Source organism: Anolis carolinensis, unplaced genomic scaffold (assembly GCF_035594765.1).
Source record: "Anolis carolinensis isolate JA03-04 unplaced genomic scaffold, rAnoCar3.1.pri scaffold_11, whole genome shotgun sequence".
Lineage (NCBI taxonomy): Eukaryota > Metazoa > Chordata > Lepidosauria > Squamata > Dactyloidae > Anolis > Anolis carolinensis.
The window spans coordinates 15330559-15782967 of record NW_026943822.1 but is presented as its reverse complement, the minus strand read 5'-3'; the positions used below and the strand labels follow the sequence as shown (position 1 = coordinate 15782967).

Here is a 452409-nt window from a genome sequence, read left to right as displayed (position 1 = left end):
TGACTGGAGGTCTTTGGGGAGAATTCACCTTAGTTCACTTACATCCAGAGAGCCATGTGAACCCAAACACCGATGGATCTGGACCAAACTTGGCACACATATCTGATATGCCGCTTAAGCGGCTGAGGGGGGAAAGGAAAGGGCCTGAGGCGGTTAGGAATGGTGGGAGTTGGAGTCCAAAACAACTGGAGGGCCCAACTTTGCCCATACCTGTATTAGGCCCTATACAGAGGCCTGTGTGTTTTCTTCTTCTTATGCAGCTTGGAGCTGTAAGAGTCAACAGCTTGGCTCCGCCTCGTGAGGACAAACTAAATCTGCAATGGCCGGCCGCTCCCTGAGGCGGCTCTTCGGAAACAGTTAAGGAGAAAGGCGGGGAAGAAGGGGGGAGGCCCCTAAATGGCGTCCTTTTCGATTTATTCCGTCGGCAGGGGAGAAACGTCTTTCCTTCCCCCCCCCCCTTTGAAGCGAATGGTTTCATCCACAAGCCCTGAAGGCCCTTGAGAAATATCTCTCGGGAACTACCATTCTTTTTTTTTTTAGGGGACTAGAATTCTCCCTTGAAGTGAATGGTTCCATCCACAAGACCTGAGGAGAACTAACAATCGGGAGATACCATTCTTTTGGAGGGGGAACTGAAATTCCCTCGTCTAAATGAATGGTTCCGTCCAACGAGGGCTGAACGCCTTTGAGAAATAATCAGGAAATACCATTTTGGGGAGTGGGGAGGGGGGTGCCTGAACTGCAAATCCAAGGATTTTGCTATGGCATAAAGATGCAACTGTGAAATGTGATAAGAGGCCACATTTGTTTCTGTGTGTGTGTTTTGGATGAATAATATAGTAATACAAATATATTAAATATAGTTAGTACGGAAAATATATGGTATATATAGCTGGAGGAGATGGAGCGGTATATAAATAAAGTTTTATATTATTATTATTATTATTATTATTATTTATACAATATAATAATATTGTGTGTGTGTGTGTGTGTGTGTGTGTGTGTATATATATATATACAGTAGAGTCTCACTTATCCAAGCCTCGCTTATCCAGGGTTCTGGATTATCCAACACATTTTTGTAGTCAATGTTTTCAGTACATCGTGATATTTTGGTGCTAAATTCATAAATACAGTAATTATTACTACATAGCATTACTGTGTATTGAACTACTTTTTCTGTCAAATTTGTTGTATATCATGATGTTTTGTTGCTTAATTTGTAAAATCATAACCTAATTTGATGTTTAATAGGTTTTTCCTTAATCTCTCCTTATTATCCAACGTATCCGCTTAGCCAACGTTCTGCTGGCCCGTTTACGTTGGATAAGCGAGACTCTACTGTATAATGTAATATCACTAATAATATTACACTATAGTGATATATTTCAATATAGTCATATATAATGCTAACATTGTGCTATGCTAATAATATAATATATTGTATGTACATATCATTTGTAAGCCGCTCTGACTCCCCTTCGGGATGAGAAGGGTGGGATATAAATGTAGTAAATAAATACATAAATGATTATTATAAGATCACTAGCTGTGCCCGGCCACGCGTTGCTGTGGCGAAGTATGGTGGTATGGGAAATAAAGTATTGAGGAACTGGTGGTAGTTAAGGTAAAAGGTAAAGGTTTTCCCCTGACATTAAGTCCATTATAAATGGGTTATATAGCTGTGTGGAAGGGCCCTGAGTCTACACTGCCATATAATCCAGTTCAAATCAGATAATCTGTATTTTATAGGCAGTGTGGAAGAGGCCTAAGTGAGGCCTAACTCTGCCTGTCCCCTGGGCTGAGTGGGTTGCTAGGAAACCAAGTGGGCGGAGCTTAGCCTTCTAACTGGCAGCAACTGGATAAAAACAATTATTCCTCTCCCTCTAATTAGGACTTTATTTTTCTTTCCTTTGAACGTATTGGCATGGATGAGGGGTTCTGCTGCCAAGTTTAGTGTTTCTGGGATGTGTAGTTTTGTTGTTTTGTCCTAGGCCGAAATTTCATTACCATTTTATATACAGTAGAGTCTCACTTATCCAACATAAACGGGCTGGCAGAATGTTGGATAAGCGAGTATGTTGGATAATAAGGAGGCATTAAGGAAAAGCCTATTAAACATCAAATTAGGTTATGATTTTACAAATTAAGCACCAAAACATCATGTTATACAACTAATTTGGCAGAAAAGGTAGTTCAATACACAGTAATGCTATGTAGTAATTACTGTATTTACGAATTTAGCACCAAAATATCACGATGTATTGAAAACATTGACTACAAAAATGCGTTGGATAATCCAGAACGGATAAGCGAGTGTTGGATGAGACTCTACTGTGTGTGTATATATATATATATATATATAGAGAGAGAGAGAGAGAGAGAGAAGGGGGGAAATTTCATTATTACCGTGTTTCCCCGAAAATAAGACAGTGTCTTATATTAATTTTTGCTCCCAAAGATGTGCTAGGTCTTATTTTCAGGGGATGTCTTATTTTTCCATGAAGAAGAATTCACATTTATTGTTGAACAAAAAAAATGAACATTTATTATATACTGTACAGTAGTTGTCATCACAAACCAGCATAACCAGACAAACTGTGAATCCTATCAAGAATTTCTTGTTACTCCCATTATTTCCATGCACAACTGGTATGTACATTTACCAATCCTGCATGCTCTGGTGTTCTGTTTGGCAGGCGCTAGGCATGCTTCCAAACAAAAACTTTACTAGGTCTTACTTTCGGGGGAGGCCTTATATTTAGCAATTCAGCAAAACTTCTACTAGGTCTTATTTTTCGGGGATGTCTTACAGTAGAGTCTCACTTATCCAACATAAACGGGCCGGCAGAACGTTGGATAAGCGAATATCTTGGATAATGAGGAGAGATTAAGGAGAAGCCTATTAAACATCAAATTAGGTTATGATTTTACAAATTAAGCACCAAAACATCATGTTATACAACAAAATTGACAGAAAAAGTAGTTCAATACACAGTAATGCTATGTAGTAATTACTGTATTTACGAATTTAGCACCAAAATATCATGATATATTGAAAACATTGACTACAAAAATGCGTTGGATAATCCAGAATGTTGGATAAGCGAGTGTTGGATAAGTGAGACTCTACTGTATTTTCGGGGAAACAGGGTATAAGGTCAAGGGGGGATTTCAAAGTTGAACCCGGAAGGTGGTCTTCCAACCCAAAAATGGGTCACTCTATGATTTTCTCTGTTCCTATCTCTGTGAGAGCCTTCGGTTTCACGGTCAAAATTTCGGTCTAAGCCACGCCCTCTTTCCCCCCGCAGCGTCCCCATTGGCTGTTGCCTTCAAAGGGACGCAGAAAGCGCGGGAATCTCAATTTGGCGCAATTTTTGTCTTCTTCTCCTTCAGATTTCGCGGGTGTCCGGTCTCCGTTTGCCTCTCCTTCCCCAGCGCTATCGCCAGCCATGCCTTGCACTGCCGAGGACCCCGTTTCGTCTCCCAGCAAGAGGCTGAAGGCGTCGGGCCCCGAGGAGCCCCTCAAAACACTCCGCTTCGCCAAGCTCTCCGAAAACGCCGTCGCCCCTTCCAGGGGCTCATCGAAGGCCGCGGGATACGATTTATACAGGTCAGGAGGCCAGGAAGGGTTAAAAACAAAGCTTGAAAACGAAGTAGAGCGTCCTGTGCAGTTTCTTTTCAGTTTTTAATACTTTGGAGTGATTTAACTATTTATTCTAACGATTCCAAGCTTAATTAGCATTTAATATGTGTATGTTGGGAGGCCAAAATTGTAATTCGTGTTGGTTTTTAGCATCCTGATCCATTTTTTAAGTCTGGCCCCGTTTACACTACCATATAATCCAGTTCCTGAATCCAGATGATCTGCTTTGAATAAATGAATGAAGCTTTATTTATTTATTATTTAATTTATAATTTATTTATTTCATTCATTTAACTTACTGATTCCTCAAATAATGCAATTTTATTAATACAGTGGAGTCTCGCTTATCCAACGTTCTGGATTATCCAACACTTTTTTGTAGTCAATGTTTTCAATGCATCATGATATTTTGGTGCTAAATTAGTAAATACAGTAATTGCTACATAGCATTACTACGTATTGAACTACTTTTTCTGTCAAATTTGTTGTATAACATGATGTTTTGGGGCTTAATTTGTAAAATCATAACCTATTTTAATGTTTAATAGGCTTTTTCTTAATCTCTCCTTATTATCCAACATATTTGCTTATCCAACGTTCTGCCGGCCCGTTTATGTTGGATAAGTGAGACTCTACTGTATCTATTTTTATTTTTGAATTTGACCCGTAGCTGCTGCATTTATTTATTTATTTAATACATTTATATCCCGCTCTTCTCACCCCGAAGGAGACTCAGAGCGGCTTACAAATCAAACGAACATACAATATATTATTAGCATAGCACAATATAAGCATTACATTACAATATTGTACTGTATCATAATATGGTAGTATTATTAGTAATATTATATATAATATATAATTTCACAGTCCTGCCCCGTCTCCACTCGCTGATCGCCATGGGACTTTTGTTGGTTTGTTTTTATTTTTCTTGGAAGATGCCTGTGCGTGATTTTTTAAATATAATATTATAATATAATTAATATTATTTTAATATAATTAATATTACTATATTGTATTATTAGTCGTATAATATTGTATGCCATTATAATATTATTATCAATATTATATGTATATACAATATATATATATATATCCAGCCCTATCTCCCAAAAGGACTTGGAGTGGCTTACAACAAAACAATAATATCTATAGATAAGGTTAAGTCTAGTCGTGTCCGACTCTGGGGGTTGGTGCACATCTCAGTTTCTAAGCTAAAGAGCCGGTGTTGTCCGTAGACATCTCCAAGATCATGTGGCCACTGGCATGACTGCATGGAGCGCTGTTACCTTCCCACCAGAGCAGTACCTATTGATCTACTCACATTTGCATGTTTTCGAACTGCTAGGTTGGCAGAAGCCGTGGCTAACAGTGGCAGCTCACCCCGGTCCCGGATTCAAACTGTCAGCAAGTTTAGCAGCTCTACGGTTTAATCCGCTGCGCCACTGGAGGCTCCTAAGATTTTGAGGAGCCCCCATCTTCACTACCATATAATCCAGTTTCTGAATCCAGATGATGTACAATTAATTAATTAAGCTTTATTTATATCCCGCCCCATCTCCCAAAGGGACTTGGAGCAGCATACAACAAAACAATAACATCTACACACATTATAAGAGCTATAATGCATCAGCACTACAGACGAACTCTGTGTGAGCTCAGGAGTCCCCTAAAAGCCTGAGTAGCAGTGCAAGGAAGAGGAAACAAGTTGGATCCTTTCACAAAAACAATTTATTATTGCAGGCCTAGCAATAAGGTGGTGCAGCAGCTTAAACTGCCAAATTGTTGAACTTGCTGACCGAAAGGTCGGTGGTTTGAATCCAGGAAGGGGGGATCTGGATCTGGACCAAACTTGGTGTAAGTAAGTAACTATTTTTCTACCCCGCCACCATCTCCCCACAGGGACTCGGGGCAGCTAACACGGGACAATGGCCCGAAAACAGTAAACAAGTACAACAATTAAAACATATTACAATGAATAAAACACAGTAAAATCACATTATGCAAACAATACATTACATTAAGCATAAAGGCCCATTAAAACATAAAATAGGTAAAAGTAAATAAAATAAAATGAACCACCAGGTTGGTGGAGGGGGGTAGTATGGAGTGGCCAAATTGAACTGAAGTGCCATAGTAAAGTTATAAAGTGCTTCGGGGCAGAAGACTTACCCAATATGCCTAATTTTGAATACTGGTAGGTTTTGGGGTGGGGGGAAGTTGTAGGTACTGGGATTTGTAGTTCACCTGCAATCAATGACACACGCGTATATTTATGAGTGTTGCATGTCTTCTAAATGTCACACAAATGTGTGGATACTTGTTAAGAAACCCCGCCACCTCCCCTAAAAGAAACCTAATTACTAATTTGTATCTGTAAATTGCCTGCTTTGTTTGTTTTCCTAGTGCCTATGACTATGAGATCCCTGCTTCAGGAAAGGCTATCGTGAAAACAGACATTCAGATTGCTCTTCCTACAGGATGCTATGGTCGAGTAGGTAAGTTCACAGATAGAAAGCCTGTGCACATTTACTCCTTTTTTCCCCTACCACGAAAACAGACAATAGGATTTGAAACTTGGTTAATTCCAAACGTGAATTCTAAATTCTTGTGTAGATTGGATCATGTTTAAATGAATAACTTGCATTTCAGTGGTAAAGAAATCTTGAATATTATTATTATTATTTATTCATTTACATTCTGCTTTTCTCTCGTGGGTGGGATTCAAAGCGGCGTACAACATATAAAATTCATATAAATACATTAAACAACAATATATAATAAATTAAAACATCATATTCCCAATATAAAAACCCAATTAAGATATCAAATAAAACAATTTAAAAATTTACAGCAAGCACCATATTAAAGATATCCATAACCTCTGGCCACTGAAGTTATTTATCAAGTATTATATAAAAATATGTATTTCCATATCTGTACTGATATTGGTTTATATCATTTGCAGCACCCCTTCCTATTTTATGTAGGCACGTATCATAAAACCTGTATCCTGTCTTAGAGCAAGGCCTCTGTCAGGTTCAAGAAATATTATATCACCATTATCTTGAACTTTAGTTATTTTAATTAGGTTCGCTATGTCCATATGTGTCAGTTTTGTAGTGCTCATTAATATATGGGACGTTAAGTGTTGCAGCCAAAAAAAAATCAGCTTTTGCTGCCTTGCACATAGCTGTAAAATTTGGATGATTGGTAATGGGAATCATACTGTTTTTTTAGTGAATGGGAATTATGTGTCCACCTTCTCTGCTTGGTTCTTTAATGAAGATCACTAAACAAACCAGGAAACTCCAGTGCTGGCTTATTTACTATAGGAACAACAACAAAGTTTCTGTGGGCCAGCTTTCTGTTACATTATTACCATAGTTCAGTGTTTCTCAAACCTATTCCTTCAGGTGTTAGGGATTTCAGCTCTCACAATTCCTAACAGCTGGTAAAATGGCTGGGATTTCAGGGAGATGAAATCCAAAACACCTGGAGGAGCACAGTTTGGAAAATACTGCCATAGTTGAACAAATTGCCTTGGGTAATTTGTGCAGTTTCCAAAAGATGAGTTTGACTTGCATTATAGCTATAATTTTCTTCTGTGTTTCAGCTCCTCGGTCTGGACTAGCTGCAAAACATTTCATAGATGTTGGTGGTAAGTTATTTATTTCTCTATGCTGTGATACTTGTATATTTATTTGCAGCGCAATGAGGGTCGCATTCAAATCTCTTGTGTCAAAATCAGGTTAAATTGGTTGTTCAGGAATAATAATAATAATAATAACAACAACAACAACTTTACTTTTGTATCCCGCAATAATAATAATAATAACTGAACATGCAGAGGATAAAAAGTATGGATTCTGGAAGGGGGTTCCTGATCATTATAAGCCTCTATATTTTACTAAAACATAGTAAACCGCCTCGTATGAAGTCATACAATTGTTTCATCTTGGTTCATTCTTCCCACTCACCAGGAGTCAGGCTGTGCAGAAATCTACGAACCACAAGAGGAAAACCTTATGCAGTCCCAAGTCCTGGTTTACTGATAGTATAGGGTTTTCATTAGCTTCAGCAAACCTGAGAGTGTTTTGCCTTTAAATATCTAAAGTTTAGGTATTGGTTATGTCGTGCATGTATGTATGTATGTACACGTATGTTTGTATGCATATATATGTGTATGTCTCTCTCTCTCTCTCTATATATATATATATATATACATACATACATACATACATACATATACATATACACACATACATACAGATATGTCTACACATACATCCCTTTGGGAGGAGCATAGATTCTCCATTATCTAGGCATGTTGGTTGTCATTTACTTTTGATTTCATGTAGTAATTCTACATCTTATCTTCAAAAAGATTTACTTGCAAGTAGTCAGCCCTCTGACATCATTTATGGATAAAACGCACCAGTATTGCAATAATTGCTGCATCCATTATATTTATAACAGCTATTTATGTAGATATGGTAGTGATTTAGATAAAGAATACAGCCTGAGAACAGAGGTTCTTTCTTCCTCTCTACTATGCTTTATGAGTATTCCTCGGCCAAGAACAGCATTAGTTTATGACTTTATGACCCTGTTCTCTGTGGTTTTTATTCTTATTTCTTTTCTCACCCCGAGTTTTAACTAAGTGTTCATGTGGCCCGCCCTTGTTTTATTGTTCTTCTGATTTTGCGTAATGTAGTGTATATTATCATTTATTGTATTGTTCAATGTGTTATGATTTGTTGTTCTATTTATATTCTGTTATATTGTATTGTTCTGGGCATGGCCCCATGTAAGCCGCCCTGAGTCCCCGTTGGGGAGATGGTGGCGGGGTATAAATAAAGTTTATTATTATTATTATAGTTTCAGTGAATGAAAATTAATATTCTGACATACTGAAGAAGTGTGTTCTCACAGGTGGGAGAAATAATAAAAATGTAAAACTGCGAGAAATGAAAATACAAACTGTTATCCAATTCTGTTTGAGTTACACAGTGCCAAATAGTACTCAAGGCATTCAGAAAGTTTACATATGTATCTGGCTAAACAACATTATATATCTCCAGAACGTATATAGCAAAATATACTATTCATAGTTTGTGATTAATTTTATTGCTGCTCCTTTAACAACATACTAAATTTTTTTGAACAGTTGATTCTTGCGTATATGAAATCTTGCTTATATGAAATCTTTGCAGTTTTATAAATAGATATATTGCCGAACAATTCCATTATGCTGCATAATCATAAGCTACTGCAAATACCCAAAAAATAGACTTAAATCTATATAAAACTATAATTGTATTTTAAAACTACTCTCCAGTTAAGTTATATATGTGCTTATATGGTTATCTAGAGAAATTCCTTGTGAATATGCATGTCTAAACTTATCTCCGTTCTGAAAAAGCAGTTGGAGAAATCTCCATAATGATCTCTGCTCCTGTGTTTGTCTCTGGAATGCAGCGTTTGTGCTTTTAGTCTGGCATAGAGGGCAGAATATTTTATGTTGTTGCTTAATATGCTATACCGAGACCAGACAATGACTGCCTTGTATTCTGCTGTCTGGTTCTATTTGGCTTCCTTTAAAATTATTTGCCCATCCCAGTATTCCTCCTACTTTAACTTCTGTGATACAAATAGAGGCTTGCTCTGATTGCGAATGCAGCACATTGTGCATGACAACTGGGACAGCTTTCTGATTTTGACTAACATGTCTTTAGGTTTCCTTCCTGCAGCTTCTGTAAATTGTGTTATCTTGCTCATAATGTGCTGCCAGGGACTAGCAGTACCTCCTCTTTGGTCTTTCATCATTTTGAAAACATATCTATAGCACTTCTGCACTTTTATATTACCTTTATCAATCAGTGATTGCAATAATCAGTGTGGATATTGGGTTGCAATCCTTATAAATCTAATTGTTATTTTCATGCTGGCCTAATAAAGCTCATGCCCTTCCTGTTTTAAGATTCTGGTTTGTCATTTGACATTAAGTCATTGCTCTCTGTCTATTTGGAGTTCATTTGTTTTTGTTTTGTATTTTTCTAGAACTCCAGTGTCAGTCCAGAATAATTGCTCGGAGACAAGCACATATCTAAAATGGAAGAGCTCTGAGGCCCCTTCCACATAGCTGAATAAAATCCCACAGTATCTGCTTTGAACTGGGATATATGGCAGTGTGGACTCGGATATCCCAGTTCAAAACAGATACTGTGGGATTTTCTGCCTTTATGTTCTGGGTTATATGGCCCTGGGAACTTGCCCAAATCACAAAGTTGTTTTTCAGACCAGAAATATACTTACAGTCCTATCATACATGTTCCAAAGCTTTTTTCATCTCAGAAGTCTTAATTTACCATACATCTAGAAATTTTAGTCAGAAAATTAACAATTATTGATAATGACTGGTAAGTGGAAAAAAGTAGAAACATGTTCATGGCTGTCTGGTGTGATGTGGGTTGTATTATTGGCCAGAATCCTCTTGGTAGCTGATGATGGCTTTGAGGAATATTGTCAAGGACATAATATCATACATTTTCAAACTTTTTGCACAGTAGCAAAACAGCTCCATCTCAACCCTGCCATTTTCTGATTGGCTGAAAGGAGAACTTCATTACTTTTATCACCCTTGTTATCCAGCATTCAATAGGATCTCAACCTAGATTTCATTTCACTAGTCATTTGTTTCTGATAGTGTAGAAGTTGTGTCCTTTGATATGTGACTTTAATGAAAGACATCAACTTTGCTAAAATTTCTCAATTGTGCTGTTTATTGCAGCTGGGGTGATTGATGAAGATTACAGAGGGAATGTTGGCGTTGTGCTGTTTAACTTCGGAAAGGAATCCTTTAAAGGTAAGAATTAAACTTCGTGATTTTAGGTACCAAATGGAACTTCAAACCTGTTTTGATTAATTAACCTTTTTGCCAGCTGGTTTATTTTACATGAGATGCATGTTCGATATAAATACGAATAAAGTGAAATGTGGGATACCACCTTTCCCTTCAACTTCCAGAGTTCATTTGTTTATAACTTCATCCTGCTGTGATATAAATGTTTTTTTTTATCTGGTTGCACTCAGAATTATACATAGTCACTACAAAATAAGCACACATATGCACCTACACACAGGCATCCAAAGATAGGAAGCAATATATAAATAGAACTAATGGATAGTTAAAGGTAAAGGTTTTCCCCTGACATTAAGTCCAGTTGTGTCCGACTCTGGGGGTTGGTGCTCATATCTCTTTCTAAGCCGAAGAGCCGGCATTGTCCATAGACACCTCCAAGGTCATGTGGCCAGCATGACTGCATGGAGCGCCATTACCTTCCCGCCGGAGCAGTACCTATTGATCTACTCACATTTGCATGTTTTCAAACTGCTATGTTGACAGAAGCTGGGGCTAACAGCAGGTGCTCACTCTGCTCCCTGGATTCGAACCTGCGACCTTTCGGTCCGCAAGTTCAGCAACCAGACACACTACAGGAAGGACAACTTCCCTAATATAATTTAAAATGGGTATATAATGTTAATATTATTAGGTAATTTGATTGTAGAGTTTTTTTGAAATGCTGATACTAAGATTATTTTGTTTTTTGAAGTCAAAAAGGGGGACAGGATTGCCCAGTTAATCTGTGAACGCATCTACTATCCTGAACTTGAAGAGGTCGAGGTAAGGAACTTGACGTCAATAAAGAGATTGTTACAAGCAAAGTTGATCTTTTTGTTGTTTGTTTGTTTTTAATCAAGAAAGGAAAGAAAATGTACCTGCTTATCATTAAGTTAATGTTTGTTCGATAGCTTGTCATTTATTTCTGGATTAATTTTCCTACCTTAAGATAGGTAATAGATAAGTTGACACTGGTTTCTAAAAAGTACATAATATGATGCAAATACTAATGTAATAGAATGCTAATAGAATAACTAAAACTGTGTTTCAGGTTTTGGATGAAACAGAACGTGGCTCAGGGGGCTTTGGATCCACAGGGCAGAAATAACGGACTTAACATGTCGTAAATTATTTCATTTTGTCGTTTTTGTATCTTTAAATAAAGCAAGCTTTTTTTTCTAGGCTTGTTCTATTTTTCTTTAGGAGGGGATGCGGTTTAACTGAAATGACTAAAAATGTGATATTTGCAACACATTTTCCACAATTTGTTTAGACTTTGACAAAGTGTTTTGTTTCATTATCTCAAGCCGCCACAAAGTAAGCAGTTGGGCAAACAAATTTATAATGGAATTGAACGTGAAATACTGAAATTTGTGTATTTTTATGCAGCAAAGAAGAAAAACCAGTATGTTTTAAGAACTCATTTGGCTGTGTTATTGTATATTGGTAAAATGTACGATATTCTATTGCTCAATAATTCATTCTCTGGTGGGTGTAAAGCAGGCATGGGCAAACTTGGGCCCTCCAGGTGTTTTGGACTTCAACTCCCACAATTCCTAACAGCCGGTAGGCTGTTAGGAATTGTGGGAGTTGAAGTCCAAAACACCTGGAGGGCCAAAGTTTGCCCATGCCTGGTGTAAAGAAAGCATTAATACACAAAACAAAAATGTAGTTCTATCAAATAGTACCAATATAATAAAATAGAGAAAAATATATAAAATACCCTGTTTCCCTGAAAATAAGACATCCCCAGAAAATAAGACCTAGTAGAGGTTTTGCTGAATTGCTAAATATAAGGCCTCCCGAAAGTAAGACCTAGAGAAGTTTTTGTTTGGAAGCATGCAGGATCGGTAAATGTACATACCATAGATTGTTATACATGGACATAAAGGTAACAAGAAATAATAATAATAATAATATAATAACTTTATTCTTTTATCCCACCTCCATCTCCCAGAAGGGACTCAGGGCAGCTAACACAGGGACAAGCCCAACAACAACATAAATTTACATACGAACAGAAATTCAAAACAGTAATTTAAAAACAGTATACCAATAAAATATAATATAGAAATTCTTGAAAGGATTTACAGTTTGGTTATGCTGGTTTGTGATGACAACTACTGTACAGTAGATAATAAATTTTCATTTTTTTTTAAATTCAACCATAAATGTGAATTCTTCTTTGTGGAAAAATAAGACATCCCCTGAAAATAAGACCTAGTGCATCTTTGGGAGCAAAAATTAATATAGGACACTGTCTTATTTTTGGGGAAACAGGGTAAATACACACACCAAGTATGAAATGGTTTAAATTTAAAAAGTTTCGGAATGTTTACGTCGTAAAAACAGCAATATTAATACAGGTTTTAAATATTAAATGTTGAAAGTCTGCATGGATAAAAAGTCTTTCTTGGTGGTGAAAAAAATAGAGTCACTATCCAAGGAATCTCCATGGAGAGCGTTCCTGAAGTATGAAGCATCATATTAAGACAGACCTTTTAACCCCGTACTATGCCTCCGTTGGTTGGCGCAACCCAAGAGAGCTGTTCTCAAAACATAGGTATGCACAAAAAGCATCCTTCATGCATCAAGGAGCCTTTAAGGTCAGAACGAGTGCTTTGAATTGGATTTGTCAACAAAGTGGGAGCCAGGGAGCCAATTACTTGCATAACATGAACATAATGGCAGTCTCAGTACTCTTGTAGCGATGTTCAGTGCCAACTGCAGTCCCTGTCTTCCAAGGGCAGCCTTACAAAATAGTGCAACTTTTAGTCCCAGTTTGTTGGGACTTTGTATCCATCAGCCTCCACTCCAGTAAATATGATTTGCTACTCATTGGCTATATTTCAGAGCAGGCATGGGCAAACTTCGACCCTCTAGGTGTTTTGATGTGCAAAACACATCAACTGTTAGGAATTGTGAGAGTTGAAGTCCAAAACACTTGGAGAGCCAAAGTTTGCCCATACCTGTTTCAGAGGAAGGCAAAATCACCTTTGTGTATTCTGTGCCTAGGAAAACCATATGAAATTCATTGAATCATTGTTGATACAATGAATTGAAGGCATATTTACATATACAGAAGAGTCTCACTTATCCAACACTCGCTTATCCAATGTTCTGTATTATCCAACACATTTTTGTAGTCAATGTTTTCAATATATCGTGATATTTTAGTGCTAAATTCATAAATACAGTAATTACTACATAGCATTACTGCGTATTGAACTACTTTTTCTGCCAAATTTGTTGTCTAACATGATGTTTTGGTGCTTAATTTGTAAAATCATAACCTAATTTGATGTTTAATAGGCTTTTCCTTAATGCCTCCTTATTATCCAAGATATTTGCTTATCCAACATTCTGCCGGCCCGTTTATGTTGGATAAGTGAGACTCTACTGTATGTATACTGAAAGCAAGGAGCCCGATGGCGCAGCAGGTTAAACTGCTGAACTTGCTGACCGAATCCGGGGAGCAGAATGAGCTCCCGCTGTTAGCCCCAGCTTCTGTCAACCTAGCAGTTCGAAAACATGCAAATGTGAGTAGATCAATAGGTACCGCTCCGGTGGGAAGGTAACGGCGCTCCATGCAGTCATGTCGGCCATATGGCCTTGGAGGTGTCTACAGACAACACCGGCTCTTCTGTTTAGAAATGGAGATGAGCACCCAACCCTCCAGAGTCAGACACGACTAGAGTTAATGTCAGGAGAAAACCTTTTATACTGAAAGAAATTAGAGTGTTTTATTTTATCTGATCTTTTCTACAGTAGTTAAGGCTTAGAAATAGATAGCCCAAAATACAGTAGAGTCTCATTTATCCAAGACTCGCTTACCCAAGGTTCTGGGTTATCCAATGCATTTTTGTAGTCAATGTTTTCAATATATTGTGATATTTTGGTGCTAAATACAGTAATTACAGCATAACATTACTGCGTATTAGAACTACTTTTTCTGTCAAATTTGTTGTATAACATGATGTTTTGGTGCTTAATTTGTAAAATCATAACCTAATTTGATGTTTAATAGGCTTTCCCTTAATCCCTCCTTATTATCCAAGATATTTGCTTATCCAAGGTTCTGCCGGCCCGTTTAGCTTGGATAAGTGAGTTTCAAGTGTATTTCATGGCTGACGGAGGATTTCAAGCTGAGGTTCTCCATTCTTCAACTGCCACTGGGACATCATGCTGTCTCACTGCTTTTGTGTAACATACCCTTAGTGATAGTATGTTTACGGATCATGCAAATGATGCCCTATACCAGTCCACAACATTTGATGCATATGAGATTGATCCTAAACTCCCTTATAAATACTCAGGACTATATTAAAAATGATTTTCCTGTGTGATTGATTTTTTCCACAAGAAAAACTAAAATCTGGATTATTATATATATAAATTACTTTCTTTTTCCTACATGAACTCTTAACTTTTTACAAATCTCTGTTACATGCAGAGACCTGCTTCTTGTCAGGGGGTTGGACTGGATGGCCCATGAGGTCTCTTCCAACTCTACTATTCTATGATTCTATGACCTCTATTGAACCTGAATTTTAGTATGTGAAAGAGAGGAGGTTTCTGTTGCCTCTAGTTTAGGAAATGAACCACTAGATGGCACTTGAAGGTTGTCTTTTCTTTTCCAGTAGTATCTTTTTAGGGAAGAGGTAGTTCTTCCATCAATCCCAGTGTTTGTACTTAATCATCATGACTCTCCCATGAGACTATATTGGTGGAAGGCAAACAGGCAGCAATTGCTGAGTGAAAGCTGGCAGAAGTGGGACGTGTTGAGGAGGGGAAACTATGTTTATAATTGAAAGAAGATTTAGAGGGTTGAGCTGTTTGCACAGTCACTTCTGGCCTATAAAAGCTCCTGGGATGCCTATGGCTTCATTCCCCTTGTTGGGTTGCCACAAGAATGGAAAAAATCAGCGAATAGAAACGTTCTCGTCACCCGGCTGCTGTCAAATGTCACCCTCTCCAGTGATGGCCAACCCTATGACACGCGTGTCAGTACTGACACGCCTAACTATTTTTGCTGACACGCTGCCGCATGCAGATTGATTGGATGACTGTCTTTTGTGGCCAAATTTGGCGTGATTTGGTCCAGTGGTTTTGTTGTTTACTCCATGGGAATTATGCACATTACATACAGTAGAGTCTCACTAATCCAAGCTAAACGGGCCGGCAGAAGCTTGGATAAGCGAATATCTTGGATTATAAGGACTGATCAAGGAAAAGCCTATTAAACATCAAATTAGGTAATGATTGTACAAATTAAGCACCAAAACATCATGTTATACAACAAATTTGACAGAAAAAGTAGTTCAATATGCAGTAATGTTATGTAGTGATTACTGTATTTACGAATTTAGCACCAAAATATCACGATATATTGGAAACATTGACTACAAAAATGGCTTGGATTATCCAGAGGCTTGGATAAGCGAGGCTTGGATTAGTGAGACTCTACTGTATATATATATATACACATATATTATATACATACACATACAGTAGAGCAGGGGTCCCCAAACTTTTAAAACGGGGGGCCAGTTCATGATTCTTCGGACCGTTGGAGGGCCGGACTATAGTTGGCCACCGAGAAATAATAATAATAATAATAACAACAACAACAATAATAAAAAAGAGGGTTGGAAGAGACCCTTTGTGCCATTGAGTCCAATCCACTTCTGCCTTTGTGCACCAAAAGCACAAGCAAAGCACCCCAGATGGCCACCCAGCGTCAATGTTAATAATAATAATAATAATAATGATAATAAAAAAGAGGGTTGGAAGAGACCCTTTGTGCCATTGAGTCCAATCCGCTTCTGCCTTTGTGCACCAAAAGCACAAGCGAAGCACCCCTAACAGATGGCCACCCAGCATCAATGTTAATAATAATAATAATAATAATAATAAAGAAGGTTGGAAGAGACCCCTTGGGCCATTGAGTCCAATCCGCTTCTGCCTCTGCGCACCAAAAGCACAAGCAAAGCACCCCTGACAGATGGCCACCCAGCGTCAATGTTAATAATAATAATAATAATAATAATAATAATAATAATAATAATAATAATAATGGTTGTAAGAGAAGAAGAGACCTCTTGGGTCATTTAGACCAACCCCCTTCTGCCCTTGTGCCGTGGGGGCCGGATAAATAGCTTCGATGGGCCGCATCTGGCCCCCGGGCCTTAGTTTGGGGACCCCTGCAGTAGAGTCTCACTTATCCAAGCTAAACGGGCCGGCAGAAGCTTGGATAAGCGAATATCCTGGATAATAAGGAGGGATTAAGGAAAAGCCTATTCAACATCAAATTAGGTTATGATTTTACAAATTAAGCACCAAAACGTCACGTTTTACAAAAAATTTGACAGAAAAAGTAGTTCAATACGCAGTAATGTTATGTTGTAATTACTGTATTTATGAATTTAGCACCAAAATATCACGATATATTGAAAACATTGACTACAAAAATGGCTTGGAAACTTGGATAAGCGAGGCTTGGATAAGTGAGACTCTACTCTGTGTGTGTGTGTATATATATATATATATATATAAATCTCATTCTATTGTTAATCTATTATTGTAGTATATTATCATATTATTACTATTATATTATTATTATATTCATTATTCATGACTACATTGAAACTAGAATAGAGAGAAATCAGCGTGGAAACTGCAAGAGGTAGCATAGATTGTTGTTCATGGAAATAGTGGTAATAAATAGTTTTTTATTTATTAAATAGTTATATATTACAATTATACATTTTTGTTATTTAAACTATACATATTGTGAAATTATGGTTTTTTTCTCTAAGTGACACACCACCCAAGTCATGCTAGGTTTTTTGGTGAATTTTGACACACCAAGCGCAAAAGTTGCCCATCATTGCTCTATCCTCTTCTTTAACATTTTATGTTGTGAAAATATTCTTGAGCGTCTTCAGCCCCTGCCTGCGCGAGGCATAACGAAACATAGTTGGATTATGAGAATCTTTATGAATATTCCTCAGTTTCTGAGTTGGCAGGGACTCCTAAGTCTTCAGACAGGTATGCGGTGTCTCCTGTCATTGTGTTTTGGCTTCAAGATGGTTAAATAAGTTTTGGTATTAAATAAACTTGTGTGATCCAGCCTATTTCCTGCCGCATCAAATCTTTCCTTGTTAGAATAACAGTGTTCTTTTCTTTGGTGAGAGTTGAGTGTGCTTTTTTTGGCAGGCCTGGCATTTTCAACTTGCATACATTTGTGGCCTCAAGTGAATCTAAAGTGAACACTTTGCTTCAGTGCTTAACAGCTTTTGCAAAAAAAAAAAAAAAAAGTGGCCATGTTACAAGCTGTACGGATTTCTGAGTTGGAGATCCAGTGTTCCCTCACTTATCGCGGGTGTTACGTTCCAGGACCACCCGCAAAAAGTGAAAATCTGCAATATAGGCACGCTATATTTATTTTAATATTTATACATCATTTTAGTAGTTATAAACTATTTTAAGTCTTTATTAACCAATAGTGTGTTGATAAATCGCCGCCACTTGAGCTCCTTTTCTCTCCCTTTGACTACTTCTTCCTCCCTTTCTTAGGCTGTAAATTGTAATTTTTTATTATTTATAATAGTCTTTTAGAGTTTATTGAAAAACCGCAAAACAGCGAATCCGTGAAAAGTGAACCGTGAAGTAGTGAGAGAACACTGTAACTACTTTATTTTTCTATCTCGCCTCCATCTCCCCTTGGGGACTCGGGACATTTTACACAGGACCAAGCCTAAAGACAGATAGTAAATACATGTAAACACAACATCTTAAACCGAATAAAACAGAATAAAATCAGATTATTTATTTATTTATTTTATTTACAGTATTTATATTCCGCCCTTCTCACCCCGAAGGGGACTCAGGGCAGATCACATTATACACACATAGGGCAAATATTCAATGCCCATAAACACATCAAACAGAGACCAAGACAGACAGACGCAGAGGCAATTTAACCTTCTCCTGAGGGGATGTTCGATTCTGGCCACAAGGGGGAGCAGCTGCTTCATCATCCACTCTGATGGCACTTCCTCATTCCAAATCGTAAATTAGTTAAACTTGCCTCCCCACTTTTATAAGTGGTACCTTATTTCCTACTTGATAGATGCAACTATCTTTCGGGTTGCTAGATCAGCAACGAGCAGGGCCTATATTTTATTTTTAATTGACAGGTGCTCACCCCGCCATGCCTGGCCTCGAACTCATGACCTCATGGTCAGAGTGATTTATTGCAGCTGCTCAACAGCCTGCGCCACCAATATATAATATAATACAATATAATAATAATATATAATATTATAATATAATACAATATAATAATAAAAACCAGGTTAAAACATAGCATAATGCAACAGTAACCACCATTTAGGAGAAATAAAATGGGGGGCGGTCTAGCTGAAAGTTCAAAAATCTGTATTATAGTGCCATTTAGGGGCGTAGAAGGACAAAGTGCTCAACGTTCTCAATGAGAATTGGGGTGAGGTCGGATTTCAAGTTTCTTCCAGGAGAGAATAATACAAATAATAATACCATACAACAGCGCAGTTATGAATGGCTTCATCTTGTAATTGTTTTTGTTCTTCCACATAGATACAATCACATTGTAACTCCGAGTACACATTGGTAGACTAGCCCAGGCACGGGCAAACTTGGGCCCTCCAGCTGTTTTGGACTTTAACTCCCACAATTCCTAACAGCCGGTAGGCTGTTAGGAATTGTGGGAGTTGAAGTCCAAAACAGCTGGAGGGCCCAAGTTTGCCCGTGCCTGGGCTAGTGAGTACTGTTGTTGTAAATAATGACCCAGTTAAAAGCTGGCGTCTTTTGAAGTCAAGCAAATATTTCTCCTGATTGCAGTTGATTGTGATAAAATGAGAACAAAACAAAGAATCAAGTAAAACTGAACAACATGGTCTGGATTCTTTTATCATGAGTATTTTGTGGTTTACAGTTTTAATAGCCCAATAAAAAAAGGTGGGGTAGAGGTTGAGAAAAAAGGTGGTCTCCAAGACAAACCCGCATGGACACCACTTGAACAAAAAAAAACTTTTCATTTTCTTCTCAGACAGATTCAGCCAATAGCTTAGGGCTCTAACTGTAAAGAAACAAATCAGATGCCAACCCTGTTTTGAAGATGAGTGTTTAGAATCTTAAATCGTTCCTTTAAATTCTGGATTAAACCCAAATAGGATCCAGTGTTGTGTAGCAATGTTCTGGAGACAAGTGTTTGGATCCCCATTCAGCCATGGATGGCCTCAGACAAGTCCCATTCCCTTGGCCTCAGAGGAAGGCATCTTGCCAAGAAAACTTCATGATAAATTTGCAGTAAGGTTTCCATAAGGTAGAAACACATACAAACATGATATGTTAAATGTAGAAATCACAAATTGCAAATGGAATAATACAGATAAAATTGAAAATACAGTATTGCAATAATCAAGGGGATGTGGGAACCAGTTAAGAACTATTTAGAGAACGTACTAAGATGTGGAGTGGAAAAATTAAGATTAAGATTGATATTTCAAATGTAATTTGTGTAGTTTGTTGTATAAAGTGTATGTACAAGGAGGGGAGGGTGGGAGTGGGATAAAACGACAAAACAACAATAAAAACAAATTTAAAAAAAACATGCAAATGTGAGTAGATCAATAGGTACCACTCCGGCGGTAAGATTACAGCACTCCTTGTAGTCGTGCCGGCCACGTGTCCTTGGTGTCTATGGACAACGCCGGCTCTTCGGCTTAGAAATGAAGATGAGTATCACCCCCCAGAGTCGGACACGACTGGACTTAACGTCAGGGGAAAACCTTTACCTTTTATGTCTTACTTATTCATCAATCTTCAGGGAGCCAAAACACTCACAAGTCCAGCTTCCTTGAATACTTTCTTTGCACTTCAGCAAACCTAGGCGTGTATCTTCTGAGTATGGTATTTCAAACTGAATTGGAACTAAGTTGATTAATCTGTACATTTTGTCAACATGGGGTCAGGGTGCGTGCTGGGTGGGTTTCTCCAAACACCATCTATCATCTTCTCCAGCACCCTGATGAATTGGTTGCAATCGTCTGCGTCACCAATTCCTCTTCAATGTCAGACTCAAACACATCTCTAGTCTAAAGTCCAAACATTTATTTCATTATCTGTAATACATATTTACAAAGCACAGCAAAATCCATCGCTCTGAGCTGGCATTCTTCTACAGCCTCTCGCCTTGGCAAGCACCAACTCAACACACACAGAGATAAGAAAACACATTCCTCAGTCCAAAAGAAGTTCCGACCTCCAAAGGCCGGAAATCATGCCTGATAGGTCATAGCAGGCTGTCAGTCAAAATTAGCCTGCTGTTAACTGTTTCATTGCTGAAACACACACTCTTGCACAGCAGCAAAAACACTTGATTTACATTTCATACACATACAACCATAATCCAACACGTTTCTCCCATCAAATCCAGGGGCATTATCCATAGATGAAAACTATATTATCGGCATATGCAGTGACCTCAAATGCTGTTTTTTTCAGATATGCGCAAAAAGGACTGTTCCTGGCAGTCCTGGGTGTGTCTATTTTTTTCCCCCAACTTCACGGCGTGAATCACTCTGTTGCATGAGGCCATTCCCATGCTTTGTTCAGGACTGCTGCTAAGCAACATCCCAGGCCGAGCATGGGACAATGGTGCATCACAGCTTGTTCTTTCTGTGCTGAATTTTTGACATGTGGGACACACCCAAGCCGCTTGGGAACATGACTGTCTTCCAGAAACCAGAATTCCCACATAACTACATATTGGGCTGTGATCAGGTTTTGAGGCTAGCCTCAAGTCAATTAATATAATACTCATTGTGGAGCTGCAAGGGAAGACGTTAATTTGGATGTAAGGATTCCTTGCCTTTCGGCATTTACAGTATTTCAGTTAGCTAGCCCCAAACTTCAGTGATATGAAGAAATGCCTTTACTGCTTCTGAAAATAGAGAACAGTTTCTGTAATACAGAATATTATGGACTTTATTTTTTTATTTACAGTATTTATATTCTGTTATATATATATACTAGCTGTGCCCGGCCACGCGTTGCTGTGGCGAAGTATGGTGGTATGGGAAATAAAGTACAGTAGAGTCTCACTTATCCAAGCCTCGCTTATCCAAGTTTCTAGATTATCCAAGCCATTTTTGTAGTCAATGTTTTCAATATATCGTGATATTTTGGTGCTAAATTCGTAAATACAGTAATTACTACATAGCATTACTGCATATTGAACTACTTTTTCTGTCAATTTTGTTGTAAAACATGATGTTTTGGTGCTTAATTTGTAAAATCATAACCTAATTTGATGTTTAATAGGCTTTTCCTTAATCCCTCCTTATTATCCAAGATATTCACTTATCCAAGCTTCTGCCGGCCCGTTTATGTTGGATAAGTGAGACTCTACTGTATATATATATATACTAGCTGTGCCCGGCCACGCATTGCTGTGGCGAAGTATGGTGGTATGGGAAATAAAGTATTGAGGAATTGGTGGTAGTTAAGGTAAAGGGTCCCCTGGGCTGAGTGGGTTGCTAGGAGACCAAGTGAGCGGAGCTTAGCCTTCTAACTGGCAGCAATTGGATAAAAACAATTATTCCTCTCCCTCTAATTAGGACTTTATTTTTCTTTTCTTTTTGTTGTATCAACCTAGAGACATGGATGAGGGGTTGTGCTGTCAATTTTTGAGGTTTTGGGGTGTTTACTTTTGTTGTTTTGTCCGCTGCCGTGATGCCATCACTCTTTTATATATATAGATTATGGACTTTGTGTGCTGAGCCTCAAGGAAAGGAGAAGCATAACATTTCATGTAGCGATGTGTTGTCAAAGGCTTTCATGGCCAGAATCAAAGGGTGGTTGTGTGTTTTCTGGGCTGTATAGCCATGTTCCAGAAGCATTCTCTCCTGATGTTTCGCCCACATCTATGGCAGGCATCCGTATATTGGAAAAAACTAAGCAAGGAAGGTTTATATATGGGTGGAAGGTCCAGAGTGGGACCTCACAACCTCTGAAGATGCCTGCCATGGATGTGGGTGAAACGTCAGGAGAGAATGCTTCTAGAACACGGCTATACAGCCCAGAAAACACACAACAACCCTATTTCATGTAACATTTATGTGGTTGGCATAAAATAACATTAGTACTAGAATATATTAATATTGGCCTTGGTCAAAGAAAAAATAGTTGTAAAAACATTTTTTATTATATTCTTGGCACAGTAGAACTGAAAGAAACTATATGCGGCTGATGGAGATCAATAACACTAACAAATTTTGAAAACTGGTTTGAAAATGTTATTTCTTGTTTAATTGTGTGGTCCTTTGTTTTTGTTGCTGCCACAAACTATGCTGAATTGATTGAGACTCTATGAGATATTCATTGAAAGACTAGAGCAAAATGTGCTACAGGATGTCCTGCAAAAGCAAAGATTTTGCAGTTTAACAAACCTTTTCCATGTTTTTATGCTAGAACCAATTAGGAAATTATTTTTATAACCCAGGAACAAAAATTGTGTTGCATAGTGCAATGCCAGAACGTATAAAGTAGAGTCTCACTTATCCTACCTTCACTCATCCAACATTCTGTATTATCCAATGCGGTCTGCCTTTTAATAGTCAGTTTTTTTGTGGTAAATGTTTTCAATACATTGCGATGTTTTGGTGCTACATTCGTAAATACAGTCATTGCTACATAGCTTTAACGTGTATTGAATTGCTTTTTCTGTTGATATGTTGTAACACATGATGTATTGGTGCTTAATTTGTAAAATCATAACGTAATTTGATGTTTAATAGGCTTTCCCTTAATCCCTCCTTATTATCCAATATTTTCGCTTATCCAACGTTCTGCCAACCCATTTATATACATTTATATACATTCTCACTTATCCAACACTCACTTATCCAATGTTCTGGATTATCCAACGCATTTTGTAGTCAATGTTTTCAATATATCATATTTTGGTGCTAAATTCGTAAATACAGTAATTACTACATAGCATTAATACGTATTGAACTACTTTTTCTGTCAAATTTGTTGTCTAATATGATGTTTTAGTGCTTAATTTGCAAAACCATAACCTAATTTGATGTTTAATAGGCTTTTCCTTAATCTCTCCTTATTATCCAACATATTTGCTTATCCAACGTTCTGCCAGCCCGTTTATGTTGGATAAGTGAGATTCTACTGTAGTTTGCAAACTCTATTTTCACTGACTAGTTGGCAGCAAATGTGGAACCGTGGAAGTTACAGTTTTACAAGGCCTTTAACCTTCTCTGCTAAAGACTACTGGTGTCTCACCAGGCTTGATAGTAGTAAAAGTGCCTTCAAACTGTTATAATTTTACAGTGTTGATGTACCATATGTAGAATATGGGTCCTCACTTATTAGAATGGTAACTCCCAGAATCTCCCAACCAGTAATCTTTAAATGTAATGTCTGGTGGGCAAGATCTGGATTTGTTTGTTGCAGGTAGGTAGGTAAAGATTTTACTCTGACATTAAGTCCAGTCGTGTCCGACTCTGGGGGTTGGTGCTCATCTCCATTTCTAAGCCGAAGAGCCGGCGTTGTCCGTAGTCACCTACAAGGTCATGTGGCCAGCATGACTGCATGGAGTGCCGTTAACTTCCAGTCGGAACGGTATCTATTAATCTACTCACATTTGCATGTTTTTGAACTGCTAGGTTGTCAGAAGCTGGAGCTAACAGTGGGTGCTCACTCCACTCCCCGGGTTTGAACATGGGACCTTTCAGTCTGCAAGTTCAGCAGCTCAGCGCTTTAACACACTGAGCCAGCGGAGGCTCTGAATTTAGAGCTGTTAACATACCGAAAAGAAACCCTCCTTCCTTCTCATCGCTTTCATTAGGAAGTTTATGAAGAATTGTGAGTAATATCTCGAGTTATTGTTTACAGCACATGTTCTCAATTATGGGGATAAGGGGCATACGGACCAAGAGCTTGAGTTGGTAAAGAGATCTTTCTCTGAGCCTTCCATTCAACATCCAGAATGGACTGCAAAATGATATATATGTTCTGGACCATAATATATATTTCATACTTGTGTTAGACGCCTGTGCCTTGTAAGACAACACCATCTTTCTTGTCAAGGGATTAAATCGCAAGGCACTAGCCTTGCCTACCTAGTTGCAAAATATGTGGAAGAGAGACTGCTCCATCCCCTGTGGTTAAATCACATGATTGCAAAACGATCATTAATCTGATGCAAAGCAGTCCAGCAATAGGGATTTATTGAGATTATACATATCACCATGCCTGCTAGTATCAGAACATAGGCTCAAATTCAGTATGGAACTTATTTATTTGGCAAACAGGATTTAGTGTGTTGTCGAAGGCTTTCATGGCTGGAATCACTGGGTTGCTGTGAGTTTTCTAGGCTGTTTGGCCATGTTTCAGAAGCATTCTCTCCTGACATTTCACCCACATCTATGGCATGCATCCTCAGAGGTGTGCGGTCTGTTGGAAACTAGGCAAATGGGGTTTATATATCTGTGGCAAGTTCAGGTTGGGAGAAAGATCTCTTGTCTGTTTGAGGCAAGTGTGAATGTTGCAATTGTTCACCTTGATTAGCACTGAATAGCCTTGCAGTTTCAAAGTCTGACTGCTTCATGCCTGGGGGATCCTTTGTTGGGAGGTGTTAGCTGGCTCTAATTGTTTCATGTCTGGAATTCCCCTGTTTTACTATCCTGATTTTTGAGTTTTTTTAAAAACTGGTAGCCAGATTTTGTTCATTTTCATGGTTTCCTCCTTTCCGCTGAAATTGTCCACATGCTGTTGTGGATTTTAGTGGCTTCTCTGTGTCGTCTGACATGGTGGTTGTTAGAGTGGTCCCGCATTTATGTGTTCTCAAATAATATGCTTGTAATGAAGTGTGATTTTTTTTTTTTTAGTTTACAGATGCCATGTTTAATTGTGTTTTAAAAGGGTCAATAATTTCAGTTACTCTGCACTCATGAGTTGGTTGCCATGAAGAAGTGGGCAGAGCCAACTGTCGTTTTTGTGTGGAGAAGTGCAGGTTTGAAAAAACAGCCCTTAGTCTGTGCCCTGCTGAGGGACAGTTAAGACTGATTCTCAGTTGGAGGATCAGGGAGACTCAAGTGCTTAATTTTGAGTCTGTTTAAAATAAGTTTGGTGACTTATTTTAAGGTAATCTGTTTCCAGATAAGAAACAGATAGTCTGTGATTGTAATTCACAGGGTGACTACAGTTTAAAGCAATAGAGAAAGAAGTGTCATTTTAAGAAATTTGAAACACCTCAATATAGCTTTGCAACTGTTCATCTAAGTGCCTCTAAAGAAAGTTACTGTAACCGTTAAGCTTTGTGCATGAATAAACGTGTTACTGTTCTTTCTAAACATCTCATCTTCTGTCATCTATATTACCGTCTAAAGCAAACAAGGAAAAGGAAGAAAAACCAAAATTAAAAAGTCTCTTCTCTAAGTAACTACGTAGTGGCTACATCTTCCCATAGTGGTGGCAAGAGTTGATAATCCCCTTAACATCTGGTGGCCGTATTATAAACATCTTTACCTCTGGTGGCAGCTTTTAAATAAAACATCTTTAATTAAACTGATGGCAGCGGATATAAAATATATAATAATAATATAAATATAAATAATTAATAAAAACAACCCCAACCTCCACATCTCAAATTGGTGGCAGGGGTGGGATTTCAAAAGATTCCCCCCTGCCTGAGTTCTCTTCGCAATGCTGTGTCCAAGTGCTCTGCTATGACTGAATTCTCTGGTTGAGTTAGTCTGCAGTGCCATTCATGTTCCTTGATTCATGTTTGGCCAGTGCTGCTGCGTTTGGTGGTCCCTATGTAGCTGCATGGTATATGATAGACTCCTGCAGAAGTGAGAGGATCCCTCTTGTCCTTTGCTTAATGTAGCATTTGTTAGATCCGCAGATATAGAAACCTCACTTGTCTACTTTCCAACAGACCTCACAACCTCTGGGGATGCCTGCCATATATGTGGGCAAAATGTCAGGAGAGAATGCTTTTGGAACATGACAATACAGTCTGGAAAATGCACAGCAACCCAGTCATTTTGACCATGAAATTCTTCGACAACACATACTTACGTAAAGACTTGTGGTGTGTCCTTCATGCAAATATTTCACTGAAGTAAATTCGTTCCTCTTATACATACAGAGTTTGCTGGTAGCTCCATTTCATTCATCCCTCTGTTTTACTTTCAGGTTCAAAAATCAAAGGGAAGGTACTGCCAGCAACTTGTTGGTTTTAGGTTTAAAGTAAGCAGAGCTGTCAAGGTTTGTGTGGTTTCTATCTCACGGCATAAATATTCCTTTATTCACCTGAATTTTATTCCAAACTTGGCCTCCATTTGTGAATCCCAGTCCAGGATTTCTTGAAATTGAGCCCAGCTTCAAAAGAAGTTCACGAACCTTGAGAAACCTGGCTATTCTAGGGTGGGAGTTAAAAATTAAAATTTGTTTTCACCTGTTTTAGGTTACCGCTTCCAATTTTATTAAGATTGACACACATCATATAACATGAAACCAATCTCCTGCCCTGCAAAGTTTTGTTGGCTGTGATAAATGTTACAATACAAACTATTTCTAACTGCAGTAATGTAGGGTGAATTAGATAGGATCTCTTGACAATTTAAGAAGCAGTGTTAACCTTATACTTCGATGTAATTAAAGTCTTTGCCCATCCATCACCCAAAAAACCACATCCACATTGTATTGGCTGCACATTGGATTACTTCACTGTTGGAGTTAGATTTGCTCCAGTGAACAGGGTGGGGCATCTAGAGCCGACAAAATAACATGTGGATTTATAAATACTGGCTGGGATCTTATTCAGTATTTACAGTGCCATAAAACCAGGCTTAACAACATCATAAATATTGCAACTCCCATTTGCAGTTGTGGCACCAAATGTCCATCCAACGCACCATCTAGACAAACTCCATCCTAGGCATGAGTTCACAATTAAAATATGCCATCCTACTTCTGTTTAGAAGGGGAAAATTATACAGATGTGAAGAAATGTGCTTCTATCTTTAAGACTTAATTGGTTTGAATTCTAGCATGGGCTGTCATGGACATAACCCCTCTTTGGATGCAGTAGCAAATCATATATAGTAAAGGTAAAAGTTAAAGGTTTTCCCCTGACATTAAGTCCAGTCGTGTCTGACTCTGCGGGTTGGTGCTCATCTCCATTTCTAAGCCGAAGAACCGGCGTTGTTCATAGACACCTCCAAGGTCATGTGGCCGGCATGACTGCAGAGCACCGTTACCTTCCCGCCGGAGCGGTACCTATTGATCTACTCACATTTGCAAGTCATATATAGGCCTCAGGTATACTGCAAAGCATACAGTTGTGGGAGTGGGATCGAATGTAATAAGGTCCAACCCTTCTCCAAGACTCTTACCATCAAACAATTCTTCCAAATGGTTGTGGGAGATCTCATTTCTTGTAGTTGGAATGCAGTGGTTTAGTGTCATGTTTATCTCAGGCATATTGTGTTTGTATTCCTATCATGTTTTCATTTATGGACTTGCTGACATATTTACTTAAAATAGCCATGTGTATGTAGACTGATGGATGTGACTATGCTGTGAACATGTTCTATTTGCTTGTATTGACAGGGATCTGTAGGGAAAGCTCTCACTAGCTAAGCTTGGCAGATTTATGACACAGATGCAAGCAGGAGTAATACTGTCATCCCGGTCATGAGAGCGAAGAATGAGGGGTGGACTAGGTAGATATTGGTATTGTTTTACAGTACCTATGAAAAGGTAAAGGTTTCCCCTGACGTTAAGTCCAGTCATGTCTGACTCTGGGGGTTGGTGCTCATCTCATTTCTAAGCTGAAGAGCCGGCGTTGTCCGTAGACACCTCCAAGGTCATGTGGCCATTGGCATGACTGCATGGAGCGCCGTTACCTTCCCGCCGGAGCGGTACCTATTGATCTACTCACATTGGCATGTTTTCGATCTGCTAGATTGGTAGGAGCTGGGGCTAATAGCAGGCGCTCATTCCGCTCCTGGGATTTGAACCTGGGGCCTTTCAGTCTGCAAGTTCAACAGCTCAGAGCTTTAACACATCGCCACCAGGGCTCCTACAGTACCTATAGGCAATTACTATTTACTATTCACATCACATGTGATGTATCTAGCACACACGTAATGTGAATAGCAAATAGTAACTGCCTATAGGTAAAATGGGCCCCTGGTGGCACAGTATGTTAAAGCGCAGAGCTGCTGAACTTTGGGACTGAAAGGTCCCAAGTTCAAATCCCGGGAGCGGAATGAGCACCCGCTGTTAGCCCCAGCTCCTGCCAACCTAGCAGTTCGAAAACATGCAAATGTGAGTAGATCAATAGGTCCGGCGGGAAGGTTGAGCTGCTGAACTTGCGGACCAAAAAGTCCCAGGTTCAAATTCCGGGAGCAGAATGAGCGCCTGCTGTTAGCCCCAGCTCCTACCAACCTAGCAGTTCGAAAACATGCTAACGTGAGTAGATCAATAGGTACCGCTCCGGCGGGAAGGTAACAGTGCTCCACGCAGTCATGCCGGCCACATGACCTTGGAAGTGTCTATGGACAACACTGGCTCTTCAGCTTAGAGATGGAGATGAGCACCAACCCCCCCAGTGTCGGTCATGACTGGACTTAACGTCAGGGGGAACCGTTACCTATAGGTAAAATGATTCCAACTTTATTTCAGGCTAATCAATTAGCACATTCTCTGCCTTTATCAAAGCAGATAATGTGGATTATTTGCTTTGCTAATCTGGGTTATATAGCAGTATAGCTCCAAACACAGTTAGTGATGCTGGGAAATGTATTGTTTCAGCCCTCTCTCTGCCTTGTGCTAAAGAATCTTGGTTCCTCTCAACTGGGACTGACAAAATTATTGTGTATTGTTGTCGGCCAAATCATAAAACCCAAGCGTCTTTGCCAAGACATTTTCATATTGGTATGAACTTCGGCTGCAAAACATTGTCTTAGAAAAATGCATCCAACTCTTTGCTTGGTGAGCAATTCTTGAGTCTCTGGGGACAACATTTCTCTTTCCCTTTGACAGCGAGGCATTTCACCTTTGCACACAGTGTTTGGTTAAACTCTGTGCTATATAGGCACAACTGACGCCTTTTGTTATAAACTGTCTCACGTGCCAGCAATAATATACAGTTCGTGGGAAAACTATATGTGTCCCTGTAGCACAAAGCTGGAACTCTGACAATGTATTATAACATTGGGACGTATACTGTATTTCTTTTCTCCCATATATTTAAATGGGATCCATTGAGTGCTCAGTCTTGTTTTAGTGAAATCCAGGTTTAGCCTACTGTAATACATATATCTTCTGTATACAGTAGAGTCTCACTTATCCAACATAAACGGGCCGGAAGAATGTTGGATAAGCGAATATGTTGGATAATAAGGAGGGATTAAGGAAAAGCCTATTAAACATCAAATTAGGTTATGATTTTAAAAATTAAGCACCAAAACATCATGTTAGACAACAAATTTGGTAGAAAAAGTAGTTCAATACGCAGTAATGCTATGTAGTAATTACTGAATTTATGAATTTAGCACCAAAATATCGCGATATATTGAAAACATTGACTCCAAAAATGCGTTGGATTATCCAGAATGTTGGATAAGTGAGTGTTGGATAAGTGAGACTCTACTGTACTTTCCTACTGCAATAAATTTACCTTTTTATTATTTATTTACTACATTTATATCCCGCTCTTCTCACCTCGGAGGAGACTCAGAGCGGCTTACAAATCAAATGTACATACAATATATTATTAGCATAGCACAGTATAATCATTAAATTACTATATTGTACTATATTATTATATGGTAATATTATTAGTAATATTACCATATAATGGCGCTCCATGCAGTCATGCCGGCCACATGATCTTGGAGGTGTCTACGGACAACGCCGGCTCTTCGGCTTAGAAATGAGCACCAACCCCCAGAGTCGGTCACGACTGGACTTAACGTCAGGGGAAAACCTTTACCTTTTTACCTACATTTAATATATAATATATAATTAATATTATTGTATTATTAGTAGTATAATATTGTATTGCATTATAATATTATTATCAATATTATAAGTATATACAATATATTATATATTTATAAATTGTATATTAATGCTTTTATGCTTTTGAACAGCATTTAAAATTATACTACTGTGAGTGGTACGTATAATAGATCAATGATGACAGAAGGGGTAACTACCCGTATATACTCGAGTATAAGCCGACCCGAATATAAGCCGAGGCACCTAATTTTTACCACAAAAAAACTGGGAAAACATTGACTCCAGTATAAGCCGAGGGTGGTAAATTTCAGAAATAAAAATAGATACCAATAAAATTACATTAATTGGGGCATCAGTAGGTTCAATGTTTATTCAATAATAATGTTCATAATTCATATTAATTGTATTATGTTTGAATATTATTCAAACGTAATGTCATTTTCATTGATTTGCTGGTTCACACCTTTAAAGCCCTGTTGTCCAAGGAGGTTTAGGTTGGGCAAACTGACTGAGCTTATTTCAAAGTATGTGGAAAAACCTTTTCCACTCAGAAAGGATGTAAGCAGTACTTTGAAAAGAAATATTCATTGAAGTCATGGACCATTTAACTGTTGGTCTATTTATTTTGTAGAATTCTCCTTTGAGGGTTGAGCATCAATGCACAGGCCAAAAAACTGAACTGGTAAACTAAGGATAAACTTCTGTACTATTCTGTCTCTAGATCATGTAATGGCACGTGCATTTGTAGTAATAGGAAGATCAGAGAATGACACATGTCTCATCTTTATGCTTCGGACTCGGTATATCATGCATAGGATGCCAATAATTAGGTAATAGTCCTTTTTTCAGATCAACTTCCCTTATCTTTCCTCCAAATTTGATGCTTATTTCACCCCCAGAAAGGCCCAACAGGGATTTCTAAGTGCTATAATAATATTATAATGGAATACAATATTATACTACTAATAATATAATATAATAATATTAATTATATATTATATATTTAATGTAATATTATAATAATATTACCATATAATGATATAGTACAATATAGTACTTTAATGCTTATATTGTGCAATGCTAATAATATATTGTATTTTCATTCGAATTGTAAGCCGCTCTGAGACCGCTTCGGGGTGAGAAGAGTGGGATATAAATGTAGTAAATAAATAAATAAATATGGGCCTTTTTTTCTAGAAAACAATTCCATTCATTCTCATGCAAGTTGCCCCATTGTCGATGACTGTATTCATTCAACTACCTCGTAACTCAATATTTACACACTGCACTTTATCCAGTTCGTTTTTATCCTTTTACTTGGGTGCCAAATCCATGGTTTTTTAAAATATGTTTTTAACATGATTATTTCTTTGTTTTGTTTTGGAATGTTGGATTTTAATAACTGTGTTTGCATTTTGAGGTTTCTCTATGTTTTATTGTTTTATCTGGGCTTGGCCCCATGTAAGCTGCCCCGAGTCCCTTCGGGGAGATGGAGGCGGGTATAAAAATAAATTATTATTTTCATTATTATTATTATTATTATTATTATTATTATTATTATTATTATTATTACACAGCAAACAAGATAGATATGCTGGATTTCGTATCACAAAATCACAAGTTGAACTCTTCCCAAGTGTCTAGGACTGTGTGATGTATTTTCGGATGATGCGTGCAGATCCCAGTAGGGTGGCCTTTTGCAGTTGGCAGATCGTGATTTTGTCAATGTCTATTGTTTCCAAATGCCGGCTGAGATCTTTTGGCACGGCACCCAATGTGCCCATCACCACTGGGACCACCTGCACTGGTTTCTGCCAGAGTCTTTGAAGTTCAATCTTGAGGTCCTGATAGCGGCTGAGTTTTTCCTGTTATTATTATTTACATGCTCCTTGCAAGCCCCAAATCCAAAGAGACTTTACTTCCATGTTAGCATCTAGGATCAACTCTTTGAGAGTTTTAAAATATTTTAAACATTTTAAAATATGCCATTACTTAGCATTGTGTTGCTGCTGTTCATTGTATTGATGGATAAGATACGTATGATATACTGAGTCTGCAGCGTGAAGGTGAGACATGTTATTCTCCGATCTTCCTATTACTACAAATGTACATGTCATTACATGATTTATGTTTTTACTAAAGTTTAATGGAGAGGATATATTTCATATTATGGAGATGTTGGCAACTATAGTATTCAGTAAAAGCATTCTTATTTATAGGTATATTTATAGGTGACATAAAGACCATTGGTGTATGTATAGAGTACAGAACAGGGGTCCTCAAACTTTTTAAGTGGGGAGCCGATTCATGGTCCCTCAGATTGTTGAGGGGCCGAATTATCATTTGAAAAAAAAACACGAACAAATTCCTATGCTCACTGCACATGTCTTATTTGTAGTGCAAAATTATTTATTTATTTATGTATTTATTACATTTATACCCTACGCTCTCTCACCCCGAAGGGGACTCAGAGCGGCTTACAAGTTGTATGTACATACAATATATATTATTAGCATAGCACAATATTAGCATTATATATTACTATATTGTACTACACCATTATACCGTAATATTATTAGTAATACTACATTTAATATATAATATATAATTAATATTATTATATTGTATTATTATTATTAGCCGCCCTGAGTCCCCTATTGGGTGAGAAGGGTGGGGTAGAAATACTGTAATAAATAAATATTTTATTTTATTTTATTACATTATAATATTTATTATCAATATTATATGTATACACAATATTTATTTTTATTACAATATATTATATTATTACCATATCATTTATTTACAATATTTCATTTACAATATGGGTAAATGAAAAAACAATACAATATTTAAAAATAAAAATAATTTTAACCAACATACTGTAAACTTATCAGGATTTCAGTGGGAAGTGTGGGCCTGCTTCTGGCCAATGAGATCATCAAGTAGGATTGTTGTTGTTGTGCCTTCAAGTCATTTCAGACTTTGGGCGAGCCTAAGTCTAAAACTGAGGGTGGGGCCAGGTAAATGGCCTTGGAGGGCCTTAGTTTGGGGACCCCTGGTACAGAACATCAAAATGTTTGTTTGAATATGGAATAGGGAGCACTCCCTGTGTTGATTATAATTCCCAACAAGACGGATATGCCATGGCAGATGTCTCAGTAGTACAAAACATGACAAAGGGCCAGAATTGTTAATGACGACTCTTTATGGTGACTATTTGGAAGACGTAATAGAACTTTTTTTTGTGTCTCAACAAACAAATGCATTCTATATGTGGTGTATCGAAAAAGAAAAAAGGAAGGTAGATAGGAAGAAAATAAGAACAGTAATCCAGTCTGTATCAAACTCCATACACAGTGTTGAGACTTTTAGGAACATTGCATGAAACTTGCATGTTTTGTTCCTGAACAAACCCGGAAAAAAACCTCTCTCTGTACGAGTTTGGTAAGAACATGAAGCCACAAAATGAACTAAAAAAGAACGGTTTTATTGTGACATTTGACATTGAATTCCTTTTGATGTGAATCATGGTAGGTACTCTTTGACATGTGTTACATTGCCATGATGTAACTGCGGATTGCACTGCGTCCTGCGACTTGTGAGAATGTTTAGTGATCCCCAGTGACCTCAGTGCATTTGGATTGTCACAGAAATTTCTTCACCAGATTTGTGTATACAGTTAAGTAGTTGGTCTTATAAGCACCATTATAAACCCTCACAGGAAGGGTGTTATTAATCTAGTTTACAAATGCTTCATGGATAAAAAATAGCTTGGTTACAGTATACACACACTTAATTTACATGTACTGTAGTATAGGTATAACTGAAATAAACTACTGAGCTAAACCTTGTTTGATTGATGTATTTAGACTGGATAATTGCAATTTCTTTGGCTTCTAAGTCGTGTATATATTACAGTGCATTTATAAAATCTAATTTGGACATTTTCTAGCACCAAAGGGATATCAGAAACGGCTGACCAAGTAAGTGTAGCTGAATTGGTTTTGAAGAATCCATGGATGGAACTTGCTTCACTGCCGATAGCGTTTTACCTTGTCACCAACTTCCAACAGCAGTCCTGATATTCAAGATTCAAAGTAGCTACACTTACAAGAAGCCTGAGAAAGTGGTTGTTGTGAGCGACTGTTTGCGTCCGGTACCTTGCTTGTGTCGGAATGGGAATGTTGCTCACGTGTCCGAATGACTTCGTGACGGACGACTGTACCTGTGCCGTGGAGAACCTTCCTGGGAAAGAAAACATTCAAGTCTTGCCTAGCTATCTTTGGCTTTTCCTCATTTGATCTTTGCTTGGTGAATTAATGCAGCAAAATTTCAATTCTCATTTTCAGGTTGTCTCCTAGCTCACCACTGAGGTAGTCTTTGTCGTGTTTGTCTTCAAGCTGGTTGAGTTCCTTCTTTTTATAAAGCGGGATGCTACTGATCTGTAATGAGTAGGCTCCAGGCACCGGCTTCTTCTTTGTTAGGTGAAGGAAACTTACGCCTTCTTTCTGATTAATCCGAAAGAAGCCGCCCTCGTTCCCGTGGTCTATTAAATATCGGTTGTGGTTGGTCAACGTCGTGAGAGCAGGGATCAGTTGCAAGAGCCGGTCTTTGTTATTAAGATCGGAAATGTTGAACGAAAGGGTGGCTGGCTTTTCAATATCCCAGCTGGCGAGGTTCACAGCCATCTCTATCTCAGGCTGATCCTGCAAAAGAAAAGCATGGTTCAGTCTCTCTCTTCTTGCTGTTTTAAGAACCCATATCCACAATATTCCCTATAAGTATCCACAGAGTTTCTGCAAAACCTAAGACATACAGTAGAGTCTCACTTATCCAACGTTCTGGATTATCCAACGCATTTTTGTAGTCAATGTTTTCAATATATCGTGATATTTTGGTGCTAAATTCATAAATACAGTAATTACTACATAGCATTACTGCATATTGAACTACTTTTTCTGTCAAATTTGTTGTATAACATGTTTTGGTGCTTCATTTGTAAAATCATAACCTAATTTGATGTTTAATAGGCTTTTCCTTAATCTCTCCTTATTATCCAAGATATTCGCTTATCCAAGCTTCTGCCGGCCCGTTTAGCTTGGATAAGTGTAGTAAGGAACGAGGAAGAGTATCCAATAAAAATTGAAACAATTGCATGTACTAGAATCGCTATTTGTTTGGGACTTGGTTTCCAGATAAAAAGAATTATGTGGGGAAATATGTTGCCTCTTTTAGAACAATCCAATTGTTTAGCTCATGGCAAATTCTTGCCCTTAAAAAAAACTCAAGTAGCTGGACAGTACTATTTTAAATGCTAATTTCTACTACAATGAACTTTCTTACAAGGCTGGGTGGGCAGCTCTAAGCTTTAGTGCTGACACGACACAGGAAATGAGCACATAAGTGAAAACCTATGAAAGTTGACCCCTCTGAACAGTTGGCAACAACTTCAGAGGAACCCTGCTGATAAAGGCAGCTGCCACGGCATCTGAGCCTCATTTTCGCACACATACTTCCTCCAACTGTTTTGGAGAGCCACAGCTTAAAGGCATATTGGTTTCATGCAGCATAAGCTTTCACAGACCGCAGCAAAATTCTCCGAGCTTCATGTATCAGAGGAAGTCGGCTTCTGCCTACAAATGGTCACACTCCAGTAAGACATTTAAGTTGCACCTGTATAAACATGGATCTCGAGGTCATACGAACACCAGAATTGTGTCATCTGCACTACATACTGTAGGGTAATCCCCGTATTCAAATAGTTCAGCTCATTATTATTTTATATATATATCTTAGCTTGATACACTGAATCAAGTGTCAAAAATGTTATTGGCACCAGCAAATTAAGCCCGAAGTCTCACTATAAGCAAAGAGTGTGTTGTATGTTTGACACATCAGGAGATGATGTAACTCACTGGAATGATCTACAATGCTTGGAAAATGGGAAAACCACAGAAAAAGAGATAATCTAGAACTATAACTCTGGAAACTAGGGTTCAAATCCCTGCTTCACCTTGCAAAACCACTTTGGCTTTGAGTAAGTTTTACTCTCAACTTCAGAGGAAGAACAAGGCAAAAAAATTGAACGAATTTTGCCAAGAAAACCCCGTCTTAGGGTCACTATAAGTCAGAAACAATCTGAAGGCACATAGCAAAGACCTCAAGGAAAAGAAGGCGGTGGGTTGATTTAACCATGGGATTAAGGTGGGTTGATTTAACCATGGAAGTCCAGGCCAAGACCTGAACAGGGCAATTGACAACTGGAGATCTTGGAGATCTCTCATCCGTAGGGTTGCCATAAGTCAACTTGACAGCCAATAGCAGCAACAACTCAAAGTGGCAACTCTTCACCAGCTTCTCCCTCTTCCCAATATCTCCCAGTGGCGGCCAAAAATGTGGAGTAGGAGCATGGAAACCCAAAACACAACGGCAGAACATCATTGTGTTCCACACTTCCATATCATTGGAAGAACATAATATGGAGCATCCATTTATTATGCGGGGTTGTATGAAGTTTTCAATTAGTTTCCACCACAAAATATGTATTTTATGTCATGTGCCAAAAGGTTAATAAACATCTTAAGCAGTATAAACAAGTAATAGTAAAGTTACCCTATATACTCGAAGATAAGCCGAGTTTTTCAGCCTTTTTTACGGGCAGACGGAGCCTGGAAGCGACTGCTTGCAATAAATGATATATTTCTCCTCCCTTATCAGTGTGTTTGTTTTTTCAAAGCCTCCCTCACTCTTAAGCAAGGGAATGTTTTGAAAAGAAAAATAAGCCCTTGCAAGTCAGGAAGATAGGGCGGGGTACAAATTAAGTTTTATTGTTGTTGTTGTTAAGTTATTGTTAATACCATATTGTTTTTGTTGAACCTACTTTTCCACTCACAAAGTTAGTTTACTGTTTATCTTTGAAATACGGTAAATATTCAAACATATTTAACTTGCTGGTGCCTCAATTAATGTAATTTTATTGGTATCTATTTTTATTTTGAAATGTACCAGTAGCTGCTGCATTTCCCACCCTTGGCTTATACTCGAGTCAATAAGTTTTCCCAGTTTTTTATGGTAAAATTAGGTGTCTCGGCTTATACTCGAGTATATACGGTATCTATCTCAGAGGTAAAGAAGTGAAGGCTCTTAGGAAATTATAAAATCTTCAGCCATCCCAAGGAAGTTAATTAGAAAGTTACCTCTGCATCAAGTCCATCGGTTTCATTTGTGCTTCGCCGTTTTCTTCCCCGCTTAGGATAGCCATTGATTTTACAGTCGTAACATCCTTCAGGAGAAAGTGAGTTCTCATCCACTTCACTGCTGGCTGATAAGTCTTGGCCATGGCCATGGCCTTTTCCCAGCCCCAGGCCAGAAACACAATGCCTGAGGAGTGGAGAAGACAGAAGAATGTCAGCCAAAGCATGCTCAATTCTCATCCTAAAACATTAAATCCAGGTTCATTACCGTTCCTATTTAAATTTTGCAGCCACACCGTCTTTGCACATAGGTCCACCAAACTATTGTATACAGGTTTAGTAATGAAGTGTGAGTTTTTTCAGTTTACAGATGCCATGTTTAGTTGTGTTTTAAAAGGGTCAGTATTTCAGTTACTCTGCACCCATAAGTTGGTTGCCATGGAGAAGTGGGCGGAGCCAACTGTCGTTTCAGTGTAGAAATGCAGGTTTGAAAAAGCAGCCGTTAGTCTGTGCTCTGCTGAGGTACAGAGAAGACTGATCTTCAGTGAAGGGCTCAGGGTGGCTCAAATGTTTGATTTTGAGTCAGTTTAAAATAAGTTTGGTGGCTTATTTTTAGGTAGTCTGTTTCCAGATAAGGAACAGATAGTCTGTGATTGGAATTCACAGGGTGACTGCAGGTTAAAGCAGTAAAGGAAGAAGTGGTATTTTAAAGGTTGAAACATCTCAATATAGCTTTGCAACTGTTAATCTAAGTACCTCTAAAGATGTTACTGTAACCATTAAGCTTGTGCCTGAATAAACGTGTTATTGTTCTTTTTAACATCTCAGTCTCTGAAATCTATATTACCATCAAAAGCAAACAAGAAAGAAGAAAACCCAAATTTAAAAAGTCTCTTCTCTAAGCAGCCAGTGGCTACATCTTCCAATAGTGGTGGCAAGAGTTGATAATCCCCTTAACATCTGGTGGCCGCATTATAAACATCTTTACCTCTGGTGGCAGCTTTTAAATAAAAACATCTTTAAAGTGGTGGCAGCGATAATAAAAATATTAATTAATAGAAACTCCTCCACATCTCCGCAATTGGTGTCAGGTGGGATTTAAAAAGTTTCCCCCTTGCCTGACATCTTTGCAGGTTTATTTAGTAACCATAGCCATCATGCTCCACACTGCTCTGGAACAACAGGGGTACTATGTGAGGGTGGTTTTTGCAGACTTTAGTTCCACATTTAACACAATCCTCCCACACAGACTGGTACCTAAACTCATGGATCTTGAATTGTCATATTCAATCTGTTCCAGGATTATGGACTTCTTGTCTGGATGATCCCAGAGGTTTAGATTAGGGGATAATACCTCTTCGGCTTTCACTCTCAACACTGGGATGCCACAGGGCTGTGTGTTGAGTCCTCTGCTTTATACTTTGTATTTTATTATTTATTTACAGTATTTATATTCTACCCTTCTCGCCCCGAAGGGGACTCAGAGGGGATCACAATGCACATATACATGGAAAACATTCAGTGCCATTAGACATACAGACACAGAGGCAATTTAACATTTTCCAGCTTTTGGCTTCATGAGGGGATGCTCGATTTTGGCCACAGGAGAAACTGCCACTTCATCATCTACTTGTGACACTGAGTCCTTGATGGAGTACTTCCTCATTCTTCTGCACACTGCTGAAGTTTTTATGGTGTTGTAAATTAATTAAATTAGTTTTTAATTAAATTAGCCTCCCCACATAAAGCGGTACCTAAATTTTCTACTTAACAGATGCAACTTTCTTTCGAGTTGCTTAGGTCAACAACGAGCTAGGCTATTAATGGTTGGGAACTCAATCCGACCCAGGCTGGCTTTGAACTCATGATTTCTTGGTCAGTGGCGATTTATTGCAGCTGGCTACTAACCAGCTATACCACAGCCCGGCCCTTTGTACACATATGATTGCACCTCGGTCCACCATAACAATATCATCATCAAATTCGCAGATGATACAACTGTAGTGGGGCTTCGTTGAGTCTTTTGCTTCTATGTTTAAAATCTATACATTTCAGTTTGGGAAACATCTTACCCTTGTCCTATTCGGAAATACCCCGGAGGGCACCCACATACGTAACCGCCATCGGTGTTGGAACAGCCATAGCTACATGGTGCTTGTGAAGAGCCACACTCGTTCACGTCTTGACATGCTCCACTGAACTGCTCATAATGGTATCCAGTCGGGCACATGCATTTGAAGCTTCCCAAAGTATTGTGGCAAGATGCTCCGCCACAAATATGGCTACTGAGGCATTCGTTTTCATCTGGAACAGAAGCAAAACAGGTATGACATTGACTTTTATTGTCTTTTTACATTAATTGGCATATCATATCTGGCAGAAGACGGCTTGAATCTCATTTTTAGTTCCACCTACAGAACAATGATAAATCAAGGCATAGGATCTGCTGAGTGAATAAGTCTGATATTAGCTAGAATGAGCAATTACTGTGCATCTACGCTGTAGAATCAGTATGGGTTGACACTGTTAATGTGGGATTTGTGTATTGATAGTGTTTAAATGCGATTTGTGTCTTGGTTTGTATTGCATACTGATTGCATCATCCAGAGTGTACTATAGTCTGTAAAGAGTTAATTGCTAAGAAGCTGTGTTGACCTTGATGTGTGGCTGGAACTGGGGAGTGTCCAGACACAAGTGTGTATGCTTTACTGATTACATCAGTTCTGTTCTGCTGTCTGCTGAGATGTTAAGTCCTGTGTCTATTGTTTGCAACTCTGTTTGTCTTGTACAATAAAACTTTGTATATGGTTTTACCAAAGTCTCTGGATGTCACTTCGTTCTGTGTTCCACTGACTCCATTCAACTGCTGCTGCGCTGCTATTACTCTGACAGACACCACTTTAACCTATGGAATCACGGGAGTTGTAATTTCACAAGATTTAGATTTACAGGGTGTTAGGAATTGTGGGAATTGAAGTCCAAAACACCTGGAGGACCCAAGTTTGCCCGTGCCTGCCCTAGAAGCTCCAGATCAACTTGCAAGAACAGAAATATTGGACTCCCCCATTCTCAATTATTACAAAACCAGACGAGCTTGAAAAGGGCAAATTAAAATTTTAATTAAAATCATATGTCCCCCCTCCTAATCTGGCCTTTCCAAAATGAAAGCAACCTTTGAGTAATTGTCAAATTCCCCAGTCGGAGCTGAAACATCTACATTTCCAGTGGAAGATTGTGTAAAAATGTCGGCAAAGTTTTCTTAACCATAATTAAAACCAGAGACCTCCCTTGGTCTAGTACAATGATAACAAGGAAAGGCATTTTTATATGCTTTGGAAAGCAAACAATGCCAAACACATGGTTGATTCTCACAGTTTGAGTCACTAGATGTATCTCCCAACAAAGAAAAAAAAAACTTTGGAATTTGAATGGGCCAAATAAATTAGATCCTGGAAATGCCCCTAAATGGGTTTCCTAATAAGAAATGTTGCAATACAATGGAAATTAAACAATAGTTTTCCGAGGTTGTGAGGACAAATAAAGACAGCCTTCCCATCCTGCTTTTGAAGTGTTTAGTACATTTCTCCATGAACAACCTTATTGCAAAAGTAGATCGCCACTAAAAATTGGATAAGGAACAAAACCACTTATGGTGTGAACACTTTTTTTAACCAACGGAAACAACTGGACATCTAGTACATGCCAAGAAAAAAATAATGATTGAATTGTTGCCAGGCTGCAGGGATGCATTTCTAATGTGCCTCGGATGCTTTGAGTTTTCCAGGCTGTATGGCCATGTTCCAGAAGCATTCTCTCCTGACATTTCGCCCACATCTATGGCAGGCATCCTCAGAGGCTGTGAGGTCTGTTGGAAACTAGGCAAATGGGATTTATATAAATGTGGAATGTCCAGGGTGGGAGAAAGAACTCTTGTCTTTTTGAGGCAAATGTGAATGTTGCAATTAGTCACCTTGATTAGCATTGAATAGCCTTGCAACAATCATGGCCAGCTAACACCTCCCAACAAAGGATTCCCCCAGGAAGGTCACGCAAGTCATAAGGAAGGACTTTTGAGCACTTCATTACTTGCTTTTTGCAGAAACATATAAAAGAACTAATCATTGCTTATATACCGATTCTTATTTGCTCAAACAATGAAAAAAGAGACTTGCCGACACACTGGTTCCACTGGTAGTGCTGGAGATATCCTTGTGGGCAACTGCACCGGTATCCTCCAATTATATTCTGGCAGCCATGCTGGCATCGGTGGCTTCCTTCACACTCATCAACGTCTACAAAAGAAAATACTTTTTGGAATCAACTCTGTGGTCACCGGGATAATCTGTCATATAATTAAGGACCTGAGTCTTCCATGGGTGTAAAGAATAGCATGCAAAGTATAGCTCTCACTATCCATGCATTGATTTAGCTTACAATAACTTGGGATTGTTCAGACCGACATATTTACAATTTCGATGTATGAGTGTGAAAGCTGCACAATGAAAAAATTAAAAAAATGATAGGAAGAAAGTCAACAAATTTATAATGCTGGAGAAGAGTTCTATGGATACAATGAACTGCTAAAAAGACAAATACGTAAATGGGCCCTGGAGCAAATTAAGCTCGAACAATTACTAGAACCCAAAGTGACTAAACTGAGACATAAATTACAAATTGTGCCTTGCCTGGAAACTGGTGTGTATGTGTATGCACATAAAGCATACTTTCACTTAGTAAAGTTTTGGAGGTTGGCACTGGTGGGTTCATTTTCCCTTAAATGCAATCGTCCATAAACTATCAAATCCATTAAATATCCTCCAGCGATTAGAAATCATTATATTACATTTTTAAGCTGAGGGGCAATAGATATATTTGTGATACTGTAATAAAATTATTATATGTGATAATAAAATTACATTCTTAACCGGAGGTTTGTTTGTTTTTTATCGTGTCAGAAGTGACTTGAGAACATAGTGCAAGTTGCTTCTGGTGTGACAGAATTTGTGGTCTACAGAGATGTTGCCCAGAGGACACCCAGATGTGTTACCATCCTGCTGGGAGGCGTTTCTTATGCCCCCGCAAGCTAGTAGTGACAGACGGGAGCTCACCCCGTCTCACGGATTCGAACCGCCAACCTTCAGATCAGTAAGCCAACCTTCAGGTCAGCAGTTCAGCCGGCACAAGAGTTTAACCCATTGCACCACCGTGGCTCCTGAAAGTGACAGAGGCTAAATTATGCATAAAAATACTTGTGTTCCATGACCAAACTATGCATTATTTTCTCTAGTAATCCCACTGAGAACTGATACTGTTGTCCCTTGAATAGAAAACTAATTAAACCTAAGAAGGACAAACAAGGATCTCAAATTTTCTCAGTGGAATCAAATCAAAATGCACCATTAATCTTAAAGAGAAAAAGGATATGAGGAGGAGAAAAAGATAAATTGTAGCCAGAAAGGATGCATACATTGCATAATAACAATGGGCTCGGGCTGTGGCGCAGGCTGGAGAGCAAGCCAGCTGTAACCAGCTGCAATGAATCACTCTGACCAGGAGGTCATGAGTTCGAGGCCCGCTCGGAGCCTATGTTTGTCTTGTCTTTGTTCTATGTTAAAAGGCATTGAATGTTTGCCTATATGTGTAATGTGAGTCCCCTTCGGGGTGAGAAGGGCAGAATATAAATGCTGTAAATAATAAATAATAAATAAAATAACATCAAGTTATGTGCGTCCAACATATGCACCTTCGCAACTGGCACCGGACTGGTCAAGGGAAAAGCCTCGCTGACATTCACAAGTGAAGCTTCCAGGGGTGTTCTGGCAAATGCCCTTAGATCCACAAAGATTGACGTCACCGGCACATTCGTTGTTATCTGTAAGGAATAGACAACAAGTCAACTGGGCTGTTCGGTTTTATTTATTTTAATAAAGATGAATTTAAAACAGAATTCTGCAATGGAAAGTGTTAGACTTTGCTTTAGACCAGGGGTCCCCAAACTAAGGCCCGGGGGCTGGATGCGGCCCTCCAAGGCCCCTGCCCTCAGTTTTAGAATATAATATATTGTATATACATATAATATTGATAATATTATAATGTAATACAATATACCACTAATAATAATAATACCATACAATGGTATTAATTATATATTATACTAGCTGTGCCCTGCCACGCGTTGCTGTGGCATTGTCTGGTGGTGTTGGTGAGAAATTGTTGAGATAGTGCTGGTATTGAATGTCTGTTGTATGGTTGTCTTTATGTTTAGTATGCACACTGAAGTGGATTATATGGCAGTGTGGAGTCAAGATAATCCAGTTCAAAGCAGATAATATAAGATTCTAAATGGGTTATATAGCTGTGTGGAAGGGCCTTGAGTCTACACTGCCATATAATCCAGTTAAAATCTGATAATCTGTGGAAGAGGCCTAAGTGAGGCTTAACTCTGCTTGTCCCCTGGGCTGAGTAGGTTGCTAGGAGACCAAGTGGACGGAGCTTAGCCTTCAAACTGGCAGCAATTGGATAAAAACTATTATTCCTCTCCCTGTAATTAGGATTTTATTTTTCTTTTCTTTTTGTTGTATCAACCTAGAGCCGTGAATGATGGGTTGTGTTGTCAAATTTTGAGGTTGGGGGGGCTGTAGTTTTGTTGTTTTGTCCGCTGCCCTGATGCCATCACTCTTTTATATATATAGATATTACTAATAATATTACTAATAATATTACAGTATAGTGGTATAATTCAATATAGTAATATATAATGCTAATATTGTGCTATGCTAATAATATAACATATTGTATGTACATATAATTTCTAAGCCACTCTGAGTCCCCTTTGGGGTGAGAAGGGTGTGATACAAATGTAGTAAATAAATATAGTAAATAAATAAATAAATTTTAGACTTAGGTTTGCCCAAAGTCTGAAATGACTTGAAGGCACACAACAACAACAACAACAACAATCCTAATTAACTTGACTATCTCATTGGCCATAAGCAGGCCCACACTTCCCATTGAAATACTGATTATTGTATGTTGGTTAAAATTGTTTTTATTTTAAAATATTGTATTGTTCTTTCATTGTTATTTCATTGTTCTTCTTGTTGTTGTTTTTGCACTACAAATAAGACATGTGCAGTGTGCATCGGAATTTGTTTGTATTTTTTTTTCAAATGATAATTTGGCCCCTCAACAGTTTGAAGGATTGTGGACCGGCCCTCTGCATAAAAAGTTTGGGGACCCCTGCTTTAGACTGACAGGTAGATAAGTCTGTGATAGAAAGAAATGCACAGTATGTAACGCCAGCATGTGAAAAATACAGTTCTAATGGACATGTGGTCACAGCACATTCCACTGAAGGATTAAGCAAGTCGAGATGTGAATCTAGAGGGACAACTGAGTCATGACCATCAGACAGGCATGACGAGAATTGCATCATTTCCTGTGATCCTTATGAGTATAAAAGGAAGTGGCAAAGACACGTGGATACTCTTTCCCTGATGTTCCTCTTGTCATGTCGATCTCTTGTCATGTGGTGCTCTTGCCATAAAGCCCACTTGCCATGTGGATCTCTCACCATGATCCTTTGCCACGGTTCTTGCTGTGTTGTTGTGAGTATATCTCTGTACATGATAGCAGAAATGATGTAAATAGCTACAGTAGAGTCTCACTTATCCAAGCTAAACGGGCCGGCAGAAGCTTGGATAAGCGAATATGTTGGATAATAAGGAGGCACTAGGGAAAAGCCTATTAAACATCAAATTAGGTTATGATTTTACACCAAAACATCATGTTATGCAACAAATTTGACAGAAAAAGTAGTTCAATACGCAGTAATGCTATGTAGTAATTACTGTATTTACGAATTTAGCACCAAAATATCACGATGTATTGAAAACATTGACTACAAAAATGCGTTGGATAATCCAGAACGTTGGATAAGCGAGTGTTGGATAAGTGAGACTCTACTGTATACACAGCAATGAGTGAAGAAAAAAGCCTCCAAAGGGATTTGGATAAAAGCCAGAGCTCAAATACTTTATTAAAGCGGTGAGCGGCAAACAAGGTCAGAGGTTCTCTGCTAACTATAGATAAAGACTCTGCAGTGTCTTGGTTCGATTTAACTGTTTGCCTTGAGAGACATTTAGTTCCATGCACAACTCCGGGAGGATGTGAAAAGGAGAGACTAATTCACATATAGTAGAGTCTCACTTATCCAACATAAACGGGCCGGTAGAATGTTGGATAAGCGAATATGTTGGATAATAAGGAGGCATTAAGGAAAAGCCTATTAAACATCAAATTAGGTTATGATTTTACAAATTAAGCACCAAAACATCATGTTAGACAACAAATTTGGCAGAAAAAGTAGTTCAATACGCAGTAATGCTATGTAGTAATTACTGTATTTATGAATTTAGCACCAAAATATCACGATGTATTGAAAACATTGACTACAAAAATGCGTTGGATAATCCAGAACGTTGGATAAGCGAGTGTTGGATAAGTGAGACTCTACTGTACCTACCCAGCAGTTTTTGTTTATTTACTTAACCTTGTGCCATCATATACTAGTTGCCTGATATAATTATACACTATGATATGCAAGATCGCCAAAATCCCAATTTGCTATTTACTTACCAATACATGCTGAATGATGTTGAGTAAATCCAGGAGGACATTTACAAGTGAAGCCCCCAATGGTGTTGACGCACAAGAATTGGCAGTTGTGTTGCTTGGTTGCACATTCGTCAAGATCTGAGAAGGAAACAACCAGTTTTCAGTTTTGCTCCTCACAAAGCCGAAGTATCAAAATACTGTAGATTAGGATTAACCATACACAATAAATCTATCAAGTCAGGAAACAACACAACTCTTATTCTTCCAATCAAGGTGGTCTTGTGGCATTCAAATTATAATGACACAAGTAGATGGAGTATATTGTAGACCAGTGATGGCCAACCTATGACACGCGTGTCAGCACTGACACGCCTAGCCATTTTTGCTGCCACGCTGCCGCATGCAGATTGATTGGATGACTATGTCTTTTGTGGCCAAATCTGGTGTGATTTGGTCCAGTGGTTTTGTTGTTTACTCCATGGGAATTATGCACATTACATAATGCACATTGCCCGGCCACGCGTTGCTGTGGCTTATGGGAATCCTTTGTTGGCCAGGTGGAATAGCAGTGAGTAGCCTTGCAGTCTCAAAGCCTGGCCGTTTTCTGGAGTAGCTGGAGCTGTTTGTTGTATGAACATAGAGGCATGGATGAGGGGTTGTGCTGCCAAGTTTAGTGTTTCTGGGATGTGTAGTTTTGTTGTTTTGTCCTCGGCCGAAATTTCATTACCTATATATATATATATATATATATATATATATACACACACACACACACACACACACACACACATACACACATACTAGCTGTGCCCGGCCACGCGTTGCTGTGGCAAAGTATGGTTGTATGGGAAATAAAGTATTGAGGAATTGGTGGTAGTTAAGGTAAACCTAGCAGTTCGAAAACATGCCAATGTGAGTAGATCAATAGGTATCGCTCCAGCAGGAAGGTAACGGTGCTCCATGCAGTCATGCTGGCCACATGACCTTGGAGGTGTCTACAGACAACGCCGGTTCTTCGGCTTAGAAATGGAGATGAGCACCAACCCCCAGAGTCGGTCACAACTGGACTTAACGTCAGGGGAAAGCCTTTACTTTACCTGCCATATAATCCAGTTAAAATCAGATAATCTGTATCTTATAGGCAGTGTGGAAGAGGCCTAAGTGAGGCCTAACTCTGCCTGTCCCCTGGGCTGAGTGGGCTGCTAGGAGACCAAGTGGGCGGAGCTTAGCCTTCTAACTTCTAACAATGTTTAATTGTTGCTGGATTGATTTAGCTGTCCATTCCATAATATTCCCATTGTTGTTGTCTTGTCATTTTATACCGCACTTTATTGTCCTTTCAACTATGAAATTTCTTTTCCCCATTTCGTAATACTCTGCACTTTGCCTGGGATCTACGACTTAGTCTCCTGTGTTTAACACTGTATCCTGCTTGTTGATTTTAATGATTGTTTTTATTGATGTTGATATTTTACTGGGATAATTGTTTTATTGCTTTGTTACTGTTATTTGTTTGTTTTATCGGGCCAGGCCCCATGTAAGCCGCCCCGAGTCCCTTCGGGGAGATGGGGCAGGGTATAAAAATAAAGTTATTATTATTATTATTATAACTGGCAGCAATTGGATGAAAACAATTATTCCTCTCCCTCTAATTAGGACTTTATTTTTCTTTTCTTTTTGTTGTATGAACGTAGAGGCATGGATGAGGGGTTGTGCTGCCAAGTTTAGTGTTTCTGGGATGTGTAGTTTTGTTGTTTTGTCCTAGGCCGAAATTTCATTACCCATATATATATATATCATTCTATTATTATTCTATTATGATTGTAGTATATTATCATATTATTACTATTATATTATTCATTATTCATGACTACATTGAAACTAGAATAGAGAGAAATCAAGTGTGGAAACTGCAAGAGGTACCATAGATTGTTGTACATGGAAATAAGGGTAGTAAATAGTTTTTGATTTATTAAATACAGTTATATATTACAATTATACATTTTTGTTATTTAAACTATACCTATTGCGAAATTATGGTTTTTTTCTCTCGAAGTGACACACCACCCAAGTCATGCTAGGTTTTTTGGTGAATTTTGACACACCAAGAGCAAAAGCTTGCCCATCATTGTTGTAGACTATCTTAGCTTATACCATAATAAACCCACTAGTCTTTCAGTCGCAGAACAGTTGCTTTGAAAGCCAACGTAAGTAAACAGAAGTAGTACAGGAGGTGTGCTTTCAATTTGCCAGAGGAGTTTTAACACTCAAGAGTGCATCACATTGTCATGGAACCAAGTCCCAGGGCTGAATTTCCAAGCCCTGGACTTGGAGTCATAACATAAATAACCCTGAAAGCACCTGGCGGGAGAAGATATAATGAGCCTGGGAACTCAGGGTTGAAAGTATAAACAATCATAATTGGTATAGTGTGTGGGAATAGTAGAAATGTGAGACAAAGGGGTGGGGTTTGATGATGATATTTGCGTGTGGTGTTACGTTGCATCAGAGGTGATAAAAATGAGTGTATGTAAACATTAGGTCATTCTCGACTTTTCCAAAGTCATGTATTCTTCAATAAAGATTGGATTTGAGAGCAGCTATCTCTGATCTGCGTTCAGACTGGTCCTTTGAAGTAAGCACGACATCACATTATTTTTAACATGTGCCCAAGCATTAAAATGATATGATATAAACTCATATGAAGCTACCCATCGTCCCAGATGCTTCAACTTCAGGTTCTCCTACCTTTGCAGCTTCTCCCGTCTTCTTGCAAAATGTAGCCTTTGGGACACGAGCATTGATAACTCCCCTCCGTATTTTTGCAGATAAAATTGCATGGCTTTGGAGACTGGTTGCATTCATTGAGATCTGCAGCAACACCAGACCAAAAGGAATCATTTTCACAGGCATCAATAAAAGGTTTCGAAATAATCGTTGTAGAATGGACATACTGTAGAGTCTCACTTATCCAAGCTAAACGGGCCAGCAGAAGCTTGGATAAGCGAATATCTTGGATAATAAGGAGGGATTGAGGTAAAGTCTATTAAACATCAAATTAGGTTATGATTTTACAAATTAAGCACCAAGACATCATGTTCTACAACAAATTTGACAGAAAAAGTAGTTCAATACGCAGTCATGTTATGTTGTAATTACTGTATTTACGAATTTAGCACCAAAATATCACGATACATTGAAAACATTGACTACAAAAATGGCTTGGATAATCCAGAAGCTTGGATAATTGAGGCTTGGATAAGTGAGACTCTACTGTACTAATATGGATGAAATTGAATTAGATGAGTCTACTACTAGTTTAAAATTAGAAGGGTACTTTGCACAATAAAATAGAGAACAACATTGTAAAAGATCTAGGGGCTGTGATGGCGCAGTGTGTGAAATCGCTAAGCTGCAGAACCTGCGGTTCAAATCGACGTGATGGGGTGAGCTCCCATTGATAGCCACATGCAAATGTGAGTAGATCAATAGGTTCTGCTTCGGCGGGAAGCTAACAGCACTCCATGTAGACATTCTGGCTACATGACCTAGGAGGTGTCTACGAACAACACCGGCTCTTTGGCCTAGAAATGGAGATGAGCACCACTCCACAGAGTTGGCCTCAATTAGACTTAATGTCAAGGGGAAACTTTTATCTTTACTTTACCTATGAATTCATCTAATACATAATTTTTAAGCTAATACATAAAATGGCTTACAGTTCCTTCTTTTTAGTAAAGTAAGGTAAAGGATTCCCCTGACGTTAAGTCCAGTCATGTCTGACTCTGGGGGTTGGTGCTCATCTCCATTTCTAAGCCGAAGAGCCGGCGTTATCCGTAGACACCTCCAAGGTCATGTGGCCGGCATGACTGCATGGAGCGCCGTTAAGGGTTAGGGTTCTTTTTAACATCTTGCAATTCAGTTCTCTGATTGAAAGAAATGCACATTGCGAAAAAGGTGGTAGAAAAACATGTACATCGGGGGGGAAAATTCCGAGCAAAAGTTTCATATTAGCTTTTGATCTGTACATAATAAGAAAAGCGAAGCCTACCTATACAAAGTGTGCCCGTGATATCGGTAATGTAGCCCTCCTTGCACTTGCACTGGTACGATCCCATGCTGTTGACACACTCTCCGTTCTGGCAGGCGTCACGAATAACCTTGCACTCGTCGATATCTGCAATTCAATAAATAGGACTATAGAGAAGGCAAAACAGAAGAAAAAACAGTGTGCCTGGGTTCAGTGCTACTCTTGTGCTTTCACAGAAAACAGAAATACAACTTTTCAATGAAGTGATGCACCCTGGAAGGTTTGTTTTCAAAAAATAATACAATATCGCAATTGAAGGAAGGGAAAAAGGAACCCTGAAGTCAGTGATGGCAGAGTTCAGAATTATTGTTTTTTTAAGCTGGCCTTTTTGCCACATAGTTTAGATCCCAAGTGATGCATTGAGCCATAGCTTGTGATCATTCTCTCGGCTTGACTCTGGACTCACACAATGTGCTTTATGATTATGTTCTGACTTTTAAACTACATTTCAACCTCCTGCTGCAGCGATTACTCTGAACAAGCAGGAGCAAAAAGAAAGGTAGGATGGACACTGCGTCTTAAAAAGCCAGACATTAAAAAGCCAGATAGATTCCTCTATCTATAGGGTTGGATCTAAACCCATGGCTACCCAATAGGCTACTGACAAACGGAAAACCCATTGTTGCCATTCTCAACAGGTCCCTGTTCATCCAGCTTTGAATAAATTTAGATTAGGAAAGGAAATTTCTTTTTGTTTGGTGGTTCCACCATCGTTTCAAAGGTGACCCTTTTAAACTCTATAAATGGTCATTTTCCTATTTTAATTGCCCTAAAAACAGCACTGGCTATTGGCACGTCTGTGTCCTACCTAAATACCATGTATAATTAACCTACCACACTCATAAATTACTTTTTTTCGTGTCAGTGCAAGTCGCTTCTGGTGTGAGAGAATTAGCCGTCTGCAAGGACATTGCCCAGGTGACATTGCCCGGATGTTTCTTGATGTTTTTACCATCCTTGTGGGAGGCTTCTCTCATGTCCCCGCATGGAGCTGGAGCTGATAGAGGGAGCTCATCCACGCTCTCCCCGGATTGGATTCGAACCAGCAACCTTCAAGTCACAAGGCTTTTATCCCCTAGGCCACCGGAGGCTCCAATAATAATAATAATAATAATAATAATAATAATAATAATAATAATAATAATAATAATACTTCATTTTTATACCCCACCTCCATCTCCCCGAAGGGACTCAGGGCGGCTTACATGGGGCCAAGCCCAGATAAAACAATAAAACATAGAGAAACATCAAAATGCAAACACAATTATTTTTATTCTATCACAACAGCCACTTTGAGTCCCCTTCAGGGTTGAGAAAGGCGGGGCAGAAGTGCCGTAAATATATACATAAATAAACTGCTATGTTGTTTATAATTGTTGTCTTATTCTGTTTTATGATACTGTATATGTATTTTAATGTGATTATATTCTATGATGTTGACAGGGCTCATCCCCATATAAGCCGCTCCGGGTCCCTTTGGTGAGATGACAGGAGGGTACAAAATAAAATTATTATTATTATTATTATTGTATGACACAGCAAACAAGATAGATATGCTGGATTTCGTTTCACAAAATCACAAGTCGAACACTTCCCAAGTGTCTAGGACTGTGTGATGTATTTTCGGACGATGTGCGCAGACCCCAGTAGGGTGGCCTTTTGCAGTTGGCAGATGTCTATTGTTTCCAAATGCCAGCTGAGATCTTTTGGCACGGCACCCAATGTGCCGATCACCACCAGGACCACCTGCACTGGTTTCTGCCAGAGTCTTTGAAGTTCAATCTTGAGGTCCTGATAGCGGCTGAGTTTTTCCTGTTGTTTTTCGTCAATGCGGCTGTCACCTGGGATGGCAACATCAATGATCCAAACCTTTTTCTTTTCCACAACTGTGATGTCTGGTGTGTTGTGTTCCAGAACTTTGTCAGTCTGGATTCGGAAGTCCCACAGTATCTTTGTGTGCTCATTTTCCAATACTTTTGCAGGTTTGTGATCCCACCAGTTCTTTACTGCTGAGAGGTGTTACTTGAGGCATAAGTTCCAATGAATCATTTGGGCCACAAAGTTGTGCCTCTGTTTGTAGTCTGTCTGTGCAATTTTCTTACAGCAGCTGAGGATATGATCAATGGTTTCATCAGTTTCCTTGCACAGTCTGCATTTTGGGTCATCAGCTGATTTTTCGATCTTGGCCTGAATTGCCTTTGTCCTGATGGCTTGCTCCTGGGCTGCAAGGATCAGGCCTTCTGTCTCCTTCTTCAGGGTCCCATTTGTGAGCCAGAGCCAGGTCTTTCCTTCCATTTTGTCAAGGAACTTTCCATGCTATGTTTTGTTGTGCCAGCTGTCAGCTCTAGTTTGTAGTGCGGTTTTCTTGTACTGCTGTGCTTTGAGGAGTTGTTATTATTATTATTATTATTATTATTATTATTATTATTAAATGTCTAATCAAAGAAATGTATTAGATTTGTCTGCTGTGCTTTGAGGAGTTATTATTATTATTATTATTATTATTATTAAATGTCTAATCAAAGAAATGTATTAGATTTGCCTGAACCAATACTTCGGTTTCTTTAGTTTCTAAACTCTTATGCTCGTTTTGCCTACTAGTTTGAATGGACAGATATACCTGCTCCATCTGTTGTGAATCCGCGGCCGTGAGGGCAGAGTTTCTTAAAGGCCATGGTGCCCATGAAGGGGCAGATCTCGCAGTTGGGTCCCCATCCTCGCCCGCCGTCGCAGCAGCATTCGGACTTGGTCACGGTTTCAACGCTGCTCGACCCAACCTGACACATGCTCTGTAGGACTTCCGTGAAGCAGTATCCTTCCCTGGTGTCTACAAAGCAAAAAACAAAACAAAACAACAAAGCTTGCTTGGAAAATGCCGACATCCATAATGCCGGAGTTAAGGCTTTTGACGGAGGGATATACAAGAAAGAAGAGCATACTTAGCCGTAATTAGTGATTGTAACAGGGAGAATGAAAGCCAGGCAGCAGTAAGAGAGAGAATAGGATGTCTAAGGGAAAGAAAGAAAAGACATTTAACATGGAAAAGCCTTGTACAGTTGGAACAGTTTTCTCTTGGAATCGAACCCAAAGAAATAAGGGGTGAAAAGAAAAGCAGGTTAAAGCCAGATCCATATAATCTGCTTCCTCCCATAAATCTAGGCTGTTGGGAATTGTAAGAGTTGCGGTTCCGGAATGCTTGGAGGGCCAAAGTTTATCTATGCCTGATCTAAACCATCAATTTAATGCGATCGTGGGAGTTGTAGCTTTGCAAGGTCTTTAGCCTTTAGTTAATGACTAGAATCATAGAATCATAGAATAGTAGAGTTGGAAGAGACCACATGGGCCATCTAGTCCAACCCCCTGCTAAGAAGCAGGAAATAGAAATTCATAGAGACTCCTGGGAGCTGTAGTTTGGAGAGGGTGAATGGCTTTGTAAAACTACGACCCCCATGTGTTGTGCTATAATAATATAGTACAATTTTTCCTTTTTTCTCTCTTTTTTCTCTTCTTCTCTTATCTCATTTCCTACTTTCTATAAACAATTAGTGTTCTCCCACTTTCGATGTGAAAATTTGATTACTTCCTAACTCATACTTTGTTTATCTTCAAACATAAAATTTCCAATAAAAAATATTTCAAAAAGTTAAATAATATAGAACAATATAATAATATATAATAATATAATAATTATAGATTACATATAATATTGCCAATAATATTGCAGTATAGTAGTAATACAATATAAAAATATTTAATACTAATATTGTGCTATGCTAATAATGTAATATATTGTATATACAGTACATATAATATTAATAATATTATAATGTAATACATTATAATACTAATACAATATAATAATATATAATAATATTGTAATATAGTAATACTAATATATTAATTATAATACAGTAGAGTCTCACTTATCCAAGCCTCGCTTATCCAAGCTTCTGGATAATCCAAGTCATTTTTGTAGTCAATGTTTTCAATATATTGTGATATTTTGGTGCTAAATTCATAAATACAGTAATTACTACATAGCATTACTGTGTATTGAACTACTTTTTCTGCCAAAGTTGTTGTCTAATATGATGTTTTGGTGCTTCATTTGTAAAATCATAACCTAATTTGATGTTTAATAGGCTTTTCCTTAATCCCTCCTTATTATCCAACATATTTGCTTATCCAACATTCTGCCGGCCCGTTTATGTTGGATAAGTGAGACTCTACTGTAATAATATTGTGCTATGCTAATAATGTAATATATTGTATATACAGTACATATAATATTAATAATATTATAATGTAATACATTATAATACTAATACAATATAATATATAATAATATTGTAATATAGTAATACTAATATATTAATTATAATACAGTAGAGTCTCACTTATCCAAGCCTCGCTTATCCAAGCTTCTGGATAATCCAAGTCATTTTTGTAGTCAATGTTTTCAATATATTGTGATATTTTGGTGCTAAATTCATAAATACAGTAATTACTACATAGCATTACTGTGTATTGAACTACTTTTTCTGCCAAAGTTGTTGTCTAATATGATGTTTTGCTGCTTCATTTGTAAAATCATAACCTAATTTGATGTTTAATAGGCTTTTCCTTAATCCCTTCTTATTATCCAACATATTCGCTTATCCAACTTTCTGCCGGCCCGTTTATGTTGGATAAGTGAGACTCTACTGTAATAATATTGTGCTATGCTAATAATGTAATATATTGTATATACAGTACATATAATATTAATAATATTATAATGTAATACATTATAATACTAATACAATATAATAATATATAATAATACTCTAATATAGTAATACTAATATATTAATTATAATACTACTGATACTATCAGTAGTATTGATAGTATACTATCAATAATAATATATATTGATAATACTTTTTTATTATTGTATATTTGTATATTTTAAGTAGTAATGTTATTGATTGTGAGCTGCTTTGAGTGTCCATATGGAGAGATAAAGCAGGATCTAAATTAAATAAATGAATGAATAGATCACTGTAATTTCTAGGGTGGGAGAAACTCTCTTTTCTGGTAAATGCCACATAGAAAGAAAAAGTGGTGTGCACACATATGTGTATATGTTGATGCATGTGCAGAAGTGTGTGTGCAAAGGCAATGAGGTTAGATAAATACTATGGCAGATGTGTGTACCTGTCTACACCTGCTCAAGAAGAATTATATCATGTAAGCATCCGCATTACCTGGCGACTGTGGATTCTAGTGATGATTTAAATGTGTGAAAGTTTCATTGCCAATTTCACACCATCAACTTTTTTATTATGTCAGACACGACTTGATAATATACTGCAAGTTGTTTCTGGTGTGAAAGAATCGGCCGTCTACAGAGACGTTGCCCAGGGGATGCTAGGATTCGTTACCATACTGTTGGGAGGCTTCTCTCATGTCCCCGGTGAGCTAGAGCTGACAGACAGGAGCTCACCCCATCTCGCGGATTCGAACCGGCAACCTTCAGGTCAGCAACCCAACCTTCAGGTCAGCAGTCCAACCGGCACAAGGGTTTAACTCATTGCGCCACCTTCTCAACTAATCGAAAGCACAAATCTTCATGATGAAGTCATATATTCAGCCTCCCCCTCATTAAATGTTGTGTAATGATGTTAATTGTCTACAAAGTTTGACAATATAATCAGATAATTCTGGAGAAAGGAAGCATCAGAAAGAATAGACAGAGAGTATTTATTTTCTTAAAACCTGCCCCATCCTTCTTTTATCTGGTCCTCCTACTTACCTATGCATTCATTCTGCGCTTCGTTGACATTGAACCCATCATGACATTCACATCGGAAGCTTCCTTGTGTGTTGATACAGCGTCCGTTTTCACACAACCCAGGTTTGGTTTGACATTCATTTTCATCTGTATGTTTACAAGGGGACAACCCATGCATACGATTAGTCAATGCGGTTCCAATTTACCCGAAGGAGCACAGATAAATAGCTGAAGATCTATAACTGAGGATGCATGATTAAAAATCGTACTCCTTCTATCTATATAAAAGGGTAATGAAATTTCGGCCTAGGACAAAACAACAAAACTACACATCCCAGAAACACTAAACTTGGCAGCACAACCCCTCATCCATGCCTCTACGTTCATACAACAAAAAGAAAAGAAAAATAAAGTCCTAATTAGAGGGAGAGGAATAATTGTTTTCATCCAATTGCTGCCAGTTAAAAGGCTAAGCTCCGCCCACTTGGTCTCCTAGCAACCCACTCAGCCCAGGGGACAGGCAGAGATAGGCCTCACTTAGGCCTCTTCCCCACTGCCTATAAAATACAGATTATCAGATTTGAACTGGATTATATGGCAGGGTAAACTCAAGGCCCTTCCACACAGCTATATAACCCATTTATAATCTTATATTATCTGCTTTGAACTGGATTATCTTGACTCCACACTGCCATATAATCCACTTCAATGTGCAGTCGGACACAACTGGACTTAATGTCAGGAGAAAACCTTTACCCTTTACCTTAACTACCACCAATTCCTCATTACTTTATTTCCCATACCACCAGGCTTCGCCACAGCAACGCATGGCCGGGCACAGCTAGTATTGTATAAAATATACTCATTTCTGTATTGTGGGATTGATCACAAATATTATTTTAGAATATTATCACATTGAAATAAACTTTTTTAGTTTTTAGTATTTTAACTAATTGCATTGTTTTTATTTGACGGTCTTATCCACCTTTATATTGTTGTCAAAATGTTAGTTTAATCCTTGTAATGTTAAATGTTTATTTTGTTTATTTTATTGTAAATTTATTTTATGTTATTTTGTGTATTGTGGATAATTGGGTTTGGCCCCATGTTAGCTGCAGGGAGATGGAGGCAGGATATAAAAATAAAGTTATTGTTATTATTATATTATTATAACGTCCCCCAGCAGACCTGGTTGTGCAAGGCGGATTGTATGGAGAAAGTGACCCTGCAGGTAACCTGGACCCAAACCAGGTAGGGCTTTAAAGGGAATAATCAAGTTTGCCCCGAAAAATTAGACAGCCAGTGGGGTGATTTTACTATAGGTGTGATATGTTCACTCCTAGATGTTCCCATAACCCGACTGAAAATTGGGACATTTGTAGGGATGCCAAGGTTGTAAATACGAATTTTGCCCAAATTATTACGACTTATGAACCCCATCCGAAATTTTGCACAGATCCATTATTTATACATCCAGAACACTTTTCAAACTTCCCAACTGTTTGCCAAATTCCCTCTTGGAAATGTAATTACCGTCCTCATTGGCTGGTCTAATTCCTACAGATATCTTTTCTACTTACCTACGCAACCTTCGCCATCTGGCCGACGTTGGAATCCTGGCCCACATATGCACATGTATGTGCCGATCAGGTTTTTGCATGTCATTTGCTTCGACTCACAATCGTGAATTCCTTCTTCACACTCATTCTGATCTGAAAAAAAAAATGATATGCATATAATGACAAAAGTTTGGGAAAAGAATGAAGCAATACATTGTTTTTTTAAAGACAAGGGTTTTATCCCTTGTGTATATACACACACAAAAATCCCTGCTTCTGAATTCTTTAGTATTCCCATACACTAGCCTTATGGATGTTTTGATTTCAGCTTTCAGAAGCTTCAGTTGCCTTGGACAATGTTCAGGGATTCTGGGAGCTGAAATCCCAAACATTTGAAAGATCAAACTTTAGGAAATACTACTTTAGATTCTGAAGTTTATCCAGAAGCATTATCACTAGATGATATTGACATTAGAGTGTTGTTATTTTCCAATTTACCAGAGGCCATGAAAGAGTTCATGATGAGTGGGGTGCATGGGAAGTACCGTATATACTCGAGTATAAGCCGACCCGAATATAAGCCGAGGCACCTAATTTTACCACAAAAAAAACTAGGAAAACATTGACTCCAGTATAAGCCGAGGGTGGTAAATTTCAGAAATAAAAATAGATACCAATAAAATTACATTAATTGAGGCATCAGTAGGTTAACTATTTTTGAATATTTACATAAAGCTCAAATTTAAGATAAGACTGTCCAATTCTGATGAAATCATTATTCTCATCTTCTTCAGTGTAAATGTGCTTATGTATCCTTTTAATAATAATAGAGTAAAATAATACATGTAATAACCATAATGTAGTGATTGAAGGGCATATCCTGATATTGATATTTGCAGCATTTTAATGTTTTAATGATTTATATAGGGTTTTAATGGCATGTTTTATATTGTATTTGATGATGTGGCTTTTGTGTATTTGTTTGTTTGTCTTGCATGCGAAAGACCTATGGTCTAAGCATTAAATAAATTTGGATTTGTAATAATCATAATGTAGTGTATATTATCTTTTATGGTATTGTTCATTGTGTTATTATTTGTTGTTCTATTTATATTCTGTTATATTGTATTTTTCTGGGCATGGCCCCATGTAAGCCGCCCCGAGTCCCCGTTGGGGAGATGGTGGCGGGGTATAAATAAAGTTTTATATTATTATTATTATTATTATTATTATTATTATTATTATTATTATTATTAATAATAATAATAATAATACAGGAAAATAATACAAGTAATAATAAATAGAGTAAAATTATAAATGCAGTAATAATAATATCAGAGTGAAATAATAAATGTATCAATAATAATAATAATAATAAAAGAGTAAAATAAATGCAATAGTAGCAACAATAATAGAGAAAATTAATAAATGTAATAATACCAATAATACCAATGTCTTTGTTCTATGTTAAAAGGCATTGAATGTTTGCCTATATGTGTAATGTGATCAACCCTGAGTCCCCTTCGGGGTGAGAAGGGCGGAATATAAATGCTGTAAAAAAATAAATAAATAATAGAGAAAACTAATAAAAGTATCATATATTCCTGAGTATAAGCTGATCCAAATATAAGCCAACCAGGACCCTCACCCGAGTATAAGCCGAGGGGGGCTTTTTCAGTCTTAAAAAAAGGGCTGAAAAACTGGGCTTATACTCGAGTATATACAGTACTTTGATCACCCCCTGTTCAACTGACCTTTACACATCCGCTTGTCTTCTCTGAGAACATAGCCAGCAGGACATTTGCATTCATATGATCCATAGGTGTTCACACACCGGAAAGCACAAAGCAGGGGATTCTGAGCACATTCATTCACATCTATAGCAAAGAACAAACAAATAAAATTATACAACATAAACCACCAGTAGTCATTTTGTAAAATACCACATACAAATCAAACTTTGAGCATCTTTATATACTTGGCTGTGGAACTCCCTCTCTAGTGACATTAGATCAACCCCATCCCTTCTGACCTTTAGGGGGAAAAAATAGTAATACAGTAGAGTCTCACTTATCCAACACTCGCTTATCCAACGTTATGGATTATCCAACGCATTTTTGTAGTCAATGTTTTCAATATATCATGATATTTTGGTGCTAAATTCGTAAATACAGTAATTACTACATAGCATTACTGCGTATTGAACTACTTTTTCTGTCAAATTTGCTGTATAACATGATGTTTTGGTGCTTAATTTGTAAAATCATAACCTAAGTTGATGTTTAATAGGCTTTTTCTTAATCTCTCCTTATTATCCAACATATTCGCTTATCCAACGTTCTGTCGGCCCGTTTACGTTGGATAAGTGAGACTCTACTGTATAGTTGTAGGACCAGGCTTTAAAATAGAATTTTTTGTGCAATAAGAGATTATGAAACAATGCAATGACAATTAGAACGGCCTTAGATTATGATATTGGACTGCGTGGTTTTAATAGATTGGTTTTAGTATTTGATACGTTTTAACCGTTGGTTTAATGCACTGTGGTCCAACCCGCAGCCCAATTCATTTTTGTTCGCCCTCGCCCTTCTTACTAGAAAAATATTTTAATTATGTAATTAAATATTAGTATTTTAATTATGCAATTCAATATTAATTATGTAATTCATTTTCTTTCTGGAATGTCTCTGGCCCTCACATAATAATAATAATAGGCCGGGCTGTGGTGCAGGCTGGAAAGCAAGCCAGCTGCAACAAATCACTCTGACCAAGAGGTCATGAGTTCGAGGCCAGCCCGTGCCTGCGTCTTGTCTCTGTCTCTGTTCTATGTTATGGCATTGAATGTTTGCCGTTACGTGTGCAATATGATCCGCCCTGAGTCCCCTTCGAGGTGAGAAGGGCGGAATATAAATGCTGTAAATAAATAAATAAATAAATAATAATAATAATAATAATAATAATAATAATAATAATAAACCTTATTTATACCCGCCACCATCTCCCCGCGGGGACTCGGGGCAGCTTACATGGGGCCATGCCCAGAACAATACAATATAACAAAATATAAAAACAACACATCATAACACAATTAAACAATACAATAGATAATATACATTACAGCACAAAAACAGAAAAGCAATAAAAACCAGGGCGGGCCACATGAACACTAAGTTAAAACTCGGGGTGAGAAAGAAATAAGAATAAAAACCACGGGGAGCAGGGTCATAAGGTAGCGGAGAGCCATGGGTTTTGTAGTCTGCATGGCATTTTCACAGGGTCTTGTTTGTCCCAAATGTGGTCCTTGGAACAGTGGCCAGAACTTCCAGCCAGTGGCTTCAAATCTCCTTCATCAACTGTGCTCTTGCCTGGCTTGGTCTACAGCAGTGGTTCTCAACCTGTGGGTCCCCAGGTGTTTTGGTCTACAACTCCCAAAAATCTCAGCCAGTTTTACCAGTTGTTAGGATTTCTGGGAGTTGAAGGCCAAAACATCAGGTCGAGAACTATTGGTCTACAACTATCCTTCCAAGTTCTAAGAAAAACCTTGCGGTTTCTGACATGAGGACCACAGACTACCAAGAAGCCTGAATATCTGAATGGAAAGGTTTTGCTCAACTACCTTTGGAAAGAAATCAGGGCATTACCTTCACATGTCACCATGGGTCCTGGTTCAAAACCTTCCTCACAGGTGCATTCAAAACTCCCAATGATGTTTTTACACGTCCCATTTCCACACGGATCTCCGACAGAACATTCGTCAGTATCTATAGAAACAAACACACAGCGTGTGAGTTGGAGATTTCTTGACCTCTACAAAGGAAATCCAGATTTGCGGCAATACAGAAAAGAGGCAGGCTAAAGTTGATTTGACTTCTAATGATAGTAATGTTTCTTTTTCAAAATGTCTTCAGTGATGCTTTTTAAGATCCCTGGAATGCTCTTTTTATGAGAAAGCAAGATAAAAATACAGTAAGAAATAAACCAATTATATATATAAAAGAGTAATGGAATCAGGGCACCGGACAAAACTACAGGCCCCCCAACCTCGAAATCTGACAACACAACCCATCATCCACGGCTCTAGGTTGATACAACAAAAAGAAAAGAAAAATAAAGTCCTAATTAGAGGGAGAGGAATAATTGTTTTTATTCAATTGCTGCCAGTTAGAAGGCTAAGCTCCGCCCACTTGGTCTCCTAGCAACCGACTCAGCCCAGGGGACAGGCAAAGTTAGGCTTCACTTAGTTCTCTTCCACAGATTATCTAATTTGCACTGGATTATAAGTCTGACAAATTTTTCTGAGGGCCACAGACAGTAGAAGTACATAAAATATCTCAAACAACACCACTCTGAAAACAAGGGAATTCCAGACAGGAAACAATCCAGGCCAGCTAACACCTTCCAACAAAAAATTCACTCAGGGAGGAAACAGCCAGACTTTAAAGCTGCAAGGCCATTACATGCTAATCATTCTCCCTAATTGCAGCATTCATACTTGCCTCCAACAGACAAAAAAATCAGAAATATTGTATATTCACATCTTTTAGGAAATAATATCCCCTGATGGTGCAGCGTGTTAAAGCGCTGAGCTGCTGAACTTCTGGGCCAAAAGGCCGCAGGTTTGAATTGGGGGAGCAGAGAGAGCACCCACTTGTTAGCCCCAGCTTCTGCCAACCCAGAAGTTCAAAAACATGCAAATGAGAGTAGATGAATAGGTACTGCTCCAGCAGGAAGGTAACGGCGCTCCATGCAGTCATGCCGGCCACATGACCTTGGAGGAGTCTACGGACAACGCCGGCTCTTCGGCTTAGAAATGGAGATGAGCATCAACCCCCAGAGTCAGACATGACTGGACTTAATGTCAGGGGAAAACCTTTACCCTTTACCTTAACTACCACCAATTCCTCAATACTTTATTTCCCATACAACCATACTTGGCCACAGCAACGCGTGGCCGGGCACAGCTAGTAAATACATAAAATACTTAGTGGCACATCCTTGATTCGCCTACCCAAGAGTATGTGCCGTTTTTACCGGAAAAGGGGGAAGGCCAGCCAATAAGGGTGACCTGGCTAGACTGAGACTGAGTCAATGTCAGGAATTATTACTTACCTGTGCATTCATTTCCTTGAAGCACATAACCAAACGGGCATTCACAGCGGTAGGAGCCGTCCGTATTGATGCACTGGCCATGTTTACAAATGTCTGGATCCAGGCATTCATCCGCATCTTAAGAGAGATAAAAGGAATACGCGCTAATGAATCCCGAACAATCCCAAAATTGTATTATAAACCCAAGTAAGTAACAATTCAATAGTTGAAAGAACAGGTGCTTAATTATTTGTTGTTGTAGGCCTTCAAGCAATTTCCTAATCCAAATTCTGGAAATTTATTTCAGAGTAAAGCAGTTTAGAATTGCATTGATTCTATTGAATCTAGTCTATCTTAACCCCTTCCTTTTAGATTCAGCTGACCCTTCAAGAACTTCTCTTTTGTCCTCCTCAATCCATAAAGTTTACTGTTCCCATATATACCTGTCTCCATGGTAAACATTTAGTGTGCCCCTGGCAAGCATTCCCTTTGCAAGTATTTTGTTTTCTCTGCTGTTTCCCTTAATTTGTTTTCTAGATTGTAAACTTCGTGAGACAAGGGTCTTCCCCCCAATTCTAAAAAGCAAAGTATGTTTTCTAAATCTATATCCATAATAAAAGTGAAAATCCATATGTGTGTATGTGGCACAGGTGTCAGCTCACACAGACAGCACAAAGAGGCTACAGTTCCCAGTGCTGAGGAGCCACCAAGTCACTCTTTTCCACTGACATTACGGTTACAGTGAGCTCCATGAACATGTAGCCCAAAACCCTGCCAATGTCCTTCCCAAACACTATGGCCCACCACCCAAGGAATGCTTTCATTTGGGCACCATTTCATCCTAGATTTTGCTTTTTCCTCCACCACAGACAGGCATCCCAGAGTTCTCCATTGGTGTGGAATTTGCATGACCCCGCCTACTGCCCTTCCCTTTCAAATCTGTCTGTATAACAAACAGAGCACAACTTAGCAACAACTACATTTACTGGAGGAGTTTGGGGGATTGACTCCACATGGTGGAAGTTGTAGTTCACCCTCCATCAAGTCAGAGCATTGTGACTCCTACTGAGGAATGTAGAGGAGTTGTAGTTCACCTACACCCAGAACGCACTAAGAACCCAAACAATGATGGGTCTGGACCAAACTTGCCATGCATACCCGATATGCCCAGATTTCAATACTGGTGGGTTTGGAGGGGAATTGGCCTGGACATTTGGGAGTAGTAGGTACTGGGATTTATAGTTAATCTGCAATGAATGAGCCCTCCGGCACACAGAGCCCCTATAACCAAAAGAGCATATTGAACAAGTTTGGGGGAAAGGGAGTTATAAATCACCTGCATCCAGAGAAACAGTGACCCCCACCGACAATGGACCGGGACCAAACTTTGCACAGAGAAGCCTTATGACCAACTGAACATACTACAGGGGTTTGTGGAAACGGGCCTTGATTTTGGGAGTTGTAGTTCACCTGCATCCAAAGAGCCAACAACGAATCTGGATCAAACTTGGCACACAGACTCAACATAGCATGCTGTGGATACTGACAGATGTTTCAGGACACTTGCCCCGGGAATCTGGGAGTTGTAGCAGTTCACCCCCATCCAGAGAGCACTGCAGCCGGGCGATGATCAGCCAACGACAGATCTGGACCACACTTGGTACACAGACCCAAAATGGCCAACTTTGAATACTGGCAGGGTTTGGGGAGGATTGAGCCACGATTCTAGGAACTGTAGTTCCCCCACTCCAAACTGAGAATACCTAACAATCCAAGACAAATAATGCCTTTCTCAAATGACCCGGGCATCGCCGGGTCCCCAAGCTAGTTATCAATAAAACGGAGTCCCATGAAGCCGAAGCACTGATGACTTACCAATTGGTTCACCACGAGGTCCCACCAGAATACCAGATCCGAACGGGCAAATTTGCCGATAAGCTTCTATAATACAAACAGAGAGATTTAACTGCAGAAAATCAACCAGTTGTGCACGGTAATATGTGGCGCAGCTGGTTAGTAGCCAGCTGCAATAAATCACTACTGACCGAGAGGTCATGAGTTCAAAGCCAGCCCGGGTCGGATTGAGCTCCCGACCATTAATAGCCTAGCTCACTGTTGACCTATGAAGCTCGAAAGACAGTTGCATCTGTCGAGTAGAAAATTTAGGTACTGCTTTATGTGGGGAGGTTAATTTAACTAATTTACGACACCATGAAAAACCCTCCAGCAGTGTACGGAAAGAATGAGGAAGTACTTCACCAAGGACTCGGTGTCACAAGTGGACGATGAAGCGGCAGCTCCCCCTGTAGCTGGAATCGAGCATACCCTCATGAAGCCAGAAGCTGGAAAATGTTAAATTGCCTCTGTGTCTGTCTAAATGCAGTATGTTTAATGGAATTGAATATCTGCCATGTATATGTGCATTGTGATCCACCTTGAGTCCCCTTTGGGGTGAGAAGGGTGGAATATAAATACTGTGAATAAATAATAAAATACAAATACTGTGAAAAAATAATAAAATAAAATAAAGCAGAGGACTCAACATACAGCCCTGTGGCGTCCCAGTGTTGAGAGTGAAACATGATAGATAAAGACCGACATTACACTGGTTCAGCGTTTTTCATGCACAACTAGAACATTTTTGTTGGTTTCTTTCACTCTCACCAAATAACAGAATTTGCACAGCAAAAATCTCCTTTGTTAGACTTTGTTCCTACTGAATGATATTCACTTACGAGCAAGCATTGCAACAGTCACACAAAAGACTCCATATATGTATTATGTATATATATTATGTATATATGTACCTTCTCCTTCTTGGGGACATAGTTCACATGGATCGCCCCATCCTTCCCCGTTCATACTGCAGCAGCAGTCTTGCTTAGAGTGGTTTCTGGATTTGGGCACAGAACATTTCCCCTCTTCAAATTTAGTGAAACAGTAGCTTATTCTCTGATCTGAAACAAAATAAGAACATGGAATATTTTTGTGGTTTTTCAGGTTTTTAAAGATGAACATTGTGCTAAAAATGTCATGCAAGTTATTCACAAAGACTTTATATCACTTACATAGGATGCCATTCAACTCACTGAGCTTACTACAGATTGTGCAAGATTGCATTGCTAGTCATGAATTATGTCCCTATGGTTGTTGTTTTGAAGTTGTCTGTTCCTGGGAAACGTGTCCAAATTTTAGCCACAGGTGGTTTATATGTTCACTTTGATTTCCACCAAAGAGAAGGGAGTTGCACATGTTCCTTTTCTTCGTGTGTAAGTATGAAGGGATGGGGTCCTTCCATAAAAGTCAGAAATAGTCTTCAATTTGCTCAAAAGAGGCAATTTTGTAATTTGCAAGACTAGTAAACAAGGAGCAGGCTAGGCCAACTTGACTTGCTTTGGATAACTTACATGTGCATTTCATATTGCAGACATATGCATATTGCAGCAAAGGCTGGATGGCCATCTGTCGGGGGTGCTTTGAATGCGATTTCCTACTTCTTAGCGGGGGGTTGGACTAGATGGCCCATAAGGTCTCTTCCAACTCTACTATTCTATGATTCTATGATTCTATATAGAGTACTAGCTGTGCCCGGCCATGCGTTGAAAATCAGATAATCTGTATTTTATAGGCAGTGTAGAAGAGGCCTAAGTGAGGTCTAACTCTGCCTGTCCCCTGGGCTGAGTGGGTTGCTAGGAGACCAAGTGGGCGGAGCTTAGCCTTCTAACTGGCAGCAATTGGAATAAAAACAATTCTTCCTCTCCCTCTAATTAGGACTTTATTTTTCTTTTCTTTTTGTTGTATGAACGTAGAGGCATGGATGAGGGGTTGTGCTGCCAAGTTTAGTGTTTCTGGGATGTGCAGTTTTGTTGTTTTGTCCTAGGCCGAAATTTCATTACCCTTTTATATATATAGATTAACGCCAAGGTTGCTTTAATCTGTTTTTAGCCTACTGCCGGAACAATGCTTCTTAACCAAAGATCAGATGGAAGTTAAGATGCTATATTACATTTCAAGTGATAACCAAGTGTAATATGGAAAAAGGATCCTGGAGTGGCAATTGCAAAGGCTTGTCTTTTTCTCCCCTCCGGCGTTTTTGGCAAGCGGCCTGAAGGTTAAGAGGGAACAGAATTGGCTTTTGTGTCACCGCACTGTGACACCGCACGTGCCAAGTAACCTATGCGCCGGAGCAGAAGAGAAACCACAAGCAGTAAACAGACTGATCGCTAGCATCTCCTCTTATTGGGAAAAGAATGGTCTGAGTGCCAAGTGCCTATTCAACTGCATGACCAGTTCCACTGGAGGGGAGATTCATGCTGAGCAATACCCAAGGCTTTACAAAAGATTTAGATAAAGAAGAAAGAAAATCTCCAGGGCTTGTTATTTATACTATCACAAACAGTTAAATAGTATTTCACTAATTAATAATCTAACTTTGAAAATATTAAAATTAAATAAAGTTGGGTTTGGTCTGAATTGCAATGCAACTTTTTTAGATACTGAAAAGAGTATGGTGACTTCTAATTTAATTTCCAAAAAACGAGCTCACATTAGGAGCCACCAGTGGTGCAGCGGGTTAAACCGCAGAGCTGCTGAACTTGCTGACCGAAAGGTTGGTGGTTTAAACCCAGGGAGCACAGGGAGCTCCCGCTGTTAGCCCTAACTCCGGCCAACCTAGCAGTTTGAAAACATGCAAATGTGAGTAGATCAATAGGTACCGTTCCAGCAGGAAGGTAAAGGCGTTCCATGCAGTCATGCTGGCCACATGACCTTGGAGGTGTCTATGGACAACACCGGCTCTTCGGCTTAGAAATGGAGATGAGCAGCCCAGAGTCTGACATGACTAGACTTAATGTCAGGGGAAAACCTTTATCTTTACCTACTAATCTTCTGAAACACATTACCGGCTATTTTAGGTTTACTAGAAGGCAGAATTCCTCCATGACAGCCTTCATTAAAAAGCATGCATATTTTTGGGGGGAGGGATCTAAAAGTTGTTGTCACATTCACAAAACAGGGAAATTATGTTTTTTTTTAAAAAAAAATAGCAACTATCCGCAAAGAACCTGCAAGGTTATTTATTAGAATTTCTTACTATTACCTAAACATTGATTAAAAACACTTCCTTGGATGCATTTGAATATGCCTTGAGACTTACAAACTTTAGAGAAATGCTGCAAATCATATCAAGACACATGCATGAAAATGGAAATCAGGGATTCCCAAAGCAAAATTCCCATGGAACACTGTGAGCGACATCCTTTAGGAAAAGGAGCAGTTTCAATTGGGAAAAACCAAAGCGACAAATGTAAGATGTATCTATTCAGCTACAAAATGTATTATTGTTATTATTGTTGTTGATGATGTCATCATCATTTATTTATATAGTGCCATAATGATAAAACGGTGCTTTACAAGTTGAAGAACAACAAAACAATGATAGCCTTGCTTTCAGGCTATCAATGTAATGAAGACACGCTACACAATCAAAAGCCTTGTGGTAGGGGATTAAGTCCAGATTTTACTACAAACACTCTTCCATTTTTTTCCCTTTCAGCCCAGCCAGAGGATGCCAAACCACAGGATGGTTTTGTAATTCTGATAAATGCTCCTTCTAGGCAGAATTAGTCATACTAGATATCGGTGGCAGTTATGGCTCTGCTGCTGCCAGAATATTCAGATGAAGTTAGCAATCCAAGAGGCTGAAAAGACTCTGATTCTCTCAAGCAACTGAAAAGCAGACTGAGAAAGAAGGAATGCCCTATAATTCCCACAAAGTCTCAGGGAAGGATGCACAAATGGTTACGGTGACTAGGCACAAGGAATTTGTTGTCGAAGGCTTTCATGGTCGGGATCACAGGGTTGTTGTATGTTTTTCGGGCTGTGTGGCCATGTTCCAGAAGTAGTCTCTCCTGACGTTTCGCCCACATCTATGGCAGGCATCCTCAGAGGTTGTGAGGTATGGAGAAAACTAAGCCAAGAGGTAAATATATATCTGTGGAAAGTCTAGGGTGAGAGAGGTCAGTGTGAATGTTGTAGTTAATCACCTAAATTAGCACTGAAAAGCTTATCTGCTGTCTTCTTCCTGCCTCTGGGGCATCCTTTGTTTAGAGTCGTTAACTGCCCTTGGTTGATTCATGTCTGGAAATCCTGTTATCAGAGTGTTGCTTTTTATTTACTGTTCTGATTTTTGAGTTTTTTAATACTGGTAGCCAGATTTTGTTCATTTTCATGGTTTCCTCCTTTCTGTTGAAGTTGTCCACATGCTTGTGGATTTCAATGGCTTCTCTATGTAGTCTGACATGATAGTTGTTGGAGTGGTCAAGCATTTCGGTGTTCTCAAATAATACAACTTTCACACTGACCTCTCTCACCCTAGACTTTCCACAGATATATATTTACCTCTTGGCTTAGTTTTCTCCATACCTCACAACCTCTGAGGATGCCTACCATAGATGTGGGCGAAACGTCAGGAGAGAATACTTCTGGAACATGACTACTATGATGGTTTTATTGATATTGATGTTTTACTGTTGGAATAATTGTTTTATCGTTTTATTGTTGTATGTTTCGGACTTGGTCCCCATGTAAGCCGCTCCGAGTCCCCGCTGGGGAGATCAGGCGGGGTATAAAAATAAAGTTGTTATTATTATTATTATTATTATTATTATTATTATTATTATTATTATACAGCCTGAAAAACATACAACAACCCCACAAGGCATTTATTTCCACAGGACCTAGTGGGATGCTCTTCTAAGAAAGCGCACTTAGGGTTTTCCTGAAGTTAAACTTCCAAGGGAACATTAGGTGGCTACTGGAGTACATCAGGAGACAACATCCTTCGTTTTTCATAGACTTGAATCTAAAGATTAGAGATTGCATCATTTAAAATAATCACGAAAACCTCACCTTGACATCTACGTCCGCTGAAAGATACTACAAATCCTTCGGGACACAGGCAAACAAAGCTGCCGGGGGTATTGCTGCATGTGCCCAGGGCACAGATTTCTGCCTCTTCGGAGCACTCGTCGATATCTGGAAGGATATACATCAGATTTCAGTGTTCGGCATCAACGACAAAGCACACAATGGAATGCTGCCTTCCATGGTTTAAAAGAAAGCATTACTGTCCCTTGTGTGTTGCTTCTTGCTATTATTGCTATGTGCTACCACAGTCTATGCTCTCTCTATACCTGGAGTTGCACTTTGGAACATAAATGAGCATGACATACCATTGCAGTTGTCATCTTTCAGGGCATATCCAGGAGGACAGATGCATCTGTATGAACCATCCAGATTCTGACATGTACCAGGTGTACATTTACCAGGATCCAGTGCACATTCATTGATGTCTGTAAGAAGAAATAAACAAGGCAACCATTAGCCAAATCAACCCTGGCGATCAATGGGGTGATAGATATCGCAGCCAGATCGCTCTCACTGAGACTCGATTTCAGGAAATATTTCCAGTTAAGTTCAGAAAAAGTGATGCTGGCAAGTAAAAATTCTATGTTGTTATGATCGGATGCTCTCCTTTGATTTTGTAACTGAGCAAAATTCCTTAATGCCGACTGTATCAGTCTATTGCAGTTGATTGTTCTGGGGGTGCTTTTTCCTAATCATAGTGTAGTTGTTTTTATCCAAAGTGTTTCTTGCTTAAGTTTTAATAATACAAAATTTTATTTAGTTTTTAACTATGCAAGAGCTATTTCATTTAGTATTTTATGTAGTACAGTAGAGTCTCACTTATCCAAGCCTCTGGATAATCCAAGCCATTTTTGTAGTCAATGTTTTCAATATATCGTGATATTTTGGTGCTAAATTCGTAAATACAGTAATTACAACATAACATTACTGCGTACTGAACTACTTTTTCTGTCAAATATGTTGTATAACATGATGTTTTGGTGCTTAATTTGTAAAATCATAACCTAATTTGATGTTTAATAGGCTTTTCCTTAATCCCTCCTTATTATCCAAGATATTCGCTTATCCAAGCTTCTGCCGGCCGGTTTAGCTTGGATAAGTGAGACTCTACTGTATTTTAAGGGTGCATCTCGCCATTGATGTATGTAGCATTTTAGTGATTTACATAGTATTTTAATAGTGTATTTTGTGTTGAATTTTATAATCTGGTTTTTATGTATTTATTTATTTATTTGTCCTATATGTGAAAGTATTGAATAAACTATATCAGTCAAATCTGACTGGAAACAAATATAAATGGCCCGGTTCTTTAAACAGGCAATGAACATGGGCCTGACAAGGTTTTATAAAAGAAATACCAAGAATATCATTCATCTCAGCCCAGAGTATATTGGTTTTGAAAAACATTAGTGATTTCAGCAGGACATCAAGTCGATTCTTCATCTCTTTCACCATTATTAATGGGAACATCATCATCATCAGCAGCAGCAGTATCATCATCATTTATGTATTTGTTTTTATTTTGCTTTTCTCACATGGGTGGGATTCAAAGCGGCATACATTATGAGTACTGTATATACTCGAGTATAAGCCTAGTTTTTCAGCCCTTTTTTAGAACTGAAAAAAAACCTCGGCTTATACTTGGGTTAGGGTCCTGGTGGGCTTATATTCGGGTCGGCTTATACTCGAGTATATACGGTAATATCTTGTCATAGAAAATAAACAGTGAAATTTTGTCATGAAGCTCTTTTACATACCAAGGCAGACCCTTCCATCTGGAGTCATTTCATAACCTTCATTGCAGATACATAGGAAAGATCCAATAGTGTTGTTGCATCTGCCATTCCTGCACAGATTCCCATTGCCAGTGGCGCATTCATCGATGTCTAAATGGAGAAAGGGTTAAGAAAAGTGGGTAAGGGGAGGGAAATAAAGAAAAAGAAAAATTAAAAACAAAATATTATTAATAAAATGTCCAAAATATTACAAAAAAAATTGTCCTTGCAAGAAGAGGGAATCAAAGCAATACTATAATAATGTTGTTGCAGGAAACTTGGGAGCGGCGACATCAGTTTGCTTTTGCTTGAGCCCTAGTGGGAAGGACAAGATTGCATTCTCTCCTGAGAAAATTGAGTTATTGTTATTTGTTATTACTATGTACCTTCAAGTTGTTGAACCTATCATGGGGTTTTCTTACCTATACAGTCGTTATTGTGAGAAAGGATGAATCCCGTATGGCAGCGGCAGTTGAAAGAACCGACTGTGTTCCTACATGTGCCATTTCCACATGGCTCTCGCTCACATTCATTTATATCTATGGACAGATTAATACAGTTTAGGGAAAAAAATCATGTTATAAACCACGAGAAACACAAATCTATTTATGTACATCAGACAAAATAATTAGAATCATACAGTTGGAAGAGACCTCATGGGCCATCCAGTCCAACCCTATCTTGCCAAGAAGCAGGAAAATCACATTCAAAGCACCCCCGACAGATGCCCACCCAGCCTCTCCAAAGAAGGAGCCTCCACTGCACTCCGAGGCAGAGAGTTCCACTGCTGAACAGCTCTCACAGTGAGGAAGTTCTTCCTAATGTTCAGGTGGGATCTCCTTTCCGCATCCTAGTCTCCAAGGCATCAGAAAACAAGCTTGCTCCCTCCTCCCTATGACTTCCCTACTTGGTAATAGAATGTACACCTACATCCCCAGATGCCAGCCTTATATTGTTCTTAACAGAAGCAATTAGTTTCCTCCTTTTATTAATCAGAAAAGTAAGATGATGTTTCCATACATACCTATGCACATGGTTTGGTCTTCATTGGTTTTGAATCCAGTGTGGCAACGGCAGGTATATCCTCCCTCGCGATCTATACAATCACCATGACTGCAAATGTTTGGTATTTCTTGACACTCATTGCGATCTGAAAAAAACACAAATTTTTAAAGTTAGCATGTGACTTTCTGAGGCTGTTTCATAGAGAGCTCATTCAGTGCCGTCTACTTTGACAAACATCAGCTTTTCAAGCAGATAAGAGGTGGAATCAAGCCCTAAAAAGTTCAGTTTGCTCCTCAACTTCACATCAGTCATCATACTTTGACCCCTCAACCTCTGAGGATGCCTGTCATAAATGTGGGTGAAATGTCAGGAGAAAATGCTTCTAGAACTTGGCCATACAGCCCGGAAGACTCACAATGACCCAGTGATTCCGGCCATGAAAGCCTTCGACAACACACAGATAGCATTTATGTATGTATTGGCATCGAATTCTGCCAGTTTTGTAAGCCGCCCTGAGTCCCTTCGGGTGAGAAGGGCGGGATAGAAATGATGAAAATAAATAAAAATAAATAAATAAATACGAGGGCTATCCAGAAAGTAGATTACGTTTTGGATTTAAAAATCAACGAAGTATAGGAGAAAATATTTACCATATGCAGTTGAAAGCCACACCCAAATATCACTTCTCAACATAGTCCCCATTGAAATCTAGGCACTTCTCATAGCGAAAAAAGAGTTTGGAAAGTCCTTCCCCACCAAACTTTGCTGCTTGGCTTGCGTCCTCAACCAGGCAGGCGTCCCTTTCTGCAGCTGCGCATGTGCATGCGCTCAACTTCCCCCCACACTGGTCCTGGATCGCTCTTCTGTTTTGTAAATGCTTGCAAGGAAGGTTATGGCGACCGTTTTTTGGGACAGGAAAGGTGTGCTTCTTGCAAAACCTTAGAAGAGCGATCCAAGACGAGCCTGGTTGAGGATGCAAGCCAAGCAGCAAAGTTTGGTGGGGAAGGACAACACAAACAGACTAACAGACGACAGATGAACACAGGACTTGACTCTAACTCTAGACAGACAGAACTCAACTGAACTGACTCAATCAATAAGCACAAACACTTGTGTCTGGATACTCCCTAGTTCCAGCCACACATCAAGGTCATCATAGCTTCTTGGCAATTAACTCTTTCCACACTATGGTACATTCCGGATGATGCAATCAGTTGCAATACAGGCAGGGCACAAATTGCATTTAAACACTATCAATACACAAATCCCACATTAACAATTGGAACTGGTCACACATTAATTTCAACATACTCAAAGTTTAAATTAATGTATTGTTGAAATTAATATAAAGATCCTTCATAATATAAAGATCCTTCATGAATGGATACTAAAAATAACTCCAGGTTGGTGTAGCCACTGAACAGTCCTTGTCTCTTGGCTGCCTAACCAGCTGTGGATTTGAGACACAGAAGAACTCTATTAGGGTACTAGCTGTGCCCTGCCACGCGTTGCTGTGGCCCATTGGAATTGCACTCAATAGCTCTGGTTTTTGGGGGTTTTTAGGCCCTGTGGAGGTTCATGATGTGATATTTTGTGGTTTCAACCTCAAGGCGTGGATGATGGATTGTGTTGTGAAATTTCGAGGTTGGTGGGTTTTTAGTTTTGTTGTTTTGCTTGGTGCCAGGATTCCATCACTCTTTTATATATAGAGACTAGCTGTGCCCGGCCACGCGTTGCTGTGGCTAGGACTTAATTTTTATTTTCTTTTTGTTGTATGAACATAGAGGCGTGGATGAGAGGTTGTGCTGTGAATTTTCAAGGTTGTGGGGCATTTAGTTGAGTTGTTTTGTCCGGTGCTGTGATTCCATTACCCTTCTATGTAGATAGATAGATTACAAGGAACTAACAGCTCAACCTGAAGCAAAAGTATAGCAGAGTAAGGATTTATGTGTTCACAAACAATCCAACGTCTTTCTTTCAATGCGTGGCTTAAAAGGACATGCTTATCAAATTGTTAACATTACACTTTCTGTTCTCTTCCAACGAAACCCCAAGCAAAATTCAGGGAAATCGTGTTGGTGCCAACATACATTAGGGCATTGTTGCTCATATCTGCCTCTGCCCTGGATCTTCCTGTTTGGTTGAATGAAGGACCTTCAAGCACAATTTGGTTCACAACATGCAAAGTCACTGCTTGTACCCAAACAAAACAAGCCTTTCATTCTCAGAATGGACTTTCACATCTGCATCTACACCCTTTTCCCGTGAGGACTTCGCGGAACAATGGAAACCTGTGCCGTAGGAAAAAGAAGCTCTTCCGAAAACTCAAATCTGTGCAACAGAAAATGCCAGGAATACATGGCTCAAGTCCCGTCCAGTGGCTATATTACACAGAACAAAGTTTCATGCAAATTTTAATTAAATTAATAGTGTCAAAGGCTTTCCTTTCACAACATGGTCATGTTCCAGAAGGATTCTCTCCTGGCCATTTGCAACATGCCTCAAACAGACAAGAGTTCTTTCTCCCATCCTGGACATTATTCCACAGCTATATAAACCCCACTGGGCCTAGTTTCCAACAGACCCCACAGCCTCTGAGAATGCCTGCCATAGATGTGGGCAAAACGTCAGGAGAGAATGCTTCAGGAACATGGCCATACATCCTGGAAAACTCACAGCATCCCAGTAAATTAATAGTATTTCTGATGAGATGAAAAAGGAGCTCACAATAGTTCTAACAACTATGAGGAATCAGGTAGGAGAGTGTATTGTGACATGGAAATCACTGTTTGATTCTGGACATTGAGCACGCTCACACAATATCTGATGGAAGAGAAACTCATGTCCTAATTAAAATTTATAAAACTGGGAACTGGAAAACATTTGCATGCTAGTGCAATCACTTGCTGGAGTAGAATTGAGTCAAAATGGCCCGAATGGCATTAAAATTTAGGAAAGGTGATGGCTGGAGCATCAAAGGGAATGAATCCCATACATTTAGGTCAGCTGGCTTGGGGTCAGTAGCAATATGTTCCAATGGCTTCTGTGCCCACATAAAAGTGGTTGACAGGCATTGACGCTGGAGATTTCTGCACAGTCCTGTGGCACTTGAATGAATGAATGAATGCAACTACAAACCTTGCAGCACAACGTATGAGTTTAAAAGTACTTACCGACACATCGGCCCACGGGAGTGAAGCGATAGCCAGGTTTGCAATCGCAACGGTAGCTTCCAGGTGTGTTGATGCAATCTGCATTTTGTTGACATATGTGCCCGTTTTGGCATTCGTCAATATCTGTTGAAAAACAAAGAAGAATGACCTCACAAACTCTGAGGATGACTGCCATAGATGTGAGCAAAACTTCAGGAAAGAATGCTTCTGGAACATGGCCATACAGCCTGGAAAACTCACAGCAACCCATTATTATTATTATTATTATTATTATTATTATTATTATTATTATTATTATTATGACACAGCAAACAAGATAGATATGCTGGATTTCATATCAAAATATCACAAGTCGAACACTTCCCACGTGTCTAGGACTGTGTGATGTATTTTCGGATGATGCGTGCACATCCCAGTAGGGTGGCCTTTTGCAGTTGGCAGATCATGATTTTGTCAATGTCTATTGTTTCCAAATGCCGGCTGAGATCTTTTGGCACGGCACCCAATGTGCCGATCACCACCGGGACCAGGACCACCTTATTGTTGTTGTTGTTGTTGTTGTTATTATTATTATTATTATTATTATTATTATTATTATTATTGATGTTTGGGGCAAATCCATTTCTTTCTCAGTTGCCTTTTAAGTACATTGCCTGACCCACAATGGTATGAGAACTAAAGAACGAAGTGCCATAATTAATTTCTTCTAAAATACAGTAGAGTCTCACTTATCCAAGCCTCTGGATAATCCAAGCCATTTTTGTAGTCAATGTTTTCAATACATCATGATATTTTGGTGCTAAATTCGTAAATACAGTAATTACAACATAACATTACTGCATATTGAACTACTTTTTCTGTCAAATTTGTTGTATAACATGATGTTTTGGTGCTTAATTTGTAAAATCATAACCTAATTTGATGTTTAATAGGCTTTTCCTTAATCCCTCCTTATTATCCAAGATATTCGCTTATCCAAGCTTCTGCTGGCCCGTTTAGCTTGGATAAGTGAGACTCTACTGTAATACTAATAATCACTTAAATGCAGAGCATGGCAAATCTATCAGACAATGATTTGCAAAACCCAAATCTATGTTTAACTGGCCCATGGTTAGCAAATGTAGCTGGTTTAAATTCAGAAGCATCACTTCTTCAAAACATTTTCCCTGCTTTTCCCCCCTTCACTGTCTTCTATTAACCGCTAATTAACATTACTTTTATTTGACCTAGTTTTCTTTCCTGGTTAGCACAGCAAATGACTGAGCCATACTTTTCCATTCAAAAAGCTAGCCCACAGTAATGCATTTGAGTAAAAAGCCTTCTCCGTTTATTAGCACAGATGGAGGCACACCCATTTAAAGTGGCTGCGCAAAATTCCTGCAAGCAAAGAACTGAGCGCTTGCTTCGGTGCTTCGGATAAGCCAATTGCAAGTGTGCTAACTAAGCAACGGCTGCACCAAGGTGCTATTTTAGCTTATGATAAAGTGACTGACGTCAATGTTAACAAGGTTGTTAAATGTATAAATGTGGTACAAAACTTTTCAGATGTTCTGTGGTATCTATGGCAGTGCATTCCCCCCTGTTTTTGCAGCTGAGTTCCTACCCCTGAACAAGAAAGAAGGAAGAATCACCAACTCTTCTGAAACTTCTCTGTCTGGAAGAGTACTGACGGCAACAGAACCTGAGAGTACCCTGTTTCCCCTAAAATAAGACATCCCCAAAAAATAAGACCTAGCAGAGGTTTTGCTGAATTGCTAAATATAAGGCCTCCCCCGAAAGTAAGACCTAGCAAAGTTTTTGTTTAGAAGCATGCTCGGCGCCCGCCAAACAAAACACCAGAGCATGCAGGATTGGTAAATGTACATACGAGTTGTACATGGAAATAATGGTAATAATAAGAAATTCTTGACAGGAGTCACAGTTTGTCTGGTTTGGTTATGTTGGATTGTGATGAAAACTACTGTACAGTATAGAATAAATGTTCATTTTTTCTGTTCAACGAGAAATGTGAATTCTTCTTCATGGAAAAATAAGACATCCCCTGAAAATAAGACCTAGTGCATCTTTGGGAGCAAAAAATAATATAAGACACTGTCTTATTTTCAGGGAAACACGGTACCAAATGATTTCAGGGATACTGTGCTAATGTTGGATGTGTCTCGTTTTTTCTGTCTCAGAAAAGCTTCCACCAGCACTATTTACTTTCTGTTGTAGAAGAGGTTGAACCTGATGGGTTCACTGATGGTTTAGAGAGAATTGTGGGATTTCCTGTGAGATTTCCTGGGACACAAAGTGATGAAAATTCAAGTCAGAGAAATGATTAAGCCAGCTCCATTGGCTGCCGATATGCTACCGAGCCCATTTCAAAGTGCTGGTTTTGACCTACAAAGCCCTAAACGGTTCTGGTCCAATTTACCTATTCGAACATATCTCTTCCTATGAGCCCATAAGAACTTTAAGATCATCTGGGGAGGCCCTGTTCTCGATCCCACCTGCTTCACAGGCGTGGCTGGTGGGGACAAGAGACAGGGCCTTCTTGGTGGTGGCTCCTCGGCTGTGGAACTCCCTCCCCAGTGGCATCCGGCAGGCTCCTTCCCTTCTAGGGTTCAGAAAAAAACTAAAAACATGGCTATGTGCTCAAGCATTATGAATGAACTTTCGAGCTTGACATGGTCGGTTTTTAAGATTCTGGATTAACAAGGTCTAGTGACGAAAGGACATTACCTCGGTGCATGGTAATGTTTTATTATTGTATATTAGTTTTTATGATGTTTTAAATGTTTTTAGTTTTTAATGCCTTTTGTATTGTATTGTTGATGTGATGGCACTGTGTTGCCAATTTGTAAGCTGCCCTGAGTCCCCCAGGGGAGAAGGGCGGGGTAGAAATACCGGAAATAAGTAAATAAAATAAAATGATGGATCTCTCTGGGAAAAACCTGACTCAGAAAGTACAAGGCTCCAAAGTCAGTCAGAAACTGCAACATTAGATAAGGAGTCAGGCAAAGAGCTAAGTGATACGGAAGGCTTCCAGGGAAAAACACCTGGCACTATGGAGGTCAACAAAAGTCTTCATTTACAGGTCAGAGCATTTACGTGGGAAAGTTGAGGAGAGAATTCATGGGAAAAGAAATGACTTCATGGGTGCTTATTACTGAGCAAGTGGAGCCCCCAGTGGCGTAGTGGGTTAAAGCCTTGTGACTTGAAAGTTGGGTTGCTGACCTGAAGGCTGCCAGGTTCGAATTCCACCCGGGGAGAGCTCCCTCTATCAGCCCCAGCTCCATGCGGGGACATGAGAGAAGCCTCCCACAAGGATGGTAAAACATAAAAAAAAATCCGGGCATCCCCTGGGCAACGTCCTTACAGACGGCCAATTCTCTCACACCAGAAGCGACTCAGGTTGCTCCTGACACGAAAAAAAAAAAATGACTGAGCAAGTTGTTTACCTAAGAATTAGTTTAGGCAACGTGGCATTCAAGGGAGAAGCTAGGCCTGAGTTCTCTGGTCCTTGTTCCAAATCAAGCCTTGGTTTTGGATTTAAGTATCCTGGAAGATTTCTGTGTTCTTGTTTTAGAATTCATGCTCAAGTCTTACTAAGTATACCTTTTCTTGTGGACTTATGCTGCACTTGTGACTTTCTGACTATTCCTGGACTATATTACCCTGGGATTTGCATTAGACATCTGAATTATTGTCTGGTTATCACCTATTGCAAACTCTTTCTTGGAATTATACATCTTCTTTCCTTGTTGCTGATTTTTCATATACAGTAGAGTCTCACTTATCCAACATTCACTTATCCAACATTCTGGATTATCCAACTCCGTTTGCTTCCCACCTCGATCTACAGCTATTTCTCTAGGCAGCAAAGATTGAAATTTTGATGGATTTAATTTCCAATAATGTTGATACTGTCAGTTCATTTTATGCCATTCTATCTTTATTTGTAGTCAATTTGTTAGTAGCCAATGTTTCTTTAGTCAATGTTTTCAAAATATTGTGATGTTTTGGTGCTAAATTCATAAATACAGTAATTGCTACATAGTGTTACCGTCTTTTGGACTGGTTTTTCTGTCGATTTGTTGTAAAACATGGTAATTTTGGTGCTTAATTTGTAAAATCATGCCATTATGCCATTCTATCTTTATTTGTAGTCAATTTGTTAGTAGCCAATGTTTCTTCAGTCAATGTTTTCAAAATATTGTGATGTTTTGGTGCTAAATTCATAAATAAAGTAATTGCTACATAGCATTATTGCGTATTGAACTACTTTTTCTGTCAAATTTGTTGTATAACATGATGTTTGGGTGCTTAATTTGTAAAATCATAACCTAATTTGATGTTTAATAGGCTTTTCCTTAATCCCTCCTTATTATCCAACATATTCATTTATCCAACATCCTGTCGGCCGGTTTATGTTGGATAAGTGAGACTCTACTGTATTTTATGTGTTTTTACAATAAAGTGTTTGCTTATACTCTGGGCTCTTGTGTGGTGCTGTGACTGGGATAGTGATGCAAGAGGCCTTTTCGATGAAGGCAACATGTTTGCTGGTTGTTGTGAAGATAATGCTAAGAGGCATGGTGGACCAGATGCTGTTCACCCACAACTATCCCTTAAGCACATAAACCTTTTGCTTCCTGCTCTTGGCTGTTTTTATCTGGCAAATGGTTCAATCTGGCGAACTCAACTGCTGTTTCTATCCAGCCTTACATGAGAAAGAAAAGTCACTCACCTTCACAGATCAGTAATTTGTCATTGTAGAAGAATCCCGCTGGACATTCGCACCGGAAACTGCCCACCAGATTGATACAGACGCCATTCTCACACACACCGGGGATCTCACGGCATTCATCAATGTCTACATTAATAAAAGAATAATGGTAGAGATATCTGAAGAAGATACTCGCCAAACGAAACAAAAATAAACAAAAACCATCAAAGACAATGCCAACTTTAAATAAGCGATTTAGTTCTTTAAAATTTTGTACAGTTTTGCTTTCTATACCATGGACCAGGGGTCCCCAAACTTTTTAAGCAGAGGGCCAGTCCACAATCCTTCAGACTGTTGAGGGGCCGAATTATCATTTGAAAAAGAAATACAAACAAATTCCTATGCATACTGCAGATGTCTTATTTGTAGTGCAACAACAACGACGAAAGAATACAATATTTAAAAATGAAAACAATTTTAACCAACATAAATCTATTAGGATTTCAATGGAAAGTGTGGGCCTGCTACTGGCCAATGAGACAGTCAAGTTAATTAGGATTGTTGTTGTTGTTGTGTGACTTCAAGTCTAAAATTAATTATTTATTTACTGCATTTATTTACTACGTTTATATCCCACCCTTCTCAACCCGAAGGGGACTCAGAACAGTTGTATGTACATACAATATATTATATTATTAGCATAACACTATATTAGCATCATATATTACTATATTGAGCTATACTATACTATTATATAATATGTAATATATAACATATAATTAATATTATTATATTGTATTATATTAGTATTATATTGTATAACATAAGATTATTATCAATATTATATGTATATACAATATATTATATTATAAAACTGAGAGCGGGGGCCAGGTAAATGACCTTGGAGGGCCGCATCCGGCCCCCGGGCCTTAGTTTGGGGACCCCTGCCATGGACTATTCTAGTTTGCTCTTCGTGGGAATCAAAACAAAAAAAGGGAAGAAGGGGATTCCACCTAAGAATACATTTGGCTCCTTCTTGGATTCCTCAGTATTTTTCCCCTTTTGAGTTTAAGATTTGGAAATCTTGGCCATGAAACATCAACACAGTTGTCCTTTGTGTGAATAACATTCAGGCTGAAACCTTTCCTTGCCCCACTCGTAAACTGCCCACAAACAAAAAGGATCAGCAACCCTTTTCCATTCAATACCCAGAGGAACTGGTGTGAAATGTCAGATAAAAATCTTTGCTTTAGTAAGAAGGAAAGGCTCCCAGTTCCCTTCCAATCCATTGCTGGCTGGCAGTGATCCCAGAAGCCTTCCATCCTCTGGTACCTATGGTCTACGAACGGAAATTTAAGTGCAATATCCACAGAACTTTATATTTCCTCCACCCGCAACAGCGGCTATCACAGCTGCCAGCTCAGAGGGCCCAGGAAAAGGAACTAAGCTGAGACACGGCGGTGGAGTTCTCTGCACTGTTTAGTCTTCAGAATCTTCTGGGAAAAGTCAAACAGCCATTCCCTTTCCCTTAAATATATATTTTATGGAACTAAGTATTATTTTCCATAGAATTTGAACTTACCAACAGGTAATCCTGTGTAAATGTCTATGACGAAACCAGGCCTTTGACTTCCACATAGGGTTGAAAATTCATCTAAAGTAAGTTCGGAAAAAATAAATAAAATGTTACACACACATTAAAAGATACATTTGATTAAATAATGATTTGATTATAAAAATTATGTTTTGATTACATCTCGACACTTGGGAAGTGTTCGACTTGTGATTTTGTGATACGAAATCCAGCATATCTATCTTGTTTGCTGTGTCATAATAAAATAATAATGCAAAGACTCCAGTAAAGGTGGTCCCAGTGGTGATCGGCACACTGGGTGCAGTGCCTAAAGACCTCGGCCTGCACTAAAACACAATCGGCACTGACAAAATTACTATCTGTCAGTTGCAAAAGGCCACCCTATTCGAATCTATATGCATTATTCGCCGATACATCACATAGTCCTAGACACTTGGATACTAATCTTGTTGTGTATCTAATTATGATGATGATGATGATGATGACAACGTCCGACATGTGATTCAATACAACAGCCAGCAGAGTGTCTGCTGTGGACTCATCTTGTTGTGTTTCTAATAATAATAATAATAATAATAATAATAATAATAATAATAATAATAATAATTGGGAAGTGTCCGACTTGTGATTGTGTGATATGAAATCCAGCATATCTTATCTTGTTTGCTGTGTCATAAAATAATAATAATAATAATAATAATAATAATAATAATAATAATAATAATAATAATAAATCACACAGTCCTAGACACTTGGGAAGTGTTCGACTTGTGGTTTTGTGAAACGAAATCCAGCATATCTATCTTGTTTACTGTGCCATACAACGTCGTTGTGTTGATAATAATAATAATAATAATAATAATAATAATAATAATAAAGGCCACCCTACTGGGGTCTGCACGCATCATCCAAAAAAACGAGGAAAAGCTGAAATTTGATAACACATGGCTCTTGTTTTCATCATTAAAAATATATTAAATTAAATTACATAAGATGGAGCAACAGAGTTCTGGAGGACATCTGGAAGGTTCTGCATATAGTTCTTATCTTTTTTTTCCTTATATATATACCTTCACTTGCTCATGGAGAAAAGGATTCTAATACTGTGCTATCTCAATTTTTAAATGGGCTTAAGTTTAAATTGCTTTTAATTCTGTTGATAGTTCACTACTACTACTACTACTAACAACAACAATTTCTTACTTATTACCGGCATCTCCTTACAGCTCAAGGCGAGGCACAATATAATAATAATAATAATAATAATAATAATAATAATAATAATAATAATAATAATATCTTGTTTGCTGTGTCATACTATGCTGTTGTGTCAAAATAATAATAATAATAATAATAATAATAATAATAATAATAATAATAATAATAAATCACACAGTCCTAAACACTTGGGAAGTGTTCAACTTGTGATTTTGTGCTACGAAATCCAGCATATAGATCTTGTTTGCTGTGTCATACTCTGTCTTTGTGTCAATAACAATAACAACAATAACAACAGCAACAACATCACATAGTCCTAGACACTTGGGAAGTGTTCGACTTGTGATTTTGTGATACGAAATCCAGCATATCTATCTTGTTTGCTGTGTCATACAATGTTGCTGTGTCAATAATAATAATAATGGAAAACGACTGAGTGACTTAAAATCAGTACTACAATTTACAGTTTTCATTGTCTGCTCTTGTCTGATCTTAAATTAAGAAAAGCAGAATAAAATGCTTCCAACAAACAATTAACTCCCAAACTTTTTAGCCACTGAAAACCAGGTTTTTCTAAAAGCTTTAAAACCAGGCAAACATCTGACTTAAGTTTTCCCAACAGCTTTACAAGGAATATATTAAGTGGTGCCTGCCCACAAATTATGTGATATGACTGTAAGTTTACATTAACAACTAGATCAATCAATTATACAACAAAAGTTTTTAGAATCATCTCTGGGCGAAATTAAAGATATTAGTTTGGTTTCAGATGATTGCCTAATGGAAAACAGGGCTACATCTGTATGTTCAGCTGCTGAATATTTCCACGACTGAAAACAAGCCATTAGGAGATATAATCACAACCAGTTTGATACATCTGGAAGAAAAGGAGAACGGCTGAAGAAGAGCCAAAAGAAATCTGCTGTTACGTTGAAGACAAAGTGATGTTCTGTTAAGGGGATTTGGCTGCGGGATAACGTATAAATTCCAGCATTGCATTCTGAATTATGTCCTAGCGTGGATAATTCACAGTCTCCTAGTTTGATCTCTAAAATGGAAACAATAGAGGTCTTTATCTATAAAAGTTTATCTAATGCACATCTAGTGCTTAGATATAATAAAATGAGATTAACACCCTTGTCAAGGGAAGTGAATCAAATCACTAGTGATGGGATTTTTGGTGGGAAATTTGTATGGTTTTTCGGCTTTCTTGCGATACCTTTCCACCACACCTGACTTTAACACACAATGTACTACAGTGTTCCCTCACTTATCATGGGAGTTACGTTCCAGGACCACCCGCGATAAGTGAAAATCCGTGAAATAGGGACGCTATATTTATTTTAGTATTTATACATTACTAGCTGTGCCCGGCCACGCGTTGCTGTGGCAAAGTGGTGGTGGTATTGGTTAAAAATTGTTGTGTAATTTTTATTTGACGTTATTTGTATTTTTAAATTAATTTTATTGTAAGTTATCTTTTTATTTATCATATTTTATTATTTTCTTGTATTATTTTTAGTTATTTTCTGTTATTATAGTATTTTATTGTATTAATTTTTTAGTGTTTTTAATTATTTTTAGTGTTTTTTGTTATTTTTGATTGGGTTGCTAGGAGACCAAGTTGGAGGAGCTTAGCCTTCTAACTGGCAGCAATTGGATAAAAGCAATTATTCTTCTCCCTCTAATTAAGACTTTATTTTTCTTTTCTTTTTGTTGTGTCAACCTAGAGGCGTGGATGATGGGTTGTGTTGTCAAATTTCGATGTTCGGGGGCCTGTAGTTTTGTTGTTTTGTGGGTCGCCGTGATTCCATCACTCTTTTATATATATAGATTTTAGTAGTTATACATGATTTTATGTTTATCAACCAATCGTGTGTTGTTTACAATCTCACGTTGGCAACTAGAGTCTCTGTCCCCTTCCTCTGCTCTCGAGCACGTGCATGCGCGCTCCCACTGTCACTTGGGCTCCTTTTCTCTCCCTTCGGCTTCTCCTTAGGAAGGAAGGAGAAAGAGAGAGGGAGGAAGGAAGGAAGGAAGGAAGGAAGGAAGGAAGGAAGGAAGGAAGGAAGGAAGGAAGGAAGGGAGGGAGGGAGGGAGGGAGGGAGGGAAGAGAAGAAAGAAGGAGGGGAACATGGTGCCGCCTCCTTCTCCTTCCACTGCCACTTGGGCTCCTTCTCCGCCCCGCCACCTGCACCTGACTGAGACCACTGCCACTGTAAATTGTAACTTTTTATGATTTCTAATATTCTTTTAGTGTTTAGTGAAAAAACACAAAACAGCGAGTCCGCGAAAAGCAAACCGCGAAATTGCAAGGGAACACTGTAACCTTTGGTCTCTCCTATGTTGCACAAAGTCCCGAAAAGTCTTCCGCTTGACTTCAGCAAAATGTATGTCACAACAGGTGAACTACAGTAGAGTCTCACTTATCCAACACTCACTTATCCAACGTTCTGGATTATCTGACGCATTTTTGTAGTCAATGTTTTCAAAACATCGTAATATTTTGGTGCTAAATTCGTAAATACAGTAATTACTACATAGCATTACTGCATATTGAACTACCTTTCTGTCAAATTTGTTGTATAGCATGATGTTTTGGTGCTTAATTTGTAAAATCATAACCTAATTTGATGTTTAATAGGCTTTTCCTTAATCCCTCCTTATTATCCAACATATTCACTTATCCAACGTTCTGCCGGCCCATTCATGTTGGATAAGTGAGACTCTACTGTATATAGATATGCTACTTTTTCCACCCTGTTGTCCTTTTAGGAATGCTATTTTAGCATCACAGCAATGTTATGTTTAGTTGGGGTTGACAATATTTGGAACTGAAAACAGCAATGCTTCCTTCGTTGAACAATACTTTGCTACAACCTGGGGATCTTCTTGCTTTGCAGCCACATTCAACAAAAAAGCTTTGTAAATAAGACACGCACCACCAACAATAGCTCACTGCAAAGAAAAGATTTACTACTTTGCTTCCCATGCTGAAAATCTGAGGAAAAATCCCCTTTCATAACTGTTGTTTACTTTAGAAAATGTCCTATTGAGGCTTATGCTGTCCATTCTCAATTTTTTTAAAAAAAGACCAGCTGCAGGGGAAAGGCTTTCTTTGAGATCTGAGCAGACAAGGAAACACAAAATTCCCAAGGTATATCTGTGGTGATTTCAATAATCATCACCACCTCATTCACATTTTTCCAAAGTGTGAAATGATTTCTATGTATGGTAGCGAAAGCTGGGCAATGGAGAATATTGCTTGAACAGATGTTGACATTCTTTTGTCCCATCTTCACTTCGGCAAGCGTTTCCCTCCCTCCTGGAGTTGTTAATGTTTGGGATTTATAGAGGAGGTAAACAAAAGTTATGTCTGTTAAATCATAGTAATATTATACATATATATCCACCAAAATATTAATACACAGCAGTGTAGTATTTCTAAAATAGATATTACAGGATTAAATTCTCACAAGTATGTGTACATATAGCAAAACAGTTTGAGTTTAATTCACTCTACTGCTTAAAGCAGGGGTCCCCAAACTTTTTATGCAAAGGGCCAGTCCACAATCCTTCAAACTGTTGAGGGGCCAAATTATCATTTGAAAAAAATACAAACAAATTCCGATGCACACTACACATGTCTTATTTGTAGTGCAAAAACAACAACAATGAAATAACAATAAAAGAGCAATACAATATTTAAAAATAAAAACAATTTTAACCAACATACATTTATCAGGATTTCAATGGGAAGTGTGGGCCTGCTTATGGCCAATGAGATAGTCAAGTTAATTAGGATTGTTGTTGTTGTTGTTGTGTGCCTTCAAGTCATTTCAGACTTTGGGCGAGCCTAAGTCTGAAATTTATTTATTTATTTACTATATTTATTTACTACATTTGTATCACACCCTTCTCACCCCAAAGGGGACTCAGAGTGGCTTACAAATTATATGTACATACAATACGTTATATTGTTAGCATAGCACACTATTAGCATTATATATTACTATATTGAATTATACCACTATACTGTAATATTATTAGTAATATTATTAGTAATATATAATTAATACTATTGTATGGTATTATTATTAGTGTTATATTGTATTACATTATAATATTATTATCAATATTATATGTATATACAATATATTATATTATAAAACTGAGGGCGGGGGCCAGGTAAATGACCTTGGAGGGCCGCATCTGGCCCCCGGGCCTTAGTTTGGGGACCCCTGGCTTAAAGCATATAGTGCAGGGTTAAGCTTTTACTCATATATGCATAAGTAACAAAATAGTTAGAGTTCAATTCACTCTTTTGCGACTTGTTATAACAATATTATAGTTGTGCTGTATGTTGCAAGTAGTTGTCTTCTTTTGCTTTTCTGCATATGAGGAGGAGGTTGGTAAGTAGGAATGAAGGAAGTCTCTGATATGAGAAATATTTGTTGTGTCCTTAAAAAGATGCACGACAAAGAGTCCCGTTTTTTTTTTCTTTGTTTCAGTTCGAGCCCTTCTTCAGGTTTTTTTAAGGACAATTAGGTTACAGAGACTCTATATTCTCGTTGAATTCTCGTTCATTCAATTCCTGCGTTGCTTTACATAGAGTATTGTGCTAAGTTTTTTTTGTTTTCCGTAGTGAGCAGCACACTGAAGAAGGGTTCGAACCAAAACAAAGAAAAAAACCCGGGACTCTTTGTCGTGCATGTTGTTCATGCCACAGTCAAAAAGCCTTCTGAATCAGCTGAGCAATGTAAAAGCCCTGTGCCACATTTATATACAGTCTGGTCTAACAGCTGGACCCTGTTCCCTCTAACAAAAATACATACCGGTGCTTGGGATTGGACACTGTTCACAAGGTCTGTTCCAGGCTCGTCCGATGTTGTAGGAACAGCAGCACATTTTTTTGGTCATGTTAAAAAGCAGCTCTCCATCACAGGTTTGATTGTCAGCATAGAAGTTTCGGTAGCACAGACTCCTTCTCATATCTGCAACGGAGAGATGGGAGTTATTAACACCTTTGCATAATGCACATGTGCCAAACGCAAGGCTTGTGGCTCAAATCCGGCCCTCACTGCCATTTTATGTGGCCCTCCAGATGTTGGACTACAACTACAACTCCTATATTCCTCATCATTGGGCTTATGACTAGCGCTGATGGGAGTAGGGATCGTCACATTTGGAAGGCTGCAATTTGTTCCGTTTTGTAAGGAGTTTGCATTTGGAGACAAGGCTTGTGGATAAAAGCTCTGACTTTAAAATGACCTGTAACCTTTCCTAGGAGCCCACCGTGGCGCAGCGGTTAAACCCCTTGTGCCGGCAGGACTGACGACTTGAAGGCTGGGTTGCTGACCTGAAGGTTGCCGGTTCGAATCCAACCCAGGGAGAGCGCGGATGAGCTCCCTCCATCAGCTCCAGCTCCATGCAGGGACATGAGAAAAGCCTCCCACAAGGATGGTAAAAATCTCAAAACATCCGGGTGTCCCCTGGGCAACATCCTTGCTAACAGCCAATTCTCTCACACCAGAAGCAATTATTATTTTTCTCTATTATTATTGGTATTATTACATTTATTATTTTTCTCTATTATTGTTGTTACTATTACATTTATTTTACTCTATTTTTATTTTTATTATTAGTACATTTATCATTTCACTCGGATCTTAATATTATTATTATTATTATTGCATTTATTATTTTACTCTATTTATTATTACTTGTATTATTTTCCTGTGTTGATGAAAGAAGATGAAAATAACAATTTGAACAGAGTTGGACAGCCTTATCTTAAATTTGAGCTTTATGTAAGTATTCAAAAACATTTAACCTACTGATGCCTCAATTAATGTAATTTTATTGGTATCTATTTTTATTTCTGAAATTTACCACCCTCGGCTTATACTGGAGTCAATGTTTTCACAGTTTTTTTGTGGTAAATTGAGGTGCCTCGGCTTATATTCGGGTCGCCTTATACTTAAAAAATTAGGTGCCTCGGCTTATATTCGGGTCAGCTTATACGGGTAATAAAATGAGAGGCAGACAGATCTGGGAACTACAATAATTTGGAAATCCTCATCCTTATGCAAGCTGCACTGAAATAAACAAAAACTGTGCAACATTACCACCCTTGCGTAATACCCGTACTTAAATATTTTCAAACAAGACCAGCGCATAAAAGCTTCCCTTAGAAGTGATCCATGGATTGGAGCGTGATTGAGATTCCCTTTAAAAATATTTATTTATTTATTTATTTACATCACTTTTATCCCGCCTTTCTCTCCGAGGAGACTCAAAGCGGCTTACAGTAAATAGGCAAAAATTCAGTGCCTAAAAACAATGTAAAAATATCAAGACACCAAATGCCTGAGAATCACTGCGCCTTTAAAAGACAAAATGCACTCGCTCCATGTTTTATTCATAAGCCACTTGTTTCATGCTTCATTTTTTTAGGGGATGTTGGAATCCAGTGCTCTCGTGTTACAGCATGGGCAGCTATTGTGGCGCAATGTCATCCTCTATGGAAAACCGTTTGGCAGCGTGGTCTGAAGCCCAAGGACTGCCACTCCGTCTCGTAATTATAAAATCCAGAACATGCTCATCAACAGCCTCGAAACCTTGGCAGACGGCACACAGCCTAACCTCAACCAGCCACAGGTTCTCACTTAAATTCTTGCTCAAGCTGTGATTTCATATCCTTCTGGTGAAATAGTGGAATATGATCCCTTTGGCACAGTTTTGCTCGGAGATGGGAGGATGTTTGGAACCTTGACAGAAATTCAGCACAATGGGACTAAAGGATATGCCCGAAAACTGTAATCTTCCATTAATGGTGAGAATGAAACCCTAATAAGTAGCTCTGCTCCTGAAACAATGAGTTGAGTATGTTATTATATTTCTCTTTTCAGTTGATTACATTAAAGTAAAGGGACCATTTGTTTGTCTGGCTTTCCCAAAGTTGATCTTCACTCCCTATTGCCAGTTTAGAAGTGGTGGGTGATTCAAATAAGGCTCTAAAAACTCCCTTTTCCTTTCTCCCTTGGGCATTTTAAATTCAACACAGTAGAGTCTCACTTATCCAATGTTCTGGATTATCCAGCGCATTTTAATAGTCAACTAGCTGTGCCCGGCCATGCGTTGCTGTGGCAAAGTGGTGGTGGTATGGGTTAAAAATTGTTGTGGATTTTTTATTTGATGTTATTTTTATTTTTTAATTAATTTTATTGTAAGTTATCTTTTTATTATATTTTATTATTTTCTTGTATTATTTTTCGTTATTTTCTGTTATAATAGTATTTTATTGTATTAATTTTGTAGTGTTTTTAATTACAGTAGAGTCTCACTTATCCAAGCTAAACGGGCCGGCGGAAGCTTGGATAAGCGAATATGTAGGATAATAAGGAGGGATTAAGGAAAAGCCTATTAAACATCAAATTAGGTTATGATTTTACAAATCAAGCACCAAAACATCATGTTATACAACAAATTTGACAGAAAATGTAGTTTAATATGCAGTAAAGTTATGTTGTAATTACTGTATTTACGAATTTAGCACCAAAATATCATGATATATTGAAAACATTGACTACAAAAATGGCTTGGATAATCCAGAGGCTTGGATAAGCGAGGCTTGGATAAGTGAGACTCTACTGTATTTTTTATTGGGTTGCTAGGATACCAAGTGGGCAGAGCTTAGCCCTCTAACTGGCAACAATTGGATAAAAACAATTATTCCTCTCCCTCTAATTAGGACTTTATTTTTCTTTTCTTTTTGTTGTATCAACCTAGAGCCGTGGATCATGGGTTGTGTTGTCAAATTTCAAGGTTGGGGGGCCTGTAGTTTTGTTCGTTTTGTCCGGTGCCCTGATTCCATCACTCTTTTATATATATAGATGTTTTCAATTTATCGTGATATTTTGGTGCTAAATTCGTAAATACAGTAATTACTACATAGCATTAATGTGTAATGAACTAGTTTTTCTGTCAAATTTGTATAATAATAATAATAATAATAATAATAATAATAATAATAATAATAATAACAACAACTTTATTTTTATTCCCCAGCGGCTGCTGGATAAAGCGGGAGAAGAACCAGGACTGTATTCTTCTCTGAGACAGTTTTATGGACTGAGAAAGGACTGTTCATGACTGTCGACTTCTTTAAGCTTTTGATTTCTTTAAATTAGTAAAGTTCCTATATTGTTTGTTCTGCAAACCTGAGTCTGTTTGTTCTGCAAACTCATTGTCCTGCAGGGTGGCTCTGGGGCTTACGGGCACACGTAAGAGCTTCCATTCATCATCTACAATCCGCAACAACATACACTTACCCATGCAATTGTTTCCACCATTAACCTGCATGTAGTCCGGAGGGCAAATGCAAGTGTAATTCCCTATAGTATTGTAGCAAGTACCAGGACCACAGATGCCAGGTGTAGTACATTCATCAATATCTGCAAGGAAAATAAAATCATGGGGTCACAGAAAGAAAGGCTTCAAAGCTATGCCATCTTATCTCCCACTGTTAGCTCCAGCTTCTGCCAACCTAGTAGTTCGAAAACATGTAAATGAGAGTAGATCAATAGGTACCGCTCCGGCGGGAAAGTAACAGCACTCCATGCAGTCATGCCGGCCACATGATCTTGGAGGTGTCTATGGATAACGCTGGCTCTTCGGCTTAGAAATGGAGATGAGCACCAATCCCCAGAATCAGACACAACTATACTTAATGTCAAGGAAAAAGCTTTACTTTTAATATAGAATTAATGCAGTTTGACTGCCATGGCTCAATGCTATGGAACGGTGGGAGTTGCAGTTTGGTCAAGTATTATCACCCTTTTGCAGAGAAGGCTAAAGACTTTGTAAAACCATAGCTCTTTAAATCCATAGGCAAATCTTATAACCTGAAGTTATTGGGAACAGTGGTCATATAATAATAATAATTATTATTATTATTATTATTTATTTACAGTCTTTATATTCCGCCCTTCTCACCCCGAAGGGGACTCAGGGCGGATAATAATGAACACATATATATGGCAAACATTCAATGCCAACAGACAAACAACATATATAGACAGACACAGAGGCATTTAACATTTTTTCCAGCTTCACGATTCTGGCCACAGGGGGAGCTGTTGCTTCACTGTCCACTAGTGGCTGTACTTCCTCATTCCATTCCTCGTGTTTTGCTGGCAGTTTTATGATGTTGTAAATTAGTTAAATTAGCCTCCCGCATAAAGCGTACCTAAATTTCCCTAATTGACAGATGCAACTGTCTTTCGGGGCTGCATAGGTCAACAGCAAGCCGGGCTATTTAATGGTCGGGGGCTTAACCCGACCCGGGCTTCGAACTCACGACCTCTTGGTCAGTAGTGATTTATTGCAGCTGGTTACTAGCCAGCTGCGCCACAGCCCGGCCCCAATAATAATAATAATAATAATAATAATAATAATAATAATAATAATAATAGTAACAATAATAATTATTATAAAAACTTTATTTCTAGACCGCCCTCTCTCCCCAGGGGAGTCAGGGAATTAATATATATATAAATGGCAAACATTCGTTATTATTATTATTATTATTATTACAGTGATAATATACTTTCTACTCTTCTTAAATGCTGCTCAGTGACAGCAATGTACTTGGTTTTACAAAGAACAAGGACATCATAGTTTCAAGTCAAGAATATTTATAGACTATAGAGGGTAAGAACAGATAAATGGGTGAAGGTGCTATAAGAAAGTGCCTGAAAAGTAGTAACATGCATAATATTAAGTTAACAATACATGAGCAGAGTATTCTAGTGAAAAACTATTATACAAATATATTTTCCCAGGCAGAACTTAATGCAACGAATTCCACTATTGAGTAAACCTGAAGGTAACTTACCATCACAAACTCGTGTCTCTTCATTCAAATAGTAGCCGGAAGGACACTGGCACTGAAAGCTCCCAAAGGAATTGATGCATTGCCCTCCTTGGCAAAGTCCAGGCAGCTCCTGACATTCGTCAATATCTATCCAAATAAAATATATAATTGCATCTTGTGAAAAAGGACCGAAAAGCATCAAACGATATTAATTCATTTGATACCAACCAATGATGGTATGCATTACCTTCCAGGATAACTGTAATAGGGTTGGGACGGAACCCTTCTCCACCAGGACACAGCAGCTTGTAATCGGCTGAAATGGGAAAAAAACTTTATAGATCAGTAAAAGCTTTACCACAAAAATACTGCATTTGAGTTTCATTCAATCAATTGGCACTATCCATATGTTGACTCACAATTCAACAAGTGGTTGAAAAGGTCTACTCTAACTGGAACTAACCAATAAGAGATTAGCCCTTATGTTATCAGTTAACTCTTTCCAAACCAGTTCATTTTTCTATTAGAAATACGAGGGTTGAATGAAAAGTAATGCCTCCACCTTCGTGACTTGGGTTTGGATGGGAATATTTTAATAAACCAAATGCAGAAATAATCCTTAGAATGTGTACCACTATTCACTTTCCCACATAATCACCAGACAATTGGATACATTTCTGCCAATGATGAACAAGTTTTCTGAAGCCATCACGGAAGAAGTCGACACTCTGTTTCCGCAACCAGCGTCTCACAGGTCCCATCGTGCACAGATCTTCCGATAGCCAAACAAAGCAATAATGTGACCCACACGTCCTTGTGAAATGCTGACTATGCTTGAAATTTCTCTCTGAGTGATATGACGATCGCCCTGAATCAATCTGTCAACCTTTTGCTTGTGAAACTGGGTGGTTGCTGTCACAGGACATCCAACTCTTTGTTTGTCACGCAAGTCAGATATTCCCACCTCAACATCTTTAAACTTACTTGTCCAACAACGCACAGTACTCACATCAACACAATCACCACAAACAGCTTGCATTCTCTCATGAATCTCCTTTGGGGTGACACCTTCTGCTGCAAGAATTCAATGACTGTATGTTGCTTAAGTCGCATTGATCGGCTGTTCCATACTTCGCACTTTGACAACACAACCGTTCAATGCTAAGGCTTCCCCGTCTGCGCAGGGTTCCATACTTCGCACTTTAACAACATAACCATTCAATGCTCAGGTTTGTTTGTCACGCAAGTCAGATGTTCCCACCTCAACATCTTTAAACTTACTCGCCCAATGACGCACAGTACTCACATCAACACAATCACCACAAACAGCTTGCATTCTCTGATGAATCTCCTTTGGGGTGACACCTTCTGCTGTCAAGAATTCAATGACTGCACATTGCTTAAGTCGCATTGCCCGACCGTCTGCGCAGGGTTCCATACTTCACACTTTAACAACACAACTGTTCAATGCTAAGGCTTATTTATTTACTTATTTATTTATTTACAGTATTTATATTCCGCCCTTCTCACCCCGAAAGGGACTCAGGGCGGATCACATTATGTACATATAGGGCAAACATTCAATGCCCATAAACACATCGAACCAAGACAGTGACAACAGACAGACAGACGCAGAGGCAATTTAACCTTCTCCTGAGGGGATGTTCGATTCTGGCCACAGGGGGGAGCAGCTGCTTCATCATCCACTCTGATAGAACTTCCTCATTCCAACGTTGTAAATTAGTTAAACTTGCCTCCCCACTTTTATAAGTGGTACCTTATTTCCTACTTGATAGATGCAACTATCTTTCGGGTTGCTAGGTCAGCAACGAGCAGGGGCTATATTTTATTTTTAATTGACAGGTGCTCACCCCGCCACGGGCTGGCCTCAAACTCATGACCTCATGGTCAGAGTGATTTATTGCAGCAGCTGTTTACCAGCCTGTGCCACAGCCCGGCCCCACCAAATGGAACTGAAGAGGAGAGTCTACTGAACAAGTCAGTACCTGCCACATACTGGTACTGCCATCTGTTGAGGAGTTACGAAGGTGGAGGCATTACTTTTCATTCAACCTTCGTAACACAACCACCAAGAATTGGACATATCGCCTTTGGGACGATCCTATTGGAACTAAGACACTCTCTAAGGGAGAAGCAAACCAAGGCACAAATTAACCATGGCCTTCCATGGCTCTGTCTCACTTACTTGAGTTCACGGCTGGACACTGTTCGCAAGGGATTCCCCAGGCTTTCCCAAGGGAGCAGCAGCAGGAGGCCTTGGAAACGCCAACCCCAATTTCGTTGCTGCAAGCCGTGTCTCCATTATCTCCTCGAGGTTTAATTTCCAGGTAACAGTATCCAGAGCGGGTATCTAAATGTCAAAAGAATCAAATGTTTCACATTGTGTCATGTCTTAAATCACAAGAGGAATGTAAACTTATACATTTTGACTGATAGATTATAATTTTTAAAAAACCAAAAAAAAAAGGATCTGAGTTTGCAAGATAATAAAAAGGATCTCTTGGAGGTTTCTCATCCATAGATTTGATGATACATGACAACAAGAAATTCTTCTTAACCTCTGACTCCCAAAAATATATACAAGCAATGTAGATGCACCTCGTCTGTTCTGTTAGGAAAGCCCCGAAGATTGTGGCAAGAAAAGAAAATAACATTTACCAACACATCCAACACGAGTGGGGTTCAGCTCGAAATCTGGAGGACATTCACAGGTATAACTGCCTGGGATATTGAGGCAAGTGCCGCTGATACAAGTTGTTGGGTCTGCACATTCGTTGATATCTATGGGGAGAAAAGTATAGAAATTTAACTTGAGCTGAAATCTCTGCAAACCAGCTAATACAAGCGACATTTGGGATAATGTGCAGAACACTTGTCAAAAGAGGCAAAGCCTATATTTACCTGTGCAGTTGCCGCCACTTCTGTCCAGTTCGTATCCTGTCTCACATTGGCATCGGAAGAGACCAGGGAGGTTGTGGCACGTTCCATAGACACAAATGTTGGGCAGAATGCACTCGTCAATGTCTTTAAGAAAACGGAAGTGAGACAAGACATAAGAATTATTTCACCGCCAACAAGAATGCATTTTTGCATATTAAGTCTTCATTAAGTAGATATTTTAAAAAGATGACAAATATGACTGTTGCGTTTTTTAAAAATACAAAGTCATGCACTTTAAAAGATTTCTTCGCTATGAAAGAAACCGATTGGAGTGGAGTATCTGAATATTTAAAAAAGAAAAAATATAAAACACTGATATAAACCCAAAACTTAAAATTATAAATAAATGAAATACAAAAGAAGTGATTCTGAAATATAATGGAGGGTAAAATTAGAGAACTTGAAATCAAATAGTAGAAAAGAAGACAATGATGAAAACACAAGGACCCAAGAACACAGGAAGAAGTCAGGAGAATAAAAAAGTTAAGAAATAGAAATAAAAGAAGGAAAAGGAGAGAAACCCTATGGAACAGGAAATCAACACAAAAAGAAACCAGATCTGTTTCTTTCTTTTTTCTTTTTTCTTTTCTTTTTTCTTTTTCTCGTTTTGTTTTTTCTTTTCTTTTTCTTCTTTGTTTTATTTTATTTTGCTGGTTATAAATAATTGTAAAATCATAATAAAGAGTATTTTAAAAAAAGATTTCTTCGCTATATTTGGGAATTAATGTTTCCTTGGGGAAGTGTAATTTTAAAAAAAAGCGAAACATAGTAAACAATTGGCTAACACATGGAAGTGTCAAATTAATTAGACTTGTCCATTTGGATAGATAGATAATAGAAAGACACCACAACTACCTTCACAGGCTTTCCCATCTGGGCTTGGCAAAAATCCCATATCGCATTCACAACGATAACCTCCTGGGGTGTTTAAACACTGGCCATTTCCACAGAGATTCACATTTTCTGAGCATTCATCAATATCTGGAAGAAAAAAAAAACAGAAGTCACATTAGTGTGTATGCATTTCCTCATCCTCTCTCTTTCCTTCTTCAATTTCAACAAATAACTTTTTTCCAAGGCCACAAATTCTACACCTGCGTCGCGTATCATACCTGATGAACATGACTATTTTAATTTTAAGAGTTTACATCTGTATTTTAAATTAAAAGTAATATATCCACTGGATTCCTTCTGATTTTTTATATTCATATTATTTTCTATTTCCCTTATAACCAATTCCCAAAAACCTTTTACATGTTTACAATCCCACCACATATGCATGTAGGTTCCAATTTCCTGGCACCCTCACCAGCGTTTTTCATTATTTTTCTTATTCATAATATTTAACCTTCTCGGTGTTAAATACCACTTCCAAATTAGTTTGCCCCAGTGGCGAAGTGCATTAAAGCACTGAGCTGGAGACCAAATGGTCCCAGGTTCAAACCTCGGGAGTGGTGTGAGCAGCCGCTGTTAGCTCCAGCTCCTGCCAACCTAGCAGTTCGAAAACATGCCAATGTGAGTAGATCAATAGGTACTGCTCTGGCGGGAAGGTAACGGTGCTCCATGCAGTCATGCCGGCCACATGACCTTGGAGGTGTCTACGGACAACGCCGGCTCTTCGGCTTAGAAATGGAGATGAGCACCAACCCCCAGAGTCAGACATGACTGGACTTAACGTCAGGGGAAACCTTTACCTTTTAAAATTTTCTTTTATTCTAATTGACATGTTTTTTAATTGTCTTGTTTTCCATATCTCCTCCCAGTCTTTTTCCATTATCTTTGTTCCTACTTCCCCCTCCCATGATTCTCTTAACGTTAATCTTTTTATTCTATGACTTTAATTAGTATTTTACATATTTTACTTGCTGTTCCTTTTAATTGCTCACTATTTTCTCTTTTTAATGCTTTTATTATTAATTCCTCAAATTGCGTTATTTGTTTTCCAGTTTTATTTCGGGCCCACCCGTTTTCATTCCATTTCTCTAATTGAATCCAAGCAATATTTATTCCTCTCAATTCTTCTCTCATTTTTACCTTTTCCATTTTTTGTTCTATCCAATTTCCTACCCTTTTTAGTTCCCTTTTTTATTTTTTATTTTTTTATTTTCAGCATTTATATTCCGCCCTTCTCACCCCGAAGGGGACTCAGGGCGGATCACATCTATATATATATAAAAGGGTGATGGCATCAGGGCAGCGGACAAAACAACAAAACTACAGGCCCCCCAACCTCAAAATTTGACAACACAACCCATCATTCACGGCTCTAGGTTGATACAACAAAAATAAAAAATAAATAAAGTCCTAATTACAGGGAGAGGAATAATAGTTTTTATCCAATTGCTGCCAGTTAGAAGGCTAAGCTCCGCCCACTTGGTCTCCTAGCAACCTACTCAGCCCAGGGGACAGGCAGAGTTAGGCCTCACTTAGGCCTCTTCCACAGATTATCTAATTTGCACTGGATTATATGGCAGTGTAGACTCAAGGCCCTTCCACATCTAGAATCTTATATTATCTGCTTTGAACTAGATTATCTTGACTCCACACTGCCATATAATCCACTTCAGTGTGCATACTGAACATAAAGACAGCCATACAACAGACATTCAATACCACCACTACCTCAACAATTTCTCACCAACACCACCAGACAATGCCACAGCAACGCGTGGCCGGGCACAGCTAGTTACACATATAGGCAAACATTCAATGCCTTTTAACATAGAACAAAGACAAACAAACATAGGCTCCGAGCGGGCCTCAAACTCATGACCTCCTTGTCAGAGTGATTCATTGCGGTGATTCATTGCAGCTGCTCTCCAGCCTGCGCCACTCTTTATCTAGCGTTCTTTATCTAGCGTTCCTTTTAGTTCCTTTGGGAAATCTTTTTCCATTATAATTGGTGTGTTTGTGTGTGTGTTTCCAAGAGAAAGCTTACCTGTACACGTGAATCCATCACCACTGTATCCTTCTTTACATAAGCAGCGATATGAGCCCATGGTGTTTTTGCAGTCAGCGTGTGGGCTGCACATGTGTGTCCCATTGGAGCATTCATCTAGATCTGAAAAGAAGACAACACACATTAATAAGAAGGACTATTTATTATTTCCAATCCTTATCTTGTTCTTTACAGTCATGCTAAACCAATTCCGATCTAATAAAATTCAATTACTGGAGATGTAGAGTATTAACACACCAGCTAGCTCAACATGGAAACACATTAATATGCCAGATGAAAACATCAGAAGTGGTTTACGATGAAGTAAGAATATAAATGCATATTTAAGCAGAAGTTTGTGGAAGTTGATGATTATAGATAAAAACGCCACCCTCTATGGCAGGGGTCCCCAAACTAAGGCCCGGGGGCCGGATGCGGCCCATCTAAGCCATTTATCCGGGCCCCACGGCACAAGGGCTGAAGGGGGTTGGGCTAAATGACCCAAGGGGTCTCTTCTTCTCTTCCAACCCTTATTATTATTATTATTATTATTATTATTATTATTATTGACACAACGACGTTGTGTGACACAGCAAACAAGATAGATATGCTGGATTTCGTTTCACAAAATCACAAGTCGAACACTTCCCAAGTGTCTAGGACTGTGTGATGTATTTTCGGATGATGCGTGCAGATCCCAGTAAGGTGGCCTTTTGCAGTTGGCAGATCGTAATTTTGTCAATGTCTATTGTTTCCAAATGCCGGCTGAGATCTTTTGGCACGGCACCCAGTGTGCCCATCACCACCGGGACCACCTGCACTGGTTTCTGCCAGAGTCTTTGAAGTTCAATCTTGAGGTCCTGATAGCGGCTGAGTTTTTCCTGTTGTTTTTCTTCAATGCGACTGTCACCTGGGATGGCAACATCAATGATCCAAACCTTGTTCTTTTCCACAACTGTGATGTCTGGTGTGTTGTGTTCCAGAACTTTGTCAGTCTGGATTCGGAAGTCCCACAGTATCTTTGCGTGTTCATTTTCCACAACCTTTGCAGGTTTGTAATCCCACCAGTTCTTAACTGCAGGGAGGTGATACTTGAGGCATAGGTTATTATTATTATTATTATTATTATTATTATTATTATTATTATTATTATTAGCATTGAGGCTGGGTGGCCATCTGTCAGGGGTGCTTTGCTTGTGCTTTTGGTGCACAAAGGCAGAAGGGGGTTGGACTAAATGACCCAAGGGGTCTCTTCTTCTCTTCCAACCATCATCATTATTATTATTATTATTATTATTATTATTATTATTATTATTAACATTGAGGCTGGATGACCATCTGTCAGGGGTGCTTTGCTTGTGCTTTCAGTGCACAAAGGCAGAAGGGGGTTGGACTAAATGGCCCAAGGGGTCTCTTCCAACCCTCTTTATTGTTATTATTATTATTATTATTATTATTATTATTATTATTATTATTATTATTATTAGCATTGAGGCTGGGTGGCCATCTGTCAGGGGTGCTTTGCTTGTGCTTTTGGTGCACAAAGGCAGAAGGGGGTTGGACTAAATGACCCAAAGGGTCTCTTCCAACCCTCTTTATTGTTATTATTATTATTATTATTATTATTATTATTATTATTATTATTAACAACATTGAGGCTGGGTGGCCATCTGTCATGGGTGCTATGCTTGTGCTTTCGGTGCACAAAGGCTGAAGGGGATTGGACTCAATGGCCCATAGGGTCTCCTCCAACCCTCTTCGTTGTTGTTGTTGTTGTTGTTGTTGTTGTTGCTGTTATTATTGCTCGGTGGCCAACTATAGTCCGGCCCTCCAACGGTCCGAAGGATCGTGAACTGGCCCCCTGTTTAAAAAGTTTGGGGACCCCTGCTATATGGTAATCGTAATATTCTGCACATTTTATAAATAAGGACAGAGAGTTTTCACTCCCAGGAACAGAAGTGGAAGTCATTTTCAGCTGATTATTTGAAGGAAAAATATGTTTATTTTAAAATCTTCTGGGCAACGGTTCAAGAGGCTTAAAGGAAGGAGCACAATTTCCTCTTCCTCAAGTTTTCATGGAGCAGCTAGATCAACATCAGAAAGGGGCTGCTAAAGTCTATGAAATGTCTGTTCTGGCAAACAGGGTTGAATTTAGCACTCATAAGGTCGGTTCGATCTAAAATTCACATCTGTCCTATCACTAGAAATGGGGAGGGAGTGTGTGTATATGAAGCAAAGGCGATGCTAAAATTATTTCCCTTCCAAAGGTTTAAAAAAACAAAACCGTGCCTGAATCTTACCTGTGCATTTGATGCCATCTCCAAGCCAACCTGGAGCGCAACTGCACTTGAAACTGCCGGCTGTGTTTGTACATATTGCATGTCGGTCACAGTTATGAGCTCCGATTTCACATTCATTAATATCTATAAAGAGAGAGAGAAATGATAAGATGCTTGTCTTTGTCTACTGTCATATATTGCAGTTTAACAACATCGAACGGCATTATATGAGTCTGCACTGTCATATAATGCAGTTCAATTGCATAATGAAGGGCCATGGTGCCACAATGGGTTAAACCCTTGCCACAGTTCGAATCTGCAAGACGGGGTGAGCTCCCATCTGTCAGCCTAGCTCTTGCCAACCTAACAGTTCGAAAACATGCCAATGTGAGTAGATAAATAGGTACTGCTTCGGCGGGAAAAGGCAAAGAGATGTCACCAGGAGGTGATAACTCAAGCTCCTCAGCTTGAAAATGGAGGGGGGGAAAGCACCTCCCCAAAGCCAGAGATTAGCACTATCTCCAGAAGCCGGAAATGAAAGAAGAAGCCTTTGCCTTGTTTGTGTTTGTACATCTCATTGTATTTGACTGTAAAAGCATTGAATGTTTGTCTATGTAAATGCTAATTATTATTATTTAAAACACAAGTTGAGTCCACAGAAGACACTCTGCTGGCTGTTGTATTGGATCACACGTCAGACACTTCCCAAGTGTCTAGGACTGTGTGATGTCTCGGCAAATAATGCGCACAGATCCCAGTAAGGTGGCCTTCTGCAGCTGGCAGGTGGGGATTTTGTCAGCACCGATTGTGTTTACGTGCAGGCCAAGGTCTTTAGGCACTGCAGCCAGTGTGCCCATCACCACTGGGACCACCTTGACTGGCTTGTGCCAGAGTCTTTGCAATTCGATCTTTAAATCCTCATATCGTGTCAGCTTTTCCAGTTGTTTCTCCTCAATCCTGCTGTCCCCTGGGATTGCAACATCGACAATCCATACTTTATTTTTTTTAACACAATCATGAGGTCAGGAGTATTGTGCTCCAAAACCCTTTTTGTCTGAATAATAATAATAATAATAATAATAATAATTATTATTATTATTATTATTATTATTATTATTATTATTATAGGAGAAGCCTTTACCTTTGTTTGTGTATGTGTGTCTCCTTGTATTGTAACAAGGCATTGAATGTTTGCCTGTAGTCCCCTCGGGGAGAAGGGCGGAATATATATAAAGTATTATTATTATTATTATTATTATTATTATTATTATTATTATTATTATTAAAGGAGAAGCCTTTACCTTTGTTTGTGTATGTGTGTCTCCTTGTATTGTAACAAGGCATTGAGTGTTTGCCTGTATCTGTTTATATATATGTCATCTGCTCCCCTGAGTCCCCTCGGGGAGAAGGGCGGAATATATATAAAGTATTATTATTATTATTATTATTATTATTATTATTATTATTATTAAAGGAGAAGCCTTTACTTTTGTTTGTGTATGTGTGTCTCCTTGTATTGTAACAAGGCATTGAATGTTTGCCTGTATCTGTTTATATATATGCCCTCAGGGGATATATACACTTATTATTTAATAATAAGTGTATTATTATTATTATTATTATTATTATTACTACTACTACTACTACTACTACTACTACTATTATTACTATATGGCACTGTAAATGAGACCATAGATGATTAAAGGTACATAAAGAAAATGGGTTTTATGTAGCTCTATATTCCTTCAAAGGAAAGGAGAAGTTCAGCAACAAATGCCAAATAGTTAATCTAATCCCCTGGATTATAATTTTTTTGAAAAAAAAAACAGTTATCTTTCAAGTCTCCAGTAATACAAAAATACAAGTATTTTTTCCTCCTATCGAATCTCTTGGATTCCTGTAACACAACTGTGAAGGAGGCTGCTACTCAGCATGACTAAAGATACCCAAAATTGGCCCTCAAGGCAAGATCAAAATATTCATTGACTTTATTAGAAGCAAAACAGTGCAGTGTCATGGCTGTGTAAACATTTCCTCAATCTTCCTGCTCTTCTAAACTTGTTTCCTTGCAGAATTTCCCTCTGAGTGCAAAGCGGTGGGAAGCCAACACAAATAAACATTCCAGCCCAAGGCTATCCTTGCATCTTCAGTTCATTCTCGCTGTTCCTTCCTATTACAACGTATCTATGTAAGCAACTTCTATGAATGCAACAGTGAAGACTCTGCTCTGCTTTTCAATCCAGTTTGCATCACAGACATAGGAAGCACAGTTTCCTGATTGATTTGTCATAAACGTTGCGCAGACGTTACTTCAATTGGGATAGTTTAATCTAATTACGAAGACTCAATCCCGACGCTGCCACCAATTGTGATGGTGCTAAAGCCAATTGGAAGACTCAAGCCAATTGTAATGGTGTCAAAGCAAATTGTAAATGCTGTTTCCACTGCTGAGGGGATTTCTGAATCTTTTAATCCCTCTAGATTATATATTTATATCACCTTTATATGCGGGGAAGGATTACAGGGGGTGATCTTTATTTCAAGATCCCAGCCTCTGTCTCGGTAGTTAGGGATTTCTGTGTTGTGGTTCCCTTTCTGAGGTAACCATGACTATTACTCTTCCCCAATTAGGTGATTTATTAAGGTAACTGCCACCAACATGAGGCTTTTGAATTATCACCGATGAAATTTGGCTCCACAGACGCAGATGAGATGAAATGAGTCGGTTGTTAACAAAGAACAACAAGTTTATTGCGTACAAAGCTTATGGTTGCAGGTTGACTAATTTACTTATGGAACTTTAGATAAACAAGTGGTTTAATAACTCTTATAACCACCACAACAGTAGTCTCTGGTGTACTTCCACTCTCACTCTCTACTGTGGATTGAAACAAGATGGCCTCTGTTTCAGCCACTGTGTCAACCAAACACAAATACATACTCTAACAGTCAAAATCAAACACAATAACTATGACTTCTCCACAACGTCGATCGCAATTCAGCCTATTTCCAGACAGTTTGAGGGTGGCATGTAGAACAAACCACACACATAAGGTAACCCTCACTTCTTTGCTTTTCTTCCTTTCTAGACAAAATAGATCACTTTCAAAGGCTGCAATTTGAAATGGAAGACAAGGAGGAAGGGGCTTTCTTTCATCCATTTCCTTTCAATATATTATTCCTATTAAAAATCCCTACAATTTTACTAAGAACAGACGTGAAAAAAGTTTAACATCTGTACAGAGTGCACTTGCATGTCAGTGGGTGGATTGCAAACACAGTTAGATGATTGGGGAGTGAGAAGAAGAAAAAACCGTATTTATTTGTTAAAATGGAAACAATTTGTAATGATTGGGGGGTGAAATATGTAAATGGCATCATATCAGAACTCAGAGGAGTTTATGTAGCTGCGCTCATGAAACAAAGGCACCTTGTCTTCTGAGTTGAAGACACATTTTTGCAATTCCTAACAACAAAAAATGGAGGTGTCTTTGGCAAGCCTGCAACCAGAAAACAATCCGTCTTCATTGTCAGACAGTTTTAACACAAATGCAGATATTTTAATAGTGTTACTGAATGTTATAATGCCAGAGTCTCCCGTCTGGCAAAAGGAAGGGGAGACCTGGCACTAATACCAAGCTGTAAAATCAGCTGTGGACATGCTGTTTTATTACATTTTAACAAAGGAATTTGGACGGTTGGGTTGAATAGATGGTCCCTCCTCTCTCTCTGCTTTGTCCCCAGTCCAAAGGCAGCTGCAAGTATTGTTTTAATGGTTAACTGGGCAATAAGAAAACATAAACTATAGACTGACCGCCAGAATGCTAAGCTTGAACAGAATACAACTGAATAACCATGACAATTTGTACCCCAAAGGTGCTTTTGTAGAACACCGTTGTCCTCTTGATGTTTTATATATCAACTCGCAGTCCAAAACATCCAGAAGACCAAAGGCTGTGAACTACTGTTCTAGACCAATATGGGAATAAGATGGTCTTCAAGCCACAAATGAACTTCTGAGGATCATATGAGCCTTTGATCTCCAGAAGAGAACTATTAGTCCTCTCTCCAAATGGTCAGAAAGTCAGGTTGATTCAAAAAACCTGCCTACAATGCTTCTTTTACCCCTAAATTCTACTTCACTCAAAAAACATATTAAAACGTGAGCAGGAGTGAACAGGCTACCACTTTGGATCTTCAAGAAAGGATTCAGGAGGAATTGAAAATAAGGGCAAATCTACCCAGCACCTAAAACACGGAATTTCCTGAGTTAAAAGGTTGTGGGAGGTACATGTGCTAGTTGTAAATCTGTGCTGATTCGATACAACAGACAAAAAACACGGGATAAAAAGGTCCCCTTTAATCTGGATTCTGGCCAGAAAATGTACATATTTGCATCACTGTATATCCCTGAACTTTTTTTAAAAAAGCTACCACTTTGGATCTCCAAAAAAGGAAACGGGAGGAATTAAAAATAAGTACAAATCTACCCAGCACCTAAAACACAGAATTTCCTGAATTAAAAGGTTGTGGGGGGTACATGACGCTAGTTGTAAATCCGTGCTGATTCGCTACAACAGACAAAAAACACGGGGTAAAAAGGTCCCTTTTATCCCGATTCTGGCCAGAAAATCTGCATATTTGCATCACTGTATATCCCTGAACTTTTTTTAAAAAAGCTATCACTTTGGATCTCCAAAAAAAGGAAACGGGAGGAATTAAAAATAAGTACAAATCTACCCAGCACCTAAAACACGGAATTTCCTGAATTAAAAGGTTGTGGGGGGTACATGACGCTAGTTGTAAATCCGTGCTGATTCGCTACAACAGACAAAAAACACGGGGTAGAAAGGTCCACTTTTATCCCGATTCCGGCCAGAAAATCTGCATATTTGCATCACTGTATATTCCTGCACTTAAAAAATACTCCCTCCTTTATGTACTGAACCTCATATGCACACATGCGAGGTGACTTATTGGCCTATATATATTTTTAGCTTCAATTTTGTTTTAAACCTGATTTTCAAAAATTAAATTTACAATAGTTTTGTACTTAATATTTTAGAATGTAATTATGATTTGGAACATCTTGGCTCAACTGGCCTTCTGACCTTCGGTGCTTTTGTATAAAAATTACGTGTGCTTCAGTTTTTGTCTTGTTTCTTAGTGTAATTCAATTAAGTCCAATCTAAATCCAATATAGTCTTGTTGATATGTGTAAAGAACTGTGTTTTTATTTTGATTTATAGATGTCATGTTTAATTTCGTTTTAAAAGTCAGGTTTAATTATGTTTAAAAGGGTAAGTATTAGTCACCAGTGTGTGGGGGATGGTAACCAGCTCAGCATTCTGAGGCAGGTTGCCATAGTAACGAGGGCGGAGCCAACCGCCATTTGAAGGAAAAGGAGGGAATGTTTTAAAAAACAGTTTAGTCTGTGATTTTAGTCACAGGGAAGACACTGGTTCCAGGTTAGGGAAACCAGGGGAACTCAGATCTCTAGTGGTGTTAAATTAAGCAAGTTAGGTGACTTGTTTAGGTTTATTTGTGGAGTCTGAGTAGGAAGGGAAAGCAATCCCAGTTAGATCCAAAGTGATCAGTTAATAACTTTGCAACCATTATCTAAGTGCCTTTAAAGAAGTTACTGTAACCACTAAGCTATGTGCCTGAAAGAAACTTGTTTTTGTTCTTCAATATCCAAGTCTCTGTCACCTATATTCAAAACTAAGTAACGCTACCATCTAATGTGAATAAGAATAAGAAAGAATAAGAGAATAAAGAAAAAAAAATCCTCTCTGCCTGAGATCTCCACAACTTGGTGGCAGCGGTGGGATAAAAAGATTCCTCCCTGCCACATCTCCACAATATGGTCCTTGGTGGTCTTGTCATAGCACAAAAAGTGACTTGTTCGTTATTCCAGTTTCCCTTATAACTTGGGGATGTGCCAACAGCTTAGGTGGAGTAAAACTCATCAGAAAAGCTTCATCGGGAGAAAGTGCAGTTCTCATGTTACATCCTGCCAGATGCGAGAGACATTTCTCTACATCTATAGAAACATAACAGCTCAACCTCTGCTCCCAAATGCAAAAGAAGTGTCTCTTGCAATCCAGCTCTTTTTAGATTAGTGCTATAGGGGGGAAAATAATTGAAATAATAGACACAAGGCTTAGAAAAAGTACATAAATATAATTCCACAAAGCAGCAACTATAAACATGCATATATACATTGCGTGTGTACATACCTGTGCAACCAGTTGTTCCCTTTTTGCCAGAATAACCCATATCACAGTGACAGATGAAGGAGCCTTTGGTATTCTCACAGCTTCCGCTCAGGCAGATGTTTGGGTTCAGGTCACATTCGTTAACATCTGCGAAGAAGAGGACACACATGTCAAAAATCTTCCAATATTATCATTTTACCCTAGATACACATATTGATACCAAGTCTTAGAAACAAGGAATAGACATATCCAACGTTTGAAATACAGTAGAGTCTCACTTATCCAACAATCACTTATCCAACATTCTGGATTATCCAACGCATTTTTGTAGTCAATGTTTTCAATATATCATGATATTTTGGTGCTAAATTCGTAAATACAATAATTACAACATAACATTACTGCGTATTGAACTACTTTTTCTGTCAAATTTGTTGTATAACATGATGTTTTGGTGCTTAATTTGTAAAATCATAACCTAATTTGATGTTTAATAGGCTTTTCCTTGATCTCTCCTTATTATCCAACATATTCGCTTATCCAACGTTCTGCCGGCCCGTTTATGTTGGATAAGTGAGACTCTACTGTACCTCTATGACATTACGATGGCAAGACTGGAAAAGACTACCGAAGAAGATAATTACGACGGTAGATCCCAAGATGACAATGGGAAGCCTTTTTTTTCTCCTTATTTTTATTTAATTTTTCCTGTTTTTTTATTATTACTATTTTGTTGAACTATTTCTCTTACTTATTCAATCCTTGGTTTTCATCTTGTACTTTAACCTCTCTAATCTTTCACCAATGTTTTCCTCGCTTTCACTGTATACATTACTTATATCTATATCTATATCTATATCTATCTATCTATATATATATATAAGTGAATGTTTGTATGTTTGTATGTGGCAGCTTTCTGATTGGCTGCCACTTTCACAGGCCACTGTGAATGCCAGTTTCTCATGGAGCCCCATGAAATGTTTATCTATCTATATATAAAAGGGTAATGAAATTTCGGCCTAGGACAAAACAACAAAACTGCACATCCCAGAAACACTAAAAATGGCAGCACAACCCCTCATCCATGCCTCTATCTTTATACAATAAAAAGAAAAGAAAAATAAAGTCCTAATTAGAGGGAGAGGAATAATTGTTTTTATCCAATTGCTGCCAGTTAGAAGGCTAAGCTCCGCCCACTTGGTCTCATAGCAACCCACTCAGCCCAGGGGACAAGCAGAGTTAGGCCTCAATTAGGCCTCTTCCACACTGCCTATAAAATACAGATTATCTTATTTTAACTGGATTATATAGCAGTATATACTCAAGGCTCTTCCACGCAGCAATATAACCCATTTATAATGGACTTAATGTCAGGGGAAAAGCTTTACCCTTTACCTTAACTACCAGCAATTCCTAAATACTTTATTTCCCATACCACCAAACACATGGCCGGGCACAGTTAGTTCTATTATAAATAACACAGATAATTCTATATACATCAAGGGTTATACCCTTGTGCCGGATGAACTGCTGACCTGAAGGTTGGGTTGCTGACCTGAAGCTTGGCAGTTCAAATCCGTGAGACAGGGTGAGCTCCTGTCTGTCAGCTCTAGCTTGTGGGGACATGCCAGAAGCCTCCCAGCAGGATAGTAATGCATCCGGGCATCCCATGGGCAACGTCTCTGTAGACGGCCAATTCTCTCACACCAGAAGCGACTTGCAGTATGTTCTCAAGTCACTTCTGACACGATTTTAAAAAATCACCACTGAAGTAGAACTTTTTTTTTAAGACAATGGCAAAACATCTATCATGGGTGGGAATGATGATGCCCTTCAGATGTTGTTAGATGCAACTCAACATTCCTTGCCATTGGTTGTCCAGGTTAAGATTGTGAGAAATTGCAATCCAACAATATTGGGAAGACTACAGAATTCACTTGCTTAATTTCAATCCAAATACAAAGGTTGTATCTTCCACATGTTGTCAACACTTAATGAAGGCGTTTATAATGATGATATATGAAGTCATGTCTTGACTCTATGCTTTATTTATTATTTATTTTTTCCATCTTTAGATTGCGAAAATGGAGTTCCACTTGCCTAAACAAGTCTTCATGTCCTCAAAGGTCATGAATCCATCATAACAAAGGCATCTATATTCTCCAGGTATATTGGTGCACTGGCCTCCATCGCAGATGTGAGGATGGTCTTCACACTCATCGATATCTATAAGGAAAATGACAAAATTTGAATTCAAAATTAACATTTCTGCCTCACTTTTAAAGGATGAGCCAAGGGAATAAATACCGTGCCATTTATTACACACATTTTCCTTTGCAAGGACTCTAGGAAGCATATGTCTCAATTTCTATACTATTTCTATACTACTTTCTTCTGAAATAATTTTGTGGTTTTTAGCATTTCAATATTTCATGTCTATGGAATGATTTTCAGTACAGGATATGACATCTTCCTGCAGGTACTAATATGAATAAATTTATTTTAAGTTTTTAAAAACTCTGTGTGCCATAGAATTTCTATATATATAAAAGAGTGATGGCATCACGGCGACCCACAAAACAACAAAACTACAGCCCCCCCAACCTCGAAATTTGACGACACAACCCATCATCCACGCCTCTAGGTTGATACAACAAAAAGAAAAGAAAAATAAAGTCCTAATTAGAGAGAGAGAGGGATAATTGCTTTTATCCAATTGCTGCCAGTTAGAAGGCTAAGCTCCTCCAACTTGGTCTCCTAGCAACCCAATAAAAATAATAAAAAACACTAAAAATTTAATACAATAAAATACTATAATAACAGAAAATAACTAAAAATAATACAAGAAAATAATCTATATATATAAAAGAGTGATGGCATCAGGGCAGCGGACAAAACAACAAAACTACAGGCCCCCCCAACCTCGAAATTTGATAACACAACCCAACATCCACGGCTCTAGGTTGATACAACAAAAAACAAAAGAAAAATAAAGTCCTAATGAGAGGGACAGGAAAAATTGTTTTTATCCAATTGCTGCCAGTTACAGGGCTAAGCTCCGCCCACTTGGTCTACTAGCAACCTACTCAGCCCAGGGGACAGGCACAGTTAGGCCTCACTTAGGCCTTTTCAACAGATTATCTGATTTTCACTGGATTATATAGCAGTGTAGACTCAAGGCCCTTCCACACAGCTATATAACCCATTTATAATCTTATATTATCTGCTTTGGATTGTCTTGACTCCATACTACCATATAATCTACTTCAATGTGCATTTTATACAACTGTGAAGATCGGGCCTCATATAATCCAGTTCTAAGCAGATAATATAAGATTATAAATATAATATGTAATAATTACTGTGATATAATAATACAGAACAATATAATATCTAAAATCAGGACAGTAAATAAAGAGCAACACTCTGAAAGCATAAGCCACAGCAACACGTGGCCGGGCAAAGCTAGTAAAATATAATAAATAAAAATATAACTTACAATAAAATTAATAAAAAAATGCAAATAAAGTCAAATAAAAATTACACAACAATTTTTAACCAATACCACCACCACTTTGCCACAGCAACGCGTGGCCAGGCACAGCTAGTATTTTATAAGTTTCCCTGACATTTTCCCTGTCAAGACCACCAAAATCCTAGCCTGGGATCCAAAACTTTGCTTAGTTACTCAGAGGAAACATTTGCAAAACAAAGAGTTGAGCTGAGAACATCTTTTCTTTGGAGAAAAAGGGTGTAACTCATCAGGAGATGAGTCTATTGTGACTTTTAGGGAATTAGGCAGCTGCAGAAAACTGAACTCATTTTCGCAATCGAGTCCAAGAGTTTTCTGTCCATTATTCATGTTCTGTGTCGCTAAAATACAGAACAAACAGAAACCGTTTTAACAGTTGTTTTGTCAACCTGGAAGACATCGCTTTCTGGCTACCGCTCTTCTTATTAATCACACTCCGAAACAATTTGGAATTGTGCAATAACATTTCTGAAACCAGAAGCAGAAAACCTGAAAAATGCAAAGGAAGAGTTGTTTCCCTCTGCTGGAAACATAAACATATTCAAGAGTAAAGATTATATATGTGTTGTTGAAAACTTTCATGGCTGGAATCACTGCGTTTCTGGGCTGTCTGACCATATTCCAGAAGCATTCTCTGCTGACGTTTTGCCCACTTCTATGGCAGGCATCCTCAGAGGTGGTGAGGTCTTTTGGAAACAATAAAGGATTCCCTCAGGAAGAAAACAGACAGGCTTTGAAGCTGCATGGTCATTCAATGCTAGTCAAGGTGACCAATTGCAACATGACCATATTCCAGAAGCATTCTCTGCTGACATTTTGCCCACTTCTATGGCAGGCATCCTCAGAGGTGGTGAGGTCTTTTGGAAACAATAAAGAATTCCCCCAGGCAGGAAACAGCCAGGCTTTGAAGCTGCATGGTCATTCAATGCTAGTCAAGGTGACCAATTGCAACATGGCCAGGTTCCAGAAGCATTCTCTGCTAACATTTTGCCCACTTCTATGGCAGGCATCCTCAGAGGTGGTTAGGTCTTTTGGAAACAATAAAGGATTCCCCCAGGCAGGAAACAGCCAGGCTTTGAAGCTGCATGGTCATTCAATGCTAGTCAAGGTGACCAATTGCAACGTGGCCAGGTCCCAGAAGCATTCTCTGCTGACGTTTTGCCCACTTCTATGGCAGGCATCCTCAGAGGTGGTGAGGACTTTTGGAAACAATAAAGGATTCCCCCAGGTAGGAAACATCCAGGCTTTGAAGCTGCATGGTCATTCAATGCTAGTCAAGGTGACCAATTGCAACATGGCCAGGTTTCAGAAGCATTCTCTGCTGACGTTTTGCCCACTTCTAAGGCAGGCATCCTCAGAGGTGGTGAGGACTTTTGGAAACAATAAAGGATTCCCCCAGGCAGGAAACAGCCAGGCTTTGAAGCTGCATGGTCATTCAATGCTAGTCAAGGTGACCAATTGTAACATGGCCAGGTTCCAGAAGCATTCTCTGCTGACATTAAACCCCACTTGCCTAGTTTCCAACAGACCTCACGATCTCTGAAGATGAGCAAAATATCAGGAGAGAATGCTTCTGGAACATAGCAATACAGCCCGGAATACTCACAGCTACCCAAAGATTATATATTTTCCTTTCCCCCCCAATAATATATTATAGCTATGCTAATTTGTATGATATTTAATACTGACGGCTGACAATTAGAATGAAACTTGGAAAAATTCATCTTTTGGATGATAGTTTCTAGAAACCCTCTCACTGGCAGGGACCAAAATAACCTTTTCCAAATTCTGAATTAGAATTCCCATTTGGGGTGACATACGTTGCTCACAGTGATGATTACAAATGCTATTTTTGGTGCTTTGAGAAAGTGGAAAGAACGGGACCATATTGAGACAAAGAATAAACAAGTTTAATTATGGTGTTCCCAACCCAGGAGAATTGCACAGGATTAGGACCTCGTGCGGTGCAATTGGTCCCAATTTTTCCACTTGTCTGGGTACAGGATATTTTACAAAATATTTTTCTTCCAGAGAGATGCTTCATCATGGAATTTTTCAAATTTCTTCCTCTGTGCATTTACTATTCCTTCTAAAATACATGCTGATATGGCACTCAGATTGTTAAGCCGTTTGGGATCGCGGCTAGCTACATTGATGATATCACTATGAATACCCCAAAATGTATTTTATTACCTGTGCAAGTCCTATGATCCGGCATCAGCGCATAGCCTTGTCTGCAGCTGCACTCATAGCTGCCTTCTGAGTTTGTACAAAAAGTGTCACATCCGCCGTTCATTATACTGCACTCATCAATATCTGAAAAGAAACAAAACAACCATGTAAAATATTTATTTTTACTTAAGTCTCTGGAAGCTAACTACAGAAGATCCTGCCAATCAGAAGGTTGACAGCTCAAGCCACTGGTCAGGCTAGCTTCTGCCTACTTAGCAGTTCGATAATAGCAATGTGAGTAGATAAATAGGTACTGCCTTAGCGGGGAGATAAAAGGCACCTCTGAAAAACATGCCAGCGGTTTGATTGACAGGCTCCTCAGCATGGAAAAATGGAACAACATGCCATTTGTGAGTAGAGCATAGCATCCAGATGCCGGAAATGAAAGAGGGAAGCCTGCCTTTGTTTATGTATTGTCTGTCTCTGTCCATTGTATAATGGCATTGAATGTTTACCATATATATGCACCTATAATCCGCTCTGAATCGCCTCGGGGAGATAGAACAGAATATAAATAAAGTATATTATTACTATATTATTTTTAAGTCTTCTGCAGGAGAGATAAAGCGGGGTATAAATAAAGTATATTATTATTATATTATATTTGAGTCTCCTGCAGGAGGAATAAAGCGGAATGTAAATAAATTATATTATTATTACATTATATTTTAGTTTCCTGCAGGGGAGATAAAGCGGGGTAATAATAATAATAATAATAATAATAATAATAATAATAATCCCTTTGTTGTTGCATCTGTGCCCATAATAGAGCACTATAAGTCAATCACACTATATAACACCCTTCCTCCCCCATTTAAACAGGCCGTCCACTGAATATAAAAGCAACTGAAAAGTTACACCACAAAAGCAGTGAAAGTCCTTCTTATTTGTTTATAATGTGATGTATATATAACTTACTTATTGGTGAAAGCCACTTCTTCTGGTATTATTTTGTTTTACATACAAAGTAAGTTGATAAAAATTTATGTCATCAAAAAGCAAGAAAATTAATTCCGTGTGAAATTTCGGCTTACTTAAAACTGAGCACTGAGGAAAACAACTTACCCACACAGGCTAATCTGTCAGGTGTGGCGTGATATCCCGGGTTGCAGGAACACTGGTACTTTCCAATGAGATTGACGCAGCGTCCGTTTCGGCACAAGTTCATACTCAAGTCACATTCATTGATGTCTATGGGACAAAAAAAGATGATGATCTTTTAAGTCTTTTCCCCAAATCATTGACTATAAACGGACTAGCAGTAGAAAGGTCATCCAAATGCAAAAAACTAGGACTACAACAGGCACTGGTGCCAATGCTTTTTTCCCGACCTTACCTACACAGGCAGAGATGTTTGGCAACAACTGATGACCAGGAGGACAATCGCATTTGAAGCTTCCTTCGGTGTTAATGCAGACCCCACCTCGGCACAACAGTGGGTTTCTTTCACATTCGTCTATGTCTGTAAAAAGGGAATGAGAATGTTAGATCCTAAAGTTTGAGAATGACAGAGAAGACCACAGTGATGGCACCAAGCCTAGTGTTTATTTGGCCTTTGGAATTCTGCCTCCAAACCAACGCATCTCTTCCTCTTCTGACTAACTGTTGCAACTACCTTCCAGTAAATGCAAGTAGATAAATAGGTACTGCTTTTAGTGGAGATGTAATAAAGGTGCCCTTAAGGACACTGACTGGGAGGACATCTAAGAACAACAAAGCTCCTTGGCATGGAAGATGGCGTGACAGCACCTTCCCCCGTGGCCAGAGTCGAGCACTGTCTCCAAGATGCTGGAAATTGAAAGATGGGAATTGCCTTTACCTCTGTCTGTATTGTCTGTCCTTGTTAATAGTATAACATCATTGAATGCTTGCCATGTGTGTGTTCTGTAATCCACCCTGAGTTTTTTCGGGGAAATAGAGTGGAATATAAATAAAGTATATTATTATTATTAATATTATTACTATTATTATTAATAAAGTCTTCTTCTCTGGAGGTTTTTAATCAGAGACTGGCTGGCCATCTGTTTTGATTGTGTATTCCAACATGGCAGAATGGGGTTGGATTGGATAGCCCTTGTCGTCTCTTCCAACTGTAGGATCCTATTATTCTAGGAATAGTGTATGTGAGAGACAGAGTGGAGCAAATGCAACCTTAAAACGGCATCCCTTAAAATATGCCTGTATCCAATCCTCCAGGATGTCCTACTGGGCCATCTCAACATAGTGTATAAGCAACCCTGACTTCTTGAAGATTCCTAATAATGCTTTGACTGTATCCGCAGTAATGAATTTAGTGTACAGGGACCAGCGAGGTATATGATTTCAACCATGGCTTCGAGATGATGAATTGGACTCATGGAAAAGTTGTGATTTGACGAATGGAAAGGTTACTCTTCCATTATTATTAGTTAAATCATACATCTTCAAGGTATGGGTGTGCTCAAAACACAATCACATTAACTATTTGCATGAGGTCATGTTTGGACAACTGGAGAGAGCATTGCGTTTCTATGCTGGAATGATGGCTTTGAATCCATAATTCCTTGCTTTCTTTGGGTGGTAACCCTTTCTGAGATGAAACCTTTTCGCAAAGTTTTATTAGATTATATATATATAAATATATAAATATAGTATATTTATTAGTCCTAATTTTTTTGGTGTTATGTGCCACCTGTAGAACATCTTTGTCCAGTTTTCCTTTAAGTAATACGAATATGTGAATTTTAATTTTCTACTCCAACAGGCCTCCCATTCTTCTAATTGTATCGTTCTCCCAATATTCCTCGCCCATTTAATCATGCTATCTTTAATTGTTTCTGTTTCTGTATCCCATTCAAGTAATATTTTATATATTTTCGAAATTGTTTTTCTTTCTGTGTTAAGGGCTCTCTCCCATCTGTTGTTTTTTTCCATAAACCCTAATATTTTATCTTTTTTAAAGGATTCCTTAAGTTGGCCATATTGTAGCCATGATATGTTTGGATACTTTATTTTAATCTCTTGTTGTGTTTTTAATATATACTCTGAGCCCTGTTTCCTTATTAGTTCTTCATATTTTGGCCAACTTGACCACCCCAATAATCTCCTTTGTGATGCTTCTAAAGGTGATAACCATCCTGGTGTTTTACTAAACATTCTAGTTCTATATTTTTGCTGATCTGATCATATGATTACAAAAATTTTCTCTAATTTAATTCTGTCATACCAGAGGTATGCATGCCACCCAATACGCAAATCAAATCCTTCAATATTCAATATTTTCCTATTTTTTATTTGTATCCAATCATTAATCCATATTAGATTACTTGCTTCGTAATAAAGTCTCAAATTGGGTAATGCAAGTCCTCCTCTACTCTTCTCATCTGTTAATTTTTTTATTTTAATATATATATATTAGACATGTCCGATCGATGGAAAAAGTGTTTCAATTCTCGTTTCTAAAGTAGGGGGTGCTGGCGCTTCGATATAGAAAGTATTTCCGATTTTTTCACCCAAAAATTTCGGATATTTCTGAAAATTCGTAATGATTCTAAATGTTTCTAAAATGGCGGACGCAAATGCGCAATCGTCAAAAAAAAAAAAAAAGGAACCGGTGGGGGGGACTTTTACAGGGCTCTCCCGCCCTCATTTCTTGAGCTATCCTCATCAAATTTGCACATAAGCTCCCATTTAAGGTAGGTTGCAGAAACAAAATAATTTTTAAAATATTTTTAAAAATGTATTTAAAAAAAAATTTTTGAGGGGGAAAAAAATTAACGAAACACTAAGAGACAATTAGAGAATGGGCCAATAATGGTTCGAATTACATTGATGGTTGCGCTATGAGACAATGTCTCGGAATGCGTATCAAAAAGCAAGAACAATCCGAAATAATTCCGATATACGATTCAAAATTATTTTTTGGACATGTCTAATATATATATAGTATAGATGTCCATGACATCATTCAAAATATGTAAACTCTTGAAGACTTGGATTTAAATGGAAATATTCAAAGTACAATCAGCTATGAGATGGGGAGAAGACGGCGTAGGGGGAAGAAGAGTCTCAGCTATGATCCCATATGAAGGATATCTCTGCTGACACAAATACATTATTATTACATCCATAATTCTGTTAAAGTGACATCATGGAGTATTATAAAAGCTGTTCATCACAGTAGGGAGACAACGCTGAGATCTCCGAGATGGAAATCTTGCCGATGAGCTCAGCACCACTGCCTTTCTCAAACCAACACAACTTAAAAGTATTAGATTATTTCTTGGGGCGAAACCAAAGCTCTCACTTAGGGACCAGCCTTCAAATCAAACTAAGTAATAGCAGTTACTTTTCATTCTTTTAAACTGAAACATCTCAAGCACAAAAAAAAAACCCTCTATGAATGTTGGCGATGCTAGAATAGCAATCTCTTGACTGGAAACCAGCCAAGAACGAGCATCTCTCTAACCATATTTGATTCCTCCACCCAACTTTGGAACTTTTTCAAGTTCAATTCCCTAAGCAAATTAAAACTGAGCTGACTAACAAGGTTTTGAAAACCTAAAACCAGCCTAACCCTCATTACTTGCATGAAAAAAAGACTAAAGTGATGCTTTCTCTTCATATCCTGCCTTTTTACTATTACAATTGGGAACACAAACTAAAGATTGTAGGAATAAGCGAGGCTTTAGTTTGTACCCCAATGGAAACGTGCCATGAATAACTTACCCATGCAGTTTTTCATCATCATAAACCCACTTTCATAGCCTTCAAAGCATTCGCAGTGGAAATCTCCAGGCGTGTTCACACAAATGCCTTGGCCACACAAGTCCGGAGAAATGCGACACTCGTCAATATCTGCAATTTCAAAGGAAATATTAGTTGAAATACACATTTTAATATTTTCAAAACGCAATCTGCCTCGTTGTCAATTATATACGGATCTTAGAAGTTAAATGGTTGTTCTTGAGACCATTGGGTCCTTTCCTAAGGAGAATTTATGATAGGGCTTTCATAGCAAAATGTGTTCAGAGATTTGTCTTCCTCTGAGGTTGGGAGAACGTGACTTGACCAAAATCACCTGCATTCCCAATGTCAATCTACCACCCAGATCATTCCCAAAACAAAAACGTGGTGGTTTCTAACTCCATTGCCCTCGTCTGAGCATCACGAAGATTCAAGTAATTCCAACATGTGATTAGAAATTACTTTACTCTGTTTCAATGTTAGCCGGTCTTTACAGAAACGCTGCCCAGGGGACACTCAGATGTGTTACCATCCTGCTGGGAGGCTTCTCTCATATCCCTGAAAGCTAGAGCTGACAGATGGAAGCTCACCCTGTCTCATGGATTCAAATTGGCAACCTTCAGGTCAGCAACCCAAACTTTAGGCCGGCACAAGAATTTAACCCACTATGCCACCACGGTTTCCTATCTTTCTAACTGGAACTTTGCCACTTGCTTGGAAATACCACAAAGTAATTCCCCACTTACTTTAAGGGGACACAGGGAGAAATATGGCTTATATTTTCTCAATAGGATCTTGAATCTTCACTACTACCTTGTTTCCCCGAAAATAAGACAGTGTCTTATATTAATTTTTGCTCCCAAAGATGCACTAGGTCTTATTTTCAGGGGATGTCTTATTTTTCCACAAAGAAGAATTCACATTTATGGTTGAATTTTTAAAAAATGAAAATTTATTATCTACTGTACAGTAGTTGTCATCACAAACCAGCATAACCAAACTGTGAATCCTTTCAAGAATTTCTATATTATATTTTATTGGTATACTGTTTTTAAATTCTGTTTTGAATTTCTGTTCGTATGTAAATTTATGTTGTTGTTGGGCTTGTCCCTGTGTAAGCTGCCCTGAGTCCCTTCTGGGAAATGGAGGTGGGATACAAGAATAAAGTTATATTACTATTATTATTATTATTATTATTATTATTATTATTATTTCTTGTTACTACCTTTATGTCCATGTACAACAATCTAGGGTATGTACATTTACCGATCCTACATGCTTCCAAACAAAAACTTCTCTAGGTCTTACTTTCGGGGGAGGCCTTATATTTAGCAATTCAGCAAAACCTCTACTAGGTCTTATTTTCTGGGGATGTCTTATTTTCAGGGAAACAGGGTAGGTGTTCTGCAGACATTGTGGGGCTACACAAAGTACATGTAAAGTATATGAACAGTAAGCTGACTTACCTGTACAATTTCTCTCTTCGGAATCAAGCGCAAAACCACTGTCACATTTACACCGGAAACTCCCAATGGTGTTTCGGCATTTCCCATAAGTGCAGAGTCTTGGAATCATTTTGCATTCATTGATATCTAAAGAAAGAAACAGAAGCATTCAAAACCTAAATAGTCAATGGAGATAATTATCGTTTCATAAGAATATCTTATTTTACAAGGACACAATGATGACTTTTAATTGTCCAAATTATAGCAGTGTTTAGCATTTTAACAATGTTTACTGCATCTGAAGCTGAATTCTGATGCATTTCATTTTGCCTTTAACAAAGTGAAGGACATTTCTTTGGTCTCTTCTATATTGAAAAGAGATCAAACATTCCATGTCTCAGGAATGTTTGGATAAGTCTCACTTATCCAACATAAACAGGCCAGCAGAATGTTGGATAAGCGAATGTGTTGGATAATAAGGAGGTATTAAGGAAAAGCCTATTAAACATCAAATTAAGTTATGATTTTACAAATTAAGCACCAAAACATCATGTTATACAACAAATTTGACAGAAACAGTAGTTCAATACGCAGTAATGCTACGTAGTAATTACTGTATTTACGAATTTAGCACCAAAATATCATGATGTATCGAATACATTGACTAAAAAATGTGTTGGATAATCCAGAACATTGGATAAGCGAGTGTTAGATAAGTGAGACTCTACTGTATCAGGTTGATTAATTTTTCAGCAATAACCACTTGCCTCCTCAAACTCTACTTTATTCTACGGCTGTGTGGCACAGTAGAAATCGGTCTGTTTTCGTTCCGTTTTTATTTTGAATTTTGGGTGCTGTTTTCTTCCCCAAATGGAAACAGAACTCCAGATCCCGAATGATGAATCCAGATTATGAATCTCCTGGAATCTTCCCGAAAGCAGAACGGGAAGCACCCAAAATTCAAAACAGAACGCATTTCTGCTGTTTTGCACATCCCTACTTTATTCTAAAAGCATTATTATTATTATTATTATTATTATTATTATTATTATTATTATTATTATTATTATTACTATAAAACTGAACTATTTAAATTGCAATCCAAAACACCCTTACTAGGCAGTAAACCCTCCAAGACAGGCACGATGTACTTTCAGTCAAAAGGGTGAATTGGGCAAACCATCGCAACAAGACACAAAGTTGTCGAAGGCTTTCATGGCTGGAATCACTGGGTTGCTGTGCATTTTCAAGGCTGTATGGCCATGTTCCAGAAGCATTCTCTCCTGACATTTCGCCCACATCTATGGCAATCCTCAGAGGTTGTGAGGTAGCCTTCAACAACACATACAACAGACACTCCTCGCTTGGACTATAGGAAAAGCGTTACTCATCAGCACTGCCCTCACTTTTTTTCTCTCCCAACTCTTCAGCATCTTGTGTGGGCTTCTAAGTTATGGAAGAACCCTGCAAGCCTGATAGATATGGGATATGCACAGGCCAATATAACAATTAAGAACATCTGTATGGTGCTTTCTGCTCCGTGGAAATGTCTGGGCTGAACCAGTACTTGGCACTGTCTACCATGCCATTGACTCAGAAGAATGTGTTATTGTTATTCCGTGATTTCAAGTTGACTCTGACTGATGGCAATCCTATCATAGGGTTGCCAAGATTTATGCAGAAGGTATTTGCCATCATTTTCCTCTAAGGATGAAGCAGAGAGGCTTGGTGGGTTCCCATAGCTAAACATAAATTCAGTCTCCGATCTCAGAGGACTAATCAAACCATTCACAACAAAACCAGAAGACAAAGAAGATGCTATAGAGCAGGCATGGGCAAACTTTGGCCCTCCAGGTGTTTTGGACTTCAACTCCCACAATTCCTAACAGCCTATCGGCCCATGCCTGCTATAGAGTCTCCGAAACACACACTCCAATTTGAGACAGGGAGGAGCAACCTGGTTAAAAGCAATATTTTCATCTCTATAAGCACAGTGGCAACTTTTGAACTGCAGGTGTTCATTCCCAGGTTCATTGGGCCCGGGCTGTGGCACAGGCTGGAGAGCAAGCCAGCTGCAACCAGCTGCAGTGAATCACTCTGACCAGGAGGTCATGAGTTCGAGGCCCGCTCGGAGTCTATGTTTGTCTTGTCTTTGTTCTATGTTAAAAGGCATTGAATGTTTGCCTATATGTGTAATGTGATCCGCCCTGAGTCCCCTTCGGGGTGGGAAGGGCAGAATATAAATGCTGTAAATAAATAAAATAAATAAATTCCGACAGTCTTCACAACCATGTCCTCCAGGAGAGTCCGAAAATGAAAGCAGCTGTTTCAACAAACTAGCTGAAGCAGCTTTCATCACCAACAAGAGTAGAGGGGTGTCTTAGTTACCAAAAGATACCTTAAACACTCAACAATGCAATTTTTTGTTGGAGTTATTCATGTTCTACTTGCTACTAGGTTTGGATGAATGCCAGTAGGAGATGAGAGAAGATATTTTCATTCCTGATAATGACAAAATCCTTTATCACTGAGGGCCCATCTATCCAGGCCAAATAAGTCAAGAGCGAGAGTGAATGGACACCATGGTCCATAAAGCAGGAGAAGACAACGTAATACAACCTTGCACTGCTAATGTCATCTGACTGATTTGCAGTTGCCCACTGTTGGCCAAAAAAGTAGATTAAGATTATGGGATCCCATTGGCAGCACAATCTTAGCATATACAGGGACTGAGATTTAGTTTAGACCAGGCATGGGTAAACTTTGGTTCTCTAGGTGTTTTGGACTTCAACTCCCACCGGCTGTTAGGAATTGTGGGAGTTGAAGTCCAAAATATCTGGAAGGAGGTTCGAAGTTGGCCTATGCCTGGTCTAGAATGTCACAAAATGTCAGTTCCTGCATGTGATAAATCGAAGCAAGAAGGTCCCACTTCTATCATTGGGATATTTCCTCCTATGTATATAGCTCTGCAACTAAGAGTAAAACTCCCTACAATGATCACCAGCATAGGAACTGCCTCATTTCTCAGCCTGCTAAGATTATTTTAAGCATCTAGTTTGGTCCTCAGGAGAAAAAAAGGCATTAAAGCAAGGATAATCATTCTTCAGAACCGTTCTCGCCCTTGTTCTGCATACCTTTGTAGAATGGTTTTCCATTGACGGGGTCCCGGCTAGAAAATCCAGGTCCTCTCGGGCAAAGCGCTTCATAGTCGGGGGTTCCTTTGGTGGGACATTCGTCACAGTCAGGACCCCAAGCGGCCCCCACAGAACAGCAGCACGCATCCAGCCGGTGGCGTCCCCCAATGGGCGATGCACACTCCTCGTAGTCGTGCCCCAGGTAGCATGACTCCAAGCGAATATCTGGTAGAGCGACAGAAAATAGGCATTGATGACAAAAGGTAACAGATGCTATTCATCAAGGAGATATTACATTGCAGAAAATTAGTCCAAAAAATGATGATATATTTATTGATATCCAGCTTTCCTCTCTTAGAGGGGGAAACAGGGATCAACATTAATGCAGACGTAATCCGCCAAAATTCACTTTCCCTCGTTAGATTCTATACTATAAATTTGTTATCTATCACTAGGTTCCATAGGTTTTGCTTCTTCCCAAAAAAAGTTTTGCTGATCATAACTAGTGATTGACTTTCCACTCTTAACCTTAAGAAAAGGCTTGTCACTCCTGAAGGAAGAAAGTTCTTTGACTTCAACATGACCAAAATGAGGTCCTATCTCATCTCCAAAGCTTATGGTTCGACATGACCAAAACGAAGTCCTGTCTCATCTCCAAAGCGTATGGTTTGACATGACTAAAATGAAGTCCTGTCTCATCTTCAAAACCTATAGTTTGACATGACCAAAATGAAGTCCTGTCTCATCTCCAAAGGCTATGGTTCAACAAGACCAAAATGAAGTCCTGTCTCATCTCCAAAGCCTATGGTTCATCATGACCAAAATGAAGTCCTGTCTCATCTCCAAAGCCTATGGTTCATCATGACCAAAATGAAGTCCTGTCTCATCTCCAAAGCCTATGGTTCAACATGACCAAAATGAAGTCCTGTCTCATCTCTAAAGCTTATGGTTCAACATGACCAAAATGAAGTCCTGTCTCATCTCCAAAGCCTATGGTTCAACATGACCAAAATGAAGTCCTGTCTCATCTCCAAAGCCTATGGTTCAACATGACCAAAATGAAGTCCTGTCTCATCTCCAAAGCCTATGGTTCAACATGACCAAAATGAAGTCCTGTCTCATCTCCAAAGCTTATGGTTCAACATGACCAGAATAAAGTCCTGTCTCATCTCCAAAGCATATGGTTCAGCATGAATAGAATAAAGTCCTGTCTCATTTCCAGAGTTTATGGTCTTAACCACAACTTCCTATATTGGGGTCAAATTTGTTTAATACTTACCGATACACTTCCGTCCAGTTATATCCAAAGTCATTCCATTGGGACACTGGCAAACAAAGGATCCCATAGTATTGACACACACTCCATTGGTGCACACTCCAGGGAACACTTCACATTCGTTGACATCTGTTTATACATTTTTGAAAAATTGTCAGTACGGACTAAAGGATGTCTACACATCGGCCAAACTAAACACAAACTCTACAATCATAAGGGAAACACATTAATTTTGGTTTTGCAGCCATACATTTGGGGTTGAAGTGGTTCACCTATTCAAAGGCAAAAGCAGATCAAAAAATGCATCTTCTGTGATGCACAGTTTCTAAGCTGGCACAAACTAATACTTCTTGGCTTAAAAAATGTACAAATAACTCCTGCTCATCTGTGCAAATGTTTCAAAAACTTTAAAGCTGGCAGTGTTTTCCTACTAAGAAGAAGAACTTCATTTCACTTTAGTGAGAAAATTAACTTGTTTCAGCTCTAGTTTCTCACATTACCAGATTTTCTATGGGTGAGCAGATGGAGACTGGTAGATTGTGGGTTTTAACTTGTATTTTCCTTGAAGAGAATCATACTCAGAGAATAAGGAGAAATTGCATATCCTTCTACAGGGTTCAGATAAAAACTCTATTTTAAAACTGGCCCTTTTTACGCAAAAAGCGCTGGCCATTCGTGAGAAGATGGAAGTGGAGAGTTGATACATTATTGCCATTAACAAAATCCAAACTTAACATTTACTATGGACAAGACACTTGTTTTACTTACCCCTGTCCTCGTTCAAACCTTACCTTAGGAAAATACTAATTTTAACCTTTTTACTCTGTATTTGTCTAGGAGCGGGTTATTAGGCCGCAGGTCGGGATGTTTTGTATCTACATGGTTTTATTGTATGTCTGCGTAAGTGTGTACGTATTGTATGTTTTACATGTTTTGATATGGTCAAAAGTGACTAATCAATAAAGAATTGTAATGTAATGTAATGTAACTTGTATTTTAACCTTGAGTATCGTGTTGTGTGTGTTTTAATCGTGTTTTATATCTTGTTTTAAAGATATTGCAACCTGTCTCGAGCCACAGATATAGGTGGGTAATCTATATATATAAAAGAGTGATGGAATCCTGGCAAACGCCAAAACCACAAAACTAAACACCCCACAACATCGAAAATTGACAACACAGCCCATCATCCACGCCTCTAGGTTGATACAACAAAAAGTAAAGAAAAATAAAGTCCTAATTAGAGGGAGAGGAATAATTGTTTTTATCCAATTGCTGCCAGTTAGAAGGCTAAGCTCCACCCACTTGGTCTCCTAGCAACCCACTCACCCAGGGAACAGGCAGAGTTAGACCTCACTTAGGCCTCTTCCACACTGCCTATAAAATACAAATTATCAGAGTTTAACTCGATTAGATGGCAGTGTAGACTCAAGGCCCTTCCACACAGCTATATAACCCATTTATAATCTTATAATCTGCTTTAATTGGATTATCTGGACTCCACACCTTTACCCTTTACCTTAACTACCACCAATTCCTCAATACTTTATTTCCCATACCACCATACTTTGCCACAGCAACGCGTGGCCGGGCACAGCTAGTAAATTATATTTAGAGAGCAAGACAGAGAGTTCTGTATCTCAAAAACTAGATCTGATAGGGAGAAACTGATTTTTGGAATCATATGCCCAGAAACAGGGCTAACATTTGGGTCACCAACATGTGCATTGGCCAGTGTTGTTTAGAAATGTTTAGAATTGAATACACCAGGTTAGATAGGATTTTTTAAAAATACATCCACACATAATCTCAAAATTCCTTGAAATAATAACTCTCCAACTCTGAGCACTAAATTTTTTTTCCAAAGTTTCCCCTTGTGACGGGTGAGGCAACACTTTCTCCTCTCCGGAGGTCAGATAATTTATGCGTAGTGGGTTCTGTGGTAGGACTAAATCCAAAATATGTGGTCATTGTTTGGAAAGTGACTAGGGACAAGGTTGCAGAGGGGTGTGGGAGAGCGTTGTTCATTCTTGCTCTTATTCCTCAAAAATGTTACTAGACAACACATGTGGGAATAGTTTGTTTTTCAAATATTTCAGCTGCTGTGTAATGTCAGGTTCTGGTAGTCACCCTGACCTCACACAGCATACAGTTCTGAGATATCATGCATTCAACCATTAGCCAAAATGCCTCCAGCTGCGAGTGACCAAAGCAAAGAAATGAACTATGGACAGAAACCAGGATAAGTAGCTGCAACAAAAAAGGAATCACATAGAAGAGGCAAGAATACAGCACAGTACAGTAGAGTCTCACTTATCCAACGTAAACGGGCCGGCAGAACGTTGGATAAGCGAATATGTTGGATAATAAGGAGAGATTAAGGAAAAGCCTATTAAACATCAAATTAGGTTATGATTTTACAAATGAAGCACCAAAGCATCATGTTATACAACAAATTTGACAGAAAAAGTAGTTCAATACGCAGTAATGCTATATAGTAATTACTGTATTTACGAATTTAGCACTAAAATATCATGATGTATTGAAAACATTGATTACAAAAATGTGTTGGATAATCCAGAATGTTGGATAAGTGAGACTCTACTGTATTGAATTAGATCACAGGTGTCAAACTCAAGTCCTGTGAGCCAAATCTAGCCTTCCATGTCATTTTATGTGATCCTCCGAGTGCTAGATAATATAATATATTGTATATACATATAATATTAATAATAATAATACAATATAATAATAATAATAATACACGATTATAATGGTATATTTATGTTACATGTAATATTACGAATAATATTACAATACAGTGTTATAGTACAATATCTATACAGTAGAGTCTCACTTATCCAACATTCTGGATTATCCAATGCATTTTTGTAGTCAATGTTTTCAATATATCGTGATATTTTGGTACTAAAGTCATAAATAGAGCAATTACTACATAGCATTACTGCATATTGAACTACTTTTTCTGCCAAATTTGTTGTCTAACATGATGTTTTGGTGCTTAATTTGTAAATTCATAACCTAATTTGATGTTTAAGAGGCTTTTCCTTAATCCCTCCTTATTATCCAACATATTCGCTTATCCAACGTTCTGCCGGCCCGTTTATGTTGGATAAGTGAGACTCTACTGTATATAAAAGGGTAATGGAATTTCAGCCTAGGACAAAACAACAAAACTACACATCCCAGAAACACTAAACTTGGCAGCACAACCCCTCATCCATGCCTCTATGTTCATACAACAAAAAGAAAAGAAAAATAAAGTCCTAAATAGAGGGAGAGGAATAATTGTTTTTATCCAATTGCTGCCAGTTAAAAGGCTAAGCTCCGCCCACTTGGTCTCCTAGCAACCCACTCAGCCCAGGGGACAGGCAGAGTTAGGCCTCACTTAAGCCTCTTCCACACTGCCTATAAAATACAGATTATCTTATTTTAACTGGATTATATGGCAGTGTAGACTCAAGGCCCTTCCACACAGCTATATAACCCATTTAGAATCTTATATTATCTGCTTTGGACTGGATTATCTTCACCACACTGCCATATAATCCACTTCAATGTGCATTTTATCCAGCTGTGTAGAAGGGCCTCATACTTCGCCACAGCAACGTGTGGCTGGGCACAGCTAGTAGTAATATATAATGCTTATATTGTGCTATACTAATAATATAATATATTGTATGTGCATATAACTTGTAAGCCGCCCTGAGTCCCTTTCGGGGTGAGAAGGGCGGGATATAAATGTCACTAATAAATAAATAAAATAAATAGACCACAACTCCTGTGTTTCTTAGCATTAGACGTTACGACTAGAGTTGGGATACAGTAGCATCTGGAAGGCTGCCTTTTGGTCTGTTTAATCAGAAGAGTGGGGTTTGGATTAAGTTAAAAGTGTTGCTGTGAGTTTTCTGGGCTGTATGGCCATATTCAAGAAGCATTCTCTCCTGACGTTTTGCCCACATCTATGGCAGGCATCCTCAGAGGTTGTGAGGTCTGTTGGAAACTAGGCAAGTGGGGTTTATATATCTGTTTGTCTGTTAGAGGCAAGTGTGAATGTTGCAATTGGCCACTTTGATTAGCACTGAATGGCATTGCAGCTTCAATTCCTGGCTGCTTCCTGCCTTGAGGGTGTTAGCTGGCCCTGACTGATGTCAGGATTTAAAGTCAGGATAATGTCCCTTAACCTTTCCCCAACCTCAGAGTGACAAATGTTGTTGGGTCCCATTATTCTCATTCTGCATGGTGGGTAATCAAAAACGACGGGAGGTAAGAGCTAGGACCTTAATTGGATAAAAACTAAAAAGCGCCATCCATTATGTAATAAAATTATCGTTGGCCCTCCGTATCCATGGATTTTCCCTTCATAGGTTCAACAGCCTTTTGGAGGCAACCATAAGGCAGATACAGTCCCCAATGAAAATGAGTTTGACATCTCTGGATTAGATGAATTAATAGCGTGACTCAGTTTGCAATCAATTATGTTCCAAGTTAAATGTGGTTTTATACAGAAACTAGCTGTGTCCGGCCACGCGTTGCTGTAGCAAAGTATGGTGGTATGGGAAATAAAGTATTGAGGAATTGGTGGTAGTTAAGGGAAAGGGTAAAGGTTTTCCCCTGACATTAAGTCCAGTGTCTGACTCTGGGGCTTGGTGCTAATCTTGAGTCTACACTGCCATATAATCCAGTTGAAATCAGATAATCTGTATTTTACAGGCAGTGTGGAAGAGGCCTGATTGAAGTGGCCCTGGGTTGAGTGGGTTGCTAGGAGACCAAATGGGTGGAGCTTAGCCTTCTGACTGACAGCAGACCAAGTGGGTGGAGCTTAGCCTTCTAACTGGCAGCAATTGGATAAAAACAATTATTCCTCTCCCTCTAATGAGGACTTTATATTTCTTTTTTTTTTTTGTTGTATTTATTTAGAGGCATGGATGAGGGGTTGTGCTGCCAAGTTGAGTGTTTCTGGGATGTGTAGTTTTGCTGTTTTGTCCTAGGCCGAAATTTCATTACTCTTTTATATATATAGATGTGAGAAATACCAATAGGATTTTTTTACAATGACAACATGCTCCTACTGTACATACCTTCACATAGTGTTCCTCTAATCCTTGAGTAGCCTTTTGAGCAGATCGGATCTACGAAAGGAAAGGAAAATTGAGAACAGTGCAGTCAAGACCTCAAGAATTGTTCAGCTGAACATGGAAATTTCAAACACAGACCAGACTCTGGACCCTTCCAGAATATCAAGGCAAAAATCCCACAATGTCTACTTTGAACTGGGTTATCGGAGTCCACACTGCCATATATTCCACTTCAAAGCAGATAATGTGGGATTTTATTCAGATGCATGGAAGGGGCATTTCTCTGCACGAAAATGTCCAAAGTAACTATCATTGGGGAAGGAGAGGCTCTGGGGAGGGAGGGTGGTTTAGGATTGGAAGGGATATGAGTTTTAAAGGCCATTTTAATGCATTTGTTGTATTTTAATTCTGTCCTTTACCACACTCTTATTATTGTTTTTTAACTTTTGCATTGCTCCTTTTAAATTGTTTAGTATGGATAGATCTTAGCTGCCTTGAGTCCCCATGGGGAGAAAAGCAGGATAATAATAATAATCATCATTATCATCATTTAATTATTTATTAATCGCCCTCCATCCAAGATGCTCTAAGCGATTTACAAGATAAAATTGATAATAATAATAATAATAATAATAATAATAATAATAATAATAATATCAGGACCTCAAGATTGAACTTCAAAGACTCTGGCAGAAACCAGTACAGGTGGTCCCAGTGGTGATGGGCACACTGGGTGCCGTGCCAAAAGATCTCAGCTGGCATTTGGAAACAATAGACATTGACAAAATCACGATCTGCCAACTGCAAAAGGCCACCCTACTGGGATCTGCACGCATCATCCGAAAAAACATCACACAGTCCTAGACACTTGGGAAGTGTTCAACTTGTGATTTTGTGATACGAAATACAGCATGTCTATCTTGTTTGCTGTGTCATAATAAAATAACAGTAATAACAAAATTACGATCTGCCACCTGCAAAAGGCCACCCTACTGGGATCTGCATGCATCATCTGAAAATACATAACACAGTCCTAAACACTTGGGAAGTGTTCAACTTGTGATTTTGTAATACAAAATCCAGCATGTCTATCTTGTTTGTTGTGTCATCCAATGTCGTTGTGTCAATAATAATAACAACAACAATAATTTTTTAAAAAATGTCTGTCCATCTTACATTACATTATCGTCTGCATATTGGAGTTCTACAACAGACGTTATTGTGACCTTGGTTTCAGCTTGCTAAAGTTAAATGGCTTCTATACCAAATCCCAGAATACTTGTAAAGTATCTACACAAACACAAGATGGTCTATGTACAAAGAAAATATGTCCAAATAGCATATATTGTTATTAAAGTTCCCCATACAAAGCTCAATTTGGCAGTACCAGTTTGGTACTGCCAAATTGAGCTTTGTACGGGGAACTTTAATAATAATATATGCTACTAGCTTTGCCCGGCCACGCGTTGCTGTGGCTTATGGGAATCCTTTGTTGGTCAGGTGGAATAGCAGTGAATAGCCTTGCAGTCTCAAAGCCTGGCTGTCTTCTGGAGTAGCTGGAGCTTTTTATTGTATGAACGTAGAGGCATGGATGAGGGGTTGTGCTGCCAAGTTTAGTCTTTCTGGGATGTGTAGTTTTGTTGTTTTGTCCTAGGCTGAAATTTCATTACCCTTTTATATATATAAGACTAGCTTTGCCCGGCCACGCGTTGCTGTGGCTTATGGGAATCCTTATGGAATAGCAGTGAATAGCCTTGCAGTCTCAAAGCCTGGCCGTTTTCTGGAGTAGCTGGAGCTTTTTGTTGCATGAACGTTGAGGCATGGATGAGGGGTTGTGCTGCCAAGTTTAGTGTTTCTGGGAAGTGTAGTTTTGTTGTTTTGTCCTAGGCCGAAATTTCATTACCCTTTTATATATATAGATTTGGACATATTTTCTTTGTACATAAAGTTAAATGGCTTGCCATCTGTCTGATAAGTGATTTTCACACCATGTTGAACTCAATGTAACATTCCATGTTGAACTCAGGGTAATATCACACCTTGAACCCAACGTACTTTCCATATTAAACTCAACATATTATTCCACAGTGAACTCAATATATTATTCCATATTGAACTCAATAAAATAATCCTTATTGTGCAAAATCAGGCACGAGCAAACTTCGGCCCTCCGGGTGTTTTGGACTCCAACTCCCACAATTCCTAACAGCCTACCGGCTGTTAGGAATTGTGGGAGTTGGAGTCCAAAACACCCGGAGGGCCGAAGTTTGCCCATGCCCGCTCTAGCCGACAGCACCAGCCAAACATGGCGGCAGGAAAGACATCATCATGGAAAGTGAGCTGGAGTTATTTATCAAGATACGAATCACAACAATGCTTGACTTCCAGGGATGATGTTTGTTAATGCTCCAATTGACAATGGGCTGAGGATGCGGCAAACGGGTCTTACCTCGTTCACATTCAATGCAAGGGCTTCCCCAAGCAGCACCAAGCGAAGAACAGCACTGAGATTTCAGGGTGGCTCCATTGATATTGATTTCGCATCTCCCGTTCACAACGGTCTGCCAGCAAGTGCCTTTAACAGTCTCTGTTAAGGGAACAACAACGAAAGACATATAACAATGCAAGTCACGGACTACATTTTTCATAATCAGATACAAGCCATGCCAGATAAAGCAGGCATGGACAAACTTTGGCCCTCCAGGTGTTTTGGACTACAACTCCCACAATTCCTAACAGCCTACCGGCTGTTAGGAATTGTGGGAGTTGTAGTCCAAAACACCTGGAGGGCCAAAGTTTGCCCATGCCTGAGATAAAGTCATCTACAGCCCATAAAAATCTGTGCCAAAATAAATATACTAATTTTAGTATCTGCAAACCAAGTTCTAGTTCAGAGAGTTCTAGAGAGAATCTAGTGAGACATAGCTTTGGGGCCGGGCTGTGGCGCAGGCTGGTGAGCAGCCTGCTGCAATAAATCACTCTGACCATGAGGTCATGAGTTCGAGGCCAGGGATGTTCAATCAGTACTTCCAGAAACTTTTTTCCCTCCCGGATGAATCTATAGGCACTCAATGGAGATATATATATATGTGTGTGTGTGTGTGTGTGTGTGTGTGTGGAGCCCCCAGTCGCACAGCTGTTAAAGCGCTGAGCTGCTGAACTTGCAGATCGAAAGGTCGCAGATTCGAATCTGTAGAGCGGAGTGAGTACCCGCTGTCAGCCCCAGCTTCTGCCAACCTAGCAGTTCGAAAACATGCAAATGTGAGTAGATCAATAGGTACTACTCTGGAGGGAAAGTAACAGTGCTCCATGCAGTCATGCCGGCCACATGACCTTGGAGGTGTCTACGGACAACGCCGGCTCTTCAGCTTAGAAATCGAGATGAGCACCAACCCCCAGAGTTGGACATGGATGGATTTAATGTCAAGGGAAAACCTTTACCTTATGTATGTATGTATTATTGTTTCATCTCAGTTCAGTCTTTCTTTCTCTCTTGACTAACTGCAATAATATTTCTGGGTTTTCACTGAACACTTTTAACACAACCAGTAACAGCAAAACAGTGATGACAATACTCTGTCAATTGTATTTACGCTAATACTTTATGGTTACTCTTAAAAACATCCCAGTAACAAAATATGATTTTTGTATGAAAACTGGATCAAAGCCCACTTCCAATCAAAGTCAATGGCAGGAAAAAAGAACACAACCCAGAATAATACTTACCAATGCAGACGGTTTTTGTTGCATCCAGAGTACTTTCAGGGGAACATTCACAGACAAAAGAGCCGGGCGTGTTTTTGCACACTCCATTAACACAGGGGCTGGATTCGCACTCGTTGATATCTAGAACATAAATAGGGAAAATGAAGTTATTGGAGATAGTGATGATAGTGATTGGTTATCTAGAAATGAAACAATTATGCTGTGCAGATTGTGATTCTGGTCCAGAAATCAAAGATGCAAAGCCTGGCTGGATCAATTTCCATTTTCATGCTGGCAAAGGATCATTATTGCTACTGTTCCCTGACTTCAAAATTTCTCTAAGCTGTCATTTGCTCCATCTCACACAGGAATAATAACCCATATGCCAAGTCAATCCTTTGCTGTGATCCTATAGATTTCAACTTGTGTATATGGTAGACTGTAAACACAGGAAAGCTATTCAGGTAGCAAAGGACATGAGGAATTATGGTCCAGGAGATCTATGTCTCATTTTAAATGCACATGTACTATACAGTTCAGTCTTGTATATTTTTTTCCAGGAATTATTTGACGTAAGATATCTTATGTTTTTATGATACAGAACATGAGGACCTGGAGATGTTCTTCAGTTGCCATCAACTCCAACCAATTCTGCTAATGTGTGATAGGAATTCTGACTCCAGCCCATTGGTTTCCCACTCCACATTGGCCTCAAAGTTTCAAAGTATCTCAATTCAAACATTCTTGAAATAATTCTACAGGGTCCCTCATGCTACTCTCTATAAAACAAGGCAAATGGTTCTGGATCAAAGCAGTGAGCTCATTGCAGTCCACCAAAGCGATAACTCTTCATGCATTTGAACTCAGATCTTAATATTCTCTTTTACTGACTTTCGGAAAAATTCTCTGTTGCTCTGCCAGATTTAGAGGGGGGAAATAAGCCTTTTTTCTCAGCACATAGAATTCCTACTTCGAATATTCTTTGAGAGTATGAAACAATAAAAATCAATCAAATTTTATGGTCCAGCACACAGCATATAAGATACTATATATACTCCAGTATAAGCCTAGTTTTTCAGCCCTTTTTTTAAGACTAAAAAAAGCCCCCCTCAGCTTATACTCGGGTGAGGGTCCTGGTTGGCTTATATTTGGGTCAGCTTATACTCGAGAATATATGGTACCTTTATTATTTTTCTCAGTTATTAGTATTATTACATGCATTAGTTTTCTGTATTCTTCTTGCTACTATTACATTTAGTTTACTCTATTATTATTATTATTATTATTATTACAATTATTATTAACTAACTGGGGGCCCCCGGTGGTGGCGCAGTGTGTTAAAGCGCTGAGCTGCTGAACTTGCAAACCGAAAGGTCCCAGGTTCAAATCCCGGGAGCGGAATGAGCGCCCGCTGTTAGCCCCAGCTCCTGCCAACCTAGCAGTTCGAAAACATGCAAATGTGAGTAGATCAATAGGTACTGCTCCGGCGGGAAGGTAACGGCGCTCCATGCAGTCATGCTGGCCACATGACCTTGGAGGTGTCTACGGACAATGCCGGCTCTTCGGCTTAGAAGTGGAGATGAGCACCAACCCCCAGAGTCAGACACGACTGGACTTAACGTCAGGGGAAAACCTTTACCTTTACCTTAATACATTTATTATTTCAATCTGATTTTATTATTATTATTGCATTTATTATTTTACTCTATTTATTATTACTTGTTTTATTTTCCTGTATTATTTATTATTATTATTATTATTATTATTACATGTATTATTTTATTCTATTATTATTAAAAGGATACATAAGCACATTTACATTGAAGAAGATGAGAATAATGATTTGATCAGAGTTGGACAGTCTTATCTTAAATCTGAGCTTTATGTAAATATTCAAAAACATTTAACCTACTGATGCCTAATGTAATTTTATTTGTATCTATTTTTATTTCTGAAATTTACCACCCTCGGCCTATACTGGAGTCAATGTTTTCCTAGTTTTTTTGTGGTAAAATTAGGTGCCTCAGCTTATATTCGGGTCGGCTTATACTCGAGTATGTACGGTATATTTTTTAGCTTTCAAACTTGGCAGTATCACTCATCTTCCAATTCACAGGAAAATGAATATGGAGAGGAAACAAAGATTTTATACACTGGTAGACTGAACTTAAAACAATCATTATCAAGGCATCCTTTTAAAAACAAAACTTCACTTCGCTTCACTTTATTTCTTAATTAGTCGCTCTCCACCAGAGTGCTCCGAGCGACTTACAATTTAAAATATCATTATAAAAACATTTATGTAAAACAATATTTTATATAAAACAATATAAAAATATTTGGCTGTTTGGTTGTGCATTTAAGTAAATCAGATCTATTTTGCCAAATAGTCACTGTTGAATGTTTTTATGTTGAAACATTCAACAGTGACTATTTGGTAAAATAGATCTGATTTACTTAAATGCACAACCAAACAGCCAAATCTTGAGTGCTTTTACAAAAGCGCTCAAGATAAAACACTTACAAGCTGCCTTAAATGGAAGTCATCCCCAAAAGCTGGCAAATAAATCCACATATAAGATGATCCAAATGCAACTCCAATGTCAGGATCATTGCAAAGAAAGCTCTAAACAGATCCGGGAACTTAGAATAATGTAGAATTACCTTCACATGTCTTTAAATCAGGCTTGAACACAAATCCCTTGGGGCAAGTGCAGGTGAAGCTTCCTGGGGTGTTCCTGCATTGTCCGTTGTCGCAGAGCAATTTGTTCACGGCACATTCGTCAATGTCTGCCAAAAATAATCAGGAAGATCAGCGGTTTACATCATTTAGGATCAAAAGATTTTATACTCACGAGAAATCATAAAACAAGTCATTTTACAAGTAGATAATAGGCATGTCCGATCGATGAAAAAAATGTTTCAATTCTCGTTTCTAAAGTAGGGGGCGCTGGTGCTTCGATATAGAAAGTATTTCCGATTTTTTCACCCCAAAATTTTGGATATTTCCGAAAATTCGTAATGATTCTAAATGTTTCTAAAATGGCAGACGCGCATGTGCAATCGCTACACACCAGGCTTGTATGGCAATCTTCCATGTGGACGCAGAGGACGTTAGCCCCCACCTTTGCGTCCATCGTGAAAGCTTCTGATTGGCCGGTTAGCGGCAACCATGTTAGGCTGCGCTAAACTCCCATTCAAGGTAGGTTGCAGAAAAAAAAATGTTTTTAAATATTTTAAAAAATATATTTTAAAATTATTTTGGGGGAAAAAATTAACGAAACATTAAGAGACAATTAGAGAATGGTCCAACAATGGTTCGAATTACATTGCTGGTTGCGCTGTGAGACAATGTCTCGGAATGCGTATCCAAAAGCGAGAACAATCCGAAATAATTCCGATATACGATTCAAAACGATTTTTGGAAATGTCTAGTAGATAAGTTATGCTGATGAGGACGTCCCTCTCCACTTTTTAAAGTCAAATAAGAAGTTACTGGAGAAAGAACAAATATTGGGACATGGGGAGGTTTATAGCACTCTTTCTGACTGAGAAATTTGTATGTCTTTGTGACCCAAGAAAACAACTTATGTGTGATCAAAAGGAGGCTAAATGTTTACGACATTTTTTCACCCAGAGTAATGTGACATGGATGGGATGTAATCCCTTGGGTCAGAAGGATATGAGAACACTATCTTCCCAAGGCCTTTGATCCATAATTCACCCTTTCCCGTACCAACATTTGCAGGGTCAAAAGTGGGGGAGATGGCACTGTTTTGAAGGAAGTGGGATAGTTTCCCAGTGGGAGCGAAAAAAGAAATGGAATGGTTAGAATGACGTCAGTAATGGGATAAAGTCAGAGCAAACAAACTGAACCTCAATCCAGACAAGACAGAGGACTAGTGACAAAGTCTATGCTGGATGGATTTACATTACTGGGGAAATTTCAGTTTTTTAACTTGAATATACTTCTGGATACAGCCCTGACCAGGTTTCAGTCATGTCCAAGAATGAATCTGCAGTTAAAACCAGTTGCGCTAATTCCTCCTGGATATGTCAGATCTGGTTACAGTAACACAATCCTTAATGACATCTCATTTGGATTACTGTAACACCTGCAACATGGGACTGCCTTTGGAAACTGTTTAGCAACTGCGGCAGGTCCAAAACGCTGAAGCCAGAGGGCAGACTGGGGCTGGTTGCAGTAGAAACTATTTCAGCCACGACTAGTTCATTTCTGGGTATAATTCAAAGTGTGGTATTGACTTACAAAGGTAGGCTTGGGGAGGACATGGGAAAAACTCTTCTTGGTGGCTGCTCCCAGGTAAAGAACTTTTTATCTGACTAAATGTCGGGGGGATTTCTGGTTTGTGGAAAATGGAAAAAAGGCACAAAGGAGATGATGTCCTTTTTTATAACTTCATTCTCCGTAGTACCCTAAAGGCACCAGATCCTGTCAGGTCTTGGAAGCTTAACAGATCAGCCCTGGTTAGTACTTGGATGGGACATTGCCAGGTACTGTGAGCAATATTTCAGGGGAAGTAACTGGCAAAACCACCTCTAAGTAGTGAAAATTAGGCTTGTGCATAGATTCGGAGTGGTCGGTTTTCTTCGGCCAATCTGGCTTGTTCGGCTTGACCAGATGGCCGTAACGGTAAGAGCCCAACCATCACGTTTTTTCATCCATAATGGGACCACGTGGCAGCCAATCATGAGAAATATAGCAAAGATTTTTTTATAAAAAGAATAGTGTCCAATGCATATCAAAATAAATCTGTTAATTTCAGCTGGATCTTTTGTTCTGCCATCTAAAAATCAATGCAACTGGCAACAAGGAGAGATCAAAATGTATTACATAAGACAATGATGGGCAACCTTTTACACTTGGTGTGTCAAAATTCACCAAAAAACCTAGCATGACTTGGGTGGTGTGTCACTTCGAGGAAAAAAAAAACATAATTTCGCAATGTGTATAGTTTAAATAACAAAAATATATAATTGTAGTATATAACTGTATTTAATAAATCAAAAACTATTTACTACCATTATTTCCATGTACAACAATCTATGGTACCTCTTGCAGTTTCCACACTGATTTCTCTCTATTCTAGTTTCAATGTAGTCATGAATAATTAATAATATAATAATAATAATAATATAATATAGTAATAAAATGATAATATACTAGAATAATAATAGAATAGAATTATATATATATATATATATATATATATATATATATAGTGCATAATTCCCATGGAGTAAACAACAAAACCACTGGACCAATTCACACCACATTTGGCCACAAAAGACAGTCATCCAATCAATCTGCATGTGGCAGCAAAAATGGCTAGGCGTGTCAGTGCTGAAACACGTGTCATAGGTTGGCCATCACTGACATAAGACAAAATGCAATCTTGTATGTAAACCAGTTGTCCGTTTTGGAGGAGTGTTGGCATAACGTCACAGAATATCGAATAATCACAGGGCTGGCAACTCTGTAGGTTTAACAAATCCAACCCAAGCTCAGCCTATTCAAGGGAGGCCAAAATGTGGCTTCAACAAACCATCGGGTGTATTACAAAAACACTGAAACAGTGAGCTTTTTGCTTTTGCTTTTTGGTGTATTTCTTTGCCAAGTACTTTGCATTTTTATATCGCCATTTGTTCAGATTTTTTTTTCTTTTTTATATAAATATGGACATTTTAGCTTTGTTTTTGGTTTTTGGTTTTCTCTCTCTCCCTTTTTGATCCTTTTTAAATCTCAGTTTTCCCACTTTCTATACAATCAAATGTTCTCACTCTTTCAATGTTAATTTACTCTATCTTATAAGGTAAAACTTCAATAAAAATATATATTAAAAAAAAAACACTTTCAGAGCAAAAAAGCCACAGAAGACCCATGTAAGAAGCCATGTCACACACTTTAGAGGAAAGCAGGAACACTCACAATTCCTCCAGCCTATTTCCCAATGGCAGGGGAATTCCCTTCCAAATGCTGTGATCGAATTAGGACTTGGCAGGCTGGTGTTTGGGAGGGGAGGCGGGCAGACAGGAACACAAAGATGGGAAGGAAGCTTAAAGGTCAGGAGGAAACAAGACAGACAAATCAGAAACTCAAACTGGCACTCATACGGAACAATGAGGCACCATCTGGGAATGTGTTAAGATAGGGATACAAAGGGGGGGGAAAGGTTCATACCTAAGCAGTTTTTCCCAGATGAATCCACTTCGTACCCAAAATTACAGATGCATTTGTACATTCCAAGCATGTTTTCACAGATTCCGTTGGGACAGATGTCAGGGTCCAGAGCACATTCATTGATATCTATATATTAAAAAGAGAGGTTCAATACTAACTTTCAAGTCACTAATTGTGACACAACATTCCCTTGAAATCCAAAAACCCACAGCTTTTGCTTTCCGACACATTTTGCACCTTGACCCAGATCCTTGGGATTTTAAGATTTTATCTTTGTATGAGACTTTTTATGACTGTTTTATCGTTGTTTGATGTTTTATTGTTGATTGATTTATTGTATTGTTTGCGTTTGCTTTTATATTGTTTTTCCGGGCTTGGCCCCATGTAAGCCGCCCCGAGTCCCTTCGGGGAGATGGGGCGGGGTATAAGAATAAAGTTATCTATATATATAAAAGAGTGATGGAATCCTGGCAACCGCCAAAACAACAAAACTAAACACCCCACAACCTCAAAAATTGACAACACAACCCATCATCCACGCCTCTAGGTTGATACAACAAAAACAAAAGAAAAATAAAGTCCTAATTAGAGGGAGAGGAATAATTGTTTTTATCCAATTGCTGCCAGTTAGAAGGCTAAGCTCCGTCCACTTGGTCTCCTAGCAACCCACTCACCCAGGGGACAGGCAGAGTTAGGCCTCACTTAGGCCTCTTCCACACTGTCTATAAAATACAGATTATCTGATTTTAACTGGATTATATGGCAGTGTAGACTCAAGGCTCTTCCACGTAGCTATATAACTCATTTATAGTGGACTTAATGTCAGGGGAAAACCTTTACCCTTTACCTTAACTACCACCAATTCCTCAATACTTTATTTCCCATACCACCATACTTCGCCACAGCAACGCGTGGCCGGGCACAGCTAGTTATTATTATTATTATTATTCTTGAATGAAGGAATAATTTAGGTACAGTACACACTTACCAGTTCCGGTTGCTGTTATGCCTGGGCCGCTGCTACAAAGACCATGGTACTCATCTGGGGATGAAATCAAATCAAATCACACATTTTGTAACCAAGTTAATTATTTCACATTTATCTTTATCGTTTCTCCACCTGTACAACCTAGCTGTATTTCTCCTAGTGATTCAACCAGTAGGTGTACTTTTCCCCATTCCTTGTGATAATTTCTTTTCATGATTTTTATTGATAATTATTTACATGCAATTAAAATGAAAGTGAGAGGGAAAGGGGGGGGAAGAAAAAGAAGAAATAAAAAATAAAAAAAATTGAAAGAGGGAGGAGGGAGAAAAGAATAGGGGGAAGGTGGAGGTGATGATTGATGTGTTTCTTGTCGCCTTTAAAGAGGCCTTGGTCCTTCTCTAAATTTGTCGTTTCTGATGTTACTGTTCATCTGCTTCTTGTTCAATCTTGGCGGGCTTCTTTATTTTGTGTGTCGTATATTTATTTATTTATTTACAGCATTTATATTCCGCCCTTCTCACCCCGAAGGGGACTCAGGGCGGATCACATTACACATATAGGCCAAACATTCAATGCCTTTTAGACAAAGACAAGACAAACATAGGCTCCGAGCGGGCCTCGAACTCATAACCTCCTGGTCAGAGTGATTCATTGCAGTGATTCATTGCAGCTGTTCTCCAGCCTGCGCCACAGCCTGAGCCCTGTCCTTCATTCCTGTCCAGTCAGTTTCTCTCTTGATGTTTTTTCATTAAATACGTTAGTCTATCCATGTTTCTTATTTCCCATATCTTTAATATCCACTGGTCTGTTCTTGGTATCTCGTTTGATCTCCACCTCATTGCAATCACCAAGTAATTTAGTATCTTTTCTTCATTTTTTCCAAGTTTCGGATCTGTTATGCCTAGCAAATACAATTCTGGTTTCATTTGAAATTTCCGTTTCATTATCCTCTGGCATTCTTCATGTTTTTCTTTCCAGTATTTCTTTGTTTCGTTGCATGCCCGCCACATATAGTAGAACGAACCCTTGTTTTCTTAACATTTCCAGCATTTCGTTTGTATTTTATTGTTGTAGCGTCCTAATTGTTTTGGCGTGATGTACCATCTGTATATCATCTTGTATTGGTTTTCTTTCAGGTCTAGTGATGTTTCTCCTAGTAATTCAACCTGTAGATGCACCTTTCCCCATTCCTGGTGATATTTCTTCTAGTACAGTAGAGTCTCACTTATCCAATATAAACGGGCCGGCAGAATGTTGGATAAGCAAATATGTTGGATAATAAGGAGGGATTAAGGAAAAGCCTATTAAACATCAAATTAGGTTATGATTTTACAAATTAAGCACCAAAACATCATGTTATACAACAAATTTTTACAGTCGGCTTATACTTGAGTATATACGGTATTAATAGACATTAGGAGGCAGCTGCCATCAAACAATATGTCTCCTGAGGTTCTAAATTATCATGTTTTCCAAAACTTTTGTCCATAAAACCATTACTTGGAGTGAATAAGTACAAATGAGCCCCCAGTGATGCAATGGGTTAAACCCTTGTGCCGGCAGGACTGCTGACCTAAAGGTTGCTATACTAATAATATAATATAATGTATATACATATAATATCAATAATAATATTATAATGTAATACAATATAATAATAATACACTATTATAATTGTATATTATATATTACATGTAATATTACTAATAATATTGCAATATAGTGGTATAGTACAATACAGTAATATATAATGCTTATATTGTTCTATGCTAATACAGGAGAGTCTCACTTATCCAACATAAAGGGGCCGGCAGAACGTTGGATAAGCAAATATGTTGGATAATAAGGAGGGATTAAGGAAAAGCCTATTAAACATCAAATTAGGTTATGATTTTACAAATTAAGCACCAAAATATCATGTTATACAACAAATTTGAGAGAAAAAGTAGTTCAATACGCAGTAATGCTATGTAGTAATTACTGTATTTATGAATTTAGCACCAAAATATCACGATGTATTGAAAACACTTACTACAAAAATGCGTTGGATAATCCAGAACGTTGGATAAGCGAGTGTTGGATAAGTGAGACTCTACTCTAATTCAGCCAATAGATGCACTTTCCGCATTCCTTGTGATATTTTTACTAGTAAGTCAACCAGTAGATACAGATTTCAACATTCCTAGCTCTAACTTCTTCCAGATATTAATCCTGTTCTGTGAGTTTATGGATTATTTATGGAGGAGAAGAGAAACGAGCATGACAAAAGGAATAACTTTGGAATTGTTTGTATCAAGCATTGTTTGAGGGTAGAACTGCTAACCCAGTCTAAAACTACAGTAGAGTCTCACTTATCCAACGTTCTGGATTATCCAACGCATTTTTGTAGTCAATGTTTTCAATATATCGTGATATTTTGGTGCTAAATTTGTAAATACAGTAATTACTACATAGCATTACTGCGTATTGAACTACTTTTTCTGCCAAATGTATTGTCTAACATGATGTTTTGGTGCTTCATTTGTAAAATCATAACCTAATTTGATATTTAATAGGCTTTTCCTTAATGCCTCCTTATTATCCAACATATTCGCTTATCCAACATTCTGCCGGCCCGTTTATGTTGGATAAGTGAGACTCTACTGTAATATGAGTATGTAATATCATTAGAGAGTGAAAATACCATAGGAGCTATGATATACATAATTCTGTATTGCAAATACAGTAGATTCTCACTTATCCAACACTCTCTTATCCAACGTTCTGGATTATCCAACACATTTTTGTAGTAAGTGTTTTCAATACATCGTGATATTTTGGTGCTAAATTCGTAAATACAGTAATTACTATGTAGCATTACTGCATATTGAACTACTTTTTCTGTCAAATTTGTTGTATAACATGATGTTTTGATGCTTAATTTGTAAAATCATAACTTAATTTGATGTTTAGTAGGCTTCTCCTTAATCTCTCCTTGTTATCCAACATATTCGCTTATCCAACGTTCTGCCGGCCCATTTATGTTGGATAAGCAAGACTCTACTGTACATGGAAACTTATTCATATTTAGCATATATGAAGACTGTTTAAAATTGGGAGGATTAAAATTAGGAAGTTGAGTTCTCAATGAAAAAAATCACAAGAGCTGCAAGTTCAAACAATATGAATTTCTTGAAAAAAAGAAGCCCCACAAACCCGCAAATCAATAGCTGGGAGCTGCTATATTTTGCCCTCCATGAGCTGGCATCTTTAACAATAGGAGAGGTGTGCAAAGCAGCCCAGGAGAAATTGCTTCCACATGTGCAAATGTTCTGTTAAATTAATTCAAATACAAAACAGAAGTGAATGGCCTGGGGCCATCTCCGTTTACAAAACGTCTCAGCTCTACTGTGTAGTCGCAAAGAAGGAGCCGATAGCAGCAGACGACGGCACTGGAAAGGCCTTTTCCGGCTCCGACAACTTTTCCGTTGCTTTCGAACTAACGTGGCATGGAGCAAAACGGCGGACAACCATTCCTCTTTTAAACCCTGCGCATCAGCGAAAGCCATCTTAATTGGTTTCAAGTGATCCTCATCCTCTGTCTCTTTCACAAAACTGCCAATTAAAATAAAGGTTGGAAACGTAGAGGCTTCTCAAGGTAGCTTTCTCCTTAAAAACAAGCAGCCAGTTTCGAGGCTAGACATTCCAGAACATTGTTTTTCGGAGAGATTTGGCCAACAGACTCCATTAGTGCTTTTTAAAAGAAAAATCTCAACATTTACAGCAAACTTCCTTTTTGTCTTGCAAAAAAATAAAATTAACCATCTGTAATTTTCAGAACATATGTTGACTGCTTGGCTTGTTCCACATCCTTAGTATACATTCCTATTTTTCTCTGTTGTCTTCCACATCAACTGACTATATCTAGGGCATGGGCCTCTGTTAATACTGGTATGTATTTATTTCTGTCTTGCTTCTGATGAACAGTACAGTCAGTAGGCATGTCCGATCGATGAAAAAAATGTTTCAATTCTCGTTTCTAAAGTAGGGGGCGCTGGCGCTTCGATATAGAGAGTATTTCCGATTTTTTTTCACCCAAAAATTTCGGATATTTCCGAAAATTCGTAATGATTCTAAATGTTTCTAAAATGGCAGACGCGCATGTGCAATCGCAAAAAAAAAGGAACCGGGGGGGGGGGGGGGGCTTTTACAGGGCTCTCCCGCCCTCATTTATTGAGCTATCCTCATCAACCCTAGCCCCCACTTTTGCGTCCATCATGGAAGCTTCTGATTGGCCGGGGAGCGGCAGCCATGTTAGGCTGCACTAAGCTCGCATTCTAGGTAGGTTGCAGAAACAAAAAATATATTTTTAATTATTTTTAAATATATATTTAAAAATTTTTGAGGGGGGGGGGAAATTAACGAAACATTAAGAGACAATAAGAGAATGGGCCAACAATGGTTCGAATTACATTGCTGGTTGCGCTGTGAGACAATGTCTCGGAATGCGTATCAAAAAGCGAGAACAATCCGAAATAATTCCGATATACGATTCAAAACGATTTTTTGGACATGTCTAACAGTCAGTCCTACTCATTCCTGGGTCTGACTTTTGCAGATTGGATTGAAATAAATACATTTCAAAATTAATTGGTTTTGATCTTGTGTGCATTTTTACATGCATTTTAATAGCATCATGTTCTGTCTGTTTCAACTGTGTTGTACCCTGCTTCAAGCTGCAAGGATAGGCAGGTAACAAATATGTTATTATTATTATTATTATTATTATTATTATTATTATTATTATTATTACAGTAGAGTCTCACTTATCCACTTGTGTTTCATTGAATCTATGGTGCTGTCAAATCTAAGGCGCACCCCGTTTTGAAGCTTCAATGAAATATGATATACAGTAGAGTCTCACTTATCCAACATAAACGGGCCGGCAGAATGTTGGATAAGCGAATATCTTGAATATCAAGGAGAGATTAAGGAGAAGTCTATTAAACATCAAATTAGGTTATGATTTGACAAATTAAGCACCGAAACATCATGTTATACAACAAATTTGATAGAAAAAGTAGTTCAATATGCAGTAATGCTATGTAGCAATTACTGTATTTATGAATTTAGCACCAAAATATCACGATATATTGAAAACATTGACTACAAAAATGCGTTGGATAATCCAGAACCTTGGATAAGCGAGTGTTGGATAAGTGAGACTCTACTGTATCATCATCATCATCACCATCATCTCATTTAAGTCTCTCTATAGCCCAGAGCAACCTTCATCAGAAGTCATGCTGAAGAAAGAGGCTAGAGATTCCTAGAAAGAACAAATATTTAGATATTTGTGGTCCTCCAAAAGGATTCAGTTTCCATCAGATGTTGACCACAGAGTTGCTCTGGAGGTCATAAAAATTCCTAAAGAAATGTTTTCTCAGATTTTTTTAAAAATAGTGTTTTTTATTTCCCACTTTCACAGGAGTCCTGTGATCATAATTCCGGTGAATGCGGAGGCCTGACTGTATACTTTATCCTCAAAATCACCCTGTGAGGAATGCTAGGCTGAAATATAACACTGGCCAACACACATTTTGGTGTCCCAAGTGTTAGATTTGTTTCTGGGTGTATCTGACCTGCTGATTCAAAATATGGCACCAGTTTCCCCTATCGGTTCTAGTTTTTGAGATACAAAATATATGACATCTACGTGAACCTGCTGACCAAAAGGTTGGTGGTTCGAATCCGGGGAGTGGAGTAAGCTCCCGCTGTTAGCCCCAGCTTCTGCCAACCTAGCAGTTCGAAAACATGCAAATGTGAGTAGATCAATGGGGGAAATGGGGAAAGGTGCTCCATGCATGGAATGCATCGCCAAAAGAGATCAGGCAATCCCCTACATTATCCAATTTCTGTAAGGAACTGAAGACCTGGTGGTGTCGGCAGGTTTTTGAGTAATTACATTGGACTACCACCGATTTCTGGGCCTGAATGTATTGTACAAGATTTCCCTAGCCTAAAATGATACATTTTAATATATTGGTTTTATAGTTCCCATCCCTTGATCTGGTCATGTAAGTGTGATTTATTGTTATAATTGTATTGTTTTACTTTTTTTAATAATGTGTATTATGCTGTTATGTAATGTTTGTGTTTGCTTTTATGACTGTAAACCACCCTGAGTCCCATCCGGGAGATAGGGCGGTATATAAATAAAGTTTTATTTATTATTATTATTATGCAGTCATGCCGGCTACATGACCTTGGAGATGTCTACGGACAACGTCAGCTTTTCGGCTTAGAAATGGAGATGAGCACCAACCCCCAGAGTCGGACACAACTGGAGTTAATGTCAGGGGAAAAACTTTACCTTTATCTACCAATCGGCATCTGCTTGCCCAAGGAAAACCATGATAGCCATATCTAAGAAATTAGAGCTAATGAGGTCTATTCAATGGCATTTTCTGAATTAGTTCCCAAATAACGCCAGGCCTAAAAACCAAGACACTGAGAAAAATATTTTTGTGTGTTGGGCTGTGTAATTATTGTTCCAGTGAGCTTCACAGTCGAGTATGCATTAGAACAGGGGTCCCCAAACTTTTTAAACAGGGGGCCATGTCACGATCCTTTGGACCATTGGAGGGCCGGACTATTGTTGGCCACTGAGCAATAATAATTAATAACAACAACAACAACAACAACAACAACAATAATAATAATAAAAAAGAGGGTTGGCAGAGACCCTTTGAGTCCAATCCCCTTCTGCCTCTGTGCACCAAAAGCACAAGCACAGCATCCCTGACAGATGGCCACCCCGCCTCAATGTTAATAATAATAATAATAATAATAATAATAATAATAATAATAATAATAATACAGGGTTTTGGAACACAATACTCCTGACCTCACAATCGTGTTAAAAAACAAAGTATGGATTGTCGATGTAGCAATCCAAGGTGACAGCAGGATTGAGGAGAAACAACTAGAAAAGCTGACACGATATGAGGATTCAAAGATCGAATTACAAAGACTCTGGCACAAGCCAGTCAAGCTGGTCCCAGTGGTAATCGGCTAAAGACCTTGGCCTGCACTTAACACAATCGGTGCTAACAAAATTACCATCTGCCAGCTGCAGAAGGCCACCTTACTGGGATCTGCACACATTATTCGCCGATACATCACACAGTCTTAGACATTTGGGAAGTGTCCGGCGTGTGATCCAATACAACAGCCAGCAGAGTGTCTGCTGTGGACTCATCTTGTTGTGTTTCAAATAATAATAACAACAACAACAACAACAATAATAAGGGTTTTAAGAGAAGAAGAGACCCCTTGGGTCATTTAGCCCAACCCCCTTCTGCCCTTGTGCCATGGGGGGCCGGATAAATGGCTTCGATGGGCCGCATCCGGCCCCCGGGCCTTAGTTTGGGGACCCCTGCATTGGAATCTCAATCCAAGCCCCAGTCCAACCGTTGATCCAATACTACACCACACCAGATTTCATTACACCAAATGTTTGAGAGCTAATGACACAATTCCATTTTAGATAAAGTCACACCGCACCTGAACTCTGTGCAGGACAAGGCTGACAAGGTTCCCCAAAGGCGTAGTCGGTGCTGGCGCAACAGCACTCCGATTTAGTAACTGCACCAGATAATGGCTTGACACATTGGCCTCTTCTGTATTCGCCGTAGCATGTGCTCCGCATATGTGTATCTAAATGGAAAGAGTAGAGAGTCGGCTGTTAGATGGAATCGAAAGCACAAATAACGAACCCTGAGTCCTCATATTGGAAGAAAGGCAGGATAAAAATAAATATGTGTGTGTGCATGTGTGTCAAAATATATATGTATGTTTGTAACACAAAGGCTCCTATATGGGCTGGCGGATCTGAACCAAACTTGGCACATATCTATATATATAAAAGAGTGATGGCATCACGGCGACCCACAAAACAACGAAGCTACAAGCCCCCCAACCTCGAAATTTGACAACACAACCCATCATCCACGCCTCTAGGTTGATACAACAAAAAGCAAAGAAAAATAAAGTCCTAATTAGAGGGAGAGAAATAATTGTTTTTATCCAATTGCTGCCACTTAGAAGGCTAAGCTCTGCCCACTTGGTCTCCTAGCAACCCACTCAGCCCAGTGTTAATAAAAGAATAAAAAATAAAATAAATACAAATAATACAATAATAATAAAATAATAAAAAACACTAAAAAATTAATACAATCAAATACTATAACAAAATAACTAAAAACAATACAACAAAATAATAAAATATAATAAATAAAAAAGATAAGTTACAATAAAATTAATTAAAAAAATACAAATAACGTCAAATAAAAATTCCACAACAACTTTTAATCAATACCACCACCACTTTGCCACAGCAACACGTGGCCGGGCACAGCTAGTCTATATATATAAAAGGGTAATGAAATTTCAGCCTAGGACAAAACAACAAAACTACACATCCCAGAAACACTAAACTTGGCAGCACAACCCCTCATCCATGCCTCTACGTTCATACAACAAAAAGAAAAGAAAAATAAAGTCCTAATTAGAGGGAGATAAATAATTGTTTTTATCCAATTGCTGCCACTTAGAAGGCTAAGCTCTGCCCACTTGGTCTCCTAGCAACCCACTCAGCCCAGGGGACAGGCAGAGTTATGCCTCACTTAGGCCTCTTCCACACTGCCTATAAAATACAGATTATCTGATTTTAACTGGATTATATGGCAGTGTAGACTCAAGGCCCTTCCACACATCTATATAATCCATTTATAATGGACTTAATGTCAGGGGAAAACCTTTACCCTTTACTTTAACTACCACCAATTCCTCAAGACTTTATTTCCCATACCACCATACTTCGCCACAGCAACGCGTGGCCGGGCACAGCTAGTACCTTATATATGGTAACAATAAATAACTTGTCTAACAGTATGGAACTTGGGGGTTAAATCTCCTCTATAATCAGTTGCGAACAAATGCACTGCTGCCTTCCCCTCCCCTTTGCTTTCATTGAAATCTTGAGCTGTGGAAAATATTTATTGTTGCCAAGCAAACAGACTTGTTATTTCTCCCCATGGTCCCATCCCCGCCAACATTTCACAGATGAAAACGGAGACATGTGTGGCCAAAGAACACCAGAGTGTGGTCAAGATGGCAACTGTTATTAATGGGGAAGAACATACAAGAAAGGAGAGGAGGCAGCAGTTTGCTTTTGCCTGAGTCTACAGGGAAGGGCAAGACTCATTGGAGGACAAACTACCTTTGCATATTATTGAACTCTTTGCAACCTTTCACATTGATAGGTGCTACAGAAAGTCGGTGTAAAGAAGTGTGTGTTTTTGTTTTGATTTATGGATGACATGTTTGTTTGTTTTTGTTTTAGAAGTCATATTTGGCTATGTTTAAAATGGGTAAGTATTGTATTAAAGTTAACAATATGTGGGGGAAGGTAACCAGCTCAGCATTCTGAGGCAGGTTACCATAGCAACGGGGGCGGAGCCAACCGCCGTTTGAAGAGAAAAGGAGGGAATGTTTTAAACCCAGTTCAGTCTGTGATTATTAGTCACAGGAGATAGACTGGTTTCAGGTTTAGAGAAACCAGGGAAGTTCAAATCTTAGTCTGTGATCTGAGAGTCACAGGAGATAGACTGGTTCCAGATTAAGGAAACCAGAGAAGCAGACCTCTAATAGTGCCAGACTAAGCAAGTGGGGTGACTTGTTTAGGGTTATTTATAGAGGCTAAGAATTAAAGGGAAGTAATCTCAGTAGATCCAAGTGATCAGTTAATAGTTTGATTGAAGAGGAAAAAGTATTTTGGAAGTTGGAACACCTCAACATCTATTTGTAACATTTATTTAAGTGCCTTAACAAAGTTATAGTAACCACAAGCTCTGTACATGAAATAAACTTCTTTTGTTCTTTAAACCATCTAAGTCTCTGTCACACCTATATTCAAACTAAGTCACGATACCATCTAAAGCAAATAAGAAGAATTAAAAAGAATAAATTATCCTCTGCCTGACATCTCCAAAATTGGTGGCAGCGGTGGGATAAAAAGATTCCTCCCTACCACACATTTTCGCAGTCGGCATGGGCAAAAACCCTTAAAATGTGGCACTTTTTGTGTCGGCAGGTTTTTGAGTAATTACATTGGACTACCGCCGATTTCTGGGCCTGAATATATTGCACAAGATTTACCTAGCCTAAAATGATGCGTTTTAATATATTGGGTTTATGGTTCCCATCCCCTTGATCTGGTCATGTAAGTGTTATTTATTGTTTATAATTGTATTATTTTACTTTGTTTAATAATGTGTTATTATGTTGTTATGTAATGTTTGTGTTGTTTTTATGACTGTAAACCGCCCTGACTCCCATCCGGGAGATAGGGCGGTATATAAATAAAGTACTATTATTATTATTATTATTACTCCAACACCAAATTGTGACCCTCGGCACAGTGAACTCATCTTACCAACACACACGCGTCCATCCAGCCCCACAGCAAGGCCCGGGAAACATTCGCACCTGAAGGAGCCATCGGTGTTGACGCAGCGCCCGTTCATGCAGATTCCCGGCGTCTCGCACTCATCGATATCTGCCAAAGAACGAAACAGGTTTCATTAAAGGAATTTCAATTAAGCAGTTCCGTTTATTTCAGCCGAGATGTGGCTCTGACACACAGTTTTATCCGCAGGATATCCAAGCAAAGCAGAAAGAGGAGTCCAGTTTCAATGAATGATTCCCGAGCAATAAGTAACTTAAAACAACATTAGCTCATCCCGTGAAAGGTTCTGCATCATTCAGAGGAAAACGTCCCTTTTCCTGAGTAGGGTCATTATTAAGTCCTCTGAATTGGATCGTCTTCTTTTTCCAAGGGATACATTTCCATGCAATCCCTGGAGGACAGTAATTCAAAAATCAAACAAGACATATACAGTAAAGATATAGGAGGAAGGAAAGGAAGGAGGGAGGAAAAGCATTTGTATAATGTTTCACAAGAGAGCAAAATCTCTCTTTTTCTGCCAAGTTTCTCAGAGGCCCGGTTCTCAAGGAATTGGGCAGGCGATCCCAAAAAGTTGCCTAACAGACGACACACGCCAGGGATCCAAGGAAAAGGTCAACAGTCCAGAAAGTCTCACAGAGGTTGTGAGTGAGCTCTGCAGACTTCCTAGCAATGCTTAATAATAATAATAATAATAATAATAATAATAATAATAATAATAATAATAACAACTTTATTTTTATACCCCGCCCCATCTCCCCAATGGGGACTCGGAGCGGCTTACATGGGGACCAAGCCCGAAACATCTATATATATAAAAGGGTAATGAAATTTCGGCCTAGGACAAAACAACAAAACTACACATCCCAGAAACACTAAACTTGGCAGCACAACCCCTTATCCATGCCTCTACATTCATACAACAAAAAGAAAAGAAAAATAAAGTCCTAATTAGAGGTTTGTATCCAATTGCTGCCAGTTGAAAGGCTAAGCTCCGCCCATTTGGTGTCCTAGCAACCCACTCAGCCCAGGGGACAGGCAGAGTTAGGCCTCACTTAGGCCTCTTCCACACTGCCTATAAAATACAGATTATCAGATTTTAACTGGATTACAGTATATGGCAGTGTAGACTCAAGGCCCTTCCACACAGCTATATAACCCATTTATAATCTTATATTATCTGCTTTGAACTGGATTATCTTGATCCCAAATTGCCATATAATTCACTTCAGTGTGCATTTTATACAGCTGTGTAGAAGGGGCCTCATATAATCCAGTTCTAAGCAGATAATATAAGATTATAAATATAATATGTAATAATTACTGTGATATAATAATACAGAACAATATAATCTCTAAAATCAGGACAGTAAATAAAGAACAACACTCTGAAAGCATAAGCCACAGCAACGCGTGGCCGGGCAAAGCTAGTACAACAATAAAATGATAAAACAATTGATTCCAACAGTAAAACATCAATATCAATAAAACCATCATAGTAGTCAACATATAGCATAAAATATTAAAAGCAGAAGAGTAAAACAAGGATTGCTTTTAATATGTGCATCTGACCTTCCAAGCTATTGTTTCTCGGGATATGGAGACATATGCTTCATTCGCTTCTGACACAATAATAAAACCCATTGGCAGAGATGGGTAGAAGTGGGATTTTTTTTCCAGCAATTGTGATGGTACTTTTGCTCTTCAGCAAATCATGTCCTCCAATATGTCCAGAACTCTAAAACTAAGCAAGAGCAACCACCCTATGCCAATTTTTTTTCAAACTTTCTATTCTTAAAGAAATTGTGTCTCGGCAGGAAGCAAAGGCATTTTTTTTTTGTCCCGATATGGTTATAAGGCTTATTTCTGCCACCCACCCGTCCAGGGGAAAATTGAGAATTAAAGAAAGGAATGAATTTAAAATATTGTGTGGGAGGATATGTACCATTTCACAATGTAATCACTTCATGACAGCTCTCCTGGATATACACAACGGGCAGCGTGTGACATTTTCTCCTTTTCACCCCTCGGCCTTAAAAGGGCAAATGGAGAGCAAAACACCCCCGCGTTTTACTCAGCTTGTGTTGCTTGGCACAAAACACAGCCTCGGTGGTCCAGGCACTAGTTTGCTAATTGTGTTTCAAAATAAATACCATTGTAAGACTATATCCATGGCACACGAGCATCCAGTCGTCGGAAAGGTGAACAATATTAATCAACGTGTTTTCAACTTTCAAATTATTCAATTAAGAAAATAAAGGTTGTACCGAAATATGGACAACAAATGTTGGAAATGTAAGACTAATGAAGGTACATTCTTCCATTTATGGTGGACATGTAAAAAGACATCAGATTTCTGGAAGAACATCCATGCCGAATGCCAATTTTTTTTAAAAAAATCTTTCCCTATGAAGCCGGAATACTACCTATTGGGTATGTTTGATTTGGGATTATTTGCAGATCGAAATATGGATAAACTATTTACTTTTTAAACAACAGCAGCGAGAATAGTCTTTGCCAAAAGCTGGAAGCTGGAAACTACTCCTGATATGGAAGATTTGATTATCAAAATTATGGACATAAAAGACATGGACAAATTAACATTTTTATTAAAAGAAAACAGCGGCAGTGGATTGAAAAAGACTGATTGGTCATTTTTAGAAAATTATCTTAAGAAATACTAAAGATATAAGCGGGAAAGATTTTACATTTAGTTTCTATAATGATTTTGACAAGTTGCTGTTTTACAGGAATAGTAAGAGCGGAAGTCGTCGAATACCCTTTTCCTGACTGTGTGCGAGGTTTTTAAAAAAAATCTTTTTTCTTTTCTATTGTATTTCATACTTTCCTATACATTTATTGTTCCCCCACTTTCATGTAAATATAAAGTCTGCTTTAATATGCTCTTTCTATTTTTCTTTTTTTGTTCTCTTTTCCTACTTTCCTATATTTTATATTGTTCCCCCACTTTTTTTTGAAAAATATTTCCTGTTGTTTAATAAAAAAATATATTAAAAAAAAGAAAATAAAGGTTGCAGATGCTGAACTCGAGGACCAAAACAGAGGAAACACTAAGAAAGTTGGCTTGTTAGTACAAAACGTTTCTCAAAGGTGCTGAAATCAAATGAGCCCCACACATTTCCAGACTTAAAATGATCAAACTTTGTGTTTGTTCTCAATACGTTCTGATCCAGAACTTGAATAAAGTTACTTTTTATAAACTCTGTCCTGAGGCTCAGACCGGAACACATTTATACCCTTTTCTCTTTGAGAGCACAACTTTCTACAAGCATTGAAAGGCATAAGAAGGGGAGATGCGCTAAAATAAAACCAATTCCAGCTTTCAGCAGAACTTAACTTATTGCTGTGTTTCTCAGGTGTTTTATAATCATTGTGATTTTTTAATGCCTTTTAAATGTATTTGTGTGTTTTTGTATTTGATATTATTGTATGTTGGTTTTATATCTGTAAGCCGCCCTGAGTCCTTCTGGGGAGATGGTGGCGGGGTACAAAAATAAAATTATTATATATTATTATTATTATTATTATTATTATTATTATTATTATTATTATTATTATTATTTGCTGTAGTCAAAACGTTTGCTATTTTGGAAAGTCTCCAAAACACCTTCAATGCACTGAAGCAATGTTTCCCTGATACTACAAACACCTGTTTGGAAGACTACTTCCTTCTAGTTGGCCCTGACTATCACCAGGGAGTCTATATGCTATGAATCCAAATCCAGATTGTTAGTCTAAACTAAAGCAGTTACATTAAACCAATTGCTGAATGATAAATGAACTTTTATTAATTTTTATTATTTATTTTACGGAGCACCTGCTGTTAGCTCCAGCTTATGGCAACCTAGCAGTTCGAAAACATGCAAATGTGGGTAGATCAATAGGTACCACTCCGGTGGGAAGGTAATGGTGCTCCATGAAGTCATGCCAGCCACATGACCTTGGAGGTGTCTACGGACAACGCCGGCTCTTCTGCTTAGAAATGGAGATGAGCACCAACCCCCAGAGTCGGACACTACTGGACTTAACGTCAGGGGAAAACCTTTACCTTTATCTTTTATTTTACGTTCCAGACTAATTTGAGCAGCAAATTGTTATACTCAAAGGATTACATGCTTCAGCAGTAATATGTAACATATAATGCCCTGTAACATATGCAGTTGGATCTCACCTCTGCAGTAACGTCCATCCGACGCTAACTGAAAACCAGGTTTGCAGATACACTTAAAACTCCCGTCTTCGTTGATGCACATGCCGTTAAGACACATATTCCGTATGCTGCATTCATCCATATCTACAAGGTTTGGCACAAAACAGAAATCCATCAGGAAGGTATCCCACAAAATCTATATATATAAAAGGGTAATGAAATTTCAGCCTAGGACAAAACAACAAAACTGCACATCCCAGAAACACTAAACTTGGCAGCACAACCCCTCATCCATGCCTCTACGTTCATACAACAAAAAGAAAAGAAAAATAAAGTCCTAATTAGAGGGAGAGGAATCATTGTTTTTATCCAATTGCTGCCAGTTAGAAGGCTAAGCTCCGCCTACTTGGTCTCCTAGCAACCCACTCAGCCCAGGGGACAGGCAGAGTTAGGCCTCACTTAGGCCTCTTCCACACTGCCTATAAAATACAGATTATCTGATTTTAACTGGATTATATGGCAGTGTAGACTCAAGGCCCTTCCACACAGCTATATAACCCATTTATAATGGACTTAATGTCAGGAGAAAACCTTTACCCTTTACTTAAACTACCACCAATTCTTCAATACTTTATTTCCCATACCACCAGACTTTGCCACAGCAACGTGTGGCCGGGAAAAGCTAGTACTTCAGATAATCTTTTTTGCTCCAATATCTGGAACTGAAAGTTATTTCCATGCTTTAAAGTAACTATGTAGCTAGCATAAAGGATTGCATAGAGCCTAAAGATCATAAAGGCATCAAATCTGGTCTGATATTGAAAGCAAAGTCACCCCTGGTTAGTATTTCATGGAAGACCAACTGGCGCAGAAGGTTATATTTCAAAGGAAGGAATTGGAACAAGCATCTGATAATTCTCTGCCTAAGAAAACCCCATGAAATCTTCTATAGCTGGTTAGCTATAGAAGATCTTGCCAAATTGTGGGCGGGGTGAGCTCCTGCCATCAGCCTAGCTTCTGCCTACATAGCCGTTTGAAAACAGCAATGTGAGTAGATAAATAGGTACTGCTTTAGCAGAGAGGCACCCCTGAAAAACCTGCCAGCGACTCGATCAACAGGCTCCTCGGCATGGAAGAATGGAACAACAACACCTCCCCATGGCTGAGTCGAATACAGCCTACAGATGCCAGAAATGAAAGCGGGAAAACTTGCCTCTGTTTACGTATTGTCTGTCTTTGTCAATTGCCTGAGCTAGATGATATGGAAATGGCCTGGACTTTTCAACTTATTCCCCATCAAAAGGAGGATGGAATATGGACTCCTGAAGTGTTTGTCTCTGCTAAGGGTTAACAAAATTACAACAACTCCCATTGACCACTAGATCATGACTTTTCAACTATATCCGGGACTAAGATACTCCCCTTAATATTGCAGTTGCCTTGAACTGAAATTATTCTTCTCGACATGGCATGTTTGCTTTTCCCTTGCATTCTAAATCCGACTCAAATATTTTTCGGAAATGTATATCTATCCCAAATAGGAATGTTGGCGTTAAATCTTTGCGCTGAATCACTGAGATAATATTCTGCCAGAAAATGTTTCTATGACCAGGACTTTTGAAATTCTTTTTAATGTATGAGCATTGAGCAGAGCATTGGAATTCTCCCAAGGACCTTGGGAAAAGGAATAAAAGAACATCCTTTTTATTCCTTTCAAAGGCTAAGGGTCTGGGAGGTAAAAACATACTGAATTATGTTTACATTTCCTGAAAGAGATAGAAGTCTTTAAGGGCCAGGAAATGTTGCAATAAAATCCCACCAGGCATGTCAGTTACTCAGTATAAAACCCGTAAGTTCAAAGATGCTGCATGCAATTAGAATAGTTTTATCAGAAGCAACTTATCCCATGATGGAAACCATCCATAGCAGAATGTCGTTGTGGAATTCAACCCCACACTGCCCAAGTCTGCAGTCCTCAATGAGGAGTAGTTAGTATAGAATAGGCTGTTTCCTGAATCACAATTGGAATGCATCTATTTCTTCTCTCCTCTCTGTTTCTGCTCTCATCCTGATTGGTGGTGTAGAATTGATACTTTCCAAATCCATGCCTTTTGTCTCTGACCAGGGGTCCCCAAACTAAGGCCCGGGGGCCAGATCCGGCCCTCCAAGGCCATTTACCTGGCCCGCGGCCTCCGTTTTATAATATAATATTTTTATATCATTTTAATAATATATTGTATTTACATATAAAATTGATAATAATATTATAATGTTATACAATATAATACTAATACCATATAATAATATTAATTATATGTTATATATTACATATAATATTACAGTATAGTGCAGGGGTCCCCAAACTAAGGCCTGGGGGCCGGATGCAGCCCTCCAAGGTCATTTACCTGGCACCCGCCCTCAGTTTTATAATATAATATTTTATATCATTTTAAATAATATAATATATTGTATGTACATATAATATTGATAATAATATTATGTTATACAATATAATATTAATAATGATACCATATCATAATATTAATTATATGTTGTATATTACATATAATATTACAGTATAGTGGTATCGTTCAATATGGTAATATATAATGCTAATATTGTGCTATGCTAATAATATAATATATTGTATGTACATACAGCTGCTCTGAGTCCCCTTCAGGGTGAGAAGGGCAGGATATAAATGTAATAAATAAATGTAGTAAATAAATAAATAAATAAATAATGTTAGACTTGGACTCGGCCAAAGTCTAAAATGACTTGAAGGCACACAAAAACAACAACAATCCTAATTCACTTGACTATCTCATTGGCCAGAAGCAGGCTCACACTTCCCATTGAAATCCTGATAGGTTTATGCTGGTTACAATTGTTTTCATTTTTAAATATTGTATTGTTCTTGCACTACAAATAAGACATGTGCAGTGTACATAGGAATTTGTCCGTTTTTTTCCCAAATGATAATTCGGCCCCTCCACAGTCTGAAGGATTGTGGACCGGCCCTCTGCTTTAAAAGTTTGGGGACCCCTGGTCTCTGACTTTCTATTTTTACATCTTGGTGTGTGCTGTGTGTATTGAGATCTCTCTTTATTTGTGTACCAAGAGAGATATGTGCTTAGTGATTCTCTTTTGAACCCTGGAAGAGATGGGGTTAGTTAGTGTTGCTCAGACCCAGTTATTTACTATTAAGAAATGCAATCATTTATTTTTGTAAATAAACCTTTTTAATTTTAAAGACAGATCTCTGCATGTATGCTTCCTAAGCTCTAAATCAGGGGTCCCCAAACTAAGGCCCATCGAAGCTATTTATCCGGCCCCCATGGCACAAGGGCAGAAGGGGGTTGGACTAAATGACCCAAGGGGTCTCTTCTTCTCTTACAACCCTTATTATTATTATTATTATTATTATTATTATTATTATTATTATTATTATTATATTGTATGACACAGCAAACAAGATAGATATGCTGGATTTTGTATCACAAAATCACATTATTATTATTATTATTATTATTATTATTATTATTATTATTATTATTATTAACATTGAGGCTGGGTGGCCATCTGTCAGGGGTGCTTCGCTTGTGCTTTTGGTGCACAAAGGCAAAAGGGGGTTGGACTCAATGGCCCAAAGGGTCTCTTCCAACCCTCATTATTATTATTATTATTATTATTATTATTATTATTATTATTATTATTATTATTATTAACATTGAGGCTGGGTGGCCATCTGTCAGGGGTGCTTTGCTTGTGCTTTTGGTGCACAAAGGCAAAAGGGGGTTGGACTTAATGGCCCCGGGGGTTCTCTTCCAACCCTCTTTATTATTAATAATAATAATAATAATAATAATAATAATAATAATAATAATAATAATAATAAACATTGAGGCTGGGTGGCCATCTGTCAGGGGTGCTTTGCTTGTGCTTTCGGTGCACAAAGGCAGAAGGAGATTGGACTCAATGGCAAAAAGGGTCTCTTCCAACACTCTTTTTTATTGTTGTTGTTGTTGTTATTATTATTATTGCTCGGTGGCCAACTATAGTCTGGCCCTCCAATTGTCCGAAGTATCGTGAACCGGCCCCCTGTTTAAAAAGTTTGGGGACCCCTGGTCTAAATCTTTTATAGCCACATGGAACTTCACGCTCTGCTTGCTGTGAGCTGAATGCTCAACCTTAAGTATCCTGCTTTTGCATATTTTGGATGATCTGCTGTTTTGGGGTAGTTTTCCCTCCTAACACCCAGAAAATCCTAACAATAGTGATGTGCTATTTGTCAAAGATATAATGGGACTCTAACTGGTCACACAAGATTGTTTCCTTGCCATCAAAAGTACTTATGACTGCCATTATTCAAGCCATGAAAATCTCATGCTGATTATCCTAAACACGTCAGCTCATGATTTTAACTATAATGATGATGATGATGATGATGAGGATGATGATGTTTGACCAAAGCAGCGGAGGAGCCATTGCTGTATGGAGCTACTGTATTTTATCACATAACTAGCTTGGGGACCCAGTGATGCCCGGGTCATTTGAGAATGGTATTATTTGTCTTTTAATGTTATGTATTCTGTTTGGAGTGGGTGAACTACAATTCCCAGAATCGTGGCTGAATCCTTCCCAAACCCTGCCAGTATTATAAGTTGGCCATTTTGGGCCTTATAAGAGATATGTAGACAGAAAATATATATTATAAGGCCCAAAATGGCCAACTTATAATACTGGCAGGGTTTGGGAAGGATTCAGCCACGATTCTGGGAATTGTAGTTCACCCACTCCAAACAGAATACATAACATTAAAAGACAAATAATACCATTCTCAAATGACCCGGGCATCACTGGGTCCCCAAGCTAGTTATGTGATAAATGTGATATATATATTCTGTCTACATATCTCTTATAAGGCCCAAAATGGCCAACTGTCTACATATCTCTTATAAGGGATTGAGATAACCTCCAGTTAGGTAGTAAAACCAAATTACTCTTACAAAATGATGCAGGTCTATGAAGCGTATCACCAACATGAAATGTTTGGAAAGTTCTGAGCTAGAGTATATCAGGTGATAGTCCTTAACACTTATAAAAGCTTCCAAATGTGTCTAGTTCACTGGTTTGAAAAACTGGGAGTTTTCTTTTCTGCTATCCATCCACCACTTACACAAGATTCAAGTTGAATAACTATTTATAGTTCATCCCTTTTGGACTCTTCCTTACATCACTATCTGAAATTGGAAAGAGCATATAAGGGCCCTATTTTGAGCTATGGAGTGAAAGACTCCATATTAACTCACGATTAAGCTTCGTTCTGGGCATGTGAGAGAGAACCACATGCATATACACACTCACACAAAGGCAGTTGTACAAACGGAGGGAAAAGTATTCATAGAGATCAGACAATCCTGACCTTCACAGTTCTTCCCATCAGCTGTCACATGAAAACCAGCATTGCAAACACAGTGGAAACTGCCGTCGGTGTTAATGCATCTCCCGTTGTTACATATCCGGCCGTTCTGCAAGCATTCATCAATATCTAGAAGTAAACAAAGCGGAGATATTTATCTAATAAATGTCGTTATTGTCATCAAAACGTGCACTATTTTGCTACCGTGGACTTAATTGCTTGAAAATTATGAAATTAATTTGTTCTTTTGAACTCCATCTATATATATAAATGAGTGATGGCATCACGGCGACCCACAAAACAACAAAACTACAGGCCCCCCAACCTCAAAAGTTGACAACACAACCCATCATCCATGCCTCTAGGTTGATACAACAAAAAGCAAAGAAAAATAAAGTCCTAATTAGAGAGAGAGAAATAATTGTTTTTATCCGATTGCTGCCACTTAGAAGGCTAAGCTCCGCCCACTTGGTCTCCTAGCAACCCACTCAGCCCAGTGTTAATAAAAGAATAAAAAATAAAATAAATACAAATAATACAATAAAAATAATTAAAAACACTAAAAAAATTAATACAATAAAATACTATAACAAAATAACTAAAAATAATACATCAAAATAATAAAATATAATAAATAAAAAAGATAACTTACAATAAAATTAATTAAAAAAATACAAATAACGTCAAATAAAAATTCCACAACAACTTTTAACCAATACCACCACCACTTTGCCACAGCAATGCGTGGCTGGGCACAGCTAGTACTTTATAGTTGTGAGACTATAAGAGTTAGAGCCTAACACACGTGGAGGGCAGCGGGTTCAAGTATATTATCTTAAATTATTACTATGGTTATTATTATATTTATACGCCACTTTTTCTCTCAAATGGGCAGTTCTGCAGTGCAACTTTCTGCCCCGGAGTGTGGTGAAGGCGCCTTCTTTGGAGGCTTTGAATCAGAAGCTGGATGGCCATCTGTCGGGAGTGCTTTGAATGTGATTTTCCTGCCTTTTGGTAGGGGGTTGGCCCACGAGGTCTCTTCCAACTCTATGATTCTTACGAGAGGTAAAACACATAAAGAAAAATGTTGCTGTTGCTGTTTGAGTCTTGCACTTTTTCCTTCTCTTTCTGACCATTGCATTTCCATTCGTTGTGGCTATGAGTCTATTTCTGGCTCATCTGCTGAATATTCCACTGCAAAATAGCTTGCCTGGCTGCTATTCCTTTTCCTACAGCAAACACTCCAACTCCAGACCCATAGCATATTCTCTCTTGGCAAAAGAGTGTATCATTGTTGAGCCTCTCTCCGTCACTGGCGGCCAACAACGCTTAAGACTTATTTTCTCTAGGCTTTGTCTTTTAATTCTTTGTTTCTCTTTCAGATCTCCTTAATCCCGAAGAGATTCCTAAATCTGTGCTTTCTCTCTGCAAGTCTTTATTATAATATTTTTTGAGGTATTCCTAATTACAACTTCAAGCTTGATACATAAAATCAACAGGAGATGACAGCTCCATCCTGACTTGACTGCATGACTGCCCTTGCTTACCAACCAAGCAAACAACACAAAACACAGGAGGGTTTTGTGTTATCCTTCCTGAAATGGCAGGAAATCCATTTGTTTTAAAGCAAGGAAACAAGTACAGTAGAGTCTCACTTATCCAACACTCTCTTATCCAACGTTCTGGATTATCCAACACATTTTATAGTCAATGTTTTCAATACATCGTGATATTTTGGTGCTAAATTCGTAAATACAGTAATTACTACATAGCATTACTGCGTACTGAACTACTTTTTCTGTCAAATTTGTTGTATAACATGATGTTTTGGTGCTTAATTTGTAAAATCATAACCTAATTTGATGTTTAATAGGCTTTTCCTTAATCTCTCATTATTATCCAACATATTCGCTTATCCAACATTCTGCTGGCCCGTTTATGTTGGATAAGTGAGACTCTACTGTAACAGCAAAGGTTCTTTCAATCCCTAGTTAAGAGTGATCTGAAGGTGGAAGCTCCCATTTAGCAGAACTCCCTTGCAAAGGAAACAACGTTAATGTTGCTCTTGGTTGTTGATATTTTGTTGTTGTTTAACAGACCATTTATGTATTTCATTGCTGGCTCTGTGTACTTTGGTTACATGGTTTTTATTTGTCAATATTGTTAGAATTGTGCTACTGTTGCATGTCTCTTGGGCAACTACTACTGTTTTGCTTGCACTTCAATGATGGAGATCGAAAGCATTGTGTCACTGAAGGACAGCCAGAAACGTAGTGGCATGATCCTTGCCATTTCTCCATCTGTTTCACAGCAAACACACTCACTGGTTTGTGATCCGGCTTTCACCTCATTTGATGGCCATTTTATTCATATTTTATATATGGGACATGGGGCATCCACAGGTTTGGGCATCCATTGTGTCCTCTGAAGGCAATGCTCCAAAGGTACGGAGCAAATATTTCTTTGCAAATATTTATCTACCTAAATAAAGCAAGGAGCCTCTAGTTGCGCAGCGGGTTAAAACACTGAGCTTCTGAACTTGCTGACCAAAAGGCCGGCAGTTCGAATCCAGGGAGCAGCATGAGCTCCCGCTGTTAGCCCCAGCTTCTGCCAACCTAGCAGTTCAAAAACATGCAAATATGAGTAGATCAATAGGTACCACTCCAGCGAAAAGGTAGCAGTGCTCCATGGAGTCATGCTGGCCACATGACCTTGGACGTGTCTACGGACAACGTCGGCTCTTCGGCTTAGAAATGGAGATGAGTACTAACCCTCAGAATCGGACACGACTGGACTTAATGTCAGGGGAAAACCTTCACCTTAAATAAATCTATGACAGTGTATTTATTTACACATAACTTCATTATACCTCGGCATTCTGTCCTCATTAGGGTGCTTTGATACCCAGGACGGCACTGGCATATATAGGATCCTTGTGTGTTTACGCAGTCTCCACCGATACAGGGATTCCTCTCACATTCATCAACATCTGAAAGATACAGAGAGTCATTTCATCACCAATTATTTTCAGGTTTGGAAATATATCTTAATAAGTACCTTTACATATGAAGACAAACTTTAAATAAACTAGTGTCACATATTGAACAGGCTGTGTTATGCATCAATTCCTACTGCAAAATTCCACACTCTGAATTCAGAATATAGCTGCAGTGGTTTTTTTTGCTCCTAGACGAATGACCTCCAAATCAATTAAAGCTATAGAAATCTTCCGCAACTGACTGCTTTCAAATCTAATCAGTATTGATCAGTTCCATTACTATATCCCCTTCCACCATGATCATCAATATTTCCAACTTTCTGGAACAGAAAAGTAGTCTTGTTTTATGGGTAACTGGTAGAAACTGTAGAAACATCAATCTATTGTCCCTTATGGTAAAGTTATATGCTAAACACTTATTTTTTAAAAGTATTTGAAAAAAGACAAAAGCCACATACCAATGCATTCTCCTCTAAGATCCAGTTCAAATCCTTTCTTACATTCGCAGCGATAACTTCCAGGAGTTGGGACACAACGTCCGTTAATGCAAAGATTTTGGTATAACTGGCAGATGTTGGCTTGAGGTCGAGTCACATTAACGGGTAACACTGAAATAAAATATTGATGCAGTTTGTGTGTTAGCTATAATCGAAATTATAACTAAGCTACTAAAGTTTACATTTAGTAGCTGTTTTAAATAAATATTGTTCTTCATTAAGAGCCCACAAACTAGTAAAAGAGTCAGCCAAATTCATCTTTTAAAGAAAGGGATTAAATACATGATTATATACAATCTATATATATAAAAGGAGAATGGCATCGCTCCACCAGGCAAAACAACAAAACTAAAGGCCCCCCAACCTAGAAAATTGACAACACAACCCCTCATCCACGTCTCTACGTTCTTACAAACAAATAACACATCCCTAACCTCCATGGGGCCAAAAAACCCCAAAAAACCGGAATGCACCCCTTTGTGACCCACCTTGATTGACACTAAACAGCCTTGCAGCTTCAAAGCCAGGCTGCCTCCTAGGCCACAGCAAAAAAACCAACAAAAAAAACAAAAAAAAAACCCAAACAAAAAACACCACTTCAGTGTGAATTTTAAACCATTGTGTAGAAGGGCCTCATATAATCCTGTTCCAGGCAAATCATATAAGATTATCAATATAATGTACTAGCTGTGCCCGGCCACGCGTTGCTGTGGCTGAGTCTGGTGGTGTTGGTCAGTCTACATTAGGTTGTATTTATGCTGTGACCTCCACCTTCTTTATACTCACATTAGTAGTAGTATTTGAAGTCTGTTACCTTCTTCAATTTTTGTGTTGATTGATAATTGCTTGAGATCCCTGTTGTCTTCGGTTTGTTGTTAGTTGTAATGTCTGATTCTGCTGAGTGTGGTTTATATTTTTATTGTGGTACAATAGTCTTTTTTTTGTTTTGCCTGTGTAGGTGTTTATTATTATTGTTGTTGTAGTGGTCATGAAGGTTGGATAAGTTAGATGCTACTGTATTGTGTTTTGGAGGCCCAGTGTAGCACTGACTGGCCTCTCAGCCTCAGTGCCTGGCTGTTTCTTGCCTGTGATGGTGTTGATTCTTGTTGTTGTTGTTGTCATTGTTATTATTGTAATTGTTTTTTTGGAGTCCAAGTGTGAATGTAGGGATTGGGGAGGTGGATGAGTTGTGTTGTCAAATTTTGTATTTGTTATAGTCACAATGCGTTGTCAGTTTTGTGGGTCCGGATTGTGGTTTTGTGGTGTGGTTGTATTGTTACAACTGAGAGGCAAGGCTTTTGCATTGTTTTGCCAAGTTTTGTATTTCTGGGGCGTTTAGTTGTGTTGTTATAGTCATGATGCGTTGTTGTGAGTTTTGTGGGTCCGGATTGTGGTTTTGTGTTGTGGTTGTGTTCATACAACTGGGAGGCAAGGCTTTTGCATTGTGTTGTCAAATTTTGTATTTCTGGGGCGTTTAGTTGTGTTATAGTCACAATGCATTGTTGTGAGTTTTGTGGGTCCGGATTGTGGTTTTGTGGTGTAGTTGTGTTGTTACAACCGGGAGGCAAGGTTTTTGCGTTGTGTTGTCAAGTTTTATATTTCCGGGGCATTTAGTTGTGTGCCAAGTTTCGTATTTCTGGGACATTTAGTTGTGTTGTTATAGTCACGATGCATCGTTGTGAGTTTTGTGGGTCCGGATTGTAGTTTTGTGGTGTGGTTGTGTTGTTACAACCGGGAGGCAAGGCTTTTGCATTGTGTTGTCAAGTTTTATATTTCTGGGGCGTTTAGTTGTGTGCCAAGTTTCGTATTTCTGGGGCGTTTAGTTGTGTTGTTATAGTCACGATGCGTTGTTGTGAGTTTTATGGGTCCGGATTGTGGTTTTGTGGTGTGGTTGTGTTGTTACAACCTGGAGGGAAGGCTTTTGCGTTGCGTTGCCAAGTTTCATATTTCTGGGGCGTTTAGTTGTGTTGTTATAGTCACGATGCGTTGTTGTGAGTTTTGTGGGCCCTGTGTGGTTTTGTGGTGTGGTTGTGTTGTTACAACTGGGAGGCAAGGCTTTTGCATTGTGTTGCCAAGTTTTGTATTTCCGGGGCGTTTAGTTGTGTTGTTATCGCATGATGCGTTGTTGTGAGTTTTGTGGGTCTGGATTGTGGTTTTGTGGTGTGGTTGTGTTGTTGTAACCTGGAGGCAAGCCTTTTGCATTGTGTTGCCAAATTTCGTATGTCTGGGATGTTTAGTTTTGTTGTTATAGTCACTGCGCAAACAACTTTATCATTTTATATATATAGATAATAATTACTGTGCTCTAATAACAATACACAACAACATAATCTCTAAAATCACGACACTAAATAAACAACAACACTCAGAACACAGGGGAATTCCACACAGGAAACAACCAGGCCCAGCTAACACCTCCCAACAAAGGATTCCCTCACGCAGAAAGCAGCCAGGCTTGGAAGCTACAAGACCATTCAACGCTAAACAACTTAAATAATCACACCCAGCTAACACGTCCCAGTAAAGGATTCTTCCAAGTACTAACCAGGCAGACCTTGAAGCGGCAGGCCTATTCAATGCTAATCAAGGAGATCCATGGCAACACCTGCCTCAACCAGACAACAGTTCTTTCTACCACACTGCACGTTATTCCACACATATATCAACCCCTTTGTGGCCCACCTTCATTAACACTGAACAGCCTTGCAGCTTCAAGGTCAGGCTTTGTAAACCACGAGGCTACTCCATCTCATTCAACCTGGCCTAGCAAGGATACCCTATGTAGAAAACGGCCAGGCTTTGAAGCAGCGAGGCTATTCACTGCAATTCCAATTGGCCACAGCAACGCGTGGCAGGGCACAGCTAGTTTTAATATAGTTTTTACCTGGCGCCGGCATTGGTCTACGAGACGGTACAACGACGTCTGGAGGAAAGACGGGTGGAGGATAGACATCAGGTGGGAAGACGGGAGGAAGAGGAGGAAGGCCCGGGATGCTGGGCACGTCTGGCCTTGCAGGCAAAAGGCTGGCAACCACGCATAGTTTCCGGAATTCCTCTGAAAAGAAAAGGCAACATTACCAAAGGAGAACTGACTTGCCACTTCATTATGCTAACTTTATAGTCCACTTGGGACTTACGACAGTGATTATGAAATAGCTGTCAAGCAGAGTTATTCATGCACGCTATTAAGTAGTCTAAGTAGAACCATCTGTGAAGTCTGTGGCTGAAAAGGCATCTATTACTCAGCGTCAGGTACTCTCCAAATGTTTTCCCAAGTTGGATTGGCCAGAATAACTTCAGCCCCTGGTGCTGCAATGGGTTAAACCCTTGTGTCGGCCGGACTGCTGACTTGAAGGTTGCCAGTTCGAATTCAGGGAGAGCGTGGATGAGCTTCCTCTGTCAGTTCCAGCTCCCACAAGGATGGTAAAACATCAAAAATCCAGGCATCCCCTGGGCAACGTCCTTGCAGACGGCCAATTCTTGCAGTTTCTCAAGGCGCTCCTGACATGGAAAAAAAATCTAATGCCTTCCATCAAAGACTAGAAGAAGCATGAAGGTCCACTGCCAGAGATCTGAGGATCAAGACTCTCCGTAAAGGAGGGTGCAATGGCAACCCTTCAGGCACTACATCAGTGATTCTCAATCTGGGGTCCCCATATGTTTTTGGCCTACAACTCCCAGAAATCCCAGCCAGTTTACCAGTTGTTAGGAATTCCGGGGCCGGGCTGTGGTGCAGGCTGGTAAACAGCTGCTGTAATAAATCACTCTGATCATGAGGTCATGAGTTTGAGGCCAGCCCGTGGCGGGGTGAGCACCTGTCAATTAAAAATAAAATATAACCCCTGCTCGTTGCTGACCTAGCAACCCGAAAGATAGTTGAATCTATCAAGTAGGAAATAAGGTACCACTTATAAAAGTGGTGAGGCAAGTTTAACTAATTTACAACATTGGAATGAGGAAGTGCCATCAGAGTGGATGATGAAGCAGCTGCTCCCCCCGTGGCCAGAATCGAACATCCCCTCAGGAGAAGGTTAAATTGCCTCTGCGTCTGTCTGTCTGTTGTCTCTGTCTCGGTTTGATGTGTTTATGGGCATTGAATGTTTGCCCTATACGTACATAATGTGATCCGCCCTAAGTCCCCTTCGGGGTGAGAAGGGCGGAATATAAATACTGTAAATAAATAAGTGAATAAATTTCTGGGAATTGAAGGCCAAAAACATCTGGGAAGCCCAGGTTAAGAACCACTGCACCACATAAAAGCATGGGTAGCCCCTCTGTAGCCTTTGATTCACCATTCCTTATGGCATTTGCCTTCCCAACCTACAGATTGCTGTATAGAAAAGACTGGGTACTTTGAATGCAGGGTTTGCTTTAATTTGTGGATCTGTTCAATCATGGGAAGCAGATGTGTGTGTGTAGGGCAGTATTCCTTATCACAAACCGGACACATTAATTTTGGACTATCACTCCCTGAAAGATGCAACCTCCATAACCACTTGTCATGCTGATTGGGGGGAAAATTGCAGACCAGAAAGTGATGTTATCCAAGTAAATGAGAGATGAGATATTGCCATGGTCAGCAATGTTCAATATATCAGTCACACTTGCAATGTAGGATGGAGAAAAAGGACCAGCATGAGCCAACTGAAGCATTTTTAATAGTTACTAGAGCCAGATGAGGGATCCATGGGGCTCTTTGAATCGTTCTCTCTTTTGTGGAGAGTCTGACATGGTCTCCAGTTATCAGGAGAAGGGGAACAAAGCTATTTTAAAACAAAATATTAAATTATCACAGGAAAATATCATGGTTAAGGAAACAGAATCAAGTATTGCTGCTAAGCAGTGTTTAGTAACAGTGCTAAGTGTGTCTTTTTGGAGGTAAATAGCACTGGAACTGGTGGGTCTTACTTCTAAGGAAATGTACTTAGGATTAGAATTAGGTTTGTGTTATTTAAGTATCTGCTTTAATGTTTAGGTAGACTGAAGGATTTGACTGAAAGGCCATTTTCTGATCAGATCACAGAATTGAGAGACAACTGTGTTTACAGTTTCCTTATTCTGTCGAAAGAGAAGGCAACGTAGATTGCAAGCAAGCTATACATTTTTGTTTTTAGCAGCATTAAAGCTTTGTTTTCAGTTACCATCCGGGGTCCCTATTTATTATTATTTAAACAATATTGAAAATCCTATTTTTTCCCCCTTGAAAAATAATAGCCGCCCATCTTTACGCAATGGCTTCTGTATGGTTTTATTACCTTACAATATATATATATATATATTCTGTTTTCTAAACCAGTGAGGTTTGAGAAGAAAGGACTACCTCTGGGACAGGAAAAACAATTTAAAAACAACAACAAACAAACCAAACCAAACACCCCCACCCCCAAAATCCCATAGAAAGTGCTATGGAACCGAATGCATTTACAAACATAACATTTTTTCCAAGTTATACCTTGTTTAAAATACAAAGTTTTTTTAAAAAAAAATTAAAAAAGAATAAAACAGTAATAACACGGCCAATTTATTACGTAAAGACTTGCTGTGTATAAATTATTCCTAAAGAAAATTCCTGTGTTTATATTAAAATGAATCAGTAGATGATGAAATAAAAAATTGATCATTTTTCAGTTTTGCATACAAACCCCTCCAAAATAGTTTCTCAACCCATCAAGCAAGTTTTTTCATAAGGTTCCAAAAGAGTCTCTGCCCCGCAAAAAATTTACAACAGTTCTGTGCTTAATTGTTTCTACTGGTTTGCAACCAATTCCATACCAGTGGCACGGATGGGACACATTTCCGGGGCACTCGTTGCTCCAGGAGACCAGCACCGTCCGGAGTCACAACAGCACTGCATTCTGGTCAAGACTTGTTGGAGCTGGTTGCCGCAACGGCCGTTGGTGAGGGATGAAAAGCAGTATCCGGGACGTACATCTGTAACAAGAGGAAATGGACACTGAAGCTTCTGAAATGGATGCTTCGCTTTTCTAAGATCTACAGAGATACTCGCAGGAACACCTCAGCAAGCAAGAGTCCAAAAGTGGCAGGCTAAAACCCTGAATCTCAATTTGTGGCTGATACTTTTGACATATAGATCTTTTCCAATGGTACCAGAACAGGTCAGTAACTTGCTAAATATTCAATACTGGACACGTTTCATTTCTGAAATGCCTTGAATCTTTACCATTCTTCTATCTCCACTTGTTTTATCAAATCACAAAGTTCTACTCAATGAAAACTTTACCTTGCAATACTGGGCTTTATGAGAATATGTTGTCAAAGGCTTTCATGGCCAGAATCACTGGGTTGCTATGAGTTTTCCGGGCTGTATGGCCATGTTTGTTAGATAACTTACATCTGCTCATCATAACAGATTTGGGAAAAATGAAAATATTTTCCCATTCAAATGGTCGAGTAGCATGACACTGGTTTGCAGTGGACAACATCTGGACAGGCCACATTCCCAAGCCACACTCAATGCTCCAGGTATTTTAATCCAGCAATGAGTTACTAGAACAGATTGTGACAAGCGTTGTGTCCAGACTGGAAACTTGCGGTACTACCAATAAAAAAGACATTATGTATGTGGCTATTTCAACCTTCCATCAAAAACAGATTATCTTCAAAAAGCAGGAGAAACAAGTGATGGAAAAACAGAAGGGTGCAAATGGAAGACAATGACATCTCCTAGGCCTAGACCCTTCGATGCATGGGATAATAGCACGACATCGTAAAAGCATTGTCTGGGAGCACTATGTGAATAATTTCAATTTATCGTGATTTTAAAGACGCAAAGCAGTAGGATAATCTCAAACTGGAAGCCAATTAAAATTAATGAAATTGATCAAGAAGAGAATAAGAGCACATTGTCTGTTCTTATGCCCTGAACAGCAATGTCTACATCTTCTAGCAACTAAACATTATTTATTTATTTATTTATTTACAGTATTTATATTCCGCCCTTCTCACCCCGAAGGAGACTCAGGGCGGATTATAATGAACACATATATGGCAAACATTCAATGCCAACAGACAAACAACATATATAGATAGACACAGAGGCATTTAACATTTTTTCCAGCTTCATGATTCCAGCCACAGGGGGAGCTGTTGCTTCACTGTCCACTAGTGGCTGTACTTCCTCATTCCTTTCCTCGTGTTTTGCTGGCAGTTTTATGATGTTGTAAATTAGTTAAATTAGCCTCCCGCATAAAGCGTACCTAAATTTCCCTAATTGACAGATGCAACTGTCTTTTGGGGCTGCATAGGTCAACAGCAAGCTGGGCTATTTAATGGTCGGGGGCTTAACCCGACCCGGGTTTCGAAATCATGACCTCTCGGTCAGTAGTGATTTATTGCAGCTGGTTACTAGCCAGCTGCGCCACAGCCTGGCCCAAGTGGTGCAAGTGATTGTTATTTATCTAACTGTTTAAGATAATAATAAAAGTCACTGTGACATAATGGTTAGAAAGACTAATTGGGACTTGAGAGGGGGCCTCAGTAGCACAGCGGGTTAAACCACTAGCTGCAAGAGATCTGCTGACCGGAGGGTTGGCAATTTGAAGCCACAAGTCGGGGTGAGCTCCCGCTGACAGCCCTAGCTTCTGCCAACCTAGCGGCTCGAAAGCATGCAATGTGAGTAGATCAATAGGTATTGCATCAGCGGGTAAGATAAAAAGGCACTCCATGCAGACATGTCCACAACATGATAAAAGTCTATGGACAACAGGCTTCTCATGGAAAAATGGAACAAGAGCACCTCCCCATGGCTGGAGCTGAGTATTGCCACCAGATGCCAGAGATGAAAAGTAAATCTTTACCTTTGTTTGTGTATTGCATGTCGTTGTTCACTGTATTAAAAAGACATTGTATGTTTGTCTTATATGTGTACTGTAATCTGCTCTGAGTCCCCCCAGGGACATAAAGTGGAATATAAATAAAGTGTATTATTATTATTATTATTATTATTATTATTATTATTATTATTATTATTATTATATTATGACACAGCAAACAAGATATATATGCTGGATTTCCTATCACAAAATCACAAGTCAAACACTTCCCAAGTGTCTAGGACTGTGTGATGTATTATTATTATTATTATTATTATTATTATTATTATTATTATTATTATTATTATTATTATTGAGAGTTCTCATGTCACATCCTTCAGAGCAAGAAATGCCCCTCTATCTCCTTCTCTCAGTTTAACCCAGTCTGTGAGGATTTCAAAATCCACACCCAAAAAATGCAGATATAAAACAGATGTATGTTTAAAAAATGTGAAAAGAAGCAGAGGTCAGAAACACATTTGCTTGGCCTTAGCAAAAACCGTTAAAACTGCACTATCCGATTATGCAAATCTTCATTTTCTGCCTAAAGCTGAAGGAGGATGTAAAACAATATGTTTCTTGTGTCTGGGCTCTGTCTCCAAAGCATTCATTTAAGTTTTTTCTCCCATTATTCCTAGTTTCTCTTGCTGCTGTAATAACTGAAATGATACAGGCTGCAGGGCAAGTAAGAACAATACAAATCAATCAGTGCCATTCAAAGTTGTTTACAGAAGTGGTTTGGCTTTCATTCTGAAAATGCACAGACATGCATTGCCCAGAGAATTGTTAAATATTTCCCACTGAAAACTAAGGTTTTTATGGCCAGAATCACTGGGTTGCTGTGAGTTTTCCGGGCTGAATGGCCATGTTCCAGAAACATTCTCTCCTGACGTTTCACCCACATCTGTGGCAGGCATCCTCAGAGGTTGTGAGGTCTGTTGGAAACTAGGCAAGTGGGGTTTATATATTTGTGGAATAATGTCCAGGGTGGGAGAAAAGAACTCTTGTCTGTCTGAGGCACGTGTGAATGTTGCAATTAGTCACCTTGATTAGCACTGAATGGCCTTGCAGCTTCAAAGCCTGGCTGCTTCCTGCCTTGGGATGTGTTAGCTGGCCCTGATTGATGTCAGGATTTGATCAGAGTTGGACAGGCTTATCTTAAATTCGAGCTTTATGTAAATATTCAAAATATTTACATATGTAAATATTTTTACATATTACAAAAAAATTACATATGTAAATTATTACATGTATTATTTTCCTGTATTTATTATTATTAATATTACATGTATTAGTTTACTCTATTATTATTAAAAGGATACGTAAGCACATTTACATTGAAGAAGATGAGATTAATGATTTGATCAGAGTTGGACAGTCTTATCTTCAATTTGAGCTTTATGTAAATATTCAAAATATTTACATATGTAAATATTTTTACATATTACAAAAAAATACATATGTAAATTATTACATGTATTATTTTCCTGTATTTATTATTATTAATATTACATGTATTAGTTTACTCTATTATTATTAAAAGGATACGTAAGCACATTTACATTGAAGAAGATGAGAATAATGATTTGATCAGAGTTGGACAGTCTTATCTTCAATTTGAGCTTTATGTAAATATTCAAAATATTTAAAATATTCAAAATATTCAAAAATATTTACTGATGCCTCAATTAATGTAATTTTATTGGTATCTATTTTTATTTCTGAAATGTACCACCCTCGGCTTATACTGGAGTCAATGTTTTCCCAGTTTTTTGTGGTAAAATTAGGTGCCTCGGCTTATATTCGGGTCGGCTTATACTTGAGTATATACGGTACCTAACATCCCAAAAGAAAAAATGCCTTCTTCTAATAACATGGGCACTGCGGGGTCCCCAAGCTAGTCTATATATATATGAAAGAGTGATGGCATCACGGCGACCCACAAAACAACAAAACTACAGGCCCCCCAACCTCGAAATTTGACAACACAACCCATCATCCACGCCTCTAGGTTGATACAACAAAAAGAAAAGAAAAATAAAGTCCTAATTAGAGAGAGAGGAATAATTGCTTTTATCCAATTGCTGCCAGTTAGAAGGCTAAGCTCCTCCAACTTGGTCTCCTAGCAACCCAATAAAAAATAATAAAAACCACTAAAAAATAATTAAAAACACTAAAGAATTAATACAATAAAATACTATAACAGAAAATAACTAAAAATAATACAAGAAAATAATAAAATATAATAAATAAAAAGATAACTTACAATAAAATTAATTTAAAAAATACAAAAAACATCAAATAAAAATTACACAACAATTTTTAACCAATACCACCACCACTTTGCCACAGCAACGCGTGGCCGGGCACAGCTAGTATATATATGAAAGAGTGATGGCATCACGGCGACCCACAAAACAACAAAACTACAGGCCCCCCAACCTCGAAATTTGACAACACAACCCATCATCCACGCCTCTAGGTTGATACAACAAAAATAAAAGAACAATAAAGTGCTAATTAGAGAGAGAGGAATAATTGCTTTTATCCAATTGCTGCCAGTTAGAAGGCTAAGCTCCTCCAACTTGGTCTCCTAGCAACCCAATAAAAAATAATAAAAAACACTAAAAATTAATACAATTAAATACTATAATAACAGAAAATAACTAAAAATAATACAAGAAAATAATAAAATATAACAAATAAAAATATAACTTACAATAAAATTAATACAAAAATTGCAAATAACGTCAAATAAAAATTACACAACAATTTTTAACCAATACCACCACCACTTTGCCACAGCAACGCGTGGCCGGGCACAGCTAGTATGTTATATAGATAATCCCAATACATTACAGGCTAAATAGGTTGTGTCTAAACTACACAAGTCATTGAAAATAGCCCTGAAAAAATAGGCATCCAAAACAAATCCATTCCAGATTTTGCAGGAAAAAGTCCATGTTACCAAGTTGGTTCTAATCCCATGTCCGTTTTGCTTGTGTTTTCCCCTCAAATGAACTCTTTTGACACAGACTGATAAGCAGAGATTGAGTTTGGAGAGATGCATGTGCACATCGTGTTTCAAACAGACATTGCCCAGACTTAACAAAAGAAAGACATTAAGCCGCAAGAGAGAGATTGTTATAATCTGCTCCTTTTGCGAAAGGGAGTGGTTATTACTTCCTGCCGTCGTCTCTATTCTCCCCTGAATACTTTTTTCTTCTCTTATTACATCTGTTAATATATCCCCTTGTAGAGCAGCCAAGCCTTAGCAAATGAGCATGAATCATTATTCTCACAGTATATTCTCTTTCGACATCGTTCCTATTATTAGTTTTAAAATGCATATAACTTTGAATAATCTTTAATGCAGAAGTTTTAGCGTGGGCTGCAGTGAGTTTTCCAGGCTGTACACAGCCATGTTCCAGAAGCACTCTCTCCTGACGTTTCGCCCACATCTATGGCAGGCATCCTCAGGGCTTGTGAGGTCTGTTGGAAACTAGGCAAGTGGGGTTGAAATATCTGTGGAATAATGTCCAGGGTGGGAGAAAGAACTCTTGTCTGTTTGAGGCAAGTGTGAATGTTGCAATTGGCCAGCTTGATTAGCATCGAGTAGCTATGAAGCGAGGGTATCTGCATAGAGGTAGCCTGGTCTCTTTATACATATACGGTATATACTCGAGTATAAGCCTAGTTTTTCAACACTTTTTAAAGACTGAAAATGCCCCCCTCGGCTTATACTCGGGTGAGGGTCCTGGTTGGCTTATATTTGCGTCAGCTTATACTCGAGAATATATGGTACATTTATTATTTTTCTCTATTATTATTGGTATTATTACATTATTATTATTCTCTATTATTGTTGCTACTATTACATTTATTTTACTCTATGTATTATTATTATTATTATTGGGTTGTTGTATGTCTTTCGGGCTGTGTGGCCATGTTCCAGAAGCATTCTCTCCTCAGAGGATGCCTGCCATAGATGTGGGCGAAACGTCAGGAGAGAATGCTTCTGGAACATGGCCACACAGCCCGAAAGACATACAACAACCCTGTGATCCTGGCCATGAAAGCCTTCGACAACACATTATTATTATTATTTATACATTTATTATTTCACTCTGATCTTATTATTATTATTATTATTATTATTATTATTATTATTATTATTTTGAATGCAATTTTTTATCCTGTATTTTTGTTTTAATTGATATGTTGTATTGCTGTTTTATCTTTTTATAGTGTGATTTGTATTGAGTTGCCTATGTTTTGTTCTATGTTGCTTGGGCCTCTACCCCATGTAAGCCGCCCCAAGTCCCCACTGGGAGATGGTGGCGGGGTATAAATAAAGTTTATTTAAAATTATTATTATTATTATTATTATTATTATTATTATTATTGCATGTATTATTTTCCTGTATTTTTTATTATTATTATTATTATTATTATTATTATTATTATTATTATTACATGCATTATTTTACTCTATTATTAAAAGGATACATAAGCACATTTACATTGAAGAAGATGAGAATAATGATTTGATCAGAGTTGGACAGTCTTCTCTTAAATTTGAGCTTTATGTAAATATTCAAAAACATTTAACCTAATGATGCCTTAATTAATGTAATTTTATTGGTATCTATTTTTATTTCTGAAATTTACCACCTTCGGCTTATACTGGAGTCAATGTTTTTCCAGTTTTTTGTGGTAAAATTAGGTGCCTCGGCTTATATTCGAGTCGGCTTATACTCGAGTATATACGGTATTAATAATTAGGAGGCGGCTGCCATCAAACAGTATGTGTCCGTAGATTCTAAATTATCGCGTTTTCCAAAACTTTCATCCATAAAACCATTACTTAGAGTGAATTAGTACAAAGAAGTCTAATCACTACAACCATCACTGAGCCCCCAGTTGTGCAATGGGTTAAACCCTTGTGCCGGCAGGACTGCTGACCTAAAGGTTGCTATACTAATAATACAATATATTGTAGATACATATAATATTGATAATAATATTATAATGTAGTACAATATAATAATAATAATACACTATTATAATTGTATATTATATATTACATGTAATATTACTAATAATATTGCAATATAGTAGTATAGTACAATATAGTAATATATAATGCTTATATTGTGCTATGCTAATACAGTAGAGTCTCACTTATCCAACATAAACGGGCCGTCAGAAAGTTGGATAAGCGAATATGTTGGATAACAAAGAGAGATTAAGGAGAAGCCTATGAAACATCAAATTAGGTTATGATTTTACAAATTAAGCACCAAAACATCATGTTATACAACAAATTTGGCAGAAAAAGTAGTTCAACTTGGAAGCCACCCTGAGTCCCCTTAGGGGTGAGAAGGGCAGGATATAAATGTTGCAAATAAATAAAGAAATAAAAGTTGAGGGGTTTGAATCCGGGGAGCGGGGTGAGCTTCCATCTGTCAGCTCTAGCTTCCCATGCGGGGACATGAGAGAAGCCTCCCACAAGATGATAAAACGTAATAAAAATCCAGGCATTTCCTGGGCAATATCCTTGCAGACAGCCAATTCTCTCACACCAGAAGTGACTTGCAGTTTCTCAAGTCGCTCCTGACATGGAAAAAAAATTCTACTGAGCTTGGTCCCATGTTTTCACAGCTTCATCTACAACATTTACAATTGGCATTCTGTACTCACCAATGCACCTAGAGCCATCTGGGGAGGTGTAGTATCCAGAAGGACATTTGCAAAAATAACTGCTAATGGTATTGGAGCATTCTCCTCCGTCACAGATCCCAGGGATGGCACTGCATTCATCGATATCTACGATTTTAGAAAGAGAAGGAGGTTTGATGCCATTAGTATCATAGTATCAAAACAGAAGCATTGCTCCATAATGGAAGAAGGACTTGGTTAATGATCTGTAATATTCATAATTATTTTAGTACACTATTCTCACCAGATTAAAACAGTGGATGTGGCAGCCATGTCAAAGCAGTGTCCGTAGCATGGCAAACAATAAACAAAATAAAGCATAGTCTTTAGACCAGGGGTCCCCAAACTTTTTAAACAGGGGGCCAGTTCACAATCCTTTGGACTGTTGGAGGGCCAGACTATAGTTGGCCACCGAGCAATAATAATAATAATAATAATAATAATAATAATAATAATAATAATAATAACAACAATAATAAAGAGGGTTGGAAGAGACCCCTTGGGCCATCTAGTCCAACCCCCTTCTGCCTTTGTGCACCGAAAGCAAAAGCAAAGCACCCCTGAAAGATGGCCTCCCAGTCTCAATGTTAATAATAATAATAATAATAATAATAATAATAATAATGAGGGTTGGCCACTGAGCAATAATTAATAATATAATATAATTCTGCCTTTGTGCACCGAAAGCGCAAGCAAAGCACCCCTGAAAGATGGCCTCCCAGTCTCAATGTTAATAATAATAATAATAATAATAATAATAATAATGAGGGTTGGCCATTGAGTCCAATATCCTTCTGCCTTTGTGCACCGAAAGCACAAGCAAAGCACCCCTGAAAGATGGCCTCCCAGTCTCAATGTTAATAATAATAATAATAATAATAATAATAATAATAATAATAATAATAAGGGTTGTAAGAGACCCCTTGGGTCACTTACACCAACCCCGTTCTGCCCTTGTGCCGTGGGGGCCGGATAAATGGCTTTGATGGGCCGCATCCGGCCCCCGGGCCTTAGTTTGGGGACCCCTGCTTTAAACCCTGGTGGCACAGTGTGTTAACGCGCTGAGCTGCTGAACTTGCAGACCAAAAGGTCCCAGGTTCAAATCCCGGGAGCGGAATGAATGCCTGCTGTTAGCCCAGCTCCTGCCAACCTAGCAGTTCGAAAACATGCAAATGTGAGTAGATCAATAGGTACCACCCCAGCGGGAAGGTAACGCTGCCCCATGCAGTCATGCCAGTGGCCACATGACCTGGAGATGTCTATGGACAACACCGGCTCTTCGGCTTAGAAATGGAAAAGAGCATCAACCCCCAGAGTCGGACACGACTGGACTTAACGTCAGGGGAAAACCTTTACCTTTTACCTATCACCTGTCATTAAAATACATCACATTCTACAACAGGTAAAAGTTTTGTTTCATTTTGTTAATGTCTAAATTAGAAAGTTCATCAGTTGTATCTTCTGTGACAGCAATGAAATGAGAGCACTTAAAAAAGATGACAGCAGTATTTATAATAATGTCAACACCAATATAAACAGCGACATGCTGTTTGGTTTAGGCTCAGCCCTAAAATAAAGCCTGGAGATTTGGGTTTAAATAAGCTCTATAAACAGAGGCAATACTAAGTCAAAGATAAACACTGGGGAACTTGAGTCAGAAAATACTTGAAACCTAATCCCTTTACAACTGCACCTCTCCCTCAATTCATTAGTCAGGACTTAATTCATACCCAACATTTCAGTCGTTGCTATTTGATTCCTAATTTGTTGCTATTGGAACATGACTGATAATAGGATCATATTCCAAAGAGCTCCAAATCGTAGAGGATTGTATCCATGAAGAACGCAGCAAGTTGGTCGGATGTTCTTGATTTAGAAATAAACAAAAAGTTCAGGTTGTTAAGGTAAAGGTAAAGATTTTCCCCTGACGTTAAGTCCAGTCGTGTCTGACTCTTGGGGTTGGTGCTCATCTCCATTTCTAAGCCGAAGAGCCGGCGTTGTCCGTAGACACCTCCAAGGTCATGTGGCCGGCATGACTGCATGGAGCGCCGTTACCTTCCCGCCGGAGTGGTACCTATTGATCTACTCACATTGGCATGTTTTCGAACTGCTAGGTTGGCAGGAGCTGGAGCTAACAGCGGCTGCTCACACCGCTCCCGAGGTTTGAACCTGGGACTTTTCGGTCTCCAGCTCAGGTTGTTATGTTCCATATATTCACACTAGTGATTTAAGATTCATCATCATCATCATCACCATCATCATTGTGGTAGTCTACCCAAACAGAGAAACCACAAATATGATTTCCAGATTATCAGTGGCTGCCAAACAATGTGTTGCTGATGTTAATGTTATGATATTTAATACTGATGGTCATCCAAGAAAATGTCTGGTAAAGTCCCATAAGGATGTTGTTGTTGTTTCTGTTGTAGTGTTGTATGCCTTCAAGTCAAGACCCTAAGACAAACTTATCATGAGAGTTTTTTGGAGACTCTGTTCCAAGGTAATTTGTTCCTGCCTTCCTTTGAAGCTGAGATACTGTGACTTGTCCAAAGTCACCCAGAAGGTTTCCATAGCTGAGCAAAGAATCAAACCCTGGTCTTCAAGTGTCCTAGTACAGCACATAAATCAGCATATCATGATGGCTCTCTCTATCTCTCTAAACATATATCCACCATCAAGCAAGCAAGGATAATAATATTCATTAGTACAGTGGGGTTCCCATTCACATCTCCCATAACCATAAACATGTTGCTGCCTAGATCAGTGGTGGGCATTTTATTCAATGGGACTGTACTAAATGTAATTTCATCATTTTGCTTTCTAGCCCAACCTTTCCTTTGGGTGTGATGTAATTATTATAATATGAGCGGTTCCCAACCCGTGGTCTGTGGACCATCAGTGGTCCCCAAGAACTAAAATATGGTCCGCGGTCTCACCCTTACTACATCGTTGCAACGAGAGTGACTGGTCTCGCAAAACCCTCTTATAGTGTCGAGGCAACAGGGATGTCGGGAAGGGAAAAGATGACTACAAAAGGCGCAAAAACAAGCCTCCTGACTGCTGCTTCTCCTCCTCCCCTCCCCTGAGCGGAGCTGTTCCATGTGGTGCCTAGAAGTAGGGGCACCTTGGTGTCTTCATTTTTAAACCTGTTCCTGGGGTTATTTGGGGTCTTGATTTGGAAAATTGTATTGGATTGACCACATCAGCTCTAGATTATTAAATATGGCTTTCTGTGGGTGAGCAAATATCAACTAGGTAAAGGTAAATGTTTCCCCTGACGTTAAGTCCAGTCGTGACCGATTCTAGGGGTTGGTGCTCATCTCCATTTCTAAGCCGAAGAGCCGGCGTTGTCCGTAGACACCTCCAAGCTCATGTGGCCACAGGCATGACTACATGGAACACTGTTACCTTCCCACCGGAGCGGTACCTATTGATCTACTCACATTTGTATACTTTCAAACTGCTAGGTTGGCAGAAGCTGGAGCTAACGGGGTGCTCACTCCGCTCCCCGGATTTGAACCTGGGACCTTTCGGTCTGCAAGTTCAGCATCTCAGTACTTTAACACACTGAGCCACCAGAGGCTCCTCAAATGGCAACTACTGGATGGCATGTGTTCTGTATCAGAAATTAGAGCTGGTGTGGTCTATCCAATGCAATTTTCTGAATCGGCACCCCAAATAACCAAACCAAATCTAAAGTTGACCAAAAACTGATTTGTTACCCTTTTTGTACTAATGTTGGAGAGTCGTCCCTGGTCAAAGTGGTCCCTGGTCAAAAAAAAAAGGTTGGGAACCACTAATCTACAGGTTGTAGAACTAATATTCCCAACAGTCCTAGAAAACACTGCTAACACACAGAAATGGCAAGAATTGTAGTCCAACAACATCTGGAGGCCCACATATTGCCCACTGCAATATAATACAAGTCCACTGGTCCGAATGAGCTCACCATCCAGACTTGCCATATACTTTTTTCTAGAGAATCATATTTGTGTCTATTGCATGTAATTGTTCCTTTAATGGATTAATAAATGTGTTCCTAAAGGCACAGAAGTGTTGGTTGTTAGAATCTCCTTGCCCTTTGCTCTTCTGCAGGGTTCATATCCTTTTTGAAAACCTGCTATAGAATAGCCAATGTCTCCTGAAACTACACTTCTACCTGCTAAATAACTTAAGGGGTACTAGCCAAGGAAGGGATGAAGCGACTTTTGAATGAATTGTTGTCACAACTTCTCGACGTCCTACGAAGCGCTTTCAAACAGAACGTCCATTCATTCCAATTGACGCTCGGTACAGCGTGTACCTCCGAAACATAGTTAGTTGTTCCCTATATGATTCAGACTACGAGAACCTAATTATAGCCGCGGTGCTGTTTGCTCAATTTGTGACGAATGGGGCTCCAGTTCTGCAAACAGGAATGCTTCGAGGAAAATCCAAGTTTGACATCCTAACATACCGTCCATGAAAGGAGAGGATCTGCATTCAAGCAAATAAGTCTCACCTTTCTTTATTCTAGTTTAACATCTTTTTGAATGTGTTGTGGAAGGCTTTCATGGCCAGAATCACTGGGTTGCTGAGAGTTTTCTGACCTGTATGGCCATGTTCCAGAAGCATTCTCTCCTGACATTTCACCCACATAATATCTGAGCCACCCAAATGTGTGTTGGCCGGTGTAGTAGTAGTAGCAGCAGCAACAGCAGCAGCAGCAGCAATAATAATAATAATAATAATAATAATAATAATAATAATAATAATAATAATAAGGACCTCAAGATCGAACTGCAAAGGCTCTGGCACAAACCAGTACAGTTGGTCCCAGTGGTAATCAGCACACTGGGTGCCGTGCCAAAAGATCTCAGCCAGCATTTGGAAACAATAAACATTGACAAAATCACGATCTGTCAACTGCAAAAGGCCACCCTACTGGGATCTGCGTGCATCATCCGAAAATACATCACACAGTCCTAGACACTTGGGAAGTGTTCGACTTGTGATTTTGTGATATGAAATCCAGCATATCTATCTTGTTTGCTGTGTCATAATAAAATAATAATAATAATAATAATAATAATGGGAAGTCTTCGACTTGTGATTTTGTAATATGAAATCCAGCATATCTATCTTGTTTGCTGTGTCATACTATGTTTTCGTGTCAACAACAACAACAACAACAACAATAATAATAATAATAATAATAATAATAATAATAATAATAATAATAAAGGTTTGGATCACTGATGTCGCTATCCCAGGTGACAATCGCATTGACGAAAAACAACAGGAAAAACTCAGCCGATATCAGGACCTCAAGATTGAACTTCAAAGACTCTGGCAGAAACCAGAGCACATTGGGTGCCGTGCCAAAAGATCTCAGCCGGCATTTGGAAACAATAGACATTGAGAAAATTACGATCTGTCAGCTGCAAAAGGCCACCCTACTGGGATCTGCACGCATCATCCGAAAATACATCACACAGTCCTAGACACTTGGGAAGTGTTTGACTTGTGATTTTGTGATACGAAATCCAGCATATCTATCTTGTTTGCTGTGTCATACAATAAAATAACAACAACAACAACAACAACAATAATAAGGACCTCAAGATCGAACTGCAAAGGCTCTGGCACAAACTGGTACGTGCCAAAAGATCTCAGCCGACATTTGGAAACAATAAACATTGACAAAATTACGACCTGTCAACTGCAAAAGGCCACCTAACTGGGATCTGCACGCATCATCCGAAAATACATCAACGCTTGGAAAGTGTTTGACTTGTGATTTTGTGATATGAAATCCAGCATATCTATCTTGTTTGCTGTGTCATACTATGTTGTTGTGTCAATAATAATAATAATACTTCCCATTAGTTTCTATTTTGCTGTTCATGTGAGCAAGTATTGGGTCTGAAGCAGAATTGCAATGTACACACTCAAAAGACACCAGATCCCTCAGCCAACAACAAACTCTAGTTTAATTTGGGGTACATTACACTACAATGTAGATAGATATACAGTAGAGTCTCACTTATCCAAGCCTCGCTTATCCAAGCCTCTGGATAATCCAAGCCATTTTTATAGTCAATGTTTTCAATATATCGTGATATTTTGGTGCTAAATTCGTAAATACAGTAATTATAACATAACATTACTGCGTATTGAACTACTTTTTCTGTCAAATTTGTTGGATAGCATGATGTTTTGGTGCTTAATTTGTAAAATCATAACCTAATTTGATGTTTAATAGGCTTTTCCTTAATCCCTCCTTATTATCCAAGTTATTCGCTTATCCAAGCTTCTGCCAGCCCGTTTAGCTTGGATAAGTGAGACTCTACTGTATTTTCGAGTATAAGCTGACCCAAATATAAGCCAACCAGGACCCTCACCCGAGCATAAGCTGAGGGGGATTTATCAGTCTTAAAAAAGGGCTGAAAAACTAGGCTTATACTGGAGTATGTACAGTATTTTATATGTAACTAGCTGTGCTCGGCCACGCATTGCTGTGGCGTTGTCTGGTGGTGTTGGTGAGAAATGGTTGAGGTAGTGGTGGTATTGAATGTCTGTTGTATGGTTGTCTTTATGTTTAGTATGCATTTGGTCGTTTGTGTACTGTGAAAGTGGTGAGGGTAGAGGGGTCTATGTATTTTATAGGCAGTGTGGAAGAGGCCTAAGTGAGGCCTAACTCTGCCTGTCCCCTGGGCTGAGTGGGTTGCTAGGAGACCAAGTGGGCAGAGCTTAGCCTTCTAACTGGCAGCAAGTGGATAAAAACAATTATTCCTCTCCCTCTAATTAGGACTTTATTTTTCTTTTCTTTTTCTTGTATCAGCCTAGGATGAGGGGTTGTACTGTCAATTTTCAAGGTTAGGGGGCCTTTAGTTTTGTTGTTTTGTCGGTCACCGGGATTCCATCACTCTTTTATATATATAGATGCTAAGTCAGTGGTGCTTGGTTTCTTTCCTGGATGATGTGAGCAGCAAAACAAAGTTAGAGTTGTGTTGTCGAAAGCTTTCAGAATTACTGGGTTACTGTGCGTTTTCTGAGCTGTATGGCTATGTTCCAGAAGCATTGTCTCCTGACATTTTGCCCACATCTATGGCAGGCATCCTTAGAGGTTGTCTGAGGATGTCTGCCATAAATGTGGGCAAAATGTCAAGAGGGAATGCTTCTGAAACATGGCCATGCAGCCCAGAAAATTCACAGCTAAATCGTAGTTGATGTGGATAGGCACGGTGAAGCATGTGTGCCAGTGCTCTGTTAAAATTTATCTTTGAAGCACCTTGACCATCTCCAGGGTATAAAAGCACTTTCATTCAAATGGGATTCCCTTCCCCTCCTTTCCTCAAACAAATCTTAGAATATTCATCTTTTTAATTCCAACTCAGCCCATGCATCTCTCTGGTTGATGCTTACTGATCCCACCTTGTGCCTCTAATCTCCGATAAAAGACCATTTGGCATGGATTCTGCTCTGTAGTTTATTCATCACCATTGCTAATCCAGAACTGTACACGTCCTCGTGGATTTGCTTCGGAGAATGAAGGAAAGTGTTCACCTCTTAGGGTGGAATGGTGCATAAATAAAGTCTAATCCCGGTGAAATTTTGTCGTATCGCAGAGTTTCTTCTGAACGTTCAAGGCCCTTTGAGACAGTGCAAACCGAGCGCCTTATAACAGAGGAAATATTTTTAAAAGCTAGCTAAAATAATAATCTTTATGCAACACTTAGTTGCTTTTATTGTGTCTTATGTAAACCAATTTGCAAAGAATTTGCTCCGGAGAAATGGGCGGCCAGCCAACGCCGCTGAGCAAAAGGAAAATCAAAAGTGGAAATGACTGGATTTGTTGACATTAATGGAGTGTAGCCACAGAGGTGGCTAAATGTGGGCATTGCCACACCAAATTAAAACTTTTTTCCCCATTCCCATTGAAAAGTTTTCTCCAGTTTTTACATTTCTGAGGAATCAAGGGTTGTTCATATATAGAAGCCTTATCTCTGCTGTGTTTGCTTTCCCTTGGTAACTTTACTTGCTGTTTTCTTTGGATACATTATCATAAGCCAGAAATGGCTTGAAAGCAAACAACAACAACAACAACAACAGTATGCTTTTATAGAGAAGGAATATTTAAAAACAACATAAAAATACATTTTTTTCCATATGAAGTTTCCGAGAGGACTTACCGTCACATTTTTGTGTCACTTCATTAAACTTGTGTCCAGCTGGGCACTTGCACTCAAAAGATCCAACAGTATTAATGCAATTTCCCCCTTGACAGATCCCAGGGATAGCTTGGCATTCATCCACATCTAGCATGAAAAAAAGAAAACCACATTCAAATACAGCAGTTCACAATTGATTCACACAAATATTAGAAACGGATTAACCGTAGAGCCCTTTATTTGATATATACGGTAATTTTTTAAAAATTAAGTACAATCTCCCCAATCTATATATATAAAAGAGTGATGGCATCACGGCGACCCACAAAACAACAAAACTACAGGCCACCCAACCTCAAAATTTGACAACACAACCCATCATCCACACCTTTAGGTTGATACAACAAAAAGAAAAGAAAAATAAAGTCCTAATTAGAGAGAGAGGAATAATTGCTTTTATCCAATTGCTGCCAGTTAGAAGGCTAAGCTCCTCCAACTTGGTCTCCTAGCAACCCAATAAAAAATAATAAAAAACACTAAAAATTAATACAATAAAATACTATAATAACAGAAAATAACTAAAAATAATACAAGAAAATAATAAAATATAATAAATAAAAATATAACTTACATTAAAATTAATAAAAAATGCAAATAACGTCAAATAAAAATTACACAACAATTTTTAACCAATACCACCACCGCTTTGCCACAGCAACGCGTGGCCGGGCACAGCTAGTATTTTCTGTTTCGGAATATGCACAAACAAATTGCATTGTAAGTTAATTCCATCAAAGTACGGTTCAAAATGAAACCAAAAAAATTGTATACAAGTAGTGGCTTGCTGTGAGTTTTCCCGGCTGTATGGCCATGTTCCAGAAGCATTCTCTCCTGACGTTTCACCCACATCTATGGTAGGCATCCTCATACGTTGTGGGGTCTGTTGGAAACTAAGCAAGTGGGGTTTATATATCTATGGAATAATGTCCAGGGTGACAAAAAGAGTTGGAAGCAAGTGTAAATGTTGCAATTGGCCACCTTGATTAGCATTGAGTAGCCTTGCAGCTTCAAAGCCTGGCTGCTTCCTGCCTGGGGGAATCCTTTGTTGGGAGGTGTTAGCTGACCCTGATTGTTTCCTGTCTGGAATTCCCCTGTTTTCTGAGTGTTATTCTTTATTTACTGTCCTAATTTTAGAGTAGCTAGATTTTGTTCATTTTCATGGTTTCCTCCTTTCTGTTGAAATTGTCCACATGCTTGTGGATTTCAATGGCTTCTTTGTGTAGTTTACATGGTGGTTGTTAGAGTGATTCTTTCTTTCTCCCACCCTGGACATCATTCCACAGATATATTAACCGCATTTGCCTAGTTTCCAACAGACCTTACAATCTCCAAGGATGCCTGGTACCGAGGTGGGTGAAACGTCAGGAGAAAATGTTTCTTGAACATGGCCAAACAGCCTGAAAAACTCACAGTGATTCCGGCCATAAAAGCCTTTGACAACACATTAAAATAAATCATTATTATTATAATCATCATTAACATCACTATTATTACATTAATACAATAGATTTTCAGTATGGAAGGAAATGATACTTTAGAATTATTAATTAGTTTGCTGCCATAAAGTTATTTCCTTACTTCCAGTTCTTACACATACTATTAGAAGAGCACCATGCATTCGATAACACTATGCAACATGATTTTTCTTCCTGGGTTATAAATGTCATTTCCTAATTGATTTGATTATAAAAACATGGAAAAATTATTTTGTTTTTGTGGGACATCCTGAAGCATATTCTCCTATAATTTTTCAATTAATATCTCATCTAGTCTCAACAAATTCAATATAGTTTGTGGCAGCCACAAAAATGTTTCTGCAGTAGAAGACCTACTTTTGAATTAAGTACCGTACAATTGAACAGGAAATAACACTTTCAAGCCAGGAACATAATTTTTTTTAAAGTTTGGTTACATAACATAATCAGAGTAAAGTAGCTTGGTAAGGTAGAAGGCAGGAGACACAGGAGTATTGCATTTCAGGTGGAATGGTTCTCAATGTGTAAGACCTACTGGTTTTTCGTGTCAGGAGCAACCGGAGTTGCTTCTGGAGTGAGAGAATTGGCCGTCTGCAAGGACGTTGCCCAGGGGACGCCTGGATGTTTTGATGTTTTTACCATCCTTGTGGGAGGCTTCTCTCATGTCCCTACATGGAGCTGGAGCTGATAGAGGGAGCTCATCCACGCTCTCCCCGGGTGGGATTCGAACCTAGCAGCCTTCAGGTCAGCAACCCAACCTTCAAGTCACGAGGCTTTTATCCCCTAGGCCACCGGAGGCTCCACAAGACCTACTGGTGACAGGTTGACTTGAAGGCCACTCATTCATAGATTCACCATAAGTCAAAGTTGACCTGATTTATTTTTTTTTTGTATCAGGAGCGACTTGAGAAACTGCAAGTCGCTTGCGGTATGAGAGAATTGGCTGTCTGCAAGGATATTGCCATATGATGCCTAGATGTTTTGATGTTTTCACCAGTAGACCTGACACAACTTTCTCTATAATACTGATACATAACTTTTCTTCTATAACAGGCATGGGCAAACTTTGGCCCTCCGGATATTTTGGACTTCAACTCCCACAATTCCTAACAGCCTACCGGCTGTTAGGAATTGTGGGAGTTGAAGTCCAAAACACCCGGAGGGCCAAAGTTTGCCCATGTCGCCTCTATAATAATGACACAGACACAGCAATGCATCTGTTCCTAAAATTCCCGCACTGTACCTTGACAAGCTCCTGTCCGGATGTTTGGAATGAAGCCCCGGCGGCAGGGGTGAGGCTGCGCGGGGCACATCTCGCAGGGGTGGCCCCACGCTCTCCCGACGGTGGCACAGCAGAGGGTTTTGGTGCAGACGATCCCGCTGAGCTGGCCCTGGCACATCTGGTTGGTGACCAACGTGAAGCAGGGCCCAGTCCTGTAATCTGGAGAAAAGCAAGGAGATCCCGTAAGCATTCAATCAGGGACTTCAAATAATCGCACTGTCCTTTAGGCAAACAACTCCATCAACGAAAGGATGTAACAAAGACAAAAGGAGAAGTAAGTCACGGTCCTTGAGAAATGTAAGATACTTAATGTGTTGTCGAAGGCTTTCATGGCCGGGATCGCAGGGTTGTTGTATGTCTTTCGGGCTGTGTGGCCATGTTGACCACTCCAACAACTATCATGTCAGACTAAACAGAGAAGTCACTGAAATCCACAAGCATGTGGACAACTTCAACAGAAAGGAAGAAACCATGAAAATGAACAAAATCTGGCTACCAGTACAGTAGAGTCTCACTTATCCAACACTCGCTTATCCAACGTTCTGGATTATCCAACGCATTTTTGTAGTCAATGTTTTCAATATATCATGATATTTTGGTGCTAAATTCATAAATAGAGGAATTACAACATAACCTTACTGCCTATTGAACTACTTTTTCTATCAGATTTGTTGTATAACATGTTGTTTTGGTGATTAATTTGTAAAATCATAACCTAATTTGATGTTTAATAGGCTTTTCCTTAATGCCTCCTTATTATCCAACATATTCGCTTATCCAACATTCTGCCGGCCTGTTTATGTTGGATAAGTGAGACTCTACTGTATTTAAAAACTCAAAAATCAGAACAGTAGATGGGAAGCAACACTCTGAGGGCAGAGGAGCTCCAGGGACGGCTAATGACTCTGAACAAAGGATGCCCCCCAGGCAAGAGACAAACCTTTCCAATGCTGGGTTGTTGTATGTCTTTCGGGCTGTGTGGCCATGTTCCAGAAGTATTCTCTCCTGACGTTTTGCCCACATCTATGGCAGGCATCCTCAGAAGTTGTGAGGTATGGATGCCTGCCATAGATGTGGGCGAAACGTCAGGAGAGAATACTTCTGGAACATGGCCACACAGCCCGAAAGACATACAACAACCCTGTGATCCCGGCCATGAAAGCCTTCGACAACACACTTTCCAATGCTAATTAGGGTGATTATCTGCAACATTAACACTGACTTCCACCTGACAAAGGACTCTTGTCACACCCTGGACTCTCCACAGATATACATTTACCTTCCTTGCCTAGTTTATCCATGCCTCACAACCTCTGAGGATGCCTGCCATAGATGTGGGTGAAACATCAGGAGAGAATACTTCTGGAACATGGCCACACAGCCCAAAAGACATACAACAACCCTAAGATACTTAACTTAGACAGAGAAAACGAAAGGCACAGGTACAGGATGGGGGACATCTGGCTCGACAACAATACATGTGAAAAGTATCTTGGAGTCTTCGTGGACAACAAGTTGAACATGAGCCAACAGTGTGATGCAGCAGCTAAAAAGCCAATGGGATTTTGGGATGCATTAAAATGAGTATAGTGTCTAGATCAATTATGGACAACCTTTTACACTTGGTGTGTCAAAATTCACCAAAAAACCTAGCATGACTTGGGTGGTGTGTCACTTCGAGAGAGAGAAACCATAATTTTGCAATGTGTATAGTTTAAATAACAAAAATATATAATTGTAATATATAACTGTATTTAATAAATCAAAAACCATTTACTACCATTATTTCCATGTACAACAATCTATGGTACCTCTTGCAGTTTCCACGCTGATTTCTCTCTATTATAGTTTCAATGTAGTCATGAATAATGAGTAATATAATAATAATAATAATATAGTAATAAAACGACAATATCCTACTATTATTAATAGAATAATAATAGAAAGATATACAGTAGAGTCTCACTTATCCAACACTCGCTTATCCAACGTTCTGGATTATCCAACGCATTTTTTTAGTCAATGTTTTCAATATATTGTGATATTTTGGTGCTAAATTCATAAATACAGTAATTACTACATAGCATTACTGCGTATTGAACAACTTTTTCTGTCCAATTTGTTGTATAACATGATGTTTTGGTGCTTCATTTATAAAATCATAACCTAATTTGATGTTTAATAGGCTTTTCCTTAATACCTCCTTATTATCCAACATATTCGCTTATCTAACATTCTGCTGGCCCGTTTATAATGGATAAGTGAGACTCTACTGTATGTGTGTGTGTGTGTGTGTGTGTGTGTGTATGTATGTATATATGTGTGTGTGTGTGTGTGTGTGTGTGTGTGTGTGTGTATGTGTGTATGTGTGTGTGTATATATATATATATATATATATATATATATATATATATATATATATATATATAAATGTAATGTGCATAATGTCAGGGGAAAACCTTTACCCTTGACCTTAACTACCACCAATTCCTCAATACTTTATTTCCCATACCACCATACTTCGCCACAGCAACGCGTGGCCGGGCACAGCTAGTATTACCATATAAAGATATAGTACAATATAGTAATTTAATGCTTATTAAATTAATAAATAAATAAGTAAATAAATAAATAAGTATTATATATTAACTATCCAAGTACATGAGTCGTGCCCCATACTCAACCTGGCAATCCTAAATCCAATCCATCAGTTTGAACTCTCCAAATGGCAAACATTCACCTTTTTCACATTTCACATGATAAGGGAATACTAACCATTCTTGTCTCTAGGAGATTTTATTTACGATTGGATATGATGAGCAAGAGACAATCACTGCCATTTCAACAATATTCTCAATTGCGCCATAAAAGGCTCTCGGTTTGCCAGGGACTTCCCTTTGCAGCATTCTTAGCCTAATGATTAATTTTTGTCTGGTCATAATTTTGACTTGTTATTAAGGAGTACGGTTGTTATTTTTCCCACTGCTCCATTTATATGGGCCTCAAGGACTTACAATGAAGTTTGTTAAGGTTAATGTTCAGCGATACACTGGCGCAAAGCGCATCCCGTTCAGTGCGGGCAAGCCTTGCTTGTTGCTAAATGGGAGGGCATGTGGAGCACATCTGCTTTGCTTTGTTTATGGCAAGACAAAACTATTTATCCAAGAGACAAAATTAAACCAGGACATTAATAAAAGATTCCCTTGTATTTTGTTCCATTCTCCCACGGCAACAACAAAACAGTGGCATTGCCAACTCGGTCTCCTTCACAGAGATACATGCATCGCAGCCGGGGCTTTTTTTCCCCTCCTCAAAAGCCTCTGTCATAAGAGAAAACCATTGCAAAGAAATCTTTTTGCATAGGTGACAAGGCAAATCAAGTATAGACACAGGGTCAGTGTAGTTGCTTAATAGCACATACAAATTTCCATTATTTTGGTATGCATGGAAATATGTTTTGTAAACCTTCAGAACAACAAATAAACAGCAGGCAAGGCACATCTGGAGTGCATCTGCACTGTAGAATTAACACAGTTTGATGCCACTCTAACTGCCATGGCTCAATGCTATCTAATCACAGGATTTGTAGTTTTGTAGTTTTGCAATACTTCTCACAGTGGGACAATCTTCTCAGAAACATGGCTTATTCGAACGATGATACAAGACTATACAACTGAGGTTACCTACTGAGCAAATAAGATTTAAGGCTTATGTGATCTACAGTAGAGTCTCGCTTATCCAATCTTCACTTATCCAATGTTCTGTATTATCCAACACAATCTGCCTCCCACCTGGGTCCACAACTGTTTCTCTAGGCAGCAAGGACTGAACTTTTTATGGATATAACTTCCAACAATGTTGTTACTGTTAAGTTCATTTTATGCAATTCAATCTTTATTAGTAGTCAATGTTTTCAATACATTTGTGTAGAGTCTCATTTATCCAACACTCATTTATCCAACGTTCTGAATTATCCAACACATTTTGTAGTCAATGTTTTCAATACATCATGATATTTTGGTACTAAATTTGTAAATACAGTAATTACTACAAAACGTTACTGTGTATTGAACTGTTTTTTCTGTCCATTTGTTGTAAAACATGGTGTTTTGGTACTTAATTTGAAAAATCGTAACATAATTTGACGTTTAATAGGCTTTTCCTTAATCCCTCCTTATTATCCAACATTTTCGCTTATCCAACGTTCTGCTGGCCCATTTATGCTGGATAAACGAGACTCTACTGTACTTTGTTCTACAAACCGGAACAAACGCAAAATGTTAGGATTAAGGAGCAGAAATGTGTCATCGGTACGAACACAGCTCGCATTTCCATTCACAAAACAATCAATTATAAGTGTTGCTCCACAACAACCTTCTTTTAGTTGAAAAAAAGCTTATAAATTTTGCAATTGTTATTCAAAACACTTGCTGATCTATAGGAACTGATCCAGAAGTCTACCAGTAGACTTTGCCCTGCACTTATAAGCACTCCTGCCTGAGGAAGTATATTTAGGATTGCAACTAATTACGCCAATGAAAACTGACTATGGTCTGATTCTCCCTGTAACTACAGTGGAGTAGAGCAGAAAACTCACAGTCAAATGATGTCATGGCACATATTTTGTTTTACTAGATGTTACAAGACAAAAAGTCGACATTAACACGAAGCAGCCGCTCTTACAATGTCTGACCACACATGTGTCTGAGTGACCAGAAAAATGGGCTGATTTGAGCAACACAAGACCTAAACCTGTTGTATCAATGAAATATTATCAGGACAGAGGAATTCCAGATGTGAATCAATCAGGGGCAGTGTGACGGCGCGAGTGGCACCATCTATATGTTGAACTTAAGTTGCAAGATTTGAATTGTTGTATCATGCCTGATTTTGCCTTACCCTGTAAATGTAGTTGAATTGATTGTTTATTTATAGCTGTCAATCAATGTTGTTTGCACCAGTTATATTGCTTCCTCAGCTCAATTGTTTGGCTCCACCTCTTCCTGGAGTAGTTTCCTTTTTTTATTCCACCATCAAGCTTTATACCAGATGGACATGAGAGAGAGACTTGGCTCTAAAAGCCCTTGATTAAGTTACCTCTCAGCACCAATTCTGAGGTTCTGACCCTTGAGACTTATGCTTCATGTTCAGGGCCAACCTGGACGACGTTGAGGAGTCTCAATCGCCTTCAAATCAGTTCTTTGGCATCAAAGGAAGACTGTGTCTTCAAACATAAGCCATTTGGACTGAGGCTGAGGATTGCTCCGGCATTCACAGCCATTGAGAAAGAGGGACCTGGAAAAGCTTCTCAGCTACAGAGCTCCTTGGACTTAAGATAACCAAAGACTGTAATGTATATTTTCCTTTACCCCTTTGAAACTTCCAGCTAACTGCCTTAAAGGGATAACCTTTTGTGAACAATAAAACAGTTTTGAGTTATCTACAGTGTTTTGGTCCTTGGGAGTTCCAGTTCCCCTAAAGGAAGGCAAGAAGCAATCCCCTGAGGAAAGATGCCACGTCCATGCTTCTTTCGCTAAGAGTTATAGCCCCAGGCACGACGGCACAGGCAGTTAATGTCTCCGAAGAAAGGAGGCAGGAAGAAGCCAGGACATGAAGCTTGCAAGGCTATTAATGCTCATTAAGGTGATTAATTACAACATTCATACTGGCCTCCAACAGACAAGAGTTCTTACTCCCACCCTGGACCTTCCACAGATATAGAAACCTTCATTGCTTAGTTTTTCCAGTATTCCTCACAACCTCTGAGGATGCCTGGTATAGATGTGGGCGAAACATCAGAAGAGAATACTTCTGGAACATGGCCAGACAGCCTGGAAAACACACAACAACCCTTCAACAACACATTATCAGGACTTCTAAACTCATGCTTCAAGGGAAGCAGAGGGGAGAGGCACAATGGAAATGTCATGCGTTCCCTATCACTTTCCCTCTTCATATTATGTCCATTAGACTACAAGCATACAAATGGGAATCATGCCTTCTGTAACCATAGTATTATATTTATGAATCAATAAAGTGATGCGTAAAGCTAAATCAAATCATTTGTCTGCCATAAGTGTCACATATTTGCCTCGTATATATCAAGCATGATCAATGGTGGAGAAGTAAATGGGTTTATTAGACTTGGATGCTGACGGGTTTAAAAGGCTCTGCAGAGTCTCATAAAGGAAGTCCTAATCCAGGGATTTTCAAAGCGTATGCCAGGAAACACGTCTGCAAAAGAGCTGTCTGGTGCGCTGTGAGAAATAAATGCCTTCACTTGTTAAGCAATCCAGCAAACTCAGTGTCTGATTCGGAGCGTGTAAAACCATTTTCTGAAGAAACTAGTTATTCAATCAATCATTTTATTTATCATCGTCTCACTCGTTCAGCCTCATGGACCAGTCCACGCCAGAGCTCCCTGTCGGCCGTCACCGTCCCCAGTTCCTTCAAGGTCGAGCCAGTCACTTCAAGGATACCATCCATCCATCTTGCCCTTGATCGGCCTCTCTTCCTTTTTCCTTCCATTTTCCCCAGCATCATGATCTTTTCCAAGCTTTCCTGTCTTCTCATGATGTGGCCAAAATACTTCAACTTTGCCTCTAATATCCTTCCCTCCAGTGAGCAGTCGGGCATTATTTCCTGGAGGATGGACTGGTTGGATCTTCTTGCCAAGGTCCAAGGCACTCTCAGGATTTTCCTCCAGCACCAGAGTTCAAAAGCATCTCTCTTCCTTCGCTCAGCCTTCCTTATGGTCCAGCTCTCGCATCCATAGTTTACTATGGGGAATACCATTGCTTTCACTATGCGGACCTTCGTTGCCAGTGTGATGTCTCTGCTTTTCAGTATTTTATCGAGGTTGGCCATTGCTCTCCTCCCAAGAAGGAAACGTCTTCTGATTTCCTGGCTGCAGTCTGCATCTGCAGTGATCTTCACACCTAGAAATATAAAGTCTGTCACTGCCTCCACGTTTTCTCCCTCTATTTGCCAGTTATCAATCGGTCTGGTTGCCATGATTTTGGTTTTCTTGATGTTTAACTGCAGCCCAGCTTTTGCACTTTCTTCTTTCTTTCCCCTTGGTGATAAGGCTCCTCAGCTCTTCCTCACTTTCAGTCATCAGAGTGGTATCATCTACACACCTAAGGTTGTTAATGTTTTTTCCAGATTTTTTAACTCCAGCCTTGGATTCCTCAAGCCCCGCACGTCACATGATGTGTTCTGTGAACAAGTTGAATAGGGAGGGTGAAAGTATACAGCCCTGCCGCACTCCTTTCCCAATCTGGAACCAGTCTGTTGTTCCGTGGTCTGTTCTTACTGTGGCTACTTGGTCTTTATCCAGATTTCTCAGGAGACAGACAAGGTGACTTGGTATCCCCATACCACCAAGTATATGCCACAGTTTGTTATGGTCCACACAGTCGAAGGCTTTAGAGTAGTCAATAAAGCAGAAGTAGATGTTTTTCTGAAACTCCCTGGCTTCCTCCATTATCCAGCGGATATTGGCAATTTGATCTCTCGTTCCTCTGCCTTTTCTGAACCCAGCTCGGACATCTGGCAGCTCTCGCTCCGTGTATTGCTGGCGTCTGCCTTGCAGGATCTTGAGCATTACCTTACTGGCATGGGAAATAAGTGCCACTGCACTTTATTTATACCTCACCATTTTCCTAAGACTATGGGTGTATCTACACTGTAGAATTAAAACATGCCCTCAAAGGTGGCGGGATTTGAGAGCTACAACTCTCCCAAAAAGCTTCAAGCTTCAGGCTGACATGGGAAGATATTGTCCTTCAAAGAGTCTGGAGCCAAGTCATCGAGAACTTTGCAGGTCATAACCAGTTCTTTGAATTGCATTTGGAAATAGACTGAAAGTTGTTGCGACAAAGGGGTCAAGAAGTCCCTATAATCCTCACCTCCCTATTCTCACCCCCACAAAAAGTACAATATGGCCACAACTCCTTCGACTAGCTGGTGTTTCCAAATGCTCTTCAATAATATCCCCACACAGAGTTCATTACAGTAATCCAAATGTGATGCAACTAAGTGATGTTATTATGGTAACATCATATATTCCTAGGAAATGTTGCAGTTGGCACACTCATTTTAAACTGTGCAACTACATTCCCAATCACCACTGAAACCTAGACCGGGGCTTTCATGGAAGTATAAACCCAGCCAGCATAGGCTAACTCTCAATCATAGAATCATAGAATAGTAGAGTTGGAAGAGACCTCATGGGCCATCCAGTCCAACCCCCCGCTAAGAAGCAGGAAATCGCATTCAAAGCACCCCCGACAGATGGCCATCCAGCCTCTGCTTAAAAGCCTCCAAAGAAGGAGCCTCCACCATCCCTGCTAAACAGTCTAGCAAAACCATCAGATCACACTTTCCCTAATTCCCAGCACAGGTCATCCTCCAAGGTGAGCAATCTATATATATAAATATGTTATGTTATGTAATGAAAAAAACTAACAAATAATAATAAAACAAAATTAATACAATAAAATACTGTCATAAAATAAAATAACTAAAAATAATAAAATAAAATAAAACTAATTTAAAAAAGGAAAATAAAAAATCCACAACAATCTTTAACCAATACCACCAAACTATGCCACGGCAACGCATAGCCGGGCACAGCTAGTAAAGTATAGACCAGTAGTCCTTAACCTGGGGTCCCCAGATGTTTATTGCCTTCAACTCCCAGAAATCCTAACAGAGGTAAACTGGCTGGGATTTCCGGGAGTTGTAGGCCAAAAACATCTGGGGACCCCATGTTGAGAATCACTGGTCTAGAAACTTCAACTAGAGAAACAACCAGACCTTGCCCAGAGATGGAAATACAGATATTGATTTGGAATTATCCAACAGAGTGGGATTCAACAGGGAACAAACAACTGCCTCTTTTTAGGTGAATTAGAACTCTGGACAGAGGCATTAATCACTCCATTTACTTACCCAGTCTGTCCCACTCTGGATTTTTTACTAAGTCAGGAAAGGCTGGGATCTGGTATACATGTGGTTGCTCTCACCTTCCTTTTAAAGTATCCATTCTTATCAGATGAACAGGAGCCAAGTATTAACCTTAGCATCCAAATCAGGCAGATCAAAGGGTACTATATCTACAAAGTGCTTAACAAATTATTCACAACAGGCTGTTCAAGACCAAGAGATAAAAGACCCCTAACCACTGAAAACAGCTCATTTGGGTGGGTGTTTGCAGGTGCAATAGTTACAGAGACAAGGTTGTCCTTCAAAGAAGGCTTTTCCCACATGTTCAACTGACTTCAATGTAAGTTATCCATGAACGTCACTGTAGACAGCATTCATTTCACTTCAGCCAGCTCTCTAAGCAACCAGGGGGCACTCCATTACAGCAAACACTCAGGAGTGATTGGATCCATCCTCAGAACATTTGAATTGAGTTATAGTTTCCAAATCACAACCTCCCTGAACCGCTGCAAGTTGGACAGCAAGTTTCCCAGAAGCAAGCAAAATATACAGCAGAGTCCTTTCACAGCAAAAACACGTCTCCGTCCGTTTATCATCAAAGTCCAACTGCTAGCATCTGACCTTATTTATCTACACACAAGGTTTAGTAAACTCCCAGGTTCAGGTTTCATGCAAAATATCGAGAGGCTTTAATCTTCAATGTTGCAATATATATCTATATATATAAATATGTTCTGTCCATTTCTACCTTAATAAAAACAGCGAAACTACAAAACCCAGAACCACAAACTTGGCAACAAAACACATGGTCCTCCCCGCTGTGTTTAGATGACAAAACCAAAACAAAATTCGAAGTCCATGCCCCTTAAAATCCCAAAATCTAAAAACAGCTATATGCGCATGCGCGGAGCTGGCCCCTGCCCCCACCCTTGGAAGACATACGGGTATTTCAGCAGCGCACGAGCAGCCCAACTCTGCGGCAGATGGCTTGCCTCACACTGGGGAAGACGACGTGGCTAATTGCCTCCAACAGACAAAAAAAAAACACAACAGAAATACTGTATATTAACAAGCTTTAGGAAACAATATCCCCCAATGGTGCAGCATGTTAAAGCGCTGAGCTGCTGAACTTGCGGACCGAAAGGTTGCAGGTTCGCATTGGGGAAGCACAGTGAGCCCCCACTGTTAGCCCAAGCTTCTACCAACACAGAAGTTAGAAAACAAGCAAATGAGAGTAGATCAATAGGTACTGCTCCGGTGGGAGGGTAACAGTGCTCCACGCAGTCATACCAGCAGCCACATGACCTTGGAGGTGTCTACGGACAACGCCGGCTCTTCGGCTTAGAAATGGAGATGAGCACCAACCCCCAGAGTCGGACACAACTGGACTTAATGTCAGGGGAAAAACTTTACCCTTTTCCTTAACTACCACCAATTCCTCAAAACTTTATTTCCTATACCACCATATTTTGCCACAGCAACGCATGGCCGGGAACAGCTAGTACATTTATAAACAAGATTAGCAGATCCTCATTCCTTGTACTTGCAAACAATCGGAGTCATCTGATAGTCACATACCGTACAATATAGGCGGATACTCACACCGAGTCACACAGGAGAGAGAAAGATGGATTCTTTCATCCTCCTTATAGCCACCTGCTCATAGGTCATCATTAAGGGACACTGGCTGATACAACCTCTTTGCAATAACCCTCAAATAGTTACGAGGTTTTGCATCATGACATTCACAGTCATTACCCAGGTGCTATCAATATTCCACATGTCCATCAAACAGTATTTTCTCTATGATTAGAAATGTGTTGTCATCTATCTATATATATAAAAGAGTGATGGAATCCTGGCGACCACCAAAACAACAAAACTAAACACCCCACAATCTCGAAAATGGACAACACAACCCATCATCCATGCCTCTAGGTTGATACAACAAAAAGAAAAGAAAAATAAAGTCCTAATTAGAGGGAGAGGAATAATTGTTTTTATCCAATTGCTGCCAGTTAGAAGGCTAAGCTCTGCCCACTTGGTCTCCTAGCAACCCACTCACCCAGGGGACAGGCAGAGTTAGGCCTGACTTAGGCCTCTTCCACACTGCCTATAAAATACAGATTATCAGATTTTAACTGGATTAGATGGCAGTGTAGACTCAAGACCCTTCCACACAGCTATATAACCCATTTATAATCTTACATTAGCTGCTTTAACTGGATTATCTGGACTCCACACCTTTACCCTTTACCTTAACTACCACCAATCCCTCAATACTTTATTTCCCATACCACCATACTTCACCACAGCAACGTGTGGCTGGGCACAGCTAGTTTCTATCTAAGATTCCTCATTCTAGAAGTCAATCAGGACTTCAGCAGAAACACTTGCCAAGAGACCTCAAGAAATCTTACGGATTCACCAGCCTCTTTGTCAATATTTCCATGAGACAAGGACAGGATGGGAAGAAGAAGAGCAGCTTCCTTAAAGTCCTCTGCAGAGTGCACAAGGGCCAAATCCACCCTCCAAATTGGCTGCTACATCATGCTACTTGCAACAAACCCAAATATGAAGTCACTGGCAATTTGTGGTTTGGATCATTTTGATTTGTTTGGGAGGGTTGGAGGGTTTCTTGTGCTCGAACATCCCTGAAGGCACTAGGTGTGGTGATTCCCAGTTTTCAGGGCAATTCCCTCCATCTCTTTCCAGCAGGGTTGAGGGGGTTAAATCCACCCAAGCCTCTTTGGGATCAGAAAGATGTTACTACAAACACCTACAGCTATAGATCATAGTTTCCTCAGCCCTGCTTTAAGGTAGAATAATGAGCAAGGGCAGTTGGAACCGAAGCCATCCTTCCTTACAATTAGACATAATGATGTATCTGCCTCTGGCAACAGATGCTGGGTATCATGGAAGGATCACAAGGTATTAACTAATTCATCAGGGCTTACTGTGTTCTTATTACCAGGAATAGAGAGAGGTCCTTGTGACATTTTCCACCTTGTGACATTATCCACCATATGGAAGCTGATTCTGGCTACCAGGCACCTTGATATGAGTAAAGACGGCATCATTTGTTGCTCTGTTTGTCGCAGGAAAACGCCACAGACCCTCTTCTGAATGTTCCTGATGCTTGTGTCTATATTCCTTATTACAAAGCAATCAATCAATTTATTAATGCTCCGACCAATTGTCATATGCATTCACAGAGACAACCTCAAACAAACATCTATACAAAACACTGTAAAACCCAACACTTAAAAGTAGGATGCAAGCAGGATAAAACAGAACATGTAAACTATACATTGTGAGGTGCAGCAGCACAAGTGCAACATGTGCTGGGAACTGCACAATTACCGGTAAAATGCCAATGTATAAGATCAGTCATTAAAAAAACATAAGAAAAAATATCAACCAAGCATCTATAGCAGGGGTCCTCAAACTTTTTAATCCGAGGGCCAGTCCACAATCCTTCAGACTGTTGAGGGGCCGGATTATCATTTGAAAAAAAATACAAACAAATTCCGATGCACACTGCACATGTCTTATTTGTAGTGCAAAAACAACAACAAGAAGAAGAACAATGAAAAAACAATTTAAAAATAAAAACAATTTTAACCCAACATAAACCTATCAGGATTTCAATGGGAAGTGTGTTCCTGCTTCTGGCCAATGAGATAGTCAAGTTAATTAGGATTGTTGTTGTTGTTGTGTGCCTTCAAGTCATTTCAGACTTTGGGCGAGCCTAAGGTCTAAAATGTATTTATTTATTTATTATTTATTTACTGCATTTATTTACTACATTTGTATCACACCCTTCTCACCCCAAAGGGGACTCAGAGTGGCTTGCAAATTATATGTACATACAATATATTATATTATTAGCATAGCACAATATTAGCATTATATATTACTATATTGTACTATACCACTATATCGTAATATTATTAGTAATATTATATGTAATATAGAATATATAATTAATATTATTATATGGTATTATTATTAGTGTTATATTGTATTACATTATAATATTATTATCAATATTATATGTATATACAATATATTATATTCTAAAACTGAGGGCGGGGGCCAGGTAAATGACCTCGGAGGGCCGCATCTGGCCCCCGGGCCTTAGTTTGGGGACCCCTGATCTATAGAAATCCTGTAAAATTCCACAGTTACAAGCAGGATGCATGGAGTATAAAACAGAGCTTGCAAAATATAACCGGTAAAAAGCCAGTATAAAATATCAGTCATGCTAAAAACTAGATAAAAGCATCCCCGGCGCAGTCAACTGCAATGTCCGCAATCAGTCTTGCTCTGATTTTATTTGCTGCCAAGGTAAAGAGGGAGACCTTATACGCGATTGTGGAGTTGGTATCAGATAAAAGATAGATCTTTTCTTCAACCGTGTTCGATCGTAGGTACCATAGAATAGGCCCTAAGAATTTATTTCTTGGTGCGGAGTATTACAAAGCAGCAGGTTCCATTTACAAGCTGTACCATCATAGATACCCAGGCACAACCAGGCCTGCCCTGAAAGTCTTTAAGAAAAAAATAATGCCAACACTCATATTTGGGGCCGAAATTTGGGGGCACACCAATTTGGCCAAGATCGAAGCCTTCCAAGTTAAGCAGCTTCGCATTCTCCTGGGCCTTTCCAGAACAACACTGATGGCTGCTGTAAGGGCAGAGCTAGGAATGCTCCCAGTAAAAGCTCAAATTTTAATGAGACAATTCAATTACTGGTCAAAGGTAAATCAGATGAATTGCAGTAGACTTCCTCATCTATGTTTAGAGCAGGGGTCCCCAAACTAAGGCCCGGGGGCCGGATGCGGCCCATCGAAGCCATTTATCCGGCCCCCACGGCACAAGGGCAGAAGGGGGTTGGGCTAAATGACCTAAGGGGTCTCTTCTTCTCTTACAACCCTTATTATTATTATTATTATTATTATTATTATTATTATTATTATTATTATTATTATTTTATTATGACATAGCAAACTAGATAGATATGCTGGATTTCGTTTCACAAAATCGCAAGTCGAACACTTCCCAAGTGATGTATTTTCGGATGATGCGTGCAGATCCCAGTAGGGTGGCCTTTTGCAGTGTGCAGATTGTAATTTTGTCAATTATTATTATTATTATTTGGAACGCAACAAGATGAGTCCACAGCAGACATTCTGCTGGCTGTTGTATTGGATCACACGTTGGACACTTCCCAAGTGTCTAGGACTGTGTAATGTATCGGTGAATAATGCGGGCAGATCCAAGTAAGGTGGTCTTCTGCAGCTGACAGATGGTAATTTTGTCAGTGCCGATTGTGTTTAAGTGCAGGCCAAGGTCTTTAGGCACTGCAGCCAGTGTGCCGATCACCACTGGGACTACCTTGATTGGCTTGTGCCAGAGCCTTTGCAGTTCGATCTTTAAATCCTCATATTGTGTCAGCTTTTCCAATTGTTTCTTCTCAATCCTGCTGTCCCCTGGGATTGCAATGTTATTATTAACATTAACATTGAGGCTGGGTGGCCATCTGTCAGGGATGCTTTGCTTGTGCTTTTGATGCACGAGGCTGAAGGGGGTTGGACTGAATGGCCCAAGAGGTCTCTTCCAACCCTCATTATTATTATTATTATTATTATTATTATTATTATTATTATTATTATTAACATTGAGGTTGGGTGGCCATCTGTCAGGGGTGCTTTGCTTGTGCTTTCGGTGCACAAAGGCAGAAGGGGATTGGACTCAATGGCCCAATGGGTCTCTTCCAACCCTCTTTTTATTGTTGTTGTTATTATTGTTATTATTATTATTCATTATTATTATTATTGCTCGGCCCACTATAGTCCGGCCCTCCAACGGTCCAAAGAATCATGAACTGGCCCCCTGTTTAAAAAGTTTGGGGACCCCTGGTTTAGAGGATCAAGACCAGCGTGCCCACATGTCATCATGGGTAGTGGCCTTAAATAATGGGATGGCTAAAATTGGGCCTTCCTTTACAACTTTTGAATGATCTAGGACCTAGGGCAAAACAAGTGCTCATGCAACGCACTCATGATATCTATGCTCAATTGGACCTAGCCAGTATACGTAGGTCTTCTGCCACAAAGTTTTTAGCCTCCCACAAAATGAAGACTCATTTAGAACACTATTTGACTATTCCAGTTCCGTTACCCTTAAGAAGAATATATACCAGGGCCAGGTTTGAACAACTCGGTATTATGATGCAAACTGGTCGCTACTGTAACATCCCAAGAAATGAGAGATATTGTGTCTGGGGAGATCAAATAGTGGAAGATATCGACATTTTTTGATTGACTGCCCAGCATATGCCGAACTTCGACACAGTTATGTACATCCCTTACTATCTAATTTTAGGTCCCTCAACAGAAATGATCTTCTGACAGTCCTCTTGCAAGGACAAGAAAGATCCACCATAATTAAAGTAAGCCTTTTTATCCTGAAAGCTATCAAGAAAAGAGAACATTTCCTGAAAGAAGAATCAGGAAAATAAGATTTTGTCGGCAAACAGATGGTCAGCTGCCTGTCCTCCCATCCTTTTTGCCTTGTTTTTATTTATGTTGCACTTTGAAATGGTCATATGACTGGTCAAACAAATAAATTATTATTATTATTATTATTATTATTATTATTATTATTTTCCTTATTACTTTCAATTCAAGGTCTTTTAATGTTCAAGAGAAAACAGAGGAAGAAGTTGCAACATCTAGGCTTCAGGTATTGGAGGAAAGCAACTGAATTAAATTTTTATGTTCAAGTACATGGCCCCCGGTTGTGCAGCGGATTAAACTGCTGAGTTGCTGAACTTGCTGACCAAAAGGGTGAGCAAGCAGGGTGAGCTCCCGCTGTTAGCCCTAGCTTCTGCCAACCTAGCAATTCGAAAACATTCAAATGTGAGTAGATCAATAGGTACCACTCCGGCGGGAAGGTAAGGGTGCTACATGCAGTCATGCCAGTGGCCACATGGCCTTGGAGGTGTCTACGGACAATGCCGGCTCTTTGGCTTAGAAATAGAGATAAGCATCAACCCCCAGAGTTGGACAGGACTAGACTTAATGTCAGGGGAAAACCTTTAACCTTACCTGCACAGCCCAACAACAAAACATTTTGTGGTCTCTAGGATTTTAGACCTGTTCCTGGAGTTATTTTGGGCATTAATTTGGAAAATTGCATTGGATAGACAGCATCAGCTGTAGTTCCTTAGATATGATTATCATGGCCTTCTACGGGCAAACATATGGAGATTAGTAGATGGCATATGTTCTGCATCTCAAAAACTAGAGATAAGGAAAAATTGGTGCCATTTTTGGAATAAATATGTCAACTAAACCTGGAAACAAGGTTAACATTTGAGGCACCAAAATGTGTGTTAGCCAATGGTATTGTTAAATCAAAGTTCAAACATTCAATATACAGTAGAGTCTCACTTATCCAAGCTAAATGGGCCAGCAGAAGCTTGGATAAGCGAATATCTTGGGCTGGGCTGTGGCACAGCTGGCTAGTAACCAGCTGCAATAAATCACTACTGACCGAGAGGTCATGAGTTCGAAGCCCGGGTCGGGTTAAGTCCCCGACCATTAAATAGCCTGACTTGCTGTTGACCTATGCAGCCACGAAAGACAGTTACACCTGTCAAGTAGGGAAATTTAGGTACGCTTTATGCGGGAGGCTAATTTAACTAATTTACAACATCATAAAACTGCCAGCAAAACACAAGGAAAGGAATGAGGAAGTACAGCCACTAGTGGACGGTGAAGCAACAGCTCCCCCTGTGGCCGCAATTGTGAAGCTGGAAAAGTGTTAAAATGCCTCTGTGTGTGTCTATACTGTATGTTGTTTGTCTGTTGGCATTGAATGTTTGCCAGATATGTGTTCATTGTAATCCGCCCTGAGTCCCCTTCGGGGTGAGAAAGGCGGAATATAAATACTGTAAATAAATAAATAAATAAATAATAAGGAGGGATTAAGGAAAAGCCTATTAAACATCAAATTAGGTTATGATTTTACAAATTAAGGACCAAAACATCATGTTGTACAACAAATTTGACAGAAAAAGTAGTTCAATTCGCAGTAATGTTATGTTGTAATTACTGTATTTGTGAATTTAGCACTAAAATATCATGATATATTGAAAACATTGACTACAAAAATGGCTTGGATAATCCAGAAACTTGGATAAGCGAGGCTTGGATAAGTGAGACTCTGCTGTAATACACATTGCAATTTTCCTGAATTCTTAGATAATGGAGGAGATTGCCTTTGAAAGTAGTATTCCACCTACAGCAGCAGTTCCCAACCTGTGGTCCGTGGACCACAAATGGTCCACAAGAAGCAAAATATGGTGTGCACCATTGCAATGAGAGTGACTGGTCTTGCGAAACTCTCTTATAGTGCCGAGGCAAGATGGATGTCGGGAGGGGAGAGGCTGACTACCTACAAAAGGCACAACAAGCCTCCTGACTGCTGCTTCTCCTCCTCCCTCCCTCCCTCCTTCTGAGCAAAGCCATTTCATGTGGTGCCTAGAAGCTTGGGCACCTTAGTGGCTTCATTATTAGACCTGTTCCTGAGGTTATTTGGGGTGCTGATTTAGAAAATTGCATTTGATAGACCACATCACTTCTGGATTTTTAAATATGCTTTTCTGTGAACAAGCAGATGGCAACTACTGGATGGCATATATTCTGTATCAGAAATTAGAGCTGAGGTGGTCTATCCAATGCGATTTTCTGAATCAGCACCCCCAATAACCAAACTGAATCTAAAGTTGATCAAAAATGTATTTGTAACCCTTTTGATACTAATGTTGGAGAGTGGTCCCTAGTCAAAGTGGTCTATGGTCAAAAAAAGGTTGGGAACCACTGAGCTACAGGGACTATTCTAGAGTAATCCCAGCCAGAATATAAATGCAAACGAAAAGTCATATCCAGGAGGCCAGCTGTGAAAAAAAAATCATCTCCCTTTCCCACAGCAAATCATAACACCTTCTATATCTGCAGGACAATCTGAAACACTGCAATGTCTTCTCATCAATTTCACCAAGCAAAACGTTCTGTAATATAGGTCTGCTATGAACTATCACAATGGGAGATGCTCCTCTTTCACTTAAAAATTCTAAACAGCTGTTTCAAGACAATTAAAAAAAAAACCTTTCCAGAATTTGGATTCAATTCAAACCATTTTATCTAATACATTCTTTGCAGTGGCGTCTTTTGTTGAATTAGAAATTTAATATAGCAGCTGAGCATTTAGGGGAAAAAAAACTTTTGGAAAATGTTTTGAAAACAGAGGGGGATATGAACTCTAGCACACCCTGTAAAACATAAATTCCTTACCGAAAGAATAGTTTATTCATACGCACCGTACATTAGGTCAATTATTACTCACTTTCTTTGGACCCCAACCAAGGGCCTCCACCCTACATTACACAGCTTACTGTAATCAACTGAAGAAAGAAGGGAAGAATCATTCGAAAGCAAGCTTATGGCTCAAATCCCAGCCATAAACCAGGGGCTTAGAAGTAACAGAAGCCCATATATATCATATTATATCATATCAATCAATCTATATATATATATAAAAGAGTGATGGCATCAGGGCACCGGACAAAACAACAAAACTACAGGCCCCCCCAACCTCGAAATTTGACAACACAACCCATCATCCACGCCTCTAGGTTGATACAACAACAAAAAAGAAAAATAAAGTCCTAATTAGAGGGAGAGGAATAATTGTTTTTATCCAATTGCTGCCAGTTAGAGGGCTAAGCTCCGCCCACTTGGTCTCCTAGCAACCTACTCAGCCCAGGGGACAGGCAGAGTTAGGCCTCACTTAGGCTTTTTCCACAGATTATCTGATTTGAACTGGATTATATGGCAGTGTAGACTCAAGGCCCTTCCACACAGCTATATTACCCATTTATAATCTTATATTATCTGCTTTGAACTGAATTATCTTGAGTCCACACTGCCAGATAATTCACTTCAGTGTGCATTTTATCCAGCTGTGTAGAAGGGGCCTCATATAATCCAGTTCTAAACAGATAATATAAGATTATAAATATACAGTAAAGTCTCACTTATCCAACATAAACATGCCGTATTTATTATTCCACAGGTATGTACATCTCACTTGCCTGGCTGCTTCCTACCTAGGGGGATCCTCCACTGGCCACCTTGAATACAGTAGAGTCTCACTTATCCAACACTCACTTATCCAACGTTCAGGATTATCCAACGCATTTTTGTAGTCAATGTTTTCAGTACATCGTGATATTTTGGTGCTAAATTCATAAATACAATCATTACTATGTAGGATTAATGCATATTGAACTACTTTTTCTGCCAAATTTGTTGTATAACATGATGTTTTGGTGCTTAATTTGTAAAATCATAACCTAATTTGATGTTTAATAGGCTTCTTCTTAAGCTCTCCTTATTATCCAACATATTCACTTATCCAACGTTCTGCCAGCCCATTTATTTATTTATTTACAGTATTTATATTCCGCCCTTCTCACCCCGAAGGGGACTCAGGGCAGATCACATTATACACACATAGGGCAAACATTCAATGCCCATAAACACATAGAACCGAGACAGAGACAACAGACAGACAGACGCAGAGGCAATTTTAACCTTCTCCTGAGGGGATGTTCGATTCTGGCCACAGGGAGGAGCAGCTGCATCATCCACTCTGATGGCACTTCCTCATTCCAACGTTGTAAATTAGTTAAACTTGCCTCCCCACTTTTTATGAGTGGTACCTTATTTCCTACTTGATAGATGCAACTATCTTTCGGGTTGCTAGGTCAGCAATGAGCAGGGGCTATATTTTATTTTTAATTGACAGGTGCTCACCCCGCCACGGACTGGCCTCGAACTCATGACCTCATGGTCAGAGTGATTTATTGCTGCAGCTGTTTACCAGCCTGTGCCACAGCCCGGCCCCTTTATGTTGGATAAGTGAGACTCTACTGTACCACTGAACAGCTTTGCAGCTTCAAACCCAGGCTGCTTCCTAACCACAGGGATCCTAACCACCACACTACACCACAGTGACACGGGGCCGGGCACAGCTAGTCTGTATATAAAGTCAAAAGATGATATGTTACTTTCCATGTAGATAATAGGAATGGAGACAGGGTAAGAAGGCGAAATTAGGTCATAGTGAACAGCTGTAGCTGGAAAGATGAAGGAGTCTCCTCAATCCAAGCTCCCAAGAAACCCAAGGATGTTCAGCCAATGGAGGGAGAAACTACACGCAGGCTGTTGAGACACAATCAACAAATTGCTAGACAATGTAAACATTTGGGAGGCTGCTCTTGTTTTCCCAGATCTTAGGGGAACAAAACTGACGTTCCCACCCTGTCTTTGCTGTTTTAATACCTTGGCATGGATGAATTTTCTTCCATCAGAAATGCGCATGCAGCACTCCGACATGGGCCAAGTTGGATCCGGTTTATCACCAGTATGAGGTGGCAGAGAAAGCAGATCTCTTCTCAGCCACTAAGAAGAGATCTGCTTTCTCGGTTCAAGTTCAGCAAAACTGTTCAAGTTCAGTAAAACTGATCAAGCTCACCCTAAATACAACAATTCAAGAGATTCTGAACTGTACAGATCTCTCTCTCTCCTTCTTTTGTTTAAACTTAAGGCAAACCATTTCAAATTCTAAAATGTGTTAAGTGCAACTTTCTCTAAAACAATTGAGGTTTTTCTTGAATTTCTGTGAGCACAGATGTGGCCAAAATGAAGCAGTGAATCAGACTAAACATGACGTCATCCTAAAATTATCTGAAATTTTCAAGTGCTTTTTAAATGTTTAGCCACTTAGAAATATCTTAATTTTAAAACAAAAACCAGACAATAAATTGTTTTGGGGATATTCAGACGTTTGTGACACCACTGTCTGGATTTAGTGCAACAAACAATAAGTTTCTGGTAATACATTGCTAACAACAAACAACAAAGAAGTGTCAACTCTTTCCATTACTCTTCCTGCTCCTCCGCAAACAAACCCAAAAACACCCCAACTAATTTATCTTTTCAAAAATAGTGGTTCACATTTCGTTCTTATTGGGCAGAACATAAAAGGCCCCTGACCAAGACATCTCCGCTGGACATGATTGTGTGGATGCAATGCGGCAGTAAAGAATGATTTTTTATTTATTGTTTTGCCACCACTGCCCAATGAGCAGACTCTCATCCACCATCATTGCTCTAATCTAATGTGTTAAAGTGCTGAGCTGCTGAACTTGCAGACCGAAAGGTCCCAGGTTCAAATCCGTGGAGCAGAACGAGCACCTGCTGTTAGCTCCAGCTCCTGCCAACCTAGCAGTTCGAAAACATGCAAATGTGAGTAGATCAATAGGTACTGCTCCGGCAGGAAGGTAACGGCGTTTCATGCAGTCATTTATTTATTATTTATTTACAGTATTTCTATTCCGCCCTTCTTTCTCACCCCGAAGGGGACTCAGGGCGGATTACAATGAACACATATATGGCAAACATTCAATGCCAACAGACAAACAACATATATAGACAGACACAGAGGCATTTAACATTTTTTCCCAGCTTCACGATTCTGGCCACAGGGGGAGCTGTTGCTTCACCGTCCACTAGTGGCTGTACTTCCTTATTCCTTTCCTCGTGTTTTGCTGGCAGTTTTTATGATGTTGTAAATTAGTTAAATTAGCCTCCCGCATAAAGTGTACCTAAATTTCCCTACTTGACAGATGCAACTGTCTTTCGGGGCTGCATAGGTCAACAGCAAGCCGGGCTATTTAATGGTCGGGGGCTTAACCCGACCCAGGCTTCGAACTCATGACCTCTTAGTCAGTAGTGATTTATTGCAGCTGGTTACTAGCCAGCTGTGCCACAGCCCAGCCACATGACCTTGGAGGTGTCTACGGACAACGCCGGCTCTTCAGCTTAGAAATGGAGATGAGCACCAACCCCCAGAGTCGGACATGACTTGACTTAATGTCAGGGAAAACCTTTACCTTTACCTTTATATCAGTATTCATCCCATATTTTAAAGGACTGGTTGCATACTGTATTTAGAAGGGATGCATACGCTCCTCATCACACCTGATTATTATGATTCTTATTATTTGAAAATATTGTGCTTTGATTCATCACACCATGTAAGGCTGGCTTCTCCACATCCATTTCCTATTTAACTCTATGACCTTTTAAAAAGCATTGTTGCAGAGGGGATGCATGCAGATTTTCCAATCACATACAAAAACAACTAGAATTCCACAGGCTGTTAGGAATTGTGGGAATTGAAGTCCAAAACACCCGGAGGGCCGAAGTTTGCCCATGCCTGCTTAAAATCTTCCTAAAATGGACCTCGCCCACTAAAGTCTTAGAATTTAAGTGTAAATTCCTTACATGCCAATCCCCGGAGCAATCTCTTGGATAGGATTTTTTTCAGCCTTCAGTCTGGTAATGCTTTTAGCACTATCTGTTCAAAGACCAATTTCAAATGACAGGAGATTCCAAGGTGAAGTGAGAAACCTACTGGCCTGGTCATAAATACATGTAATGTGACCTTATTTGTTTTATGACTTGTTTTATTGTTGATTGACTTGTTTTATTGTTGAGTTTTTTTACATTGCTTTACCTGGGCTTGGCCCCATGTAAGCCACCCTGAGTCACTTTGGGAAGATGGGGCGGGGTATAAAAATATTATTATTATTATTATTATTATTATTATTATTTTATTATGACACAGCAAACAAGATAGATATGCTGGATTTCGTATCACAAAATCACAAGTCGAACACTTCCCAAGTGTCTAGGACTGTGTGATGTATTTTCGGATGATGCGCACAGATCCCAGCAGGGTGGCCTTTTGCAGTTGGCAGATTGTAGTTTTGTCAATGCCTATTGTTTCCAAATGCCGGCTGAGATCTTTTGGCACGGCACCCAGTGTGCCGATCACCACCGGGACAACCTGCACTGGTTTCTGCCAGAGTCTTTGAAGTTCAGTCTTGAGGTCCTGATAGCGGCTGAGGTTTTCCTGTTGTTTTTCGTCAATGCAACTGTCACCTGGGATGGCAACATCAATGATCCAAACCTGGTGACAGTCGCATTGACGAAAAAAACAACAGGAAAAACTCAGCCGGTATCAGGACCTCAAGACTGAACTTCAAAGACTCTGACAGAAACCAGTGCAGGTGGTCCCGGTGGTGATCGGCACACTGGGTGCCGTGCCAAAAGATCTCAGCCGGCATTTGGAAACAATAGACATTGACAATAGACATTATTATTATTATTATTATCATTATTATTATTATTATTATTATTATTATTATTATTATTATTATTATTACAGTAGAGTCTCACTAATCCAAGCCTCGCTTATCCAAGCCTCTGGATAATCCAAGCCATTTTTGTAGTCAATGTTTCCAATATTTCGTGATATTTTGGTGCTAAATTCGTAAATACAGTAATTACAACATAACATTACTGCGTATTGAACTACTTTTTCTGTCAAATTTGTTGTATAACATGAAGTTTTGGTGCTTAATTTGTAAAATCATAACCTAATTTGATGTTTAATAGGCTTTTCCTTGATCAGTCCTTATAATCCAAGATATTCGCTTATCCAAGCTTCTGCCGGCCCGTTTAGCTTGGATTAGTGAGACTCTACTGTATATATGATATAGAACGGCCAGCAAGTGAAGCAGAATTGAGCATACCTAGAATCACATCCTCAAGTATGTGCCTAAAAGCAAACCTCACAGATTTCTAGGTTAAGTATGCCATCCCAAATCCCTCTCTACTTCATATTTTACTCAGTCAAAAATGTATGCAAATATTAAGGAGGAATTTGAATATCAAGTGAAATATAGAAACTGGATTCTCTGCTTTCAATGGTTTGCAGTCACATTGTTCTGTGAAATCTTTTTCTTCTTCCTTTTTATACCTTATTTAGGCCTCTTTCCCTACAATACGATTCCAGTGCCAAATAGAACAGGCAGTCACCAAATACATAAAAGCTACATGTTTCTTACAAAACTTCTAGCTATCAGCTGGAAACATGAACAAGTCTGCTGCAAATGTTAATTATTTGTGAATATTTGTTTCCGCCCCTAAATACTAATATCTTGACATTCAGGAGCTGACTATAAAGTATTACACTTTCTAATACAGCAAAGGAAATCATAATTATGGGAGAAAGAGGAAGCACACATTCCTTATTACATTTTAAAACAGAGTCTTCAATAATAATAATAATAATAATAATAATAATAATAATAATAATAATAATAATAATAATAATAATAGGCCACCCTGCTGGGATCTGCGCGCATCATCCGAAAATACATCACACAGTCCTAGACACTTGGGAAGTGTTCGACTTGTGATTTTGTGATATGAAATCCAGCATGTCTATCTTGTTTGCTGTGTCATAATAATAATAATAATAATAATAATAATAATAATAATAATAATAATAATAATATACTTTATTTATATTCCATTCTATTTCTCCGAGGGGACTCAGGGCAGCTTACAGAACATATATACAGTATAAATTCAATGCCGTTATACAATTAACAGGACAGACAATACATAAACAGAGGTAAAGGCTTTTCCCATCTTTTCCATTTCCGGCATCTGGAGGTTGTGCTTGACTCTGGCTACAGGGGTGTGTTTGTGTGTGTGTGTTGTGTGTGTGCTATAGCTCCATCTTCCATGCTGAGGATCATTGTTGTCTTTAGATGTCCTCCCAATTGAATCGCCTGCTATGTCCTCATGGACACCTTAAAGCAGTACCTATTTATCTACTCCAAACCAAGAAGCCTGTTGTCTATGGACGCTTTTCTGATCGAATTGCCAGCATGTTTTTCAGGGGCGCTTTTTACCTCCTCACCAAAGCGATACCTATTTATCTACTCACATTTCTGTTTTCGGTCTGCTGGGTGGGCAGGGAGCTGGGGCTGACAGCAGGTGCTCACCCCGACCCGAGCTTGAACTGACAACCTTTTGATCAGCAGGATTTTCTGCAGCTAGCGATTTAGCCTGCTGTGCTAAGCCCAGCATTCATATCAATATAAACACACTTTCATCAAATTGACACATTAAAAATACAAAGTTTTAACTATACTAAAATGACACATAAACAAAGACAATCAGAGCCTGGATCAATGTTTTTAAAAAGGAAATCGAGGGAGTAAATCTACCAAAATCTCATCTCCAACACAACTCCTCACCAAACCAAAAATTGCTCTGTAGTTAACAAATGCATTCCTTGGAAGCCAGTTTGGGTTCATAAAGTATTCTAAAACATCTAAATATTTTGCCAGCATCTATATGTTCCAGTTCTAATTTGAAAGCAATGTAATTTTAAAAGAACAAATTCTGCTTTTATCTACACTGTTTGCTTTCCATTTTGACTGAATACCACTCACAGGACAGATCAAAGAACGCAACGTCTTTTCCACAAACAGATATTATACCAGTTATAAGAAAGAAGAACAGATAATACAGCACTAAAGCGGTGCTATTTTAAATACTGGCCATATTTGATCTTCAATGAATCTATTGCACTTTATCTATTTAAAATTTGTAACTCATAATGTGCACCTTGCTTATCCGCTATTGCAATCTCATTGTTTTAATTCGATGTTTTAATACCGCGTTGTGTTTTTTCGGCTGCTGTGTATATATTATTATTGGCTTTTATTATTGTTCTTTGATGTTTCATATTTTATTTTATCATTGTTTTGTATCTGATTTTGCTGTAAGCCACCCCGAGTCCCTTTCGGGGAAGATGGAGGCGGAATATAAATAAACTTCTTCTTCTTCTTCTTATTATTATTATTATTATTATTATTATTATTATTACTACTACTAGCTGTGCCCAGCCACGCGTTGCTGTGGCGAAGTATGGTGGAAGGGCCTTGAGTCTACACTGCCATATAATCCAGTGCAAATTAGATAATCTGTGGAAGTGAGGCCTAAATCTGCCTGTCCCCTAACTGAACCCTGGCTGTCCCTTGGCTGAGTTGGTTGCTAAGAGATCAAGTAGGCAGGGATTAGCCCTCTAAACTGGCAGCAACTGGATAAAAACAATTATTGCTCTCCCTCTAATTAGGACTTTATTTTTCTTTTCTTTTTGTTGTATCAACCTAGAGGCATGGATCATGGGTTGTGTTGTCAAATTTCGAGGTTGGGGGGCCTGTAGTTTTGTTGTTTTGTGGGTCGCCGTGATGCCATCACTCATTTATATATATAGATTATTATTATTATATTTTCCTATTTGTCTAAACTCTTTGGATGTGGCAATACGTTTACAAAAACTGCAAATCTTGGTACATTTAAACTTGTATTATATTTAAATTGTAGGATATGTAAATGTACAATCCAATGAAAATTCCTGAAGCAACTGACAAATTTAATTCTTCAATTAGACAGACAGATAGATCTAGATTCTGGGGTGAAAAATATCTGGCTATGGAGGAAAAGAACTGCACAGGAATGATGCTGGGAAGGAAAACCAGACATTGTTTGCACACGGAGCGCACACTCCAAGGTGGCACATGCTACAGTCTTAATATTTGAAGTGACTGGAGTCCAAACTTGATGTTGTCTGACTCAAGAGGAAACTCTGGGTGGATGAGAGATCCTGTCTGTTCTTTCCACTGCACTTATTAGGACTTCATCCCATGAACGTAGGGAAAAGCGAGGGAAATCATCTTATGTCGGGAGGAGGAGGAGGGCGAGGCTCAGCGAATGAACCCAAAGGGTGCTCACCGATGCGTCTTCTTCATCTTGGAAAGAAGTCACGAGTGGAGTGCCGCAGGGTTCCATCCTGGGCCCAGTTCTGTTTAACATCTTTATTAACGACTTAGATGAAGGGTTAGAACAGGGGTCCCCAAAGTAAGGCCCGGGGGCCAGATGTGGCCCATCAAAGCCATTAATCTGGCCCCCAAGGCACAAGGGCAGAAGGGGGTTGGGCTAAATGACCCAAGGGGTCTCTTCTTCTCTTACAACCCTTATTATTAATATTAATATTAATATTGAGGCTGGGAGGCCATCTGTCAGGGGTGCTTTGCTTGTGCTTTTGGTGCAGAGAGGCAGAAGGGAGTTGGACTCAATGGCCCAAGGGGTTTCTTCCAACACTCTTCATTATTATTATTATTATTTTATTATGACACAGCAAACAAGATAGATATGCTGGATTTCATATCACAAAATCACAAGTTGAACACTTCCCAAGTGTCTAGGACTATGTGATGTATTTTCGGATGATGCGTGCAAATCCCAGTAGGGTGGCCTTTTGCAGTTGGCAGATTGTGATTTTGTCAATGTCTATTGTTTCCAAATGCCGGCTGAGATCTTTTGGCACGGCACCCAATGTGCCCATCACCACTGGGACCACCTGCACTGGTTTCTGCCAGAGTCTTTGAAGTTCAATCTTGAGGTCCTGATAGCGGCTGAGTTTTTCCTGTTGTTTTTCGTCAATGCGACTGTCACCTGGAATGGCGACATCAATGATCCAAACCTTTTTCTTTTCCACAACTGTGATGTCTGGTGTGTTGTGTTCCAGAACTTTGTCAGTCTGGATTCGGAAGTCCCACAGTATCTTTGCGTGCTCATTTTCCAATACTTTTGCAGGTTTGTGATCCCACCAGTTCTAATAATAATAATAATAATAATAATAATAATAATAATAATAATAACAACAACAACAACATTGAGGCTGGGAGGCCATCTGTCAGGGGTGTTTTGCTTGTTCTTTCAGTGCACAAAGGCAGAAGGGGGTTGGACTCAATGGCCCAAGGGTCTATTAGTATTATTATTTTATTGTATGACACAGCAAACAAGATAGATATGCTGGATTTCGTTTCACAAAATCACAAATCGAACACTTCCCAAGTGTCTAGGACTGTGTGATATATTTTCGGATGATGCGCGCAGATCCCAGTAGGGTGGCGTTTGCAGTTATTATTATTAGTATTATTATTATTATTATTATTGACATTGAGGCTGGGAGGCCATCCGTCAGGGGTGCTTTGCTTGTTCTTTCAGTGCACAAAGGCAGAAGGGGATTGGACTCAATGGCCCAAGGGTCTATTATTATTATTATTATTATTATTATTATTATTATTATTATTATTATTATTATTAGCATTGAGGCTGGGAGGCCATCTGTCAGGGGTGCTTTGCTTGTTCCTTTTGTGCACTAAGGCAGAAGGGGATTGGACTCAATGGCTCAAGGGGTCTCTTCCAATCCTTATTATTATTATTATTATTATTATTATTATTATTATTATTATTATTGCTTGGTGGCCAACTATAGTCCAGCCCTCTAATGGTCCAAAGGATTGTGAACTGGCCCCCTGTTTAAAAAATTTGGGGAGAGCCAACACTCCAGAAGAAAGGAGCAGAATTCAAAACGATCTTAACAGACTAGAGAGATGGGCCGAAACTAACAAAATGAAGTTCAACAGGGACAAATGCAAGATACTTCATTTCGGCAGAAAAAATGGAAATCAAAGATACAGAATGGGGGACGATGCCTGGCTCAACAGCAGTACGTGTGAAAAAGATCTTGGAGTCCTTGTGGACAACAAGTTAAACATGAGCCTACAATGTGATGCAGCTGCTAAAAAGCCAACGGGATTCTGGCCTGCATCAATAGGGGAATAGCGTCTAGATCCAGAAAAGTCATGCTCCCCTCTATTCTGCCTTGGTCAGACCACACCTGGAATCACACTGTGTCCAATTCTGGGCAGCACAATTGAAGGGAGATGTTGACAAGCTGGAGTTTGTCCAGAGGAGGGCAACTGGAATGATCAAGCGTCTGAAGAACAAGCCCTATGAGGAGCGGCTTAAAGAACTGGGCATGTTTAGCCTGCAGAAGAGAAGGCTGAGAGGAGACATGATGAGGGCCATGTATAAATAGGTGAGGGGAAGTCATAGGGAGGAGGGAGCAAGCTTGCTTTCTGCTGCCCTGCAGACTAAGGTATCACTGTAGATGCATATATTGTGCTGAAAGATTAGTACTATTTCATGTTTTTGCCCACATCTATGGCAGGCAACCCAGTAATATGAAACCCATTGACAACATATCTATATATATAAAAGGGTAATGAATAATAATAATAATAATAATAATAATAATAATAATAATAATAATAAATTTATTCTTATATCCCGCCCCATCTCCCCGAGGGGACTCGGGGCGGCTCACAACAATAATAAAAACAGTGACAAATTACACATTGTAAAATCAAACATGAAAAGCAGTCATACAATCAATACATACATCACATGTTAAAAACAAGGTGATAAAACAGTTCTAGGCCTAGGACAAAACAACAAAACTACACATTCCAGAAACACTAAACTTGGCAGCACAACCCCTCATCCATGCCTCTACGTTCATACAACAAAAAGAAAAGAAAAATAAAGTCCTAATTAGAGGGAGAGGAATAATTGTTTTTATCCAATTGCTGCCAGTTAGAAGGCTAAGCTCCGCCCACTTGGTCTCCTAGCAACCCACTCAGCCCAGGGGACAGGCAGAGTTAGGCCTCACTTAGGCCTCTTCCACACTGCCTATAAAATACAGATTATCTGATTTGAACTGGATTATATGGCAGTGTAGACTCAAGGCCCTTCCACACAGCTATATAACCCATTTATAGTGGACTTAATGTCAGGGGAAAAGCTTTACCCTTGACCTTAACTACCACCAATTCCTCAATACTTTATTTCCCATACCACCATACTTCGCCACAGCAACGCGTGGCCGGGCAAAGCTAGTCATATATATTTTTTCCAGACACCACATTAGCCCTTTTGTCCAAATTAAAACATATGTTATCTTCAAAACTCCCCCCTTAAAAAAAACCCAAACGATAATTGCAGTTAAACAGCTCTTGCTGTCATCTCACTCCAGAACACTGTTAAACTTGATTTAATTTCCTTGAAACTACTTCACTGGAGCAGATAAAGTAGGGCTGTGTTCTCATCTGGAAACAGCTGTGCGCGTCGCTATGGCTACCCAAAGCAAAAAAAAAAAAAAAAGTTCACCGCACTGATAGCAAATGCACACAAGTTTTACAGAAGAAGAACTCGGCAAAGCTAGTCAAAACAAAGCAGGAGACGTGAGGCCAGGACGGAGCATAACACTGGTACTTAAGTGTGGCTCCGGTTGCCAGAAAAACTGCCCAAGACATTTTTTTGTATATTAAACAGCAAGCTAAAATGTACTTGATTATATTTCTTTTTATTAGCCTGCCTTTGCATTTAAGAATAGAACCCCATCTAAAGAGGTTCACAGCAGGTTCACCCAACTATCCTTCATAAACATCTCTGCTATTAATAAAGGCTCCAACAGAACCAACCAATTACTATGGAAATATTATTCATGTCCATTGTGATGCCGCTAATATTTCATTTCCTTGTCTTAGGTGGGAATTCAGAGCCACCCTTGTTGTCTTCCCAACTACAGTAGAGTCTCACCTATCCAACATAAACGGGCCGGCAGAATGTTGGATAAGCAAATATGTTGGATAATAAGGAGGCATTTAGGAAAGGCCTATTAAACATCAAATTAGTTTATGATCTTACAAATTAAGCACCAAAACATCATGTTACACAACAAATTTGACAGAAAAAGTAGTTCAATATGCAGTAATGCTATGTAGTAATTACTGTATTTACAAATTTAGCACCAAAATATCACGATATATTGAAAAAATTGACTACAAAAATGCGTTGGATAATCCAGAATGTTGGATAAGTGAGACTCTACTGTATAAGGCAGTCCAAAACATAGTAGCGTTATATCGTGATTACTGTATTTATGAATTTAGCACCAAAATATCGCAATACAGTAGAGCCTCACTTATCCAAGCCTCGCTTATCCAAGCTTCTGAATTATCCAAGCCATTTTTGTAGTCAATGTTTTCAATATATCGTGATATTTTTGTGCTCAATTCATAAATACAGTAATTACAACATAACATTACTGTGTATTGAACTACTTTTTCTGTCAAATTTGTTGTATAACATGATGTTTTGGTGCTTAATCTGTAAAATCATAACCTAATTTGATGTTTAATAGGCTTCTCCTTAATCTAGCCTTATTATCCAAGATATTCGCTTATCCAAGCTTCTGCCGGCCCGTTTATGTTGGATAATTGAGACTCTACTGTATATTGAAAACATTGACTAAAAATAATTGGCTACTAACAAATTGACTACAAATAAAGATAGAATTGCATAAAATGAACTTACAATAGCAACATTGTTGGAAATTAAATCCATAAAAAGTTCAATCCTTGCTGCCTAGAGAAACAGCTGTGGATCAGGGCAGGAAGCAAAATGCATTGGATAATCCAGAGTGTTGGATAAGCGAATGTTGGATAAGTGAGACTCTACTTTACCAAAAATAATAGAGAAGTGAGAACCATTGCGCACATACAACAAAGAGGACAACATACCTAAATTATATTGGGCAAATAAGATGCATGAAACACAAATCCTGAAAGGTTAATTCTTTGCATAATTCCACCAGAGACTACAATCATAGAAAAATAAATATAATTCCCTTGGATTTCTTCCCAAGTCCATGTCATTTTAATATAGAAAGCTGTCCCAACTCCCTGTGGTTGGTTCGTGATTATATGGTTCATCTCATTACCGTCATCCGCAACAGTTCCAATCATTTGCTTTAAGTAATTGGACATTCTATGCAATTTTCCAGAATCTATTTCACAAATCACTCAAAAATTAAAAGAATTAATTCGTACTAGGTCAAGCATGGGCAAACTTTGGCCCTCCAGGTGTTTTGGACTGCAACTCCCACAATTCCTAACAGCCTACCGGCTGTTAGGAATTGTGGGAGTTGCAGTCCAAAACACCTGGAGGGCCAAAGTTTGCCCATGCCTGTACTAGTACGAATTAATTCTTTTAAATTTTGAGTGAATTAATTCAGAAGCAGCAGCAAGCTTTTACCTTTGAGAAAAAGGCACACTCTGCCTACCTCTTTCACACTGAGGTCCAGTAAAGCCGTAAGTGCAGGCACATCTGTTCGGGGCAACACACCTTCCTCCGTTCAGGCACCCGTTTTCGCAGACAGCTGCAAAGAGAAAGAGCAAAAGCGTTAGATGGCAAGCTAACACAGAGAGAAACCTGTTCAAACTGGTTCTCCAGCAGCAGGATAGCAACAGTGACAAAACCAATTCCTAGGTCCTTGCAAACTCAGCCAATTCTCCAGCAGCAGGATAGCAACAGTGACAAAACCAATTCCTAGGTCCTTGCAAACTCAGTCAATTCTCCAGCAGCAGGATAGCAACAGTGACAAAACCAATTCCTAGGTCCTTGCAAACTCAGCCAATTGGCTCCATGCATTTGATTTTCCAGTTAACACACATATAGTATCTTTGCATACCATGACAATTCAGAGCAGCCTACAAATTGGCAACAATTCAATGTCATATATAAATAAACAGGACCTCAAGATTGAACTTCAAAGACTCTGGCAGAAACCAGTGCAGGTGGTCCCAGTGGTGATTGGCACATTGGGTGCCGTTCTAAAAGATCTCAGCCAGCATTTGGAAACAACAGACATTGACAAAATCACGATCTGCCAACTGCAAAAGGCCACCCTACTGGGATTTGCACGCATCATCCGAAAATACATCACACAGTCCTAGACACTTGAGAAGTGTTCGACTTGTGATTTTGTGATACAAAATCCATCATATCTATCTTGTTTGCTGTGTCATAATAAAATAATAATAATACTGCTTGCATGTATGTTTGAGAATTGAGGGTTTCGTGCATAGGGAATGAAAATTCCCATATAAAAACTTTCTATTTCCCAAACTTTCTATTTCCTGACTTTCAAGAACATTTTTAAAAAAAGTTTATGATGAACTAGATGGAAGTCAATAGTTTTTTATATATATATATTTCTTTTTCTCTTTTTCTTTTTTCTTTTACTTTATTTCCTACTTTCTAATAACAATAAGTATTCTCCCACTTTCGATGTGAAGCTATTATTACAGTAGAGTCTCACTTATCCAACGTTCTGGATTATCCAACACATTTTTGTAGTCAATGTTTTCAATATATTGTGATATTTTGGTGCTAAACTCGTAAATGCAGTAATTACTACATAGCATTACTGCGTACTGAACTACCTTTTCTGTCAAATTTGTTGTATAACATGATGTTTTGGTGCTTAATTTGTAAAATTATAACTTAATTTGATGTTTAATAGGCTTTTCCTTAATCCCTCCTTATTATCCAACATATTCACTTATCTAACGTTCTGCCGGCCCGTTTATGTTGGATAAGTGAGACTCTACTGTAGTTGCTCATATATTTTCCTTTATCTTTTTTTTTAAACATAAAATCCTTAATAAAGATATTGTTTAAAAAAAACTTTCTATTTCCCCATTCCCTGTCTCCTTGCTCTTTCTAGGAAACCACACACAAAACTGCACAACTAGAATTACAGGCTTCTTTCTAAGAATATGATTTGCAGCTAAACACATTATTACAAATCCACATTGCTTGGCACAAGTACTTGTTGGAAAATGGATGGCCTGAGACTCTCGATAGACTTACACATTTTGACCGACAAGGAAGCCTTGCCAGGCGCTCTGAACTACCGGTACTTATAAAATCTATATCTATATATATATAAAGGTAATGAAATTTCGGCCTAGGACAAAACAACAAAACTACACATCCCAGAAACACTAAACTTGGCAGCACAACCCCTCATCCATGCCTCTACGTTCATACAACAAAAAGAAAAGAAAAATAAAGTCCTAATTAGAGGGAGAGGAATAATTGTTTTTATCCAATTGCTGCCAGTTAGAAGGCTAAGCTCCGCCCACTTGGTCTCCTAGCAACCCACTCAGCCCAGGGGACAGGCAGAGTTAGGCCTCACTTAGGCCTCTTCCACACTGCCTATAAAATACAGATGATTAGATTTGAACTCGATTATATGGCAGTGTAGATTCAAGGCCCTTCCACACAGCTGTATAACCCAGAATGCCAAGGCAGATAATCCACAGTATCTGCTTTCAACTGGATTATCTTGAGTCCCCACTGCCATATAATCCAGTTCAATGTGGATTTTATACAGTTGTGTAGAAGGGGCCACATATAATCCAGTTCTAAGCAAATAATACAAATACAGTAGAGTCTCACTTATCCAACACTCGCTTATCCAACATTCTGGATTATCCAATGCATTTCTGTAGTCAATGTTTTCAAAACATCATGATATTTTGGTGCTAAATTCATAAATACAGTAATTACTACATAGCATTACTGTATATTGAACTACTTTTTCTGTCAAATTTGTTGTATAACATGATGTTTTGGTGCTTAATTTGTAAAATCATAACTTATTTTGATGTTTAATAGGCTTTTTCTTAATCTCTCCTTATTATCCAACATATTCGCTTATCCAACATTCTGCCAGCCCGTTTATGTTGGATAAGTGAGACTCTACTGTGTGTGTGTGTGTATATATATATATATATATATATATATATATATATATATATATATATATAATATATATATAAAAATGACAGTGGTATAATAATACAGAACAATATAATCTCTAAAATCAGGACAGTAAATAAAGAACCACACTCTGAAAACAGGGGAATTCCAGACAGGAAACAATCAGGGCCAGCTAACACCTCCCAACAAAGGAGTCCCCAGGGAGGAAACAACCAGGCTTTGAAGCTGCAAGGCCATTCAATGCTAATCAAGGTGACTAATTACAACATTCATACTTGCTTCCACAAATAAAAACCCACTTAGGACTATGCCACAGCAACACGTGGCCGGGCACAGCTAGTACACTTATAATCACACATTTCAGAAGAGACTAACATCAAACGTGGATAACAGCTTTTATATGTGGGCACCCTGATCATTCAGAAATCAGACGGAGCGACAATCCTGCCCTTTTTACACATAGAGAAAAGACTGCTAACTCTTATTAGATTACACAGTCAGTCTTCCAAGTAGAATACTGGCCTTGCACAAATGCAATGCAAACCCACATCAATTCATCCTTAGATCCCAGGACCTCATCAGATGGAAAACGAGATACTGTTTTCTTTTGGGACCAGGATACATACGGCATGCACATGATACTGATCACTCTTGTGTACCTTTCCTTTCAGTTGTAAATAAAATAAGACACTTGGTCTGTTTGCACAGTCTTCTGTTGATCCCTCCCATTCCAAGGTTTTTTTTTTCCTTTCCCCCCAAATCTTTTGCAGCTACCGTGTTTTCCCGAAAATAAGACAGTGTCTTATATTATTTTTTACTCCCAAAGATGCGCTAAGTCTTACTTTCAGGGGGTGTCTTATTTTTCCATGAAGAAGAATTCATATTCATTGTTGAACAAAAAAAAATTATTCTATACTGTACAGTAGTTGTCATCACAAACCAACATAACTAAACCAGACAAACTGTGACTCCTGTCAAGAATTTCTTGTTACTACCATTATTTCCATATACAACTGGTATGTAAGCCACCCCGAGTCCCTCTGGGGAGATGGAGGTGGGGTATAAAAATAAAATAATTATATTATTATTATTATTATTATTATTATTATTATTATTATTATTATTATTATGTACATTTACCAATCCTGCATGCTATGGTGTTTTGTTTGGCGGGCGCCGGGCATGCTTCCAAACAAAAACATTGCTAGGTCTTACTTTCGGGGGAGGCCTTATATTTAGCAATTCAGCAAAATTTCTACTAGGTCTTATTTTTTGGGGATGTCTTATTTTCAGGGAAACAGGGTATGCAATTTTGAGATTTTGGAGGACTGTTCTCGCAGTCTCACTCCCAATGCCTAGTGTTTTCCAGACCGTACATGGCACAACAACTGCAGTTAAGCATACATTACATCAGGGGTCCCCAAACTTTTTAAACAGGGGGCAAGTTCACAATCCTTCGGACCATTGGAGAGCCAGACTATAGTTGGCCACCAAGCAATAATAATAATAATAATAATAACAACAACAGCAATAATAATAAAAAGAGGGCTGGAAGACACCCTTTGGGCCATTGAGTCCAATCCCCTTCTGCCTTTGTGCACCGAAAGCACAAGCAAAGCACCCCTGACAGATGGCCACCCAGCCTCAATGTTAATAAATAATAATAATAATAAAGAAAGTTGGAAGAGACCCTTTGGGCCATTGAGTCCAATCCCCTTCTGCCGTTGTGCACCGAAAGCACAAGCAAAGCACCCCTGACAGATGGCCACCCAGCCTCAATGTTAATAAATAATAATAATAATAAAGAAGGTTGGAAGAGACCCTTTGGGCCATTGAGTCCAACCCCCTTCTGCCTTTGTGCACCGAAAGCACAAGGAAAGCACCCGTGACAGATGGCCACCCAGCCTTAATGTTAATAATAATAATAATAATAATAATAATAATAATAATAATAATAATAAAGAAGGTTGGAAGAGACCCTTTGGGCCATTGAGTCCAATCTCCTTCTGCCTTTGTGCACCGAAAGCACAAGCAAAGCACCCCTGACAGATGGCCACCCAGCCTCAATGTTAATAAATAATAATAATAATAATAAAGAAGGTTGGAAGAGACCCTTTGGGCCATTGAGTCCAATCTCCTTCTGCCTTTGTGCACCGAAAGCACAAGCAAAGCACCCCTGACAGATGGCCACCCAGCCTCAATGTTTAATAAATAATAATAATGATAATAATAATACAGTAGAGTCTCACTTATCCAACACTCGCTTATCCAATGTTCTGGATTATCCAACGCATTTTTGTAGTCAATGTTTTCAATATATCATGATATTTTGGTGCTAAATTCATAAATGCAGTAATTACAGCATAACATTACTGCATATTGAACTACTTTTTCTATCAAATTTGTTGTATAACATGATGTTTGGGTGCTTAATTTGTAAAATCATAACCTAATTTGATGTTTAATTGGCTTTTCCTTAATCTCTCCTAATTATTCAACATATTTGCTTATCCAACGTTCTGCCGGCCTGTTTACGTTGGATAAGCGAGACTCTACTGTAATAATAAAGAGGCTTGGAAGAGACCCCTTGGGCCATTTTGTCCAATCCTCTTCTGCCTCTGTGGACCAAAAGCACAAGCAAAGCACCCCTGACAGATGGCCACCCAGCTTTTATGATGATGATGATAATGATGATGATGATGATGATGATGATGATGATGATGATAATAATGGTTGTAAGAGAAGAAGAGACCCCTTGGGTCATTTAGCCCAACCCCTTTCAGCCCTTGTGCCGTGGGGGCCGGATAAATGGCTTCGGTGGGCCGCATCCGGTCCCCGGGCCTTACTTTGGGGACCCCTGAATTACATGATCTGTACAACTTGGAAGAGACTCACTGGAATATACCAAAAAAGCCAATTCTGAGCCCACTGTGATGCCTCAATTGGGGCTTACAACATATTCTTCAAGGGTCCCTCTGCAGTTTATTCTCCATACACAATGTGGCAGGATGGGCATCCCACAACGGACAAGTTCTAAGTTACCACATCCCTTCCCAAAGTCTTTGAGAATGGTCAGAAAACAAGAATGGCAACACTGAGCATTATCCAATTATGATGAATTTGTCTGATGCTAATTTTAATTGTTCTAGTCAGAAAGAATTCTTCTGGCACCCACTGCAAAGTCACGTGCTATGGCTGAAAAATTCCACTGCAGTCAACCAGCAGTTTGCGGAGTACAACAGATGTAGCCCTTTCCAAAGAAATAACCACGTGAGTCGGTTGTGGAATAAAGAGGGGAAAGGGATCTAGTAGCGATGTGTTGTCGAAGGCTTTCATGGCTGGAATCACTGGGTTGCTGTGAGTTTTCTGGGCTGTACGGCCATGTTCCAGAAGCATTCTCTCCTGATGTTTCACCCACATCTATGGCAGGCATCCATAGATCTGTTGGAAACTATGCTAGTGGGGTTTATACATCTGTGAAATGTCCAGGGTAGGAGAAAGAACTCTTGTCCGTTCTAACCACATTTTCCTCCCCTACACAAAAAAGTACTAAAATCCACACTTCTTAGCTTTAAAGAAGTGGACCATGCCAACTGAGTCCTAACCTATTATATTACACTAGCTGTGCCCGGCCACGCGTTGCTGTGGCAAAATGGTGGTGGTATTGGTTAAAAATTGTTGTGTAATTTTTATTTGATGTTATTTGCAATTTTTTATTAATTTTATTGTAAGTTATATTTTTATTTATTATATTTTATTATTTTCTTGTATTATTTTTAGTTATTTTCTGTTATTATAGTATTTTATTGTATTAATTTTTAGTGTTTATTATTATTTTTTATTGGGTTGCTAGGAGACCAAGTTGGAGGAGCTTAGCCTTCTAACTGGCAGCAATTGGATAAAAGCAATTATTCCTCTCTCTCTAATTAGGACTTTATTTTTCTTTTCTTTTTGTTGTATCAACCTAGAGGCGTGGATGATGGGTTGTGTTGTCAAATTTCGAGGTTGGGGGGCCTGTAGTTTTGTTGTTTTGTGGGTCGCCATGATGCCATCACTCTTTTATATATAAAGATTTACTTACGTTGTCCACAGTACGTCCCGGCATATCCCTTCTGACAGAGGCAATGGTCATCACTACAAGTGCCGCCATTCATACACCTGATGTTGCAGTGTTGCACTAAAAAAGAAAGACAACACATTACTCAACTGCACTTTAATTCGATATAGCCACGGGGTCTATTCCCATCCCAAGTTATCCTCTCCAAAGTTACAAGAGTCTTACTGTTCTTGTTACTGTTACTATTATCATTCACAGTAAGCTTTAAGAACAATAAAGTTGCCGTGATAGTTCTAGAATAAACAAACAGAAGTTGGAAACAAATACTGTTCGACATAACTTTTTTATTCCTATGGAACTGCAGAACACAAAGAATATAAATAATAATGCAGTAATATTATCTACTAGCTGTGCCCGGCCACGCGTTGCTGTGGCAAAGTGGTGGTGGTATTGGTTAAAAATTGTTGTGGAATTTTTATTTGACATTATTTGCATTTTTTTTTATTAATTTTATTGTAAGTTATATTTTTATTTATTATATTTTATTATTTTCTTGTATTATTTTTAGTTATTTTCTGTTATTATAGTATTTTATTGTATTAATTTTTAGTGTTTTTAATTATTTTTTATTGGGTTGCTAGGAGACCAAGTTGGAGGAGCTTAGCCTTCTAACTGGCAGCAATTGGATAAAAGCAATTATTCCTCTCTCTCTAATTAGGACTTTATTTTTCTTTTCTTTTTGTTGTATCAACCTAGAGGCGTGGATGATGGGTTGTGTTGTCAAATTTTGAGGTTGGGGGGCCTGTAGTTTTGTTGTTTTGTGGGTTGCCGTGATGCCATCACTCTTTTATATATAGAGATTGCTATGACTTAAATACAGTAGAGTCTCACTTATCCAACACTCGCTTATCCAACGTTCTGGATTATCCAACGCATTTTTGTAGTCAATGTTTTCAATATATCATGATATTTTGGTGCTAAATTCGTAAATACAGTAATTACTAGATAGCATTACTGTGCATTGAACTACTTTTTCGGTAAAATTTGTTGTATAACATGATGTTTGGGTACTTAATTTGCAAAATCATAACCTAATTTGATGTTTAATAGGCTTTTCCTTAATCTCTCCTTATTATCCAACATATTCGCTTATCCAACGTTCTGCCGGCCCGTTTACGTTGGATAAGCGAGACTCTACTGTACTTGTATCACACCTAGATTACGGTAGAGTCTCACTAATCCAAGCCTCGCTTATCCAAGCCTCTGGATAATCCAAGCCATTTTTGTAGTCAATGTTTTCAATATATCGTGATATTTTGGTGCTAAATTTGTAAATACAGTAATTACAACATAACATTACTGCGTATTGAACTACTTTTTCTGTCAAATTTGTTGTATAACATGAAGTTTTGGTGCTTAATTTGTAAAATCATAACCTAATTTGATGTTTAATAGGCTTTTCCTTAATTCTTCCTTATTATCCAAGATATTCGCTTATCCAAGCTTCTGCCGGCCAGTTTAGCTTGGATAAGTGAGACTCTACTGTATTTCCGTATCCCTCTCATTATGCCTTTACCACTTATTAAAAATCACTGATCTACAAAACATTTAGCACCAGTGGACATGCGAGATGTTTCACTAAGTTGCATCCTATATAGGCTCTGAGAGAATTCACAAAAGAGGGTATTTAGAATGTGGGTCAATGGGAAAATGTGGAGTCATAATTTTGATTCCAAACAGTCATAGTTTTGATTCCAAAAATGTCTGAGTTTCGCGTCCAGGCAACTCTTCCAGTAAGTATCCGGCCTTGGGTTTTTTTTCTAAATAATCCTTCCCAAAGTATACACCAAAGAATGTTGTTATGATTTCAAATTTCTCTGTGGGAAGGGAGGAAGGAATTCGATGGGACAGAATCTCCTCTCAACATTATTGAAATTTTCGAAGAACTTGCACCAATTGATTTTCTTCCTGCCCTGTCACCAGGTCTTGGCAACATTTTACTCACAACCAAGAAGATAAAATTCAAACGGTGGCAGCAAGCAGAATGCAGAATGACTCTAGCTCCGACACAATAAACATTATACCACATTGCCGTTCATAACTGCCTTCAAGTTGAGTTCAACTTATGGCAACCCCATGAATGAGAGACATCCAAGTCACCAACAACCCTACTCGAGTTTTGCAGATTCAAGGCTATGGCTTCCTTGACTAAGTCAATCCATCTGGAATGTAGTCATATTATTTTCTTCTGCCGTACCTAATGTTACAGTGGTCAACATATCTTTCGGTGTCTCAAATGTTAGACCTGTTTTGGAGTATGTCTGACCTGCTGATTCCAAAAATGGCACCAGTTTTCCCCTATCGGCTCTAGCTTTTGAAATACAGAACATATACCATCTATCAGTCACCATCTGCTTATCCATAAAAAGCTATGATAATTATATCGAAGAAGCTGATGCTGTTTATCCAATGCAATTTTCTGCATCAGCACCCCAAAGAATTCCAGGAACAGGCCTTAAAACTAAGACACCAAGAAAAAAAAAGTATATTGGGGTTGTATTGCTTAAAATTTTATATAATGTGATTTTGTTTTGCAATGGTACCTGTTTTATATGAATTGTTGTTTGGTAGATTGTTTTATATGAATTGTTGTTTTTACATTGTTTTTAGGCATTGAATTTTTGCCTATTTATTGTAAGCCACTTTGAGTCCCCTCGGGGAGAAAGGCGGGGTAAAAGTGATGTAAATAAATAAATAATAAATAGAGTCGAGTCTCACCGGTTTAGCTTGGAAAAGTGAGACTCTACTGTAATTGTATTATTGTTGTTTCTAGTGAGTCCTGTCCAGGGCCAGCCCTAGGTATTTTTCAAGTGTAGGCGAACAGAATTTTGGCACATACACACACACCCCAAACCAATCACTGAAAAATTAAAGTGTTGGATAAGCGAAAATGTTGGATAATAAGGAGGGATTAAGGAAAAGCCTTCCAATGTAATCAAATTACATTAAGATTTTACAAATTAAGCACCAAAACATCATGTTTTACAACAAATCAACAGATAAAGCAGTTCAATACATGGTAATGTTATGTAGGAATTACTATATTTGCGAATTTAGCACCAAACATTGAACAGGGATATAGGGCAGTGTGGAGTTAGATAACCCAGTTCAAAGCAGATATTGCGGGTTATTCTGCCTTGATATTCTGGGTTATAAGAGCCCTGAGGGTCCTTCCACACAGCCATATAACCCAGAATATCAAGGCAGATAATTAAAAGGCCACTGAAAGGGAATCTGGCCCCCGGTATTAAAAAAAAACTCTAAAATCAGGACAATAAATAAAGAACAACTCTCTGAAAACAGGAGAAATCCAGACAGTAAACAATCAGGGACAGCTAACACCTCCCAAAAAAAGATTCTCCCAGGCAAGAAGAAGCCAGGCCTTGAAGCCACAGGGTCATTAAATGCTAATTAAGGTGATTAATTACAACACTCACACTTGCTTCAAAGAAGAGTTCTTTCTCCCACTCTGGACCTTCTACAGATATATAAACCCCACTTACCTAGCTTCCAAGTTCCCACAGACCTCACAATCTCTGAAGGCCCCAAAGGTGGGTCCACGCAGGCCGGAAGGCCCAGCGCAGGCACCGGAAGACCCAGCACAGCCACCGGGAGACCCGAAGGAGAAGGAGGTGGGAGGTGGCGCCATCCTCCCGGGGGCCTCAACTGCACCCCCGGGACGATGGCGCCATAGGCAAGTGACTAATTCGCCTCGCGGTTGGATCGCCCCTGGTCCTGTCTTCTTATGATAGAGGCCAAAGTGTGACAGTCTCAATTTAGTCATCTTAGTTTCTAGGGCAGTGGCTCTCAACCTGTAGGTATCCAGATGTTTTGGCCTTCAACTCCCAGAAATCTTAACAGCTGGTAAACTGGCTGCGATTTCTGGGAGTTGTGGGTCAAAACACCTAGGGACCCACAGGTTGAAAACCACTGCTCTAGGGAGATGTCAGGCTTGATTTGCTTGACAGCCCATTTATTTGTCATGACATAAGCTTCCATTGAAAACCACCCTCGGGCCCGGGCTGTGGCGCAGGCGGGAGAGCAAGCCAGTGCCATTAACTGCAATGAATCACTCTGACCAGGAGGTCATGAGTTCGAGCCCCGCTCGGAGCCTATGTTTGTTTGTCTTTGATCTATGTTAAAAGGCATTGAATGTTTGCCTATATGTGTAATGTGGATTATATGGCAGTGAAAAGACTTGTAGTCTGCTCTCCTTGCCCTGAGTCCCCTTCGGGGTGAGAAGGGCGGAATAGAAATGCTGTAAATAAATAAATTACACTGAGCACAGAGACATGGCAATGGTTTACTACTTCCTGCATATCTATGGTAGAAAACCTATATTCCTAGCACTGGCAACTCAAGTGGCAACCAAATGAAGGATTATCAGAATTGGGACATGTTTGGGGTTTAGTTGAAAGGCGTGGAAATTAAGCTGAACAGTCTTCCTTTAGAGAAAATGTCGGGTCATATCATCATCCACCTCATTTATTTCAATGGCACTAACCAGTAGCCAAAATCTGGAATCTAACCGGCTGGCAAAACTTGAAAGCCTGCATGGCAGGGTGCCGATAATAAGGATGAAGTGGGAAGGAACACTTAAACCCTGGGTTCTTCACTGCTGTTGGGAAAGAAAAGTCTAGCAATGTGGTTCTTTGCTTGCTGCTGGAGAACAGATGCCAACTAGAGCAGACACTCTAAATAACAGATTCCATCTCAACAGGAACCCATGAAAAGCTCCTCCCGAGATAAGATTTCCATTAGGTTAGTATTTTGCTGCACTTTCAGAGACCCGGCATGTTTACTGATGACCTCAAAGTAAAGAATATTGTAATATGAGACAGCTTTATTTTGTGGTCAGGTATAGAACCTAAATATTCTAGAGATGAGATGCCATCTGATTTAGAAGTTAAGCAGGGTCAGCCCTTATTAGCACTTGGATGGGAGGCTGTCAATGAATACCACGTGCTGCGGGCTATATTCTAGAGGAAGAAACCACCAAATCAATTTCTAAGTATGCCTTGCATAAAAAACCCTATGATATTAATGGGGTGGCCATACCTTGGAGATGACTTGAAGACATATGAACACACAGTAATCCCATAAGCATCTTGTCCTTGACACTATTTCACAGTATTAGGTCCCATCTAACCTATATAATGGCACTCCATGCAGTCATGCCGGCCACATGACCTTGGAGGTGTCTACGGACAATGCCGGCTCTTCGGCTTAGAAATGGAGATGAGCACCAACCCCCAGAGTCGGACACGACTGGACTTAATGTCAGGGGAAAACCTTTACCTTTACTTCTGTATATATAAAAGAGTGATGGCATCACGGCGACCCACAAAACAACAAAACTACAGGCCCTCCAACCTCGAAATTTGACAACACAACCCATCATCCACGCCTCTAGGTTGATACAACAAAAAGAAAAGAAAAATAAAGTCCTAATTAGAGAGAGAGGAATAATTGCTTTTATCCAGTTGCTGCCAGTTAGAAGGCTAAGCTCCTCCAATTTGGTCTCCTAGCAACCCAAAAAAAAGTAATAAAAAACACTAAAAAATTAATACAATAAAATACTATAATAACAGAAAATAACTAAAAATAATACAAGAAAATAATAAAATATAATAAATAAAAATATAACTTACAATAAAATTAATAAAAAAAATGCAAATAACGTGAAATAAAAAGTACACAACAATTTTTAACCAATACCACCACCACTTTGCCACAGCAACGCATGGCCGGGCACAGCTAGTATATCATTATTATCTATTATTATAATATATTATAATATATAATATCTATTATAAAATTATACATTTTATTATATGTTATATATTATATCATCTATGTTTATTATTATCATTATTATCTATTACTATTATCGATTATTATTATCTATTATTATATATTATAATATATAATATCTATTATGTTATATATTTTATTATTATATAAAGGTAAAGGTAAAGGTTTCCCTGACATTAAGTCCAGTCATGTCTGGACTTAATAATTATATTATTATCTATTATCTATTATTATCCATTATATTATCTATTATCTAGTAACCTATATAATCCAGTTTCTGTATCCATGTTATCTGCTTTGGACTGGATTATATGGCAGTAATTAAATGATGATGATGATGATGATAAAACTGAATTAATTCAACAGTATAGATCAGGGATCCTCAAACTTTTTAAGTGGAAGGCCGGTTCATGGTCCCCCCAGATTGTTGAGGGGCTGAATTATCATTAAAAAATTACAAATTCCTATGCACACTGCACATGTCTTATTTGTAGTGCAAAATAAAAAAAACCCAACATTTATTTATTTATTTATTTATTTACTACATTTATACCCTACCCTCTCTCACCCCGAAGGGGACTCAGAGCCGCTTAAAAGTTGTATGTACAAACAATATATTATATTGGGTTGTTGTATGTCTTTCGGGCTGTGTGGCCATGTTCCAGAAGCATTCTCTCCTGACGTTTCGCCCACATCTATGGCAGGCATCCTCAGAGGTTGTGAGGTATGGAGAAAACTAAGCAAAGATGTTAATATATATCTGTGGAAAGTCTAGGGTGAGAGAGGTCAGTGTGAATGTTGTGTAGTTAATCACTTTAATTAGCATTGAAAAGCTTATCTGCTGTCTTCTTCCTGCCTCTGGGGCATCCTTTGTTTAGAGTCGTTAACTGCCCTTGGTTGATTCATGTCTGGAAATCCTCTGTTTTCAGAGTATTGCTTTTTATTTACTGTTCTGATTTTTGAGTTTTTTAATACTGGTAGCCAGATTTTGTTCATTTTCATGGTTTCTTCCTTTCTGTTGAAGTTGTCCACATGCTTGTGGATTTCAATGGCTTCTCTGTGTAGTCTGACATGATAGTTGTTAGAATGGTCCAGCATTTTTGTGTTCTCAAATAGTATTCTGTGTCCAGGCTGGTTCACCAAATGCTCTGTAGTTAATCAAATGATTAACTACACAACATTCACACTGACCTCTCTCACCCTAGACTTTCCACAGATATATATTAACCTCTTTGCTTAGTTTTCTCCATACCTCACAACCTCTGAGGATGCCTGCCATAGATGTGGGCGAAACGTCAGGAGAGAATGCTTCTGGAACATGGCCACACAGCCCGAAAGACATACAACAACCCTGTGATCCCGGCCATGAAAGCCTTCGACAACACAATATATTATATTATTAGCATAGCACAATATTAGCAATATATATTACTACTAGCTGTGCCCGGCCACGCGTTGCTGTGGCAAAGTGGTGGTGGTATTGGTTAAAAATTGTTGTGTAATTTTTATTTGATGTTATTTGCATTTTTTAAATTAATTTTATTGTAAGTTATATTTTATTTATTATATTTTATTATTTTCTTGTATTAATTTTAGTTATTTTCTGTTATTATAGTATTTTATTGTATTAATTTTTAGTGTTTTTAATTATTTTTATTGGGTTGCTAGGAGACCAAGTTGGAGGAGCTTAGCCTTCTAACTGGCAGCAATTGGATAAAAGCAATTATTCCTCTCTCTCTAATTAGGACTTTATTTTTCTTTTCTTTTTGTTGTTTCAACCTAGAGGCGTGGATGATGGGTTGTGTTGTCAAATTTCGAGGTTGGGGGGCCTGTAGTTTTGTTGTTTTGTGGGTCGCCGTGATGCCATCACTCTTTTATATATATAGATTATTATCATAGCACAATATTAGCATTATATATGACTATATTGTACTATACCACTATACCATAATATTATTAGTAATGTTACATTTGATATATAATATATAATTCATATTATTACATTATACAATATTATTATGTTGTATTATTATTATTATTAGCCGTCCTGAGTCCCATGCTGGGTGAGAAGGGCGGGGTAGAAATCTATATATATAAAAGAGTGATGGCATCAGGGCAGTGGACAAAACAACAAAAGTACAGGCCCCGCAACCTCGAAATTTGACAACACAACCCATCATCCATGCCTCCAGGTTGATACAACAAAAAGAAAAGAAAAATAAAGTCCTAATTAGAGGGAGAGCAATAATTTTTTTATCCAATTGCTGCCAGTTTAGAGGGGTAATCTCTGCCCACTTGGTTGCCTAGCAACCAGCCAAGGGACAGCCAGGCTTCAGTTAGGGGACAGGCTGATTTAGGCCTCACTTAGGCTTCTTCCACAGATTATCTGATTTTAACTGGATTATATGGCAGTGTAGACTCAAGGCCCTTCTACACAGCTTTATAACCCATTTATAATCTTACATTATCTGCTTTGCACTGGATTATCTTGACTCCACACTGCCATATAATCCACTTCAGTGTGCATTTTATACAGCTGTGAAGAAGGGGCCTCATATAATCCAGTTCTAAGCAGATAATTTAAGATTATCAATATACAGTAGAGTCTCACTTATCCAACATAAACAGGCCGGCAGGATAAGTGAATATGTTGGATAATAAGAAGGGATTCAGGAAAAGCCGATTAAACATCAAATTAGGTAATCGTTATACAAATTAAGCACCAAAACATCATGTTATACAACAAATTTGACAGAAAAAGTAGTTCCATGCGCAGTAATGCTATGTAGTAATTACAGTAGAGTCTCACTTATCCAACACTCGCTTATCCAATGTTCTGGATTATCCAATGCATTTTTGTAGTCAATGTTTTCAATATATTGTGATATTTTGGTGCTAAATTCATAAATACAGTAATTACTACATAGCATTACTGCGTATTGAACTACTTTTTCTGCCAAATTTGTTGTCTAAGATGATATTTTGGTGCTTCATTTGTAAAATCATAACCTAATTTGATGTTTAATAGGCTTATCCTTAATGCCTCCTTATTATCCAACATATTCGCTTATCCAATATTCTGCCAGCCTGTTTATGTTGGATAAGTGAGACTCTACTGTACTGTATTTACAAATTTACCACTACAATATCACAATGAATTTAAAACACTGACTACAAAAACATTGATTATGAAAAGGCAGACTGCGTTGGATAATCCAGAACATTATATACGTGAATGTTGGATAAGTGAGATTCTACTTTAATATGAAATAATTACTGGGATAGAATAATGCAGAACAATATAATCTCTAAAACCAGGACAGTAAATAAACAGGGGAATTCCACACAGGAAACAATCAGGGCCAGCTAACACCTCCCAACAAAGTATTCCCATCATCAAAGTCTGGCAAATCCTCTGTTTTCTCAGGGCCACAGACAGTAGAAGCACATAAAATATTGCAAACAACACCACTCTGAAAACAAGGGAATTCCAGACAGGAAAGAATCAGGGCCAGCTAACACCTCCCAACAAAAAATTCACTCAGGGAGGAAGCAGCCAGGCTTTAAAGCTGCAAGGCCATTACATCCTAATCATTTTTCCTAATTGCAGCATTCATACTTGCCTCCAACAGACAAAAAAAATCAAATCAGAAATATTGTATATTCACAACCTTTAGGAAATAATATCCCCTGATGGCGCAGCGTGTTAAAGCGCTGAGCTGCTGAACTTCTGGACCGAAAGGCTGCAGGTTTGAATTGGGGGATCGGAGAGCCCCCACTGTTAGCCCCAGCTTCTGCCAACCCAGAAGTTCAAAAACATGCAAATGTGAGTGCATCAATAGGTACTGCTCTGGCGGGAAGGTAACGCCGCTCTATGCAGTCATCCCACATGACCTTGGAGGAGTCTATGGACAACGCTGGCTCTTCGGCTTAGAAATGGAGATGAGCACCAACACTCTGAGTCAGACATGACTGGACTTAATGTCAGGGGAAAACGTTTACCCTTTACCTTAACTACCACCAGTTCCTCAATACTTTATTTCCCATACCACCATATTTTGCCACAGCAACGCGTGGCCGGGCACAGCTAGTACTGTAATAAATAAATAAATATTATATTGTACTAGCTGTGCCTGGCCACGTGTTGCTGTGGCATTGTCTGGTGGTGTTGGTGAGAAATTGTTGAGGTAGTGGTGGCATTGAATGTCTGTTGTATGGTTGTCTTTATGTTTAGTATGCACACTGAAGTGGATTATATGTCAGTGTGGAGTCAAGATAATCCAGTTCAAAGCAGATAATATAAGATTCTAAATAGGTTATATAGCTGTGTGGAAGGGCCTTGAGTCTACATTGCCATATAATCCAGTTAAAATCTGATAATCTGTGGAAGAGGCCTAAGTGAGGCCTAACTGTGCCTGTCCCCTGGGCTGAGTAGGTTGCTAGGAGACCAAGTGGGTGGAGCTTAGCCTTCAAACTGGCAGCAATTGGATAAAAACTATTATTCCTCTCCCTGTAATTAGGACTTTATTTTTCCTATCCTTTTTGTTGTATCAACCTAGAGCCGTGAATGATGGGTTGTGTTGTCAAATTTCGAGGTTGGGGGGCCTGTAGTTTTGTTGTTTTGCCCGCTGCCCTGATGCCATCACCCTTTTATATATATAGATGACATTATAATATGATCAATATTATATGTATACACAATATATTATATTATTAGGATTGCACAGTATTAGTAAATTAAAGAAGAAGACAATATTTAAAAATAAAAACAATTTTAACCAATATACTGTGTAAACCTATCAGGATTTCAATGGGAAGTGTGGGCCTGCTTCTGGCCAACGAGATAGTCAAGTTAAGAAGGATTGTTGTTGTTGTGCCTTCAAGTCATTTCGGACTTTGGGCAAGCCTAAGTCTAAAACTGAGGGCAAGGGCCAGGTCAATTACCTTGGAGCCTTAGTTTGGGGACCCCTGGTATAGATGCACCTCCAGACTGCCTCTCAACAAAGCCACTTCAACTAGATTGCGCACCATATGTCTGCAAATCTGCAAACTAAATCGGTGGAATCTATATATCCCTATCTAAGTCATAGAGCAAGGTGAGCTTTCAAATGTAATGTTCCCATTTGGCTTTATGAAGTCTTGGGAAAACAGAAGGGATTAGAAAGCACATAGGAAATGATATCATCCATCAGGCGGGGTAGGAACTGAAACCACAAGCTGATTTCATTGAGAGCCAAGCATGCCAAAAGCCAACTTCCATTCCCACATTATGACCAAAACCATTTAAACACTCGAAGATAAAGAAATGTAACCATAGCTGAAATAAGGGAGTTATTGTTACTTCCTCAAAAGAGAGACCGAGGACTCCTTTATCTTTGTTTTATACACAGTTGTAGAATGGATTCCCCCTTCTGAATTTGCATATGTTCCAAAGCAAATTGCTTGTATGTTATCCGTCAAACTACATAACGTAAATTATCATTTTCAGTTAAGGTTTTGGTGGGATGGAGCCATTAATGCAGTAAAAAAGGCTTTATTTGTCACATTTTGGAAAAGCATTAAACACATTTTTTAAATCACTAGCTGTGCCCGGCCAGGCGTTGCTGTGGCAAAGTGGTGGTGGTATTGGTTAAAAATTGTTGTGTAAATTTTTATTTGACGTTATTTGCCATTTTTTTATTAATTTTATTGTAAGTTATATTTTATTTACTATATTTTATTATTTTCTTGTATTATTTTTAGTTATTTTCTGTTATTATAGTATTTTATTGTATTAATTTTTAGTGTTTTTTATTATTTTTTATTGGGTTGCTAGGAGACCAAGTTGGAGGAGCTTAGCCTTCTAACTGGCAGCAATTGGATAAAAGCAATTATTCCTCTCTCTCTAATTAGGACTTTATTTTTCTTTTCTTTTTGTTGTATCAACCTAGAGGCGTGGATGATGGGTTGTGTTGTCAAATTTCGAGGTTGGGGGGCCTGTACCTTTGTTGTTTTGTGGGTCGCCGTGATGCCATTACTCTTTTATATATATAGACTAACTGTGCCCGGCCACGCGTTGCTGTGGCAAAGTGGTGGTGGTATTGGTTAAAAATTGTTGTGTAATTTTTATTTAACATTATTTGTATTTTTTAATTAATTTTATTGTAAGTTATCTTTTTATTTATTATATTTTATTATTTTCTTGTATAATTTTTAGTTATTTTTTATTATGGTATTTTATTGTATTAATTTTTTAGTGTTTTTAATTATTTTTTAGTGTTTTTAATTATTTTTATTGGGTTGCTAGGAGACCAAGTTGGAGGAGCTTAGCCTTCTAACTGGCAGCAATTGGATAAAAGCAATTATTCCTCTCTCTCTAATTAGGACTTTATTTTTCTTTTCTTTTTGTTGTATCAACCTAGAGGCGTGGATGATGGGTTGTGTTGTCAAATTTCGAGGTTGGAGGGCCTGTAGTTTTGTTGTTTTGTGGGTCGCCGTGATGCCATCACTCTTTTATATATATAGATAGAAGATGTCAGAAGTGACTTGAGGACATACTACAAGTTGCTTCTGGTGTGAGATAACTGGCCATCTACAGAGACGTTGCACAGGGGACACCCGGATGTGTTACCACCCTGCTGAGAGGCTTCTCTGATGTCCCCGCAAGCTAGAGCTGACAGACAGGAGCTCACTCAGTCTCACGGATTCAAACCGGCAATCTTCATGTCAGCAGTTCAGCCGGCAGAAGTTATTTTTTTCCAAGTTCTGGTTCAAAGATACTACATTTCTGAATAATAGTCACTACAAGACCACATCACAAATGGGGTTCTCCAAAGCATTAGGCCAAACAGTGTCAGAAAACGTTTCTCAGAGATGGATCTGAGTAACTATTTTATATTTCTTTTCCGTTGCTCCCTCTAATATCTATCCTCCAGAATACCCCACTTCCTTATGACCCTGTTTCGCTGTGGTTTTTATTCTTATGTCTCTCTCACCCCGAGTTTTAACTTAATGTTCATGTGGTCTGCCCTTGTTTTTCATTGTTTCCTTGATTTATTTTGTAATGGATATTATTATTTATTGTATTGCTTATTGTGTTGTGATGTGTTGTTCTTTTATATGCTGTTTATATTGTATTGTTCTGGGCATGGCCCCATGTAAGCCACCCCGAGTCCCCGTGGGGGAGATGGTGGCGGGGTATAAATAAAGTTGTTGTTGTTATTATTATTATTATTATTATTATTATTATTATTATTATTATTATCATCTTTGGTCTAACGCAGTGGGACTCGTCATGTTAATGAGAAAGTGGCTCCACTCCCTCCGTCCCAAAATCCCTTTGAAACACTTAGGGAAGGACTGAATTACTGGAAAACATCTGTGAGGTCTAAGAGGATAAAGGCAGAGGAGGAGCTGGATGTTTTTTGAGAATAAAGAATAACATCGCTGTCTTCACCAGACATGTCTCCCAATGGAAGTCCAAGCAAAGAACAGATGTAAAGTATTAAAGCATCCCAAAGCTGTTGCTTAATTGAAGGAGTGGGGAAAAATTGCACTACACTTAAGAATCTGATTTATCAATGAATCACTGGAGAAGTTTAAGTGCATGAGATTCCATGGAAAGCATTCATATAGAAGACTGTTCTGATGGGGACATGAATGAATAGGGTTTCCAAAGGCTCTTTCTTATGGAGCTTATTTTCCTAGTGAGAGTACAAATCCCACATTCAAAGCGACTTCCAACTTGTTTTTGCTTTTGAACATCCAAGTCATTGTATTGGACTCTAGATCCTGATCATAACCATTACACAGAAGAAAATAAACTACAGTAGAGTCTCGCTTATCCAACATAAATGGGCCGGCAGAACGTTCGATAAGCGAATATGTTGGATAATAAGGAGAGATTAAGGAAAAGCCTATTAAACATCAAATTAGGTTATGATTTTACAAATTAAGCACCAAAACATCATGTTATACAACAAATTTGACAGAAAAAGTAGTTCAATACGCAGTAATGCTATGATGTAATTACTGTATTTACGAATTTAGCACCAAAATATCACAATATATTGAAAACATTGACTACAAAAATGCGTTGGATAATCCAGAACGTTGGATAAGCGAGTGTTGGATAAGTGAGATTCTACTGTGTTATATTTCTGTATTCGGTTTACCAATACAGGAGCTGTGTTGTAGAAGGCCAAAATCACTGGGTTGCTGTGAGTTTTCCGGACTGTATTGCCATGTCCCAGAAGCATTCTCTCCTGACGTTAAACCCCACTTGCCTAGTTTCCAACAGACCTCACAACCTCTTAGGATGCCTGCGAAACGTCAGGAGATAATGTTTCTGGAACATCACCATACAGTCTGAAAAACTCACAGCAACCCAATACAGGAACTGTTAGAAAAGGTAAGAGAGAAACACTTCATCCAATGAAGGTGGCTCTTTTTAATAGGCTGGTGGCAATTTTAATCAGTCTACTTTGATTTGATATTTTGTGCCCCCAGTGGCGCAGCGGGTGAGATCGCTAAGCTTCTGAACTTGCTGAGCGAAAGGTTGGTGGTTTGAATCTGGGGAGCAGAGTGAGCTCCCACAATTAGCCCAGCTTCTGCCAATTTACCAGTTCAAAAACATGAAAAAATGTGAGTAGATCAATAGGTACTGCTCCAGCGGGAAGGTAATGGTGCTCCATGCAGTCATGGAGGTGTCTAATGGTAGGGTGTCTATGGACAACGCCGGCTCTTCGGCTTAGAAATGGAGATGAGCACCAATCCCCAGAGTCGGTCACGACTAGACTTAATGTCAGGGGAAAACCTTCACATTTACCTTTTACTTTTATTCATTGATGCTTCCAGAAAATATCCAAGTGCATATAACAAAGAGTTGTAATACTGACTCATACAACATTGTGAAGCAACCATAATTTTGGAAGTTCACAGTATTTATTTTGTCTAGAACTGGGAATCATTCCTTTTTCTATATGGCATTTATAATGACTTAACATGCACTCTTTGAATAGGAATTGATGCAGACTCAACAACACTGGGATTGCCATATCACTCAATAGTAATTAATTCCAAACAAGTAAAAACTAGATCATTTCACCCACTAAAAGTCATCTCTGTCTGCTTGTAGTGATGGGTTACATGCCTTGGGAATATCCGCAAGCTCCCCTTTTTTATTGTATCATAAGTGAATTGAGAATATACTGAAAGTCGCTTCTGATATGAGAGAATCGGCCGTCTACAGAGACGTTGCCCAGGGGACGCCCAGATGCATTACCATCCTGTGGGAGGCTTCTCTCATGTCCGTGCATGGAAGCTGGGGCTGACAGATGGGAGCTCACCCCGTTGAACCGCCAGCCTTCAGATCTTCAAGGGATGTTTTGTATCTTTACATGGTTTTATTGTATGTATGCGTAAGTGTGTACATATTGTATGTTTTACATGTTTTGATATGGTCAAAAGTGACTAATCAATAAAGAATTGAAAAAAAGTTCTTCAAGTCAGCAGTTCAGCCGGCACAAGGGTTTAACCGAGAGGTCATGAGTTCGAAGCCAGCCTGGGTCGGGATGAGCTCTCGACCTTTAATAGCCTAGCTCGCTGTTGACCTAAGCAGCTTGAAAGATAGTTGCATCTGTCGAGTAGAAAGTTTAGGTACCACTTTATGAGGGGAGGCTAATTTAACTAATTTACGACACCATAAAAACTTCCAGCAGCGTGCGGAAAAGAAAGAGGAAGTACTCCATCAAGGACTCGGTGTCACAAGTGGACGATGAAGTGGCAGCTCCCCCTGAGGCCAGAATTGAGCGTATCCTCAGGAAAATGTTAAATTGTCTGTGTGTCTGTCTATATGTCGTATGTCTAATGGCATTGAATGTTTGCCATGTATATGTGCGTTGTGAACCACCCTTCGAGGTGAGAAGAGCGGAATATAAATACTGTAAACAAATAAATAAATAAATAAATTGTGCGACCACGACTCCATCAATTTTTTCTTGTGTCTCTCAATAACCCAGCCTGCCATTTCCAGTTCTAATACAAACAATGCAATTTTTTTCCCAGGAGGAAGCATTTAATGATTGGCAAGGCAATTGCTATTGCTGATACATGTATGGTATTGGTTAATTTTAATCTAACCGTAAGGAATGTCTGCAAGCGCTAAAACCCAGCTCACTGATCCTGCCCGAGTTGTGGTACATGATTAATAATGAGTCAACGTTTCATTGTCTGAACTACCAATTTACCGTCAAACTGAAATACACGATAATGCCAGTTCAACAGCATGAGAAGAAATGGAGAGCCTGGCTTTGAAACACATACCTGATTTGGAGCCACAGGACGGGGCAATCTGGCCGCTTGGACATGTGCACATGTTCGGTCTTGAGCAAAATCCATCTCCACAGGAATGTCTACAAATTGCTGCATTGAAGAAGAAGAAAAAGTCCCAAAAGATATGAGCAGAGAAAGAAAGTTTAAAAGAATCAACATGAATAGCGACAGGCACCCAATGCTACACGTGGGTTGGGCTGATACGTTGCAGTAAGCCAGCATCCTGTGAATAATATGCCAATGGGATAGTGGCCGGTTTAGCTTGGATAAGTGAGACTCTACTGTATAAATAAACAGGACCTCAAGATTGAACTTCAAAGACTCTGGCAGAAACCAGGGCAGGTGGTCCCGGTGGTGATGGGCACACTGGGTGCCGTGCCAAAAGATCTCAAGCCGGCATTTGGAAACAATAGACATTGACAAAATTACGATCTGCCAACTGCAAAAGGCCACCCTACTGGGATCTGCACGCATCATCTGAAAATACATCACACATTCCTAGACACTTGGGAAGTGTTCGACTTGTGATTTTGTGATACGAAATCCAGCATAATTATCTTGTTTGCTGTGTCATAATAATAATAAAATAATAATAATAATAATAATAATAATAATAATAATAATAATAATAAACTTTATTTATACCCTGCCACCATCTCGGGGCGGCTTACATGGGGCCATGCCCAGAACAATACAATATCACAGAATATAAATAAAACAACAAATCATAACACATTAAACAATACAATAAAAGATAATATACACTACATTAAGCAAAATCAAAAGAACAATAAAACCAAGAGCGGGTCCTACTGAATTTGGATCTCGAGTTAAACAAAACATAGTGGGAAGGGAACGTGTGGTTTTGTTGACCCACTTAGTGAAAGACAAGAGCCTTGTTCTGAACAATTCATAGTAACCTGCCTTACTAGGATGTGCAAGTGCAGCCATATAATTCCCACAATAAATTTCAATGTTTGCAAGTCTACATTCAAGTAAAAACAAACAGGCATGTTGCATGTTGCACAGACTGGAAACGGCCATGCTATCTCAAATGTATTTTCATCTCAATCTCTCAAGCAGCTCTACTTCCGAGTTACTGTGAGTTTTTTTTTTCGGGCCATACATTATTCACAAAACACACTGGGACCCACATATTAAAATTTCATTTTTGTTGGCCGGCCAGAATCCTAAAATAACACACAAAACAGCTCTTTTCCTATTCAAAGCAACACAGCTGAGAATTGCATATTTGGAATCAATTGGGGTAAACTGTGGAGGTGATGCAGATATTTGACCTGAACGGGATCTTGTTAACAGCTTGGTTATTTTAATTTCTTTTTTAACACGGGTTGTAAGTTGTATGTACAGTAGAGTCTCACTTATCCAACATAAACGGGCCGGCAGAACGTTGGATAAGCGAATATGTTGGATAATAAGGAGAGGTTAAGGAGAAGTCTATTAAACACCAAATTAGGTTATGATTTTACAAATTAAGCACCAAAACATCATGTTCTACAACAAATTTGACAGAAAAAGTAGTTCAATATGCAGTAATGCTACGTAGTAATTACTATATTTAAGAATTTAGCACCAAAATATCACGATGTATTGAAAACATTGACTACAAAAATGCGTTGGATAATCCAGAACGTTGGATAAGTGAGACTCTACTGTATGTCTATGTGTTAGATGTTTTGATACGGCCGATGGGCTAATCAATAAAACGTGATTTGATTTGATTTTTACTGTGAGTTTTCCAGGATGTATGGCCATGTTCCAGAAGCATTTTCTCCTGACATTTCGCCCACATCTATGGCAGGCATCCTCTGAGATTGTGAGGTCTGTTGGAAACTAGGCAAATGGAGTTTATATATCTGTGGAAAAATGTCCAGGATGGAAGAAAGAACTCTGTTGTCTGTTTGAGGCAAGTGTGAATGTTGCAATTGGCTGGCTCGATTAGCATTGAATGGCCTTGCAGTTTCAAAGCCTGGCTGCTTTTTTCTTGGGGGAATCTTTTTTTGGGAGGTATTCACTGGTTTCCTGTCTGGAATTCCCCTGTTTTCTGAGTGTTGTTCTTTATTTACTGTCCTGATTTTAGAAGTTTTTTTTAAAAAACTGATAGCCAGAGTCTATTCATTTTTATAGTTTCCACCTTATGCTTGTGGATTTCAATGGCTTCTTTGTGTAGTCTGACATGGTGGTTGTTAGAGTGGTCAAGCAATTCTGTGTTCTCAGATAATATGCTGTGTTCAGGATGATTCATCAAGTTCAACAAAGGAGTCCCTCAGGCAAGAAGCAGCCAGGCTTTGAAGCTGCAAGGCTACTCAATGCTAATCAAGCTGGCCAGTTGCAACATTCACACTTGCCTCAAACAGACAAGAGTTCTTTCTCCTACCCTGGAGATATAAACCCCACTTGCCTAGTTTCCAAGAGACATCACAACCTCTGAGGATGCCTGCCATAGGTGTGGGAGAAACGTCAGGAGAGAATGCTTCTGGAATATAGCCATACAGCCTGGAAAACTCCCAGCAATCCAGGGATTCTGACCATGAAAGCAGCCAACATATAAACTTTTTAAAGGTTGAGTTGGCAATTCATTTGGCTAAAGAAAAGAGTGAAGACAACCACTTACGGACTATGCACTGGTTTCCACCAGGTAAAGTTTTCCACCCGGGACAGCAGTAGGCATTGTAACGTGATCCGCATACGTTGGGTCTACAAAAGAATCAAAGGGGAAGAAAAGTACATCAATTTTTAAAGTTTTCACCATATGAATTCTCCTGGGCATTTAAAAAACTGCTTTAGTGCCCCATGCCTTTGCACTCTCATCCCACTACTGGTATTTTTATTTGGTGGCAGACACAAATTCTGCAGCCAGTTTACCTTGGTTACATATTCCACCCCTTCAGCTAATACGAGGCTTATCCAGAAAGTACATTACGTTTTGGAATTAAAAATGAACAAAGTATAGGAGAAAGCATTTACCATATGCAGTTGAAAGCCAGACCCAAATACCACATCTCACGTAGTCGCCATTCAAATCTAGACACTTACCATAGCGATGAAGGAGCTTTGCAACTCCTTCCCCACTAAATTCTGCCGCTTGCTTCCTCAACCACTTGTTTCCAACAATGGGGGCGTGGCTGGCAACACAGCATTTTATTTATTTATTTATTTATTTACAGCATTTATATTCTGCCCTTCTCACCCCGAAGGGGACTCAGGGCAGATCACATTACACATATAGGCAAACATTCAATGCCTTTTAACATAGAACAAAGACAAGACAAACATAGGCTCCAAGCGGGCCTCGAACTCATGACCTCCTGGTCAGAGTGATTCATTGCAGCTAATTGTAGCTGGCTTGCTCTCCCACCTGCGACACAGCCAAGGCGCAGCGTTTTGGCGACGCTGCGCAGCTGCAGGAAGGGGTGACCGGCTGGTTGAGGACGCAAGCGGCAGAATTTAGTGGGGAAGGAGTTGCAAAGCTCCTTCATCGCTATAGTAAGTGTTTAGATTTCAATGGGGACTATGTTGAGAAGTGGTATTTGGGTGTGGCTTTCAACTGCATATGGTAAATGTTTTCTCCTATACCTTGTTCATTTTTAATTCCAAAACGTAATGTACTTTCTGGATAGCCCTCGTATTTTATTATCATATCGCCGTAGTGTTTTATATTTTAGCAGACCACACACTGTCCTCATCGTGTTATTTAGTGGGTGGTTTAGAAGTGCAATAGAGCAAACAAACCAATAAAGTCATAACAGTCTTAAATTAGGGGCCAGCTGTTGCCGGAAGAGACGCTCCTTCGGATCCCGGGCTTGTGTCCCGACTGACCCGTCTGTGACCTTCTTTCGAGGCACAAAGATTGCTGCTTCCATTGCAAGACCGCAGCTCGCTCCATCAAAAAGAATAGCTCAAGCTCTTGCAAAAGATTAAAACACTCGCTGTAACAGGTCCCATTGTGTTCCAGCAACATCCTTCACAGTAAGAACACCACAAATACATCTGAAATTACACTCTTATCAGCGCCAAACACCACAGCAATGCTCCATGCCAATAAGGTAGGTAAAGGTTTTGTACCCATGTTTCCTGCTTAGGGAAATGAGATTTTATCAATAGTGAGAATAGTATTTATTGCTAACTACCAGTGGGAAAAAATGTAATTTGCAATCAAAGGCATGAAGAAATTACTTTATAGATTGGTATAAAGCAGGGGTCCTCAAACTTTTAAAGCAAAGGGCCGGTCTACAATCCTTCAGACTGTAGAGGGGCCGAATTATCATTTGAAAAAAAATACGAACCAATTCCTATGCACACTGCACATGTCTCATTTGTAGTGCAAAACAACAACAACAACAACAAGAGAACAATGCAATATTTAAAAATGAAAACAATCTTAACCAACATAAACCTATCAGGATCTCAATGGAAAGTATGGGCCTGCTACTGGCCAATGAGATAGTCAAATTAATTAGGATTGTTGTTTGTTGTTGTTGTTTTTGTTGTTGTTGTGTACCTTCAAGTCATTTCAGAATTTGGGTGAGCCTAAGTCTAAAATTAATTATTTCTTTACTTACTACATTTATTTACTACATTTATATTCCGCCCTTCTCACCCCGAAGGGAACTCAGAGCAGCTGTATGTACATACAATATATTATATTATTAGCATAGCACAATATTAGCATTATACATTACTATATTGAACTATACCACTATGCTGTAATACTATATGTAATATATAACATATAATTAATATTATTATATGGTATTATTATTAGTATTATATTGTATAACATTATAATATTTTTATCAATATTATATGTATATACAATATATTATATTATTAAAACTGATATAAAAATGTATTATAAAACTGAGGGTGGGGGCCAGGTAAATGACTTTGGAGGGCCGCATCCGGCCCCCGGGCCTTAGTTTGGGGACCCCTCGTATAAAGAGTATATTTTGACCTAAACTGTGGCCTATATTCAATTCCTTGTCCAAACTTGAGTAGACCCATTATTTAGTTGCTTAATGTGGTCAAAACATCAGGAGAGAATGCTTCTGAAACATGACCAGACAGCCCAAAAACTCACAGCAACTCCTTTATTGTGTTTCATTGAATCTATGGTGCTGTCGAATCTAAGGCGCACCCCGTTTTGAAGCTTCAATGAAATATGATATACATTAGAGTCTCACTTATCCAACATAAACGGGCCGGCAGAACGTTGGATAAGTGAATACGTTGGATAACAAGGAGAGGTTAAGGAGAAGTCTATTAAACATCAAATTAGGTTATGATTTTACACATTAAGCACCAAAACATCATGTTATACAACAAATTTGACAGAAAAGCAGTAATGCTACATAGTAATTACTGTATTTACGAATTTAGCACCAAAATATCACGATGTATTGAAAACATTGACTACAAAAATGCGTTGGATAATCCTGAACGTTGGATAAGTGAATGTTGGATAATTGAGACTCTACTGTATGTCATATTCGATTTTAATCAGGCACTTTGCACTACTGCCCAGCCTTTTTTATTATCTTGTTTTTATTTGGTGGTTTTACTTACTATTATATTATTGTAAATTGTTGGTTTGAGCTGTGTAATTGTTAAATGTAAATGATGTTTTATTGTGTTTGTACTTTTAATTTGTGTATTGTAGAAATTTGGGCTTTATTGTAGCTACAATCCTCTCTCTCTGCTTTCAACAGGAGCATAAATATCTGAAAATATCCAAACTCTTCATTGTGTTGTCGAAGGCTTTCATGACCGGAATCATTAGTTCACTGTGAGTTTTCTGGTCTGTCTGGCCATGTGCCAGATGCATTTTCTCCTGACGTTTCGCCCACATCTATAGGAATCCTCAAGGGTGTGAGGTCTGTTGGAAACTAGGCAAGTGGGGTTTATATATCTGTGGAATAATGTCCAGGGTGGGAGAAAGAACTCTTGGCTGTTTGAGGCAAGTGTGATTGATGCAATTGATCAGCTTGATTAGCACTGAATAGCCTTGCAGCTTCACACCCTGGCTGCACCCTGCTTGGGGGAATCCTTTGTTGGGAGGTGTTACCTGTCCCTGATTGTTTCCTGATTGAAATTCACAAGCATGTAGACAATTTCAACAGAATGGAGGAAATCATTAAAATGAACAAAATCTGCCTATCAGTATTTTTAAAAAATGAGGACAGTAAATAAAGACTCAGAAAACAGGGGAAACAGACAGGAAACAATCAGGGACAGCTAACACCTCCGAACAAAGGATTCCCTGGGCAGAAAGCATCCAGGCTTTGAAGCTGCAAGGCGTTTCAATGCTAATCAAGGTGATCAATTGTAATGCTAATCAAGGTGATCAATTCACACTTGCCCCAAACAGAGAAGAGTACTTTCTCCCAAACTGGACCTTTCACACTTGCCTAGTTTCCAACAGACCTCCCAAACTCTGAGGATGCCTGCCATAGATGTGGGCAAAACGTCAGGAGAGAATGCTTCTGGAATATGACCATACAGCCTGGAAAACTCACAGCAACTCCTTTATTGTGTTTCACTGAATCTACAGTGCCATTTTCATTGACTATGTATCCCTGAAGCCTATATACATTGGAACCAATATCAGACTTGGATAACTTTTGTGTTAGAGCTGTGGCTCCTTTTCATTTTGTCTGGTACTGCCAAATTGAGCTTTGTACGGGGAACTTTAATAATACTATATGCTATTTGGACATATTTTCTTTGTACATAGACCATCTTGTGTTTGTGTAGAAAATAGACCTTCACATTTGGGAGTTGTAGTTGCTGGGATTTATAGTTCACCTACAACCAAAGATCCCCTTGATCCCCACCAATGATAAAAATTGGGCCAAACTTCCCACACGGAACCCCCATGACCAACAGAAAATACTGGAGGGATTTGGGTTCCTACGATCATGAGAAATATAAATCCACAACCTCTGAGGATGCCTGAGATGTGGGTGAAACGTCAGGAGAGAATGCTTCTGGAGCATGGCCAGACAGCCGGGAAAACTCACAGCAACCCAGTGATCCCAGCCATGAAAGCCTTTGACAACACATTGAATTATTATTCTAAATCAGGGGTCCCCAAACTTTTTAAACAGGAGGCCGGTTCACGATCCTTCGGACTGTTGGAGGGCCGGACTATAGTTGGCCACCGAGCAATAATAACAACAGCAACAGCAACAACAACAACAATAATAAAGAGGGTTGGAAGAGACATTTTGGGCCATTGAGTCCAATCCCCTTCTGCCTTTGTGCGCCAAAAGCACAAGCAAAGCACCCCTGACAGATGGCCACCCAGCCTCAATGTTAATAATAATAATAATAATAATAATAATAATAATAATAATAATAATAATAATAATAATAAAAAAAAGAGGGTTGGAAGAGACCCCTTGGGCCATTGAGTCCAATCTCCTTCTGCTTTTGTGCGCCAAAAGCACAAGCAAAGCATCCCTGACAGATGGCCACCCAACCTCAATGTTTAATAATAATAATAATAATAATAATAATAATAATAATAATAATAAAGAGGGTTGGAAGAGACCCTTTGGGCCATTGAGTCCAATCCCTTTCTGCCTTTGTGTGCCAAAAGCACAAGCAAAGCACCCCTGACAGATGGCCACCCAGCCTCAATGTTAATAATAATAATAATAATAATAATAATAATAATAATAATAAAGAGGGTTGGAAGAGACCCCTTGGGCCATTGAGTCCAATCCCCTTCTGCTTTTGTGCGCCAAAAGCACAAGCAAAGCATCCCTGACAGATGGCCACCCAACCTCAATGTTTAATAATAATAATAATAATAATAATCATAATAAAGAGGGTTGGAAGAGACCCTTTGGGCCATTGAGTCCAATCCCTTTCTGCCTTTGTGCGCCAAAAGCACAAGCAAAGCACCCCTGACAGATGGCCACCCAGCCTCAATGTTAATAATAATAATAATAATAATAATAATAATAATAATAATAATAAAGAGGGTTGGAAGAGACCCCTTGGGCCATTTAGTCCCATCCCCTTCTGCCTTTGTGCGCCGAAAGCACAAGCAAAGCACCCCTGACAGATGGCCACCCAGCCTGAGGGACTCCTTTGTTGAACTTGGTGAATCATCCTGAACACAGCATATTATCTGAGAACACAGAATTGCTTGACCACTCTAACAACCACCATGTCAGACTACACAAAGACGCCATTGAAATCCACAAGCACAAGGTGGAAACTATAAAAATGAATAAACTCTGGCTATCAGTTTTTTTAAAAAAAAAAAACTTCTAAAATCAGGACAGTAAATAAAGAACAACACTCAGAAAACAGGGGAATTCCAGACAGGAAACCAGCTAATACCTCCCAAAAAATGATTCCCCCAAGCAAAAAGCAGCCAGGCTTTGAAGCTGCAAAGCCGTTCAATGCTAGTTTAGCCAGCCAATTGCAACATTCACATTTGCCTCAAACAGACAACAGAGTTCTTTCTTCCATCCTGGACATTATTCCACAGATATATAAACTCCATTTGCCTAGTTTCCAACAGACCTCACAATCTCAGAGGATGCCTGCTATATATGTGGGCAAAATGTCAGGAGAAAATGCTTCTGGAATATGACCATGCAGCCTGGAAAACTCACAGCAACTCCTTTATTGTGTTTCACTGAATCTACAGTGCCATTTTCATTGACTATGTATCCCTGAAGCCTATATACATTGGAACCAATATCAGACTTGGATAACTTTTGTGTTAGAGCTGTGGCTCCTTTTCATTTTGTCTGGTACTGCCAAATTGAGCTTTGTACGGGGAACTTTAATAATACTATATGCTATTTGGACATATTTTCTTTGTACTCCTGACAGATGGCCACCCAGCCTCAATGTTAATAATAATAATAATAATAATAATAATAATAATAATAATAATAATAAAGAGGGTTGGAAGAGACCCTTTGGGCCACTGAGTCCAATCCCCTTCTGCTTTTGTGCACCAAAAGCACAAGCAAAGCATCCCTGACAGATGGCCACCCAACCTCAATGTTTAATAATAATAATAATAATAATAATAATAATAATAATAATAATAATAATAATAATAATAATAATAAGGGTTGCAAGAGAAGAAGAGACCCCTTGGGTCATTTAGCCCAACCCCCTTCTGCCCTTGTGCCGTGGGGGCCGGATAAATAGCTTCGATGGGCCGCATCTGGCCCCCGGGCCTTAGTTTGGGGACCCCTGTTCTAAATCATAAGGCAAAGTAACCATGATAGTTTTCTTCCTGACTCTGTTACTTAATGGGCTAGATAGTGTATGCTTCACGCTCTCTCCAAGCCATATTGCTGCCCACAAGCTTCTCATTTCTCTGCCCTATTGCAGTGATGTCCAGTCCTTAATGACGCAGCCCTGGTGCTTTGACATTGCCGCATTGGGTCTTTCCGTCATGGGCTTCCAGGGCCATGCTGATTTGAGCTGACAGCCGGGCATTGTTCTCTCTGTTATGAATTCTGCAGCAGTTGCGCCCTGTGCCCATGTGTATTAGAGAAGCTCCCTGGTTTTTCTGAATGGAATTTATGCGAGAGACAGCTATGAGTGAGCAATGGAAAAAAGGAGGGAGGGATGGCAAACACTTCTGAGAACGATTGAAGGCAACATGAAAAGCTATGGAATTTGGCCTTGCTAGCCATAATTTTCATCCTATAAGATCCATAGAACAACATTATAGTTTTGGATGGGTCAACAATGCTTTTTAGTAGCATTGATAGCACCTGGTGGTGACGCTGCTGGATTTGCAGACCGAAAGGTCCCAAATACAAATCCCGGGAGCGGAATGAGCGCCCGCTGTTAGCCCCAGCTCCTGCCAACCTAGCAGTTCGAAAACATGCAAATGTGAGTAGATCAATAGGTACTGCTCCAGCGGGAAGGTAACGGCTCTCCATGCAGTCATGCTGGCCACATGACCTTGGAGGTGTCTATGGACAATGCCGGCTCTTCGGCTTAGTAATGGAGATGAGCACCAATCCCCAGAGTCAGTCACGACTGGACTTAACCTCAGGGGAAACCTTTAATAATAATAGTAATAATAATAATAATAATAACTTTATTTTTATACCCCGCCCCATCTCCCTGAAGGGACTCGGGGCGGCTTACATGGGGCCTTGCCCGATAAAACAATCAAATATCAAAACACAGCAATAAAACAATTATCCAATAAAAACATCAATTACAGTAAAAACAATCGTTAAAATCGACATAAAACACACAATATTAACACAGGAGACTAACCTTTACCCATCCATAACAGTGGCAAAATGACAGTTTTGAAGTAGCAACAAAAATCTCTCTCTATATAAAAGGATAATGGCGTCGCTCCACCGGGCAAAACAACAAAACTAAAGGCCCCCCAACCTAGAAAATTGACAACACAACCCCTCATCCACGTCTCTACGATCTTACGCTCAACAAAGGATTCCCCCCCCCCTCAAACAGGGAAACACCCACTCTTTGAAGGTCCAAACCCATTCGGTACTCATCACTCTCTCATCTCAAAACACAAAATAAAGAGCAACACTCTGAAAACAAAGGAATTCCATGCAGGAAACAATCAGGGCCACCTAACACCTCCCAACAAAGGATTCCCCCTCTCTAAGACACCGAACCACCTAAAAAAAAGCCACAGCAATGCTAGTAATTTTATGGTTGGCCATCCCCAAAACATGAGGAACTGTATTAAAGGGTCACGGCATTAGGAAGATTGAGAACTACTGCTATAGAGAAAGAAAGAGTTTGCAGAAAAGCCCACCCGCTATGATAGGATATTCTGAAGAAGGATCAACTTTTCAGGGAACTTCAGAACACAGTAGTGGTATCTGTAAAAGATGCAACCCAGGAGAAACTGGGCAGTTGGGCTCTCCTAGTAAGAAAAGGAAACTTCGGTCAGCTTAGAGGAAGCGCTGGTCAGGCCGCCCTGCCCCTGCCATGAACTAAAGAGAAACCAAATTCTGGGCAAAAAGAAACCCTTTGCCCATCTGTCCGCTCCCTGAGGAGCCCAGCTGCAAGCGCCGCCCGAGGCAAAAGCATTCCACCCGGAGTCCTGGCACTTGCGGGCGAAAGCTGGCAAGTGTGGGAACTGAATAAATTAATGCAGAGAGGCTAGACAGAGTGGGAAGAGCGTGTCTGGGAAGGCGGCACAGCAAAGACAGAGAAAGCGCGGAACAGATGAAGCCTGCAATGGAAGCGGTTCTGCTGTTGAGTAAAGGATGTACTGGAAACGTATTTTTTTTTAAAGCATATATACATGTGGAATACTTCAGAGGGATCTGGCGTTGACGCGTGGCCACAAAATAATACTTCTTTTCCCCAGCAATCTTGGTTTGGTCTCCACCTTTGGAAAGATCAAAAGGTTGGAGCTAACCCAAACAGAGCTGACTCTTCCCTGCGGCCACTCACTTGACTATTTTAAACCAACCAATTGGCCAGAGATTAAGGTCTTTAAAAAGGAGAAAAAGAAAAGTGTGAGGCTTTGCCCTTCTGCCACACACTACAGACATGGGAAATTAATAGGACTACTCTGTTTCCCCGAAAATAAGACAGTGTCTTATATTAATTTTTGCTTCCAAAGATGTGCTAGGTCTTATTTTCAGGGGATGTCTATGAAGAAGAATTCACATTTATTGTTGAACAAAAAAATCGAACATTTACTATATACTGTACAGTAGTTGTTATCACAAACCAGCATAACCAAACTGTGTCTCCTATCAAGAATTTTTTGTTACTACCATTATTTCCATGTACAACAATCTATGGTACATATATTTACCGATCCTGCATACTCTGGTGTTTTGTTTGGCGGGCATGCTTCCAAACAAAAACTTTGCTAGGTCTTACTTTCAGGGGAGGCCTTATATTTAGCAATTCAGCAAAACCTACACTAGGTCTTATTTTCTGAGGATGACTTATTTTCGGGGAAACAGGGTAATCAGTAGGACTGATTGGGTTGTTGTATTCTTTCGGGCTGTGTGGCCATGTTCCAGAAGTATTCTCTCCTGACGTTTCGCCCACATCTATGGCAGGCATCCTCAGAGGTTGTGAGTAGGACTGATTGTTTCCTGTCTGAAATTCTCCTGTTGTCTGAGTGTTGTTCTTTATTTACTGTCCTGATTTTAGAGTATTTCAATACTGGTTGTCACTGTGTTAAAGCGCTGAGCTGCTGAACTTGCAGACTGAAAGGTCACAGGTTCGAATGTGGGGAGCGGAGTGAGCGCCCGCTGTTAGCCCCAACTTCTGCCAACCTAGCAGTTCGAAAACATGCAAATATGAGTAGATCAGTAGGTACCGCTCTGGCAGGAAGGTAACAGTACTCCATACAGTCATGCCGGCCACATGACCTTGGAGGTGTCTATGGACAACGCCGGCTCTTCAGCTTAGAAATGGAGATGAGCACCAACCCTCAGAGTCAGACATGACTGGACATAACGTCAGGGGAAACCTTTACCTTTACTTAGTCAGATTTTGTTCATTTTCAAGAAGCAAGCAGCAGCTAGGCTTTGAAGCTGCAAGGCTTTTCAATGCTAATCAAAGCAGCTAATTGCAACATTCACACTTGCCTCCAACAGACAAGAGTACTTTCACCCACTCTGGACATTATCATACAGATATATAAACCTCACTTATCTAGTTTCCAACAGACCACACAACCTCTGAGGATGCCTGCTATAGATGTGGGTGAAACTTCAGGAGAGGATGATTCTGGAACATGGCCATACAGCCTGGAAAACTCATAGCAATCCAGTACAGTAGAGTCTCACTTATCCAACACTCGCTTATCCAATGTTCTGGATAATCCAAGCCATTTTTGTAGTCAATGTTTTCAATATATCATGATATTTTGGGGCTAAATTCGTAAATACAGTAATTACAACATAACATTACTGCATATTGAATTATATCAAATTTGTTGTATAACATGATGTTTTGGTGCTTAATTTGTAAAATCATAACCTAATTTGATGTTTAATAGGCTTTTCCTTAATCTCTCCTAATTATCCAACATTTTCGCTTATCCAACGTTCTGCCGGCCCGTTTACGTTGGATAAGTGAGACTCTACTGTAATTGCAACATTCACACTTGCCTCCAACAGACAAGAGTACTTTCACCCACCCTGGACATTATCGCACAGATATATAAACCTCACTTGTTTAGTTTCCAACAGACTTCACAACCTCTGAGGATGCCTGCTATAGATGTGGGCGAAACTTCAGTAGAGAATGCTTCTGGAACATGGCCATACAGCCTGGAAAACTCACAGCAATCCAGAGATTCGGGTCCAAATTGCAAAGTCATTCTACAACAAGATAGTACTGTTAAGAGTGCCATGTCTGAAATGACTATCCTTCCTTGCTTGCAGTTGAGAGGGAAGCAAACTATGGATTTAATCAAAACAACTTGTCTCTTTGTACTAATTGCCTTTCTGTGCATTACAACTGTAAAACACATTGTTTTTGTAATTGCAATAATTGCACTATGATTAGGGAAAGAAGTCTGGCTCTCATGCCACGATGACTGAGAGTAATAACATTCTGGAGAGTCTGAGAGCCATTTAACGTAAACAGCGTTACACAAGAAAGAAACAGCAACATAGATGTGAAACCGGATTGGGCTCTCTTGACAAGCACAAGGATGCCTGCCCATAGACAGCTAAACAAATGTTTGTTTTATAAAGGAGGTGGTGATTGCTTCTCTGTCTCCTAAAACCTGACATATTTTTAAACACAACATATATATTTGCCATGAGAAATGGGTCTTTTGTGATTTATCATCAGCCTTTCCCCATTCCACCCTTGCCTTGCATGTTGGTTTTTAAACAACAAGATATATTTCTACATGTTAATCCATTGGTTAGCCCAAATTAAACGCTAGCCATGATATCATTTTGCTAAAGATGTGAACAAAGCAGAGCAATAGTTTAACTTGTCAATATGGCACATTAAGGCCAGATCTACAATGCCGTGTAATCTAGTTTCTGAATCTACTAACTCCGGCATGGGCAAACTTTGGCCCTCCAGGTGTTTTGGACTTCAACTCCCACAATTCCTAACAGCCTACCGGCTGTTAGGAATTGTGGGAGTTGAAGTCCAAAACACCTGGAGGGCCAAAGTTTGCCCATGCCTGTACTAACTTAAAGCAAAGCAAAGACCACTAGCATTGAAGCAATGCTTCTATGCCATCAACTCCACTTGTCTGAATGCCTGATCACCATCTCCCAAAGCAGTTACTATACTCCCAACTTATGAATGGCAAACGTAATGTTGGTGGACAGAAAAAGAGACATAAAGATAGGCTCAAAACCAACCTTAAAAACTGTGGCATAGACACTGAGAACTGAAGGTCAGCTGTGACCAGTAGTGCTGTAGAATTCGAAGAGGCATGAATGGAGGGCGAAAGGGAGAAACGTGCCAAGAGGAAGGAGTTTTAACTAATTTACAACATCATAAAACTGCCAGCAAAACACGAGGAAAGGAATGAGGAAGTACAGCCACTAGTGGACAGTGAAGCAACAGCTCCCCCTTTGGCCGGAATCGTGAAGCTGGAAAAAAATGTTAAATGCCTCTGTGTCTGTCTATATACAGTAGAGTCTCACTTATCCAACATAAACAGGCCAGCAGAATGTTGGATAAGTGAATATGTTGGATAATAAGGAGGCATTAAGGAAAAGCCTATTAAACATCAAATTAGGTTATGATTTTACAAATGAAGCACCAAAACATCATGTTAGACAACAAATTTGGCAGAAAACATAGTTCAATACGCAGTAATGCTATGTAGTAATTACTGTATTTATGAATTTAGCACCAAAATATAATGATATATTAAAAACATTGACTACAAAAATGCGTTGGATAATCCAGAACGTTGGATAAGCGAGTGTTGGATAAGTGAGACTCTACTGTATGTTGTTTGTCTGTTGGCATTGAATGTTTGCCATATATGTGTTCATTGTTGTTGAAGTGGGAATGATTGTATATAGAGTTGTTTAAATGTAATTGAGTTATAGTGTTGCAATGTGAGATGAAGATTGCATCATGCACTGTCTGCTGTCCACTATGCGAGTGTGTAAAGAGTTAACTGTGTATTGCATCAGACAGCAGAGGTGGTTATAAATAGCTCCCTGTGTTATCTCCTCTGCCCTCTGCTCTCTGCATCTCTGAACTCTGTCTGTATATATTGTCTTGAGAGTTTTCCGTTTGTTAGTAAACCTTTTGTAGATAGCCAAACAGGCCTCAGCCTCTTTATTGGTGCCAGTGATTCTTCATTGATCTTCCACTGCATGTGTGTTTATCCAAACCGCGCGCTCTGACAATTGTAATCCGCCCTGAGTCCCCTTCGGGGTGAGAAGGGCGGAATATAAATACTGTAAATAAATAAAAATAATTAGTGTCAAGCCAAACCTGACCTAGACCACCTTCCATGTCTTCACTGCAGAAAAACATAGATAAAGAATAGGTCTCCACAGCCACCTACCCATCCACCACCAAGACACTACACTTGGAGGGCCATCATCCTCGGGCTACAAGGGATCGCCTAAGTAAGTATAACTTTAACTTCACGAGGTCTTGGTACACACTTTGAAGATCTCAAATTTCTGGCAAACTCATATGGAAGAAAGCGGTTTTTCAGTTATCCTGGCCCCAAGTCATGTAGGGCATTCTAGGTCAACGGCAGGACATTGAATTGAACTCAGGAGCCAAATGGAAACCAGTGCAGTTTTACAAAACCTGTGTTATATTATGGTCTTTAAAAGGGAAATCTAACACCAGTCTGCTTGCTGCATTTTGGGCCAAACACTTTGCATTACAGTAGGTTAGGATGCATCGGTTAGCTGAGCCGATTCAGGCTTTCCCACTTCGAGAGCATCAAAATCCAGGATGGCCAAGAATATAATTAGGATTTTCACTATTTGATTGTGAGAATCAAATTGTCACCCAAAAGACACTGCGGTCTTCTTTCTTCCACTACGACCCTTGAGCCCTTTTCGGCTTACTCTGTTTCACTGTTGCTTTTGTTTCCATGCCAAATTGAACACAAAACGTGCCATTGGGTTGAAATAGTGTAGTTGGAAAGCTGATACCTGATTAGTTGGGAAAATGGAGAGAGAGAAATGAGATCCAAGTTTTGCGCTGGGGCGAAGGAAGTGGAATTAAAATATATAACATGAAGAGAAATCCTTGCTGAAACTTTTTTAAAAGGTTGAAATATTAAAAGGAAAGGTTTTCCCCTGATATTAAGTCCAGTTGTGTCCAACTCTGGGGGTTGGTGCCCATCTCCATTTCTAAGCTGAAGAGCCGGCATTGTCCATAGACACCTCCAAGGTCGTGTGGCTGGCATGGCTGCACAGAGTGCCGTTACCTTCCCGCAGAAGTGGTACCTATTGATCTACTCACATTTGACAAGTGAGGTTTATATATCTGTGTGATAATGTCCAGAGTGGGTGAAAATACTCTTGTCTGTTGGAGGCAAGTGTGAATGTTGCAATTGGTTGCTTTGATTAGCATTGAAAAGCCTTGCAGCTTCAAAGCCTAGCTGCTTCTTGCTTCTTGAAAATGAACAAAATCTGACTAAGTAAAGGTAAAGGTTTCCCCTGATGTTAAATCCAGTTGTGTCTGACTCTGAGGGTTGGTGCTCATCTCCATTTCTAAGCCGAAGAGCCGGCGTTGTCCATAGACACCTCCTAGGTCATGTGGCCGGCATGACTGTATGAAGCGCTGTTACCTTCCTGCCAGAGCGGTACCTACTGCCTGGGTTGCACTTTGCCTGGGTTCTATGAATGAGTCTCCAGTGTTAATATTGTATGTTTTATGTTGATTTTAACGATTGTTTTTACTATAATTGATGTTTTTATTGGATAACTGTTTTATTGCTGTGTTTTGATATTTGATTGTTGTATCGGGCAAGGCCCCATGTAAGCCGCCCCGAGTCCCTTCGGGGAGATGGGGCGGGGTATAAAAATAAAGTTGTTGTTGTTGTTGTTATTATTATTATTATTATTATTATTATTATTACTGATCTACTCACATTTGCATGTTTTCGAACAGCTGGGTTGGCAGAAGCTGGGGCTAACAGCAGGTGCTCACTCCGCTCCCCGGATTTGAACCTGCGACCTTTCGGTCCACAAGTTCAGCAGCTCAGCGCTTTAACACGCTGCGCCACCGGGGACCCCTGATGAAAAATGGCATATAATTATTGACCCATGTGGAATCACTGTGTCAGATACAAGGAGCAAAGCAAAGTTTGTGTTCAGTATCTGTTGTTGTTGTTTGTTATCTGACAGGGTATTTGTGCAGTTAGAGAAATATGTCTTTGCAAAACCTTGCCTTCTGAGCCTTTAATCTCTCCCTTGTTGCCTTGATTTAGGACTATGAGAATTGTGGCATCCTGCCTCAGTTCAGCAGGAGAAAAGAAAAGAAAAATCCTGAAAGGCAGAACAGCTCTGCAGATGAACTGGGGATTCTGCAGCTGTGAGGCCTGGATGGAAGTCAGGAATTCAAAATGACATGCAGCAACGCCAAGCGCTTTCCTGACCTCAGCTCCGATCACACTGAGAATGGCCAAATACGGTAACTGATATTACTCAACACCGAGGGGACCTCTGCAAAATGTTACAGAAACTTCCTAGCGATGTCTGGGAAGATCTCATCCAGGCTGACAGAGGGGTGCCATTCACACTTTCGATGGATACAGAAGAGCTCCTAAGGCGCGCCAATATTAAAACCAGCTCTGACACAGCATCAACACCTTTTCAATCTAATCAGCATATGTGCTTCAGAGAAATTCCAACCATCACAGTATGACTGAAATATTTCAATTCCATCTCGTACGGCTTCCAAAATTCTTGCAGCTTGTCATATTTCCAACCAAATAGTTTGCGAATCATAACATGAAATAGTACTATTCTTTCCACACAATATATGCATCTACAGTGATACCTTAAGACAGTGATGGCCAACCTATGACATGCGTGTCAGCACTGACACGCCTAGCCATTTTTGCTGACACGCTGCATGCAGATTGATTGGATGACTATGTCTTTTGTGGCCAAATTCGGTCCGATTTGGTCCAGTGGTTTTGTTGTTTACTCCATGGGAATTATGCACATTACATTATCATTATATCATTCTATTATTATTCTATTTATTTTAATTTTTTTGCCAACACCTTTCCCATTTCTCCAGGCTTATGGTGTGTCCGAACTCCCTTGCCCAGGTGGTCATGTTTTCCTTAATATAAACCTCTTCAGTTGCCCAGATCAACAGCTGTTGGTATAACATTTTGATAATTTTCTTTTCCATCTTTAAGATTTTATCCCATGTTGTCTCATTCCTCTCAAATCCTGTCTGATAGTCTATTTTAAAGCCTTCCCTAATCTGCCAATAATTTAGCCATGTTACAGATGGTTCGAGTTGTTTTACTTCCTGGTATGATTTTAACCTTATTCCATCATTGTCTGTTTTTGTCAATTGTTTGTATGTTAGCCATCTTTCCCTGGGAATCTCCCTCATGTGTTCTGCCTCTAAACTAAAATATACATATTCAACACAGCTAAAGGAAAGTTGGTATAATATTTACTTCAGGTGGTATATTACACCAGAAAAACTGGCAAAAATGAACAAGAATAAGAATGGGGACAAGTGTTGGAAATGCAAGAAAGAGAAGGGAGATCTTTTTCATATGTGGTGGGGGTGCAAGAAGGTAAAAAGGTTTTGGAGAGCAATACAGAAGGAAATGGAGACTATACTACAAATGAAACTTGCACTGAAACCAGAATATTTTCTGTTAGGGTTAACGGACTTCTTCACGGACACAAATAATGAAAAATTGTTTATATACATGATAAGTGCAGCCGGAATTACGATGGCAAAACTCTGGAAAACAGCGGAAACACCGTCGCTAGAACAATGGACTGTGAAATTGATGGACATTCAAAATATGGACATATTAACACAGATAATTTCAGAAAAAACGGACACAAAAACAGACTGGGACAAATTAAGTAAATTTCTCAAGGAAAAACAGAAAAATGGAAACATAAAGGAAGAAACTGTGTAAGAAAAGACACTCTTAGGTTACCAGAAAAATGTTCGGGAGAGAATTGTGATAATTAAGAATTAAAATACTGAGCAGGGGATCTGGAAGATAACCAGGAGAGAGGTGGGAGGGCCGCGAGACAAGAGGGGGGTATATTTTATGGTATAGGGTGGTTTTGTTTTGTTTTTTTGGGTTTTTTTGTTGTTGTTTTTTTATGTGATCACATGTGGCTCTCCCCTTTTATTGTACCACTAAAAATCATAAATAAAAGAGGAAAAAAATTATTATTCTATTATTATTGTAGTACAGTAGAGTCTCACTAATCCAAGCCTCGCTTATCCAAGCCTCTGGATAATCCAAGCCATTTTTGTAGTCAATGTTTTCAATATACTGTGATATTTTGGTGCTAAATTCGTAAATACAGTAATTACATCATAACATTACTGCATATTGAACTACCTTTTCTGTCCAATTTGTTGTATAACAGGATGTTTTGGTGCTTAATTTGTAAAATCATAACCTAATTTGATGTTTAATAGGCTTTTCCTTAATCCCTCCTTATTATCTAAGTTATTCGCTTATCCAAGCTTCTGCCGGCCCGTTTAGCTTGGATAAGTGAGACTCTACTGTATATTATTATTACTATCATGTTATTATTATATTATTCATTATTCATGACTACATTGAAACTAGAATAGAGAGAAATCAGCGTGGAAACTGCAAGAGGTACCATAGATTGTTGTACATGGAAATAACGGTAGTAAATACTTTTTGATTTATTAAATACAGTTATATATTACAATTATACATTTTTGTTATTTAAACTATACCTATTGCGAAATTATGGGTTTTTTCTCAGTGACACACCACCCAAGTCATGCTAGGTTTTTTTTTTTGGTGAATTTTGACACACCAAGCACAAAAGGTTGCCTATCATTGCCTTAAGACCTCATAACCTCTGAGGATGCCCGCCATAGATGTGGGTGAAACGTCAGGAGAGAATGCTTCTGTAAACATGGCCAGACAGCCCAGAAAATTCACAGCAACCCAGCAATTCCGGCCACGAAAGCTTTCGACAACGCATTGATACCTTAAGAGTTTAATTCGTTCCGTGACTGAGCTCTTAACTCAAATTGTTCTTATCTCAAAGCAAATTTCCCCAATGTTATGAATCTGATCCAGTCCCCTGGATCTTTGCTCACTGTGAAACAAGGTCAGGTTAAGAACTAAAAAGTAAAAAAATCAGATACTTTCCAGGAGTCATAATGCAATATGATGACCACCAACACCAGATTTTGAGTTAATAGGTTTTTAAAAAAAAACTAATACAGTAGAGTCTCACTTATCCAACATAAACAGGCCGGCAGAACGTTGGATAAGCGAATATGTTGGATAATAAGGAGCAATTAAGAAAAGGCCTATTAAACATCAAAATAGGTTATGATTTTATAAATTAAGCATCAAAACATCATGTTATACAACAAATTTGACAGAAAAAGTAGTTCATTACACATTAATGTGATGTAGTAATTACTATATTTACGAATTTAGCACCAAACTATCACAATGCATTGAAAACATTGACTACAAAAATGCGTTGGATAATCCAGAATGTTGGATAAGTGAGACTCTACTGTATAGATTAGCCCAAACACACAATTCCTCCTTCCACTGAAGGAAACAGAAATGGTAGTTTTCTCCGGCTGGATCTACACTGCCCCATATCCTAGGATCTGATCCCAGATTATCTTATCCCAGATTATCTGGCAGTGTAAACTCATATATTCCAGTTCAAAGCAGATCATCTGGGATCCCTCCGCCACCAGATACATAAAATTCCATGTATCTTATGGACTTCCTATGTGCCTCATGCACAGCTATAAAGTATGGAGTGTATTGCTTTTGATGTAAACGCAGATGATAGCTCTCTGTAGCTTCACCACCAAAAAATGGACATAATAGTGACCCGATTGATCTTAAAAGGATACTGCTGCCAGGCTGCTCCCTCAAAGACGTTCAAGTGAGATGTACACAACACAAACAAGTCACAATTTGTCCCGAGCAAACAAGAGAGAATACCAAAAAAAAAACCACGTTGCAGAGTGGCACTATGCCAGGAACACAAACAAAATGATCTTGATTAATCAATAGAAGTTACATATTCTAGACAAACATCACAAAAGTGATAAAGGCACTATTGAATAAAATGCTAATGGCTTTCACAAATCTTCTAAAACCGAAGCTTCTTTCTACAAAGACTTTTAATGCTCAAGCTCCTCTGTCTAGCTCAATGGTCCCCAACCTGTGTGGACCACCAGTGGTCCCAAAAAAACTAAAATATGGTCTGCAGCCTCACAGTTACTACACCATTGCAGTATCTCGTGAAACCCTTTTATAGTGCCGAGGCAATTGAGATGTTGGGAGGGGAGAGGCTGACCATCCATGAAAAGCGTAACAAAAAGCCTCCTGACTGCTGCTTCTCCTCCTCTGAACTCCATGACTCTAAGCTGAAGTTGACACAGTCAAGGGAACCACATATTGGGTTGCTGTGAGTTTTTCGGGCAGAATGGCCATGTTCCAGTAGCATTCTCTCCTGCATGGAGTGCCGTTACCTTCCCGCCAAAGCAATACCTATTGATCTACTCACATTTGCATGTTTTCGAACTGCTAGGTTGGCAGAAGCTTGGGCTAACAGCAGGAACTCATCCCGCTCCCCGGATTCGAACTGCTGACCTTTCAGCAGCTCAGCAGTTTAACCCACTGCATCATCAGGGGACACCGGGCACAGTATATATACATATATATTAATATATATATATATATATATATATATATATATTAGTAATCCAAACATTCTGGTTCTCCAAATCCAGCACAGACACCTAACAGTAAGTGTCTACAGTATTTGGTTATTCACAGAAGTAAGTTTTTTTAACATATATATATATATATATATATATATATATATATATATATTGCTCATGCTCTTAGAACTTCTGGAGATACCTGGCATGAACACAAGATGACGTTTTGACATATTACTCACTGACAAATAGCTGTCAAGCTAAAAGGTGCACATTTTGGTGTGTTTTTTTGCTCTCCACGCATTGCTCCATATCCAGAAGGCGCCTCGCCATCCAGTTCTCCTTGGGTACATTGCAATGGCATCCAACCAGGTGCACCGACTAGCCAGAAGCAGTACGAAAGAGCATTTGAGAGATTTCTTTTATTTTTTTCCAGGCTAAACCAATATTTACCAGTATGGTAAGCCTGGCTTTCTACAGCAGGCATTTAGTGGTAAATATTGGTGGGAAATGAAGAAACCCATAAGCCTGAATTATAAATGGGGATATTAGAGGACACCACGGAGATATTCAAGAGTCCGGCCCTTAAGAAAACAAGTGGGATTTCAACCACAGAAGTGAGAGGGTTGCCCTTCCCGATCTTCCCACAGAAGTGAAAGGAGAGAAGTGGACTTCAAGCCACATTTCGTAAGTCGGAAACAGCAGGACAAGATACTGGCAGCTGAGAAGGGCAAGATGTAATCTGTTTTCTTAAGTGAATGAAGTTTAATACTTTTCAGGCATTATAAAGATTTGTATTTTCAAAAATAAAATGGGGAGGGATCCAAGATATTTAACCACTGGAATTGGTGCAATTTTTGCTTGGCTGCTATATACGGTGCTATGCTATTTATGCTGGGTAGTTCTATAACAAATGTTATGTGTTTATCTTAAAGTTTTAAAATAGTTTGGTTCCTGCTATGTATTTCAATTCTGTAACTTGTATTGTTTTTATGCATATGTCAATTGTTGTTTTTAGGGCTTTGTCCCCATGTAAGCCACTCTGAGTCCCCTTGGGGAGATGGAGGTGGGATATAAGAAATATATTATTATTATTATTATTATTATTATTATTATTATTATTATTATTATTATTATATAGCCACATTGAGGTGGGAGGGGGAAGTCTTGTGTTCTGCTACTCTGAAGACTGGGGCTGGATCGACACTGCCATATAACCCAGTTTCAGAATTGAGATATAAGAAATTTATTATTATTATTATTATTATTATTATTATTATATAGCCACATTGAGGTGGGAGGGGGAAGTCTTGTGTTCTGCTGCTCTGAAGACTGGAGCTGGATCTACACTGCCATATAATCCAGTTTCAGAATTGAGATATAAGAAAATTATTATTATTATTATTATTATTATTATTATTATTATAGCCACATTCAGGTGGGAGGGGGAAGTCTTGTGTTCTGCTGCTCTGAAGACTAGAGCTGGATCTACACTGCCATATAATCCAGTTTCAGAATTGAGATATAAGAAAATAATAATAATAATAATAATAATAATAATTATTATTATTATTATTATTATATAGCCATGTTGAGGTGGGAGGGGGGAGGTCTTGTGTTCTGCTGCTCTGAAGACTGGGGCTGGATCTACACTGCCATATAATCCAGTTTCAGAATTGAGATTGACTGCTTTGAACTGGATTATATGAGTCTACATGGCCATATGATTGGGACCATGGTGGCGCAGCAAGTTAAACTGCTGACATGCGGAACTTGCTGACCGAAAGGTCAGCAGTACGAATCTGCGGAGCAGGGTGAGCTCCCATCGTTAGCCCCAGCTTCTGCCACCCTAGCAGTTTGAAAACATACAAATGTGAGTAGTAATAATAATAATAATAATAATAATAATAATAATAATAATAATTTATTTGTTTGACCAGTCATATGACCATTTCAAAGTGCAACATAAATAAAAACAAGGCAAAAAGGATGGGAGGACAGGCAGCTACAAATGTGAGTAGATCAATAGGTACTGCTCAGGTGGGAAAGTAACAATGCTCCATGCAGTCATGCCAGCCACATGACTTAGGAGGTGTCTGCAGACAACGCTGGCTCTTCGAGTTAGAAATGGAGATGAGCACCAACCCACAGAGTCAGACTCAACTTTTACCTTTGCATTGCCATATTATCCAATGCAATGCATTTAATCTGCATTCCAAAACTGGATTATACGGCAATGTAGATGGGGCCTGGGGCCTACCATTTCAGAAAGTGGAGGTTTAATTGTGAAGCAACGAAGTTACATTTTAAAAGGAACCCAACAACTGAAATTAATGTTGCATTGCTCCAGTAATACTGTTTCTTGTCATTTTCAAGCGTTACTGTTATTTAAGGGGCATTTAGACAGGAAACTGTTTCCAAATGGTTATTGTCTTAACAATTCTTTTCTGCCTCCCAAACAAAATGTAACAGCAAGTCCTGTTGTGGTAACAAGCAGTACAACAAGTAACATGGTGTGTGAGTGAGGGGTTTTAATGCCCCTTAAATGTTTCAAGGGACTCTTCTGCTCATAAGCCTGAAAAGTCGGCTCAGGAAACGTTCCCAAAACAGACGGAGGCTTTGCTGCTCTCCTCTCCCCGCCCCGCAGGCCGGCCTGCCGCTCTTTCTCTCCAAACTACAGTTACATGAAAACAAAAGTCTCCCAGCATCTGCTAATGATTTATACTGTAATTCTTAGGTCTCGGAATATATTTCTACTCCGGAGAAGAATGAAAACTCAGGGGGAAAAAAATTAAAAAAAGCGTATCCCTCTTCTTACAGAATTTGAACCCTCCCTTTCCATCCTGCCAAAGCACAGAGGAATTAAGTACACCCTCCAAACTTTCTCCCATTGAAATGGGTGAGACGTTGGAACTGTCATATCTGGTTGAAGGGCAACCTGTATTATCTTCTGTTTTTGATTCTTTTGGGCCTAAATCCAAGGCCCTTCCACACAGCCATATAACCCAAAATATCAAAGCAGGAAATCCCACAATATATGCTTCAAACTGGGTTATCTGAGTCCACACTGCCATAAATTTCAGTTCAAAGTGGATATTGTGGGATTTCCTGCCTTGATATTCTGGGTTATATGGCTGTGTGGAAGGGCCCTGAGATATATGGCAGTGTGGACTCAAATAACCCAATTCAAAGCGGATATTGTGGGATTTTCTGCCTTGATATTCTGGGTTATATGGCTGTGTGGAAGGGCCCAGGAATATATGGCAGTGTGGACTCAAATAACCCAATTCAAAGCAGATATTGTGGGATTTTCTGCCTTGATATTCTGGGTTATATGACTGTGTGGAAGGGCCCTGAGATATATGGCAGTGTGGACTCAAATAACCCAATTCAAAGCGGATATTGTGAGATTTCCTGCCTTGATATCCTGGGTTATATGGCTGTGTGGAAGGGCCCAGGGATATATGGCAGTGTGGACTCAAATAACCCAATTCAAAGCGGATATTGTGGGATTTTCTGCCTTGATATTCTGGGTTATATGGCTGTGTGGAAGGGCCCAGGAATATATGGCAGTGTGAACTCAAATAACCCAATTCAAAGCGGATATTGTGGGATTTCCTGCCTTGATATTCTGGGTTATATGGCTGTGTAGAAGGGCCCAGGAATACATGGCAGTGTGGACTCAATAACCCAATTCAAAGCGGATATTGTGAGATTTCCTGCCTTGATATTCTGGGTTATATGGCTGTGTGGAAGGGCCCAGGGATATATGGCAGTGTGGACTCAAATAACCCAATTCAAAGCGGATATTGTGAGATTTCCTGCCTTGACATCCTGGGTTATATGGCTGTGTGGAAGGGCCCAGGAATATATGGCAGTGTGGACTCAAATAACCCAATTCAAAGTGGATATTGTGGGATTTCCTGCCTTGATATTCTGGGTTATATGGCTGTGTAGAAGGGCCCCTAGTTGCTAGTCCCAATGGCAGCTCCATTGCATGCATCTGTGAATGGTAACTCAGCATGTATGTAAATAATAATAGTAAGTTTATTTTTATATCCTGCCCCATCTGCCCGAAGGGACTCGGGGCAGCTCACATAGGGCCAAGCCCAACAACATACAATAAAATACAACAGTATAAAATACAATATAAAATACATAACAGTCACAGCAGATCAGTAACACAGCTTCAACAGAGTGAAAAAGCATGGCCATTAAAAGAGGCGATAACATGGCGCTTTAGTCCATAGTATTGGTTAACAGGTAATTTCAATTGTTCAGAGAATTAGAATTACTTCTAATTCAACGTGTTTACACTCATGGTGGCTAGTAATTGGATTTAGGTCACTGTCTTGAATGTTTCCAAGTTGCTTTTCTCATGAAGGCCTCTTCAACACAGCTGCATAAGATCCACTTTGAACTGGATTGTATGGCAGTGTGGACTCAGACGATCCACTTCAAAGCAGATATTGCGGATTATCTGCCTTGATATTCTGGGTTATAGGACTGTGTAGAAAAGCCCTTAGATTAACATAAAACACACAAAAACGTTGTGTTGAATTAGCATTGAATAGCCTTGCAGCCAAGAGGAAGGAGTGTTGTTATTTATTTACTGTCCTGATTTTAGAGTTTTTAAAATACTGGTAGCCAGATTTTGTTCATTTTCATGGTTTCCTCCTTTCTGTTGAAACTGTCCACAATGGCTTCTCTATGTAGGAATAATAATAATCATCATAATTTTATTTTTATCCCTGCCACCATCTCTCCGAAGGGACTCGGGGCGGCTTACACGGGGCCAAGCCCAAGCATAACAGACATAATAAAACACATTAAGTTAAAAAAGTCAATAAAAACATATTAGTAACAAATCAATAAAACATGGATTGGATAAAAACACGAAAAACGCATAAAAATAACTAGGTCATAAAGTGCATATATAAAGAATGCACTTTATGGAAGCAGCCAAGCTTTGATGCTGCAAGGCTATTCAATGCTAATCAAGGTGATCAATTGCAACATTCACACATGCCTCCAATAGACATTAGTTCTCTCTCTCACCCTGGACATTCCAAAGATATATATACCTCACTTGCCTAAGGAAAGGTAAAGGTTTTCCCCTGACATTGAGTACAGTTGTGTCCGACTCTGGGGGGTTGGTGCTCATCTCCATTTCTAAGCCAAAGAGCCGGCGTTGTTCGTAGACACCTCCAAGGACATGTGTCTGGTATGACTGCATGGAGTGCCGTTACCGGAGCGGTACCTATTGATCTACTCACATTTGCATGTTTTCAAACCGCTAGGTTGGCAGAAGCTGGGGCTAACACCCCGCTCTCTGGATTCGAACCTGTGACCTTTGGGTGTGCAAGTTCAGCAGCTCATCGCTTTAACACACTGTGCCACCGGGGGCTCCCAACTTGCCTAGTTTCCAATAAACCTCACAACCTCTGAAGATGCCTGTCATAGATGTGGGTCAAATGTCAGGAGAGAATGCTTCTGGAACATGGACATCCAGCCTAGAAAACTCACAGCAACTCAGTGTATTTTTGTTCAGTGATAGGGAGGGAGGGTAGCCATTTGTCAACAAGAAAATGCTACAGTAGAGTCTCACTTATCCAAGCCTCGCTCATCCAAGCTTCTGGATAATCCAAGCCATTTTTGTAGTCAATGTTTTCAATATATCATGATATTTTGGTGTTAAATTCGTAAATATAATAATTACAACATAACATTACTGCGCATTGAACTGCTTTTTCTGTCAATTTTTTTGTAAAACATGATACTTTGGTGCTTAATTTGTAAAATCATAACCTAATTTGATGTTTAATAGGCTTTTCCTTAATCCCTCCTTATTATCCAAGATATTCGCTTATCCAAACTTCTGCCGGCCCGTTTAGCTTGGATAAGTGAGATTCTACTGTATCTGCAAATGAGTCTGTCTGTGCAAAGTAGGGGTTTCATGAGTCTTTGAGGAGGCAATTGAACTCAATGGGATGAAAGTCCTGATCTAAGAGAATTGCAAAGCAAGAGGATAACAATTCAAGAATTCATATGAAATATCACAACACAAAGGTAGCAAAAAAAGCTCTATTACTCTGCATAGCAGTTTCATAAGTTAAAACCAAATTGAGGTGAACAACACTGTATTTTATAATGCGTTTTATGAATGTCTTATGTAGGTTATTTTTTTAACTGATTTATAGTGTATTGTACAGTTTTTATATGTGTGTTTTATCGTAAGCTGCCCTGAGTCCCCTGTTGGGTGAGAAGGGCAGGATATAAATATTGTAATAAATAAATACAGTAGAGTCTCACTTATCCAAGCTAAACAGGCCGGCAGAAGCTTGGATAAGTGAATATCTTGGATAATAAGGAGGGATTAAGGAAAAGCCTATTAAACATCAAATTAGGTTATGATTTTACAAATAAAGCACCAGAACATCATGTTAGACAACAAATTTGACAGAAAAAGTAGTTCAATACGCAGGAATGTTATGTTGTAATTACAGTAGAGTCTCACTTATCCAAGCTAAACGGGCCGGCAGAAGCTTGGATAAGCGAATATCTTGGATAATAAGGAGGGATTAAGGAAAAGCCTATTAAACATCAAATTAGGTTATGATTTTACAAATAAAGCACCAAAACTTCATGTTATACAACAAATTTGACAGAAAAGGTAGTTCAATACGCAGTAATGTTATGTTGTAATTACTGTATTTACGAATTTAGCACCAAAATATCACGATATATCGAAAACATTGACTACAAAAATGGCTTGGATAAGTGAGGCTTGGATAAGTGAGGCTCTACTATACATAAATACATAAATACCTCTTGTACTCATTGCATGCCTATGTCAATGATAAACTACTGCCAAAGTTGTTTGTATTGATCAACAAAGTGTTGTCCAGAAGACAGGAATTGATATTCAAAGCAAAACACTGAATACCTCCCATATATAATAGCTAGCCACATATTTACTAAGTAGCAAAATTAAGGTTTTATAACTGTAATCAAACAAAAGTATCCTGTCTAGTCTGGACTCTTGTCTAGCCAGACACTCAGCTTTTACTTCATGTATGTAGTACATACATTCAAAATCTCGCTTCGCTTCCTCTCCACACACACTCTCTTCTTCTCTCTGCAAAAAGGCCAACTCAGGACAAGGCAACAGCCAGCTCCGCTTGGAGTGTGCTTGTCAAATTTGCACAAAAAGTCATAATTAGCACCTGCAGTTGCTCTGCGGGAACAAACTTCTGACTTCTGGCATTGCTAATAAACGGTCATAAGTCAATACTTCTGATTTCCCCCCCTTTCCAAATGTGAAACAAACAAGCTGTACGGCTCCCCAAAGTTAATATATCCAACCTGTCCTTAAAGGACAGATGCTCCATATATAAACCAAGCTACAGCACAACCACATGCATGTCTACTCAGAATAGAGCCCCAACAAGTTAACTTGACTCGGTTCCCAAATACTTCTGCGCAGGATTGCAGCTTTAGAGTTCACAGCAGGAAGCAAGAAGAAAAATTAACCAAACAAGATGCACCATGCCAAATCTGCTGGTAAAGACAAATCTACAGCTGGCTCCAGCAAGCAATGCCAGACATAGTCTGAAAAGGGGGGGAAACTATCCCAAGATAATGAATAAATATGGAGAGTAAAAAATCATTCCTAAACCAAAATTCTAGCACCATACATGTAAAAGTCGTCTTGCATGGCATGGACTATAGAAAGATGTTTTTACAGACCATGCCTACAATATATAACTAAACTACACAACTAGAGATAGAAAAGTAGAGACTTGGTACACCTTTAGGGTTGCACCAAGGCTTTAGCACCTCTGGGAAATCTGAAAGATTTGTGTTAAGATAATTTTATATCACTGCCCACACTGCCCACACCAGCAGATCAATCACACGTGCACACACAACATGCATATGTGTGCACACAAAACAAATGGTGCCTCCATCCTCAGGACTGTATTTGTAGCCTTGGCTGTTTTTAGAATCCGACTGTGTGCATCCAACTGCAAGGACAGGAGGGTGACTGAATGCAAATGGTAAGAGAAGGTGGTATGGCTTAGCAATCTTCCAACCATACCTCACAACTTCTGAGGGTGCCTGCCACAGATGTGGGCGAAACGTCAAGAGAGAAAACTTCTGGAACATGGGCATCCAGCCTGAAAGACTCACAGCAACCCAATCTTCCAATCATCCAGCTTCCAGACCATTTCTCCCCAAATCACCCACTAAGCATTTACACTGGGTATAATGGTTTAGCGTTGGACAAAGATAATAATAATAATATAATAATAATAAAGACTTGGAGCCCCGGTGGCGAAGTGCGTTAAAGCGCTGAGCTGCTGAACTTGCAGACTGAAAGGTCCAAGGTTCAAACCCCGGGAGCGGCATGAGTGGCTGCTGTTAGCTCCAGCTCCTGCCAACCTAGCAGTTCGAACACATGCCAATGTGAGTAGATCAATAGGTACCGCTCCGGCGGGAAGGTAACAGTGCTCCATGCAGTCATGCCAGCCACATGACCTTGGAGGTGTCCACGGACAACGCCGGCTCTTCAGCTTAGAAATGGAGATGAGCACCAACCCCCAGAGTCAGACATGACTGGACTTAATGTCAGGGGAAAACCTTTACCTTTACCTTAATAAAGACTCTGGCAGAAACCAGTACAGGTGGTCCCGGTGGTGATCGGCACATTGGATGCCGTCCCAAAAGATCTCAGCCAGCATTTGGAAACAATAGACATTGACAAAATTACAATCTGCCAATTGCAAAAGGCCACCCTACTGGGATCTGCACGCATCATCCGAAAATACATCACACTTGGGAAGTGTTCGACTTGTGATTTTGTGATATGAAATCCAGCATATCTATCTTGTTTGCTGTGTCATACAACGTCGTTGTGTCAATAATAATAATAATAATAATACTTTGTTTACATTCTGCCCTTTCTCCCCGGAAAGACTCAGGGTGGATTCCAAATATAAAAGACAAACATTCAATGCCCCAAAACAACAATACACCCATAATAACGAAAATTGACAACACAACATATAAAAACAAATTATGACTTAACAACTAAAATTAAACTAAAAACGCAACCTGTTATATAAGACAAAAAACAAAATATCAAACCATCGGGTGAGCCTGGTTTGACTCTGAACTATTACAATCTACTGGGAGCCCTTGGGAAAGTCCTAGTCTCTAGGAATCAAAACCATCTCAAAAGCCTCGTGATGGGGTTGGCACAAGCTAGAAACGACTGGTAGCCACACAACGACAATAGCAACCACCACAAATTACCAAGTCACTAAAAACTACAAGGTTCAGAGACTCGCCTGAGATATTTTTGCTGCCCAACCTAATGAATAATAATACACTTTATTTCTATTCCGCTCTATCCCCGTGAGGGGACTCGGAGCGGATTACAATATACACAGATAGGTAAACATTCAATGCCTTAATACAGTGAAATAACAGTGACATACAAATACACAGGACAAAGGTAAAGGCTTCCCTTTTCATCTTCCTCTTTCTGGAGGTGGTGCTCAACTCTGGCCATGGGGAGGTGCTCTTGTTCCATTTCCAAGCCGAGGAGCCTGTTGTCCGTAGACACCTCCTGGCTGTGTTGCCGGCATGGCTGCATGGGCACCTTTATTACCTTCCCACCAAAGCGGTACCTATTGATCTACTCACATTTGCATGTTTTCGAACTGCTAAGTTGGCAGGAGCTAGGGCTAACAGCAGGAGTTTACCCCAACCTGCGGCTTTGAACTGCCAACCTTTAGGTCAGCAGATTAAACAGTTCAATGATTTAATTCATTGTGCCACTGGATCACAGGACCGGGCTGTGGCGCAGGCTGGAAAGCAAGCCAGCTGCAACAAATCAACAAATCACTCTGACCAAGAGGTCATGAGTTTGAGGCCAGCCCGGTGCCTGCGTCTTGTCTCTGTCTCTGTTCTATGTCATGGCATTGAATGTTTGCCTTTTTTTTAAAGAATTTTATTAAATTTTTTATACTACATCGAAAGAGTGAGAACAACCAAGGTATAGAAAAGTAGGGAAAAGAGAGAAAGATAAAAGTCTACAATCTACAAAAATATACCCACACACAAAAAAAAAATGACTTCCATTCCATCTTCTTGGATAATATTTTCTTATTATGCAATAATATTTTTTCTTGCTAAGGAGAAAAAAAAATGTTTGCCTTTATGTGTGCAATGTGATCTGCCCTGAGTCCCCTTTGGGGTGAGAAGGGCGGAATATAAATGCTGTAAATAAATAAATAAATAAATACTCTCAATATTTTTTGCATAAAACATAACTGAAATATAGCAGTTGGACCTTAGTTTAACACCAGCCATGAGTCCCCCATCATGCCTGAAAGCAGACATGGAGTGGGTGATGCAAAGTAAGGCTCAGAAGGAACAGCCATTGCAGCTCCTTTTGGCTTGTTAGCTTGAAGTCCTTGCCTCGTTCTGCCTAAATGATGGGGTTGGCTCAAAGGAAGTTTGGACCTGAGGCTTTCTGCCTGAGAAGCATGTGACCTGCGCTCCCTTAATCCCTGACATTTGGGAACCGCTCTGAAGTTACTCAGCAGGAAACAGTACCTGCTCTGATCCCTGGCTCCTTTAACCTTGCTGGCTTATGCTTCTGAAAGCCAGTGGTTTGAGCATCAGAATAATGACTCCAGAAGCAAGAATCCCTCCAATTGCCCATGGAAATTGAGCTCAAACTCTCTCAGCTTCAGGAGAAATGAAAGTCAAACTTCTTCTGAGCTAAGGAAAACCTTTGATAGGTTTGCTGTAGGGTCACCATAAGTCAGAAGCAACTTGGATGCACATCACAGCAAGAGAGATGTTAATATATCATAATGGAGTCCTATGCTGCAAGAAATCATTCTCCACTGTATTTCTGGAGGGTTGGAGACCACATGGGCCATCCATTCCAATCCCCTCCCATGCAGGAAAAGCACAATCAAAGCACCCTGGACAGATGGCCATCCAGTCCCTGTTTAAAAGCTTCCAAGGAAGGACTCCGAAGCAGAGCGTTCCACTGCTGAACAGCTCTTACAGTGAGGACTTCACATTCTAGCCTCCTCTTGTCAGAAAGAAAGAGAGGGTCCAGGGATGTGGGGAAAGAAAAACATTTTACCAGAACCATAGATTTGGAAGTAGACCCCAAGGCTGATCCAGTCCAACCCTCTTCTGCCTGGCAGGAAAGTACAGTGAAAGCCCTCCTGACAGATGGTCTATAGACAAAGAAAACCTCCAAAGAAGGCACCTGGAGGCAATATGTTCCACTGTTGAACAAGTCTAAACCCTCAGGATATCCTTCCTAATTTTGGTGCAATTTCTTTCCCTGCAACTTGAACCCATTGCTCTGTGTCCTGGTTTTCAGAGCAGCAAGTTTGGCCCCCTCCCTCCTGGATGTGACATCCATTCAAATATTGATGTCAGCCTTCTCCTCTCCAAGCTAGACAGACTGATTCAGGCTATGGGTCAACTTGAGCTCTCCAGGTGTTTTGGATTTCAAACCCTTTTGGTACTAATGTTGGAGAGTGGTCCCTGGTCAAGTGGCCTCTAGGCAAAAAAAGGCTGAGCCAAAGCTTTGTAGAGCTCTTGTTCAACCATTTCAAAGCTCCCTGCTTGGCCGATGATGGCACGATCGTCAGCATACGTGAAACTCCCTGTCCCTTCTGGCAGTGACTGGTCTTTAGTGTAAATGTCAAACATCGATGATACCCTGCCACATGCACAATGGAGGACCTTCTAATAGCAACACCAGACCCTGGTCAAGCGGTCCCTGGTCAAAAAAGAGCTCCTGTTCAACCATTTCAAAGCTCCCTGCTTGGGTGGTGATGGCACGATCATCAGCATAAATTAAACCCTCCTATCCCTTCTGGCAGTGGCTGGTACTTAGTGTACAGTAAATATTAAACATCAATGATACCCTGCCACATGCACAATAGAGGAGAGTTGCTACTCAACCACTTTAAAAACTCCTGGCTTGGGCGGTGATGGCACGATCGTCCCCAATGATACCCTGCCACATGCACAATGGAGGAGAGTTGCTACTCAACCACTTTAAAAACTCCCGGCTTGGGCGGTGATGGCACCCTGTCCCTTCTGGCAGTGACTGGTCATTAGTGTAAATGTTAAATATTGATGATACCCTGCCACATGCACAATAGAAAAGAGTTCCTATTGAACCATTTCAAAGCTCTCTGCTTGTGCAGTGATGGCAAGATCATCAGCATAGATGAAACTCCCTGTCCCTTCCAGCAGTGACTGGTCATTAGTATAAATGTTAAACATCGATGATACTCTGCTACATGCACAATGGAGGAGAGCTCCTGTTCAACCGTTTCAAAACTCCCTGCTTGGACAGTGATGGCACGATCATCAGCATAGATTGAACTCTCTGTCCCTTCTGGCAGTGGTCATTAGTGTAAATGTTAAACATCGATGATACCCTGCCACATGCACATTGGAGGACCTTCTAATAGCAACACCAGACCCTGGTCAAAAAAGGGTTAAGAACCACTGCCCTAAAGCTTTGGAGAGTTTCTGTTCAACCATTTCAAAACTCTCTGCTTGGGCGGTGATGGCACGAACGTCAGCATAGATGAAACTCCCTGTCCCTTCTGGCAGTGGCTGGTCATTCGTGTAAACGTTAAACATCGATGATACTCTGCTACATGCACAATGGAGGAGAGCTCCTGTTCAACTGTTTCAAAACTCCCTGCTTGGACGGTGATGGCACGATCATCAGCATAGATTGAACTCTCTGTCCCTTCTGGCAGTGACTGGTCATTAGTGTAAACGTTAAACATCGAAGACACCCTGCCACATGCACAATGGAGGAGAGTTGCTACCCAACCACTTTAAAAACTCCCTGCTTGGACAGTGATGGCATGATCGTCAGCATAGATGAAACCGTCCTGTCCCTTCTGGCAGTGGTCATTAGTGTAAATGTTAAACATCAATGATACCCTGCCACATGCACAATGGAGGACCTTCTAATGGCAACACCAGACCCTGGTCAAGTGTTGCCTGGTCAAAAAAGAGCTTCTGTTCAGCCATTTCAAAGCTCTCTGCCTGGGCAGTGATGGCACGATCATCAGCATAGATGAAGCTCTTTGTCCCTTCCGGCAGTGGTCATTAGTGTAAACGTTAAACATTAATGATACCCTGCCACATGCATAATGGAGAACCTTCTCATAGCAACACCAGACCCTGGTCAAGTGTTGCCTGGTCAAAAAAGAGCTCCTGTTCAACCATTTCAAAGCTCTCTGCCTGGGCAGTGATGGCACGATCACCAGCATAGATGAAACTCTTTGCCCCTTCTGGCAGTGGTCATTAGTATAAATGTTAAACATCAATGATACTCTGCTACATGCACAATGGAGGAGAGCTCCTGTTCAACCGTTTCAAAACTCCCTGCTTGGACGGTGATGGCACGATCATCAGCATAGATTGAACTCTCTGTCCCTTCTGGTAGTAGCTGGTTATTAGTGTAAATGTTAAACATTAATGATACCCTGCCACATGCACAATGGAGGACCTTCTAATGGCAACACCAGACCCTGGTCAAGTGTTGCCTGGTCAAAAAAGAGCTCCTGTTCAACCATTTCAAAGCTCTCTGCCTGGGCAGTGATGGCACGATCATCAGCATAGATGAAACTCTTTGTCCCTTCTGGCAGTGGTCATTAGTGTAGATGTTAAACATCAATGATACCCTGCCACATGCACAATGGAGGACCTTCTCATAGCACTCCAAGTGGCCAGCTACTGGTCAAAAGACATTGCGTATAATGCCAAGTTTTGAACTTTGTGCTAAATACATTACAAGTGTGACACGAGAAACGAAACCACCCCGTGGGCGCAGACTCACCCCTTGAGCGCGTCGTGGCCCACGGCGCCCCCGGCCTGCCCCCTCCTCTTGGCCCGGCTGGCCCGGCTGGGGCTGCTCTCCTTGCTTGGCACAGTCAGCTCCACGCGACCCTCGAGGGGAGAGGGCCCTTCTCCCGTGGAAGAAGAGGAGGAGGAGAAGGCGAGCAGCAGCGCCGTCAAGCCCAGCGCCAGCCGCAGCAGCATCGTCTGGTCCCTCGTTGTGGCTCACTTGCTTTCCAACCTTTCCTTTGCTTTCAGCAGCCTCCTTCTCCTCCAATCTCCTCCCCGCCTCGCACTCTCCTCCTTCCTTGCTGTCTTCCCGGCTGAGCTGTAAGGGGAGAAAGGAAAGGGGACCGTTAGACAGAGAGGCTCATCCTGCTCCCCACAGATATGGGAAAAAGGAGGGCTACCCACTGGAGGCTGGGGAAGAGCTGCTCCTCTGAGCTGAGCCACCACATCCAGAGCCTCCTGGGCTGCTGCTCCTTCTCCTCCTGCTGCCTGCCCAACTCTCCTCCTCTCCTCTTCCTTCCCTCTCTCTCTCTCTCTTTCCCTCCTCCTTTTCCCCTCCTCCTTTCCCCCTCCTTCCTCGCCCACTGCTTTCTTCTCTCCCCCCATAACTCCTTTTTTCCTCCTCCTCTCTCTCTCTCGCGAGAAAAAAGTTGACCAAGACTTGAAGCTTCAGTTTCCAAGTCAAGTCTCCAAAGGTGCTGCAAGACCCCTTGGAGGACTGTCACTGAACAAAGCTCTATTTTTTTCCTCCCCCTTTCCAGGCCCCAAACCTTCCCTTTTTAGTTTTTTGTGCACTTGTATCCCTACAGTGAGTTTTAAAGTCCCTTCCAACTTCATAATTCTATGTATGCTTTTGTATCTTTTCTCCCAGTCCCACCTGTGTGCCATTCCCCTTGATCATGAAGCTTCTCAGCAACTACAGCTGTTACAGTTTTGTCCAAAATTGGGGGACTTGGACTTTTGTTGTTTTTTTGGTGCTCAGTAGTTTATTTATTTATTCATTAGACTTGTATACGGCTACTCCCAGTTTGGCTCGGAGCGGTTTACAGAAATAGATTAAAACAATACACTTAGCTTTAAGATAACAATAAAACAATAAAAACAACAATAAAAACAGACATAGCTCCGGATTTTTCACCCATCGAAAGCTTGTCGGAAGAGCAAGGTTTTGCAGACTTTCCAAAAGGCAAGTAGGTCTTGGATAGTTCGAGTTTCAACTGGCAAAGCATTCCATAAATGAGGGGCTACAATCGAGAAGGCTCTCTGCCTAGTAGAAGACAAATGATAAGTCCATATGTTAGGGACTTCAAGCAAATTTTGGTCTCCGGACCGAAGTAATCTCTAGGGTTGGTAGGGGGATAAGCGGGCCCTCAGGTACGCCAGCCCCAAACCATGTAAGGCAGGGGTCCCCAAACTAAGGCCCGGGAGCCGGATGCGGCCCTCCAAGGTCATTTACCTGCCCCCCCGCCCTCAATTGACAGACCCAGTCTTTTAAACTTGAACATACCTATCTCTGGCTACCAGTATTACAAAACTCAAAAATCAGAACAGTAAATAAAAAGCAATACTCTGAAAACAGAGGGTTTCCAGACATGAATCAACCAAGGGCAGTTAACGACTCTAAACAAAGGATGCCCCAGAGGCAGGAAGAAGACAGCAGATAAGCTTTTCAATGCTAATTTAAGTGATTAACTACACTACATTCATACTGACCTCTCTCACCCTAGACTTTCCACAGATATATATTAACCTCTTTGCTTAGTTTTCTCCATACCTCACAACCTCTGAGGATGCCTGCCATAGATGTGGGCGAAACGTCAGGAGAGAATGCTTCTGGAACATGGCCACACAGCCCGAAAGACATACAACAACCCTATCTGTATTTTATAATGCGTTTTATGAATGTCTTATGTAAGTTAATTTTTTAACTGATTTATAGTGTGTTGTATAAATTTTATATGTGTGTTTTATTGTAAGCCGCCCGAGTCCCCTGTTGGGTGAGAAGGGCGGGATATAAATATTGTAATAAATAAATAAATAAATTTATAATATAATATTTTATAACCATTTTAATAATATAATATATTGTATATACATATGATATTGATAATAATACTTTCATTTTATACAATATAATACTAATAATAATACCATACAATATTAATTATATGTTATATATTACATATAATATTACAGTATAGTGATATAGTTCAATATAGTAATATATAATGCTAATATTGTGCTATGCTAATAATATACTGTATGTACACACAGCTGCTCTGAGTAACCTTCGGGGTGAGAAGGGTGGGATATAAATGTAGTAAATGAATAAATAAATAATTTTGGACTTAAGCTTGCCCAAAGTCTGAAATGACTTGAAGACACACAACAACAATCCTAATTAACCTGACTATCTCATTGGTCAGAAGCAGGCCCACACTTCCTATTGAAATCCTGCTAGGTTTATGTTGGTTAAAATTATTTTCATTTTTAATTATTGTATTGTTTTTTCATTGCTATTGTTGTTTTGCACTACTAATAAGATATGTGCAGTGTGCATAGGTATTTTTTTTTCCCAAATGATAATTCGGCCCCTCAACAGTCTGAAGGATTGTGGACTGGCCCTCTGCTTTAAAAGTTTGAGGACCCCTGATGTAAGGCCTTAAAGGTTAGAACAAGTATCTTGAAAGTAATCCAGTACTCAATCGGTAGCCAGTGCAGCTGTTGTAGAATTGGAGTGATACGCCACCTCGCCGGTGCCCCGGCAAGAAGACGAGCCGCCGCATTTTGCACCAGCTTCAGTTTCCGGATCACTGACAGAGGAAGGCCAATGTAGAGGGCGTTACAGTAGTCAAGCCTCGAGATGACCGTCGCCTGGATCACCGTAGATAGGTAGGGAGCCAGTCGCCTAGCCTGACGTAGGTGGAAAAACGCAGATCTGCTCACAGCAGAGACCTGGGCCTCCATTGTGAGCAGGGGGTCCAAAGCAGGAGGTTATCATATTGGCATATTGGCAATTCTAACATCACACACTGCTGGTAGTTAATGTACATATGCCCCCACTGAAGAGGAAACCACAAATCAGAACCCGGTGATCCCCATGGTTTTATTCTTATCTCTTCTTACCCCGAGTTTTTAACTTTGTGTCCATGTGGCCCGCCCTTGTTATGTTATGCTACGTTTTGCTTTGATTTTGTTCTGTACTGTGTAGTGTTATTCTTGTATTGTTTAATTGTATTTTGATATGTTGTTTTTATATTTTATTGTATTGTCTTGGGCATGGCCCCATGTGAGCCGCCCCGAGTCCCCGTTGGGGAGATGGTGGCGGGGTATAAATAAAGTATTATTATTATTATTATTATTATTATTATTATTATTATTATTATTATTATTATTATTATTTGGAAATGTATGTTGGTGATCTCATAATGCAGAACTCAAATGCTTCTCTCATTTTGGGAGATTTTAACGCTAAGATGGGCCCAAATCTTGCATAACACTCTCCCTCCCAAGCCTGATTATGATCTACCCCACCTTATGCGATAATATTGAAACCAGGAAATATTTGTATCTAATTTATTCATTTCCTGTTGTGTTTTTAGTGCCCAATACCCATTTTTTATTATTAATAGATCTTTATATTTAAGCCAATTTTCCCATGTCTTCTTCTTTGGGAGGCCTCTAATGGTGATATCCATAATGGTGTTTTTTCATATAACTTTTTTTTTTTATATTTCTCTCATATCTTAAGAATTGAGGACCTTATAAAACGAAATTATTTTCTATCTTTTTTTCATACCAGAGATAAGAGTGCCACCCTAATCTCAGGTCTATTCCCTTCAGATTCAAAAATTTTGCTATTTTCAAGCTTTGCCCAATCTTTGGCCCACAATAGTGCTGCCGCCTCAAAGTACAGTTTTAAATCAGGTGTAGCTAGACCTCCCCTCTTTCTTTCATCAATCATGTATTTTACTTTAATTCTGGGTTTCTTTTTCTTTTTCCAAATAAACTTCATTATATCTTTATGCACCCCCTCCCAAAAGGCCGGCCAGAATCCTGAACGGGATCTTATTAACAGCTTGTTTATTTTAACTTCTTTTGTATGATGTATGTATGTCTATGTGCTAAATGTTTTGATACGGCTGATGGGCTAATCAATAAAATGTGATTGATCAGATATTGGCATATATACACCAACTGCCTCATCTCAACCTTCCTAATGCCACGACCCCTTAAAACAGTTCCTCATGTTGTGGTGACCCCCAACCATAAGATTATTTTCGTTGCTACTTCAGAACTGTGACTTTGCTACTGTTATGAATCGTAATGTAAATATCTGATATGCAGGATTTATTTTCATTCACTGGACCAAGCTTGGCACAAATACCCGATACACCCAAATTTGAATACTGGTGGGGTTGGGGGGGGATTGATTGTGTCATATTTATAGTTAACATACAATCCAAGAGCACTCTGAACCCAGCACACAATGGATTTGCACCAAACCTGGAACACTACCTACATGGCCAACATTGAATATTGGTATGCTTGGGGGGCTGTTTTTGAATTCTGGGAGTTGTAGTTCACCAACACTCAGAAAGCACTCTGTACCAAACTGGTGATGGAATTAGTAAACTTGCCACACATACCCAACATGCCCAAACTTTGAATACTGTGGCCACATGGCAATACAGCCAGAAAACTCACAGCAATCTAATGTACTATAAATAAATATATGTTGAGTTACTGAGTTTTCCAGGCTGTATGACCATGTTCCAGAAGCATTATCTCCTGGTGTTTCACCCTCATATATGGCAGGCATCCTCAAAGGTTGTGAGGTCTGTTGGAAATGAGGCAAATGGGGTTTATTTATGTATGGAATAATGTCCAGGGTGGGAGAAAGAACTGTCTTTTGGAGTTGGTAACCTTGATTAGCACTGAATAGCCTTCAAAGCCTGGCTTCCTGGGGGATCCTTTCTTGAGAGGTGTCAGCTAGCCCTGATTGTTTCAGATCTGGAATTCCCCTGTTTTCAGAGTGTTGTTTTTTATTTACTGTCTAGATTTTAGAGTTTTTAAATACTGGTAGCCAGATGACAGTTAAAGTGGTGTCAAACTTCATTAAATTTACAGTGTAGATGCACCCCTGGGGCCTTTCATCCAAAACAAAGATACAGTGTTCCCTCACTTATCGCGGGGGTTAGGCTCCAGGACCACCCACAATAAGTGAAAATCCGCAAAGTAGGGACACTATATTTATTTTAATATTTATACATTATTTTAGTAGTTTTAAGTCTTTATCAACTAATCGTGTGTTGATAAATCACCTCTTTCTCCTCCCGTTGCCACTTGGGCTCCTTTTCTCTCCCTTTGGCTTCTCCTTCCTCCCTTCCTTAGGCTGTAAATTGTAATTTTTAATGATTTATAATAGTCTTTTAGAGTTTATTGAAAAACCGTGAAACAGTGAATCCGCAAAAAGTGAACCGCAAAGTAGTGAGAGAAGACTAATACTATGATTCACTTCCATAGCCACATCTTGTGGAATCTTGGGGTCTGTAGCTGATGAGGCACAGCAAATTTGCAATATAATGCTCATATTTCATAGGCATACTTACATATATGACCTATGAGACCCTAAACAGGTTTTGCCTTTTGAACGTGGCTGACCAGCCTCAACTGTGACACTTGCGTAACACCACACATTACATTTCTGTGGGTATCTACAATACAATACATAAGGTACCGCCCTGATTAGGCATCTATTGAATTCTGTCCCACGAGAACAAGCTTTCAACAGAGTGTCACATATTTCAGACTTGTGTATAAGCCTTAGAAGTCAATGGCTACGTTCCCAATTACTTAGATTCAATGGAACAAGGAGGTGCCAAAGAGAACACAGCCAACAATTACTTACATTACAAGCATGACAAAAGTTAATATTGCATTCTTCCAGTCTTGGAAATCTTGGCTTGCACAGATGGGCGGTGAATTCTGCGCCGTCTAATCCTATGCTCAATAAATTAACTCTTAGATTGTGAATCAGGATGAATCGGGGAAGATTTAATGCATCCAGTTCACTGTAGTTAAGAAAAGGCACTCAGCCAAAATTAAGAGAAGCATTGATACCGATATTAAGTATAGTTAAGGCTTAGTCTCTTCTTAATCAAAGTGTGCAAAGTAGTTCCACATCATGTTTAAATGGTGGACCTGACTAGGCCATTATTTAAGAGTCGCAGCTATAGCACAGCGGGTTAAATCACCAGCTACAAAAGACCTTGCGGACCAGAAGGTGGACAGTTCAAGCTGCGGGCAGGGTGAGCTCCTACCGTCAGCCTAACTTCTGCCTACCTAGCTGTTCGAAAACAGTAATGTGAGTAAATAAATATGCCTGGAGTTACACTTAAAGAATATACCTATTCCAACTTACAAATTTAAATTAAGAACAAACCTACAGAACCTTGTTCGTAACTTAAAGACTGCTTGTAGTCTTTGCCTAAGTTTATAGTGGTGCAGTGTATTAAAGCGCTGAGCTACTGAACTTGTGGACCAAAAGGTCGCAGGTTTGAATCTGAGGAGCGGAGTGAGCGCCCGCTGTTAGTCCCAGCTTCTGCCAACCAAGCAGTTCGAAATATGCAAATGTGAGTAGATCAATAGGTACTGCTCCATGAAGTCATGCCTGCCACATGACTTTGGAGGTGTCTATGAACAATGCTGGTTCTTCAGTTTAGAAATACAGATGAGCACCAACCATCAGAGTCAGACACGACTGGACTTCATGTCAGGGGAAAACCTTTGCCTTTACTAGTCTTCACCTGGAGCTGCTTAACACCTTTCTCTATCACTGCTATCAGCCACTACAGAGATTATGACATGAATAGCCATGTATTGATGGAGAAATCTGAGGATTATAGTCCAAAAAGTATTTTTCTCCAGCTCTGGCCATCACCGTGACTCATGCCAAAAAGCTTTCCCTGAGCACTTGCCACCGCGCCATTCTTTTTCAGCAGACAGCAAATATATGACACTGTATTTTTCTGCAGAGGATTAAAGCAGGACCAGATGTGCACCTAAGTTCTGTGCCACATCTTCACCGGCTACAGAGCCAAGCGAGAATTATAGCAAGAGCCTTTGTTCTGGTCAGGGATTTCCAGGGTCCCCGCCAAGGCCAGTGTTAGCTAGCAAAATGTCACTTGTAAATGTAGCCAAACGATATGAAAGCAGCGACTCTCACGTTAATATCTCCGTCCGTGCTAGTTTCATGGCATGGAAGCTTAAAAATTCCGAAAACTCTCAAAAAGTTCACATCCTGCACAATAAAACATCCGGAGTCAAGAAATCTGTTTCAAAATAAAAATAGCCCCAGTGTTGCAAAACTGACATTCCTAAGGGTTTGCTGCACTATTGTACAGACAAGAAATAGCATTTCCTGCACATGTGACTTGTTTACCAAAACAGTCTGCTGTCAGTAGGCAAAATGTACACAGCACTGGCCTCCACAATAGGGGACTTAGGGAATGGAGCATGGCCCACTACTAGTTTATACTCTAAATAGGATTTGGGTTGCAGAGAGCTTGCAAAACACCCTTTTTTTGGCATCCCTTTCCTGCTTGTCTAAGAGTACAAAATCAAGGAAGTTGTCAAGCACCTCTGATATCACAACACACAGCTGGAAGGCTGATTTTGGATCAGTGAGTTTTGTTGTACAGATCTACATAAACAGAAGGCTTTAATGAAGTGTGAACTACAATTATGCAGATGTAACAACCCAAAAGCAAAATTCCAGCAGTCCGATGCATTCTGCTGAAAATGGGATCAGGATTTCAGTGTAGTTATTCCCTATGAAACAGTTTTTGTTCCTGCCTAAAGGGGCCCCCGGCGGTGCAGCGGGTTAAACTGCTGAGCTGCTGAACTTGCTGACTGAAAGGCTGGTGGTTCGAATCCGGGGAGCGGGGTGTGCTCTCGCTGTTAGCCCCAGCTTCTGCCAACCTAGCAGTTAAAAAACATGCAAATGTGAGATCAAAAGGTACTACTTTGGCAGGAAGGTAGCAGCACTTGATGCAGTCATGCCGGCTACATGACCTTGGAGGTGTCTACAGACAACGCTGGCTCTTCGGCTTAGAAATGGGGATGAGCACCAACCCCCAGAGTCGAACACAACTAGACTTAATGTCAGGGGAAAACCTTTACCTAAAGGCAACCTATTTGTCTCGTTTGCTTGGGAGATAAGCATAACCATAGATAGGATAGCATTTGAAAACATATCTTACTGGAAGAGCTCTCTGCATAAAGCTGAATATTTCCACATTCTTCCCTAGTCAGGTCTCTAATAATAATAATAATAATAATAATAATAATAATAATAATAATAATAATAATAATAATAATAACAACAACAACAACAACTTCTTTATTTTTATACTCCGCCCCATCTCCCCAAAGGGACTCGGGGCGGCTTACATGGGGCCTAGCCCGATAAAACAATCAAATATCAATGATACAACAATAAAACAATTATACCAATAAAACCTCAATTATCAGTAAAACAATCGATAAAATCGACATGAAGCATAAAATATTAAAACAGGAGACTAATTCATAAAACCCAGTACAGAATGTGCCAGAATGGGGAAGGTATTTCACGGTTGAAATGGACAATAAAGTGCAAAATAACATTGGCAACACCGCAAGAATGGGGCTATTATAAAATGGGCAGATAGATCAGTCCAACAACAAATTAAGTGTCAAAGTCCTTTTGGAAGAGCCAGGTTTTTAAGCTCCTTCGGAAGGAGAGGAGGGTAGGGGCCTGCCTGATCTCTCTAGGAAGCGAGTTCCAAAGCCGGGGGGCCATATAGAATATATACCTGTATAGGGTAGAATATATACCCTATACAGGTATATATTCTATATCTTCTAAAATTCATTCACACTGTCCATACCTGCTGTAAGAAGTGAATTCCAAATTGAGAATTAACCAGGCTGGTTAAGGCCAGTTATATTTATATCTATGTGCAGAGATGTGCCTTTATGTCACTTGTTGACTAATGGTGATTTCATGAATTTCTTGGATTTTTTAAAGGTGGTTTTGCTAGTTTCTTCCTCTGATATGCAGCTATATTCCATACCTAACCTAGATCTATTGTATGTGTGTACATGCATACACTCCATTTAAACCTGTCTTCTAAATATTGAAGATAATTAGTAAGGTAAAGGTTTCCCCTGATGTTAAGTCTAGTCATGTCCAACTGTGGGGGTTGGTGCTCATCTCAATTTCTAAGCCCGACAGCCGGTGTTGTCCGTAGACTCCTCCAAGGTCATGTGGCCAGAATGACTGCATGGAGCGCCGTTACGTTCCCGTGGGAGCGGTACCTATTGATCTACTCACATTGGCATGTTTTCGAACTGCTAGGTTGGCAGAAGCTGGAGCAACAGCGGGCGCTCACTCCACTCCCGAGATTTGAACCTGGGACCTTTCGGTCTGCAAGTTCAGCAGCTCAGAGCTTTAACAGGCTGCACCATCAGGGCCCCCATAAGTAATTATCTTATATTTATTGAAGATAATTACTTGTTTCATAATACACAATTGAAGGACAATATATTACATGTCCAAGTAAATTACACTAGGGCCTTGGGATCCACCAAGGTTTTGTTCCTGGAGCTCCTGTGGACACCAAAATCCATGGATGTTCAAGTCCCATTACACACAGATGAGATATCAAAATTGCAAGTGTGGAGAGATGCCTGTAGCTTCTATCTAAACAGGGTTTGCTGCTGTTAGTATGGGGCACCCTGAAGACTAAACACAACTATTGAAGCATACAATTTTGTGGACTAGGATCAACTTTATCAAATGCATTGAGCGTTGTCCTAAATTGGCAGATATACGTGCACATAGCTATAGTTGGGTGGAGGCAACAACTTGTAAGCAATAAGGTCAGATGGAAACGCCTGAGGGAAGCCCCAATGGGACAATAAGAACAATAAAGCAACTCCTTAAGACATCTGCTGGGGTGGTGGAAAATGCTCTGCATTATCTAGCATGAGGCACCAAGTGACCTCAAGACGCATTTAAGTTAAGGAATGGCAGAAAATAATGTGTCCAAGTTACAGCTCTGCCCTTACCATGCCTACAACCCACAGTAAAAGTTTGGTTATGCTCCATAGTCAGACACAGGCAGGTATCATTACTTTGCAGCTGGTTAAGGGGCCAGATGCTTCTCCTATCTTTGGCACTCTCTACTAGCCATGGGATGGCTGTTCTTGGGGTCTATGGCAGTAAAACAAAGTCCAGAGGGGTTGATGGTACCAGGAACTGGTATGGTTTGCCCATATGAAAGGCCCTTCTCCTGCACCAAAGCCTTCTGCTATTTCTTTTTCGTTATATGAATTAATTACCGTGTTTCCCCGAAAATAAGAGTGTCTTATATTAATTTTTGCTCCCAAAGATCCTCTAGGTCTTATTTTCAGGGAATGTCTTATTTTTCCATGAAGAATTCACATTTATTGTTGAACAAAAAAATGAACATTTATTATATACTGTACAGTAGTTGTCATCACAAACCAGCATAACCAGACAAACTGTGAATCCTATCAAGAATTTCTTGTTACAGTAGAGTCTCACTTACCCAAGCTAAACGGGCCAGCAGAAGCTTGGATAAGCGAATATCTTGGATAATAAGGAGAGATTAAGGAAAAGCCTATTAAACATCAAATTAGGTTATGATTTTACAAATTAAGCACCAAAACATCATGTTATACAACAAATTTTACAGCAAAAGTAGTTCAATATGCAGTAATGTTATGTTGTAATTACTGTATTTATGAATTTAGCACCAAAATATCACAATACATTGAAAACATTGACTACAAAAATGGCTTGGATAATCCAGAAACTTGGATAAGCGAGGCTTGGATAAGTGAGACTCTACTGTACTACCAATATTTCCATGTACAACACTTTATGGTACGTACATTTACCAATCCTGCATGTTCTGGTGTTCTGTTCGGCACGCATGCTTCCAAACAAAAACTTTGCTAGGTCTTACTTTCGGGGGAGGCCTTATATTTAGCAATTCAGCAAAACCTCTACTAGGTCTTATTTTCTGGGGATGTCTTATTTTAGAGGAAACAGGGTACATCCTTCCCCAAGAGTTCCTGTCAATGTTTGCTTTAAAGCTTCAAAACAAATGCCATGCAGCACATGTTTACACTTGTGGCCCTCACATTCCATTCATGCTATTTTGATAAACAACTTTGTCAAAATTGATTTTTATGTTTTGTAAAAATGTACTTTAAGCACCCATTCTGAATTTTTGCGGAGGTAAACATAAATTCTACTTGCAGGACAAGGGTTTGCTTGTGTGCATATGCATGCATGCATGCTTAACTAGTGCACAAAAAAAACCATCCTTGTGTATCTTAATAATAAATCTGTAAACTGTGACTCAGGTCAGCTCCTAGTGAATACAGCAGCATGTGTAGATGCCGATGATACGAAGCTATGTTCATATCTTAAATCAATAGATGCAACTTATATTATCACCCAGTGCCAACCCAATTACAGTGCTTTGAAAAGGACTTCACACGTTCCGTTCTGAAGTCATCAAAAATTCAAATGATATCAGTGACTGAATCAAAACACAGTTTCATCACTGAGCAAAGTAGGTAATAAATAGTTGCTATTAAATGCCTTCAAGTATACTCCAATTTATACTGCAGCAGGTTAAACTGCTAGGCTGCAGAACTTCCTGATCAAAACAACAGTTTGAATCCACGGACAGGGTGAGCTCCAGTTGCTAGCCCCAGCTTCTGCCAACCTAAGAGTTTGAAAACATGCAAATGTGACATCAATAGGTACCACTTTGGTGGGAAGGTAATGGCACTCCATGCAGCCATGATCTAGGAGGCGTCTATGGACAACACTGGCTCTTCAGCCTAGATAAACCTGCAGTAATTAGAATATTTAGTGAATATTAAGAAGAAACCATTGGTTTTTTGCAAAATGTGATCCTTTGATCGCAGTCCTAATTAAATTGATAGAAAGTGTGCAAAGCATGAAATACTAGAAAGGTGGAAACTTTTTAGTACTGAGCCAGAAAAAGATGTTCAGGATTTCAGAAAAATGTCTCCAGGGAAAGATGGAAGGGAGAGAGAAGAAAAACAATGCACAAGCAAGCAGAATTCAAAGTATGATTTTACAGTTGTTAGCTCAGAAAACAAGTACCATCGAATGCAATATTCAATTGCAAATATGTCTCCATACTATTGCAAACTTAGAAGTGAAGGAAAGGTTTGTTTTAGAAGTAGGCTTATATTAATTGAAACTTACGTTTCTCCTAATTGAGCCAGAGTCTTTCTTCAGCAGCTGGAAGAGTTATCCAGCCCACATAAGAAGTCAATTAGAGTCTCATTACTTTTTAATGTCTAGTGGGACAACTGTGGTGATGTATTTAGTTGGTTCCTTGCATCGCTGCAGCAGCAATGTGGATTACAATATATGAGGTAATGCTGCGGACTATGTAGGCCGCCCATCAATTAACGTGGTGAACTATGCGACACCTCATCAATTTCTTTTGTGCACAGGTTTGTTTGATTTTTTTTTTTAAAAAAAGGTCATTGATTTATGCACCAAAAGGGAACAATAAAACATCCATTGTGGAACCCTTCACTTCAGGATCTGAATTCCTTTCACCACAAAAAACAGAAACAGAAAAACACACCGTTAACATTTCCCAAAACAAAAATTGAGGACCTCACAAAATCTTTTCTCTCAAAGGCCTACTTGGAGTATTCATGAAAAGGGTTCTTAAGTTGAGACTGACATGGATTGCAGTCGAGGGGAACATCCAAAGGAAGTTGGGTTTTCCAGGTTAAGCCTACTTACTTACTTCAGGAGCATTTCTACCAAAATAAATCAACTATCCCAAGACAAACTTCGTAACCAGAATGTTTGAATACAGGCAGAAAAAGAAATGGTCTGAACTATAGTAGTGCATATGCTTGGCACATAGAAGATCTAAGGTTCAATCCTTGACATCTCCAGATGGAAGATTCTGAAAAACACCTGACAACAGTTAGAACAGTAGTCTGAGGATATATCTACACTGTAGAATTAATCGTTTGACACCGCTTTAACTTTCTTTAGCCTTCTTTGCCAAAGACTGTTGGTACATCACCAAATTACAAATCCCATGGTGTCACGCTGCCTTTATAGTATAGGTATATATATATATTTATAGTATAGGTATATATAGTATAGGTGACCCTGAGAGTGTACAGCCATATAAGCTGCTTTTCACCCCAATCAAGGTCATAAATAAGAGTATAATACTTTTGGAATATGATTAACATTCATTCAACACAATAAAATGTACACACATAATACAAGCAAGCAGTAATGTTTTAACAGGGAGAACAATCCATCAAATAAGGCCGCAATGCAGATTTCCTCTACCAACACGGGCCGGGCTTTAGCACAGCAGATTAACCATCAGCTGCAATAATTTTTACTAATCGAAAGGTTGACAGTCCGAAGCCCGGGTCGGGGTGAGTTCCCGACCTTCAGCCCAGCTCATTGCCCACCTAGCAGATCATAAACAGCTGTGAGTAGATAAATAGGTACCTCTTAAGCGGGGAGGTATTTTAATGGTACCATAAGGAAATACCAGGAAAATGCAGGTGATCAAAAAAGGAAGAAGTCTGTGAATAGCGCTCTTTGACATGAAGGATGGAGAGACAGCACCCCACTGTGGCTGGAATCAAGGACAACCTCCAGGATGCTGAAGGTGGGAAATGCCTATATACATCTATCTGTACTGTTGTCTGTCCTGTCTGTGTATATTGGCATTGAATGTTTGCCGTCTATGTGTTCTGTGATCCGCCCTGAAACCTCTTTGAAGTGAGAAGGGCAGACTATAAATGCTGTAAATAAATAAATGTGTAACACAGTTGGAGAGTAACTGATCAGTAAATATTTGTCATGCAGAAGAGAATAAGTGGCAAGAGCCTGAAACTGGTACCAGATAAGAAGTTGTCCCCTCACAAAGAAGTAGAGAATATGTATATTTTTAATCAACACATTTTCATAAATGTTTTCTGCATGGCTAAAGTGAAATCAGATCAAATATCAACTCTAAGCTCACTTTGGCCACAAACTCTGAACAGGCAAGCTACTGTTCTCCCAGTCTGCTCTATGAACCATAACAATATTCACCTACTTTACAGGCCTGTTTATAAAGGATTACTGGCATAATCTATCACCCGTAGGCATTTTACCACCATTATTTATTTACCTTAAAAATTCTGGATTGTTGTTTGTCTAAAAAAATTGATTCTAGGGCATTATTTGTTTTTGTGTGCTTTCAAGTCAGTTCCAACTTTATGATGACCCTAAGGCAAAATTAGCACATAGGTTTCTTGATAAGATTTCATCTGGGAAGATTTACTCTTGTCTTCCTCTGAGGCTGAGAAAGTGTGACTTGCCCAAAGTTGTCTGTGGATTTCTATGCCTGCATGAGGATTCAACTCTGGTTTGAGTGTCCTACTCTGAAATCTTTAGCCATCATGAATTTGGCACCTTCGAGACATGGTGGACTACAACTCACATCATTTCAGCTAGTGTTGGAACATGTAGTCTAAATGATCTGGATGGCACCCAGTTAGAGAAGGCTACCATAACATATTTGTTATTGTTGAAGGTGTCACCTTAAAATGATCTGCTTTTTAAACTCTATGTGGCATCTTTTGGGTGGTTAATTCCATTTTCTCATTCCAACACAAGTCTATAAGTCCCACTCCCCATTCTGTTTTTCCTCTGTGAGACCAAGACTTTATCATTTTGAACCACACTGATTGTTCCACTCAGTTCTCATAAATTAATACTGCAAGATTATGAAGTAAAATCTGAATTGCATCCAACCATTTAAAATAGGCATGCACCAGCACATAAAAATTACAAGTACCCATACGTTCCCCAAGGGACCAAACTTGCTAGGTGTTACATGGGGATCATAGTTCCAGGAGCAGGAGAGATGTCAAATTCTTGCTTTCCAGTAATATGGCTGTGTGGCTTTGATTTACATTTAATTCATATAATTCTTTGGTTTTAATGGTATGTTCTGTACTCAACTTTAAAGATATTTAATTAGGCCATTTTTACAATGTCTTTCCATGCTTTTAATGACATCCTTTTGTACAATCCCAACATGGCCTTGTTTATGTTTCCAAATAAACAAGGCCATGTTCTTTCTACATGTGTGTAAGATGTGTATAACTACTGCATTGCCTTATGGTTTGTTGACTGCAATAAAGGCATCATTGATTGATTGAAGTGCCCATATCTTTGCCAGAGGTGGACAGTTCCTTCAGTTTGTGCCCTGTTTTGGGATAAATGATTTGTTGCTGGGTTAAGATTGTGTATCGAACAATGCAAAGCTCTTTTTTTCCCCAGTGGGTGTTGCTAGTGTACAAATACAATATAGGTCAGCCAAATTGGAGCTCTGGACTAGGAGTTCCTTCAGTCTCATGGCTGCAAAACCCCTGGTTGACCTGAAGAGCAGCAGCTGCAGAATCAAAGCCCACATTCCTTAAAACAACATGTCAGTTGTGGGAATAGGCGTTGTTGTCTTGCTTCTCTACCCCAAACAGTCCCCTGCTAATGAAATGTTTCAGCACACTGGGAGTAGCCCACTGATGTAGTTGAAGTAACATCCATGGTATCGGAGAACTGGGATTACAACGAACCCACTGTGTTCTGGGAACAGCTTTGCTTCACGTCGGCCCCGTTCTAGACAATGCATAGGACTGATGAACACTTTTTATTGACCCACTGCTTAAACAGTGGCACTTACTTTCTGTGCAAGACTCCTGTCCAATGTGGAGTCTTGGGATGCCCCGCAATACTCAAAAATTGTGAAAAAAATTTACTGTAAAGAGACTGGTGTTATGATCATGGCAAAACCAAGCTTTGATTGAATTGGAAGGGAGCAATTGCCAATCTTTGATCAACAAGGACTCCATACTTTTAATCCTCCTTCCCTGATGGGGGACATTGGCATTTTCATTTTAGAATCAAAACCAATAGTGAGGAATGAATCATATATTCCTCACCAATTCTCTTGTTTTGATGAAGATATAACTGTAGGAAGGATTCAAAGAGTAGGCTGAAATGCATACAGTTACGGCATTTTACACATTTCTCATTTCAGGCATTTTTCCTCCAATGACCATCTTTTACCCTGTCCAAGCATACCAGCTCTATATGGGCATTGACCTAAATAACATAAAATGTATTTTGTAGGGTTATTTTACATTAAGGAAACATTCCACCAACAAAAATCTGTAGGATAATTCGTCCCAACAATTCATCATGGAGGAATGGATTTTAATCATATGTTTTATATCTTTATATTGTTTTAATTGTTTTATTGGATTTTCATTGCTGTTTTAATTATGTGTAGGCATCCAATTGTTGCCAATTTTGTACGCTGCCCTGAGTCCCTTCGGGTGAGAAGGGCGGGATATAAATGTTGGAAATAAAAAAATAAAAAAATCATCATATATATATTTGTGCTACCTTAAGGATTAATCAATGGTCAGATGTATCTCTTTCAAGTGGCCACATAATAAATGTACATTTAAATTCCATATGCAAATCCTTCATGTGTGACGTGGTCTTTAAAAAGGAACTTGAAACCTTACAGACCACTGCCACTCAAAGTGGTGGTCTATGGAGAATTTCCTGAAAAGGATGTAGTGGTAGCCAATGGAGACATACATGATGCTGATTCCTGACATATTTTATGTTTATATATATTTGTATTGATAGAATTATGGCATTTTATTCCTCTTTTGCTTGTACTACTATTATTGTAAGCTTTCTAGTTTGTCAATCATGCTGAGAAAGCTTCATTTGCAAACGAAGTGTAAAAATATTTTAAGTAGTACACCTTATTGTGTCAATTTAAAAAAAAACGTAAATCTCTAGGTGTCTTTCCCTCCTTTATACAAAAAGGTCCCATGGAGGGCAGTTATGGGAATGCAATAAAAGGTAATTTATCTTTTACTAGAGTATTTAAATTTTAGGAAATACTTATGCATACTATTACTCACTTTTTTCTGTCTTGCTTGATTTCCAAAAAAACACATACTTAGAAGACTCCACTAGGGGGAGCCCCACTGTAAAGAATGAATGCTTTTCAAATCTCAACTTCAGTTTAGCGGAACCAACTCTGTTTTCACAAGCAAATCTGATCTACGCATAATGCTGGAAAACCTGTATGCGAAAAATGAAAATTTTAAACAATGACAATGTTGCTTTACATCTGTTTCTTTCAGTAAGCATATGGGAAATCCAAAAAACAAGAGAAGTGGGATTTACCTGTATTACTGAATGCTTCCCATTTCTGCATTTGGACAACAGGGCCTCATTGATGCGGAGGGATTTTTTCATTCAGATACCTCTTTAACGGATTGCGGAAGACATTGGGAAACAAGACTGATATACAAGAGGAAGGGAAAAGCAGGAGGAATGCATGCATAGAGAATGGAAGAGAAAGAATGAGAATGCAAACTACACAAAGAAACCACTGAAATCCACAAGCATGTGGACAATTTCAACAGAAAGGAGGAAACCATGAAAATGAACAAAATTTAGCTACTCTCAAATCAGGACAGTAAATAAAGAATAAACACTCAGAAAACAGGGGAATTCCGGACAGGAAACAATCAGGGCCAGCTAACACCTCCCAACAAAGGATTCCCTCAGTCAGGAAGCAGCCAGGTTTTGAAACTGCAAAGCTATTCAATGCTAATCAAGGTGGACAACTGCAACATTCATACTTGCCTCAAACAGACAAGAGTTCTTTCTCCCACCCTGGACCTTCCACCTTCCCCACTTTCCTAGTTTCCAACAGACCCCTCAACCTCTAAGGATGTCTGCCATAGGTGTGGGTGAAACATCAGGAGAGAATGCTTCTGGAACATGGCCATACAGCTCAGAAGACTCACAGCAACCAGTGATTCTGGCCATGAAAGCCTTCAACAACACTAACTAATCTATGTAGATGGACACATTAACTAACCTGACGAAAGGAAATATTTGTCCAAATACAAGCAAGATTGGACCTTACTAATTTACTAGTTATTTGAATGAGGGGGGCATTTGATTATTGTTTTAGGAATTAGTGGAAAGTTATTAAAAAACAGAAGGGTAATTATATAATAGCATTTAAAGGGCATCAAGTAAATAGAAAAAAAATCAGCATGCAGTAAGAGAGTTGTAGATTTAGTTTTTCTGTTACTTAGCTTTAAAAAATACCGAAATTGTAATTTGTGTAAACATGCTTTTGTTTGTTTTCCTTTTCTGTATTTGAATAATTTTAAAAAGACACTTCTTTAAGAGCTGTCTGATATTAATAGCAACTGTCTAGTAATAACTATGCTATACAGTCGTCCTGTTGAATGATAAGCTTGTGCAAATGAACAAAACATCAAATATGCATTGAAATGTGAAACAAATGTATATGAACAGCGATGGGTAATACACACATATATACAAGTGCAATGGCAATGCTAATGCAACTGCTTCCATAGGGGAACTCATGCATGCATACAACAACTGGATTCCACTCTTTGTTGACAATCCCTGCCTGCTATATCTATTATCTTGAGCTCTATGGAAAATAACGTGATAATAAATGCAGGAAACTAAACTAAAGAAATTATCCCCAACTTTCAAGTAACATCTGTGACAACTGTGTCAGTTTTATTTCTGTATAAATATAAAAAGGTTTGCATTGGACTGCACACTAATCTTGAGGTATAAAAATAGATCATTTCAAACACAACACACGTGTATAAAACCAATCTATACATAGTGAGGGTCAGAGAGCAAAGATGTAGCCCAAACCGTCATAAATATTTACAATTGAGTTTGTTGAGGTAAAAGTCAAACATAAAAGTTAAGAAACAAACAAACAAAAAACAATCACACGACAGTCACAATCAGCTTCCTCCACAGCTTTCATTTAAATATATTTAAGAATCTCTTTCTCCAGAATGTGCAGAGTCTTGATCCTGGTGTTTAATCAAAGTGGATTTGTGGGCTGTCAAAGCCACTATCTTGATGAAAAGTTATAACATCTTCCACCTGTTTCCTTGAATGCAGCGGGTTGTAGCTTTTCCCTTCTGTTGAACATAATGCAGCACCACTTAGAGGTTTTAATTCTTCCAAGTTTGGATATGGCATTTCTCCAGGATTCGCAGTCTGGTGGCCTTCTTTGTAATCAATGTCCTGTCTCTTTGCAATGAGGGACCCATTTTCACGACCAGCAGACGGGTGGCAAAACATATGTGAATTTTCCTTGCCATGAGAAAAGAGATTTGGAGTGGGGAACTGTGGACAGGATTCCAGTGGTGGCCCGGAATGTGGTTTATTAATTGGGTATAGAATCAATGCACCATTGCTGTCCATTTGGAGAGTATCACTCACCAAGCTCCAGTCAGAAGAGCAACTTTCATCTCTTACTGGAGTCTCCCGGATTTCAAAGATAGAGGGTTCTTTCTGATGGCTAACAGACTGAGGACAGCTATGTTCCTTCATCGCCAATCTTTCACTTAAGTTCTTAAATCGTACACAAGTTGCCCCTGGGTCAGAACCACCATCTGTACTGCTAATTGGACTGATGCCTTGGAATTTCCCTTCGGAAAAACATAGAGGATGGTTCTGGAATGGAACAAGAGGAGGTTGGTGGTGGCTTCTAGTTTTGTCATCAGTAATAACTGAAGGGTCAGTCAATTGCTGAAAGGCTTTCTCATCAAGCTGGGTTTGGGGAACTGGGGCTGACTGGTTTTCAACAGCCTCAAGCTGCTGCTGTAAACTACAAGGGATGCGTCTCTGGGTTGGAGGATTATGACCCACACTTTCGTCATGATTTTCCATCGCAGTTGGCCTGGCATGTTGCATGTAATTTCCTTTAGTTCCATTAACGTCAGAGAGCAGCTTGGAGGTTTGTGACAGGGCTGTAAAAATAATAAAAATAATAAAACAATAATTTTATCCATTTTTCATCACATAACAGTCTCCATTGCATAATAGTCTCACTCCCTTTTTTGAGTCCCAAAAGTGGTGTTTTAGGATTCGTCACATAATAGTCACAGAGCCATTTGAGGCAGATTCCCTCTTCTTTCTCCAAAGACAAGGCAGCTTAAAAATCGGAAATACAGGTCTCTGGAGCTCTGGTCTTTCCCCCTTCCTTCTTTCTCCAAAGAGCTCAATTCCAGATTTTGTAATCTGCCTTGCCTTCAGAGAAAGAAGGAAAAAGGGGAACCTTCCCTCTTCCTTTCTCTATGGCAAGACAGTTAAAAAAATAAACAAGCAGAAATTGAGCTTTTTGTTTGTGGCTGGATCATCCCTCCTCTTCCTCCTCCCCTTTTAGGGGTAAGGCAATTTATTTTTTATATTAAAAAACATAAACGGGAGAATCAAAAGCAGATTCATCACATAATAGTCGCACCCCTCTTTTCTGATCAAAAGAGATAAAAGTGTGAAGTACAGTATTACCTACCTCTTCTGAAAGGGAGAATGGAGATAAGAACTGAAGAACAAAGCAAGCAAAGAACTTGAAGAAGACTGGCATTTAATTAATTTCTTTACATATACAGAAGCCTCGTTAAAAGGTATATGAAACATAACTTACTGTAATAGTAAACATGCAAACAGTGCATTTTCTCATTGTTAAGACCATTAACATGTATGGAAAAAAACAAAGACAACAAGCTTTTACTTGACTTACCCGAGCGGGTTATTTTGTTCGGAGCTGAGTTACGAACAGGGGTTTCCAGTATTTTAGCCATTGTTGCAATTTTGCCGGCAGCACAGATTATTTTTTTATCAGCCCTACAATACATTGAAGAATTTGTAAAAATCTTCATCAATTAATCTGACTGACAGTTTCAAACTGAAGGGAAATTTCACCTCTAAAATGAGGAGATATGCCTTGGAGCATTAAAAAAATTCGAAGTGGCCCCCACAAAAGTAATATGTATATTTGATTCTCACAAAGTTTCATACTGACTTTGTAACGGCCACAATTTAGGAGACTTATGGCCTAATAGGAATTTTTGAGATCCAAAACAGAGTGATTCTGTCCTCCCACAGGCTAGAGGAACTACCGTACTACTCATTCCCTTAATCTATAAGCTAAAAAGAAACAATGGAAGATTCTTCTTGGAAAACAAACATATTACAGATTTCCTGCCTCTACCAAACTTTATTGATGTTTTAAACAACTTCTTCCTATCTAACGTGATTCTGACCTTTGCTTTAGCATTTCTATAACAAATTGGAAATATAGGAAATACATTACATTACCCTTCATGCTTTCCATCGTCATTCAGAAGTTGCTGAAGACAAATAAGATAGTATTTGCGCATCTTACGGGCCGTCTCCTGGCGTTCCCTTAATACTTCTGATTTAATAATTTCTGCAGCTCTCTCTTTGCTGTCATGAATGTAACGAAGCATATCACCTAAAAATGTGATAAAAGTGTATCTTAAAGACAAAATTTACAAGACTATTGTGTTTAGAAAATAATAATAGCAAGAAACGTGTTATAAAAGAGATGGAAAGGAACATAAAATGTGGTCAATCAATTTTACTGGCAAGTTTGTTTTTTATTCCTGTGCAAACAACTAATATTGAAAAACAAACATGTTTTCTGCACTCACTCTTGATTTTGCCCACTGCTTTAATATACTGGGAACGCATTTCTTCCAAAGCTTTTCCATCACAGGAACTGCAAGGCTTTGAGACATACCCTTCCGACAATGATCTACAAGCACAAAAAGATATTCAAGCTGAGAGTGAATGCCCAGATTGCTTTGTCATACTTCTTTCTAGACTAGTAACCTCTGATAGTCTTCTTTTCCTTGATATATATAATATTAAAGCTATCCAAGTTAGGGGCTTTAAAATAGTGTTCAATCGTAATGAACTCCACAGCACGAACAAGAACCTTCTTTCATTTTCTTGGTATCTACTATCATTCTTGATCAGTGGATGATCCCACCTTCTGGTTTTATGAAAACAAGGAAAATCTACTTTTTGAGAGCTAGTGTGATGCAGCTATTTGAGCACTAAACTACTATTCTAGAGATCAGGGTTCAATATCCTGCTGGGCTATATTGGTGACCTTTGGCAAGTCATACTCTCTCAGCCTCAGAGGAAAGCAATGGCAAAACCTCTATGAACAAACCTTGCCAAGAAGATACCATAATAGGTTCACCTTAGGGTCATGATCGGTTGGAATGACTTGAAGGCACATTACAACAACCTAATTTTTTCAAACCGTGTCTGATTCCACATATTTCTTGTCTTGCTCTTTCTCACTATGTAGCTGGAGCCCCCTCTGGCGTAGTGGGTTAAAGCCTTGTGACTTGAAGGTTGGGTTGCTGAACTGAAGGCTGCCAGGTTCGAATCTCACCCGGGGATTGAGCGAGGATGAGCTCCCTCTATCAGCTCCAGCTCCATGTGGGGACATGAGAGAAGCCTCCCACAAGGATGGTAAAAAACATCAAAACATCCGGGCGTTCCCTGGGCAACGTCCTTGCAGACGGCCAATTCTCTCACACCAGAAGCGACTTGCAGTTTCTCAAGTCGCTCCTGACACGAAAAAAAACCTATGTAGCTAAAACATGCCAAAACACTGTAGTCTTTCCTTATAGGGCAGTTTTTCCGGTCCCCTGGTCATTCTGATTGCCCCAGATATGCATTTTGAGAGGTAACAAGTTGAATAGTACACAATACCTTGGGGGAACACTAGCAGATTTCAGATCATCAAGTTTAGTCTTCAACACAGAGTTTTCTTCCATTAATGCCTCCAAGGTTTTGTCTGAAACAAACAAAAACCAACATATAAATATCGATTCCTGCCACTGTCATCCAATCACATGTCTCCTCTCTAATCCTTTGGAACCTCTGTATACTGAGTCACTGGATGACAATCTGCTAGGTCAGAATTTTCCAGACATTTCATTTTAGTGTCACGCCTTTTAGACATGGATCATTTTGCAACACAGTAATTCAGTTTTACTAGCACGAGGATATGGACACACATAAATTGTCAAGGACAGAACGCCACAAGATTCAAAGTAACAGAGTTTATTAGATTACAGAACTCAAAAATGCCCGTAGAACACAAGGGCCAGGCAGTTTTTGCCTTTAGGAGCAAAAAGGGGCAAAAGTAAATGTTCAAAAGATAAACCGGATTAAACCGGAGTTTAATCCGGGTAAAAACAAACTGCTTGCTTCAGCCTGGGTATAAACGAAACGAAAGCCAAGGAACAAAAGATACAAAGAATGCAACTAATTGGCAGCAGATTCCTCTCTGCTGCCAACACTGTGCTTAGAGTAACTTGCGTCGCTCCCCCACACACACAGCAGACAGGATCTCCGACACGAGTAAATCAGCCAAGGATTGTAGCAGTTGAGTAGACCAGTTCCGTTCCGTAGATCAAAGCCAGAAGCAGACGTTTGTAGTTTTTCCAAGTCCAAGAAGGGGGGGGAAGACAAGCCGTGGTCAGTTCAGTCCGAGTTCTCAAAGCAGGAGATGGCGTCCGTCAAGAAGACGACGGAGGGTCAAGCTAATAAGAGTAAGCACAGGTTTGCACAAACAAATGCCCACACAATCCCTCCCGCCGTCTGACCCTGGATTCCAATCAACTTACGTCACAGCACAGGAAAGCACACAAGTCTTCAGGGAAGCGTCCCACACACACACACGGATCCCAAGCGTTTGCCCAGATTACCTTGCCCAACGCAATTTGCAATTGCTCCCAAGCCCCATTTTATGCCAGTTACAAATCTTCATCACTGTCAGCTGTCCTCCTTAACCCGGGCGTTTCCTCATCACTTTCCTCGTCAGAGCTGGAACACCTCTGACTACGCCCAACAGCATCTCCAGCTGTGGATCCCGTCCCATCCCTCCAGCTAAACCATGGGTCTAATCCTGAAGGTCCCCATTCATCTTCTGTCCCATCATGGCCAGTGGCACCCACTTCCTCCCTTACCCGAGTCCAATCCATCTCATCCTCCTCTGAGCTAACCAGCCCCTCCTCCATTCTCTCCGTAAACCCTTCGAAAGACTCCTCGTCAGATGGTGCTGCAAATATGTCTCGCAGTCTTTTTCTCTCTCGCTCCTCGAGAGTATCTGACTCTCGAGGAGTCTTACGCCCACGTCTGTCAGTAACAGAGCCATGAGGCTCAATCATAACACTATCCCCTCTCACAAAGGCCTCCTCCCCCGATGGCGGAGAAGTGGCAGTGATACCCTCCGCTATAGCACCACGACGACTAGAGGTATCAAGTTTCAACAGCGAACGATGAAAGACTGGATGGACCTTTAAACTAGACGGTAAACGCAAACGAAACGCAACAGAAGAAATCTTTTTAACGATAGGAAAGGGACCCAAATACCGAGGCGCAAACTTTCCCCCAGCCTGTTTAATATGTTTGGAAGATAACCACACCAAATCCCCTTCTTCCAACTCCTCCCCTGCCTGCCTGTGGCGGTCAGCCTGAGTCTTCTGCGTTGCCTTAGCTTCCAACAGTAAGCGACGGGCAACATCATGCAATGCAGCCATTTCCGAAGAGCGGTACACAGGGTCCGAAGAGACCACATTGGTCGACGGCGCCACACCTCCCCGTGGGTGAAAACCATAAGTTAGCTCAAATGGCGTATGCTGACTAGACGTGTGCACCGCATTGTTGTAAGCAAATTCCGCCACCGGTAACCACTTTACCCAAGCCGTGGGTTGATCTAAACAAAAACAACGCAGATACTGCTCTAAGAGCCCATTAACCCGTTCCGACTGTCCATCCGTTTGCGGATGGAAAGCTGAAGACACGTTTAACTTAGTCCCCAAACACTCATGGAAGTGTTTCCAAAAGCGTGACACAAATTGCGGAGCCCTATCTGAAATAATCACCTCGGGTGCTCCGTGCAAACGATAGATGTGCTTTGTAAATAGTAAGGCCAACGTAGGGGCCGCCGGAATGGTTGAACAAGGAATAAAATGAGCCAGTTTACTAAATAAATCCACCACCACCCAAATACAAGTATAACCCCCAGACTTAGGCAAATCTGAAATAAAATCCATGGAAATGATTTGCCATGGCCTCTCCGGAACAGGTAAAGACGATAACAACCCTCTAGGGCGCCCAACAGGCGTCTTACTCTGCTGACAAACGGCGCAGCTGTCACAAAAGCGCAGAATGTCTTGCCGCATCTTTGGCCACCAGTAGCTCCTGGTGATAAGCTGTACGGTCTTGAACCTGCCAAAGTGCCCAGCCATGGGTTCGTCATGGTGGGCTCTAATCACCTCCAACCTGAGGGTCCCTACTGGTACGTAAACCTGCCCCCTACGCACCAATACCCCGTCTTGATCCTGGAGATGCGGCAGTATGGTACGGTTACCTGCAGAGAGCAGCATCAGTTGCTCCTGAGTCCACACATCATCCTTCTGAGCCTCAAGGATCTGGTCATGTAACCCAAGCTCATTATCTACAACACACAGAGAGGCAGTAGGCAAGATGGTCTGACATACTACCTGCTCATTGGTCTTAAATTCCGGCTTGCGGGATAAAGCATCGGCCCGCAAGTTTGCCTTCCCCTCCACGAACTGCACCTTGAAGTTAAACCTGGAGAAAAACAAAGCCCAGCGGATTTGACGCTGGTTTAACTTCTTTGCTGTTTGCAAGTGCTCTAAGTTCTTGTGATCAGATCTGACCACGATCTGGTGCCGTGCCCCTTCAAGCCAGTGCCGCCACACCTCAAACGCCACCTTAATCGCCAACAACTCCTTCTCCCATATGGTATAGTTCTGCTCGAAGGGTGTTAGTTGCCGCGAGTAAAATCCACAGGGACGCAAGGTCCCTGAGGAATCCTTCTGAGACAATACAGCCCCCAACGCGTAGCTAGAAGCGTCCGCTTCTACCACGAACGGTCTGTCAACATCAGGATGGGTTAGTATGTTGTCCGATTGAAAACTAGACTTTAGTTGTAGAAACGCCTCGTGAGCTTCCCGCCCCCACACAAATGGCTGTTTCTTGCGCAGAAGCTGCGTCAAAGGTACCGTGAGCTTTGCAAAATTCGGAATAAACTCCCGGTAGTAATTAGCGAAACCCAAGAACCTTTGTACATCCTTCTTAGTCTTCAGCTCCTGCCATGAGTTGACGGCGTCAACCTTATGTGGGTCCATTTTAAGTTCCCTACCTGACACTACATGACCTAGGAACTCCACTTCAGGCACATGAAAGACGCACTTGGAAGCCTTGGCGAAAAGCCCATTAGCCCGCAGTCGGTGCAGAACCTGCTTGACATGTTGACGATGTTCTTTCTCGTCCTTAGAAAAAATCAAGATATCATCCAAATAAATCACTAAAAATTGGTCAATTAGGTCCCTGAACACATCGTTCATGAACCTCTGGAATACCGCAGGAGCATTACAAAGCCCAAAAGGCATGACTCGGAACTCGTGGCATCCGAAACACGTGTTAAATGCCGTCTTCCATTCATCCCCTTCCCGTATACGGATTAAGTTATAGGCCCCCCGCAGGTCAAGCTTGGTAAAGACCTTAGCCCCTTGCACCCTTGATAACAGTTCCGAGATTAAAGGCAGCGGGTACCTATCCCGAATGGTGTATTTGTTTAGGATCCGATAGTCGCAGACCAGCCTAAGTTCCCCAGTCTTTTTGGCTACAAAGAATACTGGTGCCGCAGTTGGAGAACTAGATGGGCGAATAAACCCCTTGGCTAAATTTTCATCTAGAAACTCCCGCAAAGCTTGCCTTTCCGGTACAGTCAAGGCATACAGCCTCCCTGCTGGCAGTTTCGCACCTTCTGCCAACTTGATGGCGCAATCATATGGCCTGTGCGGTGGTAATTTGTCCGCTTCTCTTTTACAAAATACATCAGAGAACTCCCCATACTCAGCAGGCACTCCCTCCATATCAGAATGAGTAACATTTAGAGTGCAACAGTCCTGCCTCTTTAAGATCACTTTACGTGTTGCCCAATCTACTTGTGGGTTTACTACAGCTAGCCAATCCATCCCCAGGATCACATCATATCTAGGCAAGCTCGTAATATCCCACACAAACGTTCCCGTTACTCCCTGCACCTCCCACGTTACTGCTGAGGTTTCATGGTTAACCACCCCAGTCTCCAGCAGTCTCCCATCTGCTCCTTCCACCCACACGTCGCATGCCTTGCGCACTCTAGGAATGCCATGCTTCTTAGCAAACTCAATATCTACATAGGAGACCGTAGCCCCTGAGTCCAGCAGTGCCAAAGTAGAAACAAGTTCCCTTCCCCCAACAGATAATGTAATGGGTACGAAAACATGCTTCCTCCCCTCAGTTGACTGCTTGAGGAGCCCTAGTGCGTTGGACTCACGTCGCACTAGGGCTGGCCTTTTCCCGAAAGCTGGGAGGGTTTCACATTACAATTTTTGGCAAAATGCCCAGCCTTCCCACAGTACAAACACAAGCCCAGCTGCCTCCTACGGCTCTTTTCCTCTGTAGACAGCTTTTTAAAGACCCCAAGCTCCATGGGCTCTTCCCCCATCACCACAGGTGCCCTGGTTACATGCATGGGTGGCGCACACATTGCTTTTGAGTGTTTACGAGCCTCGAACCTTGCGTCTAAACGCAGCACCTTAGCTACTAAGGCGTCCCAGCTTTCAGCCGGCTCCAAGCGTGCTAATTCATCCTGGAGCATATCACTTAACCCGGCAGTAAATAAAAGCATGAATGCATTTTCCCCCCAATCCAGCTGGTGGCGATACAGGTTAAACTTATTTAAGTAATCCAAAACAGTCCCCTTTCCCTGTTTCAACCGATACAGAGCCCACCCAGCGTTCTCCGTGCGGAGAGGATCCCCAAAAGTATCAGTTAACAACTTTTTGAAATTATTCAAATTGTCCTTGACTGGGTCATTTCCCAAAATTAAATTAGTGGCCCATTGTCCTGCGGGACCGGTCAACAAACTCAAAATAAAGGCCACCTTGCTAGTGTCTGTAGGAAAAGCATGAGCACTGAGCTGAGAAAAATAAAGCTCCACTTGTGCCAAAAAGGTTGGCAACTTGCACCTGGTTCCGTCAAAGCGTTCAGGAGTCAAAACATGTCCTTTCACAGCCTGAGCTGTTTGGCTAACGGTAAAAGCCGTTTGCAATTGGTCTACTTTGGCCCTTAACTCATCCATCGTCTTCCTGACGGGTTTATTGCTGCAATAAACTTTTTATGGCGTTGGGCAATCTGTCAAGGACAGAACGCCACAAGATTCAAAGTAACAGAGTTTATTAGATTACAGAACTCAAAAATGCCCGTAGAACACAAGGGCCAGGCAGTTTTTGCCTTTAGGAGCAAAAAGGGGCAAAAGTAAATGTTCAAAAGATAAACCGGATTAAACCGGAGTTTAATCCGGGTAAAAACAAACTGCTTGCTTCAGCCTGGGTATAAACGAAACGAAAGCCAAGGAACAAAAGATACAAAGAATGCAACTAATTGGCAGCAGATTCCTCTCTGCTGCCAACACTGTGCTTAGAGTAACTTGCGTCGCTCCCCCACACACACAGCAGACAGGATCTCCGACACGAGTAAATCAGCCAAGGATTGTAGCAGTTGAGTAGACCAGTTCCGTTCCGTAGATCAAAGCCAGAAGCAGACGTTTGTAGTTTTTCCAAGTCCAAGAAGGGGGGGGAAGACAAGCCGTGGTCAGTTCAGTCCGAGTTCTCAAAGCAGGAGATGGCGTCCGTCAAGAAGACGACGGAGGGTCAAGCTAATAAGAGTAAGCACAGGTTTGCACAAACAAATGCCCACACAATCCCTCCCGCCGTCTGACCCTGGATTCCAATCAACTTACGTCACAGCACAGGAAAGCACACAAGTCTTCAGGGAAGCGTCCCACACACACACACGGATCCCAAGCGTTTGCCCAGATTACCTTGCCCAACGCAATTTGCAATTGCTCCCAAGCCCCATTTTATGCCAGTTACAAATCTTCATCACTGTCAGCTGTCCTCCTTAACCCGGGCGTTTCCTCATCACTTTCCTCGTCAGAGCTGGAACACCTCTGACTACGCCCAACAGCATCTCCAGCTGTGGATCCCGTCCCATCCCTCCAGCTAAACCATGGGTCTAATCCTGAAGGTCCCCATTCATCTTCTGTCCCATCATGGCCAGTGGCACCCACTTCCTCCCTTACCCGAGTCCAATCCATCTCATCCTCCTCTGAGCTAACCAGCCCCTCCTCCATTCTCTCCGTAAACCCTTCGAAAGACTCCTCGTCAGATGGTGCTGCAAATATGTCTCGCAGTCTTTTTCTCTCTCGCTCCTCGAGAGTATCTGACTCTCGAGGAGTCTTACGCCCACGTCTGTCAGTAACAGAGCCATGAGGCTCAATCATAACATAAATTGTAATAACCAAATGTATGGGGACACAACATATCTCATGAAAACCTTTAATTTACCATCCATTGCTAAAATATATGACTTATTGTTTATTTCACATAGACACAGATGTTTATAAGTATGTTCCTATGACACAACTATGTACTGCAGCTGACACACAAATGCATTGAAACAATCAGTTTGGAAAGCTCTATGCTAATCCCTCTCCTCTCCATGGTTCGGGCCATATTTTTCAGCCACTTCTGCCCCTTTACTGTAGTATATGTATATTAAAATCAAAACAGAATGACTATTTAAAGCCTCTGGACCACTACACTAGAGTAACAATCATTGGGAAAGCTGTTGGACTTTGGGAGAAGTTGTGAGTCTTGCCTAGCAAAGGCAATCATTCTAGAAGCATGCATACAGCTCTATCTCTCTTACACACTTTTCATTCAGTGGATTCTGTAATCAAACAATGATCAATAGCTAAAATTTTACCATACTATAAAGGGAATGCAGGGTCAGAAACTCATCATAATTTAAGAAGTGTACAAACCTTGTTCCAGTTTTGACTTTTGTTCCCTCACAGCAAGCTGGAGGTGTTTGCAAGCTTTGTCAAGTTTCTTTTTCAAATCTTGACATTCTTTTTCTTTTCTTTCAAGCTGATGGCGGCAACGGTCACAACAAATGCCTTCTTGAGATAACAGGTTTTGCTTCCTGTAGTTGGAACCTGTTATTAACCATCACAACAAGTTACAAATATTCCTCTGGATTAGGGAACTCGCATTTCTAAAAAAGGGTGAGTGAGTGGGAGACACTATAAACTGGTAGTTATAAGCACTGTTTTTGAATCTGAATTTTCTTATCTTCCACCCCACCACCCACCCCCAGAAACTACTAGTGACTTACAATAGCTATCCAGCACCTCTCTAACAGTGAATGTTACTGTCCTCATAACAGACAATTGAACTAATGAATAGTCCTGAACCTAGAGAGCATAATTATATGACTGAGCGAGTACAGAATGCCAAATACCACTATAAAAATCTGCAGTTGTATCAGGCATGTATCATTCAGATCAAAATTTCAGGGGGGGGGGGGAGAATAAAAATGAAGAATACCAGAGTCCATTTCAGCCTCTTGCAAAGATGGCTGTTTTCTTAACATTCTTTGTAATTCCATTTGCTGTCCCACATCATACAAGATAGGCCTTGCTTTGTCCCCAGTCTCTCCTTCATTTTGCAGGCAAGGGTCCTCGAAATCTTTGAAATTGTAACCCAAATCCTCATGTTTCTACAACGGATATAACAAACTTAAGTTTTCAAAAGGCTTTACAGTTAAGATATAGCTTGCTAGTTATTTTTTTAAAAATATATACACACAGAAGTAGAGGTATGCCTGCAGTCCAGATGACTGACTTCCCCAATTTTCAGAAGCACTGATGGAGATTATGGGAGTGTACCCACTTTGTCCGAAGTTGCTGTAGTTTGCCTTCAAATCATCTCCAACATTATAGTAACCCTAAGGCCAACCTATAATGTGGTTTCTCTGGCAATATTTCGTCAAAGGAGGTCTGCTTTTTGCCTTCCTCTGAGTCAGAGACAGTAGAACTTTCCTGTGGTCACCAAATGTGAACTTTCGTCTCTAGAGTCATAGTACAACACTCAATCCAAAACACCATACTGGGATTAGAAAAACTTCAAAGATCTACTATATCCTTCAGCTAAATACTTAAGATACAAGCCATTCATTTCAAGGCACCTGGAGAAAAAAATGGCATTGCTTAAAGGACTTCAGTGCCTTCATTTTATTTATTTATATCTTGTTGAGAATCATAGAATCGTAGAGTTGGAAGAGACCTTATGGGCCATCCAGTCCAACCCCCTGCAAGAAGCAGGAAAATCTCATTCAAAGCACCCCGACAGATAGCCATCCAGCCTCTGCTTAAAAGCCTCCAAAGGAGCCTCCACCACAGTCCGGGGCAGAGAGTTCCACTGCTGAACAACCCTCACAGTGAGAAAGTTCTTCCTGATGTTCAGGTGGAATCTCCTTTCGTGTAGTTTGAAGCCATTGTTCCGCGTCCTAGTCTCCAGGGCAGCAGCAAACAAGCATGCTCCCTCCTCCCTATGACTTCCCCTCATGTATTTGTACATGGCTATCAGTGCTCAGTGTTCAGTGCTCAGAATTCAAGCTTTCAAAGAACATGATTCATTAAGAAGCAAGCAATAAAATAAATTAAAATATCATGTCCTCTTGAAATATAGTGAACCGAGGCACTCTAAGAAATAAAAAAAACATATATATGACTCTGCCCAAACATATTTTCTGCTCCCAGAGGGCTCTCATTTCCCATGCAATGTATACAGGATAAAGGCACACATTTCACAAATGAAATCCCTAATTTTATGAACTACATTTATGAAAGTATTTCATCTATAATCTTTTCCAGTTGTTCTGCAAAGACATCTAACACTGTTACAAATGAAACCCAGATTACAACTGGACATAAAAGGAATGCAAAAGTCAAAATGCAGGTGGGTCAAAGGGACATAATAGTTACCTGCTTCCATGTTTGCTTGCGTTTTTCTAGAATGGCACAGATGGTGGCTTTATATGCTTTCTGCAAACAAATTGTCAGTTTCTCTTTGAACGGAGGATTGTTATGAAGGGAAGGAAGAGTCCACTTAGCTAGCCAAGTACGCTCATCACTTGCGTATCTGACCAAATCCTTGTGCATGTCATCTAGGAGGAGTTCCACCTGAACCAGGATCCTGTCCTCATATTGGCTGATTTCATTTTGCAATCTCTTGGCTTCCTGAATAGCACACTCTTGTTGCTTTTGCTCCAGGTGCATCTTCAGCTCTCTCTCTTTCTGATCAAGCAATTCTTTCTTTTGCTTTGCAAAGTCTTCTTTGACTTTTGCAAGGACCTCATTGATTTTATTCTTGTGGTCTTGCAAAAAAGAGTGGTAATCTTTTTCGTTTTGTTCTTGTATCCTGTGCACCTCCTCCTGCTTTTCCTTGTGCCACTGAGTCCGCGCTTTTGCCAATTCTGCTTTAACGATGGCTGGGATTTCATCTTTTTTCAGCTCCAGTTCCCTTTTAAGGGAAAATATCTTTTCTTCAAGCTCCTTGTTCTTGACTCTAAGTTTATCACTGCTCTCAATTTCCTTCTTCCATTTCTCTTCAGTGGCAGAAAGAACCAGTGAGACCTAAAGGATGCAAACCATAACAGACTGAGTGATGCCTTGGAGATTTCAAACACATTTTACAGGAGATGAATAGCTTGGTGAAGAATATGGGCCAGGATCGAATTGATCCCTCTGTTTGCTAATTTGCTAATTCCTCCACTCCATTCTCTAGCCCTCTAAAAATATATCTGAAAACTTGACCGGGGGAGTGGAAAATATTCTGGAGATTTTGGCTACACCACCAGCAACAGCAGCTGGAGAGGAAGTGTGTCCTGATTCAGTTGGATCTAGATAAGAAGGTACGTAGTAGTTCCTTGTTCATAAGTTCTAATCTTCTAATGATGGTTAATTAGGCAATCAAAAGCATCACACTCCCCTTCTAGCCGCCTCCATTCTTGTGTCGCAACTGTCCTCCAGCATTTTTTAGTTTGAGTAACTAAAGTTAACATTATTAAATCTACACTGGCAGTTTTCCTACCCATATTTAGTGCAACTATAAAGCCATAATCAGAAGCAAAGCTAAGTATAATTTGTGAGTGCAATATGCTGCTAGGGAAGAGGGGAAGGACCACACAAATATGAGCCTCCTATGGCCTTTCCAGACAGGCCCTGTATCCCAGGATCTGATCCCAGGTTTTCTGTTTATCTCAGATTATCTGGAAGTGCCGACTCATATAATCCAGTTTAAAGCAGAAAATGTGGGATCAGATCCTGCGATACAGGGCCTGTCTGGGAGGGCCCTTACATACCACTGGCAGATCAGGCAGACTTACATCTGCATTAGTTAGTTTTGAGAAAAGCAGCAGTTTATACCAACTTCCTTGGTTTTTATAGTCAAGGTGCTTGAGCTTTACTTGACTGCAATTAAATAATGAAAATAAAACATATACTAGATGCCTTTAAAATTGTGAGAGAAATTAGAACATTAATAGATATGCCCCCTCTAAATGTGTTATCACAGACATAATTGTGTTATCTCAAGCTCTCTGAGAGCGGAAATAGGCCTTATAGATACAGAACATATATGTTTCCAATCTATGAATCGTATTTTGCCCTTTTTCCAATAAATGTAGTTGTGTGAGGGATCCTTCTCATTTGAAATTTCCATTTAAATCTTGCCATCAAATCAGTGCAAGTTTTATTCTCCGCTACCTGTTTTGCTGTGCTAAGCTCATATTCCTTCTCCCATTTTGCCTTGGCTACTTTGAGATGTGCTTTGAATTCCTCAAGCTGAGTCAGTTCTTGTAACCACCTGGCTCGAGCCTTTGTGAGAGCTGATTCCACCTAGATATGGCAAGGAAAAGGTAAAAGGAGAATCGGGAAAAGTCTGAGACATTTGGTTTCAGACAAATTTCAAAGAACGAAAACAAAGGAACGCTATTTTTCATGTTGATATTTTGGAAGCAGCCTTGTCTCTTTACAGTTTAGCTTCCAATGAAACCAATGGGATTTTAGTCTGTCTAGCTGCTTAGGACTGCAGCCATCAGGTAGTTAGGAAAACATCTGTTTTCTTAAAACAGAAATATATTTACATTTTAACCATTTTAAAACAATCTGAACAATTTAAAATCTGTATTAATAAGTCCCTAGTTTCCACTTATTCCAGCCAAGCATGGCTAAATATATCCCAATATATATTGTGACAACTTTTGTTGGAAAAGGCAGAACAGCGTGTTGCTTTGTTACCTGGCTGGCAATGCTCTCGTGATGTCTAGCTTCATGTTCTCTCAGTGTATTTTCCTTTTCTTTCAGTGTTTCCCGAAATAGCAGCGTTTGCTCTTCAACCGCCTCTGCAATGAGTTGGCGTAGCGTGTCATCTTTGATGGATAACGGTTCTGTTTGGTTGGCATGATCTTTGAGTTCTAAGACTGGTTTCTTCGCTTCTTCCAGAGCTTGATCCAATCTATTCTGCCATTCTTTTTCAACTTCCTGGATAGCTTGCTCTTTGGCCTGCGGGTAAAAGTGTTTTTTAATAGAAAAAAAGACAATTAAGTTAAACTGTGAAATGTAAAAGCTAGATTTCATATAAGTTTCCAGAAGAATCAAACTGAATATAAATATTTTTTTTCTTTAAATGCATGAAGAATGCGGGCTTTTGTTCCAGGAGCTTCACTTATCAAATTGAAATGATTAAGAAGTTTTCTAACAGGAAGTATAAAAGCAACAAATATACAAGTTTCCTCAATATCCATAATGCCAAAAGCATACGCAATAGTGAACTAAATAAAAATTCATTAAAGAGGGTGACATATACAGGGATCTGGAATTTAAAATGCCTGAGACAAGTTAAAATCACTTCAGCAGGCAACAAATCCTCACATGTACATTATAACAGGGTTTCTTACATTTTTCCCACTCATGATCCCTTTCCGTCTGATTTTTTTAATGACCCAAGACATACAGATATATAAAATTGGTATAAAATCAAATGTTAGTTATAATAAATCAGCATTTGCAAGGGTTGCTAAACAGACTGATTTTCTGGTTTATGGGGTATAGTTGAAGCATCCAGAGTCCATCCAGAGTCCATTGTAAATAGTGAATGTTTTTACTAATAGATTTGTGTTAATGGATGGCATTCAGAAACTTTTGACTGTTGCCAAACTTTTCGTGGCCACAATATTGAACTAAAGGGACCCCATTTGGGATCAGGTTCTACAGTTTAATAAGCAGTGCATTATACAAACCTGTTCCAGTTCTTTCCCCCAAAGGGCTTTGGCTTTAGCAATTTCATTCTCAGTGTGCTTCTTCTTCTCAGCTTCTTTTTCTTTCTGCCACTGATCCTTAGCGAGTGCCATGGCATTCTGATGAGCTTCTTCTAGTTCTGTCCTCAGCTTGCTCAAAGACACTTCCTTTTCCTCCAATAACTGTTTCTTGAACTGGGTAAAACCAAATAAGGCTGCTAAACGTTATTTAGACAACACAACAGTCTTCTGCATAGTCCCCCATAACCAGATTTCAGTAGACAGCAAGGCTTTATAAGTGAAAATGGTTTAATTGAACATCTCACTTGTTAAGATAAAATTAGGAATCTTTTTGCTTCCTGTCATTTTCTTCAAAGAGATGGTGCAAAAGAGGTAAGAGATTTACTGAGACAGGATATCTACGTTGCATTTGATTTTACTTTATTAATACAATATCACTTACTTAAAGCAACCCTGTCTCTTTATTTTGCTTGGTATGCACTTCATTTCATCCACAACACTTTACTCAATTCACTTGGAAGGCTGGCTTGAAATTATTATGCAAGTTAACTAATTCAAAGAGCTGTGCCCCGTGAATCAAATCTGGAATCCTTCTGTGCTCAACTTTCCTGTGGAGTCTTTGGCTTTAATCAACCTTAGCCCCAAGCAAAATCGGGTTTGGGTATATATCACTATGTATTGTATTGCACCATTTTATTATGTTTATACATCTGGCAGTTGCTCATCCACCCTTGAGTTGTTTATTCTACTGATAAATTCATATTTGCAACACTAATAAAGTGATTTAAAATCTATTATGTGAGATAGGGTTGGAGCTTGGTCCATCTATGACTGAGGTTTCAATTCTCATTGTATCTTGAGTGGTTGGAATGTGCAAGCTTTTCATGACATGTTTGCGGAATTAACAGAAATGTTTAATAATAATAATAATAATAATAATAATAATAATAATAATAATAATAAAACTTTATTTATATCCCGCCACCATCTCCCCAACGGGGACTCGGGGCGGCTTACATAGGGCCATGCCAGGAAAGTTTTCACGACTGCCCGCATAGCGTCTGCAGCCAACAGGCCATCGGAGATGCCTTTAAGACTTGAAATCTTGTAGGTTAATAGTTCCATTGTTTATCCCCCCCCCCAAATATTTATAATTATTTCAACAAATTATTTCAACAAACTCTTTACTAAAATGAAATCCACTAACTGAAAGATCACAGGTGTTAATATTCAAAAGAAGACACCTAGATTTGAAAGAAACAATTCTCTAAGATAAATCACCAATATGGCTTCTTCAGGACTTATTTCTAGAATAGTCAGTATGCAATCACCATTTCTGGAAAATTTATTCTAAACATATGCTTGCACCAACCTTGTCTTCCCTCACTTGTTGTTCATGTTCAAATGCTGCTTTTAAAGTAGATTCCAATTCATCTCTATCTCTGCAGACAGCAATGTAACATTCCTTCACGGCAATCATCTCTTTGTTCAACTCATCAATGTCAACTCTTGGAGAAAAGAACATGCAAGAATATTTTTTTAAAAAAACCTTTTAAAGGCAGCATTATAATGTGTTTGAAACTAAGCTGAAGAAATACAATGTTTACTTTAACTGGCAAATGTTCTCTTCGTAAGCCTGGATAAGCTTTCCTTCTTTCTTCTTATACGTTTCCATAAGGTCTTCACAAAGCTTTTTCTTCATATCCTCATAATGTTGTTGGTATGTCCTTTCACACCTGAAGCAAGGAAAGGAGACAAACCTATTGTTGCATATACTTGAGAATGACCTTTACTGAAAAGGAATTGACACATACACTAAATGAGCTTCAGACCGAACTTTTTAATGTGCAAAAAATGTAAAAATCATGCAAGAACAAGCATATGTACCGAACATACTGTGATCAACTATTTTATATAATTTTTCTTTCAACAGAATGCAATATATAATAATTGCCTGGATTCATTGTGCATTAAATTTTTTAAACAAATCTGGTTTGGCTGTAACAAATACTGCCTCTGACAGGACACATACAAAAACCTTGCTCATATTCTAACTTGTAACTCATATTCTAACCTTTTACACAGAACGGTTCCTTGCTCCCTCCTACCCTAGTTACCTGTCAAGGGCTTCTTGCTTATCACGATCACAGTCCTGAACCATTTGTCTCATCTGACTACACAGCTCTTGATTTGCATTTTTGAGTTTTTCTTGGTTTTTTGTAAGTTCTTGAACCTGTGCATGCTGGCACTGTTCAAAGGGAAAAAAAGAAATATTTAAACCATGAATGCATTTGTGTTAACGGCATTTAAGCATTATGGACAGCATGATCAGAAGTGGCTAGAAATGTGAGAGTGAAAGAAGGAAAATCACAACATTTTTATCTCTTCTCCCCTTTCTTTGCAACATTAAACGTTTATGAAAATTCTAGAAAAAACTCCTATGAAAGTGTTTGTGTTTTGGAATTCCAAATGTGTAGTGTGAACATTTCTTCCCTAAAACTATTCAATGGGATCAGAATATATTGCATAGTGTGGTTCACAATTTTTATGGCTAGACTTTTTGGTCTCTTTAAAAACTCACCTCAGTTTCTTGCCGTAAAAATTCATTTTCTTTTCTGAGCTTCTGAATTTCCTCAAAGGTACTGGACTGTAAAGTATCAGATGATCCTTGAGTATTCTTTCCTTTACACTATAGAAAAACAGCAGTATTGGTTCAGAAAACTTTTGTGTTAGCACTACAAGCCAGCTCTATATCCACAGAATAAAGACACGAATAGGCCCATTACTTTGCAACACAAAATGTGAATTTATGGTACGAACATTCAGTTTGTTTGGTGTGCCAAAAACAATTCAAGTGTCTGAACAATCCAAACAACTCTAATTCATGTTTCTGGAACACACCAAAGTGTAGTTTTGATTGTATGAGCAACTGTTAACAACTATGATTTATATAAGATTCTATCGAGTTGTACTAAGGAGGAGGAAAGTATATCAATGTTTCCAAACATATTAAAACCAAACCAACCTCATATACATTTGTTTTTATCAGCTGCTGCTTCAGTTCTTCTATTGTCCTCTGGCTATTTTCGAGGTCGTTCTGCAGCTGGGAAATCCGGTTCCGCTTTGATTTATGACTTCTCAGAAAACGTTCCATTTCATCCTTTAGCTCTAAGATGATCTCATCTTTAGAAAGTCCTCTACCTGCTTCTTTAGTCTCAGCGGGACTGTGTTTTGTTTTTAAGTATTAAGGAAGAAATTAGTCGTATCAATACAGATAAACTGTACCGGAAATTACATGATTTACTAAGACTCCTAGCTTCAGATCCAACCAATTTGTGGAAGTTTGCTCCCAAATATAGTGCTCAACATTATATTTGTTTAATTTTTGTAAAAAAAAAAAACAAAATTAGAAATGCTTACACCACATACCTGTTCAGTTTTGGTTTTTTTTTAATACCCAAATCGACATATGAATCAGACATGTCTGCATTCAATTCTCCATCTGGGTTACTGAGAAACACACCATGTTTTGCTGCAGATTCATACAAACGAATTTCTTCTTTTAGTTCCTTCAACTCTTCCTACACACATAGAAATTAAAGGAGAATAAGCAAATATAACAATATCATCCCAACAGTACCAGTAGTCACCCTGATATCTGAATTATCCTATGAGTATGAAAAGGCAGAATACAAACTTCTAAATGCCACTTTTAACATATGTTAAGTGTGCATTTATTTCTTAAACATTTGTTCAACCGTTCTCACATTGGACCCCAATGGCATTTCTCGCTTTTCATTTCAGCAATGAAGCAGAATCATGCACTATCAAACCATTCACTTCAACACTTATGCTTGTATTTCCTACAAAGATATAAGACTATTTACTTGGGAAATATTTGTTGAAAATGTCTTAGTTGACATAATTAAGAATTTCTAGATTCCTCCAACCAGTTCAGCCAGGGGACATGTTGACTGCAGTTCAAAAATGATTTTTCAAGCTGATTCAAGCATTTTTGAACTAGCCCAAGCAAAAGTTTTACCATATTTCAAGAGGAAAATGAACAAACCTGCAGAGCCTTGTTCATTTCAGTACTTATTAAGTGGGCAGAGTGGGCTTGTTGAAGCTGTATTCGTAATTGATTTGTTTCTGACACCAATCCTGGAGAAAAATAACTGAAATTACTTTTTAAACATCACATAAGAGTTACTAAAATAGCAAAAAAAATATCAAGCAACCTTTACTAAAGTAGTTTTCACATGAGTGAATCCTATTGAACCTTTAGGATCATGTTTTCTTTTAAAAGATATCCAGTTCCTCTGGGGTGACTCTATGCAAAAGTCATTCATTTCAATAGGTTTCATTATGGTCCACTATTTCCTGTCTCCAAGTAAATTCAGGAACGTACCCCTGTGGATAAGAGGGCTGTATTGCATATTAATGGAAGATATTCAAGTTCACCGTTAGAGAGACCGGCTTTTCCAGCACTTCAAACTGTGGTAGCTTTATTTCATTTGAGTGTTTTTTCCTTCTACTTTAAAATGAAAATAATGATGAGTAACTAAAGACGTGTCAAATGTTTGCTTTCCTTGAAGCAAAAAGGAAACTGTGAAACCGTGCCAGACAAACAAGGCAGACTTGGTAAAAGAGTCAAGGGTTGAAAACATTTTTTTAAAGGAACAAAATGTCTTCATGTATAGAGTTGCAAATTTTACGACTCTCACAGAAGCATTTCACAAGATTTCTTGTGCCAGAGGGAATATTTTTCAGTCTAGACTTGGCAGGATGCATGTCACTTAAGCATTGCCTGTCACACTCGTCATGACTTATTTACTTTATTATGGAAGCTTAATTTATAAAGTTTTCCTCTCTTGCAAGTTTCCATCCTCACAAGAAGCCTCTCTCCACTTAGGTATATCAGACTTTTGGTCCAAATGCTTCTTCAGCTTGCCAACCTAAGCAAAACATCTGATGTAAATTCTTTCATATAATGTATCTATTACTCAGAATAACTAGACTGATGATTTCCAAAACTTCCTATTAAAACATCTATTTTCAAATTGACTTATTTGCCATCATGACCATTATAATACCATTAAATTTTTTCATATAATGCTTATCTAACGTTCAGGAGTTTCTCATTTTAGGTTTTTGGCAAAACAAGGCCTTGAGGAGATACCTGTCTGGAGGAGATTCGCACACTGATTCTGACTTTCTTCCAGGCTCCTCGAGAGTCGATTGATCATTTCGTTCTTTTCTAATTTGCTTTCTTCAAGAGTTCTTTCAAGTTGCTTCATACTTTCCTTTAGATGGCAGCAAAGTTCTGTCTGATAAGAGATAACTACATTATCTGTCATGTAGCATATATGACCATCCCAATAAAGTCTAATATTACAAGGAAACACAGTTCAATTTTTCTACTTTTGAAACAGTACATTTTTTAAAAAAAAATACAAAGCAAGCTTTTAAAGTAGTTCAGATGTCACACTTCCGCAATCCAATAGGGCATAATTTATTGGAACCTGATGCAAGCCATGAACCTTCAGTGTGTCTTGCTTTAACAAAATTATCCCGGCATGCTTAAATACATTTCCAAGGAAATACAAAGTAGAAAAGTATGCTATAAGGCAGGCCTGCACAACATGTGGCCCTCCAGGTGTCTTGCCCTTCAGTTCCCAGAATTCTTGACCCAGGGCTTCTGGGATATGAGGAATTCCTCCAAATAATTGAACATAATTCAAAGGGAGGAGTTGTTACAAGGAGACAACTGCACAATTCACCTTTGTTTCACAAACAATGATTTATTATCTCTTCTGGATTTATTGTATGTTTTTACTAGACACTGCAAATCAACCAATGGGACACTCGTGCAAAGGCAAACATGTTGAATTTAAAATTCTGAATCCAATAATTTGTGCTGATGAAACTCACAGCCATTTTAAACAAAGATCTACACTTGAATGTCCCAAGCTTTCCTAATGTCAGCAGTAATAATTTTAAATAAAAGGAGATAGTCTACAAAATCAAGATTGTGATATCTTTAAAAAAGTTTGTGCTAAATTTCTTAGGGTTGAACAAGTGGTAAAGAAATTCTGCGCTAACAAAATCTTGACTTTAAGTGACCTTAAAGTTTGGAAAGTGCCTCTATTAGCCAAAATAAAAATCTAGCTATAGGTTTCTCATGCAAATGGAAGCATACTAAACTATATAAGCAGTTAGGAGAGACATGAAACAAATAAAATGTACTATTATTATCATTATCGTCATCATCATCATCATATTAGTTCTATATTGGTGCCTGGCTCAGTTTAATAATAATAATAATAATAATAATAATAATAATAATAATAATAAAACTTTATTTATACCCCACCACCATCTCCCCGTGAGGACTCGGGGCGGCTCACAATGTTACAAAAGTAACAGTGCAAATACATAAACAATACACACAGTTTAAAATACAAGAAGATGATATAACAGAAGTTAAAACAAAGGTTTATACAACAGTAATAATATCAATAGTAATAATATAGTAGTAATAGTTTAAGTGGTGGGTTGCCATACTTATTATGAGAAAACCCTATTCTGTATCTGCAAATTGACATTATCTTCATAAAGGCAACCAATTAAGTTCTTACAATGGCATGAAGAGTCTGATCCGAAACCTTATAGTTTTCAACAATCTTATGCAATGTTATATTGGGATAAATTCCATTGAACACAATGGAACTTACTTCCAAGTCAATATGCAGAGTTTCACTTTTTGACAAATTTGCTTCCACAATGATTATTCAAGGAGTCTGACCTGCTCCTGAAGTGCTACATGCTTAGCTTCAAGTTTCTGCTGCAGAGATAAGACTTGTTCTTCGTTTTTCTGTTGGAGTGCTGCAACAATGGCCTCGTGCTGCTCCCTTGCACGCTGAAGGGAATCGGATCGTCTGAGTTCTAAGAGTTGCTGCTGTACGCTTTCCATGGCAACTTCTGCTACTTTGGCTTTTTTGATCAGCTGCCAAAAATACCACACACATTAATTCAAACCACATTCAAATGAGTCTGTGGCACCTCTAACATAAGCAACCATCAATGTATACCAAGATAAAATTTTACTGACAGACCCAATTGTAAACACTGAGAAGAAAAGAGAAAAAACGTCCATGCTAGAATTCAAGTTGCTGTACTAGTACCTAAACCATAAGTTGTGTTTAGGTACCATAGTGTTCCAGCTCACACATTACACCTAAGGGTTATTTTACAGCCAGATGCAAATATAATTATTGACAGAATTTTAAAACAACTATTCAGACTTAAAAGAGTTACACTACCTGCTCCTCATTGGCCTTTAGAGTTTGAATTTCGGCTTCAAGTGCTTTTATTTGGCCTTCAAACTGCAGTTCTCTTTCCTTGCCATTTTGATAGAGTTTTTGACTTTCCTGAAGACTAAGGTACATGCCATCTTTTTCATCTGCGCAACATAAATATTTATATCACTGTAGTATTACATCATTTTTCAAGAAACGCAATGCTTTCTTCAGCAAGTAAATAATAAGCACATCGGTTTCCTTGATATTTTCAAAGAACAAAAAGAAGGAAGGACAAACCCTATTCTTAATAGCATCTCTTCTAGATTTCACCTGACACTTTAATCCAATGTTTAAATATTTCCAGTCAAAGTAGATATGAGACCAACAACTACATTAACTACAGCAAACCCTCAGTCGCAAGAAATTGATTAAATGAAGAGAACAAACAGAACTCATCTCCAGAACCATGAATATAAAATTAGGCACTGATTAGATTAGCTTAATTTAATAAGCATAAAATACTGCAGAGTGTGAAATGAAAGAGCCAACAGTTTAGCTCCTCATTTAAACTACTACTGACTAAAAAAAACCTTGATGTCTTCTCCAGTTAACCCACAAAAAGACTGCATCTCCATGACGATACACCCCACCCTCTGCAGATCCTACTTTCAGAACAGAAATTTACCTTTCATGATTGCAAGCTGATGAGAGAGATACCTAATCTGCTGTGCCCTTTCTTCCAGCTGTTTGTTAAGTTCCTCCAGTTTTCGTTCTTTTGCTTTATTAAGAACTTGAAGTTGTAGAATCTGCATGTTTTCTGAAGAATCTGTCAATTCAGATAAAACGTTTAGACATCAGGTCACAAAATAAATTTCTTGAAGGAAATTTTCTCTCATCAGAAGTACTGAACCTTGTGGTAAATTCTATCAGATATATATTGAATTTCACATTTTGGTTTGTTAAACAACAGGAAAGGCAAACCATGGCCTTTCAGTTATGGGCACTTTACCTCCCAGAAGCTTCAACCACTATGGCGAATGATAACAAATTATGGGGAAAAACAGTCCAAACACAGTTCCCTACCCCATTTTACAGTTCCCTCCACGAGACCCTAAACTGTCTATTAGAACAATACTGTCATTCTATTGCTTAGTGTTGCAATTAGCTCACTATGATACTACAAAGAAACAAGTTTTAAATGAGTAAGTCTTCTTCTATCTCCATGACTTGAAATACTGAGGTTCCTGCACTACCACTCATGACAAAGAACTACAGATGGCCAAAGAAATCCATACAACTGTCTTACATGCTCCTCAGATCAAAGTCCATTTACCACTTGGCTCACAGGTACGAGACCTGTGTTCAAACAAAATTTAAAAGTTATCAAATCAGTTCTTAGAATCATGACTGAACACTTACTCTCACTAGTACCCAGAAATTCTTGCTGCATTTCTTCAAATATTTCATTTCTTCTCGCTGCATCTGGAGAAACAGGGACTGGCTGCTGAATGTTATTCTGGTATGGCTTATATATTACTTTGTAAGGTTCCACAGATTGCTTGGTAGTTGCTTCTGAAGGGCCAAACTGCAATTATAACATTTATTTTATTTATTTATTTCCAGCATTTATATCCCGCCCTTCTCACCCGGAGGGACTCAGGGCGGCTTACACAGTTGGCAACAATTCGATGCCAACAACATAGTTAAAATCATAACTATAAAATCCATTAAGAACAATTAAATACAATATAAAATATAGGACATATGGTTATATCTGTTCATCCAAGATCCTCATGCTTTATCCATAAATCAGTCCAGGTCATCTTTGTCATTTATTCATTAAAAGCCTGAGTACACAGCCATGTTTTTAGCGCGCCGCATAGGACTGAATAAAACTAGAAAGAGATGGCCAGTGCAGAAGCATCCCTCTGGGGAGTGTCAGGATGTTTTACAGGGAGTCCTCCTCACCTCATTCCCCCCCCCCCCCCAAAAAATCCAGAAAAATATTTCTGATAAGAGAGACTCAACCTGCAGTCAAATATTCAAGAAACAATACAAGGAACAGATCAAGGATTTAATCTGAAAACAATTAACTCAAAAATATTCACTAAATACTTAAAACATTTTTAATATGGAGATTGTCATTCCACTTTATTATCTGTTTGGAATACTAGTTTCAACAACATAAGCAATGGACACTGGTGGGAAAAAACACACTAATCCACCAACCTTCAAGTGCTCCTTCTTAGCATCAACCATGTTTGGAATTTTGCTGTGCTGATTACTGAATTCTTGCTGGTGTCCATTGGTATATGGTCTAAAGTTTTCTGGAAGATGATATGCATTGGTTTGTTGGTAATGGCTAGGCGTTTGAAATCCATCTCCTCCGAGATACACATCATCAGACCCATTTTCACTGACCCTGCCAGAGATCTCGTACATGCTTTTATCTTCACTTTCATTGGATTGGTCAGGCCATTCTCCGGCACGCATTTCACCTGGGATATTTCCTTGATCGTACAGAAAGTGTTCACCATATACATTCTGACCCTGTCAGGTAACAATATATATGTCACAGAAGATCCAATTTGAACTACATTGCCGTGAATAAGGATCTGAAACTATTCGAAAGATCCAAATTCTCCACATAAGCCTGTTCACATTTCAAAATATTTGCAGGAAGATTCTACTTCAGTCTCATAGCCTTTAGTGGCACATTTCTTGGAGATCGCTCTCAAGAGTGTGGCACTCCATTCCATGGGAAGATAAGATAAACTACAGTACTCTCGGCTCTCTTTTTATTTAAACAGGCTTTTGGCTTTCAATATGCTATGGAATAGTCTTTTAAGATAATGTGGGGTACTGTACATCTCTCATTTGTGATGTTTTAAGTGTTTTTAATCTGCATGAACCTCAGTGCTTTTTATATGATAATTTGCTAAATTGTATGTTATTGCCTTTAATACCTGCACCTTACTATTCCTTACATTTAAACTCTTCTTCTTACATTTCCCCTTATGATGATTAGCCTTGTTATTTGTATTATTCATGCACACCGTGTTTTTCCTTGCATAAGTAGAAAGAGTGGAATCATTATTTTAAGCTGGAAGACATTTTCTCTCTATTTGCTTTCTATTCAATCCTTAATTTGAGTGTCAGAAAATTAAGAGATATTGTTCCTATATCCAAAAAACACACTCTAGCATGACTAAGGCTGTTAAAGAGGCAAGAAACAAAATGTGTTAGAAAATGAGAAGGCAACTGAACAAAGTGTTCTATGCTCCAGTCAGCAAATGTCGCAGGAATCAGGTGGTTAGAATACAAAAGCTGTTGAGAAGTTAATTCAGTTCTTGTCAGTCAAAGAAGGGTGAAGGGAGACACAAGAGAGCAGTCATCAGATGATCCAGGAGTTGGTCAGCCACATCAGTATTCCATACATAAAGCCAGCATGAAATAAAACAGCATTGTAAATCATAGCCAGTCCACATTGAGGAATGCACAAATGCTGGGAGATGTATAGCCAGTTGTCTCCAGATACCAGGGGCCCAATTAGGTCAGTGTCTTCTACTTAATAATTACTGGAAGCATTACAAAGCCTCTTTGTTTCTTCATCACTTGATGAATAATGGCATTGGGTCTGTAGGCTCTGTAGCCTCCTGCTAAGGAGCAACCTTGCCCCTCTGCTAACCCTCAGTTCCTCAGACTCAGAGAAATCATCATTATCAGGAGCTGTAGGTTCCTGACAATCTGCCCACTCCTGTCCTTTTGAATCAACCGATTCCAGAAGGTTGAGTGATGGCAGAAAGAGCAGAAAAATGAAAACGGATAGTGTTAAACACAGAAATGGAAATAAAAGGAAATAGGAAAAAGCGAGATGAAAGAACCAGTGTACATCAAGCATACAAGAAAAATAAGAAAGGTTTACTGACCAATTAAAATATATGAACAATGGAAACAAGGAATAAGAGAGATGCACTCTCTTCCTTAAACTCAGAGAAAAGAGAAGCAGCAACTTGAAGCAATGACCTAAAGTTTCCTAGGCGTTTGTTTATGGCATTTAATATAATGCAATAGATTTTGGTAACTATGGATTATCTGATATTTTCCAAGATAGCTCACAAAAAATTTATACAGGCCTATTTTACAAACTCATAACAAAACAGATCAAAAACATTTAAAAAGTTCCATGAACTTACATTTTGTGTGTTCGTTGCAACTGGATGATCGTTCCATTGGTTGCCATTCTGTTCCCAAGGTTCATTTAAACTACAGAGAATGTAGAAGGTATAGAAGTTACTGTTTCATTGAAAATGCAGTTCATTTAGCTTTATGACAGAATTACCGTCCTAATTCATGAGGGAATAAAAAACATTAAGGTCCTTACCGTTCATGGTCCCCAGTTACACTATAGTCAGAGAGGTGATCTCCACTATCTTCGAGCATATCATGGGGAAGATCTGTCAACAGTTGTTGCAACTGAAATAAGACATAATAGCAACATGAACCTGAAATACAGATCCACTAATATGAGAGCTTGACCAAAATACTCTTGCAACAAAATTTCAATAATACATAATTATTATAAGATTGTTGAATAATTCATTTCATTATAATAGCGGTGTAATGCAAAGGTGCCGTTTTGCCCTGCTGTGTTATTAACATCGGCAAATAAAAAAGCATTTTCTCCCTCAATAACACAGGCATAAGCCACTATAAAACACATTCACTTATGGGAGCTGGTCTAATTTGATAAACCTGTTTTTATTGCTACTACTTAAGCACGGCTTGATCAGCATGAAATATGATGAAAATTGATCATGAGATACAAAGTTCCCATTAAAGTCTATAGTTTACGTACATTTGAAGAAAATCAAAAGGGCCAAACCCAACTTTTATCCACACAAATGTTCCTGTCCCATTCCACTTGCCTCTACTTCCAGAATACACTCTCCTTTACACAAACATACTCTGTGATCCTTATAAACTCCTAGAAGATTTAGAGTTGAAAAGACTCAAAGGAAGAGCTTTTATCACTGTGGCATTACTTATCCTACATGCCTGCAAGCTGCCTGTCAATGTATGGTGACCGTATGGATTTATTTGGGGTTTTATTAGAGAAGGAATACTCAAAGTTGCTTTTGCCAATCCCTTCCTCTAAAATACCAGACAGAATATTATCACCCAGTATTCATTGGCAGGCTCCCAACTAAGTACCAACCAGGTTACATGTCAGCAGGAAAACAATGACTATGGTATTACCCTGACATGAAACAGAGTTAACAATAACTTGGAATGAGAGATAAATTATTCTTCAAAGTTGAAGTAGCTGTTAATAAAATGACACTCAGTATTTCAGTTAATCTTGGTCAGTTAGCGTATTGCATTTCTTTTAATAAGTACATTTCATTTCCTACGTTTCTGCAGAACAAAGGGTTTTTTTTGTTTTGCTTTGTTTTTGTATGGTAAAATACATACAAAGTATCATTCCTACAACACCTAACCACTCAAATTCTTTACATTTGAGCTCTTCACTTTGTGGAAGTTACTTTCCAGAAGTTAAAATAAAAAACTTTCTGTACTTACTTGAAGCAAAGAATCTTGTATAGAAAGTACCTGTTCTTCTAAACCTTCAGTAAGGTTTTGGTACATAGAATGGATCTCAAGTGATACATCTGTGCAGTACATTTTCTTTTTCTCATAAGGTTACTAGAAAACTGTACACAACAGCATAAGCAAGTATTGAATCGAAACTTGGCACTTTTTCCACACTAACAAAGCTTATACATATTTTGTTAAATAGAGCAGAAGCAATCAGCTACAACAAGGATGACCAAGTAACAGAAATAAACTCTCATTTTGGATGAAGTAGTTACTATATTGCCAAAACAGAGACAATATTGCACCAAAATCATCAACAACATTATATTTGTCTTTTGGCAAGCCAGTTAATGATATTTTAGAAGGCTAGAATTATACTAGTATGAACATTATTGTCATTTTAGACTTCCTAAACTTCCTAAACTCTATCCAATCAACTTCTTTTTATACAATATGTTTATGATAAGTAGTCTCATAAAAACCAGGCCTAGAGCACACTTTAGGATCTTGCATTTTAGGAAAGACAAACACACACAATTCTTAGCTATCAAGTTCTCTATATTTTTCACCACTTATTCTTTTTAACTGGTTAAAAATAGAAAACAAAAGGAAAAAGGCAAGAATGAGACTAGTGAGTAATTTGCACCAGTGTTTCCAAGACAGATGTGCGGGATCAAAGTAAAAAAGAAAGAATGTCTGTAGCAATCATCTCAAAAGATTACTGGGGCATGGAATTGAAGGGCAAGAGAGAAAGAGGAGTTATATTTTGTAATGTGTCAAAGGAAAAGTATTGTTTCTCTTATCCAATATTTCAATAGATCAGACAAAATAAGACAAAGACTTATTTTTTGTAATCAGGTCTGAGATACACCCTTCTATGTTGCATACAATTTAAAAAACACACACATGCATATACAAGAAAAACACTCAAGGAAGAGAAATTCTAGCCTAAACCTCTTCTCAACCTGTTGATTTTAGAAGTAAGAATAAAGAACAGATGGAAAGCACTAAGGTTATGAAGAAAAGGAGAATGGGAAATATTTTTGTGCTAGATAGCAGCAGCGTGTCTACTATAAATTATGCACCAACATCAAGTTCAGAAAGAACAGAATTCTAGTCTACCCAGTCTTACCACAGCAGTATGTATCTATCTACAATAGACAAGATAATATTTGATAGTCTGTCTTCACAGAAAAAGGATACCCACGTTCCTAAATATTCCAAGCAGAAGGAAACATACTGCACAATTATGTTACAACACCTAGCCGCAGAATGTACATAAGCCTTAAATTTAACACATGACACAGGGTATTTTATTTAAGTCTTCTTTTTAAAAAATAGCCACATAGTAAGTGGCTGACTGAGTGACATCATGAGAGATTCAGGAGATTATGATGTCACTAGAAATCTCTCTTCCCAAGACAACAGCATTAGCTTTAGTAAGAAGATAGTTCCTGGAAGAAATGATGACTAACGTCTCCAAACTGGGGCAAACAGAGCATTTCCAAGTTGACAGAAATGTTAGTTTTTCTGAACACGAGACTGTAAAATTTTCTGAACACGAGACTGTAAAATGAAAGAAACAAAACTGTGGGTGAGTTGGTTGTACACCTACATTTCATGGACTGGTATCCAAAACATGCATAACCATAATATATTTGGAGCTAAAGGAACATGCTATGTTCACACAGAACAATAACCAAAGAATTGTGGTTTATTTTATCACAACAGAACAATAACCAAAGAATCATGGTTTATTATATCACAACAGAGAGTGCATCTACACTATAGAATTAACTGCTATGCTTATATGTTATGGCATCCTGGGATTTGAGGCTTGGTGAGACACCTGCACTCACTGGCAGAGGTGGTTCAAGAACAAGGATTATTGGTTTATCATTCTGAGAAATGTAGCCAGGATTACTCAATATAGTCACCTGCTTCAAACATTCATGATGAATTAGATTATTCTGTGTCATTTGTAAACAATAATGCTAGACTCATACATGTTTATTCAGATGCAATACTCATTTTTATTGAAGATTAGTCCAGTATTTGCCTATAGGGCTCCATTCTAGATATGCCATATCACAAAAATAGCAAGCTTAGATACTATTTAAAACAAGGGCTGTTCAATAAGCCTTACTGATACAAGTGTTTGAAAGTACAGTAGTTAAAATTTCAGTTAACTAAGTGCATTCCTATGGTAAGTTTTCCAATTATAATAAGCACATCTAAAGCATGTCCAGAATTTACAGAGCCATGGAACTTGTACTATGAGTCAAAGACATGTTTTTTTAAAAAAGCTATTCTCAAACAAGCAGCCAGATGACAAACCCAACAAAACGCTTCCAAAAGCAAAGGAAAAACCACTGAATAACCAAGAGAAAAGAGTCAAAGCACCTAATGAGTATACGACAAACCCAAATGTTTCAAATCCCAAGTAGAGAAGTAAAATTTCTGTAAATGTTAAAGCCATGAGGAAATGCAGCGTATTAAAATATGATCAATACTTTCCACATTGAGATTACATTTATTTTTGTGCTTTGGCACATAACTTTGACACATTTACAGTTTTAAAATACAAAGGCCAAAATCACAAAGGCATTTGATGTTTTACTTTGGGGGAGCGGAGGAACTGAAAACGTTTTACATGTAACTCCCAGAGTCCCTAGCCAGCTTGTTCAATTGTAAGGAATTCTGGGAGATGAAGTCCAAAGGACCTGGAGGGCCACAGGTAGCCCCACAAACACAGCCTTTATTGGCAGACAATAACAAAATCACAACACAGGTATATACAATAAGAGAAAGTCACAGATAAAAAGAAAACATACTTAAAAGTTACTAATCTCAAGGATAAAATTTTGCAACAGTCTTACAAAAGTATGTATCAGGGTTGTTCAGAAGATATGGAATATTATAACACCTTTGTCATTGAGAACACTATGAAAAAATTGAATTCCTGTATTTCATCGGTATATTATCATATTTGGGACAAACAAAAAAATATGTTAGTGCAGGTTTCCTGTATATGATGTTGTGGTATTATCTATTATAAATATTATACATAATATATTATTATAATTAGACATTAAATTAAAAATTATTTTAATTAAAAATAAAAATAAAATGGAGGAGTTATTAAAAGTTGAAACCTCTTTGTGACTCTTAGCCCGCCCTGTACAAAGGAATTGCAGCAATCATGAAACAAACCCCAAGTCTTAATGCTTACCTCCTGCTCCCTAACATAATCCTCCTGGTCATACTCTTCATCTTCATGCTGCATTTGTAGAGCTGCGCTGTCAAAGTCAAGCGACATTTTTGCAACCAGTCCTTTGTGTTCTTCTACTGGGGGGAAAATAAGAATTGTACCACTTTATTTGCAACTCATACCATAATTTTTAAAAAAAAAAATTGTTGAAAGCGGTAATTAGTGGCTTTCAACCTGGGGTCCCCAAATGTTTTTGGCCTTCAACTCCCAAAAATCCTAACAGCTGGTAAACTGGCAGGGATTTCTGGGAGTTGTAGGCCAAAAACCACTGTGTTAGACCTAAAGAAACTGCAAGCTGTGCTCTATCGTTTGGCACCTTTTACATCTATTGTCTTTAATATCAAGCACTTGGTTTGGGTTAACTTTCAAAATGCATATACGATGGCAATAATAATACGCTCTCTTGGATTCCTGTCCACCAAAAGCATTCAGGCCCACAGTAAGGCCTTCTGCATACATTCTTATTATTCTAGTGATAGAATCATAGTTGGAAGAGAGCACATGGGCCATCTAGTCCAACCCCTTGCCATGCAAGAAATGCACAATCTAAGTATCCCTGATAGATGGTCACCCAGCCTCTGTTTAAGTTTCCACTGAAGGAGCTTCCACCACACTCCAAGGCAGAGAGTTCCACTGTTGAACAGCTCCTATGTTCAGGAAGTTTTTCCTTGTGTTCAGGTGGAATCTCCTTTCCTGTAATTTGAACCCATTGCTCCAAGTCCTAGTTTCAAAGGGCAGCAGAAAACAAGCTTGCTCCCTTTTTTTTAACCCTTTCACATGGCTGTTGTGTCTCCTCTCAACGTTCTCATTTGCAGGCTAAATAGAATCTGCCTTTTAAGACGCTCCTTGTATGGATTCATAGTCTCCAGACCTTTGATAATTTTAGTTGCCCTCCTCTGGAAACCTTCCAGCTTGGAATCAATATCCCTCTTGAATTGTGGTGCCCAAAATTGGACACAGTATTCCAGATGAGGGCTATCCCTCCTACTTTGGTGTCACCTGCAAACTTGATAATAATAATAAGAAAAAAACTTTATTTATACTCCACCACCATCTCCCCGCGGGGACTCGAGGCGGCTTACATGGGGCAGAGGCCCAAACAACATAGGACAAAATACAGGCAACATAATACAAATCACACTATAAAAAGATAAAACAGTAATACAATATATCAATTAAAACAAAAATACAGGATAAAAAATGCATTTAAAACACATAAATGGTAAAATCGTAATAAATACAGGGCTCGGGCTGTGGCGCAGGCTGGAGAACAGCTGCAAAGAATCACTGCAATGAATCACTTTGACCAGGAGGTCATGAGTTCGAGGCCCGCTCGGAGCCTATGTTTGTCTGTCTTCTGTGTTAAAAAGGCATTGAATGTTTGCCTATATGTGTAATGTGATCCGCCCTGAGTCCCCTTCGGGGTGAGAAGGGCAGAATATAAATGCTGTAAATAAATAAATAATTAAATAATTAAAAACCCTCTGGGGCTGATTAATTAATGACTGTCTTCTTATGTTTATGGACAAAGTACCACAGCCTTTAGTTATCTTGGGCCCCTTCCACAAAGTTGTACAAAATCCACATTGAACTAGATTATATGACAGTGTGGACTCAAGATAACCCACTTCAAAGCAGATATTGTGGATTATCTGCCTGGATATTATGCCTAATATGGCTGTGTGGAAGGGCCCTTGATTTCTAGGCTTGGTTTATTCTGGGACCCATTTATTTGTCCATATTAGCAGGCCACAGTATCCACAACACTCTCCTCCTTCGAATGAGCTGGGTTTTTTTTTTCTTGTCAGGTTTCTTCACAGACGAACTAGGCCCGAACCCAAGCCTCCCGTTCCCATGGCAACGCCCAGCACCCGCATCCCTTCCAAAAGGGCCTTCCACAGAAATAACCACCTCACGACCCCGACTCAAAGGCCTGCCTTACCTTTTTCCCCTCAACGAGTCACATCGCCCACCGAAAGCCACTGTCTTTTCCGTGTGGGGCACACACACTAACCCAACTTTCTTACAGAGGCCGGTCTGCGGAGGACGGAGAAGGCATGCAACCAATCAGGGAGGCGAATTGCTTTACTGACAAGGAAAAGGGGCGGGCCTCAAGGGGGACGTCCTGCTTCCTCGCGTGTGTTTTGTTGTTCAAGTTAGGTCGCGCCGCGCCGCCTTCTCTGTTTGAAACCTGGCGCGGATGGCGGCGGGAAGGGAAGCCTGCGTCGCGATTGGCTGGGAGACGCAGCCAATCGCGTGAGCTGTGGGCGGGCGAACCAACTGTCCCGCCCCATGTCCTGACGTCATAGTTTACAGTGAAATTGAATTTTAATACAGTATATACTATATATATATATATATATATATATATATATATGTATATGTATATATATACCTTTACTATATATTATATTGTAGTATATTATACCACAATATATATAATACAGTACCAGTATATCATACGATTAGATTTTTAAAATATATTGTACCATATTATTATACTACACTGTACTAAATTATATTGTATTATATTATACTATATTATTTTATACTATATTATTATTATTCTGTATTGTATTATATTATTATATTATATATACTATATTATTTTATATTATATTATACTGAACTATATTACACTGTATTATAATATATTCTAAGTTATCTTTTTATTTATTATATTTTTATTTTCTTGTATCATTTTTAGTTATTTTCTGTTATTATAGTATTTTATTGTATTAATTTTTTAGTGTTTTTAATTATTTTTTAGTGTTTTTTTTATTGGGTTGCTAGGAGACCAAGTTGGCGGAGCTTAGCCTTCTAACTGGCAGCAATTGGATAAAACCAATTATTCCTCTCCCTCTAATTATGACTTTATTTTTCTTTTCTTTTTGTTGTATCAACCTTGAGGCGTGGATGAGGAGTTGTGCTGTCAATTTTCGAGGTTGTGGGATATTTAGTTTCGTTGTTTTGTCTGGTGCCGTGATTCCATCACTCTTTTATATATATAGATTGTAGTATATTATATTGTACTATATTATATTACACTATATATTATTATACTATATTGTATTGTAGTATATTGCACTAGATTATATTGTATTGTATTGTAGTATATTATAGTGTACTATAGTATAGTATACTATACTATACTATATTATATTATACTATATTATATTACATTATATTACCTTTACCTAGCACACTATATTATTGTTAACTATATCATAAGTTGTAGTACTGTATATATCATGTATATTATATACAACATTCTAATATTAATATACGAGTCCGCACTTCCAGAAAACCTGGAAAGCTGCACCGAGTCCCCTTCGGGGGAGATGGAGGCAGAATATAAATAAACTTCTTCTTCTTCTTCTTCTTCTTCTTCTTCTTCTTCTTCTTCTTCTTCTTCTTCTTCTTATTATTATTATTATTATTATTATTATTATTATTATTATTATTAATAATAATAATAACAATAATAAACAAATATTCTGGAACCAGATCCTGAGATAAAGGAACTGTGTGGAAGGACGCCCCTAGTGGACACATCGAGAATTGCACCTCCTTGATGTTCTGCTTCTCTTTTAAAGCTGCAGAGGCGCTTTTTGCTTACGATTCCGCGGCTCCAATGCACAGTCCTTTGCCGCCCCCAGCGGCCATATCAGAAATTGCACCCTTTTTAAACAGCCGAGCAAGCTAAGCTCCTATGCCAGTGAAACCACTCCAGGGCAAGTTAATGTACATAATTATTTTAGACTGACAAATAGTACAGAGACAACGTTGCATGAATATTTATTTATTATATAAAAAAACCTTTTCCTGGGAAAAAGAATTACTGGAGCTGAAAAGGGCACAAGAAATTAGTGAAGCAGCATAAGGAAAATGTACAGCCAGAATAGTAGAAAACAAAGTAAGAAAGAAAACAAAAGGAAAAAAATGCTATTTTATTTAAAAGCCACTTACTCTGCAAAATAGCACAGAATTGGTTTCCTTTTTAGAAACATGTAGTGGGAAGCAAGATAAGAACTGACATTAGGTCCAATGTGTTGCTGTGAGTTTTCCGGGCTGTATGGCCATGTTCCAGAAGCATTCTCTCCTGACATTTCACCCACATCTATGGCAGGCATCCTCAGAGGTTGTGAGGTCTGTTGGAAACTAGGCAAGTGGGGTTTATATATCTGTGGATTAATGTCCAGGTTAGGAAAAAGAACTCTTGTCTTTTTGAGGTAAGTGTGAATGTTGCAACTGGCCAGCTTGATTAGCACTGAACGGCCTTGCAGCTTCAAAGCCTGGCTGCTTCCTGCCTGGGGGAATCGTTTGTTGAAATCCACAAGCACGTAGACAATTTCAACAGAAAGGAGGAAACCATGAAAATGAACAAAATTTGGCTACCAGTATTTAAAGAACTCTAAAATCGGGACAGTAAATAAAGAACAACATTCAGGAAACAAAAGAATTCCAGACATGCAACAATCAGGGCCAGCTAACACCTCCCAACAATGAATCCCTAAATCAGTTTTGATTATTGCCCAGATGTTATCCTATATTGGACCTTTAATGCCTGGATGACTGTTTAACATTTTAACTATGCCGATTTTAACTATGACTTGTTTAAATTGTTTTTAAGTTGTGTTGTCCAATGTCTAAATTGTTATTTTATGATTTTTATGTGATTATATTGGGCTTGTTCCCCATGTGAGCCGCCCCGAGTCCCCAGCTGGGGAGATGGAGGTGGCATACAAAAATAAATTTATTATTATTATTATTATTATTATTATTATTATTATTATTATTATTATTATTATTATGACACAGCAAACAAGATAGATATGCTGGATTTCATATCACAAAATCACAAGTCGAACACTTCCCAAGTGTCTAGGACTGTGTGATGTATTTTCGGATGATGCACGCAGATCCCAGTAGGGTGGCCTTTTGCAGTTGGCAGATCGTGATTTTGTCAATGTCTATTGTTTCCAAATGCTGGCTGAGATCTTTTGGCACGGCACCCAGTGTGCCCATCACCACCGGGACCACCTGCACTGGTTTCTGCCAGAGTCTTTGAAGTTATTATTATTATTATCCCCCAGGCAGGAAGCAGCCAGGCTTTGAAGCTGCAAGGCTTTACAATTCTAATCAAGGTGATTAATTTAAACATTCACTCTTTCCTCCAGCAGACTAGAGTTTGTTTCTCCCACCTTGGACATTATTCCACAGATAAATAAAAACTCACTTGCCTAGTTTCCAACAAACCTCACGACCTCTGACGAGGCCTGTCATAGATGTGGGAGAAATGTCAGGAGAAAATGCTGCCGTAGCATGGCCATATAGCCCAAAAAAAAAACTCACAGCAACCCAGCGATTCCGGTCATGAAAGCCTTCGACAACACAACGTAGTGCTTTTTTTGGATTTCTTTTTTCCAAATATTTCCAAGCCATGATTGGTATAATCCATGGGTGCAGAATTGTAATAATGAATACTAAACAACCCTTATTCTGATCAACTTTCCTTGCCTTTGATAGAAGTTTGATCTGCAAAAATCACCATATTAGCAAAAGATAAAGGCATGGGATAAAGGCATGGTATGGACCAGGCATGGGCAAACTTGGGCCCTCCAGGTGTTTTGGACTACAACTCCCACAATTCCTAACAGCCTACCGGCTGTTAGGAATTGTGGGAGTTGTAGTCCAAAACACCTGGAGGGCCCAAGTTTGCCCATGCCTGGGATAGACTTTTTCAAACCTAAAGCTAACTTTGTGTTAACTTCTGTTTCTAAATTATACTTCATTCACATATATAAACATAGCAGACACTGTGCCGTCATTTAGAAAAGAGCAATAAGGCCAATGAAAAATAGGAATAGAGACATTGGTGGTGCTCACAAATGAATCTGTTAGCTTTAGTAACCTGTATGTGAAATTATCTTCGAACTAGGACTTTCTCCTAAGCATATTTACATTTTGAGGAAACCGACAAGAAACATTAGTGAGTGTATCCATCAAAGAGAACAATACAATCACAATGAAAATATATATATATATATAGTTTTCCTATTCAAATTGACCTGGGAATTCTTTTCAGCAAACATGTCTTAAATATACATTATTTATTATTATTATTATTATTTAAAAAAGATCTGGTAGAAACACTTTATTTCACCATGATTCCTAGATGAAAAGGCACATACTAACATCCAGAAGTCTCTTCAAGTCAGTTTTGTTCATGGTTCTGAAGGTTCGGTTGTGCTTTTTTTTACAGATCTTACTGATTCTACAAATCTTTTGTTGCACGATTTCTCATTCTCTGGGGCTTCGTTTTGCTAAAGTAAAGACACTTCCAGCTGATCAGGTAGAACTGTCATACATGTAAGCGGATGAAAACATTTGGATATGTACACACGTGCCAAAAGAAATCTTCAGTCACAAGTTTCGGAATAATCGCTGGAGTTTTTGATGAAGGAGGAGGAATTGTCTTTGGAGATGTTGCTGTGAGCCAAGAGAATCATTTCTTGTATTGTGGGTGCCCAGTTGCTTTTTTCACTGGTTGACTCAGATTCAATTCACTTCCCGAGGAGATGATGGGCAATTTATTTTCCATATGGTAGCGAATGAGATGACTCACGCTGTCAAATACATGGTCTTTGGTTCTGACCTGGCAAAAGCAAAGAAAGGGACAGGTCATTGCCAGCTGAAAACAGAAAATTGTCTTCTCTGCTTTTGAGAGAGTCGCATAGAAATCCATTCTACGAAGCAATGGTTCAGATAAATACAAGGGACCAGGGGTCCCCAAACTAAGGCCCAGGGGCCGGATACGGCCCATCGAAGCTATTTATCCGGTCCCCATGGCACAAGGACAGAAGGGGGTTGGACTAAATGACCCAAGGGGTCTCTTCTTCTCTTACAACCCTTATTATTATTATTATTATTATTATTATTATTATTATTATTATTATTATTATTAATTTCGTGTCAAAAGCATTGCATAACAGATACATTTTTAAAATGATGAAAAAAATAGAGGAAATCACAAAACAACTAAATAGTTTTAGACCAAAAGCGGGCAACAGCAACTGCATTGTCCGTAGCTTTAAGCAACTCCTCCTCTGTACATTATTATTAATAATAATAATAATAATAATAATAATAATAATAACAACAACAACAACAACATTGAGGCTGGATTGCCATCTGTCAGGGATGCTTTGGTTGTGCTTTGGTGCACAGAGGCAGAAGGGGGTTGGGCTAAATGGCCCAAGGGGTCTCTTCCAACCCTCTATTATTATTATTATTATTATTATTATTATTATTATTATTATTATTAGCATTGAGGCTGGATGGCCATCTGTCAGGGATGCTTTGGTTGTGGTTTTGGTGCACAGAGGCAGAAGGGGGTTGGGCTAAATGGCCCAAGGGGTCTCTTCCAACCCTCTTATTATTATTATTATTATTATTATTATTATTATTATTATTATTATTATTACTAGCATTGAGGCTGGATGGCCATCTGTCAGGGATGCTTTGGTTGTGCTTTTGGTGCACAGAGGCAGAAGGGGGTTGGGCTAAATGGCCCAAGGGGTCTCTTCCAACCCTCTTTATTATTATTATTATTATTATTATTATTATTATTATTATTATTATTATTAACATTGAGGCTGGATGGCCATCTGTCAGGGATGCTTTGGTTGTGCTTTTGGTGCACAGAGGCAGAAGGGAGTTGGACTGAATGGCCCAAGGGGTCATTGTTAGTATTATTATTACAGTAGAATCTCACCTATCCAAGCTAAATGGGCCAGCAGAAGCTTGGATAAGCGAATATCTTGGATAATAAGGAGGGATTAAGGAAAAGCCTATTAAACATCAAATTAGGTTATGATTTTACAAATTAAGCACCAAAACATCATGTTTTACAACAAATTTGACAGAAAAAGTAGTTCAATATGCAGTAATGTTGTGTTGTAATTACTGTATTTACGAATTTAGCTCCAAAATATCACAATATATTGAAAACATTGACTACAAAAATGGCTTGGATAATCCAGACACTTGGATAAACGAGGCTTGGATAAGTGAGACTCTACTGTAGTTTAATATTGATACTGAAGCCGTTAATGCGGGGGTTCTCGTGAATGAAAACATGTGATCCAATAACAGTAGTAATGCAGTGCAACAATGGAAGAGACAAGGGACTTTATCACATTAGGAAATTCTCAATTTCTGAGATTGTATGAGAATAATTTTGAATGGGTTCCATCCCATTTGCCCCATCCTGTCCGTATTGTGTCAGAATTACGGGCATGCAGTGGTTCCGATCAGGCATGGACACAAGATCTTTTTCAAATCTCACGAGAGCAGTAGTTTGAGGATACATCACTGGGCAATCTTAGTAAAAAAATGTTTTTTAAAGATCATGGCGTGACAAAGGGAGTCTTTCAAATGGATTGGGAGAAACCAGCCTTCCGTGTTGCGATGTGTCAAAGCACAATATTTTCTAAATATAAGAACTGTAACAATCGGGTGTGATGGCGTCAGTATGCATCCCATCTGACTACAGTACGCAATCAGTGATTTCAAAGTATGGAATACATACTGATTGAAACAGAGTATTTCCAAATGTGATAAGGTCCAAGGTGTTGTGTCGTAGGTCCCAACTTCACACTCTTTGTCGTCCCTACCTTGCCTTCTGGATCCACCAGCAACAGATGCTTTGCTTGCCCTCCTTGCAGCCCACTCAGAACATACTGGCCCGGTGAGCTTGTACTTTCCCGTATCAAGAAATCTCCGTCGCTGACTAAGAGGCTCTCTGCCGTTTTTCTGGTTAACTTTCCGTGGTAGCATTCTTCATCCTGTAGCTGTTGTTTCACAGATGTCACACCTCCAGGACCTGCTGCGTTGCTGGAAGGGATCTGCTCAACAGCTTCTGTTGACTCTGGAAAACATAATATCGAGAGGGTTGCACTACATCGGCTTCCAAAACACTGCTGCTGATATATACTAAATAAAGTCATATTCCAAACCAGGGTTTTTTATTCCAGCTGATAGCAATGATTCAATAGAGCCCCTGATGGTGCAGTGGGTTAAACTGCTGAGCTGCTGAATTTGCTGACTGAAAGTTCAGCAGTTCGAATCCAGGGAGCAGAGTGAGCTCTCACTGTCAGCTCCAGCTTCTGCCAAACGAGCAGTTTGAAAACATGCAAATGTGAGTATTTATTTTATTTATTTACAGTATTTATATTCCGCCCTTCTCACCCCAAAGGGGACTCAGGGCGGATTACAATGAACACATATATGGTAAACATTCAATGCCAACAGACAAACAACATACAGTATAGAGTGACACAGAGGCATTTAACATTTTTCCAGCTTCACGATTACGGCCACAGGGGGAGCTGTTGCTTCACCGTCCACTAGTGGCTATACTTCCTCATTCCTTTCCTCGTGTTTTACTGGCAGTTTTATGGTGTTGTAAATTAGTTAAATTAGTTAAATTAGCATAAAACATACCTAAATTTCCCTACTTGACAGATGCAACTGTCTTTCGGGGCTGCATAGGTCAACAGCAAGCTGGGCTATTTAATGGTCGGGGGCTTAACCCGACCCGGGCTTTGAACTCATGACCTCTCGGTCAGTAGTGATTTATTGCAGCTGGTTACTAGCCAGCTGCACCACAGCCCAATCAATAGGTATCGCTCCAGCGGAAAGGTAACGGCATTCCATGCAGTCATGCCGGCCACATGACCTTGGAGGTGCCTACGGACAACGCCGGCTCTTCGGCTTAGAAATGGAGATGAGCACCAACCCCCAGAGTCAGACACAACTGGACTTAATGTCAAGGAAAATCTTTACCTTTACCTACCATGTTTGCCAGTGGTCTTTGGGGCCCTTCCTTTTATAAACCTTTGCCTACTTTGCTCTCACAAAGCAGGTAAATCACAATAGTAGAACTTATCACACGCAATAATTCCTCTTTTGTTGCTCTCCTAGTGGGAAGATGGTTGGAAAGGAGTTCTTTTACTAAAGGATGTTATTAATGGATTATTTGTGTTAATAAAAGAAACACTTTCCAAACAGTCTCCCACTGGGAGAACAACAGAAGAGGAACAACATCATTTAATAATTCTCAGCCGGAGACACTACTATCCTGCTGTAATTGTGATTTACCTGCCTTGTGTGATACGCTCCTAAGTAGTGAATACAGAAGAGTTACAAATGAGTAAATGTAGGTAGCTGCTCCATAAAAAAGATTGCTATTTAAGTCATGATTGTGACTACTGCCACAATATTCACTTTTGCAACTGCGTGAGGGAACGGAGATCCATTCTGCCAGTGATGGGAGCATGAGCAAACTATGTTTTGGATCAGGTTTGGAAGGGATCAGAAAATATCACTTAAATACCAGATATAAATTAGTTAAGTATATTAAGTGTACTAAGAGTAGTTATGCAGTTAAGTTGGAGTGTGCTTGATCCATCAATGTTTAACATTTACACATATGACCAGCCACTGTCAGAAGGGACAGAGAGTTTAATCTATGCTGACGATGGTGCCATCACCGCTCAAGCAGGGAGCTTTGAAATGGTGCTCTAGGTTAAGTTAACTAAGTAACATGACTAGAGATTTCATCACACGCAATTAAAATCAGTGTTTCTACACATTTAAGAAATGGCTAGCAACAGTGCCCATCACATGACGCAAGTTCGTACCGTGGGTTCTAGGTATTTCACCATTTCTAAAATGTGGTTTTTCCTATGCTTCCAAAATCAATTGGCAATTGACCTCTTTTTTTAATTCCCCACATAGAGATGTGTAAAAACATGAAATTTATTGTGTGATGGGAATTCCCCATTGACCACTTGTAAAGATAACGATAACATTGTTCTGGAGGGAGGAGCCAAGATGGACAATATAGAATCCTTTATTCTGCCATAATTTTTAGAACCAAAGAGGAAGGAACGGTAATTTATATGTTTTGTAACAATGTAAATTCAATAGAATTGCCTTTTGAATTGAGAGGTATCTGTCCTTATAAATTGTAATGTAAAATAATACAGAATAGAAATAATAATAATAATAATAATAATAATAATAATAATAATAATAATAATAATAATAATAATATCTCAGCCGGCATTTGGAAACAATAGACATTGACAAAATCATGATCTGCCAACTGCAAAAGGCAACCCTACTGGGATCTGCGCGCATCATTCAAAAATATATCACACTGTCCTAGACACTTGGGAAGTGTTCGACTTGTGATTTTGTGATACGAAATCCAGCATATCTATCTTGTTTGCTGTGTCATACAATAATAATAATAATAATAATAATAATAATAATAATAATAATAATAATAATAATAATTTACATCACACAGTCCTAGACACTTGGGAAGTGTTCGACTTGTGATTTTGTGATACGAAATCCAGCATGTCTATCTTATTTGCTGTGTCATACAATAAATTAATAATAATAATAAATCTCACAAAATTTCACATCTGATGTACATGGATGACCTGAAGCTGTATGGGAAGACGGAAACTGAAATCCAGTCTCTGACTAACACTGTCCGAATTTTTAACACTGATATCAGCATGGAGTTTGGACTGGATAAATGTTCAACAGTGGCATTGAAGAAGGGGAAAATCATTAAAAGTGAGGGCATAAATATGCCTAATGGCCAAACGTTAAAGGGTCACCAGCCAGAGGCCTATAGATATCTGGGCATATTACAGCTGGACAACATCAAGCATGAACATGTGAAAACTGTGGTCAGCAAAGAATACATACAAAGGGTCAGAAAAATTCTCAAAAGCAAGCTCAATGGAGGCAACACAATCAGGGCCATAAACACCTGGGCCATACCTGTTATAAGATATACTGCTGGCATTATAAACTGGACACAGGTGGAACTGGACAATTTGGACAGAAAAACAAGAAAACTCATGACCATTCATCATTCACTGCACCCTCGCAGTGATGTTGACCGGCTCTATCTGCCTAGAAGATCTAGTGGCAGAGGACTCTTGCAAGTAAAAAAAGCAGTCAAAGAAGAAGGACATGCCCTGGCAGAATATGTAAAGGAAAGTGAAGAACCTGCTTTGATTGAAGCAAAAAAATCAGAAACTCATCAAAGCAGAGCAGACAAAAAATCAGTCCAAGAAAACCGCACTACAAACTAGAGCTGACAGCTGGCACAACAAAACATTGCATGGAAAGTTCCTTGATAAAATTGAAGGAAAAGCTGACAAGGAGAAGACCTGGCTCTGGCTCACGAATGGGACCCTGAAGAAGGAGACAGAAGGCCTGATCCTTGCAGCCCAGGAGCAAGCCATCAGGACAAAGGCAATTCAGGCCAAGATGGAAGACCTTGGAAGACCTTCAACTCCCCTCCTATTACTTTGCAAACCTTCCCATTTCTTCCGAATCCCATGGAGTATATTTTAAGGGACTGAAACGTACCTGAGCGATGAACAGGACTTCTGCAGACGGGTAACGGTGGGGGGCTTCTGGCAGAACAAGGGGTAGTTTGTACATTCTGAGTATTGATATACTGGGGATCATCAAAAAGATCTAGTTTGCTTGTGTTGGTCAGCGACGGAGCATCTTTTTTCCCTGCCTGTGCTTTTTCTCTGCAACGATCTGCAACAGAAAGTTAATTTCTTTCAATTTGGAAGGGAAAAGAATTACATGGAAAGGTAGAACACTGTGCTTAACTAACGTGGTTTCATTGTAAACAAAACCAGAGAATAAAATGTAAAGAAATTTGTAAGGACAATAAGTTACTTACCTGCTGACTTGCAATCCTCTGGACAGTTTTCATAAATATTCATGGATTTGGGGCTCTCCGTCTGAAAGGAGGAGAAAATAATCCCACAGGCCATTGCTTACAACCTCCAGCAGACCAAATCTATGCTCTTAACTTGTCTTTGAAGCTCATTTGGCTCAAAAGTTCTGGGCTATCAAAAAAGATGCAAAGTGAATACAGGTATTTAATAAACTACCAATCACCTAAGCTCTCCATCCTTGACTTAGCTTGACATCCAAATTCAGTTTCAGGTATGTGTTCAAGAGCCACATCCTGGTGATGAACTGAGTGGTATGAAAAGGCTCAAGGAAAGGACCCAAAATCCTGGTATATTTTAACTTAAAATCCAGTTCTTACTGATCATAAACTAGGAGCGGCGTTTTGACCCTTTGAGCTGGTGGCAAACCCACTCAAAATGAGAGATATATGAGCTTGATATTTCTTACCATTGCTATACGTGTATAAGACAAGAGACATTCATACAGGACTTGAGTAATTTTTTAGATCTGATATAACAAGGTTTTAATTAATAATCGATCCCTTATTAGGTTCCTATCTTTTATGCACTTTAACCATCATCCTAATTTGTATTGCTGTCTTAGTCTCCCCTCCAATGAAGACGATAGAAATTGTGCCTGGTGGTTGGTTGATATTATAAACTATTGTTATAATATTCCGTTTTATATTACCTATGTTATACTGTGAATTGTGCATTATGTTTTTGTCTACTCTATTTTAATTGTGTTGTCGGGCTTGGCCCCATGTAAGTGCCCTGAGTCCCCGCGGGATACAAAAATAAAGTTGTTGTTGTTATTATTTTATTATGACACAGCAAACAAGATAGATATGCTGGATTTCATATCACAAAATCACAAGTCGAACATTTCCCAAGTGTCTAGGACTGTGTGACCTCTCGGCCTTTTGGCTAAGATCAAGTGTGTTGTTGTTGTTGTTGTTGTTGTTGTTGTTGTTGTTGTTGTTGTTGTTGTTATTATTACTATTATTATGTCAGAAGCGACTTGAGAAACTGCAAGTTGCTTCTGGTGTGAGAGAATTGGCCATCTGCAGAGACGTTGCCCAGGGGATGCCTATGGGAGGTTTCTCTCATGTCCCTGCATGGGAATCTGGAGCTGACAGACGGGAGCTCACCCTGCCTCACAAATTCGAACCACCGACCTTCAGGTCAGCAGTTCAGCCGGCAAAAGGGTTTAACCTTTATGTGACAAGGTGAGGAACCAATATACGCAGCACGGAGCTAAAGGTACCAGATTCCTTTTGATCTTGGAAGCTAAGCAGGGTCAGTTATGGTTAGTACTTTGATGGGAGACAACCAACAAATACCAGATGCTTTAGGCCAGGGGTCCCCAAACTAAGGCCCGGGGGCCAGATGCGGCCCTCTAAGGTCATTTACCTGGCCCCTACCCTCAGTTTTAGACTTAGGCTCGCCCAAAGTCTGAAATGACTTGAATGTAACACAACAACATAAATCCTACTTAAGTTGACTATCTCATTGGGCAGAAGCAGGCCCACACTTCCCACTGAAATCCTGATAGGTTTATGTTGGTTAAAATTGTTTTTATTTTTTAAATATTGTATTGTTCATTCATTTACTAATATTGCGTTATGGTAATAATATAATATATTGTGTATACATATAATATTGATAATAATATTATAATGTAATACAATATAATAAATATTTATTTATTTATTACAGTATTTCTACCCCACCCTTCTCACCCAATATGGGACTCAGGGCGGCTAATAATAATAATAATACAATGTAATAATATTGTATAATATAATAATATTAATTATATATTATATATTACATGTAATATTATTAATAATAATATGGTATAGTGGTATAGTACAATATAGTAATATATAATGCTAGTAATAATGTGCTATTGTAATAATATAATATATTTTATGTACATACAACTTGTAAACTGCTGAGTCCTCTTCGGGGTGAGAGAGGGTGTATAAATGTAGCAAATAAATAAATAAATTGTTGTTGTTGGGTTTTTTTTTTTTTGCACTACAAATAAGACATGTGCAGTTTGTATAGGAATTTGTTCATTTTTTTTAATGATAATTCGGCCCCTCAACAGTCTGAAGGATTGTTGACCGGCCCTCTGCTTCAAAAGTTTGAGGAACCCTGCTTTAGGCTATATTTCCAAGGAGAAAACTGGCAAAACTATCTCTGTGTGTCGCTTGTCTAAGAAAACCTAATTAAATTCATGGGGTCACCATATAGCACACACAACGAATCATCACACACACATACTAGTGCAGCATGACACTCGTTTTCAGGCTGAAACAGCTCTTATGAATCATAAAAGATGGTCTGGATGTGAGAAGTCAGACTCCTCCGATACTTTTTGCTTGTTTGGTGCAACTATTCCATTCAGCAATGCATTGCAGGCAGTCCCCACATTACAAACCAGAGAGGTTCTGTAGGTTTCTTAGGTAAAGGTAAAGGTTTTCCCCTGACGTTAAGTAAAGTTGTGACCGACTCTGGGGGTTGGTGCTCATCTCCATTTCTAAGCCAAAGAGCCGGCGTTGTCCGTAGACACCTCCAAGGTCATGTGGCCGGCATGACTGCATGGAGCGCCGTTTCTTATTAAGTTAAATTTGTGTATAAGTCAGAACAGGTACATTTTTAAGTGCAACTCCAGCCAAATATATAAATATACTCCTCACTTTCTGTCCCTTTGAGAATTAGATTTTGGAAAAAATGGCTAGTTATGGAAACAAAGATTGGTGAGAAAGCTTCAACGGAGACAACCTTTTCCTCCTGATAACAACTCTTCCAGGAATGAATTTAACTATGCATAATTTGTCAGTTGGGTTTATAACTTGGAGACTGCCTTTATAGGATATTGCTCTTAAAGCTCCATCCTTCCCCGCTGGAGCAGTCTGTTCCCTTCATCAGCCAGGCTGATGACTTTTGCTAATATAAGCCAGATTCCGTGCAAGTCACACTGCTAAGTCATGCAAATAATAAAGATACTTACTGGAGAGTATTGCTTTTCATAGTGCAAGGGACAGTGAATCCTTTCTTCTGAGGGGATCTTCACTCTGGCATCTAACAATCCGCCTGCGAGAGGCTCTTTCCCGGGGATTTCGTTATAGTATTCGTGACCCTCTTTCTCCTGAATATTCCATGTGGATCCACCAAGGTTCACTACTTCTCTGCAATGTTAACCAAAACAAAGGCATGAATCCCTTTCATGTTTACGACGTGTTTTCAAAAACGACATAATAATAATAATAATAATAATAATAATAATAATAATAATAATAACAACAACTTTATTTTTATACCCCGCCCCATCTCCCCGAAGGGACTCGGGGCGGCTTACATGGGGCCTAGCCCGATAAAATAATCAATATCAGTAACACGACTATAAAACAATTATACCAGTAAAACATCAATAGCAATAAAACAATCGTTAAAATCGGCAAGAAGCATACAAAAAACATACAATATTAAAACAGGAGACTAATTCATAAAATCCAGAACAGAATGTGCCGGTAGAAATGGACAATAAAGTGCAAAATAGCATTGGCAACATCTCAGAAATGGGGGCTATTATAAAATGGACATTAAATAAAACCATTTGTGATATATGTTTTTCAAATGTTATGGGCTTTAGAAGTGCTCCTAATGGACTCAGGATGGTTTCCCAGCATTGCTGGAAACGCTTCTTTCAAAACACATATAAAAGTCTCGTCATGCCCAACTCTGGGGGTTGGTGCTCATCTCCATTTCTAAGCTAAAGAGCCAGCGTTGTCCGTAGACACCTCAAAGGTCATGTGGCCGGCATGACTGCATGGAGCGCTGTTACCTTCCCGCCAGAGCAGTGCCTATTGATCTACTCACATCTGCATGTTTTCAAACTGCTAGATGCTCGGGCTGTGGCGCAGGCTGGAGAGCAGCTGCAATGAATCACTGCAATGAATCACTTTGACCAGGAGGTCATGAGTTCAAGGCCCACTCGGAGCCTATGTTTGTTTGTCTTTGTTCCATGTTAAAAGGCATTGAATGTTTGCCTATATGTGTAATGTGATCCGCACTGAGTCCCCTTCGGGGTGAGAAGGGCGGAATATAAATGCTGTTAATAAATAAATAAATACAGTAGAGTCCAAGCTAAACAGGCCAGCAGAAGCTTGGATAAGCGAATATCTTGGATAATAAGGAGGGATTAACATCAAATTAGGTTATGATTTTACAAATTAAGCACCAAAACTTCATGTTTTACAACAAATATGACAGAAAAAGCAGTTCAATACGCAGTAACGTTATGTTGTAATTACTGTATTTACAATTTTAGTACCAAAATATCATGATATATTGAAAACATTGACTACAAAAATGGCTTGGATAATCCAGAAACTTGGATAAGCGAGGCTTGGATAAGTGAGACTCTACTGTACATAGATTGGAAGAAGCTGGGGCTAACAGCGGGAGCTCACCGCCAGCCTTTCGGTCAGCAAGTTCATCAACTCAACAGTTTAACCCGCTGCGGCACCAGGGGCTCCACTTCACCCATAAGCTAGTCATAAATTGAAGTCGACCTGATGACACTTAACAACAATGCACATCTTGTTTAAAAATGCCTTGAAACAAGTCATTATTCCACAATGCTACAGCCGGACTGGCCACAAAATATGAATGGATTTCACGTGCCACCAATCATCTGAAAGAGATTACATTTGGCCTTCTTCCCTCCCTCCCCCACCGCACACACATACACACTCTGTGCCATATTTCTCCCAGGCAATAACCACTCATCGTGCATCCTCCTTTTTAATTTATAACAAGAAGCTAATTTGATAAAAAGCCAGGAACAGGAAAGAGATACGGATCTCCTCGTCTTGTTAGGGGGGATATTACTCAGGAATTTAATTACGTGATTCACCGTAGCAAGTGAGTAGGCAATGCGTGTCCCCAGCAGTATATGAAAGACATTTTCCATCTGTTCACTTCCATGTACAGAGCAATCAACAAATGACTATAGGCTTTTTAACTGAGACAGACCATTGATTCACCTAGTACATATTAACTACCATATACACACACACACATATATTACTGCTGAACTAAAGTCATAAAATCACAGAATCAAAGGACTGCGTAATTAGAAAGCAATCCAAGGGTCATGTCATCTAAAGCCTGGTAATGCAGGAAATGGACCATTAGAATAAATTATACCAACTAACTGCATATATTGCTTAAAGGTTACACTACAGCAGTGATGTACTTTTTGCACTTGCTATGTCAAAATTCACCAAAAAACCTAGCATGACTTGGGTGGTATGTCACTTTGAGAAAAAAACCATAATTTCACAATATATATAGTTTAAATAACAAAAATATATAATTGTAACATATAACTGTATTTAATAAATCAAAAACGATTTACTACCATTATTTCCATGTACAACAATCTATGGTACCTCTTGCAGTTTCCATGCTGATTTCTCTCTATTGTAGTTTTAATGTAGTCATGAATAATGAATAATATAATAGTAATAATATAATAATATACTACAATAATAATAGAATAATAATAGAATTATATATATATATATATATATATATATATATATATATATATATATACACACACACACAGTAGAGTCTCACTTATCCAACATTCGCTTATCCAACGTTCTGGATTATCCATTTTTGTAGTCAATGTTTTCAATATATCGTGATATTTTGGTGCTAAATTCGTAAATACAGTAATTACTACATAGCATTACTGCGTTTTGAACTACTTTTTCTGTCAAATTTGTTGTATAACATGATGTTTTGGTGCTTAATTTGTAAAATCATAACCTAATTTGATGTTTAATAGACTTTTCCTTGATCCCTCCTTATTATCCAACGTATTCGCTTATTCAACGTTCTGCTGGCCCGCTTATGTTGGATAAGTGAGACTCTACTGTATATAAAAGGGTAATGGAATTTCAGCCTAGGACAAAACAACAAAACTACACATCCCAGAAACACTAAACTTGGCAGCACAACCCCTCATCCATGCTTCTACATTCATACAACAAAAAGAAGGAATAATTGTTTTTATCAAATTGCTGCCAGTTAGAAGGCTAAGCTTCGCCCACTTGGTCTCCTAGCAACCCACTCAGCCCAGGGGACAGGCAGAGTTAGGCCTCTTCCACACTGCCTATAAAATACAAATTATCTGATTTGAACTGGATTATATGGCAGTGTAGACTCAAGGCCCTTCCACACAGCTATATAACCCATTTATAATCTTATATTATCTGCTTTGAACTGGGTTATTTTGACTTTTTCCTTTCCACAACTGTGATGTCTGGTGTGTTGTGTTCCAGAACTTTGTCAGTCTGGATTTGGAAGTCCCACAGTATCTTTGCGTGCTAATTCTCCAATACTTTTGCATTATTATTATTATTATGATTATTGTTATGTTTCTTGTGTCTCCTCTCAACATCTCTTCTGGAGACAAAACAGACCCAGCTCTTTAAGATGTTCCTCAGAGGGATTTGATCATTTTATGTTCCAGCTTAGAGTCAATATCCCTCTTGAATTGTTTGCACAGAACTGGACACATTGCTATTCCAGGTGAGGTTTGACCAAAGCTGAATAGAGAGGCCACAACTTCCCTCAATCTACACTAGACTCCTTTGGATACAGCCTAAAATCCCATTGGTTTTTTTAGCTGCTGCACCACACTGTTGGCTCATGTTCAACTTGTTGTCCACAACGACTCCAAGATCTTTTTCACATGTGACTCTGTTGTCGAGCCAGGCGTCACCCATTCTGTATCTTTGCATTTCGTATCTTACACTTTTCCTTGTTGACATTCATTTGGATAGTTTTAGCCCAGCTCTCTAATCTGTTCAGGCTGTTTTGAATTCTGATCATGTCTTCTGGAGTATTCGCTATCTCTCCCAATTTGGTCCCATCTGCAAACTTGATCCACATGTCCTCTAAACCTTCATCCAAGTCATTAATAAATACGACAGTCCTAAAAGGCCCAGGACAGAACTCTGCGGCACCCGACTGGTCAATTCTGAGAACCCTGAAAATTACTAGGAAACTTGAAAATGACATGCAAAGAGAAGAAAAGCAATATCCACAATCCAAAGCACTGTGCTAACCTTTCATTAGAAGTAATCACAGCAGAAGGATTCTTCAAGTATTGTTTGAACCGGAGCTCGAAAGCTTGCCCAATGGTGTTTATCACTTCCTGGGCCACTCCAGTGGGACATTCCAGTATATGGCAGGCTAGAAACAACAAGGGAGAGGGTTGCGGGAAACAAATGCATTTATTAGATCAGAGAAGGCTTAACAGGCCAATTACCAAGCATGGTCTCCAAGTTACACAATACAGACATTGGGATCTAATTTCCTTTCTAAGCTCATTTCTAAGCGGTCAAAATTTATTTAAAAAATAATGTTAAGATCAAAATATTTTACAACATGTAAAATGTATAACATACTGCAACACATAACAAAAGGAAACATCACCCCATGTGTGCTTAACTTAAATGTTTCTCATTGAAACCGTGTTTGAATTTGTGCTGTCGAAGGCTTTCATGGCTGGAATCACTGGGTTGCTGTGATTTTTCTGGGCTGCATGGCTATGTTCCAGAAGCATTCTCTCCTGATGTTTCACCCACATCTATGGCAGACATCCTCAGAGGTTGTGAGGATGCCTGCCATAGATGTAGGTGAAACATCAGGAGAGCATGCTTCTGGGACATGGCTGTACAGCCCGGAAAATGCACAGCAACCCAGTGATTCCTGCCATGAAAGCCTTCGACAACACATTATTACAGTAGAGTCTCACTTATCCAAGCTAAACGGGCCGGCAGAAGCTTGGATAAGTGAATATCTTGGATAATAAGGAGGAATTAAGGAAAAGCCTATTAAACATCAAATTAGGTTATGATTTTACAAATGAAACACCAAAACTTCATGTTATACAACAAATTTGACAGAAAAAGTAGTTCAATACCCAGTAATGTTATGTTGTAATTACTATATTTACGAATTTAGCAGCAAAATATCATGATATATTGAAAACATTGACTACAAAAATGGCTTGGATTATCCAGAGGCTTGGATAAGCGAGGCTTGGATAAGTGAGACTCTACTGTATTATTATTATTATTATTATTATTATTATTATTATTATTATTATTATTATTATTTTATGATGACACAGCAAACAAGATAGATATGCTGGATTTCGTATCACAAAATCACAAGTCGAACACTTCCCAAGTGTCTAGGACTGTGTGATGTATTTTCAGATGATGCGTGCAGATCCCAGCAGGGTGGCCTTTTGCAGTTGGCAGATCGTAATTTTGTCAATGTCTATTGTTTCCAAATGCCGGCTGAGATCTTTTGGCACGGCACCCAGTGTGCCCATCACCACCGGGACCACCTGCACTGGTTTCTGCCAGAGTCTTTGAAGTTCAATCTTGAGATCCTGACAGCGGCTGAGTTTTTCCTGTTGTTGTTATGTTGTTAATAACTTTTTATTATTATTATTATGTTTATTATACCCTCACAACCTCTGGGGATGCCTGCCATAGATGTGGGTGAAACATCAGGAGAGAATGCTTCTGGAACATGGCCATACAGCCTGGAAAACTCACAGCAATCCAAAAAGCATCACACTTATTTAATTTAGCCATCAGATGGCACATGGATACCAGTTTCTTATGAGGCATCAGATCACAAAACACATGATCTCTTGAATGTTCTGCCTTCCACATCTGCTCAGACTTCCCAAGGATACACAGACATGGTGAAACGTTTACATACAAACACACAACTCTCTTCTCCCAGACATTCATCTTTTTGGAAACAGTTGTCTGTAATAAATACCCATTGTATCCAAATTACGATGGAGCATGGAAACGTAATAATGTGTGCCTTCAAAATAAATTATGTCTAGCATTCTGTATTGCACTTACAGATCTGTCGCCTAAAGTCTCATATATTATTGCTCCATGATGTTCACTCACACCACACAGTCACAATTGCGGCACTATTCCTACCTCTTTGATTCACGGGATCTTTCGCAACATAGGCGACGTAGTCCGTTGTGTCCTAAAACACCCAAAACCAGAAAGGAAAGAAGTGTTATTTGAGGAGGTCAAGCTGCACCACAATATTGCCCCTGTCAAGGAAAACAGAAAATGTACAAAAAAGCGAAAGAACAGCAAAACATTAATGGACGAGGGACATGAACTGCACTTTGCTATGCTTCATCCTTTTGTCCTATATAGGTATTATGAGTGTCTTGTTGCATCTATTCTCTATCTCAGGGCTCCCCAAACTTTTTAAACAGGGGGCCAGTTCACGGTCCCTCAGACCGTTGGAGGGCCAAGACTATAGTTTTTTTTAAAAAACTATGAACAAATTTCCATGCACACTGCTCATATCTTATTTTGAAGCAAAAAAAAAATGGGAACAAATAAAGGCTCAATGATAATAATAATAATAATAATAATAATAATAATAATAATAATAAAGAGGGTTGGAAGAGAGCCCTTGGGCCATTTAGTCCAACCCCCTTCTGCCTTTGTGCACCAAAAGCACAAGCAAAGCACCAGTGGCAGATGGCCACCCAGCCTCAATGTTGTTAATAATACTAATAATAATACTACTAATAATAAATCACACAGTCCTAACTGCTTGGGAAGTGTTCAACTTGTGATTTTGTGATACGAAATCCAGCATATATATCTCATTTGCTGTGTTATACTGTGTTCTTCTGTCAATAGTAATAATAATAATAAGAAAAAGGGTTGGAAAAGACCCCTTGGGCCATTTAGTCCAACCGCCTTCTACCTTTGTGCACCAAAAGCACAAGCAAAGCACCCCTGACAGATGGCCACCCAGCCTCAATGTTGTTAATAATAATAAGCCCAACCCCTTCTGCCTTTTGTGCACCAAAAGCACAAGCAAAGCACCCCTGACAGATAGCCACCCAGCCTCAATGTTGTTAATAATAATAATAATAATAATAATAATAATAATAATAATACAAAATCCAGCATATCTAACTTGTTTGCTGTGTCATAATAAAATACATCACATAATAATAATAAATCGCACCGTCCTAACTGTTTGGGAAGTGTTCAACTTGTGATTTTGTGATACAAAATCCAGCATATATATCTCGTTTGCTGTGTCCTTCTGTCAATAATAATAATAATAATAATAATAATAATAATAATAATAATAAGGGTTGGAAGAGACCCCTTGGGCCATTTAGTCCAATCCAAATCTGCCTTTGTGCACCAAAAGCACTAGAAAAGCACCCCTTAATAATTAATTAAATAATAATTAAAATACCATTATAAACAAGCAAAGCTTTGGAAGGCGTGCACCAGACGCAAGTGTCTTCCTCGGTGGAGGAGGAGGAGGGAGCCGCCATCGTGGGGGCCGCATAAATGGCTTTGATGGGCCGCATGTGGCCCCCGGGCCTTAGTTTGGGGACCCCTGCTCTATCTGCTCTATGTCAATCATAGCTGCCATATTGGGCTTCAATACAGTTGGAGACTTCCCATCTCCATTACAAGTCTAAAATACATCTGTTTTCCTCTGAAATCCTTTTCGAAATTGGAACAGACATTTCAACAGGGGCTGCAGAAGAAAGCTGAGATATCACTGAGGTTTGAATGTTGTGTTTATATGCCGTCAAGTCCCCGGTAGATTTATGGTGACCCTATGAATTTTGCAGCGTTTTTCCGATGCAAACAATACTCAAAGGTGGTTTAGCCAGTTCATTCCTCTGAAAAGTAGCCTACAGCACCCGGCATTAATTGGTGGTCTTCCATCCAAGTATTAACCAAGGATTCCAAGATCAGACGGGATCTGGTGCCTTTATGGCAGCAGTTCTCAAACTGTGCTCCACAGAGCCCTTAAAGCTCCACGAAGCAAATTGAGAGCCTCCAGGCTTCCCTATAAGCAGGATAACAACAATGACTATTACTATTACTATTGCTGTTTAGCACATTTTGTTTGAAATACAAATACAGTGTTTGTGGAAAGAAAGAGCTCTTGCAATGAAAAAATACAAACAGGAAGAGAAGCATTCCTAAAAGCATGAGTTTTCTCACTGAGACTGAATCTGGGACCTTTTACATCAGTTGTTCTCAATCTGTAGGTTCCCAGATATTTTGGGCTTCAACTTGCAAAAATCCTAACAGCTGGTAAACTGGCTGGGATTTCTGGGAATTGTAGGCCAAAACATCTGGAGACCCACAGCTTGACAACCACTGTTTTACAAACAGATCAAATACAGACATAAATACGAACGGCAATTTATAATGGAAATGGGTTCAGGGATGAAAGCAGAGAACAGGTAAATAAGGTGACACGGGTCACATTTTCATTGTTCAGAAAAAGTCTTACTTACAGGATCACCTCCAGAGGCAAATGAAATAGACTGCATGTGGTGATTTGCAATAATCTGAAAAATATAATGTAGTAATATAGTTATATAAACTCTTGTATATTCAATAGATCTTCATGTATATTGAATAATAATAATAATGCACTTTATTTATATTCCACTCTATCTCCCTAGATGGACTCAGAGAGGATTACAGAATACATACGAGGGCTATCCGGAAAGTAGATTACGTTTTGAAATTAAAAATGAACAAAGTATAGGAGAAAACATTAACCATATGCAGTTGAAAGCCACACCCAAATACCACTTCTCAACATAGTCCCCATTGAAATCTCGGCACTTCTCATAGCGATAAAAGACCCCACCAAACTTTGCCGCTTGGCTTGCGTCCTCAACCAGGCGGGCGTCCCTTCCCACAGCTGCGCATGTGCATGCGCCCAACTTTCCCCCATGCTCATCCTGGATCGCTCTTCTGTTTTGCAAATGCTTGTAAGGAAGGTTATGGCGACCGTTTTTTGGGACAGGAAAGGGGTGCTTCTTGCAAAACCTTAGAAGAGCGATCCAGGACAAGCGTGGGGGAAAGTTGGGCGCATGCACATGCGCAGCTGCAGGAAAAGATGCCGCCTGGTTGAGGACGCAAGCCAAGCGGCAAAGTTTGGTGGGGAAGGACTTTCCAAACTCTTTTATCGCTATGAGAAGTGCCTAGATTTCAATGGGGACTATGTTGAGGAGTAGTATTTGGGTCTGGCTTTCAACTGCATATGGTAAATGTTTTCTCCTATATTTTGTTCATTTTTAATTCCAAAACGTAATCTACTTTCTGGATAGCCCTCCTATAAGACAAAAATTCAATGCCTTTTACACAACATACAATATACAGACAGAGGTAAACGCCTTTCCCCTTTTTCATCTCTGGCATCTGGAGGAGATGCTCAGCTCCAGCCATGGGGAGATACTCTTGTTCCATTTTTCCATGCCTAGGAGCCATATTCCAAAACCATGCATTTGAACAGAAAAGCAAAATCCTTAGATTTGCCTCAGAAAAAAATGGATTTACAGTGGATACTGCATGAACAAAATAAAAATGCTGTGGATATCAAGAACGAAGAAGGAAATGCATCAACCTACCTGTTGTGTCTCAACATTCAGCAGAGTAAGACTAGTTGTTGAGATGGTTAGTTTTATATTCATGCCAGAAAACTGAAGGTTGCTTTTACCAAGCACAGGAGACAGAAATTTAGCTGGAGGCTGTCGAGAGAACAAAATGGTTATTTATTAGTAGTTTTATTGGTAGAAAAATCAAGAAATTAAACGAATCATCACAAGGCTACTCTTTATTAAAACGCCCAGACCTTTCTGACTTGTGTCGTGGTGCAGAACTTGTTGAACATTAACAAGGGTTTTTTTGGTGATACTATTTATTTGTCTCATTATTTTTTATTTTGTAAAGAAACATAATACATCGAAAGTGGTGGAGCAATATATTGATAGGAAAGTGGGGGAGGTGAAAGGGTTCTGAAAGGTGAAGAGAGAAAAACGGAGGGGCGGGGGGGGGGGGGGAAGAAAGAAAGAAAAGAATAGAAAGAAGAAAAAAGAAAGAAAGAAAAAAAATTAAGAAAAAAAATTGGTTGACTTCCCAACTTGACCTTGGAGTTTTCTCTTTCATTGATACATATTGGTATTTTCCCTTAAACCATTTTATATTGTAGATAAGTCTATCGTGAAGTCCATTCTTCTTTTTATCAAGAATTGTATGATGTTTGTCCAGTCTGTTTTATTTTTACCCTCTTATTTTTTGTGTTAGCTTATCCATTTGTATCATGTCCAAGAGTCTGATTAACCATTCCTCGGGAGTAGGAAGTTTTTTCCCTTTCCAGACTTTCACTATTGTTAGTCTGGCCACTGTGCTTATGTAGAAAAATATTTTGTCCTCATTTTTAAAAAAAATTTGAATTTGTAAAGCTTAGTAAATACATTTCAGGTTCTAATTTAAATTTGATTCCTATGATTTCCTGTGTTATTTGATGTATTGTCTTCCAAAATTCTTTTAATTTCTCACAGGTCCACCATTGATGATAAAATGTCCCAATTTTCCCCCATTCCAACATATATTAGATTTCTTTTTATTAATAAAAATAACATTGACAAGTTTGGACTATAATTCCCAAGAGCCTTCCAGCCAATATGCCCAGTTCAAAATAGCAGCATTTCCAATCTCTCGTTTGGAAATGAGACATATTCATTGATCATGATCTATAAACCTACATGGCTCAGGCCCAGGACCATGTGGATCCAGAATAGATCTTCACAGTCACTTACAGGTCTGCCTTTGTAAGATACTCATATGCACCTAGAAACGATCATCTATGATGAGATCCAGGATGTCTAACATACCATATTTCCATCTATTGATCGTGCTTGGGTCTTAAAATCCTCAGGGGAGACCCTTCTCTCATTCCAACCACTTTCACAGGAACAATTTGTTAGATAAATAATGCACTGTTAGACCGGAATGCATTGGCTATAACCCTATTTTGTAAAGATGGTGTAAAAATACAGTTCTAATGGACATGTGGTCTCACACCTGCTGAATGTTAGGAAAAAGTAAACTGCTATAGTCTTAGCTGATTTGTCAGTTCTTTCTTGTTAATAAGTTTCCCATCTTACACTCTGATATTGCTTGGGCACATTGTTCCACATTGTCATCTGTGAAGTGTTAAAAGGTATGGAGGTGTACTAATGCCGTTTTCTTTCACATTATGAAAATGGCAGGTGGAAGATGTACATGAACTGACTTTCCAGTAATGCTAGGAACGGCTTGTCAAATCGTTCTAAATGGCTGTCAGTCTTTCTGCACTTTTCTGTAACAATTATATATAAAACAATGGGTCTTTGATAGCAACTCTTCCAAGTTCAAGGAATGCAAAAATGGATTGTGAACACTTGTAGGCAGATCTTGGAACTGAGTTGTCGCTCTTGTGAAGTTGCTATTAATTTTGTAATTTTACACATCTGTAGCTACGTTGCAGAGAAGCAATTAAAACCCTGTTAATAAATTATGAAGTTGTGAATCCAGGCACTGGCAAAGTGGTTCTGATGTGCTCCATATGAACACTGGGCACTTCCGATGCAGGCTGGATGTGATAAAAGGCACAGGACACTTTTCTTATTCACTGGACAATTATGATGGACATTGGACACTTCCAGTGAACATCAGGAGCACCTCATCCGGAGCAATAGATTCAAATAGAGGAAAAGAGATTCCACTTAAACATTAGGAAGAATGTCCTGGCAGTAAGTCTGTTTGACAGTGAAGTATATGGCTTCAAGGTATGGAGGAGTCTCCTTCTCTGGAAATTTTTAAACAAGACTAGAAAGAGTTTTGTGATTGTGTTAGCCCCAGCTCCTGCCAACCTAGCAGTTCGAAAACATGCAAATGTGAGTAGATCAATAGGTACCGCTCCAACGGGAAGGTAACGGCGCTCCATGCAGTCATGCTTATGGCCACATGACCTTGGAGGTGTCTACGGACAACGCCGGCTCTTCGGCTTAGAAATGGAGATGAGCACCAACCCCCAGAGTCGGACACGACTGGACTTAACGTCAGGGGAAACCTTTACCTTTTACCTATTCCCACATAGCAGGATGAACTAGATGGCCCCTGAAATAGCTTCTGATTCTGTGATTTGTGATGGACTCTTATCATGCTTCTTTGGCATTTCCGTACAGAGGATAAATACCAGCGTTTTGTTTAAAATCATTATATTTACCTTTCTTTTTTTTGTGGCCCCATGTGCGCTGGGAACAGCTTCACACAACCGGCTTATTGCTTCCCTTCAAAAGAAGAAGAAAATGGTCAGACAGCCCAAACCATTTTACTCATTTGGCTTCCAAGGGGCTCAATTTCAGGCAAACACGAATCAGGGTACATGAAAGGCACTGCAGACTAACTCAAACAGGGAAGTCAGCCATAGCAGAGCACGTGATGAACCAACCTGGACACAGCATATTTTTTGAGAACACAGAAATGCTGGACCACTATAACAACCATGTCAGAATACACAGAGATGGCACTGAAATCCACAAGCATGAGGACAATTTCAACAGAAAGGAGGAAACCATGAAAATGAACAAAATCTGGCTACTAGTACAGTAGAGTCTCACTTATCCAACACTCGCTTATCCAACGTTCTGGATTATCCAACACATTTTTGTAGTCAATGTTTTCAATATATCATGATATTTTGGTGCGAAATTCGTAAATACAGTAATTACTACTTAGCATTACTGCGTATTGAACTACTTTTTCTGCCAGATTTGTTGTATAACATGATGTTTTGGTGCTTATTTTGTAAAATCATAACCTAATTTGATATTTAATAGGCTTTTCCTTAATCCCTCCTTATTATCCAACATATTCGCTTATCCAACATTCTGCCGGCCCGTTTATGTTGGATAAGTGAGACTCTACTGTATTTAAAACGAACTTCTAAAATCATGACAGAAAATAAAGAACAACACTCAGAAAACAGTGGAATTCCAGACAAGAAACAATCAGGGCCAGTTAACACCTCCCAACAAAAGATTCCCCCAGGCAGGAAACAGCCAGGCTTTGATGCTGAAAGGCCACTCAATGCTAATCAAGGTGATCAGTTGCAACATTCATACTTTCCTCAAACAAACAAAAGTTCTTTCTCCTACCCTGGACATTATTCCACAGATATAACAACAACAATTCTTTATTGATTAGTCACTTTTGACCATATCAAAACATGTAAAACATACAATACGTACACACTTACGCATACATACAATAAAACCATGTAAAGATACAAAAGATCCCGACCTGCGGCCTAATAACCCGCTCCTAGACAAATACAGAGTAAAAAGGTTAAAATTAGTAATTTCCTAAGATAAGGTTTGAACGAGGACAGGGGTAAGTAAAACAAGAGTCTTGTCCATAGTAAATTTTAAGTTTGGATTTTGTTAATGGCAATAATGTATCAGCTGTCCGCTTCCATCTTCTCACGAATGACCAGCGCTTTTTGCGTAAAAAGGGCCCGTTTTAAAATAGAGTTTTTATCTGAACCCTGTAGAAGGATATGCAATATAAACCCCACTTGCCTAGTTTCCAACAGACCTCAAAACCTCTGAGGGTGCTTGTCATAAATGTGGGTGAAATGTCAAGGCAGATTGCTTCTGGAACATGACCATACAGCCCAGAAAACTCACAGCAACCCAGACTTACTTATCTTCCACAGTTTTTGCTAAGGCAGAACATAAGTTAAAGGAAATTTAATGAAACTTTGCATCTTTTTTAATTATTCCCTCTGGGTACAGATGGAGAGAAAAAAGGCATGGACAATCCAGTGCCTAATAAAGAACTTGTAAGCATTTAATATTAAACAGACAATTACACAGCAGATAGTCAATTGGCATGCTTCATTCCCCCTTTCCTCGACTACTGTGACTCAACAAAGACTCTTCTGATATAAAATCAGTCCGATCTTCTGTTTTGGCATGAAATGTGGCATTTAATTATCCTCAGTTTATGCCGGGAAAGTGAACTAGCTAGGTTTGCCAAAGGTCACTGACTCTGTGTTACCCAATGAATGGTGCTTGCAACACCTAGACCTCGTAATCAGAATGCATTGGCTGTATTTGCTATTTACCACCTTAACACGTTAAAGAGAACAATGATAACACAGAAGCATTGATTAACGCACAGCTAAACTGCAGAAAAATAAGGCAAACATTTCAAAGAGCAAGGACTCTATTTGCAACCACAAGTAAATAATCACAGGGCGGGAAAACTGGTTGCGAAAGCCCATTATAACCTTTTATCCTACAGCTGTGACGTGGATGAACCAAAACAGACTGTAGCAAAGCAACCTCAGGTTTCTGCAAAGCAACCTGAGAAAAATATCTCGCCAGACAGCAAGCGACAGAATCGGCCTTTATGAAGATGCAAAGGACGTCTCTCCAAGCATAAGCAGAGGCCAGAAGAGAAAGACACAGGGCGTCTTCTTATGCAGAGAAAGCACACAGAGGAGCTGAATGGAATCGGGGGGAAACGAGGGGCAAACTGACATTTGGCAATAAATGAATGCCCAGCTGCTTCATCCAAGACCCTCTGGCAAGAATGAATAAGTCCAAAGCAAGCCTAATATCAAGGAGTCTCGTTCTTGAAGGCATAAATACTGCAGAACTGCGGGAACATAAGGATACATAAGCACATAGACATTGAAGAAGATGAGAATAATGATTTGATCAGAGTTGGACAGTCTTATCTTAAATTTGAGCTTTATGTAAATATTCAAAAACATTTAACCTACTGATGCCTCAATGTAATTTTATTGGTATCTATTTTTATTTCTGAAATTTACCAACCTCGGCTTATATTGGAGTCAATGTTTTCCTAGTTTTTTTTGCGGTAAAATTAGGTGCCTCGGCTTATATTCGGGTCGGCTTATACTCGAGTATATACGGTATATAGTTTGTATGTATGTTTGGCAGTGTTTCTCCCTGCTTTCCGATTACCTCCCACTTCCCACAGACCATTGCGACCCCCATGAATGAAGGACCTGGACCAAACTTGGCACACAGACACCCATGACCCACTTTACGTCCTGGTGCAGGTTGGGGGAGAATAGACCATGGATGATGGGATTTATATTACTTTCACCCACTTCGGCTTCCACTTCCACAGACTACTGCCACTCCCATGAATGACAAAACTGGACCAAACTTGGCACACAGACATCTCATGACCCACTTTACGTCCTGGTGCGGTTTGGGGGAGAATGGACTACAGAAAAAAACTTGCTACATATAAACATTTTGGGCACATTTTTTTCATAATTTTTCAAATGGGCCGGGCTGTGGAGCAGGCTGTTGAGCAACCAACTGCAGCCAGCTGCAACAAATCACTCTGACCAAGAGGTCATGAGTTCGAGGCCCGCTCAGAGCCTGTGTTTGTCTTTGTCTTTGTTCTATGTCAAGGCATTGAATGTTTGCCTTATATGTGTGATGTGATCCGCCCTGAGTCCCCTTCGGGGTGAGAAGGGCGAAATATAAATACTGTAAATAAATAAATAAAATAATTTGTGTGCAAAGAAACAAGCACACATGTGAATTTTGCTCAGAATAAGCGCTGAACTGAAACTGATTACATGATATCTCCCAGAAGATCTCAGCAGATCAAGTCAATATTATGTAGATACAGTAGAGTCTCACTTATCCAACATAAACAGGCCGGCAGAACGTTGGATAAGCGAATATGTTGGATAATAAGGAGGGATTAAGGAAAAGCCTATTAAACATCAAATTAGGTTATGATTTTACAAATTAAGCACCAAGACATCATGTTATACAACAAAATTGGCAGAAAAAGTACAGTAGAGTCTCACTTATCCAACACTCGCTTATCCAATGTTCTGGATTATCCAACGCATTTTTGTAGTCAATGTTTTCAATATATCGTGATATTTTGGTGCTAAATTCATAAATACAGTCTTTACAACATAACATTACTGCGTATTGAACTACTTTTTCTGCCAAATGTGTTGTCTAACATGATGTTTTGGTGCTTCATTTGTAAAATCATAACCTAATTTGATGTTTAATAGGCTTTTTTTTAATCCCTCCTTATTATCCAACATATTCGCTTATCCAACATTCTGCCAGCCCGTTTATGTTGGATAAGTGAGACTCTACTGTAGTTCAATACGCAGTAATGCTATGTACTAATTACTGTATTTACGATTTAGCACCAAAATATCACAATATATTGAAAACATTTACTACAAAAACGCATTGGATAATCCAGAATGTTGGATAAGTGAGACTCTACTGTATATTGAAAACATTGACTACAAAAATGCGTTGGATAATCCAGAATGTTGGATAAGTGAGACTCTACTGTATATTGAAAACATTGACTACAAAAATGCGTTGGATAATCCAGAATGTTGGATAAGCGAGTGTTGGATAAGCGAGACTCTACTGTATTTGTATTTTGATTGTTGAATTTTGTAGATTTTGTGCTCTTTTCACATAATCACAATAAAAAATTTAAAAATTATAGGATCATGGCCACTATTTGGCATCTTGCTGCTTATCCCAAACTAGACACGTTTAATAAATGGTTGAATAGCGAGGAATCCAATTGAGTTAATGGCTCTTTAGTAATGACAAATAAGATTCGGGCCATAGTTCATTATTCTACTGAATTGTTTGCCTTGTGTCTGCTTATGAATTGCCTGACTTATTGGAGGCTTCTATGGGAGGACAAAGTGGGATGAATATGTGGAGGCCAGTCACTTTTGTTGTCTCGGTGCCCTAGGGTTCCAATGGTCTGCTTTGCTGCTACTTGGAGGAGAGAGAAAGAGAGGACTGGGATCTGCGAGATGCCATATTAATTTCTCCTGATATTTCATAGAACTCAGGAAAACTACAGTAGTGCCAAACCCACTAAAATTTAATGGATGACAACGGTGTGGCTGGAAATAAATGTTCTTTCCCCGAGGGTTTTTCTCAGCTGCAGTGCCCTACGGATTTACATCTATTCATTTGTTTGGAAACATATCAAAGAGGGAGAGTTGTGCAATATCTACCTTGCTGGATGGCTACGATAAATCTTGAAAAAGGACAGGCAAAACATCTAGGGAGGGGAGGCATCTGAAATCGGATAAGGCCGACTTTGTCTTCACGATGATTAGGCTTCCTACTTGGACGAGGCACACAATCCCTTTCTGTTCTGTGGGTGAAGGCAAGGGCTCCAGTGCTGAAAAGCCCATCTTCAATGGCATTCTTGTTCCCTTACATCAGCCCACTTTCCTTGCTCTCTTCATCTGATTTGCAGAAACAATGAACAAAGTGGGCCAGTGTTGTTGCATGCTTGCTTCTCCTCCAGAAAAGAGTTCCTCTCTGGATTATTGAGCCGGGCGCAGGCCTCGGGCTTGGCAAGTAGATTGACACCCAAGACTTTTGCAGTTGCCTTTGAGTGTAAAATGACCCCTTCCTTACTCGTTCTGCCTTTTCCCCAAATACAGAGGCTAATTTATTTAGGCTATTTCTTTCCAGTGATTGCTAAATCCATTTCCAGGCTGTGCATTGCGATGCCAGTGCCACTCATCATTAACAGGATGTGCACAGGAGCACACACATGCCACCAAAGCAGGAGATACAATGGTCACAACCTTTATTTCATACTCCTGAGATGTGTTGACATGTCATGAGGGATAGACTCAGGTACTGAACAACTTGCCTGTTATAAACCCATGTCTCCAGTCTGTTGGGAATCACCTTGGACTACTCAAGTCTAAATGTAGTCAGATAGATGGGGCCGGGCTGTGGCGCAGGCTGTTGAGCAGCTGCAATAAATCACTCTGACCATGAGGTCATGAGTTCGAGGCCAGCTCGTGGCAGGGTGAGCACCCGTCAATTAAAAATACAAAATAGCCCCTGCTCGTTGCTGACCTAGCAACCCGAAAGATAGTTGCATCTATCAAGTATGAAATAAGGTACCACTTATAAAAAAAGTGGGGAGGCAAGTTTAACTAATTTATGACCTGGAATGAGGAAGTGCTGTCAGAGTGGATGATGAAGCAGCTGCTCCCCCCTGTGGCCAGAATTGAACATCCCCTCAGGAGAAGGTTAAATTGCCTCTGCGTCTGTCTGTCTCGGTCTCTGTTTGATGTGTTTATGGGCATTGAATGTTTGCCTTATGTGTGTATAATGTGATCCGCCCTGAGTCTCCTTCGGGGTGAGAATATAAATACAGTAGAGTCTCACTTATCCAAGCTAAACGGGCCGGCAGAAGCTTGGATAAGCGAATATCTTGGATAATAAGGAGGGATTAAGGAAAAGCCTATTAAACATCAAAATAGGTTATGATTTTACAAATTAAGCACCAAAACATCCTGTTATACAACAAATTGGACAGAAAAGGTAGTTCAATATGCAGTAATGTTATGATGTAATTACTGTATTTACGAATTTAGCACCAAAATATCATGATATATTGAAAACATTGACTACAAAAATGGCTTGGATTATCCAGAGGCTTGGATAAGCGAGGCTTGGATGAGTGAGACTCTACTGTACTGTAAATAAATAAATAGATGATAGAGTTAGATTGAGGGAATCCTTTCCCTGTTTCCAAAGCATGCCTAGATAGGCTTTACTATGTTTCACTCTATCCTGTTTACGTCACATCCCTTACTTTGAAGTTAGTAGAAATGTGAATCTTTAGGGACACTAACTTCTCATTGGTCAGAATGTCTTTTATGGCCCCAATAAACTGGACCATGAGGTTGGAACCATTTTGGTTCATTCTTCTCCCTTTGTTCTTCTAGCTAATAAGCAGCATCTTGCTGTCTCTCCTGGCAAGATGTAACTATTTAGATGTTTGTTATTTTCCCTTTCTTATTTTTCCTTAGAAACCAGTCTAGAGTAGACTAGACAGCTCCCAAGCCTTTGGAGTTCTTTTTACCTGAATAAATACTTTTTGAACTTCTACTGAGACTCTGCAATCAATTGCCATCCTAAGCTGAAAGGCTTCTCTTTGCTCACCCTGTGTAAGTAACTGTTGCATTTGAAAGCTTTTGCTTTTGCTACTCTGCTGCATTTTGGTGGAATCTCCCCCAGAGAGGGTTAAATCGAGTCTAACCGCTCAGGGATTACCACAACACAGTCCATCTACCAGAGATGAAACCCACAACTTCCAAGCAAGGTAGATCCTTGCCACATGGGACCTTTCTCTCCTGAGATGTTCCTCCACAGAATTAAAGGGTCTTGTAACCTCCCCATTTCCCCCAACTGGATATTTCTCCATGCCACAGCATCCATAAAAGTTGTGAGACCAGTTTAGTCATCAATGTGAGAAGGCCAAGAGCATAGGTGGATGCTGAGGCCACTCAAGCCTAAGTGCTGATGGAACTAGGAGAGTCTTGGATTTATTCCCCATCACCCAACCAGAATGAAAACTTCCACCTTGGACGCATCTGCATTGTAGAATTAATGCAAATTGACACAACTTTTCCACATCCCAATGCTAGGAAGTCATGGGAGATGTCTTCACAATGCATTCAGCCTTCTCTGCCAAACTACAAATACAAGAATCCCGTTAAAGTGATGCCAAATTGCATTGATTCTAAGCAGTAGATGCATTCTGGACCAAAACCATTTTGGGTTTTAAATATCCAGCATTTTGTAATTGGATGAAAGACTAATCCGCAGCCAGTGGAGTGACCTTAGTATAGTGTGATATGCTGACTCCTAGATGTGCCTGTAATCTGACTGCCATATTTTGAACTCATTGGAGTTTCCAAACTTGGTACACAGGTAGTTCAATGTAAAATGCATTGCAGAATTCCAACCTCGAGGTAATTTAGGTAATTTGTAACACTATATAAAACTCAGTCTTTGCTTTTGCTTTTAATGAATGTTCCCATTACAAAATAAATAAGGATGTAGGTGAACTACAATTTCTAAAATTGTGGGTCAATCCTCCCCCAAACCCTACTCACAGTTGGCCATGTTGGGTCTGCGTGCCAAGTTTAGTCTGTGCCCAAAATCATGCAAACATTGTGTAGACTTTGTCTCCAACTATAGCATTTCCTGCGCAGAAAAAAAATTCTGCCCAGGAAAAAAACCAGAAAAATACTATTTACTGTGCAAAAAGAATTGCTGGTTTCTATGCAAAAATATTGCCTGCCAACCCCCTAGAAACGGTTTCCTGCAGAGAAAATGCTTCTTTTAGCAGAAAAATACCACTAGCAAACATTGCACTGAACAATTCTCAAATTGAGACTAGTATTCAGAAATGGCACAGATTTCGAGGATGCTTTTGCAGTGGGAAGAAAATTGTTAACATTACTTTGAGAATACAGTTAAGAATGGCTTCTCTACTTTTTCTGAACTGCCAGGATATCTTTTCCATTGCTGAGCTAAATCAGTAATATTGAATAATGTACATGTAATCTGGCACCTTAAAAATAGAGTTAAAAAATAGAGACTGAGATTTCACCTTTAACTAACTTGGCCTTTTTTTCTTCCTTTCCAGGATTACATTGTGTTTGCTTCGACTACTATACAGAGAAATATAAACCTGAAATGTTTTGAAAGCATTGCTTATAGCCTTCCTTTCTGCTGTTTAATGATATGTATAAGTTAATTGCCACAGGAAAAAAGCTCTCGGCTCCGAATCTGAACAATCCATTAAGGCGGCATTAAACCGTCGCGAATGGGAGCTTTGACGATTTAAGCTTTTAACAATTCATTTTTAAATGCATTGCTTCAGCTTTAATCCCAGCACCTCTTTTAATAAATAGGCACATTCTTTTGCACACATTTTAGCATCTCCTTTAGAGCTGGCGGAAATATTTAAAATGTACTCTCTTTTCATCTGTTAGGTATTTATTAGTTTTTCATTAGTTGGTTATGACTAGCTACCAATTCAAGGATTTCCCTCTGTTTTTTTCTGGGCATCTAGTAAAAGATATAGAAGCAATATATAAAATGGGTTGCTGTGAGTTTTCCGGGCTGTCTGGCCATGTTCCAGAATAATAATAATAATAATAATAATAATAATAATAATAATAATAATAATAATAATAAAACTTTATTTATACCCCGCCACCATCTCCCCGTGGGGACTCGGGGCGGCAGAGGCCCAAACAACATAAGGACAAAATATAAGCAACATAATACAATCACAATATAAAACAGATAAAACAGTAATGCAATATATCAATTAAAACAACAATACAGGATAAAAAATTACATTAAAAACACATAAAAGGTAAGACCGTAATAAATACAGGATAGATTATTAAAAACCCTCTGGGGAAGCATTCTCTCCTGATGTTTCGCCCACATCTATGGCAGGCATCCTAAGAGGTTGTGAGGTCTGTTGGAAACCAAGCAAGTGGGGTTTATATAACTGTGGAATAATGTCCAGGGTGGGAGAAAGAACTCTTGTCTGATTGAGGCAAGTGTGACTGTTGCCATTGGCCACCTTGATTAGCACTGAATAGCCTTGCAGCTTCAAAGCCTGGCTGCTCCCTGCCTGGGGGAATCCTTTGTTGGGAGGTGTTAACTGGCCCTGATTGTTTCTTGTCTGGAATTTCCCTGCCTTCTGACAGTGTGGCCCAAGGCAGATCAATAAATGTTCTTTATGGAATTGGGGGTCTTGTTATTTATACCTTGAACAAAACTGAGCAACTTACCTGGTAACATGCGTCCGAGTGCCAAAATCCAGAGACCTCATTGACTGCAACACTTCAATACAGCCCATATACTGGAGAGAGAGAAAGAAAGAAATCACAATGATTTAAAATGTCTAGAAACAGAAAGAGAAAAAGATTCCAATCACAATACAATTTCAGACCATGCTCTTTCATTTAAAAAGACGAAAACAAGAATGCATACAATTATTCCACAATCTCCCCATTTAAGTATATGCTAGAAACTGCCCTTTTGGGGAGGGAGGCTGTTTTCATAGACATGTATTAGAAACATATATACAGAATCATAGAGTTGGAAGAGACCTCGTGGGCCATTCAGTCCAACCCTCTGCCAAGAAGCAGGAAAATCATATCCAAGGCACCCCCGACAGATGGCCATCCAACCTCTGCTTAAAAGCCTCCAAAGAAGGGGCCTCCACCACACTCCAAAGCAGAGAGTTCCACTGGTGAACAGCTCTCACAGTGAGGAAGTTCTTCCTGATGTTCAGGTGGAATCTCCTTTCCTGTAGTTTGAAGCCATTGTTCCGCGTCCTAGTCTCCAGAGCAGCAGAAAACAAGCTTGCTCCCTCCTCCCGAGGACTTCCCTTCATGTACTTGTACATGGCTATCATGTCTCCTCTCAGCCTTCTCTTCTGCAGGCTAAACATGCCCAGCTCTTTAAGCCACTCTTCATAGGGCTTGTTTTCTAGACCCTTGATCATTTGAGTCGCCCTCATCTGGACACATCTTCCTTGAACTGCGGTGCCCAGAATTGGACACAGTGTGGTCCAACCAAGGCAGAATAGAGGGGCAGCATGACTTCTCTGGATCTAGACACTAGACTCCTATTGATGCAGTCCAAAATCCCATTGGCTTTTTTTGCTGCCGCATCACATTGTTGGCTCATGTTTAACTTGTTGTCCATGAGGACTCCAAGATCTTTTTCACACATACTGCTGTCGAGCCAGGCGTCCCCTACTCTGTACCATATAGGTAGAGTAAAGGTAAAGGTTTTCCCTTGACGTTAAGTCCAGTCGTGTCCAACTCTGGGGGTTGGTGCTCATCTCCATTTCTAAGATGAAGAGCCAGCGTTGTCTGTAGACACCTCCAAGGTCATGTGGCCGGCATGACTGTATGGAGCGCTGTTACTTCCCGCCGGAGCGATACATATTGATCTACTCACATTGGCATATCCTCGAAACGCTAGGTTGCCAGAAGCTGGGGCTAACAGCGGGCACTCACTCCGCTCCCCAGATTCAAACCATCAACCTTTCGGTCAGCAAGTTCAGCAGCTCAGTGGTTTAACCGCTGCGTCATCGGGCATATATAAAGAGCAAAAAATTGAATGACTCTTGTTGCTTCTGAAATAAATTACAAGCATAAGAGTCTGCAACTAGCTCCCCAGTCCCTGATGTAATTTAAAATAGGGAATGGAGCAGGGGACCATGCAAAAGTTCAAAATGTGGATGCAAAGAAATCCAAACGTCGCAAATCACACCTTTAAACCTTCTCTTGGAGATTAGATGTCTTTGATGAATCAAAATGTGCCATCTACACTCTGTAAAGCGTTGCAAGTGTTTTCCGTGTGTGTTGTGTTTTCTCTTCTCCTGCTAAGAGTCTTGGAAACCGGCTGGCTGAGCTTTGCCATCCTTGATGAAGCCACCGATTTGGAGGAGTAGGTGAGTCATAGGCTGAGATCATATGACTGTGAGTAAGATCACCCCGAACAGATGCGTGGGAAGCGGAACGGAGCAAAGAGGGGGGCAGAGGTGGAGGCAGGAGGGAAATCAAAACGGGGCTTTGCCATCAATTATCCTCCCGAGTGGAGTTAATCTTGATTACGGTTTCACTGAAGCCGCATTCACCTCCAGGCTGCAGTTGGCAGGCCTTAAGAGCATACTGTTTTAAGAGCAAGGGAAAGGGTTGGCCCAAAGACATGGTGTGGCCCGAGGCAGATCAATAAAGGATGCAGCCAAGCTGAATTGCATTATTCCCACATCAGTCCAAGATTTTGGCACAAGACAAAAACAAAAACCAAACCTACAGGTGCATCTCTGCATCCCTGGCAATCCAAGGAGAATAAAAGCAAATAAACATTTTCAATCCTTTTACGAAACTTCAAATGTGCTTTTCTCATCTTGCCTAATAGTAGGGTCAGCCAGGAGCCTCCGGTGGCCTAGGGGATAAAAGCCTCATGACTTGAAGGTTGGGTTGCTGACCTGAAGGCTGCCAGGTTCGAATCCCACCCGGGGAGAGCGCGGATGAGCTCCCTCTATCAGCTCCAGCTCCATGTGGGGACATGAGAGAAGACTCCCACAAAGATGGTAAAACATTGTCCCCTGGGCAACGTCCTTGCAGACGGCCAATTCTCTCACTCCAGAAACAACTCCGGTTGCTCCTGACACGAAAAAAAAAAAAGGTCAGGCCTGGAAAGCAATAGGAAAAAGGGCAACGCTGTCTGCAGAAGCCTCAATTTGGGGCAAAAAACAGAACTCTAAGAAAGTGAAGACAACTTTCAAGGCAAGCAAGATAGATATGCTGGATTTCGTATCACAAAATCACAAGTCGAACACTTCCCGAGTGTCTAGGACTGTGTGATGTATTTTCGGATGACGTGCGCAGATCCCAGTAGGGTGGCCTTTTGCAGTTGGCAGATCGTAATTTTGTCAATGTCAATTGTTTCCAAATGCCAGCTGAGATCTTTTGGCACAGCACCCAGTGTGCCAGCACGGCACCCAGTGTGCCGAAGTTGTTGTTGTTGTTATTATTATTATTATTATTATTATTATTATTATTATTAATGCAGTTTGACATCACTTTAACTGCCATGGTTTAACATTAAGGAATCCTGAGAGTTGTCGTTTCACACAGTGTTGAGCCTTCTCTGCCAAAGAGTGCAGATAATTCACCAAACTACCACTCCCAGGATTCCACAGCAATGAGCCATAGTAGTTAAAGTGGTGTCAAACTACATGAATTATATAGTGCACAGACACCCAGAATCTCAATTAATCTATCATCCTACTTTTAGGGGTGTATGTCGTGTGCAGTTTAGTGTTTAACTGTGCAAGCCACGGATCAATCGCAATAGCCAGGCCTCGGTGCCAGGTCAGTCACCCACAGGATGCCAAGGCGGATGACTCATCCGCCGTAATTACAAAGGAAGTGGCTGGAGCAGTTGCAACCCACTCTCTCTGTCCGTGTCTTTGATGCGATTTGGAGCTGCCAGGGTCTTTGAGCAGACACCTGTGCCTTGCGCGGTCCTCCCCGGATATAGTAATTAAACGTTTGCACCCAGTGCACCAGATCAAAAACAAGAGGGAGAAGCTAAAAATATCCCCCACCTCCTGAATCATAGATAAGTTGAAGAGGCACTGAGTCACTGAAGTTCATTTCCTTCCCAAGAGAAATCGGGATGCATGGAGAGGCACAGCCATGGGGCAGAAACAAGGCTGGGTCAACATTCAGAGGAGAAACCGCTATTTTCTAGACATATAAGGACTACATATTATGAGAAAGAAAGAGGGAAATGTAAACAGAAATAATAATCCTTTCAGGAGTCAAGGGAGCGTTTCACTTCCCGCTCTGCCATGCTTCTGATCTTGCAATGATTGCCCAAATGAAATATCGGAAATAAATAAATGGAAGGAGGTCGGATGTGCAAGGAAGAGCCTTGCTTTGGGGAAAAGTTAGATTTTTCCCCTCCCTACTTTATACATTGACTAGCTGTGCCCAGCCACGGATTGCTGTGGCGAAGTATGGTGGTATGGGAAATAAAGTATTGAGGAATTGGTGGTAATTAAGGTAAAGGGTAAAGGTTTTCCCCTGACATAAAGTCCATTATAAATGGGTTATATAGCTGTGTGGAAGGGCCTACACTGCCATATAATCCAGTTAAAATCAGATAATCTGTATCTTATAGGCAGTGTGGAAGAGGCCTAAGTGAGGCCTAACTCTGCCTGTCCCCTGGGCTGAGTGGGTTGCTAGGAGACCAAGTGGGCGGAGCTTAGCCTTCTAACTGGCAGCAATTGGATAAAAACATGTATTCCTCTCCCTCTAATTAGGACTTTATTTTTCTTTTCTTTTTATTGTATGAATGTAGAGGCATGGATGAGGAGTTGTGCTGCCAAGTTTAGTGTTTCTGGGATGTGTAGTTTTGTTGTTTTGTCCTAGGCTGAAATTTCATTACTCTTTTATATATATATAGATAGATTGCACATCATGAAAAGTACTGTACAAACCCAGAATTCACTACAGAGAAGGGATCCCCCAAAGAAGAGCCCACTACAAAATATAATCCAATAATACAAACTATAAGACAGTATTTCATATATATGTTATAGTCATGGAACATTCAATTTTAGGATTTTAGAGGTTCAAATTATACTAAATGATTCAAAATCCACGTCTCTAAACCAAAATCATTCTTATATAGGAAAGGCGAGAATTCCTAAAGCAGAATCCAAAGCAATATAATCAATATATTACAACTACATATGTTCATAGACAGCATACCTCTTATACTCAAGGTTTGTGAGTCCAATAACATACAAAGTTCATGTTCCACATAGAAGACTGTACATTCAAATCCATATGGCCACGTTTGTAAATCCTTTTTGAGTCCAAAATTTTAAATAAATCCAAAGTTTATAACCATCCACGACCGGTTTCGGCTGTGTGGTAGTTTATGAAGTACAGAAAACCTAGAATAGCCAATTTTCCACTATAGCAAGTTCTTCAAGTAAAGTAAAGATTATTTACTTTACTTGAAGTAAAGTAATTCCTACTGGTTGTTAGGAATTGTGGGACTTGAAGTCCAAAACACCCGGACGGCCCAAGTTTGCCCATGCTGAAACCGACTGAGCTTAATGGAAAAAATAATACCGTTGGAGAAGTATAACTAGGAATGAGTAGGAATGAGTGCCAAGTTGGAGGAGGACAGCCGCATCTCCTTAGCATCGTGGCTGCTGTTCTTCCCCTCCCACCACATTTAACAGCAGAGATAAAAATATCCGAGGCACGAGCCTGCATGTTCTAAATATGGAAAAATGTCTTGTTTTGGATCAACGTTTTCTTTAAGATCTTCTCACTTGTGCTTCAAAGCTGTGATGTGCAACCTTACAACTCCTTCTTCTGTTCAACTCTAAAAATAGCCAGAGATTTAGGCCTAAATTCAATTGTTAGTTCCAAAGAAGATGCAGTTGGCACTTCACATTTGCAGGTATAACTTTTACAGATCTCATTATTCATAGGTTTGAATCATATGATATCTCTATGACACACTGCTTCTTAAACTGAGGCTCCCAACCCCAAATGGGATCTCCTTTGATTAGTGTTAAAGTAAAGGTAAAGGTTTTCCCCTGATGTTAAGTCCAGTCATGTCCAACTCTGGGGGTTGCTGCTCATCTCAATTTCTAAGCTGAAGAGCTGGCGTTGTCCGTAGACACCTCCAAGGTCATGTGGCCATTGGCATGACTGCATGAATGCCGTTACCTTCCCACCAGAGCGGTACCTATTGATCTACTCACATTTGCATGTTTTCGAACTGCTAGGTTGGCAGAAGCTGGAGCTAACAGCGGGCGCTCACTCCGTTCCCCGGATTTGAACCTGGGACCTTTCGGTCTGCAAGTTCAGCAGCTCAGCGCTTTAACACACTGAGCCACCGGAGGCTCCTGAAAAATATTGGGAACAGTAAAAGTTTTCTTAATGCCACCTAGTGACTGTTTTAGGCATTTGCATGAATGTGTTGTGCAGGGTTTACAGTGGACTCTGCAGCAAATGCTTCAGCTGTACTTCATAAATAGTACCATTTATACTGTTTAGCAAGCCTTGAAAGTGCTGATTTGTCACCAGTAAATTTTTTATTTTTATACCTATTTTATATACTTATATATCTAGAGTTGTGTGCAAATTTCTTGGGCGAGAAGGGGTCCTGAGTGGGAAAGGTTTAAGAGGCCTTGCTCTAGCACACCTCTGTGGTCATCTTCTGATGAAACAAAAACATTTATAGCACTATTCTTCTTACAAGGCTTACTACTGAAAGCCATAAATCCAGGGAACATTTTCCATAGTGTCTGGATTAATTTTGTTCTGCAGCCTTACTCTGCAATAGCCTGTTGTAATATAGGTAAAGGTAAAGATTTTCCCCTGACGTTAAGTCCAGTCATGTCTGACTCTGGGGGTTGGTGCTCATCTCCATTTCTAAGCCGAAGAGCCGGCGTTGTCCATATTTATGTATTTATTTACAGTATTTATATTCCGCCCTTCTCACCCTGAAGGGGACTCAGGGCGGATTACAATGAACACATATATGGCAAACATTCAATGCCAACAGACAAACAACATTCAGTTTTAGACAGACACAGAGGCATTTTAACATCTTTCCAGGTTCACGATTCCGGCAACAGGGGGAGCTGTTGCTTCACCGTCCATTGGTGGCTGTTCTTCCTCTTCTTTTCCTTGTGAGCAGTTTTATGGTGTTGTAGATTAGTTAAATTAGCCTCCCGCATAAAGCGTACCTAAATTTTCCCTACTTGACAGATGCAACTGTCTTTCGGGGCTGCTAGGTCAACAGCAAGCCGGGGCTATTTTTTTTTTTAATGGTTGGAGGCTTAACCCGACCCGGGCTTTGAACTCATGACCTCTCAGTCATGACACCTCCAAGGTCATGTGGCCACTGGCATGACTGCATGGAGCGCTGTTACCTTCCCGCCGGAATGGTACCTATTGATCTACTCACATTTGCATGTTTTCGAACTGCTAGGTTGGCAGGAGCTGGAGCTAACAGCGGGCGCTCAATCCGCTCCTGGGATTTGAACCTGGCACCTTTCAGTCTGCAAGTTCAGCAGCTCAGCGCTTTAACGCACTTCGCCACCGGGACCATTTTTTGTTTGGTCAAATCTTTGTGTATAAGGTCACAAATATAAACCATCTGTGGAATTTCCCATAAAGAGATGGCATCCGGTAGGCTAGCTAACTTTATTTGAATATGCTCTCTCTCTTCCACTTCCTGGCAGAGGAAATGTCTTGCTGCATCAATGATTTCTCGAGAACCACATTTTCCACACCTGACCTGTCTTAGCCGTACACCTATTTGCCTGTGCATTGCATTCTGTTTTTCTATCAATACAGAGAACAGGATGTTTGTTTTAAAACCTTTCACAATAGCTCTGGATCACATACCCTCCAACATTCCCAATTTGGCAGCGACATTCACTGTTTAGTGCCCTTGCCAAGAATCTCAGGCAAAAGCAAACTGCTGTGCATGCTTTTACCTTGTGTGTTCTTACTTATTAATACTAGTTGCCCATCTTGACCACAATTCTGATGTTCCTTAACCATGTATGTCCCCTTCTTCACCTTTGGTATGCAACAGGCTAGTTAAGAGAAATGGGAATAAGGAGAAGGGAATAGCCAAGAGAAACAAGAGAAACAGCAAAAAGGATGCCTCTCTGCAGCCTCTACCACCTGAAGTTGTGGATACATTCTGCGTTAATACAGTAGAGTCTCACTTATCCAAGCTAAATGGGCCGGCAGAAGCTTGGATAAGCAAATATCTTGGATAATAAGGACGGATTAAGGAAAAGCTTATTAGGACTGACCCTGCAGATATCCCAGCATTGTCTGACTGGTAGGATCATAGGTAGATGTTATGATCCGATAGAATCATAGAGTTGGAAGAAACCTCATGGGCCATCCTGTTCAACCCCAATCTGCCAAGAAGCAGGATACATTGCATTCAAAGCATCCCAACAGATGGCAATACAGCCTCTGCTTAAAAGCCTCCAAAGAAGGAGCCTCCATCATTCTCTGCAGCAGGGAGTTCCACTGCTGAACAGCTCTCACAGTGAGGGGGGTTCTTCCTAATGTTCACGTGGAATTTCCTTTGCTGTAGTTTGAAGCCACTGTTCCACGTCCTAGTCTCTAGGGCAGTGATGGCCAACCTATGACACGCGTGTCAGCACTGACACGCCTAGCCATTTTTGCTGCCACGCTGCCACATGCAGATTGATTGGATGACTATGTCTTTTGTGGCCAAATTTGGTGTGATTTGGTCCAGTGGTTTTGTTGTTTACTCCATGGGAATTATGCACATTACATATATATATATATATATATATATATATATATATATATATATATATATACACACACACACACACACACACACACACACACACACACACACACATATATATATATATATACACACATACATACACACACACACACACTAGCTGTGCCCGGCCACGCGTTGCTGTGGCGAAGTCTGGTGGTAAGGGAAATAAAGTATTGAGGAATTGGTGGTAGTTAAGGTCAAGGGTAAAGGTTTTCCCTTGATGGAGCTTATAATAATAATAATAATAATAATAATAATAATAATAATAATAATAATAACAACTTTATTTTTATACCCCACCTCTATCTCCCCAAAGGGGACTCAGGGCAGCTTACATGGGGCCAAGCCCGAATAAAAACAACAGCAGTACAAAACACAGCAATAGACAAAAACATGCACAATTAAAAAAATTTAAACATTAGCCAATAAAAAACAAGAACTAATAAAAACATGGATTAAAACGGAGAGATTGTAAAAGTAGACTGGGTAAGGTGCACCATATAAATATTGTAAACACGAGGTGACTGATAAAGTGCTGCAAATTCTTGGAAGCTTAGCCTTCTAACTGGCAGCAATTGGATAAAAACAATTATTCCTCTCCCTCTAATTAGGACTTTATTTTTCTTTTCTTTTTGTTGTATGAACACAGAGGCATGGATGAGGGGCTGTGCTGCCAAGTTTAGTGTTTCTGGGATGTGTCGTTTTGTTGTTTTGTCCTAGGCCAAAATTTCATTACCATATATATATATATATATATATATATATATATATATATATATATATATATATAATTATTATATCATTCTATTATTATTCTATTATTATTATTATAGTATATCATCATATTATTACAGTAGAGTCTCACTTATCCAAGCCTCGCTTATCCAAGTTTCTGGATTATCCAAGCCATTTTTGTAGTCAATGTTTTCAATATATCGTGATATTTTGGTGCTAAATTCGTAAATACAGTAATTACAACATAACATTACTGCGTATAGAACTGCTTAATTTGTAAAATCATAACCTAATTTGATGTTTAATAGGCTTTTCCTTAATTCCTCCTTATTATCCAAGTTATTCACTTATCCAAGCTTCTGCCGGCCCATTTAGCTTGGATAAGTGAGACTCTACTATACTATTATATTATTATTATATTATTCATGACTACATTGAAACTAGAATAGAAAGAAGCGTGGAAACTGCAAGAGGTACCATAGATTGTTGTACATGGAAATAATGGTTGTAAATAGTTTTTGATTTATTAAATACAGTTATATATTACAATAATACATTTTTGTTATTTAAACTATACATATTGTGAAATTATGGGGTTTTTTCTCAAAGTGACACACCACCCAAGTCATGCTAGGTTTTTTGGTGAATTTTGACACACCAAGCGCAAAAGGTTGCCCATCATTGCTCTAGGAGGAGTAGCAAGCCATAGCAATATAAATATAAAAAAACAACCACGAAATGCCTTCAAAAATGCTTAGCAGGACATTACGATTAATCATCTTACTGCAGGCAGCAAAATAACAATGAATACAGTGTTTTCCAAGTTTACAGCTCACTGAGGATTAAGTTTCAGTGCTAAAAGCAAGTCTGTCTCCAGTCTGTAAATGGCAACTTGCCTAGTCACTTCTTCCCAAAATAAATTCAGCACCATGGACAAGTTTGGACTTAAACCTGGAGAGGATTTGCTCCTCTGCCATTAAAACCCCTCACTTATAATGCATAGCTAATGAACTTGCAAATATCATTTCGGAGGAAACATAATTGGATATCATAACCAGAATGGCTAGCACTCAGACAAAAACATTTTTATTTAGGCAGGCTTTTAAAGAATTATAATAATTCTTTATTTTTATTATTGTGCTTATTTATTTAAAACGGCGCTCCATGCAGTCATGCCGGCCACATGACCTGGAGATGTCTATGGACAAAGCCGGCTATTCAGCTTAGAAATGGAGATGAGCACCAACACCCAGAGTCGTTCACGACTGGACTTAATGTCAGAGGAAACCTTTACCTTTACCTTATTTATACCCCACTTTCTCTCTCCAATAACTGCTGCTTAAGCTATGGTCATATTGCAGAAGCATTCTCTCCTGACGTTTCACCCACATCTATGGAAGGAATTGTCAGAGGTTGTGAGGTCTGTGCTAGTTTATTTTCCCTTTTCCTCTAGGCCTTGTTTACATGACAACCTGGTAGGAGATGATGGCTAGATCGACACTGCCGAATAATGCAGTTTAAACTGCATAATATGGTCAGTGCAGACCCATATCGTTCAGTTCAAACGGCATCACATGGATGAGCAATCTTGGGCCCTCCAGGTGTTTTGGACTTCAACTCTCACAATCCCTAACAGCCTCAGGCCCTTTCCTTTCCCCTCTCAGCCACATAAGCTATGGCCATATTGCGGAAGCATTCTCTCCTGATGTTTCACCCACATCTATGGCAGGAATCGTCAGAGATTGTGAGGTCTGTGCTAGTTTATTTTCCCTTTTCCTCTAGGCCTTGTTTACATGACAACCTGGTAGGAGATGATGGCTAGATCGACACTGCTAAACAATGCAGTTTAAACTGCATAATATGGTCAGTGCAGACCCATATCGTTCAGTTCAAACTGCATTACATGGGTGAGCAAACTTGGGCCTTCCAGGTGTTTTGGACTTCAACTCTCACCATTACTAACAGCCTAAGCAGCTGAGAAGGAAAAGAAAAGGGCCTGAGGCTGTTAGGAATGGTGGGAGTTGAAGTCCGTAAACACCTGGAAGGCCCATGTTTGCCCATGCTTGGTCTACACAGACCATATCATGCAATTCAAAGAGTGCAAACCCAGCCAAAGATAAGAACAGTTTGCTGATGCTGGATTTATTCATAAAGTAAGCAAGCTACAGTAAGGCCTCGGGGATAAAAGGACCCAAATTGCAAGATAAAATAAAATAAACCAACAGTCGAATTGTTTGCATTTTCAAATGCTACCAGACCTTTTCAACCTGAGAGAGTTGAGGCACACGGCACGATTGGATCCAGCCCTAGGGACGGATGTTGCATCTCCTTGCTTTTCATCACGTGTTTCACGGAGGCACATGGACACACATGGAGAGGGAAGGTGGGGTGGCACAGGGACACGGAGGTCTCAGGCCCTACACAGATGGTCTAGCAATGAGATGCAAGGGAAGAAAACAAAACACACCTGCTTCACCCTTTCCAAAGGCACGGGATGGAGATGAATTGCAAAATGCAACCCAGGGACAGTGTCGATCTAATGCAGGAGAAGGGGGCATCCTACCCAATTACATTTCCCTTCAGTCCTCTTGTTTCTAACCCTCCAGAGAGTTAGATACTTGAAAATTATTCATAGCTGGAACCGTCATATTTGCATTCTCTTGATCACTTCGCCTGCCTTTTTCTTTGCATGCCTGAATTATATTTCTAAATGCTTGGCTCGAATGTTCAGTTGCTGCAAAGCTAAACATTTGGGGGACTGAAGAGACATTTCCTCAGGGAGGCAGAATTTTTATTTTCATGTGAAAATGCTTTAATTCTATCCTCCTTCATAATAGCTATACTCCTTCACTAGGGCCAGTTTATTGAAAGAGAACATATTATTCCAACCCATGCTAGCCTGCACCAGCATGCTTTTTATTTTGTCTTACAAAACATCTGTCTCAGAGCGCGGTTATTTTCTTAAGATCATGTATGACACCTTTGTGGTTACATTACCCACAACAGGTAACTCGAATGCAATAGCACACTGACTAGGGATGTACATCTGTTTTAAAAATAACTGTATCCCCCCACGTTTTCCTTCACTGAGTCCTGCCTCACGTTTGTACACACGCAGCACACGGGGTTGTGGGTGGCATGTGCTTTTTTTTCATTCATGAATAACAAAAATACCCAGGAGTCGCATGGGTTTTCCTATTCCCCACCACTAGTTTATGTAGTATATTTCTAACCAGATACTTAACCTAGGACAGGCAAATACAAACACAATGGCAGCAGAGTACCAGGTAAGATACTGAACCAAGAAATCATTCAAAAATCCCAGATCCACAAGGTGACTTTATGGCAAGACCACAATCAATTTCCACCTGTAATGTGGAGATATTTTTTTGCATTTTTTTTTTTTTTGCAGAATGGTTACAAAGATCGAGACAGAAATAGAGTTGCTTTGAGCACTGACATACAGTGGGGCTGTTATAAACACTCTTCCAAAATAAGTATTATATTAAGGCATGCAAGTGTGACTACTGCAATATAGTCTGAGCCTTGCCACATGCACAATGGAGGACCTTCTTAGAGCAAGACCAGAGGCACTCCAAGTGGCCAGCCACTGGTCAAAAGACATTTAGTATAATGGCAATTTTTTTAAAACTTTGTTTTGTTTTAAAATACATTACAACTGTACCCTTGGTTCACTTCTGATACAATAAATAAATACAGTAGAGTCTCACTTATCCAATATAAACAGGCCGGCAGAACAGTTGGATAATAAGGAGAGATTAAGGAGAAGCCTATTAAACATCCAATTAGGTTATGATTTTACAAATTAAGCACCAAAACATCAAGTTATACAACAAATTTGGCAGAAAAAGTAGTTCAATATGCAGTAATGCTATGTAGTAATTACTGTATTTACGAATTTAGCACCAAAATATCACAATGTCTTGAAAACACTGACTACAAAAATGCGTTGGATAATCCAAAACGTTGGATAAGTGAGACTCTACTGTACTATTAAGTTATAATATTTTTTTAAAGGCAAGGAAAAGAAACGACTTACCCGGACGGTGTACGATATCCCAGCTTCCAAACGCGATTCACCCTTGTGTCCGAGATCTTTGTCCAGTTTCGATAGGATGGCAGAGTCTTCAGAGCTCAGCAAGAAACTGTCCCCTTGGAGGTTTGGGTTCGCCTTGGGGGTCTTCTCGTCGCTCCGCGAATGCGAAGTGGAGAGGCAGGTGGACGAATTGATGTCCGGCAAGGCTGGGCTGGCTGGGACGGTTGTGCATTCTGTGAGCTTGATCCTCGGCACCTCTTTAGTCCGTAGGCAGAAGTTCTTGAAGCTCGGGAGAGCAGAAGGGTTGGCCAGCTTAATGTTAGCCATGCGAGGTATCAGAGTCCCCAAAGCCAGGGAGCTGTTCGGGGTGCCGATGGCAACCTCTTCGATGGGGATGTTGGGTGCCGAGGCTGGAGAGGATGCCGAGGCTTTGAGGTGGAGAGGACCGCCGTGTGCATCTTCCTCCAACGGTGTGACGGACTCATTCCTGAAACGACTGTACTTTGCCCTGTGAAGCATCCCTGGGTCTCTTGCCAGTCCTACATACAGTATGTGTCCACTGAGGCTTTGTGGAACGCGTTCTCTCATAGCCTTCCAAGTTCTGTCGCCGGGTGCCTTTCCCCTCCTAAGTCAGCTTCCTTCTTATGAATGAAAGAAAGTAATAAGGAATTAAGCAAAGCAGAACAATTTTGAACAGGAAGAAGAAGAGAGCAGGTCGGTTCACCAGCGGTGTTCTCGACGGTTTCTCGAGCGGCTTCCTCCTTTCAATAAACCCAGTTTCGTTATGTCCTGACATCTGGCTCTTTGGAATTAAATCTAAATGAAACACAGATGCAGGTAAACTCAAGAAAGCTGCAGCTGTTTAATCTGAAAAGCTGTTCTCGGTCGGTCGTAACACTGGCAAGCAAGCTCTGAATTGCCCTCAGCTATGAACACTCACTGCCATATTCCTGTATCGTTAAACACAGTAAAGCTCTGACGGCAGTTAACAAATAAAACAAAATAGAGAAACTGTACTTTGTGCCCTGAAAGAGACAGCAGAAACATGTCTACGACAATTAGAGATTTTTTTCCCCTCTACAAAATAAAAGCCCCAAACCTTTATACTCTTGAACTGCTCTGCTGTAGGAAAATATTGTTAATTTGCAATTTCAAAGCAATTTAAACGTAGGTGGGGAAATCCCATGTAGCTGATGCTCGGTTTCTGTTGATAAGAACCTAGCTGATTCTGAAAAGATCCCCTTAGCACTGAAATCTCCCCCCAAAATAGTCCTCGTAGATTTATGATCCGGCAGAACTGGGCTTCAGGTTGTCCGAAGCACGATCTTATGAATGAAAAGATTCTCGGGAAACGTCTCTGGCAGCCTTTTTGAGTCATCTGTAGATTTTCCTCAATCTCCAGGTCATGGCAGCTTATTTCTGTGAAAGATGAGAGAGAATGTTGCCGTTTTTATGAATGAAGTTTTCTGAATGAATTTCGCTGTGTGCAAGCTAAATAAATCTGTGAATGAAGCCGAGAATGGCTGGAACTGACTGACAGTCCCAGGGGTGTTTAATTCTCCACCAATCAGGAGGAAGCCCAGTGACTCATGCACCATAAATATACTAAACTAGTAGCCATGCAAAATGTGACTTTTGGTGAAAGGGGCAGTTCTTAATGTACTGCTAGGTAGTGAATGGATGAAGACATCAATCATTACCATGCCAATAGATCTAATTCATTCCCGTTGAGGAAAAAACAGCATGTCGCTTGTGTGAGTATGTGCATGTGTGCTGTTATTTCTGCAATGCAGCATGAGAGGGTTGGAAAGGCAGGGGGGGGTGAAGCGAGAAGAAAAATCTTTTGCAATTCTGGGGCGAGGAGGGAAGCGGCGATGCACTGTTTTTAGAAACCGAGCCTCTCTTTATTGACTCCCTGCTCGATATCTAATGGCACTTCCTGTGCCGATCAAATTTACTCTGAAGGCACAATAAAAACTGCAAAGGAGTGAGCACACAGGAAGCGGAGATCTGAGTAGGCAATACAATAAAGTACATCGCATCCTCTCTCATACTGCAAACCATTAGGGAGGAATTCAAAACTGTAACAAGCAGAAGGGGGCTGCTCTGAGGTTTTAATGCCCCTTGTTATAAACGCGCTGGGGGTGATGTGCATTTTAAAAAACACTTTGCTTTCGTGCTGGAGGAAAAAAAGAGCTTCATTTAATTATAAACATGAGGGTTTTTTTTCAGTGTCTATTCTTATTTTGCATGTTTTACATTTCATACATACACAACCATAATCCAACACATCGTAAATGTGGCAGGGCTCAGGTTGCGTTGCAGTAAGTGGTCTGTGGTTTGGTCTCCACACTCGCATGCCATGGACTCCACTTTGTGGTCCCATTTCTTGAGATTGACTCTGCATCTCGTGGTACCAGAGCACAGTCTGTTCAGAGCCTTCCACGTTGCCCAGTCTTCTATGTGTCCAGGAGGGAGTTCCCCATACAGTATCAGTCACTGATTGAGGTTCCAGGCTTTAACCTGCCACTTTTGGACTCTCGCTTGCTGAGGTGTTCCTGAGAGTATCTGGGTGGATCTTAGGAAGCTGTTTCTTGATTTAAATCATTGGCATGCTGGCTGATATCCTAACAGAGGATGGACCGGAGATGTCAATGCCTTGGTCCTTTCATTGCTGGCTGCTGCTTCCCGACAGATGTCAGGTGGTGCAATCCTGGCTAAAGAGTATAATTTCTCCAGCAGTGTTGGGTGCAGACAAATTCATATAATATTCATACACAAAAGGAGGGCCAGGGAGCTGTATTATCAGTTCAAGGTGATTTGAGGATATCTGTGCCTCTGGTAGCACAGTGTGTTAAAGCGCTGAGCTGCTGAACTTGCAGACCAAAAGGTCCCAGGTTTAAATCCCGGGAGCGGAATGAGCACCCACTGTTAGCCCCAGCTCCTGCCAACCTAGCAGTTCGAAAACATGCAAATGTGAGTAGATCAATAGGTACCGCTCCGGCGGGAAGGCAACGGCGTTCCATGCAGTCATTCCAATGGCCACATGACCTTGGAGGTGCTACGGACAACGCCGGCTCTTCGGCCTAGAAATGGAGATGAGCACCAACCCCCAGAGTCGGTCACGACTGGACTTAATGTCAGGGGAAACCTTTAGCTTTACTATGCCATCTTTCCTCAATGTGCAGGATTCCTCTTCCTGCGCCAGAAATGCCGAATAGCCATGACTGGCCAAAGCTCACGGGAGTTGTAGTCTAGCATTTCCACCAGGCTGGGGAAGGTCTGTTGGGCGAGTGGGCTTATTAACAAAAGACCCTCCCTATAAATGTACAACAGAGTAACTTATGGCCCAGCATCAGTAGTCAAAAGTGATAAAAAGAACAAACACAGACCAATGGTAGATCTTCCTTTGGAGGTTTTTCTTTGTAACAAAATAATATGGTTGCGCTATTTACAAATCAAGGTTTCCATCACACAAATAAAGTTCTTTATATTTCCTTCTTTGCTTCCACGCTGGGCTTCTTGCTCATGCAGGTAAACAGCTTCGCTCTCACAGAGCCTCCTCTCACACCAGATTTACACAGGAGCCTTCACACTGGAGCTTCACACTTGAGACCTTCAACCTGGGACTTCTTTCACTGGAGCTTCTCACACCAAGCCTTCTCATACTGAGGCCTACTAAGCTACAGACACATCTTATATTGAACTTCAGCTTTTGCTGAGTCATTGCATCCATTTAACCCTTTCAGTGCTTGACTTACATTTTTTGTAATTAAAAATACCGTTATTTTTTAATATTTCTGACAAGGTCAAGTGGCAGCAATTCTCACAGGGCCCCAGAGAGAGTATTTTGACACGTGCTTGTTATTCTGTGCCTTCCAAGGGTGCATTGACTCATGGAAGCCCAATCATAGCCAAAACTTATCCAGTTCACCATCACCTTCCTGTGAGGCCGAGAGAGTGTGACTTGCCCAAGGTCACCCACTAGGCACCCATGGCAAACTAGGGGTTCAGACCTCAGAAAGCATGGTAAAACCTCCATTCCAAAAGCAAGATTTGGCCCGCCAGGTGTTTTAGACCTTAACGCTGTCAATGCATCCCATTGAGTTGAAGTCCAAAACATATGGAGGGTCAAAGATTCCAGCCCCTGATCTAAGGAGTGATGAGCAGATGGTTCTGAGGTTTACTTCACAAATACAAATTCATATTGTATGAGCAGCCAGCCAGCTGCAGCCAGCTGTAACAAATTACTCTGACCAAGAGGTCATGAGTTCGAGGCCAGCTGGGAGCCTATGTTTGTCTTGTCTTTGTTGTATGTTAAAGGCATTGTAAGTAAATAAATAAATATTTATCGTGTCAGAAGCAAATTGAGAATAGAGCTATAATGTATTAAATAACCACAAAGTAAAAAAATTGGCATTATGCTAAATTTCCTTTGACCAAAAGCTGACCACTTGGTGTGTGCCTGGTGTCACTGTAAGAAGGTCCTCCATCGTATATGTGGCAGGGCTCAGGTTGCATTGCATTAAGTGGTCTGTGGTTTGCTCTCCACACTCGCATGCCATGGACTCCACTTTGTAGTCCCATTTCTTGAGATTCGTGGTACCAGAGTGCAGTCTGTTCACAGCCTTCCACGTTGCCCAGTCTTCGATGTGTCCAGGAGGGAGTTTCCTATCCAGTATCAGCCACTGATTGAGGTTCCAGGTTTTAACCTGCCACTTTTGGACTCTCGCTTGCTGAGGTGTTCCTGAGAGTACCTGTGTGGATCTTAGGAAGCTGTTTCTTGATTTAAATCATTGGAATGGAGATGTCCTTTCATTGCTGGCTGCTGCTTCCTGACGGATGTCAGGTGATGCAATCCCGGCTAAAGAGTATAATTTCTCCAGCGGTGTTGGGTGCAGACAAATTAATATAATATTCATACACATACAAACTGAGATGACATTGCTTCATTATAGCGCATATATTTACCTCTCTGTTAAATTATCCTTGTGCTGAATATCAATGGAGTACAACCTATGTGGCTCAATGAGCAGGCACATGCCTGGCAAGCCCATTATACAGTTGCAACACCTACAGCAAAATATATTCAAATGCTATTTTGCCTTAATGTGGTATCAATGGTGCCACATGTGCGACTCTGCTTCCCCCCCCCTCCTCCACACACACACACACACACAGTCAGCTGGATACAATCATTGTTCCCCACCAACCGTTCCACATGCCGAGCACAACTTACACCTCCACACATGCCAGCTTTCCATTAAAACCTGGAGTGCCTTCTCCACTTTTCTGTGTAGCAGTCTTCCTTGGGTTCTACATGCAACAGGGTATGCCTTTAGTCCAACACCTTCTTGCTGTTTTTGACTTATCTTTCTTTCTTTACACTGCTTCTTCCTTAATTCTAAGTAACCAGCCTGGGCAATGCAAATATGACAAACCAAAGCATACATGTAGAAGCACTTGGGAAATTACCATTGCATTAGCTACTGCAATGCCATAAAGAAGCACTGTTCTGATTACTATTGATGTGTTTGCTCTGGTGTCATTGAGGCCAGCTAGACTTAGCTATGGGCTGAATTCTGTGAGCCATGTGTGTGTGTGTGCCTTCAAATTGTTATGTCATCTTCTTATGTCCCGACGAATTTCATAGAGCTTTTTAGGCAAGGAAAACTTAGATTGGGTTGCTGTGAGTTTTCCAGGCTGTATGGCCATGTTCAAGTAGCATTCCTTCCTGATGTTTCACCAGCATCTATTGCAGGCTTCCTCAGAGGTTGCGAAGTCTGTTGGAAACTAGGCAAGTGAGGTTTATATATCTGTGGAATAATGTTCAGGGTGGGAGAAAGAAAGTCAGTTTGAGGCAAGTGTGAATGTTGCAATTGGCCACCTTGATAAGAATTGAATGGCCTTGCAGCTACAAAGCCTGGCTGCTACTTGACTGGGGAAATAATAATACTGGGATCTGGGTGCATCATCCGAAAATACATCACACAGTCCTAGACACTTGGGAAGTGTTCGACTTGTGATTTTGTGATACGAAATCCAGCATGTCTATCTTGTTTGCTGTGTCATACAATATAATAATAATAATAATAATAATAATAATAATAATAATAATAATAATAATACGTTGCAATCCCAGAGGACAGCAGGATTGAACAAAAACAACTGGAAAAGCTGACACGATATGAGGATTTAAAGATCGAATTGCAAAGATTCTGGCACAAGCCAGTCAAGATGGTCCCAGTGGTGATCGGCACACTGGGTACAGTGCCTAAAGACCTTGGCCTGCACTTAAACACAATCGGCGCTGACAAAATCCCCACCTGCCAGCTGCAGAAGGCCACCTTACTGGGATCAGCACGCATTATTCGTCGATACATCATAGTCCTAGACACTTGGGAAGTGTCTGACGTGTGATTCAGTACAACAGCCAGCAGAGTGTCTGCTGTGGACTCATCTTGTTGTGTTTCAAATAATAACAACAGCAGCAGCAACAACAACAACTGTATTTGTATTCTGCCCTATCTCTCAAAGGGGACTCAGGGCGGATTCCAACATACAATGGCAAACATTCAATGCCTCCGTAAAACAAACAAATACTGACATAAAATCCCAGAGAAACCCCGCATATGAAAATAACATTAAAGCCTAACATCAAATTAAAACTTGACATCAGTAAATTAAACCTAATATCAATAAATCCTTTGTTGAGGTGTTAGCTAGCCATGATTGTTTCCTGTCTGGAATTCCCATATTTTTTTTAGTGTTGCTCTTTATTTACTGTCCTGATTTTAGAGGTCTTTTTAAATACTGGGAGCCAGATTTTTTTTTATTTTCATTGTTTTCTCCTTTCGGTTGAAATTGTCCACATGCTTGTGGATTTCAGTGGCTTCTCTGTGTAATCTAACATGATTATTATTCTTAGATTTATTTTGCAATCACCTTCCATTGAGATACTTTTTATTTCTTGGTGCTCTCCCATCCAAGTATCAACCAGGTCTGGTCCAGCTTAGCCTCCAACATCGGATGGGATCTGGTGGCTTTGCTTGATCCAGCAAAGCAGAACCTCCCCGCAGCATTGCTGGTGCAGAACACTTTGAGAAAAGCTTATAGGTGGAGGGATGTTTCTAAACAAAAACAAAGGCCTTTTGTGGATGGTTATCCATTCAAGATGGGAGTTAACTGAGTCTTCAGATCTCAGATATCCTGCGAGGTCTTCATGTGATCCTAGGAAAACTTTCTCCCCTTTGAAGGCAGTCATTCCACGTGTGAGAACTTTCAATAAAAACTCTTCTTTCTCTCATCTTCCCAAGAAGGCTGGCATGAAAGGAGAGTGCAGAGCATGAAAGCAGCGGCGAGAGACTCACCTACCCAGTGGCACCAGTGAGTGGGTTTGTGGTGTAGGAGGCAATGCATAATAATAACACTCTGTTTTAGTAAGTCACAGGGAGCTGCACATGCAAAGTGAGGTTTTAAAAAGCTCTTTCTCTTAAAAAAGGAAACTGTCAGGAATAGAAGCCTTCCATATCAAAACATGGGGGACGAAACATATACACACAGCCCTCAGCAGCAGTAGGAAGCGGTGTAGTAGTACAAGTTTTCTTCCCCTTCCAATTTTAGGAAAGCAGAAAGGAGGATAAAGTTGACTTCTTTTTCCAATTCAAGTTATCTTAAAGCAGGGATTTTGTGGTTGGGAAATCAGGGTGCAAATTCTTTGGACAGAGAAATGCATTGATTTTGGCAAAGTTGAGAGGAGACATGATCGCCATGTATAACTCACTTTTCAACTCACTTTTGGGTTCTCCCCCATGTTCTTATAGCACTTTTAACTTCCTCCATGTTTATAAGTCTCACTTAGTGCACTTTGATCAGCCCATCCTTATGTTTTTATTGATGTGTTTTAACTTTGTCTTATTAATGGTTTGATTTTAATCGTATGTTTTAATTTTTCATTTGTGCGTTTTCGGTATTTGATGTTTTTGTATGTACAGTAGAGTCTCGCTTATCCAACGTAAACGGGCCGGCAGAATGTTGGATAAGCGAATATGTTGGATAATAAGGAAATAGTAAGTAAAAGCCTAAACATCAACTTAAGTTATGATTTTACAAATTAAGCACCAAAACATTATGTTATACAACAAATTTGACAGAAAAAGTAGTTCAATACACAGCAATGCTATATAGTAATTACTGTATTTACGAATTTAGCACTAAAATATCACAATGTATTGAAAACATTGACTACAAAAATGTGTTGGATAATACAGAACGTTGGATAAGTGAGTGTTGAATAAGTGAGACTCTACTGTATACTCTTTTGCATTTGTAAGCCGCCCTGAGTCCCTGCGGGGAGATAGAGGCGGGGTACAAGAATAAAATTATTATTATTAACTATGTGAAAAGGTGTTATAAGGAAGAGGGAGCAGGCTTCATTTCTGCTGCCTTTGAAACTAGGACCAGGAGTGATGAGTTCAAAGTACAGGAAAGGAAATTCCATCTGAACATTAGGAAGAACTTCCTGACCGTACAAGCTGTTCAACAGTGGAACTCTCTGCCTCGGAGTCTGCTGGAAACTCCTTCCTTGGACTTCAACTGTGGGAGTTGAAGTCCAAAACACCCAGAGGACCAAAGTTTGCCCATGCTGGATTATATTGTAGTTCTTCCATGGTTCCTTTTTTGTATACGCAATTGTCATTTTTGCTCCCATTCCAGCTGGAGTCCCAAATTTCATGTTCAACTCTACACACTGCAAGAAAGTGAGTACCTTTTAAGATCTGTTAAGCACAGAGGAAGGATGGAGAATATGTGTCCTTCCAGATGTTGGATTGCAACACCCAGCATCCCTCTCCATTGGGTCTACTGTTTAGGGTTAATGAGATTTTTTAACTTGGCTTGGGCCAGGGTGCTCCTTGTGCAGCCCTCATGCCCTTCTCATTTAGGGGTCTGGGCAAAGCTTAGACATGGAAACCATGCTTACAGAGGCAGCTAGAGGACAGGATTCTCACTTAGAGTGGGAATCGCATAGTTCTCCAGACATTATTGAACTGCCAGTCACTGTAATCCAGGTAAATATAACCAATGGTGAATGGTTAAGGGAGTGGCTATTCGACAACATGTGGAAGGGTCCAATATTTAAGTGCTGCTGAAACACACACACACAAAAGCCAGAAGTGGTGTTTAAAAAAAAGTGACCTTCCAGTTTTGGATGATGGAAATAGCCTGTAGTGGGAAGAAAAATGGGAACATTGAGGCCCACGGATCCTCTGGGCTTGCCCTCCCCAAGCATAAACCATCTCAATTCAAGAGTTTGCACAGCTCCTTCTGATCAGTGTAGAACACTGGTGAGAAAAGAGCATCTTGCATCCCCAATGTATGGTCCCTAGCCATCTTTTCCAAATTATGCACAACTTAAAAGAGTCCATGGTTATAATAAAAATGAGATGAGTTGTCGAAGGCTTTCATGGCTGGGATCACAGGGTTGTTGTATGTATTCCGGGCTGTATGGCCATGTTCCAGAAGTATTCTCTCCTGACGTTTCGCCCACATCTATGGCAGGCATCCTCAGAGGTGATTAACTGCAACATTCCAACTGACAACTCTTCTCACACCCTGGACTTCTCACAGATATATATTAACCTTCCTTGCCTAGTTTCTCCATGCCTCACAACCTCTGAGGATGCCTGCCATAGATGTGGGTGAAACGTCAGGAGAGAATACTTCTGGAACATGGAATACATACAACCACCCCAAAATGAGATGAGCTTTAGAAAATGTAGCTGATTTCTCAATGACATGTCAAAAGTGTCTAATTACTGTTTGTGTCTTCCCTCAATTACTATGGCCATTAGTTTTTGCAACTTTTAAAAATAGTTGAGATGAGGAATTTGTATCCTTGAAGAATAGTATAGGAACCTAAGGAGATTTTGTTGAAATGGTTGTCTCTCTTCTCTGCCGGCTATTGTTACGAAGTCCTTGCAAATAAACAGCTTTCTGAGAATACTGAATCACTTCAGATTGCATCTTGCTTGCCTAACAAGAGGGAATACACTTCCCTTCTCTAAAAGGTTGGGGGGTATTGGGGAGCACCTAAAACAAAACAGGAGGATAAAAATCCCCTCAAACTTCCCACCCAACATGGAAACGAGCAACAATCGGTTTTATTGACCTCTTCCTTAGGAGAGCTCTCAACTGCAGCGGATGCTTCCCATCACGTGCCCTTCCTCATGCTAATTCTCAGTGTGTGGGTGAGACAGACTGCAGTCACATTCACTGCCTTGTGAGTGAGGGGTGGAAAGGGAACGGAGAGGCATGTGCCGGCACCAGGGCCGCTTTCGCTCAGTGCAGAAGGCCAGAATCACGTTAGAAGCCTGCTCATACAAAATGCATTACTTGTGGAAGTCTCTCTCTCTTGTATAAATATGCAGTTTCAAAGGGAAGCAGTCGTACACAGCATGACACGTGCTATCGCCCCGGCTAAGAAGAGAGGAGGATCTAGTCCAACCACAGTATCAGCTGCTGCTTTTCAGGAGCTTTTAAGTTTTCTCTTTGACCACAACTTTTAATAACTAAAAAGCAGTATTCATTGCAACAAGAGACCTTCTTCCCCCCAATTAGCTGGTAATTTTGACTCAATCTTGCTCACAGCAGTGTAGAACTGCCCTCTCTTGCCCCTTTCCTGGGGACCACCTCTTTCATGCCTCATGTCTATTCATATGTTGCTTCCTTTTCTTATTTATCTCTCCCTTCTTGCTCCATTATTCCCCAATTCTACTGTATCATTGATCATCTTTTGACAGGTCATAAAGCCCTAAGTAGGAAACATCATCTGCAATGTTGCCACGATTTGGCTTCTCATTTTGCTCAGGATGGGGAACAGAAGTTCGAAGGAAAAGCATCCATTCAATGGGCTAAACAAAGTCTAAGGTAATGCTTAAAACTCCAGCACATGAAGCAGCAGGATAGAAGAGACCTCCTGTTGCCTTCAACCCTTTTCTGACTTGCAATGCTTGCATGTAAATCTTAAAGTCCTGAATAAAAAGCACAACTATAGTTGCAAATGGTTGCCACTACAGTTTGCTCTCTTGTTCCCTCCTAAATACACAACTGAAAAGACCACTTCTATTTAAAGCAAAAAAAGCCTACTTCTTATCCCTTGCAGTTGCAGCTCTTCTTCAGCTCTCCTCTCCTTCTGAACCCCACCGGTAAAATGGGGAAGGAGTTATCCTTTAAGATATAGGGCAGTAGCTCTTGTCAGTTCTGCTCACTGGCCTTGTTGCCAAATATTCCTGAGAGCTCTGATCCAACATCATGTTGCTAGCCCTGCTGTAAAGCCTTGTTGAAGGCTGGTCTCTTTCAATGCAGTTTTGGCGAGTTCTGCCATATCCTTTCTCCAATCAGTTTCAGGCACACAAACCTGAAAGACAGAATTAAACTTTGGCTCATGGCTGCAATGCTGAAAAACACAAACATGAATCAGCTCCTGACCTTGCCCAGGAAGAAAAAGACTAGATATTTTCTTTGACAAACTTCCCATCCACCCCCATGCAAACTTTACTTGGCAGTGATGAAAGCTTACTCTGACTTCTCTCAGAAGGCCAACAGCTGCTCTTTTTAGCAAGAGCTTGTTGTTATTGTTACTATGTGCCTTTAGGTGCTTGACTACAACTCTGTAAACTAGAATCCCTGTTTGGCCATGGAAACCCGCTGTGTGGCAAATGTATGATTTGGATAAATCACACTTTCTCAGCCTGAGGAAGGCCATGGCAACCCCCCCCCCCCCCAAAAAAAAAAACATTTTTGCAAATGTTGCTTACAGAATAAATTATATGTTGCCTTTAAGTTGCTATAAGAAGTTTTAGGATATTATTTTGCCTTGAAAGGCCAGATCAAAAAGTAAAATAACCTGAGAAGGGTAGGATTTCGAGAGACATAGTACTGGTTTTGAAACTCTTCTTCCAAGTCTGACATTGCAGTTACCAACTACTTAGGCTCTTCTCCATCTACAATATAAAAGACACATATATGACATATGTAGCTGTGATTTTACATTAGGGAATAATAACCATCCTCCCTGCTCTTACAATCTGCTTATTTTGTGCGTACATGCCAGGATGTGTATGTATTCATCTTGATCATATGCAAACTTCGATAGCATACCTAAATATTTTCAAGATACCTTCATGCTATATTTGGTTCAATAGTTCTCTGCACATTTTAGCTACTACACTGAATATACAATTTTAAAAACAATCCCCCTTCACAATGAGGGCAGTGTAAGCATTATGCTTTTAACAAAGAACATGAATGCAAAAACAGCTTGGTGTAACATCACATGACCTTTTTTTGATAATCATTTTTATTCATTATGGAAGAACCCCCACTAGTATTTACATAGTGCAAAAAGCAGTTATTATTCCCTCAAAAAGGATGGTAGACAGAATTATCCTTCATCAAAGGAGAACACAGACAAAACATGTTCATGAAATAATTTCATAAATGATTTTCTATTTCAAACCTAGATTTTGTTACTACTGGTGTACAGGTATCAAAGATGAACAGGCATTACTTTATTATAGCCTCTAAAACACATTAATCACATATGAACATTAATTGGGCTGTGCCAGCTATTTTGATCATTTTTAACAGTTAATTGTTTGCAATTGTATTAGACCTTTTCTTGTTACTGTAGGGTAAGACTGGGCATAAAGCTGTACAATTTCCATTTATGGCTTTGTTACTTTATATAAAAAAGGCTCCATGTTGAATTAGAGGATAAAATCTGGTAAACTGATTGAAAAACTTGATTAGTTGGCACAGTTTCATACACACACAAATTCTATGACCATTTCATTAAACAGAAGCTTTCCATACAGGACTCTTTGCCTCTGTGCTATTAAAATTTAAGTTTTCGGTTGAAGAAAGAGACTCAAAGCACCCCGTGTACATCCACCCACCCAAAGAACATGTCCCAGAGTTTTGTCCACAATTCCCACAAGTGCATTAATTGAAAAAATCATGCCTTACACTTTAAAATCAGGGAATCGAATACTATTTAACCCTGCAAAGAGATGCCATTCAAACTGTAAACTAGGGCTGGGAGGATAGGGTGATACTGATAGGCTTTATTGGCTATTATACACACATCTAGAATTAAATATTGTATTAGCAACCTCCCAACCCCAGACTCTAGTTCGGTTTAAGTGCATTGGTTTAATTTGTGTTCCCATTTGCCACAGCTATTGTTATACAAATACTGAAGACTCTTAAACTTTCTTTACACAAATCACTTCAATCAAGTCAAGGATTTTTAAATCTTACTGTACACTTCATCCCTTACAACCAGCATCATCTGCCAATAAACAGTCAAACTCATTAAATGGGTTTTCGAAAAAGAAAATATATCCTGAACTTGTCCAAAATTTCCACCTATGTATAGTAACAGAAATAGTTTTCTTCGGTGTATAAGAATCTACTTTCTAAACAAAGGTGCCACTAAAAACTCAAGAACTGTCACTGAATTACAAAAAGGAACAGAACATGAATGCTTACTACAGAAGATGACAGAATCAACCATCTCATTGCACTGCATCAGAAAAACCTCTCTTTAATTCAGAACCGACTTCAAAGACGTGAAGGACACATTCCATTCTCAACTAGTACTCCGCTGGCACTTACCACAATGAACATTTTATAAAGCAAGCCTTCCTTCACCAATAATGTTCTATTTGCCCTGAGAAGAGTGGTTGCAGTTTGTCAACAGGAAAGTTGACCTTTGGTACGAAAGCAGGAAGTAGAAGCAATGGAAAATTTGATGTACTTATATACATTATTAAAAATGGAAACTGGTCAAATACAAATGAGGATGAAGGGGATTTTTTTTAAAATACCTAATCAAGAATGATGTGAATTGCTAGCACTGAAAACAAGGAGGGGAAAAGAAATGGATATCCCTTTAAAAAGGGAGGACAGGTATCCTAACAAAATTCCAATAACTTTTCTCCTTAACATCTTCCATATTCCCAAAAATTACACAAATACTCAAATTTGCTTTTTCTGCTACATTCCTTAGTGGATAACAATGTTAGGATCTTAAGACACTGAACCACATTTTTGTCTGTACAATATAAAAAGCTAATTCTGAAAATGCTAAAGCTATTGGTCCCAAATAATTATGTGAACAACTCATAATGATATCACTGGAAAGTCTATGCTGTCAAAAACTTGTCCTTTTACATGGCCAATGAACTCTCCTATACTGGTCACTGGATTGATATTTTTTTCATGCAGTTTATCTGATAATTCTGCAATGGGCAAAAGGGGAAAATTCAGACTCTGTGCATACAAAAATTACAAAAGTATTTCACTTAAGATATCAGAATGAAAGCAATCTGAATTTCCTCACTAAATCAATGGATTCTTTCAACTTATTGAGACACTCCTAATGGAGCAAACTGATGCAGAACACAGGGGATCCCATTCTCAATTTCTGACAAATTTCAATTAAAAAAAGTGATACTATGTGCTAATACATGACCCTCACACCTTCACCCCCCCCCCCAAAAAAAGACCCGTGTCCATTTCACTGTCTACTGCATTATCAATATCTGATACTTATACTTTCTAAATTTACATAGCATTTAATCATTCATATTAGCCATCCTGAGATAAAGTGAAAAAAACTAAGGAATAGTCAGAGAACTGGAAAACAGTAAAGTTAAGGAAACTAAACCAATGAAAAGTTGCTATGGTTAATGGGCCCCAATGTTTAAGTAGTTCATTGGAAAGGAACCAATTTCTCTTTCCCAAAGTGTCTTGCCAAAGGATTTCACAGCCAGCATCTCAAGAGTGTCTTTCTGAAACACTCATCTCCAGAGACCAATAAGCAGTTCTGGAAGTTAAAATGAATGGTTAATGCATATCTCCCTAACCCCTTTAGCCAGTAAGGATTCCAAATTTTCTTAAAGCCCATTAAAAAGATTCATTCTGGCTTAATTTCTGGGACACTATCACCCTGTAAGTTAAGGACAAAGCAAGACTTGGTCACTCTAGCAGAAGAATTCTGAAATTCTTGTTTGAGAATAGGTTTCCAATAAAAATGGTCAGTTGCAAAGAGTATTCTTGTACAAAACGAGGCCTATTAACAGTTTATCATCATGTTCAGGAAAGATATAAATATATTCATTACACACACATGCACACACTCCTAGTTCTTAATGGAAAGAGTAATAAAGACTGCTACAAAAAATATTTATGTAGTGAATTAAATACGCATATTAAATGTTACACAGTGCAAAATGCTGAGATGAAGCACACAAAGCAATGGCTGCAATCCTTACGACAGTTAATTTTAAAATATTAAAGTTTCCTGAGTTTGTGCTTGAGTTTATGGTATATAATTTGAGTCCATAGGCGTCGTATCCAAGGAAGTGCTCACAGCAGGCTTCTGCTGCGCTTTATTCGAATGCTTCTCTGCTGTCCATTCCTCACTCTCAACGACTGACTCGACTTGCTCAGGAGTTTCTAGTTCTTCATCCTCACTTTGCTCTGCGTTATCATCCTCTCCGCCACTAAGGCTCTTCCCAAGCTGAAGCGTTTCCATAGTCCGCTGTGTCTCCGAGACCCAAGATTCAATTCTGCTGTTAAGCTGAACCTCTTCAGATATAGGTTCATGGGTGTAGTCATCCTCATCCTCATCCTCTTCATCATCTTCCTCTTCAAGCATTCCCGGAACCAAGGTGCTGGTCGTACTCGTCATGGAGGAGTTCAAAATATCCCTGCAACTGCCATCCAGCGATCCTGTATCCGTACTTTGCTGTGAGGCCCATTCCAGGTTGTCATCCGGCTTCACTTCCTCTTTCCCGCTTGGTGCTTTCACTTGAGCCGAGACGGTGACAACCCCAACAGCAGCTAGAGATAGCTCCTTGTTAACAATAACCTTATTACTGTTGCCAGGCTTTTCTGGAACAGCACTCTTGAAAGAGGCTTCTCGCTCATTTTCAGAGGCTTCAAGTCCATCAGAGGTTTCCACCATGCTCCTCCAATTTGTTTCTGGGGAGAAAATGAATAAAAATTTGGGAAAGGTTGATAAACAAAATATGAGGAATTACTTATTTTTAAAAAGTTATTTGATATAAATACAGTTACTTAAAAACAGGTGCTGTTCCCATGAGGAGAGCATTTATTTGAAACCATACAGTTGCTGAATGCAGATCAAAGTAAGGACTGCTATTGCACCCATTTTAATCACACTGATCTATTAATCTATCTTACATTGTCATTACTGTACTGTTATTTTTCTAAACGTGAACTACTCATGCAACTAACTGGATGAAGAGTACAATATAAATGCATGAAATCAAATAAACAGATCAGGCAAGGTCTTTTGGCAAGCACAGGACATTGTCTACTGCTGTGCTAAGGCCTATTTCATAATACAGGAGTATTCTGGAATAGGGGAGTAATCTAAATGAACGATGAGCATCCAACACCCTTATATTTAGAGAAACGTAGATATTTATGGCTGAGTTGAACATGGAAATGATCTATGGCCTTTTCACACTATGCACTATGATCCCACTTTTCATGCCATGGCAACAACCTACAGAATGATGGGGTTTGTAGCATGACGAGGAATTACAGCACTTTAGCTAAGAATTCCAAATACCCCTTCCTATCTATTGCATTTATATACTGCTTATTTCACCCCTGGGCAGGGACTCAAAGTAGTTCACAGTATAATCAAAGGCAAAATTCAATGCCTCACATATGTAAACATCAAATATCAAACAATATATAACAATAGAATAAAAACCATTAAAACTATAACACTGTGATAGCAATCACAGGCACAACATAAAACATTTAAGCCATTGCATCAATCCTGGGTGTCTTCCTAAACAACAAATCCCAGCATTCCCCAAAATCCAACATGCTAGAACACAGAAAAACAGCAAATAATTCTACAGTCATTAGTAAGAAGAAATAAAATACCAAAACAATAGAAAAGGGCAGAGAATGAAGGAATTTCCAATCTACTTCTAGAGGAATCAGCGTCATTTTGATGCTCCACTTACCATATTCTTTCTCATTAACTTCCGAAATGGGCTCTGAAATAACACTGCAAAATGAAATGGCACTCGCTGCGGAAGGGTTCCGGGAGTGGCCCATATGGTGCGGGACTTTCTTCACATTCTTCAAGGCTTCTTCCTGCTCTTGTTCCATGGCTGCCACCATATCACGGTAGGCTTTCCTGGCCTCCTCAGTCAGTGAAACCAATTTATTGAAGAGGTTCTAAAAGAGAAGATTCCACTGAGTTGAAAAGATTTCTGAGAGAATGCTCTGCTTCCTGCTATTTGAAAATCTTGTGCTTCACGCTCAACGTTCACTGGGCAAATATGCCCCGAAAGACTATCTTCTTTATACTATAGATGACTAGAAATGTAGCAATGAAGAAAGAGCCATCATTCGTGGCAAATTAACATTCTGTGAGCCTCTCTGAGTGCATTTGTGATGGAGTAAAAAAATCTAAATAAATAAAATAAACCCAAAAAAAAAATCTCATTTTGCAACCAAGGGATTTGAACACACACATTCAGAAGGAAACAGTTGCAAGCAGCAGTTTGACCTGCATCCAGAATTTGTGAACTAATTTGCTAGGTACCCAATAGCCAGTACTATAAATGGTGAAAATATGAAATTACCATTTTGTGCTCCCATAGCATTCATTTTATATGTGCATAGTTTTTAATTAATGAATTGTTCTTATGGCAGCAAGAACCATTCTAATTTCGCAACAGATGAAATTCTAGTGTAAATTAACATAATCTTTGCTAAAAAGAAATAAAGTTCTTCTGATTATATTTCAATTACGGAGGTTGGTTTGACGTTTCAGATGTTTATGTCCTGCACTGCATGACAAAAGTACAATAAAATGAAGAGTCTCTTGGCTGACTGGGAAGAATTCATTAAATATTAAGCACAATGACTCATAATGTTTTTACAAAACAGAAGCAGTGCCAGTTTAACAGTATCCGAACAGTCCTGGTTTTCACTCTAATGTCTGTTCTAATTGAGTATAGACCACATCCAAATGTCAACAGTGCCTTGCTTTCAAAAAGACTTCTTGAGTAAACTGAATTTTATGAAGGTGCAAGCAGGAACAAATCCCAATGCTCAACAAAGTCATTAAAACACACACACTCAGAGCACATTTGTGCCATGATTATGCTGAAATATCAAGAACGTATACCAGAAAGACAGAGTTCTTACCTCAGCACCAGAATAATTGAAAATGCCCACCACGCTGACAGGGACCAGCTTGTTCACGCAGCGGCCAAGCGCTTTGCGTCCGAGTGCAAAGACAAAAGGGATTTCTTGCTCTCGTGCCATGGCTATGACGTTGTACAAAGCTTCATCTAACCCACCTTGTTGTAGGCCAGGAAAGACAACAGGAGAGAATTAAGCGTGAACAAAAAAATCTCTCATAACTAGCCAAAAATTATTTAAAACAGTTCACCTTCTGTCACTGTTCAAATATTTAAATTTAAGCACATATTTTCTTCAACTGAATTGTATGTATCAAATTTTGTTAAAGAAATAATGCCCAGGGACACATCTACTTTGTTAACTGAGGTATGCCTGCATATATTCAATTTTAAGATGGTGATATTTAAGAGTAAAATCAAATACTATTACTTCAACCAACTTACTTGTTATCCCCCAGGCAAATATTTAAAGAAAAGCCATGTTAAGATGCCTGAAGGTCTTATGTAGATACAGTAGAGTCTCACTTATCCAGCAGAAATGAAGCCTGCTCCTTCTTCCTTCTACAGTAGAGTCTCACTTATCCAACATAAACGGGCCGGCAGAATGTTGGATTAGTGAATATGTTGGATAATAAGGAGGCATTAAGGAAAAGCCTACTAAACATCAAATTAGGTTATGATTTTACAAGTTAAGCACCAAAACATGTTATACAACAAATTTGACAGAAAAAATAGTTCAGTACGCAGTAATGTTATGTTGTAATGACTGTATTTACGAATTTAGCACCAAAATATCACGATATATTGAAAACATTGACTACAAAAATGCATTGGATAATCCAGAACATTGGATAAGTGAGTGTTGGATAAGTGAGACTCTACTGTACTAGGAATCAACATGACTTAACATGAAGATACAAAACCAGGTTTAGCCTCCATTCATACCTTTTGACTGGATTTTCTCACAGTTGGGAGAAATGATGACACACTTGATCTTGCTTAACTTCATATGCTTTGTCACCTCACGGAGACCCATCACAAGCCTCCTCTTAGCTTTAGCTCTCATGGGGTCCTTTTGATAAATTTGTTCCTGGAAACTGACCAGCTCTTGTAGCAGGAGAGTCACACACTCATCTATTTCTTTACTTAGAACCTGATTGCAGTATCTGTGGATTCAGAAGGGAAATCTAGTAAGGAAAAATTGTATTGCCTCTCATTTGATTAAAAGAAACTGACATCCAAACTAACATTTGATCGCTAAATCATTTGCCGTAACCGAGGTGTGTTTTCAAGCTACCTTAGTTGCCCTTTGATAAAGTTCTTTCTATGCTGATGCAAAATTGCAGGAGGGTAATTTTGTTAAAGGTGGCAGGCCACAGGGCATGCTCTATGCCCTAGCAAACAATTTTCAATCTCAATTCACCCTGTTGGTGTTAAACTCTTTAAATCCTAAACAGGCTGGACCCTTCATATTTTAGGGGGAATTTAAATATATAGGACAATAACAGAAGGATTATTTCCTGAAGTAAAATATAGAAAGAAACATAGAATTGACTTATTTGTAGTCCTTCACACAAAATATGACTTCTCTTCACACTTTTTGTTATTTTTTGCCATCGAGTCAACTTCAGCTTATGGCAGTCCTATGAATGGGCGACTTCCCAGAGTTCTGTTCCTCAACTATCCTGCTCACAGTTTCTACACATAGCTATGCTTACATTTGGTAAATACTCATTGCAACTTTGAGAAAATCTGACTTACTTGTTTTTATAGCTTCAATTTTAAAAATTGCATTTTAATGATTTTTAAAACTGCTATTTTCACTTCATAAGTTGCTTTGAGTGTATAGCAGTAGACAATGCTGAACCAAATCAAATTAAATACTCAACAGAATAGATGAACACAGGTAAACATCACATTATTGATACAAGATAATATCTCCCTTCTTCTTAAATTGCCTAGTAACCCCATTTCCCCCTTTTATTGCAGTACAATTGGCTACATTTCTCTGTTTATTTCTATTATATTGCTACATCTTTTATAATGGAATTAATAAGGTAATATTTGGGCTCCCATTCTATTGGGAGTCACGTTAACTTTAAATCCAGTTTTGGCAAAAACATGGTCTATATATAAAGTAACAGAACAGATCAGGAATATAAATCTAGCAGGAAGTAACTTCTTTTTAAAAAAATTCTTACTCTCTGAATCTCTTGCTGTGAATTTTAGTGATAGTAGAAGATGCCATCGGACTCCCTATCCCTGAACTTGCTGGTGAACCTTGGGACACCGGAGTCATGCAATATGGAGAATTCTGGCTTGCTGGAGAGAGGGAGGTATCACTTGGTACACTCAGGCCAGGTTCTGTAACAGAAAAATAATCACACATAAATAATGATTACACTTAAGAGATCTACAAAAGGTCACTGGACTGGGATCTTTAAAAAATGTGAGTCCCAGTTTTGAGAGGAAGGAAGCATAGAAATCATATAAGCAAACAAAATCTTATATTTCTTCACACTATCACCACAACACACCCAAAACAGGAAACTAAGTCCATAGGGGAGACTTCATTATCTACTGATGCAGTGGAAGGGGTCTATGATTCTCTATTGTTTTACAGCAGGCTCTCATTTAATCAGCACCCATAGGGATTGGTAGCTGCCAAAAAAATGTAAGTTTCTGGTTGCTTGAGAGCTACTATTAAAAATAGGCCCTAACTATTTCAAAATAGTCAAATCTTGGAAAAAGCTAGATAATTTTATAATAAATAATGGGTTAAATAGGGTCTCAGCTATAGCATTATTGGAAAGGCTAACATAAACTATTAGCAAAAGGAGAAACAGAAGATCTATTTGATAAAACATGGAAGCCATTTATGAGCTTCATATGTAAAACAAACGGCAAATTCAAACCACCAAATGATCAAGGAAAATGTAATCAAAATTTTGGAAAATTGGTAAGCTTTCTGATTCAGTACTCAACTTAAACTCAAATGATGCACAAGGTCTCTATTTCTGAAACACAGAGGTCCAAATTCTTGAAACAAGCAATCATTTACACAACCAAGAAACAGAGCACTTTAGCACCTGGGAGCACTATTTAACCATATAGATTTTACAACCAATGCACAAGCTGAGTGACATTATTATTGTCACTCGAAACAAATTCAACGTGGTCCTCAGCATTCTAACCTTCTTGTGATGCAAGTTCTTCTGACTGGTTAGGAGTCAGGTTCAGATCAACCTCCTGTTCTTCATCAGCTCCAACAATAGTATGGTCCACAGATAAGCGTCCTTTCTTTTCTTCTCTCTCTTTCAAGATAATCTGAAATAAACCCAAAATTATGATTGTTGTGAACAATAGCAATGATTTCTTATATGCGCTGATATCTTGTTTCTTTGTTTAAATAGGTCAAGTCTTTGCCTTTGCTCTCTCTCTCTGCAAATCTAAAACATGGGGGACTGAATTTTGGAAACTGAAAAAAGAGACAAGTATCTGTGCAATTCTTAATAAGGCAGAACAAGTAATTACTTCCTAACCAAAATATGTTAATTGACTGAACAATGGACAAGTATTTGCGGAATGGCAAAGGTCTCAGAAATGAGAGCGGATTTCCCAAGATGTAAGCATAATCAAAGGAGGCTTTAGGAAACCTAGAAGCAATATTTAAAGGCAGTTTACCTTTTTAAGTGCTGTTGGACGCTTCAGCTTTGAAAGTTCTCTTTCCTTTCCTCGTTTCACTTTTGGGGAAGTGGAATCTAAAGGGTTCAAGCAACCCACAGATGGCTGCCCCTTCGCTAATGATTTCCGGTTAGTGGATTCTTTGGTGTGAAAAGGAGCAGCGTTGCCAACTGTACAGGAACAGGACAGAGTAAGAGCTGACTGGTGCCGCCAAAAGAAACCTGGCATTCTCAAGTTTTCCCCTACTGATCAGTTATCAGTGGAAAAACCTTTTCCTTTGTTGGAACACAATGACAGGAAAGTTACACAATGGAATAGTTCTGTATCCAGATGGTTTTAACTAATCTTTAATTTAACCTTATGTAAAAAATAGAGTCATGTTACACACTGGCCGTAAAAAGTAAATATCTGTTTGCAGCTTCATTTAGAAACCAAGGAATTAGAAATCACTGTTGAAAGTGTGAGCTGCTCCTTGGTGAGCCATATTTGACACTAAAAGGTCAAACAAATTGGGATATGGGGTAAGAGCCTCCCTGAATTCTACTTGAGTATACTAAAGGGTTTTTTTTTTCAATTTCCAACAACCACTATCTTCAAAACAAATGTTTCATTGCTACTCTCAGCTGCTTCAGACTGGATTAGAAAGGCACAAGCAAATAATCCTCAGAGAAAAGATAAATTCTTTTTTTGAAAATGCAAACTCATTCCAAATAATTAAGTGCTGGAGGCAATCAAAGTTCTTATTTCATTAACAGTAGGCAATTTACATAACATTTCCAGCAAGCAACCAAGTGCACCAGATTGCGTTTTCCTTTTATTTAGAAGGCCAGTCACATAGCAAATTACAGAGTTCATTAGGAAACTGTTAAAATCTCTTTCTTTCACTGAAGATACAGAGCTAGCAGCACTAAACAAAGAGCAAGTTGCTAGAATGATCGGGGATCTGGCAGTGTGGCGCTAAATGCTGTGGAAAGAACAATTCCCTGTTCCCAATGTTTTCAAATGGGGAATCTCATTCTGTATCAAGCAGATGTCCTGACTGAATGCACTCAACATGCTTGCCACAGAGAGCAGCCTTGTGCTAGCTACCTATACTTTAGAAGACATGTTTCACAAGTGAATACTGCTTAAGGAAGAAAATACAAATGTAACACTTATGCTCCATGTTAAAACTCACTGTGTCTAGTCTTAATGCATTAGCTACTGGACTGAATAAAATCTGCAAAGTATATAGCAAGAAAAAGACAAATAAAATGTACCTACCTGTGTAGGAGAGTGGCCTGGTATTTGTGATCTGGCGAGCTTTCATAGCTTGCTGCTGTTTCTCAAGCGCCGCCAGCATGTCTCCCAGGTCTAACTGCACCGGTGTTTTACTTTTCTTCCCCGCTGCTTTTGAAACAGCTTCCTAGAGTAAATAATAAAAATGTTACTTATTATATGAAATCACAAATATACAAACACAGCTGCACAGAAAAAGAGAAACACAGACTTTTTACTGGTTTGGTACATTACTTGCATTACATTATATAGCCAGTCTATGGCAGGCAAGGCACTGCACTTTCACCAGAACCAAACTTTTATATCTTCAGCATCTTCTCAGCAGGCATCATTATATTTTCAGAGAAATTAATATTAGCTGCTCAAATAGTCTTGGGTTTTCCTAACCCACATAGTTTTTATATTCAGATATAGAGCATATTTACTCTATTTCAGAGCAGAGTCTTCCTTGTCAGCATGATATTTCATCTAGCTGTAAAGGAAGATGGTAAGGATCCATCAAGATCCTATTGCTGGAAAGTATACTGAAAAGTATTTTACAACTTGAAACTTTACCTTTTTTTGTTTAGAAGTCAAATTACAGGAATGCTATTTGGCAGGGTCACTTGGCAAAAGATTTTTTTGCTCTGTGACCTTGGGTTGTCCATCTCTGACTTAAATAAACCATTCATCACAACTACCACATTATTAAGAACAGACCTGGAGTTTCCTCTGCTCCATGCTGATTTCTGAATACTCTTGAGCCGTAGCCAGTGCTGCCGCCAGGGCTTTCTTCTTTTGACTTTTTGCCCTTTTAGGAACTGATGTGGTGATTGGAATTGGGGTCTGTACAATGTTGATTGGAGAGTTTTCAGGTAAATCGTCCAACTACAAACAACATGGAAAAAAGTTGTTTGTGAAGTAAAGCCTAACCCACTATAAATCTAGTTACTGTGGTTCATCCTACTTCTTTGACTAGTCCAACCATATTAAACCAATGCTTGGACTTTGTATATTCAAATGCAAATTAAGCCCAACAAGTTTGTAATGAATTGACTAGCCAGTATTCCACTGAATTATTCGACTATGAAATTTCATGGGGCTATAAAGGCATATCATGCTTATCTAAGGAAAAGCCAGTGTTATGTAGTAGGGAACCAGGTCCGAAACCCTACTAGAAACCTATTAAGAAGGCCTTGGGCAACACTCTTTCAGCCTGAGAGGAAGGCAGTAAGTGATTCACTTCAGGATTGCCTTATCGAAAAGAACCTGAAGGCACACAGCAACGTGCCTATCTGAACTAACCAGGACTGGCCCAAAACATTTTTCCATCTGAGATGATATAGGTAGACCTTTCGGAACACTTGTGAAATCTTAAAACTTTTTTACATCACTGTTTGATGGAACAGAAACCTGAAAGAAGTAGGCTAGTCTAAGGATGCAAGGCAGATTGACAGAGAGTTCTTTCCTCCAACACTTTGCTATTAACTCCTGGCATGTGCTATAAAAGATTGTGTCATTCTGCATAACAATAATATGCAGGGTCCTAGAAACAACTCATGTATAATCTAAATTTTCAAAAAAATTATTAGCAGAAATTCTAATGTTTTTTGCTAATGATTTCATCTTCTGTAATCAACCTTCATATGATTATTTGCATAGAAAATCAATCTTCCCTATACTTTGGCTTGAGTTGCTTAAAAGATGCAAATGTTAAATCCAGAAAACATCAACTGCAGGGCCTCCAAAAATTATTCCCACGGAATAATAAAAAAATCAGCCAATTTTACATAATTTGCTTTGATTATGAGGGTACTTATAAATAACATTGAAGTTCCATTCCTCAGTATTATTCATGCTTAATTCAGCCACACCTATACATTTTGAAATTTTAGTTGGCATCACACACATTTCAAATACCTAGCCTTAAGGCCTAGAAACTTGTTTTCTTCTTTTGAAATGAAACCAGAAATGTCTAGGAAATCTAAATATGCACAAGAATCATGCATATAACTTTCAGAGTCTCCAGTCTTCTCCCACCAAACACCATTATTCATTATGATTGCTTGTGAATATAATCTGCCAAAAAACCCAGGTAATTATCCAAATCAGAAATTCATTTACATTTTAAGAGTCCTGTAGCATTTCTTACCACTTTGGGTGCATTTTTCAGCTGCATGTTGCCACCTTTGGAATTGCCACTGTCACTATTTAACTCAGGAAATTCTTCTTCATCCTAATTAGCCAATAACAAGTAATAAAAAATAGTAATTCAGGAAGCATTAAAATACAAGGCATCACCTGAACTAGCAATCAGCAATGTCAGCCTTGAATGGTTAAAGCAAACCATTTATAATGAGATGTTAACTGTTCATTATGCTACAACTAATGTGAAGAAAATAATGATAGCAAGATGGCAAAGTGCAATGTTTTCACTGAATTTCGTTTGAAAATATATTGTGATCAGCCTTAGATTTCATACTGGGAGACAAGTAGATATGAACTAAAGAATAATAACAAAGCAAGTAAATTAACAGTATAATGATTTTGAAAGACATTGCAATGATCATAAACAAAATGAACAACAAAGTTACCTCAAAATATAAAGAGCCAGGACTCTGCTCTCTTTTGCTTGACTGGCTTGAGCTGACAGGTTTCTCGGGTTTCTTCTGCAAATTCTGTCTTCTTTCTGAAGATGTACTGTGTCCCCTACATCTAAAGGCAGGCTGCAAGTACATAGGACAAACAAACAAACATGGGTTGGTGCTTTTACAATAAAACTGTGAAAGCATTAGCAATAAGTTAAGTTCACAATACATGCTAATCATGCTACGTGATAACTACCACTTTACCGTTCACTGTGTGATTACAGAAGAGGCACATTAGGAAGAACAGTAAAAGCGACTTACACTAGAAAAATCTATTTATTTTAAATTATAGACAAAATACATAAGATACACCTGCAATTCTATTTTAAATACATTTATACAAGGCAAAAAGTGTGTCTTAGAAATACAGCAAAAACACATCTCCATCCCAACCCATTTCATAAGATCTCTGAACAGCTCACAACAAATTCAGTTCAAATCATTTCAAAATTATAACTTACAACTATTTAAATATTCCAAAAACATCAAACAATTGAATGGCTTTAAAAGATAAAGCTAAAACAAATTGAAACCATGCACATATATAAAGGTGGATGAGATCACTGAGCCAGCCCCCGCCCCCCCAAATCTTTTATGAAAATCTGAGTTTTAACCTGGGGCAGACTTGGAATGAATGGGAATTAATTAGAATTCATCAGCATTAGAGAGCTAAATGAAGCAAGCTTATCTTGAAGGATGAAGAGAAGACAGTAAGCTTTATTTAAGTACATAGACATGGACTGAATATAATGCTGAGACATGGAGTCAAGTTCACTAATATTTACATTCTAGTTGTAGGACTAAGCAGATACAGCCCATATTCATGGATTCTGTACCATGGATTCAACCATGCATGGCTTGAAAATATGTTTTAAAATTCCAAAAAGCAGAACTTTGTTTTGCCATTTAACTATCTCATATATAGTTAAACACCCATGGAGTTTGCTATCCACACTTCACTCACCAGCAAAACTAAACTAATGCAACTATACTAAACATATACATTTGCAATGAATGTATTTCTTTTTATCTTGGCATATAATTTTATTTTTAAAAGCACAAATTACACGCTAACATGACCTTCAAATTATTTATAAGGTTATGTTCCTATTTTGTGCCGTTGCTTGTTTTCATTCAGCCACTGTATCAACTGTATAAAATTAGGAACAGGTGTTCGCATATTTTCTTCTTTCCTCATCATTTCTTTGTGTGTTGAGAGGGAGGAGACTTCTGAATTTTTTTCGTGCTATTTTAGTTGTTCTGGGAGAAGAGCAGAGGAATGCTTAAAATAAATAAGTGAAATAATACCTGTGAACTATTATGCTGCTCAGCTTGTCTCCCGCCTCTTGAGAAGGCTGGTGTCCTCTCCATCCATGGCTTTTTCTGAGTTGCTTGGGAGCTCACATTTGCCCAAGTGGCACCAGCTGAAAGAAGACATTTAAGAAAATGTTTCATATGGGAAAGACGACAAAATGTCAAGAAAAAAGATAAAATATTAAAGAAACATGAAAAACCATATAGGTAAAGGAGAAACTCACTCCAAAGTCCATCTTACAATATTTCTAAATGTTCATATCAGAAAGATAACGGGCAATGATGGTGGTCTGTAAGCTTCCCAATCTAGAATGCATTCTGCAATAGCAGCAACTACAATTCCATTTGTTTTCTACTAAACATGACATGTTTTCCTCCCAGTCCATATTTGTTATGATTAAAGGCCATGCTATGATTTACACCCCATATTTTCTTTTGAAATTTTTTGATGCACTCTATTTTCTAACATGGCTACTATACAACAAAGAGGAATGAAACTGAGAAAGAGACAAGCTAATCTTCAATTAAATTTATAATCTTGACCAATTAATATAGTAACTTTACCTGGATGTACTGAAGGTTCCAAGATCTGAAAATGAAAAAAAAGTTGCAAAGATTATTTTAAAATTTTGCTTATTTTGTGCCATCTTCAATGTTTATTATTTCAGGACTGACTTCTATGTTCCAGCCATGTTTACCTACATTTCCTGCAGCAGATTCAACACTCCTTGAGGTCACAGCAGCAGCCTGGTTACTGTGTTTTGGACTGCAATATCCGCTGTCACTGTCAATGTCTGCTTCGCTGGCCCCTTGCTCGCTAGAAGACTCGGCAGGATGGGAGGACCGACGGCGCCTAGTTTTTGGTTTCCAGTGCATGGTGCTCATGCTCTCAGACAGTGATTTACTTGCTATCTCTGAGGGGAAGTCTGAAAGGCAATAGTTAAAGGATAATTGAGAAACCACTGCACTTGAACTAATTTGAAATACTTTATCCCAAAACGGTCATAGTACCAACCTTATCAGTCTTCCTAAATGGCTGCCTAAGACAACCCTTTGCAAAAGACCCTTTGCAGGATCAAATGAGAGGAATTTCCCTTTCCAGCTTCTACTCTGATATCTGAGATTCTAGAACAGGGATTGTTAACCAAGGTTTCCCTGTAAACATAGGTTTCCATGACAGGATGCTAGAGATTATGACAAAGATTTTGTACATAATCTTTAATCCCCATTTGGAAAATATTCCATTTTATTCCTATCCACATTGTTTTATTGTCATGTTTTTATATTGTTTGTGACCTGGGCTTGACCCCATGTAAGCCGCCCCGAGTCCCTTCGGGGAGATGGGGCAGGATATAAAAATAAAATAATAATAATAAGTATTATTATTATTATTATACGCACCATCTGACTATTGTAGAATGTAGAATGACATTAACATTTTCAATATTCAATCCTATTCAAATTCAGTGAAATTTAGTCTTTTGGAAAAAAAAAACAAATTTAGTGTGGCATAATTTGGAGAAGGGATTCTGCAAATTAGTGAAGTTTGATATTTGCATGAAATCAGTTTCACCCAAGGAAGAAGTATAAACTTTCCTAAATATAGCAGTTGCTGTTCAACTCCACTTGTACATCTAATTCTGTTTTTATTATTCCTTTATCTAATTATTTTCCTCTTCCATCTTTTTCCTGCCTATTTATCTGACCTGCTATGCATTTAACAATGGGCAAGGCTTGCTCCTTATTCTGTGTCATGTAAGTGACATTTTCATATGCAGTTGTCATTCATGATTACGGTCACAAGACTAAAGATTTTCTAAAGAACGAACTGAATTGACATGCTTGTGTGAAAGAGAAATTCACGGGTTGTGAAAAGGGGATAGAGATAGGGACAAACTGTCATAATATTGCCACTGTAATTTTACACAAGGTCTGGGATGCATCACTGAGGAGGTGATTCCAGCCCAGTTTCAGAATGGGAGCATTTACAATATTTCAGTCAGATTTCTTCACACTGAGCTATTTTAACCAAATTCAGCTTATGCTACAACCTTCTTTAGCAATCATAGAAACATGCCAGTGTTGTACCTGTTTGTTGACAAGCATCTACCAACAATACAATTTTCGGTCTGGTCTCAGGGCCGGATGCACAAGTCTCTTTCTGGGTAGCAACACTTTTCACTGGAGGCCTTTTGCTTTTGATGTGGGTCTGCAAAGGCTGTTGTTGCTTTAAAAAGATTAGCAGACCAAAGAGATTAGCTTGTCAGGCAGTGGAGATGACTTACACAAGATAATGTTTGAGTGCTGAAATGCACTCTTTCATTTACTAGATATTTTTGCAACACACAGTTATAAAGCATAACCTGCTTAAATCTAGAAATAACATCTAACTTTAGATTTGTACTTTAGTACAGATGGAAACAAATTAAACATTCACCAATCCTGGGCTAATGGAAGAAAGGAAAGAGGTAGAAATAATTGATAAACTGGCAGCTTTTACTTGTATCTCAAGGAGCAGTTAGGCCTTTTGGCACAATAGGATCTATTGGGTTTCTTTTTAATTAAGTATACATTCAAACAGTGTTTGAAAAAGTATCATTTTAAATATTTTACTATATTAATGGTATATAATGTATGGAATGGTACTGCTAATATCATTACGAGAATAAGGTTGACTATGCTTTTCATTAAGTATTCACTCAGTGTGTGAAAAGGGACCATTTTAACTGGTATACCAGCTTTACTATACTTACATAAAATATAGAATTGTACTTTTAATTTTATGAGAATATGATCTACTGTGTTTTCTTAGACTGATGTTAAATACATATGCTAAAATTAAAATGTTAAACACACATCTGGGAGTGCGTCATCTCTTGGATCTACATGAGCATGGGACAAAAATATTAATTTCTGCACCAAGGTTGAATAAATGTTTTCAAATTGCAAAATAATGAACAGACAACTTTACAACAAAACATCAGATGCATTAGAATGGAATAATTTTAAATGTAGTAATGACTGTTATGTGTATAATGCATTCCAAGCAATTCAATTATGCAGACAATAAGATACAATCATGTTTCCGGTCGCATGTATATAAAGCCTGAATAGCTAGGGAGCAACTTATGTAGTAAATATTTCAACACTTAGCAACTTTAATTGGAACATAAAAACATGGTTGACAAACAGAAATTACAGGTTCATGAGCAGGTTTTCCAGGCTGGAAAACCAGCTCTGCTGGAGCAGAAACCTCAGGTAAAAACTGGTATCTTTAAATTGTCGGAAAAGTTTTTTAAAAAAACTTTTTGCCTATAGGATATTTCTGCAAATAAACCGGGCATGGGCAAACTTCGGCCCTCCAGGGGTTTTGGACTTCAATTCCCACAATTCTTAACAGCTGGTAAACTGGCTGGAATTTCAGGGAGTTGAAGTCCAAAATACTTGAGGGGCTGAAGTCTGCCCATGCCTGATGATAAACTGTACATCCAAACTATTCAAAGATTTTAGAACACAATTTTTTAGGGAGCTCCAGGATTACAGAATTCTTGTGATAAAATCAATCAAGCAGCATACAAGTATTTTTAAATAAAATTACTTTAAAATAAAACACACAGCTCTGTTCTTAGTGCATCTCATCTCCCCAAAACATAAATATGTTGTATAGAAAAGTATTACCATAAGGTCTTGCTTTAAAATGCACCCAACAAACAGAGAAAAGGCTTGTTAAATGCAACAGCCTTGTTTTTGGTACAAAACGTAGGTTCCAGATGCTTCTGTTTTTGAGAAACAAAACTATTTCCCAAAACATTTCCATTACAATCCTACCAAAATAGGAAACTTGGATAGCCATAAAATGTATTTCAGTACTCTACAAGCTCACTTTTTGCACAATTGATCCTCTGCTGGCACTTCTACTCCGTTGGCTACACATTGGAAAGACTTGGTTTGGCTGAGTCGGACGATCTGTGCATTCTGTTGTAACTGTATTCATGGCACTTGCTGTCTGAAAAGGTGCAGAGTAAGGTGCTGGAAAGGGATGATAGAAACCCATGACTTGAGCACATGGTGCTGGCATTAGCTGGTAGTATGTGTACTCAGTAGACACAGGTGGCTGAGTAGAAAGAATGGGATAAGCAAGGTATGGGCCAGCAGGATTTGGATTTGGTTGTTGCCATCTGATGTCATTATTATAGAGTGGAAGTTGTCTGAAAAACAAAACAAAAGGGAAATGGTAGGATTGTCAAAATGTTACATCTGCAATAGTCTATGTGCAACCAGCAAACTATTTTGCAAATATTTACCCCATAAAAATTATTCCCAGGTTCAAATGTGTTTGTTGTCCTAATCTGCAGAAGCAGTCACTGTGCTATTAGTGAATATGTATTTGATTTATTATACAGGAGAAACAGATAGATAACAACAAAAGGCTAAACAATTGTATACAAATTTACACATCAAGCAATATCTGGAATATACTGCTTCAGAGGTTAAGTCACAGGTCTATTTTCAGTGCATATCAGAATAGATTCTGACTTTCAATATGTTTCTAGCACACTTGGTTAATATTCAGGATGGAAAAGCAAATAATAAATATTGATAAATGTTATGTGACTGAGAAGCAACTGAATTCATTTCTTTGGCAGATATAGAACCTGAACAATGACTTCGAAGGGAAATCTGGACCCTAATTATCCTTTAAAAAAAGAAGCCAGTGACCATTAAATGGCAAAAACAAACTGGAAAGAAGCTCCTTCCATAAGTATTCTGTTTAACTGGTATACATTCCTATACCTAGATTCATTACAGTTCACTGCCAAGAAAACCCCCCTACATCAAAGTTTAATGCTGGCTTCTTATTATAATAGGGCCTGCAGAAAATCTGATTTACTCCAAAAATCAATGCAACCCTAAATAAAAAAAGCCTAATCCTATAAAGAGGTAGAATCCTCATTTTCTCCCACAGAATGTATTTAATTATTACCTATTGGACTGGTTTTCTTGAACAAATGGGTAGCAAGTAATCAGGTAGCTGGGAATAGGAGCTGCTTCTACGCCATTAACACCTCCATTCTCATTAGGTAGCGCCATAGGCATCATAAGTGAATCTGGACCCTTCTTCTGAGGAATGAATGGTTCTACTTCAGCAGACAGTTTCACATTCTTAAGTGGGGGAGAGGAAAAAACACTTTTATCAACATAGTAGCAAACTTATAACACTTCACAAATTGTTAGTGCCTAAGTGTATCATTATTGTTTTGAAGATTTCAAAAATACCGTTACATTTGAGCAGCACATTTGTGCTCCACACAGAATTCATAAAGTGAAGGTCATTTCTTTCAGCATAACAAGATTATGATCCTAAGGTTTAACTACTAACATTACACAGCACTTCTTTCAATTTTGATAATGTCCTTAGCACCTGCATGAGTATTAGTATTTTCAGTATTAATACTTTGATATGGTTTAAATCCCTGCTCAACCATGGAAATCCACTTGGTGATCTTGAGCTAGTCATACTCTCTCAGCCTCAGAGGAAGCAAAAAGAAACTCCCTCTAAACAAAATAATGGCAAGAAAAACGTATGATAGATTTGCCATATAACTTTGAAGGCATGCAACACATATATGGCTTGTGGATTAATAACACTCAATTGGTTACTTTTTCGTTGCTTGTGAATTTAAGAAGAAAACAATTGCAAACAAAGCTTTTCCTACCAGGGAAACAAAGTAATGAGGAGAACTTCCACGTTAATATTTACTGCTGTTGGCAGGAGAACAGGGAATTTAAAGGAGTAGTTTGACAAAATTATCAAGGATTTCTTTAGACACAATCAAAAAATAAATCATGACAGCTAAGCCACTGATAAATGTTCTGCCATGTGTATAATAGTACAATTGGTTGAAAATGAGTGTTTTAATTAGGGCTTAATAACTGACCTCATAAGAATAATTTTAAAATATGACCCTCCCCTATATGTAAAGATTTTCTGTATGATGACACAACCTAATTGCACAATACCTGGTAATACAAAAATAATTGCTGTGCTTGTTCCCATCTAATTTCATGCATTCGTACATATATACAATTTAAACATTATCTTCTGGGGTTTGCCTCCACAATGTTGTTCGTTCCCCAGCCATCTGGGGAAGCGCACACAAACATACACATTTGAGCCATATATGGTGGTAACTATGGCTATTACAACATACCTTTCATCATGCATAATGTCATCTAAAAATTTTAGAATCTTACACTGTGTGAAGTAGTACTTCCTTTCACATCTCCTCAATCTCCAACCATTCAGATCTAGTGCAAAACACTTGATTCTAATTGTGTGTTTGAGAGTGAGACAGAGATAAACTTTTGTCTATCCATGTTTTGATATCTGAATAAAGTAAGGCCTTACTAAATGTACTAAAGTAAGGTTGATTTAATCCAAAATGAAAATCAACACAAATATTACTACATATACAGCCTATACAACATATTGCTCTTAAGTAAACAGCCTTCACAAACTAAAACAGAATTGCAGGCTTCCAAATTCAGAGCCACACAAGAAGAGGGAGAGATCACAACTCCAGGACTATGACTCGTTTGCATAACAGTAAACTACAATTCTTCATTATGTGCAAATTCTAACATTCTTACTTGTGTTTATGTGGAATTGCTTTGCTTTTGAGTTGAACACCTGCATTCAATGCAGCTTGCAAGTAATATTCTTTTGTCTGCCTGTGGTTCCCTCTCCTGAAAGTGTTTAGATTTCAGGGAACTCTTTTCTTTTAGCTGGTTTTCTATGAAGTGAAGGCACTACATTAAAACAGGTAACAATAACAACTTGCATAGGTTTGTGAAAAGTATTTTCTTTCAAACCACAGGATTATAATATTTATGTGGCTTTCGTTTTACTGTTACAAAACGTATGCAGAAACTCATTATATATGTTTCTCTCCAACAATTACAATTCTTCCAACCCATTGTATATAAAGGCATCTTTGTTTTCTATATAAAAGCCAGTGTATTCTTTAGCAGCTGCAAAGAGAGAAGATGACACTAGCAGGAACAGACTGGTAAACTTAGCTACTGTGTTTAATCTTTAAAACCACAATATACAAAAAAAAAAACTTCTAATGGACATTCATTATTATCCGTTAAAACAGACCCCATGCTGTCCTTCAGTAGAGCCCTATTTGCTACCATAGGCGCCTTGGATGTGCAATTAATACAAGGCAGATGCACACATATTATGTTTCCAATAAAGAATAAAGCTGGGATTTATGCTCGCTAACTGGTGGGAAAAGGAGGCTCACCATAAATGTGACTTTTTCTCTCTAGGCAACTTACAAAATATTTGTCATTTTTAAATTGAAAGCCTTCTGGAAGCAAGCAGACAAGTAGTCATGCTTTGCCTATTTAAAGAGCAGCTTTTTAAACATAAAAACAGCTGTGACTATAGTTAGAAAACTCTAAGCAATGTAGTCTTAAGGTATGGCAACTATGCTAACTAACATAAATTAGTGGGAACATTCTGTGCAATTCGACTTAAAATTCTAATTATGTGATGGGTAAGAATTCTATTTGATCAATATATAAAGGGGAACATTTTTGGAACATAGGATGTCATTAAAACATATGCATAACATTGTGTTTTTCCTGGAAAATGAGGCATTTCCTCAAATCTATTCCACTTTTCAAATGCATTGTTTCACAACAGTAAATTAGCAACACAATGAATTAATAGTAACCAGAGGACAAGAATAGAGTAAAATCAAGTTTTTTCAAATGACTTGCCCCAGAAATCCTAGCTTTCTGCAAACAAATTTTTGGAGATGTTAAGAATATTCTGTTAACTAAGGGGAAAGTTCAATACAGATTTTTTTAAAAAAATCACGTTCATGAAAGATAAAGCTAATATGAACTGCAATCCAATAATACTTGGAGGACTTCGAATCTAAGATTGGGCTGTCTGATAACTTCACATTTAGGAAAATTAAAGGGTTGTTTCTACAGGGCATGGAGACTAAGGGATTTCTGATCAGAAAGGAAAAACAGGATATCGCAAAGCTTCTGCTCCTATAGATTTTATAGTGGCAATAAGCCACTAAGATTCAAAGCAGTTCACAACATACTCAATGGCAAAATTCAATGCCTCACATATATAAATATCAAATATCAAATCCACAACATATGACAACAGAATAATACCATTAAAACTCTAAAACTGTGACAGCAGTAACAGGTACAACATAAAACATTTAGGCCTTGCAACAATCCCAAGTGTCTTTCCATATTTCTAAAAATCAACATACAATGGACAAAATAAGACAAATGCTTTTAAAATCAGCGTCATTAATATGACATTTTGACAGGTAGCAATACTAGCAACTGAAAGCAAGACTATACTTGATACACAACGTCTAACTGGCTTTTATCAGAGTCTAAACCTGTGACTTCCAGTTAAAGTATTCTCACTGCCCATTTCAAAAACATGCACATTCCTATATCAAATATAAAACAGTTTGTTCACATGAACACCTACTCAAGAATTCCCCTACTAATCTCCTTCTCCCACACTGTGATGTTGTAATTTGTATCAAAACATTGAACTTCTAAGAAGCCTCCCTATCTAAATCAAATTGATAATGAAAACAGCAAAAGCATAGTAGAAATAAATTAACGGTGTAAGCTACTAAAAAGGATAGAAAGTTTTAACTCCTGCTGTGAAGTTTGTACTATGAAAGTGATAATGTTGTTGAAATACAAGGCTAACTCTGTTCGAAATTAATGCTCTATATGCATGTGTGTGTCCATGTGTCACCTGTTGACTTATGGCAACCACAGGGTTTCTTAGGCAAGGGATACTCAGGATTAGGATCATTCCTTTGGCTCAATAATCCCCAAAGTGCTTGGGCGGTTTCTGAGCTAGGGTACAGTAGGTGGGATTAAGAAACACATGTACTTTAGGAACTAAAGAAAAATTACAGTGGAAAAAGCACTAACAATGCAATTTATGATACAGGAAGAGAACTGATTTCATACAGCCTATTTTGACAGGCTGCTGGGAAAGAAGACAACTGTGTGAACACAGATTTGCAGCTACTGCATTCTCTCCATTTCAATTGAAATAAAACTGCACTTCTAATTGACTGTTTTTTTTTTTAAATGGAAGATGGTAGGGTTAAAGGAGAGATATAACATTACAGAAAACCTAACTCTTAACATGAAATATTAAGCAGTTCAGCTTTACTTCTGTGAAAGTCCATAAGCAACTACTCTCAATTATAAAGGTTAACATAGTATGCAATTCCAGGGATAATTAACTGGGACCAAGAATATAGTTGCACTTGCATTTTGGTAGCCATGAATAACTGTAGTCAAAATTTCACCCACACTTACTTTAGAGTAAATCCCAATGACTAATGGAATGTAATGCTCTGACATTAAAGCTTAATCTTATTTATTTTTTCTTTATAACAATAATTTGGATATTTGTAGATATCTATTAATTAAAATATTGTAGTTCATTATCTACAATAATTTGTAATGCATATATTAATCCCATTAAGAAAATATTTTGCCTCTTTTGCTATTTTTATCACCTTCGTTTACAATTGGTCAACTTCATCTGAATAGTATTCAAACTGCTTAGGCTCTCGGGAAAAGATAAGAAGCTATGGTGATTAGACTTTAGACCAACAAACAAATTAATGGTTTAAAATTATGACAACACACATTGAAACATTTCTTGCAATGCTTTCACTCACAGGTTTCCCCCCAATCCATTTGCAATCAATTGCAATGAAATTAACATGGTGTTTCACGAAACAGGCCAACTTTTCAAGAAAACTAACTCAAAAAGCTTCAAACAGTTCAGTTTCCAGTCATATTCTTCAACCACTTAAAAGCATATTCTACTACCATCTCAGGTTTTCCTTTTAACAAGGGCTTGTTCCCTCTGTTGAGACTACATGAGTGCTATGACTTGTTTTTATACAGTACAATCTCCGCATACCTGCAGTGTCTCCTACACAAATCTGACAAAATATGTTCTTTATAAGGAACCTGTGAACAAAGCCAAAGAGGATTATATATTTCTCCAGATCCTTTCCCTCTCTGCAAACTGGAGAGACTATAGGGCTCAGTGGAAAAACAAACAAACTCAAGAGATGTCCTGAGGCAGCCCCACCCCCATTGCAATTATCCACAATAAGGAAATAACATCACTAGACTGCCATACACAGAAAAAGTGTTGGGAATACAGGAAATAGGCTTCAGGCCATGCTGTTGCAGTTAATAAACAATCTGACATGACTTGCTATTCCTATGCACCTTAACAACAGAAAATGTAATCTTCACCTCTTACCCATAGCTATGTACTTGTGCCTGAAAATACCCGGAAGGCCATTTGCTCACATCCACCCTTTACCACTTTTCCCTTACTAAACTACTTGTTTTTAGGAATTTACACTGGGAGTTTCTTGGACCAGGGAACAAACCATCTCTTGAGATGAAACTCTCAAACACTCTGTACTGCACATGCTAAAATTGTTGTATAACTACAAAAACAAACATATACTCCACATAACTGCTACTTCATCCATAGCTGCTGCAAATCCCTTTTAAATCCCATTCTGCTCTGGTAACTCACCTAATTCCCTTCAGCTTGAACTTCCTCTGCTACACTTCATGGGGGGTTGAGTAAAGGGTTCACTGTCCTCGTTATATTTATTCATATCCTGCTTGTCCCCCCAATTAAAAGATTAAATTGTGATTTGGGACTCACAATTTCAGAAGAACAATAGGAACACATGCAAAAAAGTAAACATTAGAATAGAATTAAACAAATTACACTATTAAAACAATTCATGTATGAATAAAATAATAAAATTTCAGTTCCCATGGCATGTAGTATAGAGGAGGGACTACTTAGGAGGCATGACAAAAATGGTGAATTGTGAAAAGAAACCTGCTGACCCTGCTGTGTATTATAGTTTGCCAATTCAGTCTGATGGACTTTATAGTTCTTGAAGCCAAGAACTATAAAGGTTTAGTTTTTTATTTTTCTTCAACTGTTTGATCTGGAAGTGATTGTTTTGAATGCAGTACAGAGAGAAGAAGTTACAGTTTAGGTGCATCTGCACTGTAGAATTAACATATCTTCTTCAAACTTGAATAAAATAATAATAAAACCCTACTTGCCTTTCGGAGGCAGGTGAAAACATACTTCAGTCATCAGGTAATTAGTGAATGAGGAGGGACAGGCTGCTAGTGATGCTGGGAATGAGGTTTTGGGAGGCTGTTTAGCTTTTAGCTGTATTTTTAATTGTATTCATTTTATATTTTACACACTCATGATACAAAATTTTAATTGCTATATACACACAGGTATACACATTCACTTTGTTTTAATTTGTATCATATTGTGTCATGTTACTGTTAGAAAGGCAGGCTAAAAATAGAGTAAATTAGTAATATATTTATTTTGACTTCTCGTTCATGACACAATTTTAAGAAAATGTATATTCCAAAGCATTGTTTTTAACTTGTATCATATTGTGTCATGTCATTGTTAGAAAGGTTGGACAAATAAATAAGTAAGAAATGAAAATTTAAATAATTCCTCCAGGACTCCACTTTCCACTTGGCACCCTTCATGGTGAAAGTATTAATAATAATAACAACAAATTTTATTTAATACCCGCCTCTCTGGATGGCTCGAGACAGAGTACAAAGTCAAACACAAACAAACATACAAAATATATACAATAAATTACATGAAAACACAAATATTTTTTTAAAAATTTTTGCACCAAACACAAACACACAACTGACATAGTAGCAATAGAACGTAAAACATTGTAAATGTAAATGGGTTCTGAACTATGAATTTTAAAGTTTCGCCCCATGTCTACTGTATTTCAATTTTCCTTCTGTTTTATAAAAATACATTTTATATGGTTGTCGATGTCTAAAGAATTTCTTGCTTGTTTTAATACTGAATTTTACTTGGTTTTAACTATGCAAGAGCTACTTTATACACCATTTAATACAGTATTTTGCCATTGATTTATGTAGCATTTCAATGGATTATATAGAGTATTTTAATAGTGTATTTCTTATTGTATTTAACAGTCTGATTTTTATGTATTTATTTCAATACCAATACAATTCTTTATTGATTAGTCACTTTTGACCATATCAAAACATGTAAAACATACAATACGTACACACTTACGCATACATACAGTAAAACCATGTAAAGATACAAAACATCCCAACCTGCAATCTAATAACCCCCTCCTAGACAGAGTAAAAAGGTTTAAATTAGTAATTTCCTAAGGTATGTATTTATTTGTTTGTCCTGTATGGTCTAAGAATTAAATGTCTTGTGTTTGGTCTCTGTTTCGTGTATTTTGGTGTGTATTTTATGGAGGTATGTTTTAATGTGTAGCTTTTTATAAAAATACATTTTAATATGTGGATTTATGATATTTTTGCAATGTTTCTGTGTTTTAATTATTCTGTAACCCGCCTTGTGGATAGGTGGGTAAGAAATAAAATTATTATTATGGTTAAAAATTTAGAAACAAAGAATTATGATAAACACTTGCCACATAACATACAAGATATAATGGTGGTAGAAAAGAAACATCATACTTGGACAATGAGGAATCGTCTAAGTAAAGTACATGGAAGTGGGGACTTAGATATTCCAGTTCAAAGCAGATATTATGGGTTATTCTGCCTCAATATTCTGGGTTATATAGCTGTGTGAAAGAGCCCTTAGATGCCTTTTCTTATCCACAAGAAATATATATCCTGGCAATGGAGTTTGTGGATTTTGCAATAACTGAGCTTTCACGTGATCATGAGAAGCAGTCTTATTCATATAAAGTCCAAGATGTAACAATGAAACAGCTTCTTATCTTTACTATTGTTCCATGATTTCTTTAGTGGGGCTTTGATTAGATGAACCAGAGCTAGACACCACAGTTTCCACCGGCAATCCAGGTCAAGTCCCCCACCCCCGCCTTAGGCTTTGCCTGCAAGCTATGGGCAGACCAACTTGGCCACCTCCACTATGTCACTTATTGCTGCTATCGCAATGTAAATTGGTAGAAAGGTAGGTAATGACAGTGTGAATAATTAAAATTTAATTGAGATATTGCTTGCAGTTCTGCTGTTTGCTTCTCAAAAAGTTGAGTAACCAGTTAAAATTCTTGAGTAAACCAGTTTTTTTTTTACCTAAACATTTTCAAGAGTGGTCTGAACCCTTAAACCATTCACTTGGCTACAGGATTGGGCATAGCATAGAATAATAACAACAATAATTGCCCCAGACAAACAAGAGTTATTTCTCCCATCCTGGACATTCCACAGATATATAAACCCCACTTGCCTAGTTTCCAACAGACTTCACAACCTCTGAGGATGTCTGCCATAAACATGGGCAAAACGTCAGGAGAGAATGCTTCTGGAACATTGGGTTTCTATATCTGTGGAATGTCCAGGCTGGGAGAATGAACTCTTGTCTGTCTGAGGCAAGTGTGAATGTTGCAATTGATCGCCTTGATTAGCACTGAATGGCCTTGCAGCTTCAAAGCCTGGCTGCTTCCTGCCTGGGGGAATCCTTTGTTGGGAGGTGATTAGCTGGCCCTGATTGTTTCTTGTCTGGAATTCCCGTTTTTGAAACCCACAAGCATGTGGACAATTTCAACAGAAAGTAGGAAACCATGAAAACAAACAAAATCCGGCTACGAGTATTAAAAAAACCCTCAAAAATCAGCACAGTAAACAAAGAACAATACTCAGAAAACAGGGGAATCACCTCCCAACAAAGGATTCCCCCCAGGCAGGAAGCAGCCAAGCTTTGAAGATGCAAGGCTTTACAATGCTAATCAAGGTGCTTAATTGAAACATGCACACTTTACTCAAGCAGACAAGAGTTCTTTCTCCTACCTTTAATCATTAATCAACAGACAGTAGAGTCTCACTTATCCAAGCCATTTTTGTAGTCAATGTTTTCAATACATCGTGATATTTTGGTGCTAAATTCGTAAATACAGTAATTACAACATAGCATTACTGCGTATTAAACTACTTTTTCTGTCAAATTTGTTGTATAACATGATGTTTTGGTGCTTAATTTGTAAAATCATAACCTAAATGGATGTTTAATAGGCCTTTCCTTAATCCCTCCTTATTATCCAAGATATTCGCTTATCCAACATTCTGCCGGCCCGTTTAGCTTGGATAAGTGAGACTCTACTGTGTATATATACAGTAGAGTCTCACTTATCCAACATAAACGGGCTGGCAGAATGTTGGATAAGTGAATATCTTGGATAATAAGGAGGGATTAAGGAAAAGCCTATTAAACATCCATTTAGGTTATGATTTTACAAATTAAGCACCAAAACATCATGTTATACAACAAATTTGACAGAAAAAGTAGTTTAATACGCAGTAATGCTATGTTGTAATTACTGTATTTACAAATTTGGCACCAAAATATCACGATGTATTGAAAACTTTGACTACAAAAATGTGTTGGATAATCCAGAACGTTGAATAAGCGAATGTTGGATAAGTGAGACTCTACTGTGTGTGTGTGTGTGTGTGTGTGTGTGTGTGTGTATCCTGTACGTATACACCCCCTTTCCTAATTTCCAACAGACTTCACAACCTCTGAGGATGCCTGTCATAGATGTGGGCGAAGCGTCAGGAGAGAATGCTTCTGGAACATGGGCATACAGCCCGGAAAACTCACAGCAAGCCATGAAAGCCTTCGACAACACAATAATAATACTATCTTTCATATCAAGGCCCCTTCTCCAAGGCCTGAGAATAAACAATGGTGTGGTTTGTGCCCACAAGCAAGCCCATCTTCTCCCTTCCTTGAGGCGTCTTCCCCCAAACAGGCCTTTCCCTCTCCCCGTTGCCTAGCAACCCCCCCCCCCTCAGGGCCCCTCCCTACCTGGCCGCCAATAGCTTTGTCCATGGCTCCAGCGAAGGCCTAGGCGCAGGCCTGGCGACTCCTAGTAGGCGTCGAGCGGGCAGCAGCAGTAGTAACACCAGCAGGCCGCTCCCCCCATGTCTCCGTGCCTTCTCCGCTGCCCTGACAGGCTTCCGCTCACGCCCAGCGCAAGAGCGTCGACTCCGCAGCAGCTGACGCGTCTCCCCGCTATCAAGACCCGCTGAAGAGGGCGCCTCATCTGGGACGGAAGCCGGCGGGAGCCAAGCCGCGCGTCACGTGTTGGGTTTTAAAACAGCCTCCTCCTCCTCCCTTTCTGCCCCCTCCCTCTTTTGCCCGCGTTGCTAAGCGACGCCAGGCCTACAAGGCCTTGGCCCTCTCTGCCTCTTTGGAGGAGCTCAAGTGGGATGTTTTGTGGTTAACATGCACTGGATGTTCGATTTTAGATTTCCTCAGAACTTGCTGCTGTGTTTAGGAGACTGCTTTTCTATTGTATATAGATATCAAGATATATCTATATCAAATATACTGTACTAGCTGTGCCCAGCCACACGTTGCTGTGGCAAAGTGGTGGTAGTATTGGTTAAAAGTTGTTGTGGAATTTTTATTTAACATTATTTGTATTTTTTAAAATTAATTTTATTGTAACTTATCTTTTTTATTTATTATATTTTATTATTTTGTTGTATTATTTTTAGTTATTTTGTTATAGTATTTTATTGTATTAATTTTTTAGTGTTTTTAATTATTTTAGTGTTTTTATTATTTTTATTGTATTATTTGTATTTATTTTTTATTCTTTTATTAACACTGGGCTGAGTGGGTTGCTAGGAGACCAAGTGGGCGGAGCTTAGCCTTCTAAACTGGCAGCAATTGGATAAAAACAATTATTGCTCTCCCTCTAAGTAGGACTTTATTTTTCTTTTCTTTTTGTTGTATCAACCTAGAGGCGTGGATGATGGGTTGTGTTGTCAAATTTCGAGGTTGGGGGGCCTGTAGTTTTGTTGTTTTGTCCGCTGCCCTGATGCCATCACTCTTTTATATATATAGATATGGATGTGTGCATGTGTGTGTGTGTGTATATATATATATATACTAGCTGTGCCCGGCCACACGTTGCTGTGGCGAAGTATGGTGGTATTGAAGAACTGGTAGTAGTTAAGGTAAACGGTAAAGGTTTTACCTTACATTAAGTCCATTATAAATGGGTTATATAGCTGCATGGAAGAGCCTTGAGTCCACACTGCCATATAATCCAGTTAAAATCAGATAATCTGTATTTTATAGGCAGTATGGAAGAGGCCTAAGTGAGGCCTAAGTCTGCCTGTCCCCTGGGCTGAGTGGGTTGCTAGGAGACCAAGTGGGCGGAGCTTAGCCTTCTAACTGGTAGCAATTGGAATAAAAACAATTATTCCTCTCCCTCTCATTAGGACTTTATTTTTTTCTTTTTGTTGTATGAACGTAGAGGCATGGATGAGGGGTTGTGCTGCCAAGTTTAGTGTTTCTGGGATGTGTAGTTTTGTTGTTTTGTCCCAGGCCAAAATTTCATTACCCTTTTATATATATAGATGGCAACTGCTTTGATGTAGTCAAATATATATACTGTATATGTGTGTATATTATATAAAGATATCTAGAGTATATAACACTATATATCTATAGATGTAGATAGATATGGCGACTGCTTTTGATATAGTTGAATATACAATATATGTGTGTATACTGTAAATAAATATCTAGATATATTTATATCAAACATACTATATATAGATATATTATTATTATTATTATTATTATTATTAGCGCCATTTATATCCCGCCCTTCTCACCCCGAAGGAGACTCAGGGCAGCTTACAAGTTATATATACATACAATAAATTATATTAGCATAGCACAATATAAGCATTATATATTGTACTATACCACTATATTGCAATATTATTAGTAATATTACATGTAATATATAATATACAATTATAATAGTGTATTATTATACTTTATTACATTATATTATCAATATTATATGTATATTCAATATATTATATTATTACTATGCTAAAAATATTACTATGCTAATGCTATTAGGAGCACTAGACAAGCTTGTCACACCCAGAATTGTAGTAAAAGGTTGCTGGTTCTTGGGAATATGCTTATTTTAGCACCTATAGAAAGGGCTGACTGCATTTTTGCACATATCTATCTATCTATTTGCACTATATATCTATATATGGAGACTGCTTTTGATGCAGTCAGGTATATTTATATAGATATCTAGATATATCTACGTATATAAAACTACAGTAGAGTCTCACTTATCCAACACTCGCTTATCCAACGTTCTGGTTTATCCAACGCATTTTTGTAGTCAATGTTTTCAATATATCGTAATATTTTGGTGCTAAATTCATAAATACAGTAATTACTACATAGCATTACTGCATATTGAACTACTTTTTCTGCCAAATTTGTTGTCTAACATGATGTTTTGGTGCTTCATTTGTAAAATCATAGCCTAATTTGATGTTTAATAGGCTTTTCCTTAATGCCTCCTTATTATCCAACATATTCGCTTATCCAACATTCTGCCGGCCCGTTTATGTTGGATAAGTGAGACTCTACTGTATATCAAACTTACTGTATATAGATATATGTGTATACACTATATATCTATATATAGAGAGACTGCTTTTGATAAAATCATGTATCTCTATAGCTATATATATAGATATCTAGATATATCTATATCAAACTATAAAATATACTATATATAGATATATGTATATATACACTAAATGAGGATTTGTGGTCTGCTTTGCTTTGTTCTTATTTAAATTGTGGGCCACCTCCAATAATAGCTCTCTCTCTCTCTCTCTCTCTCTCTCTCTCTCTCTCTCTCTCTCTCTCACACACACACACACACACACACACACACACACACACACACATCCAACTACCTTCATCCAGCCTTATTCATAGGAAAGGTAGGCCAATTATGAAATGTGTCACCTCCTGTTGATCTCTCAATTAGAGGCTACATTTGTGATCTTATATAGATAATGCTAACTCTGGTCATTTGCAGAGGATGAGCTTGTTGGCCTAGTTTGCTAGCACTTACAGTTCTCAACAGGGTTGTTTTTCGCCTTTACAGATCAAACCAACTGGTTAGACAAGCTAACCTATAGAAAGTAGTCCATTTGTAGAAAGGGAATCAAATCCAAAGAGAATATTCACATATACATTTAAGGATTCTGAACAGTAAGGCAAGCTTGTTCCACATCTGATCCATTGTCTGTGTGGTATGATAGGAAATTGGAAACACTATAAAGTTTTCCTAGTTAAATGTAAAATGTTGTACAGATATAAATCAATATCCCAATAAGCTGTTTATCAGACACTATTGGTACATTACATATTTGGTTCTGGATATTAAAATCTAATGCCCACACAACTTTGCATTTTCATTCATAACTACGATGTTTTAAGATGTTTTAAGGAATGCCCAACAAACCTATATGGTGTAATTGTACTTTTAGTCTGGGACAAACATTGCTACTTCCATCTAGGTCGCTTTCAGGATTTTTCATATGAAAAAAATATGTTTTGTAGGGAAAATATGGTTATAGTTTATGAGTGGTCAACACCAACAGAGCTAATCAACTGTTCAGCAGGCGAAGCCTAGCTATACCGCCAATAGAACATCGGCCTATGTGTAACACATACCACCACATGTAAAAATTGAGAAACATAGGCTACATTTGATAGGGTAATCCTATATTTATGTGCAAATATTAGAGCTTCCTGACCTTAAGAGCTGTTCAGTGGTGGAACTCAGTGCCTCAAGAGTGTGGTGGAGATGTATTTCAGGAATCCATAGTTTTATCATGTTACATTGATGGGCCTGAAAAACTATAACTTTAGGACTGTCTACAAACTCACTGTACACTAATTGTGCTCCATTGTCTATGTGCCTTTTTAAGTGATGTTAGTGCTGAATTAACTTCTCCACCCCACGTCAGGTCTTCCTTCCATTTCCTAGTGCTTCAGGCTGTTTGTGTGCATTATTTATGTTAATGGCTGATAATTGTTAAATGTAGAGGATGATGAAGAAGAGAGCTACTTATAATGTAAATAAACACTGTAACCAACACATTGCAGTATGATATTCATGTTCAAAACTGCCAAACAAAACAAACCACTCTTACATACCTCCCAACATTTCACAGGACACTTGTGACCAAGCAATATCAGAGAATGGCCAAGATGGAAAAAGTTATTGAGGAGGGAGAGCATGTGAACGGTTGCAGCAGTTTGTTTTGCCCGAGTCTACCTGGAATGGAAAGACTTCTTACTGGATCCCTTCAACCTGCTAGGATGCTACAACAAGGTTAATATTTCTCCCTCTATAAACCTTGTCATCATTTCCAAAGTGTGATAAATGGGTGGATTTAAATCAATACAGTTATATACTGACTCTATCAAGAACATTTAAAGCCCAATTTAGGAGTTTAATGAGTCATTGATAAATGCAGGGGTATAAGCTGTACACAAGGAGATAATCAACGTGTGGAGGTTTCATAACGTTTCAAAGCAAGCAGCTGAATCCCTCTGAAATCTATCATTCAGTCCTTTGGAAAATTGCTTGCTGCGTTTTTTCGTGTTGTTCTTCTGTTGAGAAATAACTTATTTAAAAACCAGCCACGGCTCCACTCTTCAGAAATGTGGGAGAACCCGTCTCCCTGCTCAAGAGGAGCCAGTGAAAAATGCCCACCACAAACAAGACCTGAAACAACTGCTTCCTTTGTGATGGCCATCGGGATTTCTAGTTTGGAATGCAGTTCAACTTGTGAGGAATCTTACCCCCAAATGGTGCTGACTGTCAAGTTTCGGCCTGTGGCATTTCTCTGAAGATTTGTGCTTGATTGTATTTCAAATGTGTTGCGACAATGAAAATAGCCATTGTACAGTTTTCCTTTATGGTCCAGAAATACATACCCACATAAAGGTCACTTTTTTTCTACCCTTCCTTTTTTTCAAAAAGGCATTCATGCATTGTCAACAATGAAGTTCTTCAGAGTTTGTGTAGTGCTTTCTAGTCTGCATGCCATTACAAAAGGTACATGGCATTATGGGGTTTTATATATCTCTTATATTATTATTAGGGGCCCCTGGTGGCACAGTGTGTTAAAGCGCTGAGCTGCTGAACTTGCGGACCAAATGGTCCCAGGTTAAAATCCCGGGAGCAGAGTGAGTGCCCACTGTTAGCCCCAGCTCCTGCCAACCTAACAGTTCGAAAACATGCCAATGTGAATAGATAAATAGGTACTGCTCCGGCGGGAAGGTAACGGCGCTCCATGCAATCATGCCGGCCACATGACCTTGGAGGTGTCTAAGGACAACGCCGACTCTTCGACTTAGAAATTGAGATGAGCACCAACCCCCAGAGTCTGTCACGACTGGACTTAACGTCAGGGGAAACCTTTACTTATATTATCACATCTAGGGGCAGAACACAATCCGTGTAGCATGATGCCCCTCAGTGAAGCATTTTACTTTTCCCCCCAATGAGACTGTTCCATTATATCATATACTCCTGTCCTCATTTAGCAGGGATAGTTCTCATTAATCCTTTGTTACCCCATTTTTAGCTGCTTTCAAAATATCCTATTTTTCTCTTCACCGTCTTTCCCCTTCATCCTCATATTGGTTCTTCAGTTTCTCAGACAGTCAAATACCAATAGTACATTGAGTTCAGAGTGCAAAAGTAATTTTCACTCCGTTAACAAAGTGGTGGGGTCAGAGTCTTGCTCTTCCCAGCAAAATTAAGCAAAAGCAAACTACTGCAGTGTTAAAATAGTTTTATATTTTGAGGAGAGGCAGGTAATAAATAAAATTGTTGTTGTTGCCATATCCTATGCATACATTGCTTGCAGATCACTGAGGCCCCTTCTATATCCCAGGATCTGATCCTAGATTATCTGCTTATCCCAGATTATATGGCAGTTCAAAGTAGATAACCTGCAATCAGATAAGGAAGGTGTAGAAGAGCCTAAGTTAAGGTGTTCCTCCAAGGGTTTTTAACAGCCATACTATTCATCAAGGGGCGGGTCTAACATAGGTTTATATATACTAATATCATTGAAGATACAAAGAAACATGCTCAATGGATGAGAGACCACCATTCTCTCTCTGGTCCCTACAGGTATTCATTTGCATGGTGGAATGGGAAGATAGAAATGTTTCTCATTGAATCGTCTATTCCTGCAACAATAGGGCTCAGAAATTGCACATAAGTCTATAGAAACCCTGTACTGTAATTCCAAATGTGGTAAGATTAATTATTGCTTCATTGTATATGTTTGCATAGCATCATTCAAAACAACAATGGCACATTGTGAACTGTGACATTGCACACATAGACCAATGTTTTACTGTTCGTTGTCTGCTTTGCATATTGGTCCTTTTCAGTTAATCTTGTTTGCTATTGCCTCAATCAAGGAGAGAAGACTTGATGAACAGACGATGTTAAACCCATTCAGGTGCTTAATACAGTGTTCTTTTAATGTCTAGCATAGTACTATCTAGTGCCTTCTAATACTTTGAAAATTAATAATTTCATCAATAACTCCTCAAACTGAGGAAGATTATAAGTACTGTTCTCCATAAGAACAGGTTGAGTATCTTTTATTCAAAATGCTTGGGTGTGGAGTTGTTTTGGATTTTGGGGCAGGGAGGAGAGATTTTAGAATTTGCATATACATACATGGTAAGAGATTTGGAGATGAGACCCAAATCTAAACACAACATTAATTTATGTTTCATATAACTTTATAAGCATAGCCTGAAAATAATTTCTTCAAGACAAAAGGTTTCTCCTTCTTTTTAGCAGTACTGAAGGGTCTATGGGATCAGAGGTAATCTAAGGTATCGGGCACAACAGTTTGCACTAAAACCACAGTGAACCTTTACATACATAATTTGGTGGAGTCACGAATGTCCTGAAATGATCCAGAGGCAACCTGAATTTGTGCAACTCTTTCCTTTGTGTTACACAATTCCCATCTTGATTCTATTGTTTGCCACTTATTCAAAAACAAATCTCAATAGTTTGTCCTGGACATCATTACTATAGCAGTGATAGTAATCTTGAAAGAATGCTTTTCTTCCCATTTAAGTGAGATGGTACAACTGTGTAAATAAAAAGAGGAAAGGGAAGGAAAAAAGGGAATGTGGCAGCACCTTATCTGGCTTTCATTTTAGCACAAACTTTCATGGATACAAATCATTTCTTTAGATGCAGAGTGATATATAACTCCCAAATATAAACAATATTTATATAATGTGGGCGTTTGATAATTTTTATAGGATCTAGAAAGATACCAATTTTCCAAGAGCTGCATAAGGTGTTACAAGTATTTCAGATCTATACAGCTTGTGCTGATGTATAAAAGCAATGTGCTTACCCAACGTTAGTTTCCCTGGGTTTAAAACTCTTCCTGCAAAGATTCCTTTTGAGGATCTGTATAGTACAACACAAAGCCATTGTCTTTGTTCATTCAATTGCTAATGGACTGGAAACATTTCAGCTGCTTCTATAGTGAACTGAATACACTATTGAATTAAATATAACATTATGCAAATCAGCTTTATAAATAATGGTTGGTTTGAAGTTTAGCAACCCTATGAATGTCATAGTGTTTTCTTAGGCAAAGCAAGATGATTTTGCAAGTTCCCACCCCTGAGATATTCTGCCTATGATACCAGATATTCGTTGGCGGTCTCCCAACCAAGTACAAACCAGATTTGACCCTGGTTAGTTTCCAAGATCACGTATTTAAGCTTGATTTGAGTTGGTAGCTGGGCACTGTGATCGCCCAGGGCAAAACATTAATCTGTTGTGCAAATTTGGCCCAGAACACATCCATGTCTCTCAGCAGAACTGTAAGCACAGTGCGTGGTCTCTGGGACATTGCTTCAGTTCTTCCGTAGGAGGGCTATAGAGATTCCAGCTTGCAGAGTTGGATTCCAAATACTCCTCTTCTGAGTGATGTTTGTCAGCTCAGCAATGGCAATGTAACAAAAGCTCAGTTACTCAAGGATCATTTCTGGACTCATTAGTGGCACTCCTAAATGCATGTATTCATCCACAGAATTTGTTATAATGAAACCTAAGGATTGCACATTACATGCAGCAGTGTCTTAAGATTATATACAAATAAAGATACCCAATTGAAGATGCAAGGGCTGATTCTAATCCTCAAGATGAAGCTATTTATACCCTTACAACTCTCCTAAATTTTTAATAAAATGGTCTGTTGTTCATGAACCTATTTAAGGTCCTATAGGATTCTCTGACCACATCTAAAGCTCAAGCTGAGGTTTTAAATCTTTTGAACTCACTGAGCTCTCTTTAATTGTGTGTCATTGGGAACAAAGGTTCCAAGCATGTACAGTAGAGTCTCACTTATCCAACATTCTGGATTATCCAACACATTTTTGTAGTCAATGTTTTCAATACATTGTAATATTTTTGTGCTAAATTTGTAAATACAGTAATTGCTACATAGCATTACTGCATATTGAACTACTTTTTCTGTCAAATTTGTTGTATAACATGATGTTTTGGTGCTGAATTTGTAAAATCATAATGTAATGTTTAATAGGCTTTTCCTTAATCCCTCCTTATTATCCAACATATTCGCTTATCCAACATTCTGCCGGCCCGTTTATGTTGGATAAGTGAGACTCTACTGTATTTCTAATCGTAAAAATCATGTTTTAAAGAAATCTCAACAGCATTACAATCCTTTTGTTACCAGGCTCTTTTTCACATGAACACATAGCTGCACTGCTGCTACATAGCTACCCATGGGCTTTCCTGAGACATATTGCTCCCATTTGTCACCTTCAGGCAAAATATCCCCTTTATTTCCTCTTTACAAGGGTATACATTTGGGAATGATAGTGAAACCCACATAAGCTAGATCCAACAGAGCTACATGCAAATCAGGTTTCAACAATTGTAAAGAATAAGGTCAGGATATACAATGTGTTGGTGATACTTATAAAGCCCAAATGGCCTGGATCCAGGCTGCCTCCCCATATGATCCTGTTTGTGTTTTAAGATCTTTGTAGTAGGCACCTACCTCTCTTGGTCCTATCACCTTCACACAAATCGTTTACATGAACAGGAGGCTTTCTCTATGGCTGCTCTGAGGTTCTGGAACTCACTTCCTAGGGAGGTGACAATTTAAAAAAAAGTGAAGGCCTTTTAATTCAAGCAACCTTTTCAGAACTTATTGTTCCACACAAAAAAAAACCCATGCCATAGTCCTTTTGTTCTTCGGTTTTAAATCATACATGGGTTTAATTCTGTGAACAATTTAGTTTTAGTATCATCTTAACTGTATGTTTTTATCTGCAATTCTTTTCTCTTTTTTTTTCACATGAGTCCCAACTTTGGAAAAGAGAGGGCAACTAAAGAAAATGATAAACTATAGCACTGGATACAGTATTCAATTTCTGAGCTTATTAAACATTTCTAACCATTATGGTGAAGAAGATACGCTTGCAAGTCAGCAGAGAAATTGCCTTCTTGATATCCAGCAATCTGGCTTCATGTTTTAAGACTGCAACAGTCAAGAGGAACATTCTGCATAACTTCTTGCCTTGCAAAACCAGAGAAAATTATGCAAAAGACTAATTATTTAGAATTATGAAATGTTGCAGAATTTCTGCAAGGCAAAACGTGTAATGTTTTGTGGAGGACCTGAATTACTGAATTGTATGTTTTGCACAACAAATCTGGCTATATAAAACTTCTTAAAAGCTGCCTTCTTTCAAATGATGTTTCTTAGGATAAACACTTCCCTTATTAATATCTCATTGAACAAACCCAAGCACTCAACTTTGGAGGGGGGATGTTTTTGTTTTACTTCAGCTGAGCATGAATTTGAATCCTATTCTCCAGAATCAAAGTCCCACAGGACACTATGCTGCTCTTGATATCTTTGTATATTTGCTAGATTAAAAATGGAACTTTTCAAAGATTATAGGAACATTTCTTTACAAGAAAATTATGTGGTTCAAACATACGCTGAACCTAACAGAGTTCAGACAGCAAAGAACAGAGGCCTTTACAAATACGTGCGGATATTATTTTTCATATATTTTAAACATGTAAAAGCACAGTCTTCATCCTGCTCATCAAAAAACTATGCTTGTGTTTCATGTTTCCTGGGGCAGGGCAGCACCCTTTTCTTGTTCTATATCCATCCTAATTCAAGTGAGAACTTAGACCTATTATAGACATTATTTTACACTTGTTATGCACAAATTCACTTTGAATGGCTTTAGATACTCAGATTTCAATCCTATAAATGCTTGCATTTTAACTAGGATTGTAATTATCCATAAAATGTTGATTGCTATGCATTTTAGTGCTTTATATTACCATCTGCACTGTCATCTAACCAGGCGACGTGACATTTTAATTAGAATGAAGGATGACATGCAAATATTTTAAACAAAGCTATACATACGTATTTGAGAACATGTCTGATTAAACTCAGTAGAACTTCCGAGTCTATAAATTCATCATGAAGTAATCAAGTGTAAAGTTAAAAAACTGCACAGTACAGATGTAATGTCCTGTCCCCCAAATAGCTCTCCTGCATTTGATGTTTCATACTTCTTGCCCAAGAAAAGGATACCAATTGTAATTAATTATGTTTTCTCCTTACTATCTAAAAATATTGTTCCTCTCCTTCAATTGTTTTGGTGTACATATTTTCTAACCCATCCGTTCCCAACCTTATATGATTTCTGTCTGGCCTGTTTATGTGCAGAATGTACCATAAAAACGTGAAATTAAACTTGGAGCAGAGAGATATGAGAATTGGAGGAGGAAATACCAATACCATATGACACAGTTTCAATAGCAGAAAATAGCAAAGTCTTGGAACAATTACTAAGGAAAGCTAAGAAAAAAAGGATGAAAAGACAACAAAATATTTACCTAAGTCATCATTTAAAACAGAGACTGTAGTCAAGAAATCAGAAACACTTAAGACTTTGATGGGCAGCTATGAAGGAACTAGACAAATCCTCAGATATGAAGATTATATGACAGAATAATAGTCAGAATAATCCATGCTGCAGTATTTCTGATTTCTGTATATGGCTGTGAAAGCTAGTGAAGAAAGCTTACAGGAAGAAAACCAACTCATTTGAAATGTGCTGGAACAGCTAAGGACACCATGGACTACCAGAAAAATAACTAAACAGGCCCAAGAAGAAAATTTTGGGGCCTGTTTGTCATTAGGAAACAAGGAGAGTAGAAAAAGAGGGAGATCACATATGACAGAAGGACTGGTTCAGTAAAGGAAGTCATAGCCCTCAATTTAAAAAATCTGAGCTGTTAACAGCCTGGCTTCTTTGACGGGGGCGCGGTTCTCACACATTGAAGTTTACTTCACAGCAAACAAAACCACAAGCTAGTTACTACTACTATATTAATCATAATCCATCTTTATCTAAAGCCAATACTAACAAGTCAAATTCTGACATGTCCCAAAACAATTGCAGGTATGACCTCTTAAGAAAGTGTGCTACGTCAGTGAAATTATTAAATCAATATTGCTCGATTGTTGTAGGAGGAAAATCAAAACACTTGTGAAATGTGTTCAGTGCAGTTGGCCAAGGTGTTGAACAACCACCACTGATGGGATAATATTAATTCACCCTAATCATGGCAGACAAATAAGAGCATCACGCATGTTTATCTACTTCTCACCTTCCACAAGGACACCGCCTCTTCAAAGCGAATTATGATTTATTAACTACCAATATTCAGGTGAGACTTGTTTACAATCCTATTCTACTCTACTTGTGGGTTGTGGCTAGCAAAATGCTTATATAGATATGCTAATCATAGTTACTTCTCTAATAGAGAAGAGTAGAATGCTGATAGAAAGAAGTAATGAACGAAAGTCAAGTAACTTAATACCCTGACCACAGATGAGCAGAATAAATGCCAACTTTAGGAAAACTGGGCTTATTTCCAAACCTCACATAATAGACCCTTAATATAGACTGAACTAGTGCTGTTACCTGACGCCTTTTACAATGGTTTTATAGTTAAAGTCGAAGGCAGTCACTCTCTTCCTGATTTTCATAAAACACATCCAATCATAATGAAAAACACATAAAGAAGCAAAAACTACTATTTCTGAACTGCACTGTTTATTTTTGCTGCTTGAAACCTAAGTGACAGTATGCCACCATAATTACGGGGTTTCTTCTAAACCTTTACTACACTGCAGGTACAGAAATATACGGACACATTTTTGGAGAATTGACATTTTGCAAAATGCAGCAAACATTTCAGTTTATACATGAGAAAAAGGAAGTGTTCAAAAGGGTATGCATTTCAAGTTATTGCAGGTTATTTTTTTCTGTGTGAGAGATCTTTTTTCTGCAGGTAAAATATGTTTAAATTTAAACCAACAGGAACGTGTCAGTGTATTTAAAATCATGACAAACAAAACCTTCTCTCTCTCGTCATTAGTTGCCCCTTGACATACTATGAGGGTGTTGCATGGTGAGGGCAAGATGTCAAACACAGCATAAATCCCATGGCATTTTGGTTTTCTTCTGGAGATTAAAGCTGTTTTTTTTCTTGGGATAAATGCAGCAGCAAAACACAAACCAGCTGATCAAAAAAGCACTTCTGCCATTAACTCCAATAATTTCAGGGCACACCAACCGACAGTAGGTTTTGCCATTCCCAGTTTTTAAGGTTTACATCACTGCGCTGTTGTATTAAGTACATTTTGAAATAGCCTGTTTGTCGTTAAGCCAGCTTGCTGACTACCGCCTGGTTGAGAGAATTTAGTTGGTTGGTCCATTTATCTAACGCAGTATACCGTGCTCCACCCCTCTTCTGATGATCTAGCTCCAGGAGTTGATTGACTTGATCGATTCGGCCATGAATAGTGCTAAAATGAGAAAGAAACAGAAAAGACGTGTTTAAATGCACCCCAGAACAACACAGAGTACATACAACCCCTGTGAATGCTGAAGAACTGGGGCTGAGGTCATATATCATTATCAGTAGAAATCTATTGGCTAACAAAGAGCAGTGTGTGAGAGGCCCATTGTAGAGAAGTCAAAGACCAATAAACAGGAAGAAATCAAGGCAAACCGCACACATGGCTATTTGTCTTCATGATCAGATTAATAGTTCTTGAGGGAGAAGAACTGAGCAAACAAACACTGCTTTAGTTTGATCTGGAAAGCTCACATATAAACAAAATTAGCTAAGATTTTTTTTCAACTGCATTGAATTTATATCATTCAAGTAGTTTTAAAAGTAGATGTGGAACTGAATTTGCTATGGTGAAATAAGAGACAGCGATATCGCAATCAATCTTAGTGCTGGAAAAAAGGAGAGCCCAAATCATAAAGATAGTGGGATTCACTTACAGTTGCATAACTGTTTCTGATTAAACAGATGAAAAAGACAGTCTATGGAAGCCTATGCTATCAACTTCTTTCTCTTAGTCTCAAGAGTGTTACAAGATCTAACTGCATACAGTTTGGTACCTGTTGATAATACCCTAAAATATGTTTTGTGTGGCTAGCTAACTCAATCAACTTAACAGCAGGACTCACCGGAGGAGATTTATTATGTTTTATGGATGTCTGCCTGCTATGGCTATCATGTTTTTGAAGCGGCAGTCTCTGAATCAATGCTAAAATACTTATTTATAGAATAAATTAAAATGCTGTGAAGCCTCTGAAGAACATATATTACATATAATTTTAATACATTTTAAATAAATTACCCACACAATCTTTGTTTATTACAGAAGATGGGCCATACGACGTTTCTGAATATTAGTGGAATCACTACAAACAATTTATGAGCATATCTTTTATACAATACCAATGTTAGGCATCCAGTGTTTGTAAGTGAACATAATTTTCTTCCAACCTACAGCAATATTTTTGGGGAACAGCTGCTGATTACTCCATCTACACCATAAATAAGCCCTTTAGAATAAAGACCTATAATAGTCACTGCTCAAAAGGGGAAGGAAGAAAAATACTTACTTATCGAGTATACACTGCACAAGCAAGCTTTCCACATCAGCTACATCTATGTTTAACTCCTAAGGGTGAAAACATGTCTTAAATGTTAATAAATCTTTTGGCAAGAAGCTAATTTTGTATATTACAATAAAATGATTGATGTAGTCCAAACATATCGCACCAACACTAAGGTGACCACCAGAAAGGAAGGATAATACATTTACAAATGTAGCATTAGCAAATGTAGATCTTTAAAGTCAGAAATATACTTATATGAGGGTTTAGGTTTAGGTCCCATCTCCAAGATATCTCATTATGTACATATATGGAAATATAAGTATTATAATAACCCAAAAAGCCAGTATCTAAAATCCTGATGGTTCCAAGCATTTCAGAAAAGAGATACTCAACCTGTACTACATCCCACATTTCTCTGCATTTACAGCACTGTCACATGTCTATGTCCAAGAAACTGAAAGTTGGGGGAGGAGGGCACATAAAGGGCACAGACTGCCCAGCTCTTAAGTGTCTGAGACATAAAAATATCAATATGAAGAATATCTGTTGAGTGGCAAATAGTCAAAACTGAATTCCCCAGCACAGTATTTACAAGTACCTTAGAAATAAAAGGAATATGTATTCTTGTGTAAGGCTTAATTAATTTTATAAGCACTTGTGTTCTGATGTTTCGCAAAAGTTCTGGAAGAAAACAAAAGCAAAATAGTTATTGTGTAAATAACTGCCAATGTTCTAAATGGAACAAACACATTTAGAAAGATATATCCAGCAACCACTCCCATCTCATACACATATTCAATATATGAAAAAATAAGAACTAAATATTAAAGTTAAGTTTCCTATTAAAGATTCAATTGTATTACAGTAACACCAAAATTGATTAACTACACAAAGCGTATTCCAGGGATTTTGTGTGTGTCTTACACCCCCGAGTCTACTAATTACATTATCCCTAACATACACTGTTCTTGAAAGTGCTTCACTACTCCTCATAACCTTGAACAGTATGGGAATATTGCATTATGTATGGGGCGAGACACAGTTTGAGTTCCCCATCATGTTCAGGAGCAGAGAGGAGGTGGTTCATCACCAACCTGAATGCTACTGCTTCTTTACACAATATTTGGTACCCACTCCTATACAACAAATGCTGCATTTAAAACATTTACTTAATGTAGTGCCATCAATACAGGAAAATCTTGTTTCCTCTTCCATTCAACTTCTTTCCCTCCATAGACAAAAGCAATCCTTTTATTCGGTAGAATACATTAGGATGCTACTTTTACACCATTTATTTCACTATATAAAGCAGGATTTTTTAAGTACTAGCAATGGAGGGGTAACTTAGGCGAGCAGAGAAAGTAAGATCACAAAACGTCTTCACACTGCTATACCTTCAATGTGTTCCCTTATGAAGGGATCGTCCATGATGTTACTGTGATTTGTTTTTAGAATCTTCTCAAATTCAGTGATGTCATTATTCTGATAGGCACTTTAAAAGACACACAAAGAGAACATAATTATAACTTTTTCATTTTTGAAGTAATGTACACACTAGGTTTTGAGATGCATGATCTAAACGGAAGTGTAGCTAATAACCACAGTAAATTATTTTTCCAATTTTTTTGGATTAGCGGAAATTGAAGGAATTTCAAAGAAGAAAGAGTTGTCAGGATCCAGTTTTTTAATTTGTTGATGACCAAGAAGAGCAAAATGGAAATGTACCATTATGGTGCTCATTCATGGAAAGGTACGTTTTCTACAGATTCCTGGGCTTAAATAGCCACTAAATATGTGTAAATGTTACATGCAGAATAAAGGTAAGGTAAATTTTGAGTTAAACATGAGGCTAAACAGCAGTGAAGTTAACAGATTCTGACCACTCGAAAAATACATAAATAAGAAAATGTAAGCATCTCTGTCATACTTCGAAACCATGATATGTTTCTCTTTAGAAATCACTATTTTGATTTTATTTAAGTTTTTGTTTGCATATAAAAAGGGGGCAGGGAATCACTTACCTTACTAGGTTTGTCATTGCTAGAATCTCTGGATCATTTTTGTATGGTTTTGCCTAAACCAGAAATAAACAGCAATATTTAGTTACCAATTTTAATACTAACTACAGTATTAAAAGCGGGAAGATACTGACAATGGTACCTCCTGGGAGTCAAATGGATTTATTCCAGACTTCATCAGCATGTTTGCTAAGACCAAATATTTTAAGCATGTCGTTCTCCTTGGACTTCCTGATTCATCATAATTCTTAAATGCTTCAAAGAAATCAGTATGAGCCTTTTCAAACTCGCCTTCTCTTAGGTGCATTTTACCACCACATTCTGGAAGAAAAACAGGCAGAATTAAGTGCTACTAAATAGCTATCACCACATAGAATAAATGTTCCTTTCAGTACTGTATACCATTTCAGAATGGATAGCAGCAGGAGGGCTTCAAAAAGGACCTATTATTTGGTAATAGTTAGAAAGGGCAAACAGAAATGAAGGGAGCTCCCTTTATACAGTCTAAATCCTCCACTTTATTTGAAGTGCTCGCTGTGAAAAAGAAGAATACTGCCACCCTGGGGTTAACATTCAATTGCTACACTGAAAACCCCATTATAAATGTATATCTTCAGATGGCTTTTTTCAAATTGTAAACATGGAATCAGCAGTATTATTATGCCTGTACTATATTTGTGTCCTTTCCTCAGCAAAACATAAAGAATGTAATTCTGCATCCCAACAGAAACAAACATTTATAACAACAACAACTACTACTACTACTTTATTATACCCCGCCACCATCTCCCTAAAGGGACCCGGGGTGGCTTACAAATAGGACAAATGTCCGCAGGACATAAAAGCAAACACAATTGATACAAAAAATATTACAAAGGAGTATCATAAAATACAACTACCAAAATAAAAGAAACTGAATATTATAGAGTAATACAGATTATATTGGTGCTCCATCAGACCAGGTTCCACAAAAAATTCTAAAATTGGCATGACCGAGCTATAAAAAGGCTGGGCAAGGGATAGTGCAAATGACATGCCATAGGGTGATTTACTTAATTTACCCCACAAATCTAAGTTAATAAGTGCTGATAGATATTAGCCAATAGTCATCACACACACACACACATATATATCAATAAAAACATGTAAACACCACCAAAATGTATACTGAATTATTTTTATTTAGTAACTAATGCAACTCTTGCCCTAGGAGAGGATCTATTAGAGCAGGGGTCCCCAAACTAAGGCCCGGGGGCCGGATGCGGCCCTCCGAGGTCATTTACCTGGCCCCCGCCCTCAGTTTTATAATATAATATATTGTATATACATATAATATTGATAATAATATTATAATGTAATACAATGTAACACTAATAATAATACCATATAATAATATTAATTATATATTCTATATTACGTATAATATTACAGTATAGTGGTATAGTTCAATATAGTAATATATAATGCTAATATTGTGCTATGCTAATAATATAATATATTGTATGTACATATAATTTGTAAGCCACTCTGAGTCCCCTTTGGGGTGTGAAGGGTGTGATACAAATGTAGTAAATAAATGCAGTAAATAAATAATAAATAAATTTTAGACTTAGGCTCACCCAAAGTCTGAAATGACTTGAAGGCACACAACAACAACAACAACAACAACAACAACCCTAATTAACTTGACTATCTCATTGGCCAGAAGCAGGACCACACTTCCCATTGAAATCCTGACAAATGTATGTTGGTTAAAATTGTTTTTATTTTTAAATATTGTATTGTTCTTTCATTGTTCTTGCTGTTGTTGTTGTTGTTGTTGAATAAGACATGTGCAGTGTGCATCGGAATTTGTTTGTATTTTTTTTTTCAAATGATAATCCGGCCCTTCAACAGTCTGAAGGATTGTGGACCGGCCCTCGGCTTAAAAAGTTTGAGGACCCCTGTATTAGAGCAAGGCTTCTTAAGCTTTTCCACTTGTGACCCCTTTCAGCTGAAAAATGTTTATGTGACTCCAGGAGGTTTATAAAGTAAGTATAAAAATCAAACATTTCTTGATAATAAGCCAACATTTACAAGGCTTGCTAAACAGGCTGATTTTCCTTTATATGAAGTACAGCTGAAACATCTTCTGCAGAATCTACTGCAAACACTACATAACAGATTTGTGTAAATGCCTAAAAGGTGACACTCAGAAACCTTTTACAGTGGCCAAATTTTTGAGGCGTCTAACACTAAGCTAAGTGGACCTCGCTTAAGTCAGGATCCACAGTTTAAAAAGCAGTGCATTAGAATATTAAAGCCATCTTGCATTCTATCCCCCACCAGAAATCCAATTCTAATGTGCCACTGTATTAGATGACATGACTCTATATTCAGAACAATTCGGGGGACGATCCCTTAAAAATTGAACTGGCTCTTAAGCTAAGAGTTTATACGGCTCAGGTTACATCCCTTTGACTGCCTGATCCAGACATAGGAACAGCACTTGCCTCTGATGACCCCCATGATCAGTGGATGAGGAATGGCAGACTTGATGTGCAATGACTGCTCATATAGTGCTTTAAGTTTTTTGTTATTTTTCTGTGCTGTATACATTTGAATTTCCAAAGCATAGATTTCCAATAACTGGGTACCCTTTTTGAGGTCATCTTCTCCATCGTCCGTCTAAAAAGAGAAAGAATTATGTACGCCATGACAAAATAAATCATTTCCTCCCAATCATAATAATGTACATTAATTGTATTTCACAGGACCAGAAAATATAGATAGTCCTTCTTAAATACATTTATTGATAAGATCAGTGTTTTCTAGTGACATAATGTGCTGGAATCAAATGAAAATGTGTATACATATGATCTGTACTTGAGGAATCACTACTGTTTACATATTTACATACACAGGGAATCATAACACTGTGCATGAAATCAATTCCAATTACGATTTTAAAAACAGTTTAGCAAAGAAATTGCATAGTACCTGACATGACTGATGGAGCTGACGTAAAATTTTCTGTAGTTTTCCATACTCTTCTCGTTCTAAATATAATTTGCCAAGCTATCAAGAAGAAAGGATGTTTATTAAACGTGTTAGGAGATCTAGATGTACACTGAGGTTTTTTTAACCATAAAATAACATCCACATTTCCCAATTTACCTTTGTGTTTGTCTTAAACCACAATCTATCATTCTTAGCATCTTTTAGAGCGTCAAGTGTAGTTTCATAAAATTCCTGAAGCAAATCCATCTGGCATAAAAAATCAGAATTCTATAATTGTAAACAGCAAATTTGTGCCTGTTAATAAAGTCAATGTGAACATACTCAAAGCTTAACGTTGAACTATATAACACTTTAAAAGAACAAATTGACAGCATAATACATTGTAACATTCATGTTAATACATTTTGTAATCTGCAAACATAATCAACAAAACATTCAATTTGTTTTGGATTTCCACCCTCTTTTCCAGGCATGTTATGGTTAGTTATGCTCAATTTCCTATTGGGCATAAGTCTATATTGTAGCCTGAGCTCTCTGACCTATCCGTTCCCACTATCTCCTTAAAAGAATTAAGCAGTCCTTAATCCTTCTCAACTTTACTAAACTGATTCCAGTGCTCATCTCATTCATAAGGCACCAAGAACAACAGATAAGTCATAATAATGAAAGGAGAAAGGGATACTGCTTTTCTATCCTGTCTGAGATTTTACAGAAAGCGAAGTCTAACTGGAAAAACAGAAATATTATTTTCTGATAAGGTGGCAGGTTTCTATAAGATTTCTAATGTTACTTATGACACAGAATAATTGCTTTCCCAAATGACTTTCTGCAAGGCAGAAGCTTATTATTTCCTGACCCTAGAAAGCTCTCCCTATTAATAAAAAAATCACATAGGCATCAACCTAAAAACTTAAATCAATTCAGCTTTACAAAGCAACCCCACATACACAAAAATACGAAAAAGCTGGTCAATACTTAAAAACTGTAATATTTCAACATAACAATTTAAAAATGCAAGGGTGACGGAGGAGGGAAGTTGCAGAAACAATAGTAATATTTTTAGATAAAATATACAAAATCCCTTCTTGCAAATACTGTTTTAAATAATTTTCCTGCCTACAGCTCCATGATACAAAGGTTTCTCAAACCTTATACAATGGTCACATAACAAAACTGGAACTGTAGGGATTGTAAAGTTAGTTATTAAGGTTGTCAAATAATCATCTATTTATTCCAGGAAGCCTGGATTATTAGTGAGCATCAATATAAAACTCAGAATTACATCGTTTTTGAAAGCTGACTTTAAAATAGTTAAGTGATACTTCTTTTGGACAACAATTATCACAAGTACAGTTTCTACGCATATAGATTAGCAAAGTATTCTACTTGGTTTATAGTTCTGTGCTCTTCAAATCTACTTTGCTGATAGCAAAATTGAAAGCTAGTTATTATTTCTCTAAATGGAGTACAAAGGAAAAATATCCCTTAGTTTGATTGCAAGATGATAACATTGCAGTTATTATCAAAATACATTGCAAAATTTAGAATTTGGACAGAGAGATAATCTAACCTGCTTGGAAGTGGATATATAATCAAGAATAGAATTGATGGATTTTTCAGAATAATTCCTTGTAACTGCACTCCGTATGTAGGTCAATAGTTGTTTATATCTGTTCATCATTTCAGGAAAGTTAGTCTGCATGGGAGAAAAAAAGGATTTAACAAATGAAACATTTCAAGAAGGAAAATGAGTCTACCTGGTGATATTAAAACACAAAAGCTCGTTGTTTGTGTCATGGTGAACCATAATTGCAAGAAAATGTCTCCTTTCAGGACACAGTGGATACTAAAGATATATTCTGTATGCATCCGATTTCCAGCTATGAATGTATTTTTGTTCAATTGTAACATACAAAGCCATGGCAGCACGTATAAAAGCAATTTTAATTTTTTATAGAGGGTGCAAACTCCTCCTGTTCTTGGTTTTTAAAAAGATACTGGAATTCTTTATAAGAAATCTATCAGTAATCATCGTTATACAGAAATCCTTTGGAAACCATACTAATGCTGATTCTGAATGTATTTAGTGATAACTGTTGTTTGATATATTTGAACAAATAAATGGAACAGGAAGATCATTGTTGTCTAATACCATTCAGATTGTTTCATTTCTTACAAGCAAAATATTATAAAATAAGGAAAAGTAATATACATCTTACCAATTTGAAGTTTATTTTTATCATCTGTTTTAATGCTTTGAATCCCCATTCTCCTTTTTCACCTTCAAGTTCCAAAACCTAAGCATTAGAGAGACCAAGATAATTGCTTTTCTATATCTCAGTGTCTGCAAACTTTCATTAAAAAGCTATGTCGAAGCCTATTTAATGCTTCTACATTATTCATAATATTCGGTTGTGTAAAATTCCACTTAATACAATGCTTCAAATTCTACTGTGACTCTAATGTCACCACTTCAAGATTTCTGAAACTGTTACTGGGCATTTAAAATATTTTAAGTGATATTTTTAAAATTAAAGACACATCAAGGAAAGTGAATTTTCTTCCTTTGCACAAACTTTGTGAGTAGTCATCCTTTAATTAACTACAACATCATATGATGTGCAATTAATTGAGAAATTGTTTGTAGTATCTAGTACAAATTAAATTGAGCCAAATATCACAATATCACTGAAGCATTTGTTTTTTTTTTGGGGGGGGGGGTTGGGGGGGGAGGAAGCTAACAAGAAAAATTGTAAAGACATGCAAGTATTCACTAAATTCCTATATCACTAAGAATATAATAATCATAATTATAATTATATTATTAATCAATTATTTGCAGCACACCTGCTCAGTAAATATATAATGCTATCCAATCTTATAATAGGCAAGAGGAATGGAGGAAATGCAGTTTACTCTCACATCATCCATCTTTTTTATTTTTGTATTTTGCTAGCAGTGGCATAACATTTAGTTCAAAACATAAACAAACCTGAATAACACCATTCTGCATTTAAAGTATCAGCAGTTGCTATTTTTTCATGTGAGAATAAACTCAAAGTGGCTCACAACATCAGGAAGGTTTACAGAATAATATAACCCTCAGTGATGACCTCTAAATTATGAAGGTTTCTCAGTAACCTCAGCGGCTATAACAGCCAATGCCACTGAAGTCTTGGCCCTGGCTGTTGACACCAGGTGGAAATGGGCTGGACAGAGGAATTGATTTTGCAGGATCAACAACTAGATCAGTGGTTCTCAACCTGTGGGTCCCCAGGTGTTCTGAACTACAACTTCCAGAAATCCCGGGCAGTTTACCAGTTGTTAGGATTTCTGGGATTTGAAGGCCAAAAACATTTGGGGACTCACAGGTTGAGAACCACTGAACCAGATTGTCCCTAGGCAACCAGAGAGCAACAATTCTGGCACTAATATGATCTTAACTATAACTGCCATAAAGAGTGAAATTTGGAAAAGAAAGACCCTGTTGCATCTGACCCGAGATCAAACATCTAAGCATGCAAAACATTCAGTCCAACTATATGAATATGAAGAAAATGAAGAAAACAACCTTCTGAAAACTGCTTAGTGCTGCTTTAGGGTCATCTTCCTTGAGGGCTTTAGAATTATAGTATTGATTCTCCAAATCTACATTCGGCTCAGAATTACTGTCTTCAGAATATTCCTATATTTTGCAAATAATAAAAATAAAAGTCAGTTTCAGCATGCTAAGCAATATCAGATAACAAGATAAAACAGAAGAAAGGGCATTGCTGTGGTTAAATCTTGTCATGGTTTGAGATAAACAATAGGTTTTCACTCATATGTATTCAATATTCCATACATATTATATTACATGGATATAAAACTGAGATGCCCAAATCTCTATTAGTATATTTACTGAGCCAATAATAAAAAGAAGACTGATCGTTTTTTAATAACACATGTGATTTTTACTGTTGACGTACAGTAAATGTCCATGCTTCTCCCAGTCTTTTCACTACTTTTATTAGACTGACTACATCAAGATGCACAAAGATCTAAATGAGAATATACCACAGAAGTGGGTTCCAAGGAGCTTAATGATGTTATATGTTTTGCAGTCACACCCAATACTGTTTAGTATATGAAGAAATCCTGTGTATTTCCTATTTATAAACATGTTACTTTTCAAACAGTTCACAAAATATCACAACTTCTATGTCATAACTTCTATTCTTTTCCCTCGCACAACTTCTTTTGATTATGCTGTTCAACAAGACTATCAAGATATTCTGTTATGACGTAAAATGTTCCCATCTAGAGCCACAGCACCCCTAAAAATGGCATCTTGCTAGTTATTAAGCTGGAGTCATCAACAGGCAAGGAACTATTAAGCAAAAGAGACGGGTTCTTTCCAAAACATGTTCACAAATCTAAGAGGCAATAGAGTTTAGAATCAATGGCAATAAATACAACAACACAAACTAAAATTACATTCCTACACACTTAGCTAGAAGCAAGTCCTACTAACCCCGAGTGGACTGATTAAATGTCAATGGGCATAAAGAGGGTAAATCAAAGTGCCTCATCACAATAAAGCATGAATCCATTTTAAATCTGGTTTCTGCCTCCTGCAGAATTCTGGGGTTTGTAGTTTGGCGAGGCCCAGGACCTGTCTGGTAGAGCTGTTTAAAGGTCCCTCCCTAAAGTAGATTTAAAGTGGATCCAAATTCTAGTGTGATGAGGTCCAAAAACAGACCCCAGGAGCAATTTCTGAATAGGTTTAAGGAAGAGATCGCTGGCAACATATCTATTCTTTAGATGTTCTCAATTATGACAACTGTCAAAACTGACCGTTTTGTTGGAAGATGTTGTTGAAAACATCAAGAGAACATCATCCTTCTGCTGCCCCATTCCTCCCATTCATACCCTCCTTGCCAAAGGTGTCAGGCACCAAGGCATCTTGCAAACCAAGCGGTTGTCTCTCATTCCTTGCAAACTATGGCCCTGATTCTTGTGTCCATCTTTATAGAACGGACAAATACTATTCTGCGAGAGTATTAGTTCTTCGCAATGCTTAGGAACAAGGCATCTCATTGTGTTTGCACAGACATAATGAGATACCTTGGAGAAGGGGCCCCAGTTGAAATGCAAAATTCATTTCTGTTTCATAGACGTCTTACACACGTTGCATAATGGCAGTTTTATGCACTCATGAAACCATGATTACGTACAATGCAAAAGTACCACTCTCAATAAAACAAAGATTGTGTCTACTGAACCAGCAGAAATATAATAAATAATAACAATAATAAAAAGTTAAAGGTTTCCCCTGACATTAAGTCCAGTCGTGACCGACTCTGGGGGTTGGTGCTCATCTCCATTTCTAAGCCGAAGAGCTGGCGTTGTCCGTAGACCCCTCCAAGGTCATGTGGCCAGCATGACTACATGGAGCGCCGTTACCTTCCCACTGAAGCGGTACCTATTGATCTACTCACACTGGCATGTTTTCGAACTGCTAGGTTGGCAGGAGTTGGAGCTAACAGTGGCCGCTCCCGCCGCTCCCGGGGTTTGAACCTGGGACTTTTTGGTCTCCAGCTCAGTGCTTTAACGCACTTCGCCACCGGGGCTCCAATAACAACAATAATAAAAGTTTATTTGTAGCCCGCTCCATCTCCTGAAGGACTCGGAGCAGCTTACACTGGGACAAGCCCAATACAGTATTACATCAATAAAAACACTAACAAAATAGAATCACTGAATAATAACACATCTTATAAAATTAAAATAACTTAAAATATAGACAGTAATCCCAATCAGTAGTCAAGCAACATAGGACATGGGCTATTTTAAGGGGAAATGGAAACCGGAAAGTGCATATTCTTCGGTGACTAAGGATGGGGGCAACTAAAGGTAATAAAGTGCATGGAATGGCCAAGGCATAGGTAAAGCACATGGACAATCAATTATCAGTTACGAGAAATCAACTGTGTTACTCTCTCAGCCATCTAAGGGGCCAACTTTTAATAATGTTGAATATTTGACAGTGTGGACTCAGATAACCCAGTTCAAAGCAGATATTGTGAGTTATCCGCCTTAGCATCCCATACAGTCATATAACCCAGAATATCAAGGCAGAAAATTCCACAATATCCGCGTTGAACTGGGTTATCTGAGTCCACACTGCAATATACTCCAGTTCAAAGCCGATAATGTGGAATTTATTCGGCTGAGTGGAAGGGGCCTGGGTGACATGACTGCGTGGAAGGGCCCTCTGGCAGGGGATACAGAGCTAGGCCTGGCCTTACGGGGCCTGGAAAGCGCCCTCCTGGCGTGGACCCGGCGCCCCTTCCTCTCGGGAGCGGGTGGGCCTTCCAGGCCGACGGAGGCCTCCCCTCCGGGCCTGGAAGCCCACAGAGCGCTGCCCGCCTGGCCTTGCCCCCGAAGAGGCCTTGAAGGGCGGAGGCGGCGCTGAGGGAAGGCCCGGCCCTCGTCTCCCCGCAGGCCTCACCAGGTCGTAGTCCTCCTCGTCGTCGCACATGAAATCATCCTCCATGTCGGACATCTTGGCCGGAGGACGCGCGCGGGGGAGGGGAAGGGGAGGGGAAGACGGGGCGGAGAGGAAGGCAGGAGCACAGGCGGGCGGGGAAGCGGGCAGGAGCCGGCCTTCCGCTCCCACAAGCCGCCGCGGCGCCCCCGCCACGTGACTCTCCCGCGGAACGTTCCGCCCTCCTCCCCCGTCGCCCGCACGGACACTCATCGGCGTCGCACCAGGCCTCGTCGTTGCCCTTGGCAACCGCATAGGCCCAAAAGCACTGAAGGCCTTTTATCAGAAAGGGCCCAAAGTAGACCACTTTCCCCTTAGGCCTCCCTCTCTCTAAACTGCCCTGTAATGTGGGAAACTGCATTGTATGGTCCTTATTGACAGGCTCAGGCCAACTTGGGCCCCTCTTTGAGGTCAGGCATGGGCCAACTTGGGCCCTCCAGGTGTTTTGGACTACAACTCCCACCATTTATTTATTTATTTACAGTATTTATATTCCGCCCTTCTCACCCCGAAGGGGACTCAGGGCGGATCACATTATACACATACAGGGCAAACATTCAATGCCCATAAACACATCGAACAGAGACAGAGACAGACGCAGAGGCAATTCAACTTTCTCCTGAGGGGATGTTCTATGCTGGCCACAGGGGGGAGCAGCTGCTTCATCATCCACTCTGATGGCACTTCCTCACTTCCTCATTCCAACGTTGTAAATTAGTTAAACTTGCCTCCCCACTTTTAGAAGTGGTACCTTATTTCCTACTTGATAGATGCAACTATCTTTCAGGTTGCTGGGTCAGCAACGAGCAGGGGCTATTTTTTATTTTTAATTGACGGGTGCTCACCTTGCCACGGGCTGGCCTCGAACTCATGACCTCATGGTCAGAGTGATTTATTGCAGCAGCTGTTTACCAGCCTGCGCCACAGCCCGGCCCCTACATCAGCTCAACTGGCTGCCAGTTTGCTACCGGGCCCAATTCAAAGAGTTTGCTTTGGCCTATACAGCTCTAGACCAGTGGTTCTCAACTTAGGGTCCCCAGATGTTTTTGGCCTTCAACTCTCAGAAATCCTAACAGCTGGTAAACTGACTGGGATTTCTGAGAATTGTAGGCCAAAAACATCTGGGGACCCCAGGTTGAGATCCACTGTCCTAGACGGTTCCAGTCCAACTTACCTGTCCAAATGTATCTCCCTTTATGAGCCAACTAGAACTTTAAGATCTTGCTGGAAGAAACATTAACAACCTTAGGTATGAAGATGATACCACTCTGATAGCTGAAAGTGAGGAAGAGCTGAGGAGCCTTATCACCAAGGTGAAAGAAGAAAGTGCAAAAGCCAGGCTGCAGTTAAACATCAAGAAAACCAAGATCATGGCAACCACACCTATTGATAACTGGCAAATAGAGGGAGAAAACGTGGAGGCAGTGACAGACTTTATATTTCTAGGTGCAAAGATCACTGCAGATGCAGACTGCAGCCAGGAAATCAGAAGACGTCTACTTCTTGGGAGGAGAGCAATGGCCAACCTTGACAAAATATTGAAAAGCAGAGACATCACACTGGCAACGAAGGTCCGCATAGTGAAAGCAATGGTATTCCCCATACCTATGTAACCTATGGATGCGAGAGCTGGACCATGAGGAAGGCTGAGCGAAGGAAGATAGACGCTTTTGGACTCTGGTGCTGGAGGAAAATCCTGAGAGTGCCTTGGACCTTGGCAAGAAGATCCAACCAGTCCATCCTCCAGGAAATAATGCCCAATGGCTGCTCACTGGAGGGAAGGATACTAGAGGCAAAGATGAAGTATTTTGGCCACATCATGAGGAGACAGGAAAGCTTGGAGAAGATCACGATGCTGGGGAAAATTGAAGGAAAAAGGAAGAGAGGCCGACCAAGGGCAAGATGGATGGACGGTATCCTTGAAGTGACTGGCTTGACCTTGAAGGAACTGGGGGCGGTGACGGCCGACAGGGAGCTCTGGCGTGGACTGGTCCATGAGGTCACAAAGAGTCTTAGACAACTAAACGACTGAGCAAAGAGAGACTATCTCCCCACGGGGACTCGGGATGGCTCACATGGGGCAAGGCCCGACCAGCGTAATTTACAAAAACAACAGCATAAATACATTGCACAATATACAAAAAAAACACAGTAAGACAATAAAACATGAGTTAATACAGCGGTAATAATCAACCACCAAGTAATTTAATTAATTAATAGCAATAGTAATACAAAAGGTTTTCCCCCCGACATTAAGTCTAGTGATGTCCTGCTCTGGGGTTTGGTGCTCATATCTATTTCTAAGCCAGAGCTGGCATTGTCTGTAGACACCTCCAAGGTCATGTGGCCGGCATGATTGCAGGAAGCACCGTTACCTTCCCGCCGGAGCAGTACCTATTGATCTACTCACATTTGCATGTTTTCGAACTGCTAGGTTGGCAGGAGCTGGAGCTAATAGTGGCCGCTCATGCTGCTCCCGGGGTTTGAACCTGGGACCTTTCAGTCTCCAGCTCAGTGCTTTAACAAACTTCGCCACTAGGGCTCCTATAACCCAGACTACAAGGTAGAATCTGCCAACCTAGCAGTTCGAAAACATGCCAGCTCTTCGGCTTAGAAATGTAGATGAGCGCCAACCCCCAGAGTCAGACATGACTGGACTTAACGTCAGGGGAAACCTTTAGCTTTACCTTTTAGTCTGGGTTATATGGCTGTGTGGAAGGGCCCTAGAATGTGGAACAATGGCTTCAAACTAGGAAAGGAGATTCCACCTGAACAAGAGGAAGAACTTCCTAACTGTGAGAACACAGCAGTGGAAATCCATGCCCTGAAATGTGATGGAGTCTCCTTCTATGGAGGCTTTTAAACAGACTTTGGATGGCCAACTGCCGGGGGTGCTTTGAATGTGATTTTCAGCTTTTTGGAAGGGGGTTGGACTGGATGGCCCATGAGGTCTCTTCAAATTCTATGATTCTATGATTATTATTGGAGCAGACTACAGACTTTGCCAAACTACAGCTCACAGGATCCCAGGGCACTTAAAGAGGGGCCAGACCACATGTGTTCTACAGTGCAGGTGTCCCCATAGTCTAACTGGTGGATTAAGCCCCCATGCCTTTGCTGGAGGTGAAAGACGAATCCGATGTTCTAGAGATCAACACACTATAGAAACCTGGAATGTAAAATCTATGAGCCAGGGCAAACTGGATGTGGTTATTGGTGAGATATCAAGATTAAAGATAGAGATTCTGGGAGTCAGTGAACTGGAATGGACTGGAATGGGCCACTTCACAAAAGATGACCACCATATTTACTACTGCGGACAAGAGGAACACCGAAGAAATGGAGTAGCCTTCATAGTTAATAATAAAGTTGCGAAAGCAGTGATTGGATACAACCCAAAAAATGATAGAATGATATCAATTTGAGTTCAAGGCAAGCCATTTAACATCACAGTGATCCAACCACAGCTGCTGAAGAAGTAGAATTAGATAAGTTCTACAAGAACCTGCAGCACTTAGTGGATAACACACAAAAAAGAGACATTATTCTTATTACAGGAGATTGGAATGCTAAGGTGGGCAGTCAAATGATAATAATAATAATAATAATAATAATAATAATAATAATAATAATAATAAACGTTATTTATACCCCGCCACCATCTCCCCAACGGGGACTCGGGGCGGCTTACATGGGGCCATGCCCAGAACAATACAATATAACAGAATATAAAAAGAACAACAATGATAACCGGGATCACAGGCAAGCATGGTCTGGGACAACAAAATGAAGCAGGACGTAGGCTGATACAATTTTGCCAGGAAAACTCAATGTGCATAACAAACACTCTCTTCTAACAACCTAAAAGACGGCTTTACACATGGACTTCACCAGATGGTCAACACCGAAATCAGATTGACTACATCCTCTGCAGCCAAAGGTGGCGGACATCCATCCAGTCGGTGAAAACAAGACTTGGAGCTGACTGTAGTTCAGATCACGAACTTCTTATTGCAAAATTTAGAATCGGATTAAAGAGAATGGGGAAAATGCACAGAC

The 452409-nt window shown here is 39.1% G+C and overlaps 6 protein-coding genes and 3 long non-coding RNA genes across 19 annotated transcripts; 4 read left to right on the top strand and 5 right to left on the bottom strand.

Moving 5' to 3' along the window:
- Positions 1–228: 228 nt before the first annotated feature.
- Positions 229–38669, top strand: dut (deoxyuridine triphosphatase). Of its 2 annotated transcripts, none has more exons than XM_062963597.1 (7): positions 229–356; positions 3397–3613; positions 6053–6144; positions 7263–7307; positions 10440–10514; positions 11263–11333; positions 34609–38669. In XM_062963597.1, the coding sequence occupies exons 1-7, from the start codon at positions 320–322 to the stop codon at positions 34633–34635; spliced, it is 564 nt and encodes a 187-aa protein (XP_062819667.1). In that variant the 5' UTR covers positions 229–319; the 3' UTR covers positions 34636–38669. The 2 variants fall into 2 exon arrangements, with proteins under 2 accessions (XP_062819667.1, XP_003229150.2); XM_003229102.4 differs by lacking the exon at positions 34609–38669 and adding an exon at positions 11602–11731.
- fbn1 (fibrillin 1) lies at positions 34128–279203 on the bottom strand. Its single transcript, XM_062963593.1, has 66 exons — positions 279066–279203; positions 278653–278979; positions 245482–245564; positions 242838–242936; positions 226686–226781; positions 220098–220193; positions 188070–188267; positions 185313–185438; positions 177121–177246; positions 169358–169516; positions 166470–166640; positions 163547–163696; positions 162960–163079; positions 160094–160219; positions 154690–154812; positions 150468–150590; positions 147536–147688; positions 139991–140044; positions 139003–139128; positions 135465–135590; positions 132822–132941; positions 131545–131682; positions 129099–129149; positions 124000–124125; positions 122721–122945; positions 119608–119733; positions 118124–118252; positions 114753–114878; positions 114482–114607; positions 113378–113500; positions 109753–109878; positions 107674–107799; positions 101456–101578; positions 99156–99278; positions 97073–97198; positions 96179–96301; positions 95936–96058; positions 95463–95627; positions 93504–93572; positions 93278–93403; positions 91713–91835; positions 88215–88373; positions 82150–82221; positions 80589–80714; positions 75857–75979; positions 72703–72828; positions 72101–72217; positions 71661–71789; positions 70209–70328; positions 69886–70011; positions 65784–65933; positions 64852–64917; positions 62998–63114; positions 61530–61649; positions 59643–59765; positions 57910–58041; positions 56351–56476; positions 53176–53382; positions 50517–50642; positions 49214–49336; positions 46487–46603; positions 43593–43721; positions 42022–42141; positions 39922–40153; positions 37853–38036; positions 34128–35362 (listed from the first exon to the last, which is right to left on the bottom strand). The coding sequence occupies exons 2-66, from the start codon at positions 278853–278855 to the stop codon at positions 34973–34975; spliced, it is 8661 nt and encodes a 2886-aa protein (XP_062819663.1). The 5' UTR covers positions 278856–278979; positions 279066–279203; the 3' UTR covers positions 34128–34972.
- On the top strand, positions 88368–91600 carry LOC134294012 (uncharacterized). The gene is made up of 2 exons (XR_010000990.1): positions 88368–90214; positions 91450–91600. It is a non-coding gene; the product is annotated as an uncharacterized LOC134294012 (long non-coding RNA).
- On the top strand, positions 246380–262738 carry LOC134293988 (uncharacterized). The gene is made up of 2 exons (XR_010000957.1): positions 246380–246913; positions 260266–262738. It is a non-coding gene; the product is annotated as an uncharacterized LOC134293988 (long non-coding RNA).
- Positions 279204–297391: 18188 nt separating the features above from the next.
- cep152 (centrosomal protein 152) lies at positions 297392–332298 on the bottom strand. 6 transcript variants are annotated; one of them, XM_008120871.3, is made up of 28 exons: positions 332111–332298; positions 330130–330245; positions 325684–325775; positions 325496–325565; positions 323529–323849; positions 322719–322884; positions 321985–322125; positions 321321–321460; positions 320804–321004; positions 319178–319325; positions 318068–318159; positions 317428–317579; positions 317024–317222; positions 316580–316687; positions 316116–316246; positions 315606–315734; positions 315371–315506; positions 313981–314172; positions 312980–313243; positions 312446–312577; positions 310664–311314; positions 309225–309396; positions 308660–308833; positions 301459–301543; positions 300381–300484; positions 300025–300181; positions 299447–299550; positions 297392–298673 (listed from the first exon to the last, which is right to left on the bottom strand). In XM_008120871.3, exons 2-28 carry the CDS (start codon positions 330214–330216, stop codon positions 297736–297738), a joined length of 5286 nt encoding a protein of 1761 aa, XP_008119078.2. In that variant the 5' UTR covers positions 330217–330245; positions 332111–332298; the 3' UTR covers positions 297392–297735. The 6 variants fall into 6 exon arrangements, with proteins under 6 accessions (XP_008119078.2, XP_062819204.1, XP_062819203.1 ...); XM_062963134.1 differs by having other exon boundaries at positions 330130–330242; XM_062963133.1 differs by lacking the exons at positions 330130–330245; positions 332111–332298 and adding exons at positions 326883–327013; positions 328105–328443.
- Positions 332299–333954: 1656 nt separating this feature from the next.
- Positions 333955–383402, bottom strand: shc4 (SHC adaptor protein 4). Of its 2 annotated transcripts, XM_062963141.1 has the most exons (13): positions 380555–383402; positions 367644–367714; positions 359258–359278; positions 358182–358245; positions 355540–355659; positions 354415–354468; positions 352046–352097; positions 350135–350261; positions 346000–346177; positions 342962–343022; positions 342634–342813; positions 338847–339100; positions 333955–336826 (listed from the first exon to the last, which is right to left on the bottom strand). In XM_062963141.1, the coding sequence occupies exons 1-13, from the start codon at positions 381137–381139 to the stop codon at positions 336677–336679; spliced, it is 1917 nt and encodes a 638-aa protein (XP_062819211.1). In that variant the 5' UTR covers positions 381140–383402; the 3' UTR covers positions 333955–336676. The 2 variants fall into 2 exon arrangements, with proteins under 2 accessions (XP_062819211.1, XP_003227676.4); XM_003227628.4 differs by lacking the exon at positions 359258–359278 and having other exon boundaries at positions 380555–383383.
- Positions 383403–392876: 9474 nt separating this feature from the next.
- secisbp2l (SECIS binding protein 2 like) lies at positions 392877–422952 on the bottom strand. 3 transcript variants are annotated; one of them, XM_062963139.1, is made up of 19 exons: positions 422698–422952; positions 418369–418456; positions 412705–412883; positions 411604–411928; positions 409809–409947; positions 408423–408646; positions 408285–408309; positions 407715–407830; positions 406353–406484; positions 405911–405994; positions 404479–404646; positions 403765–403906; positions 402502–402671; positions 402012–402144; positions 401019–401181; positions 399763–399983; positions 398822–398976; positions 397627–397843; positions 392877–396601 (listed from the first exon to the last, which is right to left on the bottom strand). In XM_062963139.1, the coding sequence occupies exons 3-19, from the start codon at positions 412818–412820 to the stop codon at positions 395937–395939; spliced, it is 3195 nt and encodes a 1064-aa protein (XP_062819209.1). In that variant the 5' UTR covers positions 412821–412883; positions 418369–418456; positions 422698–422952; the 3' UTR covers positions 392877–395936. The 3 variants fall into 3 exon arrangements, with proteins under 3 accessions (XP_062819209.1, XP_062819208.1, XP_062819210.1); XM_062963138.1 differs by lacking the exon at positions 418369–418456; XM_062963140.1 differs by lacking the exons at positions 418369–418456; positions 422698–422952 and adding an exon at positions 414372–414514.
- Positions 422953–424656: 1704 nt separating this feature from the next.
- Positions 424657–434647, top strand: LOC134293934 (uncharacterized). Its single transcript, XR_010000895.1, has 2 exons — positions 424657–427078; positions 428894–434647. It is a non-coding gene; the product is annotated as an uncharacterized LOC134293934 (long non-coding RNA).
- A 265-nt stretch (positions 434648–434912) lies between these two features.
- On the bottom strand, positions 434913–448484 carry cops2 (COP9 signalosome subunit 2). Of its 2 annotated transcripts, none has more exons than XM_003227622.4 (13): positions 448315–448484; positions 445393–445506; positions 444041–444118; positions 443392–443517; positions 441978–442088; positions 441801–441878; positions 441314–441488; positions 438964–439142; positions 438825–438877; positions 438198–438295; positions 437402–437484; positions 436807–436865; positions 434913–435689 (listed from the first exon to the last, which is right to left on the bottom strand). In XM_003227622.4, exons 1-13 carry the CDS (start codon positions 448366–448368, stop codon positions 435545–435547), a joined length of 1353 nt encoding a protein of 450 aa, XP_003227670.3. In that variant the 5' UTR covers positions 448369–448484; the 3' UTR covers positions 434913–435544. The 2 variants fall into 2 exon arrangements, with proteins under 2 accessions (XP_003227670.3, XP_003227669.3); XM_003227621.4 differs by having other exon boundaries at positions 441978–442067.
- Between the last annotated feature and the right edge of the window lie 3925 nt (positions 448485–452409).

Excerpts from the sequence above, each read along its gene's own strand:
- dut (XM_003229102.4), top strand. The coding sequence starts at position 320 with ATGGCCGGCCGCTCCCTGAGGCGGCTCTTCGGAAACA. Across the intron at positions 6,145-7,262 it reads AGGATGCTATGGTCGAGTAG|CTCCTCGGTCTGGACTAGCT; the intron begins GTAAGTTCACAG and ends TCTGTGTTTCAG. Across the intron at positions 7,308-10,439 it reads ACATTTCATAGATGTTGGTG|CTGGGGTGATTGATGAAGAT; the intron begins GTAAGTTATTTA and ends TGTTTATTGCAG.
- shc4 (XM_062963141.1), bottom strand. The coding sequence starts at position 381,139 with ATGAGAGAACGCGTTCCACAAAGCCTCAGTGGACACATACTGTATGTA. Across the intron at positions 352,098-354,414 it reads TTGCCTCTGGAGGTGATCCT|GACACAACGGACTACGTCGC; the intron begins GTAAGTAAGACT and ends TGGGTGTTTTAG. Across the intron at positions 336,827-338,846 it reads TGGTGGATCCAGAAGGCAAG|GTCAGAACCAAAGACCATGT; the intron begins GTAGGGACGACA and ends TGCTTTTGCCAG.
- cep152 (XM_062963133.1), bottom strand. The coding sequence starts at position 326,984 with ATGTACTGCACAGATGTATCACTTGAGATCCATTCTATGTACCAAAAC. Across the intron at positions 325,776-326,882 it reads TACAAGATTCTTTGCTTCAA|TTGCAACAACTGTTGACAGA; the intron begins GTAAGTACAGAA and ends GTCTTATTTCAG. Across the intron at positions 301,544-308,659 it reads AAAGTCAAAACTGGAACAAG|ACAAAACCTTGGAGGCATTA; the intron begins GTTTGTACACTT and ends TGTTTGTTTCAG.
- cops2 (XM_003227622.4), bottom strand. The coding sequence starts at position 448,368 with ATGTCCGACATGGAGGATGATTTCATGTGCGACGACGAGGAGGACTAC. Across the intron at positions 444,119-445,392 it reads CACTAAGCAGTTTTCAGAAG|GTTTTGGAACTTGAAGGTGA; the intron begins GTTGTTTTCTTC and ends TCTAATGCTTAG. Across the intron at positions 438,296-438,824 it reads GCAATGACAAACCTAGTAAG|TGCCTATCAGAATAATGACA; the intron begins GTAAGTGATTCC and ends TGTCTTTTAAAG.
- secisbp2l (XM_062963138.1), bottom strand. The coding sequence starts at position 422,721 with ATGGACAAAGCTATTGGCGGCCAG. Across the intron at positions 411,929-412,704 it reads CAAGAAAACCAGTCCAATAG|ACAACTTCCACTCTATAATA; the intron begins GTAATAATTAAA and ends TTTGTTTTTCAG. Across the intron at positions 407,831-408,284 it reads GGAACCTTCAGTACATCCAG|CTGGTGCCACTTGGGCAAAT; the intron begins GTAAAGTTACTA and ends GTCTTCTTTCAG.
- fbn1 (XM_062963593.1), bottom strand. The coding sequence starts at position 278,855 with ATGCTGCTGCGGCTGGCGCTGGGCTTGACGGCGCTGCTGCTCGCCTTC. Across the intron at positions 135,591-139,002 it reads ATCTGGGAAAAACTGCTTAG|ACATTGACGAATGTGCCGTG; the intron begins GTATGAACCTTT and ends TATTTTTGGCAG. Across the intron at positions 56,477-57,909 it reads AGATGGCGAAGGTTGCGTAG|ATGAAAATGAATGTCAAACC; the intron begins GTAAGTAGAAAA and ends GTAAACATACAG.